A 511,680-nucleotide genomic window follows, 5' to 3' on the forward strand; every position below is an offset into this window, starting at 1 on the left:
CCAAGATTGAAGAACCCTGGTCTATACTGACTGGTAGCTGCTCTCCAAGATTTCATACTGGGGTCTTTTCCAATCCTACCTAGAAATGCCAGGATTGACCCTGGTACACTATGAATTCCACAATATTCTGAATAGTTGTAACCTGATGGTATAGAAATAAATAGGGGAACATTCTGTAATTGAACTCCCTCTGAAGGAGCACGTATGCAGTCGGGGTGTGTTCCAGGATCAAGCTTGTGACTGAAGGCTCATGTGACCTCGGGGCCTAGGAGTGACTTCTGCTGCAGCAGTGCCTGTCCCAGAATAGCTTGACTACAGTAGTCCAGCACTGGTAACATCATGACTGGATTACTGCAATGCACGCTGTGTGGTGCTTCCCTTGGAGCTGCTGTAGCACCATTGGCTGCAGGAATAATTTTCTGCCAGCATGTTACATCTTTGCTTAAAAGATTGGCACTGGCTGCAGATTTGCTACAAGCCAAGTCCAGGTTTTATTAATATACAGTGCTTTTTTGGTGAAAAATGAGGTGCTGGTACTTGTATGTTGATAAAAGTTCCATTGGTGGAGAAAAAGAGGTGTTGATGCTCAGTACTGGCGAGTACTGTCACACATACAAAAAGCCCTGATTAGATAAACCCTTTAATAGCTTGGGAAATCTTGTCCCTTACATACCTAACCCATTTGATCTGCAGAACTCACATTTTTACGAGCATCAGCCATATAATGTTCATTCCACATCTGTGAGGAATTGTTCAGTGTGGCAGCACCTATGCCCTGAAACTCCCTGCCTATTAACATCAGGCAGGCACCTTTGTTATATGGCATACATTTAAAGCATATGATTTCCCCCAGAGAATCCTGGGAACTATAGTTCACAGGTGCTGGGAATTGTAGTTCTGTGAGGAGGAAACTACAGTTGCTAGAAATTTGGGGGGAAAGCCACGTGCTTTTAAACATTTGCTGTTATGTGCCTTCAAGTCGATTACGACATACGGCGACCCTATGAATCAGCGACCTCCAAGAGCATCTGTCATGAACCACCCTGTTCAGATCTTGGTCCAGACACATGCTAAAACCTATCCCTGACAAGGCCTCTTTCCAGCCGATGGACACAACCCGCGTTTTCAGGGGAGCGGAGAGACGTCTAGACAGGCCGCCCGTTGCCTCATGTTGGTTAGATACCTACCGACAGACGCTAGACACAAAGACAAAAGAAAGCCAGCAGGTGGTGAAAGACAGCTAGCTCACAAAGGCAGGCTACAACCCTACACACTATTGCCTGGGAGTAAGCTCCCTTGGAAACAACTACGTTTACTGCTGAGTAGACATGTAAAAGATTTGAATTCTTAACTACATTCCTCTCCCTATACTGTTTTCTCTTGTTTTGCAGTGTAAGAAATGCCCCCCCCGTTCTTGTTCTCCGTCACCCAAAACATGCCTTTAACGTCACCGCCTCCTCATTGTGCCTTCAGAACTCCCCTGTAACAACGTCACCGCCTCCACCTTGGCCGCTCTACGTCTCCTATTCCTTTATCACATTTGGCGCGAAAAATTTCCCGGGGAACAGTCGAAGGGGGCGCGGTGTCTCTCGTTGAGGGTTCTGGTTGGTAGGCTCAGTCACGCGGGCTTTGCCGGTGGCGCGAATTCCTTCTATTGTCTGTGCTGGAGCCGGAGTGGGGAAGCCATCATGGATCTAGCAGCGGCAGGGGAGGCTGGGTTGGTAGCTGCGGGGGCGCTTAAGCAGATCCGCGATGAGGTGGCCGAGAAGTGCCAGAAACTGTTCCAGGACTTTCTTGAAGAGTGAGTAAAAGCTACAGGCCAAAAGCAGTGGGGGGAGGGATAGGCCCAGACGTGGGGTGTCAGGTTCTCCGCAGAATGCATTGTCATTTAGTCTCCTGCTCCACCAGGCTAGAACTGTAATCGCTTATGCATTTGCTTCGGAGTGAGCCCCGTTAAAATAATTGGGCCTTACTTCTGAGTAGTCATTATAGAATTACGCAGCCCTATAGAGCCTTAATCGTTTACTTCTGAATCGACGTGCAGAGGATCGTTTTTCATTTGTGCTGTCCGTGGGTGGGTGGGTGCGTATATTATTTAACCCCCGACACTCTGACCCCAGACTAGTGCACTCTTCCTCAGGTAGAGCCGGTGCATTAACTGGGGTCTAGAAGACCAAGGTTCAAATCCCTGCTTGGCCATGAAGCTCACTAAGTGATCTTGGGCTAGTCACTGCCTCTCAGCCCAACCTACCACATAGGGTTGTTGTGGGCATTAAATGGGGAGGAGGCCATGTTTGTATGCCACCTTGAGCTCCTTGGAGAACAGGTGGGATATAAATGTAATAATAAATAAATATCGAGTGTGTTTTATTGCTGAACTTGAACCCTCTTCTCAAATGTCAATAGATGTTGAGGAAGTTTTGCTGTCCTGTCTTATTTGCGATGGTGTTGAGGACTACAGTATTTCCCCTTACAACAGCTATTGCATGCCCAAGCACTTTAATGTTTTAGTGCTACAAAGCAGCTTTTTAACTTTTTTGCTCAAATGTAAGTCCACTATTGCAACTTAATCACTTTCAGGACTTACTTCTGAGTGAGCATACGTAGAATCACAGGCTGCTTGGCTGCAACCAGTTCACACTTTAATTATTTTTTATTACATTTATATCTCACCTTTTCCTCCAATATCTCAAGGTGGTGTATGTGAATTTCTCGCTCCCTATATTATCCTCATAACAACCCTTTGAAGTGGGTTAGGCTGAGAGTTGATGACTGGTCATCCAGTGAGCTTCATGGCTGAATGGGGATTTGAACCCTGGTCTCCCAGGTGCTGCTCTGACCCTAACCACAGCACCACTGCAAATGATTACAATCTCATTGAAGTCAATAACTTGTGTATCTGAGTAAACATGCATAGGACTGTATAGCTTAACATTAGACTGCAGTGCAAGATTCCTCTTCATAAAAAGCAGCTACCTCATTCATAATGTTTTAATGATTACAATAAAAAGAGGACCTTGCAGTTAGGAGGATTGATCTAATCTGATGACCAATGAAGCACTGGGATCTATGGAACTTCTCAAAATTAGATCCTTCCTTTGTTTTCATGTGACATAATTTATGAACTGTCAAAACTCTTATTTAGTATTCTGCATGCAGAATATACAAAAGGAACATTTTTACTCACAGAGATAACTGTCAGCTTTTCATTATTGTCTGATAAGTTAGCCATATACTGAAACACTGCAGTTCCAGCATTTATTTTTCAAAGTATGTATGTGGCACTGTCTCACTCTAATCTTTCATGGACTTGTAACTTGGGAAATATTTCTGTAAAACTGTCAGTAAAATATTGTGACTTCCAGATTTCAGAACAGTGATGGAGAAGTTAAATATTTACATGATGCAGAGGAACTGATCCGTCCGGAAAGAAACACATTAATTGTAAGCTTTGAGGATCTGGAACAGTTTAATCAGCAACTTGCTACCACTGTCCAAGAAGAGTTCTATAGGTAAGAAGGTCCCAAAGGTTATTCAGTAAACATGCTTTGTTGACTTGCTGGTTTCATCATTACTTTCTTACCTATTCTGGCCTGTATTAAAAGAGTTCAGAGTTAGGGATGGGGAATTTGTGGACTTCCAGGTGTTGTTGGACTCCAATTCCTATCGACCCAAGCCAGGGTGGCCTATGGTCAGGAATAATGGAAGAGGACTTCCCAGGAGGATCCCTCTGCCTGTGCAGCCTCTGAGACGGCTCTCGTCTTGGATGAAACTTTTTCAGCTATAAATCCAGTCAGAAAAGTTTTTTTTTGACTGGGGATAATTTCTTCCGGATAAGGAAGAAACGTGAGATCTCCCACACAGCTTTGTTGTGATTGTTGGAGACTGGAATTCGTCAGAATTGTCTGTGAAAGAAGGTCTTCCAGCAGCTCGAACGGAGCGAGGATTTTTAGCTAGCTCAGCTGAACAAGTGATCCGGTTTTTTTTCTCTTTAAAAAAATACGGACTAACAGGCAAGCATTCTCCTGTGTACGATTATCACTTTCTTATCTATACAGCTAAAGAGATTTGTCAAAGGAACAGCAATTAAGATAACCTGGGTGAGTCAAAACTCCTTCTCTTTTACTCACGGAATTAAGGGGGAAGAAAATAAAAATAGCCTATCTTTTTGTTATTGCAAAAAGCTGACATGGAAAGTAGCATTATAAAGATTACAACGAATGAGGGGTTTCTGATTGGAAGAGATTTTTGATTTATAAGACTTTTGTGTAACATAAGTCTGGGACTATTTTTTCTGATCTACTTTTTTTTTGATGAATCTGCTCACTCTTTCTGCTACTAGTTATTTGTACGCTGTGAACTAAAGCTGTTTTTGCACTTCTGGGCATTTAAGAGATAAGAGCTGTCTAGAGTGTGACGCCAGTTGGTTTGAAAGATTAACTCCTTTGTAACTGGATAAAGAAATAAACTGCTCTTTGCTTGGGACATTGAAAATTGAAGGGGTTTTGTTCCTTTGGCTTTAAGAATGACAATTAAGAAGACTATAGATGTACAAGAAGGGACTTTATCTTTAGACATGTTTCAGAAAATAATGAATGGGATTAAGTCAATAAAACAAGAACTGAGAAATAATAGTCAAGCGTTGAGAATTGAATTTGAAGAAATGAGACAGGAGCTGAAAGAAATTCAGGATTCTATGAGAAAGGAGAATAAAGATAGATCTGGAAAACCAAAAAAGGATGAAAGAGAAATTAAAGGCAAGGTTCAAACTATGGAGATTGGATTAAATATGGACATGGAAAAAGATTTGGATTTCCTGGCTGTGATGGATCCTGGAGACAAATATTATGGTTTGGAACTCAGCGCTGTCCCTGAAGGAATTAAAGAAATTGGAGATAAAGATATTATCGGTTCAAAAAAATTCCTGGACTGGAAGGATTTGATGGAACTTGAAATGGAGAAAGTTAACAGAATTAATCCCTGTTTTGTGTCAATGGAAAAATCCTCAAGAGATGTGCTAGTGTATCATGTAAAAAAGAGGAACAGAGATGTGGCTTTGCAACAATACTTCAGTGATACGTTCGGAATGGATGGCAAGAAAATATCTGTGATAAAGGAAATTCCTATCAGACTTTTATTATATGACTATGACAGCAAGATTATGGGGTGCGTAAAGATGGAAGATGGAATCAATACGGATAATGGAAGAAGAGCAATTTGAAATTACTGGACTTAGTAGACTTGATGAGTTGGATTAATTGACATGTTTATCTAGAAAAAAAAATTGATGGACATATATCTCAAGGATTGGAAACTTCTCTTTGACTTTTTGTGGAAGAATAAAATGATATGATGTTAATGAGATTTGAAACCAATTAAGATAACCGCTGGAGGAGGGTGATTTTATAATCTATTTAGAGTCAGGCTTGTTATATATTATAGATTTATAGCTGAACTAAGACAAATCGGAAGTCAATATTTTTTCTTTTTTTCCCTTTTTTTTATTGTATTAGTTGTTGAATTGTGTTTTGTCTTTTTGTATTGTTTTGGTTTTGGAAACTTGAATAAAAATTAATTGAAAAGAAAGGAATAATGGAAGATGTAGTCCAACAATATTGGGACAGCCACAAGTTTCCCATTACTGTTTTAAATAGTATTAAGAAATTAGTTAAGCTGTTTTCACATGATTGATTTTGTAGATGAGTTTAAGGTGCTGGTCATCCACAGCTCTCATGTTTGAGGGAGGGGGTCTGTCCCTGCCCAGTTGCTGTTAGATATCTTAACAGGATTTCCGCTGAAGACAGAGCTGCTGTATTCCTGCAGTTAGTAGAGGGCAGTAGCTGAAATATGAACTAATACAGTAGGGCCCTGCTTTTTGTTGTTCCGCTAATATGGCGGCGCCAGCGGGGCGATCAGCTGTAGCGCGGGGAGCTCCAGCCACCGCGCTCCAGCTGACAGGGATCAGCTGGAGCGTGAAAGCTCCCCATGCTCCAGCTGATTGTGCTCTACAGCTGACAGGGATCAGCTGGAGCACAAGCTCCCCACACTGTAGCTGATCGCATGATCAGCTGTGGGGGCGGAGCTCACGCGCTACAGCTGAGTAGGGCCCCACTTTCCAGCAGTTTTCGCTTTTCAGCGGGGGCCTGGAACAGAACCTGCCGTATGAGTGGGGCCCTACTGATATTTTTTGTGCTTCCTGTTTAGGTGTTTCCCTTGCTAATTAGAGTGACATTTATAGCATTTGTGTTTTGGTGATGAAGTGTATGGTTAATGATAGTAGCATAAAGTATATTCAAGGATATTAAATAATGTCAGGGTGCTTTTTAATTTTGTCCAAATCTTACTCTCAAAACTTGAAATAGCAAAAGAAAGTTTGCAAAGTTCTTATTTGAACAAAAAGCCAAGCAGGTTTGTCAGACAACAGTTTTTTATTTGTTTAACCTATATTCTATTTATTTGCTTGTTATGTGCCTTCAAGTCGATTACGACTTATGGCGACCCTATGAATCAGTGACCTCCAAGAGCATCTATTTGTTTAACTTGTATTAAAGTTACTGTGTATTACAGTGTACTTTTCAACATACTTTGAAGACCAGAAATTTATAATGCATACTGCTAACTTGATTGTAAGGGTACAAAGGCTTGCCTTGTTAACATTGCTCTTCTGTTTTAGAGTCTATCCTTTCTTGTGTCGAGCTGTAAAAACCTTTGCCAGAGACCATGGAAATGTTCCTTCCAACAAGGACTTCTATGTTGCTTTCCAGGACCTACCCACCAGGCACAAGTAAGATATGTTGATACTTAGCAAGGAAACTCCAATCCACTTCTTTTGTGTAGGGTCTTATTCACAGTTCAGGAGTGTTCAAATGGCTTCCTTCAACTTGCAAGCTATAGGGTACAAGTGTAGATTATACCATCATTTCAGTTGCAGGGATATACTGAATTGTGTATAGCCAATGCAGTTTATGAAGATAATTGATTCTGATGCACAAAACCATACTCCTATGATTTTTTGGGGGGGGGATCAGTACCTCTTATTTGTGGTGTTCTAAATAAGGGGTTGGGAATGTTTGGCCCTCCAGATGTTGCTGAAGTACAGTTTCTGTCATCTCTAATAAGCTTGGCCAACAGCCAGATATAATGGGAGTTATAGTTCAGCAACATACGGAGGGCCAAAGGCTCTCTGCAACTATTCTAAATAGATAAAATGAGTGCAGGAAAACATGTGGATGTGGCACTGTGGTGCCTGAGGCTGTGGATAGGAATTCTTGCAAATATGAGGCCTATCAACTGTGCTTTAACCCTTGCCCCTCCTGGCTAAGAGAAGTTGCCAGAGAAGGGCTAGCTGAGTGGGTTAGTGTTGCAGGCTGCTGATGCTTCTTTTCAGCAAAGTATGGTACCATCAGGTCTCAAGGTAACATCTTAGCTCTAGGTTTTCCTGTATGAAATTAATTTTTAGACCCATTTCAGTCTGGCTTCCAGCCTGGTCATGAGACTGAAATGGTCTTGGTAGCCTTTGTAGATGACCTTCACCAAAAATAAAATGGGGGAGTGTGTCCCTCTTGATTCTGTTGGATCTTTTTGCAGTGTTCAGTCTGTCAACCATGGCATCCTTCTGGATCATCTCTCTGAATGGGCATCGGAGGCGCTACTTAGCAGTGATTCTGATCCTCCCTAGAGGGGTGCTTGAAGAAGTTGAGGCTAGAGGACTTATGTGCAATCCCATGGGGTTAAGCTTGTAGAGTTCCACAGGGTTCTGTTCTGTCCCTCGTGCCTTTTAAAAGCTACATTAAACTGGTGGGAGAGGTCTGGAGTTTTGGGGTACAGCGTGATCAGTATGTTGATGGTGCTGAGTTCTATCTTTTCCCTTCTAACGATGATGCCAAGGAGGCTGTAGATGTCTTAGACCACTGTTCCAAGATGGAAGTTCTTGCAATCGGTAGGAAGGGTTTCATTTTAGATGTTCAATCCTCTAAAAACATAAGCTTGCAGCTTGGGGTACTCTGGATATGGCCTTAGACCTGGATTTTCGGGCCTCATCTGTGGCCAAGAGCACTTTTGCAGGGTTAAGGTTGATGCGCCAGGAGCATCACTAGTTATAGTGATCCTTGTCTTGGTCACCTAGCTTCCTGATTATTGTAATGCACTCTGTGTGGCACTGTGTTTGAAGACCATTTGGAAACTTATGACGGTACCCAAGAAGCAGTTGCACTAGTGTAAGGAGTTCTGGCTGAGCAGTGGTACTTTCCTCTCCTGTACCTGTGCCCCCCCACCCCTAAATGTATTCTAAGTGTTTCCCCAACCTTCCAGAGCAGATCTGGGGATGGAGCACAGAAAGAGGAGAGGGAGAGGGGAAGTTCCATTGCACAAATGAAAACCTTTGTGATAACAGAACTAAGCCAGAAACAGCCCAATAGCTGGTTCAGGATGCTGTACCAAGGCTTCTTATGGGAGTGGGATATAGAGCTTTTGTACCACTGGCTGTCTATTAGATTTTAACTGCAATTCACAGTACTGGTTTTGGCCTGCAAAGCCCTAAATGGGTTGGGACCAGAAGAACTGCTTTTCTCTGTAATCCTGCCTGAAAACTGGGATCTTCCACAGGGGTCCTTCTTGCTGTGTTTTCAAGTATTTGTAAAGTGAAAAAGCGAGGGTCACCACAAAAAGAGGCCCTTGCATATTTTATTACTTTACAAATTCATGAAGGGACAGCAAGAATGGCCCCTGTAGAAGATCTCTGGAACTCCTACCCCTGGGAGATTCATGTGGCTTCCTCATTGTTTATGTTTAGGAGGGGCAGTTAAAATTTTACTTTTTAATTAGGGTTTACAGCCCTTTTTAGATATTTTGGGCATTGCATTATCTGCTATTGTTTTATATTGTATATTTTACTTCTACTTTTTTATGGTATGCAACTCATTTCCGTAGGAAGTGTGAGATATAAATTACTTTAAATGAATGATTTGCTGTAGTAAATTAAAAATGGATTCAAAATAGAACTTCCATGTTCTTGTCCTAATTACCCTAAATGATTTGGTGTGTTGCCAAGTGTAATGTTAATATTTCCACTGACGTGTTTATAAGATTTGAGCAAGATGTTTCTCAAAGTTAGGGGGGGAAAGACTGAAAGTCAACAACTCAGATTCCTTAGAATTTCCCGATCATGGAGTTAAACTTCCAAAGGTTTGATTACATACTCTGCTTAAATGTCATAGATCTCAGTATACCATTTTCAAACGGCTTGCATCTAAATACTGTGAGCACAGCAGGTACTTTCTTGTTCTTAGCTATAGAACAGCTTGTACTTGCCAGTCCTAGTTTTCCATAAGCAACAATGGCTTATAATGGCCTATGAACTCACTATCTGATTTTATGGATTGTGGCTTAAAACTGATGACCTATTGAATTTGACTTTTTGCTCTTCAAACAGAATTCGAGAAATGACATCGGCTCGAATTGGATCGTTAATGCGTATTAGCGGGCAGGTAGTCCGCACCCACCCAGTTCATCCAGAGCTCGTAAGCGGAACATTCCTGTGTCTGGATTGCCAAACGGTGATAAAAGATGTGGAGCAGCAGTTCAAGTACACACAGCCCAGCATCTGCAGAAACCCGGTTTGTGCCAATAGGAAACGGTTCCTTCTGGACACCAACAAATCGCGATTTGTTGACTTTCAAAAGGTAATTCAGTCACTGTTAGTATTTACACTTGGTTTGTAAATATGATCTGATGTCAGGTTGGTCTTTTATGCTTGGCTGATTTAGCTGTAAAGCTCAACCATGATTTGGCATTGCATGAACAAGGCTTTAAGAATGTTTGAGGCGGCATACTCTTTGCTTCCTATCCTTTTCCTTCTCTCCACACGTGCCATGATTTCTTCCTTCCTTTAAACTGGGTTGTGACAAACAAGTGTTCATCATTTTGTCTAAACTGACAAACTAAGCTTTGCACTTGCCTTGGAATCCAGGCTCAAAACACAGTTTCTAATCTTAATTTTCAGGGCCAGCACAAATCTTAGTTTGCTGAGTTTGGATAAAATAATAAATTACAGTGGAAGAATGGGAAGCATAGCACACAGGAGAGGATGGAGCTCAGGAGCCCGACCGTGAAGGTTTGTTGATGTAGCACCGAACCATGATTTAGCATTATGTATGGACTAGCCCTGTGTCTCCAAGTGTAAATTTTTGTTCCTACTACTTGAATAAACTGTAGCAATTTTAGTCCCCCCCCCAATGTGTATGTGAAAATCTGTCAAATGAGGATACAGTGCATGCCGCTTGTGAAGTGGATTCCAGATTATGACATATTAAATCTGTTTGTATTTAAGGTACCACAATATTCTGTTGCTTTTGTTGCAACAGGCTAACACAGCGATGCTTCTGTCATATATCATATTGTTAGCTATTGCAAAATACTGCCCTTCATCTTCCAGAATGCTGTTTTCAGACCTGAAAGTTGTATGATCTCATAATTCAAGTGAAAGATGATAGCTAGATCTAGACTTCCCATGAATGGAGTTCTGCTCATGGGATGGTCACATTGAAGGAAGGAGAGAAAGAAGAATCATATTTCACCAAAAGCTGCTCCAGGCAGTTTGGGGGACCCTCCAGAATGACATGGAAGCTAAAGCAAAAATATGCAAACACACCCCTTTCACAAATGGAAGGAGCCTGGTCTTCCTTTCATGGGGGAAAACTCTCGATCCAATCTAAAGTGTATGTATATTTAAGCTGTTAAGAGTCATTTTGGTAGTGAAAAGTATTTTTCAGTCTTTTTAAAGCCCCAGAGACCAAGATGCACCTTGTAAATTTAGGTATCTGTCTCAGCTAACATAGGAAACCAGCAGTGGCACTGAGAATAAGTCACCCACTGAGACCATCTATTTTTTCACTATTCTAGAAATGTTCTTCAGTTGTCTATTTTGAACCACATTCATTTTATTGCTATACAAACAAAGATGATATATTTGTGAAGTACTTGCTACTTGTGAAGAATAAAAGTATTATTTATTAGATCTATATCCTTCACTTTCCTCTAAAGGACCCCAGGGCAGAAACATGTCAGTACTAAAGCAATACATTTAAAACCTACACAAAAAATTAAAAAGAGCCTCTAAAAACAGTTAAAAACTCCTAAAAGCAATCACCTACTCTCAAACTAATTTCAGAGTTGCCAGGGACACAACTTTCAGTATTATAATATTATGCAGGCTTTATTATTATAATATTATGCAGGAGTTATCTTGCAGAATCTTTTACTGTGGCCATTGCTTCTCTAGTGTTTTCTTGTTACTGTTTTTGCTTTATTAGTGCTTTCATATCTCTTGGATCTGTGTGTCCCTCCTGCCAGTGTTGGACTACAACTCCCACCATCCCTGAGCATTGGCTGGGGCTGCTGGGAGTTCAACAATATCTCCGGTTCCCCACCCTTGCCCTACCCTATCTTGATTTTTTCTACAACCACCAAGATGGTAGAAACAAGCTTGCATTTCTGACAGTGTTCCTCAAGATATTTGCTCTTTGCCTACTGAAGGTAACCAGACATTTAAGAAAATCTGGTTAATAGCTCTATGCTGTATCCTCCTGCTATCACCTTACCTTTAGCAGGAAGGGATACACTTTACCACACACGCTTCAGCTAAGCAATGCCTCTACTTATTAGTGCTCAGGCACTGGGAAAGCCTCAACCCCCTATGCATCTTTGTGTCCCTAAAAGACCACAGCCATGGGCTGATTTCCCTAAACCCATTTCTGATACTCTTTAGGGTAAACTGCGCTATCACCATGCATTATTGTTTATATTTTGGCAACGCATGTATTCTTTGTGATAGCCGGCCAAGAACCAGGCATGTTTTTAAAACCAAACATACTTATTTTGAATATAAAAAAGAATACTTTTAACTCAGGTTCTCAAGCATGTGGTTACATATTAATGTTCTTTCATTTCTCACACATATTAGCTAAGTTTGCCTCAAATACTGTAAGTAAAATGCTGCCTCCCTAACTTCTAGCCCTCTTTACCCCAAGACCAAGCCCTATCTAACTGGCAACTGACAGCCACACAGGTAAAACCAACCATCCCCCTTTCTCACATCCAAATACCACACAGTATTCATCAACATTTCAACACACTCACTCCCCCTCTCTGCATACCATAATTAACCTAATACAAACTTATACCAACATATTTTACAGCATATAACGTAACATCACACTCTGCCATTAGTTTTCTTTTATCGTAACGTTCGTGGTAGATACCAGATACAGCTTGAAAATTGTCAGGAACTTGTAGTAGTTACCTGCGTTCCTAGAAACTTGATGCTGGTAACTAGAAATTTCAAAAATGTAAAGCTTTTCCTTAAGAATGCAACATTTTTTTCCAGTCCACATACTAGAAGCATTTGGGTTTTAGTTTTGTCACTTGTCCCAAGTCAATTAGAAACTCTAATTTTCCTGAAATTTAGGTGAATACTTACCCAACTTGAAATTCTGTTTTTCCTCTCCATCAGGTCCGTATTCAGGAAACACAGGCTGAACTACCCCGAGGGAGCATTCCTCGCAGTGTTGAGGTGATCTTGCGTGCTGAAGCTGTGGAATCTGCTCAGGCTGGTGACAAGTGTGACTTCACGGGTTCTCTCATTGTTGTGCCTGACGTAGCCCAGCTATCCACCCCAGGTTGGTGGACCCTGTTCAGAGCAGTATAGTGAAAGAGATAGTCTGCGTACTCAGAAAAAAGCATATATAGGGCAACTTTCCTTAAACTTTGATGCTTTTACAATGCTGGGAATCACATAAAATGGTCTCTGCAGGTTAAAAAAAAAGTGAATGCAGTGGGCAGAAGGCTAGGCTAGAACTATTCTCTCTGTGATGGGAACATGTTCACTCAATGCAGACAAGACTGACATTCAAACATGCCATTCCTGACTATGTTTTAAAGGTAGAGAGTTGTGCTGTCTGTTTTTTTCAAATGAAGCAGAACTTAACACAGGTCCTGCTTTTACAGGTGTGCGGGCAGAAACTGGCGCTCATGTGAGTGGCAAAGAAGGCTATGAAACTGAAGGTGTCAGAGGACTTCGTGCACTTGGAGTCAGAGAGTTATCCTATAAGTTGGTTTTTCTAGCCTGCTATGTTGCACCAACAAACCCAAGGGTAAGCCTTGCTCAGAAAGCAATATTAAAGATCTTCCTTGAAGAAATTGATGATGGGATTTGGTCCTCTCTCTTCCCCCCCCCTGCTGAATATTAATGCTCATGTTTATAGGCTTTTGTTATATTTAAATGAACCAAACCTTGTAATTGTGCATGTATCTTTCCTGGCTGGTTAGGAAGCTACCTTTGCCTGCATTGCAGTTCATGCAGATCATTTGCATTCCTAACTAAAGATTTGGTTCTGTTCTTTTAATTAAAGGATTCAAAAACTATTAAAAACATTTTTTTCAATAAAGAGGGCTTCTCAGTCCAAGAATTTGTGTATGGCCCTTTCTCTCTCCAGACTTTCTTTTTTTATAATGTTGTGTTTAATTCAAACTTAACCGAAGTGAAGCTGAAGTCCCAATGTCCTACCATCTTTTCAAGTTTATCACTGTGGTAAGCAACAGAATGAAGTGGTCGAATGGACCACTTTTTTTTTATACTCCCCTATACAAAAACTAGAACAGTAGAGCAAATCCTGGGATTAGAGCCTTCCTTGCTGATAATGCTTGCTTGCAGTTTTTTTTTTAACCTGAGGGGGTCGTTCTCCCATCTGCAGTCTGAAGTTCTAGATTCCACTCTGCCACTTCATTTTGCTGAATATGTAGATCCAGTCCTAAATGGTGATATTGTCCAACTTGTAGTCTTCCTGTGATGTACTCCAACCCCTTGACTTGTGGCAGGAGTGGAGGACCTGGGTCCCTCCCCACCCAGTGGTGTTGGACTACAACAGATAGAGGTTCCTCATCCCTGCCTTAAGACTTACATTTTCTAAGTTATGTTTTAGTCTGTGCAGTATTGTTTCATTTTTATACTTTTCTCCCTCAACCTTCTTTGTTTTAGTTTGGTGGTAAAGAACTGCGAGATGAAGAACAAACTGCAGAAAGCATTAAAAACCAGATGTCTGTAAAGGAGTGGGAGAAAGTATTTGAAATGAGCCAGGATAAAAATCTTTATCACAACCTTTGTACCAGCCTCTATCCAACCATACATGGTAAGTTCTAATAGTGGACTCACAGTAATGATTCTATCAGTGAGTTATTATTTTAGGTCAACTGGAAGCTTTCAAATGAACTAAATTCCTCTGTCTAATATGCATTCAATAAAAATACTTGTTTGTTACTCCTCCTGATGCATCAAAACAGTGAATTTTGTTTCCTTTGGTTGCTGCTACGTTGGACCCAAAGAGTAAGATAAGAATACTGCAGTTCAGAGCTGCATGCATACCATTTAGGATTTTCACTCTTTTTCCAGCTGTTTGTGTACATAATACTATTGCTTGTGTGTGCATTTTTTCCTCTTAGAGGACCATGGAGTGGAGATCCTTTTGGGGTTTTTCTGTTTGGAACATTGCTGATAGAATGCAGGCTTGTGATTTGTATAGATAACATCTCTGGCTCTTTCTTATCTAGTAACCTCTGTACCCTAATAGCAGGTTATAAACCTGGACTCTGATTTACAGACCATTTAAGACGGTTTATTCCTTTTGATGGCTGTGTTAGCTTGGTAACCACCCCGAGTGCCAGCAGTCCAATGCAAATAAATTTTTATTGTAACATACATATTGTTTAGGTACGTTTAGAGACCATGTCTCTTTTTACATCTTAGTGCCATATTGGAGAGATGCGATGAAGTATTAACAATTTTGAGACATTTCTCTGGACATAGACCAGACTGATCCTGTTCAATCAGATCAGTAGCTTGTCAAAGATTTAACCTGTCTTTGTCCCTGAAGAAGCTTTGTTGAATTCTGAAGCATCATTTTAAGCCACCAATACAACAGCTAGCATATAAGTTGTTCTTCTGTGTTGTATCCACAAAACTTTCAGTGTCCCTAACTGTTAACATATTGTGATGCAGGTAATGATGAAGTTAAGCGAGGGATTTTACTCATGCTGTTTGGTGGAGTTCCGAAGACAACAGCAGAAGGCACTTCACTGCGTGGTGACATCAACGTTTGTATTGTTGGTGATCCAAGTACTGCCAAGAGTCAATTTCTTAAGTAAGTTTCTCATGAACTAGCTTGCCATTAACTATATCATTGGTAGCTGACTATGTATGTTTGTGTATGTTGTGTTCAAGGGAACTTCCAGGTAAGTAGGACTAGGATTGCAGCCTCTGTCAGTAAAACAATGTTTTTGTGCTGATGTTTGTGTTGGTCTATCTTTGTATTGATTGTTGTGGCTTTGGATTGTAGTTGTATTTTATTACCTTTATATTAGCAAAGCACCAAGAGGACATTATTAATTGGGTGGTATGTAAATTTCAAAAATAAATAACTGAATAAACTATATTAAAATGTCTGGGTGATTTTACCTGCCACTGAAATTATAGCAATGTTGGTTGGTACCAGGCAATTCCCTTGGGGAAAGTATTCCATTATTACTGCTGAGAAAGTTCTTTCCCTTGTCATTGTTCCCCATTCTCCGGATGGAAGGAAAACAGGGAGAAGGGCCATAGCAGAATATCTTAAACAATGGGCAGGTTGATATGGAAGTTGCTGCTGGTTATTGGAACAGAAAAACATTTTCAATTTTGTGATTGCAAAATGAATTTGAAAAGCTTTGCTTTTTCCTTATACTCACTTGTAGTTTAGTTATGAGCCAGATTTTGACTCCTTTAGTTGTAAAACAGGGATCTTTAAAACTGGTAAGCTATTATAGGTAGCTCTCATGGCCGTGCGGATGAAGGGGAATGTGATGGTGCTGTATATCCTCTTGGTGTTCAGTAACCTTGGATATGTTTCTTGGGTGAACAATACAAGAACTACGGTTAAAGAAATAGTCTGTTTGGGGATAATTGTAATATTGATGGTCCTAACTCCCAACATGTGCGTGTAACCTTTTTTTTAGAAAAGGTATGACAAACAATATTACTGATAATACTTAGAGCTGTTGCAATTATTCATCCTTGGTAGATTTCATAGCAAATTATGCTTTCAAGGAGTGTGGGAAGCACCATCAAAACATTCTTCTTTCCATTTGCTCTTTTTTTTTTTTATACAAGTTTGCAACTTATGTTCTCCCAAACTGTTGCTGCTGCTTCAGGTCTATTTTTTAAAACTTGAACGTAGTAGTTTTCTCTTCCACACTCCTAGGCAGTTAGGGATTGAAGAGTAGTTGTGAGGATAGCCGAAACAAATTGGCTTTGTAATATGTGGTGATGTCAAGTGAGAGCAAGCAGTTACAATGTACTTGCTTTGAGGCACCCTATCCAGTTATTATTCCAGAATGCACATTCTAGCATGCGTGCTATTATAAACATTATCATGCTGGTAGACAACATTTGCACTTGAAGCATATTGTCAAATACTCATCCAGGTCTATATTTCCTATTTTTGCAATGCTGGGCTGCCCAGTTTCATTGCCTCTGCAAAACAGGAGTGTGATGGGGCCAGCCCTGCCATTAGGCAGAGTGAAGCGGGGAACAGGAGCACGGTCTCGAAAGACAGAGCTGTGTGTGTGGCATATATCCTGCTGTGCACCCCTAAGTTAGCCTGCTGCCCTCTCAGATGCAGTGGGGGAGGCTATCCCATCACCATTGTTATAGTAGCATTCAACTTTTAGTCTGGTCAGCTGGAATGGGAGGGGAGCACCAACTTGTCCTTTACCTCTGGTACTATCCATGAATCAGAATAAACCACTGGTCCTGCTCGCTTAAATTCTAAAATACCAATCACATGGAGGGAAAAGGTACAAAAGAGAAGGCATTTTGACAGTGCAAGCCTTAGTACATTTTAACAGGCATTTAAATCAAGGTTGATCTTCCCATAGTGGAGTGGAGCAACAAATTGTCCACTAGCCCTTGGAAGGTGGGCTGAAATTGGAGGGCGACCAACAGTTGGAATGGTGTTCTTGCTGTTAGGGAGGTGAAAGCCAGCCCCCTAAAAGTTTTCTGGCCACAACCTTTGGCTAGTCTGGTCTTGCTTGGTGTGGTGATCTTTGCTTAGCACTGCTACCCACTAGTCTTGGAAGTATTCCATAAAAGTTACAAGCCTGCATTCGTAATTTATGGTGTAGGTACCAACTTTTATAAGCACCTCTGCTGAGTCGTCATCTTGCTCATCACTGGCAACCTGTCAGCTGGCTATTTAGAGCTCTGGTATCTGCAGAAGTTTTAAGTCACCATAGTCTTTCTGTTGCTATTTCTCATATGAATTTTTTGAGTAGCCTGCAATTGACCCAACAGGCATGTGGAGGAATTCAGCCCCCGAGCTGTATACACCAGTGGGAAGGCCTCTAGCGCTGCTGGTTTAACAGCTGCTGTTGTGAAAGATGAAGAATCCTATGAATTTGTCATTGAAGCTGGAGCTCTAATGTTGGCAGATAATGTAAGTTCTTAGCACTTCTGAAAAAAGAGGAGCATTTTTGTTTTTAGTTATTCTGGTACAGAAGTATAATTGATAATCTTGCATCTGCACTCTTCTTTAGGGAGTCTGTTGCATTGATGAGTTTGACAAAATGGATATGAGGGATCAAGTTGCCATTCATGAAGCAATGGAGCAACAGACTATATCCATTACTAAAGCGGGAGTTAAGGTAAATAGCTACAATGCTTTAACTCGGGTGTAGTGTGCTCAGTTTACATATATGGTGCCTGGGAGAATTTTCTGTGCTTCTCCAGTAACCTTTTTGGCTAGATCTCCTATCGACCCCTCCCACTTCCTGTCAAACAGTTGTGTTCCACTAGTAAAACATCCAGAACCAGAACCTTTTCTCTATCCACATCCAGAACCAGAACCTTTTCTGTTCTGCAGCCCTACATCAAAATCAAGCTCTTAACGATTTATGGTAGAGTGGAGTGGTCAGTGTGAGAGGGCAGTACCATGAAGCTGGCTTCCTGCTTACCTGGGCAGTACAGGGGAGAGGAGTGAGGCACCTGCACAACCCCAACCTGCCCTGCCCCCACACCATCCAGGTAAGCAACAGCAATGTCGCTGTTGGAAGACAGCTCCAAGGCAGCGCCCTTTCACACCAGCTGCTCCTGGTGAGCATTTCTGTAAGAAACCCATTGCTGTCAAAATCTTTTAGCATTCGCAAACGTCTTTTTTAGATAATTAGGCTGAAATCCTATGCAGACTTATTTTGGATTAAGCCCCATTGAGCCTCAGTTGGGTATGCTTCTAAGCAAGAAAGTTAAGTTTAGGCTGCAATCTTGCATCCAGTTAGGTTTGCATAATTTCAAGAATGTAGTGGTTTAAGTAACTGTTAAGTAGGGGCAGGATTATGACCTTAAATAGCATTAGAATGAAAAATGGAAATGGACTGCCTTCACGTCGATCCCAGCTTATGGCGACCGTATGAATAGGGATTTCATGGCAAGCAGTATTCAGAGGGGGTTTACCATTGCCTCCCTCTGAGGCTAGTCCTCCCCAGCTGGCTAGGGCCTGCTCAGCTTCCTACAGCTGCACAAGACAGCCCCTTCCTTGTCCACAACTGCCAGCTGGGTGGCAACTGGGCTCCTTGGGACTCTGCAGCTTGCCCACGGCTGCACAGGTGGCAGGGCATGTAACCCCTGAGCCACTCACTGTGGGGGTGATCTTTAGCTGGCCCTTTACACCCAGGAGACATGAGCGGGGATTTGAACTCACAGACTATGGACTTCCAATGTGACTAGATTGCCATGGAATATGGTGCTTCTCACTCTAATAATATTTGTCTTTATAGATATTGAAAGGAAAATATAATAATTTAATTACTATCTTTTTACACAGTGTTCCTGGAAATCAGTTTCCTGATTGAGTAATTTTTGGGGTGTGGGGGTTGTATGATTGATCAGACCAATGTCTAGACATCATTTATAATCGTGTCTTTGTTCCACAACAAGTTGTAACTTGTTAACAACTCTATGCTGCTTAGAAAAAACTTTCTTACTATTATCAGGCTACTTTGAATGCCAGGACCTCCATTTTGGCAGCAGCTAACCCAGTTGGTGGACGTTACGATAGAGCAAAGTCTCTGAAACAAAATATAAACCTATCTGCTCCTATCATGTCCAGATTCGATCTCTTCTTTATTCTTGTGGATGAGTGCAATGAGGTAACATAATCTACAAACTATCTAATGCATTGTAAATTTAAAGATATGCAAGCTATAAATACAATTGTGTATGTGTGTGGGTTCTGTTTTTGTCTGTTCATCTACGCTATCAGTAGGCGAATTTTAATCTCCTCCATTGCTATGTGTTTGCCTATGCTTCCCCCACAGCCATTCCGATGTTTCCATCTCAGTCTACCCACTGGTTACACAATGGGACATAAGGGATGGGAATAGCCTAACCTGAGTTTATTATATTGCTTTAGTTACCAGGAATGTGGCACATGCAATGTTATCTTGGGTTCCAAGCCATTAACTTGCGGATCTTTATGGAAGGAAAGCTTCCCATCTCCCCACCTTTCACCTGTGCCAACTGAAAAAATTCTCCAGAGGGTTCAGGAGTTCTCCTGAATAATGTGGGATGCTGTGTAGGAGATTGCTGAGGAAAGGGTGAACCTCCCAAGAGGTACACACACCAGAGTAGCTGGGGGGGGGCAACTGGTGGTTGCAGTGCGGAGGAGGGGAGGGTAAAATTTCCCTTCTATAAACCACCTTGTCTAAGGAAAGTCATGGAATTATTTGGAAGCTTGCACAGAAGAGATTCCGTAGTCCTTTCAAAACGTGTACAACTAAGATTGCTTCTACAACAGAGGGTAGTTTTTAATTCCTATTGTGATGTGTTCTCTTTTCACCTCTAAAGACCCAAATGAACTCCTTGACCAGAGTAAGGTAATAACTAATAATGGATTTGACAGTTCATTTTCATTGGAACAGCTTGCATGACCTAAACTAACATTCAGGGTAGTATCAATTCTGTTGGTAGTTGCTGATCTGCTTTGATACACCATTTTTAATCTATTGTTTTGTTAGTGATTGGTTGTATCTTCTGGTAACCTATTCTGACCAAAACCTCTCCTGTTCAGGTTACAGATTATGCTATTGCTAGGCGCATTGTGGATCTTCATTCTAGGATAGAAGAATCAATTGATCGCGTGTATTCACTAGATGATATCCGAAGGTATCTTCTCTTTGCCAGGCAATTTAAACCAAAGGTAATGAGATAGACTGTCAAGGTTCTTAAGAGTTTGAGCACAGCGTGTTGTGAAAAACCTGAACTGATACAGAATGTATAGCAGTTACTTTCTCTCTTACATAGTTGCTGATACTGCTCCAAATCCAAGTAGAGTTCAGCTTCACTTATTAGCATACCTTGTTAATTAGGGTGTAGTGTAACTGCTGTCCACGTCTGTTGCATTGATATGGAGTCATTTGGGTTTGCCGGAAGGTTATTGCTTCTGTTGTGCGATAAGCAAAAAATGTTTTAAGTGTAATCATGAACTGAATCTCTCCTCTACACTGCTGTAGTTGGTCACAGTGGACAGGCAAGTTTTAATAGTCAACATAATAAATTTGTTAGACTGTAAGGTGCCGCAAGATTCTTGTTTTTTGGCAACAGAATGTTGAATCCATATGCAGGGATTGAACTAGTTTGCAATGGACATTTGACTTTAAAAAAATGAATATATGGTGTTCATAAACAGGAAATGGTGCACGATTTTACTATAGCCTACAACATTTTCCTTCATTATCCAATAGATTTCTAAAGAGTCAGAGGATTTTATAGTTGAACAATATAAGCGCTTGCGCCAGAGGGATGGTTCTGGCATTACAAAATCGTCATGGAGAATCACAGTACGACAGCTGGAAAGCATGATTCGACTGTCTGAAGCAATGGCACGGATGCATTGCTGTGATGAGGTAGCTAAATTTAATAGAGCAGCATTTGGCAGGGTGAAGTTTGACCACGAGGCTGATCTTAACAATTTTCTTCTGTTAAACATGTCAATAAAATGTCCATAGGAAAGATTTATACCTATGGTTAATTCTCATCATTTAATTGTTGCAGAATATTTTGGGATTACAATCACTTGAAGTGGAAAAAGTTTATAATAAATATTACATTTTCCATTTTTAAGTGGTCTACATGGAGGGAAAATGGCTGTTCCCTTGAAAGTTTCAGTATGCAAAAGTGAAATTTAGACCAACGTCTTGTTCGGCACATAAATTTTGTATCTTTCTGAAAGAGAGTTTTCTTTGTAATTCAAGCTTGCGTGAATGTGCACTTTTAATTAAAAGATGCCAGCTTTATCAACTATGTATAGTTTTCTTCATTCATCGAAGTTGTTAGGTTGTGTTTTTTGAATGTGGGTCCAGTGTCAGCGAATCCTTCCCCCTTGGCAGGGAAGGGGGACAAGCTGGAAAATGCTCTAAGAACTTGCTTTTGTTTCTCTGTGCTGCACCTATGGAGGTGTTTTGGAACCCAGATATTTTATTGTATGTATATTTTATTGTATATGTATATTTTGTTGTATACCACCTTGATATTTTATGAGTTGGAAGTATAGAAATAGCATTATAAATAAATGCTGTGTGTTCAGGACAAACATTTCTTGATTCATCTTGACTCACCTTAAACATTTGTAAAGGTACATCCAAAACACGTGAAAGAAGCCTTCAGGTTATTGAACAAATCAATCATACGAGTTGAAACTCCAGATATCAATTTAGACCAAGATGAAAATCAAACCATTGATGAGCCTGAGGCCCAGGATGGAGTCACAAGTGAGTAATTTGCTGATGAATTATGGAGTATATCAGTCTTCCCCAACCTGGTGCCTTCTAGATGTTTTATACTACAACTCCATCATCCCTGATCATTGGCCATGCTGATGTGGTCCAAAACATTTAGAAGGCACCAGGTTGGAGAACATCAGACTACATGGTTTTACCTGATATCCTCTTTGGAAGCTTTTATGACAGGAGTTCCCAAACTTTGGTCGCCAGCTTCATTCAGGTGATCCATGGCATGTCTGCATTAAATGTTCATATTAATTTTTAATTATATTTTTATTGTCTTTTATTTCTCATATTGTATTTTATTATATTACGATTTGAATTCTATTAAATGCAAATTATAATTCAATAGAATAAAACATAAGAAATAAAATAAGCAACACAAATACAATTAAAAATCATATAGCCTCTAGTACAGCACATTACAATTGCTACAGCAGGCAGAGAAATCACTACATGGTCTGGCAAGACTATCAGTAATTTTCAAGTGTTCCGTGGGGAAAAAAAGTTTGGGAACCACTGTTTTATGATAAAAGGCACAATCTAAATCTCTTAATAATAAATACTTCTTGGAACCTGTTTGCTTCTGGGTCCAGATTCTAGTTTTGACTTTTAAAGCCCTACACAGTTTGGGATCCTGTCTATCTGAAGGAATGCCTCCCATATATTTCCTCTAATACATTGAGGCATAGTTAAAAATAAGCTCTGGTTTGATGTATACACTCAGTTCTTCTTCCGTTGCTGCCCCACCAGGTAACAAAGCTTGAGTCTGGCTTGTCATGCACTTGTGATGTCCAAATGCAGGCTTGTGGCTTATTTCTTTCCATAGGAACATAGGAAGCTGCCTTATCTTGAGTCAGACCGTTGGTCCATCCTGCTGAGTGTCTCCACAGACTGGCAGCAGCTCTTCTGGGTTTCAGACAGGAGTCTCTCCTCGTCCTACCTGGAGATGCCGGGGATTGAACCTGGGACGTTTTGCATGCAAAGCAGATGCTCTTCTACTGAGCTACAGCTCTTCTAAACAAACCACGAATGATAACCAGGGTTGGCTTATTGCTTGTGGTGGTTTTGAGAGAAACATGGGTTCAGATGTCACAAGAAGCCCAATGGGGGCTTTTTTCCTGGTGGTGTAGTAGCAACAGACATGGAGGAAAAGCGGAGTGATAACTTCTCATAAACGTGCATCAGTACATTGTACATTGACCTTAAACCAGTCAATGGGTGTGAGATCTCTGGAGCCTTCTTGGTGGTGGAGCTCTAGCTTGGCATTCCCTTCTGGCAGAAGGTGAAAAGGGTATTTATTTCTAAACAGTCACTAAGAGAACATTTCTGTCGAGCCGTATATAAGCTTAAGACTGCAGTAATGTACTACAGGCATACCCCGCTTTAACGTTCGCAACGGGACCGGAGAGTATACTTTAAGCGAAAATAAACGTTAAGTGAAGCAATTGTCTTCACTTGTACTGCACACAATCACCACGAGATGGCAGCGGCGTCATGCCAATAAAGTACGTTATTGCGAAGCGCACGAACGTTAAGCCGGGTATGGGGACGTATGGAGCATGTACGTTATAGCGAGGCGACGTTAAGTGAAGCGACGTTAAGCGGGGTATGCCTGTACTCACCTGGAAGTAACTCCTATTGAAGTCAGTAGGACTTTTTGAGTAGACATATCTCACTGAGCTCTGAATCAGTCTAACCAAGTTAAAAGACTTATTTTTAAAAGGTTATGAAAGATGGTAAGAACTATGTTCTTGATCCTTAAAGTTGCAGAACTGAAAATGAGAGCCGATCTGTTTAAAAGACTAGATAATGAAGGCAAACAAACTCCCCATGATTTCTAAATCCATGTTGTGGTTAGGGTAACAGAGAATACAGGTAACATCTGGAGCAGTCATAAGTTGGTAAGATAGAGACAGGCAGCTGCTACGCTTCCAAAATGTTCATTCTGGGTGGAGTGGGGGTAACGGGCAAATAGTTGATCAAGGCAATTCATTTCATGACATGCTTCCATCGTATCTTCTGTCCCTGCCCTGGAGTAATGTATACAAAAACGTTTCCATGCTTTCCAGGAGATGAAGAAACTACAGTTGTTAATGGCTTGGTGAATGGCATCAATGGCCATGTGGATGATTTGAACAAAGATTTGGCACCAAAAGCTTCCCTAAGGCTTAGTTTCCCTGAATATCGCAGAATCTCAAACCTCATTGTGATGCATCTGAGGAAAGCAGAAGAAGGTAAGAACAGAGTTGGACTTGAGGCTTAACTATATGTGGCATTAACTACATGAAAATTTGTGTTTTTAAAATGAAATACAAGGCACTGGAGGTGGAGTGTCAAAACTGCACCGCATAGGAAGATGTGGTTTAAGCCTTCCATCCCCAGCTGCAGTCTCCCTCTGTCCAGTATGGCAATTAACATTAAAAGTAGCTTTCTTCAACTACTAATTGCAGTAAGGGAAGGAGACTGGCAATTGAAGGCTTAATCCTCCCCCTTTTTTGATTTTAATAATAATCCTCCCTTGCCTTGGTGACATTGATAACTTTGCCTGTAGGGGGCTCTCGGAGAAACCATTAAGGCACCACTTTTAAAACCTGTACCTGAATTTGAGCAGCCAAATGAGTAATAAGCAAGACTGTATATTTGAGCAAGAGTTAAGATGTCATAGCCTGACGTATTTAACCATATAGAAAGTAAAATGCTATAGGAAATAATGATGACAACAGTAGTGATGGTTCTGCTAATGGGCTGTGAAATGAGATCTCTGTGAAAGGGATAGCAGTCTCTCTCTATGAAACCACTCATAGTCCCAATACAACATTCTTAGTAGATTTTTTTATATCCTTGCACTAGCGAGCACTTGCAGATCACTAGCAGTTCCTGGTTTTTATATGGAAGAACTGTTAGTGTTCACTATAAGCCTTCTCTTTTGGTATGTGGGTCTGCTTAGTGTTCATGCAGACAATGACCATGGACAAAGAATAAGAACTTGTATGGTGGCTGAGAGTGTGAGCGGGAAGGTTTCTGCTTCAAATCTCACATTGGCCTTTACTGCTCTCTGATTTTGGACAAAGAGCATTTTCTCAGCTTCAGGTCCTACCTGTAAAATGTGGATAACAATAGTGACTTACTCTACAAGGCTGTTGTAAACATTACTGAACTTACATGAATGAAGCACTCTCAAGAGCTATTAAACTTCTATTATTGTAATTAACGATAAATGACGATAATCCTGTTTTTTTACTTTTTGAAGAAGATGATGATGCCTCCTTAAAGAAAAGCGAGCTTATCAACTGGTATTTAAAGGAAATGGAAATGGAAATAGAGTCTGAAGAAGAACTGATAAATAAAAAGAATATAATAGAAAAAGTGATCCATCGTCTTACACACCATGTATGTATACTTTTACTCAAAATTGTAAGGTTCTTTTTTGAAGCCAAGATACTACTCTGAATTCCTTTAATGAAGTATGTGATAACAAATATAACAAATGAAGTTTTTTGATGTAGAAATGTGAAGAATTTATAGCCTGATCTATGTAGCCCCTAATTCCAGGGCATAGAGAAAAAAGCATTCTCATGGAGGGATCCTTATGCGTAGTGTTGTGAGCAAAGGAGATTAAGAGGGCAAGTTGTTAATTGCAATTAAGGTTTCATGTGGAAGTAAATCCAGTTTAAAACAATGGCATTTTACTTGGAAGTAAATATGCTTTTGATTGGGATATCTTACAATGTATGATTTAGGTCTCTTCAAAACATGGCCTGATTGAGGACTCTATTTCAGGACCACATTCTAATTGAGCTCACTCAGACTGGATTGAAAGATTCAGAGGAAGAACAGAGCTTTGATGAAGACCCTTATCTTGTCGTCAATCCTAACTACTTGCTGGAAGTCTAGGGTTTATGAAACCATTGCAACAGGATCAACACGTCCATTTCCTATTAGAGACCACCACTCACTGGCTGATTATATCTATTGTTGTACATAATTGGCTAACCGGAATGTCACAAAATTCACCCACCTTGCCTTTTTACTAATTTTTTACTCAGATAAAAGCATCTCCCATCCTTTTCCAGAAAAAGAGTCATGAAATCTGATAAGGGAGAAGTTGGCTTTTTTTCTGTATTTTACTTAAAATAAAACTTTTTTTACATAATTTTTCGTTATTTCAGTAGCATGATTTTATGCTGTAGATTTTTCCGCCCAACTGTCTTATTTGTGTAAAATAAATAAACACTTCTATATATACGAACCAATTTGCTTTTCTTTACTGTTGATAATAACCCCAAATGCCACTTAAATAGGATTTTATAGGTTGTGGCTTTGAACGCTTCCAGGGGTGCTTTGGGTGATTCTTGAATTAGAAGCTTAAATGTGGATTTCATATGGTTATGATTTGGCACTAATGACATGGACAGACTTTCACACAAAACAGCCTTAAGACCAGGAATAGCTGATAACATTTGCTGTGTGATCTTCTATCCCAGGGTGGTGTGTGTGTTTTAAAAGAGAGAGCAGCAGTACAGGGATGGGAATTGAAGTCATGTCATACTGGGGGTGGGGGTCTAACTTCTCCACCCCACCCTTGCTGTTTTCCTGACAACCATCCCCACTCCCTGCCATTTGCTCCCAAAGTATCTGGGTGGGGGTAACGTTTAGGTGAGAAAGTGGCAAGGGAGGAAGGGGCAGCCCTCTTTCTCCACCACCCAGCTCTGTCCCCACCTTTTTTAAAATGGGGGGAAAGCCCACAATAGATATAGATAAATCACACAGCAAAACGTGTGGTCTGTTCTGCATCTAAGTCATTTTCACATCCCACTTTTTACTGTACTATTCTTACTATGTTCTCAGATAACAGCTAGGGTAGGAAGTAATTTTTGGCACTTCTATGAGAGAATGATCAGGGAGGGGGATATATAACTACTTTCCTGCCAATTCACCACCCGTGCATGAGCATTATATAGGCAACATGGTTTTGGGAACCCTGCATTTTAGTTCTCCCCTCATTACCTACATGGATTTTTCCAGTTTTTACAATCAGGCCCATAGTCTCAAGCCCAAGAATTGCACTCTTCAATAATCTGCATGTTGTTTATTTAAAAGCACCTTCAGTGAGACTTAAACCTTTGATTGTGTTATCTTTGCGTCAGTTGCACTTGGCAACGTTGCATCTTTGTGATAGATAATAGAATTAACTTTTAACTTGTATTATCTCCAATTTAGTATAAGTGGCACAACTTCATGTGCCCTTGCATTAGCAGGCATGGCACTGGTTTACAAGGTGTGTCTGGTTTTTCTGCTTCCTTTGCCTTGCATTGGAGTAGACTTGGATCTTATTCAGAAGCTTATTGTCCTTGCTGGCCCTCTTACTGATGATTTACTAAGTAATTTAAACTTCCAAAGTCAACTTCTTGGAGAACCTGCTCTTAATTCTGCAAGGGGCCAGTCAAATTATCTTTGTCACTGGCCTTTGCTCTCTTACCTGCCACCGTACTTTGCTGAACTCCGTGCAAGTGGCGTGACCCACTTTAAAGTCTTCTTGCCTTGGACTCATATCCTTGCGGAGGCAGATGCTCAAAAACCCAACGAGACTAACGTTGAATGCTACAGACAACTTTTCAGAACACTCAGAGCTGCTGACCTCAAACCAATTTTAATTCTACATCAAAAACATTTGCCGCACTCTTTGAACACCCAGCTAGCTTTGAGGAAGTCTACAACTTTTGCTGACCTTTTTGCCGAGTATGCAGAGTTTTGCTTTGAATCTTTTGGTGGTTTTGTGGACACCTGGCTCACTTTCAGCAACCTACCTGAGATCACGGAGGGCTTGTCGCATGGATACCCACAAGCCCTTCCTCTCTGGGCACTAGCTTCAGCGCATGAAAAAGCTTATAATCTCTACCATGAAAAATATTCTTCAGAAGGTAAAGAAAATGAGGATGGGGATGGAATACTGTATGTGTCTTCTCTAGAAGTGTGGCAGGCACTTTGGATATGGGGCGGATGAGTAAAATTCCTCTGGAAGTCAGTGTTGTACACTGGCTAATGCTGCACAGCCCATGAGGTTGTACTCTCTTTATCTTGCACTCCAGCAAGGTAATTGGGGTGGGGGGGCATTCTTCATTTTAAAAAAAAGTCCCTTGACCCATTCTACCCCATCCCATCCCATTCCCTTTCTACATTTTGCCTACACATTTTTGGAGTATGGGTGGTAATCAATGCTAGCCCTACTCATTGAAGTTAATAGACATGACCACCTTAGGTTCATTAATTTCAATGGGTCTACTCTGAGAAGGACTTTGTTGCATAGGGTTGTGTCCAACTCCTCCTGTCTGTTTTTTATCCTCTCTGCTGTTTCTTCCATCTTTGTCACCAAAACTACTGACCAATCGCTGCCCCCCTTCCTTGCCCTTTGCTGCCCCTGATAGAAAGGACCGCTCTCCTTCCTCACTCACTTTTCATGTTGTAGATTTCTGACTCGAACCACAACTGGTTCTCCCCTCTTACTTGTACTGTTGCTCTATTCAGGATCTCCACAAAGAGAAGCTCTTTCTCTTCTTCCCCCCCTTCCCCCCTCAGATCTATTTCCCCTCTCTGCCCATTTGTTCCTGGACATCTTTATCAAATTCTCTGGTTTTACAACTTCCATCAGCCCTAGCAAGCCGGGATGATGGGAGTTGTAGTTTAGCAACATCTGAAGGGCCAAAGGTTCCCCACACCTGCTCTCACTCTTCCTCAGCTGCTTAACAAATTCTGCCCTTTTTTCCTTGCTTCGCTGCTTCTCTACTTGGCTGAGGAGCCTTCAATGTGCTTTATAATATTTAAAAACTACACAGAGAACACAGCAAATATACTGATTTTTTCATTCAAATATCTTCTCAAATCCCACTTTTTCTATGAAGACTTAAATGCAAAAACTTAGTCCTCATCCACTACTGATGCTAAACAGAAGTACATGCAACTGAACACATTATTTACTTTAGTCTACATCCTGCTCACCTTCGTCTAGTGTCTCCTTAAGTGTCCAACTTGAGATAGTAAGCTACTTGGGGCAGAGATCTGTATTCAAAGCACAGACACGCTGTGATGGCATTATATAATGAGAATTTTTTAAAAAAACTATTGGAATTTGCTTCTACTGGAAGTATCCCCTCTTTTTCCTCTGCATTAAATAAATTAAAAGTACAATTGATAACTTTTTTCTTCTTGCTTTCAGATGGGAAAGTGTCCATTTCTCTAGATGTTAGTGATGCCAGGCTAATGCCACCAGGATCTTTCTTGGCTTCAATTTCGGTGACGCATTTTATTTTCTCATGACTCTCTTCTTAACATTCAGCTCATATTTTATTAGGAAAATCATCGTTCCTAACTAAAGTTCACATAAAAGTTTTTCATTCGTGTTAGCTCAGGCCTGCTTCCTCCTCTCTTCCCCAAGAAAAATGCAGGCGGCTTGATATGCCTGTCTGAGATTGTCAACCCTCTGGCAGGTTGGTGGGCTGTGTTTGGCTTGGTAGGTGCAGTTCCTTTTTCAGCCTGAGGGCTGCATTCCCTCAGGGACAAATGGGCAGAACAATGGATGTGACACTTGCATTTCTACAGTAGGCTACATTTTAATTGCACAGTCAGTGTTCTACCCACACCTCTCTCCGTCCTCCATCAGGCAAACAAGAGACATTATCACAGTCCAAGGACACTCCCGCCAGGCAAAAACACTGAGGACGATGTGGAGCCAGGAGCAGTGAACAATGTGGCCTGGGGAGTGCGGGTCACCTGAGGAGGGGCATGGTCTGAGGAGAGCCAGATAGAGAGGTTTGGAAGGCCGCATTCAGGCCTGAGGTTCCCCAGCCCTTGCTGCAGCTAAATCAGTCATGGGCGTCTCCCATCGTTTGACACAAGTATGGGATCATTTGGACTCAAAGAAATGTAGTAAGTACAGTATGCGGAGCAGTTACTCTTACAGCAGCATAGTCAGTAAAGCCAGATAAAAGAGAGTCTTTCACACAATGCATAATTAATTTATGAAATCCATTGCCAATTAGATGGCTATTAAAGGGGTGTCAACCAATTTATGGAGGATGGACGGATCAATGGCTGCTATTGGACTTATTTATTTATTTAAATAAGATTTCTTACCCGCCCTTCACCGTAAGATCCCAGGGCAGGCTACAACAATAGATGGAAGTTAGTTGCCACAGAGTGATTACCTCAGTATATCTATAAAGAACTATTGTCGCTTTGTCGTAATAACCAGAGATACTGGCATTTAATGAGGAAAAACAACACCTGAGGAATAGCTGTCATTCCATTCCCCATCACCTGCTGCCTTAAGTGGCTACTTAGGCAGATATTTGCCATTTTTATAGGCTATAAGAGAAGTTTGGCATTTATACACATCAAGGAGATGAGTGGACAGATCTGTGAAATCAGGAACTTCATAAATTATGGGAATGGGAATTATTCCTCTATCCATTTTCCATGTTATGTTTTGTCCTTTGTGTGCTGATCAGAGAGTAACTGCCACATCTGCATAAGTTGAACAAATGTGTGGATCAGCCCTCATTCTTTCCAATGAAGATGTTAAAGAAAATGTCATTCCAAGAAACTGCCTCATTTCAAATTGTCTCTTTACTGTGCTTCCATTTATTTTTAAATTTCTTCATCCTGAGCCATCAAGCGTAACAATAGCTGCAATCCTATGCACTCTCCCATAAGAGTAAGAACCGTTAAACTCAGTGGGGCATACTTCTGGATAGATAGGTACAGTTAAAAGCAGATCTTTACTTTGGCTCCAAGGATAAAATAATAAGAGCTGTTTCTACTGCTGAAGGCGTAGCTTCAGGAGTAGGTTACAAATATTACTCCTCTGTGATAATGCTCTGTTTTGTTTCCAGGAGTCTCTTGATTTTCTCTCTCTCAGTCTTCAGTACAACTGTAAAAGGAAAGCAGGTTTCCAAAAGATGCTGAGTGAACTACAGGTAATTCTGAGCGCTGCACCAAGTGTTCTGTGAACTCTTTAGAATGGCATCTGTTCTATAAATACAGCTCCTCCAATGTCCATTTATATAAAGGGTGGGGAACCTCCAGCCTTCCAGATATTGCTGGACTACAATTTCCAACATCTCTCACCATTGGCTATGATGTCTGGGGCTGATGGGAGCTGGGATCCATTTAATATGGAAGGTCACAGGTTCCCCACCCTATAAAATCGTGAAATGAATTGTAGTCTGTTGCTGGGTGATTGGGACTGCATCTCTAAATAAGATTTTTTTTTTAATGAATACAGCTAAGGGTTAGACATAGTGATGATACTGTGTAATGCACAGGCAGAAACAAGTCTAGAAATCTGCATGATAGTTGTACAATAAATCATATACAGCCCAATCCTCTGCATGTTTACTGGGATTCTAGTCCTACAATATTCAGCTGGGCCTATTCCAAAGTAAGGGTGAATAGGACTGCAGTCTTAATCCAAGTTTCTGCAATAGTCTCCTCTCCTGGTCTGTAGCTCAGTGATATTTAATTATTTTTTAGATGAAGATTTCTCTACTGCTTTTCACAAAATGTGTCAAAGTACAACAATAAAATTAGTAAGAAGCTACATATGCATCTGCTTGGCATGCAGAAGGCCCTGGCTTCAGTCCCCAGCATCTCCTGGTGCAATGGGAAAAGACAGCTGCCTGAAACCCTGGAGAACTTCTGTCAGTCAGTGTAGACAAGACTGAGTTTGATGGGTCCAATGGTCTGACTCAAGAGAAGGCAGCTTGTTCTGCTCCTTCCTATTGGTCTATGACTATTTCATTCTGGGGAACCAACATACTTCTACAAAGTGCATGAGAAAATAAGTCTTTGATAGCTCCCTTGTTCTAAGTGATGCAGTACAAAGACCGAAACAGTTTTTCTCATACCAGAATCTAGAGATATGAAGGTTCAGAAAAAAACTGGAAAAATGGGGAGAGGGGGATCATTTCCCTTCCTTTTTTCCTAATTTTTCCATTTTTTCCCTGTGCCATATCTCTGCCAGAATGACAATCTAAATATGCCAGAACCCTGCCCAACTCTTAAAGGCTGCAACAGTGTCCTCCTTTGCATCTTCTCACTCTAGGTGATGTTCAATGCTAGTTCTACTCAGGGTAGGCCCATCTAAGTTAATAGACACGACCAACTTAGGTTCATTAATATCAATGGGTCTACTCTGAGTAGGATTAGCATTGAATACAACCCTCTACGTCAAGCCACGCTGCCTGATTTTATATTATTTACAATTAAAGTAACATATCATACAGCTCTGAAAGTTTGGCTTAAAATGATTTGTGCCGCTTACTAAGTTTTTGTTTTGTTTATAGCACGGCCCAAACAATATGGGGATCTTGCTCTTTAGTCTAAAGCTCCATGAATGTTCAACTTTGCAAGAAAACCGATCTGCAATAGTGGCTTCCATTTTCAGTGGTAAGTGCCTTCTGCAAAGAGGAACTGTGGTCTCATGGCTTGCTCGTCCAGGACTTGGGGAACAAGTAGAATACTATATAAGCCATGGGATGTACTATGTGTGTTTCAACCATTTCTGTACCATTTAATAGCGTAATCTAAGTGGTGTACAGTAAGGTTACAAAAGATATAGTGAAGATAAAATCAGTTAAAATTAACTATAGAAGAACGTTTACTTTAAATGCCTGCTGAAATAAAAATGTCTTTACCAAGCAACAGAAATCCAACAGGAAGAGACCCTATCTAATCCCAGCCAGGAGGGAGTTCTGCAGAACTGGGCTCACTGAATGCATAGATCCTGGTGGATATGAGCCATGCGTCCATGCCAGGGGGGATCACCAACAGTGACTCCCCCAAAGATTTCAGTGATTGGACAGGGAAATAAGGAATCAGGTGGTCATCCTGATCCTGGACCCAAGTTGTTATGGGATTTGTAAATTAAGACAAGGAACTTGAACTGGCCTGGTAAAGTGTGGGCAGCCAGTACAAGCTCTGAAGCACTAGAATTACATGCTAGGGGCAGTCTGTCCCCACCATTACTGTTCTAGTGAGACTTGCTATTAGTTTCAAGAAGTGGGATTTTGCTGAAAAGGAGCTGCAGGGTAAGACTTAATGTCACTAGCCTAATGTCTGCTCTTGCACACCCATTGCATTGCACTGATACTCTTATCCTCTCCTCCTATTTTTCAGCCATTTATGAAGCTCAAGCATGGGCAGTAGGATATGATGTGAATGATGTCTTGGACAACTCATCCATTCACACAACTCGGTACAAAATGTTTATGTTTAATGTTAAATTTGTTTGGTTATAAATCTATACCACTTGTGCAATTAAGACTACAGGTCCACCTTTTGCCTCCCAGGCCTGAGATTCCCCAGCCCTGATCTATATGCGGGTGAAATAATATCTGTACATTTGATACCCATAGTATTTGAAATCTCTAATATTAATATCAGCTTCGCTTGAATGTCTCATAGTGATTCTGCAGCTTGGGGACCTGACTGCCAATCTGATGAGCATAAAGGTTTAAGTGTTGATACATACTCATATCGCAACCCTTTATTTCTTTTTAGTTCCTACACAGGAGATCTGGCCATCCAACCAAAGCCAAAGGAAGCGCTGCTGTCTGTGATTGCCCCACTTTCATCCTATCCAACAGTTTGGGAAAGATTTGCCAACCAGTCTGAGCAGGAGAGAGACTCTTTTTTGTCTGGCCTTTTCCCTAGTAGTTTTCTCTGGGGCACATCAACAGGGTCCTTTAATGTTGAAGGAGCCTGGGCAGAGGATGGAAAAGGAGAGAGCATCTGGGACCGATACGGGCATCAGGGCCACGTCCACATGAATCAGACAGCCAATCTTGCATGTGACAGTTACCACAAGCTAGAATATGATGTTTACCTCCTTAGAGGCCTTCGACCAAAAATCTATAAATTTTCTATATCGTGGCCTAGGATTTTTGCCAATGGGAGCAAGGACAGCTTGAATCCCCAAGGAGTGGATTACTACAACAAACTCATAGACAGCTTGCTGGATTCTAATATTGAGCCCATGGTGACCTTGTTCCACTGGGACCTACCACAAGCTCTGCAGGATCTTGGTGGCTGGCAAAATGACAGCATCATAAGTGCCTTTGTAGAGTATGCGGCATTCTGCTTTGCCACTTTTGGGGATCGCGTTAAATTCTGGATTACCTTCCATGAGCCCTGGGTTGTTAGCTATGCTGGCTATGGCACTGGGCAGCATCCTCCAGGAATTGTTGATCCAGGGATGGCATCATATCAGGTACCAACAACAAGTGCCGTAGCATGAGCCTAGTGTTATGGGTTGTATTGACTCCACAAAGAGCAAGCGATGGGCAATTGCCTCCTAATCTGAGGCTATTTCTTTCTCATCAGACTGAAGGAGGGGCCAATATTGGCACCATGTCTGATTGAATGTCTGGCATGAATGGAGTCAAGGGGGAGATGAATCTGGAAGTCTGAAGCCAAGCTACCATGTTCTAATCTATGACATGAACAATCTTGCCAGCCAGTGTGTGAGCATGCAGTGACCCTTGAATTGATAGCTGTTCTTGTTGAGAGGTTGGCTGAAACCGCGGATCTTTCCATTTAGAAATAAGATAATAAGAATGAAAAATTGACTGGCTGTAAAGAGGTACTCTTGGGCTTTTTTTGTCCATGCTAATGGCATTTACATGATTCATTCTAGATGAAGGGTCCCTACCAATGTTCCCTTTGTTGGCAAAAAAAAACCCTGTTGTCTCTTGGCTCCTTCCTGTACCACTTGGCTTTTTCCCATCCCAGAGTTGCCCCTGTCGGGGACTGGAGCAATACTGACAGGGAAAGGAATTGCAGCAAAGACTAGACTCCTTCCATGGGACTTCTAACACTACAGAGTAGCATCGGAAGCTGCCACATTGTGGTTCGGGAGGCACATTTCAGTGGTTCTCACACTACTGGTTGTGTAACATTGGAAGGGACCCTCAGAGAAGCATTTTCATGCATTATAAAAATATCCACAATATCTTGCTCCTCATATCAGGTATGATATGAGCCACTATATATTTGGCAGTCTATAAAATATGAAGTCTGATTAGGTCCAAATAAACATCTTTAAAATGATATCTAAAAGTAGACTAAGAATCTCTCAGAACAGAAGAGGCCATTTTTTCCTCTCTCTCCTTCCAGACCTTGACAGGGACTTCTAGAAAGTTTGAATACACTCAGGTGTAAGAAGGAAAAAAGGAGTCTTATTTGGGTCTTGTGCTTTAAGGGGTTCTACAAATTATGGTTAGGTGTGGCAAAGACTTCCAAATATTAGGCATCTTCTAATGTACATTCTAAAACAGAGTGTATAAGTAGATGGTACAATGAAAACAACCTGTGCATCAGATATTTCCTGGGGCAGATTTGTGAGGATTTAGTAACCATACATCAAAACAGATAACTGGGTAGATGTCAGGACAACTGCAGGAGAGAGTCCCAGGTTGTTTTATTGCATAACAAAACCCACTCCGTTATCCATCATATGACTGTCTTGCTATGAGATTGACTGATGGATAGCTTCTGAATACTTGCAGCAGCATATTTCAGCCTGTAGACAGCCTTAGATTAGCCTGCTGTGGGAATGATTTCTGCCACATGAACATGTATGAAGTTACAAATTACTAGGAATATGTGCATTGGAATGCTGTGACTTCCAAAAGAAGAGGGGAGATGGGATCCTTAGTAGGTTGGAACTGAAAGCCATGTTAAGAGTATTGAAAGTAACTCCAGTAGCACCTTTTAGGCCAGATACTTCTGTTGATGCTGTAATGCTGTATGCTACAGCTCTTGTTTTTCAGAAGTTGGGATTGAAATTGTTGCAAAGGAAGCAAAGGAAAAAGATGGTAGTTTTTCCCTACCTTGTTTTTAAAGGAATAGTTTCCTGTATAGTTGGCTAAACTTCTTGAATACTCAGATCTTTTGGCTTTGAGCTCAGGTAACACAAAAAGCTTCTATAGTTGATCCCTGCTAGCCTCTTAAACCTCTGAGGGGTTTTTTTTTTAATCTTCACTGTTAGGCGCATGTGGCTCTCAAATATAATTGGATGTTATGAGGCTTAGGCTGCAAATATCCATGGTGTATACATATGAACCTGTCTTTATATTTGGTCCATCTAGCCCAGGTGTAGTCTGTGTTGTGCCCTTCAGATGTTGTTGGGCTACAACTCTCACCATCTCTGACCTTGGCCATGCCGTCTGGGGCTGATGGAAGTTGGAGTCCATGAACATCTGGAAGGGGATCCAAGTTGCCTCCTCCTCTCTGGATAACTGGTTCCACCTGCAGCAGAAGTCTCAGGTAGAGACCTTTCCCAGCCCCTCTATCAGAGGTCGTGTAACTGAAGAGATGCCAGGGACTGAAGCTGGAACTTCTATCAGGCAAACAATGAGGTCTACCAGTGAGTTATACTTGGTGGAGTAATATTTACTTTCTTCTTTCCCTCCCCAAAGGTGGCTCATGTTATTCTCAAGTCTCATGCTTTCGCCTGGCATGTTTATGATGCCCAATACCGCCCCAAACAACATGGGAAGGTGGGAATAGTGTTGAATTCAGACTGGGCTGAACCCAAGACCCCAGGGAGTGTTGAGGATGTGAGAGCAGCAGAACGCTACTTGCATTTCATGTTGGGCTGGTTTGCTCATCCAATATTTGTCAACGGCGATTATCCAGACATCCTGAAATCCCAGATTCAGGAGAAGAACCAGCAGTGCTCTTCTCCCATTGCCAAACTCCCCACGTTCACTGATGAGGAGAAGCAGCAGGTGAAGGGGACTGCAGACTTCTTTGGCCTTTCCCATTACACTTCCAGGCTCATCAGTGCTTCAGTGAATCATTCTTGCACTCCAAGCTATGAGAATATCGGCAGCTTTTCCCAACATGTGGATCCCTCTTGGCCACAGACAGCTGCACCTTGGCTCTATGTGGTGCCTTGGGGATTGAGAAGATTGCTGCTCTTTGTGTCCAAAGAGTATACAGGAACAAGAATTCCAATTTATATAGTGGGGAATGGTGCACCGACAGATGATGGAGGCAATTTTGTTAATGATACTATGAGAGTGGATTACTACCGTCTCTATATCAACGAGGCTTTAAAAGGTATTCATGAATTGGAGTGGGCATCAGGCATGAAAAAGAATGGACATTAATGAGTAAGGACAAAGTCAAGTTATTTAGTTAGTCCCCTTCCCAAGATCTACTATATTCCTGTCAATCTCCAGCATATGGTAAATATCAGGACCTGCCCCAGAGGAGAAAGGGGTGCAATTGAGAAGAAATGCTCACCATGTGAAAATGACAAGCAAAAGTAACTTTATGTGGCAATTTTCTGATGTAAAGATACAGGAGCAGTCTCAGGCCCTGAACCTGGCAACCTTATGATAAAGACATCCTCCTTCCATGTTTCCCCTGCTTTCAGAGCTCAGAAAATCTGACTAGCTTTTTTTAAACACACACACACACAGTGGAACAACCACACAATTTCCCCAGATGTATCCATCACGCAGCTGTTCAGCCAGTTGTTTGACTAGTTATGGGCTGTATAGATTACTCTAGCCATTTCCTTTTCTGTGGTCCATCTCTTCTCTTGGAATCAGTTCTGTCACTTTACCCTTCCTTCTCCAAACAGAACTGTTTTTATATCTGTCTCTCTTTTCCCTCCCCTTAAATTGCAGTGGGGGGGGGGAAGGGAGAAATCTTGATTTTCAGAGCAATAAGGAGGGAATATGTAACCCTCCCCTGGTTTTAATGAAAATAATCTCTTCCACACCTGGCTACAGAATGTCATGTGGATTCCAACAATCTGGGAGAATTGCTACTCTGGTTACAGTTTAATGCAGAACAGCAATGACTGTGTACTGTTTAATAATTATCCACATCTGGAAGTACCTTTAGTTCATTTGTTCACCAGTGAGCAAGTACTGTATAATTGAATAATGATGCTGCCGGTGTGAACCAGCCCAAGTCCTTGGCTTTGGCTAGATGAACTAATAGGTGCATTATCACTCAGATACCCCAATTTGTGCATTGCCTCATGCAAATGATTTCAAAGGTATCCTAAATGTGCAGATAAATAGCTATACTAGTTTACACTTCACTGACTCAGGACAATATGAGCAGCACTGTGCAAATTCATGTCATTGCTTTAATGCTGAGAGGAGATGATAGTTGTGATTATATTATGTATGTGAATGAATGAATGAACGAATGAAAATCTAACTAAATTCTCTCTTCTTCATTGACAGCTATAAAGCTAGATGCTGTTGATGTTCAGTCATATGTTGCCAGATCACTGATTGATGGTTTTGAAGGCACAGCGGGCTATAGTCAAAGGTTTGGGCTACACCATGTGAATTTTGAAGGTGCAAATAGGCAAAGGACACCCAAAGAATCTGCTTATTTCTTCTCCACAGTTATCAAAAATAATGGATTTCCTAGTGTGATCCCAAGAAATTTTCTCCAGCCACTCAAAAAGGATGTTTCCGTGGCTCCAAAGCTGCCTAGTTTACCACCTTCTGAAATTCCCTCAAAGGCAAAGGTGGTTTGGGAAAAATTTTCAAACCAGACTTATTTGGAAAGAGATACATATTTCTATGGCACCTTCCCAGAAGATTTTCTATGGGGTGTTTCCACTTCTGCCTACCAGATTGAAGGAGGTTGGGATGCAGATGGGAAGGGACCAAGCATATGGGATAACTTTAGCCACATTCCGGGTAATATTAACAACAATGATACAGGAGATATAGCATGTGACAGTTACAATAAAGTAGATGAAGATCTTTATTTACTGAGAGCCTTAAGGGTAAACAGCTATCGCTTCTCCCTTTCGTGGCCTCGAATTTTTCCAAATGGAAGAAACCATTCCATAAATAGCTATGGTGTAGACTATTACAACTGGCTGATTGATGGTTTGCTAGCCCAAAATATCACACCAATGGTCACTCTCCACCACTGGGATCTGCCCCAAGCTCTGCAAGACATTGGTGGATGGGCAAACCCCATGTTAGTTGAACTGTTTGATAGTTTTGCAGACTTTTGTTTTCAGACATTTGGAGACAGGGTCAAGTTCTGGATTACTTTCAATGAACCTTTTATGATTTCTTGGCTAGGCTATGGTCTGGGAGTATTCCCACCAAATAGAAAAGGTAATCCAGGCTATGAGCCCTACAATGTTACTCACACAATAGTGAAGGCCCATGCCAGAGTTTACCACACATATGACCAGAAATATAGAGAGAGTCAGAAAGGTGTAATCTCTTTGAGTTTAAACATGGATTGGGTTGAGCCAAAGACAGTGAATGATCCTCGGAATGTGGAAGCAGCTGATCGTTACCTGCAATTCACAGGAGGATGGTTTGCACACCCAATTTTTAAAAATGGCGATTACCCAGATGCCATGAAGTGGAAAGTGGGGAACAGGAGTGAGCTACAGAAACTGCCATCTTCCCGGCTTCCAGTTTTCACGGACAAAGAGAGAGAATATATTAGGGGCACAGCGGATGTCTTCTGCCTGAATTATTACACTGCCAAAATTGTAAAGCACAAGATCACCAGGCTGAAACCATATTCTTATGAGGATGACCAGGAACGAGTACTGGAGATTGACTCTTCATGGCCTAGCTCAGCACTGGAAAATATGCGAGCAGTGCCCTGGGGGTTGCGGCGGCTGCTCAACTGGATCAAAGAGGAATATGGCAATCCTCCTATTTACATTACTGAGAATGGGGTTGGAATAAAAACCAATTCTGATGTTGAGGATATCAGCAGGATCTTCTACTATAAAACCCACATTGATGAAGCTTTGAAAGGTATTGTAATAACCTGATGCATTGAAGTTGTCTAGTTTAGATACTTGGTAGAATTAGAAAGTCACCCAATGTAATTGGCTAAATCAGTTTTAGGTGAGTGTGTTTAGTTTTAGTTTTAGTTTCTAGATCAGTTATTCCAAGCTAGTATGACTTGGCACAAAGTGCTAATATTCTGCAAGGTGTCATTAAAGGCTCCTGTGAGCCCCAAACGAGATGAAACGCCTATCACATAATCAGCAGTTATGTGATTGGATTTTGTAAAGTAAATTTCAAGAACAAGGGGACCGTTCCAAACTACAACAGGAAGGAAAGGATTAAAGCCCCTTTACCTTCCATGACAGAGCCTGAAGCAATCTGGATTGTCCTTCCCCTGCACGTTACTTTCAAAGACCCAATCCTATAATTACTAATTGCATGATCCCTGCCCAAGTGCCAGCGCTGAGTGAGATCCAGCTGTTCAGACCCACTTCCTTTAAGTAAAATCCTCTTTTTGCTGGGGATCCTGCCTGGTATGACACCAGAGGAGAACAAGGACAAGGGCGGGAAATGCTGCCTGAATAATCCTGGTTCTGAATGAACACTGTGTGATTGTTGTTCCTGTACTCGATTTCACTTTGAGAGGGTTTTTTTTTGTAAGAGCTCTCAGAATTCTAAAGGGAGATAGAAGTATTCTTAATAAACAAATAAAATCTAATTTGGCAGTGACATTCTGAGTTGTGCCAACTTCTAATCAGCTTCCGCTGAAGGCAGAGAGTTGTGCTGTGTTTCTCCTTCAGGAGTGATGGAATGATCCAATTGTATCTAATGCAGAGAGATGCCAGAATGTAGCCTGCCCTCAGCAGAGGTCACTCACTCTTTCCAATCAAGAGTCATGCTCGGAACAGCAACCTACCATAATGGGGGTTGTGGAAAGAGGCGTGGTCAGAGCATGTCGGAAGGCAGAGCTGGGGTCCCAATCCCGGGGAGCTGGATCCCGGAGAGTTGGGAGAAGAGTATTCAGATGGATGGCAGAGGGAAGGGCGAGGAACTTCCCACCTTTGGAGCGAAGACGAAACAGAGGAACTGCCAGTGATAAGGTTGCTTAGCAACGGGGAGCCTGAGCCCTCCCTGGACATTCTCACGCCTCCCCCTCTTTCAGGCTCAGAGCAAGAGGGGGAAGAGGGAGGGCTGCTCACAGCAGAAAAGCGGGGAGGCAGTTTACCATCAGCCCCTCCCCTATCCCCCATCCTGGAATCGGAAACTTCAGAAGAGGAGGGGGTGATGCTTCCCCCCTCACCGCGCACACGGAGACAGCTGAAAAGACAGGAGAGAAGGGGGAGAAGGCGGGCAGTACCTGAGGGGCAGTTAAGGAGGAGCGAAAGATTGCACGCCCGTTTGGCCCCTTCTTAAAGAACAGGCGGGAAGAAGTCCCTTGCTCTGTCAACTTTCTCCCAATGCCGCAGGACCTGTATCCCTGTATTGCTTCATGAGAAAACGCAGTCTTTGTTTGGACATTACCCTAATAAAACACGAATTAACTACAACCGCTGGTCTGGTTCCTGAGTCACATCCTGGGCCTGACAGCTTGACAGAGCCACCTAAATCACCCTCAACGCTCTCTTCACTTGACTGGGACAAGATGTCAAAGGGAGCAGCGGGGGGGACGAACCCCACTTCTGAGATGGAAGAAGTGAAACTCTTGAGGACTAAGGTAGCTGATTTGCAGACGGATGTTCAAGCCCTGCTAGCAGCAGTCAAGGCGCTGAAGACGGATAATCAAACCTTGAAGGCCACGATAGACCAGATGCAAACAGTCCCTCCAGCTGCCGTAGTAAAGGTTCCCATTGGATTGCCCCCAAAATACGCGGGACAAAGTGATCAGTTGGCAACTTTCGTGGCTCAATGTGAGTTATATCTGGATGTCAGGCACACGGAATTTCCAGACGATGGGGCTAAAGTGGCCTTCGTGATTAGCCTCCTGGAGGGAGAAGCTGCAAAATGGGTGACTCCGTATCTCGTGAGAAAGGATACTGTCTTAAGAAGGTACAGAGGATTTATACAGGAGATGACCGAGATGTTCCAAGACCCGCAAAGAGCTGAAACAGTAGCGCGGCAACTAGGCGCTCTGAAGCAAGCTAAAGGGACTGTTTCCGAGTACACTAACGCTTTTAAAATTCTGTCCCAGGAAACTGGTTACAATGACGCCGCCCTGATGTTTATGTACCGGAGTGGATTAAATGCTGAAATCCTGGATGAGTTGGCCAGGACCTCCCCCCCCGCTGACCTACCAGGGCTCATCCGGCTATGCCTACAGATAGATCACCGGATGGAAGGAAGGCGCCTGGAAAGGAAGCAGGAGGTCCCGAGATACTCAGCCTCGGCATCCCGCAGCAAGACCCTTCCCTCTGCAGGGATGGCAGGTAATGCAACGGAGGGACAGGGAGGGGCTAGGCCAAGATTGTCAGAAGAAGAAAAGGAAAGACGACGTCGAGAACGTTTATGCTTTTATTGTTCAAAGCCGGGCCACGTGGCCAGAGACTGTGGACTGAAAGGGGGGAAAGCTGAGCCGTCGGGAAACTAGAACACCCAGTCCACGTGCAGGCCGGTGGACTGGGGGCAGCGTTGTATAAAGGCCCCCCAACGATCCAACCTCCCTCAAAGGGGGTGTTGGTCTTGCCTATTCGGATTACAACTTCCAGAGGAGTGGTGTTTAATTCCACTGCCTTAATTGACAGTGGAGCCTCCACAAATTTTATTGATGCAAAGTTAGTCAAACGTCATGGAATTTCCCGGTGGAAACTGGACGCTCCCCTAGCTGTGGAGACTATCGATGGGAGACCCCTGAAGTCAGGAGGGGTGACACAAGCCACGGAGGAAGTGAAACTTCAAATCCCTGGGCATGAAGAGTTCATTTCGCTATACGTGTCAGATCTCTCGAACTTTGAGGTGATTCTGGGAATGCCCTGGCTAGCAAAGCATGAACCCAAAATAAGTTGGAAGGAGGCGGTGGTGTGGTTCACCTCACAGTATTGCCAGGAGAACTGTCAACCTGAAGGAATCAAGAACACCTTAGCGGGGGCAGTGCAAGAGATCAAGCAAGTGACCCTGCCGCCAAAGTATGAAGAATTCAAAGATGTGTTTGATGAAAAAGAGGCAGAGACTTTACCCCCCCACCGCCCTTACGACTGTGCGATTGATCTAGTGCCAGGAGCCAGCATCCCATTAGGAAGAATCTACTCTCTCACAGAGAACGAGAGGGAGGCCCGGAAGGAATTCCTGGATAAAAACCTGAGGTGAGGATTCATACGCCCCTCACAATCCCCTGCTGGAGCGCCACTATTGTTTGTGAAAAAGAAGGGGGGGGAACTCAGACCCTGTAACGACTATCGCGCATTGAACCAGATCACCATCCCCAACAGCTACCCGCTGCCCCTGATCTCAGAGTTGCTGGACCGACTGCGCTCTGCAAAAATCTTCACGAAGTTGGATTTGAGAGGAGCGTACAATCTGATCAGAATGAAGGAGGGAGATGAATGGAAAACAGGATTCTTGACCGCTTACGGACAGTATGAATACCTGGTCATGCCGTTCGGGCTTTGTGGAAGTCCAGGAATTTTTCAAAAATTCATGAACGACGTGTTTAGAGACTTGTTGGACACGTATGTAATCTGTTACTTAGATGATATCCTGGTGTTCTCAAAGAACCAGGAAGACCACGACCAGCATGTGAAGACGGTGTTGAAGAGACTGAGAGAAAATCACCTGTATGCTAAATTAGAGAAATGTGGATTTGACCTCAAGTCTCTAGACTTCCTTGGATATCGAATCTCAGCGGAAGGCGTGGAGATGGACCCATGGAAAGTAAGCTGCATATTGGACTGGGGCCAACCTGTCACCAAAAAGGATGTACAACGGTTTTTGGGGTTTGCCAATTATTACAGAAAGTTCATTCCAGGGTTTTCCAAATTAACAGCTCCTCTGACTGACTGTTTAAGGGGGAAGAAGAAGTTTCAATGGACAGAGAACGCCACCGAGGCCTTTGAGGAGCTGAAGAGAAGGTTTGCTACTGAGCCCATTCTGCGCTTTGCTGATCCGAACCGCCCTTTCGTAGTGGAAGCAGATGCTTCAGATTTTGCCATCGGGGGGGTCCTGCTACAATTAGACCAAGAAGGGAAGGAGCTGCACCCCTGTGCGTACTTCTCTCAGAAGTTAAAGCCTGCAGAGAAGAACTACACAGTTTGGGAGAAGGAGCTGCTGGCCATCAAGGACTCTTTTGAAAACTGGAGACAATACCTAGAGGGGACCTCTCATCGAATTGAAGTGCGCTCCGACCACAAGAATCTTGAAAGCCTCCAAACAGCCAGAAAGCTGAACCAGAGACAGATAAAATAAGTTAACTTAAAAATAAGTTAAACAATAAATATAAGCAGCCTGCTATATTAAAACATCATATTTGTGTATAAATATTAGAAAGAAGCAGGCTTCATTTTAGTGAAATAAATAACAAATATAATATAAATGCAGATCATCCCAAAGACTGTTCTCTGACACCTGAGTTTTCTTATTATATTCCAGTAGGCTTCAAGGCAACTTTCTTCACCAAACAAAGCAACAACAAAAAAGCAAACAAAACTTTAACATATAACATTGTTTAATCGCTACAGTAAATATTTAGGATTCACATCCTGAGAAGTAAGTGCCAGCTTGTTAACTGGGATTCACTCCTGTCTAAATATGTGTAGGATCCCAGCCTTTAGTGTACCTCCAAAGTCTAAGAAATTGTAATCAGGAGATCCTACTTTCTAAGACTGTAATCCTATATACACACTTACATGGGACTGGGAGTAAGTCTCGCTGAACTCAGTGGGACTTACTTCTGAGTTGACTGATACTGGACTGCACTGTTAATATGCATGTGAATTTATAAGGGAAAATTAATATATTTTTCACAGTTATACTTCCTCATTCTTTGTTGCGTTGATGATCTACTATACAGATGTCTCTGTGTTTTTTAGCCTACAAGCTGGATGGGGTGAATCTTCGAGGCTATGTTGTTTGGTCGTTCATGGATAATTTTGAATGGTTAAATGGTTATGAACCAAGATTTGGCCTGCACCTGGTTGATTTTGAAAATCCAAACAGACCAAGAACTCCAAAACAATCTGCAATATATTATGCTCAAATTGTACAGCAAAATGGTATCCCACTGCCAAAAGAGGAAGAGTTTCTTTATGGAGAGTTTCCAAAGAACTTTTATTGGAGCGTGGCATCGGCAGCATATCAGGTTAGGAAAGACCATTCTTTAATACAAAAGACTATTGATTGTTTTGTGAAAGCTATCACAAACCTTCATTTTGTGAAAAGTATGCAAGCTATCAAACTATAGGACCTTTTTTGGGGGGGGAGAAGGAGGAATCATAAAAAGTAATATATACCTTGATTATAGGGAATCATTGAGGTGGCAGCCAGTGTGGTGTAGTGGTTTGAGCAGCCTTCCCAACCTGTTGACCTCTAGATATTTTGGACGACAACTCTCAGCATCCCTGACCATTGGCCATGCTGTTTTGGGCTGAGGGAGTTATAGTCCAAAACATCTGGAGGGCACCAGGTTGGGGAAAGCTGAATTAGAGACCCTAGTTCAAATCCCTGCTCAGCCATGAACCTCAGTCACACTCAGCCTAACCTTTCTCACCAGGTTGTTGTGAGGATGAAATTGGGGTTGGGGCACATACTGAAATCCTCTGAGGAAAGATGGGAGATAAATGTAAGCATTTGTTTTGTTATAGATTGAAGGGGCCTGGAGAGCAGATGGGAAAGGTCTCAGCATTTGGGACCAGTTTGCACACACTCCTTTGAAAATCAGCAATGATGAAAATGGAGATATAGCTTGTGACAGCTACCACAAGATGGAGGCAGACTTGTCTATTCTGAAAGACGTCAAAGTCTCTCATTATCGCTTTTCCATCTCCTGGCCTCGCATTCTCCCTGATGGGACAACCAAGGATATAAATGAAGCTGGCCTGAAATACTATGAAAGGCTTGTGGAAGCTCTCCTTGCAGCTAATATCCAGCCTCAGGTAAAAACAGTGATTGTTTTTTATACAGTCTATATGTAGGGGGCAAAGGAAACATACACTATAAATCAGATTTTTAAAAAAATTAGCTTATGTTTAGCATTGTTCACATTAATAATATTAATAAGGTGATTAATATCTTCAGACATTTTGACACAATGAAATTACTTAGAAGGTGAGTATTTTCAATTAACTTATGTTAAATGCAAGGTCGAGCTTGACACAAATACATGCTGTCATATTCTAAAAAGAGGAGCCAAGCTCTAAGCTTACGTCTTTTTAAACAATGCAGAAGATAGAGGAAGCCTAAGGTTGGCTCAAGGTGGTTATATAAGACTTACAATAATAAATCTGCCTGAGCTTTTAAGAAGCCAGGGATTGTAGTGCCTTTGCTCCAGAAATCTAAGGTTCTGCCCCAGGCTGAATATCCACAGGTAAATAGAATAAGCTATATCAGGAGTTCATCTTCCACTCCTGACTTGTCGCCTTTTTCTGGACACTGTTAAGTCATGCGTGATCCTGTCTGTTCCATACTTTCCAGGTCCTTACATAAAGACTTCCAAAAGACACTCCATATATTGCTTCTTTGCTTGTTCTCTAGCTTTTCTTGGCTGGGTATGAGATCAGGGGAAGAAGGGAAAGGGAGAAATAGAGATGAAATTTTCCAAGATGGGATGGTCTCGTATAAAAAGTGTTGCCAATCCTAGGTGAGATCTCAGAATTTTTCCTGGAAATACCATACCTAAATCATCTAGTTTGTTTTCAGACAACCACAATACAGCAGTCATGTTGAGTCACAAATGTATCTTCATACCAGGGATAGGATCCACAATTCAGTGCCAGTTCGATTTTCGGTCTGTTGAACTTCCGGTACTGCTTTGTCAGGGATCAATGTTCACTATTTGCTATAAATACCGATTTGGTTCCCCCCCCCAAAAAATATCAATATTAATATCAATATTTTAAAAAATATTTTTTCATAGATTTTTTCTGAAAATCGCTATTTTAAATAAAAACGAGGAAGATATTGATATCAAAGATAAAACGAGGAAGATATTGATATCTAGCAGAAAAATGCTAGAAAAAAACCTGATCCGTGAGGACAAAAAACCCCAAATAAATAGGAAATCTCGTGTCAAATTGTAATTTTATGACATTCGAGCACATCCCTACTTCATACCATGGCTGACTGTGCCTTTCAGTTAAATTATGAACAAACCTTGCATTTCCCAGAGCTATATTGTCATTGTTTCCTCCTATCATTGGGCGATGGGTATTTTGACAAAGTGGTAGATGTTTGTAAATGTGCTGTCTCCATCTCTAGGTAACTATGTACCATTGGGACCTCCCTCAAGCCCTTCAAAACATTGGAGGGTGGGAAAATGAGACCATAATCCAGAAATTTAAGGAATATGCAGAGCTCCTTTTTCAAAGACTTGGAGACAAGGTGAAATTTTGGATAACTCTGAATGAGCCCTATGCCATTGCTAATCTTGGTTATGGTTATGGAGTCTCTGCTCCAGGTAAGGTCTTGGTGTTTTGCTAGCTTTGTTCTCATTTTCTCAAGGGGTGCTTTGCAAAATCAAAGGACACTGATGATACGAACTTGTGTGGCTTTTTGTGAAAGCACAGTTTTGTGATTAAGGTTCTTTACTGATGCCAACTCTGAAACTGGAGAACGGCTGTAGTTCAGTGGTAAAGCATCTGCTTTGCATGCAAAAGATCAATCCCCAGTGTTTCCAGACAGAGCTGGGAGAGACCCCTGTCTGAAACCCTGGACAGCCACTGCCAAGTCAGTGTAGATCAGCCTTTCCCAACCAGTGTGCCTCCAGATGTTGTTGGACCACAACTCCCATCTTTCCTGACCATTGGCAATGCTGGCTGAGGCTGATGGGAGTTGTGGTCCAACAACATCTGGAGGCACACTGGTTGGGAAAGGCTGGTGTAGATAATACTGAGCTAGATGGACCAATGGTCTGACTCTAAGGCAGCTTCCCTTGTTTCTAAATTCAGAGATGTTGTGGTGCTCATGGCTCTCTCTGCAAAGTATGTCAGGAGCAGGATTTGGAAACTGTCAGTTCCAAAATTGATACATCTAGCAGCCTGATGTTCCCAGGCATCTAATACATCTTTCAGCAATATTAGTGCTGTATGTTTGGCACAGGAAGCAACCAGCCACTGCATACGAGAGAGGCTGGGCATGGATTGATAGTATTGGAAAGAGCCATGGAGAACATCTAGTCCAGCCCTCTGATCTAGGCAGGATACTATCATAATAGCATCCCTGACAGGTGGCCATGCAGTGAAGCCCACCACTTCCCACTGTCAAATAGCTCTTACCAATTAGATGTTTCTCCTCATGTTGAGCTAAAATTGGCTTCCCTGCCATTTCCGCCCACTTGGTAACTAGTCCTGCCTTCTGAAGGGGCAGAGAACAAGTCTGCGCCATCTTCTGTGTGACAGTCCTTTAGACACTTGAAGACAGCTATCGTGACCCGCTTCATCTTCTCTTCTCCAGGTGGGGCATCCCCACAAAGCTGCACATCAAATATAATAAATGCAATGTTTGTTTTTAAATTGTCTAGATAGGGCGAGGGCTGCAGTGCATTTGAGATGCCTCTCTAGACTCTACTTTTGGTGTGTGGGGTCAGACAATGTTCAGGGTTTGTATCAGTGCTATAGAATCCACGAGACAATCAAATGGGCAACTATCCCCACCACCTTAGTCCATAGTAGCTTTTTGTATGAAGATTGTCCATATGCAGTGATTTTTTAAAAGTGTTTTTATTTTGCTACAGTAGGTTTGAAATTAGCGTTTATTTTATGCTTTCATACGAAAGGTGCATTGCAGCAGAAGTATGAGAGGAAATCCATCTGTACAGATTTGTATTCAAGAAAATGACCATAGAAGTAAACTCACTCTTCGTTAGCCATTTGATTGAGATGATGAGATGCGCCTACTGAAAAGGGGAGATAATTTGATACATTTCTTGAGGGTGTCTCATTATAGAACGCCAAATTGCACAGAACTATTGGAAAATGTTATAAAAGTTCACCATTAACTTTTGCTTCAGCTGAGCCCAGAACTGCAGTATAATCCACTTCCAATCATATTGTCTTCCTACTAGGCATCTCTGCCAGACCAGGCAGAGCCCCTTATATAGTGGGGCACAACTTGATCAAGGCCCACGCAGAAGTCTGGCATCTCTACAATGAAACATACCGCCCCAAACAAGGAGGGTTGATCTCTCTTGCCATCAGCGTAGAGTGGGCTGAACCAAAGAACCCTTCCAAGCAGGAGGACCTCGATGCTGCCAGGAGATATGTCCAGGTATCTTCCAAATTTTCACAGATGAAAACAGGGACCCTTATTTGTACATGTAGTGACACCCCATGTTTTCACTTCCTTTGGACAGTGTATATAGTGCATTCACTGACTTTGCAGCAGTAGTCTGACCTGCACTAATTGTTAAAGCCAAATTTGGTGGGGAGGGTTCTTCCAGTTAGAGAGGAGGAAAAGAAGACACAAAACACCTATTCAGAGGTGGTAGCTGTGGGTACCAAATACATGAAGGGCTATCAAGAACGCAGGGGGTAGCTCCGTCTTGTAGATGCTGACAGTGTGCCAGCCATGCCTTCTATCAATGCATGAATGATGGGCATCCATCTGAAATGAGATGTTTATATGGATGTACATAGGACTTCCTCATTGGGCACAGGCACCCTGACTGACCAAGTTTTCCATCATGTAGGCCTCCTTCAAGCTGACACTGATCATGTGTTGTGGCCAGCATCCACTTCTAGGGAGAAGGACTAGCCCATGCATTCACATGATTGGCATGGGATTTGGAGTCCAACAACCTCTAGAGGGACACCACATTGGCTGTGCCTGTGTTATAGCTACTGTACCGCCTCAGCGTTTGTGTATGTGTGCATGTGCATTAAAGGCAAGCTTGTGCTTGCTGAGATTCCTGGAATTTGGTTAAGCAGAACCTCTCTACTTCTTTGAATAGTGTATCTATAACATCATTGTTATTTGATTTCTAAAACTTGGGATTATCACTTATCAGGAACGGAATGTTCTTCCATTTAATCCCAGATGTGTGGGGGCTGGTTGTGGTTATAACTACTAAATATATTTTATACACAATTTCTAGTTTGCAAGGTGCTTTCAAGCTGTTGCAGCAATTCTGTAAGATATCCACAGAGCTACAGATCCACAGCAAATATTTTATAGTACTTTTGGGTTGAGTCCAATGATGCAATTTGTGCATTACGTAAAAATTGGATGGTTGGGGGGGGAGAGACACAACAAACACACAACTATTCATTTATTTTAGTCATTAGTTGCTTCCCATGAGACATCCTAAAGTGATGCTGTATTACAAAGGTCAGATGTGACCTGACATTGGGATCTTACAGAAGACCTCCACTGCTGGAGGCACCATGCCCCTGGATGCCAATTGCTGGGGATCTAAGGGTGGGGAGGAGAGTGCTGTTGCACTCATGTTCTGCTCATGGGCTTCCCTTTGGGGCACCTGTGAGAATGGAGTGCTTGACTAGATGGGCTGTTGGCCTGATGTAGGTGGTGGTTCTTATATTATGCCCTTAACTCTGCTTCGGAGGCTCAGCAAAGCAAGATATTCATCAGTTGCTCATCTAGAGGACCCTTGTGTTGGAACTTGGGCACTGTATCTCACCTGATCCTGTGTTTTTATCTGACCGCTTAAATCATAATGTCAGCAACAATCCTGTTCAGTCAGCTGCCATTACTGGATACTGTGGGGTGTTTGTACTGTCTTTGTAAAATAAGCTCTCTGAGACAGGGAAGAGATTTTGCCTTTGGGTGCATCTGAAGAACAGGTAATTGTTGGTGCAGCAAAGAGTCCTGTTGCCATAACGTTGTTGCTTAATGCACAACCCTTTTTCTTTCACTGCCTAGTTCTTTGCTGGTTGGTTTGCTCACCCGATCTTCAAAAATGGTGACTATAGTGAGGTGATGAAAAGGAGGATCCAAGAGAGAAGTGTGGGCCAGTCACGGTAAGAGCCTGGCAGAACTGATGGCAACAACTGTGCCAGCTGCAGCACTGCCTCCAGGATGTTTGTGCTAGTAGCTCACATAAAATCAGAGACACAGAGAGCATATTAATATTGCACATAGTGGCAAGTTGTTTTTCTTAGTTATGGCTGCTCTGTTGTCTTGCTCTGGTGTGCCCTGCCTCTTCATGTAAGCTGCAGGCAAATGGCGCCTGAGGCATCTGACTAGGTAACAGTCTTTGAAGCAGAGCCATCCTATATTGATTGTTCCTTCTTTTAGGAAATGTGCAGTTGCTGTATTCTTGTAGTACAGCAGGGAGCAAGAAAAGGTGGCAACTGCAATAGGCAATACAGGGGCCTGCAGATGATTGGCACTTGGCCTGGAACTTGCTGATGAGATTTGATTTTAATAGTGAGTGAGGTGCCTATGTGGAGAAATTGCCCATATTGCATGCAGGAGATGGGAAGCAATGCTATTCATAGGCTAGTTGTTTTTGGTCTGAGCGTGGGAAAACAGCTCAGCCAATGAGGCTTTGCTAACCATTGCTACAAAATCTTAGCAATAATGTCAATGTTGAATGCAGCACTTTTGCTCTTTGGATAAGGTGAAGTACATGTGTGATCCTTATTACTCTTCATGTTAAATCTCCAACTACTGTGGATATCTTTTATAAAAGTGCTTTACCTCAGGACAGCACCCCAATGGTAAAAGGCAGTCAATAAGCATGATGAAAACAAGCTTTCCCTTGTAATAAATACAACTATGTGAGCATCTCTTCTTTTCCCTTGCCCCCATTTTTGTGTGTGTCTGTGTGTGTGTGTGATGCAGACTCCCTGAATTTACTGAAAATGAAAAGTTGAGGATTAAAGGCACCTTTGACTTCTTTGGTTTGAACCATTATACCACAGTTCTGGCATCCAACTTAAACTACCCAGCTCTCATTACATCCTACGATGCTGATAGGTAAGATGTAAGCACTACTTCATACTATGTCAAAACATGCATGCTTTTTGGAAATCTGTGCTGGTTGCGGCTAATGGGAATTGTAGTCCAAAATTATCAGGCGGGCACAAGGATGGTGAAGACTAGAGAGTTTTAAGGCTGAGGGCTGATTTTCCATATCTAAACCCAATTCATTGTGCAGTGCATGGCACTGAAGCCTCCAACAACTGCTGACCACTCTTCTTGGCTTAGTTGACCTTTAGATATTAATAGCTGAATTTAAAGGACCAATACACATCAATCTTGCCCCATATTATGGCAGCAGTCATGGTATGCTCTCTTCCACAGAGGTGTTGCCTCCATAACAGACCGCAGCTGGCTGGGCTCTGGCTCCTTTTGGTTGAAGGTGACCCCATTTGGCTTCAGAAGGCTCTTGAAGTGGATCAAGGAAGAATACAATAACCCACCTATTTATGTGACTGAGAATGGGATTTCGGAGCGTATAGATGGGGGCTTCAATGATATTTGGAGAATACATTACTTAAAGAGTTACATCAATGAAGCGTTAAAAGGTACATGGTTTTCCCTCTCCATGTTCCCAAATAGCCATCCGAATGTAGGCAACAGTTTGATTCAAATCAACCTGTCTGTTTCTCCCCCCCCTCCCCAGTCATTTCCTTGCAATACAGTTGTTAATGATGCCCTTGTGTGGCACAGCTATATTTGCACAGGGCTGGGCATGAAGTAACTAGCAAGACTAGTTCTTAGCGTTAGTGTGAGTTAACATGAATTCTGGGGCTGCCCCCAGGACATCACATTCTATTGACTTCAGAGATGGAAGACTAGTCTTTAGAATGGGGACATAGCAGGTTAATTTATTCCCGTTGACACAAGATCATACTCTTACTCTGGATGTCCTCTGGAATGATTATTACTATCTGGTTCCATGGTTGTCATCACCAACATACGTGAATGTGAGAGTAAAGATCCATTGACCATTTCTTTCGAGTAAATTTCCGTTGATTGACCAGATAGTGAACACAAAAGGAGCTTCAGATTTTTAAGGTCTAGCCAATGTGTGATATAAATGAATTCTTTGTAATGCACCCTGTATTTATAGTTTGGATTTCACATCATGCTGTTCATTCAAAAATGAAACTGGGTAGCAATAGGGTAGCAGGTTGAGATGCCTATATTACGGTTGCAGTCATACATACTTACTTGAGAATCATAGAATCATAGAGTTGGAAGGGGACCCCATTGATCCTGGGGTACACACTTTGAGTAAATATGCATAGGGTGACAGTTTAAAATTCCCCCCCCCCACCTTAACAGGAGTTGTACTTGATGGTGTTGATCTGCGAGGCTACACTGTATGGAGCTTGATGGACAATTTTGAATGGGCAGTAGGCTTTGCCGAAAGATTTGGTTTGCATTACACCAACTACACAGACCCGAATCTATCTAGAATTCCAAAGGCGTCTTCAAAATATTATTCATCTATCATCCGGTGTAACGGCTTTCCAGATCCAGCCACTGGGCCCCATTTGTGTCTAGAGTCACACTCTGAAGGTAGGTAAATTGCTAACTGAAGGGTTAGGTAAATTCACAATGAGAAATGTATGAGGAACCTTAATTTATTTTTAACTTTTAAGAATTAAAAAGCATCTACGTTAGCTTTAGGGCAAACTAGTTTGTTTCAACTTATTTTATGGAAAATTTTGCATATCATGTTAATGACATATGATTGCAGAAAGTGTTGATATGTGAAAATAAAAGTTGGCTAAGTTGATTACTCAGGGTTTTAACTACATCCACCCATAAATCTGGTGGAATGTCCTTCAACAAATTAGTCTAGATTATTCACAGAGAAATTGTCAGGATGAACTAATGAATCTTAGAAGGCTGGAAAAGAAGGTGAAAGATTTACATGAGGGATTATAGAAATGTAGTTCCTGTCATATATAGAAGAGAGGCCGTGAAATAAAGGTTTAATATGTGTTTATTATGTAATCCTTGTGAACGGTTAACCATTAAAAAACAAGGCCCTGTAAGCCAAGATAACTTTATTGTTATAACAATAGATTTCCCTACTGTAGGGAACAGATTTCCCTACTGTTTCTGAAATGCTCCAGAGCATTTCACAGAACAAAGACTACTAAAGCAGCCAGCTTGACTCTGGCTCTTAAGAGTTCATTTCTATTGTCAAATGCTCTTATGTGGAGATAGAGATAGGAAGCCTGAGTTTTTAAATTCAGTTTAGCCCTTTTGAAGTGTTTTCAGGTAAGTTCTGGCATAATAGGCACTATTCACTTATTTGGATCAAAGTGGTCTCTGGAACTTTGTCTTGTGGTTGCAACATGCTCAAGTGTGGGGACTTTAAAGATAAAGGGTATAAGCCATTTCCCCCCTAAAACAAAAGGTAGCTATGCAAAAACTCAGCAGTTTGCTCTTACACTACTATTAATCTCATTTTCATAGAGGAATACCTGCCTCCTGAGGATGTAATAACCTTTTCTTTGCCAAAAAGCCACTCTTGAAGTTAAAGGGCACTGGGGTATGTGTGTGGCAGGAGGGGGGATCTTCCCTAGTGTAAGCAACCCTTTGTTTCTAATTTAGTGTCTTTTAGTAGAATGTTTCCCAATATATGGTTGGTAGACAGTATTGGGAGGGCCTTCTCTCGGTATGGGAGGTGGCTCAAGAATTTACTGCTTGAAAGCCAATTAGATAGAGATGCTTCTCTAGTAAATATGAATGCAACAGACTGGTTACAAAGGTCCACACAATGAGCTCCTCCCCTCATTTTTGACTTTTTATTCATTCATGTGAATTTCACTTACCTTTCTAGGTACTACTACTGTGCCAACTAGCAGCACTACTTCACCTATAGACAATTCATCCATTAAGAGAGTGCAATTTTTGGGACTGGAATTGACTTCATCTCATGCAGAAGTAGGCCTTTATGTGCTGTTTGTACTATTCTTGATGTCTGTACTAGGCCTTGCTCTTTTTTCGTATGTATACAGAAAGATGACCAAAAAGACCCACAAAACAAAAGGTGTTAAACTAAGTGAAATGTAAGTTGCAATATATGTCTTCTCATAGTATCTGAAGAGACTTTGAACATCATGAATTCTAATTTGACCAAACTAAGGTTCTCATAATTATGACCATTTACTTTTTCATAGCATTTAACATGGGGTCCATGCAGTGGTATATACCAGGAGGTGGGAACCTTCGGCTCTCCCACTGTTAGACTGCAACTCAAACCATCATAGCCAGTGGTCAGAAATGAGGGTATAACCCCCTACAATTTTAAACCATCTCATATTAATAGTGTATTTAATTTTTATTCACTACAATAATCACCTGTATACCAATACTTACCAATATACTTTCCATAACATAGCACATAAACCTAATCAAAACAGGAATTGGCTCTAAAATGGGGGGGAGGGTATTAAAGTTAAATTGATGTATTTTTGTATCATTATATTATTCATGTTAAATTACTATGAAATCAATAAAAAAAATTTTAAAAAAAGAAATGAGGGTATAACAGTTCATTAGCTGGAGGGCACTTTATTTCTTCCCCCTGGATATTTTGGAGCCCTGGGCAGAAATACCCAATATATGGCTCTAAATCTGAATTAGGACATTTGTCACATGCAGAATTTGCTGTGTAACAGAACTCCTTCATTAAGCATATGTATTTTATTTCCCTATGAATGAATGGAAATTAACGAATATCTGCACCTACCTTCTTCATTTTTCTGTAACATTCTTGATGTAAATAAAGATTGCCAAGGTTTGTCATTATTTGCAGAACAGAAGAAAAAAGGATTGTAGAAAGCAGGATCCCTATCAAGACTGAATGTGAATTAGGACTTACATGTGCCTGGCGTCTATAACAAGAGGCTAAAAAAATTGTGCCCAGCAGACACCCTGTCCCCCAGTATAATTCTGCTCGAAGGGCTGCTTGCTCGGTATGTTTTGCAGCATAAACAGCTGTTACCAATACTAGAGCAACCCTACTGAGTTCACAGTAGACACACCTGTGAGGTCTACATGAACATTTTTGAGGCTTCAGGTTGGAACGACTAAACCCTAAAACAATGGATCATATTTGCTATTGGCCCAGCTTCATGAGAGCTGTTACCCAGCTTAAAACCCTGACACCCTGCCCACAATTTGGTTATCCATGATCTGGTAACCTCCAGCTTTAGAGTCCAGCATTGCTTTTGTATGTATGGGCCTATAATAAATTGCACATGGATGTGCCTTTGAAAACTCTTCAGTTTAAAACATAGCTCTAGGCCCCTAACTGGGACTGGATAAGGGCAACACACTTTTCAAGTAACTAAACAGGCTGCAACTATGTTTGAGGAGTTCCTATGCTTTATCCTGAAAGCGTTACATGCTGTGACAGCTTTCCCTCAGGAGCTTGACTATGCATGATGATATATTCAGAGGCCCCTCTCTGGCTGCCTCTGAAGGCAGGAGGGTAATGACCTGAAGTGTCTCTTCTCCCCGCATCTGATACATTCTCCCCAAGGGAGCTCAGCTGAGGTAAAAAAACCCCAACATGGTAAGAATCCTGTGAACAGCTTATTTTGCCAATCTTTTTACCATCCAAAAAAACACACCTTTTTTGAGCAGAAGCAGGAGAAAAAAGACTAAGAATTTTAAGGCTTATGTTGGCTTTAATATTTTTATTGCTCAATTGTTAAGATTATATGTAATCTGCACTGGGAATAAAGGTAGGGATATAATTTTTAAATAAATAATTGAACAAGTATATAAATTTATTACTGCTAAGTGTCAAGAACTTTTCTAAACAATGAGCTTACAGACAGCTTCTTTTTTGGAAAAACTTTATTGAATGCTTCAAGATTAAAAACTACCAGTATAGTCCTATAGTCGCAGAAGCACCAAAGAAAAGAAAAAAATAAGTTATCCAATTTCCTAGATATTATGCTTCTGCTATTCAAACTCTCTTGTTTTATCATCTGGGCTTCCGATTAGTTCCAAGATTTATATAGAGAAAAAGTGCCTTCAGATGACAAAGGGCTAGTAAGTATGAAATTCTGAAAGCTGATGGAAGATGGGGATTTTTTTACATTCTTTGAGCTTTGGGCAGTAGTTACATTTGCAGTATCCAGCTACACAATTAACACCTTATTCCATGTGTTGTGACAGGAATATGGCATAATGCAGGCAGCATATAGTCATACAAGCCCACTTGTGCAGCAGAAGGTTTAAATTAAATCAAAAGGGGAAAAATCAATGATTACTATGCAGAGTTTACCCATAAAGACTACATTTGTTGGGTTGAATTTCCATTCCAAGTATTGTTATCATCTTCTCCATCATCCTGAGTTCTCAGTCTATAGATTTTGCCTTCTTTTTTGAATTCTTCACCCCGCTTTTCCAATACTCGTTTCCTGACTGCTTGTCTACATAAAAAAGAAATGAAGTTGTAGAACAATTTTCTATAGTGGCAATCTTTTCTAGACAGCAAAAGGTACCATTAATTCCACTCTTCATTCACTGCTAGCCCCTTTCTAAAATGTGGCTTGTACAGGAATAGTACTGGGAGATTTGATGTAGTTCACCTTGTCTACTCCTCCTAATGGAACAAAATGTAGTTTTTACTCCTTTCCAAATGCATCCTAAGGTGGATTCAGCTGAAGAACTAAGATAAAGAAGTCACCAAAGAGCAGCTTCCCACTTCCTGGGTCACGGGGATCTCATCATTTGGCAGTGACATGAATACATTCACAAAGTAGTTAGCTTCTGAAATGCATCCAAGAGCATTTAAGATTATATATCTGTGGCAGCAGCTGGCATAGAAATCCAAATTCAGACTGTTGCTTCAGAAAGAAACTCAAACACAGATCAGCCACTACCAAGTGAGGATGACCTAGAGAGCACGCAACACATTGTGCATTCTTCCAGCTACCCCATTACACTAGGCTTTTTATCATTCATCCAAAAGATTATTTAGCTGAATGACATAACAGTGCACAAGACAAAGCAATCTTTCTATCAGTTAAAGGACATAGTATCCCTATGAAAGGAGATGTCAACAACTGGCATGGTGGTTACTCGTCAGGAACTTCTCTATCCCAGTACAAATAAGGACCTTATATCTCTTCCAAACCTTTTGTATCTGCCAGACAACTCACAAGAAAAGTGAATAAATGGCAACCACAATTATTATTTGGAGAGCACACTGGTCAACACATTAGTACCTGCTTGATTCTGCAGTGTTAGATGCTGAAGAGTCTGAGGGGTCCTGCTGATGAGCTCTTGCAGTAGGCTGGGAAGGAGGAGGGCTGGCAAACAAGAAGTTGCTAATAAATCGCCAAACAGCTATGAGCGGATAAAGGATTGTGCCGAGGAATCTCCAGAAATCTCCACTGGAAGTCTGGACAACTGCTGAAGCTGACCTTCCTGCCTATTTGAGCATACAAAGCAAGTTGAAAGATCAGCCTCACAAGACCTTCTCTCGGTCCCACCGGTGAAAACAGCTAGGCTGGTGCGGACCAGAGAGAGGGCATTCTCAATTGTGGCCCCCACCCTCTGGAACTCTCTCCCTCTTGATCTCCGACATGCTCCCTCCTTGTCAAGCTTTCGCCGAGTCTTAAAGACCTGGCTATTCAGGCAGGCATACAAGATTGGGATAGATTAATCCTACGCTATATGAACTGAAGGATGGTTTTTAGCTTAATCTGATTGTTGTTGGTATATGTATGCACTGTTTTATTTTGTTGTATGTCGCCTAGAGTGTCCCTAACCTGGACAGATAGGCGACTGAAAAATAAAATTTATTATTATTATTATTATTTAAACAGCTGAAAATTGGACTCTAGAAAAAAATTCAGCATATGTATACTGACATAATGAGCTTACTGAATTGTTGTAAAACAGTTCATGGCACAGTTAAAATATCTCACTATTGTCCTTTAGTATTATTTTTCATAAAGTACACTTACCGGCAACAATACTACTGAAGCACTTGGGGCAAGTTCCAGGTCCAATAATTTTTTCCCATAATCATCTTTGGTAAATTCCCTCTTGGGGAACATTGTCGCCAATGAGAAATTGCCATATGCGTTGCCAACTGTCTGTAACAATGGAATAAACCAGACGAATATTTTGAACTCTCCTTAAAATTCAGAAGTACAAAGAAATGGAAAGAACTTGCCTGTTCAACCACATATTTCCAAAAGAAATGCACAATTTCATCTCAAATTAAATAGTTTCAAAGAGGAAAATAGGCTTGCAGTTTATACAAGGTATCTGCATCCACCACTTACCTGCCATCTTTGTCTTCCAAATGCACATGACTCAAAAATCATGCGAGAGGCGTAAGCTGTGTATTGGTGCAAACAGTTCAAGTAGTCCTCTTTTCTGATCTTCCCTTCCCGGAGCAGGAAACAAACTACAGAGCAGCTGGCTTAACAGTACATGCAAACCATTGCTTGTGGTTTGTTTCTCCCAAACCAACCACAATTGGGACGCCAAGAACAAAATTTGGTTTCTGATAATGGTTTGTTTATGGTCAGTGTTTTTTTTTTTACTTTATTGAATATATAATAACAAAACAACAAAACAGCAAAAAGGAGCGGAGAGAAAGCCGGATCGCCAGGCTCCAGGGAGGCAGAACCCTGGTAGATTAAAAAAGGTTGGAGGGAGCCGCAGCCGCAGGCTCCCGCCTCGGAGAAAACGGCAGCCGCAGTCTCTTCAAGGGCTCCACAGAGCGCGACTTGAGAAAAGCAGAACCGCTATGGGAGAGAAAAGGCTGCGATCTCCCGAAGCTCAAAACGGCCAAAAAACACAGAACACCGCAGCCGCGGTCTCTGTGGGGGTCGCCAGACAAGCAGGAGAGAGAACGAAAATAAAATGTTAAAGCCAAATCAGGGAGAACCGCAGCCACGGTCTTTGAGGGAAAAAACCTCTAACAAGCAACAGAGGTAAGTGAAAGTAGGGAAAGAAGGACTGGGAAGACACACAAGCGACGCTGTGTTCGCACCCAGTCAAAACAAATAAACAAATACAAAAAACAACTTAGCTAAATGCTACACTATAGGATCTCAATGATAAGTTTTCCAATCTTGTTCGTAGGAAGGCAAGAATGAACTGGAGAGTGGGAGGGGCCTGACGCCCCTAGTCTTGACTTCAAAGACATTCTTGCCTTCGCACGATAGGTGGAGCTAACACCCGCTGTGATGGCCGGACTCATAGGGAAAACAACAATCTCAAACCCAAGTCACTGAGGATGAATATATATGTATAACATAAAACGAAACAAAAAAGTAACAAGCATCATTTTCAATACATTGGAAGAGAGATGTAATAAACTTATGGATATACCATTTAAAATACAGTTCCATATTTGTAAATTAATTAACAAAAGTAAAATTACAAAAAATTAAGAGAACCATATGGATCTAGCTGTAGATGAGAGGTCATGTAAACCATATTTATTTGCATATTCAATAAATGACCACCATGTAGCAGTATATAAATCGGATTTAGTGTTCTCTTGTAAAAAGTGTAGATTATGGATAATTTTGTCTAGTAAGGCCAAATTCCATATATTTCTGTACCATCTCATTTCCCCCCAGATTTTCTAATGTTTCCCAATTTTGCACCACCGTTTGACGAGCTGCCATTAATAGTTTAGAGATCAATAATTTAGATTTTAATTTAGCATTTTCATTTCTAAGCACTAATAAAAGAAATAATTCCGGAGTAAATATAATATTCTCTTTTATAATATTTGTAAGTACTTTATGCACTAAATTCCAAAATGGGACAATTTTAAGACATGTCCACCAGGAATGAAAATACGTACCTTGATTTGAACATCCACGCCAACAAAGTGGGCTCATATTAGAAAAAATATATGACAAACGAGTTGGAGTTAAATACCATCTATGTAGTATTTTAAGGTTAATTTCTTTATGGGTAGCGGATATAGATTTATTATATTTGGACGAACAGTGTGGTCAGTGTTATGTACTAACAAGGTCCATATCTGGCATCGTTTAAAAACCTACTTCCCGAGCATGGAGACTAACACTCAAAGAGGGTCGATTTCCCCCCCCCCAGTTTTTGAAACTTACCAAAACTCTCAAAAATACTGAAGGCTATAAAACATATTATAACTATGCATACAGACTCTCCTTTAACTTAAAAAAGATGCTCATTTACCTGTGCAGCAAACTGTCGAGCTTCTTCCAGTGGGGCATCTGAAGGGAAACTATTTGTAAAAGAAGATCCATCTGGAAGGCGAAACTGAATTCTTGCTATAGCACTAAGGAAAATATTTCAGGTTAAGAATGAGTTGTTTTAAGACCAGCAGCTTCTGTTACTTAAATTTCTTTTAAACATTTTGCTCAAATGCCAGGGGGTATTAGAGAGGAAGAGCTCATCAACTCCACTTACTTTGAAGTTAGATCTAGAATATTATTTGAACCTATTTAACACCAGCAACATACTAGACAATGTACAGAAGAAACATGTTCTCTACCAAAAGACTTTACTGTCTTAAAAGATAGACAGGGTAGAGGAGAAGGCTGTTGGCATGACTTGATAATGGAGTGAGAATGGAGGAAGGCAGCAGAAAGCAAAGAATGTGTGATGCTACTATACACAGGGAAGGTTGCATGTGCAAGTTGAAGGGAGTAGGAGGTCTGGATGGTGGGATGAAAAAGAACTCACCTTCTCTCTCTCTGGGATGCTTCCTTCCTGGCTTCCATTTCTGCCTGCTTGGCTTGGACAGCAGCAGCTTTTACAGCTTCTGCTTCTTCCTTTGACCTTGCAAAACGAGCTGCTCTTTCAGCACGATCCTTCAAAAGAAGACAACTACATTAGCTATGTGTTACCATGATTTTTATACCAGACAAATCTGTTTTAATCAATGCAATCTCAGTGACAAAAATCACTTCCAGCCAACTCCTATGTAAAAAGAGTTGTACTTATAATATTTAGTACCGCAGTAATGGGATACATTCCTTATTAACAGTTAGGGAGATCATTTGTTCTCAGCATATTCAGTGAATACATATCTGACACTGCCATGTTCACAAGTCACTCTAAACCACAGCTTACTGTGACATGAACAAGCCTAGGTGAGCCTTAGGCTTGTGCTCCTTCCCCCTGGTGCATCTGGTAAGAGATGTTATTTTTGGCAAAGGCAAGAAATAAATGCAAAACATGTGCCAAAATGTTTCTGGCATACCTCAGGTTTGAAGACCGCCAAAATCATGTCCCATGTATAAAATGTGCATTGATCCATTCAAAAGAATAACCTACATATGGGTTTCAGGCATAAAATAACTGTAAAATACAGCTTGTGATGAACTTCACCCCCAAAATCAGATCACCCAATTCCACATCTATTTCCAAGAAAATACACTAATATATATATCATGTATACTAATAGAGATCTAAACTATGTGAGCATCAGTCATTATCCAATACACATCAGTAGACTCAGTAGTATAAAATGCTGACTGACTCTTGGGGGAAAACAGGAAACTGGAAAGAGGGTGGACAGAAATAGAGTGACTGGAATCCAACAGAAAGCACAACACTCTGCAACTTTTTGTTGCAGGTCCCACTTGTAACTGAATAAATAAATAAATAAATAAATTTAATTTCTGTGTCGCTTATCTGGCCAATGGCTACTCTAGGCGACGTACAACAGTTAAAACATAATATGAACTACGTACCATTGCAATCTGCTGTCTGATGCGTTCTCTAGCAGCTCTCTCTTCAGCTTTTTCTCTATTCCTTTCTTCCAGGATTCGTTTTGTAAGCTTTTCTTCCTGTTTCCTTTTATACTCCAACATATCTTTCCCACTTTTTCTTCTTTCAATTTCTTTCTTGATTTCCTTCTGAGTGAAAAGAGAATTCAACTTTCTTAAGTATTACAATAAACACACAAGATTATGGAAATATGTAGACTAATTTTAAGCTTTTCTAAAACAAGATTCTTGTTTAACAGAAAACTCTCAGGGCGGAATCCAAAGTAGCGTCAAGTGAATGTTCCATCAGCACAAGGATTTCAGCTTGCACAATAGGACTTCCTCCCTCTCCCTGTGCACCTCCTAAATCTGTTCTAGGGCTTTCCCCAACCCTGTAGAGCAGGTGTGGGAAAGCACAGGGTGCACGCAGGGAGAGGAGGGGGCAAGTCCCATTGTGCAAGATGGGATGGAACTGATTTACTCACCAAAAAGGTGTTTCTCTGTGGGCACTGGCACACCACCAAATGGGTACTGTCTTCCTCTGCTAGTGCTTGAGGCAGGAAAGAGTTAAAACTCCAATGGACCATCACCACAGCCCCTCCCACAGTTTCGGTTTCGGCCCAGTCTATCTGAAGGAGCGCCTCCAACATCACCAGGGATGCCACTCAACAAGATCAGCCTCAAAAGGCCTTCTCTCTATCCCACCAGTTAAAACAGCTAGACCGGTAAGAACTAGGGAGAGGGCTTTTTCAATTGTGGCCCCCATTTTGTGGAATTCCCTCCCAAGTGATCTCCGCCATGCCCCCTCTATGATGAGCTTCCACCGGGCCTTGAAGACCTGGCTCTTCAGGCAGGCTTTTGGGGTGGGTTAGGTTTTATTATTATTGTTGAGATTTTTAATATTTTAATGTATTTGTATGTTTTTATTTTGTACATCGCCCAGAGTGGCTGGACAGCCAGCCAGATGGGCGACTAATCAATTTAATAAATAAATAAATAAAGTAAGTAAGTAAGTTCTAGTTCACTATCTGGCCAAGCTTAAAAATATAATCTCATAATACAGATACAAAACACTGACATTAAATCAAGCGTAAATAATATGAAAGTAACACTTGCACACTGCTAGGTCTGTTCCCTGACCCTTTAGTCTCCATCCATTGTCTTTATAATCTCTTCTGTCACTTGCATCCTAGGGTGGGCCTTGGCAGTGTCCTGGTGCCCACAGAAAAACACTTTTTTGGTGAGTAAAACAGTTCCTTCTCCAGTGGGCACCAGGACACCACCAAGTGGGATGCCCCAAAAGTTGACCTATAGTATGGGTGGGCACATAACCCTTTAATGATTTTTCAACACCTACTGGATAACTCACCTACGAAAGGCCGCTTCTGCAGATGTATAAATATCTACCTTATAATGTTTAGTGAAAATGTTCAGGTTCGCCCAGATAGCTGCCCGACAAATCTCTTATAGAGGTGCATTTGTTGCATATGCTGCAGTAGCAGCTGCTGCTCTCCTTGAATGTGCCACAGTACCTGGTGGCAACGGCATGTGCAGCAAAGTATACGCTAAAGCAATGCACCCCTTAATCCATCTTGCTAGAGTAGAAGATGACACCTTTTTACCCAGAGTAGCTGGGAGGTAAGAAACGAACAATGAATCTGTCTGCCTTATCGATCTTGTCCTATTAATATAAACCTTAAGTGCTCTCCACCCATCTAAGGAATGCCAAGCACACTCTACAGCATGCTGTGGTGATGGGCAAAATGTTAGCACTAACTCCTGCTGACGGTGAAAGGCCTTATTTACTTTTGGAAAGAAAGCAAGATCTGTTCTGAGTATGACTCTTGCTGTAGAAAATAGAGATGTTTTGCTACTGAAAGCGCTCCCAGTTCAGACACCCATCTAGCTGATGTTATTGCCATCAGGGGTAGCACCTTGAAATATATTATTCACAGAGTGGAAGTTTTCAGTGGTTCAAAAGGTGGTTTTTGGAGATCTGACATCACTTTGTGAAGGTCCCATGTAGGAAAGTGATGGTAAACAGGTGCCAAAGTCAGAGAAGCCCCTCTTAAGAATTGTTTCAGATATGGGTGAGCTCCCAGTGACTCAGATGAAGATTTAAAAAGCACCATTACCAATGCCGATGCTTGCCTCTGCAAGATGTTGCTGTGCTTCAATCCATCATTTAAAAAAATAACTCCACAATTCCCAACTTTCGTGCTCTCACGTGTTTGTTGTTGCACCATCGCAGAAATGCAGCCCAGGTATATTGATAGTTTCTTATTGTGGAAGGTCTTTGAGATGTGAGTATGGTGGTTACTACCTCCACTGGCAATCCTGCTCTCAGCAGTTTTCCCTGCTCAACTTTCATGCGGCTAAGATCAACCACTGCAGATCGGGGTGCTGCAGAGGACCCTGTTGCAGCAAATCTGAACGGAGAGGTAGAGACCATGGGAGCTCGACAGATAGGTTGATTAGTTCTGAGAACCATGGCCTCCTCGGCCAATCTGGTGTGACCAGAATGACATTGGCCCTCTCTAGCCTCATTTTCTTCAGCACTCGAGCCAACAAAGGGAATGAGGGGAAGTTGTAAAGTAATCCTGTTGGCCAAGGAGAATTCAGGGCATCTACCCCCTCTGCTACCAATGACGGGTACTGAGTGTAGTACCTTCTCAGCTGATTATTGACATCTGAAGCAAAAAGATCCACATTCATTCTTCCAAATCTTTTGCGGATCTTTTTGAATTCCCATTTGTGAATTTGCCACTCTCCCAGCAACACATCCTGTCTGCTTAACCAATCCACTTGTACATTGTCCACTCCCCTTATGTAATCTGCAGGGCCTTCTCTGCCCAGGATAGCAATCATGATGCCTCCAGATGAAACATCTATGATTTTGTCCCTTCTTGATGGTTTATGAATGCTTTCACAGAATTGTTGTCTGTCCTCAACATCACATGCTTGAGGTGGAAAAATGGCACAAAATGCTACAATGCTAGTCATGCCGCCCGAAGCACCAATAAGTTGATGCTTTGTTTTGCTTCCTGTGGAGACCGTGATCCCTGTAGAATCTGGCCTCTGCAGTGAGCACCCCAACCACGTGGACTTGCATCTGTTGTAACAATCTCGCATGGTGGGTCCTTTAGAGGGGCACCTCTGTGTAAGTTGCAATCCTTTGTCCAACACTATAGAGCTGACCTCACTTGTGCTGTTAGTGGAAACTGGAAGTGCATGAAATGTGCTATCTGCCACTGGCAAGGTAACAACGTCCACTGTAGAGGCCAAACATGAAATCTGGCCCATGGTGTGACTTGAATAGCCAAGATCAGCATCCCCAAAACCTTTGCTAAGACCAATAGATCCTCTGTGGTTCTCCCCAGCAATGGTTGAACAGCCAGCTTTATTTTTCCCACTCTCTCTTCTGAAAGAGATATTGTCTTCCATTCCATGTCTATCACTGACCCCAGATGCTGCAAACATTGCTGTGGAATCAATGGCTCTTTGCTACGTACACCAGGAACACATGATGCTTGAGAGCTGCTAGGGTGACATAAATGTTTTGATATGCTGACTATGTTGTCTGTGATCAAATCAAAATGTCATCTAAATATGGGTAACGATGACCCCCTCCTGATGGAGATGAGCCACAAGGGTCACCATTATCTTCGTGAAGACCCTTGGAGCTGACACCAAGCCAAAAGGCATTGCTCTGTACTGGTAGTGTTGATTGCCATAAGCGAAGCTGAGGTATTTGTGATGCTGTGGATGGATTGGCACATAGAGATAAGCCTTGGTTAGATCTATGGAGGCTAAGAAGTCTCGTGGTTGAAGCACTTCCCTTATGGAGATCAATGTTTCCATGCGAAATTTCCGATATCTTATGAATCGGTTTAGGAATTTTAGGTCTAGCACAGCCCACCAAGTGCCCCCTTTCTTTGGCAAAATAAAGATCAGAGAATAAACACCACAAGATTTCTGGTCCTGGTGAACTGGTTCTATGGCCGCTATTTGCAACAGATGGTCTATTGCCTCCTGTACTAGTCTACGCTTCTCTGAATCCAACGAAATTGGTGATGACATAAATCTGCTTGGAGGCATAGCCTGAAACTCTATTTGATACCCGTGCCACACCACATTCTTGACTTAGTGGTCTGATGTTGCTGCCTGCCATTGTTGTGCAAAACTCAGGAGGTGGCCTCCCATTGGAATAGGAAATAAGTCAGAATTGTCTTTGTTGTCTTCCACCCCTGTTGGAAGCTGCACCTGTATTTCATGCTCCTGACTGCTGTTGGTTGCAATGACTGGAATCTAGGATGAGCCCAAGCTTGTCTGTTGAAGCCGTGATCTCTCCCCCTTCCTTCAAATCTAAATGGGCGGAATGACTGGTACGGTTGATAGCGACGAAAGGAACGTCGGTTTTCTCTTCTTTGGCTTGTTACTGGCATTGCCTTTTTCTTTTATTTTGTTTCTACTAATACATCCTTCAAAACGTCCTCACCAAACAATTTCTTGCCTGCGTAAGGTTCTGTAGCCAACACCAGACAGGAAGTAGCATCTGTCTCCCAATGGCGAAGCCACAAGATGCTCCTAGCCACCACTTCAGCTGCCATAGCCATGGCTGTGAACTGTGTTGCATCCATTGTAGCATCTGCAATAAAGGCCTCCACTCTTGAAAGCTTCAGAATGGTTTTTCTGAGTCTCTCTGGATCCTGATTTGGATTGTTCAAAACATCATGTAACCACAGTAATGCTGTCCTTGAAAACACAGATGCTGCACATGAAGCACGTATAACCAAAGCTGTCGCCTCATGTACTTTTTAAAGTGCCATGTCTAACTTTCGCTCTGTAAGATCCTTCAGCTGAGCATCCCCATCTCTTGAAAGGAAATTTCTAGAAACTAAAGCAGAAATTGGGGCATCAATGGCTGGAGCTCTCAGCTGTTCCATGAACTCTGTATCTAACAAGTATAATTTATTAGTATATGACACTGAACTTTTAGACGGAATTGGTGAATCCTATTCAGCTTTGACTATATCCTAGAGAAGTAATGACACTTTAACCACCTTGTCGCTAGGCTTCCTTTCTGGAAGTATAGTGGCTCCCCTTGAAGTAGAAGGTGCCTGTTCCGCAGCTGAATCCTTTAAATCTAAAGCTGCCATAGCCTTGCATAGCAGAGGCATGTAGTAAGCGCTATGGAACAATCTAGTAGACTGCTGCTCATCCACCTGTAAACCATCACTCCATCCAGCACAACTGAATCATCATGCACAAACTGTTGCATATCAGCAGTTGGCTTGTCAGGTCTGTGCTGTGAACCCCCGCACTCTACCTCTGACCCCATCATGTGGATCTGGTGAGTCATTTGCACGTTCTCTGTGTAGCCCCTGTTACTCATTGTCAGGCATGTTTGCTTGCCCCTTTTGAGCATTGCACTGCAACATATTGGGTGTCAACTGACTATTCCTTGTTGCATGATGTGATTGTGTAAACTGTTGTATTTGTACAGGAGCTACTTGAAAAGACTGGCAAAAAGCAGCTAGTTCTGCTGAAATGTCATCCATCAGAGCTCTTCTTATATGATTAAATTCAGCAGAGCTTAAATGAAAAGATTCCACCTGCGGGAGTTCCTGACTGAAAGAGGAGGTGGCAGCAGAGACCACATTAACTGACTGCTGAATCCGTATGGTGTTGCTGGTGCTTACGTGCATTAAGTAAGATGCTCTATGCTGTTGTTGCTGATTTTGACTAGAGGTGGCAGTATTACACAAAGGCACCGTGCCTAAACTGCTCTGGGCAAATTGCTGTGTATTAAATCCCGCAAACTTCCTACTTATCTGAATCCAAGCCAAAAAGGATTGAGGGATCTGGAACCCTTTCCTCCTCTGAGAGCCTTTCCTCATTTACTGCCATCCACTGCTGGCTGTGCTCTCCCACATAAGCTGCCTTCTGAACTGTAACAATGACTTTGGTAAGACTGCATCGTTATTACTCTCTTTGTTTTTCTCAGCATGATCCCTCCCTGATTGCTCTGCTACCGCATTGCTTGCAGGGTTAACAGTGCTTTGCTGCTGATTACTCTCCTGTGAGGCTGTTTGCTGTTGATTAAAATGGTGGCTGCCTCCATGCACGCTGCTGCAGCTTGTCTTTTTAACCATTGTGTTGCCTGAGCGGGCTGCAGGCGCTACCGCACAAACTGCTCCTGCTGGTTTGTGCCCTGATTTTAATCTTTTAGAGTGCTCTGTGGAGACTTTGTTATGAACTTTAGGCATTTTGCCATAACCAGGATAAGTCTGTTTGGTTTGTTTTTTTAACCACAAGTACTCCTCTTTAAAAACCGATGAATCAACCCAGCAAATTCATTAACTATAACGGGAACAAGTTAAACTCCTCAGCTAATCACCAGGACAATTAGTTCAGAGCTGCAAAATATTTAGAATAATTCATAGTAGAATTAATTAATTAATCAACGGACACAACGGACACTCAAGAGACTTACACAAATTCATTAAAAAATTGTCTGAAACCTTCCATACACATTCACACACAATTTTCAATACAAAAAATAACTTAAATAAGGATACAGTAGGGCCCCGCTTCCCGGCGCTCCGCTTCCCGGCGCTCCGCTTCCCGGCGTTCCACTAATGCGGCGGCTTTCATTCCCCGTTTTAAAGCCGATTTTGCAGCATTTTTGTGCGACACGCCCCATTACACTCAATGGGGTTCCGCTTTACGGCGATTTCCGCTTTATGGCAGGGTCCGGAACGGAACCTGCCATATAAGTGGGACCTGCCTGTATAAGCTAGCAAGACTGAAGAGCAAGGCGAAAATCAGTACTGCTCAAGCGAGGCAGAAAAAATGAACTAGCACTCCGTGGGAGGGGCTGTGGTGACAGTCCACTGGAATGTTAACTCTTTCCTGCCTCAAGCACTAGCAAAGGAAGACAGTATCCACTTGGGGGTGTCCTGGTACCCACTGGAGAAGCAGTAGTTGAACACTGCCAAAAGATGCTGAAAGAACTGTTTTAGCCATCTGCTTTTTTTTAGTTTCAGCAAGCCTATCCAGACATAAGTCATGGTTGACTTGGAGGCACATGACAACAACAACAATCCAGACATATAATTTAGTGAAATATTCTTGCTTGTAAAATGATGTTAATTTTATCTATTACTGATAATTATTTTATAGTTTATGTACAGCACTTAAGATTTTTTATTAAGCAGTTTATACATTTTCAAAATAAAAGGCAGTGTTAAGAATTCAGCCACACTCTACCTGTTCTTCCTCTTTCTTTTTTTCTTCTCTTCTTTCTTCAAGCTTTTTTGTCACTCTACGTTTAGAAGAAAATACACATAAGGTGAAACCTTATTTCTGTCTGATGAAGTGCTATGTCAAAGTGTTACACTTGATCTTACAAAAAAAAAGCCTACGGAAAGATAACTCAGCGCATAGTTAAACTATGGAATTTGCTCCCACAAGATGCAGTAATGGCCACCAGCTTGGATGGCTTTAAAAGAAGATTAGACAAATTCATGGAGGACAGGGCTATCAATGGCTACTAGCCATGATGGCTGTGCTCTGCCACCCTAGTCAGAGGCAGCATGCTTCTGAAAACCAGTTGCCAGAAGCCTCAGGAGGGGAGAGTGTTCTTGCACTCGGGTCCTGCTTGCGGGCTTCCCCCAGGCACCTGGTTGGCCACTGTGAGAACAGGATGCTGGACTAGATGGGCCACTGGCCTGATCCAGCAGGCTCTTCTTATGTTCTTAACTGTTATAATAAAGCAATTTTATTTCTTAAAACTGCTTCTAGAGCGCCATACACTGACAAAAGAAATTTTTACTGCATAAGACTGGGTTCTGAACTGTATTTCCAGATACCAGAAATTATCAGTTGTAATGGATGAGTAAAGAGAAAAACATGCAACATTTTGAGAGTGAAAAACAATATTTTGCCTATTTTAATTAAGAGAGACATCACTGTTTTTCTCAACAGAACTACAAATGGTACTGGGGTCAACTGTCCCCCATTGGTTTAAAACCTTTTTACAAACCAGAATGTTTTAAACAATTTTTTCAGTTACAACCTTCCTTGTAACCCAGAAAACCTCAGGTTTTTTCATCATAACTATTTGCAGCCTTTATGTTGAGCAATGCCTATTAATTCTATTTTTGGGGTCATTGTGATTCCAATTACATTTGCAAATGTCTACAAGAAACAAGCATCCTCACTTATGCAGGTAGCCATACTTAATGGCAGTACAATGACAGAAAATTGCAGCAACAATGCTCTTAATGGGCAGTATCCAACTTACTTGTTTCATCAATGCAAGGATTTCCACTTGTGCAACCCCACCACCCCTAAATTTGTTGTGGGATTTCCCTGATTTGAGGAGGGCATGGGGGGGGATGTTCCACTGTGCAAGCAGAAATCCTTTGATGGAACGAGGTAGATGGATTACCACCCCATAACATTTTTGCTTATTTATATTTTATAACCTATATACGGCTTAATATAACAAAATCTCTAAGCGGTTCACGGAAATTAAAATAATAAAATCACAAGCCAAAAGTAAATCCATACAATCAAAATGCAATTAAAAGCCAAAATTATGTAAAACAAAACATTTAAACAGAAATATAGAAAACAGGAAGTTGTTCCCAGAGGGTTGGTACCACTACAAAGGCCTGCTTTCATGATATCATAAGATTAATTTAGCTGTCTCACTGATGTAGTTGTGAAATGTGGCGATTGTGCATAGACTGCTCGAGTAGCATGTACTATGGTTATGTAAGATTTGCTATTGTTATAGGTAATTCACAACTGATACTAGCACATGGTTATGCTTGTGTAATAATTATAATTATGTAATGCTTATGCTAATCGCACAGTATGTTATGTTGAAAAAACTGTAGGGCTAACTAGACCCTACACATGGTTCATGTAGATATTTTTATTTTACATTGCAGAGTTTTACTGACCCTGATGACTTCTTTGCAACTAAATTGTTTTACTGGAGAAGGAAAGTTCTCAAAAGAGACATTTTTTAAATTTGTAAATGGTGTCATGCTTAGTACCTTTCCCCAGGAATTTTGTTTTTATGGTTTTCTTGGGTATATTTGACCCCAAAACTGGACCGATACAATAGATGGTTCTGTCAACAGAAGGTAAAAAATACCAAAATATTTGATGGCTCACAGTTATTGGGTTGGAGCAAGATATGCTTTCCCATCCAGCAGAAACTTCTTGGGAATCTAACTTTTGCTGATGCCCCTCTTCAGTCTGCAGTGCCCTATGCCACCTGCCAAAGCATTCTGAAGGGCCCCTCAACCCTCCTGAACAGCTGTTCAAAGAACAGGGGAAGGAGACATTGGTGACAATTGCCTCCCTTCTGCTTACAGGAGTGTCCCATGAGCACTCATAGTTAATCTGGGCCAAATTCAATGCTGATAAGCATCAAAGTGCAAATATGTTTCATACAAATTCAAATGGCTGTAAACTTTAGTGCACAATCTAAAACACTTAGAATGTTGCATTATATTGAAAATACTTTAAGTTTAAGAATTGCTACACAACATTTTCATGGGCCCCATGGAGGACTTCTGAAAAAATGATCAGGAGGAGGAGGAGGATCGGGATCCTGGGGAGGTGTCCAGTGGACTGCAGTGGGAGGGGACTGAAACAGAAGAAGGCTTCAGCAGTTTAGAAGTGACAGCTCTGCCCCATTAGTTCCATTTACAACTGACAACTGTCTGAAAATTAGCTTGTCCTTGTCCCGCCTCTCAGTCCTGCTTTGTCACTACTTGTGCCTCCTCCTCCAGAGGAGGAATTTGAGGCTCAACCAGAGGCTATGTCAGAGGAGGATCTGGCTGAAGTGTGGTTGCTGCCATGCATGCACTGGATTATGTGCAGGTGCAAGCAGACAGTGCCAGCTTTTCAACCTGTTTGTAGTAGTGCTTGTTTGCTCATGCAGTCCCATTCAGAGAAACCTTCCCAATGCAAATAGAAAGCCCTCCCTGAGCATATTTAAAGGGCCTCAAGGGGCGTATCTAATTGCTGTGACAACATCTTAGCTTCAGCAGTAATGATGCCTCGTTATGCCATGTAGAGGTGTAGAGACCTGCATAATCTGTAATATGATCTATGAAATGCTCCAAGCTGAGATTTCAGATTACATGAAACAGAAAAAAACACACCATGAGTCAGGAGTCTGAATTCAATAGGGTTGGCCAGGATATTACTAGTACTACTACAACTACATATTTTATTAGGATCAACAGCATGCTAATCAACATGACAGCAAAATGACAAGAACCTTGCCTTGAAGATTTACAGTTGGACACAGACGACAAAAGAGTAAGCTGAAAAAACTTGATTTTATGCAGTTGTGAAACTTTCTGTAGCTATAGCAGCCTAATATGGACCAGGAAGACATTTTGCCAAAGAATTGAGGTTTGGAAATGCATTTATAAAGAAAAGGATGGTTCGATGGGCAATTTAAACTGCATCATAGCTCCACACTATAGTTGAGATGACAGATCAGTGTAATTCTGCCCTTTCTCATGCTTTGTACATTTTCTTGAAATTGTTTCCTCTCATACTGTTTGCCATTCTAGTCTTGGCTGCCTTCCTCTCTTTGATGATTCAGTCCTTATGTCAGACTCTAAAATATTAAGTAATGATGGATGATGATAAACTCCTCCTGGACTGATGGAGTCTGACGGACATGGAAGACACAGTTTTACCAGCAACCATGTGCTTGCCATGCATCCCCATCGCCCACCCCTCATATATCTTAGGCATTGGACAGGCATCCTCCCCAGTGCTAAGGCAGGATCAGTTAGTACCATGAGAGTCAAGAAGTAGCAGGTGATAGTTTCAAACGATCACATGCTTTTCGTAGTGACAAATGTTTTGATCATATGACATGTGACTGTGAAATTATTTTTGTAAAAATGTACCAATCCTTTACAATAACTTTTGTCACTTACTTTTTGAAACTTACTTTTTAGCTTGCATGCAGGCCTCATAGACCTTCAGTGTGACCTGCTGCTGGTACCCAAACTGCCCTCCCAGCTGTCAAATTCTGCTGCCAGCGGAGGCTCCCCTTGCTGTTCCTGCTCTTCCCCTGCCACTCCTACTTTTGTAACCCACAAAGAAGAGACCAGCCAGGACCCAGAGGCTCCATTGCCACCTCAAGAGGAGCAGCAGAAGTCACCCCAGCAATTCTTGAATGCTACTCGGATGAGCGCTGTGTTGGGGGGTGCTATCCCTGCACCTCTTTCTCCCCATTTAAATCATGCCCCTCACTTACCAAACAGCTGTTTGGAGGACTAAGGGAGGAGGATTGTTGGAGAGGCAGATATGTGGGGAAGTTTGCCCCAGCATGTCTTTCTCCCCATTTAGAGAGAAAAATGTGTGGGTAAAGTCATCCCTGCGGGTTTTTCTTTCTATTTAAATTGTGCTTTCTTAGCCTACCAAACAGTTGCGTTTATGTGTGCATGCACATGAGCGAGTGTGTAATCGTGAGTGTGTGTGTGTGTACCTGTGCATGCACATGTATGGCTGGCTCTGGCCAGAGAAACGGCAGACAACTACCAACTGCTTACCCATTCCTGCACATGGCTCTCAGGCTAAAAAGGTTGCCTATCTCTGCTTTTTAGAATAGCCAGAAAGTCTGCAAAAATCACATACCTTTCTACTTTGGCTGTAAGGTCATTGGTGGTCTGCGATTCCACCCTTCTGTCATTTTCCTCATTTGTCTGTCCAAAATTTACTTCAGCTTAAATAAGTGAAAAGAGGGAGATGGGAGAGGGAATTAAGTATCAACCTTTTACCTCCATAAGTAATTGCTATATGAATTCTTAAAGCAGTTTCTTCTAAAAATCCTATAATCCAAACTAGCTCACTATGTAGAATCAAAAACATCTTCATGATGCTTCTGCGCAAAGCTGCTGTTCTGAATAGTTCACCTTTGGATACCAGTTTCTTCATTAACAATCAAGCAATTAACATTGCTACAGATATCCTATGCCTAATTAATGCCCAGAATTACCAATTCCCAGCAGGATCAGGAGTGCAGCTGATAATAGCGCACCTTTCACTTCCCACTGTATCACTCTTTCCTTGCCCTGGAAAAAGTAATGCATGGCTGGTCCTGTTGTGTTCTTGACCCTTTAAGAGAAAGTGATACCACTCTGAAGTATTGTCTGCAGATGAGGGAGGGCATGGCAGGGACAGGCAGCAGTTACGGAGGGAAATAAAAAATAGTTAAGGGCTAGCAGCATGATGAAGCACATATGAAAAATGACCTCTACCCCCTACTGAAAGGCTGTAAAGGTCCTTTCCCGTCCTTTACTTTTGAAATATTACCATTTCAGCCCTCTCAAGGTTAATATTTAAAGTTATTCACAAGTAGGGAGCTTCTAATACTTACCAGCTGAGGTTACACTCTGCCTTTCAGGCTGCACTTCAACAGGCTCGGCTGTTTGGGATTGAGAGTCTTCTGTGATGCCATTTAAAGATGAGGGAGATGACACAGAACTTTCCAATGCTTCGCTTTTTAGTATGTGCATCTAAGGAAGAAAGGAGCGTTGATAGAAATAACTGCTGTTAATTCCAGAGCACTGCATTTGATGCCATTTTCCACATCAAAGTGAAAACAACTGTTAGCTTTCTGAGGACAAAACTGCCCCCCATTTGCTCTAGTCTATAGATAGTAAACTGATAAGAGCAAAACTATGGGAACACTGCTGACAGAAATACCCTGCTGACTGTAGGAAGAAGGAGGGATCTTATGGGTTATTTCATGTTCAAGGTCTGTTGTCATTTGTTACCTGCTTGACTTTATGAATTCTTGTAATAAGTTCATCTGCAGAAACGCTGCCAGCAATCACTTCTAAGGGGACTCCATTGTCTCCTATAAAGAAACTGGATGGAATGCACACAACGGGATCTATGCAGTAATAGTAAAGGACAGTATCTCATTTGCAAAAGTAAATTGGAAAAGAAAAACAAATGTCATTAAGGAAGGGTTACTGGAAACAGCTGGGAAATCAGAGCATACAGGTGGTATCCAATTGGTGTCTCTCAGTGGAATGGGCAAGGAGATAATTTTTGGCCGTTCCCCTTTCCCTTCAAATCTGGGGACTTTCTGGAGCTGATGGGGAGGGGTGTGTAGGGCTGAAAGGGGAAGAAGAATCACTGAAAAGTGCCTCCCTCCCTGTCCTGCTGATGGATGCCTTTTGTCAGTGGACGGACACCAAGTGGATACCACCTAGAGCAATGATGCTGTCGGTACAGAAACAGCTGAAGTCCCCAGGGAAGATTTAACTAAACTATCACTTTTCTGCTGCTGCCCCCTTCCTTCCCCATCTCTACAGAAATATGTCAGATTATCACACATAAATCCTTTGCATGACAACTGACTACAAATTAAAAGGAGCCCTTCTCAGAATTCTTTTTTTCAGTGACATCCTCTGCCTGCCACATCTTGAGACTCAATTAAATCAGATTCTTACACTTGGGTGCTTTGGTTCTACCCTAAAAATTCATCTAGCCCAGCATCGTTTCTCCAAAAGCAGCCAGCCAAATCCTTCTGGCAAGCTGATAAGCAGGAGCATGAAGAAAACAGCTTTCCCTGCGATTTGTCCCTGGCATCTGGTACCCAAGAGTAAATTGCCTCTGTACACAGAGAGGTTGTAATAGATGCTGACTGACCTATTCTACAGATAATAATCTAATCCTCTGGGGGCCAACTAAGTTAGTGGCCATCATCATATCTTGTGGTAGTGATGCTTGAAAGTCAATTAGGCATTGTGTAGTGGGTTCTTCTCCCCCCCCCCGGTCTGTTCTGAATTTACTGCAATTCAGCTTGCTGTAAATCAAAATTGAAGAAGTAACTTTGATTTTGGCAAGCTGTTTTTATGAAATAGTGTTCATTCCAGGTAGTTATTATGAAAACCAGGGGATTAACTAAGATGGTTAACAGCAGTACAACCATCCTGTAACCATGCGGGTGCTGTTTCATGCTAACAGTTTTCCTCATGGAACAGCACCCTCAAGGTCTTAGGTTTTTTTAGTAGGTACCACATCACTTTATGAACTAGCCCTAAAACACAGGAAGAAAAAAACTGTGATGAACCCTCACAAAGGTGAAAGGCAGAAATGACTATATAGTTTTGATGCCTCTTCAGTGAAAATATTTGAGAATATTAATACATTATTGTTATTAATGTATTATTGTTATTAATGTGTTATTGTTGTTGTTGTTATTATTATTACAAGACCAGGAAGCAGAGGTGTGATACATAGGGAGTTACACATGCTTAGGCTTAGAAATAGGCTGAGTTATAGTAATGAGGGAACTGTGCCAAAGGATTCATGCAAAAAGGTGGGTTTGAAGAGGGATTTAAATGAAGTAAGAAAGGTGGCATCAGATAGGTGGTCTGGGAGGCAGTTCCAAGCATATGAAGCAGCAAAGGAAAAAGGAAAGAATCTTTTGAGGGAAGAGATCCTGTGGTTCGCCCCTTGTGATAATGAAGCTCATAAAGGAACAAATTATGAGCAGCCATTCTAGTATAAAATGTTTCTTTTTATTATATTCAAAGGATACAGATTTGTGAGAACTGCAAGCAGGCTTCACTGTGTAAAAGAAAGTATTAAGTTTAGCAAATCACCCTAATAATCTAAAAGATCATAGAATACCCAGTTACAACATGCCATTGTATATGTGGCTAGTGAAATCCTTATGGGATCACAACAAATTAGCTCCCATTTCTTTGAAACCCTGCACTGAAATTAAACAATATAAAGGACTATGTGAATTATACAGTGGCTCAGTTTGAATGTAATGCTAAGCCAAAGCATGGTGTAGCACAAATGCATGGGCTCCCAGAAAGGAGATTGCAGCTATTTTGCTTCTTTCTCCAGTCCTGCTTCTGTGAGCTAAGCCATGGCTTGGCTCAACATGCTGTCCAAACCTGGGTTTGTCTCTTCCAGAGTTACAGTCCTCCTATAAGTATTACGACTTTTAATTTTCAGACTGAAAAGAAAAGTATCAGTTAGTCAGACCTTATTTTAATTGATAACACTGTAGCAGAAATGTAACTAGAATAAAATAAATTATTCTGTAATATGAATTTGTTAATGTCTAGTTGGATAAAATTTATTATTCTCCCCCTCCCCAATTCACGTCATTTGCAAAATAGCTACTAGGTCTTGAGGCATCTTAAAAAGTAAATTACTACTGACAACAAAAACAACAGCAAAAAAAGTAGCCAAACCTTTGGGTATCAATTTTAATAGCTATAAAGCCGTCTGTTGCTGTCTCAGTCACTTTCTCATTCTCCCAGCTGGCAGCCATCTCTATGGACTGTTCATCATCCCCTGTGAAAAACAGTAAGCCTTTTCTCACAGATGCAAATATAGATTAATCCCAGATTACAACATACTGGAAATGCAATGTTCATGACTTTAAAGCAAGGATGATCATACAATTACAGAGTTGGGATAGATCCAAAGATAATATAACCTACTTACCAGTTCCCAAGAGATCAGCTTAAAAAAAAATCCATACCCAAAACTGACATAAACAGACAGCAGGTGCAGGATATAGACAGCAAGTAGCTCCAAATGACCCAAACAAGACAGATGTTACATATGATACTACAAAGGAGGTGGGAAATCAACATGCAGTGGCGTTCATTTAAGACATTTTCAGCTCACATTATCAGAGGGGTCATGCTAGGAATATGATTGAAAATTACATCACTGTGTGCAGGCCCGCCCTTAGCTTGTGTGGGGCCCGGGGCAAAAGCATAGTTGGGGCCCCTCCACATTCTTTCTCTCTCTATATATATATATTGAGAGAGAGAGAGATTTTATTTACGAATATATGTAATTATAATATTTACATATGAGGCTAACAACCTATTAAATACAAATATGATTACCTTCACTTCAAGTCCCAGTCCAACACTCTAAGCACTACACTGCAGTGGCTCATACCCTGTCATTTGACTTCTGTTCTCTCTGTGTATAGTTTATATACTACTTGAGGTGGGCTTTGATTGGGTGCTAAGTTACACCGTAGCCTTAGCATCACCATTCCAAGATGGGCATAGTAGGAGGTTGTGGAAGATTTTGGTTCCCACTGGCTTGAAAACCAGCCCATCCAATCTACCATCTTGCTCTCACTGTGGGCAACCAGATGCCTCTGGGCAGCCTGCAAGCAGGACTACTAACACCAACACCAGTAACAATAATGGGTTGTATTCAATTGTAGCTTTGCAGTCGTGAAAAGCACTTCTACTCACAGAAGGCAGGACACCAGATTTCTGCCAATCCCCCCTACTCACTGCATCCCCCCAATGCCTCTCACCCCAAAAAGCACTCCTGAGGGTTGGGTACTCTCTGGAACAGTATGGAATATGAGGAGACAGTTGCAGTAGATAGGGGCGGATTGATGAAAATTAGGTGCCCCAACTTTCTTGTAAGTGCTATCAGCTAGTGCAGGGGTGAGGGACCTTTTTTCAGCCCAAGGGTTGCATTTCCTTGTGGGCAACCTGCCAGGGCACACATGCCAATGATGGAGGCATAAGTGGGCAGAGCAACAGATATGATTTGTACCTGTGTACAGGATGCAGGCAAGCAAGAGGCATTATCACAATTCAAGGACACATTGTCGTTCAGTAGTGTAGTGGCAAATTCAGAAGTGCAAGGTCCCTTCATGATAGTCGCAGTCACACATCCTCCTATCCTTTTTGTTTATTTGTTTCTGGGTTGAGAATGAGGTCCTTGCTAATGCCTTCTCCCACAACAATGGACACCCCTAAGAGCCAATAAGCATGAAAGGGAAGTGTGCTAGCTATTGAGGAGAGTCTTCTCAGTGACTGACCCACCTCCTTTCACTCTGATTGGTTCCAATCAGCAGAAAAGGACAAGGGAGCATGTTAGAAAACTTCTCAGTGGCAAACACACTCCCCTTTCATGCTGATTGGCTCACAATTGGAGACATAGCGACCCCACTGAGTCCCTGCTCCTAAAAAAATTAAAGCATTGAAGACCCTTGTGACCCAAGATGACTACACCCCAGGATTAGACAAACTCACAAAAATAAGGCTATCAATGGCTACTAGACATGATAGTTATGTTCTACCTCCACTATCAAAAACAGTATGCCTCTGCATACCCATTGCAAGGAATCACAAGTGGGGAAAGTGCTGTTGCACTCAGTCCTGCTTGTGGGCTTTCCATTGGGGCATCTGGTTGGCTACTGTGAGAACAGGATGCTGGACTAGATGGGCCACTGGCCTGATCCAACAGGGCTCTTCATATGTTCTTATGTTTTGGTCTTTCAAAAAGAAAAAAGATTTTTTTGGTCTGCAAACAGATGGAAGAATCATGGGGAAAACTCTGAGGAACAGTGACTGGAGGAGCATGTCATGTGGATATGCCATTCAAAAAGTGAATGAAGCATGGACATTTCACATTTAGCGTCTTGTGCGCAAGCCCCAGGCGTTCGGAAAGAGGAGGGGATATGAAACAGGCAGGAGAACAGATGTGGCAACACTTAAGGAGTGTTTTCCACATCTCCCAAACCCAGTTCAATACCACTTTCTACTGTAGCTACAAAACATAAATATTAATTCAACACAAACATAAACACACATGTGCCAACAGTGAAGTAGGATTATGAAACCAGGTGGGGGTGGTCTGACCTGTTCACTCTGCTGGAATCCGGATGTTATAAAAATCCAGCCCCTTAACCTGTATTGCTGCATTGAGCAGGGACTTGGACTAAATGGCCTTATAGGCCCATTCCAACTCTACTATCTATGATTTTATTATTCTATCCTTCGTTTCCAAGGTTTTCTCTGCAACCATGAGGACTAGTAACTCAGCAGCAAGGGCAATTCCCATCCGTGTGGGCATGCTTGAAACCTCCCCAAGTCAACACATTTCAAAACATCCTCCATGAAAAATGCCATCTGTTTCACCAGCATGCTTTGCAGTGTTACCCCCCCCCCAAATTTCCTGCATCCATAACAAATCCTGGACTGTCAAGATAGCACATTCAGTGTTGTTGTTTTTAAACGGCTCTTTGCCACATTCTGTCTCACATTCACAAGTGACACGCATACACCGGTATCGGGGGGGGGGGGAAAGGCAGACTTTGGAAGAAAATCACTTGCCAGACCCTGCCCCTAATCAGTCACCCCGCCTCCTAGAAGCAGGGAACACAACATACCAACTGCTGCATTGGGCCTCAAAAAAGAAAAAAGACACACATCCAGATTAACCCTGATCCTCCTGTGACCCCAAGACAGCTACAGCCCGGGTTGATCTAGAAAACCTGAGAGAAATGGGTAAAAGGGAGAGTGGAGGCAGAACCAGAGGGGCTTTAGGACCTGACGAGGCTAGGTGGCTTTGCCCAAACAAATAGGCAGGCAGGCTGCACACACAGAAACCAAGGCTGCAATCCAGTACACTCTTACCTAGGAGAAAGTTCCACTGAACCCAATGGCCCTTACTTCTGAGTAGACATGTACTGGATTGCAGCCCAAAGTGCCTGGGATATCTGTCGCTCTCCAGGCTGGCAAAGAGAAGATCCACCCACACGACAGAGCGTCCCTCCGTTGGGGCAGGAAAGGAGTGCTGTTTCTTCTCTGCCTTTATAAGGCAGCTCCTGGGCACTGGATGAAAACCGGAGCGTGTTTTTGCTGTTTGCAATGTCTACCTACTCCACAGGCCGGAGGTGGCAATGGAGCGGCGAAAGGCAGGTTGCTGCTGCCGGCGCTGCTGCCGTCACGGTCATCTCAGGCGAGTCTCCCTACTGCTGCATAGCTGCTCCCGACTGACCCCAGACGCCGCAGGGCACCAGCGCACCGCAGGTTGCAGTGCAACAGGGCGCCAGCGGAGGAGCCCCTCCTGGCTCCTGCTTTGAGCGTGCTGCTTTCTCGCCTGGCCAGGAGAAGTGCGGCTCCATCCTGAGCAGACCCCCCCCTGCCTGCGAGAAAGAGGTGTTGGGGAGGCAGGCTGGAGGGGGCCGGCAGATCGCTTAGTGCGCCCCCCCAAAGCGCGGGGCCCGGGGCAACTGCACCTCTTCCCGGTGCCTAGGGGTGGTACTGACTGTGTGCATTAGATTAACTTGTATTCATTATTTTATGAATTTACATATGAAAAATGTCAAGCTATTCTATTTGCAATTGTTAACTTCTTATGTTAACTTCTTATGTACAACCAAGTCTTTCACCATTTTCTAGAATGCAAATAACCAAAATTTATTTTGTAATCTATTGATCCTATATTTTTAAAGGATAAGCAAAATAACCAAGCAATGTCCAGGGATGTTAGAAAATTATAACATTTTAGAAGCAGTTTAATGACAAATTTCCTCCTTTAAAACACATCAGCAATACCTACACACACACACACATACTTATGCACAATTATTGTAATGGCAAAGTAACAATTGTTAAAAGAACAAAACTGCAACAGCCCATACAGAAAACCTGCGGACAATTTGCAATGTGTCCCCAATAAAATTAGGTATGGAGTGTTCATTTCTATTTTCAGCTATGATAACCTCATAGATTTCAACAAATCCTCATATACTGAATGCTACATAAACTGAGATGAATTCTTTAGCATGCTGTGGTCTCATAAAAAAGTAATCAACTAAACATCTTTTAGCCCCAGTGGTTAAGTTTGTTCTTTTGACATGAATAATGAACCTTTTAATAAATTATGAACTTAAACCATGTCAGAATATTTATTATATAGAATACAGACTTATGGGGATTTCTTTGCTGCTTAATTTTTTAAATCGTGCTTTATTCAGCTTTTAATAAGATCTACCAAGATCAAGACATGCATGTATACATAACTACACAGGGTGGTGTATATACACATCTAAGTAAACAGATCCACTAGTGCAAGCACTTTTGGCTGCACAACAGAACTTCCCCTCCATCCTCTCCCTGCATGCTCCCCCATCTGTTCTTGGCTTCCCCCCATCTTCCAGAGTAGATTTGGGGGGGTGCAGGGAGAGGAGAGGGAGGGGAAGTTGTGTTGCATAGCCAAAAGTGCTTGCATTAGTGGAATTGTTTAATTGGATACCACCCTAAAAATACTAGCTTCTATGCCTAGATATAGACAAGTTACAGAGGAACCAGAGGAGGCCCAGACCCCTTGTATTTGTGGTGGCACCCTTAACTACTATTTATAGAAGCCTACTGGAGTCTGATTTCACTAAATTTTCAGTTTATTTAGTATATTTCTGTTCTGCCTTTACACATATTCCATAATTGAATACATGAGGTTCCCTGGCAATCTCCCATTAAGGACTAATCAGATTCAGACCTGCTCAGCTTCAGAAATGTGGCTGCGTCAGGTACCCTCAGGCCCAGCTGTGGGAGTCAGGGTATGGGATTTATTAATGACCTTCATGCCTTTTCTTCAACTGCTCTGGATAACAATTAAAATATTTCCTAAACTGTATAGTCAGATAGACCCCATTGCTACTAAACCCACCCTTTAGAACCAATGCTAGTTATGCCTGAAGTTATGATCTAAGTTATCACCTACGTCAGTCTTTCCCAACCTTTGGGTTCCCAGATGTTGTTGGACTACAACTCCCATCAGTCCCAGCCAGTGTGGCCAATGGTCAGGAATGATGGGAATTGTAGTCCAGCAACATCTGGGGGGCCAAAAGTTAGGGAAGGCTGACCCAAGTTACGATATTTTAAGGATAACTAATTGAAAAGGCAACAGTATCCCAAGTTTTGGCTTCGTGAAAGGAATTCTGCAGTTTTGTTAAACTTGAAATCTTAGTTTTGCTAAGGCTACAATCTTTCACACACTTACTTGGGAATAAGGACTATTGTGAGTGTAGATAGATTTGCTTTCTACTAAATATACAATTAATTATGCTGCAGCATAAATGCCATCAAGTATTTCATACTTTCAGATTACCTATGAAGAAACATAATACAGATTGGATTTAGAGATGAGTGGAATGACACTCATGCAGCGGGGCTTTCCTGATTCCTTATCCCTGCTGGAGTTTCCTGAGGGTAAAGGGACTATCTGAAAAGGTGTGGGATGAGGCAGATTGGGTCTGCAGAAGGACAAAGAAATGGAAGAGCTCAGTAGGCACTGCCTTGTGCAAGTAGAAGTGCCAACAGAGCACAGCAATGTTGGATCCAAGTTTATGTGTTTTTGCAAAGGCATGTTTATTACACCCAACAGCTCTTCCCCCTTTCAGCAACATGGACAATGTGTGAGTTTACTCTTGTACTTCAGATATCCATATACCTCTTACAGCTTTCAAATCAGGCTTTTCCTCTCCATATGATCAGCTCCTATTTTTATTTGTTTTTATATGCTTTTGTACTACACTTCCACTGGTTTTATGTTGTATTTTTGTTTTATTCAGATAGTTTATTGTTTTTATGTTGTACACTGCTTAGAGATTTTTTTAAAATATGAAGCTGTTTATAATTGCTTTAAAATAAATAAAATGAGGTTTCTGGCAGACACAGCATACATTTCAATAGCTACAGCAGTGTTACTTTAATGCTGAAGTGAGAGGGGAAATTTTATTTATTTATTAAATGTCTATCCCGCCCTTCCTCCTAGAAGGAGCCCAGGGCAGTAAACAAAGGACAAAACACTAAAAACCTATCAAAAACAAAACATTTAAAAAACAAAACATCTTGAAAACGTATTTTAAAAAATCTTTAAAAACATATAGCAATTCCAAAACAGACGCAGACTGGGATAGGTCTCTACTTAAAAGGCTTGTTGAAAGAGGAAGGTCTTCAGAAGGCACCAAAAAGATAACAGAGATGACACCTGTCTAATATTTAAGGGGAGGGAATTCCAAAGGGTAGGTGCCACAACACTAAAGGTCCACTTCCTATGTTGTGTGGAACAGACCTCCTGATAAGATGGCATCTGCAGTAAGCCCTCACCTGCAAAGCATAGTGATCAACTGGGTATATAAGGGGTCAGACAGTCTTTCAGGTATCCCGGTCCCAAGCTATATAGGGCTTTGTACATCAAAACCAGCAACATGAACTTGGCCTAATGGGCAACCAGTGCAGTTCTTTCAGCAATGGGATAACATGTTGGCGATTTCCTGCCCCAGTCAGCAGTTGTGCTGCTGCATTTTGCATCAGCTGCAGCTTCCGGACCAACTTCAAGGGCAGTCCCACATAGAGTGCATTATAGTAATCCAGCCTGGAGGTTACTTAGAAAGGAAGTAGGATGGTTAGGCCCAACTCAATTATGTTTGAAGCAACACCTTCATCTGGGTGAAACATTATTTGCTCCCCCTTCTATTTATAATATACTACACTACTTTTGAGGTACACTTTCCATTTGCTACAGGCCCCTTCTTACGTTATTTTCATGGTGGGGTGTTGCAGTGTGTTTCCTTCCTGCTTTGCTGAACCATTAATATACATGGGCATATGCAGGCAGAGCCCAAGCTGTAGCTCTTCACTGCCCAATTTCCAGAAGAGTGGATGAGGAAATGCAGTGTGGACCCTTCACATGGAATCTGGTAATTTTCACTTCCGTATCAGAAGAAGTAGGTTTTAGACTTTGAACACTTATGGCTGAAAGTTAGTCAGTCTGGAAAGGTGCTCCCTTATTCATACTTTTAATGGGTGCACCCTCCAAGGAACACGTTTCTTATTATCCCCCCAATGCTATCTAACCACAAGGACAAGAATTTTTAGGAGAAAGTGCAAAGATGAAGTGTTTGTTTAAAAAAATATCAAAAGCATGTAACTGGAAATACATGCAAAATGAGAACAGAAGTAAAAAGGATCAAAGTATCTGATCAGATTTAATACTGTTATTGACCCATTTGCTTTCCACTTGACTTTTAGTAACATCCTGCGAGTATCTCATCATTATTTCACTACCTACAGAGCTCTACAACAGGATGTTACCGCAGATCCTGCATATACATTAGTAAAGTACAGTAGGCAAGTGGTTCACAAACTCTTTTTTAATCGATGGACCACTTGAAAATTGCTGAAAGTCTTGTTAGATCACTTAATTAACTATTTTTTCTGCCTGTTGCTGTAACTGTACTGTACTGTGCTCAATGCTGTATGTTTTTTATTTTACATTTATTGCACTTTTATTTCCTTTATTGTATTTTAATGCACTGCCATTTGAATTCCATATAATTTATAGAATTCAAATTGGTAAGGAAGGTAAGGAAGCTCGCAGACCACTGGTGAAGTAGACTGAGGATGGAACGGTGATACTTTTTCAAATGATCTTAACTTCTACCATTGAACTGGGCTTAAAAACAACTCTGCCATACTGACAGAGGCAGGCAGATTTAGAAAATAGCTGAGCCAAGCTGACTGCTAGCCCAGCTAGAATCTGTGTACTGCAGAATTACTTCCCTAGAGGAAACACAGAGAGAAAAATAAAGAGGTCGAAGTGCGCTGATTTCCCACAGGTATCTTCATCACGCAATGTAAAATGCAGAGGACATACAAGAAACATATCACAGAGTACAGTTAATTTACAAAACTCTATAGAACTGACCTTGCAAGATTTCAATGCTTTAAGTAATCTTTTCATTGTTGCACCATCAATGCTAACAGTTCTGCAGTCTTCTAGATCTTCACAATTTCTCATTAGTTTTATGGTATCACTTTTGCTTTTTAATTACTTCATGGTCTGATTATTCTGAAGCCTAGCAATTTTCACTTCAAGGATGGCTGCAGATTTTTCAGTCTTTTAGCCCACGGTTGGGGAACCTGTGACCATAAAGATACTGAGGGACTACAGTTCCCATCATCCCTGACCACTGGCTATGCTGGGTGAGGCCAATGGGAGTTAGAGCCCAACATCTGGATGTTGCTCCATACTTGTTTTAGCCTATTCAGCGTTGTGTTAAAATTCAGAAATACATAAGATTGCTAAACTGATACAGATGAGTTTTGAATTATTTATTATATTTATATCCCACCTCTCTCTAAGCAACTTTTTGATGCATCCAAAACACCAACTGTAGGCTGTAAGTGAAACAGCAAGTTTCCAGTTATGGCCAATTTCCTAGAGCTGTATAGCAATCTACATATGTCTACCAACTACAATACAGGTACTATCACTATCAATATTCAGTAAGAAACTGGATGCCACTCATTTCCAAACTTCTGAAAATCCAGTGACTAGAAAAGTATTGGTAATACCTTTGCTGCATACTTTCCAGGAGCTGTTCATAACTGTTCCCCTGGTACACAAAAATATTTTATTGTCCTATTTACCTTGTCAATTAAGATAAATCAAATACACTAGAACATTGAGATTTCATTATTTGTGCATGTTCTGAAACTATATCAGTATATGGCTACAATTAAAATAATCCAGTGTCCCGACTTCATATGTAAAAGGAAAAGTGTGGTTTAGTCCATGCATGTGAAGACAAGGGACTAGAAACCCAAGGGTTGCATTACTTTACTCCTTGTGGGATTAACTTGTTTTTTACTGGAAGGCTGAAGTCCACACCAACAGCAACTCAGCCTGGTGGACATATCCTAAAAACTAAGGAATAAGGTGCTTCTGAGCACATGTTTCAGCCCAGGAAACTGTGATGAATACCAGAACCAAGCTTTCACACAAAGACTACTCCTGGTTCCGCCCCCCAAACATTCTTTTTAGCTGTCTGTCTAAGCTTTTTAATTGTTGTTATTGTTAGACAAAAACTTTGCTGATCTCCTGCAAATCACTCCAGGATCTACCAACAGATCCCAATCTAACTTCTGCCCACCCTTGCTCTACACTGTGGTTTAGTATGGTTCCCAAGTAGTTCCAGTGCCAAGCAATAAGATTTTAAAGCATCTGCTGAGCAACTCCCCTTCTCTGAATCAGTTTGTAGTGAAGCACAAAGCAACTTTCGCCAGCTATCTCGAAGAGTGCAGCCAAAATGCGTTCAAGCGTCACAATTAAGTGGAATGATTGCATATATTCCAGTGCAAATACGGAAAGGATACAGGGTTGCATCCAACTAAACAACTGCAAGTGTAGAACAATTTTCACAAGCGCAACAAACTTCCTCTCCTTTCCTCCCCTCCCCCATGCACCTCCCAAATCTGCTCTGGGGTTTCCCCAACCTTCTGGAACACATTTGGTGGGGGTGCATGGGGGAGGAGAGCAAGAGTGAGTGTTCATTGCGCTCAGTGAAGTCATTCTATGCACCCAATGGTTTACTTGGATACAAGTTTTAGTACTTATACAATAAATGAAAACAGAATTGTGGAGGGGGAGGCTTTACAAGAACTACACCAGAGACAAATTCATGTTGCTGATGTTAAAATGCTTAAGAGCTTAATCTATGGACACTGACAACAATAAACTCTGCCACTTGCTTACCTTATTTTACATGCCTACCTTAGCCTGCAATTTTGTGGGTAAGGCCTAGTATTTTAAATACTATTACTATTCAAGTACGAACATTAGGAAAACAGAACTGCATACAGAATACACAGCACATAGGTGAAAGGCAGACCAAGTAAGGCACATTCCTAGGTACCTGCATGATCAGATGCCGGAGATTTTTCCAACTGTGGTAAAAGAACTTTCAGAAATTGTGACTAATCAGAAATTGGGAAGGGGTGGGAAGAAAGAGCAATAATAAGAGATAAAAGAAATACAGAAAAGTATTTGAGGAGATTCATAAAAAGGCGACAACAGGTATGTGCCTCCATCAAACAAAAGGAACATTAGGGGAAGGCTGTATGGTACAGATAAAAGGCTACTTATTGCCATTTGCCAAGAGTCTTCAGGATAAACAAAAGAAAAAAATGGGGGGGGGGGGAATGTCAACCTAGTTACTGTTGCCCTCGAGTATCAAGACTGTATTGAAACATCAATTGGTCTCAAGTTGGATGGCCACTTCCAGTTCATGCACGCACAGGGAACCAAACTCATGGACTGGATAAGTAGGATAGCTTGATCTGGTTGGTTGTTTGGTAGGAGATAGGTATTTATTTATCTATCAATCATTTGATTTATATCCTGCCCTTCCTCCCAGAAGGAGCAGGTACTGGCTTTACATACAGTACAGAAGCCAATTTACGTTATTCACTGAAGGCTGGAGAATCATGACAAATGTTTACATTGTGGCAAAGAGACTGCACAATATAACACAGAAAAATACTTTCAGCGTAGCATTGAGTGACAATAATCTCCAATGTCTGTTACACTGGTGCAGTACCTCTTATCCTCACAGCCAACGCAGATAGGAGACAGGACCTTTAAAGGTGCTGCCTTGGAAGAAATACTAGGTGACTTTTCCATGGGCGCTTTCAGTTCTGTGCTACAACACCAAATCAGAATGTGACGCCTTAAAACAAAATAGCCAAACATGAATATATTTTCAGCTAACAAGTCTTTCTGGAAGCTACGTTAGTGCGCAGTGCTGGGGTACAGAGTACAGCAAGAATGCGGAACCTGTGCCCTTCCAGATATTGTTGGCTATAACTCCCATCTAACCTAACCAGTGGTTATGGATGATAGTAATTGTAGCCCAACAACATCTGGAAGGCTTCAGATTCCCTTCCCCTGGTCTAAAGACACCTAATGCAACCACCTTGCTGAGGTTTGGGTACAGTCAACATTTGGATGGGAGACCTCCTTGCATATACTGGAAGCATTCAAGAGGCAGCTGGACAGCCATCTGTCGGGAATGTTTTGATTTGGATTCCTGCATTGAGCAAGGGGTTGGACTTGATGGCCTTATAGGCCCCTTCCAACTCTACTATTTATGATTCTATATGTGTGCCTCCTTGGGTTCTGTGACAAAAGATAACATAGAAGCATAAGAAAATAAGCAAATATGTAAGTGCAGCAATGCACATTTTAAAATTCTTCTTCACCCATACATAATAAAGGCATTTCATTTCCTGCTATGCATGACACAGCAAACCCTCCCCAAAACAGGTCACTACACTGGGGGAGGAGAGCACCAAATCAGTGACAAGCTCTAGGTCACACATATGGCTGCTATGGATACAGGGCAATGATATCAGCAAGAAATGTTACGCCTGGAGTACTGTATAAGAAATAGTGTGGAAAGGGAGGAAACCACAAGGCCTGAGTAAAGTAAGCAAAGCACGAAGGATTATCTGAAACAAGTCTTCGAAGATGTGGGTAATTTTTACTGCCGGTTTCCACTTAACAGTCAAGATAGTTCCGTGTACCACAACACCATAAATGAGTGTACTCAGGTACATTTACTACATTTAGATATTGTCAGAGAAACAAAAATACTACTATGACATGCCAATACTTTCTCTCCTCCCCTTAACACCCCATCCGAAAAGAAACACCCCTCGTTTTTATTTCTAAAGGGAAATCCAGCTGAACTGAGGAACAAGGGAGCTTTAAGAAACAGCAAAGTGGAGGATCTGGTCCCAACTCCGACCGCATGTTTTAAGAGGGCCCCAAGAGCAGCAGAGTAGGGAAGAAAACCTCGCTTCTCTTTCCGAGACCCTGGGCAGACAGCAGTCAACAGTGGGGCTAGGCGGACCCAAAGAAGGCCTAGCGGGGTATAAGGCTACCTCCTTACGTTCAGAGATCTTTTAATTAACAGACGGAAGGGAGAAAGTCGCCTGAGCCAGAGGGCCCCGCCGTGGGCAGGGGTGGACAAGGGGCACCCGGGGTGGGATGGGAAGATGTGGAGGGAAAGCACCTTACAAGGCGCACTCCACGGGAGCAAGGCAGCTGTACGCCCGCTAAGAAAACATGGGCAGGCCCGTACCTTTCACAAACACCACGAAAATCGCGCTACGTTGCTTGGAGGCGGCAATGGCGGCCGGGATGGTGCCAGGGAACCACAACATAATGGCGGCGGCGGCGGCTCCGTGCGCGGAGGAGGAAAGAATAACACGTTGGGGTTATATGCAAGCAGGGACCCCCCCCCTACTCGGTCCGCTGCCTCCCCGCCGCTGCCTCCCCCGCCACGGTCTCCACAGCAGTCCGTTTGCCTCAACGCGGAGCGCGCATGCGCGTCACAAACGTCAGCCTCGCTTCGCTACGCAACGCCCTCTTTGCTTACGGCCATCTTCCTCGATCCACTCTCCCAAGGTGGGGAAAATAGTAGAGAATAGCGCATGCGCCTTTAAAAATAGACACACGGCACCATGAAAGAGATGGGGCGGAAGCTTTTGTGTAGGATGAGGAAGAGCTCTGAGTGTTTTGACACGTTGAGATTAAGGAGGTAAACCCAGCTACGATTCGCGCCTGCACTTTCTGCAGCTATTTAGCCGGTGTTTAGCAGCCGCAGATTCCCAGGGAACGTCGAGAACAGAATGGTAGGGCGGTGCTAGGCTGTCATTTCTTAAGCGCGGTGCTGTTACAGCCCCAGCATCGCCGTCAGCTTTGTTTTCCCGTCGCTGAAAGTTCTCAACATTTCCCCACCTTCAAAGCAGGATTTCTGTGCTTACGTGACAGACCAGCAAAAAATCCTGTTAGTGAAATTGTCCTAGTATTGCATCTTCATGTTCCTACATTTAGGAACCCTGCCAGAAATAGTTGACTACCCTCCATTAACATGTTTAAAATTAACAGTGAAATGCATTTGCAAACCGCCCTGAAATCTGTTAAAACGAAGGACGGTATAAATATGTTCAAATGAAACTAAATTGCAGTATATGCACAAATCGCAAATGTAACATGGCAAACGAAACTTGCAACTCTTTTGCCAACTTTACTAACGATCTTTTTTTCGGGGGGGGGTTGAGAGGCAAAATAAAAGCATCAAATTAAAGGACTTGATTATATTTAGGTTGACGGTGACACGGCCAGATATTTTTTAAGTACCTGGGAGACGAGGGTTCGAATCCCCACACAGCCATGAAGCTCACTGGGTGACCTTGGGCCAGTCACTGCCTCTCAGCCGCAGAGAAAGGCAGTGGTAAAACCACCTCTGAATACCGTTTACCATGAAAACCCTATTCATAGACTCGACTTGAAGGCAGTCCATTTCCATTTTTCTTCATTTTGTGTGTCCAAATGGGACACTCAGGCCTAGCTTTTGGACACCCAGTGGACACAAACGGACACATAAAATTTAATCAAGAACACGAATTCATAGTGGAAGCCACTGAAACACTTGAGGTATGAAATTTTAGTGAAATTGAACAGCAATAGTAGAAAGTAGGGACACATTACCCAATAATTCTTAGGGTTCTTATAAACCACCAGTCTTGCTGAAAAACCTCTTAACAAAATCTCCCTGTACATTCTGATGTCTGGTTCTCTGTATCTTCGTTCTTTGTCCCTCTTAAGAATTCTGCTACACCAGGGTGTGGATCATAAGCAACAGTTCTTAATTTTAATGTATTTTTAATTCATGTATTTACTGGTGGCTGGGCAGAAGAGTAAGAATTTTTCTAGGGTAGTAACTTGTACAAATGCATTTATAAGGCTATATTCACTCCCTGTTTGTTTTAGTTAGAACCACTTTCACCTCAATCCAAATGTCAGTGCAAGCCATCTGATCTGAATGGATAAAATTGTCACCTGGTAACAATTCTTTTAAAAAAATACCTGGTAGCATGGAGCTGGAAAATTGCCAAAAATCTGGCAAAGCAGGGGCATTTCCCCCCCTAGGTGATGTGGAATGATTTCATTCGTAATACGAATCAAGAACAAATACAGCAGCAGCTCTAAACCAAACTCACCACCACCACTTGGCATCTTGGTGGACCACTTAATGATTTTTCTGCCTGTTGTAGCAACTGTAAGGTGCTGTTCTAGATGCTGTATGATTTTTAATTGTATATATTTAATTTTATTATTTGAATTCTACAATAAAATAAATGTTGTATTTTATTGTAGAATTCAAATTGTAATCCTGTAAAGTACAATATAAGAAATAAAAGCAGCAATAAAAATACAATGAATATCAAATGTCATAGATGTGCTGTCTCCCATCTTCAGCCAGAAATCCACACAGATATGGCGCAGAGCTCCTGAATGAAGCTGAATCACAGTTGGGGAACCCCTGACCTAAACCTTTTCTTAAGGACTATGGGAAAAGATTTAACTCCAAGCCTATTTGTTACAAGACATAGACTTAGCTGGAACCAGTAAACAATGCTAGTGCAGACATAACCTCAAGTCTCCCCCCGATCCATCTAACCCAAGAGCATAGCAAAAGACTAAAGTTAACTCTAATGCAAATATTCATAATTTTAACTGACATTTTATCATTTGTGTGTTTGCTGCCCTGGGCTCCTTTAGATGGAAGGGTGGGATCTACATTGAATAATAAAATTAATTAAACTAAAGAAATACCACCCATACCTCAGTTTTGTTTTTATTTTGAATTTTTCTTGGCATTTATGGCCCTGTTTGTGTAATGCTACCTTTTGCACTGTATTCAGTCTAATTTATAAAAAAATTAAGAGTAAACTAAAATAAAATTTGGATAGCAACAAACATTTATAACCAAGTAGACTTGATGGATTTTGTTTCTCAAAAGATAACGTAATGGCCATCATTCTGCTGAATTTCACAAAACTAGTAAAAATATAAGGAAGACCTTTTAGGTGTCCTAAAAATCTGGTTGCTGTTTTAATATATTATTTTATGTTGCTTACAATTATATTTCTGTTGAAATAATTAAGATGGTTTTATAAATGTTCTAAACAAATAAACACTCATCTCACCAGCAACATTTATTAGGCTAATATCAAAGACTACAATTCTCTTTGTGGGAGGGAACTAAGCCTTACTGGGGTTATACTTACTTTTGAGTAAAGACTGAACTGCACATTTAACTCATTGTTTTTCTATGGCTCTTTTTTCAGACACAAACAACTGAAGTAAAGTCAGACGGCAGTTCAGTGACTTAAGGCACAATCCAACTCACCCTTCCACCGGGCTGGGGTGAGTTAGATGTCATGGGTCTCCGGTGGTGCCGGGCTCTGCCACAGTGGAGATATTGCTCTGCCAGGAGCCTCCCGACACTGCCAGGGGACAGCCAGCCTGGTGGAAGCGGCAAAAGGCCCGAAAACGGGGCATTCTGGAGGTTTGGAGGGGGAACTTACTCCTCACATTCAGACCCCTCTCCCCAGGTCCCAATCCTGCTTCAAAGTCTGCTGGCCAAAGGGCCGGTGGAGTAAAACAATTTAATTTAGTTCCCATCTTACTCTTACTCCCTGGGAATTTATTTATTTATTACATTTATATACTGCCCTATAGCCAAAGCTCTCTGGGTGGTTTACAGCAATTAAAAACAATAAAAACAAATATACAAATTTTAAAACACACACAAAAATTTTAAAACACAATTAAATTTTTTAAAAAACACATGCTAAAATGCCTGGGAAAAGAGGAAAGTCTTCACCTGGTGCTGAAAAGATAACAGTGTTGGCACCAGGCGCACCACGTCAGATAGATCATTCCATAATTTGGGGGCCACCACTGAGAAGGCCCCCTCCCTTGTTGCCAGACTCCCACCTTCCCTCGCAGTGGGCACCCGGAGGAGGGCCTTAGATGTTGAGCGTAGTGTACGGATGGGTTCGTGTCTGGAGAGGCACTCCATCCAGTATTGTGGTCCTAAGCCATGTAAGCCTTTATAGGTTAAAACCAGCACCTTGAATCGAGCTCGGAAACATACAGGCAGCCAATGCCAGTGGGCCAGAATTGGTTTTATGTGTTAGAACCGTCTGGTCCCTGTTACCAATCTGGCCGCTGCATTTTGCACACGCTGCAGTTTCTGAACCGTCTTCAAAGGCAGCCCCACGCAGAACACATTGCAGTAATCTAACTTGGAGGTTACCAGAGCATGGACAACTGAAGCCAGGTTATCCCTGTCCAGATAGGGGCATAGCTGAGCCACCAACTGAAGTTGGTAGAAGGCACTCCGTGCCACCGAGGCTACCTGAGCCTCAAGTGACAGAGATGGTTCTAGAACCCCCAAGCTACGAACCTGCTCCTTCAGGGGGAGTGCAACCCCATCCAGGATAGGTTGGACATCCACCATCCAGTCAGAAGAACCACCCACTAGCAGCATCTCAGTCTTGTCTGGATTGAGCCTGTTTATTAGCCCTCATCCAGTCCATTGTCGTAGCCAGGCACTGGTTCAGCACATTGACAGCCTCACCTGAAGAAAATGAAAAGGAGAAATAGAGCTGTGTGTAATCAGCATACTGATGGCAACACACTGCAAAGCTCCAGATAACCGCACCCAACGGTTTCATGTAGATGTTGAACAGCATGGGGGACAGAACTGACCCCTGTGGAACCCCATACTGGAGAGTCCAGGGTGCCGAGCAATGGTCCCCAAACACCACTTTCTGGAGCTGACCCGCCAAGTAGGAGCGGAACCGCCACCATACAATCCCTCCCACTCCCAACTCAGTCAGTCTTCCCATGGTCAATGGTATCGAAAGCCACTAAGAGATCAAGGAGAATCAAGAGTCACACACCCCGTCTCTCTCCTGACAGAGGTCATCATACAGGGCGACCAAGGCTGTTTCCGTGCCAAAAACCAGGCCTGAAACCCGATTGAAATGGATCCAGATAATGGGTCTCATCCAAGAGTGTCTGGAGCTGGCCTGCCACCACTCGTTCAAGGACCTTGCCCAGGAATGGAACATATGCTACCGGCCTATAGTTATTAAGGTTTTCTGGGTCCAGGGAGGGTTTCTTCAGAAGTGGTCTCACTACCGCCTCTTTCAGGCAGCCAGGGATCACCCCCTCTCGCAGAGAGGCATTAATCTACTTTCCTGGCCCAGCCGGCTGTTCTATCCCTGCTAGCTTTTATTAGCCAAGAAGGGCAAGGATCCAGCACAGAAGTGGTTGCACGAACCTGTCCAAGCACCTTGTCAATGTCCTCAGGCTGTACAAACTGAAACTCATCCAAGAAATCAGGACAAAGCTGTGCTCTGGATACCCCACTTGATTTACCTGCTATAACACTGGACTCTAAGTCCTGGCGGATGCTAAAAATTTTATCCTGGAAGTGCCTAGCAAATTCATTACAGCGGGCCTCAGATGGTTCTATCATGTCCTTGGGGCTAGCGTGTAATAGTCCCCAGACAATTCTGAAAGCTCCGCTGGGCAGCACATTGATGATTTGATAGTGGCAGCAAAATATTGCTTTTTTGCTGCCCTCACTGCCCCTAAATAGAGCTTACCATAGGCATTTACCAGTGTGTAACTGCATCCACCTGGAGTTTGTCTCCACCTGCACTCAAGCCGTCTCCTATATTGTTTCATCGCTCTGAGCTCTGGGGTATACCATGGAGCCGTACGAGCTCTACACAGCTCAGGAGCAATCATGTCAACCACCCGGGTCATTTCTGTATTCCATAGTTCAACCAGGGTTTCGACAGGAGCGCCAGCCTCATCAGCCAGAAAATTCCCCAGAGCCCTTTGGAAACGATCCGGATCCATTAGTCTCTGGGGGCGGACCAGCTTAATAGGTCCCACACCTTTGCAGAGGGGAAAAGCTGCTGTAAGTCTAAACTTCAGCAAGCAGTGATCTGTCCATGACAGCGGGACTGATGTAAGCCCCCCCCCATTCAGATCACCATCTCCATGTCCAGTTGCAAAAACCAAGGCTAGAATACGCCCTTCTACATGTAGAGGGCCCATGGCATGTTGGGACAGTCCCACGGTTGTCATGGAAACCATGAAATCCTGAGCAGCCCCAGATAAGGTGTCCTCGGCATGGATGTTGACATCCCCCAGAACCAACATTCTGGGGGATCTCAACAGTACACCTGAGACCACCTGTCAGCTCAGCTAGGGAGTCTGTTGGGCAGCGGGGTGGGCGGTACACCAACAGAATCCCCAGTCTGTCCTGCTGACCCAACACAAGGTGCAAACACTCCAGACCAGTAGTCACATGGACAGGGTGCTTGCAGAGGGAGATGGATCTCCTATAGACCACAGCAACCTCCCTCCTCGACCCTCAGATCTACCCTGATGCTGAACCAGGTACCCTGGTGGACATAGCTGGGAGAGACTGACTTCTCCCTGCTCACCCACCCAGGTCTCAGATATACGTGCCAGATCAGCTGCCTCATCCACAATTAAATCATGAATGAGGGAGATCTTATTATGTACCAATCTGGTGTTTAGGAGCAGCATCCGGAAGTCTGAGAGCTTGCTGATAGGGCAACCAACAAACCTGTGGGTGTGGGGAGGACCAGAACAAGGCACAGCTGTTAACTGCCTGGGCCGCGTTCCCCTTACCTGGCAAGTCCTCCTCACAATGCCATATCTCCCTCTACCCGTCACTACACTAATTGGGACCCCCTCAAGTCTCCCCACTTGGTTCTGAGTCTTCTCTTCCAGGCACATAATTCAAGACCTGCCAGTCCCACAAAAAGCCAGGAATCTGCAAAGCAGGAGCCACCTCAGCCAGCCAGCTTATGTATCCCCTCCAGGGAAGGGACAGGTGGACAAAATCAGCAACAGCTGGCTGAGTACCTGAGGGCCTGGTCCTGCAAGGGGTGGCAACCTGCAGCACAGACGTCCAACAGAGAGAGGGCGGTGGTGGTAGCCACGCAGCAGCAGCAGCAGCAAGCAAGCAGCCAGGCAGCCAGCCGCAGCAGATGTCTCTCCCTCTTCCCTGGGTGATGGTAGTCCCCTTCTTCCTGCAGGCGGAGCTGGCGCTTTCCAGCTGGCTCATGTGCATGTTTCCTCAGGGACCAGTGTTCAGCCAGGCTTGCAGCTCCTGAGCAGGAGGAGAATCCCACTCTGCCGGCTGCCTGGCCGTTGGAGTGGTTTCTTGTATCCTTCGGGAATTTTAGTAGGTATGCTAATGATGAGAACTAAGAACCATGCATAAGACCAACCTTAGCTCTAATAAATGATAGTTTCCCACCATGTTTGTAAATGATAGCCAAAAACATTCTATTAGCAGACCAGTTATTTGGAAGTTCCAACCCATAATGCAATACTTTCACTTTTAGAAGACTTAAAATGCTAGCTGCAAATGAAAATATAGTGTCAACTATCTGTTAAATGCTTTATTATACTTCTAGAAAATGACATTAACCTTCATCCTAAAATTTTAATAATCCTTAATAACGTGAGCTGAAGGTCAGGAGCATATCATGAATAAAGCTTCTGCTCTTCTCCCAAGTTCCTCAGCAACGTAAGTACTTACCTGCCCAACATGATAAACGTCTGCCAGTCTGTGATCTGAATGGCCAATATGAAAGACTTTCCCCTTGTACCTCCAATTGAATGGGCTAATATTGTTTAGCAGGGGCAGCGAACCTTTGGACTTCCAGATACTGCTGGACTACATCCCCCATCATCCCTGGTGATTGGCCATGCTGGCTGGGACTGACAGGAGTTAGAGCACAACATCTGGACAGCCACAGTTTAGCCGCCCGTCATACAGAATCAAGCAGCTGAGTGGTGCACTGCAGTGGCATTTGGATGATTGAACTGTTTCCATTATTTTACTTGTTACAATTGTATCCTATTTTCTCTTTAGCAACTTGAATATGGTTCTCAAGCAGCCTTCCACCCAGGCAGCTTACAGTAGGACCAAATTGATTATAGCTGTAGCTGAGGTTCTACTGTTTTATTCTACACTATTAAAATGGATTTGGCAACTTTTCAGCCAAATTGTTCAGCACCATATTCCATCCAATTTGTTATCTTGTTATCCTTGGTTCACTTAATGCCACTGTGATTTCAGGAGAAGGAAGAATAGTACAGGACAGAGAAATTATAAGAAAGCAGAATTAGCCAAAGAGATGTTGACTATAAACAAAGGCTTTTATATTAAAACTGCAAAGCTACTTGAAATTGTCAAATTAAACTTAGTGGCATTTAGTTCTGAGTAATTGTGCACAGGATTGCATTGTAAGGCTGCTATAACAGAAATGATTCCACTTAACTGAAGTCTTACCTCATGAAGAAATACAATACTCCCCATTGTTTAATGGATAACTATCACTACTATCTCCTTAACTGCCTTACATGATAATGGATATCAATTATGTCAATTTCTTTCAAGCTTTCTTATTTTAAAAAAGTACACCAGAAAACTTGTACTTGTAAACATTTATTTTTTTTTCCAAACTGAAGAAAGGCTTGCATCAGCACACATTGTACAGCCTTGCAAAATTATACAGAAATTGAAAAAGGTGTCTCCTTTATATGTGCAATGAATCATTTGATGTCCAGTGATCCTCTACAAATGATGAAAAAACATATTTAAACCACTTAAGAAGTTTCCAGCACTTATCAAATGCGATTACTCTTACAGTAAAAAGAAAGAAAACTATATCAATGGGAACACAATTAAAGTGCAAACTTTTTTTGCCATTTGGGGAGTCACATTGAATTTCCTCACTTTTTATTGAAAACTAATGGGCTCCAGTTAAAAATTATCTGCAGTGTTCATTTTTCCTTTTTAATACTTATCCTGTTGGGACAGAAACAAGCTGCTCAGGAGAAGAATTTATTGGCAGTTAACATTCACATCTCTGAAGTAAATCTTGAAAGGAAAGGACTGGAGAAGGTTCTTCAGTAGTTATTGTTGGACTCCATTACCATTGGAAGAAGAACAGAGAGGAAGAAAAACGTGCTACCTTCCTTGCCATTTGCATATTGGGCTAGAAACACAGTGTTAATTCCTTAGGAGCTCTTCTCTTTCACTCCCACCTCCAGATCACTGCCCTTAAACTGATAAAGTGTGCTGGCTATGTGCAAAGGGATTACAAAACACATGTAAGAATATGGATTTTCCTTATGAACAAAGGTTTGCTGTACAACAGAGCTTTGGATCTGATACAAGAATTCGGAAATATAAAACAAAACTACTACAAAAGGGGTGTTTTAACAGCATTCTTCAGAGAAGGCTGCCTGTCCGTTTCACATCACAGCAGTGTTTTACTTGTTTTAAGTTGTTGATGATATAACTGTGTGTTTATTTCTGCATCTTCTGCCTGGATCACTAGGCTTATTTTTCAAAGGCTTTACTGTCGCATTACATCCAAGGAGTCTTTTATGAAGACAACAAAAACCCATAAACATCAAGCCAATCAAGTAGAGGAGATAAGGACATGGAAGTAATAAAGGCTGAATGTTCAGTGGAGTAGCTGTTACTGAGAACTAGCCCTTTCCAGAATGTGAAAGTCGTAGTGCTTCTTGCTTGTTCTCAGCCTAAATTTGTTCAGTGAATTACTTTGTTTCTTCAATGCATTTTGGGCTGCAGACATGGTTGGAAATGTTGCTAGAACTGTGTACGTAGATGCCAAGTCACTAAGTTTGGAAGGTTCAGTGTTCACATTACTATCTCCACTACCACAGTAGTGATGGTGGTGTTGCTGTTGCACCTGTAGAAACTGGGAATCCCGTAGCCACCGAATCTTGGCACCAACTTTAAGAAGTTCCACAAATAACTTCTCAGCTTCTGCACGGGTTATTCCTTCTGGCAGTTCAGTAATTTCTAAGACTTTTCCTACAACTGAAAAACAACAACACACGTAGGATTAAAAATGGCTCATTACATGAGACGTATGATATCCAGATCCAGACCCATCTTCAAAATGTTGTGCTTTCCTGGTAATAAAATATTGGTTCAGTTCCTTGACCCACAATTCAGTAATGCCCCTAAGTATCTAGAAGGGGCAAATGGGGCACTAACAACTATGTGGCAGCCATTTAAAAAACTTACTGAATAGAGAGTTGTAGTGTATGGACATGAAATGGCAAGTGTTACCACACAGTCTCAATAAATTACATTTTCCCCCTAGCTATTAACTGTCAAGTTTTCTACATGGTTTGAGGTTACCAGGGAATCCACTGGTGGGACAGGGAAGGCCCCTTTGGAATAGATTTAGGAAGAATGCAGGGAGGATCATCAAACTGCCTCCTTCCCTATTCTGCTGGCAGATTTCCTTCCATCAGCCATAATTGGGTATCACCCAGTAAGTTTAAGTGGCTATCACTTTCATTAGTAGTAGCAGCAGCTGCTGCAGTCACCAACTCAAAAAAAGCCTGCTGCTTCTAAATCTGTTATTTTGTAACAATTTCAACTAAATTATGGACAACTTGTGAGAGCAAGGTTTTCCAGCAAGAACCAAAGTTAGAAGTTATTTGACCCTTTTCCCTCATGGCAGAAACTACACAGGGAATGTTTCCAATACACACAACACCAGCCTGTGGGGATAGCAGTGTCAACCTCCACTTTGTGATGCTTGCAAGAGTCTTCTGCAAACTATGTCTCTATTACGGATATGTTTTAAAAAGTCCAATGGGATTTGCATGCATTCCAGATGTGGTAGCAGTTTTAAAACCAAAATCATACTCTGTCTCTCTTAATCACACAGAGAGGGGCACATTTACACAGCATACTATGCAATATCAGCTAAAGATAATGAATGTGCTTTTTTAGGTGGTGGTGGTGAAATAACAGCTGCCACAATAGAGTATGGATGCAAAGCACTATGGACAAATAGCCAATCACAGATGCTGTTGCTGCACCACATTCATCCATCTCCAGAAAACAACTGTATTTACAGAGTTATCGTAAAATGGAAACAGACATAATATACTTTCCCAGTTGCATCAAAGTTACCATAAAATAAGTCACCCACCTGGTTCTCCTGCACCAAGGTCTGCTGAAGCAGCCTTCTTGGCTGGTTTTCTTCCTCTGTTTCCATGTCTGCTACCAAGCTGACACTACCAGTGAGAGGGGTCAGACACACACACAAAGAATCAGAGGTTGATTTTCAACTCCCACAAGGGATGGAGAGTGTGACACTATCTCAGGAAAACAATTTAAAATGGTACATTCCTGCTTCCTTTTCTTGAACAAGTTTATTTGGGAAGAGGTACAGCACCACGGCATTTGAATCCATGAAGTGGCTCGTTGCTGTACTCTCTCACATACAAACAAAAATTAGTAGCATATCAGTTACACACCAGAGGAACTCAATCATTGCACTGGAGCAGGATCAATGAACCCCCTTTGAGATTAAAATGGCACAATGCCGATACTCTTTCCCTCTGCAAGAATGGATCACAGAAGGTAGATCCAGGCCAAATAAAGCCTTGATTGTCACTATCCCCAAACTTGGCTCTAACCTGGTCGTCTACAGGAATACAGAGGACAAATATACACAGAATTTTTAAGAAACGTTATGCTATTTCAAGGTCCAAGAATGATAACTGTGCTTGCAACTTAAATGATAGACTGTCTTGTTGCTAGTGTCTTAAGGTTGCATCTGAAAAATGTTTATTTTAAAGGACAATCCATACATACAGCGCTTACACTGGTATGATCCCATATTTCAGGTGAACCTAAAATCACCTCACCCTGTCAATGGACATTTGGCCTAATTTGAAATGAAACTACCTTAGTCCCCCCCCCCCTCAATTGGACCACTATATCTGCAAAAAAGTAATATTTTATTAAGGATACTTTTATCAACATAACAATTCCTCTAGTAGGAAAGCAGCTAATCTTTAATGCAAGTTCATTTTTCACTTTATAAAATGTATCTATCTGATTTACAATATAAGTTACATCCAAGTTACTGAGCTAATGTTCCCTACTGTGAAGATGGGACTTCCCTTACCTGTGGACCTGCTATGTGTCCATGTAGCAGAGCTGGAGGATTGTACTGCAATGGCTGACCAAGTAAAGGATATCTGACATCTCCTGGAGACACAAAAATCAACATAATTTCAGATTAAAATACTAATGTTATTTCTGTTCTATATTGGAACTGTCAATTATAGATTTATTTTGTAATCCTGGATGAGTTTGGCTTTCAACAAGTTCTTCAATCAAATCTAAGCAAATCTACATAGTGCAAAACTTCAATGGAGGTGCATTTTGCATGGCTTAAAAGGGGGGGCATTTTATCTGAAGAGTGAGATAATTTATAATGTATTAAGCAAAAGCTTGATGCAGGGAGTGTCCCCAATTTTCACCAATTCTCCCTTCCTGTTGCAGCTTCCTGTGGCACATCCCATGTTGATCCAGTCCCCCAATTGCAGGAGCAAGTTTTCAGGGGTTACAGCAGACTGTATCAAGAAGGGAGACATAGAATGTAACACTCCTGGAAGTTTTGATCTGTGCCAAAAGCTGCCACCACTGTTAGAAGAAAATTAGATTTGTAATACTTTCTATTACAGTAAGTTGTTATTTTCAAAACTGATGTAGCAAACAAACCAGAACTAAAAAACTATGACTAACAGCACAATCCTAACCATGCCTATTCAAAGCAAACCTATCTATTTCAAAGGGACTTCCAGGCAAGTGGGATGAGGACTGCAGCCTTAGTTTTTCTTTTTTGATAAAACTGATATGGCTGCTTTTCTGATGAGAACCATCTGCTACCTTTCAATACAAAACAGGAGGAAGAGCCATTTTTAAGTTTCTTTTTCACCAAATACACCTTGAAATTCAGTATGCCTTTCACGAGTCTTGCTTTCTGGCAGTCTATGATGTGGTAGGCTAAATAAGCAAAATTGTGGCACTGACAAGAGACCACATGCCATCATATTTACAACAGGACAAAGATACCAGAACCTTCAAAAGAACATGGTTCTCAGATTTAAAAGTTCTCAAACATTTCCTTTCAAAGTAACCCAATAACAATGTCATGTTATGTAAACAGGACACCCAACCCAAGTACTTTGTAAAAACCATTCTCTTTGGGAGGACCTCTAAAAATGATGAGTCTGTATTAACCATCTACCAACTACACTTTTACTCCAGGGAGATCCACTGTTGCAGGGGATAGAATAGTATGACCCCCTCCAAAAGATCTTCAAGATGCACGATTCTAGAGCTCTTTTATCCTAACGTGCTTTGTACTTGCACTCTAGCTCCAAGAACCTCATAAACCTAACTGCAGTAGCTTGAACAAAAATCTAATGAAGGCTTCAAGTAAGCTAGCTCCTACTTTACAGGCCTACACACAACAGTGGACAAGCAAACAGGATTTAGTATTCTGACTTTCAAATGTATATCTTGTGACAATGCCATGAAGGGTTTCTTCACAACACTATCAATATTCCAAGATAATGAAACCTGCACTGATAGCATTTAATTAGGATGGAGACAATTCCAACTTCAAGGGAATCAAATGAGAACACGGGGGGGGATGTCTTGAGAGCAAATGCTGGGGGGGGGACATGCCTGGAGAGAAACATTAAAATTTGACTCCAATTCAATGTAAGCAAGTATTCCTTTCTCAGCTAATGAGAATTCTTACCTTGTCCAGGGACAAAAGGTCTAGAGAATGGGGGCACAAGAGGAAGAGGAGCTAACGTGGGACGGATGCTCTTCATGTTTGACAGCGGAGTTGGTGCTGGCGACTGGACTGGAGAGGTGGCAGGACTACCTATTTGTGGACTATGCTGTAACTTTTATTTAAAAGAAAACAAAAGGAGAGAGGATATTATATATGAGTTTGCCAGAACAGGGGAAATTAATCCTTTTAAGTTTATTTGGGCCTTATTTAAATCAGCTTCGTAAACTGCAAGTGAACTGTGAATCTGTATGGACTGAAATTATCTCAGTTAGCTTTGCAACTCTTACAAAGAGAAGATTCTGTTATGCAGTTGTGATATATAAAATCAGAGTCCTTATAAAGTTATTCCTTCCATGACTGGCAAGATGATTAACTTAAGAAGATCAGCTGGCTCTCTTATTACACATATGAGACAGCAAGCCTTGTTAAAATACTATTTGAGGGACTGTCCCAAACACTAGTGGACTATTTCTTTTCCTGCAGGATTGGGCCTGCTTTCCCTAACCAATCTTCTGGTGGGCATGAGTGAAGACACTGAACTATGGAAGATCCAAAACAATAAATAAATGGCAACTTTCTGCTGGTGATCTCTAGCTTTCTCAGCTGTTTCCCACAAGATATAATATTTAGACATGGAAACAAGTATTTTTAAAAAATTGCCATGGGCTAAGATTGATGAAATGAAACCTCCCCCCCTTTCTTTTTAAAGGAGATGGTATACCTGTGCAGAGCTGTCCAAAGTGCCAAAATCTGTCGACTTCTGCCCTCTTTGATGGTCACAGTAATATTTATTTTGTTTCCACTGGGGAGGCGAATGAGGTCGAGGCTGGGGATTGTTGGGTATACTGAGTTGCATCATTACCATTGCCCCACCTGGTGGTGGTGCTACTGCTCCAAAAGAAGAACAGGAAAAAATGGTGTTTACATTCCTAGCTTACACTTTCATAAAGATTGCTCCCACCTGCTAAGATCACCAATGAAAATCCTGCTCCATGTTCCACCAATGCGAGAGGTTGGGGTGGGACACAGGATAGGACTTTCATAAGCTTCGGAAGCAATTAGGCAGTCCTTCAGGCCACTTTTTATACACGTTGTGTTTACTGCACAATAAGTGAATGCAAACAATTTTCCTGAGGGAGGGGGACTAGAGATCATATAGAAACACGTCTTCAAAATCCCAAATAATATCAATTAGAAACTACCAGAGCACGCTGTTAAGCTATTATTTTTTCCTTCTATCTTTAAAATTTCACCAAGAACACCTGACAAAAATACTAATTATTCTCTGAAATGGTGAGGATTGACTACTTGTTGCTTTTTGAGCACCACCACACACACCAAAAAAAGGATACATAGGCTACCCACTGCTAGCTGGACCTTCCTGTAGACCAATAACTTAGTTCATCTATCTCCTGCCCTTTCTTGAAGGATCTCAAGGTGGCAGAAATGGGTCCACCTTCCCAAGTTTACTCTTTCCATAACTTTGTGAGATAGATTAGGTTTAGCTGGAGTAACAAAAATATTTAAGGCCAGGTCAGGCAAGCAGCCAGTTAACATCATTGCCTCCATCCCACCCTCCCTTAATTGCTCCATTTGCTGCTCCTGCCAGAAGAGGTCTGCCTAAATTTAGAGAATTCTACCCCATATCCCATCATACATTCCTCAGAAGGCTGCCCTTGGCCCTCTTGATAGACTTTTTAGGGGGCACAGGGGGGATGAGGGTTCAGAAAAGTATTAATTTCATTGACATGCAAATAGTGTTTGTTTGTTTTTAAGAAAATGACTCCATGATGAGAGAAAGGGACTAATTGTCATGATTCTCTTTTCATACCTGCACACTGTTGTCCTTGGAGTTGTTGAGAGTTGCAGGGTGATGTTGTCCTAGGAAACTGTATCTGCTCTGATCCTGGAGGCTGAAGATATGCTACTGATGAGCTGCAGGAGGTTTGGGGGGTGGAAAAAAACACACCAGGTATATTAAATGCAAACGTTATGCCATAGCCATAATGTCTGCAGTGCATGAAAGCCATTTAATTAAATTATAATTGTAGCAGCAGCTGCAAATGATCTGGATTTCAACCTATTAACAGGAGAACAAAAATGTAATTTTTTAACTACAGAAAGTAGAGCTAAAATGGAAATTTTACTCACCGTGAATTTCTATTTGAAGATAGGGCTGGAGGACATTCCTCAGTAGGGATGACTCCTCCTACTGGTCCTGACAGGCAGGGTCTTGAAGCTTCTTCATCTCCTCTCCTGGGGAAGGAGTTGTCCCTCTCTCCAGACCAAACTGACAGAGCCAGGAACACTCATCAGGCCCCATATCCGCAACCATTCAGACATCCCTAACGTGGAAGCCTATACTTGGAAACAGCTGCAGAGAAGTGACAGACCAACACAGAATGCTGGGGGGAAAGTCACACAGGAAGGAAGACACACAATACTAAACAATGTGTGCAAATGTAAGGTGCTAGCAGAAGCCCTAACTCCCCCACTCCAGAAGGTCGAAGCAGAGGAATGAGAGGTGGGTGGAATGTCCTCCAGCCCTATCTTTAAATAGAAATTCACGATGAGTAAAATTTCCATTCTTGCTAGATAGGGCTGGAGGACATTCCTCAGTAGGGATATGACTGAGCAGTGTACTAGAACTCCGGGTGGGATTCCTCTAGCTAGGAGGCAACACCTTCTGGAGCACCTTCCTACCAAATGCAGCATCGGCTGATGAGAATGAGTCTATTTTGTAGTGCCTGATGAAGGTGTGTGGAGAAGCCCATGTAGCCACCCTACAGATATCTGTTATCGGGAAACATCCCTTAAATGCTGCAGAAGCCGCCCCCGCCCGAATTGAGTGTCCTGTGGTACCCAATGGGGGTCCTTTACCCAGCGCTTCATATGCATGTGCTATTGCCGCTCTGAGCCAGCGCAAGATAGAGTAGATCATCACCTTACACCCCTTTGATTCCCCAGAGAAGGCCACGAAGAGGGCCTCTGACCTCCTGAACTCTAAGGAACGTTCTAGGTAGAAACGAAGAGCCCTCCTCACATCAAGGGAGTGCCACCTGTGTTCCTGGGCACAGGCGGAAGTGGGGCAGAAAGAAGGGAGAACCACCTCCTGTGACCTATGGAAAACGGAACTGATTTTAGGTAGGAATGCTGGGTATGGTCGGATGACCACCTTGTCCTGGTGGAACACACACAGTTGAGGGTCCGAGGACAATGCCCCTAACTTGGAAACTCTGCGTGCCAAAGTAATGGATACCAGAAAAACTGTTTTGAATGTCAAGAGGTTCAGGAGGCAGGTAGCCATTGGTTTGAATAGCAGTTCTGTTAACGCCGTCAACACCCAGTTAAGGTTCCAGTATGGAAACTTGTAAATCATTGGTGGGGAAACAAGTGTCACCCTCTTAGAAAACGTTTAAGGAATGGGTTGGAGGAAAGCGGAGGGGCCCCTAGTCTTAATAAAATACTACTAAGTGATGCTGCTTGTCTCTTGATGGTGGCTGCGCTCAGGCCCTTATCTAGGCCCGACTGGAGAAACCCCAGGGGGGCCTTGATGTCTCGAGACAAAGGTTCCACTGTGTTCACAGAGCACTAGGACAAGAAAACATTCCACGTGGACAAGTAAACCCTGTCTGTGGACTGTCTACGCGAGGCCAGTAGCGTGTCAAGCACTTTCCCCTTAGAGCCCTTGCCACTCAACCACAACTGCTCAGCCTTCAAGCTGTTAGCCGGAACACCTCTGGTTGAGGGTGGCAGAATGGGCCCTGAATCAGAAGATGCGTTTGAACGGGGACCTGCCATGGTGTCTCGACTGACATGTTCAGCAGGCCCGGAAACCAGGGTTGTCGAGGCCAATACGGTGTCACGAGAATAATTTCCGCCTTCAATGTCCGAACCCGCTGGATTGTGCGTTGTATCAGCCCGAACGGAGGAAAGGCATACAGGAGGCCTTGTGGCCAATGCAGAACAAGGGAGTTTGTGCCATGAGCCTGGTGACACGGTGTTCTTGTGAAGAACCTGTCTAGCTGTGCGTTTTCAGGTGTGGCAAAGAGATCCACTGCCGGTTCTCCCCACCTGTTGGAAAACTGCTGGGTTCAGTTGCCATTCCGCCTCCTTGATTGCTGTACTGATAAGCCAGTTGGCTACAAAGTTGTTTGTGCCCGCCAGGTGTTCAGCCTTCAGAGGCAAGATGCCGCTCCGCCCATTTGAAGAGACGCTCTGCCTCGAGCATTAGGCCCTTCGATCTTGTGCCCCCTTGTCTGCTGACATAAGCTTTCGCAGATGAGTTGTCGGTGCATATGAGGAGATGCCTCCCCTTGATCTCTGGTGCAAATGCCTGCAGGCCCAGCCTGATGGCCCATAACTCTAATACATTTATATGGAGCTCCGCCTCCATTGTTGACCATGTACCCTGGGCTATGTTGTGGTTCAGGTGAGCCCCCCATCCGTACAAGCTTGTGTCTGAGGTCATGATTATGTGTGGAGGATCTTCCAGGCTGACCCCTTGGACCAACCTCTAAGGCTCCAGCCATAACCGGAGCTCTGTTCTCACAGTCGGAGGAACGGGGACCGAGTGTCTGTGTCGTAGAAGAATTGCCTTCTGGTAGGGCAAAAGGATCTGTTGTAACATTCTTTAGTGAAATTGGGCCCAATTAACTACGTCATATGCTGAGACCATTGACCCCAAGAGCCGGGCTAGACTCATCAAGTCCATTTCTGGTGATGACCCCGCTTCCCGAAGCAGCAGCTGAAGTCCTGAAGCCCTTTCTTCAGTGAGCCTCATGTGGAAAAGTTGCATGTCCAGGACCACCCTTAAGTGCGGAATAGTTTGGGATGGGGTCAGCAAGCTCTTCTCCAAGTTCACTATGAAGCCCAGTCCCTGGAGCCATGCCAAGGTGAGATGGGTGTCTGTGCGTGACTGGTCCCTGGATGATGCTCTCACCAAGATGTCATCCAGATAGGGATGCACACATATCCCCATTGTCCTGAGATGTGCCACCGCAGCAACCAGGACCTTGGTGAAAACCCTTGGGGCTGAGGAAATGCCAAAAGGCAAAGCCCTGTACTGGAAATGTCTGTTGTTGTATGAGAACCGGAGAAAGCATCTGTGCTGTCTGCAAATTGGAATGTGTACATATCCTTGGAGACGTCCACAGAGATCACCCTTTTCTTAGGGCTGCAGTAATGGAACAAAGGGTTTCCATTTTGAACTGTTTCCTGGCCACCCACATGTTGACCCATTTGAGATCCAAAATAGCCCGTGTATTGCCATTTTTGTTGTTTACTAAGAAAAAATTTGAATAGACCCCTGATTTCCTCTCTGAGGGAACTACAGTCTCTATTGCCCGAATGTACAACAGGTGCGGAATAGCTTCCAGGTAGTGCAGGTGCTTCTCCGGTTTTCGAGACCTTGGGGTGGGTCAAAACCGGTCGTGTGGAATTTGAACAAACTCTATGGCATATCCCATGGACACCATGTGCAGCACCCAGTTGCCTGAGGTGATGTCTCTCCAGCGGGGGGCAAACTCTAGAAGCCTTGCTCCCACCCCGCGAGAGGCCTCTGGGAACCGCCAGTCAGGAGGAGGGGACCTTTTGGGCACCCTTCTGGGTCCTCCCTGAGGAGAAGGTGCCTCCCAATTTAGAGGAGGAAGCGTGCCCACCCCCTCTGTCTTGTCTGCCCCAACGAGGCCTGTTGGAAGGCTCACTGCGAAATCTAGAAGGCTGCCTTGAGGAATGAAAAAGCTGGTTCTGCCTGCCCTTCCGTTCCTCTTTTTTAGCCATAGGGAGTGCTTTCTTTTTGTCCCTAGTTTCCATCAGGTGAGCCTCGAGGGGCTCACCGAACAGCTTAGAACTTGAGAAAGGTAGGGCAGTGAGGCGAATCTGTGACCCTGCATCTACTGCCCACTGCCTGAGCCAAATGTTACGTCGTGCCACTGTGGAGGCAGCCACAGACCGCGCCACAAATTGTAGGGCGTCCATGGATGCATCAGCTGACAGAGCAGAGTCATACGCCATTTTCTTTAAACCATCCTTAACGGATTTTGAGACATCGTCCCGTACACCCAACTCTTCAGCCCACATAAAGACTGCTCTGGAAAAAACTGAGGAAGTGGCTGCTGCTCTGAAGCTGACCGCATCTGCTTCAAAACTCCCGCGAAGACCCACTTCGACTCGCTTATCGCATTGGTCCTTGGCCCCCCCTCCCCTTCTGTTGGGAACACTGCGGAACTTGCAAGGGCAGCAATAGGCGGGTCCACTGTGGGAAAACGCAGCCTTGCCATGATCCTGTCAGCAAAGACATAATGCTTCTTTGTCCACTTGCCAGGGAGCTTTGATTTACATGGTGATGACCATTCAGCATCCCACACGTCATCAAATGCCTGGGGAAAAGAAACAGTAGCCTGCTTGGTGTCCATGGAGGGGAAAGCCTTTTTAGCTCCTGCCGAGGCTGACTGGGTGGATCCCTTGCATCCCACCTCTATCTCTGGCAGCTGCAGCACTCTGCGTGCCTTCAATAGGAGTGGCTGAAAGACCTCTGGAGCAAAAAGCCTAGGTTGCGTCTGGGTCACCTCTATGTCCTCACCAGACAGCTCCCCCTCTTCCCTGTCCGGCTCGAGTAGATCTTCGGAGTCTGACAGCTCCGCCTGTGGGACAGGGGCCTGCATGGGCGACTGTACCTGTGCCGGCCGTGCCTGAGCCATCGAGGGTGAGGAGCCTGTGTGGGTCTGGGCGGAGTGCCTCATTACCCCCCCAAACTCGCTGCGACTGAGGGGATCCTTATCACCGATAGGTGCTACCTTGACTTGCTCGCCGTGTGTTATAGCAGTGGGTGGGGGTGAAACCCCCCCGACTGAACACTTGATTGGAAAGGGAAGAGGACCTGGAATGGATGTGTCACGATGGTGAACTGCCATGACTGTCCTCCCTGCTGGAGTCAGTGGAGGGGGAAAAGCACCTCCGCTTTCCCCTATGGGAGTGCTTCCTCGAGTGTCTGCGCTTCTTACGTTTAAGGGCGTGTTGGAGAGAACCACTGATTTCAGAAGTGATAAACTCCTTAACCCAAGTCATGAACTTGGGAAACTGAGAGTGGGGGGGAAAACATCCATACCTTCTTCTAGGAGATTCATTCCCCTGCTGTCTACGCTCAGGGACGGAGATAAGACTGGTTGCCATGACTCCTCTATGTCCCTTGCCTCCCCTATGTGGCAGGGCTCTTGGTGGGAAGGCAGGGGGTGAGGCCATGATATGGCAGCCTTGACTCCCTGACGCTGAGGGAAGAGCATGTGAAGTCGCTTCAAAGGCGAGCCGCTCAACCCCCTGCTGAGAGATGCTCTCCGGTGAGGAGACAAACGTTGTTCTTCCTATAGAAGTGGGGGGGTGCAGAAGCCACGATCCCGCTAAATGTGAGCATTGTGGAAACGCGGCTCCAAAGCGAGGGCAAAGTCTCTCGTCTGAGCGGCTGCTGCTACTGCTGGGATGCTGCAGCTAGCCACGCTCTGCCCTTCTTCAACCTCCGTTCCGATGCCGGGGAGCCCAGCTGGGTTCAGCCAAACCTCCTGAGCCCCAGGCCCGCGGGGTGAAGGCAGGGAAGGGGAGGGAAACAGACAGGGAGTTATTAAGACAGATGTAAGGAGAGGAGAGAATTAGCATGTGTAAAGACGCTGAGAAAGAGAAATGAAAAACAAAGGAAGCAGCTCTGAGAGTAGAGAAGAGAGAATAAACACCCAACCTTCACTGACCGCAGGCAGGGCCAGTCTGGGGAGAGGGACGACTCCTCCCCCAGGAGAGGAGACGAAGAAGCCTCGAGACCCTGCCTGTCACGACCAGTAGGAGGAGTCATCCCTACTGAGGAATGTCCTCCAGCCCTATCTAGCAAATGGTCATATTACGTTGCACTCCTGCCATCCTGGCAAAATAGTTAAATAGTAATAATATAGGTCTGGCTAGCTTCAACACTCCTCTTTGGCCTTTGTGGAATGAAGAAACGAGTCAAGCCTACGTAGGATAACTGACCTAGAGTTTGGTTGGACACGTTGTTCTTTCTTGCCGTTTTGTCATTTTATAATTCATTTGTCATTTTATAATTAAAACAGTGATTTATATGCTCTAGGATAAATGAATGCCACTCACAATTTATATTAATAATATTTAAAATGACAGTGTGAAACATTTGCTGTAGGGGGAAAATTAGTGACTGTTCTCCTTTCTCTAATCTTCTTGTGAATTATTCATGGAGTGACTTTTGGAAAGGTGACCAAGCTTTGAAGATTGCCATTAATGCAACATATTACTGCAAACTGCTGACTTAAAAAAAAGCCGCTTTTAAAGCAAGACACACAAAGATCAAAGGAACCCTAAATATTAAAAGGAACGGATACAAAGATAACCTACTGGCAAGATTTTTTTTCTTTTCCAGTAAATATAAACAAAGCCAGAACTCTGCACCAAGGTGAACTCAACATTCATTTTATACTACTTCTGCAGAATAACAGGGGATAACAGCTGTGCAGGATACCATTGCTATGTTCCCAGAAACTCATCAATTTTTATTGATAAGGGACTGAAATTGGACTTAAGTGGGATATTAAAGTTGTGTGGATACTTAATTCAGTGTCCAGCGATATATCCATGTTTGTGTAGTACAACCATGGAAGACAGTCAGTTGTAGGTATCCATTTGCAGGTACTGCTAATGCTTTGTCATTAGGGAGTAATTATAAGTTTTTTCACCTGTGACAAATCAGTTTATTCATTCTAATGCAGAAATCCATTGAAAGATCTATAGAAAGAAATTCTGCATTATGTCCTTCCACCCTATGGAATGGAACAGTGGGATGGGTGTTCCACAAACACAATAGGAGGTACTAACAGAGTAATAAACACCTTTTGGACCAATTGAAGAATAAACCTCAAAATGTGGGCTATAATCCTATTCACACTAACCCTGGAAGCAAGTCCCTCTAATTCAATGGGGTTTACTCTTGAGTAGGTATGTACAGGACTGCACTTTGAGACATCTTAGTTTATCTTTTAGTACTTAAAGAAAAATCAGAACAATTTTTATGAACGCCACCATCAGTGTTGTATTGACAGTAATAACAGCTCTATGAATATCATTAGAACTACTACATATTTCTCAAATGCTTGACTAAATCCATCTGAAGCATTAGCAGCTTCAGCACTCACTGTGTAAATCACAATCTTCTTTATGGTGGTGCCAATGAAATGATACAATTGTACAAGATATTGCTTTTGTTATACTTAAATCACAATGCACATATGCTATATGATGCATTATTTAAAGATTGCAATTAAGAACTTTTTTTAAAATAATTTTTTAATTCAAATTTTCATAAAACAAACAAAACAAAATCAAAAACATAACACAATAAAAATAAAAATAATAAAAAAATTTTTTTGACTTCCGACTTGTCACAGATCAGCTATAAATATATAATATATATCAAACCTGTCCCTTAATACATACAAATTAAGAACTTCTAAGGGATCAACTTGTAAATAGACTTTTATTTTAAAAAAATCTTATTCTTTAAAATTGCTTCAGCATAATTTCCCATCATTAGTATGGGTTGCAGTGTTAATAATAAATCTATCAACATTTCTTTACTTAAACACAAAAATTAATCTTACACATTTATTCCTTCATTTTTAAACAATGAACATATTTATTTACGATTAAGGAGTAGGAAGCAAGCCAATACACTCTCAATGTCAGGGGGAAAATGGGAGAGCTGTCATGCAGGTGGAATGAAATCTGACAAGAATATTTTGACAGCAGTACCGGGGGCTTGGGAACAGAATAACGGTTCTTTCAAATCAGCATACTGTTGACAATCTGCCCCCCACCTTTTAGTTGGTTCAAGGGTTCTCTGGAACGTATCAAATTTTACAAAAGCCAGAACAGGCCACCTACAGACTGACATAAATGAAGCAGATAGCTTAGGCAATTTTTCTACTTGCTCTGGGACTACTGCCAAATTAACTCCATCCAAGAAACCAGGATTGCATAGACACACAGTTTGAGCAGTCAAGATGCTGTGGAAATGGACTCATTATGCTATATATAGGCATATAATTCCTTGTCTGAGATCTAGATCAGAGATCAGTTCTGCAGCAGAAGCTGGCTGTACACACAGCAAATCAGTTGGTACTTGCAACATGAGACCCCACATCTCTGGAGCAACTTTGCTGCTCTTTGTAAATGATCATTTTTAATGCTGTGTTTTTCTCGTCTCTCATTTTTTGGCAAGGTAGCCAGCACAGCTTAAGAGTGGGGAGGGGGACAAGACAACCAACAACAGCAATTAAAATATTGATGCATGACTCTCCAGTGGGTTGTGAATGTGCAGGGAAAGCTGGGCTCTTATTGTGTCAGAAAAAACGGGGCAAGTCCCATTTAAAACGGTGTATCTTTTTGCACCGTATGTATACATTGTTCACAATGCTTAAGAACAAAAATGTCCATGTCTGGGATACACAGCACAGAAACTGTTTCATTTTCTAGAAACCAACAAAGTTCAATGTTTGTTTACAAAAACACATACCCCACCCCACAAAACAAGCTGAGGAAGCAGAGCCTCCTTGAAACAAGGTATCATTTCTGTCCTTTGCACAGCTACCTTCTTCTCAAACTTCCTAGTTCCATTCCTTCCACCACATATCTATTTTACTTCTTCTTCATGTGACTAGCTCTGTAAATTCTCAATTTTTAAAAAAGAGGTATCAGAATAAAATTATGCTAACTTGCTTTCCTTATGAGTATAAAAAGGTATGTTTCATTAGCACAAATTTTGGTATTTGTTGATAAAATTTAATAATTTAACAATGCAGCTGGATAAAAACAATTTTACTAAGCAACTGTAGCCCATATTTTCAGAACATTGCTGAGTATGCTAATGTTCAGCTTTAGCTGCAATACACAACAAGGCTCAGCAGTGAGGATACCTGTGCTCAATGCCAAACAGGCTGATAAGCTGACGAGAGCACACCAGCACCTGGCTATGTTATAGATACTTAAAAAGCAACCCAAACACACTGTGATGGGAATCTGATATATTTATTTAGACTTTTTAACACTGCTTACTCCAGTAAGATTAAGAACTGCAAGCACCAAAAAGCAAGGAGCCAGCAGTTTAAACACAGAAAAGCTAAGAATGCATCTTAATCACATGGTGTGGTTTGATGGCAAATGAGGTCACCACCTTGCTAAAGCTAAGCAGGTCTGGGTCTGGTCAGTGTCTGGATCGGTGACTTCCTTGGAACCACATGTATGCCAACTTGGGTTCCATGATGGAAAAAGATGTAGATGTTAATAAATAAATAAGAATCTTGAGTACAATAATACACTTGAGCATATGATGATGAAAATAATAGCAACAACTGAGTTCCTTGGGCTGAGGTGTTGTAGGACTAAGTTTAAGCCTCACTATATTGACAGAACTTGAGGCATGGCACAATGCTGATGGAACTCCCCAGATGTGTCAGTGGAAAATTCCATCAGTGAAATGACCAAAATGGGGCAGAGTCATAGGCAGGATATTATTGCTGTACAATAAAGGCTTTGACTTTGTTGCTATGAAGTGGTAGATGGGAATCCTTTTTGCATAGTATGATCTGGCTTCAGCTGATGTCAGGATTGGACTATGAGAGGGGCAGGCAGAGAGTTCTCCACTCTTTGCTCACTCAAGTTCCCTAGACTGTGAGAAGGCAGTCTCTCAAGGTGCACAAATAAGACTGCTGCTGCTGCCAAGGTGTACAAAGAAGTCAGCTTGGGCATGGGTGGTGGTGACAAAGGTATGATTGTCTAAACCAGACCAATATACTCCTTGATTGGTCTGACTAGTGGTTTTAGGATCACACTGATACTGTCTTAAGAATTTGATTGTTGTGCTGAAAATGTAATGTAAATCACAGTGAGAAGCCAGTAGTGCTGGTATTAGTAGGATGCTGGTGGTTTTTTTAAAAAAGGAACATCCAAATTTTATTATTTTTGAATACATTTGTACAATTTATTCAAAGTGCAAAAATAAAAAATAGGATTTGCTTTTCCTGCAAGGAGGAGGGAAGACAAGCACGGAGCAACAATTTGACAAAAGAAATCTATGCCCAGTCAGTCTATGGTTTCTGAAGCTTTAGCAGACATGCCCTGCACAATAACATTTCTTCACTATCATGGCCACTAGGTATTTCCCCTTTAATAATAAAATAAAATGTTGTCATGAACAGAGCTTGGAAAAGTTACTTTTTTGAACTACAACTCCCATCAGCCCAATCCAGTGGCCATGCTGGCTGGGGGTGATGGGAGTTGTAGTTCAAAAAAGTAACTTTTCTAAGCTCTGGTCATGAAACTAAGGGTAGTATTCAATGCTCATCCTACGCAGTGTATACCCACTGAAGTTGCTAGACACAACTAACTTAGGTTCATTAATTTCAGTGGATGTACTCTGTGTAGGAGTTAGTTGACAACAATCCTAAATTCTGTCTACATACAATAAAACTCTGCCTCTATATGTGAAATTGTGTGAAAAATTCTTGTAAATACATCAGACCAGGTTACTAAAGATCAATGCAACAACTTTTTTTAATAAATTGCTTTTCCTGCTGCTTTTTTCTTGTGGATTCTGGTGGCTTTGAGCACAAACATTTCTGGGAAAGTGGCATACAAAATTAATATATGATCCAATCTAAAAACCAGGTTAAACTCACCTTAAATTATTCTGTTGTCCAGATGGAATGACACTGTAGTAAACTGGCATTCCTGATGTGGATAGTCCTTGGTTAGACTGACTGGGAATAACAACTGGCTGTTGATATGTCTGCTGGGACATACCATGGGAACCTTGAGCCATTGAAACCTAAGAATCAGAAGTGCACTGAGATCTCTAATAAAGTTTTTTTAAAAAGAAACTTTACATATTTATTGTAACAGCTTATTCAGTAACCCAGGAGTGGGGAACCTGTGGCCCTCCAGACATTGTTAAGACTAAACCTCTCATAATCCCTGACCACTGGAAGCTGGAATCCAACAACTGGAGGACTACACATTCCCCACCCTGCTGTAAATGAAGGTCGAAAGTAAATCAGAGGAAAGAAATATAACTAGTAGCCTGAGGCCTAGTAACTACTAAGTTGAGGTATGCCTATCACTAGGCTGAAAAACTTCAGATTGCAGGCAGGGGTCCACATGAGTGAGTTCCCCTCCGTACAAAACAATTCCCTTCACAAAGCAAACTAGCTGCCAGGGAGGTCCTAGAACCTAACGTTCTCCCTGGCATCTGGTTTCCCAAGTGCAGGAACAAGACACAGACACATGGTTTCAAGTTGATCAGCCCAGGGAGAACAAAATTATGTACTCTGTCCTAGCACCTCACTCTTTCTGAAAATAGTTGAGCAGATCACTGAAAGCAAAGTAAGCAAAATTTCTCCACTGTTTTAAATCTAAATTAGATAACTGTGAAACTTTAACCTATAAATAAAAACTTTAGTTCCAAGAAATGATATTGTGGCTATAGAATCAGTTAAGGAAGCTGGGTACATTTGGAAAAAAAACCAGTTTCACAAGTGACCAACAATCCTTAGTTCTGACTAGATAGAGATTCAATGTTGTTGTTTTTTTTTAAAAAAAATCAGTTACATTTTAATATTTGCAGTAATAAAAAGATATATCATAGCTTACTTGGTAAGATGGCACAGGTGGGTATGGAACAAGTACACCTTGGATCTGGTTTCCAATATTGTTTGGTTGGCCACTGACTAGGTTTTGGTTTTGAGATTGCTGGACGCCAACTAAACCCTGGTAGCTTTGCTGCTGGTTAGGCATAACTTGGTAACCTGAAGATATAGAATATTATTACTCGTTTTGATATATTATCATAAAAACAAATTTATACCCGTTTCCTTTAGATGTTAAAGCTATAGCATAGGAACCTGTGGGTTTATCCAACACAAAGTTGTAATGTTTAAAGGCTCAGCCCAATGTTGGAAGAAATCATTGTACAGGTTCCGTCTGCAATTGTGTGGCAAGGACTTGTGCCAGTGGCCCTGCTCACATAGTGGTCAATCTTTTTAGATGTCACAACAGCATCGCTGGATGAACCCACAGGAAAAGGAGCTCCCAAGCCATCAGTGTAACATCTGAAGGCCACCATAGGCACATGGGACAATTTTGATGAGATAGTTCCCCCAACTAATTATTAACTCACGTGTGGCAACTTTTGTATACTTCAGTTAAACACAACTAACAGTGAGCATTTCATTTTCATAAAAATGTTAGATTCTACTGACTTAATGAATTCAAAAAGCATAATGTTTTCAACTGATTCCTTTCCTTTTCCTTGTCTCCTTCAGCATTTTTGCCGTCATTTGCAAACTTCTCTGTAGTCATGAGCACTTCAAAATAAAATGAAAGAAAAACCTCATTGCCCAGTTCTGTATTATTCTAATAACATAAGCATATCATTCAACAAGCTCATTAAACAACAATGCAAGACATACCATTTATCTTACTTTTGAAGACTGATGTGTGTGCGTGTGCATGCATGTCTGTCTGTCTAACTAGTCACAGATTTGATTTATTTTGTGAGTTGGAACATTCCTAAGTATAAAAAGAACATGGACATACTTTGAAGTACAAGATTACCCCTCCTATCATATTTTCCATTTGGTGACAGAATGGTAGTCTGGAAGTTTGAAGTCTCTCAACAGAGCTCAGACAGCAGGTAAAAGGCCTAAATTCTCATTGACCTTAGCTAAGGTGCTACCTCACAACTTGAGACCCAGGATATTGTCAGATCATCTGCAAACGCTCCAAATGCCTTCAAACAGATTGATCAAAGGCTCATGTTTCTGAGTTTATTTACAAAATGAAGACTGAGCACAGTATGATCAACACTAGGTGCCAATTTTTCTTTCATTCTGAGAATCAGGTTTTTGGCCCCAGTAAAAGCCAATGGCCAAGGATGACGGGAGCTGTAGTTCAGCAACATCTGAAGGGCCAAAGGTTCCTCACACCTGGTATACATGGAGCTGCCAGGATTCAACACTGTTCCTTTGCTGATGAACGAAATGAGAATTTTACAGAAAAGGTTTTAATGCAGGGATGGTGAACCTACGGCCCAAGGGCCTAATTAGGCTCATAGACCATTTTGGCCACGCCATGCCCACCTCACATCATATATGATATCAGGGTGGGACAGGTAAAGTCCTAACGGTTTGCAGGCACTGCTGATCAGCTGATGGGCAGCACCTGCAGCGCCCTTTGCAAGATGCTTTGAAGCCGCAAGTATCAGCTGATTGTTGGAGCCCTGAAGCTTTGGATCTCTGCAAGCACACCGATCAGCTGATTTTCGGTGCTTGAAGAGAGCCCTGCACAGCCGAAGCCCTGATAATCAGCTGGGATCAGCTGCACTATGGAGTTTGCCTTCAGGAACATCCTAGTGCAGCTGAGGGGGCTGAAGGAAGTAGTTTGGATTCAAAGTACTTCAAGAATAAACTACTTCCTCTGGAAAAAAAAAAGCACTGTTGAAAAATGGGAAGCAATTTATATACAAACCACTTTCTCTGCAGAGGGGGAGATGTTCATTTCTAGGACATTTTAAGAGCATTTTCCCTCTGCAGAGACTTCACAGGGGCTCCCTGTAACAGGAAGCCTCTTTGGCACTGGTAGCGTGCCTTCAGTCAGCATACTGGCACTAAAAGTGCTGACTGCTGGTGACAAGTACCTTATTTGAACTTTGAGAGGATCCATAACCTGATGTTGGGTGACTGACAGATGGATAGTCCAACCCATCTTTCAAAGTTGGCCCATGGCAGGTGGGGGAGATAAGGATCTGGCCCACTGGGCAGATCCAGTTCTCCACTCTTGATGCAGTGATACTCTAGAGCAGCCTTTCCCAACTAGTGTGCCTCCAGATGTTGTTGGACCACAACTCCCATCTTTCCTGACCATTGGCAATGCTGGCTGAGGCTGATGGGAGTTGTGGTCCAACAACATCTGGAGGCACACTGGTTGGGAAAGGCTGCTCTACAGCAAGCTCCCTTTGAAAAAAAGAACATAGTTAAACTTTGGAGTTTGTTACCTCAAGAGGTAGCAATGGCCATCAAGGTGGATGACTTTAAAAGTGCTTTAGACAAATTCATGGAGGAGAAGGTTATCAATGGCTACTACCTCCAATGTTGAAGGCAGTGTGTCTCTGAACACTAGTTGCTGCAGGCAATCACAACTGGGGAAAGTGTTGTTGTGCTCAGGTTGAGTTTGCAGGCTTCCCATGGGCATCTGGTTGGCCACTGTGAAAAGAGGATGCTGGACTAGATGGGCTTTAGGTCTGATCCAGCAGGGCTTTTTTTACATTCTGTTACTGACAGCATGGTGAATAAGTGAAGGAGTCCACAACTCCCTTGCGGGGGAGGGGGGAAGGAAGAGGAAGGCTGCCTCTTCTCCTCTGGCAACTGTCCCTATCCAGCACAAAAATGTTTTTCCCCCCATCTCCAATTCTCTGTGCATTTTAGATAAGTCTGGAGAGAAGGAAATATTTGTCCTAGGCCAGAGATCAAACATGCTTGCCTTCAAAGCCCACTGGCATAAGCAGAGGATTCAGGGAGCAGGAGGTGTCTTTTATCTTAATTACAAGTTTCAGGGGGAAAAATGTCACAAATTGAAAAGCTACTGGTTCCCTGACTACAACTGGCAGAAGTTTCCAAGAGCAGGGAAAAAGCAGTAGAAATTCATATGAATAAATACTAATTGAGGAAGAAGGATTACAGGCTTCCTTTTTCTTAAAGCACCCTTTCTCTACCTTCCAAAATAGAAAAGAAGTTTCTTGGAAGGATGGAGGCTTCCACATCTTTAACAAGCAGAGGTTCAAACATGCACAGCCCTCCTGCAGCAGAAATAAACAAGCAGCATGATGAATTTCTGCTTGTCACACATTTTATAAAGGTATGGGATGTTTCCCCAGTGAAAGCCCTGCACTGTATCTGTAATATTCAAGCATATTTCAGTAAACGGACATTGAGTCCTTGGAGCCTCATATATAACCTCCAATTCCAGTTTTCACATAATAGATGTATGCAATATATACTTTAATCTATTAAAATATGTCCACTGGCCCTTTTTTCTTTTTTTCTGGCCAGGTGATGTTATCTCTTTGCTATTTTTTCTGAGCAAGAGGTACTTGAGGCGCCTCACTTCAGTTGCAGCATTACAACCTATTTGGCATTTTTATCTCATTTGAAACCAGATTTGGGTGTGTGTGTGTGTCACACTGCTATTTGTACTTCAATACACTAAATGCTGTGCTAAACAAAAAGAGACCAATTTTCATTCCTAGTCCTCAGTTTCAAGGGGAATTTCACATTCCATTGCACTACTTCGACCAGTACCTTGCTGTTAAATATTAATCAGCTTTGCCTAATTGTAAATGGAAGTATTTCATCTGGATAGCCATGCTGCCTTATTTACATGTATCTGGTCGCAATCTCAGACGTACAGAATACAAAGGGCTGTCTTCAACATAATGAAGCCATACATGACAGCTTAGTTTTGTTTTTCAACAAGCACATTAATTTTGTCAAGAATGAGCATGGCATCTTATTGGTTTCATTAAGCATATGGTAAAATCTTATGAGTGGGCTACATTTGTTTGTTAATAGAGGATATCAAACATCAAGGTCACTAGCAGATAAAGATTCAAAAACTTGAAATAGATAAGTGCATTATTTGACCCAATTTCCTGTCCTTAAGCAGCTTATCTTGTACAAAAACATGCCCAAAAGATCATCTTACAACCTTTCCTGGGAAAATTTCTGATGAATGAAATTCCATGGTGTAAGTGGAGCCTACACTGTTTATATTCCATTTCATATCAGTGAAATAGCTACTATACATAAAAATGTGAATGCAACCACTATTACAGTTTCTTTTATGACATTTGATATTTTATGTAACACCACATTCTGTAAAGTAGGATCTTCATTTCCTTATTAAGATCATATGTATGCACCAATGAAATAAAGCATGAAATGTCTTTTAAAAGGCTAAATCAATTATAATCTGAAGGAACTGAGTGGTACTGTCACTAAAACATGTTTATATAATATTAAGACACAAATGAAAATGATGTGCGGAAGCCAGCTTAAACAGGCACAGTTGCAAAGTTACAGTTTACTTAGTACACCTTCCTCCCAATCTGGTTTAGAAAAATATATATGACATTTTGAACTTTTGTCATGCTTTCCTCTCAACAGCCCTATAGATATTTTCAAATAAAATGGATGCCTAAATATATTCAGCATCCAACAAAGTATGGAGGGTAAAATACAGGCTGCTGCTATGAATAATAGCATTAGAATCCAGGCTACAATATATGATGGCATCGATACTTGGAAATCTACAAAAGTGCTGCAATTTCTTTCTTTTTTTAATTTCTCAGAGACTGCAGTGTAGCTGTGAAAATTATTCAGTGTCTTCTGGCACTTTCACTCAGACAAAGCAAAAATCAATTTTCCATGCTGAGAGAGGAACTAGGACAATATAAATTGCTGCTAACATGCTGCCCCATGGGGTTCCAAAGCACTTTCTATTTTTAGCTTCACTATTCCACCCCAGAATACCAAGTGCCACGAAAGAAATATAGCACTCAGCAGGAAGAACGAAAGAAAGAAAGAGAAGCTGCATCTGCTAAAACAGATGGTCTTTACTTTAAAGCAGTGCTAGCAAACTGTAGTGAAAAACCTCACACTTTCCAAAACTCAAGAGATTTGCAAAGAATGATCAAATAAATTCCGCAACAGTATCTTCCTTAAGTAATGAAGTTGCTGTTACTACCAGGATCTGCATCTCATGCATAAATCAATTAAAAAGTGACATAAACTTTCACTAATGAGATGCAAATCTCAAGCATGACAAGACTATAAAAACACACACAAAGGACACACAAAATAGACCACACAAAGGCAAAAGCCTGTCAAAGGCCCTTCTCGCCCAATGTCTGCTTTTGAACATCATCTTCCTGATATTTCTAGTGCCACCTAGGTAAGGACAGATGTTGTTGACTTTTTTCTTTTCTTTAAGGGAAAAACAGCATATACTCCTTGATCCAAAAGCAACAATCCAAGACACACACCTGAAACCCCTTTAAAAAGGAAGCCAGGAAGCAGCTGAAAAAGAGACCGGTTCACTGTGAGAAATGTAACCCTCTCAGACAGTGTTACGGCCCCGAATCCAACAGCTCATGAATAAAGCCAACCTATTACACAATCTGTTTACACATACCACAGCCTGGTTTGTCACAAAGACACAAATAAAAACCACACATATACTACAAAACACAGAGATATTTGAAAGTTATTTGGGCTAATTATTAAAAGTATTTAAAATGTTGCAAAGTAAAACCCACAGGTCACTGAAGATAGGTGATGAACAACAGCTAGCATTCAAATGTGCTTATTCTTTTTTTTAAAGGGCTCTTGCACTTCCAGCCTTCACATTTTACAGAGCACTTGTGCTTACTTTGTACACATATAGTTACCCTAGAAATGTTTCATACCCCCATGCACACTGCAGGAAACCTTCCAGACCATTCTTCCAACACCCTTAAACTAGTTCATGCTTGTGCACAACCCTAAGTGAAATGCAAACGTGACATTTCTCTAAGCTTCAGCAGCTTGGACCTAACTTACCAGCAGATTACTGATGGTTCCAGAAGCTTCTAAATGTGTGAATAAACTGTGAATAAATACCCCATTTGCCTTGGTTTCATCATCGCCCCAGAAACAAGCTTGCCCTGGCCCTTTGGCTAACATGTAAACACCTTCTGCAGGAGCACACTGATGAAGAGCCTCTACATCCACAATGTATTTGCTATGAAGTCTTGCTCAGCAAGATTTGCGAAATTGGCAATGGGAAATACTGATCAGAGTGGAATACATTAAGGGCTAAGGTCCAAAACGTAATCCAACTTGTTCTACACTACAGAGTTTGTGGTTGCATTTTATCAACAGCAGCCCCCATTACGGCATGGCAAACTGGATGGCAAACCAGGGAGGAATTTTAAAAGCTGTGTGAGACATGATTATCTACTGGACACACATCGGTCCTATAAATATTTCTATGGAAGCCAACTCATAAAGGTATTATCCTGACACAATTAAAGACAGTAACTTCCATTAAGTTAATTTAAGGACATTCATGAAAGGAAAACTTCTAGTCCCTTCCTTCCTCCTGTAGCCATGTGTGCCCCCCGGAAAACTTCTCTAGAGGGTGGGGAGGTCACTAAGGAATGTGAGATGGAGTGCAAGGTGCTGCTGGGAGAGGGAAGAATCAGGATCCAAGCCATTGGGTTGGATCTATTTTAAGAAGTTAATTGCACTTTAGTCCCACTGAAATTCAGCCAATCAATGTGAAAGGTTCATGACTAACTCTTCATATGATTTCAACAGGACTTAACTTAGCATCAATTCAAGGCAATTTGTTCAACTCTAAAATAAAGATTAAAATCATAGCATGCACACACACAAAAGAAATATTTGTTCTAATCTTGCTGAGATGGGCAAAATCTAACTTAAAATGGCTGCATTCCACCATATGATGGCAAATATAAGGCCACGACCATCATCCAGCTCTCTTTCATTCAGTAGCCCCAAATATTTTTCAGAATTACAGATTATTAGTACCAAACCTGTTGCTGAAATTTAATAGATTTGAAATACCTCTTCATCATCCTTTCCCTTGTAACCATGTAATGCTCTGTAAATATTTTAACACACTGCTGAAAAATAATTATTTATATCATTTTAGATTTAGATTCATTTTTTAAATCAGAAAGCAACAAGTTACTAATAAGTTTATTTTTCTCTGCAACGTATGTTGCCATTCTGTTCCCAAAGACATCCCCAACGTGACTAAAAATAGCTGATATAAAAAGGATTGGGTCATATTGGATGTTTCAGCAGCTGCTTCAACCCTTCACATTGAGTCAAGGTAACTTCTGCCATGGCTGCTACCAATGTAACCAACCCAGACTTTAAAATGGGTCTTTCTAGTGCCTTTGTGTGGGGTTGAGAGAGAGCCAAAACACTCTGGGAGTTCTAATAACCAGCCTGATTCTTACCCATAGAAGACCTTTCCATGTGGGTCTGCACAGGTACAAGACCTTACACAATAGAGTATGTGGCATTCTTTTTCTTCTTCTCTAAAACACAAATTTCTCCAAGGCAGCATAAACCTCCCCCATAATTAAAACCCATATCAAAATGACTAAATCAAGGCCACAATCTAATCTTTGACAATTGTTTTGTACTCTAGCCCTTGCGTATCTACAGTACCCGTTAAAGTGCAAGTACAGCCAATCCCATATTCCCCCACTACTAATTTAGCTGCCCTGAGAAAGAAAACATGCTCACTGAGAACACAGGTGCTGCCAGTGGCACAATTAAGCACAATTGTTTCTGTTTATATTCTAGAGCACATTTCTAAGTGGATCTCAAAGTTAAGTTTCAAAAAGGGAAGCAAAACATTTAGGCCCAATTGCCAACTCACTGCTTCTCAAAGTAGAATCCCCTTCATACTTCTGAATAATTCATGCTCACACAGACACCTGACCATGCTGAAGTACAAACCTTCTTGGCAAAAGAGCTCAGTCTGTAAAGTATCATTGTATTAAAACTACTACCTGTGACTAAACAAGATTCAAGAAACAGCAGAAAATATACAGAAAAGCCAAAATGTTAGCTTTGGCAAATGAAAAGACCAATAAATTCTAGATCCAGAGAAACAATATAAAAAACAAAGAGCAATCAGAAATATACTGGATCTCTAACTCAGGATCAGATACCTTAAGAACTTCTGAACAAGTGTAACATAAAAACCTATGGCAGAATGCTACAAATTACAGTGTAAATTAAAACCAAACTTAAATATACTTAACCCTTGGGGAACAGTAATCAGTGTCAATTTGAACTTGTGTCAGAAATTCTTTATATCATCAAGAATGGATTGAAGATAACGAGTGTCCAATAGTTTGTTTTCTAAACAAATAATTTATTTCCCATCCCTTTTCTTGTGCAACTAGTCACTTAGGATTTATCAAGCTGACCAATTTAAAAGGACGCATTTTCACCACAAGGGAATTTCATCACACTTCAACCCCAAACACTGGTTAGTTGTTACAGACTCTTCAGGCTTTCACTATTGGACAATGCCTCCTCCTGAATTGCCCAGCCCCCTGAATATATCCAGATGTACATGAATTGGGAGGAGTGAGAAACACCACCAACCTGTCTGCTGTGCAGGCTGTGGCAGTGGCTGGTTTTGCTGTGTGTTGTAATGAACAGAAGTAACTGGCCGATACTGCTGACTGGAGTGTGGATACTGGCCTGGAGCACAGTAACAGGCTGGCATCTAAAAAGGAGCAACATGTAAGAGATTCATTTACATTCTTCTAAGACATGTCCAACAACACAGAATGATTGCAGTTCAAAACAATACACACGCACACTCAAACAAAAAAAAGTCTAGTGAAAATAGAGTACGGTCATTTAAATTTAAATGTTTAGCTGTTGAAGAACATTCTCTCTCACTGAAATTTTAACATACATTCACTGAATCCAGCTATATATTCATTAAAGCAGAAAGGCACAACAGGGCTCCATGCTTTGCTTACCACAGCGGTAACAAAAGTATTAGGTTGTATCTGACTGAGTCAGACTCAGACTGGACCCAATGAAACCAACAGCCATGGTTAACCTAAGCCCACTGATTTAAATAGGCTTTCTCTGAATATGTCTTGGTCGGGTTCAACTCATTATATAACCACGAGAATGGCTGTATACTATAGCCAATGTGGATTTTTCACATTCTGCAATGTTAAATTGAAAATATCCCCTTGCCATTCTGATGATTTCCGTAAGTTCATTTCAAAACAAAACCTTACCAAACTTATAGTCCTGAACTTAGAAACGTTTGCTTAACAACCCTCTAAGTTTTCATGGTGATACACAAAACAGTCAGAGAGAACTGAGAGTTCAAAGTGTAAAACAAGAGAAAAAAATCCAGACCCCTGTTGGACTTTTTTCTGTCAGTGATCTCATAATATGCTGAAATTAATTAAAAGTCAGCCATGTTCACAGAGTACCTGGAATCATATTACTGACCTTGCCCCATACTCTGACCATCTTCTGCAGTTTAAAAGTTAAAAAAATGCATGGCTGATTTTTAATTAATTTAAGAAATTTAACATTGAAGTCTATTAGAGGGTCGGGCATGCTCAGTAAGAAACAAATGTCAGTGTTCTAAAAGCCAGACTCACAGCTGTTTGACTTGCCTAATCAGGGGGCCACACCCATGCCAGACCTTTATTTCACTTTAGACAGTCATGGCTTTCCCCAAAGGATCATGGGAAACTGTAGTTTGTGAAGGGTGCTGAGAGTTGTCAGGAGACTCCTGTTCCACTGACAGAGCTCCAGTGGCCAGAGTAGCCGAACAGTCAGCCTCTCTCTTCTGGAGATTGTAGCTCTGTGAGGAGAACAGGGCTTCTCCTAGCAACTCTAGCACCCTTCACTAACTACACTTCCCAGGATTCTTTGACAGAAACCATGACTGTCTAAAGTGAAATAAAGGTCTGGTGTGGATGTGGCCAGGGACAGCCGTGGTTTAAATTTGGGTGGGAGACTACATGTGTCTGTTGTAGAATAAAAAGGTTGGGGAAACCCTGAAAAACAATGATATTGTTCACAATGTTTTCCTTTTGGAAAGGAAAGGGGCTTTTCCTCTGTCCAGTTGCTCACCCACCCAATTTCCTCACCTCCCCCTTCCCCTCTTTCCCTACTACTACTCTTCTTCCCCTTCTCTCCTCTTTCCCAGCTCCTCCCCCAGTTCAGTTTCACCTACTTTCTCCCCTCCCCTCTTCCTCCTCCCCTGCTCACTTCAGCCCTCCCTCCCTCTTCTCCTCCTCCCCCCATGGTCAGTTTCACATATCCTAAGCATAATCGCACGGCAGTAAATCCCACTGAACTCAATAAGCATGCAAATGATCAAACCTGCCCTCCTCCTCCCCTTCCTCTCCCACCTGCTCCCATCCCCCTCTTCCCCTCCGCCCTTCCTCCTCCCCAACCCCTGCCCTTCCTCCTCCTCCCCCCTCCCCATCCCCCCATGGTCAGTTTCACGTATCCTAAGCATCACTGCAGAGGAGTAAATCCCATTGAACTCAATAAGAATGCAAATAGTCAATACTTTCTCAGCAAACTTGCACAGGATCCCATTTCTTCCCTCCCAGATTAAAAAGCAGAGAAGTTCACGAACAGGCCAAAAAACCCCTTGCGTGAAATCTTGCGGATTAAGAACGTACCTATAGCCAATAGATATTTCTATCAAACTTTAAAAAGAAGGGAAATTGGGCATCTAGAGTGAATGCACCAGGGGAGCAGGAGACCTGACATCCTCTCTGAGATATTGTAATGTGTACTGCCCTAGAAATTTAATTTTATTTATTTATATATCCCGCCCTTCCTCTCAGAATTTTATAGAAATGCAAACACAATTTGGCTTGGTCTTTCACAGTCCAATCCACTTCCTGTGTAGCTTGGAAGAATTGGTAGCAACACCTGCAATCAGCCAAAAACCCCTCACATAAGACATATGCTGTACTCATCTTGTTTTAGCAACAATATTAAGACAGTTGATATAGTTGATAGTCACTTTAAATATGTTTGATTTACTTTGCAATTTTAGTGAAGTTTCCTATAGTAATCATTTTCTTTTGCTTCTGTTTCTGTGAATACATGAAGTACAGCAATACCATGCAAAATTTACACTAAAGAAACTTCAAGAACAATTGTGTAGTAATGGCACTGACTGTTCTACAGAATAGTCTCCAATGGACATGAGGAGTATCAGTCTGCACATGATAAAACAGTGGGAGGTTAAATATATTCTAGGAAATTTCTAGGTGTGCTCTATTTTTTAATTGACCATGCCTACCTTTCCTTAAGTGGAGAGGTTTAAGCATAGCAAGCTGAAAACATGCATCTTGGGAAGGCTAAGTTTGTTTTTTCCAACAGCTAGAGTCATTGCTTAAGCAGCAACATATCGTGATCAGTCTGATTTTACATCAAACTGCAGTTTCAGATTCAACTATTAATGCACCCCAAATAGAAATAGAACATAACCTCCAGTCTGAAACACAAAAGGCATCATATGAGATTGACCAATAAAAAGGCTTTGAAATTAATAAAAATAAATGACACAGATTTCTAGGATGAATAATGAGAGAAATATAATTTTCTAGGTTAGATTCTCTGTAGAAACAGTAGTAACACAGAAAAGAAGCAAAGAACACCAACAAACATACAAAAATGTAATTCTCCATATTTGGATGGCAGGTGTTGCTACCACTCACCATATGCTCAGAGGTATAAGTTACCAAATTCTTCCAAGCTACACAGGAAGTGGATTGGACTTTGAAAGACCAACCCAAATTGTGTTTGCATTTTGACAAATTTGTAGGGCGGTACAGTATCTCAGAGAGGAGGTCAGATCTCCTGCTCCTCTGGAGCATTCACTCTAGCTGCCCAATTTCCCTGCTTTTTAAAGTTTGATAGAAACATCTGTTGGCTATAGGTACGTTCTTTAAACCGCAAGGTTTTTATTGCCTATTAGTGAATTATCATTAATACAGGAAGCTGTTGGGCACATCTCAACAAAAATAGTACTGCTTAAATATATTGTTTAGATTTAGATCAAAATACAGTAGGGCCCCGCTTTTTAGCGTTCTGTTAATACGGTGGTAGCATGCCATCACATGGGTAATAGTGCCATCTAGCATTCGAAGGCAAGAATGTACCAAAAGTCAAGACCTGGGGCATCCATGCCCTTCCCACTCCAGTTCATTCTTGCCTTCGTCCGAGGCACTTATATCCATGTGTACTGTGAGAATTGAGTCTTTAAGTTAAATGTGTGTGAAAATTTTGTGTGTCAGAGAGTGTGTTTTGGGTGTTGTTGTTGTTGGGGTCTTTGTTTCCCAGCTTTTCTCCTCCCTCCTCTTTCTCTTTCACCTTTTCGGAGATAGTTGGGCTGGTCATTTTCAGTTGTTCCCCCCCCATTCGCTTCCTCCTGCCCTGTTTCTGGCTGCTTGTGTTCCCCCCTTCAGGGCGGTTAGCGGCTTGTGCTGCTTCTCTTTTGCAGCAGTGGCTCCCCCCCATTCAGGGCTTTTACTTCGCCCATGGGCAGAAGTGCCCATCGGCAGCAGTGCCTTTTCCCTTTGGCTGCTATTGCGGCTGCTAGGATCTCGTGGCGGCGGCTCCCTGCTGTTGCTCCTGTGGCACGTTTGGTGCTCGCGGTGGCGGCTCTTTCCCTCTCATCCTTTCTCTGCCCCCCCAGGAGGCTGTCTCCTCTACCATGACGGCCGCCATTGTGCTCCTTTGAGCTATTTTCTCTTCACCTCCATGATGGCCGCCATTTTGTTTTTGAATTTTCCTGCCTTTTTCACTGCCATTTTGAGGCTACGTTCCACTTTTTGGAGATTTTTGCTTTCCAGTGGGGGTCTGGAACCTAACCTGCCATATGAGTGGGGCCCTACTGTACTTTAATTAAAAAGTCAGCAAGAATGCCTACAAGTCATTATTTCACCATTGTATTGCACACACTGTACTTTTAAAGAACAGAAGACATGCACATACATGATCAATATGCATCAATTTCTAATTTTGTGAAAATTAAGTGAAAAGGTAATACTTACTGACACCAAGACCACAGGGTCCTCTAGTTCTTTCTGTGATTCAAGTATGAAGTTCAGATAACTTCCCATATATGCAAAAAAGCCAATAAATGCAAGGGGGGAGCCCTAACCAAACTCAGATTGCTTGGTTTGTAAATACAAGTTTAAATGAATAGTTAACATGAACTACCTTTGAAATTATTTGGCAACATTTAAAATATCTCTCTACCTGTGGCATTGGTTGCTGCATATATCCCTGTTGCTGAAGAACTTGCTGGTTGACAGGGTGGCTGGATGCACTGTAATTAGCAGTAGGAACAGGCTGGCCAGGAGGTGGTGGCGGCGGTGGTGGTGGTGGTGGAGGAGGTGGGGCAGTTGCTATGATAAAGCCAGATTGTTGTGGGGGCTGAAGGACAACCGTGGACTGGAACATGGTGGCATGAGGATCAGCAGCTTCCCCAGATGGCTGCCTGGAGAGACTCATATGGCTAAATTGGGATCCTAGGTTGTCTTGCTGAAATAAGTAAAATGGTAACCATTATTCCTCTTTGGAAAGCATGTGAGAAGGTAAGAGTCGTCTGGTTAAAAAAATGTCAATACTAAACATGAAATAGCAGAGTATTCTCATATCCTGCTATGGCAAGTTAACAATTAAAGCTTTAAGATACAGGTAACAACTCATTAACAATAGTAAGTGGGAATATGAGCAGTGGGAGACATTGTATACCTGCAGGAACATTAGTATTTACTGTTTGTTAAAGTTAAATATATTAAAAAAAACTGTTAATTGTGCTTGGTAATATTTTCTGATTTTACTCTGCTACGGAAATACTTGCCAAAAATACAGATACAAAAAGCTGGGGAACTTTTAAGATTTTTTAAAAGCAGTATTAAGTATGAGAGGTTCAATTACAGGAAAGAAAGAGGGAAGAACAAATTTGCAGATGAAAAATGAAAAATTTAGTAGACAAGACAGATCACCTGCTCATTCATTAGTGTTAAATACATTGCAATTGCATGTGTGTTTGTGTGTGTATGTGTGTACACACATGTACACGTTTGCACATACACATATTCACATATGTGTGACTTGAAGCAAGCTACAGCCTCTTATAGAATTGCTGAGACAGATTTAAAGAGCTCCAAATTTTGCAATGCTGTTCTCCAACCAAAAAATACACACAAACATTTGTACATTAGAAAAAGGTGTACACAAAAATGAGTATATGAGGAGAAATTAGCAAGAAAATACATACAAATTTTTCTGCAATCTTGAAAAAAATTGCCAGCTGATGTAGAAATGGGGTGAACTGAACTTTAAACAGAAAAAAATGAGGACAGACAGAATCTGAAATTGACTGATTCAACCATCCCTGGATCTGAGCCAACTATACAGATTGAAATTAATGGGTTGTATTCAACTAAGTCCTATTCAAAGTAGACTCACTTAAATTATTGAAACTACATTAGTCTAATGAGTCTACTCTGAGTGGCACTAGCATTGAACATCAGCCAAGGACTCTGGCATGTCAAACGGGATGGGATGTCTATAAGTTTGAATGATGCAAATAAGCTGCAACATTCAAAATGGAAGAAAAACAAATCAAACAAGCACCCATCAAGCATTAACGTATAGCAGAAAGCTTTTTTACTGTCACAGGAGGTGAGAGAAAGCAAAACACTTTAGGGGGTTAGACAGGAAAAAGAAGGAAAAGTATTTAAAAAATATTCAAATGGAATAATACTGCCTGGCTGTGAAGAGTAATGGCAAGAAAGTTATTTTTAACAAGAAAGCAATTATCTTGGCACAATTCAGGTCAGCTTTCCATGAGCTTTAGGATAGGACTGCTTTGTCCCTGGACTCGTTTTTGTGTTCTAGCCAACACTGAGTTACCTTTAAATACTGCAGCCAGTCAGCATATATAGTACACATGCACATCCCACACATACAGGTAGTCTATAAAGATTCTGTCATGCATAGAAGAGGTGGAGTAGAAGGTAATATACCACAGTATATTGCTGAGTAGACGAGACTGGCAGGAGCGGGGGTGGATAAGTGACTGTGGAGAATTGAACAGGCTGTGAAGAAGGCTGAAGAGGTCGGATAGGCTGAAGAAGTAACAGTTGAAGATATACTAGTTAACAACAGAGTAAGAAGAAATGGAAATGGGACTATTTCTTTTTTTAAAATTATGCAAAAGCAAGAACATCCTCAATATAAATTATGTAACTAAAAGTGAGCTTAACACATGACTCAGATTACTTACAGTAAACCCGACAAATAAATATTCCTCCATACAGAGTTGCGACTTGCTTCATAACTTTAAACATCACACACAGCACAGGGAGGACAGGCTTGTAATATTCTTAGCATTTAAAACTGAACAAACATGCCACATACACAGTCGTCTCAGGTTCTCACAGAAAATGTGGTTGGCTTCAACCAAAATTTACCCCACAAATCATAAATAGGCAAACACCACCTTTTCCCAACACATATCTACAGCAATCCACCATTTTCTTCTCATTAGACGCCAACAGCACTCATTCAAGTATTCCATATTTGACATGTGCACCTGTGATAGGATGTGATTGGCTGCTGGCTGTTGTTGAGGTGGTATGGGAGGAGGTGGCTGCTGAGGAGGTCCAGGCACTTGGTTTCTAACAGGCTGCTGAGGCATAGGAGGATTATACACAACTGGAGTGCCATCTGGATTAATGAATGGCTGACCTAGAGGGCCAGGATGAAACACACATGTTATTTAGCAAAATGCAATTTACTGGCAGAATGCAAAATTGCATTAGAACCATTGCCTATATTCAAAAACCAATACTGTTTCATTAGGTTACACCTCAAGAGGACTAAAGAGTTTAATAGCTGGTGTTAAAGTAGACATTGCAAATGGTATGTTTTTTTTGTTTTTTTTTAAATTTTGCACAACAGTAGTGGGAAGATTTAAGTGGAAGAGTGAAGGCTTTGCTGGTGGTCTCCAATTCAGACACTGCACAGCTTCAGCAATTGAACTGTATCATACATGTTCAAACCATTTTCAAAAGAAGGCGACCCAATAAAGCATCACCGTACCTTTCCCCCCTTATCTATAGACCAACCTAGGTGTATCTGAACAGGTACAAAGGAAAAAGTCATTTAAAACAGCAAGCCAATTTCAGCCACTATACTTGCCAATTCTACAATTTAGTACTAATATGCTTAAAAAAGCAACACCTGTATGAACAAGAATTCCTGTAAAGCAGAAAAGCATAATCCGATTCACATCTTCACTATTCCACATCATTGGCACATAGCTGTATATATTACAATGCTATATACATGTAAAAATACATGCTGCAAAATTAAGAGAAGGGGGAATGGGGGTGGAAGAGGAGTGAAAGGCAAACAGATCTTTGTGATGTCAAATCATTTTTCTTCTTGAACACATTACTGCAAAGTCAACATTACTAATACAAAAAGAGGAAGGAGAGAGAGAGAGAGAGAGAGAGAGAAGACACAGACATCCACAACTGGATACCAACCTGTTTGAGGGTTGATCAGAATACTTCCAGGTGGTATGCCTGCCGCTTCCAAGGGAAGCAAAAAGAAGCTACTGCTAGAAGGCGCCACTTGCCCACTTATGCCACCATCAAAGGAAAGAGAACTACTAGTGCTGACAGTTGGATAGACGGCAGATGTGCCATGAGAAGGCTGGCTGAGAGCTGTGACTGGAAGAGGCTGCTGGGTGTGAGAAAGAGAACCCGTGGATGACCCTACACTACTAGAAGACTCTGAACCTAGGAGAGGAGTAACGAGAAATGAATTTTACCTAGAGACAGAATAATATCATGCACACATAATTATGCAGGTTGTTATTAAATACTTATCCTTTTAGTTCACAGCCTGGAACTACAGAAGCTTCTCCCTCATCCCCACTCCCACTTAGAGCTGCATCTACTACAAGTGTCGCACTACAACAACAGAGGACTGTCCTAAAGCTGGCGTAAACTTTTGCATAGGTCTTTGCCCTCATGCCATCCAAGATACAAATAAAAAAGAATGGCAACATACAAAGTCTTAATTTTTACATAAATTACAAAAAAGACCTAGACAATGGAGGAGCAGGCTGGGAAATCGGAAGCAAACAACACATGCAGAAGCAGTCTTCAAAAGAGATCTCCTAATAATAATAATAAAAAATCCTCCTCCAACACATATATAGCATAGAACAGGATTTGTCTACAGCAGGAGCAGGGATCCTGTGGTCCTCCAGATGCTGTTGGACTCCAACTCCCATTAGCCCTAGCCAGCATGGCCAAATGTCAGACAAGATCCAAGCTGCAGTCCAAGAGCATCTAGAAGGCCACAGGTTCTCCATTCTAATCTACAAAATCCTCCCAAAATAGTGTTATTAAATGTCAACCCAAAGCTAATCATGAGGAACAACTGAGTCAGCATTAAGCCACGTTGACGTAGATCAGAGGTTCTCAAACTGTGGTCCGTGGACCAGCAGTGGTCCATAAGCTTCATTCAAGTGGTCAGTGGCATGTCCACATTAAAGTTTTAGATTTTTTTGTTGTTTTATTGTCTTTTAGCATTGTTGGAGCATGGAGGTGTCAGAAGTGCTATTTTTGTTTTTGTGCAATTGTGATGGCCTTTGGCTAATAAATAAATACTTGCACATGAAATAGACATATTGATTTTCATTGTATTTTTATTGCTTCTTTTATTCTTTTTATTGTATTACAATTTGAATTCTATGATATGAAAATTGTAATACAATAAAATGCAATATAAGAAATAAAAGGAAAAAATGAAAAATGAAAATTATATAGCACTTAGCACAGTACATTGCAATTGCTACAGCAGGCAGAAAAATCATTAAGTGGTCCGCCAAGACATCAGCAATTTTCAAGGGGCCTGTGGGAAACAAAGGTTTGGGAACCACTGATGTAGATGGAAGTATTAAGAATGTGCTTATCTCATTCCCAAAATGGGCCTCAGAACAGGTCAACTTATTTCAAATTTTGTAATAAATATACATATCTGAGATGAAAGAATAGTTTAGCAGTGTCTATATAATTTGTAAGATAACACACATCTGAGATGAAGTTACACCTTTCATTTAAAATGACTCTGTTAAGCCAGGATTTGTCATTTTTTAAATATGTAATTGTTCTTTACCAGGAGTTCTCACTTTGGTTGCACTTTTTCATCTTCACACATCAGATCAAAATTAATACTACTAATATTGATTTTCAGTTGCGGCTGAATAAATACGAGTTTGTCTAGGTGTGTCTTGCAACGCAATGCAGCATTGATGAAGCTGCAGAAAAAATTGTGGTAGTATTAACAGCCTTCTAAATCAAGCCACTTGCTCTGAAACAATTAACTGTTTATTAAATTGTATAATCTTCAAGATTTGTGGAAAAGTTGAATTCTGATCAACATCAGTATAATTAAGGCTAAGATTCAGACAATTTTAAAGTTACAGTCTATGAAATTTGCATAGCAAAAAACAGCTTGGACATAACAATCATCTGTATAACAAACTGTGTGTTGTATCCAACAGCATCACACAGCTGCCTCCATCAGTGGAACAGGGTGCAAGCAATTTTCCTTCCTCCCTGAAGCCCCCCATAATCAGCTCTAGAAAGTCCCCCAACCCACTGGAGCAGATTTAGGTGGTGTGGGTATATGCTTTGCTGAAAGTTGCTTCACTTCCCATTCTGCTAACAGAAGCCTTACTGTCAGCTAAGCAACATAGTTGGATACACCTTTATGGATTGCTGGAGAAAGTGCGATACCTATACTCAGAATATAACACCTCCAGGGTTTGTAAACTACAGCTTCCCATTACATTTGAATTGCAACCTATTTGAGCTCAATCCTATACCCATTCACCTGGGAATAATTCCCACTGAATTCACTGGGACTTATTTCTGAGTATCCAGAGTAAAAGAAAGAGTGTCCTGACCACTCTCAACCACAAAAACAATTTAAAAAGCCAATTATAAAATTGCTTTTATACACATGTTAAAAATGTTAAGTATGGTTCCAGAAGGACACAAAGAGTGGCTGGAGATACACATTCTCTTTGCAGGTGAATTGTGAATGATACCCAAGAGCAGGGCTGTGGAGTCAACATGTCAAACCTTCAACTCTGACTCCGACTCCTCTATTTTTCTACTGTCCAACTCCGACTCCTTCATAAATGGCAAATGTATATTAATGTATTAATAATATTAAAATATTAATTTTATTTTGAAGTCGGAGTCAGTACATTTCTACCGACTCCGACTCCACCCAAAATTGCTTCTGACTCCGACTCCATGACTCCGACTCCACAGCCCTGCCCAAGAGTATTTTATATTTATGGTTTTATGGGATACGCCCATGAATTAATTAGGTTTAATTTATTTTCCATTTGACTATCTATATTAAAGCAGTTTGTATCCTGACCTTCTAAGTCAGAACAAAGGACTCTTTTTGGCCAATTCGTTCTTTAGTACAGTGATAAATTGTGCCCTCCCCCCCCCCAAAAAAACCCAAACAATCAGTATAAGCAAGATAATAATAAAAGTAATTTTATCTTTTATTTAGGATGTGCTTTGACAGAGACAAGCTTGAATACTATACCTCCTGGATCTATTCTGAAGGAGCCACTTTGAATTAATATTTATTTACACTGAAGAACATTATCCAGTCCAAACACATCTAGCACTTAGCATTCATCTTCATAACAATGTTTGTGGCAACTGGCTATGTTGGTTATTGTTAACCAGCTGTGGTGTCAAAAAACTTTTTTTTTGTCCTTCAAATCCACTGTATATATCATGATATTCATAAGCTGATTAGTGCTCATTTATTATTGGTTGTGAAGCCTTTTCATTCTGTTTTATTATTGTATCGTAACTGTTCCTTCTACTGGTATTTCTGTTATAGTCCTTGGGCAGTATCCAACAGAGTGCTTCGGCAGGCACAACGACTTCCACTTCTGACCCAGAACTTCTTATCTCTCTCTCTCATCTCCCCATGCAGATTGGGAGAAAACCCAGAAGAGATGCGGGGGAGCATGAGGGATGCATAGGGAGAGGAAGTTCCATTACACCGCCAGAATTCCTTGCACTAGTAGAAGAATTTTATTGGATATAAATACTAACTTATAAATACTCTTATACTAACTTTTAAAATTTGTTTTTGCTACTGAGTAGGTATGCACAGAATTGCACTGTTAAGTCTCAGGCTATAAACCAGGACCAGATTATGATTTGATAGCTTGGTTTGTATTCAGAGAATAAACCAGTGTCCCATAGGCAAGCCAGGAAGCTATAGCTTTATAAACCTTGGAAGTCTTTCATTATGGCATGAGAAAGAAGGGAGAACAAAAGAGAAGGAGAGAGCACACAGGCCAATGCTCTTTCTTAGACTAATGGTTTAGATGAGACCATTAGTTTACATCTGAAATGGCTCTCTGTGAGCTAATATGTTAAATATGGAACAATATTCTCAATTTTTGTTTTGGTGCATTAGATCCATGTAGGAGCGCCCCACTGACCTATTTCTGTAAGATCACTTACTGACTGTGAGTTTCTAGGATAATTGCAAAGAATGCTAGACTGTTTTTTCTTTAATTTTTATAGTGCTCTTTTGCCCAACTGGAAGTCCAGCAACGTAATTAAACCATCAACATAAAGTGAATTAAAACCATACAAGATAAAATTAAACTCATAACTTATCAAATTATATTCAAACCATCATTTAAAAATCAAGCAGCAATAACATTATAAGACCTTGATCTGATCCAGCATGGCACTTATGCTCTTAAGTAAGAATGCATATTTGGCAATACTTAACACAGATTACTTGTGCCTTAACTGTGAAGAGTTCCCGAGTATGCACTTTTGCTTTGGAAATTTAACACACATTGGTGTAGCACAGGAATTCCAGCAAAAACCAAATGCCCACCCATCAGTGCTGACATCAGTGCTCTCCTGATGAAGGTAACTGAGTTTCTTATCTAAAATAGGAAGTTTTAACATTGTTTTCCCTATGTACAGTTTTGTGCTCTTTTAACAAGAGGAAATTTTACACACATCACATTTACACGCTTTATTTTACACGCATGAATGCCCATTAGGATGTTCAGAAAGGAAACAAAAATGAGTGTATTTCAACTGCTATCACTGAGCAAATGACTGGTAGGGCCAGACTTGGAGAACCACCAAAGAGAATGTACTGTAGCCTCAAAACTATGAAAGCATGATTGTTGTGAAATCTAAACATCAAACACTGGCAGTCTTCTTCAAAGAAAGAGCTCATGTGCTGTGCATCTTGAAAGTCTAGGTCAGGTGTAGGGAACCTTTGGTCCTCCAGATGTTACTGAACTATAGTTCTCATCAGCCCCAGCAAGCATGACCAATGGCCAGGAATTATGGGAGTTGGAATTCAGCAACATCTGGAGGGCTAAAAGTCCCACACACCTGGTCTAGATGAAGAAATTGATCCAGCACACTTCAAAAGCCATGAGTGGCCACAAGAGACTGAACTCCATCACCAATATACCTCCTTATTCCTCCCACAATACATCATTTGCCGATCATCAATACATTGGGCTATGTCTGAATTCAGTGTCAAATTGGTTCACTCAGATCTGATCTCTGGCTATTGAGTAAGAGTATGATTGCAAAAGCTAGGTTTAACAAAAATCAACCATTTCACACAGCTGTTGAACTGCACAGCAGAGATTAGACTAACTGTGAAATTCTTAAGGAAAGGTTCAAAAAGGAGTAAACAAATGTTTAAACACGATTACTTGAAAGCAGTCCTATGAATGACCATCTGCCTTCCATAGTCACATCACAGGCACACCTTTAACAATCTCCATCAAGTGAGGCCACGAACAGTGTCTCATTGCCATGCTCTTAGGTTCCATCTGCTCAGAAAGCCAATGGGTTTAAGGAATGCTAGAAGTCCAACAGCTTTTGCTAAAATCAGGAGGCTAAAAAAAATAAAGATTACAAAGCAAGCTGGTCTTAAAAACCGGCACTTTTTGTTTTGAGAAGGAGCTGAACCTCTGCAGATTTAAGATCATTTAGAACTTTCCACTTCCAGAAAGAAAAAGTTTGTATCTCCTTAGCCAGCAAAAAACACAGCTCCCACCTTTACAAACCAGGAAAAGTAACTTCCAGCTCTGAGCTGGTCAGGATCGCAAGCACCCCTTCTGTATCTTTAAAAAGGTTTATTTTGAATTTAGTTCACATTAGCAGGATTGAGCCTCTCATATCTCACATTTTTGTCAACCAAACTGACCCTTTGAAATCATGCTTAATACAAAATATTTTGCTTAGGCAAAGCAAAACTTGATGCAGCAGCTGAATCTTCTAGTAGATGTAGCCTAAATGTAGATGGGGAAAAAAAAGGAACTGCTTTAATAGAGTCAGACCATTGGTTCATCTAGTCCAGTTGCTGTCTATACTCTGACTGGCAGTATCTTACCAGAGTCTTAGGTCAAACTCTGTAAACTTTTAACTGAGATGCCAAGAACTGAACCTGGAGCTTTATACACGAAGAAGCATTTGCTCTTCCCACTGAAAAATCTCACATATTTTAACGAACAATTCTGTTCATTTTCAAAAACATAATAACATTTTCTATATGGTGAAAAGTAAGCCTTTGTTGGTAAGTGAAATGCCATTAGAAGCAACTGAACTTGCTACCTGTGTGTAGGAGCCAGAACCCCCTACCCGGGTAACCAGACTCCCCTTACTCTCCTCAGATGAGTCCACTGAGCGCCAGCAAGTCATGCTGCCAGGGCACTCTCTCTCTCTTCTATTTCTTTCTTTTTTAAAGTTAAGTGAGACAGAAAGGGAGAAAAGGCAAGGAGATTCGGAATTGCCTCTTTAAATCTCTGATTAGAAGAACCATGTCCTTATAACCTGCAGTGGAGCTGGCAGCAAGAGAATCTGGAGAAGAGGTTGCCCAGCCCACTCAGGTAACTCCCTCCAAAAGATTCTACTTCCTGTCATTGTAGTGAGAGGGTGGAAACAATCGATCCAAGACACACCTCCTCCACTCCAGGGAAACCTGCTACCTCTCAATCCCAAAATTGCCATATTTTCTCTGTAAAATAATAGTTGGGATGATACAGAAATGGAATTAGTGGAGATATGGGTAGGGCCAATTTTTGTACCATTTCCCCCCAGTTTTCAAATAATGCCTTTGCAGATGATATGGCCAGAGGGGATGGGAAAGGTGTTTTCTAGATTGTTGCCACTGGCACAATATATATTTTAAATAAACAGGCAACATTAGATCATCAATTACCACATATCTTCCTTGCCCTTTTTTCAAAAATAGGTTGCCTTGGCAAACCACACCTGAAATCTAGCTACAGACATATTGGTGAAGTACAGAGAGCTGTGTTGGGATTTGGGCATGGGAGATCTGAGTTCAAATCCCTGCTCAACCATCAGATATAAAAGACCATAGTAGGCATCTCACAACTGTCTGAACCTAACCCGGCTCACATATTTGCTTCAAAGATGGTAAGATGTGGAGCTGTAAAGCACTTGGTATACATGAAATCCAATGTGTATTTCAGCTCACAGAGTCCAGGTATCTTCTGAAAACAGACCAAGAAATTCTTAGCATATCTTAAGGAACTGGCTTTAGTAGTTAATTTCCCTCCTCCCTCAAATTACTAAGTATGTCTAGGAACCCCCAATGTCATTTAACAAAAACTTTCCAATCTAAATATGTCAGGAAGACCTCCTCTAATGTTAAAATAGGAAGTAATCTAGGTGAAACTTCAAGACCTTGAACTGCAATCAAAGTTGGCACTGTATATTGGAAGTCTCAGTTTATCACTCAAAATTCTAGCTTATCTTCTGATCCGGGACAGAATCCTGTTCAGCAGTATCTCTGACCAGCTAGATTAATGCTGACCCAAATGTCTTGCCTGACCAGGTTGTTCCCCATATGTGGAAGATCACTGGTCAAACTCATGTTTTATTTGCCAATGATTTAACACTATCAAGTGACAAACTGGGGTAACCATTGTCTTTATTCCAGCTGCAGTGGGATAACAGTGGACCTTGCTTGTGTTTTTATCCATTAAAACAAGAATGGTGAGAACCCGTGGTCCTCCAGAGATGTTGCTGGACTCCCAAATTTCATCAGCCCCAGCAAGCAATGGCCAATGGTTAGAGACTATAGGAGTTGTCGTTCAATAACACCTGGAAGGCTGCAGATTCCCAATCGGCATGCTACAGACTTATTTTGTAGCTAAAAGTTATTACAACTGAGACGAAGAAACCCACTTCAAAATAATCACTGAAAAGGAGGGGAGGCACTTTTTGCAAGAGGAAGTATACCTTTTGCTTACATATTTGACATATATACACGTTAGCAGTTTGTTTTTCACTCATACCTGTCTTAGATAGCCTGCCTGTGCTTTTGCTGCTTCCAGTGCTATCACCCCTTGTCAGAACAGAGATTCCGCTGAAGCTGCTGGCTTTGGTCACAGCTGGCTTCAAATTGCGAAGGGAGCTGTCTGAGTCGGTGCTGCTCCATGGACGGGGTTCAGAATACTTTAGCTCATTGTCTGTACTGCTTTGAAGGCTATTAGCCGACCTCCCTGAAGCATCCTTATTGACTCTGTAATTCACCAAATTAGCTTGTAAAAATACAGGTACTGTTTGCAAACTCAAGGAAAAGAAAAAATGAAATACATGCAGAACGCTTTGGGATTTTTTAATTTTTAAAAACAATTTATTCAATACCTAAATATCTGTCGCCTTTGCTGGGTACTATTGGGTTCTTCCTCTTGGATTCTGTTGGCATGTTCAATAAAATAGCAGTTTAATATTTTACTGGGAAAAGCAAATAAGAACTTGTTTAAATACAGATTTCTCTTACCTTTTGTCAATAATGTAATTCTCTTGGGAACACAGCGACTGAGGGAGAAACAGTGTAGAATAAAAATCACAGTTGCTAACTATTTGTATATTTGCATCAGATAACTTACACACACTGTTAATGTCCTCTAGCCACCTGCGATAAATAAGCCATACAACCCAATGACTGTTTACACGTTAGTAGCAAATTTATAGTAACCCATAATGTCACACACTGGCCTAGTTCACACATAATGCTAAGCCATGGTTTGCTTAGCCCAATTATGGTTTTTCTGAACATAAGAACAGCAGACTAAGCATGGTTTGTTTTATGCCAACAAACCACAATGTGAAGCCATGGCTTGTTGTCCACTTACAAACTATGGCTTGTTTTCACTATAGTTTGGCATTATGTCCAAACCCAAAAGCCTTGCTTAACCATAATTTGACCACTCCACCCCAGACACTTGCCAAGCTCCAAAGGAACAAGGAAAGAGCAAATGGAAAACAAAACAAGCTTCAAAGAAACAAGATGCTCAGCTTGCTTTCCACACTGCATTATCTTCCCCTGTAAACATTTTCAAGGAGCGTCTTACATTCATGTACAGACAGGAAGAACAAGGAAAAAAAAGGCACCCCTACATTCCCTGTCTCAGTGCTTTTCAGCCCTGATCCTAGTACAAGTTTCACCCAAAGCAAGTAACAAGTTGTACAGACAAGCCTGTGTATTGTTATCTATTCCCTCTAACGCTGACTTCAAAGAATGAAGTCAAACAGGTGCGCCTGGCACCAACACTGTCATCTTTTTGGTGGCAGGTCAAGACTTTCCTCTTCTCCCAGGCATTTTAGCACGTGTTTTTAAATTGCTTTTTAAAAATGTGTTTTTAAATTTGCATATTTGTTTTTAATGTTTTTAATTGTTGTAAACCACCCAGAGAGCTTCGGCTATGGGGCAGTATACAATGCAACAAACAAACAAACAAACAAACAACCATGTTAGCCAACCATTAACACGGGGATCATCTCTTCTCACCCAGCTGCTAGCTACTGTTCTTCAAAGATAAACAAACCGTAGCATTAAGTTACCATGATACAAAAGATTCAAACTACTATAGGATCACCACATGAAAGTGAGGATGCCTGAACTCATTTTAAAAATGGTGACATGATTTATGGATAATGAAGAGAGTCTAGACACCTTTACTCACTCCATAAGGGAAGGAGTTAATAGACCACGGTCCTAAGGAGAGGGTGAGAGGCCAGGGCTACCTTGATAAAAATGAATGCAAGTTATATCCACTGCTAAGTTTGAAACACTGGAACATGCCTGCTGTCCCATGCTCCTGTAACCTTATAAATGTTTGCAAGTTATTAAGTAAAAAGTGAACACATGCTTCAAATCTTATAAAACGTTGGTCCCATTCCTTCACATCTCTATTGCAAGCTTCTTACAAAAATGTGAAAACTTTAGGATGTTTAAGGAATTAATTTGGATACAGCCTTATTAGGAAGAACAGAAATTGGACAGTAAGTCTTAATATAATCAGAATTTAAAGAGTCCTCAGAAGAGGATAAAGACCAAAGAAATGATGAAATTTTAAAAGGGGTAGGCCTAGAAGTAGGCATTGTGAGAGCAGGGGCACAGGATATCAATTCAGAAGGGCAAAATTACCACAGGCCAAACCACAAGTGCCAAAGACACTTGAAGAGAGACACTGCTTACAAGTGCCTATACGCCAATGCTAGGAGCCTCTGAACCAAGATGGGAGAACTGGAGTGCTTGGTCTTAGAGGAGAGCATTGATATAGTGAGCATAACGGAGACCTGGTGGAATGGAGGAAACCAGTGGGATACAGTTATCCCTGGATATAAACTATATCGGAAGGACAGGGAAGGATGAACTGGTGGCGGAGTCGCTCTATACGTGAAAGAAGGCATTGAATCCAGCAAGCTCGAAACCCCAAAAGAGGCAGACTCCTCCACAGTATCATTGTGGGTGGTGATAACATGCCCCAGGAGGGATTTAATTCTGGGAATGATCTATCGTCCCCCTGATCAAAATGCTCAGGGAGACCTTGAGATGAGATATGAAATTGAGGAAGCATCCAAACTAGGAAATGTGGTAGTAATGGGTGACTTCAACTACCCAGACATAGACTGGCCCCATATGTGTTCCAGTCATGACAAAGAAGCAAAATTTCTAGATATTCTAAATAACTATGCCCTAGACCAGTTGATCATGGAACCGACCAGAGGGACGGCAACCCTGGACTTAATCTTCAGTGGGGACCGGGACCTGGTGCGAGATGTAAGTGTTGTTGAATCGATTGGGAGCAGTGCTATTAAATTAAACATACATGTAAATGGCCAATTGCCAAGAAAATCCAACATGGTCACTTTTGACTTCAAGAGAGGAAACTTCACAAAAATGAGGGGATTGGTAAAAAGAAAGCTGAAAAACAAAGTCCAGAGGGTCACATCACTCGAAAATGCTTGGAAGTTGTTTAAAAACACTATATTAGAAGCTCAACTGGAGTGCATACCGCAGATCAGAAAAGTTACCGCCAGGGCCAAGAAGATGCCAGCATGGTTAACGAGCAAAGTCAAGGAAGCTCTTAGAGGCAAAAAGTCTTCCTTCAGAAAATGGAAGTCTTGTCCAAATGAAGAAAATAAAATAGGACACAAGCTCTGGCAAAAAAAATGCAAGAAGACAATAAGGGATGCTAAAAAAGAATTTGAGGAGCACATTGCTAAGAGCATAAAAACCAACAACAAAAAATTCTATAAATACATTCAAAGCAGGAGACCATCTAGGGAGGCAACTGGACCCTTGGATGATAAGGGAGTCGAAGGAGTACTAAAGAACGATAAGAAGATTGCAGAGAAGCTAAATGAATTCTTTGCATCTGTCTTCACAGTGGAAGATATAGGGCAGATCCCTGAACCTGAATTAACATTTGCAGGAAGAGATTCTGAGGAACTGAGACAAATAGTGGTAACGAGAGAGGAAGTTCTAGGCTTAATGGACAATATAAAAACTGACAAATCACCGGGCCCGGATGGCATCCACCCGAGAGTTCTCAAAGAACTCAAAGGTGAAATTGCTGATCTGCTAACTAAAATATGTAACTTGTCCCTCGGGTCCTCCTCCGTGCCTGAGGACTGGAAAGTGACAAATTTAACGCCAATATTCAAAAAGGGATCCAGAGGGGATCCCGGAAATTACAGGCCAGTTAGCTTAACTTCTGTCCCTGGGAAACTGGTAGAAAGTATTATTAAAGCTAGATTAACTAAGCACATAGAAGAACAAGCCTTGCTGAAGCAGAGCCAGCATGGCTTCTGCAAGGGAAAGTCCTGTCTCAGTAACCTATTAGAATTCTTTGAGAGTGTCAACAAGCATATAGATAGAGGTGATCCAGTGGACATATTGTACTTAGACTTTCAAAAAGCGTTTGACAAGGTACCTCACCAAAGACTTCTGAGGAAGCTTAGCAGTCATGGAATAAGAGGAGAGGTCCTCTTGTGGATAAGGGATTGGTTAAGAAGCAGAAAGCAGAGAGTAGGAATAAACGGACAGTTCTCCCAATGGAGGGCTGTAGAAAGTGGAGTCCCTCAAGGATCGGTATTGGGACCTGTACTTTTCAACTTGTTCATTAATGACCTAGAATTAGGAGTGAGCAGTGAAGTGGCCAAGTTTGCTGACGACACTAAATTGTTCAGGGTTGTTAAAACAAAAAGGGATTACGAAGAGCTCCAAAAAGACCTCTCCAAACTGAGTGAATGGGCGGAAAAATGGCAAATGCAATTCAATATAAACAAGTGTAAAATTATGCATATTGGAGCAAAAAAATCTGAATTTCACATATATGCTCATGGGGTCTGAACTGGCTGTGACCGACCAGGAGAGAGACCTCGGGGTTGTAGTGGACAGCACGATGAAAATGTCGACCCAGTGTGCGGCAGCTGTGAAAAAGGCAAATTCCATGCTAGCGATAATTGGGAAAGGTATTGAAAATAAAACAGCCGATATCATAATGCCATTGTATAAATCTATGGTGTGGCCGCATTTGGAATACTGTGTACAGTTCTGGTCGCCTCATCTCAAAAAGGATATTATAGAGTTGGAAAAGGTTCAGAAGAGGGCAACCAGAATGATCAAGGGGATGGAGCGACTCCCTTACGAGGAAAGGTTGCAGCATTTGGGGCTTTTTAGCTTAGAGAAAAGGCGGGTCAGAGGAGACATGATAGAAGTGTATAAAATTATGCATGGCATTGAGAAAGTGGATAGAGAAAAGTTCTTCTCCCTCTCTCATAATACAAGAACTCGGGGACATTCAAAGAAGCTGAATGTTGGAAGATTCAGGACAGACAAAAGGAAGTACTTCTTTACTCAGCGCATAGTTAAACTATGGAATTTGCTCCCACAAGATGCAGTAATGGCCACCAGCTTGGATGGCTTTAAAAGAAGATTAGACAAATTCATGGAGGACGGGGCTATCAATGGCTACTAGCCGTGATGGCTGTGCTCTGCCACCCTAGTCAGAGGCAGCATGCTTCTGAAAACCAGTTGCCGGAAGCCTCAGGAGGAGAGAGTGGTCTTGCACTCGGGTCCTGCTTGTGGGCTTCCCCCAGGCACCTGGTTGGCCACTGTGAGAACAGGATGCTGGACTAGATGGGCCACTGGCCTGATCCAGCAGGCTCTTCTTATGTTCTTATGACACTTGGCCTGATCAGTTTGTACTCCTCAGTAGGTTTCCCACCATTCCTTATTTTGGATAAATCTTCCTTGTCCGAAGGTCTAGAGGTAAAGAAAACTAGCAAGACACTTGATGCTTTCCCCACCACCTAAATGCTCTCTCAGTGCATTGTTGAACATTAGCGCTATCACAGCATTTTTATTATCTTATCCAGTGCATATCGAAGTGATTTCAATTTTCAAATATTACAAACCAAAGTATACATTCAAGGTTCACTGTTGCCACATATAGTCAAAAGATGCTATGAACATCCCTTGTGATTTAATACCTACATCTTGTGCAAATATTCGTTCTCTAGCTCTCTGGTACTCTTCTTCTCGTTCTTCTATAGATTTGCTTCTTCTGTCATCTTTTAATCGTAATCGCATCTAAATTAAATAAGTTATTAATTGCCAATTTCCACGACACAATACAAGTGTGTAGTCAAAGACAACTATTTGAGTTCAGCATTTACCTGGTTTTCATCTTTGTCTAGACTAGAGTTCTCTCTTTTAAGGATGTACCGCTTTTGAAAATCTTCACTTTTCTCATCTTTTATATGTTCACAAAACTTCTGGTCAGGTCTTAAAAAAACAATTAAGATAAAATAAATCATGACAGATATGAAAATATTTCAAAGTATATGGACCTTTATATTTGCAGTAGATACAAATTAGAAAAGAATACTGGACTGGGTACAACACCTTCCTTTTCCTTTGATCTGTTTTTTGCAAATAGTGAAGTACATGGACCTTTGGAAGCTGGGGTGTCCATTTCATTTATATGCTTATCTGAATAAATCATATTGTGGCATAAAGGTACTAAGTAATGTTAACAGCAAAAAAACCTGTCAATGAGAATTCTGAATCCATTCAGAAATAGAAATTTATTTGGGGCCTCATTTCTTGGCTGTAGTAACAGAGTCAGATCACAGTGATGCTCCAATCTGACTTCCATGAGTGGCTTAGACTACTTTGTAGCTGGAACAGGATGCAAGTATTTGACCTCTAACTAACACAGATAACAGATTTACTGACAGTTTCTGCTGAAAAGCATGGAAGTAGCCAAATATCAGAAGTGTGTGTATCTTTTTTAAACAAACAAATAAATAAATTGTGTACAACAATAAAAGTGTTTTTTGGGGGGATAAACTTTGTTGAGGATTCATGAGATGCTTTTCCAAACAACTGTTAGATGCCCAATCTACATGGTACCAAGCAGGTCTTATAATATGACCGCTTTCTAAGGAACTGAAAGGTAACTACACATTGTTGTACATTAACACAAGTTTTATATTTGTTTTCACTCATTTTCTCCTTTGGAGATTTGCATAAAAGCAAGATCAAGTTGCTACTTAATTTCTGAATTGCATTATAATTAAATGCTTCCCAAACACTACCTAAGAGTTACTGGATGCCCAAATGTAATTAGCAGGCACTTCAGAGAACCTTTAGACTGTCTTACCTCTTTTCTCTTAAAGGTCCCTGAATTTACTGCCCTGCAATCACCACTGAGTCGTCCCAGTGTGCACTGGGTTGATGAGGTCATTAACAGCACTGATCGGCACTGGAGCGGGGAATCTGCCTATGAGGAAAAGGCAAGTTGGGTTTTATTCAATATGGAGCAGATCTCCAAGGTTTTCTTTTTAAATTCTTATTTTACATCTCAAATGATTTAAAATAAGAACACTGAAAACCTTTTAAAATAATTTACATAGTCTACTGGCTATATGAAATGCCTGCTAATTACTATTGGGGCTTCCAGATACCAGCCTAGATTTTAAATATCACAAATTATATTCACAATAAAAGGGCTCATCTGTTACTGTAACTCATTCTCCAGCTCCCCAACCTCTTCATTAACCAGGTGTCAAAATTATCTATTTAACAATAGGACAAACATCCTCAGACAAAGAGGTTAGCAAGCAAGTATACATAATTGTCTACTGCATCTTATTTAAATATCCTGAATTTCAAAAATGATTGTTATATATCTGTTTCATTTTAGAAACTGAAAAATGGAGATACATGGGATTAGATCATTTTTAAATATAAAAAAATGGATGAAATGAAAACACTTGCAGTAGCTAATAAACTACCCATTCTACTTTTCTGCAAGATCATGCCTGAGCAAATATAGTTGCCAACCAAAGACAAAGATCAAACTTATGGTATATATCAGCAGTAGACAACTAGGTGTTCATAACTCTACTGTGATTCAGAGGAACAACAGTGGGCAAGCCATGGAACTGTGCACACAGCTGGAGCTTTCTCTGAAGATTTCTCTGAAATAGCTCACTTTCCCTAAGAGGCAAGCTGTACTTTAACTGACCTTTTGGGTCTTACCTGTAACTTTCTACATGATGAGGCACCTACATGTTAAGTCAAGGTTAAGCCTCTTGCATACAGACCCCCTACACAGCAGAAATATTTCTAGGAATCTCCTACATGGGCACAACTATTTGAGAATCAGCTGCTCATTGTGCAGTTTTAGAAAGGCGCTAAAAAGAAGAGAGGCATGCTACCATTTTCCCAATGAAATTAATTTATTATCTATGAAAAATGCCAAGTACTTTTGTCCAGTGTTCTTGCTGAACTTGTCTGTTTATGCAAAATGTAACGGGATGACACTTGACTTTGGCTGCCCTACTCTGTCCCCAGTATAACAAAGTATTTCAGCAACTTTAACAGTGTTTTTTTTAAAAGATCAGGTAGAAAAAGAAATTAACACACACAAAAAAGTATTGCACCAAGAGCATAAGACTTTCATACGAGGCAAGCATGTAGGAATGCTTAACATTGTGGGAAGGAAGCTACTGAATTACTGTGCCTGAGCTGCCACTGAGACCATTAAGATTACTGAAGATTTGGCACCCAAGTTGAATGCTACTTCTTGTTTCCTCTTAATCATTACAGCTAGAATAGAAATGTGATATAAATGGGAAAAAGACACAACTCCAAGAGGCAAAAGACTAGTTGAATAAAGTCTGAAGTACATTGGGAAATATTACGCATTTTGTTCAATTCCAAGACAGGAGAGAATGGCTGGCTAACGTAAGAAATTTTGTGTCAACTTAGAACTCATTTGTTAAATATTGCAATATTTGTTTTCAGGATAATCCAGACAATTGCACTTTTTAAGTTTGTGATGTAACTTGGTAATTACTGACGGTTGGATTATTTTATGAATAATGTATGATACACGCATAACAATGACAGAATAAATAAAGCAAAATAGGCAGTTCAAGAAAAAGCTACTTCTAACTGTCTTAGTATTATTTTCTTGGCTGCTGTAACCCCTTTGATATGCAATGTCTTTTGTAAGAATATGCTTTCTACTTTGTAGACCCCAAAATTGTACAGTTCAGGAATAATGATTATTCTCACAAGATGGAAGAACAGCAGAACTGGAGAGGTTTTGGTAGTCAAGAAAAATAATGAGATGTTTTCTCTCCTCCAGAAACAGAAAGGGACCTTCATTGATTATGATGCCCACAGAATTAGTGGCACCTCTGACTTGAGATTGTTGAGAAGATGGTGCAATCGTGTTTTAGGGATCAGTGAAGGAAATAATTTAAAAAATAGATATTCTCTAGATTCTACCTGGGTCAGTAGGCTAAAAGTTTCCATCATCCTGACAATAGGACTGCTTGCCTGACAAGTAATTAAAAAAAATCCTAACTTACATTCTTGTATTGCTGGTTTTATTTACTATAACCGACTTCCCACTCTGGTCCACGTTGTGCTCCAGTCCAAAGTAAGCAGCCACTCTGTGCAACAACATTCTATGGTAAGAGGTCATGGGGGGAAATTTCTTTCGAGGGATTCTGAAAAGTAGCAGCAAGTTTTAGTTTGGCATAAGTTACTACACCACATATAATAAAATGTCCTCAAAACCAGCAAGTAGCACTTACTCATTATTACCAATGAAATCTAAGATTTCTTGTTCCAATTTCAGCAGCATCATTCTGTCCCTAGAAGCCAAAAATATGGGGGTGAGAGAAGGAGATATAATATTGGGAAGTACTATCAGACTAAGCATATTAAGCAAGAATATTATTCATTCTACTAGAACAGCCTTTCCCAACTAGTGGGCCACCAGATGTTGTTGGATCACAACTCCCATCAGCCTCAGCCAGCATTGCCAATGGTCAGGAAAGATGGGAATTGTGGTCCAACAACATCTGGTGGCCCACTAGTTGGGAAAGGCTGTACTAGAAGGATCTCCACTAAATCACAAAGGTATGAAAACATATTACATGAATAAGTGGGGCTTAATAGAGCAGTGAGGCACTGCCACATCTCCAGCACTGCAACGCACATTGGCCAGGGTAGGTGGGGGTCAGACAAACTGTTCTGCCAGCCTGGAGCTAGGACAGCAACTGAAGCCGAAACTGTCATGTGGAATTGTTTCAGGATCTAATGGATCCTGGACTGGCGCAGCCTCTCCTTGGTATGCTTTTTGAGGCTTTCCACTGGTTGCCAGTGGGGATCCTGTTGGTAGCATTTGTCTACATGCATATTTGGCAAGTGGAACAGGGACCTCTGCACTAGTAGAGTAATGCTGATATCACTACACAGGCAAGAGAATGGCAGAGCCCTACACCACCACCACCCAGCTTGGCACAAAATTGTGTCCTTGGTTGCTAATATTTGAAAGGGCCCTCTCCCAATTGCAGAAAAACTTAGCTAGCTTAAAAAAATCACTCTTGGTTTGACTTGCACAGGTGTAGGCAGCCACTATAATAGTTTATTTCTATTTATTCCAATGCCTGCAGCTATGAAGCTCACTGAGTGATCTTTGGCTAAATACATAGCTTAACCTATTTTACAAGGTTGCTGTGAAGATAAAATTGGGATCCCCTCATGAACACTACCCTTCAGTTTGTTCAAGAAAGGGCAGGATGCCAATGTGATAAAAATGAATAAGAAAACAAGTAGAAGGTGAATCTGCTGTTGCTTTTTTCTCATTTTACTGAGTTTTGTAGTTTTTTACTTGGGTCATTTTAGAAAATACACATTGGTTAGTGGTGGAATGGCAATTAATACATGTTATTGGTTACAAAACAAACAATCACAATGCAAGCACAATCTGTTCATGCACAATGAATGTTAAAAACAAGTGTAATCTATAATACAAAGAATGCAGCGCTATCGTGTAAATATGCTACATTTCTTCTTTACTGCTACCAACTATTAATACTGGCGAGCAAATCTCCGTTTCTTAGGTACATGCTCAGATGACTTAGAATTTAACATTAAAGCACAGGCCCTACACTGTTATGGATTAGTTGTGCAATCATGCCATGAGGACTACATTGCCTGATTAAGTTAGTTTACTGCAAATGATAATTCTCCTGATGACAGAAAGAATAATAGGCCACATGGTACAGTCAGCTAATTTGTTTTCAGAAAAAAGAGTTCCTAAATCCTGGCAGGTGAATAAACCATAAGTGTTCTCCAGAAGCCCTTGAAATCCACAAAAACTGAATTATGTCCACAAGCAACATTTTAATATTTCACAGCACCCAAGTAAATACATGGCATGTAAAGGCCTCTTAGTTCTCATTTAAACAGACACAAAATTCTATGTTCCATGGAAATCTCTGTAGGGTTAAGAAAAACTGGACTAGTATCTAACCATTTAGAAAGACAAGAGAAGGAGGCATACTGAGCTGCTTCTGACTACAGTAAGGAACCATTTTTTCTGAGTAACAAAGCAACGTGAAATACATTCTGAGGGAATTGCTGTAGACCAAGGATAGCCAACATGGTGCCCTTCAGATGTTGTTGGATCCAACTCTCAGCCCCAGCCAACATGGCCGATGATCAGGGATAATGGGAGTTGTAGTCCAGCAACATTTGGAGGGCACCACGCTGGCAATTCTTGCTGGAGCCCATGATTTCCATCAAAATTAGCCCTCACTTAAATGAATTTCTATATCTGTTCCACCAATAAGAATACAAAATAAGATACTCATTAGAGGGAATGGAAAAAACATACAAAGGAGTAGGGTCATATACAGCAGGGATGCACAATTATAAATCTTTGAAAGGCTTTATACAAGTCATCTTAGAGCAATATTTGAGGAGTTTACAAGTAATGACAATGAATGAGAAACACACCACCATCTGTTTACCTGGGATTGTTTTTCAACGTATTTACTAAAAACTCATGTAGATCTATACCAGTTGAATCTGTGTATTCTTGGCTAGAATCTAAAAAATAGAAAAATCCAGAGTTGTAGAAAAGTAATTGATTTGTTCAATAAATGATTAATATCGCTTATATTTTAAGATATGTTCATTTTGCATATTAGTAAGAAGAATAACAAATTTGAAAGTATAACCACACACTGGCTTGGATACTAAGCTGCTCTTCTGTTCACATAATGGGGATTGTGCTGTAAATTTGCATTGTAGGATTGCACTGTAAATTTGGCAAAGGTCTAGCCCTTGTTCTTGCCTTTTCCTCACACTCCACCTTTTGAATGCAAGTGGGAATAGATAAAGTGTTCCCAGTCAGGTTCAGGCAACTGTCTTATCCCAGTTATCTCTCTTCTTCGCATACACCCCAATGTTCTGCTAGAAAGTAAGGCAAACCAGAGAGGAAAGTACAGCCAAATTTTTAATGGAATATTCCTGTCCTTCTGGGATCTTGATGTTGTTTATTCTATAAAAATCAAAAAGAGAGGAAATTGGGGTAATCTAACTTGCTAGCTGAACCCACTTTCTATTCTCCATTTTTAGTGAAGCATGTCATTGCCACAGAAAATGTACGTACCCACACGGGTAGAAATCTTATGAGTGGGAGCACCCACAGAGATAAAGGAGCCAAATAATTCAGTTAATATTTAGGTATATTCTAGAAAAAACATTTTCAAACTTATAGAAAAATGTAGTTGCAAATATTATAAGAAGAGACATTAAAATCAATGTTATTAACATAAGCTTCTTAACTCAGAATTAGATTTATGCAATTTGAAAATAGAAATAGCAAACCTCTAGATAACATTTTCCTCGGTAATTTATCAGTGGACTTTTCCTTTTCTGTTTCATCTTTCAAAGGCTTCTCTTCCTTTTCAAAAGACTGCATCAGCTGGATCTGAATTTTCTCCTGTTGAAAAGTAAAATCAGCCATTTTTTTTCTCCCATGAAAGTCAACCCAGAATTAAATACATTTCAGTTTAATCAATCTACAGCTGGACCAGAAAATCTGACAGAACTGTCTTTAATCCTCTCAATTCATTTAAATGGGAAATGGGATTATTTAGCACGTCTCTCAAAAAGTCTACAAACACCCTCGAAGACTATCTAGAAGTATCTTTAGTATGAAACATTGATTTCAATACTTGGAAACAAACCCCAAAGAAAATCTGGACAGTGGCCCAGTTCACATTTAACTCTAAGTTAAACCATGGCTTAGCACAGACAAGCAAATGTGCAGGCTCCTGGCTTGTTTTACCATTACGTCCAAACCAGGCTCATGGTTTATCTCACTCCAGAGAAACTATGAGCAGCAGCCAAGGTTTGTTCTATGGAAACTGTGCAGAACCTTTTGCCCTCCAGATGGTGCTGAACTACAACTCTCATCAGCCCCACAAAACATGGCCAATGGCCAGGGATGATGTGAATTGCAGTTCAGCAACATCTGGAGGGTCAAAGGTTTCCAGAAAAGGTGCAAAGCCATGATCTTCTCTCTGGAAAACTGATCATTTGCTTGTTTGTGCTATGCCATTGTTTGGCTTAGCAATGTGAACTGGAACATTGTGTTTGATCATTTTTTAAACTTTTAGATTGCATTCTGTACCCGCTTACTTGGAAGTAAATTCCACTGAACTTAATAGGACTTACAAATCAACTGAGTTAATTGTGTAGATCCATGTTTCATGGAACTAACAAGAGGCACAGAACCAGAAAAAAAATCTATAAAGCACATTCTACAAAGCTAGCCCTTCCCCTTGTGTAGATCTTTCCTTCAGTCTTATTGATTTAAAAAAAACAAAAACAGAACTTTAATAAGCATTAGTTGGTACCCTGTTAAAACCAATTTTAGTGCCTTGATTTAACAGAATTTACACCATAATATGGATATTTTTATTTTGGACAATTTGCCACGTTATCTCGGGTCATACTATTTCAGTCTTTTTTGTTTATCTAAGAGTCTTTCCAAAACGGCTTTTGCCACAGTGGATCTAACTCTATACACCTAACTTTACAGATTTTAAACACCTAATAGTTGCAGCTAGTGGAACAGTGCTGATTTATATGATTAAAGACAGAGCAGCAGAATGAATAAATTATTTGCTAATTTTTCTGTTGCCACTCATTTTAACATTCTCCACACTATTTTCAAAAAGTGGAAAGGAATTCAAGTTGAGAACCTTGCCAGAAGGCAATAATACTATGATCACAAAAAAGCTTGGTTAAGTTATGCCATAATATGCATAAAACATCACTGTTTCATTAACTACTTTAAAAGGGTAGATAAGAAGGCAATGTACCAAACCCTTCCAAAATATCATCACCATCACAAACATTACAATGCATAAACTAGCCATAAAACATTTCAGGGAAATACGACTTTTGCACTCAATTCATTTAAAAAACTGAACTTCACATTTGGGTGCATTTACCACCATGAAGCCTTTGATCCATTCCAAGTGGCTCCTTGCAGTAACTTTAATGTTTGTGGAAGATGCCTTCTTCAACTGACTCACATACAGGTATTCTTCATGCCAGTGCAAAATACCTTGGTGGAATTGTCCTTTTCAAAAGCATTCATCACCACACAAACACTGTGCCTCATTATTCCCAACTCTTTCATATCCATCAAGCACATCATTTTGTTCCCCATTTGATTCCTCCAGCTGGACACTGTCCATCTATCCAGCCATATAGAAATGCTCAATTTATTGGGCCAAGGAAGTAAAAAACTTTTGGACATCTTGAACATATCACCCCTTGCTTTAATGTACATCATAGAAACTTCAACTACAAACAGTTTGATGGCATAATTAACTGAAGACAATACTGAATTTAAGGACTGCTCAGCTGAGTTTGTGTACGGATGGGTCCTGATTTGTTATTAGACATTTCACTTTATTTCCTTTTGGCATTCGTCTAAATTACTCTCACACACCATACTTCCTGCAGTTTAGCAAACTGTGAAGATACAACTATATACCTGAACTGCAAAAGACACCTGTCAATATTGTTTCAGAGAATGAATTGCAAATGCCTCTGCTTTGATGGAAATCCGACTTTCCTCACAGCTGATGTTAAGAAAAGTACAAGGTGAGAAATCTATTCATTTCAGAGGATAATTAAACACCATATTCTACTCTTAATTAATAGGAGTTGCTGCATTAAAAACAAACAAAATTAGTAATTTTGTGTCTTTGGCAGGACAATTTTTTTTCATAATAATAGCATTGACTTTGTTTAAGCTTGAAATATTATAATGGATTATAAATGTTGGTATGTTGTATTGATGATACAAATAGTTTTGTTGCATCTGAGCATAGGGATCTGTGATCTGCTCCAATTCCTACTTCCATTATACCATATATGTCAAGGAGGTTCAAGCAATTGTGCTGCAAGTATCACTTCTTCACATATAAAATACTAGGGGCTGTGCCCCTGCTTGCTCCCCTCCCCAGCTCTCACCATGGTAACCTCATATAGGTTCCCCTTCTCACCCCATGGAACTACTAAGCTCTTTTCACCTCCCCAACCCCATTTCTGAATTCACTTCTCTCTTCTATTTGCAACCACACTTTGCACCTGTTTTCACCTTCACCCACATGTCCCCTCCTCCCGCTTTTTTGCACCCCATTGCATGCAGACATCCCACATAGTAACCTCTGCCTCCTCCCACATACAACTACTAAGCATCCTTTTCATCTTCTGCCCAATTATGAGGCACTGCTACTCCTCAGCCCCTTTTGTACCCCTGGTTTCACCTTCACTCCCATTCCTATGCCTCCTATTCCCTCTTTTTCGCAAACCCCCTTTGCTCCCCCTTTTTCACCTTCACCCATTTCTTCCCTCCTCCCCCATCATTTTCTCAACTCCCCCTTGCACACAGACCACCCCCATTTCCTTGCCTCCTCCTCCCTCCTATTCTGCAGCCCTCCTTTGCACACACACAGTTTTAAACAATGGGAGGAGAAAGCAGGGTAGGTAAAGCAGGAATGGAGGAACATGAGAGAGAAAAAAGAGTTGGCTTTAAATAACATGAGAGGTTTGAATTCAGCAAAAAGCGAATTGGGAATGGCTCTGCTGTACCCATGTTAACTTGCTGGAGTTAGCTTCTGGGTTGTACCCACCTCTGCTATTTCTCCTTGTTAAAACTTGAAAAAACAACCCCAACCCCAACCCCAAATGTTTCTTCCTTTCCAATCTATTCAGACCTCTCCTGTGGTTTTAAACTGCCACTTTCCCTCTTCTTACTGTCCCTCTCTGTCCTCAATGCTTTGCCAGGGCAGGAGAGGATCTCAATATTGTTAGAATAGGCACAGACATAGTTCGGAAGCCACATACCCACTTTATCCCCCCCCTCCATGTTTCCATGGAGGTGAGGCCTGCCCCTCCAGCACGATGACATTCATAGGTAAATACAGAATAAGAAACAAGGATTTTCTGACTATACCTTAGTATCTGAAAGATGTAGACACTGGGCCCTCATGCTACAATGTAATGTAGGTATGGGTCACACACACCCCCAAATTATTTCCTGACAAGAATCTGAGTTGAGTAAATAAGTTGGTATAGATTGTAAGAAATAACTGAAAGCATACCCTGGTTATTACAGAAAAGGTATTTTAGGACTTCTAATTGACAACCAAAAAGATATGGAGAGCATATGCTAGGGAATGTACATCAATACCTTGAAGGGAACACTTGCCACATCTAATATGTAACCATAGTTATTTTGAAAGGAAGCAACTTTCAGACATGTGAGCTCAAAAGAAAAAAATGCAGGAAAACTACGTTTCTGTCAGAGATCCTTTTGTAGTAAAAAGAGAATTCTTTCCTTTATAATCCCTGCAACCTACATCATAATACTGGACACCACATCTTCCAGTTCATCCCCTCACTTCCTAATTCCTGACCCTCTCAGCCCTTTTCTGATTGTAACATGAGACAGAGACTAAGGCTGCAATCCAATACATGTCTACTCAGAAGTAAGCTCCATTGGGTTCAATGGGACTTACTCCCAGGTAAGTGTGTATTGGATTGCAGCCTAAATTCCTTTTTTCTGTCTAAGGTTCTCTAGAAATTCACCAGTATCCCCCTTTGAACTCAATCACATCTCCTTGCCTCCTGCTCCCCATCTCCAAGTATTAAGATCCTATGATCACCTTCCGGGCCGTATGCCCAGCAAAGGTTCCATTTCCATATAAGGATAAGATACAGAATAAAATTAAGTAATAAAGTAAATGAATTAGTGCATGTTTAAATACAAGTAAGAGGAAGAGACAGATACCCAATTAAAGTTTTAGAATATAATAGCCTGTTTACATAAGGTATGATTAGATGAAGGTATCTACCTTGTTCACTTTCAATACATCTCATACAGCAGGGGTGACTAACGTTTGGCTCTCCAGATGTTGCTGGACTCCCATTATCCTTTATTATTTGTTATACAATAGGAACTGGAGTCCAATCTGGAGGACCAGAGGTCAGCCATCCTTGTCATAAAACGGGAAAGTTCCTAGTGGGTTGGATCCAGGAAAAAAAGGTTACATAACAGGCCTGGTGGACTGAGACTTCCCCACTCCCTCCTCCAGTAGACACAAAAAATAGGCCAAGTTGCCTCTGCCTGATTTTTGAGGATCTTCCACTTCCCCCTCAGCTGCCTGCACCACAACTCATTCATTCAGCAGGATCTCCTGACCTTAAGCTCGGAATAGCTTCCACCAACCCTGTTACACACACTTCTCTCTGGCTTTGCCTAATTTTCTTCCTCTCATAGCTGTCAACTTTCACTTTCTCTATAGAAACATTCAATATAATATTGTTAAATAAAAGTTGCTCCACTAGTTGAATAAATACATGCTGTGTGCCTGCTAAAGCTATGTTTGAAGTGTGTGCATGTGTGCCCCCCTCTCAGTTGACTGAACACTGCAGAATGCCAGCTGGGCAACTGGGACCAATTATAGCTCCCTAATCCAGATTGATTAGTGCACAGAAGTGATATTTTCTTATGATTTGTTGAACCACTGATGGGTAGGCGCATTTGAACAAACATCCCACTGAAAGTACGGCAGTGCTGATAGACAACCTCTGCAATAAAACCCACATCTGATTTATACTATGGTTCCTGATTCACCAAGCAATGCATGCCTGCTTTACAAATATCTCCTTGTCTGGATCAGAGTTTGTATGTTTTTGTGATGAGTAAGGAGAGTCAGAACGGGAGCATCCTAAAACCCTTCATATTAGTGTATTGTTTATCCAACACTGGCATGAACAATGCAGACTCTTACCAAGGCAGGCACAAACCACACCTCAGATCATGAGAAAAACAGACTCCTCACTTTAATGGGGAAATTGTGAGGAAATGTATTTTAAAAAAAGAAAATCTCAGTTAAAACCCTTGCTATTTTACAATGAGAAAATGCTTTATTAAATAATGATGTCCTCAATTTAAGTTCAACCATTCTGTTAGACTAGATAATATTTATATGGTTTTTTTTCAGTATTGTACAAGTATGATGCAATAAAGGGTCACTTTGTATGCAAAATGCCCTTGCTTTATGAGGACTCAAAGTAACATGTAAGGATTGAGTTTAAGGAAGAACCCCAGATCAGTTACCATGAAATAGTCCCATTAAAATAAGTTATTTGAGGACTGAAGCTTGTGCAGCAGCACAGCTGTATGCCAACACAGCCAGATTTCATTTTATTCCCTATGGAAAATAAACATTCTGTGAATATGCTGATCTTTCCGCTCCTGAGATGCCAAAAGGCTGAATTACACGGCAAGCTTTTTAACTTACTCCAAAATGGTGTTTACGTACATCAAAATTAAATCAAGAGTCTAAAATTATTGCATTGCATAAATAAAAGGCAATTTCAGAGACCTGATCATCTGGAAGCCTCCTGAGAACATCTTAAGCAGCCAAAATTAACCCTTGCTAAATAATCATAAGTCTTCCCATATTTTACAAAGCTTAGATACCAGAATATGGCTAAATACTGCTCTTTTTAAAACTTAGAACAGAGATATTCTTCACAATCACAGCACTGAAACAAACTGAGCCACATCCTAAAGGCATAGAAGCTCCAGTTGCCCATTTTATTGCTTAGCCACCTAATTTTGTCAGATGTTCCAATCAGCCTCTAGCAACCCACAAGGCCATTTCACATTTTGTCAGAACAAGCAAAAGAGATAAAATGAACATAGCACTTTCCTAAACTATGCACATTTGGCTGTTTTGCACACAATACTAAACCATGGTTTAGTGTGGCCTTCTCTAACCTGATGCCCTCCAGATATTTCAGACTACAATTTCAATTATCCCCAGCTATGGCCCATGCTGGTTGGGGCTTCTGGGAGTTTTAGTCCAAATCATCTGAGGGGTACTAGGATGCGGAAAGCTGTTTGTTGAAGAGTTGGTCTCATGCGTTTCCTCATCCTATGCATCTGGGAGGAAGCCTTCTGCTAAGTTTACTTTCAGTTTTACAGAATCTCAGTTTACCATGAGTTATAAAGTTGCCTTGTTTAACAACTAATCATAAATTACTTCCAGGTAACCTGTTTATTGAGCAGTCACCCCAGTTTGTGATGGCAGCAGAGGCTCCAGCCCCTTAGGGAAGCCTCAACCGCCATCTTGATTGATGGTAAACCTGAGTGCGCAGCGCACGCAGCTGCAAAAAACAGCAAAGATAAAGGTAGGTGAAGCGGGGGAATGGCGGGCGGCTCTGAAGCTCCTGCCCTGCTATCCGTGGCAACAATCTTGCCGTGGATTGCAGAAGGGGAGAACAGGGGCCCTCGGCCAGTGCCCCACCTGGCCGCCCTTGAGAACTGGCCCTGCCTGGAAGCCCCCCAGTTTGCTTTCAACCAGGATTCCTGGTTTGCACAGGTAATATGGAAATTATTTGAAAATGAAAGTAAACTCAGCAGAAGACCTCCTCCCGCCTATGTGGGAGGAATAGCATAAAAGCTCAGCACTTGCTTAGACTCACGAAGACTTGCCCATGTAGCACTATACCATGGATTAGTGTTTCATGCAAGCCAGGCCAATGATTATAATAAAACCTTGCATTTGCTCAGATTTCTTCAGAGAGGGCATACTTTTAAACAGACTCACAAGAGGATCTTGCTATACTGACCTAGGAAGATGAAAGGTGGGATAATAAGACCCCCCTGGTGTCAAGGAAACCGCATCTACAGCACTTCAAATTCAAACTTATTAAATATTACTTCTTCAATGTCACAAAACAAGTGTTTTTTACTGACATGTATATTGCAACTCACTTTCTTGGCTGCAGTGCTAAACCTTTGATAATGCTCACAAACAAATATTCTAGAATTATTAAACATTATTCAAAGTTCAAGCAAATACGCCAGCCAGAAAGTGGGTGTAAGCCACATCAGCCACAGAGCATGAATGTGGGCAACATATACGCAGCTGAAGTACTTTTACATCATCGCCTTAAAATGATTTAGTGGTCTATTTATTTATTACATTTATATCCCACCTTTCCACCAAGGAGCTTGAGGTGGGGTAGAAACATGGTTCTCCCTCTCCCCATTTTATCCTCACAACAACCCTGTCAGGTAGCTTAGGCTGAGAGACAGTGACTGGGCCAAGCCACCCAGTGAGCTTTATGGCCAAGCAGGAATTTGAACCCAAGTCTCCCACGTCCCAGTCCGACTCTCTAACCACTACACCACACTGGCTCTCATTGAAATGAAAAATGAAATGGACTGCCTTTGAGTCAATTCCAATTTATGGCGACCCTATGAATAGGGTTTTCATGTAAGTGGTATTCAAAGGTGGTTTACCATTGCCTTCCTCTGAGGCTGAGAGGCAGTAACTGGCCCAAGGTACATGATAAATTGTCTACACACACACACACATGCATCCATATGTGCATATATTCCCAAGAGAGTCAACAAAAAAAAAACAAGTCTGTACACTCAATTTTTTATTTTTACCTGTAAATCCTGTGAAATTTCAGCTGTGGAAGGTGGAGGAGATTCTTCACACACAGCCAGGCTCCGAACTAGTTTTAACTTTGTACTTGACTAAAGAAAAGTATTTATAAATTAAAAATCTAAAGTTCACAGATATTTTTCCTCAATTTAGCTTATTGCCAAGCACATAACAAAACTACACACATTTGAATGCTGAGTATTTTCAATACGCAATCATTCCTTATGGGAGGCCAAAAAACAAGCAGTTAAAGCTTTGAAGTAATCATATCAGCAGAAAGCAACTTCAGTTAATGAAAAAAAATTAAGCAAAGAACAGCACTATTTCCGCTGTCTAGCAACAAGAAGCCACCAGAAATATACAGGCAAAGCAAAAAAAAAAAAAAAAGGCAAATCAAAAATTCAAAAACAAATCAAAAACACTTTATTGCCAAAGAAACGAACAAAGCTGGTCAATACATGTGTTCACAAAATAGCAAGGCTTCATCAAACATGAAGACTTCCTTAGCATGCCAGCACACAAGTCTACTGTACCTTTGACCTTTTTCCTGTCTGTCCAAAAGACTGCGCTGGCCGCTGAATGGTGAGCATAACAAAAGAGAGTTTGTATTAAACTTTATTCACTGACTGTATAAAGGCTTTAGTCAATTCATCAGTGCGCACAGCATAAAGAAAGCAATTTCATGGTGACCATTAGTTACAGGATGATCCATCCCATGAGCAAATGCAAAAGGCATGGCACCAAGACTGTGCTGTTAGGTCTTTAGATGGAGAAAACTCCAATTTCCTTCCTAGAAGAGTAATTCTGCTTGTATGTTGAGAAGTCAACCAACTTTAGAATTTACTAATGAAGAGTTAACGCACTCCAGACAAGTGCAAAAAAGTCCTTGCCTGCTCTGCCCCTCCATCTGCTCAGCTAAGACTGGTGAAGAGGTTACATGACTTCCAGAAACTAGAGCTGCTCTTAAGTATTACTTCTTAACTTTGGGATGGTGCCAACCATCACAGATCAAATCTACTTTCTAAATGATAGTGCTGCCACTTGGCCACTACCCCTCCTTACGATTTATGTTCTGGAAAATAACTGCTGTTCTCACCCCCTTTTACTGTACTATTCAGTGAAAGATCCATCTGCAGTGGGTGCCGCTACACATAATAAGCAAAAGCATCCTATTGGAAGCAATCCACCTTGACATCAACGGTAATCTGATCAACCACTAGGCACAACCAATTTACCACACAAGTTGAAAATGGCCTGGAAATATCCTGTATCAAAACTAGCATTTCACTTAGCATAGAAAGGATGCAGGACTGATCTCACAACTCTAACCTCAATGGAATGAGGATCATTCTCATTGCCCCTATGGAGAAACTGCTCAGAACTACCTCTGAACAGCAAAAGATTCCAGCTACACCCACAATGTTTCTAAATACTTTATATGCGACTCCCCTGCACAAGGTTCACATCAGTGCCTGGATGGAAAACCTCTTGGAACCCCATGCACACTGCCTTTAGATCCATGGAAGGAAGAATATAAATGACATTAAACAGAAATGTGTCCATCATCTGCTGGCAGTGTGGAAACTCACAATGTGATGGAGGAACACATGTAGTTAATACCAGCTAGCATTACAGACTAGGAAGAGATTGATCAATATGTGGAAGTGGCTTTCAGCATTCCGTCTAAAGTGACCACATTATGTATTCCAGCCCTGCACTACAAATGCACACAAGCCTACCTAGAGTTACATAAAGAGATTAGTTTCATGTTTAGTTGACTCTATTTGTTATGCAAGAACATTTCAGTTAAATCTGTATTTTCTAAAGGAGATATCAACACTTCCAATAAGGAAGTTCCGTCATCCAGATTTCAGTCCTCTAGTCCCATAGAAAAATACTGGTTCTTATGTTTTTGCACAATGCAGACCTCATTCAGGCTTTGGTGTTTAATCTAACTATACTGCTTATGTGCAAAACAAATATAGGTTTTTGTAGTGGTATCCGTGGTGCAGCTGGTGTGTTTGTGCACGCACGCATGCGCATCTCCATGCGTATGCCAGAGAGAGATAGAATGAAATTGGGCAAGGAGACAGCATTCTTGTGGTTCTCTCTAAATATAAATAAGTAGACAATCAAAACTATATCAAAACAGGCAAAACAATGTCATTGTCATTAAAATGTTCACCCTCCCCAAAAGGCCGGGACAAAAAGGTGTATCTTCAACTGCCAACGAAATGTTAGCAGTGTCTGTGCCAGAGGCAGCTCTGAGGAGAGGTTGTTCAAGGCCCTTTCACATGTTGTACGTAAACGATACATTAACATGTAGTATTAGAGGAGGAAAAGCAGGTGCCAGTCAATAGCCCAGTAGTTTGTTAAAAAAAAAGATTCTGAAAAGGGTCTTTGTGAACTGAAGTTTTGCAACAGAGTAGTAATAAAATTGCATAGCTCGAGGGAGGAGCATTAAACGACTGGGAAAGACATAAGAAGAACATAAGAACATAAGAAGAGCCTGCTGGATCAGGCCAGTGGCCCATCTAGTCCAGCATCCTGTTCTCACAGTGGCCAACCAGGTGCCTGGGGAAAGCCCGCAAGCAGGACCCGAGTGCAAGAACACTCTCCCCTCCTGAGGCTTCCGGCAACTGGTTTTCAGAAGCATGCTGCCTCTGACTAGGGTGGCAGAGCACAGCCATCACAGCTAGTAGCCATTGATAGCCCTGTCCTCCATGAATTTGTCTAATCTTCTTTTAAAGCCATCCAAGCTGGTGGCCATTACTGCATCTTGTGGGAGCAAATTCCATAGTTTAACTATGCGCTGAGTAAAGAAGTACTTCCTTTTGTCTGTCCTGAATCTTCCAACATTCAGCTTCTTTGAATGTCCACGAGTTCTAGTATTATGAGAGAGGGAGAAGAACTTTTCTCTATCCACTTTCTCAATGCCATGCATAATTTTATACACTTCTATCATGTCTCCTCTGACCCGCCTTTTCTCTAAACTAAAAAGCCCCAAATGCTGCAACCTTTCCTCGTAAGGGAGTCGCTCCATCCCCTTGATCATTCTGGTTGCCCTCTTCTGAACCTTTTCCAACTCTATAATATCCTTTTTGAGATGAGGCGACCAGAACTGTACACAGTATTCCAAATGCGGCCGCACCATAGATTTATACAACGGCATTATATCGGCTGTTTTATTTTCAATACCTTTCCTAATTATCGCTAGCATGGAATTTGCCTTTTTCACAGCTGCCGCACACTGGGTCGACATTTTCATCGTGCTGTCCACTACAACCCCGAGGTCTCTCTCCTGGTCGGTCACCGCCAGTTCAGACCCCATGAGCGTATATGTGAAATTCAGTTTTGCTCCAATATGCATAATTTTACACTTGTTTATATTGAATTGCATTTGCCATTTTTCCGCCCATTCACTCAGTTTGGAGAGGTCTTTTTGGAGCTCTTCGCAATCCCTTTTTGTTTTAACAACCCTGAACAATTTAGTGTCGTCAGCAAACTTGGCCACTTCACTGCTCACTCCTAATTCTAGGTCATTAATGAACAAGTTGAAAAGTACAGGTCCCAATACCGATCCTTGAGGGACTCCACTTTCTACAGCCCTCCATTGGGAGAACTGTCCGTTTATTCCTACTCTCTGCTTTCTGCTTCTTAACCAATTCCTTATCCACAAGAGGACCTCTCCTCTTATTCCATGACTGCTAAGCTTCCTCAGAAGTCTTTGGTGAGGTACCTTGTCAAACGCTTTTTGAAAGTCTAAGTACACTATGTCCGCTGGATCACCTCTAACTATATGCTTGTTGACACTCTCAAAGAATTCTAGTAGGTTACTGAGATAGGACTTTCCCTTGCAGAAGCCATGCTGGCTCTGCTTCAGCAAGGCTTGTTCTTCTATGTGCTTAGTTAATCTAGCTTTAATAATACTTTCTACCAGTTTCCCAGGGACAGAAGTTAAGCTAACTGGCCTGTAATTTCCGGGATCCCCTCTGGATCCCTTTTTGAATATTGGCGTTACATTTGCCACTTTCCAGTCCTCAGGCACGGAGGAGGACCCGAGGGACAAGTTACATATTTTAGTTAGCAGATCAGCAATTTCACATTTGAGTTCTTTGAGAACTCTCGGGTGGATGCCATCCGGGCCTGATGATTTGTCAGTTTTTATATTGTCCATTAAGCTTAGAACTTCCTCTCTCGTTACCACTATTTGTCTCAGTTCCTCAGAATCCCTTCTTGCAAATGTTAGTTCAGGTTCAGGGATCTGCCCTATATCTTCCACTGTGAAGACAGATGCAAAGAATTCATTTAGCTTCTCTGCAATCTCCTTATCGTTCTTTAGTACACCTTTGACTCCCTTATCATCTCCAAGGGTCCAATCGCCTCCCTAGATGGTCTCCTGCTTTGAATGTATTTATAGAATTCTTTGTTGTTGGTTTTTATGTTCTTAGCAATGTGCTCCTCAAATTCTTTTTTAGCATCCCTTATTGTCTTCTTGCATTTCTTTTGCCAGAGTTTGTGTTCTTTTTTATTTTCTTCATTCGGACAAGACTTCCATTTTCTGAAGGAAGACTTTTTGCCTCTAAGAGCTTCCTTGACTTTGCTCGTTAACCATGCTGGCATCTTCTTGGCCCTGGCGGTACCTTTTCTGATCTGCGGTATGCACTCCAGTTGAGCTTCTAATATAGTGTTTTTAAACAACTTCCAAGCATTTTCGAGTGATGTGACCCTCTGGACTTTGTTTTTCAGCTTTCTTTTTACCAATCCCCTCATTTTTGTGAAGTTTCCTCTTTTGAAGTCAAATGTGACCGTGTTGGATTTTCTTGGCAATTGGCCAGTTACATGTATGTTTAATTTAATAGCACTGTGGTCACTGCTCCCAATCGGTTCAACAACACTTACATCTCGCACCAGGTTCCGGTCCCCACTCAGGATTAAGTCCAGGGTTGCCATCCCTCTGGTCGGTTCCATGACCAACTGGTCTAGGGAATAGTCATTTAGAATATCTAGAAACTTTGCTTCTTTGTCATGACTGGAACACATATGCGGCCAGTCTATGTCTGGGTAGTTGAAGTCACCCATTACTACCACATTTCCTAGTTTGGATGCTTCCTCAATTTCATATCTCATCTCAAGGTCTCCCTGAGCATTTTGATCAGGGGGACGATAGATCGTTCCCAGTATTAAGTCCCTCCTGGGGCATGGTATCACCACCCACAACGATTCTGTGGAGGAGTCTGCCTCTTTTGGGGTTTCCAGCTTGCTGGATTCAATGCCTTCTTTCACGTATAGAGCGACTCCGCCACCAATACGTCCTGCCCTGTCCTTCCGATATAGTTTATATCCAGGGATAACCGTATCCCACTGGTTTTCTCCATTCCACCAGGTCTCCGTTATGCTCACTATATCAATGCTCTCCTCTAAGACCAAGCACTCCAGTTCTCCCATCTTGGTTCGCAGGCTCCTAGCATTAGCGTACAGGCACTTGTAAGCAGTGTCTCTCTTCAAGTGTCTTTGGCACTTGTGGTTTGGCCTGTGGTAATTTTGCTCTTCTGAATTTATACCCTGTGCCCCTGCTCTCACAATGCCTACTTCTAGGCCTACCCCTTTTAAAATTTCATCATTTCTTTGGTTTTTATCCCAGGGGGGAGGTTTATTCCGAACCGGACCTTTCTCAGCTCCTGTTGGGTTTCCCCCCTCAGTCAGTTTAAAAGCTGCTCTGCTACCTTTTTAATTTTAAGTGCCAGCAGTCTGGTTCCATTCTGGTTCAAGTGGAGCCCGTCCCTTTTGTACAGGCCCGGCTTGTCCCAAAATGTTCCCCAGTGCCTAACAAATCTAAACCCTTCCACCCGACACCATCGTCTCATTCACGCACTGAGACTGCAAAGCTGGGCCTGTCTGGCTGGTCCTGCGCGTGGAACCGGTAGCATTTCAGAGAAAGCCACCTTGGAGGTCCTGGCTTTCAGCATCCTACCTAGCAACCTAAATTTTGCTTCCAGGACCTCACGGCTGCATTTCCCCATGTCGTTGGTGCCAACGTGCACCACGACCACTGACTCCTCCCCAGCACTGTCTACCAAACTATCTAAACGACGGGCGATATCCGCAACCTTCGCACCAGGCAGGCAAAACACCTTGCGGTCTACACGCCCATCACACACCCCACTGTCTATGTTCCTAATGATCGAATCACCCACTACAAGGATCCCTCCACCCCCTGGAGATATATCCTCGGCACGAGAGGATAGCTGCTCATCCCCGAAGGAATGGGTCCCTTCTAAGGGATCGTTTCCCTCTTCCTCAGCTGGATGCTCTCCTTCCCCGAGACCATCGTTCTCCATGATAGCAGGAGAGCTATCATCGCTGGAGTGGGACACAGCTATAACGTCCCTGAAGGCCTCCTCCACACACACCTCTGCCTCTCTCAGCTTTTCCAGGTCTGCCACCTTGGCCTCAAGGAAATGAAGTCGTTCCCGGACAGCCAGGAGCTCATTGCACCGAGAGCACAGCCACGACTTCTGTCCAACAGGCAGATAGTCGTACATGCTGCAGGCTGTGCAAAACACAGACAACCCAGAGCGAGAAAGATAAGATGGTGTTTGTTGAGGTGCTGCCTTTTTACCTTAGCTGAAGTACTTCTGTCCATGGAACTGCCATCTTGTCTTTGCTGTTGAGATGGCATATTGTCAGCATTGTGCTGTGGGCCCCTCTTTCCTAATACTTCATTAAAGGAAGGCTGGCCAAAGAGAAAAGAGCTATATGCACCAGATCAGTAATACAATGTCCTTCAACTTCAGATTCCATCATTCCAAGCCAGCTTAACCAATGGTCAGAGATGATGGGAGAGAAATAGATGAACAACACTGAGCAGCGGCATATTGGGATGCTTCCCACTTGGGGTGGCAGTAGGCTATCCAAGATGACAACATGAGGCAACAGCAGCTGCCTTCTATCTTTAACAAAGTTAAAACAAACAACAGAAGTAATGTTTTAGCTTTTGTCAAGCATTTTAAATATTTTTTAGATGTTTTATTTTTGCCTCTCTCATGTGCTGAATCCTGGAGGAGAGCAGAGTAATTTTTACCCAGGAATTTTCAATACTTAAACACTAATTCCTGTAGTTTTGATCTCCTCTGGCTGCCTCACTTGTTTTAGCCAAGTGGGAGCTGTTTGCAGAGATATAGACGCAAGAACACAATCAATATAAATTCACTTTTGGCCTTGGTAAAGAAGAGGAAAAGCAGTGAGTTTCTAAGAGAGAGAAAAGAGACAGTGTGTTCGGTGAAGGACTTACTCAAATGCCAAGATATATGCTCTGGTGGGACTATTGTTTCACGTTGTTCCTATACTCACTGCTTATCTGAGCTTGCAAGTAATTGGATAAATTAAGACCAAGCAGCATATATGGGATAGTAAAGAGAAAAATAAATGGGTCTTCTATTAACAAGCCATGATGGTTACCAGAAGACAAAAAGGAGACTGGACCAGATTTCAGCTAACCAAAGTAAGCTCCCTTTGCTCCTGTTAATGAATTAAAGATACAGAAGAAAAGCTCTACTCCAAGGATAAATGAGAAGCCATCTTCCTTGAAAATAAATTTAGAACAGGCTACTTCTCACCAGAGTGTTGTCTGGCTTTAATTGAAGAATGCGCTAAGGAGTTAAGCTCTCCTTATTTGCCTGAAACAGGGCATTTTCCAGTTTTGGAAGACTTTGAGCTCCCTGATCAGTCTAACCTGGAGCTTCTTAGCTCACATATTGCAGGGGCGGTTAGTAAAACAGCTTTTTGATGTCTGCTCTTATATTGACACTGCAGAATTAAATCCCAGCTATAAAACAACTGACCAAGTGAGGCTTTGGAAGAGCAACCAGCTAAATTATGTTCAGGGTACTCCCTTGCCGTAACCCAGAGGTCTTCAAAAGGCAGTGTTGGGTAGTAATAAACCAGACTCCACCCCTTTATAAATTTTAAAGAATGGCCCAAAAAAAGCAAATTGACTTCACACAGGTTCTGAGAATACTGCCCTGTTGGTCTCACCTGATGATTGCATGGAATGCAGTGGACTGAAACTCCACAGTAAGCCCAAGAAGTGTATATCCAAAAGGGTTAGTAAGCAAAATGGGAAATAGCATCCACTTGGGGTGGCTCTGGGACAGAGAAGGGAGTGTGTGTATATACACATCCATCGGTGTTGTAAGCATTTAATCTTCACACCTTGAAAAGAGTCTTAAGACTACTGTGCTAAAACCTTTAAACCTATCTACCATTGTTTTGCTTCTCCCCAATACAAATCACAATTCCACAATTAATAAAAGCATCACTTTAATTATGATTAAATTTGTATCTCGCCCTTTCTCTCAATTTTCAACCTGTAGTTTAGGCTGATGAAGGGGAAAACATTTGCAGACTTCAAGACCCAGCCATTCTTGCTGCTATGGTAGGAGGGTTTCACATCTTATAACATGTTGTGGCACCCCAGCTTTGGAACTCTCTCCTCCTAGAAACAGACCTTTAAATATATACTTAATTCATTATCCACAAGTAGAAGTAAAAAAATACAGACCTAGGGATGAAGAGCTTCTACCAGGCCTCTTGTTAGAACTTACTTTTAGCAGATGTTTTATGCCGTTGTATAAATCTATGGTGCGGCCGCATTTGGAATACTGTGTACAGTTCTGGTCGCCTCATCTCAAAAAGGATATTCTAGAGTTGGAAAAGGGTCAGAAGAGGGCAACCAGAATGATCAAGGGGATGGAGCGACTCCCTTACGAGGAAAGGTTGCAGCATTTGGGGCTTTTTAGTTTAGAGAAAAGGCGGGTCAGAGGAGACATGATAGAAGTGTATAAAATTATGCATGGCATTGAGAAAGTGGATAGAGAAAAGTTCTTCTCCCTCTCTCATAATACAAGAACTCGTGGACATTCAAAGAAGCTGAATGTTGGAAGATTCAGGACAGACAAAAGGAAGTACTTCTTTACTCAGCGCATAGTTAAACTATGGAATTTGCTCCCACAAGATGCAGTAATGGCCACCAGCTTGGACGGCTTTAAAAGAAGATTAGACAAATTCATGGAGGACAGGGCTATCAATGGCTACTAGCTGTGATGGCTGTGCTCTGCCACCCTAGTCAGAGGCAGCATGCTTCTGAAAACCAGTTGCCGGAAGCCTCAGGAGGGGAGAGTGTTCTTGCACTCGGGTCCTGCTTGCGGGCTTCCCCCAGGCACCTGGTTGGCCACTGTGAGAACAGGATGCTGGACTAGATGGGCCACTGGCCTGATCCAGCAGGCTCTTCTTATGTTCATATGTTCTTATGAAGTGAGTGAGTGAGTGAGTGAGTGAGTGAGTGAGTGAGTGAGTGAGTGAGTGAGTGAGTGAGTGAGTGAGTGTGTGTGTGTGTGTGTGTGTGTGTGTGTGTGTGTGTTTGATAACTAATGTAGCCCTGAAATGAACCGGGTTCTTTACAACAGCATGCACAAAACAGTAGGTGTTTCTATGTGTAAATCAAAAATGCTGATTTCTCATAAAATATGGGGTTTACATTAAGTATAAAGTCCTGTTTTTGACAGATTTTTCTGGTGGTTTTTTTTGCCCTTTCCTATTTAGCGCTGCTGGCTCTTTTGAAAACATTGTCTAACCCTGAAATGACAACTTTTCAAAAGTAACACCCCCCCCCAAAAAAATTGGAACAACACAGGTATGCCTTAACAGATGCAGCAGGTACATGAGGAAGCTGCCAACTCTGAACATTTTCACAGTCTTAGGCTGCAATCCTAACTTTACTTACCTAGAAGTAAGTCCCACTGAATTCAATCAGACTTACTTCTGATCAGATATGGTTAGGATTGCAACCTTAAAAACAGGCCCTCTGACTTATATTACTATGCAGAAAACATGGAAGGGATAATTACTTGGATCCTTTTTTTTTCTGGACTTAAGCAGATAAAGCCCCCCCCCGACAGAATTGTTGCACAGTATTTCCAAATTAATTTGAGCTCCTCTGGGAGTAAGGGTAGGATACAAATTTAATTAATAAATGAACAAAAATAAGCAAAAAATCATGACTTGAAGAACAAGATTCACTAGGATGGAATGTCTGGGCACCACACAAAGCCTATTACGGTTCTGTGAACAATGACAGATAATGGATACTGAAACAAAGAATTAGATTAGATTTAACATTGGATTCAGTAAACACCAGATTAACTTTTGATGAAATTATAGCAGTCTCTATAAGCAGGAAAAAAATCACAAAAATATTTTATCTCATGGAAGACAAATGACTTGTGAGCTCTCTTGATAACGCTACACAGATGAGAGCAGAATACCAGAATAAAATGGCAACACACAGTTGCTTTCATGTAGAATTTTTGTTTGTGTGTCCATGTACACTGGATTCAGATGAATCCTGAGGCAAAGCAGGATGCCTTTGAGAGATTTTTGGCCTGTCATAGGTGAAGCATAATCTGTGTGAGGCAGTGGGATCTGTATGAGGGCCCCTGAACTGCTTAATGGACCCTCAGTGATCCAAATATTTTAAAATGCTGCAGACAAGTATCTGTTGGAAGCAAAAATAAAGTCTCTAAGCTTACCAGAAACACCAGGATGAGGTGAAGGAGGATGGGTGAGCAAAATCAGAGTGGGGAAGAGGGCAGAGAGTGAGCTCCATTATGACCAACAGGTATGATTTTACTTGGAAAGGGAACCCCTTTTAGTTCTTCCCTCCCCAAAATCAACTTAAAAGGTACCTAGCACAAAAGCCCCTAGGCCAGTGATTTTCAACCTTTTTCATCTCACGGCACACTGACAGGGCGCTAAAATTGTCAAGGCACACCATCAGTTTTTTAAGGATATATTTTATCATTTAAAAAACGAGTATTAAGATTGTGTATAAAGTTCAATAACTAAAATTTTAATCGTGTTATTTTAAAAAAATAAATCAGTGGGAAATCTGTGCTTGGTGATTTTTCATGATGTCCCTTGTCCAAGGGCGGATGGTTGACAAGCATACCCTCAAGTCCTCCTCCAGTGTTTGAAGCCGCAACCTGTTCTTGCTCTTCATTGTGTTCATAGCAACCAGCCTCACACAGATAAGATGTTGAGAAAGGAAGGCTTTAATCGCCATCTTTGTGATGATGGGGTATTCCTCTCGGAGAGACAACCAGAATGACGCCATATCTGTTGATGAGTGTTTCAGTTTCTGTCCTCTATTATTTCTGATTCCGTCAGCTCATCTTCTTCTGCAACAGTTAATTCTGCTGACTCGCACGCACTTAACACAAATGGATCTCTCACCCAGTCCAAGGAAGATACGTCAAGTGACGGGAAATACTTTTCAATGTTTTTACTCAGCAGTGACAAACTTTGTAGAATTAAATCGACAAGATTTTTGTCCAGTCTGCAACTTTCTGTCAGTTCAAACATTTCAACTTTGTTCTCTTTTTTGATTCTGGCTCCCCACAGTGTTAATTTTTCTTTAAAGGAGATAACTTTGTCAGTACAAGTAAGAATATTTTCATTCTTTCCCTGCATACTCTTGTTAAGAGTGTTCAAAGCTTGGAAAATGTCAGCTACGAATGAAACTTTATTGGACCATGTCACATCACTAAGCAGGTCAGCCAGCTCAGACTCTTCTGACGTAAAAAAATTAGACACTCTTCCCTCAGTTCATACAACCTTGAAAGCACCCGCCCTCGAGATCGCCATCCCACTTCCGTGTGCAGTAGAAGTTGTGTGTGAGCAGCTTCCATGGCAGAACACAGTGCTGAAAACAACCTCGATTTTAATGGCCTACTCTTGATGAGGTTAACTGTTTTGATTGTCTCAGCCAGTACTTTTTGGAGTTCAGGTAGTACTGATTTTGAAATGAGGGCCTCTCTGTGCAGGAAACAGTGTGTAAAAACAATGCCAGGGGTCTTTTGTTTGGCCAGTGCGACAAATCCTCTTAGGCTTCCCAACATAGAGGGAGCACCGTCTGTGCAGATGCTGATGCATGATTTCCATGACAAATCGTGAGAATTGAAATAGATGTTGACAACATCAAAAATGTCTTGGCCTCTTGTTGTTTCTGGAAGTGATTTGCAAAATAACAATTGTTCAATGATGTCTCCATTACAAACAAACCTGCTGAATGCTAGGAGTTGAGCATTTCCAGTGATGTCAGTTGACTCATCCAACCGGATGGCAAAGAAATCGGCTTCTTTAATGTTAGCTATCACTTGTGACTCAATGTCTTGAGACATGTCCTGTATACGCCGACTAATAGTGTTATCTGACACAGGGATTTTCAAGATCTCTTTTTCATATGTTTCGCCAAACACAATATTTACAATTTTACAGCATGCTGGTAAAATTACTGACTCAGCAATTGTATGTGATTTCATCTTTTTTGCCACGATTTTGGCAATGGCATAGCTTGCTGCTTGAGCTTTGTCAGAAATAGTTGTGATTTTGGTAAATTGTTTAGCCTGACGTATTTGATCAACTATAACCCTTTTAAAATAATAAACTGGTTTCTCACATAAATGTGAGCGCTTTGTGTGAAGGTGTCTTTTCAGCTTACTTGGAACCATAGCTTGGTTTGCCAGTTTCTCACCGCAAACAACACACTTAGGATGTGGCACTTCTTCTCCCGATGAAATGAATCTGAAGGACAAATAGTCTTCATTATACTGGTGCACGACGGTTTTAGAACTAACACTGACAGTACTATGTGTGTTACTACCTGAACTAGTGCCAGCCACACCTGATTCACTGCCATCGTCCAACTTACGTTTTTTAATTAAAAATCTATCCATGTCTAATAAGCCCTGAAAAAAAAATAAACATAATTAAGAACTAAATTCAGAAATAACAAAATAACTAAAACAAAATAGAAATAACGAACTATTTACCTTGACATTTTTGTCCCTGGGGGAAGCGCACTTTGGGAGGTGACTGGGGATGATGCTCGTCGTCTATGAAGATTGGAATCACCCAAAGTAGGCGGAGAAACTGCTGCATTCTCATTCTGAATGCCAAATGTATTGTGCAAGAGCCGCCCTAACACCTCAACTTGTTAGATACAACATGTGTAAAATGAAACAACACGGCAAGCAAAGATGAGTAAGCTTATGAGACCTATTGCTAACTCTTCCTTACAGTACAAAAGTACCTAGGTGGGAGACCCACTTAATACCTTTTTACATCTGCAAGACTTCTTTAGATTCGAATCTACACAGAAAAGAGCATGCCAGGTGTAGCTTCTCCCATCCTTGCAATCCTTATTAAGGCCAGTTTTGATGAGCACATATTTTGCTCAGGTAACAAGTACAACTCAGTTATGACAGTCTGGTAGTTTGAGACTTTTCTCATGCAGCAACACCCCAAGAAAGCTGAGCTTTTATGCAAAAAGGACTGACAAACATAAACCAGGCCAAGACCACCTAGGAAAGACTGCCTACTAAATTGTTATTTATTTTAATACTGTGTTTTTATACTGTTCTAACAATATATTATTGTAACCCTGGATATGAAATCCTAATCGCCATAATAATAAAAATAATAATAACGGCAACAAGAGTAGACGCACAAAGGTTACTTCTAGTACAGCCCTGTAATTTACCCTAGAATAGACACTGGCAGAGTAGCTAACAGCACAGAGTCTGAGCTGTGTGTATGGAAGGAGGAAGGGTGGGGAAACCACGTGAACTCTTTGTGTAGTCATCCATATCAACTACGGGAGGTGGGCAGAGAATGTCACATTCCACCATTCATAACTCTACCTACAAAAATCACCTGCGACAACTCACACTTGTGGGCAGAGCTGTAAGCTCTTCTCCGAGCTCCCTTTATGTCTGCAGCTCTACTCACGCAACTCGCGTAGAGAGCATCATTCACGGAACTGGACCGATTTTGGAGGAGAGTTATTCACAGATGGAGCCTATGCCGAAAGCGTCGCACTAGGCACGTGCTCAACATTCTCATAATGCATTTCCGCAAACTGTGCCAGCTACTACGAGTCGGCCTGATGGAACCTCCCTGCGCAGCTTGCATCTCCCTCTCTTCCCCCATCCCCACGAACGACTGATTGACTGACCGGCCAACGAAGTTCTTGAGGATGGAGCTCTTGCCTGCACTCTGACCACCCACCATGGCGATTTGCGGCAGGTCGAGGTGGCAACTCTGTCCAATAGAGCTGAATGCATCCCATAGCAATGACCTAAGGGAGACAGACCCCTCTGCTTTCTCTCACAGCCTGGGGCAACAACCACCAACCTTCCCCCTTGGATTCTCCTCATCCGGCGTCAGCGACGCCCTGCCCTGCCCTTACGTGTCAATCGCTATCATCATTGCTCGACACAACTGTCATTTGCTGGTCAAGAGCAATAGAAAAAAAAGAATCTGACGGACAATCAAGCTTATAGGACAGTATTTCCCTACTACACCCATTTCCGGTCAGCATTCTAATTGGATGACCTGCTCTGTCATTCAACGGCCCTTCTGCTCTGAATCACTTCAGTAAAGTGAATTTTTTTTAAGGGACGTTCTCACGTGAGCAAACTCCCGTGGCACACCTGTGGACCATTAGCGGCACAGCAATGTGCCACAGCACAGTGGTTGAAAATCACTGCCCTAGGCCCATTTACTTGTAATTTGGCAGACTTTAACCTCTGGAGGGACCAGTATATCTGTAAACGTTATCCATTCCTGACAAAAAAAAGGAATGGCTATAACTTTTTTACATTTTCCAACAGTGAATAAGGAGTGAAATGAAAAACACATGGATGGATCTCCAGCCAAGCCTAGTAGCCTATGAATTGTTTTGGAGAGGGGTTCCAAAGCAATGAATCAGGGTCCAAACAAGGTCCATACAGAATACTGTTGGTCATATCACCGGCTTACATCAGTGCCCAATACAAACAGCATGCAGAGATTATCAACAGCATGATGTGTATTAATGAATAGGTGACATGAATACATAGGAAGGATTTTTATTTCTCTTTGATTTTACTAGTACCTTTCTCTATCAGATGGGTAAACTTTTCAACCATAAGCTAAAAACCAGGTACAAATGGCTTCTTTCAGCCTACATTCAAATAATGTGAAAACTGCCTATAAAGCACTTTTTTTCTGAACAAGAGTATACAATATGATTACTAAAAACCTAAGATTATAATTACATTCTTTACAAACTAAGATTAAGGGAATCCAGATGCCAAGCAGGTATAGAAAAGGCAAAAAGATATAGAAGAGGCAAGAGCCCAAGAAGCTAATGGCATTTGTAAAATGGAGACAGTTTCTGCAAGTCAGTGGCCACACAGCCTTCTTAAAAAATTAATTGCCACATGGATTATACTGAGAAACACTTTCCATGGTGTCATCAGACACTCATGGCAGAGAACTTCCTTCATAAAGACAAGCCATCCTGAATGTTTTAGCTACAATGTGGAAGTCTTTTCAGGCAGCTTCCATGTCATATTTGTAATGCAGAAGCTAACCTAAAATTATATTTGAATGAGTGCTCTTAACACTTGGGGCAGCTGTATCCCAAATCATCAAAGAGTTGATGAAGATATAATCAACAATGTCACATCCATGCAATCAAGTCATGTATTGCTTACCAATCAGCTCCAGCTACTATTACTAATTTACATCAAACAAAATCTAACAAACATCAAAGAATGTGAGGTAAACAAAAATTCAAAATTATATTCTCAAGACCAAAAGAAATGCAGCATTGTTTATCAGACAGGTCTGCCAATCTTGGGTTGTGTAAAGATCCATACCATAAATTCACAGCATATCCAATTCACATGACTTCTCATGTGCACATGACATGGGAACTGTAGTTTGTTAAGGTTGCTGGGAATTTGTAGCTCTGTGAGGGGGAAACCACAGTTCCCAGTATTCTTTTGGGAAGTCACGTGACTTAAACATGAGTTGGGTGTGCTTTAAATTTATGGTGTGGATCTGCCCTAAGGCAACAAAGAGCATCTCACAGAAGATATTGTGTTTTCAGTAGAGAGTGTTCCAAGGCAGATTTTTAACAAGATCCTAAGCACATTTACTCAGAGGACAGACCTATACAGTTAAATAGGACTTGCTCTTTAGAAAGCAGTCTTAGGGTTAGTGCTCATTTGTTTTTATTTATTTATTTAAAATATTTCTATCCTGCCCTTCTACCCTAAAATATGGCACTCAGGGCAGCTCCCAATAAAATCATACACAATAAAAAACTTCAAAACCAGAAAAAAATACATAAAATACAGATAAGAAATCTAGGGAAGCGGTATTACAAGAGGTAAAACTGAAAAAGGGGAAAATTAAAATCAACTTCAGGCTACAGTCCCTCCTAAAGGCTCTCCAGAACAGGATGGTTTTCAAAAGTCTCCAAAACACCATCAGGAAGGGAGCAGAGCAGGCTTCTTGGGGTAGGGTATTCCAGAACTTGGGGGCATGGCTGAAAAGGCTGTCTCCTGTGTGCCTGCCAATCTAATATCTTTCATTCCAGGCATGAAAGGAGATCAGAGGCAGCTGATTTTAAATCAGGTACACTGGTCCAAGGCTGCTTAGAGCTTTAAAGGTCAAAATCAGCACTTTAAATTGTGCCAGGAATAAACCGGAAGTCAGTGGAGTTGGCCAAGCACAGAGGTGATATGATCCTCACACCACGATCCAGTTAACATTCTGGCTCCTGCATTTTGAACCAACTGCCATTTCCAAAGGCAGACCCACATAGAGAGTACTTTGCCATAATTAAGCTTCGATGTCACCAATGCATGTGTCACTGTGGCCAAGTCAACCGCTTTCAGGAATGGGCGCAGCTGGTAGACCAGTTTGAGTTGGCCAAAATCACTCCTGAATACTGCAGCCACCCGATATCCAAGCAGAAGGACAGGATCAAAGAGTACTCCCAAACTACAGACTTGCTCCTTCAAGGGAAGTACAATCCCATCCAGAACAGGATGCAGCCTTATCCCTGGCACAGCTTTCCCCTTGACCAGCAACAGTTCTATTTTGTCTGGATTAAGTTTCAGCTTATTAGCCCACATCCAGCCCTTCACAGCCTCCTGGTTTAAGATGAGCACTGCCTCCCTGCAATCAGATAGTAGGGAGAGATAAGAGTTGTGTGTCATCCGTATATTGATGACATTGTACTCCAAATCTCCAGATGATCTCTCCCAGTAGTTTCTTATAGATGTTAAATTGCTTAGCCTTAGTCTTAGTGCTAAATGATTTTTTGTGGTCAAATAAGATAAGGTAAACTGAGGCGCTAGTAATATACAGACAAAGTCACCTATAGCTTTTGGAAGGTATAAAGAAACAGAAGTGGTGGAATTAGTTTGTGACAGGAACAACAAGCAACAGATCAAAGGGTCACAAATTTGGTCACCCACAGTGATTGAAATTTTCCATCCTCTCCTCCTTCATATTTTATTTATTAAATTTATATCCCGTCCTTCTTCCTAAAAGCAGCCCAGGGCGGCAAACCAAAACACTAAAAACACTCTAAAGCATCTTAAAAACAAAAGACTTCAAAACATATTAAAACAAAGCATCTTTAAACAATCTTTTAAAAAAAGTTCCAAAGACACTTAAAAACCTCTAAAACAGAAGGCAAAGTCAAAAGATACGACCCTGACCTTTGGGACAGACTTAGTGGCAATCACAAATAATGGCTGCACAGCAAGGCCAGCATTCAAAACAAATCTGGACCCCCCCCCAACACTGACAGATCTTATCTGAAACTCCATCATTACAATTAACTATGTACAGTAGGGCCCCGCTTTACAGCGCTTCGCTTTACAGCATTCCGCTAATACAGCGGTTGTGAATTGTAGAAAGGCCCTGCTTTACAGTGCTTGTTCCGCTTTTACAGCAGTTTTTTGCTGCTGGGCACCATTTTGGTCAATGTAAGTCAATAGGATCCACTTTACAGCTGTTTTCGCTTTACAGCAGGGGTCCGGAATGTAACCCGCTGTATGAGCGGGGCCCTACTGTAGAGAAGCAAGCAGAACCTACCGTAATTTTTGCAAGTTTGTTTTTATTGCACATTGTATACACACATGGGATTGTAGTCAACTAAGTCCTACTCAGAGTAGACCCATTAAAATTAATGAACCTGTTAAAAATGTTTATTAACTTCAATAGGCCTACTCTGAGTAGCTCTAGCATTGAATACTACCCTTCATGCTCACATCAGTTAGGAAGGAGATCCATTTGTAAACAAATGTTTCAGAAAACATTCAGCAAAGATAGGTTGGGACTGCAGTCCTATACACACTTACCTGGAGGCATGTCCAAGTGAACACAATAGGACAGACGTTTGCGTAGAGACATGTATAGGGTTGTGCTGTAAATATTCCTGGTTTTGCAATTCAATTAAATATATTCTGCTGCTCTACTATACCCATCTGTCTCTTCATTCTGTCCTTTGAGACCCAACCAATGTTCTCTCTTCCTGTTCCTTGCATCTCAGATATATTGCCAGGACTGTAACGTGACTGTAAAGGGGATAGTTTGTGCCTTGATGGTGGTCATGCAACAAAATTGAAGAATTTGGTTTCAACACTAAATCCAACATAAAACCTGATGTTCTCAGCTCTCAACTGAAAAGCGTCAAGCCTTATTGCTAGGTAGAAAGTACAGTAGGGCCCTGTGATGTTCCTATATTAATGTATATATGGTAAGTGTTGTTTTAGAAGATACATGGTAAGTGGAGTGAAAGAGGAGGGGGAGTGAATGGGCAGTAGAATGCGAGATGATTGGCTGAGTGTTTAAAATGGCTGAATGTATAAAAGGAAGAGTGAGAGTGGAATCGGGGGGGAGAAGAGAACTGAGTGGGTTGGTTGGTGGGGATTAGAGAGTTGTTTACCAGGAGGGAGGTGGAGTTCGGATTAGTATTGAGTAAAACCATATGCTTATGTGCCTTAAGAAGAAATCTTGTTAATCTTGTTAGCTTTGTTATCTGTAATAAATACTTAATTTGGTTTACCAAAGGCCTGATCCTTGGCTGGGGTTTCACAGACCAGAAGGGAGGGTAAGGTAATGACCAAGGCTGAAGGGGAACTGTAACAAATGGTGGCAGCGGTGAAGAGAATAACAATACCAGTATTCAGAGTCTCTGGGAATACTAGTATTGGGACGTTACTGGTGGTTGCCCAGCAGGGGGATCTGTTGAGATCTGTGCTAGAGCGGGGAGAGAAACCATAAGAGAGAGCGGTCCGGACTGGTGGAGTCCCTGGTGGTGCATAGTGACAGGCAGTAGCCACGCGCAGGTAGGAACCTGACAGGGAGAGCCAGGGAAGGATGCACCACATGTGGTGGCAGTAGCGGTGGGATACGAACAACAGAGAATCCAGATACGAACCAAAGAGAGTCCCAAAGACACGTGGTGACAAAGGAGACTACGTCACAGGTGTTGGCTGTAGCAGTGAGATACGAATACTAGAAAATCCCTAATAGTTGTGTGGCAAACAGAAATAACAAAACAAGATTACTTGTGAGAGTGACTGGCAAAGAGTGTGTGGCAAAGAGTGAGTGAACTCAAACACCATGGCTGAATACATAAAAATGAAAAGAGAGGAGCTGGTGGAGAAGTGCATAACATTCAATTTACCTCAGGAGGGTAAAGGGGTAGATGAATTGAGGGTAGCACTTATAGGATTTGCAACTGCCCAGCAAAAACAACCTGTCAGAGAAGAGACCCCAGAAGGATATTTAAGCAATCCCGCTTATATAGAGTACTTGAGAGAGAAGTTAAGATGGGAGGCTGAGGAAAAAGACAAGCAGAGGGAGTTGGAAGCTGAGAGATTGAGGATGGAAGCTGAGAGATTGAGGAGGGAGGCTGATGAGAAAGAAAAGCAGCGGGTCTTTGAGGCTGAGGAAAAAGATAAACAGTGAGAGTTGGAAGCTGAGAAGTTGAAGGTGGAAACTGAGAGAATGAGAATGGGGTTTGAGGAGAGGGAGAAGCAACGAGCATTGGATGCTGAATTACAAGTAGAAAAGTTAAAATTTGATAGAGAGAAATTTCACTCTGAGGAGACAAGGAAAGACAGAGATGGAGCAAAAATAAAAATTACTCCAAAGGACTTTGCTGTCTATGAGCCTGGACAAGATCCTCAAATTTACCTCAGCACCTTTGAAAAAGCAGCTCAGTTGTGGGGGCTACCTGAAGATAAATACATGCAGTATTTATCAAACCTGATTAAAGGGGAATTGGCTGAGGTATACCAATATTTCCCCTCAGACAGGCCCGTCACCTATGCTGAATTCAAAGAAGCAGTGTTTAAAAGATTCAGACTGGGGCCTGATTATTTTAGAAAGCTTTTCAGAAACTGCCAGATACAGACAGGGAGGTCTTTTGTGGAGCTGGGGGCAAAACTGATGGACATATTTGGGAAATGGCTGACAAGTGCAAAAGCTCAGTCTGTGGAGGAGGTGAAAAACCTCATGATATTGGATCAATTATACCATCAGTTACCACCAGAAATAAGGCTCCTGGTCAAAGACCGTTCCCCTACATCGGTGCAGGAGGCCGCAGAGATGGCGAATCACTTCGCCTCCAACAGAACTGGCTGGGTGGGGAAAACATCAAGAGATTTTAAACCCAGACCATATAACGCTGGCAGAAGGGATGTGGTACCACAGAGAGTGAGTCCTCCAGTAAAATCTGAAGGGCACAGGACACCCCAGAGTGGATCTGTGTACCCTAAAAGTGAGGAGAAATTATGCTACAAATGTGGTAGACCGGGGCACCTACGTTTTCAATGTGAGGTTGCCAACCCCATTAGTAATCCTGCTCAGACAAGGGCAGTGAAAACAGAGCCCAAGGCTTTAGAAACAGCGAAAAAGGTTCAGTTCTGCCAGATAAACTGGACAGAAGTAACAGACCTTGATTCAAGTCTGAGAGAGGAAGTGAGTGTACATGGGGCAAATTATTGGGCATTGCTTGATACTGGTGCCGCTCAGACATTACTGAGGCCAGATTTAATAAAATCTGAGGTAATATTACCTCAGGAAACTGTGACTATCCAAGGAGTGAGGGGTCAACCAGAAAGTTTGCCTGTGGCCCTGGTGGAAATGACTTGGAGAGGCCGAGAGGGCCGATATAAAGTAGGCATTAATGCCCAGCAACAAAAACCAGTAATACTGGGAAGGGATGTAATGGGCGCCCAAGGAAAGATCTATGTAGTGACCAGACAGCAAATTGGCAGAGAAAAAGAAGCCATATTAAGGGGGGCTGAAACAAACAGGGTGGAATCTGTTAACCAGCCTCAGGTCACCATAGCAACCACTAGCAGGCCTGCTGAAGGAGACAAACTGTATCAAGTGGTCTCTGGGGAAGAAGCAGATCAATTCAGGGAAGAGCTGCATAAAGATATAAGTTTGAAGCAGATAAAGGAACAAGCCCTGACCCAACAGATTCCTTTCACTGACAAACTGAGGAATCAAGTTGTGTGTGAGAATGGGATTTTATATAGACTGTGGATGCCTGCTGAGAGAAAGGATGAATGTGAACCAGTGAAGCAATTGATAGTACCTAGCAAATACAGAACCAGATTGCTAGAGATAGCCCACGATGTCCCATGTGCAGGACATCTGGGAATAAAAAAGACCAAGAGGAGATTGGCTGCACATTATTATTGGCCAAATATCTCCAAGGATGTAAAACAACATTGTCTATCTTGTGGAATATGCCAAAAGGTGGGAAAGAGTGGAGTAAAGACCAAGGCACCCTTAAAGCCCCTTCCTATAATTGGACAACCCTTTTATAGAGTGGGAATAGATTTGGTGGGGCCTTTTTCCAAACCCACAAGGCATGGCAAGAAATATCTAGTGGTGGTAGTGGATTTTGCCACCAGGTACCCAGACGCAGAAGCACTGAGATCTGTAGAAGCCCCTGTAGTGGCAGAGGCTTTATTAAAAATCTTTATGAGGCTGGGTTTCCCTCATGAAGTGCTGACAGATCAAGGCAGTGTATTCATGGCAGAAGTGATGCAATGTATGTGGAAATGTTGTGGTCTAAAACATCTAAAGACCACTACTTACCATCCCGCTACTAATGGGCTAACTGAAAGATTCAATGGAGTTTTGAAGGGCATGATAAGAAGCTATGTTCAAGATCACCCACAAGACTGGGATGAACGTTTGGGATGCTTCTTATTTGCATACAGAGAAGTCCCTCAGGAGTCAACAGGCTTCTCACCCTTTGAACTAATGTTTACTAGAAAAGTGAGGGGACCTTTGGAACTGCTAAAAAATTCATGGGAAGGAACTCTGTGAGAGTACAAAACTTCTGTAGTAGATTTTGTATTGGAATTCCGCAATAAATTAACATCAATGATGGAAGTAGTGAAAGAGAATTTGAGTCATGCACAGGAGAAGCAAAGTTACTGGTATGACAGAACAGCCAGAGAACGTGTGTATGATGTGGGAGATATGGTTATGGTGTTCATACCCAGGAAACATGACAAATTACAGGCTAACTGGGAAGGACCATATACCATCAGAGAAAGGCTTGACACAGTGACATATGTAATCACCACAGACCAATTAAACAAAAGCAAAGTGGTTCATGTAAATATGTTAAAGCCTTACCATACCAGGGATGCAAAGGTGTTGCAAGTTACCTTATTCCCTGAGGGAAGTGGGCCTGAACTTCCAGATTTGGTACAGGAAAGCAAAGACAAAGGAGGGGTAGATCAAGTGGAATGGTCAGAGGAGGTGGAGGAGGAAGTAAAAGAAGAGATTCTGAGAGATTTGAAAACCTATAGGAATCTCTTTAGCAACAAACCTGGCCGAACCAGTATAGTTATACATTCCATTGATACTGGAGATCATGCCCCAATCAGATCTGTTCCGTACCATGTGAATGGGAAAGTTTTGAATGAGATCAAAAAGGAGGTGGAAGATATGCTGGAATTAGGAGTGATCAGGGAATCCATCAGTCCCTGGGCCTCAAGTATTGTCCTGGTTCCGAAAGAAGATGGAACGATAAGGTTTTGCATTGATTATCGGCTAATCAATAAAATTACTGTCCCAGATGCGTATCCTATACCTAGGGTAGACGCAATGTTAGAGTTATTGGGGGCAGCAACCATTATCTCTACACTAGATCTCTGTAAAGGATTTTGGCAAATGGAACTAGACAAGCAATCCAGAGCCAAAACTGCCTTCAGTACACCAGATGGGTTATATGAGTTTGTGACCTTACCCATGGGACTAAGGAACTCACCAAGTTCATTTCAGAGGCTAATCAATACTGTGTTGCGAGGCATGTCAGATTTTGCAGTGGCCTATATCGATGACGTAGCCATTTTTAGGAAGTCGGTGCCTGAGCATGTCCAACACCTGACAACAGTATTGGAGGCCTTAAGAAAAGCAGGCCTCACAATAAAAGCTAAGAAATGCCAGTTTGGACTAAAGGAAGTAATCTATTTAGGACATAAGGTGGGGAGTGGGAAAATCACCCCCTTATGGAGCAAGGTGGAGGCAATACAAGCGTGGCCGATCCCCTTAACCAAAAAACAAGTAAGGGCATTTCTGGGTGTGGCTGGATTTTATAGGAAGTTTGTGAGAAATTTTGGGGAAATAGCAACCCCCTTGCATGAATTAACAAAGAAGAAGTGTTCTGAGCGTGTGGTATGGACGGATGAATGTCAGAAGGCTTTTGATCTACTGAAGCAAGCCTTGTGCCAAGGACCCATATTAATAGCACCAGACTATGAGAAACCATTCATCGTGGCTACAGATGCGTCGGCCCTGGCGCTGGGAGTCGTCTTGCTACAGGAGAGAGAAGGCACCAGACATCCAGTGGCGTACCTGAGTCGCAAGCTGACGCCGAGGGAGAAAAACTATTTGTCGGTCCAGAAGGAGTGCCTAGCGGTCGTGTGGGGACTGAACAAGTTGCGCCCATACGTGTGGGGACGAAGATTCACAGTGACTACGGATCATCGGGCCTTGTTATGGTTGCAGACTATGAAAAACCATAACACTATGCTGCAGAGGTGGTCCTGGACCCTACAGGACTATCAAGTGGACTTCCAGTTCATAAAAGGCAAGGACAATGTACTGGCTGATGGACTTTCCAGGCAAGTGGCTGGGACTGCAGTGACGTGACCAGACAGAGGAACAAAGAAAGACATTTTCCCCATAGAGACTTTTATTTGTTAACGCGACGTATAAATCCTGGAACAGGAATAATACTCTGCTGTTGTTTAAGGGGGGGGAAATGTGATGTTCCTATATTAATGTATATATGGTAAGTGTTGTTGTTTTAGAAGATACATGGTAAGTGGAGTGAAAGAGGAGGGGGAGTGAATGGGCAGTAGAATGCGAGATGATTGGCTGAGTGTTTAAAATGGCTGAATGTATAAAAGGAAGAGTGAGAGTGGAATCGGGGGGGTGAAGAGAACTGAGTGGGTTGGTTGGTGGGGATTAGAGAGTTGTTTACCAGGAGGGAGGTGGAGTTCGAATTAATATTGAGTAAAACCATATGCTTATGTGCCTTAAGAAGAAATCTTGTTAATCTTGTTAGCTTTGTTATCTGTAATAAATACTTAATTTGGTTTACCAAAGGCCTGATCCTTGGCTGGGGTTTCACAGACCAGAAGGGAGGGTAAGGTAATGACCAAGGCTGAAGGGGAACTGTAACAAATGGTGGCAGCGGTGAAGAGAATAACAATACCAGTATTCAGAGTCTCTGGGAATACTAGTATTGGGACGTTACTGGTGGTTGCCTAGCAGGGGGATCTGTTGAGATCTGTGCTAGAGCGGGGAGAGAAACCATAAGAGAGAGCGGTCCGGACTGGTGGAGTCCCTGGTGGTGCCTAGTGACAGGCAGTAGCCACGCGCAGGTAGGAACCTGACAGGGAGAGCCAGGGAAGGACGCATCACAGGCCCCGCTTACCGGTGCTTCGCTTTCCGGCATTCCGCTAATGTGGCGGCTTTCAATTAGGGGAAATTCCCTGTTTTAAAGCCAATTTTGCGCTTTTGCAGCATTTTCGCATCATTTTTGTGCAACGCGCTCCATTATACTCAATGGGTTCCGCTTTACAGCGATTTCCACTTTATGGCGGCAGTCCGGAACGGAACCTGCCGTATAAGCAGGGCCCGCCTGTAATCGAAAAAGTGAATTGTGCTTATTTAAAAGCTCTGATTGTCATGCCCTCGTGCCCTCAAGAGCCACAGGGTGCATGTTTCAGACCCAATTCCCCCACCTTGGGCAATTGATCTGGAACCCATTTCCCAATTCCCCTTGACAAGGCTGTGCAAACCAACACCAACCCTGCAAGGTAGAAGATAGGCTGCCACCACCCCTTCACTGGTTCAACTCTGAGCTAGGGGAACTCAGAGCCCAGAAATAGGTAAACCAAAGTTCAGAAGACAAGAGCCAAACACTCCTTGTCCAGAAACTTCTGGTAAAACCAAAATACACTCCCTCCTTTGGTAGTTTGTGGTCAGTGGTCAAGGTGCTGGATTCAGAACCAACTTGGTCTCACTCAATGAAAACACCAGGTTAATAAGAAGTAGCTTTATTAAAAAATATAAGTGCACATTTAATATATAGCAGCAAAACAATTCCTCAAAACCACACCTAACCAGGGGTTTAGGTCTAACACAAGAGAGTTCAACACACAACAGAAAATAATAAACTAATTAGCCTGTTCTACTTACTGAAGAGGTAGTTGTTGGTAAATCTCATCTCTCCTCAGAGAGAATAACATCAGGTTGGTAAGAAGCAGTGGAACCCCATATGGCATCCAAAGTACAACCAGGGGACCATTCAAGAGAACGCCCCAGGGGAACGTCCAGGAGAATGTCCAGGGGGAACAAAGGCTATGGGTCTCAGCCCCTATACTTAAGGAAAAAGGCACACAATGGTTCAGGATGATTCAGCCAATCAGGGGACTTTCTGATACAATCATATTCCCGAAACTTTTTCGCACCTTGCAGGCCCCCCTCCCTTCTCTGATCTCAACCTTCTCAGGCCCGCACGGCCTTGACTGCTAGGCTCCCAGCAGATTAGCAGAGATAAACAGGTGTTTCTGTTCAGGCCTCCCAACTGCTTGCAGCTGGAAACAAAACTTAAAATTTTCCTCTCACCAAAGCCTGTCTCCTTCCAAGATGTAACTCCCACAATTCCCTGTATCTGAGCCATGTTACAAGAAAACCAGGTTAACAAATCTGCAAGTTCATGACACTGATCATAGCTAGTTTATAGGAAGGGTCTCCAGAGGGGTTAGTAAGGAAGATGATTTTCAGTGCTCTTTAACTTCTCCCATGGAGCTCAGCACTTCCTCTCCTCTTTTGTCTGCCTTTACAGATAAAAGATGGGGTGTAAAGAGAAGAAATTTGGTAGTAAAATACCAAACAGTACAGAACGTGGCGGCACGCTTGATTACGCATAGCCGTCGCTGGGATCATATCACCCCAGTGTTATTAGATCTTCACTGGCTACCAGTTGTCTACCGGGCCCAATTCAAGGTGTTGGTGTTGACCTTTAAAACCCTATACGGTTTCGGCCCAGTATATCTGAAGGAATGCCTCCAGAATCACCGATTGTGCCGCCTGACGAGATCAGCCTCGCAAGACCTTCTCTCGGTCCCACCGGTGAGAACAGCTAGGCTGGTACGGACCAGAGAGAGGGCATTCTCTGTTGTGGCCCCCACCCTCTGGAACTCTCTCCCTTTCGATCTCAGACATGCTCCCTCCCTGTCCAGCTATCGCCGAGCCTTGAAGACCTGGCTGTTCAGGCAGGCCTACAAGATTGGGACAGATTAATTTATGTTACAACTGAATTAATGAATGGTTTTTTAGCTTATAATTTTGATTATGTTGATCTATATGTATTGTTTTTATTCTTGTTGTTCGTCGCCTAGAGTGTCCCTAACCCGGACAGATAGGCGGCTGAAAAATAAAATTTATTATTATTATTATTATTATTAAAATAGATAAATAAAAAATAAAAAAATCAGATATGAGCTTATGTAATAAAAAGAGGATTTTTTAAGTGAAAAATGATCCCCCACAGCCATGACCAGAACAGGATTATTAAGAGACAAACTTCGATAGCCAAAAGTAGTGGACAATAAGGAGGGTCCACAATTTGGCTTGCTATCAGTAACTGCCCATGAGAACTCTCAGAAATGTCGGGGTGTGTGTGATTGTACTGCATTGCATCTTGGAAAAACAGAAGCAGCAGTGGCATTTCCTACCTTCTCCAAAACAGCATCGCATCCGAGATGATGCTCTATCCTTCCTCCACCTTCTAGTCATGTCCCACTTGCTCGGAGGTTTAAAGAAACAGTGGGAAAGATTTCTGCAGTTTGTTGTCCAAGGCTGATATCCAATGTAAGTCATACTCAATAGTATACCCATTGAAATCAATGGAATTAGGTCAAATGATTTCACTTGGTTTATTCCGATTATGATTAACGTTGGATATCACCCTAAGTCTTCAAGCAAGGCACCACCTTTATCCCCCCTGACAAGCAAGACATCCCGCCTCTCCTCAAAATATTCTGCTTATACCAGATAAGGTTGGGAAGAGGAGGCTGGAGTAAGAACGAATAGAGGCTAAGCTAGTAAAGCCAGGTGTGACACCTGTGATGATGCAGGATGGAGTGCCATTACTGAAGAAAGAAGGAACTGAGATGGGCATGAGACAAGCCAGAAATCCTCAAGTGGAACATCTGGACCAAATGTCTTCATTTAGGCTAGGGTTGTGGAACCTCCAGCCCATGTGCCAATTTTTGCCCACCCAGGGATCCAAGTTGGTTTGCAAGGCCATTTCCCCCAAATCACGCCCACCTCACTGTGTGATGTCAGCTCATGCGCAGGGGGTGGGGTTCAATCCTGCTGGGTGCTACTTTACTAGTGCATTCCTTATGGGTAACACACTGGCAAAGCAGACTCCTGCAGTCAGCAGGATTAAACCCTCCACTCATCAGCTGGTGAGCAGAGGGTTAAATCCTGCTGGGTGCTGCTTTGCCAGCACATTTCCTGTGGAGAATGCACTGGCGAACCAGAATCCCCAACCAGCATATCAGCTTTGATGGGGGGAACACCCACCTATCAGTTACCTGACATCATCATGGTATCTCTGCCCATCTGTCAAAGTTAACCAACAGTGGTGATGGGAGATAAAGACCTGGCCTGCCAGGCCAAAAAGGATTCCCACCCCTTATTTAGGTGAAGGCATTCAACCCTTTCAAGATAGCCAGATGCTCTAAAACCACTTTTGGGCTATACTCCCAACATTAGGCTACCACCCTCAATGAAAAAAAAAGAAAGCTTCTGCTTTTCTGGAGTTAAATTGAATATGAATGCTTAGTTAGCAAAAATCCAAAAACTTCTGAAGTTAACTAATTTACATCGTTTATAAAGACAGTGGTCATGCACACTGTGTAAGAGAAACAACGATACCCCAAACACGTACAAAGTTGAGTAGACATATTATGTTCATGGTGGGCGTAACTCCTTAGGAGCTTCACATTCTGAAAAGAAGCCTGAAACTGAAGCCATTAAATGGAGACACATTATCCGACTTTACAATCATGTGAAAACAACGGATACACATTTAAGCTTTTTTTCCAAGTAGTACGCAACCGCAAAATTAAGTGAAGCATTATCATCACCCTTTCTTTCCCTGATTCTCTGCACTATAGGAAACTGATTAACTATCCAGCCTAGTGTAACAAAACATGTAAGGCTACCAAAATAGCTGATATCCCTCTTATAAGAAAATTGGCAGACTCGCCTTCAGATCTATTCAGAAATAACTGAATGCGCAGTAACAAGGAAAGGATAAGGGAAGGGAAATGTGAAAAAAGAGATAAATCATTCATGCAGTTTTTGTTTTTGAAACATTGTTGAAGTTGACTGGCTTCTCACAGCTAGTAGTAGTAGTAACAGTAGTAGTGAGGAGGCGGCAGAATAGCGCTAAGTAATTCCATGCTTTATAAATGCTACTTATATATACTATATAAGGTAGAAAAAAAATCTCTTACCTGCACATCATTTTTATTATCTGTACACCTTTCATCTTTCTCCACTTGAATTTGCTCATGGCTTTCTGATTTTATAAAGTGTTGCGCTGCAGTGCTGTCTTTTACCTCTGTTTCTGAGCCTGTCATTGTATCACTTCCCTCCTTTACAGTAACAGTATCAGTCATCCTCATTAGAAAAGGTTATTTTAAAAATCTAAAGGAAATATGGAGCCTTGAAAAGAAGGAGGAGAAGAAGGAAAGACATTATAATTTCTGTTCTCCTAATTCACACAGTATATAAGATAACATGAAAAAGACCAGAGCTTAAAAATACTTTCCTCCATGAAGGTCCTTTAATCACAGATGACCAAAGATTTCAACACCTTTCTAAGAATCAAAACAAGAGTGCAATCCAACTTCCACTTATGTCAGGCTGAGGTGCCTTGGATGCAGCAGATCTCCAGCTGAGCTGGCTGGGTCCCAGCTCAGCTGGGCTACACCGACGTAAGTCCCTCAGTTTGGCAGAAGTGGAGCCGGTGTAAGGCCTGAAAAAGGGGTGTGTTGGTGGCGTGTCAGGGGAGGGGCCAAGGGGAGGGGACTTAGGCCACATCCAACTTGTGTTCAGAGCACTCCTACAGGTCTCAATCCAAGCAAAAGTTATGCCAGGAAAAAGGTTGGTCTAAGAAAATAATTGCAATAGAAGTAAATGGAGAGGGCTTACTCCGGTATTTGGCAGAGCAGGCTTTTACTTTGTGGTCCCTGAGTGCAACCAACCCAGAGGCTGCTGAATGGCAACTGGATGCGGCAGAACTTTACACCAGCTTTTCTTGCTCCAGCACAACTGCAGCCGGTTTTCCCTGAGTTGGATTGCTCTGCCCAGCTGCAATCCAATACACACTTATCTGGGGGTAAGTCCCGTTGAATGCAATGGAGCTTACTTCTGAGGATTGCAGCCTAAGTCTGAGAGCCAGACAAGATTAATATTTTTAAAGAATATGAAACTTCATTTAAACTTCTATTTCTTAAAACTCCTGCATGATTTTCCAAACAGTTTCATTCAAGGAAACAGCATGTTCAGTAAAATATTCTCTACATATTATTTGTACTACACACGTAGAGTTGTATCTAGGGTTCCCATAAGTGGAAACCAAGCTTAAGATGCTCTTGCTTGGGGGAGGGGGATCTTTTGGCAGTTCTTCCTTCCCTCTGCAGCTCCTCACAAAGCTGCTCCAGGGCATTGGGAGAATCTCTGGAATAGTGAGGAAGGTGATAGGGTACAGGGGAAATAGGAGGAAATTACCTCCTCCTTAGGAGCTGGTATAGCACAGTGGGGAGGAGAGCCTGGCTGGGAGTCCAGAGTCGGTGAGTTCAAATCCCCGCTCGTGTCTCCTGGGTGTCAAGGGCCAGCTAAAGATCACCCCATAGTGAGTGACTCAGGGGTTACATGCCCTGCCACCTGTGCAGCTGTGGGCAAGCTGCATAGTCCCAAGGTGTCCAGTTGCCACCCAGCTGGCAGTTGTGGACCAGGAAGGGGCTGGCTTGTGCAGCTGTGGCAAGCTGAGCAGGCCCTAGCGAGCTGTGGAGGACTAGCCTCAGAGGGAGGCAATGGTAAACCCCCTCTGAATACCGCTTACCATGAAATCCCTATTCATAGGGTCGCCATAAGTCAGGATTGACTTGAAGGCAGTCCATTTCCATTTTTAGGAGCCTCTAGTACAGCCTTTCCCAACCAGTGTGCCTCCAGATGTTGTTGGACCACAACTTCCATCTTCCTGACCACTTGCAATGCTGGCTGAGGCTGATGGGAGTTGTGGTCCAATAACATCTGGAGGCACACTGGTTGGGAAAGGCTGCTCTAGTAGATCTCAGCCCTTTTGTAAACAGAAGAAACCCTTTTGTTCATGGAAGGGTCACTCTGGATTCAACCCACAGTATTTAAAAACCAGATAATCCATTAACTAATTTAAAGTGAGTAAAAGCAAGACACACAGAAAGTAAGGGTAGCCATGTTGGCCAGTGAGGAATATTAAAAAAACCATTAGACCATTATTAGGCCAAGCAAATGTTGCAAGTTGTGTGTAATTTTTTCTCTCCAGAACTTTTCACAGGGCTAGATGGCAAACAAAGAAAGGGAGGGATGGGAAGAAAATCTTGGCTGATGCTAACTGCATGAATCTGTATCTAGTGAGAGTCTTAAGACAGAATTTGGGAGAAGTAAGATAGTGGCTTAACAGTCTAATCAAGAGTCTATGGATCAATAAAAAAACTGCTAACATCCGCTATCTAAGGTTTAAAGTATAATGAATTAGCTTGTGGGATCATACTTCCCTCCTCTCTTCGAAATAAATTTCCTTAACATGCCATGATCTCAGCAATACCGGTGTTAACGCTGCCAGCACTAACCAGGTTCTCTTTAAATCAAGGTTTGTTAGCCAGCTTCTAAAGCTCGTTTCAGAACCTGGTTAGAAGGAAACCCTGGCTAGTTAACGGCAGGTAACAGTAGTTCTGATTTGACACAGCAATCCTATGCATACTTACCTAATAACCACCCCCAACAAACAAAGTGAGACTTATCTTCTAAATAAACAGGCTCTATTAATCACAGTGAAGGCCAGCAGGAAAAGCCAAACAGGGGTCAGAAGCATGTGATTTCATGACACACACACCCAAATCAGGAAGGACTGTCCTATGTCACTGTAAGTATTTGCCTACTGAAGTCAATCTTCCACATGTAAAAACAGCAGAGGGCAAAAAGAAATAAAAAATTAATTATAGCATTAATGTAGATTGTATACACTTCCAAAGCAGGAGGAACAATCATTCCCATCAACTTCCGAGGCAAAAGTTATAACCAATACAACAGGGTGGGGCAGCAAACCTTACTATACTGAGCAAGTGTCTCCCTACTAGAGTAATGTCTTGACCTTCAGTATTCTAAAAACTAAAAACATAAACCCTTAGATATTACCAAATGCTGAACACTCAGCTCCAACAGTCAGGTGCCCTGGGATGGCAAGGGAAAGAACGCACTGGCCACATTCATTGGCCAAAGGAACAAGAGCCACCAACTATTATTCAAGAAAGTACACCAGCAAAGGAACATCATCCTGGTCCCAACTGGACATAGATGTCCATTTGTAGCTCACCACTTTCTTCAAATGTTTCATCTCCCTCTTCTGTCTTAACTCTCCACTCCCATTCCCTTGTGCATTTTGTCTCTTCAGTTTGTAAGCAGGGCTTCACTCTCTCTCCTTTGTTTTTATGGATGTGAACCATTTTGGGAGACAATAATTGTCTAAATAGTAGGAGAAAAATATAAATAAAGGACCGCAATTGAAGGGTCCATCCTACCTGTTTAAGTTTTTAAGGCTGCAACTCTAAAAACATTTACCAGGGAGTAAGCCACATTAATACAATGCGAATTTTGAGTCAACCAGCATAGGATTGCATTGCAAGTAGAAGACTTAGACTCTTACATTTTCTCTCTTCTTTAAAAGAAGCAACAGGTGATTGGTATTACTTGCCTGATGTATCCTGTAGATCTGTGACTGTGGTTTCCCACGAAAATAAAATAAAATAATCCAAGGATCTTTTTCACAGTTGTCAACCAAAGTGACAGTTGCGATGAACCAGCCGAAATCTGGCAGGAGTCCCATGTCCTTATCACCAGTGGAGACCCCTGGACTGTCTTATACTGTCTGGCATCACAAATACTATCCCTTTTAGACACCTAAAACAAGTATTTTAAAAAAGTCAATCTAAAGTTTTTAAAAACACGTTATTATTTCAACCACTCTCTACATTCCCTTCAATAATTTCCCCCTAGATTGTACATTTCCCACAGCTTTTCAAAGACAATCCTTAAGATAGGTACAGTTTGCTAAGTGCAATAATGAATATAAGTAAAACTAGCTGTAAGTAGAAAAAATGGGTTGCAAGAAGTCATAGTGCAAGAACTCGCAAGAAGTCAATTTCAACCATAATATACTTGAGGTAAACACTCATTGCTACAGCAGTTAATCCAATTGTAACATTATTATTCAAAATTCTTGCTTTAGAAAATTTGTAGATTTTTATCTCAATCTGTTCTACCTCCATTATGCCTCTGAATACCAGTTGCTGAAAATCACAAGTGGAGAGAGTGCTATTGCACTCATGTCCTGCTTGTAGGTTTCCCATAGGCATCTGGGTGCCCAGGAAGATGGACTAGATGGGCCACTGGCCTGATCCAACAGGGCTCTTCTTATATTCTTAATTCAAAGAAGTCACTGTTAAGAAAGGATTTGTAAATGTGCATTTTATTCATCTCTCCCCACCATCACCACCTTCAAGAACATCAAGAGGAAGACCTTTAAATTAGCAACAGAACCAAGCTGAAAAGAAAACAAACCAGTTTATTGGTTTGGACAAAAAACAGGAAACAGTTAATGGAAGACCTTCTGATTTGTTCGCTCATGTGAAGAGGAGCCAATGGGCTGCATGCACGGCCCAAAAGCTCAATAATATCTGAGATATTAAGCTCAGATATTTTAGGCCCCTCTCCCACCAATATCTGGCTCTCACACAATCGTAGGATATGTTGTGATCAGCTCACAGCATCAGGCAACAGGGTATAAACACTAGTGTAAGGCCACCGTTGATGCCACTGCACCAGCACTAGGATTTGAAGCTTGTACTATGGCACTTGTACTCTTGCCATTGTACAGATGTGCTATAAAAAAAAGGGACAAAGAGATGGACTATAACTTTCCAATCACCAGCTTGAAAAACAGAAGTTCAATGTTTTCATCAGCATTGTAAGATCACATTCAGGTCAACCTGCCAAAGACTGAAATACTTAAATGCAGGGTGAGGCTGCAGGAAGGAATACAGGAATACCCCGCATTAACGTACGCAATGGGTCCAGAGCGAGTACGTAAACCAAAAATGTATTTAAAGTGAAGCACTACCTTTTTTCACTTGCGCCGCCACTGTGCCACCTCTCCTTCACGCGGAGCCTCAAAGCCCCGCGCTAAAGCCTCTGCTGCTACGCTGCGGCGCCTCTGCTGCTGCGCCGCTGCACCTCTCAGCTGATTGCGATCACGCCTCCCAGCTGATTGCGATCACGCCTCCCAGCTGATCACGATCGCGCCTCCCAGCTGATTCGCGGCCGCACAATCTCGTCTCTTTCCACCCCCCCACGCACCGAAAGAACAGGCCACAACCAAAGATTAAGTGTCCGTTCTTGCGAAGCAAGCGTATGTAAACAGGGGAATGGTGCTACTGTAAGTATGTCCGTACTCGTGAGTGTCCTTAAAGTGAAGGTCCGTATAGCGGGGTATTCCTGTATAGCAGTAAAAAGGAGCACTAATACTGAGATGATCCTAACCCTCTCTTTCATGCAAAGTGGGAGTAGACTAAGAACAATCTCCTCCCTTTCAGTCACAAATGCTAGACATTGTCAAATTTGGAGGCACACCCAGTCTTCTTACAAACATGGCCTTCATTATAGATAAAGACACAAAAGCAAAAAGTTGAAAAAAAGTAGTGTAGCACAAATAGATGTCATTATCTTTGGCCCATTGCAACATGTGACAAAATAGTTTTGAGCAACAGATGGGCAACTTTTGTATTCTTGGGGAACCCTTAATTCTCCAGTCATCTGGGAACAGAAAGTGTATTTTATTGCATGACCAAAGTTTGCTCTCAAATCCTGCTCCAGCAAGACATCTATGAGATGGTTCTTCACTGTCCTGTTAAAAACAAACAAACAAAAAATGTCATGGGGGGGGGAGAACACAGGGTGTAAAGGACACAATTATTTTGGTGACATTTAGAGGGAGACCAGAAAAGACCCAACAGTATGTAGAGTATATCTTGAAAAAATTCATGTAGATCTCATTTTAGAAAGAGGAATCTAATTGTACTAGGCCAGCTATGAAAATGAATTAATCTGGCACAGGAAGAGGATTGAAAGTCTGGTATCTTCATTTGGCTGAGCACATAAAAGAATGTGGCTGCATTTGCACATAACACTGAAACCACAGTTTAGCATTATAAAAACAAACACTGTGCTCACCACATGTTCCCTCCTCTCTTTATCTGGCATGTGGGTAAGATCACAAGCTTCTGCTTCCGTTTTAGATTAACTTCAGTTTAGCATGTCATCTGCATCCTAAACTACAGTTAATCTTAACTATGGCTGGTTGAAACAAGCCAGCTTCAATAAAGTATGTTTTGAAGCCGTTTTGGCTCCGGGTTTTATTTGCTCTTGTACAAGATACCCACCATGGGCTTCCGTCCCTCAGTGGATCTATCTCCTCACTACAACAGGTCCCTTTCCAGTGGGCCTGTAAGCCCTTAGCAGCTGCACAACCATGCTGGCCCTTGTTACCTGCCATAGTTTGAAGTTGGCTTGTTTCATCAGTTAATCCCAGTTTGATGTCATGGCAAACTGTAGTTAATAAAAAAATTAAGCAAAAGCTTTCAAACTCCTCCTTGCTACAATGCAGGAGGAGGTGAGGGGAATGTGTAAGCCTAAAACTCATTCTCAAAACACTAAAACATGGTTTAGCATTACAGCCAAACAAGGCCTGTGCCTATAACTAATAGATTTGATTGTCTCTAACAAATGTTGAATTTGTCAAAGTTTTATCCTATCACATTTCTTTGGGGGTTTTGCCCTATTTTTCTCTTCCCCCCCCCTTTGTCATTTATATTAATGTTGGATAAATTCTGGAAATGTATGATTATCGAGACAATCATTTGTGTTGGATCTGAACATGCATGTGACTTCCCTGTATCTTATCTGTGTTTAACCTGAGATTCCTAATTTGTATTCTTTTTTTAATGGAATACAGTTTATTTACATTTTTTTTTAAAAAAAGTAATATTTGCAGGTGAATAAGTTCATGCATTCTTGGGGCAGTTTTCAATGTATTTAAATCCACAGCAGACCTACAAACTCAGTGAGGCAGAATAAGGAGACAAAATATGAAGAGTGCAAAGTATTTACAAATGACCTTGCTGCAGAACAAGCAAATTCTCAAAATGGCTCACATGGAAATCTCATGGTTATTTTAGTATGTGTTATGTTAGTACCCCACCTTCTTCCAAAGATCTCAAAGTGGCATTTCATCCTCCCAACAACTGCATTAGCTAGATTAAGTTCAGAGCCCATGGCTTGCTCAGAGCAACACTTTGAGCTTCATAGTTGCACGGGGATTCAAATTATGTTTTCTGCATCTAAGTCCATCACACTAAGTACTCATATAAAAAGCAGTTCACTTCTGCTCACACACTTTTTGAGGAATGGATACTAATTTTCTTCAGGTAAGGTTTGAAGTTAATCAAGGCCATTTATTATTTTATGAGATGGGAGCTCTCCATCTTATAATTCCTGTTCTCAATCATATTTTCCAGGGAGGGTTAATAAGCACTACTAATTCAGACTGAAATTGTCCACTGGACGTATCAACCTTCCCATAAATCTGAATTCAAGGAAGATTGTTCTATCACTTCCCATTGACAAAAGAAATGAATACAGTGCTTCTACAAAGTAAACAGTTGTTGTTAAATTGATTTGACTTGCATTCAGCATGGGGCCTAGTTTGAAAGTAGTGTGAGTCCAAGTTTAGGATGCCTTGCCCTTGTCTGTGCACCATATACCCAAGTATTCCTTTACTGCATACTCTCTTTAAAAGTAGCTCTTTATGTACTAAGAACAAAAATTGTACTTCTACCTTTGACTAAAATGTGCTGTGTCCATACACGTCAGAAGGCACTATGACTATGACACAACATTTTTGCTTTTATTCTGGTTGTTTTCAGTCCATGCTTTCTGATGAATGAAAAAAAGTGTGCATTCTGTACAAGCAGGAGCAGGGAACAAATCTGACCAATCCCTTATTTCCCATTCCTTAAGCCTGCTCTATACACAGTGCACAATGAGGTAGTAGAATGGTCTGCACCAGTTCAAAGTGCAGGTGGGGAATCACATTTTTAAATACGTTCCCCAATTAAAAGCTGCAACGAACACAAAAACAGGCCACGGGAGGGTTCTTTCCTTGATAATCTAGTCTATCTATTGGTAGGTGTGTGGGAGAACAAAAAGTTTCTAACCTGAGGTAGTGTCTCCTATTCTACAACCTCATTCCAATGCATATGTAAATACAGTCATGGACTGCAAGAGTCTCATTTCACATGGAAAAGGTAGCTAACCCTACGGTAGTTGGCCCATTAGAAAAAACCCAAATCCATATTAGGGCAATTAACTATATTAAGGTAATATGATTTCCTTTAGAATAGTGTAAAATTATGGCACGTTAATTTTGCTTTATCTGAATTTCCTGCATCACATTCATACACAGAAGGAAGCTGTATGCCTTAAATAGATCAAGGCCACTGGGAATTTCTATGCCTGCATGCAGTTGCATTGCAGCAAGACTTGAAATATACTCAGTAGCAAAATGTGTTTATGCCACCAAAAAGGCAGAAGACTTTCCATTTTGGAGATATAGACTATGAATTGCAATGTTATAATGAAAGATCAATGTAGGTAGGCAAACAGTTACAACTGCCATAGGAAAAGAAGAGGAAATACTGGAAGTGTATTATCCAGTAGAGGGCAGTAAAACTCTGCAACATTCTAAATATATGAAGTGGCACTTGCTAATCTGAAGGCTCAAGGATCCCTATAAGTATAAACCACCAAAGTGTTGGCAGTGGAGCAAGAGCAACTCCTGTTTTGTTCTTGTTTAAGCTCCAGAAGGAAGATAGAGCTAGGGTCCTCCAGATGGATAGGCTTTGTTTGCCTTTTACCTGTGATGCTCTGACTGACTTCCTTCTGTCGCTAGACTGTGACGCCTTTAGGGAAGCTTACCTGCCCCTCCTCCTTCTGCCCTTTCCTGGAGAGAGGAGACTCCCTTTGTCTCTGCTCTCTCTCTGAGCATGGGGCTGAGTCCTACACCTGGGAGTTATGCCTCCAACTTAGCTAGTTAGAACTAGGTTTGTCTTTTCTATCTACTATGTATTTCTATAAATAAAGTAGTTTTTCTTATTTTACTAAGTCTCCAGTCTCAGTGATGCTGATGCAGGGTAAAAGCCTGCTTTCTTAGGCAAACACACGCACACGCTGGCACACTCGCATTTCAACATCTGCTGTTACTCTCTGCTGCTGTGGTGCTGCTTTTAAACGAAATTAAGCAACACAACTACACATAGCGCAACACAAAATATCTACTCAGTTTGAATTTCTGACTTTCTCTTTTCAAAACAGGGATGCAGCACTGACAACTTTATTAACTGAAGAGGGCCATACCATTGATTCAGACATAGAAAATCAATTGTAACCCAGGTATATATGATACAAGTGTGCATATGCATGATTAAAAACACAAATTGATGCCCACTTAGCTGGGAATAAATTCCACTGAACACTGTGAGACTTAGGTCTGACCAAACATACATGGGATTGGGATTTCAATTATATGTACGTGTCCATGTACGCGCAAAATTTTGCCCATTTATTAGCTGCATAATATTTCACTGCAGTGTTAGCAATCAATCAATCAATCATTGGGATAAAAAGGGCAGTTTGCAGCAATATTCTCTATAAAATTGTGGATAGTTCCACGGTCATCTTATAGACTATGTTTGTGAGAAATGCCACAACTCTTAGGCAATACTTTGTTAATTGTGGGGGGGGGCATTGCTACCTTTGCCATCCAATAAAAACAAGCAAAATTGCTCTGCCACAACATATAAGCAAATGCATCTTTTTTTACAGATGAAGGAATTAATGATATTTCATTTCTGACAGATGAGTGAATTCACTTGTAAGTGATTTTAAAAATCAGCCAGAACATAACTGATGCATGCCTATTCAGTAGTAAGCACATTTGAGTTTAATGAGACTTACTCCCAAGTAAGCATGTATAGGATTGCAGCCACTGTTATGCAGAGGAAAGGCCCAACTCTTTCATAATACGTTTAACAAGCAACAAGTGAACTTCACTGCATATTAAGCTACAAAATGAGATTCCAAATTTCATCATAAAATGCAGTCTTAGCTGTTAAAAGCTTTCAACTGTAAATAACAAATGAATGCTGCCTGATTTTGACTTCATTTATGGAAACAAAGGACAGTTGCAATCCAGTTTCCATTTACAGCATGATCCTAACCACATTCGCTCAGAAGTATGTTCAAAAACTTATTTATTTCCTTGTTAAAATTATAGTATGAACCTCCATGTCTTTACCAGAAATAAGTTCCACTTTGTTCTATGGGAACTCTCCCAAGTAAACGCAGATCAGAATGTATCTAAACCATTTAGGATTGCAATCACACAGCCATGTTTACTTCTGTGGAAATTTGCTTAGGTTTGAAGCAGAATAAGCTGAAATTACCATCTGTGTTTATATTATAAAATTCTTTTCAGACCGGTATTTAAATTTTAGAATGTTTGAAAGGTTAGGCAAGAGGTTTTGAGAAATAAACGGTTCCATCTTAATTTTTATCCATCAGTTGGATTATGCTCAAATAACCTTTTGGCCTCCCTTTACTCTGAAGAGAAGCTGATGTAATACTTCAGTTAAACAAACCAAACAAGTTCAGTCTCCAGAATCCTCAGTCTTAGAGACTTCCTTGCAATGCTAACAAGTTTGTCCAGGCAAATATGGTTGTTCACTCTTTTTCTGCTGCCACTTTAACATAGTGGTGCCAGGGTCTGCCTCTAAATGCCATGTGAGTGCCCACAGAATCTGACACACATGCACCTAGCTGATCCAAAGGGGCCTATGAAAATATGAGCTGCAATGCAATATACAATTAAAATTCCCTCAGGGGTGCAAATAACCAGGCAGGGGCCCTCAGAATGATGTCCTGGCTCCAAGGTGGTATAGGTCTGTTTTACAACAATGACTAACTTTGTCTTCTGTGCCTACATAACAAACCATAGCATTCCGTATATGTGTTTTCAAAATAAATCTCATATAAGCCAGAAGAGGCTGAATCACTATCCGCATCGTCTTAAGTGCCACACTATTTTCAATTTGATAATTGTAGTTTACCACAGCATTTAAGAAATTATCTTTCAAAGCAGTATTAGCATCTATGAGACATGAGTCATAATGCCAAGAAAAAATATCGAGCTATTGTTATTCCTGTTCTAGGATGCATCAGAAGTAGAATACATTACACTGGGAACATTAAATCACCCAGACACATTAGACAGAAAGGCACACCAGCTTCCTCCAGTAAGCTCCCTGGACTTAATAAAGAGGCACATAAGAGTACGAGAAGATCTTTGAAAGCTCTTCTTCTTTTTAGGAGGTTATGTCTTCTCTCTCAGGTCAGGAGTTAGAACAGTTATGGATGACTGAGTGTTCCCTGAACTTTTGCTTACTTAAAAGCATTACTACTTTTGTACAGGGAGAGAGGAAGAGATAGCAGACTTTAAAAAGGCACAGAGATCTCTGGGTTTGACCAGTTAGATCCACATTTTGTAACCTGCAGTTGCATCGTCTCTACTTCAGCTCTGGGAAGACTGGACAGCAAGACATGCCACAAAAGTTTTGCAACATAAAAACAGTAAGTTGGTTGTCCTATAACCTAGGAAAAGGGGTGCACATAAGGTCTATTTTAATTGCGCTAATACCAGTTGTTAGGCAAAATCAGGTAGCTTTCCTCCGAATACCCTCTAAGTCACAATAGGATGAAACTCCCTTGTAATTTTCCTGCAGCTGTATCTTGTTACTAAAACACAACCATCTTGTTATTTGTCCCTTGTATCCCCATATGTAGCAGGAAACCAAGCTGATGCTTTGCATAGCTCAAATACAAAAATGCAGTTGCTACTGTCTGCTTGTGTTCACCAAAGGTACAATTAATATCTGGTGGAGTAATTTCTGCAATTGTGTGTATGCAAGCTCAGTATATAAAAGTCTAACTCAAACTATAAAACCAGCTCTCTTTTACCAGTGAAAATGCTTTAATTTTGCTTAGTTTGATTGGTAGATCCTTAAGTACCATTAAGCCCAATCCATTCCCTAATTAGCTGCAAAGCTTAAGTAATATTGTCTGCTACTCTCCCAAATGCCATACCATAGTCCAAAGAAGTAACCATAGAAATGGGAACAGGAAAGTGCTTAAAAAATGTAATTATTTAGCACTATAAATAACATTTTCTAGAAAAAGCAAAGAGAAACATTTGTACTTCAGAATTTGTACTTGGTTTCACATAGTTACCAGAAGTCATTCCCTCTGACAGAGAACTTCAAATGGTTGAGTGGATATCAGTTTGGGAGCTAACCAGGGCCACCCCAAAATAACAATGTCTACATTCTGCAGGAACTCTGGCGGTATGCAGAATTATGTTCCATAAATTTAAAAGAAAAATGTTTTTTTAAGAAGTCAAACAGCCTGACAAAGAACTACAAGATTCTTGGGTGTACAAAATGCTGAACTGTCGGGGGGGGAGGGGGAGAGAACAGAAAAGGAGAGAGAAAAGGATGAAATTAGTCAAATAGCTGAAGATAGGAAACTAGGATTGAGAAAACATGTGCCATTAAATCTTACATACATACATACATACATACATACATACATACATACATACAAGTATTTTCCTTCTTTCCCACCTACCCAGGCACTCTATTATATAACTACAAAATGCCTCCCAGCACTGTAGACTTATCAAAAGCTGCCTGATCAGACTGTTTATCCATTTAGTTCACTATCATCTGTGTGAACAGGGAAAGGCTCTCCAGGGTCTCAAGTTGAGGTCGTACTATCTAATTGGGAGGGAGGTATATGTTTGCATCCCCCCCAAAAAACCCTCCCCCACCTCAAGGCCTGAACAGGACTACAAGTCTCCAATTTGGGGCTGGCTGAAACCCTGAAGAAGCACTCCTCTAAGGGGCAGAGGAGACACTACAATTTTTCACTGCACATCTCATTTCCTTCTCTTATTTTCTATTATTATTCCCCCCCCCCATCAGACAGTCAGAAGACTAAGGACTGCAATTATAACTCTTTAAAAATGTGGATCCATCAGAACTAGTCAATATTTTTACAACAGTCTTCTGAATAATTTAGTTGAAATTCACTTATGGTATTAAAGATTACATGGAAGAACATCAGCCAGCAAAGGGAGAGGCAAGGATGTCATTTAGCATCCATTTTAGCTATTGTTAAAAATTTCTACATCTACCTTGTATAACAAAAAAAAATATATAGTTACATATTATGACAGTTAACTACACAAGCTGCTTTACAATCCAGTAGGGAGAGAAAATGAAACAAAAACCTACATGGCCTTGCCGCCTTAGTTTATCCTAAGCAAGATTTCTCTTAACCATTTCATTATGTTTTACCAGCAATTCTTATAAAGCTATTAAGCACAGTAGTGTATAGAGCCCTCAATATGCCTGAGTCTTATGTTTCTGAACTGGCTACTATAAAGACTCCTTTGCACAATTAGAGAACCAGCATCTTTTCTTGTATGTGAAAGGCATTTGTACATCTGAAGACATGTATTAAACATGTCCAGAGGTACAGCAATTGGCTAAAATCCACAAACAGAGATTTAGCATGTGTTTCCAGATATATGGAGAGCCAGTGTGGTGTAGTAGTTAGAGTGTTGGACTACAATCTGGGAGATCAGGGTTCGAATCCCCACACAGCCATGAAGCTCACTGGGTGACCTTAGGCCAGTCACTGCCTCTCAGCCTCAGCGGAAGGCAATGGTAAACCATCTCTGAAAACCGCTTACCATGAAAACCCTATTCATAGGGTCGCCGTAAGTCAGAATCGACTTGAAGGCAGTCCATTTCTATTTTCCAGATATATGAATGCTCTTTAAATAGAAAATATTAGTCAACCCTTGGCAGGAAAACAGAGACTTGGGTTTTGCTCCCTAATGCAAGAAATGGTACCAATTCTAATACCATGGTCAAAACATCTCTCATCTATATAATTCCTACCCATCTGCTAGCCCTCTTATCTCCATAATGGCTGTTTCTCTGTTATTACCACCTTCATGTTCCAAGCATTTCATAAACTGTTTTCTTTGTTATCACAGCCTTTCCCAACCACTGAGTCCCCAGAAGTTGTTGGACTACAACTCCCATCAGCCCTGGAAGCACGTCCAATGGTCAGGAATGATGGGAATTGTAGTCCAGCAACGTGTGTGGACCCAAAGGTTGGGAAAGGCTGTATTATCATGTTAGATATTGAGGAACGAAGCTGGAATGGGGGGGTGGTTGCTCCACACCACAGCTGAGCAAGGTTGGGAATCTGTCTCTCAGGTCCATTCTACCTGTATTATAACAGTGGTTCACATCTCTTAGCAGGTGCCCAACTCTGGAGAATTTTTCTCTAAAGCTCTTCTTAATTAATGTAAAAACATTCACTCATGATTGAAAGTTACCACAGTATACGCTCACATCCCTTTTTAATTCCTAGGACCATACAAAGGAGGGGGGAAATAATAGAGCTACTTGCAAAACAACATGATTTATTGACTGAAAGTGTTCTATCTGCATTCACAAATTTATGAACCGTCTAATGGCTTTCAGTGGTATTCACAAAACCAAACCCTTACAGATGATTACACAGCATCTTCTGAAGTCTGTTAGAAGAAAATCTGAAACTGCCCAAAGGTATTATGGACACATTCCTCCCTGAAAAACATATCTAATAGCCAACTAAATCTACAGTCACTTTGCTGCAAAACCTTGTTTCACTGTTCTTTTGTTATTAGAATATTAAACCTACATATCAAAATGCCACCTAATCAACTATCAATTTTACATAATAATGCATTATTTTAACTAACTTCTTCATTAATCAACAGAACCATTAAAATAATTTAGGTAAATTAATTAATCATTACTTCTGGTATCCCAAAATTAAAAGGAATTTTAAAAAGGCTCGATTACATGCTAGAAATAGATGGTTTTCCATACGCAAGTATTATTCTCATATTTTGGCATTCCATTTTATAGCAACACTCTTTGAGTACACAAATTTTCAGAATTAAAAAGGTATTGCTATAGTTCTGAACATGGTTTGTTCTTAATATTTCTATTATCCAGTTCCCCAACAACCACCTTTATCAATTTAATTTGTCAATATTGGCATACAAAATGTTCCTCTCACATGTTTAAATCCATTTAATTTAGATATTACAGAAGCATAAGAAAGAGGGGGAAAACCATGCAAATTAATAAAGACCCACTTTTTTGCATTTGAAAGAGATAACACTTTGGGAAACTTAGAACTTGGTTTACATTTTTTGCAGCCTATGACAGAAGAAGGCAGGGTTCCATCACATGTGTTAGCATCAGTCATAATTTCTAAATCATTTAAACTGCTCATTTAATTATGACAGATCAAAAGAACATTTTCAGTAAGAAAAATGGAACTCCTCTATGTGAACTCTCATAAAACAAAGCCATAATTAGATTTCCCTCTTAATATTTTCGGAACCTGCAATTATTTTTATTTCTACAGCAGCACAACATACTAGTGCATATTAAAATAATCAAGATACAGTATTTAAACACACCTCCAACTTGACTAGAATTATAATTTTATCTTAAAGCTTTTAATCTGTACCAATTGGTAGAAAACAAAAGAAGATTCAATCACTTCTTCACTGGCTAATTTTGATGGAATAATTTTAATCACTTAAAACAATTAAAGCATTCTTCTGTTCCTTCTTTACTTGCCTGCACCTGTCTATAACTTTGCTCAGAACTTTATTGTTACTAGTACAATATTTACTAGTTAAAAAGTAAAAACTGCAATGTATTTTGAGCAAGTTTAGTCCTAGCTTTCCCAAGGAAAATCATTTTCTCACTATGACAGTCTTCATTGCATTATCAGAACAAAAATTAGATTAGTGCCTAGCAAAAACAGACTTAATATTGCACAGCATCTCCAGATGGAATCTATTTAATGCACAAGGGGGGTTATTTTCAGCAATATATATAATTCCTTTAAGAATTTCATTTTTTAAAAAAAGTAGCTTTTTATAGTTTGTATATTATTTTCAGGAAATAGAAACTTTTAAAATTAAAAATACTGACTTTTATGCAGTCATATTAACAGTAATCCATCAGAATGTCTCCAAAGTTAAACACAATATGTTTATGCATAGGAATAAACTATGTACATCCATATCCAATATTTTCCATCTAGATATAAACTTAGCATACTATAAAGAAATTTGCCCAAACACCAAACAATTCTCTAACTAGATGGTGAGCTTTCACCACATTGAATATGTAAGAATGAATATACCTGCATCATGCTGGCATTTAACATCATGATATAAAGTTGCTGAAGATACTGTTTCCATAATATCCGTTTTCTAAGATTCTGGAGGGCTCCTTTGAAGGAGAGCCTAGTTCTTAAACGCATACACTCTTCATTTTTCAGACATTTGTCAGGTAACGACTGAAGCAGTTGGTTAAGGCATTTGCTGAAGCCTTAACCATAATAGAAAACCATCAGCTGTATGTTGTGATGTCAGCAATACCTTAACCAGTCTCCACAGAGAAAAACTGAAATGCATCACAAGCTATATTGAGCTCTTCATTAGCAATTCAGCAGCAAACAAGGCACATGTCCTGTGAAACTGCAAGCATACTATGAAATGGCTGTAGGGATTTTTAGTCACTTTCCATTTCAGATTTAACACAGCGACAAAACTATGGCCTTATTCATCTCTAGCTTATCATACCTAAAATAACTCGAATTACCACAAACGTGCAACCTATTTAACACCTAAAAACTAAGGCTATTCTACCTCCCCCTGCCAGCCATACAGCAATATAAAATATCCTCAGCTTCAGCCCTCTTTATACCAACAGCTGACTTAATTCTGTCAAAAATCAATGCCTTATTTTGTATTTTGATGATTTTAAATACAAAAACAGGAAAGGTGTGCCTTATGCTAGGTGCTGTCAGCTTTTTTCTTAAGAAATATTACTATACGAAGTATGTTTTTGCGTCTTGCCAAGCATAAATTGGAGAGGAGGGGTAGCACTGCATTCTGCTTGCACCTTTCCTCCCTTCCCCACTACTTGCTATACAGGCTCTGTTTTTCTGTCTCCTGGTCTTTTGCAACCAGGAGTGAAGCACAGGGAACATTTTAGCGGATATTTTTCATCAGCAGAATGATAAAGAGAGCAATCATAAAGCATGCCATCAGTTAAGTTCTGCACAAGCAAAAAATACTGTAGCCAGCCATAACACTTGAGCAAATCAATCTAAGTAATCAGCTAATACCTGGTACAGTGATCCCATGAAACTGTCTGTGAGAAGATTTAAATTTTGCAGCGGTCAACCATGCTACAAATCAAAGCTGCACAATACTGTGGAAAAACAAAGAAAATGTTTGCATTGGGGGGTGGGCTGGAGAGAATGTTCCCATCAATAGAAAAATACATCCAAAACAGATGCATAAAGTTTTTGTGCACAGAGAGAAAATATGGGCCATTGTCAAAAGAAACACGAAACCAGTTCTGCTTTGGAACCAACTGTCAATGCCAGGGCTCAGCCCCAGCCTCCAAGCACATGCAAAAATGCCTCTCCATGAAGGTGACCTTCAGACAACTCCTTTCCATGATACTGTCCCACAGAGATGGGGGCTACATATGAATGCCTCAACGATGTGGGCAGAGCCACTTGCAAGGGTCTTTCCCAAGATACTGGCGTTCTGAGTAACTAGTTATTATTCCCACCCCCAGGACTTACCAACTTACATGGGGTTCCATATCTCTATGCAAACTGTACCCGGTTCTTAAGTCCAGTTTTGCCCCAGAAAATATGATGTGTGTACAATTAACCTAGTGCACATGGGGGAGTTATTGGTGGCCACAACCATTTAGATCAAGGTTCTACACTCCTTACCAGGGCTGTGGAGTCGGAGTCGTGAGCAATTCTGGGTGGAGTCGGAGTCGGTAGAAATGTACCGACTCCGACTCCTTCATAAATGGCAAATGTATATTAACTAGTAATAACACATTTACTGTAGTAAAATGGTAGCACAAGGCATTTCATCACCACCGCGTGAATCCAGAGCTTGGAAAAGTTGCTATTTTGAACTACAACCCCTACGAGCCCAATCCCTGGGGCTGATGGGAGTTGTAGTTTAAAAAAGTAACTTTTGCAAGCTCTGGATTCACATGGTGGTGATGAAATGCCTTGTGCTACCATTTTACTACAGTAAATTAGTTATTACTAGTTAATATACATTTGCCATTTATGAAGGAGTCGGACAGTAGAAAAATAGAGGAGTCGGAGTCAAAGGTCTGGCGTACCAACTCCACAGCCCTGCTCCTTACCTGTCCTTTACCATACCTGGCAGTTCTAAAGTACATGAACGTAACAACAGCCAGGGTGGCAATGCCTGACCAGTTGAATACTCAACGTGTCCAGAAGTTATCCAAACAGAGAATTCTTAATGATATCGTTTATTCTAAAGTCAATCCATTTATTCTGTTTGATCTTGCACATTTACCACTTGCTATTTTTCAGCCAATATGACTGACACTCCTGTCAAGGCACACTGTGGAATGTTAAGGTGCTTAGAGCCATTGACATGATTGCTCCGGAGTGCCCTCGCTGTTGCTGTGGAGCACATAGGTCACCTTGGTACTCTAGAGACCTGCATGTGATGAAACAAGAGGATAGACAGCAGACGGCTAGAGCACAGGTAATGTAAATCTCGGTCTGAACCAGACCGAGTACATGTGAGGTCATATTTACATTTTTACATTACATTTTATTCAGCTTATATCCCGCCCGACTAGCAAACAGCTCTCTGGGCGGCAAACATAGAAACATATACAATAATAAAATTACAAGATCAATATAACAAATATAAAAGTACATCATCTAAAATACCAATTACAACATTTACATAAATAACTTAGATTAAAATGCCTCAGAGAATTATCATACCTATCATGCTGCAGCAACAAAGAAAGCCTAGTTCTCTGCCATCACTCCATCCACAAGCACAACTATTCAGAGTGGTGAATGTGATTTTGTCATCTTGCCAAGAGAGGTTTGCTCCAACACCTTCGGCAGCCTCCTGTAACAACTCTGGGGGGCACTTGAGGGACAAACCCACTCAGACTAGGACCAAGTTGGATGCCTCAATTAGAGCAAGTCTAGTAGAGGCATCCAGTGCACAGTATGTCCCATCTGTTCTGGATCAGTTTCTATGACTGCAGCTGAAGACGTGGACAAGCTGTTTGAAGAAATGCAGCCAAGCACCTGCCCCCTTGACCCTTGCCTTAGGAGTTGACTGGGTGGGTCCAGGGAGTTATCAATGCTTCACGAGGAGGATAAAGTACTACATGCCTTGAAAGAGGCTGTGGTGTGTCCCCTCCTAACAGATATTTCTTTTTTGGGTAAAATGCTCGAGAAGGTAGTGGCAGTCCAACTTCAGGCACACTTGGAGGAGACCGAATACCTGGATCCATTTCAGTCTGGCTTTAGGCCCAGTCATGGCACTGAAACTGCCTTGGTCACCTGGGTTGATGACATTTGTCGAGAGAGACAGGGGAAGTGCAAGCCTGTTCGTTCTTCTTGATCTTTTCATGGCTTTTGATACCACTTACCATGGCATCTTTCTGGAGCTGCTCAGTGGGGGGATTGGGGGTACTGTACTTCATGGTTCTGCTCCTATCTCCAGCAATATTTCCAGAAAGTGTTTATGGGAGACTTCTGTTCAAACACCATGGGAGCTTTCCTGTGGTATTCCACACAGTTCCATCTTGTCCCCCATGCTATTTAGCATCTATACGAAGATGCTGGGAGAGGTCATCAGGAGTTTTGGAGGGAAGTTTCAACAATATGAGGCTGACGCTCAGGTCACCCTGGTCCATCTGAATTGGGAGAGGCAGCTGAGGTGTTAGACAGGTATCTGGAGGCAATGATGGGCTGGATCCTGAAAACTGAATCTTGAAAAGACAGAGGTGCTATGAGTTCCAAGTTTTTGAGTCCTGGAGATGGAAAGATGGCTGGCTTTGGACGGGGTTGCTCTCCCCTGGAATTAGCACTTTTGTAGCTTGGAGGTACTCCTGGATCCAGCATTGTCACTGGAGGCTCGGCCTGGGTGAGTAGGAGTGCCTATTTCCAGCTCTGGCTGGTTCACCATCTATGCCCCCTTCTGACTTGGCAAGAGTACTCCATGCTCTGGCAACTTCAAGATTGGATGTCTGCAATGTGCTCTATATGGGCTGCCCTTTAAGATGACTTGGAAATTTCAACTGGTCCAAAATGCAGCAGTAAGATTACTGGCTGGGGTTGCTTTTAGAATTCATATAACCCCTGTTCTAAAACAGTTGGATTGGTTGCCAGTTCATTTCTGGCCCCAATTCAAGGTGCTCACATTAGTGTTTAAAACCCTACACGACTTAGGCCCCAAATATCTGGGAGATCGTCTCCTTCCCTACAGACCCTCTCAAGTGTTAAGATCAGCAGAGGGAGCCTTTGGGGTTGTGGTGGCCTGGGAGACAGCCCCCAAGGTGTGGAATTCCCTCCCTACAGAGGTGTGTTTGGCACTTTCACTGTACAGTTTTTGGCAAGTGCTAAAGACGCACCTCTTTACTCTAGCCTTCGGCACTTTATAGATTTTCAGGACCCACCCTATTCCTGTGAATGTAATGTATTTTAATGGTTTTTAATAGTGTATTTTAAACTTCTGTAGACTGCCTTGGGACCTGCCGGGGAAGGGCAGACAATAGTGCTAATAAGTTAATTTGTGCCTGTTTCTCAAACATAGCAGGATGTGCGTGACTGCATGGACGAGGCTACCATAAGTTTCAAAGCTTGTTTAGATTTAGAATTGGCAGACTTGAAGCTGATGTAAATGTATTTATGGCTGAGGCTTGAAACAAGCACCTAGCTACAAGATTTTTAAAATAGTATTTATCCAATGATCAAGACTGAGGAAAACAACTTGGGAGTAAAGATGAAACTAAATGCATACAGCCTTCACCTCAGAAGGTTTTGTTTCCTTCACTCCAAGGTTGAAATAACTGGAGATAAACGCATCCATTACTCTGGAAAAGCAGAATCACTTAGTATTATTTTTAACTGTCTATTTAACATGGCCTTGTAAATAAGTGTTACTACCTTTATAATTTTATTTAGTTAGAGGCCTGCATTTCCATCCTGGCTGCAAACCAGCATATACAGCAGACTAGGGTTTTTTTTTTAGCCTTCTATGAATCAGACTGGAAGAGGAAGAATGAAGCAATCCATCCTTCAATCCATTAGCCCAGGGATTGGGCTCATGGGAGTTGTAGTTCAAAAAAGTAACTTTTCCAAGCTCTGGATTCACGTGGTGGTGATGAAATGCCTTGTGCTACCATTTTACTACAGTAAATGTGTTATTACTAGTTAATATACATTTGCCATTTATGAAGGAGTCGGAGTCGGACAGTAGAAAAATAGAGGAGTCAGAGTCGAAGGTCTGGCGTACCGACTCCATAGCTCTGGTATTCAATGAATTTTTGTTTCCCCACATCTTTTTCTCAGCTCTGTCTATGAAAAGGAGTGCTTTGTGTCTATGTGACACTGTGGAGAACATAATAATTTTATTTCTTTGCTATAAGGTTGATGGTGTTGGGCTGGTGACCAGTAGGCATTACTGTCTCTAGTAGTTTTCCATGAAGCCTGCAAGTGTGAAGACGTAACTGTGGTTAAGGGGGAGTTATGTCTATGCCCTGTCTGGGAATGGACGGCCAGGGCCATTGCTATGGTAGCCATCTGATAGCAACTGGGAAAGTTCTAACAGAGTCTATGTGTTTTTCTCTTCTGAATTATGCCTCTGAGCTGAGAGGCTGTCTTTTGTGTTTATCTATGGAGAGAGATGTACCAGAAGGGGGGTGACTGAAGAATCTCTACATGTATTTACTCTTAAGCCTCTGGCCTTAATGTCTTTCAATAAAGACTCTTAACATGCTCTGAAGATGTTTCTTGCTCAACTTAACTCCAACGTAATGTATGCTGTTTCACACAACAATGCACACAAGCCAACAGTGGTAGCAGAGGATGGTTACGCTCCACAGCGCATTACACCGGAGTAAGTTGCTGGTCTGAACGGCAGACGGAGTTCCAGAGAGGGCAGCTTGATTGATTGAACCAGACGGAGGTGAGCAACATGGCTGTAAACCTGTCTGGGGGAGGCTTGCCGATGGAACGACTTAATGACAAGAATTATGGCAGCTGGAAGCCGAGGATGCGGGCTTTGCTGATAACAGAGGATTTATGGGACGTGATTGAGGAAAAACCCCCGGCGGTACCGACCGCGGCCTGGAAGCATCGAGACCAGAGGGCGCGGGCGTTTATAATCTTGGCTCTATCGGATTCTCAACTGATGTGTGTGAGAGATGAGCCGTCGGCTAAACACATCTGGGACGCGTTGCAGGATTTGTCCCAGGAATGGCAGCGGAGGCAGGAGGCGCAGAGAGCCCAGCCGGTGGAGGCTGTCAGAAGCAAGGAGGAGAAAAGTGCCGAACCGGAGCAGGCTGTCGAAAGCAGACAGGAAAACAAGCGGGAGCAGCAGCGGCTGAAGTCTTGTTTTGCCAGTGGGGCTCGTGGGCATCTCCATCAAGATTGTGCAATCAAGCGAAACTCCAGGGACGGAGGCTTGAAGCAGGGAAGTGTGAACTTTGTTTGTAAACAGAACTCTCAAGATTTACGACCTGTGAACTGGTTGCTCGACAGCGGAGCAAGCCATATATTAATTAAAGACAGACGTTTGTTTTACGTTTCAGAAGAAGTGAGAGACTTTGTTTTACTTGCTGATGGATCACGGAAATCCGTAAAAGCTAAAGGTCTGGTTAAGTTTGACAAGCTTGGCATAATGTCAGACTGTTTGTTTGTTCCGGAATTGGCTCATAATATTTTATCAGTTAGCAAACTGGTGAGTTGTAATTATTCAATTTTGTTCCACAAAGACCAATGTTTTATAATGAGGGGAGCTGAAGTGTGCATGCAGGGAAGCCTTAATGATTCACAGTTTGTAATAAAGAGCAGTCAAGCAGGGTGTGCTGTGTTAAATGCTGAGGCACAGGTACATCAGGGCTGCGTCCATGAATGGCATCAAAGGCTGGGGCATGCAAACCTTGACACGATAAGGAAAACCCCTTTGCACAGTGAAGACATGCGTTTAAAAGATTGTGGACAGTTAATGGATTGTGATTCTTGTAATCAAGCTAAAATGACTATTGCACCAATAAACCGGGAGGCTGAGAGAACCACAACAGCTCCCTACCAGCTAGTACATGTTGATTTAGCAGGGCCAATAAATGCTTCACGGGGAGGTGCAAAATTCTACATGGTACTGGTAGATGATTTTTCAAGATTTTGTCATGTTTTTCTGTTAAAGCATAAAAGTGAAGCTGAGCAGAAGCTGAAACTGTTCATTAAGAGAATCGAAACTCAACACTTGGTCACGGTAGGGGCTATACGCTCGGACCAAGGTGGGGAATTTACGAGTAAAGCATTGAGTGACTTTCTGGAGAGTAAGGGAATAAACCAGAATTTCACTGCTCCACACAGCCTGTTTTCCAATGGAACTGCTGAGAGAAAAAATAGGGTGCTTGGGGAAGCAATGAGAGCCATGCTGCTGGATTGCAGTTTAGGGAATTCTTTCTGGGCAGAAGCAATTCTTTATGCGAATTATATTCATAACAGGGTGTTACACAGTGCTATTGGAATGTCTCCTTATGAGAAACTTACTGGCAGAAAGCCTAGAATACAACACATTAAAAAATTCGGGGCAAGGTGCTGGATCCACATTCCACAGGGAAAAAGGAGGGGCAAGCTTGCGCCCAGAGCACAGCAAGGTTTTGTTTTGGGATTTCAGAATGCATATTACAGAGTTTGGTGTCCAGAAACACAGCAGTTAATTCTGAGTAGAAGCATTAAAGTCTCAGAAAAGCCTTGGGATCAAAGGGAGACAGTCCTTCTTACAGGAACAAATGACACACAAACACAAACACGAACACAATCACAGAAATTTCAGCCAGATGTTAACGTGAAAGTGGAAGGTACACAAATACCTCTCAGAGTTGCTTTGAATGAGCTCATTTCTAGAAAACGCAGATCAAAGAAACGAAAAGCTGAGGAAATGGAAGCTCCTGCGCAGGTTGTGCCAAGCACAAGCACAAATGGGGGGGCAGAGAGAGCCGAGGCTCTGGTTCCTTTAAGACGCTCCACGAGAGCGAATTTAGGCAAACCGCCTGACAGATTTACTGTGGGATTAATAACAAGTCCTGGAATGAATAAAGTTGTAGACATGGATCCTGAGACACTTTATTTGACATGTGTTGAACCAAAGTTTGAGTGAATAAAGTTTTGAACTGTACTGAGATGTAAGTTTGAACTGTACTGAACTGAAAATGCAATGTACTGAAATGTATTGCAAGAGGTATTGTAGAAATGTATGACTGTATGACTATGTATTATGGAGATGTATTTCATGTATATTTTGCAGTCTTAATGGAAAAAAGGGAGGCTGTTGGGCTGGTGACCAGTAGGCATTACTGTCTCTAGTAGTTTTCCATGAAGCCTGCAAGTGTGAAGACGTAACTGTGGTTAAGGGGGAGTTATGTCTATGCCCTGTCTGGGAACGGACGGCCAGGGCCGTTGCTATGGTAGCCATCTGATAGCAACTGGGAAAGTTCTAACAGAGTCTATGTGTTTTTCTCTTCTGAATTATGCCTCTGAGCTGAGAGGCTGTCTTTTGTGTTTATCTATGGAGAGAGATGTACCAGAAGGGGGGTGACTGAAGAATCTCTACATGTATTTACACACAAGCCAACAGATGGTTTGTCCTGTTTTTATTGTTGCTTGCCTGCTCCTCATGAATTGGCAAAATGAAAGATAGTTCCTTATAGTTCAGCAGCTAGCAGCTCCATTTCTAACAAAAAAAAATTAAAATTTAAAAAGTAAATCCAATTTGTAATTACTGTCTAAGGGCACAATCCAACCGCTATTTACGCTGGGCTGAGGGGAGTTGGATATGGCAGACCCCCAGCTGGGCTGTCCCTAGACAGGCAGACACCCGTCATCCTGGTTTAGCTACGGCAGAGCCAGGACGCAATCAGCTAAGCCAGGGGTCCACTGGGGAAGCCTAGCCCAGCAGAAGGGGAGCTGGCGGAGGGCCCAAAAAAGGGGCATTCTGGGGACCAGGGTGGGGTACTTGGGCCATATCCAACTTGTGTTCGGAGGTCTCCTACAGGACCTGATCCAGGCAAAAGTTACACCAGGAAAAATGTTGGTCTAAGAAAATAATTGCAATGGAAGTCACTGAAAAGGGTTTACGCCCTGTTAAGAGCATTTGTGACAGCTGGCTTTTACTTTCTGGTCCCTGAGTGTAGCTCAAGCTGAGCCACCATTCAGCGAGCCCGGAGGCTTCTGAACGGCAACTGGATGCCGCAGACCTTCCTGTTGGCTCCTCTTGCACTGGCTTCCCTCGAGCTGGACTGCTCTACCCATAAACTGTACTTTTAATATACCAAACATGACATAATTTAATGACAAACCAACTTATATATAATAATTTTATGTTCCTAAAATACAGTAAAAGAGTGACTTTTAATCTGGAAAGGGCACTAAACATTTTCCCCAATTTTTTCCAAAATTTATTTCCCTCCAAAAAACCCCCAGGTTCTTCTCATGGTTTCAGACCTCACAGAAATTTTACATTCTGTAAACACTGAGTTGTTTACATTCTGTAAACATTCCAATATGAAGTATACCGCTCACATTTCTACAAAACCAAGATCTATGTGAATCTTTCCAGCCTGTATTTCATTCTAGCGTTAAGATTAAGAAGATGGAGAAATGTTTCTAAGAATATATCCAAATACTGAGGCACAAATTTCCCTTAATCTCAGACAATATTTTATCACTAATACCACTTGTATTTTAATCAAACCATTTATAGATTATGTTTGACAGATCACCAAGATAAGACTAGAAACATTTAACCATTAAGCCATTATTAGAAGCATGATCAGGTGATATCCAATGTTAGTCATACTAAGAGCAGACCCACTGAAGTCATTAGATACAAGTTACATGAGCCCATTGGTTTAAATGTGTCTACTGTGAGTATGACTAACACTGGATATTGCCCATAAAGTCTCCCAGTAAAACCACACCTGTCAATGACCTGCACAATCCATGGGAAAAAAGGGAAGATCTTGGGAAAAGGACACCATATGTGGAGCACAGTGACACCATCTAGGAAGCAGGTGAATACACTTAATTAATGTGATCTAGCAGAGCCAGGGAGAGACATCATTTCATAAGGCTCTTTACCACCAGTTTAATAGTCAAAGGGCTATGATGGCAATTTCCATACTACTGGCCAAGTTCCTCAACTAATCTCCCTCCCCATGCCCTTTGCTCAGTTTGGACCAATTTGACAAGTTAAACCACTAATGTAGAAGAGAGTCAACTACTCTTAACACCAGCAACACAACATAAGGGGGTATTTGCGACCGGTCGGTAATTGTCACAGACCAATGGGTCCAGGGTGGGCTTTTTCAGGAGTGGTCAGGTCACAGCCTCTTTCAGGGCAGCTGGAACCACTCCATCCCACAATGATGTGTTGACCACACCCTGGATCCACTTGGTCAACCCCCGTCGGCAAGCTTTAATAAGCCAAGAAGGGAAAGGGTTGAGAGGACACGCTGCTGGCCAATCATCGGAAGCACCTTGTCTCCATCATCAGGCAGCATTAACTTAAACCGTTGCTCAGAAGTTGCAGCAGACACTGCACCGGACACCTCACTGGCGACTACAGTAGATGTGGAGGGGGCACATCAAGAGTGCTACGGAGGTGAGCAACTTTACCCTCAAAGTGCCTTGCAAACAATTCACAGTGGGCCTCCGAAGGGTCCAAAATTCCATTTCCTGGAGTTGATGTCAACAGACCCCTGACAATATGGAAAAGCTCCACTGGATGGCTACATAAAGATGCGATGGAGGCAGAGAAGTGGGCCTTCTTCGCCACCCTCACCGCCACACAGTAGGCACAGTTATGATGTTTTACTCATGTCCGATCAGCCTCACAGCACGTCTTTCACCACTTGCGCTCCAGCCATTGTCCAGCCTATTTCATTCCCCTTAACTCACTGGTGTACCAAGGTGCAAGCCGGGCCACAATGCCAGAGAGGGCGCTTGGAGGCAACCGTTCCACAATGTGACAATGGCTTCAACAGGATCACCTGCTCTATCTACTGGGAACTCCCCCAGGGCATTCAGGAACCCTGTGGATTCCATTAGTCTCTGGGGATGAACCATCTTAATCTGTCCACAACCCCTGCAGGGAAGGATGGGAGCCATAAGTCTAAACTTCACTAGGAAGTGGTCTGGCCATGACAATAGGGTGACATCCACCCCTCCTATTTCCAGACCACCCCTTCCTCCATCTGGAGCAAAAACCAAGTCAAGGGTGTGCCCTGCCCTATGCGTCGGGCCGGTGACAACTTGAGACAGCCCCATGGTCAGAACACTACAGGCAGCCTCAGCATGGACATTGAAATCACCCAGGACTATTGTTCTGGGTCCTCCAATACCACAGCCGAGATGGCCTCCGCCAGCTCAGTCAGAGAAGCTGCTGGGCAGCAGGGTGGACGTTACACCAGCAGCAACCATAGTTTACAGTCTCCTTGACCCGACACCAGGTGCAGGCCCTCACAGCCAGCTCCAAGACAGGGTGGTTTCCCAGTGACAGAGATAGAAGTTATGTAGACCACAGCAACTCCTCTCCCCCGTCCCTGCAGCCTGTGCTGGCGTTGCACCGAGTATCCAGGTGGGCAAAACTGGATCAGATCAATTCCTCCCAGCTTACCCACCCAGGTAATGCACACCAAATCAGAACCTTCATCCACAATCAAATCATGGATGAGTGTGGTCTTATTGTGTACCAATCTGGCGTTAAACAACAATACACAAAGGCCAGTGGGCACAGCAGATGAGCAACGAAGAACCCATCCATGAGAGGAGTGACAGCAAGGAAAAACCATACATAGCCTTGCCTTCATCTTCTATGGTAATTCACAACCTCCCCATGACTATATACTTCCCTCTACCCATGATCACCAAAATTAAGGTGGAAAGAATTAGGTGTCACACCTGCAAATAACTGAAACTAGGTGATAAAAATTTGATTAGTTTGAGCCTACAAATCAGCTTTGAAGAGAAGCTTTTTGCTCTTCAAAATGTCAGCAAATCTACGCCTCTTATATTCTTTGCATGATTAGAAAGAATAAAATGTATAGGTAGGAAGGATAATTGGCTCTCAAATGGAGCCCCAGATACTCTGCATTCACGTGCATGTGAACCAGTTGCAGAAGACAAATCAAGCAGATTAGGGAAACACAAGGTATAGAAGGCTACTGACTTTTACAAAACATACAATTCATCCTTACAGTAACTGCTGTCCACATCTTTTGTGGAAATTAGATCTACATGAACTACAATCTCAAAGTCAACCTTCTATTTTCTCAGAGAATTACCTACTAAAATAGGTTGGAAATTAGTATGCGCTGTTTTTTTATAATTATCTTTTATTTTATTTTTCAGAATATACAGCAAAATGAACAGTTAATCAACAAACATGGAGTACATTGTATATACAAATGATGTTGATAATCCAAACTTGTGTCCAAACCTGAATAAAAACAAAATAGGATTTTATAATTATTTTTCACTCATTGACTTTATTCTGTCGTTCTATAAGTTTCTCTGTGTTAGTGTGAAAGATAGACCCTCTCCATAGCGAGACCTGTGATATGGGGTGAGAGAAAACTGGTAGAGTTTTGTTAATATAAACTATGAACGGGTACCACACATCGTCAAATTTGTCAGTTTTTGCTAACCCGCACGTTTTTCTATCGTGTTGCATAAGTTTTTCAGAAAGTGCTATTTCCCATACTCTGCCCATCCATCGTTCAGTTGAAAGATCGTCTGCTAATTTCCATTGAAATGAGATTTCCATGCGGGCTGCCGCTAGCAACAGGATAACCAGGTCTTTATGCACTATGGGTACGTTCAAATGTCCTGTGTAGGACACCAAGGCCAAGGCCGCATCCGGAGCTAGCAATTGCCCTGTAATATCCGAGATTTTCCCAAAAACCACATTCCAGAACTTCATTACTGGTTTACAGTTCCACCACATGTGGCAAAATGAGCCCACAACTTCACACCCTCTCCAACTTAGAGGGGATATAGATTTGTTGATGTGGTATAATTTTAAAGGTGTCCAATGCCATTGGAGAAGTATTTTGAGAGCTGTTTCTTGGATTCTAGCTGAGGCAGTTCTTATAGGAGGCTTAGACCATAATTGATTCCACTGCTGCTCATCCATGCCTACACCTAGCTCTTCCTCCCATTTCATCTTAAGACCTAAAGTGTTACCCATTGTGGCAGCTATAAGAATTTTATATATTGAAGCTGCTACACCTTTTGTCTCTGCAGCTGAGCTCATACACATTTTCTCAAATGCTGTAAGTGTGCGTTTAGTGTCGGCTCTTTTCCCTAATTTGTGTGCTAATGAACGCACCTGGGCTATCTGCATCCAGTGATAGGATGTCTGTCCCAGTTTTCTACGTAATGAGACCTCTGATATAGGTTGGCCTTTTTCAATTAGATCCTGAATCCTATATAAGCCTTTCTCTTCCCATCCTTTGTATTGACCATATTTGTCTTTATCCCTGAATTCAGGAAAGTCTAGAAAGGGGGTGAGAGGAGAAAGGCTGGGTGCTAACGTTTCCCGCCAATGTTTCCATACCAAAAAGGTTGCCTGTAGGAAAGGGTTAGGAATCTGTTTAAGTTGTGGCCATGATGGGGATAGAAATGGCCATGCTCGAATTGAGGGTACCGTCCTCTCCACCTCCATGGCTACCCACACTGTATCTTCAGAATTCCTAATAATATGCAACAGATGTTTAAGTTGGAAAGCATCATAATATAGTTTTAGATTAGGTACCCCCAAGCCTCCCATGTTTCTGTATCTGTATCTGGTCATTGCACTTGTTCTATTGTATTTGTCCTTCGCAATAAATTTTTCTAGTATTTTCTGCCATTTGCCACACCACTGTTTAGGTACTGAAATCGGGAGTACCTGGAAAAGAAACAATAATTTAGGTAAGATGACCATTTTGATGGCGGCTGTCCTGCTCAACCAGGACAGTTTCAGATGCTGCCAACCCATCAGTTCTTTGACTATTGTCTTTGTGACCTTGTTGAAGTTGCGTCACCTAAGCTAATTAAGATCTTTAGAGATCAATACTCCCAGATAGCGGAAACCGCCATGGCTTAATTGAAAGCCTGAGTTTGTGCTTAACCGATTTTGTTCGGCCAGGGACATATTAAAACATAACATTACTGATTTTGATCTCTAAGCCTGTAACATTGCGATACTCTTCCAGAGCCTCTTTTATAAAGGGGATTGCCCTGTCTGGATTCTTAAGCATCATTAACACATCATCAGCAAATAAGTTAATAGTATGATCTTTGCCTCCATCATGGATGCCCTCTATCCCTGAGTTAAGCCTTACCCCTTGTGCTAAGGCTTCTATAATGAGGGCAAATAATGGGGATAGAGGGCATCCTTGTTTAGTTCCCCTTCCCAATTCTATACAGGGAGATTCTAGACCATTTGTGCATATTATTGCTGATGATTCTGAATATAGTTGGTCAATCAGATGTGAAAATGCTTTTCCAAAGTTCATTTTATGCAATCACTTTTTTAGGAACCCCCATTCCACCCTATCAAAGGCTTTAAATGCATCAAGAGAGACCAAAGCTGCAGAAAGTTTGTTAGTATTGATAACATGTATAATATTCAGGACCCTGCGTATTGAATCTGCTATATTACGTCTTGGCATAAACCCAGATTGATCTGGGGATATAACTTGTCTAATAAATACATTCAGTCGCTTAGCCATTATTGAAGTTAATAATTTGGCATCTTGATTTATAAGTGCTATGGGGCGATAGGAATTCAGTGACTGGGGATCTCTGACAGGCTTTAGTAGTACTATTATTTTTGAGTTACACCAAGTGTCAGGTATTGCTCCCCACAACAGAATGCTGTTAAATAATTGAGTCAGCCAGGGAGCAAGATCCACTTTAAATGCCTTATAGAAGTCGCTGGTGAATCCATCATTGCCTGGAGCTTTGCCATTTTTCAGATTCTTGATAGCATTGATGACTTCTTCAGTCGTCACTGGTTGATTCAAATAGATTTTTCAATTCTAATTGTGCCAGATACTCTTCTATTTTGTGGTCATCTGGTTTGTCTGACGTGTATAGTTTTGAGTAGTACGTTGCAAATTCCTCATTAATTTTCCTGTAGTCCAGAAGCAAAGATCCATTTTCATTTTTAATTCCTGGGATGAGATTTCGAGATTGTTGCTTTTTAAGGGCATGAGTTAATAGTTTAGAACCCTTGTCGCTAAATTCATAATATTGTCTTTTTGTATAGGCCATTGCCACATGTGCTTTTTCTATTTCCAGGGATTGGAGTTCTCTTTGTTTAGTATTCAGTGTTTGGCCTATTTTCCTATCTCCAGACCTTTTAAACTCTTTGTCCAGTTTATCTATATCATCCAGGATACTTTTGACATATTTTTGACGTTCTCTCTTGAGGAAGCTGGCTTCCTTGATGCAATGCCCCTTTACGACTGCCTTCATAGCGTCCCAAATCACGTGCAACCCAACCTCTGGAGTGTTGTTTTCTTGGAAGTAATGATCAATGGTTTCCTTCATGTTGGAGCTGAAGTTTTCATTAGCGAGTAAAGTGGGGTTGAATTTCCATGAGGTAGTTTGCCTCAAGGTTGACTTTTTGTACAGTGTAAGTGATATTGGAGCATGGTCCGATACAATATTTACTCCTATTTCGGCCTCAATTACTCTCTCCCATGCCTCTTTATTGATGAAAATGTGATCCAGCCTTGAATGTGAATGAAACCTGTGGGAGTAAAAAGTGTAATTTCTTTCTGAAGGATGAAGCATTCTCCAAGGGTCCAGCAGGTTGTGGGATGTAAATAGGTGATACGCCAGTATCGTTGTTGCACTCCCTTCGTTTACTGTTGCTGCGATCCAGCCTGCTATTGAGGCAGCTATTAATGTCTCCCCCAATAACGATTGGACCGTGGGCAAAGTTCTCTATTGTCTGTAGTGTTGTTCTTAGATAGGTCAGCTGTCTTTTATTGGAAGCATATATGGCACAGAAAGTTAGTTGTTCCCCTTCGATCAAACCATTTACTATTACATAGCAACCATTTGGATCTGATAAACTATCTCTCACCACTAGGGGGCATTTTTTAGCCACCAGGATGGCCACCCCCGTAGCTTTTGAAGTTCCTGTGGCACAAACCTGCTCGCCTATCCAGCCCCCTTTCAGAAGTTTGCCCTGAAACCTTTTAGCCTGGTGAGTCTCTTGGAGGCAAATTATATCTGGAAGTTCGCGTTTGAGTGCTGTTACTACTCTGGTGCGTTTGATGGGGGATCCCAAGCCATTGACATTGAGTATCTTTAGTGTTCTAATCCTCATGTTCATAATATTGAGAAGGGAGAGTGAGAGTATTCAAATGCGGTTTTGCTTTTTTGATACCAGAGAGATGGTGCCTTGCCTGTACTCTGAACCTTATAACCCCATGTGGGGGGAAAACTAAACAGAACAGAAACCAACCAACCGGCGAGGGCAGTCTGTAATTAGTTGACCGCCATGAGACAGCACCGAGAATTGCCTCAACCCGCTTGGGTGGTGGTGGGATAGCGGGGACCATACTTACACATAGGTCTTCTCCCTTCATGGACTGATGAGAGAAATGTGGCTATGATAGCCTATATAATTCACTCAATTAACCCTGCATGCTTGTATGTAGATCAGATCGGGTGCAGGTATGGATAGGTGCGCTCAACCATCAGTTTACCAGAGTAGGATCGCTGCTTCTGCTGCTCTCCCCTTCCAACTGTGCTATATTGTCTTTTTGTTTTTTGTTGTTCTTGCTTCTTTTACTCTTTTGATGTTCCCATGGAGTGTTCCCTTCATTCAAGTCAGAGACTTGTTTGTCCTGCTGTTTATTTTTGTCAGATGAGACGTGGAGATCGCAGAGTAATTTCTCTGCTTGCTTTCCTGTGCTTGCTGTAAAGAATTTCCCTTCAGGACTTCCCAGGAGGATCCCTACGCCTGTGCAGCCTCCGAGACGGGCTCCTGTCTTGGATGAAACTTTTTCAGCTTTAAATCCAGCCAGAAGGGTCTTTTTTGACTGGGGATAATTTCTTCCGGATAAGGAAGAAACGTGAGATTTCCCACACAGCTTTGTTGTGATTGTTGGAGACTGGAATTCATCAGAATTGTCTGTGAAAGAAGGTCTTCCAGCAACTCGGACGAAGCAAGGATTTCTATGCTAGCTCAGCTGAACAAGTGAGCCGTTTTTTTTTTCTTTTTGAAGAAAACGGACTAACAGGCATATCCTCCTGTCTATGCTCATTATTTTCTTATCTATACAGCTAAAGAGATTTGTCAGAGGATCAGCAATTAAGAAAATCTGGGTGAGCCAAAACTTTCCTTCTCTTTACTTACGGAATTAAGGGTGAAGAAAATAAAAATAGCTTATCTTTTTTTTATTGCAAAAAGCTGACATGGAAAATAGCATTCTAAGGATTACAACAGATGAGGGGTTTCTTTGGAAGAGAAAAGAAAAATCTTTTTGATCTATAAGACTTTTGTGTAATAGAAGCCTGGGACTATTTTTTCTGTTTTTTTTTTCTTTGACGAATCTGCACATTCTTTCTGTTACTAGTCATTTGGACGCTGTGAACTAAAGCTGTTTTTGTATTTCTGGGCATATAAGAGATAAGGGCTGTCTAGTGTGTGATGCCAGTTGGTTTGAAAGATTAACTCCTTTATAACTGGATAAAGAAATAAACTGCTCTTTGCTTGGGACATTGAAAATTGAAAGAGTTTTGTTCCTTTGGCTTTAAGAATGACAATTAAGAAGATCATGGATGTACAAAAAGGGACTTTACCTTTAGACATGTTTCAGAAAATAATGAATGGGATTAAGTCAATAAAACAAGAACTGAGAAATAATTGTCAAGAGTTGAGAATTGAATTTGATGAAATGAGACAGGTGCTGAAAGAAATTCAGGATTCTATGAGAAAGGAGAATAAAGATAGATCTGGAAAACCAAAAAAAGATGAAAGAGAAATTAAAGACAAGGTTCAAACTATGGAGATTGGATTAAATATGGACATGGAAAAAGATTTGGATTTCCTGGCTGTGATGGATCCTGGAGATAAATATTACACTTTGGAACTCAGCGCTGTCCCTGAAGGAATTGAAGAGATTGGAGATAAAGATATTATTGGCTTAAAAAAATTCCTGGACTGGAAGGTTTTGATGGAATTTGAAATGGAGAAAGTTAACAGAATTAATCCCTGCTTTGTGTCAATGGAAAAATCTTCAAGAGATGTGCTAGTGTATCATGTAAAAAAGAGGAACAGAGATGCGGCTTTGCAACAATACTTCAGTGATACGTTCGGAATTGATGGCAAGAAAATATCTCTGATAAAGGAAATTCCTATCAGACTCTTATTATATGACTATGACAGCAAGATTATTGGGTGCGTAAAGATGGAAGATGGAATCAATACGGATAATGGAAGAAGAGCGATTTGAAATTATTGGACTTAGTAGATTTGATGAGTTGGATTAATTGACAGGTTTATCTAGAAAAAAAATTGATGGACATATATCTCAAGGAATGGAAACTTCTCTTTGACTTTTTGTGGAAGAATAAAATGATATGATGTTAATGAGATTTGAAACCAATTAAGATAACCGTTGGAGGAAGGTGATTCTATAATCTATTAAGAGACAGGTTTGTTATATATTATAGATTTATAGCTGAACTATGATAAATCGGAAGTCAATACTTTTATATGTTTTTTTTTCTTTTTTTATTGTATTAGTTATTGATGTGTTTTTTCTTTTTGTATTGTTTTGGTTTTGAAAATGTGAATAAAAATTAATTGAAAAAAAAAAAGAATTTCCCTTCGTAGACCACCACTAGCTTAAAGGGGAATCCCCACCAATATCTAATTCCTGCCTCTCGTAGTGCAGCTGTATATGGTCTAAAGTTTTTCCGCCTGCTCAGCATGTCAGGACTAAGATCTTGAAAGATATCAATTATATTGTTATTGTACTTGATTTCCCTAAGATTACATAGTGCTTTGTAGATTTTCTCCTTTATTTTAAAACGCTCAAATTTGATGATTATGTCCCTTGGAGGAACGTCAGGTTTAGGGCGAGCTCCCAGTGCCCTGTGTGGTCTCTCGATGTCTTTGGCTGAGAGAGTTACTCCCAGATTAAGTGTATTAAACTTGGACATATCTGCCCCTTCCTCTTTTTCAGGGATCCCTCTCACCCGAATATTGCCTCTTCGGGCCCAATCCTCCTGTTCTGCCACTCTCAGCTCTAATTCTTTAGTTGCCATTTTTAGCCTCTCTAACTTTTCGTTGTGTCTTAAACCTAGATCCATGGCTGCATTAGCCATTTTAGTTATTTCCTTCATTTGTGTTGAAAGGCTTTCTATTTTCTCCTCTAGTGGTTGTAGAGCCTTTGCCCAATCAGTTGAGAGAGCTTTTCTAATTTTATCTATGTAATCATCTGGGTCGTAATCGTTTGACATAGACCTTGTCTGTTTCCTGCCTTTGAGGGCCTTCTGGCCTCCCCAAGCCATGTCAGTTTCACTCTCCGCTTCTGACAGGCCTGTGAAGTCTGTGCTAATTTTAGCTTCCGTGCTGAATTTAAGGATTTTTGCTGGGGATCCTTGGGTTGTTTGAGACATCACCTACCCGATCTTAATGGTTAGAAGAAAACTGCTTACGATTTGCAGGGTTTTACATGCGATAGTTGTTCTGTGAATGCAGGAGCCTCGGCTGTACGCCGCCATTCTGCCGGATGGCAAGCCACGCCCCCATTAGTATGCACTGTTGTGCTCTGACTGAAGGTGTATGCAAATGCATTTAGACTCTGGTGCAAGACATTAACTTAGACCCAAGATTAAGCTTGTTCCTGTTTCTTCAGGGGCTTTGGGGGAAGGCAATATGCAGGTGTTGGCAGCAGTTTACCAAGTAGAAGTACAAACTGTTACGGTGGTAAGAATGTGCAAGTAACATGGCAAATAAATAAAAATCCAAGTCCCAGGCTCAGTTACCAAATCTTAGGGCACACAAGCTATCCAACATCTGTCATTGTTATTTGTGCTTTCAAATATGAAGCATAAAACACTATTTTGAAACCACTCTAAAAACCATGAACAATATGCAAGGAATTCATTGAACTCATTGTGGCCAAGCTCTTCTCTCCAATCATACCAAATTAACCTTTGTTACCAGTTTGTTTCTTACAATGTATTAATCTTTTAAAGCCTTATATGGCTTAAGTAGAGATGACCTATGATAAGCTTCAGAGGCCTTTCTCATGGGCTGAACAGTAGAGAAGATCAGATTGGTATGTATCAGGTAAATCTTACCAGCGGTGAGTACACAGCAGTTGAACTTTCTTCTACGGAATTTGTGTCTATTTTTAGATGGGCACTGAAGATATTTCTATTTGGCAAGGCTTCTTCTAAATAATATTTCTGCTCATTTGTATATATTTAAGGTTCTTAAGTTTTAATATTGGTTTATTACTATAGCCAGCATGGATTTTTCACATTCTGCAATGTTAAATTGAAAATGCCCCCCATGCCATGCTGATGCTTCCCATAATCTCATTCAAGCCCATTAAAACAAAACCTTATAAAATTTATACTCCTGAACTCAGAAACGCTTGCTTAACAACCCTATACATTTTCATGGCGATACACAAAACAGAGAGAATCAAGAGTTCAAAGTCTAAAAAGAGAGGGGGGAAACCCAGAGCCCTTTTGGACTTTTTTCTGGCAGAGTTCTCATAATCTGCTGAAATTCATTAAAAATCAGGCTTGTTCACAAAGTACCTGGAATCCTATTACTGACCTTGCCCCATACTCTGACCTTCATCGTCTGCAGTTTAAAAAATGCCTACCTAATTTTTAACTAATTTATAAAAATTAACATTAAAGTCAATTATAAGCCTGGGCATGCTCAGTAAGAACCAACTGTCAGTGTTCTAAAAGCCAGACTCACAGCTGCAGGGCTTGGCTAACCAGGGAGCCACACCCACACCAGACATTTATTTCACTTCAGACAGTCATCGCTTTCCCCAAAGAATCCCTGGAAGTGTAGTTTGTGAAGGGTGCTGAGAGGAGACTCCTATTCCACTGACAGAGCTCCAGTGGCCAGAATAGTTTAACAGGCAGCTGCTCTGATTGAAGCTCTGTGAGAGGAACAGGGCATCTCCTAGCAACTCTCAGCACCCTTCATTAACTACACTTCCAAGGATTCTTTGGGAGAAGCCATGACTATCTAAAGCGAATTAAAGGCCTGGTATGGATGTGCCAGGGTCAACTTTGGTTTGAATTTGGGTGGGAGACTACATGTGCCTGCTGTAGAATAAAAAGATGGGAGAAAAGCTGGAAAACAATGATGCCGTTCACAATGTTTTCCTTTTGGAAAGGGGCTTCCCTTCTGCCCAGTGCCCGCCCACCCAATCTCCTCCCTTCCCCTTCCTCCCCTCCTCCTTCTCTCCTTCCCTCTTCCCCCAGGTCAGTTTTACCTATCCTAAGCATGATTGCACAGGAGTAAATCCCACTGAACTCAATAAACATGCAAATGATCAAACCTGTCCTCCCCTTCTCCTCCCTCCCATCACCTCACTTTTGCCCCTTCCCTCTCCCGTCCAATCCCCTCCTTCCCCCCTCCTCCTCCACCCACTCCCCTCAATTCCTCCTTCCCTCTCCTCTCCCCCCGCCTCCTCCCCCACGGTCAGTTTTACCTATCCTAACCATGACTGCAATAGAGTAAATCCCATTGAACTCAATGAGCATGTGAATGATTGGACCTGCCTTTCCCCTCCTTCCCCTCTCTTCTCCCTCCCTCCTCCCTCCACTCTTCCTTCTTTCTCCTCCCTTGCCCACTCCAGCCCTCCCTCACTCCCTCCCACCCTCTTGTCCTCCTCCCCTATGCTCAGTTTCACAGGAAAATGCCAGGATAGGTCCGAGTGATGAAGTCCTTTATTCACATTTTAAAGAACCTCTGCCAGCGACAGAGGGTACTTTCAATATCCCGGCTAGACATTCAAAAGATCAAGGCACCAATGGGCTCTACTTGATGCAAATGTTGAACAATCTGAGTTTGATATTGGTAAATGGGCGAGAAGAAGGAGATTTTAAGGGAGAATTCACCTACCTATCCGGTACTAGAGCTTCCACTACCGATTTTTTTATAGTCTCTCAGGAGCTCCTACACATCATGTCCTTCTGTCAAGTGGACATTTGCCCTGAAAGCGATCATTTACCGCTAGCTCACACCTTCTCTTGTGGCAACCAAATCAGATATGTTGAGCAAGAACTAACTCTGGGTGGGGAAATTGAAAGGCGAGCAACACAGATCGTCGGCTTATTTAGAAACCGACCTTAAAGACCTGCTTAATTCTGAAAGCTGTCTTCTATTGCGTGAAGCGCTTATCGCTGCAAATTCTGCAGATTCCGCTCTTGATACTCTCCAACAACTAATTCAGGTTCTTCAAAAGAGCTTATTCTTTAAACAAGTGATTAAGACCTCCAGACCTATTTCTCGATCGAAACCCTGGTTTGATCATGAACGCGTAGGCCAGAAGAATCTTCTTATTATAAAGTACAGAGAGTATAGGGATAATAACTCCCCACAACTACTAATAAACTGGTTGGAGAAGAAACGCTATAACCATTATAATTAAAGCTAAAAAGTCTCTAGCTCAAAAAGAAGATTGGCAAAACCTACTGAAAGCATCTAGATCCAAGGATACAGTTACCTTTTGGAAAATGGTAGCGAAAGGATGGCCCAATTTCTCAGTTAGCCTGGACTACTATATACCTGTGACTACTTGGGAAGACTATTTTACTAAAATCTCTGTGAGCTATCAGATATGTCATCTTTCACCCAAGCTAAATGGCCGCAATTTTCCTGAATGGCCCCCTGTCACACCTAAAGAAATTATCGGCTTAATTGCCAAACTGAAATCAGGCAAAGCACCCGGGTCGGATAATATTTCACCGGAGGTATTTAAAACCAATGTGGATTGGTGGGCACCAGTTTTAGCTACCTTATTTACATGTATAGATTCTGACATTTCCATTCCAAAAGATTGGGGCTTGGCAATAATCATCCCCATTTTTAAAAAGGGTATCAGATCGGACCCAGCTAACTATAGACCGATCAGTTTGCTAAACATTATCAGTAAGATTTATGCCACCCATTTAAGTTAGAAGCTTTTAACCTGGATGGAACACGAAAATATCCTGGCTGAAGAGCAGGCGGGATTCAGAGCTGGCCGCTCTACGATGGACCATTGTTTGGTCCTACAGCACCTAATAGAAAAATATACATTATCCCCTGGAGAAACTCTTTATGCTGCATTTATCGACTTTAAATCAGCTTTCGATTCGGTGCCTAGATACAAACTTTGGGAGAAATTGGAGTCTACTAATATAGATACACACCTGCTTGCACTAATACATTGTTTATACAAATCTACCCATCTATGTATTAGGTACAATGGACTGGACATCTATCTAGGTCAATTCCAACTTTTAAGGGTGTCAAACAGGGATGCGTTTTGGCTCCCTTGTTGTTCAATCTATATATTAACACCCTGGTCGAAACTCTTTCACCTATAGGAACTCATTATCCTAGTTTGTGTAATAGGCCTATATCGATTCTCATGTATGCTGACAATGTGGTTCTGCTTTCTTTGACCCCTATTGGGCTGAAACGATTGCTGAGTGCCCTTGCTAATTATTGCAAAAAGGAACTCCTGGAAATTAACCATGACAAATTGAAAGTCATGGTTTTTACCAGGAGGAGACTAAAACATCGATGGCAGATTAATGATTATCCAATAGAGCAGGTCACGACCTATAGATACCTTCGGATGATATTTCATTCCTCAGGATCGTGGCGAGTCCAAATAAAAAATGCTACTGCCAATGCACATAGAACTGCAAGGGCGCTCCTCTCCTTCTATTATACTAAAGGAGGCCAACACATCCCCTCTGCTATCCAGATTTTTGTGGCCAAAGTAGTCGCACAGTTACTTTACGGCGTGCAAATAGGTGCCCATAATAACTACGCGCCTTTTGAAACGGTACAGACAAAATTCCTGAGATCGATTTTTGGCATTCCATCTTGCATCCCCAATGCAATCCTTCATTTAGAAGCAGGGGTTATTACAATAAAAGCTCGCATATGGATGCTTAAAATTAAATTGTGGTTAAAACTGTTGTTTATGCCGATGGGGTTGGCCCCTCTAACGTTATCTGATGTTTTCTGTTCCAAATGGAAAAAGTCTTTAACATCTATGTTACAATCTATAGGGTTTTCCCTCCCTGGTCTTATCGTTGGGTTATTCTAAAGCAAAATCTCACATTTACCAAAGAATTTATGATATCGAATTACAATCCCATCTAACACGTGCCACAGCTAGCCCTGGACTTAGATATAATATAAGGCCAGTCGCCCCTGCTCGCTATTTGGCCGTTTTGACGGTCCCCAAACTTAGATTGGCATTTACCCTAGCGAAATTTAATATACTACCCTCTGCATTTTTGGAGGGCAGGTATAAGAAACTTGAATATGTTAAACAGGTATGCCCTTGCGATAATAGACCAGTGGAGTTGGTTGATCATGTTTTACTTCACTGTCCATTTTACTGTGATTTCAGAACTGCCCTAATTACTCCAATTCTCCAAAGATTCCCTAATAGAGATGAAATATTTTTATGTGGATTATCTTTTGTCAGACCGCAACCCCTATGTATCAGCTAAGGTAGCCTGCTTTTGTGCTGCTGCTATTCGTTTTAGGAAGTCCCTACAAGCTTCTCAACTTTTATAAGATCTATGTATTTATAGAGAGTAGATACCCTAAGGTGTAGGAGAAACCTACTCTCATATCAATTTTAGGGATACTGTACAGCATTTTCTGTTGTTAGCTCAGCAACCTTGCCTGTTTGTCTTTTTAGTTTGATAATAAATTTTAACACTTGCTGAAATTTTCTGAAGATTTTATAATGAAATTTTTAGGTTTTATCTTGCCTTATTTTAATCTTAATTGGTGATATTTCTTTTAATTTGAATTTTTTAGAATCTTTAGATCTTAAGTCGATTTCTAACGACAACTGATGTTTGTACAGATGTAACATTGTTTTTCTGGTCTATGACCGTAATAAATTTGTTGTTGTTGTTGCTCAGTTTCACATATACTAAGCATGATTGCATGGGAGTAAATCCCACTGAATTCAGTAAGCATGCAAATGAACAAACCTGCCCTGCTCCTCCCCTTTCCCTCCTCCTTCCCCACCACTGCCCTTCCCCCTCCCCATGGTTACTTTCACCTATCCTAAGCATGATTGCAGAAGCATAAATCCCACTGAACTCAATAAGCATGCAAATGATCAATACGTTCTCAGTAAACTTGCACCGGATCCCATTTCTTACCTCCCAGATAAAAAAGCAGAGAAATTCACTAACGGGGGGGGGGGGAACTTGTGGTTTAAGAACGTACCTATAGCCTACAGATCTTGCTATCAAACTTTAAAAAGCAGGGAAACTGGGCAGCTATAGTGCATGCACCAGGGAGAACTGACCCCCTCTCTGAGATATTGTACTGCCCTACAGATTTGTCAGAATGCTAACACAATTTGGGTTGGTCTTTCACAGTCCAATCCAGTTCCTGTGTAGCTTGGAAGAATTTGGTAACGTGCCTATGAGCATATGGGGAGTGGTGGCAACACCTGCAATCAGCCCAATTAACAGAAACAAGACATGCTGTGCTGATCTTTTCCACCTGCCTTGCCCTACCCCTCTGCCAGGACCTTATCAGGAGGAGCTGCAGTCTGAGAGGTACTCCTGCGGGGGCAAGCCTGTGCTGGAACCATCAGAGGGCAAGCTCTTCCACCTGCTTTGCCCCTTCACCTCTGCTCTTAGTGACATTTTTCTGGGAACTGTCCTTTACCAAAGATGAATGCTTTTGGTTTTTAGCTGTTGTTGCTTTTTAGAAATGTTAGGATTCTGTTGGCTTGAATTTTTGTAAATTGTATTGTTTTTATTTGTATTTTGTATTTGTGTTTTTCTATTTGTGTGTAAGCCGCTTTGGAGGCCTTTTTGGCCAAAACGCAGCCTAGATATAAACCATAACATAACATCTTGTTTTACAGGGAGGAAGTAACAATATGAAGACAGTCGATATAGTTCAGATAGTCACTTTAAATATGTTTGATTTACTTTGCAATTTTAATGAAGTTTCCTATAGTAAATCATTTTCTTTTGCTTCAGTTTCTGTGAATATGTGAAGTACAGCAACACTTTGCAACACTAAAAAAAATCTCCAGAAACCATTGTGGAATAATAGCATTGCCTATTCTGCAGAATAAGAGCCAGTGTGATGTAGTGGTTAGTGTGGGACTATGACCTGGGAGACCAAGATTTGAATTCCCACACAGCCATGAAGCTCACTGGGTGACTTTGGGCCAGTCACCGACTCTTAGCCTCAGAGGAAGGCAATGGTAAACTACCTCTAAATACCGCTTACCACGAAAACCCTATTCATAGGGTTGCCATAAGTCAGAATCGACTTGAAGGCAGTCCATTCCATTCATTCTGCAGAATAGTTTCCAAAGAGGAGTGTCTCAGTTTGCACAAGATAAAACAGTGGGAGGTATATATATATATTCTAGCAAAATTCTAGGTGTGCTTTATGTTTTTAATTGACCATGCCCACCTTTTCTTAAGTGGAGTAGTTTAAGCATAGCAGGCTGAAAACATGCATCTTGAGCAGGCCAAGTTTGTTTTTTCCAACAGCTAGAGTCATTGCGTAAGTAGCAACATATTGTAATCAGTCTGATTTTACATCAAACTGTAGTTTCAGATTCAACTGTTAATGTACCCAAAATAGAAACAGAAAATAACCTCCAGTCTGAAACACTATCATATGACGTTGACCAATAAAAATAGATTTGACATAGATTTCTGGGATGAATAATGAGAGAAATATAATTTTCTAGGTTAGATTCTCTGTAGAAACATAGTGTCCAGTTCAGAGCGAGAACCACCAGTCGGAGACAAGGGTGCAATCAATTCTTGTTTTATTAAAGTAATTGATACATCAAAGGCTGTGTGCCTCATAGAAACCCCTATGCTAACTCACTACAATCCCTAACTGCACTCTAGACATGCTCTGCAACTTGTGAGGAAAGTTGACTCAGCGCCCACTTCCGGGCGCGGTACCCTCAAATAGGAGAGGTCTTGGGCGTAAACTCTTACTCCGTCGCACACACGCCTCCTTCTGCCCTGTCCGCTTCTCCCGACATTGTGAGCGCGGTGAGGGGGGGGCCAAGCCTCCAAGGGCTCATCGGAAAGCACAGGTTCCTGATCGGCAGGCGGGAGAGCAGAGAGTGGGGAAGCGTCGGGCATTTCTAAGATACTGCTTGGTGAAGGAGGAGTGCCTGCTCTCTCAGGAGCATCCCCCAACAGTCCCGTGGGAGTACTGGGGAGCTGAGCACTGCCCCATTGAGGGGCAGGATCAGCCATGGGAACTGGCGGGCGGGTGACTCGCTCTCTTCCCCAAGGTTGGGGTTAGACTCAACAGCTGGATCGTCCATGCTCCCTAACGGCTGAGGCTTCTGAAACTCATGCCTTCCCCCTCCTTCCTCGGGAAGGAGGCTGGGTCCATCACCCCTGGGCTCAACACATAGTAAGACAGGAAAGAAGCAAAGAAAGATGAACACCAACAAACAACAAAAAAGTAATTCTCAATCTTTGGAGATGGCAGGTGTTGCCACCACTCCCCATATGCTCAGAGGCACATGTTACCAAACTTCCAAGCTACAGAGGAACTGGATTGGACTGTGAAAGACCAACCCAAAGTGTGTTTGCATTCTGACAAATTTGTAGGGCAGTACAATATCTCAGAGGGGGTCAAGTCTCCTGCTCCCCTGGTGTATTCACTATAGCTGCCCAATTTCCCTACGTTTTAAAGTTTGATAGCAAGATCTGTGGGCTATAGGTACGTTCTTAAACTGCAAGGTTTTTTGCCTATTAGTGAATGACCATTCTAGGACAATGTATGGCATAATTCTCTAAGCACCAATTCCACTTAAATTCATTTCATTCCACAGGAATTGATGTGGGATTAGCATACAATTAAATATCGCAACATCTCAAGAAAGTCAGCCTTCTAAACCATAAACTTTGCAATTGACTCTTTAAAAAGAAGAATAAATTAAAATAAGTCATGCTTAGCTACTTTAATGGGTGTACTCAAAGTATGACTAACACTGAAAATAGAAATGGACTGCCTTCAAGTCGATCCCGACTTATGGCTAACCTATGAATAGGGATTTCATGGTAAGCGGTATTCAGAAGGGGTTTACCACTGACTCTCTCTGAGGCTAGTCCTCTCCAGCTGGCTAGGGCCTGCTCAGCTTGCCACAGTTGTACAAGCCAGCCCTTTCCTTGTCCGCAACTGCCAGCTGGGGGGCAACTGGGCTCCTTGGGACTATGCAGCTTGCCCACGGCTGCACAGGGGGCAAAGCACGTAACCCCTGAGCCACTCACTGTGGAGTGATCTTTAGCTGGCCCTTGACACCCAGGAGACACGAGTGGGGATTTGAACTCACACACTGTGGACTCCCAGCCAGGCTCTCCTTCCCATTGTGCTATCCAATATTTACTGGAAGAGAGTTGTTTTTAAGGGCAACTGAAAATCAATGTTATCGAAGCCTCTTTAGTATAGCCGGAACTGATCCAAACCTACAATAAACATTGTAGTCAAGGCACCAGGCATTTCCCTTCAATGCATGTTTACTCTGAAACCTTAGGTCACAGCCTTAATCACATCGCACTTCTGTGGGTGGTCAAAACACAAACCCCTGCTCCCAAACCAGGGCTCACTTTGGCAGCTGGAAGCCAAGGCGTGACATGTGCCTCAGCTTCCTGTCACCAAAACGACCAGTGCAAACACTTCTCTCTACACTGGAGCTGGAGATGGACAGGGTAGGGATTCTCTCTGTCATTATTATGTGCTCTTTTAAGCTCAGCACAACAGCTGCCTCCTGTCCCTTACCTCTCCCCGCTCCCCCAGCTCTAAGCTAGAATGGAAAATCTAGGACTTTTTGCCACCTCTGCCAGGGGGAATGTGACTTTTACAGTGGCAAGAGTGGTAAGTGTTAATGTGGATCCCTGGACAATAATCATGTAGCATATACTGATTGTAGCTGGCTCAGAAAGAAATATTACTTTTGTTCACAATCACTCAATTCCTGTCATTGTGAGGTTCAACTGCTTCTTTGGTTTCATTGCCTCCTAGAGAACAAAATGCCCTCTTTCACACGGCCTCCATGTTCTACAATGTTTTAGGCCATAATTGCAAATAAATCCACAAAAGTTACTAGCCTGCCTGACTACACATTTTTGGCTGTGGTATATTCATACCTGAAACTAAAACCCCAGCTGCCTGCTATGTTCATAAAAAACCTTATCTGTGCAGTCACTTGGAGGTAATTGTTGCCACACCACAGGAGAACAGGCATATGGCTATTTAATGCCTCTTGGTAAGTGTACACAATTTCTTTAAGGATGGCTGGTGTGGGGGAGAGGAGTCTGTTTTATAATGTCAGGCAGAAGTGCTTGTGCTTTCTCCAGTTTTAAGTTAGACAAATCACTCATTCACAATTACAGGTCGAATAAAGCGGAGAAACAAGGACTGTCTTTTCCCACTACCACTTGTGAATCAGTAAACTTTCCAAGGTGTTGTACTGAAAAACGGAAGGCAGAAAATATACAAAAATTGCAAAACATCAAGAAAATAGAACATTCCACAAACATTTTGTAATCATCAACAAAAAAAAGTATATATATATATAGCACAGGTTACTCATCTATCTCTTCAGCACTGATGGAAGAAGACAGGCCAACTCTCCTACTTACTGGCCAAATCATGGTGCATACTTGACTACGGTGGTGTCTGTATACACAGCCACCAAAATGACAACAGGTGTTGGGGCCCACTTTCGAATACTCACCCACATAAACTCCCTACAAATAAAAGGGCTAGCCTATCGGTACAAAGCTTCTACCCCCGGTGTTTGCAATACGTACTAGCCTCCATTTGTAAAGAGATTTTTTAACATAGGGAAGCTTTCACAGATGTGAGGTTCACATGACAAGGATGTACAGACACAGTAGAGTACCCCGATTCCTGCTCATAATACACATGCAAGTGTTTTGAGTACAGGGCTTGCCTGCCTTCTTTGATGATCCTGTACACAAGTTTGAGAAAGGGCTGTACGGCCATGGGCATACAACATGGCACAACATGGAGGACAGACTGCACTAATAAAATGGAAGAACAAGAGAAGAGAAGACTTGCCACAGTATCAATAATTTTCACAGTATTACTAGAGACCAGAGTGATTTGTAACTGCATCCTCAGCTACCAGGATTGCCTTTAAGGGCATCAACATTTAATATTAACATTTTCTATAAAGCAAATCAGTGGATAAATAATGCCAGTGGAAATAAGGCTGCAAATGCGCACACACACACAATTTAAAGCAGGGTTAGTTAGCATGCTGCTCTCCAGATACTGCTGGGACTACCAGCTTTTATCAGAACCAGCCAGCATGGCCAATGGACAGAAGTGATGGGTGCTCAAGTCCAGCAATATCCAACATCTGGAGAGCACCAAGTTGACTACCTGAATTTAAAGATATACCAAATCTGACTTGCACAAAAGCAGATGACATGTTAAATTACTGTTAAGACATAGAAAACAGTGTGTGAAAGACCAGAGGAAAGAAGATAACGAGAGCTAGCTATTGTTATAGGATTGGGGGGTTGGTCTGGATGATATCTTTGGACCCCTCCAAGCCTGTTATTCCGTATCTGGAAATTTGGGATTTGCAGCAGAGAAACCTGCTTGATCAAGAGCAGATGTGTTGCCATAGCAACCAAGGACTGATGGCGCTCTTCCAAGATGGTGGTAGGCTTTCCCCACACACCTGGCTAGAGCTCCCCCCCCCCCAAAAAAATCCTAAGGCCGAGAGGTAGCCTGTATGTTTTTGAGTGAGTCTGCTCTGGGAGCTGGAAAGATGCAGAGAAGCTTGCTCTCTGCACTGAATCCCAAGCTATGGCTTTGGGGACTCCCCTACAAACCTAATGGGGAAGCAAGATCTGCTGGAATGTTAATGTTGTGAATCCTTCCATTTCTTGCTCAGGTTGTATATATGTGTAAATAAAACCATATATCATAAAAACACCACAGTCTCTGCTGACCTTCATTCCAAGGAAACCTATCCCTGGATAAGTGCTGGAACCCCTGGAAGTCTCTCGCTGCGTGGAGATTGGGGTGCACGCAACAATTTTTTTACAGAATAGCTAGTGGAGTCAGACATAAAAGCAGCTGATAAAAAGAGATTTACAGCTCAATCCTATAAATGTCTTCTCAGAAACAAGCCCCACTGAGAGGCTTACTTCCAGCTAAATGTGTACAGGATTGCACTACATCTGTTGAAGAGAATACTGTGCCTTTGAAGGTCTACTGCCTTCAAAGATGTGCTGTCATTTACAGAGAAATATGCTGATTTAACAACCTGAAACAAAATACACATTTTATTGGGAACATTCCTTCCACACCTTTAATCAGAACAATATTTGGCTTTCCAAATCCCATTATTATAGTTCTCTCTTATCAAACACCATCATGAGCCAGTTTTAGAGGGATCAAAACAAAGTCTAGATCAGTTTTTTCAATAGCTCTCTGTCTGATGATCAGCAATATCACCAAGAGACTAGCCAACTGAATGGTATAATTCACAGGGGAAAGGAAGAAGCAGTAAACACGTATTATCATTCTGTTTGTTAACTACTCCATGTAACTAAATTAGAGCCAACATTCCAAGGCAACAAAGACCATTTCTTCATTCCCCCTTAAAAACGTTCCATAACCTTTTCAAATTCAGACTCTCCTCCATTCCCAACTTTTCTGTGGAGCAAGATTTTTTCTCCTTCAATAACAGCAGTTAAGAGGACATGATCTCCTACATATAACTTTGTAAATACTTCTGTAACAATGTACAATGTGCTCTTCATTCTTTTGAGTTTCTCCACAATTTAGCCCCATGAAACATGTTAGGATGAGATATAGGAACTTGTCCAGTATTATACACTGAGCTTCAGAGCCGAAATTCCCACTTTCCATCAGAGTTCCCTGCAGAAAAACAAAATGGTGAAGAGAACATCCATGTCTCTAAAAACCTAGATACATGTACTAGGGAGCAGCAATTGGCTGTGGCTCCCTGATATGTCTCCCTTTAAAATGGTACATTTTTCCTTCAGGCAAATACAGGCTGAATTGTAGCAAATATGGCTACCGCAAACACTGTGGATTCTAAACAAGGATTTGAATATCCATCTTTCATATCTAAACAAATTGCTCTATTTTCTCTGCCACACTATAGTATTTTTCTTTTCGAAGACTCAGAGACTAAAAAGCAGTAAACAATAGTGCTACTGACAGAACTTCAAGAACACTTCTAGCACTCCTCTCAGTAACTCAAGAAAAAGAAACATGTAGAGAGCTGCCTTATACCTAGTCAGACCCACTGAACCATCTAGCTCAGTATTATCTACACTGATTAACAGTGACTCTCCAGGGTTTCAGGCAACGGACATTCCCAGCCCTACATGGAGGTGCTGGGGATTGCACCCCAGACCTTCTGCATGCAAAGCAGATGCTCTGTCACTGAGTTATTTTATTTATTTATTTATTTATTTTATTACATTTTTAGACCGCCCCATAGCAATAAGCTCCCAGGGCGGTGTACAGCATAATAAAACAGGTTAAAATACAAGTAAATATATTAAATACAATGTAAATACAGTACACAATAAAACATAATTAAAAATTTTCAATTTTAAATTCAAATTTTTAAATTTTTAAAATGCCTGGGCGAAGAGGTAGGTCTTTACCTGGCGCCGAAAAGATAACAAAGAAGGCGCCAGGCGTATCTCATCAGGGAGGGCGTTCCATAGTTTGGGGGCCACCACTGAGAAGGCCCTAGCTCTAGTTATCATTCTCCGTGCCTCCCTATGCGTTGGGACACGGAGAAGGGCCTTCAACGTCGAGCGCAGCGACCGGGTAGGTACATAGCGGGAGAGGCGTTCCGCCAGGTATTGCGGTCCGATGCCGTTAAGGGCTTTATAGGTAAGAACCAACACTTTGAATCTGGCCCGGAAACATATTGGTAGCCAGTGCAGCTGGGCCAGGACAGGTGTTATATGATCAATTTTTTTTGTCCCAGTAAGAACTCTGGCCGCAGCATTCTGCACCAGCTGAAGTTTCCGAACCGTCTTCAGAGGTAACCCTACGTAGAGTGCATTACAGTAGTCCAATCTAGAGGTTACCAGAGCATGGATAACTGTGGCAAGGTTCTCCCTATCCAGATAGGGTCGTAGTTGGGCTACCAGCCGAAGCTGGTAGAACGCATTCCGTGCCACCGAGGCTACTTGAGCCTCCAGTGACAGGAGCGGATCTAATAAGACCCCCAAACTACGGACCTGCTCCTTTAGGGGGAGTGTAACCCCATCTAGGGCAGGTCGGACATCAACCATCTGGGCAGAGAGCCCCCCCACCAACAGCATCTCAGTCTTGTCAGGATTGAGTCTCAGTTTATTAGCTCTCATCCAGTCCATTATCGCGGCCAGGCAGTGGTTTAGTCCGCAAGACGTCCCAGAAGGATACCATGGTCGATGGTATCAAAAGCCGCTGAGAGATCAAGGAGAACCAACAGAGTTACACTCCCTCTGTCTTTCTCCCGACAGAGGTCATCATACAGGGCGACCAAGGCTGTTTCTGTACCAAACCCCGGCCGAAAGCCTGATTGACATGGATCCAGATAATCAGACCCTTTCCAATTTAACATGAACTGACCTAGAAGAACACAGCTCGTCTACACAGACTGAGGGAATCATTTTCATAATGGGAAAAAGATACATCTAAAGCCAGTACACACATCTTTCCTTATCTAAACTCTATGCTGTCCCTCACTCATCAGGTCATATAAAGCATTTCTGAATTATTTCCCAGGAATGTTTGTTACTATGGACTTAATAGAAACAGTATAAATAAATGAAATAATAAACATGGTTTGTTGTCTTAATCCTGGTTAAGATCCCAAATGTGGGCAATATTAAGATACAATGCAAAACCATGGTACAGCATTACCATCCGCCTTGAACTCAGGCACTCCCCTCCACTGCTTGCATATGACGACTGTGAACATCAGTTCCTTATTTAGTAGCTAACCTTAGCCTGCCATTTCATCCAAAATTATGTTTTGCACAAACCATACATTGTGCACAAAGAAGGGTTGCAATCCTGGCATACAAACAAATTATGGTTCGCCACTAAAACATGAACAGTATTCAATAGTTGTGTATGAGAAGGGAAGGCAAACAATTTAGTATTATGAAAATTATGCTCATGCCTATAACACTAAACCACCATGTTGTGCTGTAGCTGAATAAACCATAACTGCTTGTCATCTTTCAAACTGACAAGCAAACTGAGGGCCAAGGAATTGACATTAACTGTGGCTTGCTCAATGCAGGTGTACAAACCACAATTTGCAAACTGACTTGATACAGCTTTAGACACCAACTCCCATCGGACAGAGATAGACTACAATCACACATGTTAGGAGTTGCATTCCAACAATATCTGGGGGGCCACAGGTTATTCATCCCTGTATTATTATTATTATTATTATTATTGATATTTGTTTATCGCTTTTTTCAGAATGAAACTCAAATCAACTTACAAAAAAATCTCCATATACAGAAACATATACAGAATAAAGATAACAGTACAAAAAGGGAAAAAACCAAAATATACCAAGCAACACTCAGAAAACAATACAAATAAATAGAGTTAAAGTATTCAGATATGATTCCTAATCATGCATTCTGTTTACATAAGGCTATTGTAGATGAGTATGGAAGCAGGGATATAAAATTCCCTATATCCAGTGATGCTCATAGAAACATAAGAAACTGCCTTGTACCAAGTCAGCCATTCCCAGCCAACTAAGTCGAGGGTGTGCCCTGCCCTATGCATGAGGCCGGTGACAACTTGAGACAGCCCCATGGTCATCAGAGAGGCCATGAAGTCCTGAGCCGGAACACTAGAGGCAGCCTCAGACTGTACATGCCTTGCCATTTGGTACTGCCATGAGGGGTCCAGTGCAAACATAGTTCAATTCTAGCCTACATATTAGTGAGGGAACACGGGGTATGTTTACTGTGGTCTCATCAAACAAAGCAGTATAAACAGATACAACCTGATTCCGGGAAGCCAACACATGCTAACGAAGTGTTCACATTTCCCTCTTTGATGGTCACTTTATAGCAGAAGTTTGAGATTATGAGGTGATTTAGCAGTCCACTTTCAGATATTCCCTCCAGGCCTTAAGGCAAGAGTTACTGGTACAAATACCCTGGGGCAGCTGGATTGCTCCTGTCCATCTAATTGAATCAAATAATTGAACTGAAAAGCACCCCCAGCAATTCTCCAAGCAAGGTTCAAACAACAAATATATGTTTGTAGTCATAAATAAGGGTCAAAAATTTGCCTCAGGGAAAATGGCAGGCATGCTCTGCAGGGTCACAGACACAAAACAAATTCAGTTTGGCAGATTTCCAGCTCCCGTTCCCCCACCAGGGCCTAATGAAGAGTCCAACTGCTGCTCTTCCCTCACATTGGTGGGGAGAGATGAAGGGGTGCACATACTAAAGGGGTGCACATACTAATGGGGGTTCTCCTCTCATCCATACCCTGCTTCATCTATTCTCTTTTTTACAAAAACCTCAAAGGAAAGGGCTTGATGCTACTGGAAGGAGACCTAGTCACAGGTTGCTCATTTGAAATGGCCATCTCCAAGTATCATATGATTTTGATCCATCAGCATTACCCCTCCACCCACATTCTACAAACACTTAAAGGGGAGGGGGGGAGAAAGAGTAGAAACACACAACAGCAAACCAAACTACACTTCCCAATGCACATTCTCCCAAATTATGACTACTTTATATTATACTTGAAGCAGACTGAATACTTCGCATGAATCTGTTTGCTCAGCATAATTATAACTACATACAAGAGAAACCCACAGGATGTGCTGACCATCTTCCCAAATCCCAAATCCCTCCCCAAGTCCTTCAAATGGAAATGGACTGCCTTCAAGTTGATCCCGACTTATGGCCACCCTATGAATAGGGTTTTCATGGTAAGCGGTATTCAGAGGGGGTTTACTATTGCCTCCCTCTGAGGCTAGTCCTCCCCAGCTGGCTAGGGCCTGCTCAGCTTGGCACAGCTGCACAAGCCAGCCCCTTCCTTGTCCAAAACTGCCAGCTGGGGGGCATAAATGAATTATTTGCTGCTTCCCCCCCCCCAAACAAAATCCAGGAGATCTACATTTCTAGCCATTACCCAGGGCCATTTTTAAGTTAAATGTCATATAAAGAGGCTGCTAAAAGCAGACAATGATGTCACTCATGTCCTGTTCCATCTGGACTTCAGTTCACACGATGCCAGACACAACCATGAACAGGAAGAGCTACATTCCGGCAAAGGCAAAACCACACTGTCCAGCTGTTTGGCAAAAATGCCACAACCGACGATGCCATTAAAACAAAACATAGAATCTTTACAGCCATGAAAATATTAAAGCCGAATTTAAGCTAATAACTTTCTGTAAATTTTAAACCTGATGTAAGCTCTTGCTGAATAGAATTACTGTAAACACTAAGCAACGATGGTACATTATCTTTAATATATATATGAAATTTTTAAAGACTAATTCAACCCTATAATGCTGTGGCCATACTACAGCTCTCAGTTTTAAAGCAAAACCAGAATTGCAAAGGCACTAAAAGTATATCTAACTTAATAAAATACAATCCAATTTTGCAAGTGCTACAGAACATGCTCCTCTTCAAACCCAGTTCAGACTGGATATCAAGATGACTTCAAGAATACTTCAGATAAGATTAGTGTATTTCAGTAACATAAATGTAATGCAAGTGTAGAATATATTTTGTATCAGACAAAAAAGCTTCTAAAATACACAGGGCACAATATACCAATCATTTAAAATTGCTTATGCCATAAAAAATGCTCGGATCCTATCACTGTAATATCTAAGATGGATCAGGTATGTGGGTATTTCAGCCACTCTATAAAGACTCCATCTCTCTCACTAGGAAACCAGAGTATATTGTATTTTCTATTATGGTTCCACTTTTATTTAATACTGTATCTTTATTAGATGCCCTGGCTCTCATGAAGAAGGTTGGGGTATAGGAAATATAGTAATTATAATAATTCCATTCCTCTTGCTTTTGAGCAAAGCTTCTGACAGCATCACAAAATACCCTTTCTTCTCTATCAAGCATTCTAAGAAACATCAACACTCAAACTACCTTGCACACCTCCAATATGCTCTCGTACTTGGGTTTCCCTAACATCCATGATAGTCCATACAGACCCCTCTTCCACTTAAAAAATAATTTGGCTATCATCTCTGAATTATGCGTTTTCAAACTGTTCTAACCCGCTCTGGGACCTCTGAGTGAAAGGAGGGTAAAAATTATTATTATTATTATTATTATTATTATTATTATTATTATTATTATTATTATTATTATTATTATTATTATTATAGGAAGAGGAACCCTGATTGCAGGCAGTGATGTGAGTTTTCTGGAAAATTTTGAATCAGAAAATGATCCAATATCCAAAACTCAAATGGTATCCAATTTAACATGTTACTTAAATTTAGTCAATGTAACTCAAACTCTGCAACATGTTAATTTATGTATCTATAAGGTCCTTGAAAAAGCCAAAATATTTGACTCAGATACAATCAATCGTACTTAATGTGATCCAAATGTTATTTTAAAAACAAATCCAAAACTTTACTTGAAATACTTGTAAATATTTTAAGACAACTCAACAGCATGTACTCTCATTTAATTTTAAGAGGGGAAATGAAGGCACTGAAAAATATTTACCATAATGTTAATATTCATATTATTTTCAGGTCCCCCAAACTTAGTAAAACAAATTACAAATTTGAAACTCCCCAATTTGACAAGCATTTTATGATACTCATTAATTTCATGAAACGATGCATTTTTAGAAACAGAACGTTTTCCGCCTTGTATCACAGCATAGGACAAGCTGGGATTACTTATACAGGTCCTAAAGATAGCATTATCTTGGGAACATGAAATTATTCATTACTCATACACTTTAAGGAACTTACATTTTTTAAAATGAACATATTCTATTGATACAAAATAAGTTAGACGATATATCCTAGACCAGTCAGCCCAACTAAAATCCTTTTTGCATTTTTTTTAAGGAAAAAAAAGTCCACAGAGATAAAACCAAATGAATGCAAAATAGACATAAATAGGAGTTAGGGTATATTTGGTTTTTAATCAATGTTCCTTTATTCATGTACATATTTTTAAAACCAGCCAATAATATACTACAAACTATTTTGGGAGTGAACAGGGGTTGTATTCAATTGTCCTATACAGAGGAGATGCACTGAAATTTATAAACCTAAGTTAGTCATGTCTATTAACTTCAGTGGGCATACTCCAAGGATGACAGGCACTGAATACCACTTCAGGACCCTACGTATCCACAGGCAATACGTATCCACAGGCAAAGAAAGCATTTACACCATAATACATACTAAGGGTGCAAGTACACAGTGCTTCGTATTAGACAGGCATTGTGCATTGTTTCAGGCTCTGGTGGCATAGCTGTGCTTACCAACTTTGAGGTTGGTAGGAATATGTCTTCAAGTAAAGCAGGGAAACTAACACTACCTGGCACCCACAAACTCAAGCCATTGTCCTTAGTTAAAGCATACAGAACTTCTTGCCCCCATCACCCACCAGGCCTATGAGAGTAGGTAGAAAAAGACAAACGTTGTCTTTCATTGCATCCTTCAGAATCTTATGTACAGCAATATTTTCTAATGAGAGTATATAGCTCTACCTCTACTACTAGAGGTCTCATGATTTTCATATACAGCCTTGGAAGATGGATACATCCTGCAGGCACTGTTCAAAAGAGGCCACCCTCAATAGCAATCTCGAAGCTTGTAACTTATATAAACACCACCCATGAGTCAAATGATATACAAACATCCCATTCCCTATGGATCTTGTGGTGTAGGTATTTTAATTACACACCTCAAAGTACCATTATGCCCAGTAGCCTTGGAACAGGTAGGAAACTGCATATGTAGCTTCATCCACGTATCAGGATCACATGAAGCCTAGGAACAAAACCATACCCACAGCCTTTAACCAGGCATTTCTTTAACCGTTTCAGGAGGAATCAATGCTTCATAGGGAAAGAAAGATGGTTAATCACTGCAGGTCCCAAGAGTATATGCATTTGCATCCATTGCTGGACCCACTTCCTTTTTGACAGAGAATGACAAAGAGACACAAATATAATCCTGTGAGAGTAACAGGACTGCACCCACGGGGGGGGGGCGGCAGGGATTTCTCCCACTGCAGGCCCTCAGATTATAATTCCTGCCTTGGGGGATATTATAAAAAAGCTGCTATCAGCAACTGATGATTATATTTGATGATCAGAGAGCAATGATTATATTCAAAACACGAACTGGTGTATTTGCACCCACGGACCTCGACTGGAATGGGAAACGCTGCAAGCCCGGGGCTAGTAGAACCACGGCATCCCCTGCCCTGGGGGCGGTCACTTCCCCCCATCACTGTAAGGCCCGGGGGCGTAACTGCACCAATTGCATCCACGAGGCTTGCGCGCACTTCCGTCCAATGCAGGCCCAGGGAAAACTGGCATGGTGGTAGCGCTGGTGCAAAGGACAGACCAGCCACTCACACACACTCGCCTGGAACGGGCCAAGCGCCCGCCACAGCCACTCGGGGTTCCAAGCCTTTTTGCAGAGCACGGAGGAAGAAGCGGAGGAGAGAAAAGGAAAAGCGGGGATGGTTATTCATAATGGAACTGAGGGAGGGAGGGAAAAACTTACCGCAGTGGAGCGAGCCTGACGACCGGGCAGACAGGTGGAAAGGGGGAGGGGATGAAGGCCACGGCAAGGCCGGCTCGCGAAGGGGACTTCACGCACGAGGGGAAATTAACCCCATCACCGGCCCCCAACAGCGGCTCCAGCTCCTCCTGCTGCTGCCGCGGGTACCATAGAGAACTGCCCTCTACGGGTTCCGTCAACCAATCACAGCACTCCATACCGATGACTGCCGTCTCGTCTAGCCATTCCGCGCCTAAAGCACGCCTCCTCTGCCCTGTAGCCGCCCGCTGAGTGGCCCAATATTCTGCCCACGCAGAAAAAACGCCCCGGTGAGGCACTCCTAGCCAATTAAAAGCCGCACCTTAAGCCGAGCGACGGCTCGAATTTACCAATGGGAGATCTGAGTGCTGCTTAGAAGACCGGCATACGGAAGCCCCACCTATTGATGTGCCTATGACCACTGGTATCACAGCTTTCAGATGACTGGCGGCCCCAGGCTCTAATATAGGTGGCCTTTCTGGTAGTTTCTGAAATGGCTCGACTTCTTTAACTTCTCTCTGTGGCCGCTTAGACGAATATGCCGCGGGCAAGTCCTCTGGCTCATCAACAGCAATTAATATCCAACGGAGGAAGGACCACAAATCCCAGGAATCATTTCAACACCACCTCAGCCATTATTAATGGTTTCATGAAGCTAGGCATGCTGGGAGTTGTAGTATTTAGTGTAGCAGCTCTGCTTAGAACTCTTTTTCCGATCAGAGGTGCTGCTGCTGCTCTGAAATCTAAAAGCTCTACTCCTTGCAGTCCTATGTTCCCCTTATTTGCACTGCCCCATCATTACGTCCTGTGACCTAAGTTATCCTCCCGCCACGGTTAACAGGCCCCTCCTCCTGTCACCGCAATGAATTCTTAGGTAAAAGTACCCCACGTACCTCAGCTTGTCTCTATGGGTATGCTTGTCTAATTGCCTGCTAGAAGCTCATTAGCACTATAACCTGTCCGGCATGCGTTGTATGTTTCATTCTAACAGGCTGCAATTTTACTGAATCGTACTGAATTCAGTGGGTCTTATTACTAACTAAACATACATACGGTCGCCCTGCCCTACTCAGTATCCCGAAAAGGCTGCACTCGCTAATCCCACTCCATCCCGACCTATCATTTATTGCTACTCTAGATTCTTACTTCCCAATGCATTTTATGTATTACATTCCAGAGGCGAAGCTGCGTTGGTCGCTTACAGCAAAAACAAGGAGGACCTTAAAACCTTTTTGAGATTTCTTACCGCTAGTTCACGAAAGCTTATGCCTTAATATAGCCATGGTTGTAGTCGCCCAGGGTCTTGGGGGTCTTAGACCCCCTATTTTTGGGGGAGCAGGGTCCCTATGTTTCCAGCATTCTATGGGCCAATCAGCATAAAAGGGGAGTGTGTTAGCCACTGAGAAGACTCTTCTAACATGCTTTTGTCCTTTCCTGCTGTCTAGAGCCAATCAGAGTAAAAGGTGAGTCAGCCATTGAGAAGACTCTTTACAGTAGCTAATGCTCTCCCCTGTCATGTTTATTGGCTCCAAAGGATATCTGTAGTTGTGGGAGAAGGCATTACCAAAGGGTATCATTCTCAACCAAGCAGCAAAAAAGCAGGGAGGTGCATGGCTGTGATATGAAGGGACCCTTCACTTTTAAATTTGCCACTACGCTACTGAATATAGCTGTTGGTCTTTAAGGTGCCAAAAAAGTTTGTTTGTGTTGTGTGTGAGCGCGCAATGTGTTTACTTACTTCATGTTGTCGAAATGGGCCTGACATTTCCACAGCACCAAGCATCATCCATCCATTCCCATTCTCATCAGATCTCCTTCCATACGCGCCCCCACTGGAATCCCAAGACAGGCAATGAATACCCACACAACCCGTCGCTTTTTACAGGCCACCCATTACCACCCATGCGCTTTTACAACAACGGCTAACCAGAATTAGGATCGCCATTTCACCCATGAGCTTGTATTACTTGAAAGGGTGGTCAAAATACGCTTTACATCTTTGCTGTAACCTTTTAAAAGGCGTCGTGAGATTGCCCTGCAATTCTAACGCGCAGTTATCTAAGAATAAGCCCGTTGGTTTAACCACGGTGTAAATATGGATAGGACTGCGCCGTTAAAAGTATTGTACAGATACTTATGCTTTTTAACATGTATATTCAGAAGCGACTCTAGCTGCGTTAAGTGGGGCTTCATCCTAGCCTAAGGCTGCAATCCAATACATATCTACTTAGAAGTAAACTCCATTGGGTTCAATGGGTAAGTGTGCATTGGATTGCAGCCTTGGTCACGCGGAGTAAATCCCTTCAAAACCTCTAATCTGTTCACAAACCCTCCAAGCCGATTGGTGTCTCTATTCTGCAGTTTCCCATTCCCAGCGCATTTTTTGCACACATGAACTTATATCAGCAGCACAAAACATTCGCGATCTTTCGTTGCTTTCCCTAGCATATGCTCACGAAGGGACAGCGTGGAGGAGGGGGGGAGTTATAGTGAAAGACGATGAATGCATAAGCTTGAGAAATACTATTTCCTGTAAGAGGGAAACAGGACTTCTTTGCATTTCTCTGCGTTTGGCCATAACGGTACTGGGGTGGCGGTGAATGATTATAAACACGTGGAGGCCCACCATTTTAATCTTTTTCTCCCCACGCGTCCATGCAGACAGTCTTTTCGTAAGTATGTGTGCGTCAACCCTGCTCTTAGAAAGTCACTTCCGCCGCGTTTGAGCGCGAAAAACATATTCGTTGCGGCTGCTGTGGCAGGAGAAGTAGCCGCTGCGATTGCTACACGGATGAGAAAATCAGTCTTGGTGAGGAGCGTGTGTGATTGTACGTGTTGTTCCGTGGTAAACTAGGTTTCGTTTCGAGGTGTAGGAAGTGGAAAAGTGATTAGTCAGCGTAGCTAGGGCATAGCAATTGTTCTAAATTAGTGAGAATCATTAGGTACTGTTACAAATCTACAGTAAGACGGTGCGTGGTTTGAGCACGCGGCCTAGACTGATTAATTAAGTAACAAATTATTGTTGAGGTCCTAGTCCGCACTTTAAAGTGTGGCAGAAAGGTGGATCTCTCCGCGCCCTCCCCCCATACACTTTCTTATTTAGGTAGTAGAGAAGGTGGATTGGGGAAAATATTCTACAATGCAATGCATATCTATTCAGAAACAAGCCCCATTAAGTTCAGTGGTGGCCTCAGGTGCGTTAGGGGCTGTGCAAAAAGATCTCAGGTTTCCATAAAGGATGAAGGAACAGACAAGTAATACCTAAATTTAATCTCTTGGTTTTTTTTCCCCTTATGTTACCACAAGAAGACCTGTGTGGGTTCTGTTTAGAGCTGGAGACAGAAACACACAACTGCTGGGTTTTTTGTTTCCACAGAGATAGTGGTTATGATTTGAGATTGCACCAAGCAATAGCCTAACCCAATTCAAAGGATAGGTAAACTGACCATGGACAGGGAGGGCTTGAGTGGGCAGGAGAGGAGGAAAAAGGAAAAGGGCAGGAGAGGAGGAATCAAGAGGAGAGGGGGAGGGAGGGAAAGGCAGATCTGATCATTTCAATGCCCATTGAGTTCAGTGTGATTTACTCCGGTGCAGTCATGGCTAGGATAGGCAAAACTCACTATGGGGGAGGAGGAGGGGGAGGGCAGAGTAGAGGGAAGGAGGAAAGGGGAGAGAGGGGGAGGGGGAAGGAGGGGATTGGAAGCGGGTGAAGGAAGAGGGAGGGAAGGGGCAAAAGGGAGGTGATGGGAGGGAGGAGATGGGGAGGACAGGTTTGATAATTTGTTTGCTTATTGAATTCAGTGGGTTATACTCCTGTGCAGTCATGGTTAGGATAGGTACAACTGACAGGGGCGGAGGGGACAGGAAAGAGGAGGAGGGGATTGAAAGGGGATCAGGAAGGGAGAGAGAAGGGGCAAGAGGGAGGGGATAGCAGGATGGGAGGGCAGGTTTGGATTTACTCCTGTACAATCATGCTTAGGATTGATGCAACTGACCTGGGGGAAGAGGAAGGGGGGGGAGCAGAGGAGACAGGGAGGGTGGACACTGGGCAGGAGGGAAGCTCCTTTCCTTTCCAAGAGGAAAACATTGTGAACCGTATCATTCTTTTTCAGCATTTCCTCCACCTTCTTATTCTACAGCAGGCACATGTAGTCTCTCACCCAAATTTAAACCAAAGCTGTCCCTAGCCACATCCATACTAGACCTTTATTTCACTTTAGTCATGGTTTCTCCCAGAAAATCCTGGGAAGTGTAGCTAGTGAAGGGTGCTGAGAGTTGCTAGGAGACGCCCTGTTCCCCTCACAGACCTTCAATCAGAGCGGCTGACTGTTCAAACACTTTTGCCACTGAAGCTCTGTCAGGGGAATAGAGGTCTCCTCTCAGCATCCTTCACAAACTACAGTTCCCAGGATTTCTTTGGGGAAAGCCATGACTGTAAAATAAAGGTCTGGCATAGGTGTGGTCCCCTGATTAGGCAAGCCCAGCAGCTGTGATTAGGCAAGCCCAGCAGCTGTGATTAGGCCTTTAGAACACTGACAGTTGGTTCTTACTTAGTATGCCCAGGCTTATCATTGACTTTAATGTTAAATTTTAAACAGTTAATTAAAATCAGCTAGGCATTTTTTTAAACTTTTAAACGGCAGAAGATGAAGGTCAGAGTATGGGGCAAGGTCAGTAATAGGATTGGTGAACATGGGTCATTTTTAATTAATTTCAACTGATTATGAGAACTCCGACAAAAAAGTCCAAAAGGGGTCTGGTTTTTTTCTCTCTCTTTCTACACTTAGAGCTCTGGATTCTCTCTGATTGTTTTGTGTATCACTATGAAAATTTAGACGGTTGTTAAGCAAGCGTTTCTGAGTTCAGGACTAAGTTTTGTAAGGTTTTGTTTTGAAATGAGCTTATGGGAAGCATCAGAATGGCATGGGGGTATTTTCAATTTAATATTGCGGAATGTGAAAAATCCATGTTAATTATAGTATACAGCCAGTCTTGTGGCTGTATAATCAGTGGTTGAACACATGCAAAATGTCTCAGGTTCAATCCAAGTAGGACTGGGAAAGACCCTAGTCTGAAATCTTGGGGAGCCACTGCCAGTCATGGTCGACAGTATCGAGCTTGATGGACCAATGGCCTCACTTTGTATGAGGCAGCTTCCAATGTTCCTAAGTTGTCCAGAACTGAATCTAAAAAGAACTCAACAGGAATTTTAGATTCTGTCATAGACTGTCCAGGCAATGTTACATCCTCAATATAATGTTTATATAATAGACATTTAGACAATCCTTTTCAAAGCCCAATCTGATCATCCTGTGTTATATTTGAGGTGAACCAATATTGCCATCTGTGGTGATGTTTTTCAAAGACACTAGATTTCATCCCATGAACCTAGATGTGCATCAGGATGCTGCACAATTACATATAAGAAGATTGATTAATTATTATAGATTATAAAAGTCAGTGATCCAAGCTTACATAATACAGTTGGGAGCGGCTTCCAAATGAGATTAGAGTTTTAATGCCTGATGTATTTGATGTAAATAATAAAGGTGGCTTTCCTTCTCTAAAAACATCAAGACATCTCATCAAATGATACTGCCCTTAGTTTGAAAAAACAACCCTTTTCTGTTGCTGTACTAAAACAATTGTAATGTAATTGGTATAGTAACTAGTTCAGAGCCTTAGGCAACTCAGAGACCTATCGCAATTGTGTTATGATGCAGACTTGGAATTGGTCAGGGTCTGCCTTATCTGGGGACTTTTCTAGTTCTTCCACTGTGCTTCCAGTACACTGCAACATCTAAGACAGTTGTGCCCAATCTGTGAGGTAGGAGACCTGCTAATGTGTCATGGGGAGGGGGGAAGTAATACCCATCAACAATACCTATCCACAGATTGTGCCTGCAATACAATTGTACAGCCATGAGAGTGGCTGTATACTATAGCCAGCATGGATTTTTTGCATTCCACAATGTTAAATTGAAAATACCCCCATGCCATTCTGATGCTTCCCATAAGCTCATTTCAAAACAAAATCTTATAAGAAGTATAGTCCTAAACTCAGAAGCGCTTGCTTAACAACCCTCTAAATATCATGGCAATACACAAAACAGTCAGACAGAATCGAGAGCTCAAAGTGTAAAATGGGAGAGAGAGAAAACACAGACCCCTTTTGGGCTTTTTTCTATCAGTGTTCTCATAATTTGTTGAAATTAATTAAAAATGAGCCATGTTCACCAAGTACCTGTAATCTTTATTACTGACCTTGTCCCGTACTCTGACTTTCAGCTTCTGCAGTTTAAAAGTTTAAAAAAGGTGGGGCCAATTTTTAATTAATTTAAGAAATTTAGCATTGGAGTCAATGATGTACGGGCATGCTCAGTAAGAACCAACAGTCAGTGTTCGAAAAGACAGACTCACAGCTGCTGGGCTTGGCTAATGAGGGGGCCACACCCATGCCAGACATTTTTTCACTTCAGTCAGTCATGTCTTCCCCCAAAGAATCCTAGGAAGCGTAGTTTGTGAAAGGTGCTGAAAGTTGTTAGGAGACTCCTATTCCCCTGACAGAGCCTCAATGGCCAGAGTAGTTTAACAGTCAGCCACTGTGATCGACGCTCTGTGAGGGGAACAAGGCGTCTCCTAGCAACTCTCAGGATGCTTCACTAATTACATTTCCCAAGATTCTTTGGGAGAAGCCATGACTATCTAAAGTGAAATAAAGGTCTGGTGTGGATGTGGCCAAGGACAACTTTGGTTTGAATTTGGGTGGGAGACTACATGTGCCTGCTATAGAATAAAAAGGTTGGGGAAACACTGAAAAACAATGATACTGTTCACAATGTTTTCTTTTTGGAAAGGAGCTGGGCTAGCCTTCTGTCCAGTGCCCCCCACCCAATCTCATCCTCTCCCCTTTCCTCCCTCCTCCCCCCTCCCTCCCCCAAGTCAGTTTCACCTATCCTAAGCATGAATTGAATTGAATTGAAACTTTATTTTTACCCCGCCCTTTTTCCAAACTGGAACTCAGGGCGGCTTACAAATAGAACTACATGTAGTTAAAAACATACGATTAAAATACAATTAAACTATGCACAACCTTAAAACCGTGAAAGGCACTTAAAAATCTAAAAACAATTTAAAGTAATACAAATAATAATATAAAACAATAAAACAAGCCTTGTAAAGCCCAATCCTAAACACCTTCTATCCGAAAAGCCTGTCGGAATAAAAAAGTCTTTACTTGCCGACAGAAGGATGGCAAGGAGGGGGCCATTCTTGCCTCCCTAGGAAGGGAGTTCCAGAACCTAGGAGCAGCCACCGAGAAGGCCCTATCTTGCGTCCCCACCAATCGCACTTGCGAGGGTGTTGGGACTGAGAGAAGGGCCTCTCCTGAAGATCTCAGGGCCCAGGCAGGCTCATATAGGGAGATACGGTCTGACAAACAGCCTGGACCTGGGGCGTATAGGGCTTTATAGGTCAAAACCAGCACTTTGAATTGTGACCGGAAACAAACTGGCAGCCAGTAGAGCTGTTGTAACAAGGGAGTTGTATGGTCCCTGTAACCAGCCCCTGTTTATACTCTGGCTGCAGCTCTTTGTACCAGTTTAAGTTTCCGAGCAGTCTTCAAAGGCAGCCCCACATAGAGCGCGTTACAGTAGTCTAAACGGTATGTAACTAAGGCATGCATCACCATAGTCAAATCAGGCATTTCCAGGAACGGGCGCAGCTGGCGCACTAGTCTTAACTGGTCAAAGGCACTCCTGGCCACGGTCGAGACCTGGACCTCCAAGTTCAGAGCTGAGTCCAGGAGCACACCCAAACTGCGAACCTATGTCTTCAGGGGGAGTGTAAGCCCATCCAGCACAGGCTGAATCCCTATTCCCTGATCTGCCCTTCGACTGACCAGGAGCACCTCTGTCTTGTCTGGATTTATTTATTTATTTATTTATTTATTTATTGCACTTGTATACCGTCCCATAGCCGAAGCTCTCTGGACGGTTTACAGCAATCAAAAACATTAAAACAAATATACAATTTAAAACACAATTTAAAAATTTAAAACAATATAGAACACATGCTAAAATGCCTGGGAGAAGAGGAAAGTGTTGACCTGGCGTTAAAAGATAACAGTGTTGGTGCCACGCACACCTCGTCACATAGATTATTCCATAATTTGGGGGCCACCACTGAGAAGGCCCTCTCCCTTGTAGCCACTCTCCGAGCTTCCCTTGAAGTAGGCACCCGGAGGAGGGCCTTTGATCTTGACCGTAGTGTACAGGTGGGTTTGTATCGGGAGAGGCGTTCCATCAGGTATTGTCCCAAGCCGTGTAAGGCTTTATAGGTCAAAATCAGCACCTTGAATTGAGCTCGGAAACATACAGGCAGCCAATGCAAGCGGGCCAGAATCAGTTTTATATGTTCAGACCGTCTTGTCCCTGTTACCAATCTGGCTGCTGCATTTTGCACAAGCCGCAGTTTCCGAACTATCTTCAAAGGCAGCCCAAGTAGAGTGCATTGCAGTAATCTAATTTGGAGGTTACCAGAACATGGACAACTGAAGCCAGGTTATCCCTGTCCAGATAGGGACGTAGTTGGTAGAAGGCACTCTGTGCCACCAAGGCTACCTGAGCCTCAAGTGACAGAGATGGTTCTAGGAGGACCCCCAAGCTACGAACCTGCTCCTTCAGGGGGAGTGCAACCCCATCCAGGATAGGTTGGACATCCACCATCCAGTCAGAAGAACCACCCACTAGCAGCATCTCAGTCTTGTCTGGATTGAGCCTCAGTTTGTTAGCCCTCATCCAGCCCATTGTCACAGCCAGGCACTGGCTCAGCACATTGACAGCCTCACCTGAAGATGATGAAAAGGAGAAATAGAGCTGTGTGTCATCAGCATACTGATGGCAACGCACTCCAAAGGTCCGGATGACCGCACCCAATGGTTTTATGTAGATGTTGAACAGCATGGGGGACAGAACTGACCCCTGCGGAACCCCATACTGGAGAGTCCAGGGTGCCAAGCAATGTTCCCCAAGCACCACCTTCTGGAGGCGACCTGCCAAGTAGGAGTGGAACCACTGCAATGCAGTACCTCCCACTCCCAACTCAGCTAGTCTCCCCAGAAGGATATCATGGTCGATGGTATTGAAAGCTGCTGAGAGATCAAGGAGAATCAACAGAGTCACACTCCCCCTGTCTCTCTCCCGACAAAGGTCATCATACTGGGCGACCAAGGCTGTTTCCATGCCAAAACCAGGCCTGATACCCGACTGAAATGGATCCAGATAATCGTCTCATCCAAGAGTGTCTGGAGCTTCAATTTGTTCGCCCTCATCCAGTCCATCACTGATGCCAGGCACTGGTTCAGGACCAGGACAGCTTCCTTGGCTTTAGGTGGAAAGGAGAAATAGAGTTGGGTGTCATCTGCATACTGATGGTACCAAACCCCCGGACAATCTCTCCCAGCGGTTTCATGTAGATGTTAAATAACATGGGGGACAAAACTGAACCCAGAGGGACCCCATAGGTCAACGGCCAAGGAGTCGAACAGGATTGCACAGGAGTAAATCCCACTGAACTCAATAAGCATGAAAATGATCAAACCTGCCCTCCCCTCCTCCTCCCTTCTATCCTCTTCCTTTTGACCTTTCCCTGCCCCTCCCTCTTACTCCCCCATCCCTTTCAAATCCCTTCCTTGCCCCTCCTCCCCCCATGGTCAGTTTCACCTATCCTACGCATGATTGTATGGAGGTAAATCCCATTGAACTCAATAAACATGCAAATGATCAGACCTACCTTTCTCGTCCTCTCCTCTCTCTTCCTCTTCCCCTCTTACTCCTCCCCTGCGCACTCCAGCCCTTTGTCTCTTCCTCCTTCCCCTCCCCCCCATGGTCAGTTTTACGTATCCTAAGCATGATTGGATGGGAGTAAATCCCACTGAACTCAATAAGCATGCAAATGATCAAACCTGTCCTCCTCCCCTCCCCATCTCCTGTGGTCAGTTTCACCTATCCTAAGCATGCTTTTTTTCTTTTAAAAAAAATCCTCTTGAAAATTCTCCAGCATTTTAGTACGAATTTATCCTAATGAACATATTTTTGTACAATAAGGCCCCGCTTCTCGGCGCCCTGCTTCTCGGCGTTCCGTTAATACGGTGCCAGCGGGGCAATCAGCTGGAGGGGGGGTGGAGCTCCCCGCACTTTTCTGGCGCGATCAGACTCTCCAGCTTGAGCTGATGGCATCGGAGGAGGGGAAGATCAGTTGTAGTGTGCTACAGCTGATCTTCTCTTCTGGTGCGATCAGACTCCCGCTGGAGCTGATCACGCCCAAGGAGGGGAAGATCTGATCTCTTCCTCTGGTGCGATCAGTGGGTTAGGTTCCAGACCCCCATGCTATAGCTGATCCGCTTTTCGGCAGTTTTCGCTTTCCGGCGGGGGTCTGGAACCTAATCTGCCATATGAGTGGGGCCCTACTGTACGCAATTTTGACTGCATGTTGCTGGTGGAGGTCACTGATTCATAGGATCGCCATAAGTCATAATCGACTTAAAGGCACATAACACATACACAAGCATGATTGCAGGAGAGTAAATCCCACTGAACTCAGTAAGCATGCAAATGATCAATTCATTCTCAGCAAACTTATCTCCCAGATTAAAAAGCAGAGAAATTCACTAATAGGCAAAAAAAAACACCTTGCTGTTTAAGAACGTATCTATAGCTAACTGATATTTCTATCAAACTTTAGAAAGCAGGGAAATTGGACAGCTATAGTGAACGCACCAGGGGAGCAGGACACCTGACCTCTCTGAGATATTGTACTGCCCTACAAATTTATAAAAATGCAAACACACTTTGGGTTGGTCATTCACAGTCCAATCCACTTTCTGTGTGTCTTGGAAGAATTTGGTAACGTGCTTCTGAGCATATGGGGAGTGGTGGCAACACATGCAGTCAGCCAAATAACAGAAACAAGACACAAGTGCTGTGCTGATTTTGTTTTAGCAGGGAGGCAGCAACAATATTAAGACAGTTGATATTGTTCAGATAGTCACTTTAAATATATTTGATTTACTTTGCAATTTTAGTGATGTTTCCTATAGTAAATCATTTTATTTTGTTTCTGTTTCTGTGAATATGTGAAGTACAGCAACACTTTGCAACACTAAAAAAACTCCAGAAATAATTGTGGAATAATGGCTTTGGCTCTTTTGCAGAATAGTCTCCAGTGGACATGATGAGTGTCTGAGTTTGCACAAGGTAGAACAGTGAGAGGTGAAATACATTCTAGCAAAATTCTAGGTGTGCTCTGTTTTTTTAATTGGCGATGCCCACCTTTCGTTAAGTGGAGCAGTTTAAGCAGGCTTAAAACATGAATCTTGGGCAGGCCAAGTTTGTTTTTTTTCCAACAGCTAGAGTTGTTGCTTAAGTAGCAACATATTTTAACCAGTCTGATTTTACATCAAACTGTAGTTTCAGATTCAACTGTTAATGCACCCAAAATAGAAATAGAACATAATCTCCAGTTTGAATTTCCCTGCTTTTTAAATTTTGATAGAAATATCTGTTGGCTATAGATACATTCTTAAACCTCAATGTTTTTTTTGCCTATTAGTGAGTATTGATACAATATGTGAAGTCAACTTTGTTTTCAAATATAAGCTATCTTGAAAAGTAGTGGAGAATATTGAGTGGCATTTTGAAATCGGATCTCTTAATTTTTGTCAGGCTGAACATGGCAACTGTCATCCAAGAGACTTGCACGTTTCAAACGTCTTGTTCAAATTTTGATGTTATTAAAGGACTGTCTTACCTACCTGAAAAGTTAAAAGAGAGACTGCTTCCTTTTCAGAAGAAAGGAATTGTGTTTGCATTGGAAAGAGGTGGCAGGTAAAATGATCTTATACATGGATTTGTCAGTCTGTTTCTTGGGGGGGAAATCTGACCTAATGAATTACAGTGGTGCCAATATATTATCTGAGTGTTTATAATGAATTTCTAGACCTGCATTATTGTATATAATATGTAGCTGAAAGTGAACCCAAAAGCTTGCTGTATTCTTCAGGTATTTACACTAGGAAGCACTGGTATATGTAGAGGAGGAGGAAGAGGCAGGGGCCACAGGGAAGTATGACAATGCAGATCTTTAGGACTGGGTGCCAGTAGTTTTTATAAGCAATTCTGCAATGAAATATTTATCCATAAGATGCAGAGCAAAAAAGGATGGCTGTAAAGGAGGACTTGTTAGAAGCTCTCAGACATGATGTATTTTCAAGTCTATCATCAGGCTAGTTATTTATTTACAGTTAAACTGTGCTTTGTACATATTAGATTGTACAAACTACCCTTCTATAAAACTCCCTGAACATAGAAAACTAGCATCTTGGAGAGAAGGTTTCTCCTCGCCCTCTGCCTAAAGCACTAGTGTTCTGTTAAAGGTTTTCTTTTCATGTGAGATCATTCCAACTTGCACCACCCTTACACACACACACCTCCAGCTTGAAATGGTACTGTCCTGGTCATGTTTGACCACTTGATTCTCAATTGGCTAGAGGTTTTATTTGTAGTAAGTTATTACTCTTCATGAACTGGTGTTGTATTTAGAATCAGCTTGACCTCACATTAGAACAGCTTTCCCCAATCTGGTGCCTTCCAGAAGTTTTGGGCTACAATTGCTATCATTCCTGATCATTGGCTACGCTGACTAGGTCTGATGGGAATTGTAGTTCAAAATATCAAGGGCAGTGTTTGGAGGAAGCTGCTTTACAGTGATCATATATTTCCATTCTGGGGCTGAAAGTTGTGATAAATGTCTCTAAAGCAGTGGTTCTTAATCTTTTCCACTGCCAGCCCCGCTTGGATTTCCAAAATATGCTCTCGCACCCCCTGAAAAAATACCATTCATTTTTTATTTCAATTTTATTTTATTTTAATGTGTTTTAGCCTAACTTAGCTAAGATATATGTCAGTTTTCCAAAATCCTTGGTTGTATAGTTAATTTTCTGCTTCTATTTAAATGAATTTTTAAAATCTCTTGAACAACACCTCGCACCCCTAGAAAAAGTGTCTTGCACCCCAGTTTAAGAACCAGTGCTCTAAAGGCTCAACAGTCTTTTTCATTATTAGACACACTTTCCTCCTGATGGTAGTTCGACGCAGCCATTCCTATGACTACAAAAGTACTTAGCGTTGCTGTCAATCTGATACCTCTCATTGCATGCACCAGATTCACTTTTAACGTTCCATGCGCAAGACATTTGAGATTCTATTTTTGGTAAAGTACCCTAATTCTTGCAAGACAAGTCATCTTTGTTACAAATTTAGGACTGCATAGTGTGATTAATGACATAGAAATGAAATGTCTGCTTGCACATTTTTAAATGTACCAGGCTCACATTCCTTAAATAACCCCAATATGAGAGAGATGTTAATGCTAAAGTCTTGGCTTGTGAGTAGGATGCAAATTATATGCTGGAGTGTTATATAAAACTGATTCACATGAGTGGGTGAAAATCTGGAACTCCAAATTGAAGGGAAGCAGCACTCTTCCTCTATACAGTATGTTCTGTTAGGTTGTGTGAGTCCTGCTCATAAAAGAAGGATGGGTGGAGACTCTTTGGTGCTAAAGCTAGTTTGCTTTTGTTATCTGTTCTTTTGAATTTGTTTCTGTTATCTTTCTTTAAATTGTACTTGGTTGATATGAGCTGCCTTGGGAAAGGGTGCAAAGGCAGACTTAACATGTTTTAAGCCAACAAATGTTGTAATGGATATTGTAAGCAAAAGATCTATGGGTGGATAGATCTTTTTAACATCCACTTACAATGTATGTACATTAACCCTTCAGTTCTTTGAAGTTTTACCTGAGCACCTAGTCTTCAGTAGTAAAGACTGGCTGGTCAGTTTTATAGGCTCAGTTTATAGGCTCATCAGACCAACATGGGCTCATGTAATCTTTCTGCCCTCCTGGTTTGTGGTCGCTATAGTTTGCCATGATGTCCAAATTAAGGGTGCTATGGTTACCACAAACCATAGTTTGCTCCAAAGTGAAATCAAGATGAGGGTAATTGCTCAGATGCAGAAAAGTCCTTTACAAGCATGACTTAAGTGCAACAGGACTTTTTACCTTGCAGCAGTTGTTTGCCTTTCCTCTGCTGCATTGAAAGCTGGTTTCTATGAAGTCTGGGACATCATCTTGCTCTGTAGTTTTGTTTTTCATTTTCCTTTATAAATCTGTCACTAAATAAAATGTATATAGCCTATTATCTAGAACAATGGGCTTAAATCTGAGAGACTTGTTTTCAAACCTGTTCAGCCATAATTGACTGAGTAGCCTTGGGCAACTGAACATCTTGTCTTTAGTTTTCCCATTGTTTTGCAAGGACAATGGAAAAAGTAAGAAAAAGAGGCTCATGGTCATGTGCTTTAGCAGCCATATACATGACTGCCTTCTTTCAGTTGGTAAACTGAAGCAATAGTCCAAAATGTGAACAAATAAAAGTAACTCACAATCATGAGGGACATAAATGAAGTCATTAAAGCAAAAAACATAGCTACTTTGAACTTTGTGGTTTTATTCCCCCAACCTCCATCAAGTTCCACAAAGTTTATACTGAGAGTGGCCAAGCTATGGTACTCCAGATGTTGCTGGTCTACAACTTCCATCATCCCTTATCATGGGTCATGCTGGCTAGAGTTGATAAGAGTCCATCAACATCTGGAGGTTAGCTTCCCTTTTGTAGACTGCTGAGCTGACTAGTAGTACCTTTAGGCTTTAGGCCTTTAGCAGTTTTATGACATTGCCTTGAAGAGTGTTATTAACTTGAAATTTAAGAGAAACATAAACTTCTCAGAACTTCACTTTGTCTTTTCCATCAGTCAATACAACAAGAGGAGTGCTAATTGTTTCCTTTTTCTTTGGTATTGCTGTATTTTTTTTAATGTTTGCATGAACTTCCTCTAAGCAGTCAAATACCAAATCATTCAACTGTTACACCATTTCTCCCATATTCTTCGCAGTATCTCCCAAAAATATTGTACTTGATTCTTGTACTGCCATCAGGCCTTCAGACCCATTTGCCTTTTCACACCTCTTAAACAGGGAATCAACCAAGATCTCTTAAACGTTTTTGGCTATCCCTCTACCTCTTGTTCTTCAAGCCATGAGTATGGTAGTTCTCTGAAGCAAGGCCCTCTTCTTATGTACTCTGCTTTCTTTGTATGAACCCTCTTAATTTGTGGCCTATGCTTGATCCTTATCTCTTGATCCAGCAAGGACTCTTTCCAGGATTCAGGTAAATGCCTTTATTTTAGCAGGGTGGGGAAAGGAATGTGCACTTTTTCTAGAAGGACAAAGACTACAAAAGGCAGTACTATCTTCCTTTCTTACTTTACCTGAATTCTCCATCAGGAGGAAGACAAGGGTGGTGGCAACTGAAACATGGATCCCCATCCAAAAAATGAGCTTCCACTGACTGAGTGACTTCCCTTATAGCAGTTTATACAGCTATGAGAGTGGCTGTATACAACAGCCAGCGTGGATTTTTCACATTCCGCAATGTTAAATTGAAAATACCCCCATGTCATTCTGATGCTTCCCACAAGCTCATTTCAAAACAAAACCTTACAAAACTTATAGTCCTGAACTCAGAAACACTTGAGTAACAACCCTCTAAATTTTCATGGAGATACACAAAACCGAGAGAATCAAGAGTTCAAGGTATAAAAAGAGAGGGGGAAAAAACCCAGACCTCTTTTGGACATTGTTCTGTCGGAGTTCTCATAATTAGTTGAAATTCATTAAAAATCAGCCATGGTCACTGAGTACATGTAATCCTGTTACTGACCATGCCCCCATACCCTGATCTTCATCCTCTGCAGTTTAAAAGTTTTAAAAATGCCTGGCTAATTTTTAATTAATTTAAGACATTTGACATTGAACTCAGTGATAATGCCAGGCATGCTCAGTAAGAAACAAATGTCAGTGTTCTAAAATCCAGACACACAGCTGCAGGGCTTGCCACACCTACACCAGACCTTTATTTCATTTGAGACAGTCATGGCTTCCCCCAAAGAATCCTGGGAAGTGTAGTTTGTGGAGGGTGCTGAGAGGAGACTCCTATTCCGCTGACAGAGCTCCAGTGGCCAGAGTGGTTCAATAGTCAGCCGCTCTGATTGAAGGTCTGTGAGGGGAACAGGGCGTCTCCTAGTAACTCTCAGAACCCTTCATTAGCTACACTTCCCAGGATTCTTTGGGAGAAGCAATGACTGTCTAAAGTAAAATAAAGGTCTGGTGTGGATGTGGCCAGGGACAACTTAGGTTTAAATTTTGGTAGGAGGCTACATGTGCCTGCTGTAGAATAAAAAGGTGGGGAAAACACTGAAAAGCAATGATACTGTTCACAATGTTTTCCTTTTGGAAAGGAGCGGGGCTTCCCCTCTGCCCAGTGCCCACCCACCCAGTCTCCTCCACTTCTCCTGCCCTCCCCCAGTTCAGTTTCACCTATGATTGCACAGAAATAAATCCCATTGAACTCAAAAAGTATGCAAATGATCAACCCCAACCTCCCTCCTCCTTCCCCCTCTTATCCCCTCCCTCTTGCCCCTTCCCTCCCCCTTTCTTTGCCCCTCCTTCTCCCTTGCCATCACTTTCCAATCCCCTTCTTCCCCCTCCTCCCCATCCCCATGCTCAGTTTTAACTATCTTAAGCATGATTGCACGGGAGTAAATACCATTGAACTCAATAAGCATGCGAATGATCAAACCTGCCCTCCCCCTTTTTTGCCCCTCCCCCTCCAGTCCCCTCCTTCTCCTCCCACTCCCCCCTTTCTCCTTCCCTCTCCTCTCCCCTTCCCCTTCTCCTCCCACATGGTCAGTTTTACCTATCCTAACTATGATTGCATAGGGGTAAATCCCACTGAACTCAATAAGCATTCAAATGATCAGGCCTGCCTTTCCCCTCCTTCCTATCTCCTCTTCCTTCCTCCTCCCCTCTTCCTCCTTCCTCCTCCCCTGCCCACTCCAGCCCTCCCCAGTTACTTTTAGGATAGCCTAAGCATGATCGCACAGGAGTAAATCCCACTAAACACAATAATCATGCAAATGATCAAACTTGCCCTTCTCCTCCCCTCCCCCTCTTGCCTGCTCCCATCCCCCTCTTCCCCTTTGCCCTTCCTTCCCTCCATCCTCCTCTCGTCCCCATCCCTTGTGGTCAGTTTCATCTATCCTAAGCATGATTGCAGGAGAGTAAATCCCACTGAACTCAATAAGCATGCAAATCATTGATCCATTCTCAGTAAACTTTCACAGGATCCCATTTCTTACCCCCCCGGATTAAAAAGCTGAGAGATTCACTAATAGGCAAGAAACCTTGTGGTTTAAGAACGTACCTATAGCCAATAGATAGTTCTATCAAACTTTAAAAAGCAGGGAAATTGGGCAGCTGGAGTGAATGCACTGGGAGAGCAGGAGACCTGACCTCTTCTCTGAGATATTGTACTGCCCTACAAATTTGTCAAAATGCAAACACACTTTGGGTTGGTCTTTCACGGTCCAATCCACTTCCTGTGTAGCTTGGAAGAATTTGGTAACATGTGCCTCTGAGCATATGGTGAGTGGTGGCAACACCTGCAATCAGCCCAAATAATAGAAAGACGACAATCTGCTGTGCTGATCTTGTTTTAGCAGAGAGGAAGGAACATTATTAAGACAGTTGATATGGCTCAGATAGTCACTTTAAATATGTTTGATTTACTTTGCAATTTTAGTGAAGTTTCCTATCGTAAATTATTTTCTTTTACTTCTATTTCTGTGAATATGTGAAGTATAGCAACATTTTGAAAAATTTACACTAAAAAATATCCAGAAATAATTGTGGAATAATGGCACTGACTGTTCTGCAGAATAGTCTCCAGTGGACATGAGGAGTGTCTCAGTTTGCACGAGATAAAACAGTGGGAAGTGAAATATATTCTAGCAAAATTCTAGGTGTGCTCTATGTTTTTAATTGACCATGCCCACCTCTCCTTAAATAAAGTGGTTTACACATAGCAGGCCGAAAACATGCATCTTTGTTTGGCCAAGTTTGTTTTTACATAAGAACATAAGAAGAGCCTGCTGGATCAGGCCAGTGGCCCATCTAGTCCAGCATCCTGTTCTCACAGTGGCCAACCAGGTGCTAGTGCTTTCCAACAGCTAGAGTCATTCCTGAAGTAGCAACATATTGTAATCCGTCTGATTTTACATCAAACTGCAGTTTCAGATTCAAGTCTGCATCTGTGTTTGAATTGCTTTTAATGTTTTTAAACCTTTTTTCAAAAAAATACGTTTACCTTTTTTAATTTGTCTTCAAAGCTTTCTAAAAAATGTTTTTAAAGTTGTTTTGTTTTAGTATATTTTAAGGTCTGCTTTTATGATGTTTTAGAGTGTTTTTATTGCTTTTTTTTTTTTTGCCGCCCTGGGCTCCTGCTGGGAGGAAGGGCGGGATATAAATAAAATAATAAATAAGTGTTGAAAAAATGGAAATGGACTGCCTTCAAGTCGATCCCGACTTATGACGACCCTATGAATAGGGCTTTCATGGTAAGCGGTATTCAGAGGGGGTTTACCATTGCCTTCCTCTGAGGCTGAGAGGCAGTGACTGGCCCAAGGTCACCCAGTGAGCTTCATGGCTGTGTGGGGATTCGAATGCACCCAAAATATAAATAGAACATAACCTCCAATATGAAACACAAAAGGCTGTCTTCACCATCATATGACACTGACCAATAAAAAGGCTTTGAAATTAATAAAAATAAATTTGACACAGATTTCTAGGATGAATAATGAGAGAAATATAATTTTCTAGATTAGATTCTCTGTGGAAACAGTAGTAACACAGGAAAGAAGCAAAGGAAGACGAACACCAACAAACGTAGAAAAATGTAATTCTCCATCTTTGGAGATGGCAGGTGTTGCCACCACTCATCATATGCTCAGAGGCACGTTACCAAATTCTTCCAAGCTCCACAGGAAGGGGATTGGACTGTGAAAGACCAACCCAAATTGTGTTTGCATTTTGACAAATTTGTAGGGCAGTACAATATCTCAGAGAGTAGGTCAGGTCTCCTGACCCCTGGTGCGTTCACTCTAGCTGACCAATTTCCCTGCTTTGGAAAATATCTTTGGGCTATAGGTACGGTCTTAAACCGCAAGGTTTTTTGCCTATTAGTGAAGTAAATATGTATCCGTAGCTCTTCTGCTCAGTGGGTTGTATGCAACACTGTGTGAAAAGAGGACCACTCATGCAACATACTACTGCTTCTGTCCCTGTTCACCTCTACAACCTGCTCCAGAGGGTCCCTCCAATTCTCTGGAGCAAATTTTAAGTGTGTGTGGGGAGGGGCTACAGGGACAGGAGGAGGTAGTTCCACTATGCAAAATGGAAATCTGTTGCATGAGCGGAATGGCAGTGTGGATACAACACGGTGAAGTTAATCATTTTGAATCAAATGTATAAATTTCAGTGCAAATACTAAGAATAGAACATAGCTGCCATACTGTGCTATGACGTTACATATATAATCATAATATTGACATGTGTAAACTGCTTTTTAATGTCTTTAGGGATAAATTATAGGCCCAAATTCTTAGCGAAAGGACTATTTGTGGGTGTGTATGCACGTGTGCACACATACGTGTGCATATGTGTGGAAGAGACAGAATGAGTGGGACAGTATAAAAGCTAGAAGGGATAAGCTGCTAGAGAAAAACGGGAAGAGATTGCTTTGGAAAGTGGGGTCATATTAACATGTATTATCCATGTGTGTATTATACTATAATATGTGTGGTCCAAAATCTGCAACAAATAGGACCTGTTTATGAATGTGTATCTTGCCTTTTCTTCAAGGAGATCAGGACAGCCTATCCAATTTCTCTTATGACAGCCCTGTGAGGTAGGCTACCAGTGTTCTTCAACCTTGGGGCCCCTGATGTTGTTAGACTACAACTCCCATCATCCCTAGCCAGCTGATCCAGTGGTTGAAACCCAAAGTTCAAGAACACTGGGCTAGTCTGAAAGATAGCTTCTGTTTGCAGAAGGTGTCTTCACCTAATTTTCAGTAACTCCCCCCCTTTCTCCTGTGCTGCAGCCCACCCCATTCAGCAGGGTCCTCTGACCTTCAGTGGAGCATTTTCCAGAGACTGCTGTGAGGAGGTGGTGGTTAGGAAGTAAGATTCTGCCAGCCGCATTATGTACACTTAACTCTAGATCGAAGAGTCTAACTCTAGATTTGCCCGGGACTGCCCAGAGAGCTTCATGGCTGACTGGAGTTTTGAACCAAGGTTTCCCCTTAATTCGAGCTGTCTTATCTTCAGTCATATGCTGCTTATTACAATGCTCGTTCTAGCAGCTCCACAGACAAGAATTTCCTTCATTTTGTAGGCACACTTTCAATCTATTTCTAGACAGATGTTTTGTTCCTATAGTTTGAAGTAGCTTTCACTTTTTCCAAGGAGGCATTTGTGCGCTCCCCCCTCTTTCTTATTTTACAGCTCCTTACCGTCTTCATTTCAAAAGCACCTAAATGAACAAGGCACTATATATAAAGCAAACTAAAAGGCACTAGTATGCGTCAGGCTTGCAGTTTAAGCAAGGTGAGAGATGGAAGGGCAGTGGTCGTACATAGTTTAAATGATATTAGATAAATATTAAAGTTAAATGGCTTTAAAAAAAGAAATTCACAGTGATGCTAAACTGCATACTTTCCTTTATTTTTATTTTTAAAGCACTGCAGTAGTAGCAGCAGTAGCATTCCTATCCTGCCTTTTCTCCAAGTAACCTTGTGGAATGGGTCAGATCAGGGATGGAGAAGCTGTGGCCCTCCAGATGTTGTTGGATTCAAATTCCATCAGCCCCAGCCAGCATGGCCTATGCTCAGAGATGATGGGAGTTGGAGTCCGACAACATCTGAAGGGGCCTCAGGTACACCATCCCTGGGTTAGGTTGAGAGACGCTGACTGGGCCAAGGTCATTCTCTGGGATTCATGACTGAGTGGGGATTTATATCATTCCTGCTTTAGATAGCTTACAGTAAACTAAAACGGCATAATGTTTTACTACTGGATAGGGAACAATTGCTTTCCCTGCCATTATTACTATAGTTTAAAAGGGATAAAGATCTCATTACATGTTTTTAGGCTACAGCGGGATTCATACATTTTTACTTCTTGGTGGAATCATCTTGGGATATGGATAGCATTTAGGGTTTTTTATTTTTATTATTTAGTCTCAAAGTAAAGCCATGGTATTTTCTTAAGAGTTGGATTTAAGAGGATGAGAGTCTAGGACACTGACTATTATTCTTCCTCGCTTTCTGAAATATTTGGTCCAAGTGAGCTGAGTTTATAGACTGAAATGAAATGGAATGCCTTACCACTCAAATTGGCTTTCTTGGATAGAATTATGTATAGTTTTGGTGAGCAGATGGTATGTGAATGATCTAGTCTCAATTGGGTAACTACCAGTTAAAAGGAAATGACTAATTGAACTTCAAAGAACAAGATGTCCTGCTCGTTGCAGTCAAAATATGTGACAGAATTGAGGTTTGTGCCTCAAAGTTTTTATCTGAAGATCTGCTTCGGAAGCACATAACCTTTATGTTGGCGTAGGCAGCTTATGATTTCATTAGCTTAGGAAGCAGTGAGGAAAAGCTTGTAACTAACAAGGTTTGGGGTGGGGAGCTCTGGATTTTCTTAACAGGATAAGGAATATAATTTTGAATTACTGTATATTAATCATAAGGAGATTTCTTTTTTGGCCTATATAATCACTTCATTCTGCCCAGTATGTGGTATGCAGTGATGTTGTTCTCTAAAGAATGTGGTAGTTTTCTCTTTAGATGTCACTTTCACTTTCATTACCTTTTAAAAAACATCTCTAATGGACTAAAATGTTTTTACAGTCCTAAATGTATGTACCTTCCTGCTGGCTTTCAGGAGTCTTCCAAAATTTCAGTGTTCAGGTTCTTTTAAAAGATATCAGTGGGATTTATTTTTGGAAGCTGGGATTGTTTTTTGTTGAAATGCTGCTGCTTTTATATGTTTAACATTATTGTTGTAACCCACACTGAGCATTTTTATAGAAAGATAGCATACATATGTTTTAGTTTTTATTTTATTAACATTGATTTACCTCTCAATAACAATGTTCTCTAAACACCTTAAAGTATCAGAAAAATACTAAAATATCTTGACCATTCACAAACCAATAAATGGCAGATTTAAACAGAATTTAAAAGATTTAAAAATAATTGAGAGACCTTACAAGCCCTGAGAAAATAAAAAGCTCGTGGTGGCACAATGACTGTAAAGAAAGAGCCAGATAAGCTTCTCCGGGAAGAGCATTCTACAACCAGGGTATTACACCTCTCCCTAGTAGCCACCCAATGCTCCTTGTTTGGCAGGGGCATTCAGAAAAGGGCCTCTGAAGATGTTCTCAAGGTCCAGTGAGGTAGTTATGGAAGGAAAGGAACCTTCAGGTAACCTAGTCCCAAGCTGTTACACGCTTTAAATGTCAAAACCAGTATTTGAATATGGAGTAGAAATAAGAGGCAGTAAGGGCAGATGATAAATAGCATAATATGTTCAAATTGTCTAGCCCCAGTTAATAATTCAGCAGCCTTATTCTGGACCAGCTGAAGCTTCAAGACTATTTTCAAGGCAACTTCACATACAATGCATTGTGGTAATCCCATGATAAAGAAGTACATGTCATGTGAACCATGAAATGTGTGTAGCTCATGGGGTTTATAATTTTTTCTCTGCCTAATAACATATAATATAGCCAGCCATGTATCCTTATTTAGCGCTATCAGACTCATAAAGCCATGGGCAGGTGTTCTTACTTTAAAGATTTTCATATCTTCAGATAGTTCCTGTTTGCCAGGGGTCTCACAAGAGAGAGAAAAACATGTTTCACATGTCAGGCATATGCTGTCCATCAGGGAGTGCTGTTTAAAGATAGTGGTTTAGAGCACTAGATGAGTGAAAGGACTTGCTTCCATTTGCTCAAGTACAGGCGGGCTCTGCTTATACGGCAGGTTTCGTTCTGGACCCCCGCCATAAAGCGGAAATTGCCTTAAAGTGGAACCCCATTGAATATAATGGGGCGCGTTGCGTGAAAATGCCGCAAAATCAGCTTTAAAAGGGGGGAATGAAAGCCGCCGCATTAGTGGAACGCTGGGAAGCGAAGCGCCGGGAAGCGGGGCCCTACTGTACATTTTACAGTACATTGTACTGTAAATGTCTACATTTTCTCCTTTTTAAAAACTGATTAAATACATGGAAAGTGGAATTTTAAATTTTTTCATAACAAATCTAGACAAATCTAAGCATCCCAACTCTCCAACTGGGATCTGACGAAAAGTTAGGTGCCCATGATTTAAGATCGTTTGGCACTGGTCTCCTCTGCATACCCAGAATGAAAGATGTTAGATTGGCAAACATGTGGGAGAGGGTCTTTTTCAGCTGTGGTACCCCAAGCCCACTTTGCTCCCTCCCTCATGGTATTTCAGAGACTTCTGAAACCATCTTGTTCCAGAGAGCTTTTGGGAGGGACTGAAGTTGTAACCTGAAACTGATCTTATTTTTTTCCCTTTATAGTTTTACTTCTTTCGTTCTCTTTTATTATCACTCCCCGTTAACTGTATTTTATGTATTTTTATCTGTTTAATGTTTTATTGTGTTTTTATTTACTGTATGTGATCGCTTTGTAAGCTGCCCTGTGTGCCCCATTGTGGGATGGAAGGGCAGGATAGAAATATTTTAAATAAAGAAATAATTGGCTGATATCAACAAATTGATGATGATACTTCTCTTCAAACTTCCACCTGATATTACCTAGTAGCCTCATGCATGTTGATCACAAGGAAAGTACAAATTTGTAGGACCCATGATGAAAGTTTGCAAAACCGTGATGAGCAATCATCCACTATCACTCTGTGGATTTTCCTGCAAAGAATGAGCTCGTGTCAATTCAATCTACAAAATAAGCTCATGACATCTCAATCTACAGTTACATTTGCTTTTCTTCAAGGTGATTTGGGGATTCCAATCTTTGTCTCCAAACTAGGAAGTAAATACATCATCACCACAGGACGAAATTATGTCTTGTTTTCTCTCAAAACAGTCTGGATTTTCTTGGCCTGGAGTTTTACAGAAAGGCGTTCCAGTGACTCTACAGCATGGGAAATAACTTTTCTGTAATATCACTGTCCAAATAATGTAAAAAACACTATCCAAAGAATAAATGTATTCTACAATTGCTTGGCTTTGATCAAGAACTGAGTACCACCTACATGGTAGACAATGCTGTCAAAATAGATGACAAAAGAAGTCGAGATGGTGAGGGGCCAGTATTATATGCATGAGGGCAACATGCACTTATGTATTTTAATTGAATTATTATTATTTTTTACCACATGAAATTACCTCATTCATAACTTTACAAGAACACATAATATCCCTCTGTGTGTGTACGCACACGTGCTTTTACAATGAAAGCAATATATGGTTGGTACATTATCTTGATACTTATTGTTCAAAAATCAGAAATAAAGCCCATTTTTCAATAAATCTGAATTATTCACAGTTCTCAAAACTGTTTTTGCTGCTGGTCAGTGGATCTACATTTGCCATCAAAAATAATACAAGAAATGTGTAAATTGACCTACATAAACATGTTACCTTACTAATAGACAGCCTTTTTGATCTTTTTGTGTGCCTTGGTTAGCTTCTTAAGCGATCTGATGGAAGGCTGAAACAGCGTGGTCATCTGTGAGCAGAATAGAGAGGGAGGCAATTTTTGGCAAAACCTCCCCTCCCAAAAATCTGCTCCAGACTTCTGAGAGACCCTTTAGAATAGTGTGGGATGAAGAACAGAAGGGAAGAAGAAATGCAACCCCCCCCTTTCACTGACTAAAGCCTCCACAAAATCAAAGAGATACATCAGTGGAAGGCCACCAATTGGATACAACTTGTAGTTATTTCTGTATCAGACTGTTATAGAAGGAGAAAAATACTTTTATTACATTTTTAGCCTACCTTCCTCAAAGAAGTGCAGGTATGTGGTCCTCACAACAATCCTGGGAGCTAGGTGAGGTTGAGAAAGAATGACTGAACCAAGGTTACTCACTGAACTCTATGGCTGAGTAGGAGTTTGAACCTTGGCTCTTCAAAATGGTTGTGCTGTGATAGGATTTGAACCAACAGGGTAGTCCTCTTTGAATTTCAAGTCCACTGCCTTAACTGCTCAGCCATTACAACTTCATGTACATTGAAAAAATGCTGAGGTACAGTAGGGCCCCGCTTTACAGCTCTTCGCTTTATGGCGCTTCGCTAATGCGGCAGTCTCAGTTAGATGCAATTAAACTAAAGCCCCACTCATACGGCGCTTGTTCCACTTTCATGGTGGTTTTTGGGCATCGTGCACCATTCTATTCAATGAGTTCTGCTTTTCAGCGGTTTTTGCTTTTCAGTGGGAGTCTGGAATGTAACCCGCTGTATGACTGGGGCCCTACTGTATATGGAATTGAGAGTTCTAGTAAGATTCTCCCCTTCTTCTCTCCCTTCCCTTTAAAACAGGCCTCTGTATTATATCAGAAAATGCTCTGAGGTTTGCCATGTAGCATAGTTATGGCTGGGGCCTATTTACTGTTCAAGAAACACAAGCCTAAAGCCTATGGAATTACTTACATAGTTCAATATTAACATTAAACAATAATGTTGGAGAGAAATTGTTGGAATTCTCAGCATGTCTCTTGAAAAACAAATATTTGGTTGCTATAGAATGCATGCTTTATTGAGTTAAAAGTTTGATTATCTTCTAAATTTTAAATTTCCCTCCCTAGGTGTATGATTGCAGATGAGGTAAGTGAATCTTTATCCATTTCATCTATTCTGCTGTAGCTGCTTATTTTGGATTAAAGCTCTTTTTCTAAAACCTATTTAGATATTTTTAAATCACTTTAATTCATAGGAAATTATTAATAAATGAAATAATAATAAAATGTGTGAGTAAAAGAGTAAACAAAAGGATCATGTCCCACGAACACACTTGGGTAGATATAAACTTGAAAGTAATGACAATCAAAATGAAACTATTAATTTTATTTATTAAATTTATATACCATCCTTCCTCCGAAAGGAGCCCAGGGTAGCAAACATAGCAAAACAATTTAATGCAACATTCTAAAACACAGTTGCAGTGTAAAACCATTCTTCCATCAAGTGATCTCCAAGTTGCCAGGAATAGCCTCCTTCAGCCATCAAATGCCTGTGTAAACAGGAATATTTTCGACTTGGTTTTGAAAGTCAGTAGAGACTTTGATTGAGAAGGGCTTCCTGAAAGTTGTAATTGACTAATAATGAATGAATTCATGAGCATTTTGGCAGTCAACTTTCACAAATCAACCTTTTGAAAATGTAGAGAAAACCTCACCTCAGGTAATATATTTTCTGTTTTATGGGTTAGATCCAGAGAAATGTAGTTGAACTCTGTTTGCGCAGTGTGACCTGCTCATCAGTCTCCCACTGCAGCTTCTTGTTGCTGCCCTCACCCCCAGTCCTTGGTGAATTGTTTAGAACAGCATGGGATGTTGGGAAAGGTAACTATAGTGGGACCTTGCACAAGTGCCTTCTCAATCCTGTAGTCAGCCTTCCATGTTAGGTGGGACAGCCACATTCCTGGGTGAGGCAAAAAAAAAAAGGTAAAAAAAAAAAGGTTTAAAAACATATTAGAAAGCAATTCCAACACAGAAGCAGACTGGGATAAGGTCTCAACTTAAAAGGCTTGTTGAAAGAGGAAGGTCTTCAATAGGCGCCAAAAAGATAACAGAGATGACTTTGCCTATAAGTTACAGTCCCCTTCACCTGTGCTCTGTCCCTGTATTCTGATTTTTCATGAATTGAACTACTTTGGTAAAGACAGTAAGCTCCTGAGCATGGATTTGGTGCTGTGTTAGGTATCTCAGTTTTAGATTCCACCTGAAAAACAAACTTGTCCATACTACAAGTTTAGGGAAGGGTGGAGAGAAAATAAACACTCTAGGGTGTGTTTAACTCCTCCTTGAGAGTTCCCCCTTCTAGTCTTGTTCCTGGCCTTTAGATTTTCCATCTTGTTGGACAATCAAGAGTAAACTTTTTAACTGGCTGCTATATAAAAGACTCACTAAGCAATTTGAAACTAATTGTGGAAAGCAAGTGGAATTTACTTCAGCAGATTGCTGTTTGTTTTGTTTTGTTTTTGTCCAGAAACCCTGAAAACCCTCAGGCTGAGCTGCACATATTGGGAAAATCAAAAATTAGGCCTGAATTCCTGCCTATGTATCCAGCTAGCCAGCTAACTGTAGTGTAGAATATTTTTATTCCTCTAGGGCTGTTTTCATCATTTGCCATCAAATAATCAAGAAAAAGGAAGAAGAAAATAGCCACTATGGCTATGAGTATAGTGAGTACTTTAAAAGAGTAAAGAGTAGCCATTTTTACTTTATCTCTTTATCTTACTCTTTAGCAATAAGCACCTAATCCTGCTGTACTCCTGAAGAGACCCTCCCTGGAACCAGAAAATATTAATAACTATAGGCCAGTAGCAAATGTTCCATTCCTGGGCAAGGTCCTTGAACGAGTGGTGGCAGGCCAGCTCCAGACACTCTTGGATGAAACAGATTATCTGGATCCATTTCAGTCGGATTTCAGGCCTGGTTTTGGCACGGAAACAGCCTTGGTTGCGCTGTATGATGACCTCTGTCGGGAGAGAGACGGGGAGTGTGACTCTGTTGATTCTCCTTGATCTCTCAGCAGCTTTCTATACCTTCGAACATGGTATCCTTCTGGGAAGACTGACTGAGTTGCGAGTGGGAGGGTCTGCATGGCGGTGGTTCCGTTCCTACTTGGCGGGTCGGCTCCAGAAGGTGGTGCTTGGGGAACATTGCTTGGCACCCTGGACTCTCCAGTATGGGGTTCCGCAAGGGTCAGTTCTGTCCTCCATGCTGTTCAACATCTACATGAAACCGTTGGGTGTGGTCATCCGGAGCTTTGGAGTGCGTTGCCATCAGTATGCTGATGACACACAGCTCTATTTCTCCTTTTCATCTTCTTCAAGTAAGGCTGTCAATATGCTGAACCAGTGCCTGACTGTGACAATGGACTGGATGAGGGCTAATAAACTGAGGCTCAATCCAGACAAGACTGAGATGCTGCTAGTGGGTGGTTCTTCTGACCGGATGGTGGATGTCCAACCTGTCCTGGATGGGGTTGCACTCCCCCTGAAGGAGCAGGTTTGTACCTTGGGGGTTCTCCTAGAACCATCTTTGTCACTTGAGGCTCAGGTAGCCTTGGTGGCACGGAGTGCCTTCTACCAACTTTGGTTGGTGACCCAGCTATGCCCCTATCTGGACAGGGATAACCTGGCTTCAGTTGTCCATGCTATGATAACCTCCAAGCTAGATTACTGCAATGCGCTCTATGCGGAACTGCCTTTGAAGATGGTTCTGAAACTGCAGCTTGTGCAAAATGCAGCGGCCAGATTGGTAACAGGGACCAGACGGTTCGAACACATAAAACCTATTCTGGCCCACATGCATTGGCTGCCTGTATGTTTCCGAGCTCGATTCAAGCTGCTGGTTTTAACCTATAAACCCTAACACGGCTTAGGACCACAATACCTGATGGACCACCTCTCCCGACATGAACCCACCCATACACTACACTCAATATCCAAGGCCGTCCTCCGGCTGCCTACTCCGAGGGAAGCTGGGAGTCTGGCAACAAGGGAGAGGGCCTTCTCAGTGGTGGCCCCCAAATTATGGAATGATCTCCCTGACGTGGTGTGCGTGGCGCCAACACTGTTATCTTTTCGGTGCCAGGTCAAGACTTTCCTCTTGTCCCAGGCATTTTAGCATGCGTTTTTAAATTGTTTTTAATTTTTTTTAAATTGTTTTTAATTTTTTTTTTTAATTGTGTTTTAAAATTTTTGTGTGTGTTTTAAAATTTGTATATTTGTTTTTATTGTTTTTAATTGCTGTAAACCGCCCAGAGAGCTTCAGCTATGGGGCGGTATATAAATGTAATAAATAAATAAATAAATAAATACCCATTATAATAACTACAAAACAAACTCTTACTTCTTACTGCAGGCAAACAAACATGCTTCTTTATTGCTGACTGGGTAGACAGCACAACTGAAACTGAAAAGCGGAGCAAAGGAATGTCCAAGGCATGGAATCTAACTCTAGCCCATATCATGAGCCCTGTGGAAAGGGCATGAAGCAATGAGGAGGAGGAGTTGTACTTTGAATGGGAAGAAGGCACTAGTAATGTGCCTTCAGACATGCTGAACTCTGAAAGCTCCTGCGCTATTGACAGTGACAGTTTCACCCCTATAGATCATGTTATCAGTGAGGAGGCCCAGCGCAGTCTGGGAGTAGTTTCTCCACCCAACTTTCACCACCTTCTTTTGCCCACTCCACCGTCGCCACCACACAGCCTCCTCCCCCTGCTGGGGAGGACCTTGCTGAGGTGGACCAGCTGCCCTCACCTCAGACGCATAACCTGTGGCACCAGCAAGCTTGAAAAGTGATGTTGGAGGAGAGCTTTGTGCATACCATGGACTGCGAAAAAGACAAATAATTAGAACAAATTAAACCAAAACTATCACTAGAAGCTAAAATGATGAAACTGAGGTTATCATACTTTGGACACTCCTATAGAAAATACTCCTATAGACCACAGCGACCCCGCCTCCCCGGCCCTCAGATCTGCCATAGTGCTGCACCGTATACCCAGGTGGGCAAAGCTGAGAAAGGGCAACTCCTCCCTGCTCACCCACCCAGGTCTCGGTTATACACGCCAGGTCGGCACCCTCATCCACAATTAAATTATGGACAAGGGAGGTTTTATTATATACTGACCTGGCATTCAAAAGCAGCACCTGGAGATCTAAGGGCTGGCTGATAGAACAACCAGCAGTTCTGTGGTCTTGAGGAGAAGTTAAAGAGGAAAGCACAAAAACAGGACTACAGCTGAACATCAAGAAGACTAAAGTAATGAAAACAGAATATTTATCTAACTTTAAAGTTGACACTGAGGACATTGAACTTGTCAAGGATTATCAATACCTTGGCACAGTCATTAACCAAAATGGAGACAATAGTCAAGATATCAGCAGAAGGCTAGGACTGGGGAGGGCAGCTTTGAGAGAACTAGAAAAGGTCCTCAAATGCAAAGATGTATCACTGAACACTAAGGTCAGGATGATTCAGGCTATGGTATTCCCAATTTCTACATATAGATGTGAAAGCTTTGGACACGTAATGAGCAGACATGAGTCACTAGAAAAGACAATAATGCAGGGGGAAAAGAGGAAGACCAAATAAGAGATGGATTGATTCCATAAAGGAAGCCACAGACCTGAATTTACAAGATCCAAACAGGGTGGTTTATAACAGATGCTACTGGAGATCGCTGATTCATAGGGTTGCCATAAGTCGTAATGGACTTGAAGGCATATAACAACAACAACGTCATTATAGGGTGATTGTGATCATGAAAAATCCACGTTAAGGAAAGTCTTGAGTGAGCAGGCTTTTGGAGGCTCTTCCAGATGAGGCTTTTGTTGTGCATTTGCCCTGCCTTATTCACTGAATTTTTCAGAGGGCCCTATTCTTAAATGGCTCCTTAAAACAAGTTGCTATTCTTTAAATGGAGGTTGTCATTGTCCGTTATATTACATATTGAAAAGAAGACAATTTCCTAAAAAATTTGGGGGAGGGAGCACAACTGTACGGGGTGCCCCCATTCCCCCCCCCCGGTTACTTGCCTGCTTCCCCTTTCTCAAGGGACCTCTGAATCTCAGCCTATGTTTTAGACTATGCTATCTAAATTGCCACAGTGCCAGCATTATAATCCTTCAAACTGTATGTGTGTGTTAGAGAGATTTCTTGGTAACTTTAGACGTGTGAACTTTTACCTCCTGATTTTAATTGCTGATACTCATTGTGTGCTCAAGGTACCTGTCTTTTAATTGAAAGCTTCAAATGAATGGCAAAATGCTCATGAATTTATTCATTATCAGTCAATTATCACCTTCACAAATACATAGCAATTTAATTTGAGAGAAGTAAGTGTCTTAGCGTGAAGAAGCAACATTACAAACGATGGTTATTTAAGGGTACAGTCATAAGCACATTTCAGGACAGTAAGGTTCCTTAAAGTCAGTATAAAGCAGGCCGCAGTTTTTTGCACACTTACCTGGACACAGAAGAAACATGCATTTAATTGGGCTATCTTCAGGATATGAATACCCACAATGAATAAATTTACTGTTGTAAGAGTTATTGTGTACAAAAAATTATCATAGATTTGGACAATGATTGTTACGTGCTTTCAAGTCGACTATGACTTATAGCGACCCTATGAATCGGTGACCTCCAATAGCATCTGTCATGAACCACCCGGTTCAGATCATGTAAGTTCAGGTCTGTGCCCTCCTTTATGGAATCAATCTATCTCTTGTTTGGTCTTCCTCTTATTCCCAGCATTATTGTCTTTTCTAGTGACTCATGTCTTCTCATGTGTCCAAAGTATGATAACCTCAGTTTCATAATTTTAGCTTCTAGTGATGTTGTTGTTGTTATGTGCCTCCAAGTCGGCTACGACTTATGGTGACCCTATGAATCAGTGACCTCCAAGAGCATCTGTCATGAACCACCCTGTTCAGATCTTGTAAGTTCAGGTCTGTGGCTTCCTTTATGGAATCAATCCATCTCTTGTTTGGCCTTCCTCTTTTTCTACTTCCTTCTGTTTTTCCAAGCATTATTATCTTTTCTAATGAATCATGTCTTCTCATTACGTGTCCAAAGTATGATAACCTCAGTTTCATCATTTTAGCTTCTAGTGATAGTTCTGGTTTAATTTGTTCTAACACCCAACTATTTGTCTTTTTCACTGTCCATGGTATCCGCAAAGCTCTTCTCCGACACCACATTTCAAATGAGTTGATTTTTCTCTTATCCGTTTGTTTCACTGTCCAACTTTCACATCCGTACATAGAGATCGGAAATATCATGGTCTGAATGATCCTGACTTTAGTGTTCAGTGATACATCTTTACATTTGAGGACCTTGTCTAGTTCTCTCACAGCTGCCCTCCCCAGTCCTAGCCTTCTTCTGATTTCTTGACTATTGTCTCTATTTTGGTTAATGACTGTGCCAAGGTATTGATAATAATCCTTGACAAGTTCAATATCCTCATTGTCAACTGTAAAGTTGCATAAATCTTCTGTTGTCATTACTTTAGTCTTTTTGATGTTCAGCTGTAGTCCTGCTTTTGTGCTTTCCTCTTGAACTTTCATCAGCATTCGTTTCAAATCATTACTGGTTTCTGCTAGTAGTATGGTATCGTCTGCATATCTTAAATTATTGATATTTCTTCCTCCAATATTCATACCTCCATCTTGGTCCAATCCCGCTTTCCATATGTTCTGCATATAGATTAAACAAATAGGGTGATAAAATACACCCGTCTCACATCCATTCTGATACGGAACCAATCGGTTTCTTCATATTCTGTCCTTACAGTAGCCTCTTGTCCAGAGTATAGGTTGCGCATCAGGACAATCAGATGCTGTGACACCCCCATTTCTTTTAAAGCATTCCATAGTTTTTCATGATCTACACAATAAAAGGCTTTGCTGCAATCCTTCTGAAATTTCCTTCTGAAATTCCTTGGTCCATTCCTTTATCCAACATATGTTTGCGATATGATCTCTGGTGCCTCTTCCCTTTCTAAATCCAGCTTGGACGTCTGGCATTTTTCATTCCATATATGGTAAGAGCCTTTGTTGTAGAATCCTGAGTATTACTTTACTTGCATGGGATATTAAGGCAATAGTTTGACAATTACTGTATGGATCTTCTTTCTTTGGAATTGGGATGTATATGCAACACTTCCAGTCTGTGGACCATTGTTTAGTTTTTCATATAATAAATAATAATAAATAAATTTAATTTTTGTGTTGCCTATCTGGCCGAAACCACTCTAGGCGACGTACAACATTAAAATTCAACAATACAATATAGATACATAATAAAATACAGTGCAGTCAACAATAACCATTTTAAAAAGCGGCAGTACAGGGCCATCAATAGACAATTTTAAAACAATATAAAGAAATTAGCCCACCCCGGGGACCCCAAAGGCCTGTCCAAAGAGCCATGTTTTTAAGGCTCGGCGAAATGTATCCAGGGAAGGGGCATGGCGAAGATCGAACGGGAGGGAGTTCCAGAGAGTGGGGGCCGCCACTGAGAATGCCCTCTCTCTAGTCCCCACCAACCTAGCTGTTTTCGTTGGTGGGACGGAGAGAAGGCCCTGTGTGGCTGATCTGGTCGGGCGGCTTAGTTGGTGGTACTGGAGGTGCTCCTTCAGGTAAACTGGGCCGAGACCATATAGGGATTTAAAGGTTAAGACCAACACCTTGAATTGGGCCCGGAAAACAACTGGAAGCCAATGTAGATGAAATAACACCGGCGTGATGTGATCACTGCGGCGGCTGTTTGTAAGCAGGCGTGCCGCCGCATTCTGCACCAGTTGTAGTTTCCGGACCGTTTTCAAGGGTAACCCCACGTAGAGCGCATTGCAGTAGTCTAATCGAGAGGTGACCAGGGCATGTACCACCTGTGGGAGCTGATGAATAGGAAGGTAGGGTTGCAACCTCCGTATGAGGTGTAGTTGATACCAAGCTGCCCGGCTCACTGCCAAAATCTGAGCCTCCATGGACAGCTTGGAATCAAGAACAACCCCGAGGCTGCGGACCTGATCCTTCAGGGGTAATTTCATGACAGATTGTTGTCAAAATTTGGACAGATTCGGTCTCAGTAGCTTGTAGCAACTCCATTGGTATGCCATCTGTTCCTGGCGATTTGTTTCTTCCAAGTGTTTTAAGAGCAGCTTTCACCTCACATTCTAAAATTTCTGGTTCGTTATCATACGGTTTCTCCGTGAATGAATCTGTCAGCCTTGTATCTCTTTTATACATTTCTTCAGTGTATTGTTTCCATCTTCCTTTTATTTCATCTTGGTCAGTCAGATTGTTCCCCTTGCTGATTATTCAACATCCCTACTCTTGGTTTAAATTTCTCTTTAATTTCTCTCATCTTTGGGAATAGGGCTCTTGTTCTGCTCTTTTTGTTGTCCTCTTCTATTTCCATGCAATAACTATTGTAATAGTTCTTTGTCCCTACGTACTAGTCGCTGTATTGTTGCACTTAGGATTCTAGCAATGTTTCTATCTCCTTTTGCTTTTGCTTTCCTTCTCTCTTTAACCATTTTAATAGTTTCTGCAGTCATCCATTGAAGTCTTTCTCCCTTTTTAACTAGAGGTATTGTCTTGTTGCATTCTTCCCTGATAATGTCTTTGACTTCAATCCATAGTTCTTCTGGTTCTCTGTCAACTATGTTTAAACCTCAAATCTGTGCCTTATTTGATCCTTATATTCTTCTGGGATGTTATTTAAATTGTATTTTGGCATTATGATTGCTTTGTTCTTCTTTAGCTTTACTTTGATTTTCGATATGACCAGTTCATGATCTGTACCACAGTCTGCTCCTGGTCTTGTTTTCACAGAAAGTATGGCACTTCTCCATCTTCTGCTACCAATTATATCATCAATTTGATTCCTATATTGACCATTTGCTGTTGACCACATGTACTGTCTTTTTGGTTGCTCAAAAAATGTGTTTGCAAGAAACAGTAATTCAGTAAGTCTTTCTCCTGCTTCATTTCTATCTCCTAAGCCGTATTTTCCTACAATTCCTAGTTCTTCTCTGTTCCGTAGTTTTGCATTCCAGTCCCCCATGATTATCAGCACATTTTGTTTTTGTGTGTGATTAATTTCTTCCTGTACTTCTGTGTAAAATCTCCCCAATTCCTCTTCTGTATTTGCCATTGGAGCGTAGACTTGGATGATGGTTATATTGATAGGTTTCCCATTTAATCTCATTGATATCACTCGCTCAGACCTTGCGTTATAGCTCTTAATTGTTTTTGCTACATCACTTCTCACTATTAAAGTAATCCCGTTTCTTCTTAATTTCTCATTTCCTGCATAAAATATTTTGTAGTTGCCTGATTGAAAATGTCCCATTCCCATCAATTTTAATTCACTCACACTAAGTATTGTAATGTTGATACATTCGATTTCTTGCTCGACAATTTCTAACTTTCCCTGGTTCATGCTTCTCACATTCCATGTTCCTATTGTGTGCATCGCACAACTCCAGACTCTCCTTTTGCATCTATGTGCATCAGCCTCTGGGCTTCCTTTCGGCTTTGACCCAGCTGCATCATTAGTCACAGCACTACTCATACTTGTCTGTTGTTCTTCCCCAGTAGCTCGTTGAGTGTCTTCTGACCTGGGGTAGGTGAGTAGGTGGTCGCAGCGATCAGACACCTGAAAATGCATTGCTCGCTCCTCAAACGGATCTAAGATGGCTGCTGCCTGCTGGGGATGTGAGTCAAGCCGCTTCCATACAAAAGTGTCTCTTCCCACTAGGGTTAAATGCCCAGGGGAAGTGAAAGCCTCGGGCAGTGTTGTGTGGTGCTAGTGGACACTGCATAGAAGAATTGTGCCGTCTAGAATAATTATCTCTAATAGTGAGCCCTTTTCATTCTGCTTTGCTGTCATACCAAGCTACATGTGTGTTAAGGTAATCTCCAAAGGCTTTCCTGCAGGTCATCGTGCCAGGTAGGATGAGATGGGTGGCAGCCAGAGAGAGTGAGCGAGTGTGTATTTCCCTGGTGGTGGCACCATATTTGTAGAATTACCTCCATAGAGAGAAGTACCCGACTCCAACTTTGTTATCCTTTAGGCACCAGGCAATGATGCTTTTTATCGCTCCTGGCTTTTCAATGTATTTTTTCTTTTTAAACGTGTATTTTTTCTTGTTTGTATAAACTATCCTAAAAGCTACACTGTTTGTTCAGTGATTAAACTTCCAGGTTAGAATAGAAAAGTCAGAAGTGTTTGTTATGTATACTCTATCTTGGCCAGTATAAAATGTTTTGAAATTGTAAAGGGAGAGGGCTAATAATGGTATTTATAATTCACAATATTGTGGGGAATTTCCCCCCCCCCAAAAAACAACAACAACAACAACACTTGACTATTTTTGAAATTAGTTGGACTTATGTCAGTCATGACTAACTTGTTTCACTAATTTCAACAGAAACTAGTGTATATCTACCTTTCTCTGGATTAAGGCTAGAATTTGTATAATAAACTATGCTGTTTAAAAGGTGGCTGCTCAAAAAGGCATTTGACTAAACATTACATAGGCTGGTTTTTTAACCACTTCCATTTGTGTTGTGTTTATGATGTGCTGTTTGAAATTTGATTATTTTAATATTATGCGGGTATGTTTTGTAAGCAGTTTTGAGTTCACTTGGTGAAAAAAGGCAGGTTACCAGTTTTTTAAAAATGAGACAAATCTTTGGTTTTATAAAACAAAAAAATTAATAATTATTTTAATTAGATACATTAAATCCTCATTTTTCAGATAATTGGCTATGGCTCCAAAGGCTTTTGTTCAGCACATTTATAACGAAAATCTGTGATTACCATTGTACTGTCTTATAAGGATGGGTTATGCAGGTTCTGTGGCATGCATTGTAAAACTAGTATGTATGTTAAATCTGGTTAGGATTTTAGGTAAACAACTGATGAAGGCTTTTCCTACTTCCATATAAGTAAACTTTTTTTTCGCCTTTCAATTTATTGTGACTTAGATGGGCTTGGGAAAGACTATTCAAGCAATAGCTATATCTTACTACTACAGAAATGAATGGCCTCTATTAATAGTGGTGCCCTCCTCTCTGAGGTACCCTTGGGTTGATGAGATAGAGAAATGGATCCCCGAACTCTGTCCAGAGGATATAATCATCATTCAGAATAAAACTGACATTTGGTGAGTGGCATGTTAACAGTGGTATTGCCTTGCTATTCTAATAGTAGCTTTGAAAGCATGCAGGCTGATCTGGTTTGCACGTGTTGCTCTAAGCCATAGTTTAGTGTAATATGCAGAAGCTGGTATGAATCTGAGCAAGCCCCTCTTCCAGCATGGTCAGAAGAAGGACTTCGATGGCATTTAGTTTTGCTTTCACTAAATCTCTGCTTGTTGTTGCATGTAAATCAGGGATAGTTTAGTTTCAAAACAAGTTGACTTCAAGCCATGGTTTCTGAAGTTGTCTTGTTAAACTAATCAAGCTCTAGTGTGATAAATGAACACAACTTCTATGTGTTAAGCATCCATAATCAGTTATTTACTTCTGTAAACCTTTAGAGCTGTCATTTGTGAACATTTTTACAGTGGTTTGAAATTCTGGTTTAGAAGGCAAGTGCAGGTTTGGATGTAATTTGCCAAGAAAAAGGGATGGCGCGAGGGGAAAGGAAGAGGAAGCATGCTATGGTTTGGCATTATGGCTGAACTATCCCAGAGTGTAAGAGGTAATGCCATTTTTAAAGGCTTGCTTTCATTCCTTATTGCAGTCATTCTTTGTCTGTAAGGGCTTACCTTCCAGCATCACTGGCTAAGAATTGTTCTTACTGTTTAAAATTGTCCCTACTGATGAATCAACTAAATTTGGTCCCTTTACAGCTAACATTACTACAGATTTCGGATTATATCCAACTAACCTATTGCCTGTGTGAAACAACTTCCATAAGCACAACAGAACTTGTCCCACTTTGTACCTTTCCCAACATCTGTTCTGGGAGTTCCTGCCAGAGCAGATTTAGAAAAGGTATGGAGTGCGCATGGGGAGAGGGGAAGTTACTTGTGCTTGCAAAAGTCACTCTGCAAGCATGATACAAACCTTGTTTGGATACAAACCTTGGTTGATTATATTTTGCTGTCCTAAAATTATTCAAGATTTTGAGGCCTCAATTTGAGACATGTTTTAAAGGCCTCAGCACACTATGTGTTGAAATCATATTAATTCAAGCCACAGCTAGTCAGCTCCTGAAGACTGCATTTATAACTTGGTGACAGAATGTTTTGTTCTTTCCTTTTTTCTAGGAGAATACCTTCAAGCAAAGTCACTGTGCTAGGTTATGGCCTGCTAACTTCAGATGCCAAGACTTTAATAGATACTCTATACAAACAAAACTTCAAAGTAGTAGTAGTTGATGAGTCTCACTACATGAAATCCAGAAATGCAGCTCGTAGCAAGATACTGTTACCAATTGTACAGAATGCCATTCGGGCCATTCTCCTCACTGGAACCCCTGCTTTAGGAAGACCTGAAGAGGTTCTGGATATCACTTTTTCTTTCTAAGTTCAGGTTCACATGTCACAGCCAAACTGTGGTGGGTTGCTGGGAATATACTTTGGGGATGTGTGCTTTTTGTTGCTCTCAAATAGTCAGATTTCCTTCTCTCACTTTGTGGTAATCATAGATTGCCATGGTCTCTGCTTTCCAATTATATGGTTTGCAGAAACCATAGTCTGATTAGGATGGCTCAACAAACGGTGGGTGCCACAAACCAGGAAGAGAGGGCAGGAAATTAGAGAAGGGAACAGAACACAGACACCTGAGGCATATTCCAGACTTGCCATGACATTTGAACTGAGCATAAAAGTGAAGTTATTTTATTTAGCAGGACTTATATACCACTTAATTATCAAAGCCTCCAAGTGGTTTACATAATATAAAATATATATTCAAAATATCAATAACAATATGCAAAACTTTTCCCTGTGTAAAGCATTGTACAATGTTCAGCATAATTCAGACCGTTCTATAGCTGAATACATTTTCTCCTGTTTACCATAAGCATTTGTGCAAATCACATTTTGGGAACTGTGAGAATAGCATTGTTTGTATATACATGGTATGGGGAGGCAAAGTGAACACTCGTGCTGGCATAGAAGGGCACTATATTCCCTCAAGAAAAGGTTTTAGAGAAATAGTGGGGCATTGCTATGGTAGAAGGCATAGCCTTGCACTGTTTTTTAAGATTGCACAGGCAATAAGGTAACAAAACAATGTGCCATTTTATTGGTTTTTTTTTTTAAGCTATAAACTATTATACAGTTCTTAGATTCTGCAGCTGTGGCCAGGATAAAGCATCTCATTTTGTATTGGTGATGTTAGAGGAAGTATCTGGAAGTTGCCCTTGACTGTTGTTCAGAAATATATCCAATTTTAAAATGGTGCTGGTTACACTACTAGAAGGAGGTGAAATGTTCTTTGGATTTTTGTTAGGGGCTTTTGAGTTTATGGGCATCGTAATAAAGTGCATTTATATGATGGTTTTATTTGCAGCTTTTCATGCAACTTGAAGCACTTTGCCCAAGAAAATTTGGCACATGGCCTGAATATGCAAAGAAATATTGTGATGCACGTGTGAGGTACAACAATTATTTCATCACATTTTGAACATGTAAACCCCTGTTGATTTTTTCTCTTGATCATTTTATTGTTTTAATTGCTTAAGACAACCTTTTATTTCTGTTGTGGCCCCATCCTTCGAGAGGTAATTGTCAGGGACTACATAACACACTTGGGTGGGGCCATCCCCTTTTCTCTCTTCCTGCCGCTCCCACTTCCCCCATGTTCTCTTCTTTCTACCTACAAGAAATTAGGCTGAGGTTTAAGATTTCATGTCTATGTTCTATATTTATACCTCATGGCTTTAGTTATTATTTGTGAACTGTCCACAGTACATTTTGTTAATGAGTGGTACAGTAATGTTGTAAATAAGGGAAGTAACCGTTCACAATTTTCTAGGCTGGGAAGCAAAAAAGTGTGTCTTTTTTCATGCATGCCAAGTCTTTCCCCGTGTTTTTTCGTTCATGCGAGTCTCGGGCAGGGGGGCTTCTCTGGGAGGATTTTTAAGGAACATTTTGCCCATGACAGTACTGAGCAGCTCCAAGGGTGTATATTTGTATTTTATCACACATCCTTTTGTAGCAATGAATTTGATCTAAGACATCGTTCGCTTCTTTCAAGTTGACTTGAGACAGAATAGAACTCTTTTCTTGTGTGTCTTCTTGAACCAGTATTAGCTTTCCTACAAACAAAACAGGACAGACTCGGAAAATAAACAATTTGTTTCCAACTTCAGATTATAATTTTGATACCTAGTTTATGAGGAAATTGGTTTAGCATAAATGAAATGTTGTCTTGGAGCAACATGATTAAGAGATCAGCAACATTTTGCCTGCAACAGACCGTTGAGACTTTACTTTGTATCAGCTGTGGGGAACCTTTGGCCCTCCAGATGTCACTGAACTACAGCTCCCATGAGCTTCAGCAAGCATGGCTAATGGCCAGAGATGATGGGAGCTGTAGTTCATTAAAGTATGGAGGACCAAACATTCCCCACACGTGCTTTGTATGGCTAGCTCTCCTAGTAGAGGTATGGAATGCTGATCAAATATGCTTTTGTGCTTCCTGTTTGTTAAATCAGATGTTAACTTATGTTTATTTAAACTAGCTGTCCTATTTTCACTCCTCTTTAATTGCTCCAGATTTTTTGGCAAAAGACAGCAGTGGGACTGCAGAGGAGCTTCAAATTTAGATGAACTGCACCAGTTGCTAAGTAATATAATGATTAGGCGTCTGAAGAATGAAGTTTTAACTCAGTTGCCACCAAAAATCAGACAACGGATTCCTTTTGATCTTCCTCAAACTGCTGCTATGGTAAACCAGTGTGCTTTTAACAGCCATTCTGCTTCTGACAAAGACGTTCCCCAATAACTGTGAGATGCTGATGATTCATTTTTATGATTGAGGTGTTGTGTGTAGTACACAAGCACAGAATTGCCTTGCTCCAAAAGCTCTCATTGTGAGACTAGTCTGTACATGTTCATCCAATCTATTCAGTGGTGCTCTTATCAAAAACCTCTGCCTACGTGATTAAAAATTATGTCTGTGTGATTTCACTGTCTCTCTAACAACTTCAATAATACTTGGGGTAGCTGAACTCTTCAGCAGCTTGACAGTATCCATTAGATATAGCGTTTAGGATTCTCTTTAGGTGATTGTTTACCCTTTATGGCAGGATGGCAGAATTTACCTTATAACTCTTATAAACAATATCACTTTTTGCTAGTGGTGACATTCAGTTATCCTTAGAAATAGGATGTGTAAGTCTTGTTTTGCATTGACTGCCATGATTCTAGCAGAGCGCTCTCCTCCTGTCTAGAGTTTTTCTTTGTGGACCTAAAATAATAAAAAAGGAAATATTTGTATGCAGTTAAATTCCAGAATGAACATTGTATAAGATTTAGTAATGATGGCTTAGTGCTACATTGAATGCAACTCGATATTTTAAATACTTAACACAATTAATTAAAATACAGCAAATTAATAAGCACAATAATGTATTGTTTTATTATATGTGGAAAGGTAATAAAGCAAGGTGCTGTAAAAGTACAGTACTGAGACCAGATTGCATTACAGTTTTAATTTATTAAGCAGTTTTCTGTTCCCTTTGATCTTTAAGAAAGGATGCTTTTAGCCAGTGATTTATGATTGAAGCAGAATGGGCTGTAAATTCTTTTTATTTTGTTATTTTTGTCCCTGACTGGTCTTGGTTTTTATACTTTGCAAGAACACGTGATTGACCTACCTCTGCACTGACGTTCCTTTGTGAAGAAGCTAGTATCTTTAGGGACTATTGTTTTCTCTTTTCTTGTCTGTACCAGAAGTAGGGCATGATTCAGAGAAACAGTAATTGTTTTGCCCTTTCACATTTTTCCTCTAAATATTGTTGTTCCCTCCTGTGTAGGAATTAAATGCTAGCTTTGACGAGTGGGAGAAATTAATGAGGGCTTCAGACTTAGATTCTACAGAAAGTGACTTTGTCCAGGTGATGGGCCTAATTACACGCATGTTTAAACAGACTGCCATTGCCAAGGTAATCTTGAATTGCCTTGTAATTTTTAGCATTTCTTTAAACAATTGTACTACTTCTTCCTACATTTACAAAAGTATTTTGTCAGCTCAGTTGTTGGAGTATCTCCTTCAGTATGTTCCTGAGAGTTGTAACTGCCTAATATAAAGTGATTTTATGTCACTATATTTTATAATCAGTTTTATAAAGTATCAAACTGTTATTGCAGGGTTGGGAAACCTCTGGCTCAGCAGACAAATGCAATCCTCTAGCTCACTGTTCTTCAACCTTTGGTCCCCAGTTGTTGATGGACTACGACTGCCCATCATCCCCAATGGTGTGGGATGATGGGAGTTGCAGTCCTTCATCATCTGGGGACCTAAGGTTGAAGAACAGTGGTCTAGCTAGTCCTGCAGACTCTTCCCAGGCCATGCTCCTCACTGGCCATGCTTTGCACCCTCCTTGAGTGCTTTTGCCTCACTGGAATGTATCCTTGAATTGTGATCATGCCTCTTTCTCTTCTTCCTTGCCTGGATGGAGAGCAGTCTATGTGTGTGTTTAGAATCCTCTGGCTTTTGTGTGGCTGGAATGAAGGCCACCATACAAATACATTGCATCCATTGCTCCGCCCAGCTTTGGCTCTGACTTTGCCCACCAGTGGCATGCATCCTACAGAAGGTTGTCCATGAGTGAATGCCACCCTCAGGCTGAAAAGGTTACGGTTTCTGAATACGCCTGTTGGCGAACGGGATTCCTTCCATTCTTGGAAGAAGCTCTGATCTAGTAGTGTCTCCAACAAATGGAAGTGGGGTGGGAGATAATTTTTGGAGTTTTTTTTTCCTGCAGGTTGTGCACCACCTTCCACAGTGTTCCAGGGGTTCTCCCAAAATATTTTTGAATTGCTGCAGGGGGAATTTGCAAAAATTCCCTCTCCCCCTCCCTTCCATTCATAGAAGCCTACACTGGATCAGAGCCACTTCTATGAACAGAAGGATTTTGGATCCTACTTGTTGTCTTAGGTTTCTCTGATTAATGAATGATAACATTATTTAATTACACTAAAGTTAAAATCTTGTCTCTAGTGTACAAGGCTACTCATTTCACTTTGTCTTAAGAAAGACAAAGTATTCCTGTTTAATTATCTCTCTTTTGCTCCAGTTTATTTTCATTATAAGGCATATCTGACTGCTTTTAAGTGGCAGGCAATTTGATGCATAGCACTTGTAGTAGTAATGCTTAGTAATAATGCAATACTTACTGGGCTCCTTCGGGAAGAAGAATGGGATATAAATTGAAATAATAATTAGTAAAAATAATAGTGTTGATTCCAGATAACTGCATGTGATGATCTGCTTAGAGCCCTCCTCTGTACTGTAGCTCTCATTGCCCCCATAGAAGATACACTCCTTAGGAATAGTGTGGGATATGACACGGTAGGCTTTTGACGTTGGAGAGGGTGATTTGGCAGAAAGTATGCACCCCTTTGCACAATGGAAGTGCTTTTTCACCCACACAGTCCACCTCCAGATCCCACTCTTGGTGAATATATGTTAATAATAATATTGATGAACCAATAAGATATATCTATAAGATATGACGGTGCATGGGTTTGCTTTTTGTTAGTTCGGCACACTTCAGATAATGGACATTGTCTTAATAGAGAAGAAGAAAATAACCTTTTGTAGTAATGTAGTTTTGTTGTGTGCATCAACACATGAATTGCTTTGTTTTATCCATGAATTGTTTTCTTTTATTTTAACAACATTCCAAGATGCCTTGTTTGTTTTAGGCAGGAGCAGTAAAGGATTATATCAGATTGCTGCTTGAGAATGACAAACTGAAGTTTCTAGTCTTTGCTCATCATTTAAGCATGCTTCAGGCTTGTACCGAGGCAGTGATAGAAAGCAAGGTAAGTGTGACTTATTTTGTTAGACTTGTTTTTTAAGGATCTTATTATCAAGCCCTAAACCTGTAGATATTTTTTTTGGTGCTGATGTCAAAAGATCTTGTTTAAAACTATACTTACAAGTTTGTGTTTGTAGTAGCTTGGCTGTTTATATGCACTGTGTTTTCATTTTATTGACAGTTGATCCACATTTGTATCCTCAAACCCCACAATTTCTGTGAAGGCTTTAGCACAACCCTCTATTCTCCACACACTACTATAATTAAGCCTAAGTATGTGCAACTGAAATAACACATATTCTTCCCCTGTCTATCCCTGCCTCTACTTCCTCCCATTCCTCTGTGTTGAACTATGGCAGGGAGTTGCCAATCTCTTTAGGCCAGTGGGCACATTTAGAGTTTTGAGAATGTTTTGGGCGCCATTCACAAAATCAATACTATAAGACAAAACAAACTTAAGGCTCAAAACGATCTAACCGTAAGCACCAAAAGCTAGGAAAAACAGGAAAATTTCCATCAAACAATGAACTTCCAACAACAACGTGGCCATCCATGCCTCCAAAAGGAGGGGATACCGGAAGTCAGTCACCACTACCATACTAGAGAAATGTGGTCATGCATATGGATGTGTGTTCAATGTAGGAGAAGCTGAGCCAGTGCAAACAGAAACTTGGCAGGAAAGAGTAAACAGTCTCTTATGGCTGATGGATTTTTGACAAGATATTATTATTATTATTATTATTATTATTATTATTATTATTATTATTATTATTATCTAAAATTTATTCGATGTCTATCTGGCAGGACACCCTGTCACTCTAGGCGACATACAAGGAATAAAAATACAGAACAACATATCAAAAAATAAATCAGCAAGTGCATAATAAAATACAGTTCACAGTAAACCCCAAAAATCAAACCACCCCTTTAGCCACCTAACTGTAGCACGTTCATTCATCAGACTGTACAAAAAGCCAAGTCTTCAACTGCCTCCGAAAACACAAAAGTGAAGGGGCTAGGCGAGTATCAACTGGTAAGGTGTTCCATAGCGTGGGAGCTACAATGGAGAAGGCTTTAGACCTAGTACCACTTAATTTGGCCATCCTGATAGAAGGGACCACAAAAAGTCTAGCGGCTGAGGACCTTGTACGCCCATCTACTCCAAGAAGAGAAAGTTTGTTCTTCAGATAGATCGGACCAGCATCAAAAAAGGACTTATAAGTTAAAGCTAGTATTTTAAACTTCACCCGCAGCACTATCGGGAGCCAATTAAGTTCCCGAAGAATTGGGGTGATATGTTCTCTTCTATGGCATCCCTTAATAAGTCATGCCGCTGCATTCTGGACAAATTGAAGCTTACGCATAGTTCTCAGAGGGAGACCAGCATATAGAGCATTACAATAGTCCAGACGGGAAAGAACCAAGGCACTAACTACAGTTGGTAAAAGATGCTTTGGGAGGCAGGGGCAGATTTTGCGAATGAGGGACAAATGGTAGAGTGCAGTCTGACAAACTGCCGCTATCTGAGCCTCCATCGTCAGTTGGGAGTCCAAGATGACACCCAGACTTCAGACGGTCACTCAAGGGAACAGAGACTTGGTTGAAAGTCACTTGAGTTATTCCTAGTTTAGATCGATCACCTACTAAGAGGATCTCAGTTTTATCAGAATTTAGCCGTAGTTTGTTCTTAAACATCCATTCCCCTATTAGTTCCAGCCCTTTAGTCAGTTGTGTTGCAGCAACCTGTGGGGAAGATTTAAAAGACAAATAGATTTGGGTATCATCTGCATACTGATGAAATTGCAGGCCCATACTATGAATAAAGCACAGGAGGTACTAGTGGGCACACTGGTGTCCATGGATGCAGTGTTGACAACCCCCGAACTACAGCTCATAAGCTTCTCAAGGCAGGGACATGTCTTCCTGTGCTATGTAAAGCACCATGCATGTTAATGACATTTCAGTCAGTAAACATTACCTGTAGTAATGGGAGGCAAAGCCTGCTTTCAGTGTAGGGGGTAAACTCTTGAAACAGCCACATAATGTCCTGTTTTGTGATCAAGGTAGCCATGTTTGATGACAAAGCTAGCATTTCTTGTTTCCTAATCACTAACTTACCTTTGTCTAAAGCCAAGGAATCCCTTTAATTTAGGTTCAGGTGATGTTTTTTCTTACTTCACAGGTTCGATATATTAGAATAGATGGAAGTGTACCTTCAGCAGGAAGGATAAACCTTGTCAATCAGTTTCAGAAGGACCCAGATACTAGGGTGGCGATTTTGAGCATTCAGGCTGCTGGTCAGGTAAGTACTTAAAATATACAGGATTCTCCTTTTGTTTTAAGTTTTAGCTTGTGGCATCTGAATTCTTATTGCCACTAAAAAAAATTTAACCTTATGGGGCACACTGTAGGGTAAAGTAAAATTCATTGGGCAGTATTCAACTAACTTATCCTATCATATCAGCGCATGGATTACCACTAGCACAATAGGACTTCCTCCAATCTGCAGCCTCCCCAAATCTTTTTCAGAAGGTTGGGGGGAAATCCCTAGAACAGATTTAGGGACATGTGCGGAGGAGAAGAGGGGGGAGAAGTTTTGTTGCACTAGGGGTAATTCTTGCACTAACTAAATTACTTAGCACCAAGTTGGATATAATCCAGTGAATTCAGATGTGTGAGAAATTCGACATAAAACTGCTTACAGAAGCTGAATTAAAACTTGGCGTAAATTTGGTCTAAAGTAGGAACAGTAACTCGTTCCTAAGTTTTATTATGATAATGTACGGCTGTGCACTATATTTGTACAAATCACAAATAACAAACCAAACTCTGCCGATTTGGGCAATTTGTATCCTGACCAACTCAGGTTGAAGTAGCAGCAAATTTCTGCAGAGTGGATCAGCCAGTCCTGAATCAATTTGTAGAAATTTGTAGCTCCAAACAGTCTCTAATGAACCCAGACAGGGTGTCTCTGAAATGGAGCGATTACAGTACCTTATGCGGAGAACACCAGTGTGGGGCAAGAGGGAGGAAGGCCAGAATGCTGTCACCCCACCCAACACTCTCCAATCACAGTGCTTGGAATGGGTGAAGCCTTAAAATGCAGAACTCATTTGTATGTTCTGTCTCTTATAAATGTTTGATGAGGGGTGGGAGGCATTTGTTCAGCTTGTGTATGCTTTCTGTTCTTTCCCAACAAATCTCAGTCCCATCCTTACTTACATATTTTTTAAAAAATGTTTGTGTTTTTATATATATTTTACTCTTCTCATTGCTAAGAATTATTATTAAACCTTGTGGGCATATTTAACCACAGCTTTCTGAATTCATCATCATCATATTCTACTTGCTACCCACAAACAATAAGAAACGGCCAGCTTGTGTGGATGAAGAGTAGAAGTAGAAGACAGACAGCCAAACCTTGTAGGCATGTTAGCCAGGAGGAGGAGGAGGAGGAGGAGATGATGATGATGATGATTTACAATTGCTAACCACAATGAATATTATTACTATTAAATAGTAATTTTATTTTTTCCCTCACTCAGTACTGCTGTTGGCAATCTGCTCCCTATGTGAGTCTTTTTTTAAAAAAAAAATCTTGGAAAAAGCAACTTTTAAAGATGGCTCGCATGAAAACTCCTGGAGCTACCCACCTGAAATTTGGCAGAACTAATCCCTTCTATAGGGGCTACCATGTCCCCAAATGTCATGTCCTTATGTGCATATTATCTCCATAATGTTGCCAGCCTGTGCCTGCCTGATGCGAACTACACGTGTCTAGTATTGCAAAAGTACTTTTTTTAAACCCTCATTTTTTTCAAAATCTGTAAGGGAGGAACAGGGGAAACATATGAGCATGAGAATGAGAATTGGCATGATTAAGCACCCTTTTAAAAAAATATATTTTTTTTTTGAAAAAGCAAACTTTAAAGGTGGCTAGCATGAAAACTCCTGGAGCTACCCATCTGAAATTTGGCATGGTCAGTTCCCTGTATAGGGACTACCATGACACCAAATTTCATTGCCCTGTGTGAAAAAACAAAACCGCTATGTCCTTTTTAATTTTAAAATATTTTACATTTTAAAGGTGGATAGCATGAAAAGCCTTGGGACTAGCCCCCTGAAACTTCATAGGTCTTATCCCATGTATTGCAGCTACCATGACAAATATCATGTCCCTAAGTCAAAAAACAAGAAAGTTATTGCCATTTTGGTTGTGCAATGTAAGTCGAAGGGATTTCCAGATATTTGTAAGATACAGTCTGTGATCTGGTTTCAGATCCGGATGCCTGATCTGTATTTACAGACTGGAGCCGCAAATTGGATCGGGGGTCCGTGCACAGCCCTAGTTTTTCAGTCTATGCATAGGTCAAAAACATTACTTAAATGTGTCTCAAGACTTGCTCATCAGTATATACCACTGGATAAATGAATTTTAAAATACAGGATGGAAAATATATTAAATTTATTTAACATGCCCATTCTATTTCTTAATTTCAAAAAACCAGGCCTATATTTAACAAAATAGTAATGTAGACTTCAACATCAACAACTTGCAAACTTTTTTGTAGAAGTGCTTTACTTTTTACTTTTTCCATCTTGTGATAAATCTGCAGTGGAATAGCTTCCTATAATTTGGTTGCTACCATAATTAAAATACATTTGCATTGTTACCATCGTTACAAATAAAAATACATTTGCATCGTGAACAGCATATTGACATGCCCTGATTATCTGTAAACTATTTTTCTGTGTTCAGGGAACAAACCCTTCTGAAACACAAATGACCAGAAGCAGGGAATTTAGCTCACGTATAGGAGGCACTCTTCTCACTGTGGCCCTGGCTCTACTCAGTTAGAGGACAGACTGATGGCAGAGAAGCTAGTGTGTTTACTGAAATACACAGAAGCACACTGTGCATCACTTGGGTACATCAGTCCAAATACTGGAATGCTTTCATAAGGTACTCAAGATGGAGCAACAGAGACAAGATAAGAGCATTTCCAGAAACTGATGTTACTGATAAATTAAAAATAAAGACAACTCTCAGGTTTACTATTTGAAGGCTATTAATAGAACGTTATTAAAGGGAAATTTAAACCAAGAGTAGGGATGTAGAATAATCAACAGGGGAACACACTGACTGACCGAGATAAACTAAAAGGAAGATGGAAACAATACACTTAGAACTCTGTAAAAGAGATGCAAGGATGACAGATTCATTCATGGAGGAACCATATGATGAAGAACCAGAAATTTTAGAATGTGAGGTGAAAGCTGCTCTTGAAACACTTGGAAGAAACAAATCACCAGTAACAGATGGCATACCAATAGAGTTGCTACAAGCTACTAAGACTGAATCTGTCCAAATTTTGACAAAAATTTGTCAACAAATATAGAAAATAAAACAATGGCCCACAGACTGGGTCCCTATGTCAAAAAACAAGAAAGTTATCCCAATTCCAAAGAAAGAAGATCCCAGGGAATGCAGTAATTATTGAACTATTGCCTTAATATCCCATGCAAGCAAAGTAATGTTCAAGATTCTACAACAAAGGCTCTTACCATGTATGGAGCGAGAAATGCCAGACATCCAAGCTGCATTTAGAAAGGGAAGAGGCACCAGAGATCATAACGCAAATATACACTTGGTAATGGAACGGACCAAGGAATTTTAGAAGAAAATCACCCTGTGCTTTATAGATTACAGCAAAGCCTTTGACTGTAGATCATGAAAAACTATGGAATGCTTTAAAAGAAATGGGGAGTGCCGCAGCATCTGATTGTCCTGATGTGCAACCTATACTCTGGACCAGAGGCTACTGTAAGGACAGAATATGGAGAAACTAATTGGTTCCGTTTCAGAAAGGGTGTGAGATGGGTGTATTTTATCACCCTATTTATTTAATCTATACACAGAACATATACGGAAAGCGGGATTGAACCAAGATGAAGGAAGTGTGAAAATTGGAGTGAGAAATATCAATAATTTAAGATATGCAGATGATACCATACTACTAGCGGAAACCAGTAATGATTTGAAATGAATGCTGATGAAAGTTTATTTATTTTATTTATTTGTTTCATTTATAGACCGCCCATAGCGAGTGGCTCTCTGGGCGGTGTACAAAAAGGTTAAAATACAAAATATCAACAATAAAATCAGACAACAAACAATAAACACAAGCATCAACTAAAGAAAAAAATAAAAAATAAAAAATTTAAATTATAACATAAACGCTTAAAATGCCTGGGAGCATAGCCAGGTCTTAACCTGGCGCCGAAAAGATAGAAGCGTAGGCGCCAGGCGTACTTCTTCGGGGAGGCTGTTCCACAGTTCGGGGGCCACTACAGAAAAGGCCCTAGATCGAGTAACTGTCCTCCGGGCTTCTCAATGGGTTGGTACCCAGAGGAGGGCCTTAGATGCTGAACAAAGTGAGCGGGTAGGTTCATAGCGAGAGAGGCGTTCCACAAGGTATTGAGGTCCCACGCCGTGTAAGGCTTTATAGGTCAAAACCAGCACCTTGAATCTGGCTCGGAAACAAATAGATAGCCAGTGCAGACGCGCCAGGACAGGTGTTATATGTGCTGACCGGCTGGTCCTCGTCAGCAGTCTGGCTGCTGCGTTTTGCACTAGCTGAAGCTTCCGAACTGTCTTCAAGGGCAGCCCTAGGTAGAGCGCATTACAGTAATCCAGCCTAGAAGTTACCAGAGCATGAACAACTGAGGTGAGGTCATCCCTGTCCAGATAGGGACGTAGCTGGGCTACCAACCGAAGGTGGTAGAACGCATTCCTTGCCACCGAGGCCACTTGTGCCTCAAGAGACAAGGAAGGATCGAAAAGAACTCCCAGACTACGAACCTGTTCCTTCAAGGGGAGTGTGACCCCATCTAGAACAGGGTGAACATCCACCATCTGGGCAGGGAAGGCACTCACCAACAGTGTCTCAGTCTTGTCTGGATTGAGTCTCAGTTTATTAGCTCTCATCCAGTCCATTATCGCGGTCAGGCAATGATTCAGCACATCCACAGACTCACCTGTAGAAGATGAAAAGGAGAAATAGAGCTGCGTGTCATCAGCATACTGGTGGCAACGCACTCCAAAACTCCTGATGACGGCACCCAGAGGCTGCATGTAGATGTTAAAAAGCATGGGGGACAAAATCGACCCCTGAGGGACTCCACAATGGAGAGTCCATGGTGTCGAGCAATGTTCCCCAAGTACTACCTTCTGGCGACGATCCGCCAAGTAGGAGCGGAACCACTGCCAAGCAGTGCCTCCAACTCCCAACTCCGCGAGTCTCCCCAGAAGGATACCATGGTCGATGGTATCAAACGCCGCTGAGAGATCAAGGAGAATCAACAGAGTCACACTCCCTCTGTCCCTCTTCCGACAGAGGTCATCGTACAGGGCGACCAAGGCTGTTTCAGTGGCAAAACCAGGCCTAAAACCGGATTGAAACGGATCCAGATAATCGGTCTCATCCAAGAGCACCTGGAGCTGATTGGCAACCACCCGCTCCAGAACCTTGCCCAAAAAGGGGATATTTGCCACCGGTCTATAATTGTTCAAGTTATCTGGGTCTAAGGAAGGTTTCTTCAAAAGAGGTCTCACTACTGCCTCCTTGAGGCTACTAGGGACTACTCCCGCACTCAAGGAGGCATTTATCACTTCCTTGGCCCAGCCGGTGGTACCAGTCCTGCTAGCCTTGACCAGCCAAGATGGACAAGGATCTAGAGCAGACGTGGTCGCTCGCACCATTCCAAGCACCTTGTCCACTTCCTCAAGCTGCACCAACTGAAACTCATCCAATAATGAAAGACAAGATCGTGTTCTGGACACTTCAATGGATTCATCTGTCGTAACATCAGAGTCTAGGTCCCTACGGATGCATGCGATTTTATTTTGGAAGTGCCCTGCAATGTCGTTACAGCGAGCTTCAGATGTTTCAATGGTATCTTGAGGACCAGAATGTAAGAGTCCTCGTACAACCCTAAAAAGCTCTGCTGGGCGGCAGAGAGATGTCTTGATAGAGGCAGCGAAGTAGGACTTCTTCGCCGCCCTTACCGCTTTTATGTACGACTTAGTAGAGGCACTTACCAAAGCATAATTGCATCCGTCTGGAGTTCGTCTCCATCTGCACTCCAGCCTCCTTCTCTCTTGCTTCATCACTCTCAGCTCCGGGGTATACCACGGAGCTGTATGAGCTCTGCATCAAAGAGGGCGCGCGGGAGCGATCGTGTCGATAGCCCGGGCCATCTCTGTATTCCACAGTTCGACCAAGGCCTCGACAGGAGCGCCAGTACTATCAGCTGGAAAAACTCCCAGAACCCTCTGAAAACCCATAGGATCCATAAGCCTCCGGGAGCGGACCAACTTAATAGGTCCCCCACCCTTGCAGAGGGAAAGAGTCGTCGTAAGTCTAAAACTCAGCAGGTGGTGATCTGTCCATGACAATGGAGTAGATGAAAAATACCCCACCTCCAGATCACCATCTCCATGACCAGTGGCGAAGTTCAAATCAAGAGTGTGACCTGACACATGCATTGGGCCAGTAACAAATTGAGACAGCCCCATGGTTGTCATGGAGGCCATGAAGTCCTGAGCCGCTCCAGATAAGACAGTCTCAGCATGAACGTTGATATCCCTCAACACCACAAGTTTGGGGGACCTCAACAACACCTCCGAGACTATCTCTGTCAGCTCAGCTAGGGAAGCTGTTGGGCAGCAAGGTGGGCGGTACACCAACAAGATTCCCAGTCTGTCTCCTTGGCCCAGTACAAGGTGGAGGCACTCTAGACCAGTCGTCATCTGGACAGGATGCCTGGTGAGAGAGAAAATACTCCTATAGACCACAGCGACCCCGCCTCCCCGGCCCTCAGATCTGCCATAGTGCTGCACCGTATACCCAGGTGGGCAAAGCTGAGAAAGGGCAACTCCTCCCTGCTCACCCACCCAGGTCTCGGTTATACACGCCAGGTCGGCACCCTCATCCACAATTAAATCATGGACAAGGGAGGTTTTATTATATACCGACCTGGCATTCAAAAGCAGCACCTGGAGATCTAAGGGCTGGCTGATAGAACAACCAGCAGTTCTGTGGTCTTGAGGAGAAGTTAAAGAGGAAAGCACAAAAACAGGACTACAGCTGAACATCAAGAAGACTAAAGTAATGAAAACAGAATATTTATCTAACTTTAAAGTTGACACTGAGGACATTGAACTTGTCAAGGATTATCAATACCTTGGCACAGTCATTAACCAAAATGGAGACAATAGTCAAGATATCAGCAGAAGGCTAGGACTGGGGAGGGCAGCTTTGAGAGAACTAGAAAAGGTCCTCAAATGCAAAGATGTATCACTGAACACTAAGGTCAGGATGATTCAGGCTATGGTATTCCCAATTTCTACATATAGATGTGAAAGCAGGGTAGTGAAAAAAGTGGATAAGAGAAAAATCAACTCACTTGAAATGTGGTGTTAGAGGAGAGCTTTGCACATAGCATGGACTGCAAAAAAGACAAATAATTGGGTGTTAGAACAAACTAAACCAGAACTGTCACTAGAAGCTAAAATGATGAAACTGAGGTTATCATACTTTGGACACGTAATGAGAAGACATGATTCATTAGAAAAGACAATAATGCTGGGAAAAACAGCAGGGAGTAGAAAAAGAGGAAGGCTAAACAAGAGATGGATTGATTCCATAAAGGAAGCCACAGACCTGAACTTACAAGATCTGAGCAGTGTGGTTTATAACAGATGCTCTTGGAGGTCGCTAATTATTAGGGTTGCCAAAAGTCGTAATCGACTTGAAGGCATATAACAACAACTGTAGAAGAGAAGGGAGAGTGTAAAGAAGGAATGAGATGCCAGTGAGCCAAACAATGATGGTTTGGCATTTGTAGGGAAAGGATGGTGTTGAAGTGGTAACAGCTGGCCGGAAAGGGAAGGAGGGAGAAAGTTATGTCTTTCCTTCCTTATGATCTCGCTGAAACTTGGGACAAGAGAAGGATTCATAGTGTCAGGCTAAAGGGTTTGGGGGTTCAACCATGGCCAGGCTTTGCCAGACAAGGATTGCTGGAAGGAGTGCAAAGATGGGCACTGAGCTGGGAGTTCCAAAAGCCAGGCAGGCAGAGGGTATCAACAGATATTTGAAATGCATTTTGTCCTAATCCCTTAAATCTTGACAGCTTTTCAGACAAAATCGAGACTTTAGAGAGAAAGTATAGTGTTGGGACTCCAAGTGGAGGGTGAATGGTGTTCTCTGGCAACAACATGAAATACCTTTCTCTTCAGTTGACTCTTCTTTCCAAGCTGGAACCTTCATTTCTTCATTATTATTTTTTAGGGTTTAACCTTTACTGCTGCCACTCATGTGGTGTTTGCTGAACTATACTGGGATCCTGGGCATATTAAGCAAGCGGAAGATAGAGCACATCGGATTGGACAGTGCAGTTCTGTGAATATCCATTATCTCATTGCAAAGGGAACACTGGATCCTCTTATGTGGGGAATGTTGAATCGTAAGGTAAGATCTTACACTTAAATATTGGCAATCGTCACTGTCAAAAGCTCTGGAACATGTACTGTAGTGCCTCCTTACATTTTAAGTGTATATGCACCTACCAATCCCATTTTCTAGATTCTCCCTCCCCTACTGTAATACCTCCTTCTCTAATCAATTTAAATGACTTCCAGTTCTTGGTATCTGAAGAAAAGGCTGAGAGAATTCTGTTGGCCACTGAATTAGTGTCTGTATGTGTTTTTGTAAACAAAAATGATTTAGATTGACCTTTTAATAAAGTTTAACTTGGATTTAGTGTGTGTGTTAAAAGATCGGTACTGATGTTGAAACTTCCTTATTACAATTTTAGGTCTAGATATATTTGAGTTGCATGTGAAAAGTAAAGCCAAAAGCTTGCTTTGACTTCAAAAAGGCAATTTGAAACAGAAGACAAAGTGAAACATTAAGAAGAATATAAGAATGATAAGTAACTTTGTAACAGTAAACCTGACTCAACAAAGAAGGCAGAAGAGACATATGACTCTTCTAGGAGGGGAGATACATAATAGGTTTAAGTGAAAACAGAAGTCCATTCAAGTGAGCAACAGATAGTCTCCATTGTCATGACTGAGCAAAAGGACTTCTAAAGAACTGTGTCTAGAAATGTCCTAAAACATGGAAGGTGAGCTAGCCTGCTAGACCTCCTTGGTTTGAGAGTACCGTAAGCACTGGGAAGGCCATCATTCAGGTAGCCACCTCCATACTTCAGAAAGCAGAGAAGCCCATAACAGGACTGCCTCAGGTGATTTTAAAGCATAAGGGTGGTATATGGCCAAAAAATTCCTTTAGATAACAAGGGCCTAGAACATGCAGTCTGATGGTGATAGTCTTCACCTTTGGAAATGTTCTTGTTTTTTCCACCCCAAATCAAAATTGATTGGTAACAGGGACCAGACGGTTCAAACATATAAAACTGATTCTGGCCCGCTTGCATTGGCTGCCTGTATGTTTCCGAGCTCGATTCAAGCTGCTGGTTTTAACCTATAAAAACTTACATGGCTTAGGACCACAATACCTGATGGACCGCCTCTCCCGACATGAACCCACCCATACACTACGCTCAACATCCAAGACTCTCCTCCGGGTGCCTACTCTGAGGGAAGCTAGGAGTCTGGCAGCAAGGGAGAGGGCCTTCTCAGTGGTGGCCCCCAAATTATGGAATGATCTCCCTGACGAGGTGCACCTGGCACCAACACTGTTATCTTTTCAGCACCAGGTCAAGACTTTCCTCTTCTCCCAGGCATTTTAGCATGTGTTGTTAAATTGCTTTTTAGAAAGGTGTTTTTAAATTTGTATATTTGTTTTTAATTGTTGTAAATCGCTCAGAGAGCTTCGACTATGGGGCAATATACAAATGCAATAAATAAATAAAATAAATAAATTGACTTCTGAGGCAAAGGAACTGCCTGTTTCTGCCCTGCAGAATGGCATTTGAGGCCTGGCAAGTGTAGCAGTCTGAGTTAGGAAAGAATAGTTTCTGGACTAGAAATTGTTCTACAAGATGAAGCCACAGAACCCTGAAGCAATTACACTGCAACCCACACTACCCCAAACTTGGATGGGATAAAGCTGTATTGTCAAGTGTGAACTGTTTTCATTTTCCCAATCCTTCTACCTACAGGCCAAAGTTACAGGCACCACTTTAAATGGCAAAAAAGAAAAACTGCAGGCACAAGAAGGCGACAAATCCAAATGGAATTTCCTGAATTTTGCTGAAGCCTGGATCCCAAATGAAAGTATAAATGAGATAAAGCATGAAGTTTTATTCACCCATGTAAGAATGTAGAGATCATGTGTAGTGTTTAATCTGTTCAAACATTTCTGAAATCTAGATGTTCACAAAAAACATAAATTACACTCACTTTTTGCCGAGACTGAAATTGTATGTTGTACATATTCATTCTTTCTATTTTGGTTTGCAGGAATGCTGGTACCTGAGACTCATAGGACATCATATATATGTCTATATTGTCTGCTGTTGGCTAAATCTGGGTTGCTTCATAATTTGATTTTTAAAAAACCAAAAAGAAACAATTTAAATTGTTGGTTATTGACTATATTCAGTCTATCCATTCACATGATCCAGAGCCATCAAACCCACACAGGGCTTCCATTGCCAACCAGCGCTCTCACTTCATGTTGCCAATAACAGAAATGGGTATATACCTATATGCACACGTAATCAAACTAAATTGCAGCCTTTTATGTGCCTGTTTTTGTCCCTGAACAAATCCCATTTAATCTGTATAGGTACAATCCAATTGGCACCCTTGCACTTGTAGAAAACCTTTTGATCCAGAGGAGATCTGCTAATGCAGATGTCACCAATGCCACACGCATGGGCGCTATGGCACCCTTGAGGCCTTTCTCTGCTGTCTACAAATCTCAGAGCCCCTCAACTCACTGGTCATGTGGTGGCGAGAATGGTTAGTGTTTTTCTCTGTTGAAAAATACAGAGAGCTGAAGGAGGAAGTTGAAAAGTGATGCTCTTTCCCGCTTCCTCTGTCAGCCCTATGTGCATTTCAAGGCTCAGATTAATTCTACTGGATCCACTTTTTTATACAAATCCTTTGGAAAAGCAAAGTGTCTTTGTGACTTTTGTATGTGTATCCTTTCTCTCTTTCTGTCTCGGGACTGAGCTGGGGGAAGGGGGCAAGAGGGAACCGGGGTGGTGGTATCCACAGCATTTGCTCAAAATCCAAATGTGCCCATGGGCTTAAAAAGTTGGCAATCCCATGCTAATGGAAGAGGAGGAGAGTCAATTTTTGCTGATCTCTCCCTCTTCCCTGCAGCCCTCAGTGCCCGTCTCCAAAAATCAATTTCAGAGAGTTGAGGGACCCACCCAACAGGGTAGAAGGAGGGGCTGCAGGGGGATAGGCAAAAATAGCCTCCCCATATCACCTGTTAGTGGACATCTCTGCTGGATCAAAAGCCCTTCTATGACAGTAAGAGCACCAATTGGATTCCACCCTATATATGTAAATGCTAATACTCTCATGATCACTGGCACAGTCTTGTTTCGTAAATTTATATGTTAAACAAAATTAGCTGTTTTCAGTTGTGAAATATTACTGCAGAACTCTTTCTTCCCTCATTATATAACTGCCAAAATAATCAAGTGTATGGTTGTGGGAGAGTTTGGAAGTTGTTCCTACAGTTTATATCAGCTGTTGTAATTTCATTACAAATGTGTTCATTCCAATCTTGTCATTCATGCATTCCAATCTGGATTATGTATATATATCTCATGGTGCTAATTGGATTTTGTAAGGCTGTCTATTCAGTTGGAATTCTTTCAGTTCACTAGTTACTACTGTGCAGTCCATTTTAGTGCATGCTGCTGACATTTAGCAGTATATACGACCAAAAATGGGACCTCAGTAGTTTTGGTCTTGTCACACTCTGAAAACTACTGATCCTTAAAAGCATTAGTCTCACTGTAATATGGATATGGATAATATCCCTGAAGTGAATGTAGAACAATTAACTGCTCTGCGCTAGCACTCAATATGTTATCTGTGTGATACTTCTGTTAGCCTTTGGCTTTAAAAGACAGATACGTTGATCTTAAATACAGAAAAGCAATATGCCCATGCAGAGGCAGATTGGATACATGTCATGTTTTGTTTTGTACACAAAAATGGTTTTATAGGTAGGTGGTTCATTTTAACATCATACAAGAGCAGGGGGATTTGATCTTAAATTTCATGTTTTGAGGCCCAAGATCCAAAGAAACATAATACAGTTCCAGCTTTGCTACACTCACCATAATGGGGATTAAAGTCAATATGTTGCTAATTATGTGATTCCTGTGGCCAAACTGGCAACGATAAAATTTGTACACACTTATTATGATGATTTAGTCTATGAGTGAAGAGATAAACTTTTAGATTACAAAAGTAACTGGACTCTAGAAGGGATGGGACATTGGCTACACTTTGGAACAAGCACCAGCCTTCCCTTTCTACATGGAACCACATGGAGATCAGAAGTTGTTACCTTCATTTTTAGATTAACTAATGTATTATGTCATCTGAACGCTAAACTATGGTTAATCTTAACTATGGTTTATTTGAAACAAACCAATTTTATAATCTATAAGGCATGAGTTGAAGTTGGCTGGTTTCAAACAAACCATAATTGTTTAACCACAGTTTGTCAGGTTTGGATGACATGAAAAGCTATGGTTAATTAAAAATAAAACTGGAAGTTTCCAAATGCCTTGCAGCTGGAGGAGGCGAGAGGCAGCACATGAGCTCAAGGGAAGGCTAGGCTTGTTCCCATCACAATAAGCCAAGAGGTGGGGAACCTCAAGCCTTTGAGTATCTCTATCTGGCCCACAGGACTTTCCCCAGGCCAACTCCCCTCCCTAGACCACCTCCCTCACTGGACTTGCCTCATGCCTTTCTTGCCCCCTGGGCTCCTGCTAGGAGGAAGGGCGGGATATAAATAAAAAAATAAATAAGAGCTTTTGCCTCGTTTCAGTGTATCTTTGAACTGTGATAATACCCGTTGCCTATGTTGGTGCTGGGTGGGTATGTTTTTGTGTAGCTGGAATATAGCCTGCTGCACCAAGGTAAGTCTCATTCATTGCCCCACCCACTTCTGCTTTTTTGACTCCCCACACCATTGGCATGTGGCCCCCAGAAAGGTATCCACAAGAGAATGCAACTTGCGCTCTACAAACGTTTTCCTACCCCTGAAATAAACCATGGTTTTATCATGACACCAAACTCAGCCACTGGCTTTACTGGAGCACATGAAACTGGTGTGGCATCTCCCATGTAGCATCAACTTTCTCAGTAAAATAATTTAAAGGCTTTGAAGTTAATGCATGAAACATAAAACTGTCTGATAATGCATAGTCTTTTATGAGAAGCCATAGCTTTGCAAGATAGAATGCAAACTCTTGAGTGTTGCACTGATGATTTGCCAGTATAGGTCAGAAGTGGTTAACAGTGATTCCTTTCCACAAGTCTGGAATATTGGTTCTAATTTTTTTCTTTACGTCAGGTTTTTTCTTAAAATGTCCTTTATTAAAAGAAGACTATTGCTTGGGAAAATGCTGCAGTTGGAAAGGATAATAAGTTAATAAATGGAAGCACAGGACAACAGTATGTAATGAAAGCTTTGTCTGTGTAACATGATGTTTGTTTGTTATCTGCCCTAGTTTGAAAAGGAAAAGCAGCATGATATTCGTGCCTTCCTTTCACCAAACACAAATGCTGAAAAAAAGCGAAAAATTGCTTCTGGTGATAAGTCTCCAGGCTTCAGTCCAGATTCTTCTCAAGCCTTGAAGGAAGAAGACCTGGAGAATGGTGAATATTTGGACTCTGAGGGACTAAATAACAAGGATGCACTTTGTAGAGAAGCAAAGAGACCAAGAGCTTTACTGCCATCTACCCCAAAGAGTTCTAAGAAAGGGAGGAAATACTTGTTTGGAAAAACAAACCATTCATTTGCAGAAGAAACTATCCCAGAAGACTTGGGCACACCGTTACCTAATTCAAGCAAAGGACCTGCTCCTGAAGCAACTTGGCATTGCAGTCTTTGCACTTACAGTAATAATTCATTGCTGCCTTATTGTGAAATGTGTGAATCTCCTCGGGGAAGAAATCGTAAGTAACCCCCTGTACTCCAGTTAATTTTCTTTTTTTTAAAGTCCTTTTTTGTAATGGCAGTAAATAGTTTTTTAAAAATATAATGTATTTGAAGACAAACCTGGTAGCTATTTGTCTTGGCCCAAAGTGTATAATACATACTTTCAGTGGCAAAAGATGCCTGTCATGTTACCAAGAAGCAAATGCAACAGTTTATGATGGAAGTTCAGTTTCCATGGTACCTTACTGTGAGATATCTTGTTCTAGTTCCTTTCAGAAAAAAACACTGCTTTCCACAAATTCATGAAACTCATATCTTTTGTTGCTATTCTTGGTCAGATAATACACTGTGTTTATTCACTTAATGACCTTTGTATATGACAGGTCATTTTCTTGGAAATTCACTGTGAAGTCACATCAGATATTTTACATTTAGAAGGGATACCTAACATCCCTAGATCCAAGAAGGAAATTAGATTTATACAATGTTTTGTTACTTTTTAAAGGCATATAGGCATCACTTGGGCCTAGTGCTGAACTGCTAGTTAGCATTACATGAATGAGCCTCTGGCTCATTCACTCCCCTCTTCCCCAACTCAGCCACGGGAAGCTTTTACTTATGTTTCTAACAGACTGCAGTTTACTGTTATGTCTGAACCCAGGCAAATTGTTTAAACTATGGTTTACTAAAAGAACCCAACTTTCAAACTATGGTTTATGAAATGGACTTGTTTCACGACTCCATAATTAAGTTTAACAACAGTTTAGGGCTTGGAGATAATGCTGCAGTTAATCAAAAACTCATTTTTTGTAATAGTTTTATATTTTAAAGTTTGGATTTTATCTATATAAGCTGCATGCATTTGCCATATGTCATAGAAGCCCATAGGGTTTGAACCTCTAAGACAGGACAGCCAAATCGACTGCACGTTGCTGTTGCAGCTGTGGAATTGTCTATCCCCCAGATTAATTTTGTTGTTCAGAATAATGGTTTGGATCCCAAGTGCTGTCCTACACAGGCAGAAAGGCACTTTAGCCTGCACAAGGAAGACTTCATGTTGGGTCCCAATTCCCCTCTTCCTGCTACAGTATGTTCCCCACCCCAACCATATCCTGTTCATTTCTGGAAGGCCTCCCAATATTCAGGAGCAGATTTTCAAGGGACTAACAGTGGAAAAGAGGAGGCAAGAGAATTTCGTTTCAGGAGTGACAGTTATTCCACAAAAGTGAGGATCCAAGCCAAGATCCTAGCGCCTATGCATTGAATTGCTAACCCTGCAGCAGCAGCCAAGCATAAAAGTCATTGTGCATTTGATGGTTGTATGGCATCGTCCTATCAAATGCCACTCTCTATACCAGGAGGGAAAGACTCAGCAGCCACATGGCCTGCCTTCCACTTGGAGAATTGCCTGAATAATCAGTTGCATCAACAGCTCTTCTCTTAAGAACTAAACAATAGACTATACTGGGGATACATAGTGGGATTTGTTATTGTCGATCAAACTGTGTGCAGAAAAAGAGGTTTGACTCCTGTTTTGGGTCATTTTTTTTAAAATATCCATAGTTATACAGAATAAAAGTCAAATCAACAATTCTGTTTCTATTGGGAGTGAGGAAGAAAACGCAGCCCAAGAAGTTGCAAATCTTAGTGATGCAAAGAGAGCCAGTAAAGGTAGCCAGAGGACAAACCCAGAGCAAGCACTGGCTGGAGTGTCTGGTGGAGCCAAGGAAGAAGCAACTCTTGCCACAAATGAGCAGTTTGACTGTTGTGAGCAAGAACTCAGAGTAGGTAAGGAAAACGGATTTCCTTTTGGAGCGAATGATTAGTGAGCATGTCAGATAACTGAATATTTCTGTGTATTAACTAGCATTTTACAGTATATTCCCACCCTCCAAGAATCAGTGTATGGATAATATTTGCAAAAGCCCAAAACAGTGGTGATAAAAAAAGCTTGTGTGTGCGTATTCGTTATATATAAAAATATCTGAGATCTCAAAACAGTTGCTCGCATGGAATAGCCTTGTGGCAGCAAAGATGGTGAAACAATTGCCAAGGATGAGTCTGTGTACCCCCATTGCTTCAACTTGGTACTTAGATTGTGATAGGCTTAAAAGGGTATTCTCAGTTCAGTTTGGGACTCATAGCAGAATTATGGTTTGTATTCTCAACATGTGCTTTTTTAAAAAAAATATTGTAAAGGTTGTTTGACTGTGTTTACCTCTCTATGCTAAAGTTAAAAAGTATACTATGAAATGTTCTGCTGTTTAAGCTAGAAAACTAATGTCTAACATTGGTGCATAAATTTTGGCCCAGAAAAAATGTAAATGTACTGCCTTCAAGTCGATTCCGACTTATGGCGACCCTATGAATCGGGTTTTTACGAGGCTGAGAGGCAGTGACTGGCCCAAGGTCACCCACTGAGCTTCATGGCTATATGGGGATTTGAACCCTGGTCTCCCAGGTCATAGTCCAACACCTTAACCACTACACCACTCTGGCTCAGACCATAACCATAAAAATTGGATGTATGTAAACAATGGGTGATTATCCAACATCATGTGTGTGGAGTACCCCTTCCTTTCCTTCCCCACAATTCCCTATGCGCCTCCACCAAATCTCTTTCACAGAATCCCCCTCTGGGGAAGATTTTGAGGGCAAGTAGGCAGCGGAAGTCCATTTGGCAAGCAGGCTGACACCATTGAATATCTCCCATTGTTAGTAGTAGTAAAACATTTTATAGCTTTTCTTAGTATGCTTTTCTTATTTGCCTCATTCATCTTCAAAATAATTTTGTGAGGGTAGTCCTTTTGTACATTGGAAACCAAAGATGCAAGTATAGTTCACCTGAGGCCCCAAAGACTATTCTTGCGGTCTTATTTTTATAATAAGCAAGTAGGTGCAAGGTTCCTTCATGATAGTCGCAACCACACACCCTTTTTTGTTTTGCGGTTGAGAATGGGATCCTTGTTAATGCCTTCTCCCACAACAACAGACATCCCTAGGAGCCAATCAGCATGAATGGGGAGAGTGTTAGCTACTGAGAAGAGTCTTTTCTGGCTGACTCACCTTTCACTCTCATTGGTTCTAATCAGCAGGAAAGGACAAGGAAGCATGTTAGAAGACTTTCTTAGCAGCTAATACACTCCCCTTTCATGCTGATTGGCTCATAGGATGCTGGAGACATTGGCCCCCTTCTCCCAAAAAGTAAGGGGTCTAAGACCTCCCGAGACCCCAGACCACTACACCCGTGATACTGAAATGAAAATGAAACTGGTTACTCACAGCTGGAGCACTTTAACAATGACATGTAAAGATCCTGCATAAGGCTTCTATAACAGCAGTGCTGAGGATCAGTTTGCTCACACCCTCACTCTCAAGTGCCACTGCTGAGACTTCGACCTGGCACCAGTCGCCTTAAGACACTGCTGTGTCAGTGTTTCACTTTGCACTTCTGGCTGCCTTACAGAAAGGCAGCTGTGCCATGGGACTGCCTGCCTGGCTCATTGAAGCTTCACACAAACTGCTAGTAAAGGAGGACTGAGAGTTTTCCTGCTGTGGTATATGTATTGCCTAAATCTGCAATAAGGGGTTGAAAGGGAAATGATTTCAGATAAAAGTCATTTAACCTTTATTTATAGAGCATGTAGAGGATTCAGAATCCTTCCCAGCATATTGTGGCCTGATGTTCTGTGCAAGTAGAAATACAGACAGAGTTCATGTCTACACAGTGGTAGGTACTTTTATTATTGTTGTTGTTGTTATTGCTCGAATGCAGGCTATAATGGGGACTCAGTTTGTTTCCGGTCTCCTTCTCCCACTGCAGCCCCCTACTCTCTCTGAAAAGCCATTCCTAAGGGCTAAGGAACCCTCTGAAATGGTGTGGGATGTGGCGTGGGAAGCTGCACTAGGAGGGGGGATTTGGTGGAAATCAAAGGGGCGCTAGGATTGAGGAGGATTGGCAGAAATCACCTGAATTGCCATTGTGCTTGTGCAGCTCACCATTGGACCCAAGCTGTTGCATGCACTGTTGTCTTGGGAGCTTCTGTCCTAACAGTGTGAAAAATACACTAGAAATTACTGCTTGTTTGTGTCTTGTTCTTAGGGTTTTTTTCTGTTTTATTATATACATATGTCTAATGTGGGTTGAAGCAGAAATTAACCGTCTGTAAAAATTAAAAATTGTTGTTACATCCTGCAGAAGGTTTAAAGGGCTTTATCACCTTGCTGTGGGAACATCTGTCATTGACTCATCATCTTTAATGTCATGGGAGTATCCATAAATATTTCTACTGCTCAGGGTGAAAGTATTCACAAACTGGAATGTTAAACAATGCAACTGCAGAGGCAAATGATGTTTTGTAGTTCAGTTTATTGTAAGAAACAGCACTGGTGAGTAATTAAAGATAAATTTATGGTAGAAAAAACACCAACTTCCTTGGAATCTTCAGATAACTGAATGCCTTCTTGATTTAGGAGATTAACAAAACATTTATTTGATTCATCTAGGATGGAGAGCCTCTGTATTGTAACTTCATTCCATTGGATATAAAATTAGATAGCTGGGAAGATTTACCAGAGTGCTTTCAACAAAAACAGAACCGTTCATTGGTAAGATCATTGCTGCAGTTATAAATAATGCCCAGAGTGTATGCTTGCACTTTTCCATTTAAGTAACAAAATGTTCTGCCTCGGTGTCAGGTTTTCAATTATTAGCTTGGCATATACAGATCTTAATTGCTTTTTTTAGTGGAATGTGTTTCTTTGGGGGGGAAATATCACACTTCCCTTGTCTGTGCACATACTCAAATGCATAATTAAATTGCCCATCTGCAGAATTAGTAACTGAATTCTGTTGTCAGTCAATTTTTAAGGGGGGAAATTACTTTAGCATTGCAATATGATATGCAGACAAAATGTTTAAAAATAAAACAAACTTCACAGAGTGCATTCAAATAACATTAAGAACAAAATTCTGTAAGCTTAGAGGATTTTTTTACAAAGAGGTATATAAATTTTGTTAAATGAACTGTTCCTGATCTTTGTGATTTTAAACCGGTAAGAACACATTTCAACCAGGCAGAAGCATCAAGATGGGTGCAGGGCAGGGCTGGTGAGGGGGTGGCCCAGGCAAGGAGCGTGGGCTGGGGAGATTCCCAAGGGCCAAATAAACAGACTGGGGGGAGGGCTCATTTGACCCCATGATCTGCGCTTTCCACCCTGCTCTATATGGTGGGAAGTACCTTTTTTCCATTCGGAATGATGGTTGCTTGAAGTATACAGGTGTCAACTCTGACATAGTTATTTGATGAGTGCAGGTTTCCTGCTGCTGTGAACATCTTTGGCTCTTAAATATGTGGATTATCCTCCAGCTACTCCCACATTTCAAAGTGACAGATAAGACAATACACAAAAGCAATAATATTTGAAAAAAATGTAATTCACATGAACACATTCAAATCTGTGCTGATATCCTAGGGAGACAGAATCCCAAAAGCCATTTCTATGAATGTTTTTTTTAAAAAATCTACCAAAAAATTGTCTAATTTGCACACGTTTAATATATTAAGTTGTTAATAGTAAGCATTTATATAGCACTTCCAAATTTCCAAAGCACTTCACATGCATTATCTTCTTTTAATCCTTTCAACAATCCAGTACAGTATTACTGTTTGCATATTGTAAATGGGGAAACTGCTTGAGCCCCTCCCTGTTGATCTTCTGGCACCTACTGGAGACTTTTATATTCCAGTAAGCATTTTAACTGACTTCTGATTTTATAATTTTAACTGATTATTTTTTGCATTGTACTCAATTCCTTGTAGTTACTTGTACACCACTTAGAGATCCTTGTAATTAAGCAGTATATAAATTGTCAAAACAAATAACAGCAACTTTCCAAAGGTCACAGTATTACTAATATTATTTTTATTATCATCATCACATCTTGTCCAAGGCCACCAAGTTGAGTCTGTGGCAGAGGTGAGATTTGAACTGTGGGCTTGCTGATGCTAGTCTGTAGTAGATCAACAGTAGATTGGAGCGGGTGGTTGCCAGCCAACTCCAGGCGCTCTTGGATGAAACCGGTTATCTAGATCCGTTTCAATCCGGTTTCAGGCCCGGTTTTGGCACCGAAACAGCCTTGGTCGCCCTGTATGATGACCTTTGTCGGGAGAGGGACAGGGGGAGTGTGACTCTGTTGATTCTCCTTGATCTCTCAGCGGCATTTGATACCATCGACCATGGTATCCTCCTGGGGAGACTCGCGGAGTTGGGTGTCGGGGGCACTGCTTGGCAGTGGTTCCGCTCCTACTTCGCGGATCGTCACCAGAAGGTAGTACTTGGGGAACATCACTCGACACCATGGACTCTCCATTGTGGAGTCCCCCAGGGATCGGTCTTGTCCCCCATGCTTTTCAACATCTACATGCAGCTGCTGGGTGCGGTCATCAGGAGTTTTGGAGTGCGTTGCCATCAGTACGCTGATGACACGCAGCTCTATTTCTCCTTTTCATCTTCCTCAGGTGAGTCTGTTGATGTGCTGAACCGTTGCCTGACCGCGATAATGGACTGGATGAGAGCTAATAAACTGAGACTCAATCCAGACAAGACTGAGACATTGTTGGTGAACGCCTTCCCTGCTCAGATGGTGGATGCTTACCCTGTTCTGGATGGGGTTACACTCCCCCTGAAAGAACAGGTACGTAGTTTGGGGGTTCTTCTCGATTCTTCCTTGTCTCTCGAGGCCCAAGTGGCCTCGGTGGCACGGAATGCGTTTTACCATCTTCGTCTGGTAGCCCAACTACGCCCCTATCTGGACAAGGATGACCTCGCCTCCGTTGTCCACACTCTGGTAACTTCAAGATTGGATTACTGTAATGCGCTCTACGTAGGGCTGCCCTTGAAGACAGTTCGGAAGCTTCAGCTGGTGCAGAACGCAGCTGCCAGATTATTGACGAGGACCAGTCGGTCTTCGCATATAACACCTGTCCTGGCGCGTCTGCACTGGCTTCCTATTTGCTTCCGGGCGAGATTCAAGGTGCTGGTTTTGACCTATAAAGCCTTACACGGCGTGGGACCTCAATACCTTGTGGAACGCCTCTCTCGCTATGAACCTACCCGCTCACTTTGTTCAGAATCTAAGGCCCTCCTCCGGGTACCAACCCATCGGGAAGCCCGGAGGGTGGTTACGAGATCTAGGGCCTTTTCTGTGGTGGCCCCTGAGTTGTGGAACAGCCTCCCCGAAGAGGTACGCCTGGCGCCTACACTTCCATCTTTTCGGCGCCAGGTAAAGACCTTTTTATGCTCCCAGGCATTTTAATCTTCTTAATCTTTTTTAATCTTTTAATCTGTATTTTTAATTTTTGTAGTGTTTATTTTGTTTTTGCTGTGCTTTTTGTTGTTTGTTTGTATATGTTTTTGTATTTTATTATGATATATTGTATTTTATCTTGTTTGTTCACCGCCCTGAGAGCTATTTTGCTAAGGGCGGTATATAAATTGAAATAATAAATAAATAAATAAATAGATAGAGAAGTTTATGGAGCAATAAGACATGGGCAAGATGAGCTCCTTTCTGCTACAAGGATTCGTGTCTCCCTACATTTAGTGGGGGTGGGGGAGCATCCCTTCCTTAGTTAAAATTTCTAGCCACCATCTAACCAAACTCTATTCTAGACGATTTAGGAATTCTGCTGGAACAGATTGTGAAGAATTCAAAGAATAAGTTACAGGTAACAAACCTCGTTAAGTTTTGTATTTTCTCCCTAGATACTGAGATTTGTAAGAGAATGGAGTGGTCTAACAGCAATGAAGCAGAGAATTATCAGGAAAAGTGGCCAGATATTTTCTAGTCCCATTCTTGCTTCTGAAGAGATGTTGTCTAAACAGCAATCCAAGCTCAGCAGTACCAAACGGTGTGTGTGCTAACAGCCTCTTTGGTAGAGGGATGGGAAATGTATTGTGCGACAAGCTGTTAATAAATCACCTTAATGATGCAAATGTAATTTACATGACAAGCTAGTTTTAACTGTATTTTATATAGTAAGCATTTTATGCTCTAAACAGAGTGCTTCAAATTGCAAAATTGGGAGGGGGGAGAAGATCCTTCATACTACAACTTACCTGTTACAGAGGAATTAACATAGAATGTAGAAATTAAGTGCACAGGTGCTTGTACCCATTGAAGCTGTCTAACTTACGTTATATAGGTGAGGGTAACCATTTTTATTTTTTGTTATGGGAGGCCTCCTGTTCTTCTAACAAGCGAAAAGCAGAAATTGAGAGGGAGAATCTATTTCTCACATGAGTTTCCCCACCCGCCCCCTTCTGTCTCTTGGCCTGTGTAGGTGTGTTTTCACATTGATTGCAGCTAGCAACCATGGAGTTGACCACCTAATATATTTGGCAAATGTATTACACTGTCAGAATATGTAATTATTTCACCATATGATATTTCTTCTTGAGGAGCCTGTCTAAAGAAATTAGCACTCTCGCAGCATACGATTTATTTTATCATTTGTGTGTATGATTTTGTGTTAAAAATTGTAGTGGGGGAACAGAGATAGAAATAGCTTTAGCAAAAATAGTGCTAAAAGATTCAGAACTCATGAATTCCTTTGTTCTTACAATAGAAAACTTAAGTAATTCATCACCTTACTGATAGTATTCATTCCATTGTAATAATGGAAAAATGGATATGGACTGCCTTCAAGTCGATCCCGACTTATGGCCGCCCTATGAATAGGGTTTTCATGGTAAGCGGTGTTCAGAGGGGGTTTATCATTGCCTCGCTCTGAGGCTAGTCCTCCCCTGCTCGCTAGGGCCTGCTCAGCTTGCCACAGCTGCACAAGCCAGCCCCTTCCTTGTCCAAAACTGCCAGCTGGGGGCAACTGGGTTCCTTGGGACTATGCAGCTTGCCCATGGCTGCACAGGTGGCAGGGCACGTAACTCCTGAGCCACTCACTGTGGGGGTGAACTTTAGCTAGCTCTTTACACCCAGGAGACACAAGCGGGGATTTGAACTCACAGACTCTGGACTCCCAGCCAGACTCTCCTCCCCACTGTGCTATACTAGCTTTTGTAATAAATGACTAATAAATAGATATTATTTAAAACAGAATAGAGGTAGCTGCTGAAAATGATATAATTATCCAGACCTCTTGTGGAAGACGGGGATTTGGGAAGGGCATCTGGTCAAGAATTCTGTATCTCAGTATTTGTGTTGACTTGCAGGCTAAAAAGGAATATTTCATATGATTTTAGGTACATGACAAAAGAGGATGTTGCCAACGCTTCGCTAAGGAAAGCTGACTGCAGTGGAGGCACTGTTCGTATAGTTACCAAAAAATCCACAGTTGCTTTAAAAGGCCCCACTGCTTCTGCTGGAAGCACGGACAAAAATTCTACCAAGTAAGTTTAGCTAGCAGGGCCAATGGAAAAGTGGATATTTATGTCAATAGCTACATGACCCTTTTTTTCTTTAAATTTCAGAAATCTGTTTGTTGGAATTTTCAGTATGCAAGTTAACACTAATTTCTATGGATTGTATCCAATGCTTCATGAGCAGCATTCTGTTTGCACGATGGGACTTCCTCCTTCCTCTCCTCACATACTCCTAATCCCAAAATCTGCTCCAGAAGGTTCCCCAACTTCTGGAGCAGATTTTGAGGATTTGGTTGCACAAGCAGAAGTGTGTTGCACATGCGGAACGGCAGCACTGGATAAAACCCTATGCCCCTCATTTTCAAGCTGTTTCTGATTTTTTTTATATAAATGGAATCTCTAGAAGAGGGTTAAATTTGCTGGAAAATTGTTTCACTTAAATTATGTCACTTCATCTTTCTTCATTGTAAAGGAAAAGGACTCCTTTACAATGTAAAGAGATTTTAAAAAAAAATTAAACCAAATTCTGCACAGAGGAATGTAAAACACAGTGGGTGCCCTAAACAAAATATGCATAGTGAATATATTTCTGCTTATTTTCCTAACTTTGCAAAATTTGCTCTCATCATTTGAGAATTCTGAAGCCCTGAAATTTCTCTTAAGAGTCCATACCTGTTTTTCTGGTTCCATTTCTGCTTGGAAGATCTGAGGGACTACTGATCAGCTGTGTGCCATTTATGCTATGAGGCCCTTGCATGGTTCAGTCTTGTCTCCCATGCTTTTTAACATCTATAAGAAACCACTGAGTTACATCATCCAGGAATTTGGAGTGAGGTGTCATCAGTATGTTTCATTTATATCTGATTCAGCTGAGGTGGAAATGTTAAAGGGGGGCCAATAAATTGAAGCTGAATCCCAACAAAATGGAGGTACTTTTGGTGGGTGGTTCAGGATGGTGGTATTCTGAATGCCATTGTACTCCCCTTAAAAGGTATGTCTGCTTACTGATCTAGATTTCTTGCTAGGAATTCAGATGGCATCTGTGGCATGATTCATGAAGTGTTTCAGCAGCTAAGGCTTCTGTGCTTGTCTGTGGCCTCTCCTGGACAGAGATCCTTGCCATGGTCATCTGGGTTCTGCTAACCTCCAGAAGACAGCCCAGGAATTGCAGGTGGTGGAAAACACAGGTTACTAACTAGGACTGATTGGGATCATATTCTGGGAACATAAGAAGCTGCATTATAGTAAGTCAGACAATTGGTCTCTTTTGGCCAGTATTGTTGACACTGACTGGCAGCAGCTCTCTAGAGTTTCAGGCAGGGGTCTCTACCAGCCCTACCTGGAGATGCTGGGGATTGAATCCAGGAGCTTTCACATCCAAATCAAACACTCTACCACTGAGTTAGAAGACTTCCCCTTGCTAGTGCTTAAAGACCTCTACTGATTCCTGATCTGTTTCTGAGCCTGAAGTGCTGGTGTCTACATTCAGACCCTACATGACACAGGACCTTGGTACCTGAAGGAATACCTATGCCCACATCAGTGCGCCTGTACTAGTCTGCATCTGCACTGGAATTGTTGTTTGAAATTATTTTATTGTTTTATTTCTTGTGGTTTACTGCCCTGGGCTCCTCTGAGGAAGGGTGGGATAAACATTTAATAAATAAACTTTTCTTTGCGATCCTTGGGGTAGCCCTGCCATCTGAGGGAGACGGTCTTCTTGCTTGTGGTGCCCCATGTTCATAAGGCTTTCTCAGGGAGGCCTGCTGGGCACCTGTTCTGATATCTCCAGTGCCAGATGGAGACTTATTTATTATCCCAGGTTTCTTAATTCTGGTTATGATATACTGCTCAAAAATAACTTACATTGTTGGGTCTTTTGCTGTTTTAGTCATTTTTGTTTTTTTCTTGTATTTACATTTTTATTATGCAAGCTCACCTGGAAACTGAAGGGTCAATAGAAATGCTTTAAACTAAATAAAATGCACAGGGAAACAATTTTGATGCGAAAGTAACTGCTCCCTCTTTATCTTTATCTTAGGTTGGCTTCAGAAGATGGGAATTGCCAGGTCCTCAGATCAGACTCCAGTCAGGTTGATTCTGTTGAGGAGGCTACCTTAGGCAAAGGCTACTTGCAGGCTGTAGATAATGAAGGGAATCCATTTTGTCTCAACTGCCAAAAGCCGACAGTCCAGATTGACCAGAAGTCCATCTCAACTGCCTGGGACACACGGTTCTGTTCTCATAAGTGCCAGGATGACTTCTTCTTCCGCACTAGCCAAAGTTACTTGAGAACTAAAGTATTTGAGATAGAACATGGGGTTTGTCAGATGTGTAGTCTAAATGCCCAGGAACTCTACCTCTGTGTCAGAGATGCCCCAAAGAATCACCGTAAAAGTCTTCTGGAGAGCTCTTGGATGTCCAAGCTTCCTTTAACACAGGTAAAACATGCTGTTGAATCAGTTATCATTCTCTAGGTCAAGGGTAGGGAGCTGGATCCAGCACAACCTCCACTGGCCACTTCTGATAAGTGTATGAGGCCACCCACCTTGCAGTCACTTGACATGATTCCACTTCAAAGGAAGAATTTTCTCAACTATGGCATGAATTCAAACCACAGTTGCAAAGACCCCTGCCAAAAGTGGGACTTGGATTGACTGAAGGCCCTGCTTTTGGTGGGGATCAGCTCCACCTGTGAGCTGTGACCATACTATGTTCTATAATCACATCCTCCTTTGAAAGATGGGTGAGGGCTTATAATTCTTTGAGACTTGCTAAAGTATGCTTAGCACATAACACGAAGCCGGCATTTGCATGGCCTAACTATAGTTTGTTTGAACGCACAAACCCAGCCCAACAGTCTGTCATCCATTTTCTTCCAAGAAATTATACTGTGGAGCCACTTGTTGTTACAAACCATGGCTTGTTTTATGGTTATGGTTTGGCACTACATATAAGAGAATCAATCTCAAAAGATGCTATAGAATATCACCTGAATTTGACACTTTATTACTAACTTCTCATTTGCCTCTTATCTAATCTAGAAACAGCAGAGCCAATCTAGCCTGGTCAATGAACTCTATTGGGAAGGCGGGGGGAATATAACCCTATTGGTTCTCCTTGACCTCTCAGCAGCTTTTGACACCATTGACCACAGTGTTCTTCTGGAGTGATTTCAAGGAAGTGGGAGTACTGTATTACAGTGGTTCTACTTCTACCTGCAGGGTCACTACCAGAAAATAGTACTAGATTGTTGCCCAGCTTAATGGTTTTGGGGCTATTGGGTCCCACAAGGATCCATTCTGTCTCCTATGCTATTTAATATAAAACCATTGGGAGCTGTTAACTGGGGATTTTGAGTGTGGCATCATCAGTACGGTGATGGCACACAGCTCTCTCCATTCCATCAGAATCAAGAGAGGATGAGAAGGTGATGGACAGGTGTCTGGAGGGGGGGCTAATAACCTGAGGCTGAAGCCTGATAAGAAGCCTGATTAGACAGACGTCCTGAGGGTGAGTGGTTCCCAGGTGTACGACCTGTTCTGGGAGGGGTTGCACTTGCCCTGAAGGAACAGGGTTATTGTCTGGGAGTAGTCCTGGATTCCAACTTGACACTGGAGTCTCAAATGGCTTCTTGGCTAGGGGCACATAAGTCCAGCTTAGGCTGATTTGCCAGCCCTGGCTGTTCCTAGATCAGGATAGCCTGGCCTCAGTTGTCCATGCTCCATGTTCTTCTGGACTATTGTAATGCACTATATGTGGGGCAGCCCTTGAAGATCATCCAGAGGCTGCAACTAGTGGAGAATGTGGCTGCTGGGCTGGTAAGTGGAGCAGCTTAATGAGACACATGTCACCCGTCATGAAAATGCTGTACTGGCTGCCATCAGCTACCAGGCCAAATTCAAGATGGTAGTACTATCATATAAAGCCCTAAACGGCTTGGGAACCAAGTACTTTAAAAAAAACACCCTTCCCTAATGTCAACCATCTCAGCCCCTATGATTGACAGGTAGGCCTAGGTAGTGGTGCCTCCACTTGGGGCTACCTGGTTGGCATTGACCTGTGAGAGGTCCTTTTCAGTGGTGGTTCCATTTGTGGAATGCACTCTCTAGTGAGGTTGTCTCCCTCATTATTGAATTTCATTTGTTTACTCAGCATTTGATGACTCAAAGGCACTGTTCCTGGCAACCTTAACATTTAATGTTAACTGGTTAAATATTTTAACTGTTTTTGGAATGCTTTTTAAAGAGTTATATTGTGCTGTGAAGGAGGAAGTGTGGGATATAAATTGAATAAATAAATAGTATCCATCGCATGTCTGTGCCTGATGGAGTTATTGGTTACATTCAGAAGTCATGTTACCAGATCTTTGGGAGGATTGCAAACAAGCTGTCTTCTCATGCTCCATTGTCATTTTTTTCATGGCTCTAGCTTAACAGAACAACTATTCACCAATACACCTACACTGGCATACTGTAGTTTGAGTGGTGTCTTCAAACCAGGATTGCAATCCTGTTTTGGCTAACCAAGAAGTGTCGCATTAAGCCAATGCATGAGAAGACGGGCATGTAGACAGCACATTCCCAAACTGGGAAACAAGTGGTTTAAATGTAACTAATGTGTTGACTGGTAAAGATTTAGTAGCTTATCCTCGTGTCCTGTCTAACTGCAGCTAAATGAAATTATACTGAACCCAACTGAAGGTCACTTCTGGCAAGTGGATCATATCAAGCCAGTCTACAGGGGGGGAGGACAGTGTTCTCTAGAAAATCTTCAGACGCTATGTACAGTTTGTCACAAGGAGGTGAGTACACAGCATATCAGTACAACACTTACAACATCCTCTGTAGACCTATCACATTTTCACCACCATCCAATTTTTCTACAAGAAATTGTGTATTTCTTGAACTTAGAAAAGTCTCTCATTTGCCCAGCAAATAATTACTCTGCTCAGCCTGAAACTTAATCTGCATTCCTCTGAGGTGATTTGCTTTATGATGCAAACCATTTCAGTGATTCAGGTAGGTGATATCCTATTAAACCACCTTAAACGTTACCTCAGTTATCAAGCCATACCATCTAGACCGGATGCTGTGGCAGTGCAATAGTCCCTGATGCCAATTTCTCTGTATGCCATGCTGTGAAATTCATTTTGTCTAATTTATTGCACTGCTTTATTTTCAGCGAACAGCAAAGCAAGCCAAGGAAAGAAGCCAAATGAAGAGACAATGTATCGCTTCAAAATATGGATCTGATATTACCAATTTCTTTGTGAAATTATGAGGCTTATGCATAGCTAACTAACTGATATATACTTTAACAGGTTAATTTTTGATTGAAAATCCCACTGTTAGGTTCATTCATCGTGTGTATGTATCTTTTACCCAACTTTTACTAAGGCTAGAATTCTTAATGTCACATAAATGTTGGAAAACTAGACATACATAAATAAATTCACATACCACTCCATGAAATCTTGGGAGGTTCTTCTGAATTTAAAAGTTTTGTACTTTTTCTTAATTGAACTAAATTTGATTTGACAATTAGACCAATAAAAATTAAATAACCATTGTTCCCAAAACCATATTAGTAGTTTGTATCTTATGAAGGGTAAGTTTTTTCTTTTGTTATTTAGCTATAGTTTAATCTCTCTATCCTGTCTTAAACAGCTGCTATACAGCTTTGAACTTTAAGAATGCATGCTCAGAACATAAAAGGGCAAATAATGTATTTTGCTATTTTGAGAAGACGCGATTAAGGGATAACTAGCATGCCATATTTGCACATATAGTGAAGTTTGTTACTTAAGATCACAACTACAGTAGTAGTATAGCAGAAGGGTTTTTTAACAAATATTGAGTACTCAATTGCTGCTGTAGACTCTATTTGGAATCAAACTGCTTCCTGATCTCAAGTCAAGGCTTGGCCCTATCATCAGCCACCTTTTGTTGAACTGCTTTTCTTAACAGCACAATCCTAACCATATTTACTCAATAAATCCTATTGAATTCAACTGGACTTACCGCAAGGTGAGTAGGATTAGGATTGCAGCCTTAGTTGTGTATTAAAATTGTATTAATGAAGATTCTAAGACAGTGGCAAATTGAAGAGTCAAACCTTGACATTCTTGCTTTACAAGAATATAGAACCAATGCATTGAAATAATCCTTTACTTTTTCTAACAACTTATAAACAAACAGCATAATAGTATTTTAGAACTGAAAGCCAGTGAGCTACAGGGTTTCAGTACAGTTCATCCAATGACAAGAATGCTGGTGGTATATGTACTATACAGTAAGTAATCTACCACTTTTTAATCATACTTATGATGCAGGATAGCTTAAATTTTGGTCCACCTGTTCTTTATTAAGATACACAGCCATTTTGACCCACAAATGAGTTGCATTTTATTATGCATAGAATATGTAGTTTTAAACAAAGTTTGAACCAACCCATGGTGGCATTACACCTGATGGTCAGGTTGCAGATAAGCAAAGTAAACTTTCACACAAGGCTGTAGAATTCAACAACTATCACCAAATTTGCTTTTACACTTAATGTACAGTTCTGATATTTCCATCATCATTGTAAGCAGCTTACTCAACAGGAATGGATTTGTAACTGAAGATCAGCAGTCCTGTTTCCAACATTCCACAGAAGCCCTTTGATGCATACATGTAGATATGGGTTTCCAAAGAAATAATTACTCTAAAATTCTATATACATCTCATGAGACAGTTGTTTGGCACTAAGCATTGCTTTTGAATGACTAGGCTGTAAGAACATTATTCTTGATCACTAAATTTATTATCTTCAGCTGTACCTCAGCATACACGTTCATGGAAATACCATTGCACCAGCAGAGATGCAAGGTAAGTGAACTAGGTGGTGATATCAGAAGAATGTTGTATCAGATGAGAAGGCACCAGCAAGTCGGAAGTCCTCTTTTGTAAAGACACTATACATGCGCTGAGGCAGAGGTTTTGAGTAAGGGGCAGGCCGTGGGACAGTCGTGCGCAAAATAACCTCACGCCCCGCAGGCAATGGAAAATCTGTAGTTATTCCAGAGTTGAAACGTTTCTCATCCAAAGAGCCAGACCTCTTTAGTTCTTCATCAAGGGGCATAATTGTGGCAACCTAAAAGAAATACAGAATCCTCACCATGGAGACATTTGTTTGCTTCATATCCCCATACTGTATGGGATAATTCAGACATAAGGACCATAGAGTGAGACTTAAACATTTAGAAGTAGCATGATACACACAGATATATAAAAAGAATAAATGAGCATGACAATGATAGCACCATGTGCAGCAGATTTCTAATGCTGAGATTAAAAATGAATGTGTGCTTTTGAGTTTGTGCTTCTACAAACTACCAATCCTGGTCTACAAACATGAAACATACAGCCCTTTAGGCCACCCACTGCAGCAGACCACAGACCACTCTCTCTCAGCCAGGTTCCTGAAGTAGACCTTCAACTGCTTCAGACTGGTCTCCAAAACAGAAAACATGAGATGTTAGTTTGCAAACATTGCAATAATGTGGTTCCGGCACATGACTACAGGAGCTTTGCTTTCAATTGTTCATTGCTTCTTTATGTAAAAAAAACCAATATTAACCATGGCTTGATATATTTTCACATGACATGACCTAATGAGTCAGGCCATTAGTCCATCTATAACTAGCAGTGATCCTTTTTAGCTATCTTAGATTGCTGAATGGAGATGATGTATCTGGGACTTTAATGCATACAAAGTATGTGCTCTCTCACCAAGCTATGACAACTCCCTGTTTCAAAATCAACAACGGTCCTGCCATTCAGAGTCCTGCCCTATGTCACAAATAGCTTCTGTCTTTTCCTCAGAGTCTAAGTCAAATAAATTTGACTTTCTTGCAAAGTGATTGGACAACTTAGTTTACAGCTACTTCATAACTAAGATAGTATTAAAGCAGCAAAAACTAAACTTTCTGCATCAAAGCTAAATGTTTCTGCAACAGTTTGATGCTTCGTCCTTGCCAGATTACCAAATAAGGCAATGCTCTGGGAGGTCTTAAGCTTCTAATAGCTTCTGATTAGAGGTCCACTTAAAGCTCCAGTTTTTCAATCACAAATTTCTTCACAACCTACTGGTTTCAAAGCTTGTGACTTTGGAAAACCTTGTTTGAAGTTGAATATGCAAGTGATCAGTAGTCAAATCAAGCAGCTGCACTATTGGAGCATTCATGCCTATGCACCTACATGTTAGGCAGATGACTAGAAAATTGGAAAAATCTAGTTACCTCCTCAGAAGATTCAGTCAGCTGGATAAGGAAGAGAATCAGTGATAAAAGATAAAGAAAGGCAAGTCAGAGATGACTCACATGGGGTTAAGAGAGAGGTTTCAGAATTGTCTTGTTTTAAAAGGCAGATGGCCCTCTAAGTATAGGTTGCTGTCAAGAGCTACTGGGATAAACATTCAGAACACAAAACAAACACAGAACACACTGATACAAATTGGTACAGAGACTATGATCAATTTAATCAATATACCAGCCCAATCCATATTTTTACCCACTGAGCAGATGTAGCTTTCCGTACTTGTCCTAATCTAGCAATTGATGGGCACAGGAGCTCCACATGCAGTACCTGTCTCATTTGTTTTAATGGAGGTAATCATTTACTGCTAGCTATTATGAAATGAAAACCTGATTTTGTTGTTGCAACCTAAAAACTGTGCTACTTCATTAAAATCAGTTTGCTTCAGTACAAATAGACCTTGCATATATTACTGTGCAACAATATGCCTGAAATTGTTTCATAAAAGAACTGCCCTGGAAGGAACACACTGATCTAAAATCTGTGCTTTATCAAGTATTATTATTTTTCCATTGAGCTTGATGCTTAATATAGCCAGATTATCCTTATAAAAGAAGGCACTTTCAAAGCCTGACATTTTGAACAGAGAGTAATCTTACAAGCTCTATATTAGAGATGTTAAAAGGCCATCTTACACGTTGTGCGTTCACAAAAAGCTTGTGAATTATAGTACCAGCAGGTCCTCTTCCAGCTCCCATGACGGATACTTCTGGCTGTTCCAGAAAAGAATTCACAAATCTGACAGTAAAAGGGAGAAAAGTAAGCATAATAAGTCAGTTTTTCTGTTTTTGAAGAAGCAACCCTATTTCAAAATCTATTCCATATTGGTACCAGCATTGAAGGTACTCAGCCATTCACATATAAAGTTCAAGATATCTAGCTTAAGGCCGATTTGTGCATGAGTATACATTGCTTCTCTTAATTGCACAACTCTGGATGACTGGCAGTAGAATTAGTTATGCAAACCAAATCCATTGAAAGTTGTTTGGGGGGATATGAAAGCACTTGACACTACCGTCATCAAGTGTTGAATATGCATGTGCAAATCTGACCCTGGATTGAGCACTTCCTCCACAGTACCTTGCTCTCTCATGCACAAATTCTTCTGCCATCCTTCCCCATGATTAACAGTTATGTCAGCAAAACTTCATGATTCCTCCTAATCAGTGACTCAACCAACTTGAAACTACATTGAATATGTATCACAAAAACCATTTATATTTGTGGCTCACTGTGTGGCATGTTTCCTTATTTTAGAATATACCCAAGTGTAAATGAACTAGCCATGCTAACATACATCAATACCTGTCCAAACACCAGAATGCATGAAAAATGTAACATATAAGTCTGAAACAGCTTTGTTCTCGGAGGTAACAAGTGGAAGCAAGAAGGGGGGGGGGTTATGATGGAACTCACTTGCACAAGCCGAACATAATGAATTCAGTAATACTCACTTTTCTAGATCTTTGCGTTCTACTTCTTGTTCACATTTATCTACCCCAAATTTTGCTTTCAGTGACCTTGCCCGGGCAATAGTGGCTTCAACATTCATAATCTGACTAATGATTTCCTGTGTGTGAAGAGAAAATACTTGCCATTCTGTGGCATGCCACACTTTAAAAAAATTAATCCCCAAAACTTAATTAAGGAAAGAAAACTCCTTACTTCTAATTTTTTGTCCTCTGGGTTTGGAAACCGGAGAACTTTACTGGAGTGGGTGATTATCTGCTTAATTATCTTCTTTACTGAAGAAATATCTTCTACTGATTCTGTTGTTAAAACATGAATGAAGTATATTGTAATAATAATTCTACCTTAAATCCAAGAATACTGCATTGCTTAACAAGTGTTATTTACCTTCTTCCTTTACCTTGAGTACAGCTGCATGGATGACACAAGGCAGAAGGTGCCTTGCAAGATCTGCTGGTTTCTGAACTGCTAAATAGTGCAGCACCTGAAGTTATGATAAAAGGATTACATCACAACTATAATTTTGTCATTAACATTTGATCACCTTGATTCTACACAATGGACTTCACCATCTCTCCAATATTTGAAGTACTGTGGAAGTAAAATAACCAGAATATAGAGGATTCTGGATATCTGAAAATATTGGTTCTGTCTGTGTCTGGAAAGTGTAGAATGTGGGAAAGCAACTGATAGAACAGTTAGCTAAGCAAAATGTCTTTTTAGTTGCTTGCATGTCCTTGAAATATCTTGTTTATGACATAATCAGCTTCAAAGTGTTACAACTCTAGTTAGCAAGTACTCCCTTAGCAACATGGCCTGTACTCCTTAACAACCTGTCCTAGCAATTATAGATAATTAGAATGCTTTGAACTAAAAGAATTTCATGTGTATTACGCATGCTCGAAATGTGAGAGTTTCATCTGCTGAAGTCTTTGTTTTTTGAAAAACTATAAAGGCCTGCGCCATTTTGCAGAGAGGAGAGTCAATTGCAGTTTTCTGCTTGGCTCTCCAGAGCTGCATGCTTTGAATAAATTTGAAATCTGCTTCAGTTGTAAAAGCCTTCAAGTGAATTCCTCCACAGTATACATATAATGGCAACTAAGGTAGGAGAATCAGTCTTCTACAGTTATACTTCACGGCCTTCAAAAAAATGTCCATAAATTCAGGAGAAAACTTTTTGCAGACCTTCAAGGGATTAGGACTATAGAAGATTTGTTCTTTGTGGAACTTCAACCTCTGAATCTAGCAAAATAGAAGTCAAGTGATCTGAAAGTGACTAAACTCAGCAAAAACAATGAATAGAATGCAACAGTAGAAAAAAAAATGTCATGAGCCAACAGCTTTTGGAAGCTACTAAGAGGACAACCCCAAATACATGAGGCAATAAGGAAGTGCTTTCAAATAGTCAATTGCAATTTTGGGATGGGGGGTGTTAGGAAACAAAGCTGAATACTGGAAGAAAGAATGGAAGGTATTTGGAACTGGCCAGAAAGTGGACAGCTGGAAGGAAGAACTACAATTGCTGCCAAGTAAAAACCAAGAGGCTTCATTCACAAAGTGCTTATAACTCTTAAAGTGTTGCTGATCTCTAAAGTAACAAAGTGCGTTTGGATGATTTTGTTCACTTGTTTCCACAAACAAAACGGCAATTCTACCGGATTATATTTCAAGAAGGAAACTGCATTCAGTACAGCCAAAAAAAACAAAGTACACTTGCAAGTGGGCAGTATCATTATTAGTGTAATATACATTGAATATCAATGTCTACACAGCTTAGTCCTCTTACCTTCTCTGCTTCACGAGTGTCATCAAAGAGTCGCCTCTGCCTCCTTGCGGGAATTGGCTTTGCTGTCTCCCATGCTTCAACCCACATGTTGCTTGGAATCTTCATTCGAGCACTCAGTTCACCCTTGATGACTACATCCCCTTTTTCATCCACAATTTCTTCTTCTACGTAATCCCGAGGGGAATACCATCTCACAAAATCCTCCAAACAACAACCAGGATTGGCAGCCTGGAACAAAGGGGGAGAGGGCAAAACCAGAACGTGATTATTTTTTCACATACTTCCCAAAGCAAAACCTATTAGGTGAATGAGGTACAAGTGGCATAGGGGTGTCTATGGTACTGCATTTCAATACTTGCTTCTTTTAAAAAAATACATATATATACACATCCAGAAATTAAAATTGTTAACTTGTCAGAAAAGCCAGGCATGAATTTTTACTGTTAAGAATTCCTAGTGACACGATCCCCTTGTGTCTGATTTTTCCAACGAGAGGAATATTTTTTTTTAAATCTCTGGTAATTTAGTAGCTAACTCCACACTCTAATTTTTACAGTGTGAATACAGAATGCAATTATATTGTAATACCTTAAGTGGTCCTACATGCTAGACACTCCACATTCTACACTGTAGATTGAAGAGTAGTGTCTCATGCTGTACTTGATAATCAGGCAGAGATACCCAGATACAAAATGCATTAACATCACTTTCTCCTTTAAAATAAACAGAAACAAGGTAGGAAGGGCCAGACTCCTACCTCTGATATTCTGGAAGGAAAAGGAATAATTTGTAGAGGTGAATGAACCTTACTTATTTAAAAAACTTTTATACCAGCCCTCATTCTATTTTGAATTTTACCTGCCATGGTACATATTTTGTAACCTGACCTCTCTACCAAAATATTTTTTAATGTTTGTACAGAATCTATGAAGCTTAGGTGCTTTATAAATTAATACAAAAGATAGATGAGAAGTGGTCCTAAGACTTAATGCCCTGGACATATATGGAGAATATGGAAACTTTGCCCCTTTTCCTCCCTCGCTAATTAAAGTAACTCACAGAGATATTGTAAACCAATCCATGCAAACACTTTGAAAAACCAACACAGGCAGAATTCCACCCTCTAACAGCACAGAACTTTATGCGTATGCTTGAAAAAGCATGCCTGGATAGAATACCCTATGTTGTCACACACTTAGCTCATAAAACCACACTATACAATTATGGAGAGAATACATAAGTTAAAAAAATTGTAAGACACACTCAAATACTTCATGAGGCTAAATGAATTAACCTTATTCACCATTATATGTACAAAAATTCCAAAGCAGTAAACTTCAAAACCAATTAATATGTCCACAGGATTAACTTCAATATGAGTAAGCTATCCTCACCTTAAATATGCTTTTCTGATATAGGGAAAAATCACAATTCTGTCACAGTTGTTTTTAAAAAGAGTAATTCTGAAAGTATGAAGTATTTACAGAACCTCTGACTATCTACTATTTCAAAACAGAGTCAGCTGATTTTGCATCAAGTGACTGGCAATGAGTCAATGAACACATAATCGGAGATAAACACCAAGTAAATTAAAACACTATAAAAATCAGGAAAATGAATTTTTAACCACAAATACATAGAGTGAAGTTGGTAGTCACACAATCAAGTAAAATGGAAGGAAAGCACTGGCTGAAAGAAGTTACTGGGAGACATTCTGCTAATTGCCATTTTGGAGTGACTGGAGTGTTTGTATTAATAACTAAGACAATCCCATGGAATTCAGAAATCTGCATCCACCTTGAAAGATTCCATATCGGAAAGCAAACAGGCACTCTGCATGCGTGCTCGAAGATGGGCTCCTTCTGCTGATGTTCCCAGTTTAGCCAATACTTCAGACTGTTCTTCTAGTAGATCTTCAGTCATAGGAGCTGGTTCCTGAAAAGTACAAGAGTACAAAGAGAGCAGAAGTGAATATGGTGAATTTTCTTCATGTTTGGTATCTCTCCCTGAGATAAACTAAGACTAAACAACATTTCATCAGTTCCAGGAGTTATCTCTCACAATTCAATTCAGGAAAAACTTTAATCTGTCTGCCTGGATCAAACTGTGGTTTGACTTCTCTGTAGTCAGAGATTAAACCAGTTTCCCAGTTTGGAAATAACAGGAAATGGTTGTTCAACAAAACCTTCTATGTACCTTACTGTTAAACTTAAGGAGGAGGCAGGCTTATACTGAGCTAGATGGACAAATGGTCTGGCTTTAAAAGTCACGTCACTTTTGCAGGAGAAACCTGCCACTACTATTCTGGAGAAACCGAGAACTGCATAGTGGTGGCAGATTTCTTCCTTCCCTGTAGTTACTTCTAAAAGGATAAAACCCGTTCACAAGTTTCTACAGCTGTCCATCTCAAACAACATTTTTAAAATGCATTGTCATAAGGTTAATTATAACAGCTTCATCTTGTAATCGGTGTTAGTAATTTTAGGACAGAAAAAATATATACACACACACTCAAATGTCTAGGGAGAGAGAGAGACAAAATAGAGACACTTTACTATTTCACACAGCAATTTATAGACCCCACCAATTTCAATGGCTATATACAGTGCCTTCCAAAAGTAATCAGACCCCTGACCAATGGTCTCATATTACTGAATTACAAATGGTATATTGTAATTTCGTTCTGTATGATATTTTATTTTGAAACACTGAAACTCAAAATCAACTATTGTAAGGTGACATTGGTTTTATGTTGGGATATATTTGTAAGAAACATAAAAAACTGAAACATGTTGCTTGCATAAGTATTTAACCCCCGACGCATTAAGATTTGGTAGAGCCACCTTTCACTGCAATAACAACTTTAAGTCTTGGGGTAGGTATGTACCAGCTTTGCACATAGTGTCGGAGGGATTTTGCCCATTCTGGCAGATTCGCTTCAGGTTGGCTGGACGTCGCTTGTGGACCGCAATTTTAAAAGAGCACCACAAATTCTCAATGGGATTGAGATCAGGACTTTGACTGGACACTGTAGGACATTCACCTTTTTGTTCTTGAGCCACTCCAACATTGCTGTGGCCTTCTGCTTGGGATCACTGTCCTGCTGAAAAGTGAATTTCCTCCCAAGCTTCAGTTTTTTAGTGGACTGAAGCAGGTTCTCTTGCAGTATTTCCCTGTATTTTGCTCCATCCATTCTTCCTTCAATTTTAACAAGATGCCCAGTCCCTGCTAATGAGAAGCATCCCCACAGCATGATGCTGCCACCACCATACTTCACTGTAGGGATGGTGTGTCTTGAGGTATGGGCAGTGTTAGGTTTGCACCACACATAGCGCTTTGAGTTTGGGCCAAAAAGTGTTGAAGTGTGTGCGTTGTTGCGTGAAACAGCATACGTTACATTGGAGTTAAGTTGAGCAATAAACATCGCAGAGGCATTAGATCAGGTTAAGAGTCTTTACTACAAGACATTATGGCTTAAGGCTTTAAGATTACATGTAGAGTTGCTCCCCCCCCCCCAGGAGAGTTCTCAGTTCAAAGACATGACACAGAAGACTCAGCTCAACACAGATAGCTGCTAGAACTCTCCCAGTCTATCTTGATGCTACCATGGCAACGGCCTTGGCTGTCCGTTCCCAGACATAACTCCTTCTAGCTACAGATTTCCAGACTTGCAGACTTGATGGAAAAATAAACTCAGTGACAGTACAGTTCAATGGTCAACAATCTCCCCTTTTTCCCATCATGTCTGTAATTCATTTCTACAATACATCTTGCAATACAGTTTACATTTCAGTACAGTTCAGAACATCTCTGTACATTTAGCTAACACTTTATTCAATCAAACTTTGGCTGTACACAAGTCAAATACAGTGTATCAGGATCCATTTCAACTTGTTTATGCATACCTGGGCTGGTAATTACCCCCACAGTAAATCTTTCAGGCGGTTTCCCTATGTTTGATCTTGTAGAACGTCTTAAAGGCACTAGGGCTTCTGCTCTCTCTGCCCCCCCATTTGTGCTTGTGCTTGGCACAGCGTGCCCAGGATCCTCCATTTCCTCAGCCTTACGTTTCTTCGATCTTCGTTTCCCACAAATAAGCTCATTTAACGCATCTCTGAGAGGAATTTGTGTGCCTTCCACTTTTATGTCTAGATCTGGTTTAAATGTTTGCGCTTGTGTGTCACTTGACCCTGTGAGAATGACTGTTTGCCTTTGATCCCAAGGCTTCTCTGCAACTTTAATGCTTCTGCTCAGGATTAATTGCTGTGTTTCTGGGCACCAAACTCTGAAATATGCATTCTGAAATCCCAAAACAAAACCTTGCTGTGCTCTGGGCGCCAGCTTGCCTCTTCTTTTTCCCTGTGAAATGTGGACCCAGCAACGTGCCCCGAATTTTTGAATGTGTTGTATTTTAGGTTTCTACCAGTGATTTTCTCATAAGGAGACATTCCAAGAGCACTATGAAACACCCTGTTGTGAATATAATTCGCATACAAAATCGCCTCTGCCCAGAAAGAATTCCCTAAACTGCAATCCATCAGCATGGCTCTCATTGCTTCCTGAAGCACCCTATTTTTTCTCTCAGCAGACCCGTTGGAAAACGGGCTGTAAGGAGCAGTGAAATTCTGGTTTATTCCCTTACTCTCAAGGAAGTCACCCAATGCTTTGCTCGTGAATTCCCCTCCCTGGTCTGAGTGTATCGCTTTCACAGTGACGCCATGTTGGGTTTCGATTCTCTTAATGAACAGCTTCAGCTTCTGCTCTGCTTCACTTTTCTGCTTAAGCAAATAAACATGAGTGTATTTCGTAAAATCATCGACCACTATCATAAAAAATCTCGCACCTCCTCGTGAAGCATTTATTGGCCCTGATAAATCAACATGAACTAGCTGGTAGGGAGCTGTTGTGGTTCTTTCAGCCTCCCGGTTAATTGGTGCAATAGTCATTTTAGCTTTATGACAAGAATCACAATCCATTAACTGTCCACAGTCCTCCAAACGCATGTTTTCGCTATGCATTGGGGTTTTCTTAATCGTGTCAAAATTTGCATGCCCCAGCCTTTGATGCCATTCATGGACGCAGCCCTGATGTACCTGTGCCTCAACATTTAACACAGCACACCCTGCTTGACTGCTCTTTATTACAAACTGTGAATCATTAAGGCTTCCCTGCAAACACACTTGATCTCCCCTCATTACAAAACATTGGTCTTTGTGAAACAAGACTGAAAAATCACAACTCACCAGTTTTCTCACAGACAACATGTTATGATGCAGATCTGGTACAAACAAACAATCTGACAGTATTCCAAGTTTATCAAATCTCACCAGTCCTCGGGCTTCCACATTCTTGCGTGATCCATCCGCCAGTAAAACAAAGTCCTGCTCATCGGTAGACGTGTAAAACAATCTCCTGTCTTTGATTAATATATGGCTTGCACCGCTGTCAAGAAGCCAGTCAACAGGTCCTAAATCTTGAGACTTCTGTTTACAAACAAAGTTCACACTTCCCTGCTTCAAGCCTCCTTCCCTGGAGTTACGCTTGACTGCACAGTCTCTTTGAAGATGCCCACGAGCCCCACAGGCATAACAAGATTTCAGCCACTGTTGCTCCAGCTTGTTTTCCTGTCTGCAGCTGCTTTCTTCTTTCAGCTTGGCTCTTTGCTTTTCCTCAGCACTTTTCGCCTCTTGTCTCCGCTGCCATTCCTGGGTCAGTTTTTCCTCAATAAACGCAACGTTCAGACCTCCGTCAGGCATGGCTTCGAAAGCCATGACCATATTATTCCAAGTCCCATCGAGTGAAGCCAGGATCAGATAGGTCTTCTGAAGGTCAGAGTGTTCCATGCCTCGATCCTGCAACTCAGCAAATGGGCGCCTGAATTCCATGAGATGCTCACTCATTTCGCACTCACCCGTGAAGCACATCTGGTACAGCTTCCTTGCCAAACACAATTTAGATCCCGCAGTCTGTTGCACATGTAGGGCCTCCAACACGTCCCACATCTGTTTGGCGTTTGTAACATCTCTCACGTGTAACAGTTGAGAGTCTGATAGAGCCAGAAGTATAAAAGCTTGCGCCTTCTGACCTCTACGCGTCCAGGCCGCGGTCAGTACCGCCGGAGGGGGTCCATCTATAATGTCCCATAAATCCTCTCTTATCAGCAAAGCCTGCATCCTCGGCTTCCAGCTGGCATAATTCTTTTCCGTCAATCTTTCCATTGGCAAGCCTCCCCCAGACAGGTTTACAGCCATGTTGCTCACCTCTGTCTGGTACAATCGATCAAGCTGCCCTCTGGAACTCCGTCTGCCGTTCAGACCAGCAACTTACTCTTGTGTAACGCGCTGTGGATCTGGGCCCATAACCCTGTTGAAGTGTGTGCGTTGTTGCGTGAAACAGCATACGTTACATTGGAGTTAAGTTGAGCAATAAACATCACAGAGGCATTAGATCAGGTTAAGAGTCTTTACTACAAGACATTATGGCTTAAGGCTTTCAGATTACATGTAGAGTTGCTCCCCCCCCCCCAGGAGAGAAGTTCTCAGTTCAAAGACATGACACAGAAGACTCAGCTCAACACAGATAGCTGCTAGAACTCTCCCAGTCTATCTTGATGCTACCATGGCAACGGCCTTGGCTGTCCGTTCCCAGACATAACTCCTTCTAGCTACAGATTTCCAGACTTGCAGACTTGATGGAAAAATAAACTCAGTGACAGTACAGTTCAATGGTCAACAAAAAGCTCTATCTTGGTCTCATCTGATCACAAAACCTTTTCCCACATCACAGCTGGGGCAACCTAAGGCTTTCTGGCAAACTCCAGACATGCTTTCAGATGGTACTTTGTGAGTAAAGGCTTCTTTCTTGCCACCCTCCCATATAGGCCAGTGTTATGCAGACCTCTTGATATGGTTGACTGGTGCACCATTACTCCACTCCCAGCCACTGAACTCTGTAGCTCCTTCAAAGTGATTGTTGGCCTCCCTGTGGCTTCTCTCACAAGTTTTCTCCTTGTTCAAGTGCTGAGTTTTGAGGGACAACCTTTTCTTGGTAGTGCCTGGGTGGTGTGATGCAGCTTCCACTTCCTGATTATTGATCCAAGTGTGCTCACTGGGATATCCAAACACTTGGATATTAGTTTGTACCGTTTTCCTAATCTATGTATTTGTATTACATTATCTTTCACTTCTGTGGAATGCTCTTTGGTCTTCATTTTCCTTCAGATCCACAGCCTGACCAATGATCCTTCAACAGTGGGGTTTTATCCTGACAATGTGACAGCAAGTTTAATGGGTCACAGATGGAGGCCAATGGTAAGGTAACTGTGTCCTCGATAGGGCAATTTCTTTCATCTGTGTAAACTGAAAGCTTCCACAGCACAGGGGTTGAATACTTAGAAGCAAGCAACATGTTTGAGTTTTTTATGTTTTTTACAAACATTTCCCAACGTAAAACCAATGTCACCTCACAATAATTGATTTTGAGTTTTACTGTTTCAAAATAAAATACCAGACAGAATAAAATTACAGTGTATCATTTGTAATTCAGTAATATGAAAGCATTGGTCAGGGGTCTGATTACTTTTGCAAGGCACTGTATATAGCCATTTGCTTCTTTTCCCTTCATTAAAATCAATGGGCATTAACAGTGCTTAGTTTTGGTTAGATCATACCCTGTCTTCCCAGTCCTGCCTCTCCAGTCAGGTACTTGTTCTAGGGATAACTGTCTTAAATTGTATTTTATAACAACGTGAAAGTACTCAGAGCTGTCTAGGTCCAAGACCCTAAGGATTAATTCACATAAATCACTTCACAACTTCCTGCCTCCATATGTATTTTAAGTGGTGAGCTGTAATATATGTAAACGCTTTTCCAAGACATGTCTACAAACCAAATTAACCGCTATGTAAAAACTGTTCATGTGAAATCACTTCTTGAAATCCGTCCTTCTCTGTATGACAAATAAAACAAGTTTAAAAAAGCCAGAAAACCAGAAATAGTTCTGAGACTAACCTGTGTTATTGGAACATAGAGAGGTTCTCCAGGATAAAGCAAAGTCAAGTTGCCATGCTGATGTAGACGACCTTCCGCTTTTAATACTACAGTTTCTTGGCTGCCTTCTTTTGCAACCCCTTTCTTCCCACTTTCTTGTCCATTTCCTTTAAGCTCCTCTGCGTCACTTAGGCATTCAAAAAATTCTTCTTCACTGTCACTCCAGGATTCCCAAGATTTTCCTACTTCTCCTTTTTCCTTATCACTCTCTTTGAAATAGTCTTTGCCCACCAAGTCACTTGTTTTTCCAGCATTATTTACTTTTTTCCCCTCATCCCTTGCTTTCTTTCTTTCAATGCAACAATTCAACATCTGGAAATGAAAGCATATTGAAAACCTGTTATGATACATATATACAATCTTCCACAGTGACAGTATTTCCATTAAGCTGCATAATACTTATGTAAGGCCTGGAGACTATAGCTTAGATCCAAACCTGCTCTTGCACAAACAGAAGACACTTCTGCTCACATGCCATCACTCCCATATTTCTGCCAATTCCCTCTTCTCCTATTTCAGCCCTCTCCCCACATCTCACAATGATCTAGAGGTTCTCTCAGCCCTCAAAATGGTGGGTGCAGCAGACTGCAGAGATTAGGAAAGGGATGGAGTTCTGCCCACAATTCTTTGGTTAAGAGAACATAAGAGCAGCTCTGCTGGATCAAACGAAAGGCCTATGTAGACTAGCATTCTGTTCTCACAATGGCCAGCCAGATCCCTATGGGAAGTCCAGAGCAGACGTTTCCCTGAGGCATGCTACTTTTGATATTGAAGATAATGTCTCCGTCCTGACATTCAGCTTCATTGGATCACTCCTTCATGGGACTCAAGCCTACAGGCAACGTCCAACATCAAGCAAGTAGGCTTCCACTCATGCAACAGGTCTACCCTTTCCTCTCCCGCCACATTCCCCCAAATGTGCCCGAGGATCCATCAATACTCTGGAGTGAGTGGTATGTAAGGGAAGGAACAGGAAGGGCAAGTCTGATTGCACAAGTGGAAGTCCATTTCACAAGACAGCTGACACCACTGGATATCACCCATTGTTTAAAAAATACACTGATTGCTCCAGAAAATTTCTTCAATAGTTACACAAATATTACTATAGATAACAATAATGCAGACTTTTTTTATTAAAAAAACCTTAGCTATTATTAAAATGAAGTATTACCCAGAGTAGACTGACTGAAGTTAATGAACCTAAGTGAGCCATGTCCATTAATTTCAGACAGTCCACTATGGGTATGAATAACATTGGATACAACCCACTGACTACCTCTGTAACAACTTGATATGCTGCCCAAGAAATACAGTAATGTTTGGATACATTTTTCAACTTTAACAACTTATACAATAATAAAAAGCTAAGAGACTTTGTTTTATAATTTTTTAAAAACAAAGTTTATTATATTGTCTCTTATATATTACTTATTTTGTAATAGTTACCTGGAGTTTCTGGTGCAGTAAACAACATCTCAGATCTGGTGCACCACTGGCTAACCTAACATGAAGTTACATTTATGTTATTATTACATAAAAAGAAAGTTTTAAAGTAGTACTTCCTGCAAAATGAATTGTCAAAATGTTGTTTTCAAAAGGAGTAGCACCAAGGTAAAAATGTGTAACAAACTTTAATTAAGGTCTTAGGTCGCAATTTAAGATCTGCTTGCAAATACACAAGAGGAACTCCCCTAAACCTTTGTCAAACAACTGTCCCTCAAGCTGAACTTGGACCCATCACAACTAATTAGTTTAACCTCCCTCACAGGGTTAATCTAGAATGTCATTCTCAGCTCCTTGGAGAAGGGTCAACACAAACGTACCAAACAAACATGTAAACAGTTCTCTACTGTCTTTTACCAAATAACATTGATTGGCTGCAAACAAAAATGCCTTTGAGATGCAGAAAAATCTGGCTCACTCCTCATCTGACACTGGAGTCCTAAATTACAGTCTATTTACTAACAGCCACAACTAAATTATTATAATAAATACTAATAAAACTCACCCTGGGATAAAGAAGTTGTTCTCCCATCTGTAACGCATTTCCAAGACGAATTCCTGCCAGAGATGTGCAACTCCTTTGACACCACCATGGTAGAAGTTGATCATACAAAGACAAACGGCCAGTTTGTAAGTTAAATTGTCTGAAGGAGCAGATTTGAATTGGATGTAGAGATTCTATGCACAAGGAGGAAAATGAAAACAAACAAAAATGCATGAAAAAATATTTTCTGAAATAGGTATAAAAAAAGAAGCAAATTATGCAAATTTCCTTAATTTATAAAAGCTGCAGAATTTATCTTTACTTAGTACATTACCTTGAGAGAATGCTGATTCTTTTTTAAAAAATGCAGGACACATACAGCTCCAGTCTTTAAAATATATTTAGAATGTTTCCATTCAAGGGTTTGTATATGAAAAACCATTCTTTTATAACTAAAATAGCCACATTATTTAATCCCTCAAGCCTTTGAATTGTGTTTTTTGTTTATTAAAAGTCATTAATATTTGGTACATATTTTTGCCATAAGCAATTTGAACTTACATAGTCTTCATTGTCTGGGGGAGGAAGGCTTCCTGCTGAAGTACTAGTTCTGGCTTCAGATCCATCTGCTGATTTGTCAGCAGCATCAGGGAATAAGTACTGAAGGGGAGAAATACATACTGTCAGTTTTCAAATATATTTTTGATTTTTTCCCCAGGTGTTAAATGAGCCAATTACTCGCTATTAAAGCAGGTATCACAAAACCTAGCTATTGTCTACTCTTCTATAGAGAAAACAAGATATTTTATAAAATTATTTATACTCCTGCTTCTACCCAAACGTGTTGAGAGTAGCTTACATCAAACATATTAAAATGACTAAAGACAAAAACAACACAAGGGCAAAAAAATAATCAATGAACAATTCCATAAAAAGCATGATAAAAGGCAGATAACCAAAACACTCTTGGCAGCAAGTTCCGAAGTCTGGGCACTTATGGAAAAGTTCTGGATACAAGTAACAGTCCCTCACTACTCACCAGGGCACAGAGGGACACACAGCAGTGCCTCTCCAGTTGACAGCAATGCATAGGATCAATCAAAAAAGAGATTACACTTTAGGTATCCTGATTCTACACACTTAAATCAGGGATGGCTAGCCCATGGACTGGATCCCAAGGTGTCTTCTGTGTACCCGAGGCCCCAATAATTGGGCAATTAAAAAAAACTGTCCTGTTGAAGTGTCTCCCACTGTGCTGTTTGGGCAGGAGGAACCAGTCCTCCAAATAACTGGGCACCCGTGCCTAAACTTACCTTGCAAAAGCACTTCATCTCTCTCTGGTGTGGCACTACTACAAAAAGGTCCTAGTGCTCTGAAAACAGGAAGGAGCACTTCTGTTTCCTGGGCTCTAAAATCATATTTCAGTGGCACCGCACCAAGCTCACCTTCTCCAGAAAAGGCTACAGTTCGCACTTCAGCTTGTGAGCTGAAGCTGGGCAAAGGCACTCTGGCCACAGGAGAATGCAAAGTTAATTATTATTTTTAAAAAGCATTAAATGTAATGTAGTGCAATTTACTTACCGAAAGAATAGTATTGAGGACTTCATTATTTAATGGTGATTCATCTACACCTCTGTGTTTGCGAATCTTTTTCTTTGCCGTGTGAACCATATTTGTCACTGAAAGTTTATGGATTGGGACAGGTGCTGGTTCTGTCAGCTTTGACAAAGCATGGCTTATATCAGCATCTATAAAATATCAAGGCCACAGTTCAAATTATCGGTATATTTGTAGTCTGCATTTATGTCTCCAGTATCCTCCCTGTCTCCATCTGGTTACTTTTAGCAAGATAGATAAATAGCAAAACTATCAGGCTGCTTTGCTAAATCTGCCACCTGCTGCCTAGGCCAGACACAAGGCTACACTGGCTTTTGGAAGTAACTGGAATACCCTCAAATGCTGCTACAAAGAAGCTTCAGGCAAGGGGGACAGTCAAGCTGATGGCTTAAACCTATGAACCATTGAAGCTGAAGTACTGTTGACACAAAGGCTTAACTCAGGCAATAATGGACAAGGATAGCCTGTTTGCCCTGAGAAAATTGCCCTGAGGAAAGGGAAATTTTTTTTTAATACTGACATGTTTTTAACCCAGCACCTCATATGAGATGCTACTATTAGTTCTATCCAAGTCCCTCTCGTTTCAGATAAAAACCCAGCTGTTTCATGGGCACAAGGACCATGGAAATTAACTTTTAATTTAAAAAAACAACTTCTACCTTTCCCCTCTTCTTCAAATGCTGATCTTCCAAGAATCTCATCCGTTGATTCTTTCCGACGACACAATTTGAAAAATTCAGTAACAAAATCACCTACAAAAGGAAATAAATAATCACTCAAACATGCTGTCACATTTTTGAATATTAGTTTTTCCTTGAACCACATATATAAGGTAAAACACAGTCTAAATATATGTAATTTTAAGGAATGAGCAGGGGAAAATAGCCCACCTTTACATAGTACTGTTCTCACAGGGAACTCTGAAGGCACATAATGCAGCAACCTTGCCTGGACTTATCAGTGTCTGGATGCCTAGAGAATGAATTTCATGCCTAAACAGAGATGTGAGCCTGAATTTCCCACTCAATGGGTCTATCAGCCATTACATATGCCAATTTGTCCTTTTTCTTGCCAAACTCCTAAAATTAACATGCACATCCACTGGATAAACAAACTAATTCAAACTTATTCAAAACTAAGAGGTCCAAAATACCTATTTTTAATACTACCTGTCATATGAATAGCAGCTAGAGATCTTCAGCCTACTTTAAGCTTGAAATCAATACACAAATGTATTCTCTTCTAAATTTAAGTTGTATAGAGATTTCCAGACCAAAGACTAAGTAAGTCAACGAAATCAACAGCAGACAGATATGTGGAAATCCACACATGAAACTGCTTTCTGAATGTCAAGCAGTAATTGAAAATTTAAAAACTAATTCAATACTGAAGTCTTCCAACTGCATTTTTTAAGATTCCAAGTCACTTTTTTATGTAACAGGAATATTTTGAAACAATTGTTGCTAGGGAAGATATACATGAAAAGTAATACATCAGAATGGATACACTCACACACACAGATACACACACACATCCTGCAACGACTGCAATACAAGTTTGTTATTACTGAAGTTTCCCCCCAAAATCCATGTGAATTTATAATTAAGACAAAATGCTTTCTACAAGAACTTAGCCAAAACAGATTCATATCTTAATGAAGGAATTTTAAATAATATTAACGAAAAACATAGATAAGCTCTGGATTCCTTACTTAATAAGCACTGGGGGTTATCAGCTTTTCTGACCCTCACAGACCACTGAGGTGCTTGAACAGGATCCAAGTCTCTTAAAAAAACAAAAACACACATACAAGAATGCTGCTGTTGTTGACTGATCAAACCATAAATACTGTTGAAGAAAACAATCTCTGAGCTTCCATGTCAATCCTCAGCATACTGTTACAGAATACGTTTAACCCGCTTACCCATCTCTTACTTTAACTTTATTATCATCATCTATGATGGAATTTTCTGAAAATCTCAATTTTGAGCTTTTCCACACAGATTATTTTCTAATTCTTGATCAGTCCTTGATCACAATGAGAAGCAATTTTTTTTTACTGGTTCCACTAAAACCATGGACAATTCTTGCATATTACTTGCATTTTTACACGCAGCATATTACACGCAGCATATTTTCCTAAAGCACATTTTCCTAAAGTAACCAGATACATATAACAAAGTATATAACCATATAAAAATACTTACGTATTAATATTTATAAAATTATGCTGCCAAAGTATAGTACTACACAGGGCTTTACTCTTTTATAAGTATTATATGTATAATATACACATTTTCGCATGTAGTTTTGCAAATAGTTAGGTTTTTTTTAAAAGCTGACAACGCACAAGTGGCTTGGACATAACCAGGCACTTATGCAACAGTTGGCCCAATGCAGGCAAAGCCTGACTGTGTCAGAACTGTCAAATTCATGAATAAATCCATTTAAAATTGATTCCTCCTCCATCCCTATCTATGACTGATTACTCTAGGCCATTCTGTGCCTTCTTACATAAAGCAAGGCTGCCATCAAAGTCTCAATACTTCTTCCTTGTATCTAAATTTATTGCATAATGGTCATCTTATACATTTGGGCTATCAATGGCTTTTACTATCTTCCTGATGTCTCTCTCATCACACTGCATTCTTGTAAGCAAAACATACTGTAGGTCTAACTCCTTCCGAATCCTTCCCAATTTTCATCCAGTGTTCCAATCATCAGATACAACAAGAACCACCAGAAGTGGAAAAGAAAATACATCACAAATAAAGAAATAGAAATAACAGGAATTAATTAAAAAAGGACCACAAATGGTTTGTTCACTTAAAGTAGCAGGACTCATAACCATTTCAACAAGACATTCTGAAGAGAGGGAAGGAATTCAAACAGGGATGTTATAACTTTTTTGAGTAGCTTATTCATGAACTGCATCTTAATAAACAGCTGCATCATGCAAATGAACAAAGTGGACTTTAATACTACTATAGTTACTCATATAGTTATTAATCAAACAGAAAAGCTCAGACAAGGTGGAGTTTTGGAACACGAAGCTCAGATATTTGAACTACAAAAAATATATAGACAAAAAAATATACTTACGAATAAACATCATTGTCCACAATTATACCCTCTGTTAGATGAGGCCATGTGGTTGCTAAATGGAGTTCACTGAAAGCAAAAGTAGTACACTTGGAAACAGAGTTTGGAAACAATCACACATCCACAGACTATAGCTACTACTTACAGTACATTGGCCTTATTCACACATAGCTCTAAACCACTGTTTATTAAATTATGGCTTAGTGTTATGTGTGAACCCAGCTCAACAGCTTAACTATGGCTTATAAACTATTGTTAAAGGTTGTTCATAAACCAGTTTGTAGTTGATTTAAAAACCCAGTTAACATTAACCACACCTTAGAATTCTGTTTGACCCAAAACAACCTCCTTAACTATGTCACTACCCAAAAGCTGGTGGAGGACGTCTCAGCTGTGGTACTGGAGGAGCCCAGAACAATAGTCCTGGGTGAGTTCAATGTCCATGCTGAGGTTGCCTCTATTTTGGCTCGGGACTTCATGGCCTCCATGACAACCATGAGGCTGTCTCATGTCCAGTCCAACACATAAGGCAGGGCACACCCTCGACTCGTTTTTTGCTCGAGATGGAGGAAGGGAAGATCTGGAGATAGTGGGGTAGATGTCACCCCATTATCATGGTCAGACCACTTTCTGGTGAAGTTCAGATTTATGGCTCCAATCCTCCCGTGCAGAGGTGGTGGACAGATTAAGATGGTCTGCCCTCAGAGACTAATGGAATCCACTGGATTCCTAAATGCCCTAAGGAAGTTCCCAGTAGATAGAGCAAGTGAGTCTGTTGAAGCCCTTGTCACAATGTGACATGTCAGGCTCTTAACGTGGTTGCCCCTGAGCATCCTCTCCCACATTGTGGAGCCCAGTTTGCACCTTGGTACACCAGTGAAACAGGCTGGAAGACTGCTACAGCACAAGTGGCGAAAGACATGTTGTGAGGCTGATTGGGCATGAGTAAAACATCATAGCCATGCCTATTGTGTGGCGGTGACGGTGGTGAAGAAGGCCCACTTCTCTACATCCATCACATCCTCAAACAGCTGTCCAGTGAAGCTTTTTCATATTGTCAGGGGTCTGTTGACATCAACTCCAGGAAATGGAGTTTTAGACCCTTTGGAGGCCCATTGTGAATTGTTTGCAAGGCACTTTATGGTAAAGTTGCTTGCCTCTGTAGCAATGCCCCATACATATTTACTGTAGTCCCCAGTGATGTGTCCACTATACGCAATCCAGGCCATTTTGTACTTGCCTATGGGCATACAAGTTCGATACGTACGCTTATGTTCACTATGAACAGCGCAAACTTCTATTTTCTCTTTTTAAAAAAAGCATACAAGCAAGATCCAATCTTTTCCTGGTCATTGCTTACATAACTATAAGCACGTGCGTACTGTCCACAACATATACTATTTGTGTGTTTCTAATGGTGTATTCGCATGCAAGTGTAGTATTTTTTGGAAGTAATAGCCTTGTTAACGTACAGTCCACAAAACAAGTACTTTACCCATTTGCAATCTCTTCTCCATTAGCCATATGTTATGTCATCCCAAATTACATAAGCAACATAAGTCTTGCAAGTTTGGCTTGCCAACCCAACAAAAGGCAATTCCATTAGACTATACAACATGAATATTTGATTATATGAGTACTCTTACCTAATAGGATCCTCACAGGCACCAAATGGTAACTTTCCAAATTCTAGGCCTCCAACTTCACCTCCAACTAAAGCATCTATATCTATTGACAGAGAATATGTTTGTTCATTATATCAGAATTAAGGGTTGTATCCAAAGTAGCATTAAAATACAGTCCTGTAAGAGCAAGGACTAATGTTTGGACAATGTAACTTCCCCCTTCCCCCATGCACCCCCTAAATCTGTTTTAGGGCTTCTCCCAACCCTCTGGATCAGATTTTGAGGAGGGGGCAGAGTGCACCTGGGGGAGGGGGGGACAACCCATTGCACAAGCAGAAACAATTATTATATACTACCAAGTAAAAAACAATGGGTAACATGCAATAATGTCCACCCAGTTGCGCAACAGAAATCCAATTGTACAGCTGTATTCTGGTTCTCTACTCTTCCCTACAGCATCCCCAGCCCCCAACACACCTATAAAATATTATCTGGAGGTTCCCTCAAACCTCCGGAGCAGATCTTGCGGGCATGCAAAGCCACTGCAATGGTGGGAGGAGAGGAAGGATAAACCCCACACAAGTGGATGCCTGCTCATGCTACATTGGGGCTCACATAATATTCCTAACTTTCTGGGAAGAAGAAGAAATAGCCACTAGAAACAGTTTCTTAAAATCCAAGTAAAATGGATACACAATTATTCCACAGAACATAACTATAATATGCACAAAGAAGCATCATACCTGGTGGTTGTTGAGGCCAGAAATATTGCTGCCAGTCCTGAAGTACATATGTAAGTCTAATACTTACATTGATTGGAGGTAATGGGGTTAATGGGCAGCCCTAGGAGACACATGTAAATAAATGTATCAAACGTTAGGACCAAAGCAGGTAGATCTAGACTTTTGCTTTAATCTAGGTAATGTGTCAAAAAGTATATGTGATGGATGGTTTTTCAATGTTATTAGGCAAATACTCTTCCTGGAATGTTATCTGATGGTAAGGTCATTCATTACTATCATTCTGAAACACTTTCAAGTTCAAAATAAATGGTTTTTATAAATAAAGTTGGTCAGATATAAAAAAAAATGGCACAATGAAAAGCTGATTTACTGAATCTAATTGGAAGCACAAGAACTTTCAGCTTCAGAAATGTTGCTAGCAGTAATAACGTAGCCACACAAATACTATAGCCATCTTCCTGTGCTTCATGGCAATCTACATCTGAAGCTCACCTGAGTTCGAAAAGTAGCTTGCAGTTATGAAGAGGATTGAATTTCATACTACCAGGTATCATTTGATGTCATTTCATATGATACTGTTCAATGAAGTCACCAGCCTTAACCTGTGTGCAAAAATCAAAAGTAGCAACTGATGAAGGCGGGTGCACCCAATACTTATGTCCACTTGAGGACTGGTGGCTGAATATGTGAACTAACTTCATTAAACAGTATAATATGAAATAAAATGACATCAAATGATACCTGATTATATGAAAGTATCCTTTTTGGCATTAGATATGTGATGGCCCATTCAGACATGCAATTATTGCATGGATTACAATGAAAGTCCAAATCCCATCTTAACTGTTTTAAACATTGGTCATACTGAAAGGACAGAACTTTAAACACAATAGAAAAAAAACACTGAAAGATGCCGTATCTCACAAGCATGCTATGACAGAATAAAAGAAAATTAAGATAGCTACTGATAACATTTACTGTAAGATAACTGCATTAGTGTTTAATAGTACTATTATTCATGGAAAGAGAAGGAAGAAGTCTAATATCAAAATAAGAACAGTGTCCAAGTCTTCCTGATCAAAATAAACTGCATGGCAGACATTTTCATGAAATCTCATCCACTGGAATTCTTTCTAAAAACTCAAAGACTATAATGTGTTCACATGATATAACAGACTAGAGCTTTTTTCTATGGCTGCAACTGCAACTATCCATGAATTTGCACATATGCCACAAGCAACAGGCCTGCCTCAACTTACCAGGAGTTACACACTCACTCTGCTTTGGCCTGCAAAACATATAGGCACAGATCCAATAGTTTCAGAATTTACCTACTTTTCTGAAGAAAGCTATTCTCAGCATGCGCACATGCTTGTATACACCCCCACAAACTATACTTACAATCTTAGATTTGAAGATGTCCAACAGTCCTGATAAGTGAGTATACTGATTGGGGACTTTGCGAAGATGAACCATTTCAAAGTCTGTTCTGACTCCATGACCCTGGCACTCTCCGACATACATTCTTCGCCATTTGTGATGAATTTGCACAAATACTGGTACCTGGCTGCAAAATATTTGGAAGGGTTACAAAAGTGTTTTAAGTGGCCTAAAACTTAGGAAATACAGAGCTATTCAATCTTACTATTTGCCACAAAAAGTAGATACTGAGCCAACCTAAATCTTTTAACAAAGAGCCCAAACTATGCTTGGGATGTATTATTTTAAAACAAATAACCATATCAAATAATACAAGTGTTAAATACACAAAGACTATCATGTGTAACAATCTATTTTTTATTATTTATTTATTTAATTAATTTGTATCCCGCCCTTCCTCCCAGCAGGAGCCCAGGGCGGCAAACAAAGCACTAAAACACTTTAAAGCATCATAAAAACAGATATTAAAATACATTAAAACAAAACAGCATTAAAAACATTTTTAAAAACAACCTTAAAAAAGGGTTAAAAACATTATTAAAAACATATTAAACTATTTTACTGAGTATACACATTTGCCTAGTTCCCACAAAATCTATGCTTTAGTGCAATGTCCATAAGATGGAACAAGCCCAAACAAAGATTCACATATTCCCCTCCCCTACTGTCCTCCCATGTGGCTAGAAGAAGGACTGCAATTCACTCTCACAGAATCTGTTTATTGTTGCATACAAACCTGAGATCATGGTTTTTCACAAACCCTAGTCAGTTTCAAAATAAACCAATTTATGAAGCTGGCTTGTTTTGAAACTAACCAAAGTTTGTGATAAACCTCAATTTCTGGTTCACAAAGTTAAACTAAACTCTGGCAAAGTCCTTCTCTCAGCAGTGCAGGAGGACACAAGAGAAGCTGGGAGCACATGAATCTGAGGCTTCACTGACGCTTGTTCCAGTTTGGAATGTAGCATTCAAACATGGTTTAACCTTGCATGCACACAGCAATGGGGTATAGCCAAATATGGTTTCCTAGAACACTCACATATGCACACACCCATCTGATTTTAGTGTATTCATGCCATACACACGCAATTATCTATATATGCTTTTCAAATAACTTTATAAAAACATTTTATGGTAACATATTATTTGATGAAAACACTATTTTCTAAACAGGCAATTTAAATTAAGATCAAAATTGTGAACTAACACCTGCTATCTTGGTGGAAATGACAGATATGGCTCAGCAAGTTAGAAATGCAGTTTTTTGGTCAAGGCTATTGTCTACATGCAGCAGAAATATTACATGGAAAATAAGCAAGCATATATTCATGTTATGATTTTCTGCTTCTCTCTATTTTATCTTTCTACAATTATTTCAGATTTGAAACAGGAAGCTCTATACACTTGAATTTTTTTTCTAGGGATAATTTTTGTAAGACATATTTCTTTGACTTTTTAAAAAGGTAAATAATATATCTTAACAAGAAAAGCCCTTCTCCTTCCCCTCTCTTCAATTCCCTCCCTCAACCCCCAACCCCCAACCACTTTCCTCCAACATTATCCCCCTCCCTCTATGTCACCCAGAGCAACATAGAATACCAATACAAAGAAAGCCCTCCACTCCAAGAGTCCCCTCTAGGGATAATTTCGTGTAGTTCAATATCTTAGGAATATTAACTGTTGCAGACCTTTTACTTACCAGCCTGTGTTTCCCAATGCAATCGAAACTGAACTCAGAAGGAGATTACATTTGGATTCGCTAAGAACAGCATCATTATTTGCAGCGGGTGCAATGACAACAAATTCACGCAAGCCATACCTAGAACAAAAACAATAATACTTTCAATTAATTATAATTACAAATATTAAAGCCTACAATGCACATCTGTCTCTCAATGTTATTCAAGTATGAAATATCTGCTCTCTCTCAAATTGCTTAGACTATAGATGCTTACACTGTATTCACTAAAAATAAGTTTGAAACAAGCTGAGATTGAAGTTGGACATAAACACTGAGATTTATTATAAACATTGGGCCTGTTCAGATATAATCCTATGGTATGGTTTAGCATTATGTGAATGAGCATGGATGAGCATGGTCTCATTTGCTCCCAACCCCCTTTTCCTCCAACATGGCTGCAAGGAGAAGATTGAAAGTTATAGTTTAGGGTTATGACTGAACCCTAAATTGTGGTTAACTGAGAAAAGCGAGCTTCATAAACTAAACACAATTTGTATGAGTTTGGGTATAACAATAAACAGCATTTTCTTAAAAATAGAAGCAAAAGCTTCCAATCTTCTTATCAAGGTCACACCACAGGGATGCAAGAGTCTGAGACTCACCCAGGCTTGTTCATATTATGCTGCATTATAGTTTACCATTACATCCCAGCAATAACGTTATGTTAAGAGAGATCAATCTTTGGGTATATTGTGACTACAAATCATAATTTTTATATGCCCTAACTATAATATAACTACAGCTGGTGTAGCACAGTGGGGAGGAAAGCCTGGCTGGGAGTCCAGAGTCTGTGAGTTCAAATCCCCGCTCGTGTCTCCTGGGTGTAAAGGGCCAGCTAAAGATCACCCCCACAGAGAGTGGCTCAGGGATTATGTGCCCTGCCACCTGTGCAGCCACAGGCAAGCTGCATAGTCCCAAGGAGCCCAGTTGCCCCCCCAGCTGGCAGTTGCGGACAAGGAAGGGGCTGGCTTGTGCAGCTGTGGCAAGCTGAGCAGGCCCTAGCCAGCTGGGGAGGACTAGCCTCAGAGGGAGGCAATAGTAAACCCCTTCTGAATACTGCTTACCATGAAAACCCTATTCACAGGGTAGCCATAAGTCGGGATTGACTTGAAGGCAGTCCATTTCCATTTCCATAATATAACTATAAGAAGCAAAATGTAATGTTTTTAAAATAATAGACTTACCATCTCACTAGACAATGAGCTCTGGGAGGAAAATCATTGTTCATACACAGAAGATCTTGCATAGCAACTGGAAGAGTATCTGTAAAACCATTCAGAACAATTAAAGCATTCTGTCTTCACATTTGCAGTCAGGGTAAAAGGTTTACATACAAGGACATATCAAAGTGGATAAATACCATTCTAACAAATCTGTTTTTAACAAAATGTAGATATTCAATTTCTCTTAAAAATAACTTGGTTAATATTAAATAATCTGAATATACACGTTAGCCCTATGGTTAATGAGTCGGTTTAGCATTATGTGCATGAGCATTAGGCTTGCACTCCTCTCTCCAGCACAGCTGTGAGGAGATTAAAAGCATTTGCTTCAATTTTAAACTAAACATAGTTTGCTATGTCATGTTCAAACTGGGAGAAACTGGTTAGTCCAAAGCTGTTACTTCCTAAGTAACATATACCACAACATATTTTTATGTACTGAAATACAGAACTTTGAGCAACTTTGGGGAAATGCCAGGAAAATGTTAAGGTATTGCTAAGAAACGTTTGAGTCATCAGCTTCCAAACTGCTTCTTGGGCTAATGGAAAGAGCTCACACTGGCACAATGGAATTTCTTTTTCTTTGAACAGCTGACTGCCATGCCATATCATAATCTGCTACATTTCAAAAGCAGCTTGCCACATTACATTGAATGGGTAGGCATCGTGTAAGAAAATGTCTAAAACCCACAGGTTCACAGAATTAGTCCCATGCCTACGTATTGTGGATAAAACCATAAAAATAACTCAGTACAATTCAGTTATCAGAGGGCAAAGACAAACTATAAAGGAAGAAAAAAGATACATTATGCACCTGATACAAACTGTATACATCAAGTACTGTAATCAATTTAGTTTTTTCATTAAAAAGATAATCCAAGTCTGAATTCAACCCATATAAAATGTAAATAAATAATAAAAAGCAACCAAATTATCAGATATATTAAAAGCCTTTCATATGAACAGTTTTATCCAATCAATGTTTACTCAAAAGTCTCACTGACACTGACTCCTAGTAAGTATGCATATGATAACATGAGTGTGTCATACAGTACACAAGTAATATTCCTTAAGTGGAGTATTATTTCTTCACACCTGTGAGATTGGAACATGAAGCATTCAATATTTAAACAAACATTTAACGTCATTCCCCAGAATATGTGAACTTTTTTCTCCAAGGAACATTTGCAGAAAACAGTTAATGGAAACAGTTAACTTTTAAATACAATATTCTGCTCTTTATTAGAAGTACGATGTACTGAAGGCAAATTCTTTTAATTTGTATTAACAAATTGGAAAGGAAGATTACATGCCCAAATTCAAATTCCATTATACTATTAAATCACCTTTAAAAAATAGTAAAAATTAGACCACTGATATTCTACAAGTTCCAATAATGAAAACAGGATGTACACAATACTCAATAATGCATTATTTATCACAGCATTTCTAGATTAGTAATAACGTTTTATAATATTGTGTCAAAAAAATAAAATGGTAAAGCCATCAACTTAAAAATATCTGGGTGTTAGAAAATTTATGTACCTTCTACTACTTCCTCTTTTGCATCTTTGCCACTGGATGCTTGCACAAGATAATGATGTGTCACTGAGAATCGGAAATCAGCAAAAGCAATCTCATCCGATTTCTCCTCCCATATTTCAGTGGTATATACACCCTGAATATCAAATACGGCACACACATTAGTTATGCAACAGTAAAACTATTTTCAGTATAATTTTACTGCACATCAAACAGCTCCAAAACAATTCCACTGTTATTACTAGAAAATATTTTAAAGAAGTTTCATATAAAGGAACTCTGCAAGGTTTTATTGACATATAAAGCCCTAAACAACTTGGGATCAGGCTACCTAACAGACCACCTTCTATAGGCTAAATGAACCTTTACAGTAATCTCAAAGGAGACCCTGCTGGGCATATAGCAGACAGCAGATTGCCATGTATGTATGTATACATATATATACATACATATATGTGCGCGCACACATACACACACACACACACACACAGAGATTCATAAGTTCAATTTGGCTTACTCCCAGGTAAGTTAATACAGGACTGCAATCTTACTCATTTAAACTTCATATGTCCATGTACTGACTGTCATTGCTTTCTTGTATATTTGGTTAAAGGATTGGGACTTATGTTTATATTTACCTCTAAATAATTGAGAAGTAAATCTTACCTTTTCCAAAGGTTTGCCTGAAGAAATGCCAATAAGTTTCCAGTCATTCAAAACCTCTTCAACTCTGGAAATAAATCTAATAACAAAAGTTACACATTAAAATCATCATCATGCTATGCCTGTATTATAATTCATATTCCTAAAAATGAAAATAAAAGCACTCAGGCCTGAAATACTTTGTGTCTGAGTAGAACTAGAAATGAAGCTTAAGTCCCTTCAGAAGCCCAATGTGAATTGTTCGCAAGGCACTTCGAGAGTAAAATTGCTCACCTCCATACCATCTTGATGCCCCATCCACATTTACTGTAGACCCCAGTGAGGTGTCTAGTGCAACATCTGATGCACCTTCTTGGGATCAATTTCAGTTGATGCAGCCTGATGATGTGGACAGGGTGGTTGCAACAATGCGGGCAGTAACGTGTCTTCCCGACTTCTCAACCCATTGGTTTGTAACAACTACTGCCCAATTGCAAATACTCCCTTTTTAGGGAAGGAGATTGAGAGGGTTGTGCCATAGCAATTGTAAGTACTCCGGGATGAAAAGGATTATCTTGACCCATTCCAGTCTGGGTTCAGGCTTGGTTATGGGACTAAATCAGGCTTGGTCGCCCTGATGGATGACCTTTATCAAGAGGACAGGGGGAGTGTGAGCCTGTTATTCTTACTTGATCTCTCAGCAGCTTTTGATACATTTGACCATGGTAACCTTCTGAGCAGACTCAGTGAGATGGGTATCATAGGCTGTTTTACAGTGGTTCCAATCCTATTTCAAGGGTAATTTTCAGAGAATAGCATTGGGCAATTCTTTCTGCCCCGACAGTTGTGCTGTGGGGTGCCAAAGGGTACCATCTTGTCCCCAATGCTGTTTAACATCTATACGAAGCCCTTGGGAGTAGTCATCAGGAGATTTGGGGCGAGGTCTCAGCAATATGCTGATTATACCCAGCTCTATTTCTCTGTAGCATCTGAATCAGCAGAGGCCGTGCAAGCCCTGGACAGGTACCTGGACTCAGTGGTGGGTTGGATGAGGGCCAATAAACTGAGTCTGAATCCTAGCAAGACAGAGGCTATGTGGGTTCTGAGTTCTGGTAATTGGTCAGTTGCCTGCTTTTGATGGGGTTGTACTCCCTCTGAAAGAGCAAGTCTGTAGTCTGGGAGTGCTCCTGGATCCATCTTTGTTGCTAGAGGGCCAGGTGACCTCAGTGGCTAGGAGTGCCTTTTACCAGCTTTGGCTGGTAGGACAGCTGTGGCCATTTCTGGACCAGGATAGTCTGACTACTGTCATCCATACACTGGTAACCTCCAGGTTGGATTGTTATAATGAGCTCTATGTAGGGCTGCAGGTTAGTCCAGAAGCTGCAGCTGGCACAAAATGCTCACTGGGGCAGGGTATCATCATCATGTTACCCCGCTGGTGAAAGAACTGCACTGGCTGCACATTAGCTATCAGGCCAAGTTCAAGGTTCTAGTTTTGGTGTAAAAAGTCCTATGCAGCTTGGGACCAGGATACATTAAAGATCTTATCCCTTATATACCTAGCCGATCACTGTGCTCTCAGGTAAGAGACTCCTGCAGATACCATCTTATCAGGAGGTCTGTTCCGCACAACATAGAAAGAGGACCTTTAGCGTTGTGGCACTGACACTTTGAATTCTCTCCCCTTAAATATTAGACAGGCACCATCTCTGTTATATTTTCGGTGCCCACTGCAGATCTTCCTCTTTCAACAAGCCTTTTAAATAGAGACCTTATCCTAGTCTGTGTGTGTGCTGGAATTGCTTTTTATGGTATTTTTAAAGTTGGTTTTTTAAATATATTTTTAAGATGTATTGTTTTAATATGTTTTTAAAGTTTTTGTTTTCAAGATGTTTTAAAGTGCTTTTATTGTATTTGTTTGCTGCCTTTGGCTCCTACTGAGAGGCAGGGTGGGATATAAATTTAATAAATTTAATAAATAAATAGTCCTAGTATAATTTAATACTGGTAGCTTAAGGCTAAAATCTTATACCCACTCACCTATAAGTAAACCCCAATGAACTTAACAGGCCTAACTTTTGAGTAGAGATTGTGCTTTCAATCAACAGATACTAACAAGAAGATCACACACACAAAAACCCATATAGGTTTTATTAGACCACATTCCCTAGACTGTTACCGTAATTAGAGATATTAAGGTCTGGGGGGGAAGAAAAATGAGGGGGGGCTTTTTATTCTGGAAAAATTGGGGACCCCCCCCATTTTTCTGTTTTTTTCCCAGGCTTTCACATCTTTCCACCAAATTTTAGAGTTGGAAGAGCCCTTGGAGATCTTCTAGCAACTAGAAATCTGATCCTTTACTCAATGCAGGATCTACTCTACAATATGGTTACAATGAAAACACATTTTAATAACTCAGAATTCTAAAAATGAAAGCCAATAGGTTTAAAAAGTGTTAACTAATAGCAGCTACAGCAATAAAAATCAAAACAGAGTATAACAATAAGCAAAGCAACAGAACAGCAGCAAAAATAACATTCTAGATTTGATGAAATCACAGTGACAAAAGTTGTCTCTGAAAAGAAACTTTGCCTACTGAACCTTCAGTGAGAGGAATTTCCAAAAAAAGGGACCAGTACAAAAAAAAAAGCCCAAACCTTTGATGAGTAGAGGCTGTCATGCATAATTTATGATACAAAGAAAAGGGCTTCACTAGCTGATCTTAATGTCCAGAGACATCATATGGGGAAAGGAGCTTCCAAGAGAATCTGTCTGTGCCATTTAGAGCTTTCAAGGTCAAGGACAACATCTTGAATTGGGCATGGGAACAGACTGACACAACTGGCATAGCAAGAGATGTTTATAAAGCAGAACCCAGGAGCAATGCTCGGCCCAGAAATAAACCGTTAGTTTGAATCCTATCATGGAGCATCAAGAGACCAATATTCAATTCAGCCAAACTCCTAAGCAGATATTTCCCAATCAGACTGCTTGACTATCTTTTTTTTTCTTGGAATAAACTTCAGTTTATTCACCCTCATCCAGTCCATCATAAATTTCTGCCTTTTAAGTAAGATCATGACTCCACTTCGATGTGATGAAAAGGAGAAACAGAGCCAAGTGTTATTAGCACACTGATGGCACCACTCTCTAAATCCCAGGGCAATTTCACCCAGCAGTGTTCATGAATCTAAAAGTATGGAAAACAATAGTGAAACCTGAAGAATCTCATAGGATAATCCCCATAGAGAGGAACAACAGTCTCCTCACACTACCTACAACATAGTCAACACAAAGCAGAACCCTCAATTTTCAGTGCAGATGACCTTGAAGGATATCATGGTCAACAACATCAAAAGCTGCTGAAACATCAAGAAGAATTAAGAGGGGCACACTCTTCTTGTTCATCCCGACACAGACAATCCATCAGGATTACCAAGACTGTTTCCATCCCAATATAAATCTAGACGCTTAGAACCAAAATCAATCTAGATGATTAGAATTAGGATTAATCAAGATGTACATATCTCAGGGAAGAAAACTCACATACACCTTGGCAGATTAGTACTTTTTGACCTGCTATGTCCATTGATTTGTGTTATGTTCAGGGCTGTGGGGCAAAGTAACCTCCACCCCGAATACCCCTCAGTGAGTTTACTAGATATGCTCAGCTTCTTCTTTTTTTCTTCTTTGAAAACTGGGCCAAGCACTGGGCAGACAGCTGGTTCGCCAGACACTTGCTGCAGCTATCATCTCCAGGCCCTCACCCCCAAATAAGGGTTCTCAGCAAAGTCTTCTCCCTCAGAATCATTTTGCAATTAAGATATATTAGTAGTAAAACTGTATTTTACTTTACTGTATAGGTTTTACTATGCCAATATGTTTTGGGGTACACCTTTTTGTTTATTCTGTGAGCTGTACACCCTTCATTTCCCCCCTTTTTAAATTCTCCAGTTACCCATTCACCCAGCATAAACCATTTCTTTGGTGTCACTAACTTTCCAAAGGCTCAAGTAACAGAGGGCTAAGGGAGGCTGGTATTTTTTTCCTAGAGTGAGGTACACTTGTTTTTAGACTGATCCACAATACAGATGGATCTGACATCATTCTTGAAAGACCAGGGTACATATGAGACCTTTCTAGTTACACTAGGGATGGAAAGATGTGTCAGTTTAAGTTTTCTCCGTCTCTCATATTTGTAATTTTAAATTCAGCTCTCCGCATTTCTGCAGCAATTTGTGCTTTAAAAAAAAAAAAACCTAATGAAAATTCTGCATCGTTTTAGTGCAAATTTCTCTAATAAGCACATTTTTGTAGGCAGTTTTGACTAATTTATACATTTTTGCAAGCAGTTTCTTGCCATATAATGCATTTTTGTATGTTATTTTCACTCATATATTCATTCTTATGTACACTTTCCCCTAACATATCCATTTTTGTAAACATTGTTTGATTGGCAAACTGCATTGCAAAATTCCAATAAGAGCAAACTTCAAAGGATGGTGATATTTTGGTTCTCATACTGTTTCAGAAAATGCAAATTTGAAAGATTCAGCTTGAAATTTGAAGTGAATCAACTTTCTTTCCCTAAGATATAAAACCCAAGGCAGAAATCCAGTTGCTCTCTGACACTGTTGCCATTAACAGTCCCTCTGCCGCGCCTTCTCCCCAAATTCTTGAAATGTTACCAGTCCAAACAGGAAACTTTTGCTGTTATCTGTGAGGCAAGAAGTGAATGCTATTCTAAAGGCCTCATCCAAATTCATTTCTGAAAAGGACAACTAGGAGCTAGCCAAAAGCTAATCCGAGGAAAAGGGGAGGCCGGCCAGACGTGAAGGGAACGAGGCAGTAAAAGAAAGCTGACGGGGTAGGTGAATGGGTGGCCGGGGGGGGCGACTTGGGGAAGAAGGTGGCAGTCCCCGAACGGAGATGTACATACCTCTCCCACTCAGAGGCGGTGGTGAAATCGGTGATTTCGAACACTTCGGACTCCGGCTGCGAAAAAAGAAGAGAGAGAGGCGGGAAGTGTGGCGCTGAGGCCCGAGATGGGTGCGAGGATGATGAGGGGCGAAAAGGCCCACGCCAAGTGTCAGTGTCACCCTCTGCCTAGCGCGAGTGAGCGGGGGAGGGCGCTCCAAAGGGGCACTCACCTCACTGTCGGCCGCCATCTTGAGCTTAGCCACTGGCCTGCAGGACGGCGCAGCTTCGTGAAAAGGATGATGGGAGTGAGGCGCGCACAGGCAGAGAGACAGAGAGCCAAAGGGGCGAGTTGTACTCATGGAGGGGTGGAGCCAGCCTGCTGCCTGCCAGCGACTTGTCAACCTCAGACTCTATGTCTGCAGATGCAACCGCCGCTAGTGAGTTGAGTAATCAAAGCTGGGTCGCTTGTCAAAAAAGGAGAGGGGCTATAGCTAACATCGTAGGTGGGAGTTGTAGTCCAAGGCATCTGGAGGACCCCAGGGCCGAGGAATACTACATACTGTGTCCATAATGCTTCTAACTAATTTTTAAAAGAAGAATGCACTTCAGCTCCGCATGAAACATTATTATCCCTAAGAACACTCACCAAAAAAAAAGAGATCTCAAGAGGTCTCTGCGGGCAATTCTATGCAGAGCTCGGCATGCTTAAGCCTCTGCATAGGATCAGGCTATAGATTTTCCAGTATCCTAAATGGTACATGAATCTCTTGGTTATCTGAACATTGTATTCTTTATGTAGCATTGTTTCTGCATGATCCGCATAATGTATGAGTGGTTGGTTGATACGTTTGAGGTAGTAGATGATGGTAGTGATTGCATGGACTAGATGGTGAATGGTTGTATTGTGCTATGTTGGTTGTTATTTATATTATACTGCTTGTAATTCTCTGACTTTTATACTGTGTTTATGTACATATATATTGTTCATGTATTTTGCTTAGTAAATTAATTTGATGTGGTTTTTATTGTACCTTGTGTATTCTATGGTAAACCGCTTTGAGATCCTTCAGACAGTGGGAGGTCTATAAATGGAAATACCATCTTCACATCATCTTCTCCGACTGCTCATTCGCGCTACACCGACTCCAAACAAGCTCCGGGTTGTGATTCTGTCTCTCTCTTTACATTCCCCGCCTCTCTGTGGATATCTGGCTCCGGATCCTCAAAACAAAACCTCCGAATTCTGACTCTACAAAACAAAAAAACAAAACTAGGTTTACATAGGTGTTTTTAAGTACCTACTACAGGAATTAGTTTACTACAGTAAAGCAAGGTCGGTTGTATTACTGCCAATTACTGGCATGAACGGTCACTGTTTGTCTCTTGTCTACAGATTTGAGCTTGACATAGAAATGTCACAGACTAGACTTCTTGCATTATGTGGCCCTTTGGATCAAGTTTTTTTCTCTATAGTCTATACCCGTGGGTTTATTTATGAAAGAAACTACACATGATGCATCTGATGAATAGCACATGATGCATCTGATGAAGTGGGCTCTGGTCGGTAAAAATGTATGCCCATAGTAAGTCTTTTAGTCTTTGAGGTACCACAATACTTGTTTTCAGGGTATTTGCTGTTAGCGTTCACTTGGCCAAACAAATGCAACACCGCACCCTTTTTTGCAAATGTAAAATGGACCTCGGCATCACTAGGTTTGTCCTATCCAGACCTTGAATTGCACTGAGCCCTCCGTTTGTACTAGTCTGTGGCAGGGACAAGTTTTTGTCCCCAGTCAAGGGGATTCAGCACTGAACGGTCGTCTCTTCCCCATAACAGCTTTAAGCTGAACCTGGGAAACCTATAACTGTATTGCCTCACTGCAGACCTTCAGATAGGGTGTCTCTCTACAGTGATGAGCAAATGTGTGTCCCCATTGACAGGCTTCCAAATTCTCTCTCTTTTCTTCCTCTCCACCCCCTCTTGATAAAGCACCTACAGATAAGGAGGGTTTTCTATTTCATGATGGTTATCTTGGATGATCCCCAACTATGGCATGTGTTCTTTAGAGCAAGAAGACATCTTAAGCCTAATTTTTTCATTTTTTCGTATGCTTAAGCACTTACATTTTCTCAATAGATTGGGATCATTCATGGGAACATATGCACCTCATTTTGACTGGCAGTATGGGCAGAGTAAGGACAGTGACTACAATAGGAGAAAGTGAGGAGAACTAAAGTTGACAGTATACAGCCACAAGAGTGGCTGTATACTATAGCCAGCATGGATTTGTCGCATTCCACAATGTTAAATTGAAAATACCCCCCATGCCATTCTGATGCTTCCCATAAGCTCATTTCAAAACAAAACCTTACAAAACTTATAGTACTGAACTCAGAAATGCTTCCTTAACAATCCTCTAAATTTTCATGGCAATACACAAAACAGAGAATTGAGAGTTCAAAGTGTAAAAAGAGAGAAGGGGGAAAAACAGACCCCTTTGGGACTTTTTTTCTGTCAAAGTTCTCATAATTAAAAATCAGCCATGTTCACAGAGTACCTGTAATCCTATTACTGACCTTGCCCCATACTCTGATCTTCATCTTCTCCAGTTTAAACATTAAAAAATGCCTAGCTGATTTTTAATTAATTTAATAAACTTAGCATTACAGTCAATGATAAGGCCAGGCATGCTCAGTAAGAACCAACTGTCAGTGTTCTACAAGCCAGACTCACAGCTGCTGGGCTTGGCTAATCAGGGGCCATACCTACTTTATTTTTCACTTTATTTCACTGTAGACAGCCATTGCTTTCCCCAAAGAATCCTGGGAAGTGTAGTTTGTAAAGGATGCTGAGAGGAGACTCCTATTTCACTAACAGAGCTTCAGTGGCCAGAGTGGTTTAAGAGTCAGCCTCTCTTATTGAAGCTCTGTGAGGGGAGCAGGGCATCTCCTAGCAATTCTCAGCACCCTTCTCTAACTACACTTCCCAGGATTCTTTGAGAGAAGCCATGACTGTCTAAAATACGTTTATATCCAGGCTTAAGAACCATGCTAATCCCTCTATGGGAGAGCCAATTGATACCTTGATTAACTCGTGGAATAGTAGGATGACTGAAACAGTGGATGCAATGGCTCCTCTCCGCCCATTGAAAATAGTTAGACCTAAATCTGCCCCTTGGTTTTCAGAAGGCCTATTAAAAATGAAACGCTCCTATCGGCGTTTAGAAAGGCGGTGGCAAAAGACAAAGAGCCCTTCTGACCGAACACATGCCAAGAAATCTGCCAAAATCTATGCCTCTGCTAGACTTGCAGCTCAAAGATCTTTCTATTCGATGGCAATTGCCTCAGCGGGAAACCAACCGAAAGAACTTTTCCGTATAGTGAATGGTCTTTTGCATCCATCCCAACCGGCTTCCCATTCAGTCTATTCCCAGGCCCGCTGCCAAGAATTTGCTACCTTCTTCGAAGACAAGGTTGATCAGATTCGTTCTTCCTTAGATCATACTGAAGTAACAGAGGTAACTAACATCATATCAGATACTGGCTGCCCCCTTTCTTATTCTACCTTTCGACCTGTTCTTCCAGATGATATTCCTCAGCTTTTAAGTAGAATGAATCCAACGACCTGTCTACTCGACCCATGTCCATCTTGGCTTATAAAAACATCTAAAGCGGAATTAGCAAGTTGGCTCAGTATAATTGTTAACTCTTCTCTTCAACAAGGCCGTTTACCTGAATGCCTGAAAGCAGCCATCGTTACACCACTATTAAAAAAACCCTCTCTTGATCCCACACTGTTAAACAACTTTCGCCCAGTATCCAACCTGCCTTTCCTGAGCAAAGTCATCGAAAGAGTAGTAGCTACACAGATTCAAAATGTTTATTGATACAACCGATTGCTACGACTCTTTTCAATCAGGTTTTAGGCCAAATCATGGGACAGAAACAGCCTTAGTCACACTAATTGATGATCTTCAGCTAGAACTAGATAAGGGCAATTTGTCCCTACTAGTTCTATTAGATCTATCAGCCGCTTTCGATACTATCGATCGTGACATCATTTTGGATCGTCTCTTTGAAATAGGACTTAATGGCATGGTTTTACAGTGGCTTCGCTCCTTCTTAGAAGGCAGGCTTCAGAAAGTTGCCCTCGGGGATTACTGTTCAGAGCCCTGGCCACTACGATATGGCGTCCCACAGGGCTCCGTCCTATCCCCGATGTTATTTAACATTTATATGCGACCTCTAGGTAAGATTATTTAAAAATTTGGGATTCATTACCATCAGTATGCGGACGATACACAGCTCTACTGCTCTTTTCCTCCAAATGCTAAAGAAGCTGTTCGTCCCTTTAACCAATGCCTCACGGCAGTGCAGAATTGGATGACCAAAAACAAACTGAAGTTCAATCCAGAAAAGACAGAGGTCATCCTTATTGGAAAAAGTCCACCCCAAGAAGTTGGAATTTTGCCATCACTGGATGGAGTATTACTTCCTCTGAAAACGCAAGTCCGCAGCTTGGGCATAATTTTGGACTCAACCTTGACCTTAGAACCTCAGGTTGCAGCCGTCTCCAAAGCTGCATTTACCAAACTAAAGCTTGTCCATCAACTTCGACCGTTCTTAGGAATGTCTGATTTAAGAAAAGTAACTCAGGCCCTTGTAACTTCGCGGTTAGATTACTGTAACTCCTTGTATGTCGGACTTCCAGCTAGATCACTTCGACCGCTTAAGTTGGTACAAAGAGCAGCAGCAAGGATGATCATGTGAACTGGCCCTCAGGTCCATACCACGCCTCTTCTTTATTACCTGCATTGGCTCCCCATAGGACTTTGTCACCAGTTTAAGATATTGGTCCTAACATTCAAAGTTTTACATGGATTGGCACCTGCATATTTAGCGAATTGTCTCTCTAAATTTAAATCTTCTCGTCCGGTGAGATCGGCTACCGAATTTACCCTTAATGTTCCATCAACTTTCACCATCTGCCAAATGGCCACTAGAAAGAAAGCTTTTTCAGTCATAGCTCCTACTTTATGGAACAATTTACCGCTTGAGGTACGGCTCTCTCCTTCTCTCATGGACTTTCGCCGTCGGACCAAAACTTTTTTATTTCAACAAGCTTTTAAGGTTTAAATGGAACTGCTCTGATTTTCTAGTAGTAACTTTGTTTTAATTTGTTATATTTTTTGTATGGTTGTATTGGTTATATCTATTGTTTACCGCTCTGAATTTGGATTTTTCCGAACTAGAGCGGGATATAAATCTGCAAATAAATAAATAAATAAATGAAATGAAATAAAGGTCTGGTATGGATGTGGCCAGGGACAGCTTTGGTTTAAATTTGGGTGGGAGACAACATGTGCCTGCTGTAGAATAGGTGGGGGGAAATGCTGAAAAACAATGTTTTACTATTGAAAAGGAATGCTCAGAGGCATGTTACCAAATTCTTCCAAGCTACACAGCAAGTGGATTGGACTGTGAAAGACCAACCCAAATTGTGCTTGCATTTTGACAAATTTATAGGACAGTACAATATCTCAGAGAGGAGGTCAGGTCTCCTGCTCCCCTGGTGCATTCATTCTAGCTGCCCAGTTTCCCTGCTTTTTAAAGTTTGATAGAAATATCTGTTGGCTATAGGTATGTTCTTAAATTGCAAGGGTTTTTTGCCTGTTAGTGAATATAGTTCTTTTACACTATGTAGAGTTGCGGCTGCCACAATAAACAATACTGTCTCTGTAAAGAGGGAAAAATTTACTCTATGAGGTTGCAGTTGTATACACAGTTACCTATGAGCAAGTCTCATTGCACTCAGTGGGGCTTACTCTGAGTAGACATGTCTTTGCTGACATCTTTTCAGCAAGCTTTTTTCTCAGGTTTTTGATGGACTATTAGGATTATGTTTTTGCTGTTAGTGTGCTGTCAAAGCTTCCTACTGTTATGGAGGGTTTTTTAATGAATTGCATGTGTTTTTGTATGAATGCCTCAATATTATAATGTATTATGTTTATGTGTTTAAATATAGGTCGCTTGGAGTCCTGTGTAGTAAGTGACTAACAAGCCTTAATAAATAATAACAACAAAGGATTGCACTGTCAATCTTCTTTGGGGTGTAAAATAACACATTGCACAGTCTGTGATCTATTTTAGACTTTTCTTTAATATATTTTCAATATAGAATGCTCTAATCTTATATATGTAATTCTGAGAGCATTTTCAGCTGAAGAGCAAAGTAAGAATACTTTTTAAAAATATCTGATTCCAAATACAGGCACATAGAAAGGGACATCAGGGTTTAGCATTTGTTACTGAAATACTGAAAGAATTTCACTGGCTGTCCATTAACCTCTGGGCCAAGTTCAACGTTCTAGTGTTGGTGTACAAAGCCCTACACAGCTTGGGACCAGGATACCTGAAAGATTGTCCTACCCGTTATATACCCAGCTGATCACTGCGCTCTGCAGATGAGGGCCTCTTGCAGATACCATCTTATCAGGAGGTCCACTCGACACAACATAGTGTTGTGGCACCTATCCTTTGGAATTCCCTTCCCCTTAAATATTGGACAGGCACCATCTCTGTTATCTTTTCTATGCCTATTGAAGACCTTCCTCTTTCAACAAGCCTTTTAAGTAGAGGCCTTATCCCAGTCTGCGTTTGTACTGGATTAGCTTTTTATGATTTTTTAAATTTGTTCTTTTAAAGATTTTTATTATGTTTTGTTTTACTGTGTTTTTAAATATGTTTTGTTTTAAGATGTTTTAAAGTGTTTTGTTGTTAAGATGTTTTAAAGTGCTTTTAGTGTTTTTGTTTGCTGCCCTGGGCTCCTTCTGGGAGGAAGGGTGGGATATAAATTTAATTAATTAATAAATAGGATAAATACCTATAAAGCTGATCCTCTGACTCATCTTTGGAAAACTGTGAGATACGCAAAATGGAATGGCTCATGGGAGAATAAACCACCGGCACAGAAGATGATTAGTTCTCTATCCAGGTGAGGAATCCTCAGTAGAGTGCTAAAGCACCATAGTAGTAGTGACATCTCTCAACCCTGAAGAGCAATCTGAACACAAGGAATCACACAAGATGGGGAAACTAACATGGACCTTTCCAGGATACATCCAGCTTTCACCCTAAAGACTGAGTCCTGCCATCTGATACACATATCCTATCCCGAAGTCCTCATTGCTTGGTGTGCATTCTCAAAGTATAGACTGCTCTCTGCTTTTGCAGCACAGTGCAGTCATCTGGGTTGGGAAAGGGGATTCTTCAATAAGTAGCATGCAGTTATAGTCTTTATTAGAAATGGAGTAAAATAATATCCAGGGGTACATACTAAAAATATTTCAGGTGGAGTAGTTTTACCCTGGACTCTCCATTGTGGAGTCCCGCAGGGATCGGTTCTGTCCCCCATGCTTTTTAACATCTACATGAAGCCGCTGGGTGCGGTCATCAGGAGTTTTGGAGTGCGTTGTCACCAGTATGCTGATGACACGCAACTCTATTTCTCCTTTTCATCCTCCTCAGGTGAGGCTGTTAATGTGCTAAACCGTTGCCTGGCCGCGATAATGGACTGGATGAGAGCTAATAAACTGAGGCTCAATCCTGACAAGACTGAGACGCTGCTGGTGAGTGCCTTCTCTGCCCAGATGGTGGATGTTCAACCTGTTCTGGATGGGGTTACACTCCCCTTGAAAGAACAGGTTCGTAGCTTGGGGGTTATTTTCGATCCATTCCTGTCTCTCGAGGCGCAGGTAGCCTCGGTGGCACGGAATGCGTTCTACCACCTTCGATTGGTAGCCCAGCTACGTCCCTATCTGGACAGCGACGACCTCGCCTCAGTTGTGCATGCTCTGGTAACATCTAGACTGGATTACTGCAATGCGCTCTACGTGGGGCTGCCTTTGAAGACAGTTCGGAAACTACAGCTAGTGCAAAACGCAGCAGCCAGACTGCTGACGAGGACCAGGCGGTCCGCACATATAACACCTGTACTGGCGTGTTTGCACTGGCTTGCTATCTGTTTCCGGGCCAGATTCAAAGTGCTAGTTTTCACTTATAAAGCCTTACACGGTGCGGGACCTCAATACCTTGTGGAACGCCTCTCTCGCTATGAACCTACCCGTTCACTACGTTCAACATCAAAGGCCCTCCTCCGAGCTCCAACTCACAGAGAAGCTCGGAGGGCTGTAATGAGATCTAGGGCCTTTTCGGTGGTGGCCCCCGAATTATGGAATAGTCTCCCCAACGAGGTACGCCTGGCGCCTACACTTTTATCTTTTCGGCGCCAGGTTAAAACCTTTTTATTTTCCCAGGCATTTTAATTTAATTTATTTCATCAGATGTTAATAACAGGTTTAAATGTTTAAATGTATGTTTTAGTGTTTTTACTGTGATTTTATCGTATTTTACTGTATTGTATTTATTTTATGTTGTGCACCGCCCAGAGAGCCCTTGGCTTTGGGCGGTATAAAAATTGAATAAAATAATAAATAAATAAATAAATAATCCCTTAAGGACATCCAGTTGCTTGGCAAAGGGAAAGATTAACACCTACACGCATGCCTGCGCGCGCGCACACACACACACACACAGAGCTTTCAATAATGCCTACAGCCAAAGTGAGCATTCTACCCCATATTCATAATTGAGAATATGGAACTGGGAGTGGTAAACATTCCAGATTAATGAATGTGGAGTATAAATATGTAACATATGACCCCAAGAAAAAGGAAGCAACAGTCTACTACATAGATTGCAACTTTGCAAATAACTTACAGGCATGATGACACCTGCTAAAAGATCAAAAAAGTTTTCTTCAGGTACATCCATAGTAAAAGAGAAACAAAATGGTGGTACAGCTACTCAATGAGGATGACAAAATGATTATTATTATTTATTAAATAATACTTGGCTCAGCAATACTTCATGCTAGAAGAGTCTTGGAATGGTTGTTCATCACAAGCTGAATATCAGCCAACAGTGTGATGTGTCTTCAAAAAAGGCAAATAGTGTTTTAGGTTGCATTAACAGAAGTATAGTTTCCAATTCACGTGTAATAGTAGTTCCCCTCTATTTGCCACTGGTTATGCATCATCCTTAGAACTGCATCCAGTTCTGGACACCGCACTTGAAGAATTATGCAGACAAACTGGAACAGGTTTAGAGGAGGGAAACAAAGATGATCAAGGGACTAGAAACAAAGCCCTATGAGGAGAGACTGAAAGAGAACTGGGCATATTTAGCCTTGAGAAGAGAAGACTAAGGGCAGATATGATAGCACTCTTCAAGTACTTGAAAGGTTGTCACACAGAACAGGGCCAGGATCTCAATCATCCCAGAGTGCAGGACATGGAATAATGGGCTCCAAGTTACAGGTAGCCAGATTCCAACTTAACATCAGGAGAAACTTCCTAACGGTTAGAGTGGTACAGCAATGGAAACAATTACCTAGGAAGGTGATGGGCTCTCCAACATTGGAGGCATTCAAAAGGCAGCTGGACAAGCCACTTGTTCCGTATTTTAAGTTGGATTCCTGCATTCAGCAAGGGGTTGGACACGATGGCCTGATAGGCCCCTTCCAACTCTACTATCCTATCATTCTATGATTCTGTTATACTAAAAGCAACATTTCCTTTTTCTGGGTTTGTCTGGTAAATATAATGCCTTCTTTGACAAGAATGTATATTCAACAAAATATTTTTGCATGTGAGGTTCAATCAGCTTAGTTTGTTCCTTCACACAGTGCATAGTTAAACTACGGAATTCGTTCCCACAAGAGAGGTGATTGCTGCCAATTTGGAAGGTCTAAAAGAACTTTAGACAAATTCACACAGGATAAAGCTATCAATGGCTACTAACCATGATGGCTATGTTCTGTCAGAGGCATTATGTTTCTGAATACCAGTTGCTAGAAACCACAGAGGAGAGACTGCTGTTGCACTCAGGTCCTGAGTCCTGATTGCGGGCTTCCCACAGACATCCAGTTGGCCACTGTGAGAACAGGATGCTGGACTAGATGGGCCATTGGCCTGATCCAGCAGGCTCTTCTTACGTTCTTTTTGCGAAGAGGCTCTTTCCTAAAGTGAATATAAAGCACCCAGGGGCTGGGATTCCCATTCAGAATTTCTTTTTGCATGTATTCATACGTGACAGCAACAGTGTTAGAGAGGTGTTCTGCTGTGCTTCTAAGTGTCCCATTGTTAATGAGGACAAAGACTGTGGAAGAGATTCATTGTTAAGCTGGCCAATGCAGGTTTTACTTTCATCTTACAATGTGATTCAAGACATTATTCCATTACAATCCTAAACCTGTTTATGCAGAAATAAATATCACTTAATTCAGTGGGATTTCTTGGCAAGTGCACTTTAAGACTGCAGTCATAGAATAGCTATCGTTCCCACATTAAGGACAGTTACATCTGCATAGGTTGCCTTGAAAACACTTGTTGCCAATATTTTGTAAAGATCCTTCCAGAAACCTGCATTGAAGGCATAGATTCTACATTTGATGAAGAGTATGTTATACCCAGAATGTGTTGGCATGCCAAGAAACTGCATTCTAGAAATATGACAATTTGTTTTACAACAAATTTCCATTTTCTTTGAAGTCCCCCCCCTTTAAATATTATATTATTAATATTACCCCCTCCACTCCCAGAAACCTCGTGGCTATGTGCAGGATACATGGCAGGGGGTGTATCACAATTAACTTTTGTTTTAAAGTTGTTCTTGTTTTTTCAATAAACCTGCAGTACAAGTTTTTTTAAGTAAAATAAAATAAATATGTGATACAAGGCAAGTAGTAAAGCCTCAACCAATTGATGAAACTTGTTATCCACATAAAAGGCAAATAAAGTTAGATAAAAACTGTTCCTGAGCAATTAAATGAAAGAGATATTTATTTTGCTTTAAAAATTTGAACAATAATTGTGTAATCAAGACTACAGGTAAGGCCTATACTCAGTGAGGTGGTAAGCCACTACCTGCTTTGTACCAGTTCAGACTGCAGGTGGGCACTTACATGGCTGACTGCTCCTCTATACAAAACAAATCCTTGCATATAGAAACATAGATGTTGTGGAGAAGGCGAGGCTAGAATTTCTCCTGACATGTTAGATTTTTACAAGAAGTGCTTCTTGATATGGAGGACCATTCTGCCATATGGATGCCCACCTGAAGTATAAAGTGCAGCCCAAGCACAGGTTGACCACCTTATGAGAACTACACATATACATTAACAGAGATTTGGTCATAAACCGAGGTTTACATCACGTTCCAGTTCAGGCAGTTTGCCTGGTTGGTTCTCTATTCATTATTATTTCTACAATGAGAGGAGCAGCAGGCACCTACTTCACAGAGAGAACATAAATAAGGTGAATGTGGTGCACTTTCGAAGTGCATGATTTTCGTAGAATTTACTTTGGCTGCAATCCTCAGAGTGTTTGCACTGGTGGAGTAAAGCAGTTTGAGATGTGAGTTTCTTATTTGTTTTCCCAGCCAGCTGAGTCTGCTTGATTGGTAATTCACCATACAAAATGCCCAAAGGAGAGTTGCCCTGGCAACAACCTGTAAACAAAACAGTTTGATTGCAGCTCTGTACAGTGGAAGGGTTCAAGTTGGGGGTGGGGAGTCTTAAATATTGTAAATAGAAATAATACAGGGGAGTCTACAATCAAGACCAGAACTCTGAAAGTCCTATACATCTGAGCAACTGTAAGCTAACATGCTTGGACAGGTAGCGTTGGGAGAAGCAAATTCTAGGTAAGATAGAACCACAGTGAGCCTTCATCCTGTTTTGATTTGATTTTCTGTTTCTCACATATGAATCACAATAGAGGACATGTGAGAGGAATATGTTGCTTTCCCATAGCCATGATATAAGCACATTTAACTGCTGTGGCACTTAGCTAATTGATAATTAATAATTAAATTATTATTTAATGACACAACTGGAGTCCAATTTGTATAAGAATTATCAGTGTTGGCTGAGTAACTATCATGTATTGCTTGGTGGCAAAGACTTATATATGAGTGAAAGACCAGCATTCTTTAACATCATTTTTTTTCTCTAATATTGCCCTTTGCCACTGCATGCATGGACAATGCACCTTCAACCTCTGCTCCACCCAGGGTGTGTGAGCTTCACCACCAGGCTTCTCTCTTTCCCTGGTTCAAGGGCTCATGGATGCGAGTCCATGTTATCAGTTGGGAATCCGAGTCCCTGCTTTGGAAAAGTTAAAGACCATGGACTTTGATTATGGATGGAAAAATGTTTGAAAGCACATTAAAGTATTGTTTTTGCTACTCTAAGCCTTTGCAGGCAATTTAAAGTATGTTAGTTTATAAAGTTTATGTGCCACTTAATTTAATAAAAAACTCTGAGCAGTTTACATAGAAACAATAAAAACTGACATTCAATAAAATCCCCCCCCAAAAAAACTTTCTTAGATACAAAACTATATAAAACTGGTGTACAAAACAGAATTAAGAGTCAGAGTCCAGTAAAGTTTGGGTAAACCTATAGGGCAGTATTCAACTAAATAATTGCACAGGTGGAACTTGTTCCACTTGCACACTGGGACTTTTCCCTCCTCTCTCCCTTCCCCTTGCACATGCCCTGATCTGCTCTGGAGGGCTAGGGGAACCCCCAGAACAGTTTTTGGGGTCATGCGGGGGAAGGAGAGGGGGAGAACACTGCAAAAGGAAAAATCCTTGTGTTGATTAAATGACTTAGCAATACATTGAATACAAGCCATGAGTATTTAAGAGGTGTATAAAAGTTATTACTGTCTTTCCCTCACAAATTACGTTAGGGAGGCATTCCAGAGGGTGGGTGCTATAAATGAGAAGGCCGGCTTCCACATTGGCACCAAGTGATAATCTGCTAGTTGTGGAATGACCAGTAGGAGGTTCTCAGAAGATATTAAAGATCAGCTTGATGTGTATCAGGGGAAGCGGTTTTTTAGGTGTCCTGGTCCCAAGTAGTTTAGAGCTTTAAATAACAAACCTTGAATAAGATTCCGTAGGTAATAGGTAGCCAGCACAGACCTTTCAACACCAGCATAATATCTGTAAAGCTGGGCATCTCACTAAGCACTCTAGCAGCTGCATTTTGCAGTAGGTGCAGCATCTGAACCAGGCAGAAGGTTGGCTCCATATATAGTGAAAGATAGTAGTCTGATCATAAGGTTACCAATGTATAAGCCATCATATATCAGTGTACAAACTAAACTTCACAATGAATGCTCTGAGCAGAGCTTGGAAGTAACTAGTTACAAGTAACGAATTACTTGTAATTTATTACTTTTTTAGTAATGAGTGGTAACTTCATTACATTTTGCTGGTAATAGAACGAGTAGTAACTTCATTACTTTTGGGGAGTAATTGTAATGTTTCCAGCATTACTTTTGCGGATTACTTGGGGGGGAGCAGGGGAAGTCTTCTGCTCCTCTGATTTGTGAATAAAAATCATGTGCTTCAAATTGGGCTTCTGTGCAGGGTTGTTCTTCCTTCATGCTCTATGGGTCCTTAGGAGGCAACGAGGGAGGAGGTGGAGAGTGAGATGGTGTGGAGAAAACAACTGTTTAAAAATTGACAGGAGTGGAAGGAGAAGAGATGGAGGCAATATATATACAAAAATATGTGTGTTGGGGTATGGGGGTGGGGTGAGGGGATGTGAGATTATGTTATGCCATTCTATTAATCTTACGGATAAAAAAAAAATTATTCTACTACCCTCTGTGTGGTGTGTTCTTATTTTTAATGTTGTTTCAGGCTACTTAGATGTGCAGCAGCCAAGGCCAGCACCTTGTAGGCAATTTTTTTTAAAGTAACTAAAATATTATTGTAGCAATTACTTTTGAGTAAAAGTAAGGTAATCAGTTACTTTCAGAGCAATTGTAATTGTAACAGTAATTACTACTTTTTGGGGGCCATGTAACTGTAACTGTAATTTATTACTTTTTAAAAGTAATCTTCCAAGCTCTGGCTCTGAGGCCACCTGAGCCTCTAGTTACAGTGATGGCTCTAGGAGCAGCCCAACCTATGCACCTCTGCCTTCAGGGGGAGTGAAACCCCATCCAGAGTAAGCACACAGTCCAGTTCCCAGACCTGGGAACTGCCCATGATCCAAACACTCTCCATCTTGTCAGAATTCAGTGGTAGTTTAGTAGTCCTCATCCAGCTCATTACTGCATCCAGGCTAGGGTTGCCAGGTTCATGGCCTGAGACTGATCCTGTATCTTTAGGAGAAGAGAAAGTCAGCCAAGTGCAGGTGTTCTTGCAACACTATAATGAGAAAAACCGCAAGGTGGAATTCTCCCTTCTCCCTGCACACCTTTTAAAGATACAGAAGACCTCTTGGTTGCCGGGCCCGGCCTCCAAGAGGTCTTCTGTATCTTTAAAAGTTGTGCAGGGGGAAGGGAGAATTCCACCTTGTGGGGTTTTTTCCCCATTACAAGGTTGCAAGAACACCTGCACTTGGCTGTCTTTCTCTTCTCCTAAAGATACAGGATCAATCTCAGGCCATGAACCTGGCAACCCTGATCCAGGCACCAGTTTAGGATATATATGGCCTCTCTTGATTTATATGTTAGCGGGAAATAGAGTTGGATGCCATTAGCATACTGGTGACACCATGCTCTAAATATCCTAAATATGCCCCACAGGATATTGTTTATTAATTCATGTTTCTTAAAATGTATGGAAATGCAGAAATCATTGTTAGCACCAATTTGTAACCTCCTTTCATGTAAGTATGCTATTAAATAGGGATGGGTGAGAATTCTGATTGGGTTTGCATTTGAAGCTGAATTTATCGAATTCACACTTTCCAAAACAATATGAGAACCAAAACACAGCCATCCTTTGAAATTTACATTTATTTGAATTTTGGGATGCAGTTTGCCAACTAAACACCATTTATAAAAATGCATATATTAGGTGAAAGTGTGAATAAAAATGAATATATGAATGAAAATAATATGCAAAAAGGCATAATGTGTTGAGAAATGGCTTGCAAAAATGTGTACCTTTGTCAAAACTGCCTACAAAAATGTGTTAATTTGGAGAACACACTAAAATGGTGAAGAATTTTCATGACTTTTTTTTTTAATCGCAGATTGCTACAGAAATGTAGAGAACTGAATTTAACATTAGAAAAGTGAGAAACTGAGAGAACTGAAATTGATAGATCTTTCCATCCTTACTATTAACTGACACTGTAGGTAATTGGCTTTGTTCTGGATAGGGGAGGATTCACCACTCTGTGTAACCATAGTAATGAGAAAGCTCTTTGTGCAGCTGATCACCATATGTAGGGAAAAGGGCAGTCATCTGCAAACAGAGTGTGTATGATGCCCCAGAGCTAGATGTCTTCAAACACTTTTGTAAGTAAATGGACATTTTATTATATTTTTCTGTTTGTATTTATTTATTTATTTATTATTTATTTATTAAATTTCTATTCTGTCCTTCATCCCTAAAGGAGCCTAGACCAGCAATTTATTTAAACATGTTAATCAATTATTTTAAACATCTTATCGAAGGAAAGTTCCAGATTCTTTTTTTTTCTTAACAACATTGTCACAAGTATCTTAAGAAAAGGGAGTAGGTTAATTTCCCACTCTTCATCCTTTTGCTGCCTAGTTTCCTTTCTTCATAAAAGTGGCTGGGAAAGGTAAACTCTGAGAGTGGGGCATAGTAATAATAATAATAATAAAATTTTATTTAGCAGACGCCCATCTGTCCGACTGAACGGACACTCTGGGCGACGTACAATATAAAATACAATATAAAATACAATCTGCTCATATACATAATCATCACATTATTAATATCATAACATCTCATCTGAAGACCATCTTACATTAATACAGTGTAAAACCTAACCCACCCCAGAGATCCCATAGGCCTGCCTGACGAGCAAGGTCTTCAAGGCTCACCGAAAAGTCAACAGGGAGGGGGCATGCCGAAGGTCAAAGGGAAGTAAGTTCCAGAGGGTGGGGGCCACGATCGAAAAAGCCCTCTCCCTGGTCCGCACCAACCTAGCTGTCTTAGTCGGTGGGACCGAGAGAAGGTCCTGTGAGGCTGATCTTGTTTGGCGGCATATTTGGTGATACTGGAGGTGCTCCTTCAGATAAACTGGGCCGGAACCGTATAGAGTTTTAAAGGTTAAAACCAACACCTTGAATTGGGCCCGATATACAACTGGCAACCAGTGTAATTCAATCAACACTGGGGTGATATGATCGCGGCGGCAGGTCTGCTTTATTAAGCGTGCCGCCGCGTTTTGTACCAGCTGGAATTTCCGGACCGTCTTCAAGGGTAACCCCACGTAGAGCGCATTACAGTAGTCTAATCGAGAGGAGATCAGGGCATGTATCACTCGTGGGAGCAGATGTATGGGAAGATAGGGTCGCAGCCTCTGTACTAGATGAAGTTGGTACCAAGCTGCCCGGCTCACTGCAGAAACCTGAGCCTCCATAGACAGCTGGGAGTCCAAGATGACCCCGAGACTGCGGACCTGGTCCTTCAGGGGCAAACTCACCCCATTAAGTATCAGGTCAAAATCACCCAACTTTCCCTTGTCCCCCACTAGTAATACCTCAGTCTTATCGGGGTTCAGCCTCAGCCTGTTCTCTCCCATCCATCCACTTACAGACTCCAGGCACTTGGACAAGGTATCCACAGCCAACTCTGGTGAAGATTTAAATGAGAGATAGAGCTGTGTGTCATCCGCATATTGGTGACACTGCAGCCCAAAACTCCTGATGATGGCTCCCAGCGGTTTCATATAAATGTTAAATAGCATGGGAGAGAGGATAGAACCCTGTGGCACACCACAGTTGAGGGGCCAAGGGTCTGAAACCTCATCCCCCAACACTACCCGTTGATATCTACCGGAGAGATAGGAATGGAACCACTGTAAAACAGTGCCTCCTATTCCCAGTCCCTCCAGACGACTCAACAGGATACCGTGGTCGACGGTATCGAAAGCCGCTGAGAGGTCCAGGAGGACGAGGAAGGTATGTTCTCCCCTGTCCAGCGCCCTCCTCATATCATCCACCAGAGCGACCAAGGCTGTTTCAGTTCCGTGTCCAGTCCTGAAGCCCGACTGGAAAGGATCTAAATAATCTGCTTCCTCCAAGTGTGTCTGTAGCTGCTTTGCCACCACACGCTCAATTACCTTGCCCAAGAACGGTAAATTGGAGACTGGGCGAAAGTTGTTTAAATCTTGGGGATCCAAGGAGGGCTTTTTCAGAATAGGTCTTATCACTGCCTCCTTGAGGGGCAATGGCATTACACCCTCCTCCAAGGATGCATTTACCATTGCCTTGATCCCATTGCCCAGTCTCTCTTTACAGCTCATAACGAGCCATGAAGGGCAAGGATCAAGTAAGCAAGTGGTTGGTTTTACAGTAGAGAGCACCTTGTCCACTTCATCAGAGAGAAGAGGCTGAAACCGATCCCAGCAGACCGGATTGCAACTGGCCGCCACTGGACCCCTACTTGTAACCACGACGTACGGAATCTTGTCCTTTAGGTGCTCGATTTTATCAGCAAAGTGTTTAACAAATGTGTCACAGGAGGCTTTTGATTGTTCCATAGGTTCCTGCGCTACTGGACCGACCAGGCTTCGGACCACTTGGAACAACCTCCTGGGACAGCACTCTGCCGACGCAATAGAGGCAGCAAAGAATTTCCTCTTTGCTGCCTTTGTTGCCCGCTGGTAGGCCGCTATTGCCACTCTAACCAGTGTTTAGCTTGATGCTAAAGAAGTATAAGTTCCAAGGAAAGATCACCGCCTATCAAGAACTACTACCTGTTAGGATAAATGAGGAGTAGGCAAGACAGATCAATAACTTGGCATTCTCATGCCATTTCTATTGGTACTATTAATTAGTTTAGGGAAGTGGGAGAGAATCATTTTAAAATCTGAATGTGAACAAGTAGGGCATGCATCAAAATGTTGCAGCATACTCCTGTTCAGTGTTCCAGACAGTTGTACCCACTTCCAGTATACTCCATTTCATTCCCCCTTCCTCCAACAATCAGTCAGCATTCTGTGTTCACAGAGCATTCAGTCCCCATGTGATTGTTTGGGGTTCTCCCCTTTTAGAGAACAATCCATATCCCTGGCTGGCAGTGTCAGTACTTAATGGAGCAGTGAAGTCACTGCTGCATCCACAGCCCTGACGTTCACACAGCTTCACTAAGTTGGCTCCCAGCCTGGCACAGTGACAAAGCCAGATCTGGCCCATTGCCATCATGTGGCAACAGTCGGGCTGGCTTAGGATCCATCATCCAGCACATCCTGTGCTGCTCCAGCTCTACCCCCACCAGTGGTAGCTTCTACCTGTTCTTTGGGTGGGCATATTGAGGTGCTCTGTGCCAGCAGGGGCCCTCACTGGTGGACAGTGGAGGATGCTGGCAGGGCTGGGTGGCAGGACACCCCCACTTCATTCAAACCCAGTACAGCAAAATGGGAGTTTGGATTCCTTTGTTTTTTCTTATAGATTTTTTTCTACTTGGGCAAGCCTTGGGCTTCCTCTGAACATGATGATACCTCTCACTTCCCTGTGTTTCAGCTACATAGCCATTGTAACCCGAGTGTAGAAAACCTTTAGTGTTCATTTGAAAGAGATGTTAAACACTGTTAAACCTTAAGCCCTACATTCTACTTACAGTAGGCTACCAGCTCAGTTCAAACATCAATGGAAACAAAACTGTTGATTTAAAAGGTGGCTCTAAACTTTGCCCCATGAAAACAATTACACAGGAAGTGGCTTTTATAAGTATAATTAATAGATAAATGCTGTTGCTGCCATTTTGCAATTGCAACAGCTAAAGAATTTAGGCCAGGCAAGATGAGATGTTAATTCAAAGTAGACATGAATGCTATTAATGTGTATGTTTTTTGAAATGTAAATAGCAGCTGCAGCAAGGGGGGGGGAGTAAGGAGAAGAGCATTAGTGGGAAGTGGGGAGAGCTTAAACGTTCCCCCCACCATTATCACGATGAGATGCAGGGTTCTAAGTTGCTGCTTTTAACTAGAAAGGAAGCCTTGATAACAAACTTACAGTAGAAAGCATACCTGGGGGCACGGGGAGGGGGGGAAACAGTGGGTGTTTGTGAACTGGTACTCTAAAAGGTTTTGCAACTACAGACTTAAAACAATGGGTGTATAGAGCAAATAAATATGTTTCTTGTTAAAGATCAGACACGAATATGAACTCTTCCACCCTGTTTGTTCTTTCAAGAAACTAGTATTATGAATACATCTTGGCAGAATAGGACAAACAGGGTTTAATGAAAAAGAGGACTGAATAGAAAATGGAAATGGAAATACATTTTTTTTTGGGGGGGGAACTCTGTGAAATTATGATATCCACTTTTTATAAGAACTAATAGTTCAATCCTTACAATGTCGATGCAGAGGTAAGTCCTGTTGAATCCTTGTAGGGTTTTTTTAATGAAGTAGTCAGTATTTGGAATTCTAGGTAGATTAATTCATCCAATTTGCACCCACATACAGGGTAGTATACAATGCTAGTCCTACTCTGAGTAGACCCATTACAGTTAATGAACATGACTAATTTAGGTTTATTCATTTCAATGGATCTGCTCTGAGTAGGAGTTAGTTGAATACAACCCACATTGTAGAAAAGGGCACACAGCAGATTAACTGACATTCTAGAATATTTGCCTATGCATGCTTTGTCATATGGTTAGTACAATGTGAGCCATGTGGCAGCCAGACATCGAAAACACAATATCCTCTTTTTTTCTAAGTAAAATAGTGTATTATCTGGCCATATGTCAGCCTTAAAAACAGTTTGACAGTGAGCAGGAGCATTTTTAAAATTGTCATGTCTAAGGTGTAACCATCCAAGTATTCAATTGCAGATTAAGTTGTATTGTTAAAGCACAACTTGAATGGCAGAAGACAGCAACTGTATATTGGTCAACGACAGATGGTTGGCACAGAAGCAAAAGTCCAATCAAATCACAATGCAAAGTTTTGACTAATTATCTTATAGAAAAATTATAAACTGCAAAACAAATTTCCATTCCTATCTGAACATCAAAATTAATTATTGGAAGCAAGTAGTGTTGCTGCTTTTAGGTTTTTTTTAAGGGACTTTTTGATAAGTTTAAACCATTTAATTTATTGTTAATCTATGTTTTAAAAAGTACCTTATTTTGTGTCAGTGTTGAAAAACTTCCCAAGCCAATTGGTATATGAATATTCTGCAATAGATATGTTTTATAAAACATGGAGCATACAAAGTTAGCCCATCATTTAATCCTCACAAAAACTCTGTGATGTAGGTTAGGATTCTAAATAGTTACTGGTCCATTGAGCTTCTCAGCTTGAATGAGGATTTGAACCTGAGTCTCCCTTATCTGACAGTCTAATTTTATTTCTGTAAGGCCTTTATACCCTGCAATTTAGCCAAAACAGCTCCCAGGCCGGCTTATAAAAATATTAGTTGGACAGTCCCTGTCCTCAAGCATCAGTGTAAAAACACATGATATCCAAGGAAAAAGTGATGGGAGGGATAAAGGAAAATAAAGCTCAACCATCACAACTTCTTTCTGTTACAATTAATTCTGTGGTTCAACACCAACACATTGTAGTACATCAGGAATAAATTTACTTATTTTTGTCAGAGTGAGAGAACAGTTATAAAGAACCTTGTATGTATCATACAAGATGCTTGCAATCCTAACGTCATCTTTCTTGTATCTTGAAACATTCAGACTTTATGCTGAACTCCCTAACTCTACTTTGCCAACCCATTTTTTTTCTTATTTGTATTTAATTCTTGTTAAGCATTTAAACATATTGCAGCTAAAGGAGAGTGAGTACAGGGTTAGTCATGCCATACAGCAGAGTCAAGCAACCCGTTTCAGGTAATGCCATGAAGTGGAAAGAGAAATGAATGAAGGCAACAAGAAGCACCTGAAAAGCACAGCAAGTTTTTTTTTTTTTAAGTGCTGGCCCCAGTGCTTTTTTTGGTTAAAAAAAAGAAAGGCAGCCTCAGAGGGAGGCAATGGTAAACCCCCTCTGAATACTGCTTGTCATGAAAACCCTATTCACAGGGTCGCCATAAGTCGGGATCGACTTGAAGGCAGTCCATTTCCTTTGCCATGTGTGCCAGCAAAAAATTGGCTGCTATAGGCAGCAAAAAAGAGGTGATGGTACTCTGAACTGTTGAGTAGGGTTGCCACATCTCCGGTTTTCACCCAGAGATTCTGTTTTTTGGGGGGTCCTCCCCAGATCTTTGGGTGAGTCACCCCAATCTCCAGACTCTTAGCTTTCATTTTAAAAAATATGTTTCTAGGTGGTCTGGTTAGGCAATAGTGAAATCAGGGTTGTGATTGACAAGGGATTTGTTGACTTCGAGGCAATAGCTAGAAGTTGAACCCATTGAAAGTCATGAAAACAGCTACCTTTTCCTGCTTGTCTGCACATCATGAGTTGAGTAAATTTATAGCATCTAGCAGCAAGAATGCTTTTCTCTGTGAGTAATCTAGCAACAGATCTAGATTACAGCAGGATCTTGGTAGGCATGCACAGTAAACAATTTTAGTTATGATTATAATAGAAGTGTACATGCAGGGTTTTTTTAATTACTTGCAAAAATACAATATTATACATTTTATCTTTCAAATAAGGTTTGAACAGAAATGTTAAAATAGTGTACATGCCATTACAATGAGTTATACTTTTCTAATTATAAGGAGTCAAACAAGTTTAAATTTTGTGAGCTGTTGAAGAGGGCAGGATTTTTTGTCTAATTCATAACTTGTTTTGAAAACCTTCCCAATATAAAGCTTTAATCCTATACTCACTTCCCTGGGAGTAAAGCTGCAATGCTAATCCCACATACCTGGGAGTAAACCCTACTGAATTCAATAGGACTTACTTTGGAGTAGACATGGTTAGGATTGTGCTGTAGATCAATGGGACTTTTGAATGAACATAAAAAATATTGTGTTGTAAATATTTCTCTCCCCCTCCAATTAGGTAGGGGTTGCTTAGGTGTCACTATTTTATTTGGTAGGAAATCAATACTGATTTTTTTAAAAAGTTTGGCAATGACCAACTGTTTTGACAATAAACTATTATACAGGGTATATGTGAGACAGGGATGGAAACCACGACAGCTCACAAGAAGAAATACAGCCATTTAAAATCCAATAACCATAAAACAAGTATAAAACAGTTGCAAAATATCTTAAAGTAGCATGATTCTGAATTTTGGATTCGGTGAGTGAAGTTTCTGTTCACTTGAGGTTGCAGTCCTGCTCACGCTTCCCTGTTTGACTAAGCCCTACTGAATACATTGGGACTTGCTTCTGAGTAAACATGCATAGTATTCCACTAGAAATATCTTTACTGGTTGTGGAAATAATAAACATCTTTGACAGTCATGCTTATATAAATGTTTTTTCATACTATCTCAGTAGGTATCTGATTTCACACTACGGTTATTATTATTTCCTCTACATTTTAAGTGTGCCCTTCTTCCTTGGGGTGGTCATGGTCCCCCTCTGTTTTCACCCTGAGGGAAGATTAGTCTGAGAGATGGTGAGTAGCCCATGGTCACCAAGTAAACTTTGTAGCTAATTTCCATCTTGAAAAATTGATTAAAACAATTTATCTGCAGGCAGAGATTATGAAGTAACAAAGGTCCACACAGTACATTTAAAGCACATCCAATTCATATTTAAAGTGCTTCACTTCCCCCAAAGAATCATGGGAAGTATAGTTTCCCCCTCAAAGTTATAGTTCCCACCATCCTTAACCAACTACAGTTCCCATGATTCTGTAGTGGGATTCATGTGCTTCAAATGTTTGCTGAATGTGCTCTAAATGCATGATGTTGATCCGCCCTAGGTATGCTGTGCATTCATTAGCGAATTGAAAATAACAAATTTACAATATATTTTTTTGAACAGGGGAAGGGTTATAGCTCAGTGGTAGGGCATATGCTTTGCATGCAAAGATCCAAAATTCAATTTCTAGAAAAGACTATTGCCTGGAGTCCTGGAGAGTCAATGCTAATCCATGTCATAAGTACTGAGCTAGATGGTACCAAATGGCCTGAGTTGGTATAAGGCAGATTCCGTTGTTCCTAAAATTGGAAAGAGACCCAAGAGCCACAGTGAATCCAAAATTTATGTATGTATTTTATTTACAACATTTATATACCACTTTATTGTAAAAACCCTCAAAGTGGTTTACAGAAGGAATTAAAACAATAATTGTTTTGGCAAAAAGTTAAAGACAGTTATTTAAAAACATTCAAAATAATAAAACCAACAATGAGTTTAAACAGATAAAAAACATAATAGCTTCTGCCTGTGTTTCTCACTGTCAGTTACTACTCACTAGAATTGGGTTGGCTGTCAAAGTTAGTGTATAGCAGCCCGCAGGGTAGGCAGGAAAGGGTAGAGAATCTTCTTACTCTTACTCATTTCTCAAACCTCTTTCTGAAGTGAAGGGTCAAGTCTCTAAAGAAATTTGGAGCAGCCATGTTAAAAGGCAGGCAGGGCTTTCCAGGCAGGGGGTTGCCAACCCTGCTTGGATATGGATATATTTGCAGAGGATACCTAGTCAAGCTTTACCAACAGCACAATCCAAACCACATCTGCTCAGAAGTAAGTCCTATTGAGTTCTATGATACTTAGTCCCTTTATGCATTTAGAATTGCAGCCTTTGTGCATCCATCTTTATTCCTGAGTGCTCCCATCTAACATCTCCACAACACTAGGCTCCTTTCTCCCTACAATGGCCTTTTGGTGACTGGGCTGGCCTAAGGGCTTCTTTGCCAGAAGCTGGTAGGCTAGATTAAGTGTTCCCTACCCAGGCTTCCTAAGCAGATGAGAAGGAATGATTCCATCACTTTAGCTGGACCTGTGAACACCATCTTTTAGCTAAGATTTCTATCTTAATTTCCAATCCGATAAATGTTTTTGTTTGAATTGTATGCTCCAAGCAACTGTGGTTGATCATTAATGTATTATTCTTAATGGCATCACTGAGGCCCACCCCTGTGACATCACTAGGACCCACCCCTGAAATCTCAGGGTTTGCAATGCTTCTGACCTGGCAAACCTACCAAGGGTAAAGACACACTGTTGTGCGGGTTCCAGTGCATCTCTTCTTCTTTTTTCTCAAAATGGGGAGCACACAACGCTAGTCAAACTCCACCCCCGTTTACTCTTCAAACCTCATCAGATTAGCTCCTGTCCCCCCCCCTTCAGCTTCAGGGAGGTTTCACAACTAATTGGTATATTGACCCTTTTGTCTTCTAGGTGTGCTGTCTGCAGGCAGCAGTGGCAAAGAAAGGTGTGGCCAGAAGAAGGCAGTGTTGTTTCAAAACATAGCCAGAAAAACCATTCTGGCTGCTTTTGAAGTGTGCCCACGGTCTAAAACTGTTTTCCCCTAAGCAATAGCCCTCCCTCATACTAGATAGAAAACGGCTTTGAAAATTGAGGGAAATCTTCAAACAAGTTTGTGATTTGGTATAGATCAGCTGCTGAAAGAAATAAAGCGAAGAAAGACAGGGCAAGCAAGCCATTGACAAGAGCCTAAGTAGTCCTTTGGGATCCAGTCTATATCACTTTGCTTTCACACTTTTAGACTAGAAGGTAAAATAACGGCAGCAAGTTTAACTAAATATAGAGTAATGGGTGCCTCCATTCTTCACAGTATATCTGCTGCAAGATTAAAAAGAATTGAGCATAAAACTGTTTTTGTTAAGTAGTATCCATGCCTGAACTCACTTAAAGAACTTCCTCTCAAATGTACATAAAAATAAAGGTGATTGAGAAGGTTGAGATGGATTATTTGGACCCATGCCAGTCTGGGTTTGGGACTGAATCAGCTTTGATTGCCCTGATGGATGATCTTTATAGAGAAGACAGGAGGAGTGCAACCCTGGTCCTTTGGCTCAATCTGTCAGTGGCTTTTGATACTATTTACTATGGTATCCTTCTGGATCAACTCTGCAGGACGGGTATCAGTAGTACTGTGGCTCCATTCCTATCTGTGGGCTTCTATCCAGAAGGTAGCATTGGGAGAGTGCTCTTCAGACCCCCTGGTGTTTACACTATAGGGTGCCACAGGGCACTATTCTCTCCCCAGTGCTATTCAACATCTGTATGAAGTTGCTGGGAGCAGTCATTAGGAGTTTTGGAATGAAACGATGATGATACCCAACTCTATTTTTCCATGTGAGTCAGGAGAGGCTGTGTAATCCCTGGACCAGTGCCTGGATGCAGTGGTGGACTGGATGAGGGCCGATAAACTGAACTTGAATCCTGGAAAGATGGAAGCCTTGTGGGTGTATACCATGCATGCCTGGGAGATAGGTCAATGCCTATTCTTAATAGGGCGGCACTCCCTCTAAAGGGTGCTTGATTCAAGGTGCTGGTTTTGACCTATAAAGCCTTACACGGCTTGGGACCACAATACCTGATGGAACGCCTCTCCCGATACAAACCCACACGTACACTACGTTCAAGATCAAAGGCCCTCCTCTGAGTGCCTACTCCGAGGGAAGTTTCTTAGTGGTGGCCCCCAAATTATGGAATGATCTCCCTGACGAGGTGTGCCTGGCACCAACACTGTTATCTTTTTGGTGCCAGGTGAAGACTTTCCTCTTCTCCCAGGCATTTTAGCATGAATTTTAAATTGTTTAAAATTTTTAAATTGTGTTTTAAATTGTTTTTAAAAGATGTGTTTTTAATTTGTATATTTGTTTTAATGTTTTTAGTTACTGTAAACCGCCCAGAGAGCTCGGGTATGGGGCGGTATATAAGTACAATAAATAAATAAATGAAGGAGCAAGTCTGCAGCTTGTGGGTGCTCCTTGATCCATCTCTGTCACTAGAGGTCCAAGTGACCTCTGTGGCTAACAATGCTTTCAACCAGCTCTGGCTGGTATGCCAACTGCAACTGTTCCTGGGCCATGATAGCCTGAACATGGTGATCCATACATTGGTAACTTCAAGACTTGATTACTGTAACACACTTTATGTGGGGCTACCCTTGTATCTGGTCTGCACCTGGTGCAAAATGCAGCCACCAGACTACTGTCAGAGGAGCAGACTACTGGAAACATGTTACTCCTTTGCTTAGAGAACTTCACTGGTTGCCAATTTGCTACTGGCCAGGTTCAAAGTTTGTGTGTTAATTTACAAAGCCCTAAACAATTTGGACCCAAAGTACCTTAAGGACCCTTTAATGCCTTATGCTCCACCTTAATCACTGAGATCCTATGATGGGGCACTTATTTTGGTTTGGTCAGCCTTTACTAGGGACCAAGTCTTTAGGGTGGCAGGCCTTGCCCTGTTGAACTCCCTGGCAGTAAAGAATCATTCCTGTCTTCTTTTAGACATCTCCCAAAAACTGTGTTACTCAGACAGGCCTTTACAATGTGAATTTCCTTTTACCAACCAGTATTTACTGATATTTTGTATTGATTCTTTTATTTAGCTTATTGTGATTTTGGATGCTGTATATTGTCTTGCTGTATTTTTATGAAACAGCGGTCTATAAATATTTCAATAAATAATTAAATAATGGGTTGTTTTGGAACTTCCAGCTTAACCTTTCCACACCAGGGGCATTTCATCCTATCAGTATGGTGCAACATCCTCCTTTAGAAGAGAAAGCCAAGAAAAAGACTGATAGTAATAAGCTTTCAAATATTTTGAATGACCATTCTGTTCCTACAAAGCATACTGACCTCCAGTCAAATAGCTGGTGGCAAAGGGACTCTAAGCAGTCTGAGGATCAGGGTTCCAATACTATGTCTGATGGCTTCACTGTCATCAGAGATTCACACTCAGTCATCCTGGATAACTATTGCATGTCCTTTGGAAGTTCCGTAGCACAAGAAACTGTAGTGCATTTAGAGTACAACAAATATGGAGCAGATATAAAAAACGAAGTCTCCAGTGGGGAAATGCATCAGGTTTTGGTGACCTCTGAGAATCTAAGTATTATAAGCAAAGATTGTATTTTTGACCATCCCGATGGTTACTTCAGCCCAAGTGAAATAATACAGACTACAGAAAAATATGAATGTTCTGCTTCAGGGCATCAACAGAGTTTCAAAGCTAAGGACTGGGGGGGAAATTCCACAAACAGGAGTGGCCCTAAGCTATATTCAAACAAAGCAGAATCAGAGGTAAAACCAGATCACAACATAAGTGTAAGAAATGCTATGAATATTGAACTTAGAAATAGTGACATGGATTCAAGTTTGCAAAACAAAGCTATAGAAGATCACATCTCAGTAACTAATATTCCAAATGCTTTAATGGATCTTAAACAACCTGAAAGCAGTATTTGTACAACGGTCAATTTGAGAATGATGGAAAATGCCATTGTGTCTGAAGCTACTGAAAACAATATTACTGAGGCAGCTCCCATCAGCCATATTACAATATCCAGCCATGACCCACCTCAGATCTCCCATGTTTCTAGACAAAGAAAGATCATGCAACCTAACTTCAGCCACAGCTTCAATATATTTGCCTACAAAGAGAGTGACAGATATAAAGTAAACAACAACAGACCCACCTTAAATTTAAAGGCTAACGTGTGTACCAAGATGCCTCAAGACTTTATTATTTTGGGCAAGAGTTCTATCCAACATCAGGCTAATAAGATAAAGAATCCAATTTCCCATTCTCTAGGACTGTCTCATGAAAAGACTGGGATTTCATCAAAACTTCAGAAGAGACACCTTCAGCAAGAGAAATACCACTTCAGTCAAAGTAGTCACAAGCCACCGAAGCAGGTGCTTCCCTCTATTTCCAAAAATTCTCCAAGCTCAGGAAGAACCACCACTCCTTTTTCTGCAAGACAAGCACAGTATTCCATGGACTTCATAGATCTGAAATACAGTGACATGTTCAAAGAAATAAATTCAAGCGACAAAGGCCCTGGCATTTATGAAATGTTTGGGACTCCAGTATATTCCCGTGAGTCTGATGGACATGATAACAAGTGCAGGAATGTGCATTCTGCTCCAGCAGGGAGGCACACTGCTATGAAACATAAATCTAACCATCTCAGCGGGCAGAAGATTAGCAGAATAAAAAAGGCCCAGAAGAAAACATATCCTAAATCACACAAGAATTCCCTTGGCATTAAACAGAAGAAGGATTTGGTGCCAAAAGAAACGTCAAGCAGCTGTCCAGAGCAGGAGGAAGGAGAGATTGTCTGTAGTGCAGAAGGGCAAATAAAGAGTGCTGAACCATTTCGTAAGGATGATGCTCAGCGACTTCCGAGTCCCACTGAGTTTATTGGACTTGCTCAACAAAATGATGTCATTCCTAATTCAAACTTGTCAACTATTGAAGAAGTCTCACTGGAGCACACTTCAGATGTTGCTGACGCTTTCATTCATAAAGCATTTGCCACCAATGTCCAGGAATTACTTTGGCCTGAAGTTAAAGTTCATGCAGAGTATGCTCCTTTCTTAAGCTGTCCAAAAGATACAAATGAACATAAAAAAACAGGAAAGGGCAGAACTGAAGCAACCACTGGCCTTGAGGATCTGGATGCAAATCAGTTTTTGTGTTATGAGGACAATAAAAGAAAGCCCTCTGCGCTTTATGTTCTGGACAGAGTCTTCCAAACAGAGTCACCTTCTCCACAAAACTTGCAACTTGGCAATGTTGGCTTGGCAAGTTTATCACCTGAATGGACTTGTCATCCTGCAAACTCAGTTTCCAAGCCATACCAAAATATCCTGAGCTACAGTGAAGAAATAACTGAAGACTTATTTTGTTGCTCAGTAACTGAGTTGCTCTCTCTTGATGGTGCTGATGGCAACTGTTCTAGTGTAACTACAAAGAATGTAGTTGTTGAGACACAAAATGGAAACACTGGGAGTAAAGAAGATGGTGCGGCAAGTGTTAGAAATTATAAGGTAAGCACTAGAGTAGCTATCTGTAAGCTTATCACTAGACAACAATATTTAAAATATATTGCACTTGGACTTGGAGATCCAAGCATCAATTTCTTCTCATTCACAAATTCCTCAGGTAACCTTGGTCAACTCATTCTCTGCAGCCTCAGCTTTCTATTTGTAAATAGCAATGAGAACCAAAGAATATTGCTGGATCAAACCAATGTCTATCTAGTCCAGATGTCTCCGTATGTTGACAAGCAGGGCATGAAGGTAATGGCTTTCCCCTGCTGTCTGTCTCCAGCATCTGATACTCAGAGATACATAATCTCCATATATGGATGGCCCATTTAGATACCATTTGCTAATAGCACTCAATAGATTAATCCACCATGTTAAATAGCAGTCTCAAGACTGCTCATTGAAAAAAACTTTTTAAAAATTGTGTATTTGACATGCTTATATCAATGACTCATTTGAAGGGTGTGTTTCCAATTCAATATGTTCTGGTTTGCTCTTCTGCCAACTTTTGCAGGATTTTTCTCTAGACTTCATGGAATCCAGTAGAGAAAATAGATTTTTAAATGTGACTACATTTTCAGAAAAGAGCACAACTTGTGAAAATCCCATCTTGTGGACCAAAGGTGAAATCCTTGGAAAAGGAGCCTATGGCACAGTAAGTTACATTGGGAATATATATAACTCACTTCTATTATCTCAAACTGTATTCACAATATCGCTATTCAATTTCTTAAAATAAAGTTTTTGTGTCAGCACACTTTGATCAATCATAATCAGATTTCAGTCCTTCTGAACCAGCTTCACCAGCCTGGTGTTCCTCAGATGTTTTGAATTATAACTATCAGCCCCAGCCATATAAAATTTACACACAAGCGTCATCTTCCCATTCCTCATAGCTAGCTTCTAAGCAGAAACTGGATGTGATCTTACATTCCCTGCCCTTGCCTTATCTAAATATTTGATTATGGTCACTATTGCTCTTAGCAAAGTGCCTGTCAATATTCTAATTTGCATTTATTTAGTTGTATCCAACAAAGTTGTTGCATTTGCAGGAGTTCTGCTTGTGCAACAGAACTTCCCTTCCCTCTCTTATGCCCATGCCCCACCCAATTTGCTTCAGACTGTTGGAGGAACCCTCAGTACAGGTCTAGGGGACATGTGGCGGGAGGAGAGGGGAGGTTCCACTGCACAAGTAGAAGTCCTTGCATGAACAGGATTACTTTGCTGGATACATCCCATTTTCTCCCATCAGTGAATGGCTTCTATTAACAAAGAAGAATGTACAGCTGAGAGCATAATTAAACAGAAAGCACAATGTCCTTATGAATAGGGTTGGAGACCAGAGTTTGCATCAAACACAACTGCATCCCCAATTATAGCTATTTTACTTTCTGTCACAGAAATCTGTGGGAGCTGGTGTCATGGGAGTAGAGCAGATTTCCCTCCCCCTAACTGAGCAGGCTTCCAAATGCAGGTCTGTATTTCAGGAAGCCATCCAAATCTGTGGGTGAACTAGAAAATGAGTATGAACTGGAGTCTTTAAGGGTAGGTGGGAGGAAACATCTCTCTACTTGTAGAGACCACATACACTGGGAACTGTAGTCTAAGCAGACTTGGAAATTAAATAGGCCCAAGTCTGGTCAGCACTTGGATGGAAGCACCACCTGAAAACCCTGTGTATGCCTTAATGCAGCCCTGGGCTGTTGCTGGGAGGAAGGGCGGGATATAAATCAAATAATAAATAAATGATGGAAGAAAGGTGGGGTAGAAATGCAGTAAAAAAATGCCTTGTGATACTTCACTTCCTGTGTGCACATCTTTCAGATGAGAGCACATCCACACACAAAAAAGAGTGTGTGTGTGTGTGTGTCTGTCTAGTTCCAAATTAGGCATTTTGATTTTTAGGTATATTGTGGACTTACAAGCCAAGGACATTTAATAGCTGTGAAACAAGTAGCACTGAATACCTGTGACCAAGTTGGGACTGAAAAGGAATATGAGAAGCTGCACGAAGAAGTTGAGATTTTGAAAAATCTAACACACATCAACATTGTAGGGTATCTGGGCACAGGTTTGGAAGACAACATAGTGAGCATCTTCATGGAATTTGTTCCAGGTGGCTCTATTGCCAGTATTATTCATCGTTTTGGGCCACTATCTGAAATTGTCTTTTGTAAATATACAAAACAGATTCTACAGGGAGTTGCATATTTGCATGAAAACGGTGTGGTCCACAGAGATATTAAGGGCAACAATGTCATGCTTATGCCCAATGGTGTTATCAAGCTCATAGACTTTGGATGTGCAAAGCGCTTAGCCTATGTAAGTCTGACTGATACACACAGTGAACCACTGAAGTCTGTGCATGGCACTCCTTATTGGATGGCACCAGAAGTGATAAAAGAATCTGGCTATGGAAGAAAATCAGACATCTGGAGCATTGGCTGCACTATATTTGAGATGGCCACAGGAAAGCCACCACTGGCTTCCATGGATAGGATAGCAGCCATGTTTTATATTGGTGCTCACAGAGGAATTATGCCTTCATTACCCAAGCATTGCTCAAGAAAAGCAGCAGATTTTGTTCATTTGTGTTTGACCAGGTGAGTGGTTTTTAATGTCGAGATACACTTTCCCCCCGTTAAATAAGTTTAGTTGAATGAGTCCTTCCCCCCCCCCCCAAAAGGTAAAAGGGCTGTTAGTCAGTGGTGGCATAGTACGTATTTTGCACAGAAAATGTCCACGGTCCAACTCTTGGCACCTGTAGATAGGGGCCAGGAAAGAGTCCTGATTGAAATAAGGCAGCACTGAATATCCCCCTTCCACATTTCTGGGGCCATTTGTCCGCTGCAAAAGTAAAGAGGGTTATGTTCTTTGGCAGATTCCTAAACTTTTCAGAATCAGTTTGTCTGAAGCAAAGGTCATGACAATACAAAAACATTTAAGACCAGACAGGAATCAAATCCTTAAAACATCAAGCTTACAAAAAAAAAGCTTCAGTAATAAAAATGGCTCCAATGCAACCTTTTGATGCTCACATAGTATCATGAGCAAGAAAGTTTTTCACTACTGAGTTTATTACTAACCAAGTAATAAATCTAACTTACTGACAAAAGCATATGTATTACTCACAAAAGAATCTCTATTCCCCCCCCCCATTACTTTCCAAACAGGAACCAATATGAGCGGCCAACTGCTCTACAGTTGCTGCAGCATCCCTTGATGAAAAATCCATGAACTTTGCAAATCAAACAAATGTCAGATTTGTTCCCTTCTTGTTGGTTAACTGAGTTTTAAGAAACCTAGCATTTTTACTTTAATTTGACAACCGCTAAAGCATGATCGGTATGTAAAAGTTATATAATCATAAATCCTTTGTTTTTCATTTTCAAATACAGATGTATTCAACTGTTGCTATTTCAGGATAATCAACTCTGTATCAAAGAACACGATGGATATTTGGAAAGAATATATGCAATTATTTTAATCTCATTTAAAAATTAACTAAGCATACTGAGACCTTTTGGCCTTCCCACCTAATAAAATATAAAAAACTGAAATATGCTCAATTTAACAAAATATTTATGCAATTCAATTTTCTAGTCATAAAGTGGAAAAGCATAAATGTAATTAGAGGTTGCAAAGCACTCCTCACAATACTAATGAGACATTCATATGGTCTGGTTTTTTTCCACAAAAAAGGGAGGAGCTTCCCAATCTATCAAATAAATCTGGGCTCTGGATGAGAAAGTGACACTAGTCATGGATATTTCCTGCCCCTGGATAGGTCATTTTAAAACTACCCTGAAATAAGAGGGGCTTTAAATAAATCTAAATATATATAACTGTAAAAATATTCCTGTTCCCAGGCAATAAAATATTTTGTCACCATGTGCTATTTAGTTACAATTTGCTACAATGTAATCACATATAGTGATAGCATTTGACAATGAGTGATTTCTAAGGCACGTCTACATTGTGAAGCAGAATGAAAAACTTTGAAGGAACCAGAAAAATCCATCCCAAATCCTCTTCCCCAAGAACCTGCCCCACAAGCCCCCTACAGATTCACCCATATAATCCACTGCCCACAGAAAAGAGCATATAAAAGTCATCATAGACGCAGACATTCTAGCAGTCTAGTGATAAAAACCAACCCCTATAAAACTTAAGAACCTCCAGCTTGGGGGGCGGGGAAGGATTAAGATTTCAATCTCAAAGATCACATTCTTGGGTTTCAAATTGTAAGAACTGTCCAAGTCTTCCCACTAAGAAACTGTCTTTTAAGACCTCATCCATCTACTTCACCTATTTCCTTTTTAGCTAAGGATGGGGAAGAGGTGCCCCTCCAGATGTTGTTGGGTTCCAACTCCCATCAGCCCCAGCCAGCATAGCCAATGGTCAAGGATGATCTGGAGGGCCACAGCTTTCCCATCCCTGTTTCAGTTGAAGTTTCGTACTCATTGGATAGCAAGTGAAGCAGAACTAATTCTATGCAGAGAAGCAGTAAAATATTGTCAGCTCTAATTCCTCAAAATCTGTTGAGGGATGTTAAAAGGAAAACTATCTATGCGTGAGCAGAACAGAATTCTACTTGCACAACAGAACTTCCCTTTCCTCACCTTTCCCCTGCATTCCAACACACACAATTTGCGCCAGAGATTTTTTGGCATGCATGGGGGTAAGAGAAGGTGAAGTCCTGTTTTGCAGCAACGGATTTTGCCCAAAGAATACAAGCCCTAATATATAAAAATTGTTCTCAAGTTTCAGCCAAAATCACACACACACCATTAGGTTTGCAGTGCAAAATACTTTGCAGATTCTTCCATGATTTTAGTAATGCTAGAAACATCACATTATTCTGTTGTTTGGACATCATAGGGATAAGTTCAGTATGGACCAGCCCAGCACACAACTGCAAATAAGGGTTTGTTTACTATGAACTTGCTAAAACATTCCTCAAAATATCAAATACGGAAGGTTTGTTGAGGTTTCCGAGGCTGCAAAAATAGGTTTGACAGTATGAGTTTTTGAGCAACTTTAAGAATTTAGAGAGAACAGATTTTAGATTTCTTATGATCACAGGAGGTTTCGTTATTCTCCTATGAGACATTCAAGAAAGATCATACAAAAGAGAGTGCATGTATATTTATAAAGGGCACAGAATCCAGTTTGTGACAAATAACAATTTCTATGTAATTCTAATTGCGTTGAACACACAGGCAGAGACCTCATCCAGAACTAGTTGGTAGTCTCCATACGTGGAAATTATACAGAATTTGAGAACTAGCACACAATGTTGAATAATTTTCTTTCCCTCTCCTTTAGTAACACACAATTTCCAGCCCTTACAGTTGCCATTGTACCTTTGAAAACTTCCAGGCACTGTGCAAGTTTCTAGAGCATAGGTGAGGAAACTCCTATGGCCTTCAAGACAAGCCTCTCTCCCCAAACCACACTTTAATTGGTTATTGCTTACCCAAACATTTCTCACAACCATTGCTTTTTTGGGGGAGGGATCACAATGTTGACAGTATGCAAGCTAACATATGAATGTTCAATTGATTTGCATAATTTAGGACACAGGCTCAATAGTCATGATGTGGAACATGGGCTTCATTTAACACAAACTGTACAGTTCAAGGCCAATGTACCAGTTTCTCTTAAAGACACATAGCTTACAATCTTTAGGTTGCATCCAATGCTGCAGCATGCTGATTGTGCAACAGAACTTCCCTTTCCTCTCAAGTACCCCTGAAATCTGCCCCAGAGGATCCCCCAACCCCTGGAGCAGATTGAGGGGAGGGCTGCAGGGAGAGTGGTAAGTTCTGTTGTGCAAGGAGAATGGCAGTGTTGGATACAACCAAGTGTTCTAAAATGTTCATTCAGATATTCATAGAAACTAGAATATTTATGAATTGGGTTGTTTGAGCAAGTTTTCATCTATAAAGCTAAGTAACATTGGGCTAGGTACTCTCAGCCTAACCTGCAGCCCTGAGAAGATAAAATGGGATACCTATATACCACTCTCAATATTATGCAGGTCACATTCTTCTTGTATGTTCTAACATGTATAATAGTTCAAAATTGTTCCTTAATCAATTATGCTGATTGGTGATAATAATAGTCACCTTACTGATAACCTATGCAGATGATTCAGTCCTTGAAACTAATCATGTATTATGGAGGCTTGGGGTTTTTTTTTTTTACCTGGACAGTTCTCTTAATTGAGAAAGTCCTGCAACAGTATTTTGTCAGAACTTTGAATCTCAAGCCAACTGTACACATATCGCTACCTTTCATTTGACAACAGCTAAAGAGGTAGCTATTTGAAAGGAAATACCAAGGGATTAGTTTCCTTCCTGGGGTTTGACAGAGGAGAAAGCAGTTGTCTGAAGAGAAGAAAAATAACATCTAAAATAAATATACCTATCCCACATTGTCATTTTTCAATTACTTGCCCAAGCTTAAATAGAAGCCAATGAAAGACAACTCCCAGGGAGTTTTTCTCCCATGTTTTTCTCCATATGGGTGTTTGGGAAAACAATAGTACTTACAAGAGAAAACAAGAGAAAACAGATTACTAAAATCCCTAGTCTTCACATTCACATTCATTCTTAAGTTCATATATGGTCTACTTCAATTTTGTCATAGTTTAAGTGTGTGTGTGTGTATATATATATAAATACGAGCAGTGGGGGATGGGGAGAATCTGTTAAGGCGTCAGATATATAAAAGCACAATTTGAATGCCAGAATTGAAAGTGCAGCACTGAATAATTCCTGCGGTCAATGGCCATCATGGTAGCCTAATCAACATGAGATAGTAAAGTCAAAAGTATATAACACCGTTCTAATGGAAACATGACCTGAGGTTCACAATGTCTGAAGCATCAATCTTGCATACATTTATCTCAGAATGAGCACTGCAGAATTCAAAGGGGGCTTACTTCAGAGTCGACATGTATGCAATTGTGCTAAGAGTTATTTCCCCCCTACAGAATGCTCACTTAATGGCTTTAACTAAAGTACTTAATTTTCATATTTCCGCATTCCGCATGGGTACTTATTTCATGGAGATTTCACAATTCTGTGTCCCATGAATTGATTTCCTTCATTTTTGGCATTCAAATTGCTCCAAACTCATTTTGACAATAAATTTGTTCAAACTCAATGCTACTGCTACAAGTGCATTCAATAACACATGCAATGTATGCTACTAATTATTATACAATTAAACCTTTCCATTTCTTCCACAATGGTCACCTTTTAATTATAGTCACCTTTTTCTCCTCTGCCATGCTGGAATGCTATTGTGCCAGAGGAAAAAACTTCCCTCATGGTTTCATTTCTAGCATACCCCTTATCTGAGTAGTTTAATTCCACAAGTGCAATTTTTGGATGAGCGGGCCATATTAAAAACATGTTTGACATTAAAATTAAACATTAAAAGTTGGAAGCAGTATGAGCTACAATGACACCCAACAAAGCTAGTCCGTCTGTCATGGTCTACTCTGGCATACTGTAGGTAGGATACATTTTGGTCTAAATGTGATACAGCACTGTTGGGATTGAACAGCTTTAACGTACGTTGCTGCCAAAAAAATTACACAATCTCTTAATCTTGACATAAAATCTGTAGTTTAATTTAGATTACTTACTGGAAAAAAATGCAAGTGTTTAAGAAATTAAACTATATTTTTTTCATATTAAGTCTTAAATTAACAAATGTGAATTCTAAGAGTCTTAATTTAGGCCAGTCCCTTCTATTGTTTGTTTTAAGAGCATTTCAGAGTTCTTTACATTTTACATATTTTGGGGTGGTGGTGGAAGCTCAACTAGGCTCAGAAACTGTCAGTAGAATTTAATCTACAACTGGGTTGGATAATCTGTGGCCCTCCAGATATTGTTAGACTACAACTCTCAGAGTCATTAGCCATGCTGGTGGAGGGGAGTCCAACAACATCTGGAAGGCCCCATTTCCCAGCCCTATCTACAAGAATACAAACATGAAATGAAGCTCTCTTTCAACCTTCAATAGTAAGTTTTACATTTACAGAAGAGTAATACAGACCAATGCCTAATCCTGCGGTCATCTGTTGAAGAACACACATGGTTGGGTTACAAGTATCTGAACATAACTTCATTGAACTTATTTCTACAAAGTTTAAAAACAAGAGCTGATTTTTTATTACGATCTTTCTGTCTTAGAACATTTGTCCATTATATCCTCATGTAAGTAATGGGTAAAATGCATTCCAAGGCAAAGCTATAGGCTTGTAAGCAAATACTATGAGGCTTTGTAAATAAATTTTATTTAAAGTAAACATTTACTGGTTGTCTTTTTCCTACTGGGAATCACAATTTAAGACATGTTAATCTTGCTTACACTGTATGGCAAAAATTCTTCAGGATTTAATAGCATGGATGAGGTAGCGAAGGAAGTCTAAAAAGGCTAAAAAATATGCAACAATGCAGGATCAAGTTTCACAATACAGGGTTTTAAGAAATATTCTTTCCATGTAGAAAGTTACAAGGGTGAAGAAGTAACAGTTTTGGATGAAGCAGACTGAAGGGTTAAGGACTAGATTAAAATCTGAAGATACATTATTCATAGTGTCCATGTTCAAGAAGTGTTAAAAAAGACACCCATAATTCAAATAAACGTATTCAAGTATGTATACAAAGTTTTGCATTACTGGCAACTGAATATTACATAGTAATTGATGCACAAGTAGTTACACTATAGTGTAACTATAATAAAGTGTAGTTGGATACATGCTCAACAATTATCTAAAGCACTTAGTGTAGCTAAAGGGCTTTAAACTTCAGTCTCATTTCTGAAGTGTTTATAACCAATCCGAGCATAAACTGTGCAAGAACAGATGTTACCAAATAGTGAATCCCTCTGAAGACACGGGGATAACTTAATAAAATCTTTACATTAAATACCCAGTAAGTAACACTTGCTACTGTACTGAATTTATGCTGAGGTAATTTCCATGCACTTAGGGTCATCTGGCAAAAATGGGACATTGGCTTTTAACAAAAACCCATCAACATTCACGACGGTCATTATTTGTTTAAAAAAGGCAGGTGACTGAAAACAGTAATATGACACTTACAGCCATAAAAATGTATACTAGTGGTTTAATTGGAGAGTGATTATTCAGAGCTGAAAAAACAACCTCCAGTTTTGTTACTACAATCACAAGTACAATTCACGTAGCATACGTGACAGTTATTTTATTGTCTGAGATACGGGAGAAGTTGGGATACCAATAATTGTATTTATTGCAAAGATAGTATTCCACCTGTAAAAGAAATATGGCATTTCACTCACATAACACACATTTTTTTTGGAATTCAAAACGTGGCTGTCTGTATGAAATGCTAATGGAAAACAGTGATCCCTGTTCACTAATAACTTGGTTTTTTAAAAAAAAAACTTACTAATTTCACTATACGTTTACGTATTTCAGATCTTAAATCACATTAATCTATATATCCATTATTAACAGCTCTGTGTCTCTATTACTGCATCAAGCCAAACATTAAATGCACTTTCACATCAAAAAGATTATATAAACTTTATTTTCATTTCCCTGTCTGAAAGCTGATATTTCAGCAGTCAACTTGTTTTTTTTTTTAAAAAAAATTACAAATGGAGGCCTGAGCAGTTTTCACATTGCCTCACTGGGGATACTGTGTCATGGCTGACCATCCATCCACACTTGGTACATAATCCCCAATAAGTGAAGTGCTCTCAGGAAGTAGTTCCCAATAAGGCCTACAGTTTAACATGAAGTGCCACTTAAGTTTAGATTTCTGATTGACTCTGACACAAGGGAAAAAAGTTATGTGTATTTGTTATACTTACAAGCAGCTCCAATCCTGAGTATTTATGGTATATCTAAACATACAAAAATGTATGTACATTTCTCTCCACTTTTGTTGTAAACATTTGTCAGTATACTTTACATATCCCTTCTTCGAAACATGCAAATCATACATACAGTATAAATACACAAAAAAATACACTCATTCATAAACTAAGCAACAAAAACTGTGGCTGGCATATTCAGTTATAAATAATCAATGCGTGAGGCATCCCGTACAGCTAGAAGCAGCCATTCAATCTATTGTTCTTAACTGTGTTTGTGGAAAATACCGTGATTTTTGCACCTTCCATGTCATTACAGTATTTATAACACTATCATATGTGGAGATAGGTTCATTCACTATACCCCTTCTTTTCAGAGTGAAGGATAAAGCAGCACTTACATATATTATATATATCTATATAAAGTAGGGCAGCAACTGCTGGGGTTGCACTTATGAAGATTTCCATTCTAATATTCTTAAATAAAAAAAGGAGAAAGGAACCAAAGCAACTGGTTACATATGCATTCCTTGGGCACTTAACAGTGAATCCAGCATGTCGAATGTGTCTTTGTAGTCCATATGCTGGCTGTTTGTACTGTACTCGTGACTGTCATCAGGACCGTTCTCCACTGGGTTCTTGTCCAGTTTCACGAGGGTGCTGAGATGTCCGTAGCCCACCTGGTATGTGACAGGGGGAGGAGGGGGTAAGGGAAGGTTAAAAACAGAGTTGAGAGAGGATACATACTGCTTAACAGAGGAAGAACTAGATGAACTACCTGAACTTTTGGAACTTTTGCTCATTTTGGAGTGATGGTTGTGAGAAGCGTCATTGCTGTACAGCCTCTTTCTTGAAGAGCCGGAACTAGAGGAATTGCCATCACTGCTCAAGCCAACAGGACTCCTCAGAACAGCTGGTGTTAATCCATCACTATGTTTATTGCCACCACTACTACTGCCACCAGTATGAGAATGGGAATACTTATGACTGCTACCATGATGGCGATTTGTGGAATGTTCCTTGTGCTTTTCCTTGCTAACATGGGGACTAGAGTGCTTGCTTTTTCCACTGCCCTCATCTGATGAGCTATGCCTCTCTGAGGAAGAAACCTTGATTTTCATTTTCAGATCTTCTTTACTTGAGTTCTTTTCTGTGGGTGGAATGGGTATCCGCAATTTGAGCGACCCACTCTTTTCTTTTTTGTCAGGCATGTGTTTCTCAGGCTTCTCTGCGTTTGTAATGGGAATTTTCATTTTAATAGGGGAAGGTACAGAACTGCTACAGGTTGCTTGGGATTGTGTGTGCTTTTTGTATGGCAGTTCAGTGCCCAGATAGTGTTCTCTTACATCTAGTTCAAGCGTTTCTAGTTTGCGTTTCTCTCTGTATTTATCCAGTGACATTTTCTGAGGCATTAATACAGGGGCAGAAGCAACCTGCCCGTGGAATTTGTTTCCTGGTTTGTGTGCAGTAGAATGCTCAGAGAGTTTGTCAGCTCTGTGATGTAACCCCAAATGTGACTGCAATGAAGTGCCTGTTTGAAAGTTTATGTTGAACTGTCCACCAGTCTCCTGTTTCTGAGAATATATCTGTTCTGTCCTTGTTTGTTCTTGGTGTTGAGGCCATTCTTGGTGTGTTGACAAACTATAGGAGGTACTTGGCATTCCTGTAGCCAGTATTGCCAGATTTTCTTGACTGTCTTGAACAGAAATACTTCCTGAGTTCAGAGGAACTGGGGCAGGAAATGTTGATGCTGATGATTTTTGAAAACTTGCATTTGCAGATACGCCAGCAACAGCATCTACCAAAATGGAATTTTGAATCAAAGATGAGCCAAGAAGAGAGTTCTCAGATGCAGGACCATCTCCTTTAGGTTTCCTAGCAGCCTGATTAGCCTACACAAGAAAAATAAATGAGTATGATTACGACATATTCTGAAGTGTACTGTCTATAAGTATACTTGGAGGCCAATGGGAGCCGCTCAGTTCCAAAAAGGAAGAACGTGGTGTGAGTGTTATTTTATTCTGAACAATGAATCTTGACAAAGAAAGCTGAGCTCAAAAGCTCAGTATTTTTGAACAGCTGGATCAATTAAAAATACTAGCTTGAATCCAAACTTCCCTTGTGCAAATTTCTGTTGGAGTAGACAATTTAAGATTCCTCCTTTTACCTGTGGCACCTAAACATCTGCATCACAGGGTTAGGAGACCCTGCAGAATAGTGTGGGATACAGTGAAAGGGAAATTGGTATCCCCTCCCCTCTCCTCAAGTGAAAGCCTCTGCTGGATTGCAGACCCTACTATTTGCAGAAAGATGGTTCTGGATTGAATTTACCAGATGTCATTTACACTTCTGTTTTATAATAATCTAATGCAGATTTTAAAGAAGGAATCCTAGTTAAGTTACTGGATCATTAAAACTGATCTAACGAGTGATATACTGTAGGATGTTGGCTTTCAAGAAAGCTGAAAATAGATCAGCAGATGCTTATATATAGTATGGTTGAAACAATTTCTTTACCACAAGCAAGTCTTACCCTCCAATTTCGAATCCTCTTCAGCCTATTAGGAGTTTTCTCCAGTATCTGAAGAAACTCATGTGTTAGCTCTGTGAATGAAAACAAAATTAAGCTGAACATCTGAATAACTAGCTCAAATCCAATTAGCAACTTTCAATAGTATTTGATTACTAGACTTCACTATCTATTCAGTCGAAAGAACTTTACAAATGGCTGAAACAAGTTTTCTGAATCACTGCTATTAAGATAGAGGAAAGCAAGACAATGCACACACGAATTCTAATAAAATGATATTCAAGTTTCTACTTGACACAAAAAGCATGCATAAAACACCAGTCAGAGCCTTGTTAGCCATTTGCCAGTCTTTTTACATCCCCCGCTAAAATGGCTTGATGTAAGCATTTTTCCATGTGGAGGAAACATTTTGTATTTATCACAGATTCTAGAGGTAAAAATGAACGAACCCTGCCACCACAAGTGGGCAAGCTTCATGAGAATTATATTTTCAGTTGCAGCCCTGCATTGTTTGTGTTTTGTATTAACAATGTTCTTTATTTTTACCACAATGTATTTTCTCTCAAGATGTTAGAAGCACCAGAAAAAAAAAATTATGCCACCACCAGAAAAAAAACAATTTACTTATAAGATTTTTATGTAAATATTTTTACTTCAGTAAAGTTTTCCAGGGTGACATACAAAAAGAAAATATATAAAGAACAAAACAACAACAGCAGCAATTAGAACAAAATCATAAAATTCAGAATGGACAAAGCAAAGGCAACTCACATCACATGCTGAAATGGTAAAAGCTTACCCTGCAGGACACTGCAGACTAATAACTGCCAGACAAGTGACTTTTTAGTCAACCTTTCATGATAATGTTAACAGTAATGTCACAAGCAAAATAATTAAACACAGTTTGAAATAGAAAAAAGGAAAGTTGATTCAACTTACCATCAAGTAATTCTAATGTAACAGAAGGATCTACATATTCCCACCAATGTTTTCCATCAGTTGATACAGGAATCTCCCAGTTGGACCACTTGCAAGCCAAATGTATACACACACATGCTATCACAGTTGGTTTGTACTGAAGACAAAACGTAGTAAGGTGCAGACTGTTGTCAGAAATGTTTCATAATGCAAGAACAACCGTCAAACATGGAAAAGAACAAAAAACAAGGAGAGAGCATTCATTACCACACTATTCAAGACACATACTATTAAGTTGTAAATGTTTTTAAAATTTACAACTTTGGGACTTAATATGAAAAAAGAACAAAATGTACAGGGTATTTATCTAGAAGAATTTAGATTTGTTCCTGCTGAGAAAATGGAAGAACTGCTATTCTGTTTCTCCTTCACTACATGCACTTAAAGTGAAAATACTAGCATTTAAAGATAGCAAGATTCTGCAAAAATAAATACTTCATTCACATTTTACAGCCTTGTAAAATACGTATCAGTTTGAATATTAGTGAGTAAAGGGTAAGGCAACACATACGGAGAAAATGAAATCTCTGCCATTCCAGCCTGTAGCGTGGTTCACATCAATCGGTCACATTACATACTATCAGATAAAAATTCCTAGCTGGAAGGCAAACTATGCCAATTTCATGGTCTAGCACTGCTTTGAAATTTGACCTCATTAAAAGATCTTCGCTGTAAAACAAGTGTCCCCCTCCTCCAAGAACTACTTCTTGCACAAAGGTTTGATTATGTGCATATTTACATTAACTATGTCATGGATCTAGTGATGTCTTACGTGAGCAGAAAAACACTTCCACTTGAGTAGCCCCACCAAATTCCACTGTTTCTTTGTCCTGCTAAAGCCCCCAGTGCCCCATCCTAGGCTGTTCCAGAAGTTCCACTGACCCTCAGGATTGACTTGGGAGGAGGGGGGTGGGCCCAGGAAAGCCCTGTCGCATGAAGAGTGTTCCACTCTGTCTTCTCTGGATCCAACACAATCAGCTTAAAGTTGCATTCTCTTTTTCTCCACATCATTATCAGCTCATAAGCAATAATTCAAATTGCATGCCAGAATTTAGTTCCTAATTTATCTACCCAACCTCTCTAATAATGGAGCGAGGAACCTCTAGCCCACAGGCCAATCTTGGCCCATCAGGGCATCCAACTTGGCCTGTGAGGTCTTTTCCTCAAAACCATGCCCACCCACCTATCAGCTAGCATCACTGGTGACGTTAGCTGATAGGCAGGAGGACAGGGTTTAATCCTGCATTGGCTGTGCAGTCGGAGACAGGATCATGCAAAAGAGGCAACAGGATTTAATCCCTGTTCATCAATTGATGGGTGGGGATTAAAGCCCTTCGCAAAAGCACTGTTTGCTTCTCTTTTAAGCCAACGGGTGGACAAGAGAACAAAAGGGCCTACACAATGCAGGCTTCTTTCTCCTCTCCCCACAACTCCGTTGCCCAACTTAAAGGACAAACCAGGAGGTACTTCAAAGAGGGTTTTTGCAAAGCACTTGAACACAGTCCCTCACTCCTGGAGGCTCAGACAGAGGTTCAAACAGGAGTGTGGGGACTGTCTTAAAGCTCTTTGAAAATGCACTCTTCCCCCCCCCTTTTAATATTGTTCAAGCAACGTTTAAAGGGGCAGGGGGCTACTTTAAAGAGTGCTTTTGCAAAGTGCTTTTAGAGAGCCCGGCTCCTGTTTGACACGCCAGAGATGTGTCAAACACGATGCTTGTCTTAAAACCCTTTGCAAACAGCAAAGAGGCTTTGAAGCCATTGTGGGTTCTCCAGCACCAATCTGTCAAATATGGACCACAAAACCTATCCCGATAAGGATGTGGCCCGTGGAGCCAAAAAGGCTCCCCACCCCTGCCTTAGCAATATTGTTGGGAGGGAGATAATTGTTTCCTGTCTCTTTGCTGCACCATGAACACCTTTTCCCAAGTCTTCAAATTTTTGCTTCAGTATTTCCAAGACTGGTCCTTTCCCCCCTTCTCCATCTACTTCTAAACCCTCATCTATGCTCTCCATCCATTTAGTCTACTTTAGCATTCTGCTTGTTTTTCCTTCCATTCAAACAAATCAATATCTGAGCTAGATCCCTAGCACTTCTCTAATGGTCTCTCAGTTTACATTTTTCTTTAACCCCTAGACTTTATTTGTAAAGCCTTCTTTTTTCACCATTCCATTTCAACAGTCGCTTCACACATGCTAAATCTCTGTTGTCTCTCTTTTACCTTCTGCTTTCATGCTCTCTCCAAGGCTGGACTTGTGCACTACAACAGCTATTAACCCAATCCCTCTTCTCAAAGCCTACTTTTATCTACAAAACGACTCACACATAATGCTAAAACCATGATTTAGCCCAGTCTTTCCCAGTTGACAGGAATTATAGTCCAAATAATCTGGAGGGAACTAGGTTTGGGGAAAGCTGATTTCGCCTCTGCAAGCCTGATCACTGCTTCTTACCCTCCTCACAGAGAGAGGAATAAATCAGGATGTAACTTAACTTTACACAATTTCTGGCTTGTCTTTACATATGAACCAGGAATTGTGAATTAAAATAAATTCTAGTTATTTGCAAAACAAACCAACTTCAAATGAATTTGGCTTGTTTTGCAGTTGACTAGAGTTTATTTTAAACCAATTATACTTAACAAGCAGCCAGGAATTGGGGAAATCAAAACTAAATCCTGGTTTACTCTTTCTTCAGGCTGCAAAGGAAAAGTTGAGGGGAGTAATCAAGACTGAGGCTTTGCCCATGCTTGCAGAGGCTCTTGCACATAACGCTAACCCATGGTTTAGGGTTATGTGCAAACCAGCCAACTTGTTAAAGCCACATCTTTTCTGTTGCAATCATTGTCATAAAACCTTCCCGAGCATTTGCTATTTATATCTCTCTTTCATCTGTCCATTTTACTTAAAACTGCAAAACTACTGGTTATGGGTCATTTTTGACCAATTAATAGTATGGCTCCCCCCCCCACAATGACTTTAGAGAACTAGCCAGCTTCTGCAATGCTAAATTTCTCATAGGCTAGTTCTAATGCAGCTGTAACCAAAGATCTTTTAACTAAAGCTTTTATTTGATTTTTTTTAAAAAAAACACAACACTACTATTTTGTTTTCATTAAGAAAAAAAATTGCCATTAACTACAAGGATAAACTAGAAATAGCTTTGTACTTACCAAGATGCTCGGATTTCTAGGTTAAGTTTATCTCTCTGTAATCTTTAGCTGCTATTCAGGCTACCATTTTTAGACTTATGCACTCACAATCGAGAACATGTCACCAGAAAGCACCACTACACTTCACATCGTGCATTTAACCCCTTTGTGCCATTAGGCCCTTGTACAATACACCGCACTGCAAGCAGGAAGGTACCACCACAGTAGATGGTCCAGTCGCCTGTTGCAACAAGGGTTAGACACAGGTAGGTGACCCTGCAGTAAAGGAAGCTATAGTGTGCTACAACAGTGCAACAAAGAGGTTCAGGATAACAACCTGTTGGTAGCCATGAAATAGGATGTCTGTGCCAAATCCTTGCTTGCTGTAAGAAAAGGAAACAAGTAAGTTAGTCATCAGTATTAAGTAAATTAAAATCAATAAATTAAAATGCTGTTTATGTGATGATCATCAAAGCTACCCACTTGCACATGAATGCAATGCAAACCCACCACCAAAACACAGTTCTACAGTTATTCTTCAAATTATCTCCCATTCTTGAAGCATGTGTTTATTCCCTTTAATCAAATTAATCTGCACAGCCTGAACCTAACAACTCAGCCATAAGATTGAGGGCAGTCTTGCTAATAAGAACAGAGCTCAAGCTCAGGAAAAATAAACACACACCTGGTCCCTGTCACATCCCTTACTCTAGTAAAAGAAGAGAGGTCATGAAAGGAGAACACCTTGCACATTCAGCCAGTCTGGAAATGCAGCATATCATTATGTGGGTTCTGTGCAGGCATTTCTATCTTTGCTTTGGTGCTACTGATTCTTTGAAGACCTGGCTCTTCAGACAGGCCTTTGGGACTTCCAGGGAGGGTTAAATTTTTACGACGAATAGCCTACTACTCTGTACTGGAATTGTTTTATTGTTTTATTGTATTTTATGATGTATTTTATTATGATGTAATGTATTGTTGTTAAATTGTACGTCGCCTAGAGTGGCCATTGGCCAGATAGGTGACCCACAAATTAAATTATTATTATTATGGTGCACTTTATTTCTAGGTGTGATCATAAGCAACTCCTGCTGGCAAGGAAGCAACTGGCAAATGGAAGGCTAGATTAGTACTTCCTTTCTACAGAATATACAGGAAGATCAAAATCTGAAGTCAAAATTGCTGAAAGCCACCAAAATAATGCAGAATTAAGGATGCAATAAATATGCTGTCTAAATACACATTTATATATCTATTATTAAAGCTTGCTTTACCAGCATTTCTCAGTCGGAGTGGCTAGTTAGCAGAACTTGCTTCCATAAGAAATCATCTATTTCATTTTTGTGTGGTGGCAACCGGTCAAAATAGCCCTAACTGAAAACTTTTTCTTGATACTGCTCCTGGTTTTTAAATTTTCTTCTGTTTTGGATTCTTTATTTTGTGCTGTTGCTGCTATTCTAATTTTTTATTGGTTTGGGTTTTAAATATTTGATTGCAAGCCACTCCAAGGACCTGATTTAAGGCAGAGGTTATGGTATTAAAAAAATCATAACAAAATAGAGCTTCAGAATTCAAAGAAGTGACCTTGATCAGATCTATAGATGTAGATAAATACCTCTTCTTCCTTCTGTTCTTTTTGGGCCAGGCTGTATGATTATTACAAATAAGCCCTGCTCCATGCCCCATATTCTGTATGTCCCCCACATAAGCTTCACTATAAAAGAACAAAAACTCTTCCCGAGTACAATAAGACTGTTTTGAACCAACCAGTCTCTTCCACAGTTACTTGTTTTTTATTATTTATTTATTAGATTTACATCCCTCCCTTCCTCCCAGTAGGAGCCTAGGGCAGCAAACAAAAGCACTAAAAACACTATAAAACATCATAAAAACAGATAGCGATATAACTTCAAACTGTAATACAGGAGCAATTCAAACAAACTATCCAGTGATATTAATGGTTCCAGGACAAACACCTTTTTATGATATGAAAGAAGTGAATAAGCAGAATGAAGCACCGAGCTGCTAAACAAGACACTACTTACTGGAACTACTAACAGGTGAAAAAAGACATATTTTAAGGGCTCAAGGTGACTCGAGTGTCCCTTCAGAATCTGACATGAGAAGAACCCATAATCAACTGAAAGTTCATGGTAAAGTCACTGCATGGTTCACACTGAATTTTTAGACAGGTAGGTATGCTAAAATATATGGTACAGTAGATGTTATACCATACTGCACTATGTTGATTTCCAGGAGTCTTCTTAGTTATCTTATTAGTCTGTGAAAAATGAGTGCTAAGGCACCTAGGATTGGGTGTAAAAGCTGCTGATGTTCTGTGTGGGGCTCTTATTTAATAATCTTTTTGCTTCCCATATTTGTTTATATTAAGTTGAATTCTATTGCATTCCCTATAAATATTGAAATTGTGTGTTTATTTATTTATTGAATTTTTATACCGCCCCACTAGCATAGCTCTCTGGGCGGTGTACAACAAATACAGAAATACAGTGTTAGAAAAATGTTCATCCTGCCTTTCTGCTCAATGCGTCCAAAGCTGTTAAAATCAGTAGGAAGGATCCAACTTGCCCTTCTGTTCACAAAAACAACAAGATTCAGAGGAGGCTACCACTGGAAGAAAGGTCTCGACTTTCAAGAGCAGGTGGGGGGGCCCACAGGGTCTGCAGTGGGCAGAGGCAAGCAGCAAAAATCACCTCCCCCCACTTCTTCCAGCAGTGTCCATTGGATGGAGTTCTACCGCTAGATCTGATCCAATATAAACTATTTTGAATGCTCAGACTCCAGCATGAGTAGGCTCCACTTCAGAACTTTGCAGTAAACATGCAGCACCTCAACATATTTACAAACCTTCCTGCAATCAGTAACCCGTGTTATCAGGGTTTCCAATCAGGCAAAGACTTCTGCACAAGTTCAGTTGAGTTAACACGTGTTCTTTGCTTTGAACACATGAAGGTCTGAAGTGGAATCTGCATGTGTAGGGATGTGACTTACATGGGTGTCCCTGTCTTCCTCCCCTGTATAAGCCCTCATTTGCTTAAATGCATAAAAATGGTTGACAGCTAAAATGTCATAGAAAATATACTTCCTGAAATACAAAGACAAAATACATTCAACAGTAAAAGTAGTTCTAAAAATCAGTGACAGAAGGTAAACTGAGGTCACAATGTTTGTGCCTTTTTTCTCTAATTTTCTGTTAAGCATATTATTTGCCAGAAGCCTGTATTAAGAAAACAATGCCATGTTTACAACTTCTGTAAACTTTCTTCTTCATGTATCACATAGTTAAAAATGGAATTTACTACCATCAGCTGTAGTGATGGCCACCAGATAGTTTTAAAAGGGGACTGGACAAATTTATTAAGAAAAAGGCTATCAATAGCTACAAGACACGATGCATATATGTTCGCTCCGGTAGCAGAAGCTGTATGCCTCTGAACACCAGTTGCTGGGAGAATCAACAGCAGGAAAGGGCTGTTGCACTTACGTCCTGCTTATGGGCTTTCCATTGGCATCTGATGGGCCACTGTGAGAATAGAATGCTGGACTAGATGGGCCTTAGGTTTGATCTAGTAGTGCTCTTATGTTAAACTGTCCCAGACTTGCCATCAATTTGCCCAGGGAGAAAAATATTAATTGCCTCCAAATTACTAGGAACTGACTCAAAGTCCCAAATATGCAGCCTTTCCTTTTAAAATATTAGCCTAGCCTTTCAAAAATCTCTTAAAAATGAGAAGATGTTTAGAACATCAAAACAGACTTTCTGCTTTGCTCTACAACCAAGGACGTTTGCATCCTCTAATATTAATCAACACCTAGTAGTTAAGACCATAGGAGGACAACAACAACTAAGTTAAGCCATTTATAACCAGTACCGCAGTTTTAGTAAAGAGCTTCTTTCATTTACTTTCTTCTGCTTATTCTGAGACTGTAATTAGGAATCAGCATACAGTGAATGTGAAGTCATATCATCAAATGCATCTATGGCTACTGCTTCAGTTTTTTCTACGTTAGTGACGACAAGGAAAGTACTGAGGATGGAAACATCCTTAAGCTGCAGTCCTATGTACACTTACTTAGGAGGAAGTCTCGTTGAATTTGATTGGACTCACTTCTGAGTAGACATGCAGAGGACTGCTGTGTTAGTGTGGTATTTAGCCCAAGGCTTTCAAGATTTCCATATTTCAAGATGTATGTGGACTAGTTAAGATACTCATTAGAAGAACCTGAATCCTCAAAAGCTATTGTCAACCTTTAGCTGCAGAGTTCTGTTATGAATCATTCTTTACTGCAACTTGTCAATAATTATCTATTTTGACAAAAGTAGATGACTTTGGCCAATTACAACATGTAGGTAGCTACTAAGAGAAACGTTCTGATCATGTTCTCCCCAATTCTCAATTTTTGGAAGGTGGTGGTAGTTGGACAAAGAACCGCGCCTTCAAAATTAACAAGGTAAGACATAAAAAGCCAAGCTTCTCTCCCTCAACTAAAAAATCCTGTAATCCCTGAACAAATGTTTTCTCCACCTGCGTTTTTTCAGATGAGTTTTTTTTAATTAAACCCATGTATGTGGAAGCAGGGAAGGAGATAAAAGCCTTCTTGTGGCTATTAACGTGTGTAGACATGTATGCAAGATTGAGATATGCAAATTCTAATGGATCAAAAAGACTGATAAAACCAAGATGCAAATGCCATTACAGATAATATTCTTGCTTTGAACTTTTTCCAATTCAAAATATCACTTCAAAAGAACAGCTTCCAAGAATTCCCTAGTATCTCGATTCTAGTCATTCACTTTGAGGCAATTATGACTTTTTAAAAAAAGAAATCAGAGGTGGACAACCTCATACAGGTAGGAAGGAGAGGGGAAGGGAATGGCAGAAAGGAAGGCAGAGAGGAGTAGCAGAAAGAGAAAACGGCTCCATTTACTTCTGGCTCTAGCTCTGCCCACTTTTTCCTCCAACCCCACCCACCACAAATTACTCAGAGGGAGTACAGCCCTTGACAGAAAAAGGTTGTCCACCACTGTTCTAAGTTTAGGGAAGTTCTGTTCAATTCTCAGTGATTGTGGCACATGACACAGCATTTAATCAATATGCAGTCCAATCCATTATTTAAAATCAAAATCAAATAGCTGATAGGCCTAGAAGAAAAATATTTGCTAAAAAGGGGAAAAAGAGTCAGAAGAGTTAATACTGTGGAAACCGGTTAATAGCTCATATGCAACCATGTGTTGCAAGTGTTCAATTCCTGTTATTTTTCCAGCAAAACTTTATCCCTAATTCTACTGATTTTATATGGATGAATACCTTATTCTCTGACCCTCTTGCAGCAAGATCACCCATATCAGGTCTAGCCATCTCTGCGTCGAGCTGACATGCAGCCCATTTATAGAATAATTACTTGAGGACCAATTTTAAGTTGTTTTAACATAAGCAACACTTATGACCTACATAACTTTTATAGAACCAAGTAAGAAAAACCCTAGTAGTGATTTACTCACAGCCGAAGTAATATTCCAGAAACAGATTTAGTAAGTCACATCATCTTCCTACAGCTCTAGGGATAGAATCAGTTAAATGGTTACTGACCTCTCACTAACTGCGTACATTTCACAACATCTGTGTGTGGATGCTCAATGGTAATCTCAAAACCTGAAAAATTAAACGTGTTATTTCAAAAACTATACTATACATGTCCATAGCTTTAAAAACTCCTGGTTTCTCATGTTTTTTTCAGATGCCTAGATTAATAATATTCATTATGAGTAGTAAAGTAAGTTTAGAATACTTGCAGTGGGTGTTCAAAAACCCCATTTGCAGCAGCTATTTATTTATTTACAAAAATATTTGTATACCACTATTTTGTTAAAAACATCAAAGCAATTTACAACATGTTAAAAGCCACCACCACAGAAAAACATTAAAAATACAATAAAAATGAAGGTCAGAACAAAGGGTCAACTGCTTAGGTACTCCAAGTGTACCATCACTGCAATGACTGTGGTTATACTAGAATAACTCTGAAAGGAGAAATTAAAAATCAAGAGTAAAGTGGCTTACAGCACCAGATTTCTCATAAAAAATTATGTCAATCAAATGTGTATTTCATTAATGGAAATGCACTATGTGAAGGAGTAACTGGCTATACAACTGCTTTAACATCATCATATGCAGATTTATTATACTTGCCTAAAGTTTGAAGCATTATTGTTTCAAGTATAACCAGCTCTTGGGCCTGCTGAAGGTATGCCTAAAAACAGAAAAATTGCTGAAACATTAATATTACAATAGCATCAAAATCTATACCAAAAGAAGCGATCAGCTATTGACACTTACTTTGGGGTACACATCACAACCACCAAGATAGCAATAAACCACTTTCCCTCAGATTTTTGTTTCTTTCAAGTCTTTTTAAAAGTCATAGCTTTGCTTTGGCCTCATCACAACAGTAGTCCCTAAAATGCATACCAGTATTGGGGCTGTTCAGAAATTTCCCAATATGACATCCAATACCTCTAAAAAGGAATGGTTCTTGGGCTCACACTCCTCTAACTTCTGCTCCCCTTAGAGTTTGAAAATGCAACAGAATAGGTTTCCCTAATCTGCAAAGCATTCAAGAAAATACTAACCTCCCGGTTCAGGTATAAAGTTTTAAGTGTGGAAACGAAAGAAGGAAGCACACAGAGACTTCTATTCTCACCACATGCAGAGGTGAGATTAGAAACACAACTTCTAAATAGCCCAGTATTTAATGTGACCTGATGGTAAGCCAAGAGAAGTGGAGGAAATTTGTAATGATACAAAGTAAGTGTGCCAGGGGAGCCAAAAACAAGTATTTTCTCCCTGTGGGAAGAAACAGTTTTTCCAATTAAGAAAGCTAGTCTGAAGTCAAGTATTTTTGGTAGTCTGCTGCCAATGTTGCATAATACTGTATTATTAAACAAGTGCATTGCCTGTGTATTTAACACATATAAGTAAATGGGTAGGAAGAGTAAAGTATAGCAAAGCTCATAATTCTGCCAGGACTCAATCAAAGAAGGATCAGTTGGCAGTCTTTTAAAGTGTCAATTGTGCTTTACATTACAATTAGGCCTATGTTTACATACATCACTCTTTGTGTCCAGCTGTGGCTCTTGATGAAGGCAAGCATGCGCTACTTTGATAACATGTTCGAGTTTTCGTGGCTGTTCTTCCACTTTTGCAGCCAAAAATAATGCAGTAGGAGATATAATCTGTCAGAGAAGAAATGCTTCAATCAAAACAATGTTACAACATATCTCCCCTAAGATAAGTTACCTCTAATAGGAGAAATAAGAGAATCTCAACAAATAAGTGTGATAAAACCTTGTGTAAGTTGAGAATTACTCAAAGTTCAGTAATATAGTACTTTCTCTGAAATACCCTTTATAGAACCAAGGAAAAGAAGAGGCTGATTTAAAGTGTTTATGATCCAGTACATCAAATGATAGCCAGTGCGCAGCGTTGTTTAATGTTTGATACACTGCTACAGTGTCAAAATTTGAGATAGGACTATTTTTGTCACTCAGAAGTGGTAAAAATTGCTCAACCCGCCCCCTCATTAGATGAATCCCCTCTTAAGGATGTGGTATGATTTAAGCAGGTGTGGGGAACCTTTGGCCCTCCAGATGTTGCTGAACGACTGGGAGGAAGGGTGGGATATAAATTAAATAAATCAAACCAAATCAGTAAATGACAATTCCTATAATCCCTGGCTATTGGTCAAGCTTGTTAGGGCTGCTGTGAGTTGTAGTTCAACATCTGGAGGACCAAAGGTTCCTCACACCTGATCTAGATTAAGGCAGCCAGTACAACTTGGATGATCTATATAAAGAGATGGAGGGAGCGTGACCCTGTTAATTCTCCTGGACTTCTTAGCGACTTTCAATCATTCCAGTGGATTGGGGGAAATAGTACCCAAATAGGGTATGGTTCACCACCTGGACTGCCTCATATGAGTAATCCTGTGGAGTTTCACAGGGTTCTCTTTCATCTGTCATTATCTTTTAATGTCTACAATAAACCATTAATGAGGTCATCATGGCTTTGGGGGCATGATGTCATCAGTTTGCTGATGACGCCCAGCTCTGTTTTTCCTTTCTATTCGCATCAGTTGTGCCAATGATCACCTTGATGAGTTGCTTAGGCTCAGTAACAGTTTGGATAAGAGTGACTAAACTGGTGCCAGCTCTGGATCTAGGCTACGGTAAGTAGTCTTTAATGTTTAAAGCATTATGCAACATGCATCTGGATGCTTCCAAAAGAACCTTGTCCAACATACTACCCCCTCCCTGCGATGAGCTGAGATCAGCAGCAGAGACATTGCCATCATATGAAGTGAAGGGATCTGTAGCCTGAAAGTTTTTTAAATTATTTCTGGTGGCACTTAAACTGTACATCTCCCTCCCTAAAGTATCCCACCAGATGTGTTACACTGATGATTACCAAAATCTGTGAATATGTGTTGTATCTAACCTCTACATAAGGTTTAATTGTTTTCTTCCCAGTAGTGTTCTAAGCAACTGGTTTGTGTATACTTGGACCATGAAATTATTTAGTTCTGCAGCAATTAATGTTTTGCTACCATCTTTTGGATCTTTTAAAAAAGTTATTACAGTATGGCACCCTGCCAATGATTCCTTGTGAAACGGTAATAACTATTATCTATGTTCTGGCTTTTCCCCTCTGTCCTAAAAAAATCATTGATAACAAAACTTAGTCACAAGTAGAATCATAGCCAGACACTTTTAGATAATATCTAAAAATGATGAATTCACCATTCACAGAATACGCTGTTTACGTTAGAACTATGTATCGGAAGAATCATAAAATGTATTCAGCTTCAGTGAAAAACAGTACAAACTCAGCATTTATCAACCAGGCAATTTTATTTCCTAAAGCAAAACTTAATCTGGCTAATCCACTCAAAGTTTCAGCAAAGGATGTAGTCTATAATCATCAAACTCCTTGCACAACATCCAGCCTGAGAGAGCATCTGTCTGCAAACCCATGGTCACCTCTGGCTATTACATAAGTTAGAGAAACTTCATCTAAGGTCCCCTGAGGTTTAGAACTATATATTGTATCTTCATTTTTTCTGAGCTAAGGAAGTTGCCAACAAGAATAAAGCAAGAGTGATACCAGAAACCCCAATTTTAATCAGATCACAGTATTCAACACCATGGCTGCAAGCAAAGAAGGCACTAACTTGTTCAAATGGCAAACCACATTAACAACCAGGGTTTTCTTTCCACCCTGCCCATGTCCATGGCTTGTCTGTGCAACTATGGCCACAAAGACTACATAGAAGGTTTGGCTATGCACATGACTACCTCACGTGCACATGAAAACTACTTTGGATCACCGACCTTCATTTCCAGCTTCAACATTACAGCCTTTTTATGTCTCATAACCCAGTTTCAGAAATACTATATTTTAATACTCATTACAAAAATCTAAGCATTACTTGTTATCCACCCCAACTGATACAAGGGTAGATGGGCTCTACAATCCACCCAGCCTTCCTCAAAATAAATTCCCATTATGTTTGTGTTATTTACATTTTAAAAGACAATTTATTGCTGAAATAAACCTAATGGCTTTTAGAAATAAATTTAATTAATACTTTTGTTACATTTTGGGGAACATGAGAGACTGTGGTTTACTAGGCATATAGGCCCAGGTCTATCTGGTTTCAGTTCCATTTGAACTGCAAATTCCATCTTGGTGTTCATAAGCAGATGGGGTTGTATCCAATGTTTTGTGAGTGGAAGACATCTTCTTTCCCCTCTGCACCCCTCCCCCCAATCTGCTCCAGAGGGTCCCCCAACCTTGTCCAGAGTGGAGATATCAAAGCAGATGCTGAGCTGCAATCACTAAATGGCTTAATTTACCTGGGATCCTGATTCCCAGTTACCCCTTTCTTTGTTCCTGAGAGGTGTTATAAACACCAAGTACATTATGGTTTGTTCCAAGGTCTGCAGTTCTCAATTTACAACATCCCATCCACAGTAAAAGCAGAATTGGGAACTTAACTAAGATATTGGTTAAAAATGCCTTACAAAAAAATTAAAAATGTTAGTAACTCACATACGTTGTTATACATTCTTTGCTCAAATATACTCAAGCTTACAATCTGTGGCCTAAAAAAAATAAAAGGCAAACCAGCTTTTGAAAGCTGCTCTGCAAGGCTACCTGGAGATGATTCTCTTGTCACAGGTAAGTGGCTATTTACAAGCAAAATTAACAGCATCATTAACTATTTAAGGTACATAACTTCAGCTCACAGATTCTAAACACTTTTTAAAATAAATACTACATATACTACCTTAAATATTAGACAGGCGCCATCTCTATTATCTTTTCGGCACCTACTGAAGCCCTTCCTCTTTCAACGAGCCTTTTAAGTTGAGAGTTTATCCCAGTCTGTGTTGGAATTGCTTTTTAATATGTTTTATTTTTTTAAAAAAAACCCATAATGTTTTAACCTTTTTTAAAGATGTCTTGAAAGCTTTTTAAAAATGTTTTTAAATGTTTTGTTTTAATGTATTCTAAAGTTCGGCTATGGGGTGGTATATAAATCAAATAAATAAATAAATATCACACAAATGTGCTATTTCAAAATTAGCAGCTAAGTTTATAAAAGTTTGTGTACTTACATTTCTATTAAATTTTGTGAAGGAATGATGCATATAAAACCTGTGCATGTAAACAATTGCAGTATTAATTGTAAGTTGAGAGCTGAAAAGGAAATTAAGGAAGTTTTGCATTTTGTAAAATAGTGTTCCCTTACAAACTTGCATTAAGATGCTCTGCCTAACTAAAGATTAAATTATAATTAAGACAATACATGAAATATAGGCATTCATATAGACTTTTAAAATATTTGTTAAATCAACAGGCTCAATCCCTTTATGATCCAAAACTCACTGGGTTGCATCTAGTGCAGGGCTCACACAAGGAAAATTGTTATTCTCTTATCTGCACCCCCCTGAAAACCCTCTCCACCCTCAGGAAATGCTGGAATGTAGAGCAAGCAGCTGCAGCTGGAGTGGGGAATTAAGAAAATCAGGCGGAGAGAGTTTGCAATCCCAAACACATACCATAGCTTTCAAAGTTTTCAGATTATTCTGCATTGCAGCCTCCCTTATGTCTGTTGAAAAAGCCACACAAACTTTATGGGCTGTTTTACAAATGATTCACTTTCTGCAAGTATCCCTGGTGTAGGAAATCTGTAATTAAGCCATCACATACAACAATGGCATACATCTAGGAAAGCTGTTGCCAATCAAGGCATCCAGTCACACCCACAAGGTTACACAATGCTTGTTCATCAAATAAGAACACAGTGGGTTCACAAAGTTATCTACACAGGACTTACTGGAAATTTATTATGGGTGAATTATTCTTAGAGCAAGTTTGTTGCAATCAGTGAAAGTGGTTTTCAGGATAAACAGCTAAGCACACTAGAAAATACCTGATGAAACAAAATGTTTGCCCAAATGTTTGTCTTTACTAAAAATAACTAAAAACAGCTCTGATTACTAAATTAACATTTGACGCTATAAATACACACAGCTTTTATAAAATACGCTAGTCATTCCTCGTTTCAGACCAGTTAAACAGTTCTACAGGACGCACAATGCAATTCGACCTTTAGTTTATAATAATGAACTTTCTGCAATACTTTGACCATTTTAACCCTTTTTTAACAGACACTTTCTTCTGCCTCTAGAAATAAGAAAAGAAAAAAGAATTTGCCAGGATGTGGAAGATGTCCTGTACAGTCTACTCAATTTCATGCAGAAGTATCAAATGTCTATGCTTGACAAAAAAAGGATTCTGCTGGGCATGAAACTTTTTCACACAGTCAACTATTCTTAACTTACAAAAAACAACTTGGATGAAATATTATTATTACTTAAGACTAACTACGTTGGGGGCGACCTATCACGTGTTTATAAAGCCATTATAAAACCGTTGGGATGCAACAGGACGGCTGCACGAATGAAAGCACCTTGTTGAGTCGTTTGTTTCGCTGCGCCAAGGACACCTACCACCACCACCCTCGCCCCACAAAACAGGAGGAAAAGAGAAGGGCAGCGTAGGACACCGGTGCGGGTATGCGTGGACCTACAAAGCCACGCGGAACGTAGGCGCCGAAAAAAATCCTTTCGCCTCGACTCCCGGCCTGTGGCGCCTTCCCCGACTCGGCCTCAGGAGAAGGAAAAGGGAAGGCGGGAGGAGGAGCCACAGCAAGCGAGGCCTTCGCGATTCCCAAACGGGCTGGCTGTCTCGAGAAAGAACCGGGAGGAGCCGCCACCGGACAGACTCTTCTCCTACACACCACAGGCGTCGTATTCTCGATCCTTCTCTCCCCACCACCCTCGCTTAACCCTCGCCGAATTCGGCCACTGCCCAAAAAGGATACACGGTGAGACGCTGGCCCATGTCCTGGATAAGGTTGGCCGCCTGCTGCCGGTACGAGAGCTCCTTGTCGGCCTCGACGCCGCAGCGCCGCGTCGGTGTGCTGTGCAGCTGTTCCCGGGTAAAGAACCAGCGCGAGCTTCCTAAGACGCCTCCGCCAACCCCGCGCGACGCTGAACTCGCGCCAGGTCCGGAACCCGCCGCCGCCGCCATGACACGACTACTTCCTCCTCCTCCTCCCACAGCGGCATCCACCACCGGAACGCCCGGCTCCACCTTCTCCATCGCGGTTCGTCTCGCGAGAATTCAGACCCGCGCGGAAGAGCCGCGGGCTTCCGCTACGCTCCGGCTTTATCAAACCATAGAGTTGCAAGGGGTGGCCACAAACTCTACAAAGGAAATCCCTAGTTAAGCAAGAAGGGAGGGAAGTATGTTTTCTCTACATTTTGTTTCTCTATGGTAAGGTTGGTTGTAGAAGTAATCATTAGATTGCCGGAATTTAGAGAAAACAAAAATGGAGTTACGTTAGCTATTCTCCCGTGGCTTAATTTCCTAGTTCAGTTACTCCTTTTCTTTTTTCTTCCCCTTGTGGAAATGATGTCCGTTCAGACAAATATAAGGGAGAAATTCAGGCTTTTAGCATGGCCTGATTCAAAAGAGAACAGCGCTCCTGCCCTTTAAAACTTGTGTAGAAAAGAGAATTTCAAAAGTTGCAACCTTCGCCTGCTGAAATTGCCCCTTCCACACACCTATTAAAGGTGCAGGAAAGCGGTATCTGGCTACCATAGTTGTGATTGGGAAGCAGGGTGGCCGCTCAGAAACAATATATAGTTCTTTTCTGTGTTCTTGTTTTTCAACACGTAAAAAAAAATATTCTACCAACGCCACTATGATCCACTATCTATCAATCTTGAAAGAGAATGGCTTAGGACAGTCCTACAATGTTGTCTTGGATTAATATTGTAATTTAGACGTGGGCTGAGGCTAGTTTGGATTTCTAGCCAACACAAAACACCTAAATTGGCGCAAACCTACCGAATTCCCCCTTCCCTCAAATACTCTCTCAAATTAAGCGCTCAAAGGCATGCAACTTTGATCTCACTCCATACGTTTATAAGAAGTTGCGTTGGGTTGCCTCACTCTGGCTAAGGGTAGGGCCCTGTTGCAATACTACTCAGACATATATACGATTTATAATTACAATAAGATCTATTGAGTTCAATGCACTTTTCATCTTGTCACGTGTGTTTGGATTACAGCAGGAAGCAGAGAGACATGTGGAGACAAACTAGCGCTAGACTACCTAATCTAGCAAACACTTCCTGATTAGGAGAAAATGAAAGTATCTTGGTCTTTTTCATTGAAATAACTCTGCAACAATGTATTTCCTTTCATCCCAAAAGTAGAGCAAAGAGATTTGTTGTAGACTTTCAAACCTAAGTCTTACTGTGTGTGAAAAATAGGCATAGATGTGTGTAGTTTTTTAAAAATAGGCCGGAGTTCTAATCCCCATATTGCAGGTGAGGTGATCAAAAGTTGAGACACAGAGAGAGTGTTTTAGGACAGTTGTGTAATGTAGTCAGTGTTATCATAAATAAAAAAATAATTCTCACATTATAAATTGGGCAGGGCAAGGCAGAGAGAGACAGAGATTTATTGACAGTCATGTAATATGTTACAGTACTTTACTGCAGCCAGAGGAGTGGTTACAACCACTTTGTATTATGATCTCATGTCAGATGGGAGATGAGGTGGATAGATGGTGGCTTACCACAAATCTAATAATAAAGCCTTTTAAGACCTGTCACCTACTCAACCTTTATTGAAGAAATGTGTCACAGATACAAGTTACCACTGTAATACTACACAGTATACACATTATCAAGAAATGGCAGAATAATTACATACAGGATGTACAGATATTTCAAGTGAACGTGTTTTGATAAGTGTCTATGCACTTAAACCACATGAAATCATCACATGGTGATGCTGAAAACAGACAGTAGAGTAAAAGATAGCCTATACAAAAAAAAGTTTAAACAAAAAATATATCTAATTAAATAGCTTCTCCCAACTGTCATGCCATGCTCAATTAACGCAGACACATGCTCTATTCAGTTGCGTTGACATGTTGTGCTATTACTACTGTATTTCTCCTATGTCCACTTCCTTGGGAGTAAGACAGGTAATGTGAATAGGCTCGTATGAACAGCATGTATGTAACAGACTACAATTAATTTCTTTCTGAAGATATTATCCCTGTGCCTACCAGGTTGCTAAGCAACAGTTTGAGTAGGTTATGATCAGCTGGGCCTCAAGAAAGGAAAGCAGAGAAAGGGTTACATTTGTGACATTGAGGGAATGTAGGATCTTTAAATAAAAAACTTCATCAGACAAAGTGGATAGGAGAGGTCTGCAAGGGATATATGTGTTACTCTAATTTTTCTCTCTGAGAGGAGAAGACAAGGTGTCCAAAGCAGCAATGTAAATATCTAGATGAAAGTTCTGGGCAAAGGAACAGGGATATGAATGACAAAGAAATTTGCCAACATTATGTGCAATTTGAAGAGGGTACTGATTGGTTAAAACATTTATTCTGGGCCCTGATGTGTATGCATATTTACTGGTGTTTTATACCTTTTGTTCAGATCTCTTTCCCTCACACCATTCCACACTGCTATTCATTAAATTGTCTCTTAGGTTCTCTGGCAGAGTAGGAATCTGACTACCAAGACATCTGCACACTCATAGAATAGTAGAGTTGGAATGGGACTATAAGGCCATCAAGTCCAACCCCCTGCTCAATGCAGGAATAAAGGGAAATAAAAGGAATGTCAAAAGGAGACTCCAACACAAAACTGGTAAACTAGAACTTATCAATGAGTTTGATTATATCTATTTTAGTTGTGAGTCAAGATAATGGTTTCCTGTCTCACCACAGGTGTTAATTAACTTAGCAATACTAGGATGACTATCAGCAGTCATTGCTGTTGTGACTGGTCACCTTATCTTAAGCTTTACACAGAATTGTCTAGCTGTTCTGTCTGTCTCTTTACATTTGATTCAAGAGGTTGTAATCTACATATTGTTAGGGTCAACCGCAGAATAGCATTTGAAAGGGACAGATACAGTAGTCTTCATGAAACTAGTTAGAAAGCATTTAATGAATGGCTATGAAACAACAGACTTGAACACAAAGAAGCTAATACATTTACTTATATGTTTCAAATAAAAACATGGAAATTTTCACCATTCATTGTGTGAAAAAGAGCCAGGGATATTCTAATTTCATATGCTGGGCATGAATAGAACATATGTGGCCCTTCTTCACATATTTGTAAGCAAATATCTAATTCTTTAAACATAGGGCATGATAGTTTCCGTACTATGTCTTTGGTCAGGAGCACAGCTGAATATATTTATCCAGTTCCGCTTCCAAGTGGAGCCTTCTGTTACTGTAAATAGTTACCTACAAGAGCTCACGCTTTCATGCACAGAGTACTCATACATGACATGTGATCTGATGGTGGGGGAGGCAGAGATCAGCATGGAGCAAAGGTCAAGATCCCCAATTTTTGAGCTGCAGTTCCATGTAATAAGAATGTTCCCTGCAATCAGATCTGGCCATTTCAAATGCTACTATGGAAAGTCCCAAAACATCCACAGCTACAACAAACCACTGATTCTGCAGATAACAAGGAAATCTCTCAAATCTGTGTAGCCAGTTTAAAGGCTTAGCTTTCACAAAGAAGATTTCAGAGTTAAGCAATAAATATTATACATACATTTATTTGGAATTTTCATGGGAATGCATATAGATAAGGATGTAGATACATAATTACACATAAAGACCTAACACGGTTCCAGTGTTATTCAAACTGCTTTCTGTCAAGACCCAAAAATGCAAGCGCATTGTTAAACTTGAGCTTATCCTGTAACAAAAAAGTGGTGATTATTTTGAGGATTTTAACAAATGTTTTGTATGTGACTGGAAAAAAGTTAATATTTCTGTAATGGCTCCAAAAAATTAATAATTCTATGTCACGATTCTTTCCAGACAAATGCCCAGTGGTTTATTGTATAAAAATGAATTCACATTAATTATGAAATATAATAAACAACCAGGGGCATTAGTAACCAGCCATTATTGATAGTTGCTTCTTTCCTTGAATCTCAGCATATACAGAAGACTCGGGGAAGGGGTCAGCTTCTCATTTCTCACTGGGGTTTGCAAACATGTGCAGTTATGAGAATATTGTCATCAAACTTCATTAGCACTAGTATGACTTCTGAAGCCTTTCGATTTAAAACTTTGATTAATGTATTATCACATTTAAGATGTCATTTTGGGTCGGTTTTGAAGTGCTAGTAAATGGAGATTCAGTGCAAGTAAGGTAAAGAAAAACGCTGGCTCTGCATGGGCATCTGCCAAGCTGTAAATGGAATTCTTTAGGTATTTAACACAGCCTTCACCAACCTAGTGCCCTCCAGCTGTTTTGGACTACAAGTCTCATCAGCCTCAGCCATTACAGCTGTGTTGTCTAGGACTGATGGGAACTGTAGTCCAAAGAGAGTGTCAGGTTGGCAAAGGCTGATCTAGCATTTTGTCCAAAAGACATGTAAGAATTCCCCAGCTAGATTTGACCTAGTCCAGTCCAGCATTCTGTTTTCAACACTCAGATGCTTCTGGGCATTCACAAGTAGGGCAATATTTATTTTTATTCATCATAAGATCTTAAGACAGGGTACAGTATGGTTAAAACACAAAAACAATTATGATACAATTAGAAGAGCAGGTAAAAAACACAGCACATCTTTTAATATGCCACTCATAAAATATTTTTTAAAGAGACCCATCGAGCCACCTATGGCTCCTTAATTGCAGCAGTACATTCTTACTGATATCTACCAAAAGCTCTGGCAGGCAGGTAGGTCTTTTTCTCTCAATAGAGAAACAACAGAAGTGTGGGTACCAATCACGTTTCCAGGGGGCGGGCATTACATAATCAGAATACCATGGAGAAGGAAAGTTTGTATTTCCTTGTTTGTCCCTTTGTTTTATGGATTTTTAACTAATTAGCAGCTCCATGTGGCTGCTTTGAAGATTTGAAGAACAGCACTGGGAAGAGGATGTTTTAAGTCTTTTCTCCTGTACCATTTTCCAAATCAATCCCCTGCCAAGCTTCAGTTAGTTATGCAAAAGGACACATTCAGATATCTGTGTATATGATACCTGTATGTTTTCTCCTGTAGGGTATTAAGTTTTTAACACTGGCGACATTTAAATTGGGAAAACAGTGCTCTCAAAACATGCTCTTCTCCCATTTACAATCCCAGTATGAATTGGGTTCTTCCTCTGGTGATGACTGCTTTAATTTTTAATTTTTTAAACCCTGAGGAATGTGTTCATAGATATTTGGCGTTGCATATAGTTTGACCTTAATATTGTTATGAGCATGGGGGGGGGGCTGGAATGGATGATTTCTGTGGGTCACCTTTCCCAGCCTCTGATTTGGAATCCTATGCCTGGGAGGCTGGCTCTGCTAGCCAGATGAATCTCCTTTGTTAATCAAATAGAGTGGCTAGGTAGTTAATGGTCTTATTTAGTTGCCCCGGCAACTGGTGAAAGGGGCTAGGAAGATCCTTTTTGTCATTTTAAACTCTACTGGAGGAGAGTCTCCCCCCCCACTCCTGGGCAGGGAGAAGTGTGTTTGGAACTGGAAGTGGGTGTACTGGAGAACTAGGGTGGCAGGCATGCGCAGAGGCTGGCTCCCTGCATCATGGCGATAGGATGCCCCTGCACCTAGATGGAAAAGCTGGATATTAGACTGCTGATGCCTTGAACCCCTCCATCCTAAGCTCAGGTTAGAATGTGTGTACATAAATAAACCATATTTCATAAAGACACCGCAGTCTCCGCTGGCCTTCTTCCCAAAGGAAACCAAACCCTGGATGGGCGCAGGGACCCCCTGAAATCTCACCGCTCGGAGATTGGGGGAGGCGCGCAACACTGGTGTCAGAGTGGGATTGAGTTTCCTAGAAGAAGCCTTGGGAGCAAGGTGTGCCTGAGTCAAGATGGAGGGGAGAACAGCATTTCTCCTGGAACAGATGAAATTGATGTTCCAGCTGGACCAGCAGCAAAGGCAGAAAGAACGCCAGGAGGACCAGCAGCAAAGGCAACAGGAGTGGCAGGAGCATTGGAAACGAATGGGAGAGATATATGAAAGCATCTTTGGAGAGAAAAAGGAGACCCCATGTGAGGAGGTGAGAGCCCTGCCTGATCAGCCACTACAAGGGGTCAAGGGTGACCCAGAAGTCCAGCTGCAGAGCACCCAGATGGAGGTGGCTAAAGAGATCCAGAAAGTGGATGGGCAGCTGGAGGGAGTGGGCTGTAAGGAGTTGCAGTCAGTAGTGGAGGAAGAAGAGGTTTTGATTGTCCAGGAGCCTGCCAGGGGGGGAAACAGCAGAGAGCTGGAAGTGAAGCCCCAAGATTTGAAGGAGGACAGGCTGGAAAAAGAAGAGGAAGATGCCTTCGAAGAAAGTAAAATAGAGGCTGGAGAAGAGATGCTGCTGATAGATTTCTCTGCTCCCTGTGTGCCAGCTGTGGAAGAGAAAGTGCAGGAGGAAGAAAAAGCTTTAGACAAAGGTGAACTAGAGGCTGGAGAGGAGCTGCCAGCGCCTGGAGAGATGGCTGTGAAAGAAAAGGTGCAGCAGGAGAAACCTGAGAAGGGAGTTCAAGTCCAAGAGAAGCTCCCAGCGCCTGGAGAAATGGCTGTGAAAGAAAAGGTGCAGCAGGAGAAACCTGAGAAGGGAGTTCAAGTCCAAGAGAAGCTCCCAGCGCCTGGAAAGATGGGTGAGATAAAATCCCCAAGTGACTTTGCCCCTTGGGTGCCCCATAATGGTCTTGTGGGGTGGGATGCAGCTCCTATGATGGGTGCAGTCCTTGGGCGGATTCCAGCAGTGAGAGGCACCCAGTACCCAGTGAGTTTGGAGGGTAAGAGACACTGGGAGGGTTTCCTGTCTCTGTTTGGGCCCATGTTTCATACTGGAGATTGTGAGGGAGGACAGAGAAGATTTCTTTCTGCCAGCCTGGGTGGACTAGGCCAGCTAATCTTTAAGAAGATCCCCCCGGATAAAGACTTGTGGCAGAACTTTGATTTGGCATTTGGGGCAGGAGACCAAGTGGACTGGCTTGAAGACTTTTCCCAGAGCAGAGAGTGGCAAGAACATGGCTACAGCCTGCCATGTGCTGGGGAGGAAACAAATCTGTTCCTGGAAAGGAGTCCCAACCCCCTGCAGGCAGCAGCAGGGATCAGCTTGGACTGGGAACGCCATGAAGCCCCAAGACAAAGGGCCATGTTGGCAACCGCATGGCTTCGGGGTGGGGGTTGTGCTTATGGGACTGTGTAATGCTGTTGATTTGTGCCTTTCTGCATACTGGTGGGGATATGAGCTGTTTAATGGTTTTTTTAGGAATCATGCTGATAGGTTTTTTTTTTGTAATAAGATTTTAATGTTTAGGATTTGTTATTCTGTGACTTGGATTGTGGGTGTATGTACAACTGTTTGGGAAAGCAAGGAGTAAATGTACATGTGGTTGAGGGCATGCTTAAACATGTCAGGAACTCAGGCAACTGCCAAGTTATGAGGACTGGGTAAGCTGTTGGATGCAGAACTGTGACTGGGAGCTCCAAGAAAGAAGAGGAAGCCCAAAGAGAGTGTAATTAATGGAAAAAGGTGCTGTAAGGGAATGGACTGTTTTTGTACTTGTATGGAAATGAGACTGTAATATGACTATGCTTTTAATGATGTATATTGCAATGTCTTGCTAACCGGTATCTGTTATTTCTTTGTAGGAAAAGTTGTTATTCTGTTGTTGTTTTTGCAGGTCTGGGACAGACCTTTGTCAGGGAAGGGTGTAGTGTTATGAGCATGGGGGGGGGCTGGAATGGATGATTTCTGTGGGTCACCTTTCCAGCCTCTGATTTGGAATCCTATGCCTGGGAGGCTGGCTCTGCTAGCCAGATGAATCTCCTTTGTTAATCAAATAGAGTGGCTAGGTAGTTAATGGTCCTATTTAGTTGCCCCGGCAACTGGTGAAAGGGGCTAGGAAGATCCTTTTTGTCATTTTAAACTCTACTGGAGGAGAGTCTCCCCCCCCCCCACTCCTGGGAGGGGAGAAGTGTGTTTGGAACTGGAAGTGGGTGTACTGGAGAACTAGGGCGGCAGGCATGCGCAGAGGCTGGCTCCCTGCATCATGGCGATAGGATGCCCCTGCATCTAGATGGAAAAGCTGGATATTAGACTGCTGATGCCTTGAACTCCTCCATCCTAAGCTCAGGTTGGAATGTGTGTACATAAATAAACCATATTTCATAAAGACACCGCAGTCTCCGCTGGCCTTCTTCCCAAAGGAAACCAAACCCTGGATGGGCGCAGGGACCCCCTGAAATCTCACCGCTCGGAGATTGGGGGAGGCGTGCAACAATATTCAGAGATGTGCAGAGCAATCCAAATGCCAGTGGAAAAGGATCTGGCAGACAGGTCTGCAGGATCGTCCTCCTGTTCAGGAGCTGGTGGCCTGGCTGAATGATGGCTCCACTGGGAGCTGCGCACGTAAGCTGGCCAGAAAGCACCAGCTCTGACAAATAGGCCTTCCTGGAAATAAGGGCTCCCTATAGGCCACAATCGGGAAGTAGAATTATTTTAGTGCGCTGGTCTTTTGGCCGGTGAAGTTTGGGGGGGATTGAGACCTAGGGATGGGCTCTGAACAAGAGGAGGATCTCGCATAAGTCCCCTCCCTACAGCTCCTCCCCCACCATGCCTCCAGAATGCCCTGTTTTGAGGGCTTCCACTGGCTCTCTGTCTGCCAGGCTGTCTGTCCCCAGTGAACTCCTGACGATTCCAGCAGACTCTTGGCAGCTCCACAGCTCAGCCACGGTGGAGGGCTGCTGTCAGAGGAGCCTGGTGCAGCCGGGAGCCTGCTAGCACAGCCGGGGATCCTCAGCATCCATCTCACTCCAGCCCGGCAGAAAGGTAAGTTGGATTGCACCCTTAGTCACTCTTTACGTGGAATGCTTTGTTCCTTTGCATTTGTACTTGGATTGCATTCATTCTGCTTCCAGAACTATTCTAGATATTCATTTCACAATGGGCAGGAATTCAGACTCCATCTAATTTATTACTTTCTCATTTTGGGATTCCCTATGAAATATATCTGACAATGTGCTATCAGTCTGAATGTGTCAATTTAAGTATAAATGTGGCCTATCCTATATAGTCTCACTGAGAAGTGGTTAAGTGAGCACTTATATTGTATGCGCTAATGTGTTATATGAACTGATGTGTTAAGACAGGATTGCTTACTAGGCTTGAATCAGAGTCCAATGGGATAAGAAGAAATACTCTATTGATATCATCAGCTTGTAAAACAAATTCTAAACCATATGCTCAAAAACAAACAATTTTTAAAATGTAATAAATATACCTTTAGTTCATCATCAAACTCATCCATAGAGTCGATCAGTTTTCCTGGTTCATGTTCCCCAAGTGGAAATGGATAATCTGTTCCCAACAAAACCTTGTCCTGAAAATAGAAATAACCAGGTGGATGGCATTATTAGCATTTAATGCAGAGATGGGAAACCTGTGGTCCTCCAGGCATTGTTAGACTTCACCTCCCATCATCTCTGACCACTGGCAATGCTTGGATGGGGCTGATGGGAACTGGAATCACAATATTTGAACAACCAAAAGTTCTCTGTCCCTGATTTAATGGGTGCCCATTTTCCAAGTTGTATCCTTTTGAGAGCATAAAACTGAATAGATCAACATGTAATGTATTATAGCCCATTTCTATTGCATAGCATGAATTTCACAGGTGCTATATTGACCAGGGCTAGCTTGCTCACAGTCCAAATAAGATATCTACCTCTATAAATTTGTGGCATTGCCCAGCTCAAAGGTGACTGAGAATTACATTATGGCATTTTTAATCGTTCTCTACTTGGTCCATTTTCTTCATCCAGCCAGTGCCCACAATTACCCTGGTTGTCGGGGTCACTTTTTTTCCTTTACTCATGGCAAAGAAATGGCTCTTGTGACTTATTTGTCATGAGCAGAAGCTGCAGTTCTATCAAGTGCAGTTCTATTCAATTGAATGTTTTTGGTAATAACTCCTTCATTTTTTTTAATTAGATAAAAAGTCCCAAATACTTAGCTTCAATCATTATAACTGTCCTTTTCTCACAATTTCACATGCGAGAGCCTTGTACCAGATGAATCACGTTCTTTATAAAATGTTATAGCTTTGTCACTAACATAATTAAATAGTTTTTGATAGAGCAGGGAGGCACATCTTCACTATTATGTGCTAAAACATTTGTGTGTGCAAATTGCTGGCCAGTGAAAGACAGCATATAGCAGGTGAAAGACATCAGGAAGTTAATGAGTAGAAATACAGAAAGGAAGTTGTGACTTATATTTGCAGCTGTTTATGCTGCAAAGAAAAACTCAAGAGTAATGTTTTGTTTGCAGCATTGACAGCACACTCTCCCCAGTGAGTGGGTGTAATATTGCCACCGCAGAGTACCTGCCTGCTTTTGCATATCCGGTTCCTGAACATCATTCACTAAAGAGGATAAAAGGAGGACTTGGTACTTAAAGAAGATAATCCCTTCTTTCTCCATAGATAGGGTGCTCTTCCCAGAGCTTGGAAGTAATTAGTTACAAGTAATGAATTACTTGTAGTTCATTACTTTTTTGAGGAATGAATGGGTAATTCCTTTACATTTTTATTGTAATAGAACTAGGAGTAATTTTATTACTTTTGTGGAATAATTGTAATATTTCAAGCATTACTTTTGGGCATTATTGGGGAGGGGGGAGAAGCAGGGGAAGTCTTCTGCTCCTCTGATTTGTGGATGAAAATCTTGGGCCTCAAACTGGGCTTCTGTGCAGCATCACTCTTCCCTCATGCTCTGTGAGTGTTTAGGAGGCAATGAGGGAGGAGGTAGACAGTGAGACAGGGTGGAATGGAGAAAACAATTGTTTAAAAAAATGGACTCTGGTGGACAAGAATGGAGTGGGGGGGGGAAAGGAGCCGGAGGGCAAGAACATGGATAAAGGAGAAGGAGGCAGCAGCAGAATGAAGATAAAGAACTGTGGAGGTGAAAAAGGACGTGTGTGTGTGTGTGAATATTGTGTTTGCACTTGGCACACAAAGTGGCCTCCACCACCCTCTCTGGCTACTGTGCTGCATTTGCAGTATTTTAACTTTTTTGCATCTCGGGAAAATGTTTGCTTGGGTGAGTGTCCCTTAGTTGTTGGCAGGGCAGGGTCCGGGAGGTGGTTAAGTGAGATAAATCATGCTTGCTGACTGAGGGGGGGGGTTGCACTTGGTTTGACATGCAAAGATCTGAGGAGTAGCCTCTTCCTCCCTCCCCACCTCCCTTACCAGTGGAGAGACCACCATTGCTATTTTATGGATAAAAAAAATTATTCTACTACCTCTGTATGCATTTATTTTTAATGTTGTTTTAGGCTACTTAGATGTGTAGCAGCCAATGCCAGCATCCTGTAGGCATTTTTAAAAAAATGTAACTGAAATGTAATTGTAGTGATTATACTTTTGAGAAAAAGTAATCAGCTACTTTCAGAGCAATTGTAATTGTAATGGTAATTACTACTTTTTGGGCCATGTAAATGTAACTGTAATTCATTACTTTTAAAAAGTAATCTTCCAAGCTCTGGCTCTTCCCTGCACTGCCTCCCTTGTTAACAGGTAGAAATAGCCGGGGACTCTATAGTATTTGTACCTTCTGTGATCTCAGTCATTCATAAAGTAATGTCCTGTGTTGAAGTGGATGGATGGAAAAGTTGTGACAAGAGAGGAAGGTGACTCTTTTGAAATTTACATGATATATTCATCTGTTTGCTTCTTAGTAAATGAGAAAGGAATACAAATTGACACTTAAAAAAATGACAACCAGCTGCTTTTATACATTTACGTAATGCTGAATTGTCTCTGTGGTGCTCAAGTACTGCCACTGAGCCTAACCTACCCCATAGGCTTATCGTAAGAATAATATAGTATTTCCTTATTTATATCTTTTTGAATTCGTTGGAGAAAGAAAGGCAGAGAAAATGTAAAACAAACCAGACAGATCCTGGTGTTGCCAAATCAAAAGAAATATCCAAAGTAATTATTTAGGCGAGAATAGTTCTTCATGCATGGGTTCATTGTATTTAAGGTTGGCTGTGTTGTGTATTAAAGTGATGAAGAAAGCTTTGCAGGACTTTTCACCTTTTCTTCTCTCAATATTGTTTTGTTAATAGTGTCTCCAGTAGGTGTCACCATGGGGTTTTGGAAGGAAATGCTCCAATCTAAACACTGTATGTCAAAGCATAGGCCCACTTCAATCCGCCTTGTGTCTTTTGGAGGCTATAGTGAAGCATGAAGGAGGCATGCATGTCACAAACAACATGGGAAATAGTTGGTGCAGATTCTGGAGACTTGTGATTGGCTGAGACCACTCAAATGTGTGGACTGTATTTATACAGCCATGTCACTCCCCAGCCATGTATAGAATAAAAATGTCTGTAATGTAAAGTGTATATATGTCCTTAGGGAATGTTTAGAACTGTGGTCCATGGACTACCAGTGGTCCATAAGCTGCATTCATATGGTCCGCAGCATGTCTGTGGATTTGTGGTTGAAGATGGGAGACAGCACATCCATCGCATGAAATATTCTTACTGGTTTTAATTGTATTTTATTGCTGCTTTTATTATATATTGCATTTTGTTGTATTACAATCTGAATTCTATGGAATTCAAATTGTAATACAATAACATACAATATATAAGAAATAAAAAATCAATTAAAATACAATCAAAATCACACAGCGTCTAGCACAGCATATTAGAATTGCTACAGCAGGCAGAAAAATCATTAAGTGATCTGTCAAGGCCCTGTACAGTTTTCAAGCGGTCTGTGAGGGGAAAGGTTTGGGAAGCACTGGTTTAGATGAATGTCTTTCTCTTAGTTCTTTACCAGTATATTGCTACCTTTGCCCCCAAGTAATAGAAGGGAGATAGCTTGACTTTCTTGTTTTGTTTATAAGTAAAATTTCATTCACGCAGGTCTTGAGTATTTGATTATTTTTGCATTGTTGTCATCCATTACCGTAAAGTTTTCCCCACCTATTTAATAATGTGAGTCCTTTAGATAACGGAGATTATACAGTAGTAATCTGACAATTTAGAGAATGTACACTCCTTTGGTGGTGATATGGAACCCATTTCTCTTTCTCCATTTGTTGGAGTGTTGACTATAATCAGATTAAGTTACCTTTAATGTAACCAAGGCTGAAATCTGCAGGGTATGGCAAACATGTGTTAACCTGTTTGCACAGTAAACTCCTATTGGTATGCAAACTTTGAGCCTTCAATTAAAGCAGATCAGTCTTCTCAGTATACTCTCCACCCCTCAGTCCTCCATGCTAACTCAGTCAATCCTTCATAATGATAGCCATAAAGAGTAGCTATTAATATGGGGGACCCAATCATTAACAGATACTAGGCCTGCAATCCTATATACATTTATTTGGGAGTAAGTCTCACTGAACTCAATATGACTTACTTTTGAGAAGACATGCATAGAATTGCACTGTTCAACTTCAGCAGACTCAACTCATTCTGAGCATTAGGGGATAAGTTATGACCTTATGTTATAAAACACAGTGATAAGCTTCCACATTATGTTGATAGTTTGGGTATAAAGGTCAGAATAAATAGGGTGCCAGAAAAAGTCATTGCCTTACAAGGTTGTCAGAGAAGTTAATTAAAGTGCAACAGAGGGGAAAAGACAGCTCTGTGGGGTCAAAGGAAGAAAGGATCTATGTAACATCTCTGTGTAAAGGCTTAATTTAATCCCTACTGTGCAGTGTGTGTGTGGAGGCATGGAACCCAGAAACTGCTCTGAAATACTGTATGTTATGTGCCTTCAAGTCAATTGCGACTTACGGTGACCCTATGAATCAGTGACCTCCAATAGCATTTACACAATTTAAAAAAATTAAAAACAATTTACAGCACATGCTAAAATGCCTGGGAGAGGAAAATCTTGACCTGGCGCCAAAAAGATAAGTGTTGGCGCCAGGCACACCTCATCATAAAGATCATTTCATAATTTGGGGGCCACCACTGAGAAGGCCCTTTCTCTTGTTGCCAGCCTCCCAGCTTCCCTCGCAGTAGGCACCCGGAGGAGGGCCTTCGATGTTGAGCATAGTGTACGGGTGGGTAGCCCCATGTAGAGCGCATTGCAGTAATCTAACTTGGAGGTTACCAGAGCATGGAGAACTGAAGCCAGGTTATCCCTGTCTAGATAGGGGCATAGCTGGGCCACCAACCAAAGTTGGTAGAAGGCACTCGTGCCACTGAGGCTACCTGAGCCTCAAGTGACAGAGATGGTTTAGGACAGCATTTCCCAACTAGTGGGCCACCAGATGTTGTTGGACCACAATTCTCATCTTTCCTGACCATTGGCAATGCTGGCTGAATCCGATGGGAGTTGTGGTCCAACAACATCTGGTGGCCCACTAGTTGGGAAATGCTGTTCTAGGAGAACCCCCAAGCTACGAACCTGCTCCTTCAGGGGGAGTGCAACCCCATCCAGGACAGGTTGGAAATCTACCATCCGGTCAGAAGAACGACCCACTAGCAGCATCTCAGTCTTGTCTGGATTGAGCCTCAGTTTATTAGCCCTCATCCAGTCCATTGTCGCAGCCAGGCACTGGTTCAGCACATTGACAGCCTCACCTGAACAAGATGAAAAGGAGAAATAGAACTGTGTGTCATCAGCATACTGATGGCAATGCACTCCAAAGGTCTGGATGACCTCACCCAACGGTTTCATGTTGATGTTGAACAGCACGGGGGACAGAACTGACCTCTGTGGAACCCAATACTGGAGAGTCCAGGGTGCCGAGCAATGTTCCCCAAGCACCACCTTCTGGAGCCGACCTGCCAAGTAGGAGCGGAACCACCATCATGCAGTTCCTCCCACTCCCAACTCAGCCAGTCTTCCCAGAAGGATACCATGGTCAATGGTATTGAAAGCTGCTGAGAGATCAAGGAGAATCAACAGAGTCACACTCCTCCTGTCTCTCTCCCGACAGAGGTCATCATACAGGGCGACCAAGGCTGTTTCCATGCCAAAACCAGGCCTGAAACCCGATTGAAATGGATCCAGATAATTGGTCTCATCCAAGAGTGTCTGGAGCTGGCCTGCCACCACTTGTTCAAGGACCTTGCCCAGGAATGGAACATTTGCTACTGGCCTAGTTGAATTAATAGTTGAATTATTGCATTTCGGGTTCTAACTGTGTTTCTATCTTCTTTTGCTTTCCTTCTCTCTTTAACCATTTTAAGAGTTTCGTCAGTCATCCATTAAGGTCTTTCTCTCGTTTTAACTAGAGGCATTGTCTTTTTGCATTCTTCCCTGATAATATCTCTGGCTTCAATCCATAGGTCCTCTGGTTCTCTATCAACTAAGTTTAAAGTCTCAAATCTGTTCCTTATTTGATCTTTATATTGTTCTGGAATGTTATTTAAATTGTATTTTGGCATTATGATCGCTTTGTTGCTCTTCCTTAGCTTTTCTCTGATTTTTAATATTACCAGTTCATTATCTGTACTGCAGTCTGCTCCCGGTCTTGTTTTTGCAGAAAGTATGGAACTTCTCCATCTTCTGCTACCACTTATATAATCAATTTGGTTCCTATATTGACCATTTGCTTATGTCCACGTGTACAGTCATCTTTTTGGTTGCTCAAAAAATGTGTTTGCAAGAAACAAATTATTGGCTTCACAGAATTCAATGTCTGTCTCCTGCTTCATTTTTATCTCCTAAGCTCCATTTTCCTACAATTGCTAGTTCTTCTCTGTTTCCTTCTTCTGCATTCCAGTCCCCCATGGTTATCAGCACATCTTGTTTTGGTGTGTGATCAATTTCTTCCTGTACTTCTGCTTAAAATATCTCCAATTCCTTTTCTTCTGTGTTTGCAGTTGGAGCATAGACTTGGATGACGGTTATGTTAATAGGTTTCCCGTTAAATCTTATTGATATCACTTGCTCAGACCTTGCTTTATAGCTCCTAATTGCTTTTGCTACATCACTTCTCACTATTAAAGCAACCCCGTTTCTTCTTAATTTATCATTTCCTGCATAAAATATTTTGTAGTTGCCCGATTGAAAATATTCCATTCCCGTCCATTTTACTCATGCCAAGGATTGTAATGTTGATACATTCCATTTCTTGCTTGTCAATTCCTATCTTTTCCTGGATCATGCTTCTTACATTTCATGTTCCTACTGTGTATGTCGTACAACTACGGACTCTCCTTTCGCATCTGTGCCCATCAGCCTCCTGGCTTCCATTCGGCTTTGACCCAGTTGTGTCATTAGTCACAGCGCTACTCGTACTTGTCCATAGTTCTTCCCCAGTAGCTCGCTGAGTACCATCTGAACTGGGGGTCTCATCTTCCAGTACTATCTTGTGTTGCATTTTGGATACTCTTACCATGAAAACCCTATGAACAGAGGTATTCAGAGGTGGTTTACCATTACCTTCCTCCGAGTCTGGATGCATCTTAGCTTGGTGTCTCAGCTTTGACCATTCCGCCTTGGATGACCTTGCTAGGAGTCTAGCTTCTTGGTCTAGACTCCTGATGGCATTGCTCTCGGCTTCTTCACCACTCTCAAACCCTCTCACCACGTTAAAGTGTGCATCGTAGAGGGTTTTAGGATATGGCTTAGGTTGTGTTGTGAAAATGTCTCCTTTGGCAATTGGCCACTCCCCAAATCAATTAAGATTACAAAGGTAAAGAGTCAGATCTACTGTCAAATAGAGGTCAAAGCTAAAAGTAACAGGGGCAGCCATGAGTTTTCTTCACATTTCTTCTTTCCTATTCACACATAATGAAACTCTGAATAACTCCCCTAACTAGAATTACCTCAGAGTTTTTTGTCTCTTACTCATAGAATTTTTGATACATACTTAGAAAACTATTAGGTGATTTTAGGGTAAGCTGACAAGCATTGGGTATTATTGGCCACAGATCCGATCAAAATTTGCCTTCTAGAAACTGCAGGTAGTGGGGAGTTTGTAATTCCTTTGTTTGTGATGGTCTGCATATGTTCTGGTTATGTGATTGGATACTGATTGCTGAAGGTATCTGATTTAATTTTAGCTATCTGTGTAAATTCATGGCTATAGTGACAGATAGCAACAAATGTGGAAAACATTACAAGAGACAGATTCCACAGAGTCCCTGAAAGTTGCATTGAATCCCCTGGGGGAAAGACTACCCAAACTCTTCAAAATTAAAATAATCAAGATGGAGTGTGATCAATGGTGGTTCAACATCTTCTCCCTGACTGTATAGAAGTCAGACAGTATCAAATCTCCAGGGAACCTAGAGCTTAAGCGATAATTAGTCACAGTTAGAGCCAGACTAATGACTGCTGTATCATCTCTTGTTGATATATTTTATTTTTAGTGTTGTTTGTAAGCTGTCAAGAAAGAAAGGAAAAGAAAGAATTGAGTTGATCAAATACATTTATTAAACATCCTTGACCAACAATTTGGTTTACTGGTGGATAAGAGCAGTTCCAAAGGCCAGGGTCTAGATCCAGTGGACTGCTGGCAAATCCAGGTTTTGCTTCTCCCCTCTATTGTGGTCCTTGAATTAGGGAAGATAATAGGAAGGAAGACCTTAAAAAGTACCAGCAAAGTGCCACCTCCTCTCTCTGGCATGTTGAATCTTCCCCCTAACCCATTTTCCAACCTGGAAAGTGGAGGAGTTAAAGATTGGGGTGTGTTAAGGAGAGGATGTACTCATTCCATTATTTGTGTGCTTTGGTTTGTATGTCCCTATACATTTATTCTTGCTCCTGGAGAAAGGAGAGCACTAAGGAATCATTTCAGGCACTCTAGTAAGATGTAATTCTATTCTCTTCCTGGAGAACCATAGCAAAGGAAGAATCAGACAAGGGTGTGCCAAAGAGTAGAGGCATGTCCTGGCTTCCATCTCTCTTCCTGTCTATTTTCCACTCAGGAGAAAGACAGGAGAGAAGGAAAGTTTAGCACCTAGGGAAAGGTGACTCCATCCTCTTGCTTCTACACCATGGTAAGTATTGCTCTTTCATCCTGCTTCTTCTGGAGCACACCAAAGTCTTTATTGCTCTCCGGATCATTGCATGAATGTTTTTAAGGCATAAAAAGCAGGCTTGGGGGCCCTCATCTGCATCAACACCCTGGTGAGGGGAAAGGGAACTTTAAGACTCTTCTCCCATCCCAACTGAGTCCTGATCTAGATCGGATGTCCCCGTGCCTCTCATCCGCATTAGAACGAAAACTCCCATTGGCACAAATGGGAGCTTTCCTACAGATGCAAACAGCAGATATGGGAGCCCTTTCCAGATTGGGACCACAGCAGGGCACAAAGGATTAAAGCCCCCTATCTTTCCAGAAGAATCCCAATCTCTATGGAGGGGGCTGTGCCTTCTATTTACATCATATCTAGTTTTCCCTTCAGTGTTAAAGACTCAAGGGAAGGAGAGGGAGTACTTTCAGCCTTTGCAAAATATTATCACACTCACCTTTCCTATTACATCTGTCAGCATCTTCAGTGCACGTGCATCATGAACAAGTGAATCTGTGTAGAATGAACCAAGGTATTTCTTTGGATCAATGTTATTATCCACTGCACACAAGTCAGGTCGCACATTGAATCCATGGGCAATACGCCCTAATGTATAAGGAAAAGAACCACCTAAAATAGAAACATACATTGTAAATTTCTTTGCCTGAATGAATATATCCAACAATACACCTTCAAAGACAGTGAAATTATACAGGCATTTTGTTATGTGCCTCCAAGTTGATCACGACTTACTGCAACCCTATGAATCGGCGACCTCCAATAGCATCTGTTATAAACTACCCTGTTCAGATCTTGTAAGTTCAGGTCTGTGGCTTCCTTTATGGAATCGATCCATCTCGTTTGGTCTTCCTCTTTTTGTACTCCCTTCTGTTTTTCCCAGCATTATGGTCTTTTCTAATGAATCACGTCTTCTCATTATGTGTCCAAAGTATGATAACTTCAGTTTCATCATTTTAGCTTCTAATGATAGTTCTGGTTTAATTTGTTCTAACACCCAATTATTTGTCTTTTTCACTGTCCATGGTATCCGCAAAGCTCTCCTCCAACACCACATTTCAAATGAGTTGATTTTTCTCTTACCCACTTTTTTCACTTTCCAACTCTCACATCCATACATAGAGATCGGGAATACCATGGTCTGAATGATCCTGACTTTGGTGTTCAGTGATACATCTTTGCATTTGAGGACCTTTTCTAGTTGTCTCATGGCTGCCCTCCCCAGTCCTAGCCACCTCCTGATTTCTTGACTATTGTCTCCATTTTGGTTAATGACTGTGCCAAGGTATTGATAACCAAGTTCAATGTCCTCACTGTCGACTTTAAAGTTACTTAAATCTTCTGTTGACATTACTTTAGTCTTTTTGATGAAGCTGTAGTCCTGCTTTTGTGCTTTTCTCTTTGACTTTCATCAGCATTTGTTTCAAATCATTATTGGTTTCTGCTAGTAGTATAGTATCATCTGCATATCTTAAATTATTGATATTTCTCCCTTCAGGTTTCACATCTCCTTCATCTTGGTCCAATCCCACTTTCACTATGATATGTTCTGCATATAGATTAAACAAATAGGGTGATAAAATACACCCCAGTCTCTCACCCTTTCTGACAGAGAATCAATGGGTTTCTCCATATTCTGTCCTTACAGTAGCCTCTTGTCCAGAGTATAGGTTGCACATCAGAATAATTAGATGATGTGGCACCCCTATTTCTTTTAAATAATTCCATAGTGTTTTGTGATCTACACAATCAAAGGCGTTGCTATCATCTATAAAAGCACAGGGTGATTTTCTTCTGAAATTCCTTGGTCTGTTCCATTATCCAACATATGTTTGCGATATGATCTCTGGTACTTCTTCCTTTTCTAAATCCAGCTTGGACATTGGCATTTCTCACTCCATATATGGCAACAGTCTTTGTTGTAGAATCTTGAGCATTACTTTACTTGCATGGGATAGTAAGGCAATAGTTTGATAATTACTGCATTCCCTGGGATCCCCTTTCTTTGGAATTGGGATATATATTGAACGCTTCCAGTCTGTGGGCCATTGTTTTGTTTTCCATATTTGTTGAAAATTTTTTGTCAAAATTTAGAAAGATTCAGTCTCAGTAACTTGTAGCAACTCTACTTGTATGTTGTCTGTTCCTGGTGATTTGTTTCTTCCAAGTATTTTAAGAGCAGCTTTCACTTCACATTCTAAAATTTCTAGTTCTTCATCATATGGTTCCTCCGTGAATGAATCTGTCATCTTTGCATCTCTTTTATATAGTTTTTCAGTGTATTGCTTCCATCTTCCTTTTATTTTATCTCATTCAGTCAGTGTGTTCCCCTGTTGATTATTCAACATCCCTACTCTTGGTTTAAATTTCCCTTTCATTTCTTTAATCTTTTTGAATAGGGCTTTTGTTCTACCTTTTTTGTTGTTCTCTTCTATTTCTATACAATAACTATTGTAATAGTTCTCTTTGTCCCTACGTACTAGTTGCTGTATTATTGCATTTAGGGTTCTGACAAATTTGATTCCTATATTGACCATTTGCTGATGGCCATGTGTACAGTTGTCTTTTTGGTTGCTCAAAAAATGTTTGCAAGAAACAAATTATTGGCTTCACATAAGTCTCCTGCTTCATTTCTATCTCCTAAGCCACATTTCCCCACAATTTCTAGTTCTTCTCTGTTCCCTACTTTTGCATTCCAGTCTCCCATGATGATCAGCACATTTTGTTTTGGTGTGTGATCAATTTCTTCCTGTACTTCTATGTAAAATCTCTCCAATTCCTCTTCTTCTGTGTTTGCAGTTGGAGCATAGACTTGGATGATGGTTATGTTAATAGGTTTCTTGTTGAATCTTATTGGTATCACTCACTCAGACCTTGCGTTATAGCTCTTAATTGCTTTTGCTACATCACTTCTCACTATTAAAGCAACCCCGTTTCTTCTTAATTTATCATTTCCTTCATAACATATTTTGTAGTTGCCTGACTGAAAATGTTCCATTCCCATCCATTTTAATTCACTCACACCAAGTATTGTAATGTTGATATGTTCCATTTCTTGCTTGACGTTCTAATTTTCCCTCATTTGTGCTTCTCACACTCCATATACTTATTGTGTACGTTGTACAACTCTGGACTCTCCTTTCATATCTGTGTGCATCAGCCTCTGGCAACGGCTTTGACCTGGTTGCATCATTAGTCACAGCGCTACTCGTGCTTGTCCATTGTTCTTTCCCAGTAGCTCACTGAGTGCCATCTGAACTGGGGGGTCTCATCTTCCAGCACTGTCTTGTGTTGGATTTTGGATACTCTGTTCATAGGGTTTTCGTGGTAAGAGGTATTCAGAGGTGGTTTACCATTGCCTTCCTCTGAGTCTGGATGCATTTTAGTTTGGTGTCTCAGCTTTGACCATTCCGCCTTGGGTGACCCTGCTAGGAGTCTAGCCTCTTGGTCTAGACTCCTGATGGCATTGCTGTCAACTTCTTTGACACTCTCAAATCCCACCACGTTAAGGTGTGCATCCTAGAGGAGGATACAGGCATTACTGATATCTTAAAGCTGGGGTTTGAACTTGGGACTTTCTGCATGCAATGTATATGCTCTATCACTTGTCTCTGTCTCCCCAATGCCATTCCTAACAAGTGTTTCCTGACACTGGGCCACTTCAAATGATACATGAAAAGTCTAATTTGGCCCTGCATCTGGAACTGGTGTGCTGTCCCTGGAGGTGGTGTGCTGCCTCAGCCATGCCCTGCTGTCCATGCCTCAGCCAACCATTTGAGGATGGCCTATATGCCTGAAATTTTATGGGTGTAGGCAAAAAATGCATGGTCTATTCCCAGATAAAAACCTTGGTATCAGTTGCACAGTTTTAGTGTATGAAAGTAGAATTTTATGTACTAGACTGCATTTGGACAGCAGGCCATCCTTACATGGGACAGTGTACATGGGCTGCTGCAATTCTATACTGGGAGTTAGCCCCACTGTATACAGTGGGACTTATTTTTGATTAAACATGCGTGGAATTATGCTGTTAACTTACAAGAATTGGCTATGTGGAATATTCCACTTAATTGAGCCCTGTTTGATCAGACTAAAAGTCCAGCATCTTGTTTCCCATGATGGCCCCAGCCAGATGCCTCTTGGAAACTCACAAGCAGACATGGTAAAGCCAATGACCCTCTCTTGGTGTTGCTCCCTGATATTTTATTTTATTTTATTTATTTTATTTCATTTATATACCGCCCTAAGCCTCACGGCTCTCTGGGCGGTGTACACAAGAGATAAAAACAGCACAATATATAACTACAATAAACACAATAAAGTCAAAAACCAAAAACAAACAAATAACAACAAAAAGCAAACAGCATCATAATACAACATAAAAAGTACAGTTAAAATACACTTTAAAAACAGATTAAAATACACTTTAAAATGCCTGGGAGAATAAAAAGGTTTTCACCTGACGCCGAAAGGATAGCAGCGTCGGCGCCAGGCGCACCTCATCGGGAAGACTGTTCCACAATTCGGGGGCCACCACCGAAAAGGCCCTAGATCTAGTCACCACCCTCCGAGCTTCTCGATGAGATGGCACTCGGAGGAGGGCCTTAGATGTTGAGCGCAGTGTACGGGTAGGTTCATATTGGGAGAGGCGTTCCACCAGGTATTGCAGTCCCATGCCGTGTAAGGCTTTATACGTCAAAACCAGCACTTTGAATCTAGCCCGGAAACAAATAGGGAGCCAGTGCAGACGAGCCAGAACAGGTGTTATATGAGCGGACCTTCTGGTCCGCGTCAACAGTCTGGCCGCTGCATTCTGGACTAGCTGTAGTTTCCGAATTATCTTCAAGGGCAGCCCAACGTAGAGCGCATTGCAGTAGTCCAATCTAGAAGTTACCAGAGCATGAACAACAGAGGTGAGTTCATCACCGTCCAGATAGGGACGTAGCTGGGCTACCAAACGAAGATGGTAGAAAGCATTCCATGCCACTGAGACCACCTGGGCCTCCAGTGACAAGGAAGGATCGAAAAGAACTCCCAAGCTACGAACCTGTTCCTTCAAGGGGAGTGTAACCCCATCCAGAACAGGATGAACATCCACCATCTGGGCAGGGGAAGGACTCACCAACTTCGTCTCAGTCTTGTCTGGATTGAGCTTCAGTTTGTTCGCTCTCATCCAGTCCATTATCGCGGCCAGGCAACGGTTTAGTATGTTAACAGCCTCACCTGAGGAGGATGAAAAGGAAAAATAGAGTTGCGTGTCATCAGCATACTGATGACAGCGCACCCCAAAACTCCTGATGACCGCACCCAGTGGCTTCATGTAGATGTTAAAGAGCATGGGGGACAGTACCAATCCCTGTGGGACTCCACAATGGAGAGTCCAGGGTGTCGAGTAATGTTCCCCAAGCACTACCCTCTGGTGACGACCCACCAAGTAGGAGCGGAGCCACTGCCAAGCAGTACCCCCAACTCCCAACTACATGAGTCTTCCCAGAAGGATACCATGGTCGATGGTATCAAAAGCAGCTGAGAGATCAAGGAGAATCAACAGGGTCACACTCCCCCTGTCCCTCTCCCGACAAAGGTCATCATACAGGGTGACCAAGGCTGTTTCGGTACCAAAACCGGGCCTAAAACCGGATTGAAATGGATCAAGATAATCAGTGTCATCCAAGAGCCCCTGGAGCTGGCCGGCAACCACCCGCTCCAGCCCCTTGCCCAGGAACGGAACATTCGCCACAGGTCTATAGTTCAAATTATCTGGGTCCAAGGAGGTTTTCTTCAGGAGTGGTCTCACTACTGCCTCTTTTAGGCAGTCAGGGACCACTCCCTCTCTCAAAGAGGCATTTATCACCTCCTTGGCCCAGACGGCGGTTCCGGTCCTGCCAGCTTTCACCAGCCAAGAGGGGCAAGGGTCCAGCACAGACGTGGTCGCCCGCACCATTCCAAGGATCTTGTCAACATCCTCAAGCTGCACAGACTGAAATTCATCCAAGAAATAAGGACAAGACCATGCTCTGGATGCTTCATTAGGTCCAACTGCTATAATAGTGGAGTCTAAGTCCCGGCGAATGCAAGCGATCTTATCTTGGAAGTGCCCAGCGAACTTGTCACAGCGGGCTACAGAGGAATCTATAGTGTCCCGAGGGCCAGAGTGTAAAAGCCCTCGTACAATTTTAAAAAGCTCCGTTGGGCAGGAAAGTGATGACTTAATGGTGGCAGCAAAATAGCTCTTTTTTGCTGCCCTCACCACTACTATGTATCGCTTAGAACAGGCACTTACCAAGGCATAATTGCATTCATCGGGAGTTCGCCTCCATCTGCACTCTGTTTTTTAAAGCAATATAGTCCCATCTGAGTCTGGAAGTTCCATATAGGCTTTATGACTAGAATATGTTGGGGCAAACAGCTTTTTTTCAAGACTTCTGGGTTTCCGCCAGCCTTACCATTCTCCGATACTTACCTCCATGGGCAAAGCAAACTCTCAGCTTAGGAAAGATTTCAAACACCCCTCCCATAATCATGGAGCAAATAGCAATGGTTGTTTCTGTGGGCATGCCTAATAGCAAGAAAGAGTTTAACAGACAATATTAATTATTTCTCCAGTCCTTTATGCATAATATTTTTAAAAAAAACAAACCTCACAAGTACTATGAAATCTGGGTGTTTTTTGTATAATTGAGGAACTGAGACTCAAACTTGACATTACTCTCCAATTCATATTTTTTCCGGTAACATCTTAGCCTGTTTATTAATTCACACACAGAGAGAATATATTCTATTCACTTGCCATCATCAGGTTATTAGCAGCAGTACTGTGGGTCTTCTTTCACTTATAAAAAATGGAAAGAAATAGCTATAATTTCCCACTAGAGTGAAAGAGAAAGCTTTATTGGCCCCTCCAGGAAATCTCAGTACATAGGGTTAATAAAGTCTGCTCCTTCCAACTTCAATGGAATATCAAGGACCTTATCTCCCCTGAATCTTCCCTAATAGCTGGGGTGCTATAACACATAGATGCTTCTATCTTCCAATGTGTGGAATGACGGTAACCCACACAGAGAAGTGAGTGAACAAAGATGCTCTTTGGAGCAGGCAGGCCTAGAAGTACTGGGCAATAAGTAACTGTTTCCTCAAATATGACTCATTCCCCTTTCAGCTCACTCATCCATATACTTATGCTATGACAGGTGATCTGGGGACTAACTAGACTCTCCCAGTCTTCTTGGGTTGCCATGGTACTTGTGGCCCTCCTTGTAGTTCATTGCTTACTATTGCCTTAATCTAACTGCTGACCTTATGGTGATATGGCTTGCTTCTAAATTTCTAGAAAGTGAGCGTGGGATGGAAGATTTTAAATACAGGGCCCTGTACTATATATATAAAGCAGTATCATACCACCTTAAAGAGTCATGGCTTCCCCCAAAGAATCCTGGAAACTGTTGTTTGCAAAGGATGCTGAGAACTGTTAGGAGGTACCTGTTCTCACAGAGCTACAATTTCCCAAGTTCCCCAAAAAGTGGGATTGATCATTACACCACTCTGGGAATTGTAGCTCTGTGAGGGGTCTAGGCATCTCCTAACAACTCTCAGCACCCTTAACAAACTACAGACTCTTTAAAGTGATATGATATTGCTTTAAATGTATAGTGCCCCAGATTTTCTTTTCCCCAGCAAAGCACTGGGCCTGCAACTGGGAATCAATCCCTAGATCAAATGTCTTCACCCACAGAAATTACAGGTTATCATATCAGTTACTGGCAGGTTGCAAAAAATCCCCACAGAAGAAAAAGTTGTCAATGCCCATGTGGGAGAATGAACAATGTGGCAAAACAAAGGGCATAGAAGAGAAGGTTGAAATATTCAAGCTTATGTAAAGACAGTAAGAACATTAGGAGTATTCCAAGCTGTGACTGGAGATAATTGGTCCAATGTATGTACGTATGTATTTAATATTCCGCTCGTCCTCCCAACAGGAGCCCAGGGTGTCAAATGTAGGCTTAAATATAAGCCATGTTCAAAGTTCCATATGGAATATAAGGAAGGGGGAGTTTCAGAGCACAGCACTATCCATTGGTGGTCCATTGAGATTGAACCTTGGGATCTGACAAAGCTAACAACTGTCCATCACATGCTAATTATAAATAATTGATTCCTACGCAAAGCACCTTTTGTGACTTCTTATGATAGATGCAGAAGGACTAAGGAGCCATAAAAATAAAACGGGAAGCACAAGTGGTTTTTGTACTTTAAGTTAATGCTTTCAGTGCAGTGGTTAAGGTGCTGGACTATGACCTGGGAGACCAGGGTTCGAATCCCCACACAGCCACGAAGCTCACTGGGTGACCTTGGGCCAGTCGCTGCCTCTCAGCCTCATGAAAACCCTGTTCATAGGGTCGCCATAAGTCGGAATCGACTTGAAGGCAGTACATTTACATTTTTAGTATCCTAGGTGGTGACTTGTATTTCCTCCAGGATAAATGCACAAGCTAAATGTATCGCTCAGTCTCAATTGTTTTACAATTGGGGGGGGGGGACTTTGCCAACTGTCACTATTTGCCATCATCCAGAAGTATAGTTATATGCAAATCATTTGTGAATCTTCCTTTCAGTAGTTCTCAGGGTAATGGCTGAAGCCATTTTAAGAGGACTGCTGTATTAGGGAATTCTGAGTGCTTCCAGCCTACCAGTTTACTGAGCATTTATTCTGATTTGTTAGCAGACAGATTAGACAAAGGTGACTATTGAATGAGCATTCACTATAATTTGTTTGCAGGGAGGCTAGATGACTTGTATCAAACCAAATTTTATTCCACACTTTCCACCACATTTTTCTACTACTTTCCTTATCACAAAAAGTCAGATCTTTCTTGGAAGTAAGTCCAAATCAGCTTTAATTGTGCAACTTGAATTTGCCGGTATGTGATCGAATCCTATCTGAAAATAGCAAGAGTCTGGACAATCAAAGGTGGCCTGATAAAATTAAAGCCTATTCCAATTTCTCAAGTAATTAGCAATCTTACCTGTAATTAGTTCATCCATGTAAACGTAATGACTGTGATTGGTTTTAAGAGATGGTCAGAAAAGCTGTGTAAATTTCCTTGTACATTTATACTCGTATCTTCTGTATAAAACATTATTTCATTTATATCCCACTTTCCCCTATCACCATTTTATCCCAACAACAACTCAGTGAGGTAGGTTGAGTTGAGAGATAGTGACTAGCCAATTACCAGCCAGGGTTTGTCCACAGCAGAGTTCACTGTGTATTTGTAGCAATTTGTGTTCCTATTTAATTTGTGTTGTCCACATGATGTTGCCCTCAAACAAAATCAGTCTCAATGGTTTTCCCCCTATAAAATTGGGTGTTTACCCAAGATGAAGATAAACCAGTAAGCTGCAGAAAATTGGGCTCCAGATTGCTCCACTCAGGGTTGCAGATGATTTGTTTTGGTGTTTTGGAGTGGGTTGATCAATCGTCACTTTCTGCTATTCCCTTTTCCATGCCCACTATTTCCTCAGTGTTTTAATTTCTTTTACAGTAGCGCTCATAACTATTTCCAGTGTGCCCCTGAATAGAGGATTTTTTTCTTTTGATCCCTCAGATTTGCAAAAAAACCCAGAAAATTGCACAAGGAAATCACACAAAAATTTTCTACACCAAATATTTCTTAGTAATCTAAGAAGTGTGTGCTGATAATTTGCAATTGCTTTCATTTGTTTTCTGGCCACACTCCTATTTCCTGCCTGCTATTGAAGGGAGAAGCACAACTTTTATATCTTTTGATCCCTCAGGTTTGCACAAAACCAGAATACTCCACAAGCAATTTATGATTGCCTAATTGCCAAATTTATGATTGACTGTGTGCTCTTGCACACTTCCTGGGTGGGGATTTTTTTTATGTGTGTGTGTGCAGTTATCTGCACACATGCCCTGTTGGTACTTACTGGCATAATAGAATCAACAAATTAGAAGGTGGAGACAAAAAATACAAAACTGAATGCCTTCTGGTATGAATGAGAAATACTGGAGTTGCTGCTCATATACAAATTCAAATACCTGTGGGTGTGGACCACTCTGATCTAATTTGAAAGGGGGGAAATTAACAGCTAAATGCTGAAATGTGGACAAGCCTCCAGTGAGTTTCAGGTTGTGTGAGAGTTTGAACTTGGGTTTTCCCAGTCCTAATCTGATACTCTGACTGCTATGCCAAATTGGCTCATTGCTGCTATTGCCTGAAATGGAATGGATGTATATGTACTAAGCATTGTAAGTGCTACTGACCTACAAGCCAGGGAAGCCAGTATTTAGACATTCTTCCATCTGACTGCATGTCCCAAGGATGCACAAAGAGGCAGCAGTTTAATTGTTCAGCAGCCTTAAAATTAATAAGAGACAATGGGGAAGAGATTATTAAATAATTACAAAAACAGGACATTTCAAGTAATACAGTTGTCAGTTTTTAAACAATAAAGTTTAGTGTTTTTATAACACAAGAGCAAAACATATATGAGTAATAATTATACTGTAATATTGATTGTTTACATATAACACCCATTTTATCCTGGCAACATCATTACTTAAATGGGTGAAGCATTCAAGGGGAGCATCTACTGTGGTAGTGAGATAGGTATAGCATGAATAAGCTAGATAAGCTACTCGGGAATTATTTGGGAAATGACCACAGGATCTCACTTACAACTACACTAAAAATATCCTTAAAGTCTGCAGGAACCCATACCCTAATGGATTGTATTGTACTAAAAATTGTATTAAGTGTCCATGAAGTCAGATCATCCCTAAGAGGCAGTCTCAGGACTTGCTCTAATTTTGTATTCAGATGTGCATGATAAGATAAGGAGATATTAAGAGCGCAAAACCAAGCTGGTCTAGTCAGAAGTAAGTCCTATTGAGTTCATTAGGACTTACCTTCAGGTAAGTCTACATAGGCCTATAGCAGTAATTCTAAATATGCTTGCTAGAAAGCACATTCCCATTGAACACAGTGGAACTTACTTCATAAGAATATAAAAAGTGCCCTGTTGGATCAGACTAAAGGTCCATCTAGTCCAGCATCATGTTTTCATAGTGGCCAACCAGATACCCATGGGAAGCCCACCAGCAGGATCTGAGCACAGCAGCACTCTCCCCACTTGCGAATTCCAGCAACTGGAGGTAATACATAGCCATCCGTAGCCTCATCCTCCCTTTAAACCCCTTTTTAAGCCTTCTTAAGTTGGTGGCCATTGCTACATCTTGTGGTAGTAAATTCCATAGCTCAACTATATGCAGTAAATCGTCCAAAATTCAGTTTGATTTCTCCACATCATGCTCACCCTTTTCTTTTTTTTACAACTAAAAAGCCCCAAATGTTATAACCTTTTCTCATATGGGAGTTGCTCCAGCCCCTAAAATCATTCTGACTGATAATTTCTGAACTTTACATAGTATTGCAAGTGTGGTTGGGCCATTGTTTTATATAATGGCATTATGGCATTGGCAGTTTTATTTTCACTCCCTTTCCTAATTATCCTTATAGTGGAATTTGCTTTTTTCACAGCTGTTGCGCACTAGTTTGACATCTTTGTTGAGCTATCTACTGTGACTCAAAGAGCTTGTACCTAGTCAGTCACTGGCTCACTGCCAGTTCAGACATAATGAGTGTGTATGTGAAATGGGGGCGGGTGGCCACACTGTGCATCACTTTATACTTACTTACTTTGAATCGCATTTGCCATTTACAGTCCACCACTGGGGAACTGTACATTTATTCGTACTTTGTGCTTCCTGTTCTTTAACAGGATCCATAAGTAAGCATACTTAGAATTGCACATAATCATAGTATTTACTTCATAACTATAGTTAATCCAGATTTTAAATTGCTAGATTCACATGCTTGTTCCAAATGTATCATACATGCAATTTTGCTGTCTTTTTTGTTGCTATAATGAAGATCTCAGATAAATACAAATTATTATTATTCCACCTATACCCAGGAATGGAAGATTGTCTTGAGCAGCTCCCATTTCGAAGCAGCTACATTGAGTGTGAAAAGCAACTTGTCCCCTTTGGTAGTGGAAACTGCTGCAAAGATATCTTTAAATGAATTTCCAGTTGCTCATATGATGTTCTTCACTCATGCTTTTTTGGATTAAGGACAGAAAGCACGATGTTGTAATGTGGAGGAGGGGAAGGGAGGTAGCAACGGAAATAGGAAGACACTGGCAGGATAAGTGATTGGAGGGCATTTTGCTACTTGGCTGGAACACCCATGCAGTTGCTACTATCAGATAACCGCAAATTGTCCAGCTGGGTTATTTCTATCTATCTATTTGTTAATTTCAATCCTGCTAACATTTGTTCTTTTCAATCTTGCCACAGAGTCCACAGGACAGTTTGTAAGTATGCCCCCTGCTTTGGAACATGAAATAGGTGATACAATTTTTCTATAAACTGTTCTGAATTCAGTGAGTTGTCGGAAATATATTGCCGAGGTTAGATCCTAGTAATTGCCTTCAGTGTTATCTACGCCTGGAATAGTGCTTGTTGTTCAGCCTCAATATTGCTTATCTGCTGACTAACCCAGTGCCTGCAGGAGGAAGGGGAACACCACCATCCCTTCCAGGGAAAGACAGCCGTTTGCTGCTGCTGCCTGCCTGCCTGCCTGCTGCTGCTGCTCGGCTACCACCACCACCACCCTTTCCCGGTTGGACTTCTGCTCTGTGGGGGTCACAACTTGCAGGTCCAGGCCCCACATACTCAGCCAGTTGTGGCTGGTTTTTTCCACCTGTCCCTTCTCTGGAGGGGATGCATAAGCCGGCTGGCTGAGGTGACTCCTGCTTTGTCTGCCTTTTCTTTTCTTTTCTTTTCTTTTCTTTTCTTTTCTTTTCTTTTCTGGGTCTTCAGTTATGTGCCTGGGAGAGAGGACTCGGAGCCAAGTGGGGAGATTTGAGGGGCCCCCAGTTAGTGTAGTGACGGGTCGAGGGAGATATGGCATTGTGAGGAGGACTTGCCAGGTAAGGGGAACGCAGGCAGTTAACAGCTGTGCCTTGTTCCGGTCCTCCCCACACCCGCAATTTGTTGGTTGCCCTATCAGCCAGCTCTCAGCCTCCGGATGCTGCTGCTAAATGCCAGATCGGTTCATAATGAGATCTCCCTCATTCACGATTTAATTGTGGATGAGGCAGCCGATCTGGCATGTATAACCGAGACCTGGGTGGGTGAGCAGGGAGGAGTCAGTCTCTCCCAGCTATGCCCGCCAGGGTACCTGGTCCAGCATCAGGGTAGACCTGAGGATCGGGGAGGGAGGGTTGCTGTGGTCAATAGGAGCTCCATCTCCCTCTGCAAGCACCCTGTCCATCTGACTACTGGTCTGGAGTGTTTGCACCTTGTGTTGGGTCAGCTGGACAGACTGGGGATTCTGCTGGTGTACCACCCACCCCGCTGCCCAACAGACTCCCTAGCTGAGCTGACGGAGGTTGTGTCGGGTGTACTGTTGAGATTCCCCAGACTGTTGGTTCTGGGGGATGTCAACATCCATGCTGAGGCCACCTTATCTGGGGCGGCTCAGGATTTCATGGTCTCCATGACAACCATGGGACTGTCCCAATATGCCATTGGCCCAACACATGTAGCAGGGCATACTCTAGATTTGGTTTTTGCACCTGGACATGGAGTTGGTGATCTGAATGTGGGGGAACTAACATCAGTCCCTCTGTCATGGACAGATCACTGCTTGCTGAAGTTTAGACTTACAGCGGCTTTTCCCCTCTGCAAGGGTGGGGGACCTTTTAAGTTGGTCCGCCCCCAGAGACTAATGGATCCGGATGGTTTCCAAAGGGCTCTGGGGAGTTTTCTGGCTGATAGGGCTGGTGCTCCTGTTGAAACCCTGGTTGAACTGTGGAATACAGAAATGACCCGGGCGGTTGACATGATTGCTCCTAAGCACCCTCTCCTGTGTAGAGCTCGTACGGCTCCATGGTATACCCCAGAGCTGAGAGTGATGAAACAATATAGGAGACGGCTTGAGTGCAGATCGAGACAAACTCCTGGTGGATGCAGTTACACACTGGTAAATGCCTATGGTAAGCTGTATATAGGGGCAGTGAGGGCAGCAAAAAAACAGTATTTTGCTGCCACTATCAAATCATCAATCTTCCGCCCAGCGGAGCTCTTCAGAATTGTCTGGGGGCTATTAAACTCTGGCCCCAGGGACAGAGGCCCGCTGTAATGAATTTGCTAGGCACTTCCAGGATAAAATCTTTAGCATCTGCCAGGACTTAGACTCCAGTGTTATAGCAGGTGAATCAAGCGAGGTATCCAGAGCACAGCCTTGTCCTGATTTCTTGGATGAGTTTCAGTTGGTGAAGCTTGAGGACGCTGACAAGGTGCTTGGACAGGTTCGTGCAACCACTTCTGTGCTGGATCCTTGCCCTTCTTGGCTAATAAAAGCTATCAGGGATGGAACAGCTGGCTGGGCCAGGGAGGTGATTAATGCCTCTCTGCGAGAGGGAGTGGTCCCTGGCTGCCTGAAAGAGGCGGTAGTGAGACCACTTCTCAAGAGACCCTCCCTGCACCCAGAAAATCTTAATAATTATAGGCTGGTGGCAAATGTTCCATTCCTGGGCAAGGTCCTGGAACGAGTGGTTGCAGGCCACCTCCAGCTACTCTTGGATGAGACCGATTATCTGGATCCATTTCAATCGGGTTTCAGGCCTGGTTTTGGCATGGAAACAGCCTTGGTCGCCCTGTATGATGACCTTTGTCGGGACAGAGACAGGGGGAGTGTGACTCTGTTGATTCTCCTTGATCTCTCAGCGGCTTTCGATACCGTCGACCATGGTATCCTTCTGGGGAGACTAGCTGAGTTGGGAGTGGGAGGTACTGCATTGCGGTGGTTCCACTCCTACTTGGCAGGTCGCCTCCAGAAAGTGGTGCTTGGGGAACATTACTCGGCACCCTGGACACTCCAGTATGGGGTTCCGCAGGGGTCAATTCTGTCCCCCATGCTGTTCAACATCTACATGAAACCATTGGGTGTGGTCATCCAGAGCTTTGGAGTGCGTTGCCATCAGTATGCTGATGACACGCAGCTCTATTTCTCCTTTTCATCTTGTTCAGGTGAGGCTGTCAATGTGCTGAACCAGCGCCTGGCTGCGACAATGGACTGGATGAGGGCTAATAAACTGAGGCTCAATCCAGACAAGACTGAGATGCTGTTAGTGGGTCGTTCTTCTGACCAGATGGTGGATTTCCAACCTGTTCTGGATGGGGTTGCACTCCCCCTGAAGGAGCAGGTTCGCAGCTTGGGGGTTCTCCTAGAACCGTCTCTGTCACTTGAGGCTGAGGTAGCCTCGGTGGCACGGAGTGCCTTCTACCAACCTCGGTTGGTGGCCCAGCTACGTCCCTATCTGGACAGGGATAACCTGGCTTCAGTTGTCCACGCTCTGGTAACCTCCAAATTAGGTTACTGCAATGAACTCTACGTGGGGCTGCCTTTGAAGATGGTTCGGAAACTGCAGCTTGTGCAAAATGCAGTGGCCAGATTGGTAACAGGGACCAGACAGTTCGAACATATAAAACAGATTCTGGCCCGCTTGCATTGGCTGCCTGTATGTTTCCGAGCTCGATTCAAGGTGCTGGTTTTGACCTATAAAGCCTTATACGGCTTGGGACCACAATACCTGATGAAACGCCTCTCCTGATATGAACCCACCCATACACTACGTTCAAGATCAAAGGCCCTCCTCCGGGTGCCTACTCCAAGGGAAGGTGGGAGTCTGGCAACAAGGGAGAGGGCCTTCTCAGTGGTGGCCCCCAAATTATGGAATGATGTGGTTGACGAGGTGCGCCTGGCGCCAACATTGTTATCTTTTCGGCGCCAGGTCAAGACTTTCCTCTTCTCCCAGGCATTTTAGCATGTGTTTTAAATTGTTTTTATATTGTTTTGAATTTTAAAATTGTGTTTTAAATTGTTTTTAAAATATGTTTTTAAATTGTATATTTGTTTTAATGTTTTTGATTGCTGTAAACTGCCCAGAGAGCTTCGGCTATGGGGCGGTATACAAGTGCAATAAATAAATAAATAAATGGATAAGTAGAACTACAGTTCTCTTGGGAGAGCTAAGTTCTCAAGACAAACACAGCAGTTGTAAGATACGGTAATGATTACATTAGCAACACAAGTGTTACACTACAGTTACACTCATAAGGAACACAGCTTGTATTTCTAATGGTAAAAAAGTGTGGTCCGCTGTCTGAGCTAAAATATCTACACCGCCCAATAGCATTTCCTCCCCCAATTATAGTTCTTTCAAAATATTCTAATATACTGCAATAGCTCTTCTTGATGCCTCTGTCTTGACGGTATGCTGGGGCCAATTCATGGATAGATGTCATCATTCATTTACATCCCATCCTGGACATAGCCAGATGAAGGGAAGCTTTATAGGAACAGGTAGCAGCCTGGCCACCAAAAACTGGGCCACCCAAGATACCACGGCAGGGATCAAGGATGCGTGGATTGCCTCTAAGCCAAGAATTTGTCCTGCTGCAACTGGCATCACAGTCTTCTCCCAACGAGATCTCTGCTGTTCTCTTTGCACAATGGTGGCCAGGAATTCTTCCTATGAATTCTACTTGGTAAGAGAAGGCTAGAGATATTTCTGTTACATTTGAACCTAGTAGACATAGGGTTGTATCCAACATGCAGCATTTCACTCACACAATGGGATTTCCCTTTTCTCTCCTCTCCCCATGAACCCTCAAAATCTGCTTCAGAGGGTCCTCCAACCTTTTGGAGCAGATTTTAGGGGTGCATGGTGTTGGATGTGGGGCAAGAGCAACTCCTGTTTTGTTCTTTTGTTTATGTTCCAGAAGGGAGATAGAGCTAGGGTTCTCCAGATGGCTAGGCTTGACTACCTTTACCTGTGATGCTCTGACTGGCTTCCTTCCGTCTTTAGACTGATATGCTTAGGGAAGCTTATCTGCTCCTCCTCCTTCAGCCCTTTCCCTTCTTCTCTTCTTCAACTGTCCAAGAGAGACACCTTTGTCTCTGGTCTCTCCCTCCTGAGCCATGAGGGCAACTCCCAAACCTGGACGTTGTACCTCCAACTTAGTTAGAACTAGGTATGCCTTTCCTATCTACTATGTATTTCTATAAATAATGTAGCTTTTCTTATTTTACTAAGTCTTAAGTCTCAGTGATCTCAATGCAAGGTAAAAGCCTGCCACTTAGGTAAATGCACACACTGGTACACACGCATTTCAGACCGTTGCTGATCTCTGCTAACATTTATACAAATTTACATAACACATGGGAGGCTGTAGGAGAGAGGACAGGAGGGGAAAGCTGTCGCCGTAGTGGATCAGCAGCACTGGATATGACCCGAAATGATTAACTTTGAAGCATTCTTAACAGCAAAACAAGACAACCACAATAAATTTTATATGAAATGAACTTCACTGAAAGCCATTGTAGTGTACTGTAATATGTCAGATAAGAACTAGGGAGGCATGGATTCAAAATCCCCATTTAGTCATGGAATTCACAGAGTAATTTTGTAACAGTCATGATTTCTCAGCCTGACCTACCCCACAGGCTTGTTGAGAAAATATTAAAATCATGCATAGGGTGGGGGGAGTAGAAAGCTATATATGACTGCCTTGAGCTCCTTTGAGGAAGGTTGTAATAAAAAATGTAGTAATTATAATAATTGCCAGGTGTTGGAAGGATCCATAGCTCAATTAATGGGCTTCTCCTTGGGTGGAATGGGCCACCAGTCGGTCCCTGAGCCCATTTGCAACATTTCAGACATACACACGTTCTTCTCCATTCATCCTTCTTAATTTCCTTATCTTTATTTATATTGCGATTCTTGCCATGCAGGCATTTGCTTTTTTTAAAATTGTTTGTTAAGCACTTTAATTATTTTAAGTGCTAAATTAAATTATCATCATCATCAACAACAGTAGTAGTAGTAGTAGTAGTAAAAATAATATATAGGAGTACCATTATTAATTATTCAGAATCTTGGTACAGAATTCCATAGTTGGTCTCCTGATGAAACTGGTGCATCAGGGTACACTGCATTTTGAAAAGCATTTACATACACAGACAGGTCCACTAGCATCTGCATTGGGTCCCTGTTGTCTTCAAGGTGCAATTCACTGAGCTCCAACCAGTTTGAGCCCCAACATACACACTTGCCTTCTTTATTCTTATGTTCTTCCTTAGTGGAAGATGAGAGTCTCATAATTCTGATATCTGTAGTTTACAGCTCAACTAGACTTCTACATCTCTTTCCTTAAAACAAGATAATATCTACTCACAGCATAGACAGGAAAGAGCTCTGGGGCATTCAAATCCCAGTCGTTGATATGAGATCCTATCTGCACACCAGGAAATCCAAGCTCATTCACACAGCGATATATTTCCTTCACAGCCAGGTCTGGAGCTTGCATGGGGATGGTACCAAGGCCAATGAACCTCTCTGGGTACTTTTTTACGGTAGTGGCCAAATCATCATTTAAAAATTGGCACAGGTCTAGAGTGTCATGTGGTTTGGCCTGGTAAGAATAATTAGAGAAAGAATGAATTAAAATGTGGTTTTCGAGTTGGAGAGAAACAAGCGATGATTGCATAAATAACCAAACATAGTTGCATAAATAACCTTTAAGTGGATATAGTTTTAAAAAACAGTACCTATGCAGAACACTAGAGTTAAGTCTCTTTGGCTAACTTAAACCACTAAATAATCCTCTAATCAAGATAAAGCAGCATTTTCTTATGTGGAAAACACAGACCTCCTGGAAATTGCACACATTCCTAAGAATCCTCTAACCAAGGGGATAACATATCTCTCTGGTTCAGAACTGGGGAACCTCTGGTTCCAAATATTGTTGGGTGGCAACTCCCATCATCCCTGATGATTGGCCATGCTGGCTAGGGGCTAATAGGAGTTGGGGTCCAACAACGTCCGGAGGGCCACAGATTCCTCACCCATGCTTGTAGCTTAAGACTTTTGGTATCCCAAATTCTCTTTGCTAGGTTTGATACTTTTTAAATATAATACATTATGGATAGTCCAGTCATCTACTCATGTTGGAAGGAAAAATGAGGAGAATAATATGGAACTTAATTGCAATTAAGTATAATCATGCATACGTAGCAACAACTTTTGCTTTTAATTATGATAGTTGGTAAAGGGCCTGCTGATACAGAAGTCATTAAAGCTCTTTATTATTCTGCATAGTAACTTCAGTTTTCAGAATGGAAATGCCAAACAAATAGCAACATTAGACCATATATTTCTACAAAACAGCTTACCTTGTTGCAGTAAGCATATGAGTGTCATGCCTAGCCCTGACCCAGTGTCAGACACTGAGTCCTCAGAAGACAAACCAGACACTTCATAAGTTGAGGACCTTGAGCTGCAGGTAGGGTGCCTTGGAAGCAGTGTTGAGGATCCCCTTAAGGGGCTCCCTGGTGAGAGATGGTATGAAGAACTTTTGGAGCTGTCAGAGGAGGAGGTGGAGCCACCCCTCAGTCCTCAAGACCCAGAGCTATTGTGCGGCTCATGAGTAAGCAATCCCTGGAATTCCTTTACTACTGGCAGTTGGGGTTACAGTGTGATCTAAGAGGTGACAATATATAAGGTCTCCCTCTTCTTTTTTTAAAGGCTCCCTCTTGAGCCTTCCAGTTGCTGGAAACAACACACTCTCTGGCTCCTTGTTCTGGTTCCTTTGGCTTGCCTGAAAATCCTGTGTTTTTTGTTGGAAGTGGGACAGCAGGGATCATTCAGTTTGTAAATTAAGGGTTCATTCTGTTCTCAGTGTTAGTCAACTACTTGAGGAGGGTGAAGATACTGTATAACAACCAGGGAAGATAGCATGAACTTGTGGTAGCATGTGCTCTGATTGGCTGTGTAGTTCTGAGGGAGTTTTCCTCTTTATGTTTGGTTGTCTGTTGCCATGTACAAGGCCTGAGCTGAAAGACAAGATCTCTCTGTTCCTTTCTCCTCAAATTATACACTGGTTTTGTTCAATTTGCTCAGTAAAGCTTTATTGGGACTTTTCTCTCTGGACTCTCTATGTATTATTTCAGTGACTTTGTTAACATCTTGACCTTGACCTATTGGCCTCACCTAGCCTCTGGATCAAATTTTGAATCTAGACTGATTCCCCATGGTTTGTTTATTTATTTATTTGATTTATTATTTGATTTATATCCCGCCCTTCCTCCCGGCAAGAGGCCAGGGTGGCATGGCTGACCTTAGCTTGTTGAGACTATGCTGCACCTTGAACCCTAGTCTCTTGGGTAACTGTTTTGATCAAAGGCTTTTACCTCCTGGGAGCATGACAACCTCTGGACCATGACAGTGAGTTGGCTATCCTATGGTCCTGCTATACTGGCAGTCAGTTTACACCAGTGTAGCTTAGTTGAGATCCTATGTCCTCTTAGCAGAAAAGCTGAGAAGAATACAGCAGTGCAAACACTAGAGATTATCAGCCAGTCCTCCAGCGTCCAAGGCAATGCTGCTGACTACTACCTTTCATAGAACAGCATGTTGATGACACCCGCACATCTGTCAGGCATGGATGGAGCCAATCTAGGTATGGTGATGGGGCAACACACCATGAAATCAACCTATACCACCACACACGAAAAGTACAATCTAATCTTTTTATTTATTATGGACAGAGCTCTTGGATCTGAAGCATGAAGAGTCCATAAGAATAATGACTGTTGTTAAATCCTACTATGTCTCTCGATGACTGCCCGCCTCTCAATAGGGCAATTCCTAGTGTTACGTCAATTACCAAAATGGATAGTTGTTTAGATATAATCAGGGAAACTTCCTGACATGCACTGAGGAGTCATTTACCTCAGTTCTATGTATGTTTACTCATAAATAAGTCCTACTGCCAAATAGGTACTGTATGTATAGACTTTTTCAGCCTTATTTATTGTTGTAACATATTGGATTGTATGCCAGGTACAAATCCATTATTGAACCAGATTCTCTCTAAGGCATGATAAAATTAGCTAGTTAAATACATTTCAGAACAAAATATAAAACGTGAAACTTTACCTAGCAGGAACTATATTATGGCCAGCCCCATATCATTTTTCTCCCCACATGAGACATTTGTGACCACATTATTTATACACAGTCATTCAATCTGATTTCTGGGATCAGCCACAAAATGCAAAAAAATGGTCAAACAGAAACCCTAGGCAGCCCAGACTGAATAACTATCAATCAAGTATAGCCCCTGGATTGAAATTATTGAGCTTAAGAAATAATGCATTCTTCTTGGGAAGTGGTGCTGCCAATTCTACAGTGATGGCGTGGTGGTATTAAATAGTCACCCTGGCAAGGAAGTTTTTGTAAATGTCCAGCTTTTAACAAAGTGCCCATGATTTTCTGATTAGTAAACTAGCCAAATGTGGGCTGGATGGAACAACCATCAGATGGATCCACAGTTGGCTACAGAAATGTACTCAAAGAGTGCTTATCAATGGTTCCTTCCCAAACTGGGAGGGAGGTAATGGGTGGGGTACCACAGGGCTCACTCCTGGGCCCAGTGCTCTTCAACATTTTTATTAATAACTGGATGAGGAAGTACAGGGAATGCTTATCAGATTTGAAGATGATACAAAATTGGGAGGGATACCTAATACCTTGGAAGACAGAAATAAAATTCAAAGGGATCTTGACAGGTTGGAGCAAAGGGCTGAAAACAACAGAATGAAATTTAACAGAGTTAAGTGCAAAGTTCTATACCTAGGAAAAAGAAACCAAAGGCACAGTTATAGGATGGAGGATACTTGGCTCAGCAATACTATATGTGAGAAAGATCTTGGGATTGTTGTTGATCACAAACGGAATATGAGCCCACAATGTGATGTGGCTTCAAAAAAGGCAAATGCTATTTTAGGCTACATTAACAGAAGTATAGTTTCCAAATTGCGTGAAGTATTGGTTCTCCTCTATTCAGCACTGGTTAGGCCTCATCCAGTTCTGGACACCACACTTTGAGAAGAATGCAGACAAACTGGAACAGGTTCAGAGGAGGGCAACGAGGATGATCAGGGGTCTGGAAACAAAGTCCTATAAGGAGAGACTGAACATTTCAACTGAACATCGGGAAAAACTTCCCAACTGTTAGAGCATCATGACAATAGAACCAATTACCTAGGGAGGTGGTGGGCTCTCCAATACTGGACGCATTCAAGAAGCATCTGGACAGGCACCTGTTGGGTATGCTTTAATTTGGATTCCTGCATTAAGCAGGGGCTTGGACTCAATGGCCTTATAGGCCCCTTCCAACTCTGTGATTCTATGATTCTAAATAATACTGCTATTAGATGTTAAGACACAACCCTAACCTCACTTAAATGTGCATAACATCTATTTTGTGCATAACATCCCAAATGATCTCCGCCATGCCCCTTCTATGATGAGTTTCCGCCGGGCCTTGAAGACCTGGCTCTTCAGGCAGGCTTTTGGGGTGGGCTAGATTTTATCTTCATTGTTTTTAGATTTTCAATGTCTAGGTATTATATGCCTATGTTGTACGTCGCCCAGGGTGGCTGCACAGCCAGCCAGATGGGCAACTAATAAATTCTATAAATAAATAAATAAATAAAATATGTGGCTATTTAAGTGCAGGGCTGTAACCTCAGTTTAAACCTGAAGTATGTCTTGTTTATACAGCCATGAGAGTGGCTGTATACTATAGCCAGTGTGGATTTTTCACATTCCGCAATGTTAAATTGAAAATACATGCCCATGCCATTCTGATGCTTCCCATAACCACATTTCAAAACAAAATCTTACAAAACCTATAGTCCTGAACTCAGAAACGCTTGCTTAACAACCCTCTCAATTTTCATGGTGATACACAAAACAGAGAGAATCTAGAGTTCAAAGTAAAAAAAAAAAAGAGAGAAAAAACAGCCCTCTTTTGGACTTTTTTCTTTTAGAGTTCTCATAATCTGTTGAAATTCATTAAAAAATCAGCCATGTTCACAGAGGACCTGTAATCCTAATACTGACCTTGCCCCATACTCTGACCTTCATATTCTGCAGTTTAAAAGTTTAAAAAATGTCTGGCTGATTTTTAATTAATTTAAGAAATTTTGCATTGAACTGAATGTCAGGCATGCTCAGTAAGAACCAATTGTCAGTGTTCTAAAAGCCAGACTCATAGCTGCTTGTCTCGGCTAATCAGGGGGCCACACCCACACCAGACTTTGATTTCACGTGAGAAAGTCATGGCTGAGAGGAGACTCCTATTTACCGACAGAGATCCAGTGACCAGAGTGGTTTAACAGTCAGCCACTCTGATTGAAGGTCTGTGAGGGGAACAGGGTGTCTCCTAGCAACTCTCAGCACCCTTCACTACCTACATTTCCCAGGATTCTTTGGGAGAAGCCATGGCTGTCCACAGTGAAATAAAGGCTTGGTGTGGATGTGGCCAGGGACAGCTTCGGTTTAAATTTGGGTGGGAGGCTACATGTGCCTGCTGTGTAGAATAAAAAGGTTTGGGAAATGCTGAAAAGCAATGATACTATTCACAATGTTTTCCTTTTGGAAAGGAAAGGGGCTTCCCCTCTGCCCAGTGCCCACCTACCCAATCTCCTCTCTTCCCCCTCCTCCTACCCTCCTGGACCCCCTCCAAGTGAGTGTTGGACTAGGACCTGGGAGACCAGGGTTCGAATCCCCACACAGCCATGAAGCTCACTGGGTGACCTTGGGCCAGTCACTGCCTCTCAGCCTCAGATGAAGGCAATGGTAAAACCACCTCTGAATACCGTTTACCATGAAAACTCTATTCATAGGGTTGCCATAAGTCAGAATCGACTTAAAGGCAGTCCATTTCCATTTCCATTTTCAAACATGATTGCACAGAAATAAATCCCATTGAACTCAAAAAGTATGCCAATGATCAAACCCACCCTCCTTCTCCTCCCTCCTTCTCCTCCCTCCTATCCCCTCCCCTTGCCCCTTCTCTGCCGCCTCCTTTGCTCCTCTCTCCCCATCCCCATCCCCTTTCAGTATCCTCCTTTCCCCTACCCTTCCTTCTCCCCAGGGTCAGTTTTACCTATCTTAAGCATGAATACATAGGTGTAAATCCCATTGAACTCAATAAGCATGCATATGATCAGATCTGCCTTCTCCTATATTCTCCCTTCCTCCTCCCCTCCCCTGCCCACTCCAGCCCTCCCTGCCTCCCCCCGGTCAGTTTTACCTATCCTAAGCATGACTGCATGAGAGTAAATCCCACTGAACTCAATAAACATGCAAACGACCACATCTGTCCTTCTTCTCTCCTCCCCCTCCCACCTGCTCCCCTCCCTCTTCTCCCCTCTTCCCTTCCTCCCTTCCCTCCTCCTCCTCTCCTCCCCACCCCATGGTCAGTTTCACATATCCTAAGCATGATTGCCAGGGAGTTAATCCCACTGAACTCAATAAGCATGCAAATGATCAATCCATTCTCAGCAAACTTGCACAGGATCCCATTTCTTACCTCCCGGATTAAAAAGCAGAGAAACTCACTAATAGGCAAAAAACCCTTGCGGTTTAAGAAGTACCTATAGCCAACAGATATTTCTATCAATCTTTTAAAAGCAGAGAAATGGGGCAGCTATAGTGAATGCACCAGGGGAGGAGGAGAACTGACCTCCTCTCTTTTTAGTGAAGTTTCCTATAGGAAATTGTTTTCTTTTTTTTCTATTTCTGTGAATATGTGAAGTACAGCAACACTTTGCAAAATTTACACTAAAAAAACTCCAAAAATAATTGTGGAACAATGACTTCTGCAGAATAGTCACCAGTGGACCTCAGGAGTGTCTCAATTTGCACAAGATAAAACAGAGGGAGGTGAAATATATTCTAGCAAAATTCTAGGTGTGCTCTATGTTTTTAATTGACCGTGCCCACCTTGCCTTAAATGAAGTGGTTTAAACATAGCAGGCTGAAAACATGCATCCTCTTTTTTCCAACAGCTAGAGTCATTGCTGAAGTGGCAACATATTTTAATCAGTTTGATTTTACATCAGATTCTCTGTGGTAACATTAGTAACACAGGAATGAAGCAAAGTAAGAAGAACACCAACAACCATACAAAAATGTAACTCTCTATCTCTGGAGTTGGGAGGTATTACCACCACTCACCATATACTCAGAGGCACATGTTACCAAATTCTTCCAAGCTACCCAGCAAGTGGATTGGACTGTGAAAGACCAACCCAAAGTGTGTTTGCATTTTGACAAATTTGTAGGGCAGCCCAGTATCTCAGAGAGGTCAGATCTCCTGCTCCCCTGGTGCATTCACTGTAGCTGCCCAATTTCCCTGCTTTTTCAAGTTTGACAGAAATATCTGTGGGCTACCATGAAATCCCTATTCATAGTGTAGCCATAAGTCAGGATCAACTTGAAGGCAGTCCATTTCCATTTCCATAATTACATTCTTAAACCACAAGGTTTTTTGCCTATTAGTGAATATTTCATGATATATTGTGGCGTGCCACCCCAAACTCCGAGCAGTGCGAGACTTCCAGGGTTTCCTGTGCTCACCCAGGGTTGGGCTTCCTTGGAAAGATGGTCAGCAGAGGCTATGTTTCTTAATGATTTATGATTTATTTTTACATATCAGAACCTGAGCATAAGATGGAGGGATTCACAGCATTAGCAGTCCATCAGATCTTGCTTTGGACAGTCTTGCCCATAGCTTTGGACAAGCTGTGTTTCTTTCCAGCTTTATACCCAAGATGAGACTAAAAGGCATAAGTCTCTCCATGGCTCCAGGATGGGGGGAGGAGGACCTCTCCCCTGAAAAGAGTTCCAATAGCAACAGGATCTCTCTTGGGCACATCCCTTTGGATATGCAGACTGACCACTCAGAAAGCCCCTTTACTCACAGATCTTCACCTTTGTTAATTCAGACAGGCAAAATCTTGTTTGTTTTCCAAAGAGTAATGAGCATGTACCCTTAAATTCTAACATAAATATAATTCACTAATAGGCAAAAAACCTTGTGGTTTAAGAACACAGCTATGGAAATGGAAAATGGACTGCCTTCAAATCGATCCCGATTTATGGCTACCCTATGAATAGGGTTTTCATGGTAAGAGGTGTTCAGAGAGGGTTTACCATTGCCTCCCCCTGAGTCTAGTCCTCTCCATCTGGCTAGGGTCTGCTCAGTTTGCCACAGCTGTACAAGTCAGCCTCTTCCTTGTCCTCAACTGCCAGCTGGGGGGCAACTGGGCTCCTTGGAACTATGCAGCTTTCCCACGGCTGCACAGGTGACAGAGCATGTTAACCCCTGAGCCACTCACTGTGGCTCAGGTGAGCTTTAGCTGGCCCTTTACACCCAGGAGAGACGAGTGGGGATTTGAACTCACAGACTCTGGACTCCCAGTGAGGCTGTCCTCCCCACTATAGCAGCCTATAGCCAACACATATTTCTATCAAACTTTGAAAAGCAGGGAAATTGGACAGCTATCGTGAATGCACCAGAGGAGCAGGAGACCTGACCTCCTCTCTAAGATACTGTACTGCCCTACAAATTTGTCAAAATGCAAACACAATTTGGGTTGGTCTTTCACAGTCCAGTCCACTTGCTGGAGAGGAGAGGGGAAGGAGGGAAAAAGCAGGTTGATCATTTGCATGCTTATTGAGTTCAATGGGATTTACTCCTATGCAGTCATGGTTAGGATAGGGGAAACTGACCATTGGGGAGGAGGAGGTGGAGGGGGAAGGAGCATATTGGAGAGGGGCAAAGGAAGGGGGAGGGGAGGGCAAGTCTGATCATTTGCAAACTTATAGAGTTCAATGGTATTTACTTCTGTGCAATCATGCTTAAGATAGGTAAAACTGACCATGGGGAGGAGGAAGGGGAGGGGGAGGAGGAAGGGGAGGGGGAGGAGGAAGAAGGGGGAATTGGAAGGGGATGGGGAAGGAGGGGCAAAGGAAGGGGGAGGGAAGGGGCAAGAAGGAGGGGATAGGAGGGAGAAGGGTGGGTGGGTTTGATCTAGGGTTGCCAGGGCCTGAGAATGATTCTGTATCTTTAAGAGAAGAGAAAATTCGGCAAAGTACAGGTTTTCTTGCAACATTGTAATGGAAAAAACCACAAGGTGAAATTCTCTTCCTCCTGCACAACTTTTAAAGATACAGAAGACCTCTTGGAGACTGGGCCTGGCAACCCTAATTTGATCATTTGCATACTTTTTGAGTTCAATAGGATGTATTTCTGTGCAATCATGTTTGAAAATGGAAATGAACTGCCTTCAAGTCGACCAAACTTATGGCGACTAGGGTTGCCATGTTCTTGGCCTGAGACTGATCCTGTATCTTTAGGAGAAGAGAATGTCAGCCAAGTGCAAGTGTTCTTGCAACTCTGTAATGAGAAAAACCACAAAGTAGAATTCTCCCTTCCCCCTGCCCAACTTTTTTAAAGATACAGAAGACCTATTGGTTGCCAGGCCTGGCCTCCAAGAAGTCTTCTGTATCTTTAAAAGTTGTGGAGGGGGAGAGAGAATTCCACTTTGTGTTTTTTCCCATTACAGAGTTGCAAGAACACTTGCATTTGGCTGACCTTCTCTTCTCCTAAAGATACAGGATCAGTCTCAGGCCATGGACCTGGCAACTCTAACGGCGACCCTTTGAATAGGGTTTTCATGGTAAATGGTATTCAGAGGTGATTTTACCATTGCCTTCCTCTGAGGCTAAGAGGCAGTGACTGGCCCAAGGTCACCCAGTGAGCTTCATGGCTGTGTGGGGATTCGAACCCTGGTTTCCCAGGTCCTAGTCCAACACTGACATGGGGGAGGGGCAGGCAGGGTGAGGGTGAGGGGAGGAGATTGGGTGGGTGGGCACTGGGCAGAGGGGAAAACCCTTTCCTTTCCAAAAGGAAAACATTGTGAACAGTATCATTGCTTTTCAGCATTTCCCCCACCTTTTTATTCTACAGCAGGCAAATGTAGCCTCCCACCCAAATTTAAACCAAAGCTGTCTCTGGCCACATCCACACCAGGCCTTTATTTCACTTTGGACAGTCATAACTTATCTCAAAGAATCTTGGGAAGTGTAGTTAGTGAAGGGTGCTGAGAGTTGCTAGGAGACACCCTGTTCCCCTCACAGACCTTCAATCAGAGTGGCTGACTGTTAAACCAGTCTGGCCACTGGACCTCTGTGAGCTGAATAGGAGTCTCCTCTCAGCACCCTTCACAAACTACACTTCCCAGGATTCTCTAAGGGAAGCCATGACTGTCTCACGTAAAATCAAACTCTGGTGTGGGTGTGGCCCCCTGATTATCCAAGTCCAGCAGCTGTGAGTCTGGATTTTAGAACACTGACAGTTGGTTCTTACTGAGCATGCCCCGTGTTATCATCCAGCCAAAATTTCTTAAATTAATTAAAAATGAGCCAGTCATTTTTTTAACTTTCAAACTGCAGAAGATGAAGGTCAGAGTATGGGGCAAGGTCAGTATTAGGATTACAGGCACTCTGTGAACATGGCTGATTTTTAATGAATTTCAACAGATTATGAGAACTCTCAGAGAAAAAAGTCCAAAAGGGCTCTGGGTTTTCCCCCTCTCTTTTTAGACTTTGAACTTTCTAGTCTCTCTGACTGTTTTCTGTATCGCCATGAAAATTGAGAGGGTTGTTAAGCAAGCATTTCTGAGTTCAGGACTATAAGTTTTGTAAGGTTTTATTTTGAAATGAGCTTATGGGAAGCATCAGAATGGCATGGGGGTATTTTCAATTTAACATTGCGGAATGTGAAAAATCCCCGCTGGCTATAGGATACAGCCACTCTTGTGGCTGTATAATGTGGAATGCTACTTTACTGTTTCAGTTTGCTGCTGTTTTTTTCTGGGAGGGTGGGGAAAGGAGGATTTGAATGGTTACAATACTTAGACTGTTCTTCCCTAGAGAATCTACCAGATGTTTTCTTTTTGGTAACTTTTTTGTTGAAAAAAATTTTTTTTAAATCAAAGTGCAGTTACAGGTACAGAAACCTCTCCATCCAAGAACGACAAAAGCTAGTGGAGCCTTGGGGAACGAGGGAGTAGAGATTGAGGAAAGGACACCCCCTTGCACAGGCGAGATCTATTCTGTCAAACACTGCCCCCACTGGACAGCAAGCAGCAGAATAATGAATGTTATGATTAAAAAGGTGAATGTGTGGATGCTAACCTGCCACATGTGCACGTGGAAAAACTGGCTCTGAATGACGCATTTGTGATAAAAGGTCTCAATCTGGAAACACGTTTAGAATCCCTACTCACTGTGTTTTCATAGGGAATAACAAAATGGATGGAGATACATAAATGATTGCATCAGGTCTCAAGAGCAGTAAGAGAGAACAGGACAAAAAAGGAACATGAATGGTAAATGGTAAATTTCATTCTCTGACTTAGAAGCCTCTTCTAGACTAGTTCTGGTATATGAGCCTTCAGATGTTACTGCTTATGTGGTTTCAAGAATTTATTCACAATCATGAGGATTAGGGGAGGCCTTTTTTAAAAAAAATAAAGAAAAAATAAAGGTAAGCTTTAGAGTCAGAGTAAAGTATCTTTACTCAAAGAGCAACATCGAGATGTTATGTTACTGTATTAACAATGTGTAAATACAGTACATCCATCTTTTATAAATATACCCAACATTTACATAATTCATTATAATGCACAGGTCCTTATCTTTACATCAACATCTATTGATATACCAACATCTATAGAGCTTTCTGCAAGGTATTTGATTCATTAGAAGGGTTGCTATATCCCTCTGTGCATGTGCAAGTTGCTGCTGCTTGATTTTTGCAGTACAAAAATTCATTTTTTTATTGACTTACCCAGTAGCTAAACATGACAGGAACTGTAGAAAGGGCTTGGACAGTGACTCCTATAGAACAAAATTAGTACAAATGATTAAGAAGATGTAGCTGAAATTGTGCCATCAGGACTCTTTTAGGTCAGTTAGTTTAGGGCAGTTCACTTCTAATGTAACATTTTGTATACATTGGGCAGATATATACAGATGGTTCTTGAACATGTAGAGGCATGATTTTTAAAAAAACACAGATCAGTGGTTCCCAAACATTTTCCCCCAGGAGCACTTGAAAATTGCTGAGGGTCTTGGCAGACCACTTAACGATTTTGCTGCCTGTTGTAGCAATTATAATGTGCTGTGCTAGATGCTGTATGAGTTTTAATTGCATTTTTATTGCTTCTTTTTTCATACATATTTTATTTTATTGTTTTATAATTTATTATTTTATTGTAATACAATTCCATAGAATTCAAATTGTAATACAATAAAATACAAAAGAAATAAGAAAATACAATTAAAAATCAATATTAATATTTAATATGATGGATGTCTTCAACCACAAATCCACAGACATGCCACAGACCATCTGAATAGACCCCAGGTGGTCCATGGAGCACAATTTGGGAACTCCTGCAATAGACCATCCACATGACCAGCTCATAGACAGTCTTATGCAATGCACTCATGGGATTGCATAGATGAATCCATTAGCCTTTTGGACAAATTTCCAAACATATGCACCTATAGGAATTAATCTAGAAGCCATATTAGGGGTGCTAATTAGTAATTAATTCTTACATTGAAACTGGCCCTTTATAAATTATTGCCACAATATACAGAGAGACACTTTAACTTAACTAAGGTTCCATAGACGACAATGGACATTGTGCACGATCCTCTAGTTTCTGCAAGTATACTGATAGGAGAAATGTTCACAGAATTTGGAAGTAGAACAGAATTTAACCATTGATTGCATAATCCTAGTAGTAGCCACAATCCCATGTATCCAACAGGTTGCAATGCCGCTTTTTTTTTTAAGCTCCCCGCTGTATGAGCAAGGTTGGGGCTCTACAAAAACACTGGTAGAGCCAATCCACCTTCCACCCAAATGCTTTCTCCTAACTACCCTCTAATGCTACTTAATAGGCAAGAAATAGAAACTGAATTTACAGTAATTTAAGTTCTGTTTCTGAAACAATGTAAATTAAGGAAATATGCAATCTTTATAACACCTTCACACCATTTTTGTTTAAAATAACTACTCTCATATACATCTCCCTTTTGGAACGTATTGGTGCTGAATTTAAAAGCTTATTTTTCTATACAAATGGAACCTGCAAGAAAATCTTGCAGTATGAGGTGCTTCTTTCTGTATTCTAGACACTTCTTTTCTCCATCCCTTCATTTTCCCCCAGCAGTTAGCATTCCATGACCACTGAGCATGCTCAGTACTCATTGGGCTTTTTTGGGGGGGCAGTGTTTCTCCCACAGAGGGTTTTTCCTTTTTTTATCATTAATTTTTATTCAAATTTTCAAAGACAAAAAACAAAACAAAAACAATTAAACAATAAAATAAAATGTTGACTTCCAATTTGTCGCAGATCAGTTATAGGTCTACAATATATAACAATCCTGTCTCTAAAATTATATTATAAAATCACTTTCCTCCAGTAGTTATCCTAATTAATCATCAAATCTCATAAACATTACTTTATTCTTTCCACAAAAAGTCAAAGAGAGGTTTCAATTCCTTGAGAGATATATCTTTCAATTTTTCTCCAAATAAACATGTCGCTTAATCCATCTGATTCAAATCTGTTAGGTCCAATAATTTCAATAGCCATTCTTCCATTATCTATATTAATTCCATCTTCCATCTTCAATAATCCTGTTAAGTCCAGTAATTTCAGTAGGCATTCTTCCATTATCAGTATCCCATAATAATCTTGTTGTCATAGCCATAGTCCAAATAAACATATCAATTAATCCATCTCGTCAAATCTGTTAGATCCAATAATTTCCATAACCATTCTTCCATTATCAATATTAATTTCATCTTCCATCTTCAATAGTCCTGTTAAATCCAGTGGTTTCAGTATCCATTCATCCATTATCAGTATCCCATGATGATCTTGCTGTCATAGCCATAGTCATATAACAAGAGTCTGATGGGAATTTCCCCCATCACAAATATGTCCTTGTCATCAATTCTGAATATGTTGCTGAAATATTGTTGTAAAGTCACATCTCTGCTCTTCTTTTTTACAAAATGCACTGGCTCATCTCTTAAGAGTTTTTCCATTGTCACATATTTGTAGTTAATTCCATAGATTTTTTCTATGTCAAGCCCCATCACATCATTCCAGTCAAGAAAATTATCCAAGACATTGATAACTTTATCACTAATATCTTCATTAATTTCTTCGGAGACAACGTTGAATTCCAAACAGTAAACTTTATTTCTAACATCCGTAAACTCCAGATCTTTTTCCAATTCCATATTTGTTCCAGTCTCCAGGGCTTGTATCTTCCCTTTAATTTTTCTTTTCTCATCTCTAATCCCATCAAACTCCTCTCTCACAGAATCCCCTATTTCTTTAAACTCCTGCGTCATTTTGCTAAATTCAATTTTCATCTCCTGTCTACCCTGTCTCAGGGTTTGTTTCGTTATCTCAATCTCACTCATTATTTTCTGAAACATAATTTCTTCCATGGTCTCAGTAACTTCCCTGGTTGCCATTCTTAGAACCACAAAAACAAAAAATTATTTCAGCCACAATTGGGTTAATATTCCAGGCTTGCTGACATCAGTGTCTTATCTCTTATATGTTCAGGAAAACAAAACAAATTTAGTTCCCAGCTTCAAACAGTTAGTGGCGTCGTGAACAAGCAGATTCGTCAAAATGAAATAGACCAAAAAAAAAATAGGCCCAGACATATAATACTCCAAAATTCATAAATCAAATTTATTTATTTTTTCCCCTCCCCGAAATAGAAATCCCTCTTCCGTTAGTATCTTTAGAATGCACCTCCAGGCCAGCTTTTTGCAATAAAAACAAAGATTATTACTCAACAGATGTTCTTTATAGCTGATTCATTGACAAATCTCTTTTTTGCTGCAACAATTTAAACCAAATAAAAAAAAGATATAGAAAGAAGGATGCTTGCCTGTTAAGTTCCGTTTTTCTTTGAAGAAAAGATAAACGTGTCGCTTAGTCAGAAAGAGCTTGATGGAAGTCCGTCCGCATTGCTGGCTGAACTTTCTCTCATAAATTAATGAAATCCAGTCCTCCCAACAAAAACAGGCTTTGTGGTTAATCTCTACGTTTCTCCCTGCCCGGGAGAAAATCTTTACCAGTCAAAAAGAACGTTCTGACTTGATAGATATATTTCTTAAAGAATTGAAACCTCTCTTTGACTTTTTGTGGAAAGAATAAAGTAATGTTTATGAGATTTGATGATTAATTAAGATAACTACTGGAGGAAAGTGATTTTATAATATGATTTAAGAGACAGGATTGTTATATATTGTAGACCTATAACTGATTTGATCTGTGACAAATGGGAAGTCAATATTTTTTTTTTGTTTAATTATTTTTGTTTTGTTTTGTTTTTTGTCTTTGAATGTTTTATGATTTTGTTTTGTATGTTTTATGAAAATTTGAATAAAAATTATTGTAAAAAAAAAAAAAAAAGAACGTTCTGACTGATTTTAGAACTGAAAAAGCTTCTTCTGAGACGAGAGCTCGACTCAGAGGCAGCACAGGCTAAGCCACCCTTCCCGGAAGTCCCCACAGAGGGTTTTTCCTAAAGATTTTTTGTGCTTCTGCAAATCATGGAGTTCCCCTGAGCCTACTGATACCTCCCTCTTCTGCGTAGATGGCACCATTCTGGTATCCAGTTACATAGGAATTGGCACTGAGAGAACTTATATATATATATATGATAAGCTTATATAGGAAAATACTCTCTAAACTGGAAAAAGCATACCTAAAATAAGTAGTAAGTTGTCAGTTTTGCTCAGCAGGCAGAGCTAGATATTTATCCTTGGATCTGTATCTACATTCAGTCTCTGATCGTCTGCTTCCCTTGCTTTCCAGGATTATTGTTGTTGTTGTTATTTAGATTTGTTGGTCACTTATTACCTGAAGGTCTCCAAATGACTTACAATACATGAATATGTGTTGGATCATGAATGCTGTACTGGCCTGTTTTCCTCATGTGTCCCAGTTCTCTTCAGCACTTTTGTCATGGACAGCCAGGAAGAAAGGAGATCCAGTTAGCAGACTGGATAGAACATCTACAACCACCTATGGTTGTTCTATAACCACCTATGTCTTGACATCAGACTTTTGATACCATTCACCATGGTATCCTCCTGGACATTCTCTCTGCGAGTCGGTGGCACTGTGTTGCAGTAGCTCTGCTCCTGTCTACAGGTCTGGGTTCAGACCTGCCCCTTGGCAGTTGTGCTGTGGGGTGCACAGAGCATTTCCCAATACTGTTTACTATCTATCCAAAGCTGCTGGGGACAGTCATTAGAAGACCTGGGACTGTATTTCTGTTTTACATCTGAATTGGAAGAGGCTGTGACTGTTTTAATCCAGTGTCTGGATGCAGTGGTGGGCTGGCTGAGGGCCAAAAACTGAGACTGAATCCTGGTGAGACATTGTGGGTAAGTGGTTCCCAGCAGCAGGATTTGGAGAATTCACCAGTTCTGGATGGGGTTGAAGGAACAACCCATATATGAAGCAGCAACCATCAGTTGCTTCAGATGTCTTGCAAAGACATATTTTTTTATGAAGGCTTTCCCTGACTCATAAGGTCAGATCCTGCTTTTTATTCATTTGAATTCCTGTTTTTATATGCTTTTGTACTACTGTTTTATTGTTTTTATGTTGTATTTTTGTTTTAATGTTATTGTTTATTGTTTTTATTTTGCACTCTGGTTAGAAATTTTTTAAATATTAGGTGGTTTATAAATGCTTAAAATAAACAATAAACAAAGAATTCCAGAATAGTTTCATTACGAACAATGGGAGTGCTCCAGGACTGCTAGGAAAAAAGCAGTTGGGGGATTGCTTTCTTCAGTACATAGCAATCAACTACTCTTGGGATGAACTTGAACCTGATATCCTTGAGAAAGTCAATTAATGAATAACTTGGAAAATAATCTACCACCAGTTAATTGCTCTTCAAGAAAAGCACTTGAACTGTGACCTCAGTACTAAATGAAGACACAAATTTATTGGTGGATTTCTTTACTAAAATATTTGGGGCAAGACTGCTTTTGCTATTGTTCCTCAACAAAAACGTTTATAATTTTTTAAAGTAACACAATCCCAATGTACAAAAGTATTACTTCTTCCCAAGCCTATTCATGTTTTAAACCCCTTGAAAGTGTCACAGACTTTCTTGTTTAATTTGAGTAAACCTCTTTCATACAAAAAACAAAAAAACACTATCATTTGCCATTGAGGTTTTAATGTTACCGCAGAGTGCACAAATGGGGATGTGGTAGAGTCATAGTTTATAATTTGGGTATGGATCTCCCATAAGAATGACATGCATACCACAAGCTGCCCCCTCCAATGTAGAAGACATTACATTGAGCACATTTGATGAAGTCTACATATATTGGATTGAAGCTGAATTTAAGAGGCCTTGGATGTGAAATGGTGAAAATAAGCAGTTGCAATAGGATTCAAAATATTGGCATTAAGTATTAATGGTGGTATAGAAGTATCAGAATAACCTACAACAGGGGTTCCCAAACTGTGGTCCATGCATCACCAGTGTCAATGAGTTTCATTCAGGTGGTCTGCAGCATGTCTATATTAAATATTCTTATTTTTATTGCTTCTACTGTCCTGCAAAAGTGCCTTTGACTGTTGTTCTTAACTACAAAAGTCTGCAGCGGCATGATATATCTTATAAATTTGCCCTCTGAGCCCACACACAAGGAGATATATACCAACTATATACCACTGAAGAAAACTTTACAAGTTGAAATGCGTCTGGCATGTTTTCTGAAACACATCTGTTGTAAACAGTCTTTTTCATTTTCCCTTCTCTAAGAATGTACATTTCTTTGGTAATGCTATGGTGTCTCTTAAACTTGACATAGCTTAACATGTGTTAATACAGCCCTGGGAGAGGCTTTACATGTATACCAAAATACTCAAGTACAGATGCTGTACAGGAGGGGGGTGGGAAGGGGGCGGATCCTGGCCCAGCCTACTTCATTCATCTTATGAAGTCAGCTGTTACCTATGAAGAGTCATGCAATGTTATAAAAAACATTAACCTCTCTTTAAGGTGTCACAAAACGTTTTCCTTTTTTGTTTTGTTCTGTTTTAATTCTAGATTACCTTCAGGGACACCACGGGGGCAAGGACTGCACCCACAGGAAAGTAGCACATGGAAAGAGGAAGAACCCTGAGCGAGAGGCAGGGAAGTGGAGATCTCTCAGGGTGAAAGACTGGGAGATGAAAGGAAAACTCCTAGATGAGAGCGGGGTTTGTCATTTTCTTGCTACTTTTGCATAGAGATAGATTGTGTAGTACATTCTTTTTGCATTTTATATACCCTGTTCCTGATTTTCCCCTCTTTTATTTCTTAGGTTGTTGCTGTATTATATTTTGTACCTGAGATAGTAGGTAATAATTTAGGTTATGAGACTTGTATTTTATTATGTATTTCTTCTTATCATAATTGTTTAATTTTTTGTATTGTATAGATATTACTTTATGTATTGAAATATACGGTTTGTTACATTCTTTATTGTAAACAACCCTGTGATCTCTTGATGAAGGCTGGTATATAAATGTAATAAATAAATAAATAAATTGATGCAAATATATTTTGAAAATCAATTGTTCATGTTTTGCAAAAGCATCTTTTAAAAGCTGCTGTTGTCATATTGGACATCTGAATAGTACACATCCATTCAGATAGTACCTGACTGGTCCATCTGTTTAATCCGAACCTCTGGATCCCAACAGTTCTCTTGGATAACTCTGAAAACTTTTCCATCTTTCATCATTTTGGCTTCCTCCTGTAAAAATGTTATTAGTACATATTTTACTATCTTTTTATTCAAAGGAATATTTTTGTAAATCCCTTATCTTTTCATTATTTATTAATCTAGTACTTAGGGCCTTTGCTGACATATTGTTTGTAGCAGTACAGCTCCTCCCTGTGATAAGCAAGTAATGTGAGAAGTCTGTGCCCATATGGCAGGAATCCATGTTGTCCTTCATTCCCATGACAGTGATGGACCATGAGGCTGGACTAAATCAGAGGTAGCCAATGTGATGCCCTCCAGACATTGCTGGACTGCAGTTCCCACTATTGGCCACGCTGGCCGGGCTGATAGAAGTTGTAGTCCATAGCATATGGAGGGTACCACATTGGGTAGCCTTGGACTAAATAAATGGTTTACATAAAACAATATAAAATATTCAATTAAGAAGACAGATAAAATCAAATGTGAAATTAACATAAAATATACCCGCATATAAATAAAATCAGCAGTTTTAAAACAAATATACATAATGTAATGACATGTTAAGATTGCATGTCTGGTTAGGCTTGCCTAAATAAAAAAGTGTTTAGCAGGTGCCAAAAACTATACAGCAAAGGTGCCTGCCTGAAGTCTTTTGCACCTTTAAAACTATGTGTTTTGATCTATGGGATTTCTTGCAAGTTCTAAATAAAACCCATACCGAGGCCATTTTAAACCTTGAACATGTTACTAGCCTCATGCACCATTGCACTATTCATAATGGATAAATATTTGAAAATCTCTATTCCACCCACCACCCCCAAATATCTCACTAGGACTACATTGTGGCAGGCTCCCAGAACAGCTTGGCAGCCATGTTAAAATTCAAGAAAACTGCACCAAATATTAGGCACTATAATTACAGTGCCTAATATTTGGAAAATACCTTTCAATAACTGATTTTCCAAAGTGCCAGGAGGGAATAACCATATATTCCTACAGACAGAGTATGGATACGAGTCCTTTATTGACTATCGCACCAAAGAGTTTTGGGAAGATGGAATGACCTGGTGGAATCAAGCATCTTGTTGTATAAAAATAGATGGGAATTCATTTTGTTATGATCAGTGGGAATATTTTTTGAATGAATATTTTTTGTTACAGTCAGTGGAAATATTTTTTGTGTGGTTCTTTTGCTGGCAGATTGCTATATGGAATCATTGCTGTACTGAAAGCAATGCTAAAAAGACTGTAATTTCTCCAGGGGATCTCTTTAAACCCTCATAAATAAATGCCAAATGTGGCAAGAGAAAAAATAGCCTTTCTAATGCCCTAAAGGGCTATGCTAGGAGATGAAGTCTCCAATGAGCAATGCCCTAATTAAAGAACAGTGGCTCCCCCATTCCATCTGCATTAGTGATGTGCAGACTATGGCAAGCCCAATCTGCTTAATTCAACGAGATGGACTGAGCCAGCACTTTACTCATTGTAAAAAGTGTGGGCTGAAATTTCAAAGTCATTTTGTTATCATCATCCTGAACACACATGACCTAGATATATTTTAAAACAAGGACTTATTTGCTGGAACTATAGTTAAAGTTAATCTGCAGCCGATTCTCAGAGGCTTTGCAGTTAATTACCAAATACACAAGGATCCAGAGAAAATTAGTTTTCCATCGCATGCTATGACTGCCACGCTGAACTCTTCATAAATTTAATTTAAGACTCTCCTCCTTGAAGCTAAATATTTTATAACACAAACAGTGCGTTCTATTACAGCATGTTTCAACATTTATGGATATCCACTTTCATAAATTCTAGCAGAAAACAAGAAAAGACAGTTTCAGAGTCAGATGATGATGAAACTGAACCACAAGATATGTTTTGTTTTTAGCAGAATATATTTCAGGGGAATAATATTTGAAGTAGCATAGTCATGGCAAAGTGTGTTTTCATTTTAGTATTGTGGAGTGAGTGTTAGTATTTGCTGCTTCAGGGAAAACAAGCTTCCCCTGACATGTTAAGCTTGAGCTCTCACCACATGATAGCACATTCAAATGAAGAATTACTAAATTAAAACTGATGAGGTCAAGGCACCTTATGGTAACTTTACCAAGCCAATAAAATAAAATAAAATTAGCCACTGAAATTACTTTAAACAAAATTATGTATTATTCACTGCTTGTGAATGCCAGGTCAGTAAATGGGAAATCTAGTGCTATTCAGGAATTGATTCTGGATGAGCATGCTGACCTGGCATGTATTACTGAGACCTGGTTGGATGAAGCTGGTGGGGTTAATCTCTCTCAGCTCTGTCCTCCAGGTTTCTCTGTACATCAGCAGGCCAGACCCGGGGTACGGGGAGGCGGAGTCGCAGTGGTTTTTCGAGATACTATACAGCTGACCAGGTATCCTCTCCTACAGTCTTCAGGGTTTGACTGCCTCTACTTGAAGTTGGGTGCCCGGGACAGAATAGGGATTCTGTTGGTGTACCGCCCACCCCGCTGCCCAACCGTCTCCCTTCCTGAGCTAACCAGGGTAATTTCGGGGTTGGTATTGGAATCCCCTAGGCTGGTGGTACTGGGGGACTTCAATGTCCACGCCAATGTTCCCCTTTTTGGAGTGGCTCAGGATTTCATGGCCTCCATGACAACCATGGGTCTGTCCCAAGTAATATCTGGCCCCACTCATGTTGCTGGTCATACTCTGGACCTTGTTTTCTGTGTTGGTCGGAAGGTATGTGATCTTGGTGTGGAGGACCTTTCATTAGTTCCGTTGTCATGGACAGATCACTTCCTGGTTAGATTTAAACTTACTGGGACTCAGAGCCTCCGCAGGGGTGGGGGACCAATTAGAATGGTCCGCCCCAGGAGACTGATGGATCCTGACGGTTTCCTGACGGCTCTTGGGGAGTTTCCTGTCACCTCGGCAGGTGATTCTGTCGAAGCCCTGGTTGACCTCTGGAATGAGGAAATGACCAGGGCGGTGGACACAATCGCTCCTAAGCGCCTCCTCTCGTGGATTGGAACCAAATCTGCTCCTTGGTTTACGAAGGAGCTGGGGATGATGAAACGCGAAAGACGAAGGCTAGAGCGCTGTTGGCGGAAAACTCGGAGCGAATCTGATTGAACACAGGCTAGAACCTATCTAAGGACTTATTCCGTGGCAGTGTGGGCTCAAAAAAAAGCCTTCTTCTCCGCCTCCATTGCGTCTGCCAAGTCTCATCCGGTGGAACTGTTTCGAGTGGTCAGGGGCCTCTTAAATTCTGACCCCTGTGAATATGATGGTGACCATGCAACAGCCCGCTGTGATGAATTCGCACAACATTTTGCAGATAAAGTCACTCAGATTCACTCTGACTTAGACACCAACGTTAATACAGTCTCTGTGGATGTAACTTTGGCCTCTACTTGCTTGATTAGAATGGATTCTTTTCAGCTTGTTCAATCCGAGGATGTGGACAAACTCCTTGGAGAGGCACATCCTACCACCTGCATATTAGACCCTTGTCCCTCCTGGCTTATAAAAAATGCCAGAGGAGGACTAATTGAGTGGGTCAGGGAAGTGATTAATGCCTCCTTACTTCAGGGCAGAATACCATCCTGTCTAAAGGAGGCAGTAATAAGACCCTTATTGAAAAAACCCTCCCTGGACCCCTCATTATTAGGTAATTATCGCCCAGTTTCTAATATACCTTTTTTGGGCAAGATAATAGAGCGGGTGGCGGCGGCCCAACTCCAGAGATTTTTGGATGACACGGATTATCTAGATCCCTTTCAATCTGGTTTCAGGCCCGGCTATGGGACTGAGATGGCTTTGGTCGCCTTGGTGGATGACCTACTCAGGGAAATGGACAGGGGGAGTGTGTCCCTGTTAATCTTGCTGGACCTCTCAGCTGCTTTTGATACCATCGACCATGGTATCCTTCTGGGTCGCCTAGCTGGGATGGGACTCGGAGGCATGGTATTACAGTGGCTCTGGTCCTTCCTAGAGGGACGAACCCAGAGGGTGATTATGGGGGATGTCTGTTCGACCCCTTGGCCATTGACCTATGGGGTCCCCCAGGGTTCTGTTCTGTCCCCCTTGTTATTTAATATATATATGAAGCTGCTGGGAGAGTTATCTGGAGTTTTGGGGTTCGATGTCACCAATATGCGGATGACACCCAACTCTACTTCTCCTTTCCATCTAACAAAACCAAGGAAGCCGTCAAGGTTCTGAACCGTTGCCTGGTATCAGTGATGGACTGGATGGGAGCGAACAAGCTGAAATTAAATCCTGACAAGACAGAGGTGCTCCTTGTCAGTCAAAGGGCGGATCAGGGAATAGGGATCCAACTTGTGCTGGACGGGGTTACACTCCCCCTGAAATCACAGGTTCGCAGTTTGGGAGTTCTTCTGGACTTGGCCTTGAACCTGGAGGCACAGGTCTCTGCTGTGGCAGGGAGTGCCTTTGCTCAACTAAGATTGGTACGCCAACTGCGCCCGTTCCTTGACCTGTCAGACTTGACTACGGTGACACATGCCTTAGTTACATCCCAATTGGACTACTGTAATGCGCTCTACATAGGGCTGCCCTTGAAGACTGCTTGGAAACTTAAACTGGTACAAAGAGTCGCAGCCAGGATGTTAACTGGAGCTGGGCTCAGAGAACATACAACCCCGCTGTTGTACCAGCTCCACTGGCTTCCAATTTGTTTCCGAGCACAATTCAAAGTGCTGGTTTTAACCTATAAAGCCCTATACGGCTTAGGTCCAGGCTATCTGTTAGATCGTGTCTCCCTCTATGACCCTGTCCAAGCTTTGAGATCATCTGGTGAGGCCCTACTCACTATTCCATCTTTCTCACAAGCTTGCTTTGTAAAAACACAGAATAGGGCCTTTTCAGTGGCTGCCCCTAGACTGTGGAATTCCCTCCCTAGCGAGGTTCGACTGGCTGCCTCACTTTCATCTTTTCGTGCCCAGGTGAAGACTATTTTATTCAGACGGGCTTTTAACTAATATTGTCATATTTTTTAACTTATTGTTGATTTAATCCATTTTTAACTGTTTTAAATTGTATATTACTTGTTTAATTGATTATGGTTTTTATCTGTAAGCCGCCCTGAGTTCTTTGGAAATAGGGCGGGGTATAAATATTTTAAATAAATAAATAAATAAATAAAAAGTAACTCTTTAATATATGAAATGGAAAACCATAATATATCAACTTTCCCAAGAATTGATAGTCTTGGATGCCCTGCTCTGAGCCCCCTCACTTTCTGAAGTGACAGGAGCCAGCCTTTGTAGCCTGTCAGGGATTCCCCTGGTCCCTCAGCCTCACTTCAGGTAAAACAGGCTTCCTTAACCCTTTTGTTGCCACCAATTCCCACAGAATACTTCTTTAAAACCTCCTAGTACTGTGTATGGAAGGCTTTAGGCTTGAGATGACACGACCACTGAGAGACAGTATAAATATTAAACTATGTTTGTAGGTTTATTAAAGAGATTATTTACAAAAGGAAATACTGTTCTTATTTTGGGATCTTACAGATACTTACTGATGGGTTCTAAATACTCGAGACACTGTTGCTGATACCAACCTCGAAGTAGCTTTTACCTCAGGCCAATCTCCCTAAATCTCCACCTCAACCAATTACTTCCACAACCCAGTCTAGCTACCGGGGCCAATCTGCCTCTGTGACCCAAAGCTCCTCTGGTTGTGCCCCTGTCTGTTGGACAGTTTAGCAAGTGTTATACCCCATTTGTGTCATTTCTCTCTGGCAAGACCTTTCTTTAGGGCAGCCCCTCAAACTAACTTAGTCACTGGCCCCTTTCTGATCTTTACCAGAAGCTATTAATGACACCCTCTGTGTGTGCGTATGTATATATAAATATACCCTTGAGCAGAGCTTAGAAAGTTACTTTTTTTGAACTACAACTCCCATCAGCCCAATCCAGTGGCCATGCTGGCTGGGGCTGATGGGAGTTGTAGTTCAAAAAAGTAACTTTTCCAAGCTCTGCCCTTGAGCTCATCCACCCTAAATGACAAGTTATGACAGAATAAGACAGCCAACTGCAATCCAAATTATCTACATGGACACCCCAAGGCCAATTAGACATATCCCCAAAAAATCCTACTTAGCCCCTAAACTGGCTAATCCTGCACTGCTCACAGAGTGGGTGGACAAGTCACTGCAAAGGCCCAGGAAGAGGAGTAGCAGTAGTTGTAGTAGTAGCAGTACTTATTTAAATGTATTTCCTGCCATTTGCAGGTTACAACGGTTTTAGAATACATAATTAAAAATTGCTAAAAACAACCTAAAACAACATCACAAAAAATAGGATGGGACCTAAAAAAATACATCTCAGGCATCCAAGACTAGGGTAAAGAGGTATGTCTTCAGCATTCACTGAAAACTACGCGGTGAAGTTACCAGATGCACCTCTGTAGGGAGGAAGGTCCACAACTTAGGGACACCACAGAGAACGCCCTCTCCCAAGCCAGCACTCCAAGCTTTTAGAACTACCAAAAGAGCCCCCCTCTATTGATCTCAAGACCTGAGAGGATGTTATCAATCATCTGAGGGTGGCACTTACCTTATAAAGGCAGCCACCACCCTTACATATTGGACACTGTAGTGGTCTGATTCCTCTCATCACCATACTTGTGCAAGGATGGTACCCCACAGCCTGCTCTGAGCAAGAGCAGGAAATGTGGAAAATCTGTGTAAAATGGCAGCAGAGCAGCCATCTTTCAACACCTTGCCTCCACTCAGCATCTACCTTGTGAATATGATTAGCAGACACAGTATTTTTAACCAACAGATCCAATATGTCCTTCATCCAGTACATTCTTTTAACGTTTGTTATAGAAATCAAGAAATTGCTCTTACCATTCTTTGTATATAAACAATACAAATTAACTATTTTTAGGGTTTTTTAAAAGTTTCTGTTTCAAGTCTTTAACAATATAACATTATGAGACAATTCCATCTTATTTCCAGTGAAGCATAAATCTAGGTGAGCTTTTAGGTCATGTATTGCCGTTTATTATTTTACTGAGAAGATGGCAAATTTGAGACGTGATCCTTTATCTTGTTAAAAGCTACTTTTCAGAGGAAATGAGCTTCAGACAGTGGTTGTTATGGAGACCTGAACAAAATGGGTCAGATCACGGCAAAAGCCATGAAAGCAAAATTCTTAGTGGTTTTCAGAGTCCAGATATGTACATTGGTTCTTTTTTTTCCAGACCGTCACTTCTGGGGAAAACTAAAAAGGACATCAGTAGTCTTTTCCTCTACATAACACACTCCCTTCTTGGGTTATTTAGTTAATTGCTCCCTTGTTCATTGCTTTTTAGCGATGAGCTGTGTGCTTTCCCCCTTTTGCAAATTATTTAATCAGTGTTTCCTCTTCACAGACTTCAATCTAAAGACTCTGTTGGATTTGCTATGAAGTAATTATTTACTACTAGGAAACAGAAATAAGCTAATGAGCTTGCTTGAGACCAGATTTATTTCATTTAAGAGCAGGAAAGGGCTGGACTGGAAACAGGACCTGAACCTCCATTACCCTATTTTGGGAAGGAACAATTCAGCTATCTGACATATAGGAGAGTATTTGCATGTATAGAAAGATTACAGTACTGAGTTCCAGACCTTGCTACCATAGGTGTCATGTTATGACTTCCATGAAATTAAGAAATAAAGCACAGTAACATTTAAAGAATGGTAGACTTAATGTGCTGTCCCTCTATATAAATGTTCATTGTCTGTCTTTTAGGCATGCTCTGGGTGGAAAAACACATTCCTGTTCAGTTTTCTAAGTGCCAACTGGCTAGTGTGCATGGCATCACCTGGTTTTGTAAATGCTTCAGGTGTTTGTATATTTTTTGTTTCTTAATGTAAATAGATACAAAGATAATATTTGTCTCTCCTTCTTTGTGTGGGAGATACATTTCAAAAAGGTATATTTATAAATAGATACAAAAATAATATTTCTCTCTGTGTGTATGTGTATGTGAGTGAGATACCTTTCAAAAGGACAGCCAAAAGAAAGTACTTCTCCACACAGCAGCTAATTAATTTATAGAATTCACTGCCAGAATTTGTGGTGATGTTTATTTGCTTAGATAGCTTTAACGGGAGAGGGGGCAGACATAGCAATGGAGGACAGGTCTATTAGCTATGTTCAGAAGCAGTATTCTTCTGATGACTTCCTGCTAGTGGCATCAACAGGGGAGGGCTGTTCCCTTCATGTCTTGCTTGTGGGCTTCCTGGAAGCTTCTGGCTGGCCACTGTGGAAACTTGATGCTGAACTTGATGGACCTTTGGACTGATCCAGCAGGGTTCTTCTTATATTCTCTCCCATATTTTGAATATATGCCTTAATAATTATTTATTAATGGGTCATTTTGGTCAGAAACTAGCTTACCGTAGAGTTTTGCTCCAGATGAATCCATCCATCATAGCCATATCTCTGTAAGGACAGGTATACATATGGTTAAAGAGAAAGTCATGGAAACAGGAGTTGAGGACATCATGTGAAGGACTAGTTTGACTACAGGGCAAGTTATGAGCACAGAGATGTAGGGCTAATTGTGGGATATCTGAAAATTCCTCTGAGCTATGGAAGCCATAGCCACTCTATTTGTCAAGAGTCAATTAAAATTCAGAGCAATTATACATTTAAATTGGTTAAATTCTGTTATGTTATGTTATGTTATTTATTTATTTATTTATTATATTCTGCTTATGAGGTCCAGGATGCAGCCAGCCAACCCCAATTAGAAACAGAGTGCTATACTGGTTGAACACTAGAATAGACCTTGGCTGGATCCCACAGGACTATTTTTATGTTCTTACTTATTTAAAACATTCATAGGATGCACACCTTAATGTAGTGAGGGAGTTTGAGAGTGTCAAAGAAGCTGTCAGCAATGCCACCAGGAGTCTAAACCAAGAGGCTAGACTCTTAGCAGGGGCACCCAAGGCAGAATGGTCAAAGCTGAGACACCAGACTAAGATGCATCCAAACTCAGAGGAAGGCAATGGTAAACCACCTCTGAATACCTCTTACCACGAAAACCCTGTGAACAGAGTATCAAAAATGCAACATGAGATAGTGCTGGAAGATGAGACCCTCAGGTCAGAAGGCACTCACCGAGCTACTGGGGAAGAACAAAGGACAAGTACGAGTAGTACTGTGACTAATGACGCAGCTAGGTAAAAGCCGAAAGGAAGCCAGGAGGCTGATGCGCACAGATGTGAAAGGAGAGTCCAGAGTTGTACGATACACACAATAGGAACATGGAATGTGAGAAGCATGAAATAGGGAAAGTTAGGAATTGTCAAGCAAGAAATGGAATGTATCAACATTACAGTACTTGGCGTGAGTGAAGTAAAATGGATGGGAATGGGACATTTTCAATCAGGCAACTACAAAATATTTTATGCAGGAAATGATAAATTAAGAAGAAATGGGGTTGCTTTAATAGTGAGAAGCGATGTAGCAAAAGCAATTCGGAGCTACAACACAAGGTCTGAGCAAGTGATATCAATGAGAATATATAGGAAACCTATTAACATAACCATCATCCAAGTCTGCGCTCCAACAGCAAATGCAGAAGAAGAGGAATTGGAGAGATTTTATGCAGAAGTACAGGAAGAAATTTATCACACATCAAAACAAGATGTGCTGATAATCATGGGGGACTGGAATGCAAACATAGGGAACAGAGAAGAACTAGGAATGGTGGGGAAATGGGGCTTAGGAGATAGAAATGAAGCAGGAGAAAGATTTATTGAATTCTGTGAAGCCAATAATTTGTTTCTTGCAAACATATTTTTTGAGCAACCAAAAAGAAGACTGTACACGTGGACATCAGCAAATGGTCAATATAGGATTACATAATTGGTAGGAGAAGATGGAGAAGTTCCATACTTTCTGTGAAAACAAGACCAGGAGCAGACTGCAGTACAGATCATGAACTGGTCATATCAAAAATCAAAGTAAAGCTAAAGAAGAAGAACAAAGCAATCATAATGCCAAAATACAATTTAAATAACATCCCAGAAGAATATAAAGATCAAATAAGGAACAGATTTGAGGCTTTAAACTTAGTTGACAGAGAACCAGAAGATCTATGGAGTGAAGCAAAAGGAGATAGAAACACGGTCAAAACCCTAAATGCAACAATACAATGACTAGTACATAGCGACAAAGAGAACTATTACAATAGTTACTGTGTAGAAATAGAAGAGGACAACAAAAAGGGAAGAACAAGAGCCCTATTCCAAAAGATTAGAGAAATGAAAGGGAAATTTAAACTAAGAGTAGGGATGTTGAATAATCAACAGGAGAACACACTGACTGACCGAGATGAAATAAAAGGAAGATGGAAGCTATACACTGAAGAACTTTATAGAACAGATGCCAGGACGACACATTCATTCATGGAGGAACTGTATGATGAAGAACCAGAAATTTTAGAATGTGAGGTGAAAGCTGCTCTTAAAATACTTGGAAGAAACAAATCACCAGCAACAGATGGCATACCAATAGAGTTGCTACAAGCTACTGAGACTGAATCTGTCCAAAGGTTGACAAAAATTTGTCAAGAAATCTGGAAAACTAAACAATGGCCCACAGACTGGAAGTGTTCAATATATATCCCAATTCCAAAGAAAGGGGATCCCAGGGAATGCAGTAATTATCAAACTATTGCCTTAATATCCCATGCAAGTAAAATAATTCTCAAGATTCTACAACAAAGGCTCTTGCCATATATGGAGCGAGAAATGCCAGACGTCCAAGCTGGATTTAGAAAGGGAAGAGGCACCAGAGATCATATCGCAAACATACGTTGGATAATGGAACGGACCAAGGAATTTCAGAAGGATATCACCCTGTGCTTTATAGATTACAGCAAAGTCTTTGACTGTGTAGATCATGAAAAACTATGGAATGCTTTAAAAGAAATGGGAGTGCCACAGCATCTCATTGTCCTGATGCGCAACCTATTCTCTGGACAAGAGGCTACTCTAAGGACAGAACATGGAGAAACCGATTGGTTCCGTATCAGAATGCATGTACCCTGTGTTAGGTCCAAACCCAACACGCAAGTCGCCCTGTCAACCCCAACTCGCTTGCGTGTTGGGTTTGGACCTAACACCTGCATGTACACTTTTATTATAATCATAACTGAAATTATTTACTGTGCAAGCTTACCAAGATCCTGCTGTGATCTTGTTCTAGACCTCCTGCTCAATTATTGTGCAGTATATGCACACAGGCACTCTTGCTGCTCCTGAAAGCTACAAACTTAGTCAACTCGTGATGTGCAGATAAGCAGAGGAAGCCTGTTTTCAGGACTTGCAATGGGTTGCCTTAATATCCCATGCAAGTAAAGTAATGCTCAAGATTCTACAACAAAGGCTCTTACCATATATGGAGCGAGAATGCCAGACATCTAAGCTGGATTTAGAAAGGGAAGAGGCACCAGAGATCATATCGCAAGCATACGTTGGATAATGGAACAGACCAAGGAATTTCAGAAGAAAATCACCCTGTGCTTTTGACTGTGTAGATCATGAAAAACTATGGAATGCTTTAAAGGAAATGGGGGTGCCACAGCATCTCATTGTCCTGATGCGCAACCTATACTCTGGACAAGAGGCTACTGTAAGGACAGAATATGGAGAAACCGATTGGTTCCCATTCGGAAAGAGTGTGAGATAGGGGTGTATTTTATCACCCTATTTGTTTAATCTATACGCAGAACATATCATACGGAAAATGGGATTGGACCAAGATGAAGGAGGTGTGAACATTGGAGGGAGAAATACCAATAATTTAAGATATGCAGACGATACCATGCTACTAGCAGAAACCAGCAATGATTTGAAACAAATGCTGAAGAAGTTAAAGAGGAAAGCACAACAGCAGGACTACAGCTGAACATCAAGAAGATTAAAGTAATGACAACAGAAGATTTATGTAACTTTAACGTTGACAATGAGGACATTGAACTTGTCAAGGATTATCAATACCTTGGCACAGTCATTAACCAAAATGGAGACAATAGTCAAGAAATCAGAAGAAGGCTAGGACTGGGTAGGGCAGCTATGAGAGAACTAGAAAAAAATGGAAATGGACTGCCTTCATGGTGCCATGTTTGCTACAAAGGAGATGAGATGGAATTGGGCTACCCACATGCTTTTGTTATGATTTAAAGAAGGGTCTACTTCCCATTCCACCAATATGGACTTTTACAGCACAATCCTATCCATGGTATACCCCAGTGCTGAGAGCGATCAAACAATATAGGAGACGGGTTGAGTGCAGATGGAGACAAACTCCTGGTGGATGCAATTACACACTGGTAAGTGCCTATGGTAAGCTCTATTTACGGGCAGTGAGGGCAGCAAAAAAACCCAATATTTTGCTGCCACTATCAAATCATCAATCTGCCGCACAGCAGAGCTCTTCAGAATTGTCCGGGGACTATTACATGCTGGCCCCAAGGACATGGTAGATCCATCTGAGGCCCGCTGTAATGAATTTGCTAGGCACTTCCAGGATAAAATCTTTAGCATCCGCCAGGACTTAGACTCCAGTGTTATAGCAGGTGAATCAAGCGAGGTATCCAGAGCACAGCCTTGTCCTGATTTCTTGGATGAGTTTCAGTTGGCGCAACTTGAGGATGTTGACAAGGTGCTTGGACAGGTTCGTGCACCACTTCTGTGCTGGATCCTTGCCCTTCTTGGCTAATAAAAGCTAGCAGGGATGGAACAGCCAGCTGGGCCAGGGAAGTGATTAATGCCTCTCTGCGAGAGGGGGTGGTCCCTGGCTGCCTGAAAGAGGCGGTAGTGAGACCACTCCTGAAGAGACCCTCCCTGGACCCAGAAAATCTTAATAATTATAGGCTGGTGGCAAATGTTCCATTCCTGGGCAAGGTCCTGGAACGAGTGGTAGCAGGCCAGCTCGAGACACTCTTGGATGAGACCGATTATCTGGATAAATTTCAGTCAGGTTTCAAGCCTGGTTTTGGCACAGCCTTGGTCGCCCTGTATGATGAGCTCTGTTGGGACAGAGACAGGGGGAGTGTGACTCTGTTGATCCTCCTTGATCTCTCAGCGGCTTTCGATACCATCGACCATGGTATCCTTCTGGGGAGACTGTCTGAGTTGGGAGTGGGAGGTACTGCATGGCAGGGGTTCCGCTCCTACTCAGGGCTGGATTATCCATTAGGCTTAGTAGGCTGAAGCCTAGGGGCCCGGAGCTCTTGGGGGCCCATGCATAAGCTAAAAGAATTATAATAATATAGGGCTTCCAAACCGCCCGCCATCCCCCCGCTTCACTTACCTTTTTCTCCGCTGTTTTTTGCAGTTTGCCATCAATCAAGATGGTGGCCGAGGTTTCCCTAAGGGGCTGAAGCCTCTGCTGCCATCTTGATTTATGGCAAACATGCACGCGCAATGTGTGCAGCCGCAGAAAAAGCGGAAAGGTAGGTGAAGAGGGGGGGATGGGATGGGACGGCGAGAGGCTTAGAAGCTCCTGTCCTGCGATCCCTCCTGCGGCTGTTTCTGCAGATCGCAGAAGGGAAGCAGAGGGGCCCAGAGGAGAAGGGCCCCCCAAACACCAATCAGCCTAAGGGCCCTCCGCAGCTTAATCCAGCCCTGCTCCTACTTGGTGGGTCAGCTCCAGAAGGTGGTGCTTGGGGAGCATTGCTCGGCACCCTGGACTCTCCAGTATGGGGTTCTGCAGGGGTCAGTTCTGTCCCCCATGCTGTTCAACATCTACATGAAACCGTTGGGTGCAGTCATCCGGACCTTTGGAGTGTGCTACCATCAGTATGCTGATGACACTATTTCTCCTTTTCATCTTCATCAGGTGAGGCTGTCAATGTGCTGAACTGGTGCCTGGCTGCGACAATGGACTGGATGAGGGCTAATAAACTGAGGCTCAATCCAGACAAGACTGAGATGCTGTTAGTGGGTCATTCTTCTGACTGGATGGTGGATGTCCAACCTGTCCTGGATGGGGTTGCACTCTTCCTGATGGAGCAGGTTCATAGCTTAGGGGTACTCCTAGAACCATCTCTGTCACTTGAGGCTGAGGTAGCCTCGGTGGCACGGAATGCCTTCTACCAACTTCGGTTGGTGGCCCAGCTACGCCCCTATCTGGACAGGGATAACCTGGCTTCAGTTGTCCATGCTCTGGTAACCTCCAAATTAGATTACTGCAATGCACGCTACGTGGGGCTGCCTTTGAAGACGGTTTGGAAACTGCAGCTGGTGCAAAATGCAGCAGCCAGATTGGTAACAGGGACCAGACGGTTCGAACATATAAAACCGATTCTGGCCTGCTTGCATTGGGTGCCTGTATGTTTCTGAGCTCGATTCAAAGTGCTGGTTTTAACCTATAAAGCCTTACATGGCTCGGGACCACACCACTTGATGAAACGCCTCTCCCGACAGGAACCCACCCGTGCACTACGCACAGCATCTAAGGCCCTCCTCCAGGTGCCTACTCTGAGGGAAGCTCGGAGGATGGCAACAAGGGAGAGGGCTTTCTCAGTGGTGGCCCCCAAATTATGGAGTGAACTGCCTGACGAGGTGCGCCTGGCGGCAACACTGTTATCTTTTTGGCGCCAGGTCAAGACTTTCCTCTTCTCCCAGGCATTTTAGCATGTATTTTAAATTGTTGTTTTTTTAAGTGTTTTTAAATTGGTGTATTTGTTTTAATGTTTTAATTGTTGTAAACCGCCCAGAGAGCTTCGGCTATGGGGCGGTATACAAATGTAATAAATGATGATGATGATGATAATAATGTTACTCAGAAGTATATTCCACTGAGATAATAATGTTACTCAGAAGTATACTCCACTGAGTTCAATGGACTTACTCCCAAGTAAGTGCTCATTGGATTGTAAGCCTTCACTATGAAACGAGTAAAAATTTGGATTTGGTGACAGATTTTAAAAAATCTGCTGAGCTATAATTAGTTAATCATTAGTGTAGACATGTATTGATTTTCCCTTTCAGCCTCCATGAGAAGCAGGGGTGAAGGTCACCTTCTTTTATTAATATTTAAAGAGCAGAGAAAAGCTTCAAATACACAACTGAAATGTCCACTGATTCTCCCAGAGAGGTTTAAAACTGTTCTAATAGGGAAAAAATCACAGATGAAATAAGGCCAGTTTTCTTTTATTTCAAAGATTATTTGTTTTGAAATACCTCATTGTGATAGACTGAAAAAGTACTCTGAAATCCTGATTTTGTATTTTACAATAAAATTAGTTCACATAGAGATATCTTTAATGTATCTGCATGAATAACCTGGCACAAATCCTGAAATCTGGGTTTTCCATTAACATCAATCTAGACAAAAAAGTGCAGAATCAAGATCTTTTACCAACACCCATGTGTTCATACATTGATCCATGATAAGGTCAGTGTGCTATTGAAAATATGCACCCAAGTGCAAAATAGTTACCCAAGCATTGCTTCACAGTGTGCCCTATCAAAATATGATGATGATGTGAACTGAACTTTGGAGAAAATGAAAGACCTGATATAGACCCAGTAACAGTAAATAATAATAATCCAAAAGACTGACACCTCAGCAAAACATTCTGTCAATGCATTGTATGTGCTTGCGGTAGAAAAGGTACAGAAAATGCCTTTAGGATCCTTTTATCTGTGGAGGTGTTGTACAAGGACACCCACAGACCCAAAGCCTTGCCCCACCCCAGTAAAATGTAAATATTTACAATGGCACCAGAAGCCAATGTCAAGAATGGGACAGAGGAGACATCATGGTGCCAATGCCAAATTATTTGGCAACATTTTGTTGTTCTTACTGAAAGTAATCTCAAGTACCTTAACCGAACATAGGACTAAAACAGGCCCAGAAGATCAGGTATGTTGTCACCTAAATCTGCAAGGCAATGATGACATGGTCTTTTGTCTGAAAGCAATGGGCAAATTCCTGAATCAACTAGCACCCTAAAGGGTTGGACTGGGCATGCAACAAAAGCTGCACAGTCTGGTCCATAGAAAAAGGTAGATTTTAATTATTACAGTTATGTGACTTTTTTAAAAAAGCCAGATGTTTGTTTCATTGTGTGTGTCTATGTATGGCCTTTTGGCATCTTTAAACTAGTTTAGCTTAAGAGTTAGCCAATGAGCAATTTTAAAATTTGCAATCCAGTCAATGTTTCAAAAGATGAAAATAAGCAAGGACAATCAGTATTGTTTTTTCTCCTTAGGGGAAACTGGAAAACTAACCCTGATCCTGATGTACAAGCTTACTCTGAAACTGTGACCAGTTAGACAGGAACAAAATACTTATTTTAGGATTAAATACACTGGTACACTGATTAGAAATTAAGCAGCATGTAAAATCTTAGAATAAATAAAATATACTCCAGGATAGATCTGAGAGCTTATGCTTGGGACTATGCAGCTTGCCCACGGCTGCACAGGTGGCAGGGCATGTAACCCCTGAGCCACTCACTGTAGGGGTGATCTTTAGCTGGCCCTTTACACCCAGGAGACACAAGTGGGGATTTGATCTCACAGATTCTGGACTCCCAGCCAGGCTCTCCTCCCCACTGTGCTATATCAACTGTGTGAAGCCCATAGCAGGGAATAAAGGCAACAGCCCAGCACTCATGCTTATCCCCTACCCCCTTCTTAGGAACAGGTATTCAAAGGAATATTACTCTCCCCCCCCCCAAACATGGAGCTGGCCAAAAAATCAGTGATAGAGCTATCCTTCAGAAGTGTCTTATTCCATTTTAAAGCCATTTAAGCCCATAGCCATCATTGCATCTTGTGGCAGAGTACCTCCAGCAAATGGTTTGGCTGAGTGTTGTCTGAACCCAGGCTTGTGGCTTGTCTCCTCCAGACAAACCACAAACTGTAAGCCATAGAACAAATCTTGGCTACAGCTCGTGGTTTGTTTGGAGTGATGTTTATCACTGTATTTATCTTGTATACATTTTAGCATTGCAAAGAAATACATTGCAAAGAAATGTATCTTTTGCTTTTCCTGGCCTTTTGCTCCCACTCCCCACCCCACCCCATACTGTTTATCGATTAGGTTACTAATAATTAGGTTACTTACTTCTTTAGCCACAATATATTTGTTAGGATTGTATTCCACGTAGCGCTAAGGCTAAAGCTCCGTCAGTGCTAGGATGTCTCCTTGTGTGACAGAACTATCCCCCACTCTCCTCCCCCTGTTTGCCCCCTAAAACTGTTCTGGGTTTCCTCCCCCAACCCTCCAGAGCAGATCTGAGGATGGTGTAGGAAGTGTGCAGGGGGAGAAGGGGGGAAAATCCTGTTGTGCTAGCGGCATCCATGTACTAGCATAAAGAGTTACTTGAATACCACTCTTAGTCTTTAAAGTACCACAAAAGCCTGTGTCATTTTTGCAGCAAGACACTAAGGGTTGTATCCAGTGCTGCACAAGCAGATTCCTACGTGTGTAACAGGACTTCCTCTTCTCTCCCGGCCTGCCCAGGGGTGTAGTCGTCTGAGGTCTCAGGGGATCTTAGTCCCCTTACTTTTTGGGGAGTAAGGTCCCAGCGGGATCCCTCTCTCCAGCATCCCACAAGCCAACAGCATGAAAGGGGAGTGTGTTAGCCACTGAGAAGAATCTTCTAACATGCTTCTTTGTCTTTTCCTGCTGATTGGAGCCAGAGTGAAAGGAGGTGAGTCAGTCACTGAGAAGACTCTTCTCAGTAGCTAACACTCCCCTTTCATGCTTATTGGCTTTGTTGTTGTAAGATAAGGTATTAACAAGGATCTCATTCTCAACCCAGCATGGAAAAGGGTGGAGAGGGCATAGCTATTACTATCATGAAGGGACCCTGTACTTCTGAATTTGCCACTACACTACTATGCGTGCCCACAAAATGTGCTCAAGAGGCCCCCCAACCCTCTGAAGTAGATTTTGTGGGTGCAGGAGACAGAGAAGTTACACTGCAGAAGCAGAAGTCTGTTATGTGATTGGAATGACAGCATTGGATACAACCCTTACATGGTTACTCCTCTGGAAATTTAGGCCATCTGTGACTTTTTAAAAAGTGTGACTGGAGTGGACTGGATTGGCATTATGGCATGGAAGTCTCAATCAGAATTGCCCCCCCCCCATGCCCACTATTCGCAATGGAAGGAAAGCTCACCTATACCAGTTATTTGTTAAAAAATAATTCAGCCACATAGCGGCTAAAACATGATGTCATGTCTAGTTTAGTCCTAAGGTAATATTAAAAGTCTCGTACCAAACATCTATACCCAAATATCTACTACCAAACATTTCAAGTCCGCAAAAGCTTATGCCATAATGAATTTGTTCACTTTTAAGATGTCACCATTTTTATTGCCACCGACCTTTTCAAATCTACATTTCATTTCCTATTTAAAATACATCTTATGTATTAGTAATTTCCTGTCACATAAATGATATTTGTATTCATTTCAGCATGACATTGAAATAAATAAATAGAAGTATACACATGGAGCTGGCAAAATAAAATCCCAATAAAGTAAAATTTTATTTCAGAACTTGTTATTAATACTGCTAATGTAATTCTGCTGCGAATACTGTTAACAAACAGTTTAGATTTTCCCTACCGGTCTTTGTTTATAATAATAATAATAATAATAATAATAATAATAATAATAATAATAATAATAATAATAATAATTTAATTTGTGGTTCGCCTATCTGGCCAATGGCCACTCTAGGCGACGTACAATTTAACAACAATACATTACATCATAATAAAATACATCATAAAATACAATATAACAATAAAACAATAAAACAGTTCCAGTACAGAGTAGTAGGCTATTCGTTGTAAAAATTTAACCCTCCCCGTAAGTCCCAAAGGCCTGTCTGAAGAGCCAGGTCTTCAAAGCTTGGCGGAATACATTCAGGGAAGGGGCATGTCGAAGGTCATACGGGAGGGAGTTCCAGAGAGTAGGGGCCGCCACTGAAAATGCCCTCTCTCTTGTCCCCGCCAACCTAGCTGTTTTAGTTGGCGGGATTGAGAGAAGGTCCTGTGTGGCTGATCTTGCTGGGCGGCATGGTTGGTGGCGCTGGAGGCGCTCCATCAGATAAACTGGGCCGAGACCGTATAGGGATTTAAAGGTTAATACCAACACCTTGAATTGGGCCCGGAAAATAACTGGAAGCCAGTGTAGGTCGAACAACACTGGGGTGATGTGTTCCCGGCGGCGACTGTTTGTAAGCAGTCGAGCCGCAGCATTCTGAATAAGTTGTAATTTCCGGACCGTTTTCAAGGGTAACCCCACGTAGAGCGCATTACAGTAATCCAACCGAGAGGTGACCAGGGCATGTACCACCAGTGGGAGCTGATGAGCAGGAAGGTAGGGCTGCAGTCTACGAATGAAGTGCAATTGATACCAAGCTGCCCGGCTCGCTGCCAAAATCTGAGCCTCCGTGGACAGCTTGGAATCAAGAACAACCCCAAGGCTGCGGACCTGGTCCTTCAGGGGCAATTTCACCCCATCGAACACCAGGTCAACATCTCCCAACCTTCCCTTGTCTCCCACGAGTAGCACCTCAGTCTTATCAGGATTCAACTTTATATGATCAATTATTTCAAAGTAAAAACACAATCATTATTCTGATGGTACATTTTACCTGTTCAGAGTTATCGTATGGTGAGGTTTTAAGCTGAGAACTAAGAAAATACAGTAGATCTTCGAGAAAGGGCACAATCCAAGTTGTATATATGCTAGGCTGAAAGGAGGTTTCACACCGCGGATCTCTGGCTGAGTCGGCTGAGTCCTGACTCAGCCAGACTAAGCCACCAGAGCCCCCTCCCAGTGCAGCCTCAGCACAGCCATGGGGCAGCCAGTCCAACAGAAGAAGCCTAGCCTGACATTGGGAATCCAGTGGAAACTGGTGCAAGGCCCCAAAAAGGGGCATATCAGGGGAGGAGCCAAGCAAGGGGGGACTTATGCTATATCCAGATCCTGTTCAACTCTTTCCCACAGCCCTCCATCCCAGCACTCAATGCGCCCAGGAAAAGGGGTGGCAGGAGGAAACATGTATTTCATTTCCTGCTGCCGTGCCCTGGTGGTGCAGCCAGCATCCTTCCTCCCAGAGGCTTCTGAAAGGCTGCTGAATTAGGCAGCTCCTTTCACCAGCTCTGCTGCTGGATTGCTCTGCCCAAGAACAATCTTATATATCAGGGGGCCCTTGAGTCTGGGGGCACATTTGGAAATCTAAGGCTGCAAACACAGATCATTTTATTCTACAATCAAAACAGTGGAGACTCTTTTTTTAACCTAGTCCACACACAATCTAGACCTGCTGCATATTTTTTGCCCTGAAAAGTGCTTCTTGACAAAGTGGTTTCATTCCAAAAATGAAAGCTCATTAAAGATTGATTTTGCATTACCCAGCAGTGTGTTCATTAGAAAACACATGTAGGCAGCCCCAGCTATGGGGTGGGAGTGTATCAATACCTGTCCAATGATGTTGCGGGTGGAAGTATATATCATGTTTGCAAAGGGAGGATTTTCAAATGTGTAATCTAATCAAGGGGAGGGTTTTCAAACACCTGTCAAGTAACCACACTCAGCCGTATGGACGGCAGGTTTAATCTACAATCTAGATTGAAAGCAGCATGTTGAAGATAAAATGAATGATTCTGCATTGAGAAAAACTACATTTTCGTGCTACAAATGAGCAAGTTCATATGCAGTTTAAGAAACTGTTATGATCACACCACTATACACTGATTTCACAGAAGAAAAACTGGTGATGCTCAGACCTTCCCCACAAACACCTCTCCCCAAATAAAACAAACAAAAAAGCAGGCAACATTTTCCCCTGAACAAGCAACTGCCCCACCAAACAACACCTCAAACCCCTCAATTTTAACAAATACATAAATAAATTAATAAAATATAAAATAGGAAGGTCCTTGATGAGCGAGAAGGGAAATATCTGAGGATAATATGTTACACACATATACCACATAGGTGACTCTGGATCAGAGCTTGGAAAAGTTACTTTTTTGAACTACAATTCCCATCAGCCCAATCCACTGGCCATGCTGGCTGGGGCTGATGGGAGTTGTAGTTCAAAAAAAGTAACTTTTCCAAGCTCTGCTCTGGATATACATATCTAGTCTCTCAGAAGTAAGTCTTATTGAGTTCAATGGGGATTACTCCCAGGTAACTTGGTACAAAACTGCAGCCTATATAAAGTGCCATTCCCTGTAATTTCATGTATGCTTCAAGGCATGGTTACATAGTAATCCAACGTAAGTAGCAAACATTCTTAAACCGTTATTTTTCTTAATGTTGGGTGTTTTCCAACGAAGTCGTATTTAGAATAGACCAACTGAAATCAGTGGACAAGTTACTTAAATTCACTGATTTAAATGGCTTTACTCCAGACATGACCAACATTGGATGTCACCCATTACCAAGGCTTTTGAATCATTCAGATAAATTAACCAGTTCCATATATTTAGATAAATTGGCTGCAACGCTGAACATATTAACTAGGGAGAAAGCCTGACTGAATGATGGCACTTTCTTCTGAATAAACATGCTTAGATTACAGCACACACCAATAACATATTGTGATTGTTGCCTTTAATTGATGAATCGAGTTGTGGAATAAGTCTGATAAAGACTTTCATTAATGTTAAGTGAGCAATGAAGAGAGATTTTTAAGGGTGCAATGAGCAGATTAATTTTTTATTAGAGAATGTTTGATTACAGATCAATATACTGGCAATTAAGCAGCATGTATCACTCCCTTAGAAGTTGGGTGCATGCAGAAAAAGTTGTTGACAAACAATAGTAGGAAGTAGCATATAATATGGCGTAAGAGCCCATTCAGGGAAAGGGCAGGTGAAGGTCAAAGTCAAATTAATGAATTTCAAGAGTAGCAAGAAGGGGCATCAGGACAAAGCCAGTCTCACTTTGTGTGGGGCTAGCAAGCCAGGCCAGACATTTTCCACCAGTTGTAGTCTCCAGTTAGTATATATGAACGCTACCCAATCCCACCTCCAACTAATTTTCTTATTCGCAATAATGCAACTGAAGACTTGATATATTTACTACCGTACAGTTTAAAAGCCAAAAAAGAAAACAAAAGAGGGTTTTTTTCTGGCAGTAAGTTAAAAAAAAAGAACAATTCTTGCTTCATCAAACAGTTATCAGAACATCTTTGTTTAATAGTTTCAAAATGCCCCTGGGCAAACACATAGCATTAGGGTGCAGGAAGCATTTGGAAATTAACATCAGTTTGTTCTTATTCTTTGAGAGTTTTAAATAAAATAAAATAAAAATTCAGAAGGGAGTTCTCAAAGCCCAGAAGTATCTGAGATGAAGCTCAACTTAAAACATTCATAAAAATCAAAACAATACAACTTCCTAGAGCTTTTGCACCAAGTATCCAATGCTGCTATTACCTGTTTTAAATCAGGCAACTCCTTGGGCAGAATGTGACTATGAATGTCAATTTTCATCTCTGTAGGTTCACCAGAAGATTAGGTTCAACAAAGACGTTAATTGTGCTTTTGTACTGCCTGCCTTTGGAATAGTAGTTTTTCATTAACTTAAACTGCTGTTCGTTCTCCCACTATCCTATCAGAATGTCTGCTTACAGTAACCAATCAGACAGCCAGTATTTCTGGAGAGCTGCACTGTGCAAAACTAAGTGGCATGAATATAATGTACAACCCTTCAAAGTTTTCAAAAGGAACTGTGCAACAGTGAAAAGGCCCTTCCAGACATTCTTTTTATTGGGCATTCATGATTGTTTGTGCCCATTATGGTGTTGGGGCAATTATATGCCATCCCATTTTCCATACTGTTTGTACTTGCAAACATTTTGGGGTGGACATTCTGCTTAATTTCCAAAAAGTGTATGTCCCATAACTTCCTTCTGAAATTCTGCAACTTTTCATACTACAAATGTTCCACTTAATTTTTTTATCCACTTTTGTTGCCCTATAGTGCAAGAGTGCTCCTACGGATGGTAGTTATATGTTAACAGTGGGGAAGCATTGAGAACAACTAATAAAGCAAAATGATGTGTGGATGGTCCATTCTAAATTCACCACTACAGCATCATTATTGTATCAATGACACTTTGCAGAATACATCTGGGGGGGGGGGAAATACACCAGGGCACTTCCAAACTCTTGCTGTTTTTGGATGGGATTCAATCACACAGTGGAAAATTCAGGTGGCTCAAATTCAGGTGCATGTAGATGGCTTGTCCAACAAACCCACTTCCTGAAAGATCAGACTTTTTGCAATCAGGAAAGTGCATTTAAATGACTGATTGTGTATTTTTATTGTTTTTGTAAGCTGCCCTGAGGGCAGGATATAAATCCTCTAAATAAACAAATAAATAAATATTCCAAAGTGTTGGAAACTAGAGTCTAACTATTTAAGGCTGAAAATGTAAGTTAAAAAAAAGATTCCTCACATCCTCCCCCAGTTTTTGGTGGTAATTACTAGGTACAAAAACAAAACTACTGAACAGTGCAACCATTAATATGCTTAAACATAGAATCACAGAGTTGGGAGAGGCCTATAAGGCCATTAAGTCCAATACCCTGCTCAATGCAGGAATCCAAATTAAAGCATACCCAACAGGTGCCTGTCCAGATGCCTCTTGAATGCCTCCAGTGATGGAGAGCCCTCCACCTCCCCAGGTAATTGGTTCCATTGTCATGCTGCTCTAACAGTTAGGAAGTTTTTCTTGATGTTTTTCTTGAGTCGAAATATGGCTTCTTGTAACTTCAACATGGGATGATCGAGAAGAGACCTTGGCCCTCCTCTGTGTGGCAACCTTTCAAGTACTTGAAGAGTGCTATCATATCTCCCCTTAGTCTTCTAAAGGCTAAACATGCCCAGTTCTTTCAGTCTGTCCACATAGGACTTTGTTTCTAGTCCCCTGATCATCCTTGTTGCCTTCCTCTGAACCTCTTCCAGTTTGTCTGCATCCTTCTTAAAGTTTGGTGTCCAGAACTGGATGCAGTACTCAAGATGAGGCCCGAGCAGTGCTGAATAGAGGGGAACCAATATTCACGAGATTTGGAAACTACACTTCTGTTAATGTAGCCTAAAATAGCATTTGCCTTTCTTACAGCCACATCACACTGTTGGCTCATATTTAGCTTGTGATCAACAACCATCCCAAGATCCTTCTTGCATGCAACATTGCTGAGGCAAGTATCCTCCAACCAAACTGTACCTTTGGTTTCTTTTTCCTAGGTGTAGAACTTTGCACTTATCCCTGTTAAATTTCATTCTGTTGTTTCCAGCCCAATGCTCTAGCCTATCAAGATCCCCTTGAATTTTGTTTCTGTCTTCCAAGGTATTAGCTGTCCCTCTCAATTTTGTATCATCTGCAAATCTGAATATTTATTTTATTTATTATTATTATTTTTACCCCGCCCTCTTTCCAAAACTGGAACTCATGGCGGCTTCCAGATAAAAGAACACATATAATTAAAAACATACAAAAGTCTAGATTAAAATAGAATTAAACTATTTACAGTATTAAAACCATTCATACATACAGTTAAAATAATTCAAACTCAGTTTAAAATAATACAATTAGACAATAGCAATGCAGCACCCTTCAAGCCCTATCCTTAACAGCCTTCAGTCCTAAAGGCTTGTTGGAATAAAAAAGTCTTTGCTTGCCAACGGAAGGACTGCAAGGAGGGGGCCATTCTTGCCTCCCTAGGAAGGGAATTCCAAAGCCTCGGGGCGGCCACCAAAAAGGCCCTATCTCGCGTCCCCACTAGTCGTCCTTGTAAGGATGTGGGTATTGAGAAAAGGGCCTCTCCTGTGGATCTCAGGGCCCGGTCAGGCTCATATAGGGAGATATGGTCTGACAGAGTGGCAACCAGTGGAGCTTTTGTAACAGGGGAGTCGTATGGTCCCTGTAACCAGCCCCAGTTAACATTCTGGCTGCAGCACGTTGCACCAACTGAAGTTTCCGAACAGTCTTCAAAGGCAGCCCCACATAGAGCGCGTTACAGTAATCTAAACGGGATGTAACTAAGGTATGTGTCACCGTGGCCAGATCAGACGGCTCAAGGAACAGGCGCAGTTGGCGCACTAATCTTAATTGTGCAAAAGCACTCCTGGCCACCGCAGAAACCTGGGCCTCCAAATTTAAAGCTGAGTCCAAGAGCACACCCAAACTGCGAACCTGCGTCTTCAGGGGGAGTGTAACCCCATCCAGCACAGGCTGAATCCCTATTCCCTGATTTGCCTTTCGACTGACCCGGAGCACCTCTGTCTTGTCTGGATTAAGCTTCAATTTGTTCGCCCTCATCCAGTCCACCACTGATGTCAGACACCGGTTTAAAACCAAGACAGCTTCCTTGGAGTTAGGTGGAAAGGAGAAGTAGAGTTGGGTGTCATCAGCATACTGATGGCACCGAACCCCAAACCCCCAGACAACCTCTCCCAGCGGTTTCATGTAGATATTAAATAACATGGGGGACAAAACTGAGCCCTGAGGGACCCCACAGGCCAACGGCCAAGAAGTCGAACAGGAATCCCCCAGCACCACTTTCTGGGTTCGTCCTTCCAGGAAGGAACGGAGCCACTGTAAAACAGTGCCCCCAAGTCCCATCCCAGCAATGCAGCCCAGAAGGATACCATGTTCAATGGTATCGAAAGCCGCTGAGAGGTCCAGCAGAACCAACAGGGACACACTTCCCCTGACCAGTTCTCTGCGTAGGTCGTCCACCAAGGGACCAAAGCTGTCTCCATCCCATAACCAGGCCTGAAACCAGACTGAAATGGATGTAGATACTCTGTTTCATCCAGGAATCCCTGGAGTTGGGAGGCCACCACACACTCTATTACCTTGCCCAAAAATGGATTACTGGACACTGGCTGATAATTTTCCATTATGGAGGGATCCAGGGAGGGCTTTTTCAACAAAGGCCTTAGAACTGCCTCCTTTAGGCACACTGGAACTCTGCCTTGTTGTAAGGAGGCATTGACCACTTCTTCACCCACTCAGCCAGTCCCTCTCTGGCGCTCTTAATGAGCCAGGAAGGGCAGGGGTCTAGAAGACATGTGGTGGCTCTCACCTCTCCAAGGATCCTGTCCCAATCCTCGGGCTGTACAAATTGAAAAGAATCCATTATTATTGGACAGGCAGGAGCCAAAGTTACATCCACTGAGACTGTATCAACTATAGCATCCAAGTCGGAATGAATCTGAGTGATTTATCTGCAAAGTGCTGTGCAAATTCTTGGCAGCGGTCTGTTGCATGGTCTATGTTATCCCTACGGGGGCCAAGATGTAAAAGACCTCTGACCACTCGAAACAGCTCAGCTGGACGGCTCCCCGCAGACACAATAGTGGCAGAAAAGAATGGTTTCTTTGCTGCCTGTAGTGCCATGGAGTAGGCCTTCAAATAGGCTGTAGCCCGTGTTTGGTCAGACTCGCTCCGAGTCCTCTGCCAACGTCGCTCTAGTCTCCGTCTCATTTGTTTCATCACCACCAGCTCCTTGGTAAATCAGGGGGCTGTGCTGGCTCCACTTTGTGAGAGGGGACGCTGAGGAGCAATCGTGTCCACCGCCCTGGCCATTTCCTGCACCTCCTCATCCAAGTTATTAATAAAAATATTGAAGAGCACTGGGCCCAGGAGTGAGCCCTGTGGTACCCCACTCATTACCTCCCCCCAGTTTGGGAAGGAACCATTGATAAACACTCTTTGAGTACGATTCTGTAGCCAACTGTGGATCCACCTAATTTGCATAATTAGGAAATATTTTACATAATATGCAAAATATCCCACCAGATTTGTGGAACTGTAATATGACAATCCTATTCATTAGGCAATAGCTAGCTACAGTGCACAGGGAATCTGGACTGGAAGGAAGGTAGGAGGGAAAATGTTAAACTGCCTCAGCACAAGGTATGGTCTCAAGTCTGATTGTCCTCCCTGGCTGTTATTTAGTAAAAACAAACACACAAATAAAAAAACCAAGTGTACAAGGGCCAATCACATGTTTAATATCATATATACTTTTGCCCTTTCATTTAGGTTCAAGGCTAGCAAATCTATTTTTAACAAATGAAAACAAGAAATGGATACAAATGCAACTGGAACTCTGCAATAATCTTTGTTCAAGCTTCTCACTGAGATAAATTAAGCTGTTAAGAGAGATACAAAAGAATCTCTGACTGGAGAAGAGGCAATGCAAATGTTGTTGCTATGGAGAAAGAGCCAAGAAACATGACTACACTAACCCTCAAAACAGCAGCTTGATACTGTGGAAAAGGACTTTCCATGCCACTTGAGGACAGTTTAGAGAAAAGTATAATCAAATCTGGATTGGTGTGTCATGCAAAAAGTTTATCAACTGAAAACCAGCCAATGGATTATTGATTTGGCTATGCAGCTGGTATTATTAATTTGATGGTACCAGTAAGAACCCTAAACACATATTTGTCATGTAATTTTGGCCTTAACAGAACAGACACTGATTTCACTGAAACGGGGCTTTGCTAAGTCTGTCCTTGTGTTTTTTCATATATTTTTCTTTGTTTGTAATGTGAGCATCCCCAAGAATAATGTTCTAGTCCTGTGAACTGCTGCACAGTCCCATAGACAGATCAGGAAGGAACTTTGTGCTAGCCTGAAAAACAAGTACTGATGCTATTACTGTAAACTTTGGGTGGTGGATGAGGAGGCACAATGATCTCTATGCACCCTTTCTTCTCCCTGTTTCTTTGATTGTAAGCTCAGCAAGAGCCTGCTAAATTTATGGGCAGAAGATGACTGTTATAGCCCTGGCCAGCCTCTTAAGACTTAACAAAAGACCATTGATTCTTCTCACCTCAGTATTATGCATTCATGAGAACTAAATAGTTACATATTTGCCCTCAATCTAAGGCTAGATCAGGGAATGTTTGAAGGTAGGGATGGGAAATCTGTGGCAATCCAGATGTGGTGGTTGGATTCCAACTCCCATCAGCCCCAGCCAGCACAGCCAATGATCAGGAATTCTGAGACCTGTAGTCCAACCACATCTGGAAGGCCACAGGTTCCTTATCCCTGTTCTAGAGCCTAAGCAAATATCTCCTCCAGTCTCTTGGAAGCCAAATATAACCGTGTAAAAGCACAGGCTGCTGTTTGGGAAAGAGAGTAAGTTTGGGGCTCTAGTTTTTTTTTGTAGTGCTAGCCACTGTTGTCCTGTAGGAGCAATGGGAGGTTGCTGTGCTGGAGTGTTTGGCTCAGCCCCGTAGCCAGCCTTCCTTGATAGGTGGGACAGCCACATTTCCAGGTGGGGCATTTGGGGAGAAGAGGCACATAGCACCAGCCAGTCCACCCCCCACTGGTGGAGAGGACATGAGGGACAGGCATGAGGAAGGGAAAATTCTTCCCCATCACTCCTCCATGCAGACAATGTGTTGACTTATAGAATGGGCTATGTAAATGTCAAGTTAACAATTAGTATGAACACCAGAAATGGCATATGCTAGGGTTGGCATATTGTCCAGTTAGCTGGATTTTACCTGGATTCTAGCCATTATGCCTGGTGCCCACTTAGCCCATTAGGTGGATTCCCAGCTTTCATTTTTTTAAAAAAAGCATGTCTCTAGCCTTTGTGGATCCAGAGATACAAAGCAAAATGTGGAGGCAATATTCTGCACATTTTGTGAGAAATCAGCCTATTCCCACCTTCCATTGTTGTTAGCCAATAAGGGACATCACAGCTGTCCTGAGAAAATCAAGAATTTTAGCCTGCCTGCTGGCTGCATATACAGAGTCTACAGTTTAGAAAACTGCACATGCCCACTTGATCAACACATGCAGCTTCACCCCTTCTCCATAGACGTTCTGGTTGAGTCAGCAAGAAAAAGCACCCTTCATCTCAATTGCCTCTGTGTCTCAGCGTATGTGTCTTAAGTGGTGAAGGCAATGGGAGGGTCTGCCTGCCATTATGGAGGATGATGGAATAAAGGGGTCTGAAATCCTGAATCCACCAAATGCTCCCTCCTCAAACAAATACAAGATATAAAAGCAAGCCTCTCTGTAGAAAATGCTGAGGTATTAGTATTTGCATTTTTCATCTCTGCCCCCATCCTGTTAATTGGTGCTTACTCCAAAGTAAAGTTGTATTGGAATGCAGCCTCATTCATCCTGTTGCCCGGCAGAGTCTCTGTTCAGCAATTCAGAGTTGGCAAACAAAGTATTTTTTAATAAATTTCCTTCTTCAAAATGACTGGCAGGCATCTCTCCACCAAAGATCACCCTACTTCATTTCCTCCCCAGGGATGGATGTGTGCATACATATTTACATACACAGAGACTTTACATATATCCAGTGCAGTGGGGGATGTAACCTTTAAGACCAATAGGAATGGAACAATTCACTCCACACTCACCAGCTTGGAAAAAGTTATTTGCTTACTATGTGGTATATTTTGCTCTTGGAGCTGCGTGTCTGCTGCCTGGCAGTGGCTGAAATCCCTTATTCCTAATGACAATTAATAGAGGCAAGCTTAGAATTTAGTACAGTAGAATGCACTCAGCTCATATTTAGAGGATCCATTTTCTTTTTTACTGTTTCACATATTCCAAGCCCAATCCTTGGTTTTGCAAGAACTGGGAAGAATTTCCTTTATTTAAAATTTGAAATGAAAATTATTGGTTTGTAGCTATCTTCTTTTATAGAGCCAAATTTCAAACATTATATATTTTGCTATGTAAACCACTTTGGGAACTTTTTGTTGAAAAGCAGTATATAAGTATTTTTACTGCTTTTCTACTATTTTTGGCAAGACTCCATATACATTGTATGCTCAAAAGACTCTCAAGTTCAGGCAAATCTTGCTGCACATAAAGGTTCTGTTCTTTCTAGTGGCATATTAAATACTCTTAAATTGAATACATCATTCCTGTTTACTTGCTGATCTTCAGTTTACTGCTCAGCATAAGCATAAACTTGGGTGTCTTCAGGTACTTCATACTTGTGCACCTCTGAAGTGCACAACTTTGTGCAACTTTAAAGCTAATTAGCTAAGATTATTAACCGAACCCATAATATTGAAATCTTAATTTCCATCTGAATTACAGCTTGTAGCATTCATTTCACATTTCCTAATTGTTGCTAACATAACACAATATTGCTTTTAATTGATTGATTGTATATTTTTATTGTTTTTGTAAGCTGCCCTGAAGGCAGGATATAAATCCTCTAAATAAATAAATATTCTAAAGTGTTGGAAACTAGCATTTAGGCATTTAAGGTTGAAAATGTAAGTTAAAAAAAGATTCCTCACATCGTCCCCCAGTTTTTGGTGGTAATTACTAAGCACAAAAACAAAACAACTGGACAATTAATATGCTTAATTTGCATAATTAGCCAATGATTTGCATAGTGTGAAATTAGCCTGCCTGGATTTCTGAAACTGGAATATCGCAACTCTAGCATATGCACACTGACATATTTTTTTGATTAATAAGAAAAAAGGATGTTAAGGATACAATTAACAAGGGGATACCAAAAGGTGAAAAAACCCCAAAATAGTTTATGCTATAACTACGAAGTTAAAAACTAGCGTGGAGCTTGTTTTCTCAAACTGTATTCAGTTTCAATCTAGTATCATGACAACAGCAAGACAAAAAAAAGCCCTGGGCTCCTGCTGGGAGGAAGGGTGGGATATAAATAAAATAATAAATAAATAAATAAATAACAGGTTTAGCAACAAAGCAAGAGCATATTACAATACAACCACAGTCAAGCATTTACGGAGACTGGTGCTGAGAACAGCATCCATAACTTCCTTGTTGAAGTCAATGAGACTCAGTCCTTAACTTTGTAAACTATTTACTGCATAACAGACTTCCTTCTGTAGACTTATAAAAATGCTTGATAAACATGCAAGAAAACTTTCTGAATGATAGATTCATAATACACCTTCTCAGAGAGAAAAAAATGCATAGCACCTAAAAACCATACTTTAGCACAGTTGCAGCTTTCAGTTTTTCCTAGAATTTAAGTAATGTATTTTTTAAAATCAAAATTAAGGATAGCTGCCCTTTCTTTTTCAAATGCAAGAAAAATAAGTTTTGCTAAATGCTTGTGAGGTTGCAGTCCAATTTACCTTTCCGCCAGGCTCGGGGGAATTGGATGCCACGCCCCCCTGGCTCCTATCTGGCAGACTTCTAGCACCATGGAGGTCCACTGGGGACAGCCAGCCCAGCATATGGAGGGCCAGCAGAAGCCTCCAAAATGAGGCATTCTGGGTGTGTGGCTGGGATGGAGCTCTGGGGGGGGGACTTGTATGATATCCTCCTTGTGTTCAAAGTTCTCCCCTGGGTCCCGATCTGCTGGGAAACTCCACCAGCCCAAAGGCCAGCGCAGTAAAAACATTACCATGGAGGCCTACAGGGAGCAATTATTCCCCAGGAGGCCTGTTTGTGGGAGCTATTGCTTCCCAGCCAGCTTGTGTGCGGGGCTCCCAACAGAGCCAGCATTTAGCCAGGCCAGTGGATCCTGAGTGGGAGGAGGATCCCACAGGGGTTTTTGCCAGCTCCTCCTCTGCCAGCCCCGCCCTTTGCCAGCTGTCCAGCATTTGGACTGCTCTGTATGTCATTGAAAGTCTCTGCATCTGATTGATTGGAGTTAGAACTGAAAATGTTGACTCACAAATGGCTGTGCTGCAGGCAAAAGTGAAAATGCCTCATGTTGAGCTGCACATATTGGGAAAATCAGACATTAGGCTTGAGTTATGGCCTAGATGGCCAGCCAGCCAGCTAGCTAATTGTAGGAGACACAGCAATATTTTGATTCCTCTTGGGCTCTTTTCATCCTTTGCAATCAAGTACTCAAGTAAAAGAAGAAAAAATAGTCACTAAGAATTAGAGTATAGTGAGTGCTTTAAAAGAGTAAAGGATAACTTAGGGTAGTTTTTTTCTCAGATCAATTTAAGATACCTCTTTATTTCACCCTTTAGCAATAAGTGCCCAATACTGCTCCACTCATCATAAACAAACTCTTACTTCCTACCACATGCAAATAAATATGCTTCTTTATTGCTGGCTGGCTAGAGAACACAACTGAAATTGAAAAGAAGAGCAAAGGAAAGTCCAAGGGTAGACCATAATACAAAATTCTACTTTTGAACTGTTCAAGGGTCATACAAGCTAGTTTTTTCAGGATCACTTAAGTAATTATAGGGTGACTGTGATCATGAAAAATCCACCCTCAGTCAGGGAAAGAGTTGAGTGAGCAGACTGTGACGTCCTTCCCTGGCTCTCCCTGTCAGATTCCTACCTGCTTGTGGCTACTGCCTTTCACTAGGCACCACCAGGGACTCCACCAGTCTGGACTGTCTTTTTTTATGGTTTCTCTCTCCGCTCTAGCACAGATCTCACTAGATCCCCCTGCTAGGCAGCACCACCAGTCACGTTCTATAACCAATGTTCCCAGAGACTTTGCCTGAGTCTATATATCTGGTTACTTTTGTGACTGCATGCTTATGCTGTTCCCAACCCCTTTGTATCGATATAGATAACTCATATAACTCGGGGTTGCTCTGGATACTTGTAATGTTATTATTCTTCTCTTCACCGCTGCCACCATTTGTTACTGTTGCCCTTCAGCCTTGGTAATTACCTTGCCCTCCCTTCTGGTCTGTGAAAACCCCAAAAAAGGATCAGGCCTCCGGTAAACCAAAATAGTATTTATTAAATATCAGAAATAACATGATTACTTTTATAATGGTACATAAGCATATGGTTTCATCTATTCCTATGATACTTGACTTATTATTAACTAGAACTCCAATTCCCTCTTTCTCCACACTCTCCTAACATCCACTACCAAACACCTTCTTTCCCTCACATTCACCAACTCTTCCACCTACTAACATCCAACCTCTATTAACATCCACCCACCCAGATTCAACTGTCATTCTTCCATTTATACTCTCAGCCATTCAAACGCTCAGCCAATCATCCAGCATTCTACTGCTCATCTACTTCCCCCTCCTCTTTCATTCCACTTACCATGTATCTTCTATACAAACAGCACTTACCATATTTACATTAATACAGGAACATCACACAGACTTTTACGGGCTCTTCCAGATGAGGCTTTTGTTGTGCACTCGCCCTGCCTTATTCAAATTTTTCAGAGTCCTATTCTTACATTGTTCCTGTTCTTAAAGCAAATATTCTGTAAATGAAATTGTCATTGTCTGTCATGTCACAAATGAAACAGAAGACAATTTTGCCCATGGGTGTGTGTGAAGCACAGCTCGGGGGGGGCAATGCTCCTATCCTCCCCCCTGGCTACAGGGCTGGTGGCTGTGTTGGAGCCGTATCTTCAGCTATGCTCAGCCTATATATTTGTAAATAAATACAAATGTTGCAAAATGCCATACACTTCCTGTGACCTCCTTTTAAAAGAAACTGAACCTTCTTCTAGTACTTCTTACCACTTGGAGAATAAGGTTGAGTATAACACTATCACATCAGGAATTTTTTACTACTAGAGCAACAAGATGCAGCAGATGTTCCTATATCTTTAACAGAATATTTTCTCACAATACATGATGCGCCTGCAAATATTTGCTGTTCTACAAGAGCCCTATGTTCTAATAGAACTGGTTGCTCATTTACCATCCCTAGAGACTTTTAGGATGGATAGCTTGAAGAAGAGACTGTGATTAGCTTCACATTTAAAGTTCATGGGACAAATTTTACTATATTTTTTCTAAGCATCATGCTACCCGTGAATGCTTCTACACAGGCATGTATCTGCACAGAAGCATTCCCAAGCATGACTCTGCCAAGCAAGGTGGAGCGACGTGGTAGTGGCAATGGTGGCAAGTGGTAGCAGTGAGCAAGAGGGGCAGAGGCAGCTGCAGAGGCACTTGCTTGTGGTGGTGGAGGTGGCAGCAGCAGCATGTGAGTGAGAGGGGCGGTGGAAGAGGCTATGGAGGTGCCTGAGGCACCAGGTTGCAGTGGCAGCAGCAGTGGCAGTGCGAGAGCGAGAGGGGCAGAGGAGGTGGCTGTGGAGGAGCATGAGGCACCCAGCAGCAGCTGTGGCTATGCTGGCTGGGCCTGGCCTGTAGTCAGTTGGTCTGTGGGTGGTTTAGGGAGGGAGACCCTTGGGTGGGAGGAGGGGTGGAGGAGGGGGCTGGTGAACTGTGGGTGAGTAACCCATGGGGGGAGAGGAGAGGGGGAGAGCTGGCTGGTGACCCATGGGGAGGGGTTAGGCACACTGGTAACCCATGGGGAGAGGGAGGGGAGCGCTGGTGACCTGAGGGAAGGGGAGCACTGGTGACCCATGGGGGAGTGAGGGGGTAGCTCTGGTGACCTGTGGGGGGGAGAGAGGGAACACCGCTGGTGATAGTAGGCGGGGTTGGCCGAAGCAAGCAGGGGTGGAGCCCATGGTACCTAAATTTTTAGTGTTAAGGAAACAAGAGCATAAGTACATCTGAGCAGCAGTAGCCCAGTTGCCAAAGATAGTATACTTCTTTAGCAGGGCCAGTCCAGTTCACTCTTTCCAAAGGGAAATCATTATCTCAACCTAACTTACCACACTAGTATGGTAGGGATGGGGAACCTGTGGTCCTACACCACAACTGCCATAATCCCTGACTGTTGGCCATGCTGGCTAGGGCTCATGAGAGTTGGAATCCAACCACATCTGGAGGGCCACAGGTCTCCATCCCTATTATGAATATTAAATGAAGGGATGGGGAAAGAATAATATAAAGCAAGGCCAGGAAATCTTTGGCCCTTCAGATGTTATATACTACCGCTCCCATAGTCCTTGGCAATTAGTTATGCTAGCTGGGACTGATTGAATCTAGAATCCAACAACATCTGGAGGGCCACACATTTCTGACCCCTGATGTATACCATTCTAAGTTCCTGGGGGGTGGGAGGGGATTAAAATGTAATTTATAATAGAATTGTAAAACCAAGACAATTTTATTGGTGGCACATATCTCTGTAAGATCTATGATGGATGAATGAAAGCAAGAAGACTATGAAAGATCGGCAGTATACTATTGGTGTTAACAAAAATGTATTTTAAAAGAATAAGCGAAGGAACATGAAGCTAGGGCGGTCAAATACAAAAGAAGAGAAGGCTCTTGCAGCTTTAATAGCTGTACAGAAGAAGTGTAACTTACATCAGAAGCTGCACCTGCTGAAATTGTATCCTCTCTACACAACTATTAAAGGTGCAGGAACACTGTCCTTTTCTTTATCTAGCCACTCTATTTAAAGCCTATACAGGGGCCATTTGCCGGTCTAAGCAACAGGAACCAAAACTGCCCTTGGCGAGGAGCCATGGGGAAAATCATGCTTGCTTGTACATCCTTAGGAAGGCCAGCTTTCACTTTAAGAACTACAGTACCAGAGCTTATGAAAGGGTCTGAACTCATTTGGAAGAGGGGTTCCTAACTGAGTGACCTCTCGCTGACATGTAATTGGTGATGGAAACATTGTAATAGGGCTGAGAGCTGTAGGACCGGAGCTTTGGACAAACGCATTAAGGCATTTCCAGACTTCATAATTTGAGCATGTGTTTGGCATTTTGACCTGTCAATAGTATGTTTAGGCAGGAGGGGGAGAAATTATCTTTGTGACTGCTATTAGAATTAACATGGTGAAGAGGAGTTGTGTCCCAACACTAACAGGAGCTCAATCCCTGCTCACTCCTCATCAGGAACAACATATTTAACAGAAAATATTTTTTGTTTTGGGATTGTCTCCCTATTACAGTCCGTAATTAGGAGCAAGGTCTAGCTCGATAAGTTGCTGGGTATCCATAACTAGCACTGAAACTGAGCTCTAGAGGGCAACAGAGCTTGGCAGGCAGCAACAGAAACAGAAATGTTCACATCCTCACTGTCAGCCCCTCCCTTTCCTGGTCATCTGCTGTGTTCTTCTTCACAGCTACAACTTATCTGATTTCTCTATCCCCCTGAGTAAACCCTTCCTCCAAAGCCTACTGGCAGCCAAATGAGCCCTCCTATGGTGATCCTGGTCTCCAGATCTGTTGCCGCCTACATTCCGGAGGTCTTCAGCAGTGAAGCAGGAGAACAAAGGGAAATTAGTTATTCAAATAAATCATACAAATCTGAAAAATTTTCTTGGTACACTACATTTTATAAGAGAGTTTGTGTCCACGTAATTTCATCTTTTTGGCAGAGATTGAGGGACTTCATGTGAGTGTCTGTTTTCTTAATGCCATCTCATATCTTCAGGATAAAACCTTGAATCAGGATAAAGTGAATAAGCCCATAACTACTTTATTATTGTTATTACTTCAGTTGAGTATGAGGTCAAGACAGAAGGTATTTACTTAGTCTTTACAGTTAATGGATAATGCCATCTAGTGGCAAAGCCCATAAGTAAACATATGAGACTCTCTTGATGTTTGATTAAATTAGGATACTTCTAGAAGGCACCTAGTGGCACTGGCAACATAAGGAGTACATCAAAGAAGGAATGTCCTCTTAGAGAACATGACTAGAATTAGATTGGTTGGTTAGGTACTACTATCAGTATACAACCAGGATGGGCTAGCTGCACAACTGTTTTTTTAATAAATGACAGGTTTTTGTAGTGCTGATTTGTGTATACATGGCTTGCTGAAGCGCTGGAGAAGTCAGTCAGCTGGAAATGCCACCAATACTCTTATGAGCTAAGACCATAAGAAGAGCCCTGCTGGATCACACCAATGGCTTGTCTAGTCCAGCATCCTGCTCTCCCAATGGCCAACCCAGACGTACATAAGCAAGATCTGAGTGCAACAGCAATAATCAGCACTCTGATTAGAATATAGAGATACTTAATATTTTGTGTAGAAATAAGATGATAGAAGTATTCTCCCCCCTTCCATGGTTTCTCTCCACTTTATGAAGATAGTTAAAAAATTATGGTGACATTTCAGAATTATTTTGTCTTTCAGTACTGACCAAGAAACTAGAATCTCAGTCAACATATATTTACAAATTAATGAGGAGTGAAAGAAAAAAAAATCATGCATTCATGTTACCCTTTTTCCGACTTACCCACAGCAGCTCTGGGGGCAGACACAAAGTTGAAAGGGACATTGTTGTCTGCACATATTTGTTCCATTGTTTAGAAATCCTAGACCTTGGAGTAGGACCACTAAACAGCCCTGCACTCCTACTGGGAGAAAGGGCAGAATACAAATCTAATAAATAATAAATAAATAAATGGGGGGAAGAGTGTCATTTCCAAGTAAATGTTACATAGGATAAGTTGCATAACTTGATCCTTCTATCTAGCTTAATTTAAGTGCAATAAATTTAATTGCCAGATGCTACAGGTTAATATTTGAATCAAATTCACATTACCTCCAGATAAGTGGAGCAACACAACAGTGAAACAAGGACAAGCTCTGAGCTGAGTCCAGCACTCAAAGAGGTACTGCCGTCTGGATCATAAAAAAATCACAAAACCACATGTAACATCTGCTGTGTATTCAGGAATAACCATTTTCTAAATTCAGGTTTTAGCTGAGCCTGTCTATCTTGGGACATTGTCTTGTGTCAGCTTGTTTAGATTTTTAAAAGTGGGTTAATTAAAAAAAACCCTCACAGGTACATATACCACATGATGTTTTCACATTTAATTAAATGAAAATTAAGTGTAAACTAATCCATTGCAAATCAGGCTTTGTGGGTGAGTGTTGCCGGCACAAGTAACACATTCAGCTTTTGTGGCACTTCTGCTGTTATCCTTTTCAGATTTTAACAAGTGTGATGCCAAGAGGAAGAGAGGAAAGAATGAGCAGCTTGACAAAACAAGAAATGGATGACCATAAGTAATAAGATGAATGGATATGAAAGAACAGAAGATGCATGCAGAAGACCTGCTAGTTTTGTTTTCAGAGCCTATCCCATTAGATCAAGGAAATCATTAAAACAAAAGTTTGGGGAAAAAGCATGGATTCAGATAGCAAAATATTGCTAAGTAACACCTTTAGGATTTAAAAGCCTATTGTGCATTGGATTTCATAAACTGAACATAAGAACAAAGGAAGTTGCCTTACGCTGAGTCAGACCATTGGCCTGTCTAGCATAGCATCCACCTTCACTGGCAGCAACTCTCCAGGGGCTCAGTCTTTCCTTGCCCAGTCGTTCTTGGAGATGCTGAGATTTAAACTGGGTACTTTTTTGCATGAGAAGCATGTGCTCTATTGCTGAGCTACACTCTTCTCCCATTTATTACACAAACCACTGTAGGAAACTTAATATATCTGTGGACATTTATATATTCTTTCCTCTCTTGAGATTTCAAAGCAGTGAATTATTCTAACTCTTGTAGATTTTGCTACTTCCATTTGGACCTTGCCAATAGCTTTCCATTCCATTGGACTTTGCCAATAGCTTTAGAAACAATAGTTCTGAATTAGCCCAGGAGACTTGCTTGGTATTTAAGAAGACTTATTCAGTGAATTCAGATGTATTATTTTTCCTGGTTATTCAAACTGGTTGTATTTATTTAAATTATTTATATCCTTTTTTAAAAAAAATACACAAGTAGCTAACAATAACATTATATAAAATATAATAAAATAGTAAGAGGTATGTCCTCCTCATAGACCCATTTCAGTTTAAAAATGGCATAAAACAGTATTGGAAATGTTGGTAATATTTATTTATTTATTAAATTTATATACCGCCCGACTAGCAATAGCTCTCTGGGCGGTGAACATAAAATACAATAAGATAAAAATACAATAAATAACAATATAATACAGCATAATACAATCCAAATCAGTGCAGTAACATCTTTAAATTTTGATCAATTTAGATTAAAATGCTTCGGAGAATAAGAAGGTTTTAACCTGGCGCCGAAAGGAAAGCACAGTCGGCGCCAGGCGTACTTCCTCGGGGAGACTATTCCATAGTTCGGGGGCCACCACTGAGAAGGCCCTAGATCTTGTCATCACCCTCCGGGCATCCCTATGAGTTGGAACCCGGAGGAGGGCCTTCGTAGCAGAGCGTAGTGTACGGGCCGGTTCATATCGGAGGAGGCATTCCGTAAGGTAACGTGGTCCCTCACCGTATAAGGCTTTATAGGTTAATACCAACACTTTGAATCTAGCCCGGAAACATATTGGAAGCCAGTGCAAGCGGGCCAGAACAGGTGTTATATGCTCGGACCGCTTAGTTCTTGTTAGCAGTCTGGCTGCCGCATTTTGCACTAGCTGTAGCTTCCGAACTGTCTTCAAAGGTAGCCCTACATAGAGCGCATTGTAGTAATCCAAACGCGAGGTTACCAGAGCATGTACCACTGATGTAAGGTCCTCTTTACTCAAATAGGGACGTAGCTGGGCTACCAACCGAAGTTGGTAGAACGCATTCCTTGCCACCGAGGCTACTTGAGCCTCAAGTGAGAGGGAAGAGTCTAGGAAGACTCCCAGACTACGAACCCGCTCCTTTAGGGGGAGTGTAACCCCGTCCAGGACAGGGTATATATCCACCATCCGATCAGAGAACCCGTCCACCAACAGCATCTCAGTCTTGTCTGGATTGAGCTTCAGTTTGTTAACTCTCATCCAGTCCATTGTCGCGGCCAGGCAACGGTTCAGTACATCGACAGCCTCACCTGAAGAAGATGTAAAGGAGAAGTAGAGCTGCGTGTCATCAGCATACTGGTGACAATGCACTACAAAACTCCTGATGACCTCACCTAACGGCTTCATGTAGATATTAAAAAGCAGGGGGGACAAAACTGACCCCTGCGGGACCCCATATTGGAGAACCCACGGTGTTGAGCAATGTTCCCCGAGCACTACCTTCTGGAGACGACCCGCCAAGTAAGAGCGGAATCACTGCCAAGCAGTACCTCCAACTCCCAACTCCCCGAGCCTCTCCAGAAGGATACCATGGTCGATGGTATCAAAAGCCGCAGAGAGATCAAGGAGTATCAACAGAGTTACACTCCCTCTGTCTCTCTCCTGACATAGGTCATCATACAGGGCGACCAAGGCTGTCTCAGTGCCAAAACCGGGCCTAAAACCCGATTGAAATGGATCTAGATAATCGGTTTCATCCAATAGCGCCTGGAGCTGGCCAGCAACCACTCGTTCCAAGACCTTGCCCAGGAATGGAACATTCGCCACTGCCCTGTAGCTGTTAAAATTGTCTGGGTCCAAGGAAGGCTTTTTCAGAAGTGGTGGTTTGAAGCTTCATGGAAACAAGGGATGTGAGGACCCAGAAAAAAGTGGAAAAAATCTGGAACCCCCCAGTTTCCCCATTTTTCATTTTTTCAGAAAAAAACAGAAAAAACAACAATACGCCCCCCATTTCCCCTTTATTTATTTACTTATTAAATTTATATCCCACCCTTCCTACCAGAAGGAGCCCAGAGTGGCAAACAAAAACATTTAAAGCACTTTAAAACACCTTAAAATGCTTGAAAACATATTAAAACATCTCTAAAACATCTTTTAAAAAACAGCTTTAAAAACATTTTAAAAAGCAGTTCCAGCACAGATGCAGACCGGGATAAGGTCTCTAGTTAAAAGGCTTGTTGAAAGAGAAAGGTCTTCAGTGGGCACTGAAAAGGTAACAGAGATGGTACCTGTCTAATATTTAAGGGGAGGAAATTCCAAAGTGTTGGTGCCACTACACTAAAGGTCCACTTCCTATGTTGTGCAGAATGGACCTCCTGATAAGATGGTGTCTGCAGAAGGCCCTCACCAGCAGAGCGCAGTGATCGACTGGGTATATGAGAGATAAGACAATCTTTCAGGTACTTTGGTCCCAAGCTACATAGGGCTTTGTACACCACAACCAGAACCTTGAACTTGGCCCTCCCCACCCTCCTGGCCTTCATATCTCTAATGGAAACAGACAGTTGGTATGCTACTAAATACCAGTTGCTGGAAACCGCAAGAGGGGAGAGTGCTCTTGCACTCAGGTCCTGCTTGCAGGCTTCCTATGGGCAACTGATTGGCCCCTGTGAGAACAGGATGTTGGACTAGATGGGCCACTGGCTTGATCCAGCAGGCTGTTCTTACGTTCTTATGTTCAGAGACATTAGTATATGATCCAGAGGAATTAAGAGTTTTCTTAGTATAGTGACATTTTCAGCCAAGCAAGAGCTGAAAAACACATTTCTGAAATGATAAGAGGTCTGTTATTTGATTAGTGTTTTGACTTTGCTCTATGTTGCACATGTCAAAGATACATTTGTAGGTATCATTCTGCTTGAGAAGATTCTTCTTCCCTTTCTGAAAGAGTTCCATTGTTAGAAAGAGTCATGGGGGGGCAGGTGGTGTAGCTGTCTTTCTCTGCTAAACACAGGATGATTCAAGGCAGATGTCGGCTGCTATTTTAAGTGATCAGCATTTA

At 41.4% G+C, this 511,680-nt stretch overlaps 9 protein-coding genes and 1 long non-coding RNA gene across 36 annotated transcripts; 5 read left to right on the forward strand and 5 right to left on the reverse strand.

The window, feature by feature from the left end:
* The first annotated feature begins 1,567 nt into the window (after positions 1-1,567).
* Positions 1,568-26,110, forward strand: MCM6 (minichromosome maintenance complex component 6). The gene is made up of 17 exons (XM_061608907.1): positions 1,568-1,801; positions 3,366-3,512; positions 6,674-6,784; positions 9,431-9,680; positions 12,509-12,674; positions 13,003-13,148; positions 14,033-14,183; positions 15,050-15,191; positions 17,378-17,519; positions 17,620-17,727; positions 19,072-19,227; positions 20,148-20,276; positions 20,821-20,982; positions 21,711-21,846; positions 23,931-24,095; positions 25,112-25,251; positions 25,642-26,110. Exons 1-17 carry the CDS (start codon positions 1,689-1,691, stop codon positions 25,753-25,755), a joined length of 2,478 nt encoding a protein of 825 aa, XP_061464891.1. The 5' UTR covers positions 1,568-1,688; the 3' UTR covers positions 25,756-26,110.
* A 1,011-nt stretch (positions 26,111-27,121) lies between these two features.
* LCT (lactase) lies at positions 27,122-55,163 on the forward strand. Its single transcript, XM_061612703.1, has 17 exons — positions 27,122-27,782; positions 29,075-29,150; positions 30,743-30,833; positions 32,202-32,304; positions 33,034-33,112; positions 33,418-34,126; positions 36,336-36,981; positions 38,127-39,689; positions 44,684-44,952; positions 45,455-45,745; positions 47,067-47,265; positions 48,871-49,073; positions 50,685-50,782; positions 51,609-51,743; positions 52,071-52,294; positions 53,058-53,298; positions 54,593-55,163. Exons 1-17 carry the CDS (start codon positions 27,122-27,124, stop codon positions 54,801-54,803), a joined length of 5,799 nt encoding a protein of 1,932 aa, XP_061468687.1. The 3' UTR covers positions 54,804-55,163.
* Positions 55,164-56,579: 1,416 nt separating this feature from the next.
* Positions 56,580-90,611, reverse strand: UBXN4 (UBX domain protein 4). 2 transcript variants are annotated; one of them, XM_061608908.1, is made up of 13 exons: positions 90,273-90,610; positions 77,761-77,863; positions 77,091-77,119; positions 75,313-75,431; positions 74,913-75,051; positions 74,171-74,258; positions 69,755-69,809; positions 62,468-62,632; positions 61,455-61,582; positions 60,945-61,047; positions 58,721-58,852; positions 57,977-58,182; positions 56,580-57,178 (listed from the first exon to the last, which is right to left on the reverse strand). In XM_061608908.1, the coding sequence occupies exons 1-13, from the start codon at positions 90,352-90,354 to the stop codon at positions 57,040-57,042; spliced, it is 1,488 nt and encodes a 495-aa protein (XP_061464892.1). In that variant the 5' UTR covers positions 90,355-90,610; the 3' UTR covers positions 56,580-57,039. The 2 variants fall into 2 exon arrangements, with proteins under 2 accessions (XP_061464892.1, XP_061464893.1); XM_061608909.1 differs by lacking the exon at positions 77,091-77,119 and having other exon boundaries at positions 75,313-75,406; positions 90,273-90,611.
* A 7,928-nt stretch (positions 90,612-98,539) lies between these two features.
* Positions 98,540-247,784, reverse strand: R3HDM1 (R3H domain containing 1). 11 transcript variants are annotated; one of them, XM_061608912.1, is made up of 29 exons: positions 247,576-247,784; positions 246,746-246,831; positions 196,206-196,988; positions 194,781-194,986; positions 191,278-191,488; positions 162,820-162,861; positions 162,289-162,378; positions 154,119-154,233; positions 153,257-153,335; positions 151,031-151,090; positions 150,803-150,943; positions 147,593-147,701; positions 147,411-147,506; positions 142,404-142,441; positions 142,268-142,318; positions 141,916-142,142; positions 134,027-134,281; positions 133,069-133,223; positions 132,500-132,601; positions 130,722-131,006; positions 126,057-126,180; positions 117,460-117,614; positions 116,490-116,638; positions 105,596-105,699; positions 104,486-104,652; positions 103,726-103,876; positions 102,079-102,161; positions 101,095-101,179; positions 98,540-99,962 (listed from the first exon to the last, which is right to left on the reverse strand). In XM_061608912.1, exons 5-29 carry the CDS (start codon positions 191,446-191,448, stop codon positions 99,598-99,600), a joined length of 3,399 nt encoding a protein of 1,132 aa, XP_061464896.1. In that variant the 5' UTR covers positions 191,449-191,488; positions 194,781-194,986; positions 196,206-196,988; positions 246,746-246,831; positions 247,576-247,784; the 3' UTR covers positions 98,540-99,597. The 11 variants fall into 11 exon arrangements, with proteins under 11 accessions (XP_061464896.1, XP_061464895.1, XP_061464898.1 ...); XM_061608911.1 differs by lacking the exon at positions 246,746-246,831; XM_061608914.1 differs by lacking the exon at positions 196,206-196,988.
* Positions 247,785-250,048: 2,264 nt separating this feature from the next.
* On the forward strand, positions 250,049-322,460 carry ZRANB3 (zinc finger RANBP2-type containing 3). 5 transcript variants are annotated; one of them, XM_061608921.1, is made up of 21 exons: positions 250,049-250,283; positions 259,335-259,496; positions 273,488-273,506; positions 284,419-284,597; positions 285,708-285,939; positions 286,957-287,042; positions 288,165-288,336; positions 289,427-289,555; positions 291,321-291,440; positions 293,619-293,738; positions 301,789-301,968; positions 303,626-303,778; positions 307,175-307,622; positions 309,169-309,393; positions 311,244-311,335; positions 312,112-312,213; positions 315,373-315,518; positions 316,867-317,013; positions 319,028-319,427; positions 321,659-321,790; positions 322,171-322,460. In XM_061608921.1, the coding sequence occupies exons 1-21, from the start codon at positions 250,267-250,269 to the stop codon at positions 322,267-322,269; spliced, it is 3,360 nt and encodes a 1,119-aa protein (XP_061464905.1). In that variant the 5' UTR covers positions 250,049-250,266; the 3' UTR covers positions 322,270-322,460. The 5 variants fall into 5 exon arrangements, with proteins under 5 accessions (XP_061464905.1, XP_061464908.1, XP_061464907.1 ...); XM_061608923.1 differs by lacking the exon at positions 250,049-250,283 and adding an exon at positions 250,290-250,439; XM_061608922.1 differs by lacking the exon at positions 250,049-250,283 and adding an exon at positions 250,290-250,420.
* A 678-nt stretch (positions 322,461-323,138) lies between these two features.
* Positions 323,139-357,570, reverse strand: RAB3GAP1 (RAB3 GTPase activating protein catalytic subunit 1). Of its 2 annotated transcripts, XM_061608926.1 has the most exons (24): positions 357,463-357,570; positions 357,252-357,307; positions 352,337-352,412; positions 351,674-351,806; positions 350,090-350,168; positions 348,864-348,983; positions 347,126-347,291; positions 345,725-345,824; positions 345,003-345,084; positions 343,357-343,425; positions 341,966-342,039; positions 340,914-341,006; positions 340,219-340,385; positions 339,199-339,297; positions 338,659-338,831; positions 338,097-338,151; positions 336,612-336,962; positions 330,400-330,537; positions 328,603-328,830; positions 327,204-327,300; positions 327,012-327,115; positions 326,801-326,916; positions 325,982-326,084; positions 323,139-324,123 (listed from the first exon to the last, which is right to left on the reverse strand). In XM_061608926.1, exons 1-24 carry the CDS (start codon positions 357,478-357,480, stop codon positions 323,881-323,883), a joined length of 2,940 nt encoding a protein of 979 aa, XP_061464910.1. In that variant the 5' UTR covers positions 357,481-357,570; the 3' UTR covers positions 323,139-323,880. The 2 variants fall into 2 exon arrangements, with proteins under 2 accessions (XP_061464910.1, XP_061464911.1); XM_061608927.1 differs by lacking the exons at positions 323,139-324,123; positions 325,982-326,084; positions 326,801-326,916 and having other exon boundaries at positions 327,022-327,115; positions 327,217-327,300.
* A 26,325-nt stretch (positions 357,571-383,895) lies between these two features.
* MAP3K19 (mitogen-activated protein kinase kinase kinase 19) lies at positions 383,896-389,433 on the forward strand. The gene is made up of 4 exons (XM_061612704.1): positions 383,896-386,196; positions 386,711-386,851; positions 388,102-388,799; positions 389,370-389,433. The coding sequence occupies exons 1-4, from the start codon at positions 383,896-383,898 to the stop codon at positions 389,431-389,433; spliced, it is 3,204 nt and encodes a 1,067-aa protein (XP_061468688.1).
* Positions 389,434-394,488: 5,055 nt separating this feature from the next.
* On the reverse strand, positions 394,489-415,552 carry CCNT2 (cyclin T2). Of its 7 annotated transcripts, XM_061608929.1 has the most exons (10): positions 415,206-415,535; positions 413,434-413,515; positions 409,864-409,989; positions 408,947-409,007; positions 408,347-408,409; positions 403,072-403,117; positions 399,548-399,711; positions 398,612-398,682; positions 396,857-397,970; positions 396,611-396,758 (listed from the first exon to the last, which is right to left on the reverse strand). In XM_061608929.1, the coding sequence occupies exons 1-10, from the start codon at positions 415,484-415,486 to the stop codon at positions 396,694-396,696; spliced, it is 2,073 nt and encodes a 690-aa protein (XP_061464913.1). In that variant the 5' UTR covers positions 415,487-415,535; the 3' UTR covers positions 396,611-396,693. The 7 variants fall into 7 exon arrangements, 6 of the variants coding, with proteins under 6 accessions (XP_061464912.1, XP_061464915.1, XP_061464916.1 ...); XM_061608928.1 differs by having other exon boundaries at positions 394,489-397,970; positions 415,206-415,536; XM_061608931.1 differs by having other exon boundaries at positions 394,489-397,970; positions 413,434-413,473; positions 414,792-415,295.
* A 1,285-nt stretch (positions 415,553-416,837) lies between these two features.
* Positions 416,838-492,843, reverse strand: ACMSD (aminocarboxymuconate semialdehyde decarboxylase). Of its 5 annotated transcripts, none has more exons than XM_061608935.1 (11): positions 492,735-492,843; positions 478,691-478,735; positions 470,231-470,327; positions 466,439-466,603; positions 463,293-463,342; positions 451,758-451,994; positions 443,712-443,805; positions 439,890-439,985; positions 433,866-434,038; positions 424,689-424,787; positions 416,838-419,133 (listed from the first exon to the last, which is right to left on the reverse strand). In XM_061608935.1, exons 1-11 carry the CDS (start codon positions 492,789-492,791, stop codon positions 419,071-419,073), a joined length of 1,176 nt encoding a protein of 391 aa, XP_061464919.1. In that variant the 5' UTR covers positions 492,792-492,843; the 3' UTR covers positions 416,838-419,070. The 5 variants fall into 5 exon arrangements, with proteins under 5 accessions (XP_061464919.1, XP_061464923.1, XP_061464920.1 ...); XM_061608937.1 differs by lacking the exon at positions 416,838-419,133 and adding an exon at positions 419,151-419,422; XM_061608939.1 differs by lacking the exon at positions 466,439-466,603.
* LOC133376565 (uncharacterized) lies at positions 445,781-469,950 on the forward strand. The gene is made up of 3 exons (XR_009760527.1): positions 445,781-445,825; positions 469,637-469,788; positions 469,893-469,950. It is a non-coding gene; the product is annotated as an uncharacterized LOC133376565 (long non-coding RNA).
* Positions 492,844-511,680: the final 18,837 nt, after the last annotated feature.

The sequence above is a fragment of the Rhineura floridana genome, chromosome 2 (genome assembly GCF_030035675.1).
Source record: "Rhineura floridana isolate rRhiFlo1 chromosome 2, rRhiFlo1.hap2, whole genome shotgun sequence".
NCBI classification, from domain to species: Eukaryota; Metazoa; Chordata; class Lepidosauria; order Squamata; family Rhineuridae; genus Rhineura; species Rhineura floridana.

Excerpts from the sequence above, each read along its gene's own strand:
- MCM6 (XM_061608907.1), top strand. The coding sequence starts at position 1,689 with ATGGATCTAGCAGCGGCAGGGGAGGCTGGGTTGGTAGCTGCGGGGGCG. Across the intron at positions 6,785-9,430 it reads GACCTACCCACCAGGCACAA|AATTCGAGAAATGACATCGG; the intron begins GTAAGATATGTT and ends CTCTTCAAACAG. Across the intron at positions 20,277-20,820 it reads CCAGGCAATTTAAACCAAAG|ATTTCTAAAGAGTCAGAGGA; the intron begins GTAATGAGATAG and ends ATTATCCAATAG.
- ACMSD (XM_061608935.1), bottom strand. The coding sequence starts at position 492,791 with ATGAAAATTGACATTCATAGTCACATTCTGCCCAAGGAGTTGCCTGAT. Across the intron at positions 434,039-439,889 it reads AGTTTGCTTTGCCCATGGAG|GTGGTTCTTTTCCTTATACA; the intron begins GTAAGTATCGGA and ends TTTCTATTTTAG. Across the intron at positions 424,788-433,865 it reads TGACAGATGTAATAGGAAAG|GACAAGGTTTTGTTGGGAAC; the intron begins GTGAGTGTGATA and ends TTCTATTTTCAG.
- MAP3K19 (XM_061612704.1), top strand. The coding sequence starts at position 383,896 with ATGGTGCAACATCCTCCTTTAGAAGAGAAAGCCAAGAAAAAGACTGAT. Across the intron at positions 386,197-386,710 it reads CAAGTGTTAGAAATTATAAG|GATTTTTCTCTAGACTTCAT; the intron begins GTAAGCACTAGA and ends CAACTTTTGCAG. Across the intron at positions 386,852-388,101 it reads GAAAAGGAGCCTATGGCACA|GTATATTGTGGACTTACAAG; the intron begins GTAAGTTACATT and ends TTTGATTTTTAG.
- LCT (XM_061612703.1), top strand. The coding sequence starts at position 27,122 with ATGGCACTGGTTTACAAGGTGTGTCTGGTTTTTCTGCTTCCTTTGCCT. Across the intron at positions 44,953-45,454 it reads TGGCATCGGCAGCATATCAG|ATTGAAGGGGCCTGGAGAGC; the intron begins GTTAGGAAAGAC and ends GTTTTGTTATAG. Across the intron at positions 49,074-50,684 it reads CTGCCAGGAGATATGTCCAG|TTCTTTGCTGGTTGGTTTGC; the intron begins GTATCTTCCAAA and ends TTCACTGCCTAG.
- UBXN4 (XM_061608908.1), bottom strand. The coding sequence starts at position 90,354 with ATGTTGTGGTTCCCTGGCACCATCCCGGCCGCCATTGCCGCCTCCAAG. Across the intron at positions 61,583-62,467 it reads TCAGACAGCAGATTGCAATG|GATCGTGCTGAAAGAGCAGC; the intron begins GTACGTAGTTCA and ends CTTCTTTTGAAG. Across the intron at positions 58,183-58,720 it reads CTTCAGTAGTATTGTTGCCG|GCAGGAAGGTCAGCTTCAGC; the intron begins GTAAGTGTACTT and ends ATGCTCAAATAG.
- CCNT2 (XM_061608928.1), bottom strand. The coding sequence starts at position 415,486 with ATGGAGAAGGTGGAGCCGGGCGTTCCGGTGGTGGATGCCGCTGTGGGA. Across the intron at positions 413,516-415,205 it reads ATGGGCCAGCGTCTCACCGT|CTCTCAACTTACAATTAATA; the intron begins GTATCCTTTTTG and ends TTTCCTTTTCAG. Across the intron at positions 403,118-408,346 it reads ATGTACGCAGTTAGTGAGAG|CAAGCAAGGATTTGGCACAG; the intron begins GTCAGTAACCAT and ends CTTTTCTTACAG.
- ZRANB3 (XM_061608921.1), top strand. Across the intron at positions 303,779-307,174 it reads ATGAAGTTTTATTCACCCAT|TTTGAAAAGGAAAAGCAGCA; the intron begins GTAAGAATGTAG and ends TATCTGCCCTAG. Across the intron at positions 319,428-321,658 it reads CCAAGCTTCCTTTAACACAG|CTAAATGAAATTATACTGAA; the intron begins GTAAAACATGCT and ends GTCTAACTGCAG.
- RAB3GAP1 (XM_061608926.1), bottom strand. Across the intron at positions 340,386-340,913 it reads ATTTGAAGAAGAGGGGAAAG|ATGCTGATATAAGCCATGCT; the intron begins GTAGAAGTTGTT and ends GATATTTTATAG. Across the intron at positions 328,831-330,399 it reads CCGATATGGAATCTTTCAAG|GCTGCCAATCCTGGTTGTTG; the intron begins GTGGATGCAGAT and ends CCTTTGTTCCAG.
- R3HDM1 (XM_061608910.1), bottom strand. The coding sequence starts at position 191,448 with ATGAGGATGACTGATACTGTTACTGTAAAGGAGGGAAGTGATACAATG. Across the intron at positions 162,862-191,277 it reads ATAATAAAAATGATGTGCAG|CGGCCAGCGCAGTCTTTTGG; the intron begins GTAAGAGATTTT and ends CTCACCATTCAG. Across the intron at positions 102,162-103,725 it reads ACCTTTTGTCCCTGGACAAG|GAGATGTCAGATATCCTTTA; the intron begins GTAAGAATTCTC and ends TTGTGTCTCCAG.